This window comes from Lethenteron reissneri, chromosome 11 (assembly GCF_015708825.2).
Source record: "Lethenteron reissneri isolate LAM-NWPU_2019-01 chromosome 11, ASM1570882v1, whole genome shotgun sequence".
Taxonomy (NCBI): Eukaryota; Metazoa; Chordata; class Hyperoartia; order Petromyzontiformes; family Petromyzontidae; genus Lethenteron; species Lethenteron reissneri.
The window spans coordinates 6,000,621-6,574,010 of NC_083789.1; the positions used below are offsets into that span (position 1 = coordinate 6,000,621).

Here is a 573,390-nt window from a genome sequence, read left to right on the forward strand (position 1 = left end):
GAACATTGCCACGTGGTTTACGCGTGGTGCAATGTGTTTTAATTTCACCTTTAATACAAATCAGTTTACGAAGTTGGTCTGTTACTGAATGGCTACTGAAACAGGTAACGATTCGTATGGGTCCGTCAATAAATGATGTCACGCACCTAAGGGGGGGGGGGGTCAGACATTTGGGACGATGTGTGACAAAGGGGGGGGGGGGTCAAAAATTGTAAAAAATCGCGTGACGTCATTTATGGACGGCCCCTATGTCAATACGTTGTGAGAATGTGATTGGTATCAGGTCCCATGGGGTTTCGTACAGTTCCAACAACAACTTAAATTTTGAGAATTGTATTGTTTTATATTTTTATTATTTTATTATTTCCCTTCTACGTGACTTTACCGAAAGAACCAAGAATAACAACAACTATTATTAATATTTACTCGCCAGCTGGCCTCCCTGTTGATGTTCTATGAATCAGGGACAAGTGGTCGAAACGTCACCTCTTAAATTTTTTTACTTTTAAGGCCACAGTGTTATTGTAGAACGTGTTCAATTGCTTCAATTTTGTTATGCGTGCTTGTGCAACACTGCCATCGCAGCAGAAGCATCACCGTATAGGTTGATGCAAGTGAGTAAGCAGCCTTTGGTATGCGTAATTTACAGCACGCATGCAGTTGTGCAGTTGTGCAGGCGTGCTGTCTTATCATCAGATAGATGCCGCCTTTGGTCTTCTTTTTGTGATTTGTTTTGACATCAAAAAAGAAACCAAGTAATGGATTTTGTTTCCCTTTGTCAAGCGACTGCCGTTGACTTTCAAAGTGATTATTTGGGGCAAGTGGTGACGTGCCGCTTTGTACATTAGAGAAAGGACTTTGAAGCTGGCCACAGCGCGAAACGGCGCAGTGATCACTATGGGAACCTCATTTGCCAGTAAAAATATGATATTTCATTTTTTTACCCTTCTATCTGGCAACAAAACTGAGACCTTTTTACAAGGAGTCATGTTTGCATAGACCGCAATACCTGCAGTCATAATACAAACAAAAGAACATAACTCTGATAATGTGCACTGTCCTTGAAGTTGATTGGTCCACACCCGAGACAGCTTTGCTTAGAGCCTAGTCTCACATGGGTTGGACCAGATGACGCCAAAAGGCGCACAACTCTTTGAGTTCACATTATCAGAGTTATGTTCTTTTGTTTGTATTATGACTGCAGGTATTGCGGTCTATGCAAACATGACTCCTTGTAAAAAGGCGCAGTGATCATTTGTAAATTGATGGGGTGTTGTCTCACGAACTAGCCAATGCATCCCAGTGCTCATCGGTTCATGGTTAGATTCCAGATAACAAAATCGGCGAAGTTCGCCCGCCACCAACATCGTCATGAATAAGAAGAGTTCCACGTTACGGTAGTAATACTAATTAAGGATTGTAATCCATATTACGTATCCGCGACGACTGGCGACTGACTCAGTATTGAGCATGGTGTGTATGTAAAAGGTTCCGCGAATCGCCATCATCGTTGTTACTCGGCAGACGCAATACACACGCCGGCGATGTCAGTAACGGAAGCGTTGATCGGAAGAAAAAGTCAGACTGCTGGACATATCACCCCGGGTCTCTGCTGTGCACGAGACGGGAGTTCGTCCTAAAAAACAAACCGGGGGTGATTGACCTCTGTCTAAATAAACAATTTTCCCAGGAAAGGAATCGCTCCTCGGCCAGACCGAGGCGACCGACTGTCACAGACACTCTAATGAGCGTCTGTCTCGCTCTCACGTGCTAACAAGGAGACCCGCCAGGCAGCGCCACGAGGTGTCTGGTTGTCCACAGTTTGCGTGGAGCATTTGGCGTGCAACATCTGCGAGGATATACTAGACTCGGGAGAACAGAATCAAACAGTTTCGCCAATTATAGCGGTGAGCTTACATTTAATATATAATAGGTGATGGCCCTTGACAGTACATGTAAAGGTAGAGAGTGGCCTCTCTGTGTGCTGTCCAGGAGGGCCAATAGACCCGAAACATCGCCTTTTGTATGTTTTTATATTTAATGCCGCGGTGATATTGACGAATCTATTGATTTAATTTTACGTGTTGTGTTAGTGCCACCACTGCCAACGCATACTTACGCCTATTTCGGAGGGCTGCAATTGCAAGAAGTTTTATTAGCAATGTGTTTTTTTGATCAGCTGAAAAGATAACCACATTTTGTTTTTACGTCGGCCATATAAATAAATCGGCCCCACAAATATTGTGTTTTGCTGGTGGACCGGAGGAAGAGTTGGGTAGAGCCCTGCACTATGAACCCGACCGTTTGAGTTGAATTCCCGGCCACGGCTACCGTTAGTGGCGAGTGATATCCGAACCGGTCGTGAATATCCACTACTGTATACCTTTCGACAACCCGCCCGAACCAGCGTGATGAAGTATGGTCAATAGACTTCAATGATTTGTGTGGTTAATAAACTCTATGATTTGTGCGGTCAATAAACTTATATTATGTGTGTGCTCAATATACGTCTATTTTAACGCGACATACAGCAGGCCCATATATTTTAAAAGTTGTATTGTCTCCTTAAAATTCCTTTGTAGCAATACCATTATCATCACCACCACCATGGCGAACATATGAATCTCGGTGGTGTGTACGTGTGTACAGGTGAGTGTGCAAAAAAAATACTCATCTGATACGGAAATATCTACAGATTGGATGGATGGATAAATAAATGAATGTATGGATGCGTAGATAGATGGATGGATAAATGGAAAAAATTGTGTTTGCGTGAGTGGATGGTATAATGGCCGAGCAGATGGATGGACGCGTGGATGCTTAGAGCGATGGGTGGAGTGATGGAGAATTAAGATCGATGGCGGGGAGGTTACATAAGTCACGGTTGTCACTCGGACGTTGCACGTCTGAGTTCCGAGCGCAAGCTTGCCGGTGTCCAATACACAATCACGTCTGCGCAACAACAAAAAATGTAGCGTCCGCTTCCGAATGATTGCGCTCTTCCCTTTTCCACGGCTGCACGTCTCCCCCCCTCCAGACTCAAGCAGACAACATAATCCCATCCACGTGCTCGCCCTCACCCCCGTGTCGCCCACCGCCTTTCGCCTCCTACCACGATCCTTGCAATACACAAGCCGGGTGGGAGGAGGGCGGGGGGCAATTAGTGGAGGGCGATTTCGTGTGGAGTGTCATTAGTCTGAAGGACACAAGGAGAATAAATTCCCGCTGAGGCTGCCAAAGTTGGTTTAAGTCAAAAGAGAGACGCGTCTCATTCACTTTCCTTATCTTAACGGCCAAGCGAAATCATAAACAACATCGGAACGCTTACCACTATACTATTTTTTTTTCCCAGGTAAAGTCAACTGAGCCATACAGCTTTTTTCAGAAACGACCTGGCCGCAAATGGTAGCTCCAATAAGTGGCTTATCATTTGGAAATGTATAGCAGCCCAAGACTCTAAATGCGTGATGTTGATTCTAAATATGGAGGGGAAAAAACGGAGGCCCCTAAAACAAATCCACACGACCACGTGGAGAGACGCGCAAACTTCAAACATACAGCAGGCGTCAGGGTCGAGATCGAACCCACCACCACCTCCTGCACACCAGGCGAGGAGGCATCACGGTGGCGATGTGTTATTGTGGTCGGGTTTTCCCTCCACAGCGAGTCTCTGATTAAAAGGGCACTTTTAACGAAGTGTTATTGTAAATTGTGTGTTGAATAATTTTTACGTAAGGTAGAGTGGGCCCCCCTCCCCCCCCAACGCTCAAAAGGAAACGTTGACATCTCTGGCAGATTGCATGCCGCGTAATATAATATAATATAATCGCGCGTCGATTTGTAGCGTTTATTTTCTTTTGTTTGCTGGTGACTGTATTTCATATTGAAATCGCCTCCAGTGGTTTTGCTGCTGGCGGCAATAAAAGTTGTTTAAAAGTCAAAAAAATATATATATAATCGGGAGGAGCGGTGGGTGCAGTGGCTTCACGCACTGCGCTTTGACTGCGACAAACCATGTCTGCGATTTACGGACACGGCTCACATCAGTGGCGAGTGACATGATCTGAATCCCATACTTGGGTTCCCCCTCCCCCCCTTCACCAGTCCGCACTCACTGACCAGCGTGGTGAAGTATGGCCAAACAACGCCCAAGGGGAGACTTTCATTCAGCAGTAGAAATGTCACGTGCCCGTAAATTATTATTAAGTGTCTATTTTGCCACCACACTTTATATAAAGCGTCGGAGAATTATTTTAGTGTTAATTTTGGAGTTTTCGTGACTGCAGGAATTATTCTTTGGTTCTTTCGGTAAAGAGACGACCTCTCTCTTTGTGCCGATACGTGTTCTCTCTCTGTGTATCTTTATGATGTCTGTCTGCTTATATATCTGTCTATAGTTTTCTGGTTAGATTTTTGTTGCTAGTTCTTTTATACCTGATGATTATTGCTTGTGTTGCTATCGAAACGTCGTAGTATGCTATTATTTAATTTATTATTTTATCTTTATACGTGACTTTACCGAAAGAACCAAAGAATAATTATTTTAGTGGTGGAGCTCTGCTCCTATGTGCTGTGAAGAAGTTCCACTGCCGGAAACGTCTCCTATTATAAACATCTTAAAGGCAGCGTTCGTTGGCAAAATGCGTTTTTCTATATAAAGCTTTGATCAGTATTGTTCGTTTGCATCGTATCGCGGCTGGTTAGAGTGCGCGACAGACGTGTTTATGACAATTACCTTGACTCGCTCACTTGTCGATACTCAATTACAAGTGGGATCCCTTTACCATGAGAATTATCCGTATCATCATTATCACCACCACCACCACCACAGTCAACTGACTGAAGTCTTCAACAACAAAGGGCGGCCCGGTGTGCACTTCAACGTGGCCAGGAAGCCGTCCTACGTGGTGTATTGCGAGGCGTTAATTATACACCGCCGAGACACTGGCGGGAGGGAGGGGGCGGCGGTCAGAGATGAAGGGCGGCGGTGGGTGGCGATGGGGGTTGGGGGGGAGTTGAATCGTTTTTTGCGCGTCTTACTCCTGCGTATAAATCAGGGACAAGCTCAGCAGAGGTCGTCAGTCTCCGCCACCGATCCGTCGCCACCTATCTCCAGTCCTCTCCGCTGCTCACATTTTCGCGAACCCGCGAACTTTTCCACCTGCCTCTCTTTACCTATCACCGTCTCCTCGCCTCCTCTTCGATTCGATCTGCCTCTGCCTTGTCTCGTGTGCTCATAATGACGGCGGCCCTGATGATGATGATGACGACGATGACGTTTATGATGATCGTCGCGTTGGTGGCGGTGGTGATCCCTGGAGCCCACGGCTACCTGGAGGAGGAGGTTAAGGCCTCGCTGCTCGGGGCACTGGGTCTGAAGGAACCTCCGCGGATCGAGAAGAGGGACCTGGAATCGGTGATCGTTCCGGCCGCGGTGCGGGCGCGCTACGCGACGATGCTGCAGAGACACCACGAGAGGAGTCGTCGGAGTCTGCCGAGTCTTGCCGGCATCTTCCGCGGACTCCGCGGCAACGCAGGTGAGAGTGCGGGGGGAGGAATGCGTGTTCACCACGATCGCCGTTACCGCGAGGAGCACCCACCTCGCATGCAGGGCGCATCGTGCGAGAGAATGCGTTGGCGAGCGGTGAGACGTGCTCACAACGCGGTGCGCGATTCGCGTGAGATGGGGCGTTCAGAGCGCGCGAGGCAGTTGGGGAGAGCGCGCACCAGAGAGAGAGATTGCGTAAAGTGAATACATGAAATGGTGATGCTGCGTTGGCGTCGGTGCACAGGCACAACAAACGTAGCGACATTCGGCAATAACAGGGGCTTTTAAACACAACTAAATATATAATAGGAGACTTTCCGCGTGGTCTGAAGTGAGGGCCGTTGTCCGAAGCTCCCGCCTGTTACATGTATTGTAATGTAGCGCTGTGAAGGGCTATCGCCCGAAATGTCGCCCGTTTTATATTGCTATTGCTTTATTGACGAATGTGTTGATGAATGTGTTGATGAATGTGTTGATGAATGTGTTGATGAATGTGTTGAGGTTTTGTTGTTGTTGTTGCTGAGCAATGTCACTATCCACCGCCGCCGCCGTCGTAATCATCAAAATTGCCATCACAATCAGCATCACTGCCATCATCTCCATGCAGGTTGGTCATGTTCAGACGAGCAATTGTGAGCTTCTCCGTAATCAAAATGGATTTTGAATCATTCAGTGACTTTTCCGTCGAGTGTGTTCGAGTTACAACTCCACTCCCGCTCGCTTCTGCTGCGAGTCGATATATTCTCGACTTTCAAATTACATCACTTAACCGAAGGAGCCCCGCTCTTTGTGGGTGACACTTTGCTGGGAACAATACTAATTCGGTTTGGATATATTGTGCATTGGATGGCGCAATGCTTCGTGCGCCGCGTTACAAACCCTCAGGATATGCTGATTGATGTGAGTGTGTATTCGCGTGCGCGCTGTCGTGCCTGGGTTCATCCGCGTGTCCGCTGGCGCATATGTAGACTCTGTGCCGTATGTTGATGGGGGCCTGTGGTGAGCGCGTCCGGGAATCCTGCGACTCACGCCCAATATTCAGTGGGCAAATAAATAGATATGTATATCTGGGGGCCACCTCGTAGCCCCGAGTCTTGCAACAATCACACAGGAGGTTACTTCCCGGACGGGTCTCTCTCCCACCACCCCACCACCACCAGCTCACCTCACCCAGGTGACGTTAATAAAACCAGACTCGGGCCCGATGATATCATTGCGAGCTCGGGTGCACGCCCTCGGATGAATGGTCGATGTTCTATGAGCAAGGGCCACTTAGAGCCGCGGTGCAATCGCGTCTAACGAGACGCGCGCGTGTGTGTGTGTGTGTGTCCTCCCCCAAGACATTGCGGGCGACGTAGTGTTCGAGGACGCGACGCGCCAGCGGCTGACGTTCGACATGAGGGACCGCATCCCGGACAACAGCGAGGTGACGTTGGTGGAGCTTCGCCTCTTCAAGACGGCGCCCGGTGGGGCCTTCAGCGCAGCTGCGCAGAGGAGACACGCGCGGCCCGCTAACCACGCGCGCGTCAGCGTCTTCTGGCTGGAGGAGCCGCTCGTGGGGGCGATGAACCGCTCCACCCTGGTCGACTCCAGGTGAGCCGCGTACGGCCAAGCGCCGTCGATTAGATTCGCCCGCAAGTATCTTTGATGGAGAAATTATACAAGCAAGCAAACACGTGGCTTGGGCTGGCCCCCTTGGGGTGTGTGTGTGTGGTCAAGTCGCCAGGGGTAATTGTTGTCGTGCCACTGAGTTGTGTTCGTTCTGTGAAAAACTCTAATGAACGCATTCGCGTGGGGGAATCCTGTGAACAAAACTCGTCTCGTATCAGGGAAGCGCTCTCACACACGGGAGCTTCGCTTTTAGTCACAGCTAATGCAAAAAAAAAAACCCCATGGTTTTCTTGCTTTTCAACACTCCTTCCCATTTTGCTGAAAAATTAAATCAATTTGTGGGCAAATTATCCCACGTGACAACTTGCTTTGATTGGCTATGTCGGTGCATTCATCATGTCACAGCCATAATAATCTGCTCCAACCCAATTACACTCCAGATAATATATTATTTAACATGTATTCACATTTTGCGACCATAGTTTGCCTCGATTTCTATCTTCTTCATTGCTGTATAGATGTCGATTTTTAGCTTTCGTGACTGTAGGGATTCTTCTTGGCTCTTTCGGTAAAGTCACGTAGAAGAGAAATATTGTTTTATTTTTATTATTTTATTATTTCCCTTCTACGTGACTTAACCGAAAAAACCAAGAAGATGCTGTATATATATTTTTTTGCTCGTAATTTTGGTGAATCACAGGCACCCTCGCGCAAACGAGACTCGTCTTGATCTTTACCCCCTCTGTCCTCCTCCTCCTCCACCACCACACAGACTCGTGCCCGTGGGTGACTCTGGCTGGAAGGGCTTTGACGTGACTCAGGCCGTCCAGCACTGGCAGCAGCAGCGAGGCGACGCTCCCCTACGATTGGAGGTGCGCGTCGAGGGCGAGCGGCCGGGCAGCCACGCCGCGCACATGGCCTCGCTGGTGCGATTCACACCGCAGGAGACCGGCGAACAGCCGCCCATGGGCAAGCCCGAGCTGGTGGTGTACACCCTGAACCTGGCCGAGTACGGGTAAGAAGAGTTCCCGGCCCGAGTGGTCGTGTTGGGTGTACGCACGGTACATGACGTTGAACTGTTTGCGCAACGTACGGAGCCAAGCGTGCTCATCGGAGGCGCGGGGCGAGGACGATACACACAAAGCGCAGTTGTAAATAAATTATATTTGTCATTGAATATTGGATGGTGGAACCTTGGGACCGACGACGACGATGATGATTATTATATTTTCCTTTTAAGACAGTGTTGTTGACAATGTAACACGTAGGCTTTCGCGACCAATAATATTCACGACAAAAAGTTGTTATGTGTCAGATCGCGTAAAACGTTCTGTTCTAGCGACGACGATCATTCAAGACGATCAAATCCGACGACGATACTTCATCATCATCAACCTGATCTGTCGCAACCTCTTTCATCATCATCATCATCCTGTTCCCTCGTAACCTTTCATCATCATCATCCTTATCTCTCGTAACCTTTCATCATCATCCTAATCTGTCGCAACCTCTTTCATCATCATCATCGTCATCCTGATCTATCGCAGTCTCTTTCATCATCATCATCATCCTGATCTCTCGTAACCTTTCATCATCATCCTGATCTTCGCAACCTTTCATCATCATCATCATCCTGATCTCCGCAACCTTTCATCATCATCCTCATCATCCTTATCTCTCGAAACCTTTCATCATCATCATCCTGATCTCCGCAACCTTTCATCATCATCCTGATCTCTGCAACCTTTCATCATCATCATCCTGATCTCTCGTAACCTCTTTCCCAACGTTCCCTCCCCACCCACCACCCCCCCCCCCCGAACAGCGGCCGAGGCGACTGCGAACTCGATTCATCGCACCCGGACCACGCCTGCTGCCGCGGCCACAACTTCATTAACTTCCGCGAGCTCACGTGGACCCAGTACTGGGTGCTGGAGCCCGCGGGCTACGAGGCGTTCCGCTGCACGGGCGGCTGCCGACAGCCGAGGCCCCTCCACTCGATGTACGGGCCACGCCACTGCTCGCCTGTGGAGAGCTCCCCGCTGCCCATGATGTACCTGGTGAAGAAGGGCGACTACACGGAGATTGAGGTGGCCGAGTTCCCCAATATGATCGTCGAGAAGTGCGGCTGCGCCATGGACAACATCTCCGTGGTGTGAGAGGGGGGCTGTGGTTGGGTCGATCGTGTCTCGGGAGGCCGTCTCATCTCATGTGTCTCGTGTCTCTCTCTTATCTCTCTCATTTATAGTCTGTCTCACCTGGTCATCTCTTCATTTCTTTCACATCTCATCTTTTTTCCATCTCCATCATCATTTCCTTGGCGTCATCTCACCATCTCAGCTCGAGTCTCTCCCATCCTCTCTCTCCGTGGTCCACCAGCGACACTCAGATCATCGACGGCCGCGTCCCTCAAGTCAACAAGTTGAAAAGGGGCTCTGGCCTACGGCTCCATTGCACTTAGCGAATAAAAAAGAAAAAAAAATGACCATTACATAAAACACCCGATGAGTTTTGTACATACCGATAACATTCCAACTCTGCCGTAGTGTTTACACTTTTGTAATTTTTTGTTAATCAGTTTTAAACATTTGCCGATGGAATGTTTCACGCGACTGTGAAGATTATGCGCAAAAATGAGGAATAAAAGTTTTCACCATTTACTGTAAATAACATGCCATACTAGTATGTCGATATGCCATGGACTTCGTATTGAACCGGTTTCTTACAAAAGTTAAACCTCGTTTTTTATGCCTAACATGTTTCCCGCCCCATACGTTCGATGGTTTTAAATACCGTCTGAAGTTTCATCTTCTGTAACAAATAAAAAGGTGTACATTGAGTCGGACTTACTGTGGTTGGAATGTGTTTTTCAAATTGGGGAAAAGTATAAATTATTTGGTGACGCTGCTTTGGGTCATTGTGACGAGGTCAAAATTGGCCGGGGGGGGGACGTCTTACCAGGCCTCGAGTCACAGGAAAGTGTCATCAAGGAGTCGTAGCTTAGAAGAAGATGCACTCCATCTCGATTGGTGGGGGCTTTTTATGACGCAGGAAATCAGCACACATCACGATGTCACTTAATCAATGCCGCTCGCTCGATTTATGCACGAAAATACAAAGTCCAGTTTCACATGTGAAGGTCACTTTAATGGGTTGACGATAAAGACAATGAAAGGTTCGATTAGTATGGTAGCGAAAGCTTCCTTTTCTAACCGTTAAGCTATTAGTCGAAATCGCCCCCTATAAGCGTCACCAACCGTGCTACCTCCACCATTACCAAAGTCTCCAAAACAATAAGTGACGATCAAGTTAGCTGCCATCCGTCTTGATAAGGGTCGACTGAATACGCGTTGCTTACTTGCTGGCTAGCTGAGTGGTATTTCTGGATGTAGCAACATCACTTATTGACTCTAGCTCTCTGGCCTATGCGTTATGCACAACGGCCACTTCCATAAATGTCACCCTTTATGGATATGTTTCTTTCTAAGGCAGCGTTATTGACAACGAAAGGGATTAGCCCAATAATAGATGGATGGCTCATTTGCCGATTGCTATTAAATCAATGCACTCGATTGGTTGTGAGCTCACGGATTTCTAGAGATTAGGTTCCTTGGCAGTTAGGGCACAGGTAACAGACATCACCATTGCTGGTTCAGCTAAGGCTACTTTGTAATACAGTGTTTTCCACAGCAATGCTAATCATTGTCTTAACTATTTCATAGTTTTGCGTTAAACACGGATCCATATCTAACAGGGAGGGTCCCCTATAGACATCTCACAGTTCACCAGCATCGGTTGAAGCAAGACCGACCCGCCGATGAGACACTGAACATCAAAACTAATCCAGTTTGTGTTGAACCAATGCGGTTGAAATTATACACAGCCAGACTGATACGCCACTGATGGAATGTGTAGAAGTGTTCTACGTGGAGGGACGGATAGGAGGTGTAATGCCTGTATCTTTATTTTGTTCCTCATCGCTTGGACTGAGTGTGGCTCACACCACACAGCGGTTGTGCGTCGCGGCTCTGTGGATGGTGGAACCGCAGACGCGCACGTAACGGCCGTCGTTCGCCACCCAAGTGGCGGTGACATCACCCAGGGGGGCTCTTGCGCCAGCACTTTTGAAGCTGGCCAAAAAAGCGTCGAAGGCTCGCCTGGCAAGGCCACAGAACGAACCCCAGATGTTCTGGGTTACTGTGGCGCGGCGTGGGCAATGGGTCATCGAGGGAAAGTCTGACGTTGGTCAGCAGATGACGCCCCCAGTGGAGCGCTCGCATTCACCACGGCGGAAAACGAGGGCCCTGGTGGTCCAGATGCACGGTGGGTGGTGACTCCTCCACCGTGAATCTAATTTCCAAAAAATACCACAAAATGCACACACATGCACATCGACAAATGACAGGGATCCCCTAGCGCCTACACAGGGCACTGAACCAAGAGCTGTTTTGGAACATCTATCAAGACTGGTACGGCGCTTGAAGGGGTGGTGTGGCGAGACGCATATTCGGCCGCCTTTGTTTCCCGAATGCTGTTTGCACACACCAGGTACTAATTTAACGCCGAGTCGACCTAGGTGAGGCGCAGGACCGTTTCTTATATCAATCTCCACTGACATTACCCGTGGCCAGAAATGCACTAACCACTGCTCCCTATACACAGCTACACATGCATATTACTCGCGCACGCAAAGAGGCACGTGAACATATCAGTGGCCCGTACGTCCCAACCAAAACCTTGACTTCTTTTGGCCCATTTCCTATCTGGTGCACCTCAAAAATATATTTCAACTTGGAATGCGCCGCACAGTCGTCACTCTCAAAGAGAGAACGACTCAGAGACGCGAGCAACCACGGACAAGCCAGGAGCGGTAGCTGTGTGGGTGAGCTGGTACCAACGATTGCCAAAGTTCTGTGGTCCTCTACATATTAAGATTTTTTTTGTCAGCCAATTAATGAGTGTTTACTCGGTGGCTATTGGTCTTGGGGCTTCCGAATATCACTATGGGGTCATTCTCATTGCTGGTGAACGCTACGGCGGTGTCCATCTCATCGCCGGTGGAATCTCCCGGTGGCGCCGGTTTCACGGCTGGCGCAGCTCGGGGGGAGTGTCGGGCTGGCGGGCGGCGTGGGCGACGCGGAAGGCCTCCAGCTGCTCCAGCGCTCCGTGCACTCTCCGCAACGTGGGGAACGCCGCTAGGTCCACCTTGAACCTGCACCGGCGGTGGTGACACGCGCGCGTACACACACACACCACCTGTTATAGGAATGTGGAGTTTCCCGCAAAGGCTTGGAGATAAGTGCTGCTAGCGGGTGACTTGTTTGAGCGGGAAAACACATTTCAGATTTATTTTTTTGGGGGGCTTTTCAGCCAAATTTAATTCAGATCTCGCGCCACAGGCGTTAAAAGTCGCGAGGTGGGAACGTCGCGAGGCCAAGTGTCAATTTGGAGCCCTCGCCGAGCAGTGCGTCACACCGTGGTGGAAAAACGCTGATGCCAACTATGTCTGTGATGCCTTCCTGCGGCTTTTTATCTAAACACCAAGGACGCTGCACGCTCCCACGCACCCTGCTCTAGAAAAACGCTCAAACCATTGGAAGCGAGACTAATATTTTATTTTAATCAGATTCAGTACTTGGTCCCAGGAGATTACGTCACACATATTTAGAAATTCACTTGTAGAATTGTCTTCATCCACACCAGGGGCAAGTGAGTTTGTCGTACGTCAATAAAACCAAATATTAAATCTCAAGAGTTGGAATTGAGTGTCCATCTCACAGCAGAATATTTGTGAAAACCTCCACAGCACTAATTATTAATCAGTCTCAAATCTAACAAGTTATTATGGGCCTAAGTGAATTTTACTTTGACGTGCATTTATATTTTACTTTTACACTCTTTTGGGTGGTAACTAGTCTAACAGTATTTTGGAGGGGAGGGCGGATTTTTACTCTTGTAATCACGTGCCTACGAATATACAGACCTGCTTGCTTCTTGAAGTTGTCAATTGAGACCTGCGTTGTGAATTGGACACCGAATACACAGACGACCGCGATTGGGTGACTTGTGAATAAGAGACTCGTTTCAATTCTAGAGATGTTGTAAGAGAGGAGTAAAAGGGTGCAAAATATTTGAATGTGGGGCCCTGAAATAATACAGCCCCAAGTTTCCTCATGGAACCTCCTTTGCCAGTACCAAAATATACTAATAGGGGTTTTCCCCTTTTTTCTGGCAACAAAACTGACACCTTTTTGCAAGGAATCATGCTTACATTAACCACAATACTTGCAGTCAAATGCAAACAATACTCTGATAATTTATGCATTGTTCTTGAAACTGATTGGTCCACACCAGAGACAGCTTTCTTTATCATCTGGTCGAACACCATATGAAACTAGGCTCTAAAGAAAGCTGTCTCTGGTGTGGACCAATCAGTTCCAAGGACAATGCATAAATTATCAAAGTATTGTTTTTTGTTTGCATTTGACTGCAAGTATTGTGGTTAATGTAAGCATGATTCCTTGCAAAAAGGTGTCAGTTTTGTTGCCAGAAAAAAGGGGAAAAACCCTATTAGTACAGCCCCAAGTTGTTTATTAATTTCACTCATTCATAGGGCAAAGGTCAGCCGTGAGTTCTTCACTGCTTTAAGTCACGTGCTAAACGCCTCAACGTTTATGACACTCGACGTCAGTGAAAACCAAGGAAATTTGCCTTCCATGGAGTTTTGATGCTAAAGTTGATAGAAATCAGAGATCCCAGTTACTCGTAACAATTAAAGATTAGGCAGGAATTAAAGCGATCAATCCCTGCGGTGGAAACATTATCACTGAATGTAGCAAACGGTTTAATATTATAGTCGTAATAATATTGTTTTGTCTTGGAAAATTCCATCCATAAATGTTGAACATCTGCTATTTATTTTGTTATCTTAATTTCCAGTTGGTTTTGGTCTGCACTGATTTAATAAGGTATCCCTTGCAAAAGCAAACAAAAACCACCAAGGGACCAGAAGTCTCAATTGGCTCCCACCAGGTTGTAAATAAAAGAAGTCCGTTGAATAACGGAGAGTTGGTCAGAGGCACTACGAGCCCAGAATTCCTCTTGGGGCTAGTAGCGCACAAGAGCGTAATGGAACGCGCGCGTGTGTAAGCGTGTGTTGGCCCTGCAGGAGAACAGGACCCCCCCCCACCCCACCCCGTGCTTGTGTATTCCTGCACCCATGCTTGTGTTGCGATCGAGACGTCGTGGCTTTTTATTTTTTTTATTTTTCAGGCTACAATCTACATTATAGACTGCCAGTACACTCACCCAGCTTAATAACCATTGCTACAGTCTACATTCTAGACTGCCAGTACACTCCCCCAGCTTAATAACCAGGCTACAGTCTACATTATAGACTGCCAGTACACTCACTCTGATTAAGAACCAGGCTACAGTCTACATTATAGACTGCCAGTACACTCACCCAGCTTAATAACCAGGCTACAGTCTACATTATAGACTGCCAGTACACTCACTCCGATTAAGAACCAGGCTACAGTATTATTACTATTTGTATTCACTTTGTTTTATTCTATCTACGTGACTTTACCGAAAGAACCAAAGAATGTGTGTGTGTGTATTGGTATGCGTGTGTTTATATCGCTGCATGTGTGTATATATCACTGCATGTGTGCGTGTGTATTGCTGTGCGTGCAGTCGTGTGCACGTACCGTCACATGTAAGTGTGTGCGCGTGTATAGCCGCGCGCGTGCGCGTGTGTGCGTGTGTATTGCAGCTACTTGTCAGCTGGACGCAGACAAGGGCTGCACAAACACTTCCAATACACGAGCCGCCACCATCGACCGCACCCACCACCACCACCCGCCGAGGCGACGCTTATTTAGAGAGCTTAGCGACGGCGGTGTGAAAGAGCCTCCAATTTCTACTCCTACACCACCACCACCACGGCCCAATAGCTTCAGTGGAGGGGGAAGGGGAGGCTGAACACCCTACCCTGCTGAAAGCTCAGAGCCCATTCTAAATCTTACACTCAAGTCAAACAAGGGGAGAGCCTTTCTTGATATACACAGGGGTTGAGAGCTAAAAACAGATCTATATACACTGTGATTTCAAAAACTGGACTTCTGTGAAAAGAGCTCGATGCTCATCGGATTCCTCCAGTAGAAATAGTCTGACTCCGATTCTAAAACCAACGGTTTGATGCAACAGACGACATCGTTACTCATTCTTTCGACAAATTCAACAACCATTCAAAGTGTATTCTTAGGTTTTTTCGGTAACGTCACGTAGGTAAAAAATAAAAATTAATAAAAGTAAAATGCCTCCGAAACGTCGTGATTTTTATTAATTTGTTTCCATTTTACTTTTATTAATTATATTTTTTTACCTACGTGACTTTACCGAAAAAAACCCAAGAATATGAATCCTTGCAGTCACGAAAGCTTCAAATCTAGACATTCGAAGTGTGCTTATTATTCACCGTTTTGCACCCCACCTCATTTCTTGCACGCCCCCATAACCCCTGAAGCAAGGTCACACACGCTACAGGCATGTTGGTTGCACCGCTGCTGCCACCACCACTGCCGCCGCCACCGCTACCACCACCACTGCCGCCACCACCGCTGCCACCCTCGCTGCCAGTTCCCCGAGTCACTTCGATCGTCCCCCACAAGTTTAACGAGCGCAAACCCGACAATTGGCTCGACGGTGTGGTTCAATTTTTAGTTTTTACTGCCGCCCGGAGAATGCGGTCTTTAAACGGACAGTGGATGTCACGGTTCGCGCAAAGCTCGCCATTGTGGGTCACCTTTGTCGTTGGCCAGGTCTCAAAGATGTTTTTCTGTCTGCGCTTGGGAGTCTAGATGTGTTTACATTTTGTGTTGGTATTGTGCGTGTAGTTTGACCCTTGAAACAGCAGAGACTCTTGATCACAAATAGCTATGAACCTGCTCAGAGAGAAAATTTTCTCTCCATCTGTGTGTATATAAGAGGGCGGCCCCCCCACCCCCCAACACCAGGATGCTAAGGCCTAGGGGAAAACTTCCCAGGGGGTCCCGAGATCTCAGGAGGTCCAGCCTGTGTCTGCTTTTAATTAAAATAACAAGTGGCCGTCATTTAAAAAAAAAACCCAAAGTCTGTCTCCGACAAGAGATTGTGTGGCCTTGCTAAGATGGGATTTACCGTTCCGTAAAATCTTAACCCTACTTAACCTCAGTTGCAGCGCTGCATGGCACCGTTTTACCGCAAACCTTTCGGGATATGGTACTAGATCACCTATTAATAAACGTTCCGTTATTGAACCACACGGCCGTACGTGCTCCAAAGTTCGTTTTGTCCACAACATTTGTGATGAATGCGATCGTCAAAAGTTTTTTTGGATTCCAGTCGTCGATGATGACTATGATCGGATGGAGATCATCGTCAAGAGCGATGATGATGATGACAACGGTGATGACTGCCCACCCAAGGCGCGACCGGCTGCGATGAGGAAGACTAAGACCGAAAACGATAATTGTCTGTATATGTATAAAAAAGGTTTCCCGAGTTCACCGATTGGCTAACCTGATAATATTCGGAGGTGGGGACGGAAAGGGAATTGCACGCCCTTCACACCAACATTTAAAAACGAAGGGTGAACAAAATGTTTCACTGCGTTAGTCGACAAAGCCTAAGAGAACAACTAGATGAAATTCACAGGCTAAGACGTGACTGAAATGCCGCAGGTTAGACTGACTAAATGTTTAAATGCTGACTACATTGACACTGGTAGCGAGCAAATGAATTTCACCCCTGGGACACCACGAGAGGGGGAAGTAAAAAATATAATGTATGGAAAAAACATAAACGGGTAAATTGACGGCATGCTGGAATGGAATCCCCCAAAAGAGACAGAGATGAGCAGCAGGAAGAAAGGAGGAGACGCCGAGCAGGAAGGGGAGGATGAGGGGGAGAAGGGCCAAGTTGTCGAGGATGAGAGGGTGATGACGAGAGGATGATGATGGTGAGAGGTTGATGGTGAGATGGTGATGGTGAGAGGGGAGGGCAGAGAGGGAGGGAGATTGAAGGAAGGAGCGAGCAAAAGTGAGCTGCACAGAGCGGCGTGTTGTTACAGGGGGCGGGGGAGAGGGGAGGGGGATTCAAAGTGGGGTCACGTTATTTACGGGAGGCTTGAGCTGCTGATTTAAATGTATTGATTACCTTACGTGCAAGGGGAACGCTTGGGCAGCCACAGTTAAGGGGGTTGGTGGACTACGCTGAGATCTGTAAAACTCTAAAACCCACTGGGGGCTGCGAGGGGGCCAGGAGATGACAGTCGAGCAAGTGGGTTCAGGAACATTTCTGTATGGCGACTGCTATATCCTCACCTGCCTGAGTACTCTGGTTTCTTGTCGCAGCCCAAACACTCATTAAAAAGGAATTGGCTACATAACCCAATGGAGTACCCTCCTTAAAAAACTTCTTTAAAAAAGATACTAAGTAACGCTTTCCTTGCAGATAAAGAATTGACAAGATGACCAGTGTAAGGCACGTTTGCCACATTTCGAGTCAAGCAAATTTTTTTCCGGTGTGAGAGCGCGAGAGCGCGACCTCTTACCTGGTGGCGTTGTACACCTGTGGCACGAGGCACAGGTCGGCCATGGTCACCTGAAAAACAGGCGCGGACAGGCGGCGTCGGCTGCGGTGTTGTGACACGGCCATTATGAGCACCCCAACGACCCGCCCGGAACGCTTCCGGGGAAGCCAACAAAATAACCTTGAAACTTACACTTGCCAAACTCTAAACGTGGCGCGCACGTCACATGGCTGCAAAATGACCACCGCTGACTCCCAGTAAACGTGGAAACGCTGAACCAACACGAAAAATAAGAATAGGTTTTATCTTTTCTGAAAAAAAAAACTGGTGTTAAGATGTTCAAACATGCCTTTTGCAGACTTAATGCATTTTGCAAGGCATTAAGTCTGCATTAACCACACATATTTGTGGCAAAACTTGCAAACAAACATGCTCAACCACGTGCGAACGTTGAGAGAACATTGGCACGTGGTTGAAACTGCCGAACCAACGTTGACCCACCGTTGGGCCAACGTTCCACGTTTACTGGGGCCCTCACCTCGTCTCCGACGCAGTACTTGCCGGCCGTCTTCTGCAACATCTGCTCCACGGCTGCACTCGCAGGAAGAGCAGGACAGCGGCACAGAGGGCACGGACAGCACGCGTGTGCGCGTTACCGCGTTAGCGTCCGCGCACAATCGGTCCGCATCGCGCAGGCGCACGTCGCACCGGCTCGCAGCGTCGCGAACAAACGCTCCATTTGCCCAACGCGCATTTCCCGCTTTCGTTTCGTTTTCATCGTTTCCGTTTTGTAACGACTGTTTGAATGTTTGTTTAGTTTGTGCAGTTTACGTACGCATGTTGAACTTAAATTTCGGTTTAAAGCTTTCGTAACTGCAGGGATTCATCTTCTTGGTTCTTTCGGTAAAGTCATGTAGAAGGGAAGTAATTAAATAAAAATAAAAAAAACATAATAAAATAATTCTCACGACGTTTCGGCCACAACGCAAGCAGCCGTCCTCAGATGAAGAATGAGGACGGCTGCTTGCGTTGTGGCCGAAACGTTGTGAGAATTATTTTATTATGTTTTATTTCTATTATTTTATTACTTCCCTTCTACGTGACTTTACCGAAAGAACCAAGAAGATGTTGAACTTATTTCCCACCATACGTAGCCAACCTTCCTAATCGGAGGTACGGAAGGACAGCAAACTAAACACAAAAAGCAGTTCTAAAGAAATTAGTTTTTCAATCTAGATCTAAGATGCATAGCTCCCGGTGGCTATCTAATATTGGAAGAGCGTTCCAGATGGCCACAGAAGGGCATCTGAAAGCGCACGATGCGGTAACCGTCTTTGTTCGACGGCTAGCCAATGCGACTCCACTGTACGGTATCTTGAGATGAGCTAATTTCGAGATTGCTTTCTAAATTGTTCTGCTACCAAGGGGCGGCGTGGTGGCTTCGTGCCCTGTGCTATGAACCTTATCTTAGCTTAAAATCATTTATATAGTCCCTTATACAAGGCGCTTTAGACAGAATTAACAATAGTACATATGAATGGAATGGTGGAGATGAGGTGAATGAAATAGATGAGAGGAAGTAATGGGAAATCTGTGATGCGTGAAATCGGTGAAAGCGAAATTGATGACCGTAAGTGATGATGAATGGATTGAACGAATGGGGTACGAGTGAGAGCCACATGAGAATATGAAGAGGGAAAAGTAACGGTGGCAAATATGAGGTGGAGACTAAGGGGTCGTGGGGCGAGCTAGGGAAAACAAAGCGGAAACTCGTGAGCGAAGCTGACTGTTTAATGTGGAGGGGAAGTTTGTTCCAGTGAATGGGAGCGAGAAGAGTAAAAGAGCGAAAGTGCGGATTGAGTGCAAGGTGGAAGAGGAACAGAGAGAGACGCAAAGATTGTGAACGTACAGGGCGAGAAGGCACGTCGAAGGATATTAGCGTGGCAAGATATGGTGGGGCAAGACCACGAAGGGATTTGTAGACCAGGCAACCTGCTTTTGATTCCGGGCCACGGCTACTGCCAGTGGTGAGCGATATCTGAACCTGCACTGCCCCCCCCCCCAATCACTTCACCAACCTGCACTGACCAGTGTGGTGGTGATACACGGCGGTCAAGTAACTCCCATGACCCGCACGACATGGGGAGGCCTTCATCCAGGAGTGGATTGACAAAGGGTAATAGATTATAGATAAAAAAAAAACAAATATGATACCCTGGAAACCCTTGGTGATGAAGTTCTGGGCCCACTCCTCCTTCCTCGCCTCCCCCAAGTACTTCAGCACGGTCAGGTTCTGTGATGGGAGTGGGGAGAGGATGCAAGGACATAGGTACGCTGGAGTCAAGATCAGCGTCATCTCCATCGTCCTCAATTTTCGTTATGAATTCCTCTGAAGTCTGCAACAGGTCTCAGGAGCGGCAAACAAAAACAATATTTTGTACGTCTCACCAAGTATAATGAGCAAGTGGAAATGATGAGCAATGGTTGGGGTTTAGCGATGTCATTGGCAGCGTTGGGCGTGGCTTGCAGTGGGTTTCCCACCTTCGAAAGGTGGGGGTGTTGGGACGGCTGCTTATTTTGAAGAGACTCGAGTAACAGACCACTAAAAAAAACTGTCGGTTTACCATTTTCTGTTGCTTAATCCATTGCATCGACCGCCCATCCTGTCTCTAACCATACGTGACGGGGAAAGCGTCACCTGTAGCGGCTGGATGCCGGTGACAATGGTTTCCGAGATCATGCGGACGAGGGCTCGCTTCCCTGGCTCCTTGGGTAGGAGGGCAGGGCCTTCCCGCGTCTCCTCCAGGTACTCGATTATCGCCAGCTAGCGGGGGACGGAAGGAGACAAGGGTCGGCTCACGACAATGACGGTGGCGACAAAACTTTGAACGAGACACGAACGACAAAGTGCGCCTCTGCCGGGACCGCCGTGTGCGAGCCTGTGCTCGTGTTCTGACAGCACTTGCCCCAACAGTCTGTTAAAAATAATGTTATGGAAACAATTTTGTCTTTGAGTGCATATGCATATTATTGTGTTCATGTGTCATTGCGTGTGTGCATGCGTACATGTTTGCGTGTACGTGCGTACATGAGCACGTTAATTTGTGTGTGTACGTGTATGTGGATAGCGGCTTCTCTTTGGCCGAATAGAGGGGGATAAAAGGGCGTGGCATGGGCTCGAGAGGAGATGGACTGATACATTAAAGAAGGATGTGGAGCTGATTGAACTTGCCGATGACCCGTACCAGCCGTGTCAAGATCGGCCTCTGCGGAGGAGGTTCTTTAAGGATGCCACTGGGCAGTTGGAGGCAGTCGCCCTCCAACAGCAAAGGTGGGCAGATGAGCGACACTCACAACGAGCGGGGCAGCTGTTGCTGTTGTTGTATCTGTGTGCGTTAGCATGCGTGCCAGTACCGACTGTGAGAGAATTATTCCGTCGATGTCGAGCGCTGGAATCTGTCCCATCGGGTTCTTTTTACGGAAATCATCTGTCAGCTGCATTCTCACACACATATATAGATTAATTAACACATTTAGCAATTACAAGACCGCCGGGGCAAGGGCTGTTAGCGAGCGCCCATTAATACCGGAACGGCACAAGCGGATGTGATGTGGCCAGGACAGCGCCTGGTCCCATTTGTCTCCCCAGTGCTGATGTTTTAATGCCGAACCAGCTACTCATTTATGGCTAAGGCACCTCCCAATGCAGCGATAAGCCAGTGGTCGAAATTCCTCGTTGCTACACTCTTGCCTTCTCACAAAGTGGTACCGATTTTGACGTCCTCAGAAGGATGATGGGTTGAGCCGAACGGGGTGTAACCTCTACACCTGCCATCGCTCACCTGCTCGCCTTTGAGGAGGTTGACAGGAATCTGGTCATACTCGATGCCTTTGTACGCCAGGGCTGCAACACACATTACAAACAAATACTGTAAACACGAGGTGGCTGGGTGGCTTAGGGATCCAATATAACTGAAATTTGCAGGTCAAATCCTGCGTGTGGAACATGGAGTGTTATCCCCTGGTACTTGACACCAGTGAGATCCACGGTTCGAATGCGGTGGGCAGTGTTGAGTGTTGTCACCCCCATGGCACCCGGTATCGACATCCAAGGGTTCTAATCCAGTGGAGCATGGAGTGCTGCCTCCTAGTATGTGCAATGGGTTTTTTAAAATAAAATAAAAAGTGTTCCAGTTATCTCCCACACGAATTAAAACTCTCAATAATGGGATCGTCTAACTTTCCACACGAAACAGGACCACCTTGAAAAAGAGTCTTGAGACCAAGCGAGGAATTCCCGGATACAATAAACTGCATTATTATCATATTTTAACTAAGAGGGAAGTTAATAATGAAAATTCAATCAACAATAACAGCAGCAGCAGGTCTGAACAAAATCACAATGTAGGTGTAAATCCCGAACATTAATCCAGCACGTGAAGACGTTTTGGTTTGGTGCAAACCAGTTTTGAGGAATGTGGAACGTTACTCGGGTTAGGGGCAGGCCTTCCAAACCTCCAATCCCCGTGGCTTTCCAGGTCATTCGTTCAACTTTATAAATGAAAAAAATGTAAAGTTTAAAGTGGTGCAAGACCTGCCGTCACTTGCTCGGAGGGAGTTCTTTGAGGGCCTCTCTGGAGGGTATTTTAGACTACTCTTTCACGCTGGACAGAGACACGGATAAGGTGGCAAGTACCCACACACTTTACCCCAGCAAACAAAGGTTCCAGTTGAGAAAACTTGCACCGTTGTCATTTTTATTTTTAAATCCTTTATATTAAGTTCGCTTGCTTGCTTAGGACCGTGCAAATCTTTTGGTCGTTTTTTAACCCACTTCCCGTGATCCAATCGAGCTGACATTTTGCACACAGACTCGTTGTGCCGTGACAATGCATTTTCGTGAAAAAAAATTCAAAAATTTTACACTGTTTAGGGAACATTTTTTAAATATTTAATTACCAATTGTTTAATGCTGCCAGACAATCATCTGACCCATAGGTGGCAGCCATCTCAGGCCAGAGGACGAGAGGACTCGAGTCGCCCCGATGCCACGCATATAAAGGATTTATAGTGAAAACTTTGTTTTTACGGGTTAATTTTTTCTTCTTGGTTCTTTCGATAAAGTCACGTAGAATGGAAATAATAAAATTAAAATAAATAAAACATAATAAAATGAATCTCCGTTTGGAACTCTACAGCTGGCTGTGAACCACCCTGTGTTAGGGGTTTACGGGTTTACTTGTCTTAAACTGCCATGCTGGCATGTGTAGTCTAACCGGCGACCTCGGGGTTATAAGTCCAGTGTGCCGACCACTCCGCCGACGGCAGCATTCGCGTTTGCCAATCTAAACAAAGGGCGCTTAGGACTCCGTAATTGGTAACATTCTCGACAATGATCAAATAATGGTGCCATAGAATTGATCAGCGTTCAGAGTTGGCACACCGTATCGTGTGTCACGCTGCCCGGAATAGGCGCTCTCGAAATGCACGTGTCCGCGTGGTTTCTACTAGTACTGTAGCCAATTACTCTTCTCTTACGCACGGTCAACATTCGACATATGTTGTGTGTACGTATACATACCATGGTCGTCAACACATGGCTCAGGAGACACACGTGTCCTGTATACCCATGTGGAACACACCCGACACGTGTTCGCGGTTCAGTGCAGTCGAAAGTTGTTGAAACCACGTGGGAGCTAAATTGACTGATACACAACATGTACCTCTGTTTTGCACTGAATCATGTGGAGTGTGCACGTGGGCCTGGCTGTGCACGTGGCTAAGTGTGCACGTGACCGAGTGTACACATAGGTGCATGTTAACTTGCACACGTTAACGCCTGTACAGGTGCGTGAGCTCGCGGGCTCACGTGTACACATGCTTGGGTGTAGATACACACACACACCTGTTGTACACACGTAGTGTACACACACGTGATTTAAACGCGTGCACGTGCGCCCTATCACGTTCACATATGGGGGCGCGCGTGTAGACGTTTAGCCCACGTGCGATTAGCACGGTTGGCTACGTACGGCGTGAAGAAAGTTCAATATACACACGTACAATCGAACTCTGCTCGCCGCGCTAACCACTGCGCCACCGTTCCCCACTCCCACACGTGTGTAGCACTTGTGGCACACACGTGGTGTGTAACACACGTGTGTTGTGCGTGTGTGCCTTGGCACGCGTGATGCTGCTGCTGTGGTTGTTGTTGACGGGTCACCGCCCCCCGTGAACTCACCAATCCGGACGCGCCAAGCGCACGAACTCCTGAAGTAGGAGTAGAGCACGGGCTGCAGACACGGATCGCAAACTCACTCACATCACCACACTCATGCACATCACCACACTCACATCACCACACTCACATCACCACACTCACTCACATCACCACACTCACTCACGTCACCACACTCACGCACATCACCACACTCACGTGCATACACACACGCGCACACGTGCGCACACACACACGCGCGCGCACGTGTGCGCACACAACGGAACGGTCAGATTCACCTGCAACAACCACAGCCATCATCACCACCGTCATCGTCATCATCCCCACCGCAGCAAATCCACAAGTTCACAAAACACGGCGCAACGGTCATCAATCACCAAACACCACAACCACCATCAAAACCAAACAGCACCACCAAACACCACCACCCCCATCGTCGTCGTCTCCGCCGTGAGTGCCGGGTGGGCGTGTAGAGTCGGCCGTCTTACCTTGAGCGTGGAGGCCGCCATGGCGAGGGAGGCAGCGAGCGTGCCGAGTCGGGGCGCAGAGCGACGCCGCGGGGCTGCGGAGACGGCGAGAGGCGCTAGGGGGCGGTGCGGGACCGGGGGAGGGAGGAGAGAGGCGGCGAGGAGTGGGGAGAGGGAGGGGTGGGAGGGGAGGGTGGAGTGGGAGGGTGGAGAGGGTGGGTGGAGTGGGAGGGTGGAGTGGGAGGGTGGAGTGGGAGGGTGGAGGGTGGAGAGGGAGGGAGGAGTGGGGGGGGTGGGAGGGGAGGGTGGAGTGGGAGGGTGGAGAGGGAGGGGAGGGTGGGGAGGGAGGGTGGAGTGGGAGGGTGGAGTGGGGGGGTGGGAGGGGAGGGTGGAGTGGAGTGGGAGGGGAGGGTGGAGTGGAGTGGGAGGGGAGGGTGGAGAGGGAGGGGAGGGAGGAGTCGGAGGGGAGGGTGGAGAGAGGCGGGGGAGGGGAGGGTGGAGTGGGGGGGTGGGAGGGTGGAGTTGGAGGGTGGAGTGGTATGGGAGGGTGGGAAGACAGGAGGGAGTTGGGAGGGATGGAAGGAGTGATAATGGGTGAGTGGGCAGCGAGAGAGGAGGAACAGAGGACGAGTGGAGGGTGAGTGGAGGGTGAGTGGGGGAACATGAGAGGAGGGATCAGCAGCTCAACGGCGCCTCCTGCTGCTGGAACATTGATGGCAGCCGCACTTGGGGTGGGTGAGGGTTGGACTGTGGGGTTCGGGGTGGCGAAGGAGTTAGGCGTTATAGTTCAGAGCCACGGGTGTACGGTTAGGGTCAGGATCAATGGGCTTCGTGTTCGTGGCAGGGATTTGAGTTCTTGGCCGAGTGTGAATGTTAGGGCTGCGTTAAGTGGCGAGGTCCCTGAGATGACGGGTTGTTGTTATCTTGTAACTTTCCACTTATTTGTTCAATTCCTTCGTTTTATTGCGCGTCCGTTGATGGACAAGCAGCGAGTTGAGTGTTTCCATGACGGCTGCAAGTTATAAAGACTCATAATGTTCGGGCCAGGGTCAGAGTTCGGTGTTGTGGTTTTCAGGATTGGGGCTAGGGGGTCGTTATTTTGGACGATTTTTGACCCCCCCCCCCCCCCCTCGTCACACGGCGTCACAAAAAGTCAGACCCCCCTCAAATATGACGTCACAAAGCTCTGCCCCCCCCAAAAAATAAAACATGCTTCAAATCGCTTTAAACTATTGTCATTGCAGTGCGTATTTAATGTGGCGCTGCACTCTGATGTTGTAGGAGAAAACATGTTTAACAAGTCTATTTAATTAAGTAGAACGTGTTGTCTATATTTATTTAAAGTTGCGCATTTTGATGTGACGTCACAGTTCTCACCCCCCTCCCCCAGGTGCGTGACGTCATTTATGGACGGCCCCTAGGGTTGTCTCGTCAGGTTTAGAATCGGTCATAAGCATGGTTTGGTGGTCTTTTTTGGAATGATTCACGTTTTTATTGATTAATTACAGTAGTTAACAAATATAACGTATGCAATCAAATAAAAAAATTAAAATCTTATGTTTGGGTGGTGGCTGTTCAAATGCAATTCCCTCCACAAACCGAGTTGCCAGAAAAAGGGGGAAAACCCTATTAGTAATGCTTCGTTCCTCCGAATACACACTTAATAAATGTAACGCACATTGCCAGCAACAGAAAGGCGCACCTCAGACTGTTCGGTTTTCATTTCATTTTTATTCATTTTTTTATTGTCATTACACAAGGTATTGTCACCATTGCATTTTTTGTATTTTTATTTTTCGTAATATTTTTTTAAATAATAAACAGTGGGCATCGTGTCGCATACTTTAGCTTTTTTTTGTTAAGCAGCGCAAACAAACCCATTAGCCTCCTCCAGAGAAAAAAAACGGTCACAGATTCTAGAGGTGTAACAAAATAAACGTTGTGGTGTGATTGTAGCGGCCACCAGTGGCTGCGGGGTGAGTCACGTGGGACCCATTGCGACTGCGTCGGCTTTCGCGGCAGTGCTTGTACAGCTCTTCTCAGGCTGTTAACCGCGTGTTGTTCGGCACGACGTCCGACGTTTCGCTCCGTGTGCTTAGGAGCTTCTTCAGGAAGTGAACTGAAGAAGTTCCCTGCAAAGTGGCGTGAAATGTCGGGACATCGTGACCGAACAACACATCGTGGCGCCAGGGGGGTCAGGTACGTTAAAACTTAATTTTAGAAATGGAGCTTTCGTGACTGCAAGGATTCATACTCTAAGGTTTTTTTCGGTAAAGTCACGTAGGTAAAGAAAAGTTAATGAAAGTAATAATGGAAATAAAATAATAAATCACGACGTTTCGGAGGCAACACAAGTCCCCGTCATCAGGTGGGACCGTCACAGGTAAAATTACTGCATCAAGGTGCAGTAATTTTGATGCAGTAATTTTAGCTGTGACGGTCCCACCTGATGACGGAGACTTGTGTTGCCTCCGAAACGTCGTGATTTATTATTTTATTTTAATTCCATTATTACTATTATTAAGTTTTTAAAAAAAAATTTACCTACGTGACTTTACCGAAAAAAACCTAAGAGTACAACTTAATTTGTCAAATTCCCCGAGCTCCGATTTAAATCGGTGCCAATCAAGGGAGATGTTCACCTTTAAGGTCTTGTATGCAACCGTCCCGCCCACAGATGCTGTATTTGCACTCCACGCGAGGGCACCTTAAGACTAAAGGTCGCTTTTTTTTTACAATGTAGACCCAAGGCATGGAACACGCCGGATTGAAGCACATCGAACCCCCCCAAAAATACAAGCGACGGACGCGTTTGATGCTGCTAATCCTGCATAATGCACGGGCATAATGACTTTAAACCCCCCGCCAAACCTCCTACGCATTTCACAGGTAGTACTAATCGCATATCTGCATTTACCATAAATATGCTAAATTCCTCTTGATATGCAAATTATTTTGTCAAGGCGCCCTTCCCCCTTCCAACCCAGCTTAAATAGTCGCTCCAAGCCTGGAGTGTCATTCAGACTGTCTTCTCGACAGACCTGTTCTTCACCTGAGGACGGCTGCTTGCGTTGTGGCCGAAACGTCGTGAGAATTATTTTATTATATTTTATTATTTCCATTCTACGTGACTTTACCGAAAGAACCAAGAAGATGAATCGCCATTAAGTAAGATCCGTTACACCTCTGCGCAGAACATTGGGGCCCCACCGCGGCCGCTCTTGCATCCAGAATCACGTTTTCCCATACAGCACGATGCATTTGTACACTCTGCGGCCAATTGCAAACGGCGCCACGAGTGCTGTTGGTGTCGTCTCAACCTCCACCACCTTCTCTTACAAAGAGAACAAAGGTTTTTAGGCCACCGTATTTCAACGCAACCTAAGCCAAGGTTTCACTCACTCCAGATCTTGCAAATCACCACAGCTCGCATCCTTTCAATGTTCATCTTCTCTGTTCGGATACAAATTGAGCAGTTTAACACGTAGGCTTTCGCGACCAATATTATCCATGAGGTTTTTGGGGTTAGATTGCATGTGTCGTTAAACCCGCCAAGACCCAACACAGCCAATTAGTAAGGTTTCACAGATAGGCATGTCTGATGATTGGTAACAATTGATGGCATAATGTAGAGAGCTTCGATTCAAATGTAAAGATCTTGTGTGTGTACATGCCATACACCAGACCTCGGCACGTGCCATGACCTTCCAGGAAGCCTTCGACACTTTGAGGCTTCAGTGACCTTGCACAAGAACAATCGTGACTTTATCACTTCGTTTTGAGAGCGCAGATTCAAATGAGATTGATGAACATGGAAATGCGGATTACGGTGGGCCACATGGACTCCGGGGTTTGTAAACCCTGCCATAACCCAAATAACAATGTACATTCCTCAAAATTGCTTTAGAGAAAAAACCGTAACATGTCTTCATTTGCAGTATTACACTTACATCATGATTGTTCAGACATCTATAGCACTATTTCTTTGTGAATAGGAATTCCGTAATGAACTCCCCTCTTCATTAAATAGACAGTAATCGGTATCAATGCCATTTATTTATCCAGGAAAGCCTCACCGACTCTCAAGACCCTTTTTCAAGAGGGCCCTGGATTGTAATGTTTGGCCAATTTTATGAAGGAGGGTTTGGCTTGGTGTGGGAGGAAAGTTGTGTAACAGGAGAAAAAAACACTTGCTGTACCATGGGGTAACACTCAAAAGCTCCACACAGATATAGATTCAAGAATCCGTTGATGTACTCTCATCGCCTGGCCACCTCGCACTGTGTGTACACGCTGCACTTGCAGCTCACCGGCGTGTGAGCCGCGCTGCGGCAGTGTGCGATGACGACACCTCCTGTCGTGCAGTAGGAAAACATATGGCAAGCTGCAAATGCATTCGAATGTTCTCTTTCAGCACAAACATTGTCCAGAAGCCCAGAAACTGCAAAATGATTTGCAAAAAAAATCACCGTGGTCAGTCACTGGATTTGCTATTTTCTTTTTCATAGATAAATTCTATTGAGTAAAATGATCTTGGGAGATTCACAGGATGAACGAAAATAAATTACAGACCAGGACAGATTTTTGAACGTCGCCATTACATTGCATTCGGTGATGGCGTCACCGAAAAATAACAACATCAGGCAAGGCAAGGCAAGGGGGGTCCCACCTCAACTGGCGTTCTCTAGTGATGACTCGAGAATGCTCGTGTGGAGTGTAGCATTCCATGGTAAAGAATGGATTGGCATTGAATGGGAGATGGAGGGAGCGTGAGCCGTGGACCCCTGGCCCCTTTGGGCAGAGAAGTTGAGAGATGAAAACGGTTTCAGACGAGGGGACTGAGGCCACCGTAAATGCAAAGGAGGAGAAATCAATGCTTTGTTATTCGTGCAAGTCGTGTGATTTCTACAGATATTGCTTGGTGGTAACCCAGTGAGACATCACGGAGTAAGCTGGCAAGCGATGTGGCATAAACTAACACTGCGATGACCTCTGTAAGACTACGAAGCTTCCGAAACTGAGATGAACTCAACACGGGTAAACATCAAATGTAAAAACATGGTTAAATTGTCACATTTTACACAGGGGTTCGATTAAAATCAGTCCTAACGCAGACCCAGTCTTGTTAGCCGTTACGTGTTTAGCGTCGAAGAGTGGCGGACATTTTTTGGTTATCAGCAGCCAACCGATTTGCATAGTTTTAAACGCAAAAAAAGAAATATCGTGTTGGCAGACGGACGAATGAGTCTACATGGCCCAACCAACCAGGCCCTATTTGCAACTTTGAGACCGGAAATGAATAAAGTGCGTTTGCACCCAATTCACAGCTGATATTATTCCATGGGAAGTGGTCATTATTTCACCCAGGAAAGCTCTTTTTCACGAGCATCCTACGTGGGACGTTTGGCCAATTCCTTAAATTGAAAATGTTATGTTATTTCAATGTCAGTGGTAATCAGAATGCCTGCAGAAATCCCACACATACGTGGAGATACAAGTCAACGATCTGCACGGAAAGGCGAGTAAACTACTTGCTGTACTGCCTTCCATGGGCCACCCCACAGATCTGCAGTTGGGCATCATGCACATGATAAAATCTGCATAATTATAGCATATCATTTATTACTTAGTATTTTTATGGAACTAGTTGAAATCAATAGTATGATTGTCAAAAAATTACCTGTTATGAAAGCAACTTCATGATCTGGTTTGTGGCGTGTTTCAGGTATCTAAAATTGTATTTATTTTATTTTTACGAATGTCAATATTCTTTGGTACTCAGTCCTCAGTACAGGCATGGTTCATCATTGTTGATATGATCGACACATCAACACCCTCAACACCATCATGATCGTCGTGATCATCATCACCACAGTCTGTACAGCTCAATAGTGAATGATTGTTTATCCAATAATCCCTTGGGTAAAATTAAAACATTCCATCTGTGCCTCTACAAGACTGGATTTTGAACGTCCCAAATTCCAAGAATTTACACACACATAAGCAGCAAACATTTCCCCAATGTTTCTCTGCGCACTTTAAGATAATTTAATTAAGTTTCTTCATCAGTAGACATGTCTCTGATCCAGAGGCAAGAGAAGCACGCTTGGAAATGCAGTAATACCCCGGTTTACGTCGGAGATGTATTCCTCAAAGGTGGGACGACGAATATCGAAACGACGAGAAAGGACGGACGATGCTGTTGGCGACATGAGTGTGTGTGTTGAGACGACGCAAATCAGGTTGTGTGGTAGTAATAAAGTGACTTCGTAAAAGGGTGAAGATGTAAATCGGGGTATTACTGTTCTAGATTTGAAGCTTTCGTGACTGCAAGGATTCATACTTTTAGTTCTTTCGGTAAAGTCACGTAGGTAAAAAATGAAATTAAAATTAATATAAATAAAACAATAAAATCACGACGTTTCGGAGGCAAATCACGACGTTTCGGAGGCAAGTGTTGCCTCTGACACGTCGTGATTTTATTGTTTTATTTTTATTAATTTTAATTTAAAATTTTACCTACGTGACTTTACCAAAAGAACTAAGAGTATGTATTACTGTTCATTGTGAGACAGGTGGATGAGAGATATACACACGGGTTAAAAGACAATGTTGACTTGTTAATAAAAGACGAGTGGGCTTGGGTTTGGGACACGTTGCGAGAAGAGACGGTGGCCGGTGGTTGAGACCAACGACGAAGTGGCAGCCGATGGAACGCGACCGGGAGGACGGCCACCGTGAAGATGCAGCAACGAGATGAAGCTTGTGTGCAAGCGCCGGGGGGTGGATTTGTTGCGTCACAAGACCGTGAGGGATATTGACAGCTCGGAAAGGCCTTCATCCAGCAATCGATTGATCATGGCTATTGATGATGATGGCACGGCATAGAGAGTGTCGAAGATACATTCGAACACACCACTGCCCTATCGTGCAACTGACCTAATGAATAAATTCCTTAATTGTGCATTTTTATTTAAGTTCTATGTCAAACTGTAAACGTTTTTAAAATCATAAATAAACACCTTTAGGGCACGATTGTTTCGTACTCTTATTTCATACGATTGTTTCACTTTGACGATTGCTATTGCGAATGCACACGGCTGTCTTTGGATCTCTGACAAATTAAACGGACATTTTGCTGTTGGTGAATTCCTGGTTTAGGTGGTGGCTCAAGAGTGGCAGAAGCCCTGTTTTTATGGGCTATGCCCATCTCAAGATGGACAATTGGCTGGCAAGCCAATCTATTAACGGAACCTCCGTTCCACAAGGTGGACCCCACTGAAAACTATTTAATTGGCAAAGTGACCCAAAAACGAGATATATTTGGGCATTGATATTGGTAATCCTGTGTGGCGAGTTCAGCGATTGGTTTAGGGGGTTTTGTAGTTTCCATGAAAACACGTGACATGCCCTCGGACGGACTCATGAAGGATGGACAGACAGAACATTTCCTGGGCATAAGTGACCAAATTGGTTCCTTTAAACCAACCAGATTCTCACCGCTCACCCGCTACCGTTCCCATACTGCGCACCAGCAATTTTGTTTTAACGCATTACCTCTACTCATAACTGATTATTCTCGCAAGCGTACAGTCGGGGGACAAAAAAATACAACTGGCAGCTTTCCTTAACGTCTACTTTACTAACATTATCGCTGCTCCCAGCACCACTTCTCCCCCGACCCACGGCGGCCGTCGATCTACGAGTTACTCAACAGGGAACATCCCCCCCCCCCCATCCCCGTTGCACACGGAACGCTGCCACAGAGCCAGCGGTGCGTGCATGGCACTGCCGATCGTCGCCGGTAACCCCAATCGCCCACAACCGCAGCAGCTGGTGTGACCGCAACACGCGCCACCCACCCTCGGTGATAATAAATATTAGTCCTTCATGCGCTTGGACCGTTTTCATATTTCTTTTTTGTTTCATTCACAAAGCAAATTTTTCTCATTTTTCTCTCTCCTTCGCCGCAGTAAATACTTGTGCTGCGATCATAGCGGAAAGTCGTTTTAACACGTCGCGCTTTTAAAAATAAAGTGACGAGGGAGGTGGCAATGAATTGGGAACGAGGTCCTCATTTTTACCCGAGCACCAGGCCCCCCGTGGGATAAGCCAATCACCGACGGGTCCCAAAGGGTCAGTCGGTCGGTCTCGAAGAAGAAGCAGCCAGCGACACAGCAACATGCGAGAGGAGGCAGCCCGAGTGGGCTCTGGCTCGCTCATGGCCAGCCAAGAGGGCTACATGCATGGATCCAACTAAATAAAGTCCCCGCCCAAGACTTTAGGAGGCCGCCAATCGGCCTGGAAGTCTGGCCGTGCCATTCGCGATTGACCGAGTATTCTGACACGAGGCCGAGCGTGGATCTGGCCCCACGAGTGGAAGCTACGAGGAAAATTGCATCGAAGTCTCCGAGTGGAGGGTTGCAGTCTCCCAGGCTCAGTGTGCACCAGGTCAAGTTTTATTTTTACATCGCACTAATCTGATAACGAGCCGAATCTAATTAAGTCTTCTATTTATTCTGGACGGGCTCGTTGAGAATTACCATTGTACATTGCGAGTCTCCTTTTTTAATTAAGAATATCCGGCCCCCACAAAGGAAATGTTTTTTTAATTGTCGATAAGACTTTCTGCAAGTAATCCGGCAAGTGTGCAAAGCACGCCGTTGGTGCATGATGGCCGTACCCACGATTAGTCCCTGCACGTCTTCAAATTCAGCTGGACCTGCTATGGGTCAACTAGAAGCCACGGCGACCGATGCGTAAACTGAAAATGACCATTGCCGAAAAAGATACAGTATGCGGCAATGTCACGCCAAACCTCGCAGTGAATTACAGCAAAAATAAAACTGAAAAAAAGAGGGCCCTCCGTATTGAGGCGACGCAACAACAACACAGGGAAGGCCTTACGGCACTACCGCTTAGTGCAACGTGTTCCAGGCTGTGCAACAATCAATCTCGGGCGATCCGGCTCCTGGCTGCGAGTGAAGCGATCGCCGAGTTCACAGCCAGTGTACTTTCACCCCCCGCCGCCACCGACCTACACATCTGCGCATATTCCGTCTCCCTCACTTGCGCTCTCTCTCTCAGTCCCCTCCCGCCCCGTTCAATTCTATCTCGCGATCGCTTCCTTCTCCCGTCTCGTCGTGCGCATGGAAGCTGATGGACAAGCATGTAGGGTGGCTGCCACATTTACACCCACCCGCCCGCTCGCCCGCCAGGCCACCCTGCCACCTGCCTGCTAGCTAGCCCCGACTTTCTCAATTCACGAGTTTGGCTGACAAGCGGGTTGGTGGTCGGGCCTGCCAGGCCACTCCTCCCCAGCTCTACTGTACACCATGTTTGGGGGAGGCGACGGGCGACTGGGTCCGGTGGTGGTCGGGCTCGTCGGCACCGGAGCTGGCCGTATCTCCGCCACCTCCGCCGGGTTTTCCGTTAGTGCCGTCCGTCGGCGCGCCCTGGGGCTTGCTCTGATTGTGGTTCGGTTCGTCGTCTTTATCCATGGAGCCGTAGCTCTGGGGCGACATCACCTCGCTCTCCTCCTCCACGGCCGATGGCGCAAACAGCACCGATGCCTTGTAGGTCTGGTTTGGGGTCAGTGTCGGGGTCGGGGTCAGAGTGAGTTAGGGTAAGGATCGGAGTGAGGATGGACGGGGGGGGGGGGGTAGGATGATGAGAGCGATACAGAGAGAGAGGCGAGGCACAGAGCGAGAGGCAGTGGGCAGAAAGCATGGTGCAGAATACGTGTAGGAGAGAGTGGACAGGCCGTGGGAAAGGTGAGAGAGCAATACACACCACCCCACCCCCCCTCTGAGAGGGAACGACATGTGAAGGGCATGGACGGAAAGAGGGACGGTGATGAAGGGGTGACGGGCACCCAGAGTGGGGAGAGTGGAGTGGAGAGGCGGAGAGAGCATGGGAAGTGACAGAAATGCAGGCGCCGCAGACAGGGAAGATGAAGACGGATCGCCGGAAGCACTCTACGAATCTCCACACTTTTAAAGCGTTATTATTGAACATCGCTACGGCTTTCAAACGTGATTCATCATCGCGAAAGGAGGGCGTTTGTTCGCGATCATCTTCACGAAGCTCATCTCCTCTGCTTGTCCCTGCCAAATGGGCAACGGAATCTCCTGCAATGACTCAGGATCGCCGACCAAGATAAGCAGCCCCCAACGCTTGCTTCAGCGAATAATAAATTAAGGGACTGCGCGTTGGCAGTGGTGTACAACTACGAATCGAGAAAAATCCCATCGCGTTCATCATTAGCGCTGTCCTTTATCAGAGCCAAGAAGGGTCTGGATAAGAGCCATTGCCCAAAATATTAGCCGAGTGAAGATTACTCTTTAATTCTGCTTGGCTCCGCTATACGGCAGTGCTGATGACAACGTGTATCTACATCCAATCGTGCGTACGAGAATCAATTATTTTATAAAAAAAATACTCTGTAAGTAATTGCCTCACGTGACCCCCTGTAGCCACGAGAGACACTGCGCTCACAATCTAAAAAGAAAATACCAAAAAATATCTATTTTTGTACTGTGACCCCCCAATTCATGACAATCCATCGGATCACATGGGGGTAGTCGAACGTCAACATCCGAATGATGAGAGCCAACCGGTTTGATTGGAGAGGCACAACGACTGCGAGACGCCTCGCTGAGATATAGTGGTGGTGGGGGGGGGGGCACATACCGGAGATTGTGGTGTAGTGGGGGTTCCTCCCTCGTCATCCAGAGGGGGGCTGCCCACCATGGAGTCCTGAAGGGAGAGAGGAAAGGAAAACCCGCGAGGAGTAAAGCAAAAGACAAGCAATGACATCGTTTAAAATGTGTGTGTGTGTGTACATCATCCATCATGCGACAGCTATGTATGTGACAATTCACAGCCTGGACCACCCCCTTCAAGCGAGATGTCCCATCCCAAGGGATTTTGCAGGTGAAAGATGTAAACAAAGTATATAAATAACTAGAATAAAAAAGGTAAATGTTTTCGGTATCCATCCAAGTGGCCACTGATGTCAAAGACTACATTTGTTCACCGAGGCCAAATTCGAATTTCAAAAAATGTGTCCACCGCGCTTGGCAGTGATGGACAAGTGCAGAGCGCGACGTAACACGGGGGGGGGGGGGGGGGCTCGACTGATACCGGACGAAACCGACGTGATCAGTCGACCTCCCGCAGTGATGCGGTTCTAGAGTCTCAAAAAAGTTAAATAATACTTTGTATAAATGTATGTCTGTCGAACTTCCTTCGCAACATACATAGCCAACCGTGCTAATATCGGAGGTGTGGGGGGGAAGGACAACAAACTAAACACAAAAAGTGGCTCTTAAGAACTAAAAAACTGAAGAAGAAGTTCATAGGCCTTTGTCAATCTACGACTGCCGGGTGAACGCCTCCCTACGTTACGCTGGTTGTGGGGGCTGTTTGACCAGGCTTCACCATCACGGGGGGCAGTGCAGGGAGGTGAACCATGGGGGCGGCAGCTCGCGAGCGGTTCAGATCTCGCTCGCTACAGATGTTAGCCATGGCCAGGAGTCAAAACTCAGGTCGCCAGTTTGCCAGGTTCACAGTGCCACTGCACCACCGCTCCTCCCGGCCATTGCCTCTGTTGTATGGCACCGTTCATAATGTAGAACCTGCTTTCATTCGTTATTTACCATACACACAGAGAGCGCTCTGGGCGATGCAGCGTTCCACCACTGAGGCAACTCAACGGATTACTGCAATTGAAGGGTCAAGGCTCGATTCAAGGATTCCGTAAACATTGCCGCGAACGGTAGCACCTCCAGTGGCTCCAGAGCTCTTGTGACCCCATCGCGTACAGCATACATGGATTAACAAAACATGATTCTTACACGCACAATTAAATTCACATATCCTGACATTTAAGAATCGATATTAACGAATGGGGTGTATCGTTGGCGCAGTGGTTGATGCACTGCGCAATGATCCATCGACACGAGTTCCATTCCCGGTGTTCGGTAAGATATGAACCAGAACCCTCTTCCTCACTCCCTCCCATTCCGCCCCATCCCCCCCCCCCCTTCACCCACCCGTACTGACAAGCGTGGTGAAGTACGATCAAACAAACCACACGATCAACACAATTGTAGGGAGGCCTCCATTCAGAAGTGACAAGAGGCTTGTCGATTATTAATATTACTGTCATCGCTGTTGTTATTAAACGATGAATTGATGCAACGTTACACCGCTGCAGACCACCCGTACGTAGCGAGCGCTCGCTGCCGGCTCGGCCAATGCTGGATTTGTTTTACTAACAGCTCAAGAGTCACCCAGGGTGGCGGCAACATGAGAGGGAAAGAATGGCCGATCACAACAGATGGTGCGCGGACTTTGGCGGCGGTGGGATACTGACAGCGAGGGTCCCGTGAATTGTGCATCCTGGGAAACCGGGGATGGATCATTTCCACAATGTATTTATATTCTTATAAATTTACACAAGGTAAATGGAAACCACACACACAAAACCCTGCAAACGATTCAGGGAACTTGTAAACTCAAATTTAAACGTTTATATTTACCTTGGATAGAGCTGTCAAGACGTCCAAACGTTTTTTTATGAACAGGCTAACCGCCCTGGTCGTAGTTTTTTTTTAAAGGATATCTTTAATACAACTTAATTTCTGCAGACAAACGCATAAATCTGGCCAAGTTAGAAGTCGTGGCAGTGCAGTAGCTCACAGTGCCAACAATCAGTGGTGCATCATCAACCGAGATCGATTCTCAAAGCTCATGATGCGTGCATCAAATCGCGTATTCAACACCGGATTTATTTGCCATTTAACACATCGTCATATGCATCGGGTTCGTTACTTACATCCAACCGAAATGCAAAAAATAAAGAGTGGAATCGACACCTCGAATCGGGGCACCCAGGGCGTGCACTGCTAGCTGCACAGCACATGACTACGGCATTTTGATCGTTCCCTGAATTAATTGATCATTCCCTGAATTAATTGATCATTCCCTGAATAAAAATAAAATGACCAGGACGTTGCCAAAACTAAATTGTTGGGGGTCAGCGCTAGAGGACTTCCTTCACTTTGTGTGGCATCGGCATGAACACATTCAACAGCCGCAACAATGTCAACGTATCTTCTACGGTGGAAATCTTTTTATCTGATTTGATCTGGCGCGTGCCAAGGGGCGGACCCTGTCATACAAATTTATCTGCGCAAATTACTCATCCTACCCGCTCCTGCGAAGCGCAGATGAACACGCCATGTGTTTAGTTTGTTGTCCTTCCTCCGCACATCCCATTAGCACATTTGGCTACGCACGGTGCGAAAGAATTTCACTACACGTACCTGCACATGCAAAAACGTCAGACTGTAGTAGGATTACTTTGGGACTTCCAGAGATCACGCGTGGTGACCCGTCCGAGTAAAAGGGCGCGAGTGAACAGGATGAATTCGGTGCCCCTACTGGGTCATTCACTGGGGTGACGCGATGAGCCGTGGATATTTTGTGCGGATCGATGCAGGAGAGGGCAGTCTCGCTGCGACGACACTCGTCTTCACGTTACCAAACAGCAGAGGGCAGCCAGGTGAAACTAGTGAGCACTTATTGAGGCCAACACTGGGGCACGAGTGAGTGGTGTGGTCCCGCACTGTGGTCGGTAGAGGCCTTCATCAACCCATTGCTGACGTTTACATAGCATCTCCGATTGGCTACGTACGGTGTGAAACAAGTTCAACATACGTACGTGAGTCAATTGTCTAAGGCTAAGTCTAACCAAGGGAGGACACCTGGGAATGGTTCAGATACCACATGCCACCGATGTCCTCCGTGGGACTGGTTTCAAACCCGAGTTTGGCTCGGTTCAGAGGGCAGCGCGCAAACCGCCGCAGCGGCGAAGTATTGGCAGTGAGCAGCAATCGCCGAGAAGTCCTGATGGGGAGGTAAAGGGGCAAACGCTTCCTGAGACGGTCACAAGCTGGACATTATCGACAGCCTTGCGGCAAGGACAGATAGAAGGGAAGACGGAAAGAGGAAGGACACGGGTCAGTTTTGGTGGGACAATGCGAGCAGTTGAACCGGGCGACTCACCAACGAGGGACCGCTTGCAGGTCGCAAAAAAAATACAGACGCTGCAAATCGCTAAAATGTGGAAAGCATCTGCCACGGGCATCAACCCTCAGTTGTTTTGAGGATGCCAAAAGATGAAATGTTATGAAAACGTACATGGGGGGAGGGGGGGAGGAGGTGGTGGAGGGGCTGTATTTTGCTACTTTATTATAGAAACACTTAATCGGAAATGAGACGAGACAAGACGAAGAAAGAGTGGGCCCTCATCCCGGGGGAAGGACCGCGGTGCGACCTTTCGTCCCAGAAACCTCTGGATGAAATATCCCCCCCCCCACCCCCACCTCCCCACCCGCCCCACCTTGTAGTTGTGCACGCTCAGGTACTTGAAGTATCCGAAGAACATGCGGAAGAGGCACACGACGATGGTGAAGAGCAGCACGATGAACGTGAACACGGTGATCTCGTTCCTCGGGCCTGGGCGGGGGGCGCGGGAGGAGGACGAGTAGAAAGAAGTTCAACGACCAACAATGAACCCCGGAGCTCGCGAGATTTCCAACAGACAGCCAGCCGCCGCCGCCGCCGCCGCACCGCGTGGAAACGAAAACGACGACAGCCAGATTTGTTCATGGGAACGCCGAGCGTTGTGTGCTTATTTCCCAGGGCTCGATGCGCCGGGTAGTTTTTTCTTTCCCCCAGAGAATACAGGCAACGCGCAGGGGGTGCCAGAGAGATCGTGGCGGGGTGGTGGAAGGGGTCGGCGGGGGGGGGGGGAAAAGTGGGGGGGAGCAGAGTGGATCCCTCTGTGTTCCCACATGCATCCCCCTCTCTCCCCACAATGCACAAAAATACAATGACAAAGGTCCCCCGTATAGCCTTAATGGACTTTTGGGGCAAGTGCTGTTAGCGTGTACCTATAAAGGCCGGCACGGCGCAGGAGAAGGTGGGTGGCTAGCAACAAAGCCCACTGCGTTTGTCTCCCAATGGCAAAGTTCACACACCGAAGCAGGTCACTCATTTGAGGCTCAAGTCGAGAAATAGGGGAGGGCCCAGGACTGCTTCAGATAATCAACACTGATGGTAGCCATGGGCAGAAATCGAGACTTGGGTCACCAGGTTCGTTTCTCAGTACGCTAACCACTGTGCCACCGGTCCCCACACGTTCACATGTGCACGCGCACACACACATACACACACAAGGAAAATCCCTCTTCTTATTAGTGACAAGTGCCCTCGTATCACCCTATACCACAGGGCTCCTCCTACCCCCACTGGGAGGCTACAGGGCCTAAAGAGGAAGGGAGTAAGAATCTAGGCGAGGCAGGTTTTGGGAGCCAAGTAAAGGGAAAGTGCTTAGAAAGGTCTAGTTGTTGAATCGGTGAATGAACAAATGAAAATCGTCAACTATAATAACCAAGTGGCCACCGATTGAAGCACCAGTGCGTATTTGTATTATTATTTTTTACTTCTGAAAGTGACGCCTGTAGAGATTCAGCGCACATGCTCACCGTGCGATATTCGTGGTCATGGGGGGAATGGTGGCGAGGTGGCTCGCTAAAGCGATGAGAAACGAAGCATCGTTTCACCACCCCCACCAGCCCCAGATATCACGTCGTCCTCACATCGCCAACCATCGGCACAGACGCGGCGGCGTGCGCGACAAGCGGTTCCCCCCCCCCCCCCCCCCCGAGCGGTCTCTCACCGAGGCGCACGACGGAGTAGAAGAGCAGCCAGAAGATGCAGAGGATGGGCGCGGCGACCACCTGGTTGATGGCCGAGCAGTGGATCTTGCGGTTGAGCTTGGAGGGGATGTACGCATAGTAGAGGTTGTAGCGGTCCACCATGTGCTTGAGGAGCACGTAGATCACGCCTGGAGCGGGAAGGGAACAAATTATTTCGCAGAAGAGTAAAGGGTTTCGTCCAACTGGGATGAGACGATCCACTTGGTGCATTTGAGAACACAGTTTAATCACAGGCGGTCGAGACCCGGATTTGAACCCAAGTTCTCAGCGCAGCCACCTTGGTGCTACGGCTTGGTGTCAAATCCCCCCTGAGTCGAACGGGCCACCCCAGCTACTGTTACAAGGCGTCATTATCATCAACAGCCGCGGAGCGGAGGGAACAAATTATTTTACAGAGGCGGAAAAGTCTCGTCAAAATCTGAATTATCTGTGCGCGGATTTTAATTGCCACGGTTAGCCGAGCAGTACGGGCTCAATCACGGTAGCTGAGTGCAGGCCCAAAGAATTCCAAGTGGCCGGCAACAAACAGCAGAGTTGATGGTGTTATAGATAAGAGCTAATACGTTTGTTGAATGCAGCGCGATTACATGAACTTTGGGAAGACAGATGATGGGAAGGGAATTCACCATCGCAAGACATGGACGGATGGGCGACGACGGGGGGAGGACTTCATCTATCAGCGGATTGGCCATGAACGTTTAATAACACTGTGTGGTACAGGACACCCCCCCCCCCGCCCTCCCCCCAGCATATATATAAAAGAGCCCCACTGGAAGAGATCTCAAAAGCAGTTCCATGAGATCTCCTGGCGTGGGACGTTCTCCAACACGACGGGGCACAGCGTGGCTTCGGGCGAGAGTTCTACGAGCACACTTCGTCTTATGACGTGACGCTGATAGAGCGTTTTGGGGGGGGGGGGGGAAACGACGTGAAAAAGATGCAGCAAGAAGAGAGGCCATGGGGGGAATCGCGCCTTTGCTTCTGTGGCATCTGCCAAAAGTTCGTTGGGATCTTCGAGTCCCGCCCAAAGACATTTCTCTTTCAGAAGGTATCTTCAATATCAATTCAGAGCCACTTCTTACCCAACCCCACGCACCCCCATTGTAATTTATGTAAGGCGCCTTGAGATTCCATGAAAGGCGCTATATAAGCTGTTATTATTATTATTATTAAAACGAACTGACCTTGGAAGTAGTTATGCGACCTCATATTTCAGACGCCGTCCCCTTGACCTTAACAATACTCCCCACGAGAGATCCCGATGGAAGCAAGCAACATCGTCTTTTAAGTCCCATTACTTGCATGGGCTCAGCCGCTCAGATTAATCTTTCTCCATGTGCTTCTATTCTGCGCCTCTTCTCTAAAGTCTCACATCCACTGGCCTCGTATTTCATTCCACCACATCCTTCCATCTGACCGCCCCCTAAGGTCTCCGTTACTCCTCCTGCCCTGGCGGCATCTCCACAGTCCCTTTGTTACGTGGTCCAAATGCGCTCAAATTTAGAAAAACTATCCGCAGATCACTCCGCTGAGATTACAGATCAAGTTGAAGTTTAAAGCTTGATATATACACACACATATATCCATTGGAGTTTTTTTTGGGTTAGCTCGCATGAATATGAATGTGTTGTTAAACCCGCCACCGCCCGACACAGCCAATTAGTAAGGTTTGTCACGTAAAGAAAACATGCCAATTCGTTACCAGTTTAACATAGCACATTTAACTTTCGAGTATGACGTTTCGCCGGTAATTACAACCAGCATCATCAGGCGACAGCCAGAGTTGTGGAGAAAGCCTCCTGTTTAGGTCTTGTGTATATATAAACATATAAATACACATTGCCCCTGCTGTGTAAACTTGGCAAGACCCTCCTGCAAATGAGTCACAAGATTGAAGTGAGGCTTTCCTGGGTAAACAAGCGCACTAGCAATAATAATGATGACATGATTGCTGAATTATGCTAATATCTCACGGCCCTTGGCAACTTTCCAGCTTAGGGCTTTCCAAAAAAATCCATTATTGAGTAAACAAAACGAGCGAACTCGCACACTCCGCCCGCCCAACCGACCGACATCCACGAGCAGAGAACCCCTCAACGCATTCAATAACAAAGCCGGCATGGGACGAGGGCCGTGCAGAGTTTCCCAAGCATCGCGCGCACGCGCGCGGTAAGCGATACCATCGCACGCAGCTGGGTCAAGTCCACAGGACAATCCCCTGCTCCGAGCGAAGAATCGGGTCCCGGAATTCGGTAACGCAAATATTTCCCCCGCAATAAGTCTCGGCGAACGGGGTTCAGGGAGGATGGCGGAGCGGGACGAGGGTGGGGTGGGAGGGGGGAAGGAGCTGGGTAATGAAGATGGGTCAGAAGGGTGCAACAGACTAAAAAAATTAACCCGTAAAAACAAAGTTTTTCACTCTAAATCCATTATATGCGTGGCGGCTAGAGTCCTCTCGTCCTCTGGCTTGAGATGGCTGCCACCTATGGGTCAGATGATTGTCTGCCAGCATTAAGCAATTGGTAATTAAATATTTAAAACATTTTCCCTAAACTGTGTCAAATTTTGGAAATTTTTTTCACGAAAATAAATTGTCACGCACAACGAGTCTGTGTGGAAAATGTCAGTTCGATTGGATCACGGGAAGTGGGTTAAAAAACGACCGAAAGATTTGCACGGTCGTAAGCAAGCAAGCAAGCACGCAAGCACGCAAGCAAGCAAGCAAACTTAATATAAAGGATAAAAAAAAAGACCTTCACGGTTGTCGTTGTCGTCGCGAACGCTGCTTCATAACAAGGGATTCATTTCTCACCGAAATATTTTCCGGGTCTGGAGTAGCCTGGAGTAGGCACATGTCTAGTAGCCAAAGTAATAGCGAGCAGTATACCCGATGTGGTGTGCAGTGTGTCTAAATATTTTTTTTTCCCGTTCACCGACCCAGCTGAAATTAAGGGCGGCAGGTGAATTTGTTTTTGGGCGGTGTGAATTTTCTCCATGGAGCAGAGCAGGAAATTTATGGCGGTCTGCATACTCATAATAACTCCAATTAATTAACCAGGAAAGCCTCACCGAGTCTCAAGACTCTCTTTCAGGAGAGTTCTGCATTGGGATGTTTGGTCAATGAAGGATTTTGTTGCATTTATTCATCGCTTAAATTCCAAGGCATCTCTAAGTGCCAATAAAAATTTGGCTTGTGGGAGGAAACCAGAGCACCCAGAGAAAACCAACTCCCATGTCTGAAGGGATAACACTCAGAACAAATTAAATTCACTGAAAACAAGTATTTGTAGAATCTGTAGGCTGAACCCAGGGCTGAGTATCCATCTCCTGGTAAACTCAGTCCCACATTCTACAACACCTGGCAAGCAATGGCTGGTTACCCAAACGATTAAGGTTATACAACAGCAAATTAAGTAATGTTATACAACTCTCCACGACCCGACACTCAAGAGGCCTTCATCTAACAGTATAAATAACATGGGGTTATTGATTGTTATTATTAATAATAATAGCAATATTAATGACAATGGAGGCAAGATACCCTGGGGATAGCTCTCCGACACCCAAGCTAACACGAGGTGCCCTTCAGTTTCGTCTAGGAAGACTGTACAATTTCTCCGAGTTCAGCGAGCAGAGATTTATTAGCGAAAATGGAGATACGAGACAAATGACTGCTCGCACACGCTGCCAAAGCCGTTCCCTTTTGAAAGTGGAACGGGGGCGGGGCGGGGCGGAGGGTTACAATCTGTCACTGTGGTTTTTCTTTAATGCGTCAACGTCGACTCACAAAATAAAAACCCCCAGCGTAAAGACCCCCCCCCCCATCCCAACTCCCCCCGGCCACGCTGCCGGGCTGCCGGGTCGCCGCGACGCACGCCCTCGACAACGGGGCACGCCAGGCCCGGCCGGCTGTGGCCAGAAACGGCCACTCGGGAGGGACGGCGAGCCGCCAACGCGTGGCACGACCCGTATCCGTAGCAATCCGGCGTGTATTGGGCTTGTGGTGGGGGTGGGGGGGGTTCGCCTTTGGTGGCCTTTCCTGGAGGAGCGAACGCAGGCAAGGCGGAGGAGCGAGCGTGAAAATTGACATTAACACGGAGGCGGCGGCGAAGGCGACGTCTGGACGCGCTGAGAAGCGTTCCCGCCGGTGGCAACGTCCAAACGATTCGAGACGGCCGCTGCAAAACGATCCGAGAGTGTTTCTAAATTTGACTGCGAAGTTTCCTTGCAGGTTTGAGGCGAAGCTCATTGTGCGTTAGGCCTCCTCCTCCTGCTGCTGCTGCTACTGCCGCTGCTGTTGGCCTCCCCCACGCCCGACCAGCACTCACTTGTCTTCTGTTTGCACACCAGCAGTGTTTTTCGTTACGGTAAACATTTATTGTTGCCTGGTGGGGTGGGTCATCGTCGTCGCAGCGCAAGCCAAAGCGCCGTGTCCGGTATAAACACAAACGCGCGCGGTTGAGCGCCAGAGCCAAAAATTTGGGTGTGCAAGCTTTCCCCTCCTCATTCCAGGCCTGGCGCATTCGTGTGCGTGTGTGTGTGTGCGCGTTCGTGCACACGTGTTTGTGCGAGCGGGTGTGTGCGCGCGCGCTCTCGCATGTGCGCATGCGATGTGGGTGTGCATGCGTGCGTGCATGTCGAATAATCATCTCAGTCAGCCAACCCATGACACCTGGGTCTGTCCCGAAACCTCCTGTCAGCGAGCCTTCGACACTTCATGTGGCCTCAAAGTGCACCTGGCCTGGCACGGCACCGTGGTGACGTCACCGTCAACTTAGTGGCGAATGGCGGGTATTAGTGGTATATCTGTGGGCAGCGGGAGAGTGGCGATTAGCGCACTGCGCTACGAACCCGGAGAATGGAGTTCGATTACCAATATTGGTGGCAAATATTTGAACGAGTCCTGGGCCTCCTGTAGGTCGACTCAGCCTTAAATGAGGACCTGGTGCAGTGTGTAAATATTGCCACTGGGGAGACAAAGATGGTCGCGTGTGGTACTGGCCACCCACCCTCGTGTACCGTGCCGGCCTTCATAGGTGCTGCTCATTAACAAGGCTTGCCCCAACAGCCTGTGTAGGCTATACGGGGGATCTATGTCGATGTCTTTTGCACACTCACCGAACACGACAATGATGGGGCACGTGATGCTGTAGGCCATGACGACGGTGAATACGGTCATCATCCACGCATACGCCTGCCCAAACTGGAACTCGTACGCTTGCTCCTGTCGGTCGGACAACAAATAGTCAGTTCAGTTCTTGTCAACGTTCCGATCCGGCTGTTGTCAGCGTCACGTTACGATGAGTCCAATCGGACAGCTCACAGTGAATTGCGTTGATAGAATGGTTCCATTGAAGGAGATTTTACAGAACTACTTCTGAGAACCCTTTAAATGATTTTGTCCACAAAAAGGGGGCAGCACTTTCCCACCTGCTTTGTAACGAAAAAATATTTGTCGCTTTGACCATTAAGATTGTAATTTAGTGAAACAAAGTGCAAAACATCTTAGAATTTTTTTTGTGTGTGCCTGGTTCAATCAACTCATGACACTTGACAGCTCAGTGCCGTGACCTGAGAGTCTGGTTGTGCTACCTTTGGGCTGCGTGTCGACTCCCCAAACAAGGTCAAGGAATCAACAGCATGGATTTCTGGGGGGAGTTCCAGACTTCGGGGGCAGCGGAGGAGATTGAGTGACCTCCCACTGAGCAAAGGTTGAGTTGACAGAAAGCCTTGTTTGCTCATGCGGAGAGTGCGCGAAGGAGCGTAGAAAGGCAGGAGAGGAGCATGAAAGAGCAGAGAGATGCGGGGGAAGAGATAGGCAGGGACGAGTCCACGGAGGATGTTGAAGATGGCGAGTGAGATCCTAAACTTGATCGATGACTGGACTGGGAGCCATGGGGCGGACTGGCGTACTGGGGTTGACGCGGTCTAATTTATTAAGGGCGTGGTTGGAATTGGCCAAACATTTTGGATCATACGGAGTTGGAGATGATGGATTTGGGGAGACCACTACATGCTTGAGCAGATCAAAAACGAGATCGTTTTCAGCCAAGAACAGTGCGAATGGTCTACTCCACAAATCTGCCTAACATTTTCGAAACACTTCGGTGAACGTTATCGATGCTCTCAAAATAAAACAGATACGAATCAGTATCGACCGAATGACTAAGTGTGCCCATTATTGTCAGATCTGGGTAGTTACTTCAGTGGGAGACCACCAGAGCTTCCCAGGTGCTACAGGGGTGGCACTAGCAAGGTGGGCAGCAGATGGTAGTGCTCTCTCTCTCTGGGATTGTCCACTTTCCTCCCACACCAAGCCAAACACCCGTGAATAAAAATTGACAAACATTCCATTGTAGCAGGACAATCCTGAACAACACTCTTTCGAATCAATACGGCTCTCTTGGGTAAACGATTGCCATTAACTGGCACTTGTGGTTGAGTATCAGCGTAGGGGCCCATTGAGCACGGCAGTGGACGCGTTAATCGAAAAGGCATTGAAGACATTCATCATTCAGCTTCCCATGAGGCTATGGTTTGGTTATACCAGGGGTCGGCAACCAAAATAACAAGAAGAGCCATTTCTTTCCAATTCGGTACAAAATTCAGTATTTCAAGAGCCGCAATGCATCTGAGTACATACTGTACATACGTACATATCGTCAAGAAGCAGCCCGTAAAGAGCCGCATGCGGCTCCGGATCCGTAGGTTGCCGACCCCTGGGTTATACGCTGGAAGAACATTGCCTGCACCACAACCGTACACCACCGTATGGGGAATAGCAGCCAGATATGGTTGCGGTTGGGGGGGAATCTCGGTCAGATTCAACGATGGGCTTCATCGCTATTTTTTCCGAGCATTTCGCCACTGCAGGCGCCATCGGCAGATTCCCGCGAGGTCACGCTGCCACCGCCGTCGCCGCCGCCACCGCCACTCTCGCGGGCCCTGGGATCACTGCCACCTGCTTGACGTTCTTGCGCTCGGCCATGGATCTGGCGCTGCACAGGCGCAGGGCGTAGAGCATGAGGCCCGGCACGCGCAGCAACTCCATGGCCGTGCCAATGAAGCCGGCGGTGATCACGAAGTTCACGAAGAACGCGCCGTTGTCCGGCAGAAACACGCACCTGGCGGGGAGGGGGTGAGGAGGGGAGAGGGGAGGAGAAGCGGGGGGGGGGGTGCAGGACAACACACGGTGTCACCGCGTGCCGTGGGGTCACCCACGCCATGGTGAGGGCGGCCAGGAGATGGCATTGCCGCAAGGGGGCTCGTGAGCCCATCCGTGGGGGCCCTTTGAGCGTTGGCCGTCCTGTTTGCCTCTCACGGGAAGCCAAACGCTCTTTAATGGAATTGGCCAAACATCCCAAGGCTTTCTTGGAAGAATAAAGGACATTACATTATTATTTTCTAGTCTCCACCATTTTGCTGATCCACAATCATTCGGATCAATTTGTTCCACGTGAAAAGAAACTGGTCGAACATTCCAATGCAGGACCCTCTCTAAACAAAATCCTAAGGCTTTCCCGGATAAAAAAAATTATAATATCATGATTATTATTAGAAAAAATAATTTAATTGCCATGATGCACATTGCCCCGAGGTCAACTCAGCCTTAACAAAAACCCGACACAAGACAAAGGTGGACATTGTGTGCGTCTGCTGGCCCGCGTCACCAAGCCTGCAATGGCGCCACGTCGGCCTCAATGTGCGTTCGCCAACGGCACTTGGAACGTGTCTGAGGAGACGGAGCGATGAAATCATGTCGAGTGCCGGTGATAGATGTGGGGAGCGGTAGTGTAGCGGTTAGGGCACTGCGCTACGAACCCGGTGACCAACATCAGTGGCGATTATCTGAAGCAGTCCTGGGCCACCCCCAGGTCGACTCAGCCTCAAATGAGTACTTGGTGCAGTGTGCAAAAAACGTTGCTACTGGGGAGACAAAGGCGGTCGGGTGTGGTGCTGGCCACACACCCCCTCGTGTGCCGTTCCGGCGTTCACAGGTGCTTACTAACAGCACTTGCCCCAACAGTCTGTTTGGCTATCCGGGGGATCTTTGTCTTTTTTATTACATCGCAGGATCGTGAGAGGTGGTGACCATTTCTGCCATCATCCAGCAGTGGATTGGTCATGGCTGCTGCTGCTGCTGATGATGATGATGAAAAGCACTTGCTCCAACAGCCTGCGAGAGACGAAACGGCCGACGTGTGAACCTGTCATATGTAAGCGTGGTTTACGAGGCTCGAGAGACGCGTGCCGAATGCACGCACGTGATACACAGGCCTGCGTTCAATTCCCATCGCTCCTTCGCAGGCTCAGGCAAGACATTACAAATTAATGTGGAGGGGGAAAAACAAAAAAAAATTCTTAATTCTTGGCAGTGATAACGACGGTCGGCTGATTAACGGCCATCGGCTCAAAGGATCCCCCCCCCCCGCTGGCGTCTGTCTCATAGAAACCGTGGTGAGGACCATGGCTGGGAACTCACTCAAAGCGGATGGATCCATCCTTCAGGAAGTTCTTGTCAAACAGCCACCGGAAGAACACGTTCAGGCTGGAAGAAGCAGTGGGGGGGGGGGGGGGGGGGTGGGGGTCAGGGGGAGTAGCGGTTAGAGGATTGTGCTATGAACACAGTGAGCAAGCCGAGTTCGCTTCAACATCAGTGGCGAACATCTGGACATGTGGACCAGTCCTGGCCTCCGATTTGTCGACTTTGGTCTTAAATGGGTACCGAGTAAGGTACGTCAGCGTCGGCATTGTGGAGACAAAGGCACAACCACCCCATTGTGCGCCGTCCCGGCTTTCATAGGAGCTCGCTAACAGCATTTTCCCCAAAAGTCTGTTAAAGGCTATACGGGGGATCTTTGTCTTTGTGTGTGCATGTGCGCTTGCTCGTGTATGTGTGTGCGTGTAAGCCATTGCTCGATGAAACCGAGCCCTGGCTTTTTCCCCCACAATAATTCATGCTGCACAAAATAATAAATTCTCAAGAGAAAAAAATCGTCACCACATTAAGAGATGAGGGTCTCAATTGCCATGCAAAAAATAAAAAAACATTTCAACTCATCGGCATTGCGGAGTCTTCTGCAGCATATATATATGTCCAGCAGCATTCATTTTTAAAGCACCAAACCCTGCGACTGATCTCGGACTTTTACGAGTGAATCAATTCATCGTTACACGATTTACATCCGCAGCTGTGCAATGGCGTGTCTGCCAATTAAGGAGCATCTGCAGTCTGGAGGCGAGGAATTTGCGGAGATGGCATTGAGGGTCAGAACGGGGGTGCTGGTGGTGAGCAACCCACAGCTGCCGCCCCCCCCCCCCCCCCCGCCAGGCTGGCTGCAGCCACACGAGGCCTACCACGTGGAATCGGCCCATGCTAATCAATGCGTGTACGCACGTTTGAACTTCTTTCGCACCGCACGTAGCCCCAACCGTGCTAATCGGAGGTGCGGGAAAAGGCCAACAAAACTAAACAGGGAGCACTTTTGCCCTGACAACACTACGCTTCTAACTTCAGCGCGTTCTGTCGTTGCTGCCGTTGCAAGAGCCTCTTGCAGTGACAGAAGAGACCGCGGGTGTTTTGTGCTAAATATCTTTGACCCGCTACTGGGGTATTTGAAAGTCATATTCGCCTCCAGTAAGATAACATGAGTCCTCCACCTCTACTTTATCGGATTGTAAAGCAGGCACGCACCAATTCACCGATTCGTCAATTAAAAGCAATTCTCATATTCACGATCCAACCATTACATCGTGCGTGCAAGACTCACGATTTATGCAACTAAGATGTAAATTAACAAATCAGAGTGATGAAAGCGAGAAGAGGAACGTCAGCGGAGGAGGAGTAGTCACTGGATGCAGCTGACACGCAGGGGACGTCGTGACACACGTGGCAGTGATTCGCAGGGAGCGGCTGTGAAACGGGCGAGCGCCAATTCGCCGTAGTGTGGAAGTGGAGGGACTACACGTAAATGGTTTCCAGAGGCAGACTTTGCAGCGGTGAGCACTGCGATGACCATGCAGTGCTGACGAGTCCTATTTCAGCAGAAACCGATCCGCAGTTGTCTCTGCATCACTGCTGCCCCTCAGTCAGTCACACATTTGCTGTATCAAGTGATAGCTGTATCAAGTGATATAGCTATCGTGCTGTGACGGTTCCACCTGAAGACAGAGGCTTGTGTTGCCTCCGAAACGTCGTGATTTTAATTTAATTTTAATTTTACTTTTATTAATTTTAATTTTTTAACTATGTGAATTTACCAAAAAAACCTAAGAATATGAATCCTTGCAGTCACGAAAGCTTCAAATCTAGAAACAAAGTGTATATTGATGGCAATCTAAGACGAGAACCACAATGCAGTTCTCGTCAGGAACTGCTGATGGTTTTTGAATATTTCTGAGGATGAGTGTGCTTTTTGTGCACATTTTTGTTTCTTGTCGTTTCAAACTCATGGTATTCCAGGCCTTCACTAGAATTCAGTTCCGATGGGGGTTTTCTCATAATTTACTAATTTGATCAAATTTGCCAAAATTCGACCATTTACCCGCAAACCACTCAACTGGGATCACACACGACAACATCGTTTCGCTGCTGTGAAAACCACCGACACAGACCGAGTCTGTGAAACGTAGCAGCGACCTTGCCATTAATATCATCGCACTACGTACACTCGTGGTGGCGATGACCACACGTATACCAACTCGTTGATTATTAATTACAGGGTGCGAAGCACGCGCAGCGCGGTCACCTCGTGAGCCCGAGTGACGGCAGGATGAGCACCATGAAGATGAGGAAGAAGTAGCACTTGTGCATCGTGGCGCGGTTTTCGCTCGACCTGCTCGCGGACGGACGCACGCACGCACACGATCGCCCGTTATTACGGTGCAATAAACCTACAATTAGGAAATGACCCGATTTTGCCTCGTGCCCTTTATATATCACATCCATCCGTCATCATTGGGTGAACCTGTCAAGTGCAATTAGTAAACCAAACCAAGGGGAAATTACCAGGAAGAGGATGGGGAGGAGAGGGGGGTGTATTTTATTTATTTTAACCAACAGCTAATGATGGTGATGGCAAACAAGACAATGGGAATTATTGTTGCAATTTCTTTTTCTTCATTTGTAACGACGATGGAAATCTCCTGCCAAGCTCCGGTTTTGATCTAAATTGCACGCGGGCATTGGGACTGTCGCCGGTGACCCCTCGCCGACCTTGACGCTGTGGCAATTAGCCACGGAACAGCATTTACGTATTTACAGGGGAGGGAGGGGGAGGGGACAAGCGGCGATAACGCCGTGAAGGAATTCTAAAATAAACAAAGCCATGAAAAGAACCGCGCACACACACAACAACAACAACGGCGACGACCGCTATTCGCCGATAAGTGGCTCCGACGCCAGCGAAGCAATTGTGCCAGGCGAGGTGCACTTTTGGGGCCACGTCAAATTAAACAAGCGCCCTGGCAGGAGGTCGCTTGATGGATGCAGGTGTTACGGGTGAACAGGCATGGAGGGGTTGACTGGCAGATGGTTCACACACAAAGATCAATTGGTAAAGCCATAAATCATATTAGTGTCCACGAAGAAAATGACCTTAATCAATTACTCTAGATAATTATAAAAGCATCAAGGTTATACGGCACTTTCACACTTAATCGTTGCCCAGGTGTTAAATACAAGCAATAGCGGTAAAGTGCGACAATTTATAAAGTTTTTTTTTAAAGAGACCCAACTACAAATTGATTTTTTTTAAATCCCAGTAATAACTTAAAAAAACCCTCTTCAATTGTGATTTTAATACTGCGATTAAAAATTCATGTCATTAATTTTGTGGGCGGGAGGGAAGGGGGGCTTGGGTGCGGCGTGGGGGAAGCAGGTAAGTTCCATAGATTGAACGCTCCAGTCATTGGCCACCACTGCTAGCCGCAGCTCACAACCGCGAACGGTCAGCGCTGGGCTACCAGCAGCAGCAGCAGCAACAGCAGCGGAACGCTCGACGCGGCCACGTCACCTGGTCCAGTGGCCCTCTAGAAACACCGAGTAGTAGACCAGCAGCGGCAGCAGGGAGGAGAAGGTCCACAGCAGCAGCGTGGGCAGAAACTGGGTGATGATGGGGCTCTGCGGCGACACGGCAGCGGACGGACCGGGGTCACGTGGCGGTCACGAGCCGGTGCAGAACACCCACGGCGGAATGAGACGACGGGAGGACGGCGTCCCAAACGAGTTTGGGAAAACCGTGCCGCACGCACGGATTACGTGACGTTTCCCAGCACGCGGTTTTGTCTTGGGAAGTATTTAATTAGCAGCGCGGGAGCTGAAGGGCCGCTGTCAGGGAGACACGTGTTTTACGAACATTTTCGTCTGGTTTGTGTCTCCAGATTTTGGCAAACAATTTTTATCGATGTGGCTAGTTTAGGTAAGTCTGGCCACAAGTCCCTGACAGCAACACAACTTTATACTTAAGTTTGGTTAATATTGGATCATCTTCGTGAGAGTTACAGACGGAAACTTACAACCATCGTTGGAAAGCATTAAAAACAAATACGTCTTAAATCATTACAACTCGAAAAGTCCTCCAGATAAAAACACTCTGACGTTATCCAGATTTTTCTTCATTCTAACAAATTCCCAACTCTCAAACAAACAACAATATCAGGGAACGGCAGACAGAGTTTCATAAACTTATGAAACCCTGTGGGATTATCACTGAGAATCCCTTCAGTAACTTTTTTTTATGACCTCGGTCAAAATTCAGAGGTCATCCATCGCTCACCATCAATTCCACAGCTGCCTGGGTTGCTTCCAAGTAGACTGAGCACCAACTCTGCAGTTTACGACGAGTCTGGTGAACGCAAGTCTGGTGAACGCGAGAAGGCGGCGGTACAAACGCGCGCACGCGCTGGGGCGCATGCTGACAACCATCACGCGGCGGACTGCCCCGACTTACGTTGAGGCTCTCGACCGGCTTGGTGACGTTAAACTTGTCGATGGTGTTGACGACGATGGACGGCGTGGAGAAGAAGAAGAGCAGGATGAAGAGGAAGGTGTTGAGGACGATCACCTTCACCCACCAGGAGAAACCTTGCACCGTGAGGTTCTCCCTGCGCCAGCGAGGGGACACGCGTGGCGCCATCCTCGTCACGACGCTCCATTCCGCAGCAACAACCTCGCTTTATTTTTAGCTCCCTTTTCTCTCAATGACATTTGTCATCGACAAGCTGTCACGATATGGACAACATCGCCACTCGGAACTCTCGCCGCAGCTAGCAGGGTATCACGCGGCGCCCGAAGGCTTTGCAGGGTTGCGAGTAGACCGCGAGTAGGCCATGTGACCAGCTTTAACCACAGAGGTATACTGGATGCGGTGTGCCGGTTGTCGACCCGGGCCGGAATCGAGCCCTGGGCTTTAACCGACGCGGTGGTGCGCGGTGCCACCGCGCCGTACCCAGGGGCCCGCCGCGTCGACCCCGCGGGGGGCCTCACCAGATGATGCTGTTGGGGTCCGGCGCGTACTTGACGCCCCAGTGCTTTGAGCGCAGCATGTCGCCGAAGCTCGAGGTCTTGGGGCTCCCCAAGCAGCGCAGCTTCTTGTAGTCGCGCATCACCCTGCCGGGGGGGGGGGGGAGATGCAGCGTCGGTCACAGCGCACTGAGGGGCTCAACGCAGTGAATTGCGTCATGATCTCCGAGTACCCACTATCTAAAACTAGTTTTTTTTATCTTCTTGGTTCTTTCGGTAAAGTCACGTAGAAGGGAAGTAATAAAATAATAAAAATAAAACATAATAAAATAACGTCGTGAGAATTATTTTATTATGTTTTATTTTTATTATTTGATTACTTCCCTTCTACGTGACTTTACCGAAAGAACCAAGAAGATGAAGCCCTGCAGTCACGAAAGCTTTAAATCAATATTTTTTTAAATTTTACCAGGTAAGGCCCACTGAGCTGTGCAGCTCTTTTGCAGAAGCGACCTGGCTGTCACAAATGACAGCTCAATGAAGCGGCTTGTCACTTGGAGATTTACAGCAGCCAAATACTCTTAAACGCATGTTGATTCTAAATGTGGAGGGGAAAAGCCCGCAGAAAAATCCATACGACCACGGGGACAACATGGCAACTTCAAATATACAGGTGTCAGGGTCGGGAATGAACCCATGACCTCCTGTATACAAAGCGAGGTGAGTTAACATCTCGCCACCGTGGCACCCTGCATCTTTCACTGCATCGCACGCTTTCTTCAAATATTAAGAAGCCACTGGACCTATGCACTTTTAAATCACAAAGTAATTTCTTTAGAACTGCTTTTTGTGTTTAGTTTGTTGTCTTTCCCCCGTACCTCCGATTAGCACGGATGGGGCTACATACGGTGCTGGAAAAAAGTTCAACGTACATACATACACACACTCATTCCTCAATCCTTGTAGACCCCCTTCAAATCTACATTAGCCTCTGCTCTGTCATGTCAAGCGCCTTGAGTGAAGGCACTTCATAAATTACGTTAGACATCGATAAATACAGATTCTCAATAATTGATTATTTTGGGGGGAGTGGGGGAGTTATAGCTTTATATTGTGTAAGTATCATGTCAACGTTTACCTAAAACCCTCCGCGATCCAAACAAATAGAGTTGCTAGTTCAAGGTGAAAATATGTCAATTGATTTGGCTTTTCAGCAGTTCAATTACGTTGCAAAACGAACAAAATATTTTTAACAATTTTGTGTGACGCTTCGCTGAAGATTACAATCAGCATCATCAGGTATTAACAGATCCCAGCGCCCAAGCTCAGGACACTGTGCATCAAACAGGACCTGTAAGAATCGCCGTGTTTTATTTATTTATTTCTCAACGATGTATGTAACTGGGTTCAAGTGACAACGGCCACTAGAGGCTGCTTCACTCGACCCACAATGTAAAAACAAAGTCGGTTCGAGGCACTGACCCCAACCGAGTCGTGACAAATTCAAGTCGGTCACAGGAGGGCTTGTTTAACCATACTTCACCACGCCGATCATCGCGGGCTGATAAAGCAGGGAGAGACCCTATACCTATTACCCCGCACCCCACCCTTTACATAACAGTTTCTTGTAATATTGCACGTCAAGTAAACGCGGCCAAGGCTCGATACACTCCTCATGTTAAACAAAATACACACGTGGCACGGTTGTTTCATTTCAACGCGGTTTTGTGTAAACATCGCGTTTACTTAATCTCAATAAAAACACCGCGATGCCGCGGAGCGAAGCGTGGCAAGGCAGCGAAGGTGTAAAATGCCGGTAAAAAAGAAATTAATTCCACGAGGAACGTTTGCGCAAAAAGATGGTTCTCAGCCGAGCGCCAAAGCGCTAAAAAATTAAGCATCGCTGAATGCTCGGACTGAAGAGGAAATCCTCTCTTGGCTCACGGGGGCCCCGCTTATAATGTCAAAACGGAGGCGGTGACTCGGGCTCTTTGATGTGAGGGCAAGCGTTTAAAACCGCGCGCCACACTCCCGAGCCAACACAAACTCACAAGATTGAAAATTAAAACACACCCGTCGCTTACGATTTCCCTCAAGCGAACCACGATCTGCTCTGGCGCAAGTGCTCGCTAGCATGCGCGCTTTCTTGCTCCCAAAAACGAAATTAACACCGCGCGCCAAAAAAAAGAGGCGCAGGAAAAGCTGGAAGCTTGTGTAAACGTTTGCGCTAATTCGGCGATAGTGTAATCACAACGAGCGGTTGGACGCGAGAGCTCCACATTCGGAGGGCAGCGGCGGAGCGAGACTGGATTTAAAGGGGAAGGAGAGGTCGTGCCTGTAAAGGCCACGGAAAATAATGAGCGTGGGTTTTGACCGCCGTTGCGTACGTAAAGGGGTTACTCAGCTGTGTAGCTAACTGGTGTGCAGGCGGTGCCACTGCACTAGGTCCGAGGCACAGGGCTACAAAGCAGAGGGGGAACTGGACAGGGGACCTGCCCCTAAGTAACGCAGTGTTGTTGTCAATCACTAACATCCCACTGCGGTTGCAAAGGCCTCCCTCATTTTATTCCATTCCTTCCTTTCGTTCGTTATCCAGTAGTGGCGTCCGAAGCCTTTGATTTCGTCGCCACTGCCATCTCTTCCAGCGTCATCCTCCTGTTTATTTTTTCCCCTCTCTCAGCAGAAGAGTCTAATTCAAGCACTGTAATACACTCCCGCAGTTAATTTTGCCTCTCATCTCTGGCCAGTTTTTCTCTCGTGACGTGGCCATGGCCATGACCACTCGATTTCATTTTGTTTCCTTGCACCGGGGCCCGTGCCAACCACGTTACGCCAAAAAGCAGGCACCGCCACTCGCTCACGCAATTCCCCCGTGCGTCTGAGTGACCCGCCAAGGGCGGTTCTCATCTGCCAGGAAACCGAAACAGTTTAGGGGCTTGAGAAGTCATCGCCCGATCCGTTCTACAAAAGCCAGAAACCAGCGATGCCTTGGCTAAGAAAAATACAAATGCCCCCGGGTGCATTAGTGTTTAATGCTAAAGTAAAAATATACAAATTCATATTTACACATGTATTTAGTAATTAAAACAATTCACGTGCACTGTATTTCAAGACAAGTTTTACAAATAGCAAAAATAGAAACGGGTGCCTGCGCGAAATGGCCAGGAGATGGCACCACGGCAGTGAATTGCGGCATGCATCTGTGCAGCGCTCCGAGCGTTGTTGCCATGCATGCGTGCGTTTTCTCCGAGTTCTCCATTATTATTACCACGTGAGGTCTGCCAAGACTGTCAATTTAACACAAAAAAACGGGCATGGCAATGCATAAAACGAAAATATCAATGACATTTATTATCCGGGAATATTTCATTTATCCTCAAAGCCCTTCTTCGATATGGGGTTCTGCATCGTAGTGATTGACCAATCTATTTTCGAGGGACGTTTTTGCATGTGGGACAAACAACACAGACAGGTTCGCAGACCTGCTCCCCCGTATTACAATCTCCAGGCCACCCGCAAGGCACAGCGGGTTTGGGAGGTTTCACAAATCTCCGTGTGACCCAGCAACGCTGGGTTCCAAAGCGGTAGATCACAGGCGTGTCGCCACGCCGGCTTTTCAACAACGAAAATAAGACTCGTGGCTTCCCAAACTGCAACTGGCGGTGACGTCCGCAGATCTCTCCCGTGTGTTTTCCGGTTGGACCCGTGTGTTGTTCGGCACAATGTCCCGTCAAGGAGCATAAAACCATCACGCGAACTCCGGTCATCCTCGCATCAGCGGCTTTGGACTGGCCAGTCGAACAAAGACGGTCACCGCATCGCGCGCTTTCAGATGCGCTTCTGCGGCCGTCTGGAACGCTCTCCCCCTTCTGATATGAGGAAGTCAACTTGAGCTGTGCACTTTTAAATCTCGATTGACAAACTCATTTCTTTATATCCACTTTTTGCCTTTAGGTTGTTGTCCTCCTCCACACCTCTGATAAGCACAGCTGGACGGTGCGAAATAAGTTCAACAGATGTCCCACTCCAAATGCCTGGAGCCTCGAGGGCCGCCAACTTTGCACAACCGACGACGATTCCGGGCGACTCCGTCGTTAAGTCGTTTTCTTTGGACAAAGTTGCTGGGCGTGGGCCCAATTCAGCCAAAGCATCGAGCGGCCAGCAGCAACAAAGCAGGCCGATCCAAGTTGTAATAGATAAGAGTTGACATGTTTGTCAAATTGAGAGAGGTTAATATTATTGTTAAAAGAGCTTGGCGGAAATGATACGATTGGATTCGAAAGTCGAGCGGTCAGAGGTAACGAAGCAGAAAGGTAAGAGTTGTGACCTGCAGTGTGATGGAGCGAATCGTCGGACACCACGTGGTGTTCGACACGGCAAAACACAGAGTTGCACGGCACAACGCGCAAAACCTACGCAGTAGCGACTTCTGCAGTTTGGCGAGGACACCGCCATTCCCCCCACTACTGCTGCTGCCTACCCCCCCCTCTCCTCCATCTTCAACCAACTAACTCTCGGCCCCCCTTACCCAGCCCCCCTACCCCCCCCCCCCCCACCCCGTCAACTCCCACGGGCTCAACCCTAATGGCGCTGCTGTGCATCTGGGAGCGTTTAGAGGCCGTTCTTGCTCCTTATCTCGAGCATCGAGCACGGTGCGGGGCAGAGTAAACACACAAACCGCGCCGCCTAGCCGTGTAAACACACGCTGGCCAGCCCGAGGAGCTCCCACACGGTGCCAGGAAACAATCATCCTACCTCCGGGGCAGTGCCACTCTCAGCAGAACGGCCGGCCCGGCCATCGCGGGCACTGCCACTATGGGCAGTATTTTTTTATTATTATCATCGTCATCATCATCATTGACCATGATCAGTCTACTGCTGAATGAATGTCTCCCCAAGTTGCCGCCAGCCTTCACTGTCCCGTGACGCAACGATACAACCGGCACCTGCGCAAGAGCTGATGTCACTGCTCGCTCCATCTCCACGGATGACGTCCTCCCGGGCGCTTTGCTTTCACTCGCTTTGGCTGCCACTCCGTCGTTATTCTTTCCCTTTGGCCATCAACCCTTCTAGCTACGTGTCCTGCACAAGCCCACTTGACGTGTCTTCACAGTCAAACTCGTGTCTTTGGCCTGTGTATGCTCAGTATTCCATGCGTTACTCTTTCTGTCTCTCAGTGTAATGCCAAGCCGCCTATTTAGTATTCTATCCATGTTAAAACTTAAAAGGAGAATTCAACATGAAAAGAAAAACTAAAACAAGCAGCTCTTGCTTGCAGAGATTGTTATCAAGGCTTGTGTGTCCTGGGCTGTCCTGACATAAGGATTAAAGCTTGGCTAATGAGGAAAAAATAGGCATTCAAGTTACAGTCGGGTGCAGAGCTGCAGCGTGCAACGGTGACGTCACTGCGTTCAACCGTACGACTTCAGGGGGACATCACCGCAGCGCTATAACGGCACACTCGTTCACAACGTTGTTTTTCTTACAAACGCATTTTATGAACAAAACCATTCAGGTAAACAACACAGATGATATGAAAGGGGGTTGACACCAGCACAAACACATTACAGATGACAATGGAATGGAAACCTGTCTCGACTGCACATTTCTATAAACTCTCCAACCCCCTGGTGTCTTCCTAAGCTCTGATACCCTTGTTCACTTTTTATTTTATTTTAAATTTATTCTGTCCCACCCCTATCATCTCATTTGTTCTCTGGACAAACACGCGCGCAAACGTACGGTGTGAAAGAAGTTCCACATACATACGTACGTAAGATTATCCTTTTACACAGCAGATATTGTCGACGGTGGAGGTCGTGGGGAGCGGTAGAGTAGCAGTTAGGGCGCTGCGCTACGAACCCAGCGACCCGAGTTCGAATTCTGCTCACGGCCAACATCAGTGGCGATTATCTGAACCAGTCCTGGGCCTCCCCTAGGTCGACTCAGCTTCAACCGAGTACCTGGTGGCGGTGTGTAAACATCGCCACTGGGGAGACAAAGGCGGCCGGGCGTGGTGCTGGCCACCCACCCCCTCGTGTGCCGTGCCGGCCTTCATAGGTGCTACGCGCTAACAGCACTTGCACCCGACAGTCTCTTTAGAGGCTAGCTGGAAGAGCTTTGTGTTTGTGAGTGGAAGGCAGCAACTCACTGCGTGGCGCTCTTGTCGTCCTGGAAGGTGACGAAGGCCATGCCCAGGGGATTGTCGGGGATCTTCCTCTTCTCCTCCTCGCACTCGTCCGTCAGGCGCGACTCCAACGCCGTGTAGAACTCCAGCGCGTTCACCTGCGCCGGTGAGCAAATGCACGCCAAGCGGTCACAGCAAGCGGGATAATGACGGACTAGTGTGTGTGTGTACAACAGAGCTCCCATGTTCCTCATTCGTCTTCCGGTTGGCCCCGGGCTTTCTGCGGGTTACTCTCGGCAGATCACGAAATCGTAGCAAGGTTGAGCCTGGTTAGTACATGGAAAGTGTACCGCCTGGCAGTACCAGAGTCTGTCTGATTGGACTGTGAGGTGGCCAGGAGTTGGCGGTACAGCGATGGATTCTTCAATCGATTGGGTGCGGAACGTTTCGGTGTTAACCCCTCCGATGCGTAGGTTTAACGGCAATACACGTTTTGGATCTTCAGCCATTGGACGGCGCTGGCTGCAAGCCGATGTATCGCTTCGATGCCATCCATCCAACAAACTGTGTTGCTGGGCAGCAGTTAATCAAGGCGTACGTCGCCACCAGCACCACCACCGGCTCAAAATCAACTAGGTAGCGCGAGGCCCGGCAGTGCGGCGTACCTTCCTGTAGCCGTAGCAGTCACAGCAGCACAGCTCCCCGTACATTTTGGGACGCATCGTCTCGTCCGTCATGTTGTCGTAGTACGCCCGGGCCTTGGCCGCTTTCTTCCTGCGGGGGTTCAAACAAACGAGGCACTCAGGGGCTCATCGGTCTCACGTAGAACCTCCTTGCCCGGTTCGGGAGAACTCTTTGGACAGGAGCGTTCAGGCGAGAGGTGGGGGGGGGGGTAGGCCCTTGAGCCTGCCAAGAGTTTGCTGGCGGAGGAGGTAGGGCAGGTTGAGTGGTGGGTTCAAGCAAGTGTGCAGAAGGGGAACTGAACCGTAATATTTCATAGGCGAAACAGTACTGCAACATTTCCCAAATGCCATTCCTCATGTCCACGAGAGTATAGGATCTCTCTCTGTTTGCCAATTTCACAATTCAAATGCAAACTGTTGTTTCAACGGTTGAGCATGGTCATTAAAGCTGGTACCAGCAGGAATTTGGTGATGCAGTACAGTGTGTAAGATGTAAGAACTAGTAACTGGCAAATAACGTATTTGGTAATACTACATTGACGGTGGTGAATTAGCGCAATTAACAAAAAACACATTCGTCAACAGCACTGTGACCCAAACGGCTAATTGTTGTACGAGGCAGAGCTAATGACGTTAGAGGTCAGGTAAGCTTGTAACGATTAAGCCCCTATATAATTTGATGAATTGTCACTACCGGATTCCGTAATCCTTTCGCAGTGAATGCAGCACCTCTATCTGATGGCTGCAAGGGTCACGTGATTCACGCAGGGATCACGTGATACATACAAAGGGTCACGTGACACACATTTACGAATTGAAAATAAAAAAATCGACGAGTCGACAGATCGTCACTCTTGCCCGGCGGGGCAAGGAGCCGTTTCGATCGGTACCTCTCCTTGTCCAGCTTGATGAGCTTCTCAACGTTGTAGCAGAACTGCACGTCCGTGATGGTGCATGTCGGGTACGCCTCGCTGCAGGCACACGCGAGACCAAGCGGCACCGTTAACGCGGCACCGGATCCGCGGCGGGAGCAGTTTGTGTTGCTGCCGGAGCCCGCGCCTGAGTTGGGGGGTGACTCTCAGCTGGTGACCTCTGACGGTCTCGCATTAGGACTTGCCGTTTCGGCTGTACCGGTTCTTACACGTTTACCGCATGCGAGAATTTGCACTTTTTGCGCTTTTTGTCTCCAAAGGTTTTTTCCCAGATGTGTTCCTGGCATCGCCAGCCAGCGGCGAACCCGGTCTAATCGCGTGCGGCTGCAACCTGCACTCGAACCCAGCATTTCAGCGGTGCCGGCTCAGCATCTCCGACGCAATATCAGTCAAAATCAAGACTCGCGCCAACTCCTCTGGTCTCACGCCACTGCTAGTCAATCTCAGGCCGCCCACTTGCGAGCTCTGGTTCTGCTCATGCCTGACCTACGTGAACGTATGAATGGGGAGCTGCGCATCGCAGATAGACCCCTCTGAATGTTAAGTTTGTGGTCAGAGATCCGATTTGTCTTTTAAGACGGGGGCCCTTTGAAGGAGGCCCTCGGGCCAACAGCCCGCCAAAGAAGGCTCTCCGAGTGGCCCGGCGAGGCAAAGCAAAACAGATTAGTGAGATGAAGGAGAGATAAACAAGATAGATGACAGCTGCGGAATGAAGGCACAGAATAGTGCAATGAAAAAGGGATGAAAAAACCTGGAGGCAAAAGAGGCAGATTGGTGACATTAAATAGAGGTGGCGTCGAGAGAGCTGTGGACAACAGACACACATTCGTGAAAGGAAATGGAGATGATAAACAAGAGATAGAAATGAGAGAGCTGTAGACGAGAGATACACAGATTCGCGGTCACGTGCACAAACATTATGACCTCACCGCGCCACGTGGCGTCACAGCGTCCGTACAGGTGACACAACACTTCACCGCGTGACCTGCCAACACACGCTCATTCTTATCACGTGGCCCCGCTGGAAAACTGCAGTTAAGAGAACCCTGTGCTAGGGATGGAATATCCTCCAGTTTCCTGAAACCCTCCGAGGGGGGGCGGGGGGGCGAGGACCCAACATGTGCACCAAGCACCAGGGGGCCCCCCCCCCCTCCCCGCCCCCCTTCGCGTCCTAATCCGGCACCGGGCACTCAACTCTCACCGTGACAATCCCCTGCCGGACTGCGAGCGCGTGGCCTTTTTTTTTTTTGGTGGAAAAAATACTTCGGAATTAATAACACGCATGTGATAATTCTTGGAAATTAAGAATCGCTCGGCGGTGACTGTCAAAGTTTTTTTGGTTTAGCCAAAATAAATCTATCCAGTGTGGGTGGAGCAGAGTGTGGATAATGTATCTCTAATTGGATGATGTATAGATTGCGGTGTAGCTCGCATTAGTTTTTATTCGATACGTCGGGACACTCTGTGGGGAGCCGCTTGGCACGCCGGGGCTGAGCGCGTGTGCAGCGCCGTTCCGTGCGGGGATTATTATTTCATAAAGGAAATGTTTAGAGATTTACTGGAGGCAGCGAAGGTAAAACACGGCGAGGTATTTACCCCTACGGCCGGAAATAAATATACTCACTCATCATATGCAATTGCCAGCGCTTTATAGCGCGTTATTTTTCGACAGGCTTTATACAAAAACGAGTTCTCCATTTTTTGTTGGGTTGGGCCGCACCTCGTCCAGCACGACGTCCCGATGTTTCGCCCCCGTCGCGTGCTGGACGCTCTGGTCAATTAGTGAAGCTCCCAACGCGTGTGAGCACGTGAAGAAAAACGTCGGACAACATCCAGAAAAGAGACCAAGGGAAGCCACCCCTCCCATATAGCCTTTAATAGACTATTGTGGCAAGTGCTTTTAGCGAGCACCGATTGAGGTCAGTATAGCACATGACAGGGGGCTGTGGACAGCACCACACCCAGCCGCCTTTGTCTTCCCAATGCTGAAGATTCCTAGGACTGGTTCAGATATTCGTTACCAGTGTTGGTCGTGAACGGGACTCGAACTCGGGTAGCCGGGTTCATAGTGCAGTGCGCGTTCACCGCGACACTACCGTGCGTAATATGAACAACACGCGGTGCCGCCAACAAACAAATCGGAGAGCCGTCACAGCACAACCGCGAAAACCCACTCAGGGGGTACGCACCATAGGAACACACTCCACATGTGCACGTGCGATGAGCGCGAGTGTTACTTACTAGAAGTGGCTCTTTAGAATGTCTTCCTTGTCGAGGTGTTTGGGGATCCCGATTATAAAGAGTGTTCGTGACACCTGGCCGACACAAAAGTGAGGGTTCGGGTTAGGGTCAGGGTCAGTTGGGTAACGAGCAGAGGAGAGGAACAGCTGGCTGCGAAAATGCTCCGTGGCCTCTCCTCTCACCTCTGCAACCGCTCATCACGGGGTTCAAACGGCAGCGCAAAACCCCGGGGGGGCCTCGGTGTCCACAATCGCAGCAGCCCATGCGGCGTTCGCCGGCTGAGTTGCAGTTCGACGATCGAGACAGGATAATGTTTGTAAAGAATTATTCCGGAAAACTACGAGTGTAACTTCCCAAGAAAAAATATATAGGAAACGTATTTTACTCTAATATAATAACTTTTTTAAACACGCCCCCCCCCCCGCCCCTTCCCCCCCAAAGGTCGCAGTTTTCTGCGTAGGCTAGGCCGTGTAATTGCACGGAAAAGTACGTATCAAATTCCCACAGATTCCCCCCCCCTCACCCCCTCTACCGAGGAAGGTTGAACAAAAACGCATGTTCTTGCACTCTCTGCTGTAGGGCGCCACGGTGGCTATGAGATGTTAACTACCTCGCCTGGTACACAGGAGGTCGTGGGTTCGATCCCCAATCGGACGCTTGCTGTATATTTGGAGTTCGTATGTCTCTCTTTCCCGTGGTGACGTGGATTTTTCTCCGGGTCCTCCGTTTATTCCCCTCCTCATTTAGAATCATGCGCTTAAGATAATTTGGCTGCTATAAATTTCCACGTAATAAGCCATTTCATTGAGCTATCATTTATGGCAAGGTCGCTTCTGAAAAAGTGCTGTATAGCTCAGGGGGCCTTACCTGGTAAAAAAAAAACTGTTTAGTTTACTGTAAAACCCAACCTTAGCGGGGTGTTTGGTATGGCACGAGATAGAGACGCAGCACCACACACCTCCGATCGCGGTGTCCGGTGTGTGTGGGATCCGCGGCAGCTTTCCCACACGACGTGAGAAGTCGAAAAGTTAAAAAAATTGATGCCAAACTGGAAAATTAACCGCAGCGGCGGCGGACAATTTGAACATAAATCCTTCCCCGCTGGGGGCCTGATGGGAGGCGTGTACAAGGGGGAGAGGCGTGCGTCTCCGGGAGAAACTGTCCGGCGCAAATGTGTTTCGAATAAATAACGCAAACACGAGGGGGCTGCCATAGGATGGGGCTGGCATAGATTACACGGCGGTGATTTTTTTGAGGATGCAGCATATATTTTTATTGTTACTCTTAACTGGCTTCATCATTTCTTTAAAACTGCTTTTTGTGTTTAGTTTGTTGTTCTCCCCCACACCTCCGATTAGCACGGTTGGCTATGTACGGTGCGAAAGAAGTTCAACATACATGCATAATGGCAAACGATCAATCAGATATTCCCAAGAAACCGCGCCTTATTAAAAAAAAAAAAAAGGGCCAGCCCCAGCAATTGCTTTCTCACTTCACCACTGGACGAAGGGCTTTCACGAGAGAGAGTAGAATTATAGAGACCCTCAAGAGAAGGTATTTGGTCTACTCTTCCACACTGGCCAAACACCTTAGAAAAGCTCCTTTATACGATGACGGCACTATTAATCTTGTTGCTGGTGCAGTTGTTGCTGACCGGGTGGAGACCAGAAACGCGCCGCACACTTGAAAACCCGGCGGCCTTCACCTCACAAGCTGATGGCACGGGATTCGAACTCAGCATCTTGGCGATCGGCTTGGGCCATTCTGAACCCCCCCCCTCCGAACCACCCCGGTGGTCGCCTCTCCTACGGCGCTCTCTCGTTTCTTGAACTCTGACCCCATGGACCTCGGAAGGGGCCGGTGGTGGGTGGGGGAAGGGGAGACTCACCACTTCGTCCTCCTCGTAGGGCAGGTTGGCGCTGTGGTGGCGCATCACCAGGATGGTGATGATGAGGTAGAGGATGGCGAACATAGTGTGCAGCCACAGCAGTTTGTCCCTGCGCGGAGAGGTGAGCCGTGAGAAGCGGATGGAGAGGAGGGGGCGGGCGGTGGGGGCGGGCGGGTGATCAAAGATGGAGACAGCCGTAGTGAGACATTCTGACACCCGGGCAAGGTGCCATCATCTCCACCTCCCCGCTCCAACAAAAAATTGGACCGCCGCTGCCCAGATTCATTTCAAACGATTTGGCCCCACACGTTCTCGTGGCGTCTGCTTTGGGAGGGGCGCCTGGCGTGACCACCCTGCCTTTTGTGCGTACGTATTTTTACGCACGTACATATTTGTGTGTGTTTGGCTATATAAACACACGTGCGTGTGCGTATGTGTTCTGTGTGGATGCATGTGTGTGTGTGGGGAGCGGTGGCGTCGCGGTTAGCAAGTTGCGCTACGAAACTGGCGACACGGGTTCGATTACACTCACGGTCGACACCGTTGACGATTATCTGAACCGGTCCTGAGCCTCCCCTAGGCCAACTCAGCCTCAAATGAGTACCTCGCCACTCGGGAGAAAAAGGCGGCCAGGCGTGGTGCTGGCCACTCACCCCCTCGTGTGCCACGCCGGCCTTCATAGGTGCTCGCTAACAGCACTTGCCCAAAAGTTCTGTTAAGGCGATACGGAGGATCTTTGTCATTATGTGTTTGTGCTGTGTGTGTGTCCGCACGTGGTGCCTGTGCACACATGCATGTCACTCACGTGGACTCCAGGTTGCCTATTGTGGTGCGACCGAAATTGGTCGGGGAACCACCTGCGGAGTGACACATGGGACAGAACATCAACCATCAGGGCAGTGAGTTCCAGCAACTGGAAGAAAAAAAAAAACACATCTGACATATACACCAAGGGAGGTTAACACTGAGAGTACACATAGATTCGAGAATCCACCGCTGATCTGCTATCTCCCAGACACCTCGTAGGAAAGTATTTGACCGCACTCTCGCCACGCCGGTCAGGAAAGGAAACACAGACGCGGGAGCAAAGGAGTGCAGTACAACAAGGGATTTGGTTGCACTGCCCTCTGCGGCCCACCGCACAACCTAGTCTATGCATGGTGGTTACCCATCCAAGCACGATCCAGGATCACCCTTTGCTTAGCTTGTGAGAGCCAATGAGATTGGACTGTTTTAGGGTGATTTGGTCGCAGCAAAGCACTGAATCCATAATTGCCAGGGCTTGATTTCTCACTAAAATGTTGTTTAACTAACGTGGAGCAGGTGACACGACGCGACTAATGGTAGCCACGGCCATCGCCGGAAGTCAGTGCTATGTGGTGTGCCAGGCGTGGAACACTTCCTGGGTCGCTGATGCACACAGCAACCGGTTGAAGTTAAGCCCCGCACGCAAGAAACACACGTGAGCGTGTATGCATGTGAGGTACGGTAGTGCCACGACTAACACCAGTGATGATTATCGGAAACGGTCCTGGGGCTCCCCCTAGGTCGACTCGGCCTCAAATGACTGCCTGGAGCGGTGTGTAATCATTGCCATTGGGGGGACAAAGGTGGCCCGGGCGTGGTGCTGGTCACCCACCCCCTCGTGTGCCGTTCCGGCCTTCATTAGGTGCCACTCGCTAACAGCACTTGCCCCTACAGCCTGTTGAGGCCACACAGGGGATCTCTGCCTTGGCCTTTGCATGCGCCACAGCCACGGCGAGAGGAATACCGAACGTGGTGTGCCGGGTGCGGAAATATTTTTGAGAAGAGGCAGAGCAACGAGTAAAAGAATAGACTCGTGCCTCACCCGGCCCCCGCCCACCCCACGAGGCTGTGCACGTATGTCTGTTGCACTTCTCTCTCGCACCGCAGGCAGAACAACCGTTGCTCACCCTGCAGAGTGCCTGAGAAGTTGACGGGGAGGATGACGGCGAGGGAGAGGATGCAGATGATGATGAGGAGGGCGATGATGTGGCGCTGGAACGACAGGTAGTGCACCGCGTCGATGCCGCACTTGTGCTTGATCTCCTCATCCCTGATCGGCGACAACACGTGCACACGCACAAAGACCCCCCTTATAGCATCGACAGACTTTCGGGGCAAGCGCCGTTCGCGAGCAGGCACGTCGCACGAGGGGGTGGGTGGCCAGCACCACGCCCAGCCTTCGTCTCCCCAACGCTGATGCTTATACAATGAACCAGGTATTCATTTGAGGCTGAATCAACCTTGGGGAGGCCCAGGACTGATTCAGATAATTGTCAGTGCTGTTGGTCGCGAGTGTAAATCGAAATCGGGTCGCCGGGTTCGTTCGCTGCTCCACTTCCACTAACCACCCACACACATGCACACACGCGCACACCCACACACGCGCACACGCAGACACGCGCACACGCAGACAAACAAACGTTTGCACATGTACTTACAAAAGCACGCACACGCATGCACATTTGCGCACACACGCTCGCACATGCACGTGTTCATATACATTAATGCACGGAAACACTCACGTGCATGTGCACGTGCACACATGTACACAAAGGCACACACATGAACAATGCGTACGCACATATGCACACAAATACCACCACGCCGAAATGCATGCACAGTAACACTGGGACTCGCACCGGAATATTACCGAGTGATTTGCACAACTGATGAATGAACGGCTCTATCCTATTGTCAGCAGGCATGTAACTAACAAATGATTGATTCAACAATTTAAATCAATGGTCACGTTCATGATACAACCGTCAAATAGTGTGTGTGTAGCGTGCATGCATGCATGCGAGGATAAACAGCTTGGAGCAGCGGGGTAGCTCAGAGGTCAGAGCATTGAGGTCGGATCCTGGGTTTGAATCTGCGTCACAGGCGCACACGGCGATCGAACTGGGTTCCTCAAGCGTAGCGAGCGGGTTGATGGTGTGAGCCTGGTGACCAGTGACTGCACAAAACAAGCCGTCAGATTTATTTGGTTTCTCACTGAATTGTTGTTTAAAATGCTATATCTCTAAGGACACGGAGAGAAAAACACATTGTCCTGCTGTCGTGTGACAAACAGTCTCGCAGCGTGGCCACTTGAAGGCTTTTTGTTTGAGAATTCGTTAAATTATTTTCTTTCTATTTTACAGTTCTCCCGACACGTGGGTCGCCCTGCTCCGCGAGATTTCCGAATGGATTCACGGTCTCGTGACGTCAATAGCACAATTTAAATAAATCGGGGAAGAGGGAGAGAGCGAACGAAGATTAGGAAATGAAACTTAATTTGGAGCTTTCGTGAATGCTGGAATTACTCTTTGGTTCTTTCGGTAAAGTCACGTATACCTGACTTTACCGAAAGAACCAAAGAGTAATTCGGAAATGAGATGACAATCGTGATCTGTGATGCCGAATCGTTAACATGTTGCCTTGTTTGCAAATAGGGTCCTCACAGGGTTAAACTGTCAGGGTAACAGCTGCGAGCAGAGTGTTTTATGCGGCATTTTCACACGCAAAAAAAAAACGCAGTAACGAAACACATGTGTGACAAAATTCAAGCCATGTCCTAACAAGACCCTCCAGAAAAAACGTTTAGCTTTTCCAGGATAAAGATTTATTTTAAAAGTAGTCTGTTTTTTTTTTCTCTTACATAATAGTCGCGTCATTTTATAACACAAAAAACGCTCAAGGTTTATGACTTTTACCTCACAAAATATAAAAGTGAGTGGCAGAAAGTCAGACAGTGAGTGAGCGACCACATCACTCTGTCATTGCAGTTGCTCTAAGTAACATAATAGGGTTATTTGATGTTCGTTTTTCTCCATTCAACATCGCGATAATTTTCTTCCGACTATTTTGAAAGGGATGCAAAAAAAAGTTATTTTCTTAAACATTTGACGGCTGTTTAAACAACTCGGGTTTTTACAAGGTCACACGCTGTAAAATAAACCACCGCCACCGCATAAATCCGGGACGTTTACTGTGAACGGGCAATCACTTTGCTCGCAATTTTTTTTGGGTGAAATTCTACTTTTTTTTTTCCCCCCCTTTCAAATTTCCTAAAAACAAACGCCACGATGAATGACCCTGTCGCGATGCCCAGGCGAGAGAGCCGCAAACGTTCGGTACCGACACGCACAGCGCCGCCGCTTACTTGATCCTGAATATGGCGGTGAGCCAGGAGCAGAAACCCTGCACGGGGGAGGGGACGGAGGGGGCAGGGGGGGTGGGTGGGTGGGCGGAGGAAGGGTAAGAAATTAAAAACGCCCGACAGTCGTATAAAGTCCGGTGGGGCAGCCAGCGCTCGCTCGCCTAGCGTGCAAACACCCGACAGTGTGCGAACGCAAACAACGACGCGACATCGGTGGCGGCAGACAGGAATGTGGCACAATTCAACCGGCCCACGCGGCTTTATTCACCGGGAGATGCGTGCAAGCCCGGCTCGCTGTGTCTGCCACACGAGCAACAACCGTCGAGCAAACCTTCAGCGTCCGGTCCAATATTTTCTCAGCGGGTTGACGGAGTGGTTCGCTGAACAAAGCGAAGGGCTGACAAACGTGCGTCTGGTCACGCGCTCAGAAAGTCAAGCGATGCTTCGGCACAAGTGTGTGTATTTGCCTTTTTTCAATTAAGAATGTGTGCGAGCGTGTGTATATGTATATCATAGCTGGCCAAACACTCATATATATTGGACCACAGGGCATGGGCAAATGTTGGCACCAGTCCTGGCTGCCCTTCCCAAGCAAGTGTCTGTGGCTTCACGTCGCCTCCGTGCGGAAAACTTTGCACGGCACAAATGTAATCGTTATTGCCTACTACAACCACCACTAACCACACGATGATACACGCATGCATAAGTAATTTATGCAACTGATTTTAATCGGCGAGTGAGTCACACTGCAACTACAACGATGTTTAGAAGAGCTAGATAGCTGAGATTTGGCACTCCTATAGTCACGACTTCTTATAAGTTGAAAATATACAGATTAAAACATTTGAAATTATTTGCAAATTGTTTTCAGGATAATTGTTTTTTTTTTTACATTTCCATTTTTTTTATACCGAGGACGCACCCTGGAGTGGAGGTAGCGAAGCTGAATTGCAAACATCAAATAAACACACTTGGCACTCACAACACATGCATAGAATCGTGTTTGTGAGAACCGATATTTCACGGTTATAGATATTTGTTTTGCATATGCGACGGTACGTTAATGTTACAACGAGGCTAACGGAAAGCACAAAATTGTACAAACACGACCTGAAAATAAATAAGACTTTTAAAAAAAGTACCAAATCTTGAATAGAATCTCTGGGCGGCGGCGGGGAGGCGGGGGGGGGATGCGTTCCGTGACGTGCCTCACAGGGCTGCCCGTGATCCACCCCCACAATCATTCCATGACGAATTGTCGTCGTCCACGGCCGTGATTCTATTCAAGGCTTTTAATTTACATCCTACCAAAATCAAGCCGCCTCTAATCGGCTTCAGGAGTCAAAGAAAGCCCCCCCTCCAACCATTGCGTGCAACGTACAATAAACTGACAATCGGCGATTCGCGTGATTAGACAATCGACATTAAGCTACGAATCGATGTGTTTGCACGCCCGCAACGTCCAGTGCGTACGAATCGCAAAGCTGGCGATGGCGTTCGTGGATTGGAAGATTTGTCTAGACCAGACCCCGCTCCGTGTGCCGCCGCCGCCGCCAGCCTCGCGCGAGGGGCCTCTCTCTCAGAGCAGATTTAATTTTCACGCAGGATGACGAAAAGCTTTCCATTAACACATGCGTGCCGTAGTGGAGTCCCATTCATCACCCAGAGGGAAGGGCTGAGAGCGGTGTGCGGTGGGAGTGAAGGACAGCAGAGGAAGGAGCCGGGACAGAAACAACAACATCACACACGGGCGCGCACCCAGATGAAAGACAACAACAACAGCTGCCATTCCCTACTAAGTAGCGGTGACGTCGCAACAGGGTTTGTGCCAGGCTGTGTGTACTTTGAGGTCACGTGTCGTTTCGAATGCTCGCCGACAGGAGGTCACGGGACAGATCCCGATGTTATGGGTTGACTGTCTGTCTGACTGACTCAGTCAGACGGAATGCACACACAGACACTCAGACACACACGTATCCAGACAGAAGACACATATGCATGCACCCAGACAGACGACACACGCAGACACACACACACACACCCAAACCCAGACGAAAGATGCAGACACATGGCACGCACCCAGACACAAGGCACACAGACACACACATGCATGCAAGGCACACGCAGGCATGCTCAAATACAAGACCCCCATACAACAATAACACTTGTGGGGTAAGTGACGTTAGCGAGCACCTATGAAGGCTGGCACGACTGCACACAAGGGGGTGGGTGGGGGGCCAGGAACACGCCCGGCCACCTTTGTCTGCCTCGTGGAAATATTTACACACTGCATCAGGTATTAATTTGAGGCCGAGTCGACCTACACGAGGCCCAGGATCGGTTCAGATAAACGTCACTGATGATGGCTGTGAGCGGGACTCAAACTCGGTTCCTCGGGTTCGCATCGCAGCATGCTAACTGCTGCACCACCACTCCCCACACGTGGACACACACACACAGAGACACAAACACACACGGACACACACAGTCTCACACACACACACACAGACAGATATAAACAAACACAAACACACAGAAGTGATTCATCATGCACTGGTAGTGGGGGTGACAGGCGCGCGCACAGGGAAGGGTCGCTGGGCTGGTGGTTGAGAAGCGATGTCAGAGTTGGGTGGGGTGGTGAGAGCGATTATTGTGGACTGGGACGGTGGAGGGGGGGGTTGGTGATGGCAGTGGGGGGGGGGGGGCGCATGGGAGGGGGGGGCTGAAGTCCTTGTTCGCAGCCAAGCGTCAAAAACCCGGCTGCTCAATTAGCGCAATTATAACTGCGGAACCCCCAGAGACCGGCGAACACGCACCCATAGATTCCCTCGCTCGTCTGACACATTAATGATGCAAAAACACCCACTCGCAAAACGAGCGAGCGCCACGATTGGCGACTTCCCCGCGCGGGGGGCACATCTCACTCCCACGCGCGTAGCTGCGTCACGAGCGCACCAGGGACGCCCGAATCGCCCCGCCGCCCGACCCGCCCATCACCCACATGGCGGCATCGTCTCCCCGCTCGTCGTTTATACCCCCCTGCCCGTCACCCGAACTTGCCCGTCGGTTTTACCTCGACTCGTCCTCGGTCCCCTCACCCCGCCTCGCTCGCTCGCTCGGCCGGTCGCCCGCGCGTCCCCGCTAGACCGCCCTCGTTGAGACGCTGCCCGAATGGCGCCACGCTCCGTTACCGCCACGCAAAAACGAAATCGCAAACGGACGTTCAACCCCCAGCGTCCGTTTGCGATTTCGTTTTTGTCCGCCTCTTGTCGCTGGCAGTGCACGTTCGGTTTCGGAAGCGCGGGAGGAAGTGAGAGGGACCGATTTGTAACCGTCGAAGCGTTTCTGTTCTTACCGGGTCATGAGATGCAGTTACATTTTTGTTGGCGCAAGTTGAAGAAACCAAATGAAGGTTGCATAATTTTAAACGCCCCCCGCCCCCCGACACCTGACGTCTCGTGCCGACGGGAAAAACACACACGCAGTGAAGTGATTTCTTTGGGCTGGATTAACTTTAAAGTGAATTTCAGGCATCTATTACAAACCACAACGGAGGTAGTGGGGGTCATCACACCACGGCGCTCTCATTTAGCTCACCCTAACGAGGCGACTTCACGAGCAGCGACGGTCGTGTCCAACGCCTTTAGAGCGACCGTACAACCTCGAAGCTCGATTATTATTTTTTTTAAACGTAATTTTACAAATTCCCACGTCTGACCGCGGGCGTGCATCGTCAATTCGAAAACGAAGCCAATAAAAAAATGGCAAAGTGCGTCTTCGTGGCTCACTGCACAATTACCTGGTAACGAGCGATGGCCAATTGGAAGGTAATTATCAAATGCGTACAAATAAACGGCTTCCTCCGCCCTATCCGTCCGGCGAGCGATGCGGCAGCGGCTGAATTAACGACCGAAAAACCACTTTAAACAGGGCCCCCCGCCGCCTGCTGGGAACTCGCAAAAATTGGGACAGTTAATGCTCCTTAACATCCGAGGGAGACACCGCACTGCCGCGCGGCGAGAAAGCAGCGTTCAAAGTAGCTCGCCCTTGCGTTCTGGCCCTTTTCCCATCTCCAGTTGTTTGTAATTAATGCATTTTTAATGTAGGGTTGCAGTTTAATTTTATCCTTTGATTAAACAATTTGAGAGAAAAAAAAACACCAAGTTTACTTTTGAATTTAATTCCGCCCATCCTTTTTCAGTTAGCGGTTTTGCGCGTGTGTACACGCAGTATGTGCGCGCGAGTCTCTCTACAGGACCCATACTTCTGCTCTGGATTAAATTAAAAGGAGCAATTTGAACCGCAGTGGTTTTCTTTTCTTTTTTTTGCAGATTATCTCTTCTCAGTGAGCTCCCAATGCCGAATCGTATCACTTTCTCCAAATTTGGTCACTCATCGCCGTACAATTCTGGGCGTATTCGCATGGATGTGTACACCGCTACGCACTGGCCCACCAAAAAAGGGTAGAAAGCTGCAGTTTTTGTTGTTTTTTTGCCGCGAGTGTGCCCGTGAGCGCGTGTTTGTGTAAAAAAGATTATTTTTTCCAAAACACAAAATCGTTCAAACATCGACGCCCACTCGCGCGGCGATGACGATCGCTGCCCCGCGGCGAAAGCGCGCAGATTTCAAACACTGCCCTTGACGAGGTCGATAAATAAACGAAAACAGGGCGGCGGTGACGGCGATGACGATGGTCGTGACGGTGGCGAGCTCTTCAAACTAAATGCTCTCAAAAAGCTTTCACGCTGCTGAGCAATTGCCAACAACATATCGCACAATGGCAAGCGACTGTTTGATTGCAAGCAGGCGGGCAACGATCCACGATTCATTGGTGCAAGCCAATTCTCCGGCCCTACGATATGCGCAGACGAAAAGTGCCTGATCGTGTCGCACGGAGTACGCGCGTGCAAGCGAACAAAGACGGAACGGACGAGATGACGAAATGGAGGCAAGCATAAAAAAAGAATCGATCCTGAATTGCAACGGCTCTTTGAATCGCCGCTGAGATTTTGGCGGGGCCGAAACGTTAAGGTGCCTGCTCTTAAGCATTTGTACGACAAACGCGCGCGCCGAGCGATGATGAGATGACGGTGGTCGAGTGCTACGCCGTTTGGGTTTGAAGTCATGAATTTGGGAAAGGGGCCAAGTGGCTCAGAGGTCACAGCACTGAGCTGGCGATGCAGAGGCCCTGGGTTTGAATCTCGGTGTCGAGTGCCCGTGATTCGAAAGCGTGGAACGAGTCGAAGGCCTCAACCTGGCTACCGATGACAGAAAAAAGTCAACGCACTCAATTTAACTTCTCACTAAATTTGTCTAAACTTCTGCGCCCACATTTTTTGCAACGATAGTTTGAGTGTCATGCGACATGACACTCCAATTGTGGGAAAGTGTGACCCCGCCCGCCCCCCGCCCAAATGTGTAAACGATAAAGAGGCCACTTGAGATATTTTTTGGGAGACGTCCCATCAAACGATTCCGAGTGCAGCCATTCTCGTACACAATTAGCACACAGCTCTGTGAGATTTCCGAATTGGGACTTTTCGCCTCACGACGTCCGGGCACGGTGGCGACAGCCCGACACTGAGAGGCATGTGGACGGGTCACGAGGGGTGCGAGTGGCCCACCTTGTCCTTGCTCTCGTAGTCGGTGACGCTGTTCTGCGTCTCCAGCTGGGGGCGACTGTTCCTCTCCTTGTAGAGCCCCGTGAAGCTGCAGAATGCAGAGAGAGAGACACACCGCAAGGGCATAAGCAAAAGGGATTCATCAATATTATCCGGGTCGCCGGTAGACTGGAGTAAGATGACACATAAGCGAGAGGTACATACAAGATGTGCTGTGTCCAAATGTGGACATATATATTCTGAGTTGCTCTTCCAGGCAGACCCGGCTGTCATTAAGCAGCATGACAACCGCTGTAAGACGCCGGGCGCACTATCGCCAACGCTCAAAGGTGAACTTTGGCCCTTTCTCAATCACGAGAGGGCAGAGTGATGAAAGAGAGCGGGAAGGCATCGTGAACTCGTGTCCACTGCTAGCGTTCTCCAAGGGTGCGAGCGGGATTCATACTCGCAGCGCTCTGAAGCCAGTGGCTGGATTCACACAACTTATGACATCGATTTATAAGCTGCTACTCAATTCGTATCCATTACGAAACAGAGAAGTATGGTGTGCATGCAGGGATGATACGACATTTGGGGGTCGGGGAAATGCTAATGAAGTTCTGATGGTGTCATTAATAACTACAATCTGAAGATTTCGATTTAAAAACTTTCGTGACTGCAGGGATCAATACTTTTGGTTCTTTCGGTAAAGTCACGTAGAAGGGAAATAATAATATTGTTTAATTTGTATTATTTTATTATTTCCCTTCTATGTGACTTTACCGAAAGAACCAAGAATACAATCTGGAGCTTACACTCACTCTTACCAGTTGAGCAGTAGTTTGTAATTTAACTTGAGCGCTTGAGTGCCTCCTTGTTTACACCTGTCATCGGTTTTAGATTCACACTGCTTTTAGCCGAGAAAGCACGACCACCGGTTGATAAACGTGCCGTAAAAATTATAATAGCTCTTTAATAATCGTCATCGTCGTCATCATCTACGTACGTACCATCAGGCACATCCTTGAAAGGGCAAATGGGTATCAAGTAGCGCTCCGCTTGTTTTTTTTTTAATCGACTCTGAAAAGGTGTTTAAATTGGTGGAAAAGTGGTGTGGCGTTTCAATCTCTCGCAAAGCAAAAAGCCCGAATATAAAAAATATATTTACGGACACAATCAAAACGACTTGCAAACGAGCAATCGCAACACTGAGATCGCATGAAGATCGACAAAATACGAGAGTTGGGCAAGGGGATTCGCACTCACCAAAGCCGTTTCAACCGCACCACGAGAAGATATTTAAAAACAAAATCCTTATTTAACCAAAACAACCTCAAGGCCTTATTCAGGCAAATTCCTTTTCTGTCGGTGTAATTTTTGCAAGTGGGCGAATAAACTGGAGTGCCTGGAGAAAACCCACGCAACTCTTAGAAAACCAGACTCGTGATAAAACCGGAGTAGAGTGGAAAACACTTAGTGGCCAAGAAACAACTAATGATAATTTCAACTTGTAACGTGGGGGGGGGGGTCTCACAAAGTCATATTATCATATTATTACTTCTACGTGACTTTACCGAAAGAACCAAGAAGATGAATCCCTGCAGTCACGAAAGCTTTAAATCGAAATTTACTCGTGGGCTCTCGGAGAGGGAGAGCGCGACTCAGAGGTGCGAGAAAACAAAGAAGGCCGAGCCGGTGCCAAATTTCTCCCAAAGCTCTGCGGTCCTCGATATAGTAAGGTGTTATCGGCCAATGAATGAGTGTAGTTACAGGGGCAGGGCTGTTTTATTATACATCTTGAATTAATACCACACGGTTGTTTTTACAAACATTATTTGTACATGAGTGTTACTCTCTCCACACTGTCAGGGTCATCTTAGATCCAGGGCCTAAAGATCAAAAACGCATTCCGCTTTCTCTCATTTCCCGTGTCCAAAGCTTTAAAACGCTAACCCGTCGGCTCGGACGTCATGCTGCCACCATCGTTCTCAAGCCAGAACAGGCGGCCTCTTTGGTGCACGGATAATCAACTTGTGCTCAATGCCACGATTAGTATTAACGTTTTCCGTGCACGTCACAAAAGTGTTTTCCGCAGCTATTCGGTTACAGCGCAGTAGGGTCGGTGTTTTTATAATTTTTCATTGTTTTCCGCTCGACCGGTTGGTCGTATAAGCTATCAGTTTGATCCCAGAGAGGGCAATTTGTTTGCAGAATATTCACCCCGTCACTCGATACCTACCTGGTGGCAGCAATTTCTGAAAGTGGTTCGGCGCAATTTGGGCCAGCTCCGAATTTTCGTGATCAAAGCCACCCTCCTACCTACCTACGCCCGCTCGGCCACCCACGGCAAAAACGCGAATCAGCCGGGGCGCGCGAGATGCGGATAACACAGCCCCTCCTTGGGTGACGAACTGCTATAGATGATACAAGTACGGGGGGGGGGGTGTATTTCACCACACCGCCCGTGACCAAATCACCCGGATCACGCCAGATCTATTCCGATCTGGGAAGCTAATCGGGCTTGAGGCTGGATAGTGTTTGGATGGGCGACCACCACGAATAGAACGGATGGTGTAGCCTGCCTGCCTGCCACGTTATCAGCAGAGAGCTGTGTAGAAGAATATATTGTTCTGTTGTACTATGCTCCAACGTCGTATGCTCCCCCCCCCCCCACCATCCCAGTCTTCTTCGATCAACCCTGACCAGCGTGAAGTGTGGTCACACAACTCTCACCGCCTGCACAGCGCGGGGAGGGCCCTTGCACAGCAATGGGAAGATACAAACGGGCTCTTCATGTTACGTTTACAATTTGGAGAAGCGTCTTACGAAGCGCTGCCTTTCACACATTTAGCCGGGTGCTCCTGAGAATTGACCGGTGGCCCTAGATCGTTCGAATCACTTGAGGCGGACAGTTGCAATAAAGATGAGCAGCAAACGTACTAGTTGTAGTCCTTCCATCGGCCCGCGACCAGAGGCCTGCAAGAGACGCGCACACACGCCAAAGACAACGCAGCGTCAAAACACAGGTCGCTCGGAAAACGGCACACGTCCCCCCCCCCGCCCCCCCGTGAAAACAACCGAGGCCCAAGCACAATAGTCGCTCTCGGAGTTCGACTCCATTTGAGTTTTTACACGGGCGACCGCATTTCGCCGGTTCCCCCGGCTCTTGTACACGGGAGATCCGTGGTGCCGCGCGAGCACGGCGGCAACGACAGCAGCGAACAAAGAAGCGGCGACACAAACACGCGGCGGGTATTGCAGAGAACGAGCACAGCGTCCCCACCCCCCCCCCCCCACCAGGGAATGTTGCACAACAAACCTGGTATTCGACAGTCGAGTGCCAAAAAAAACCCTTCAATAATCATAAATCCATTCCCTCAACTGTATTAAAGTAATGTAAAAAGCGCAGCGACTTCCTCCAGTCTGCAGAGGCCACTACATTAACCACAATGTAAAAAGCAAACAACATTTTTCCATCAAATTGACTTATCCCCGAATCATTATCGCAAAGGCGAGACACGTTTGTGCGTGGGGAGGGAGGTGGGTGGGGGAGCAGGAGGGGGATGGAAGGAGAGGAGGAGGGGGGGGGATGCTTGTTGCCCCCCTCAAGTCGCCCACAAGCCGCGAGGAGACGCGGAACGAGCGCTCGGTGCCCCCTTCCAACCAAAACTCTCGACTTCAAAACGCTTTCTTTTTTCACTTCACTCCGTTTGAAATAAAACTCCGCGTGGCGGCGTCTGTAAAGCCGCTGGCTGCGGACCCGGGGTAAACGGCTCTTGGCTCGACTCTCCGGTCGAGTCGCTCGACCGAAACCGTGGCCGGTGGCAAGGACGCTAACCGCCGTGAGGAGCGCGTCCACAAAGATCCCCCATATAGTCCTTAACAGACTGTAGGGGCAAGTGCTGTTAGCGTCCACACACGCGCACACACACACGGCGCGCAATGACGACCGAGTTATTTGTTGCGATACCTTTTTTGTTGTTGTTTGTGCTTTTTTCTTTTGGTGCCATTTCTTTGATTTGTTTATTGATTTTTGATTTTGCTTGGTAGTAGGGTTTTCATAGCAATGTTTTTTAGTTCGATCGCCTAAGTATAAACGTGTCATTAACCCGCCACCACCCGACACAGCCAACCAAAAACATGCCGATTAGTTACTACTTCAGCACACCGGTGTGTTGGACAGTAAACCCACAACATTTACAGTTTGATTATGACGTTTCGCTGGTAATTAAATCCAGCATCATCAGGCGATTTTGCCAGAATTGTACTTACGCGATCTAACCCAAAAAAACCGTAATCATGAATAATATTGGCCGCGAAAGCCTAGGTGTCAAACTCAGTAGGGTTTTCATTTTCTTGCCAGTGGTTGTATTTGGGATTTGGTCCTCATGTATAATTCATGTACAACATTATGGGATGCTATCAGTATGAATGATGCTATATAAAATGGACGTGTTGTTGTAATAATTATTATTGACGGCGTTTCCCCACTCGATTCACATTCGCGCTCCACCGCGCAAATGCCCCATCGCAAGTTGCGCGGCCCACATCGTCACAACGGATTAACAGTGAACGAAGTTTGCTCCAGGGTTTAATACAAATACAGGGTACAGGAACTCCTCTACTTACGAACATTCGACTTACGAACTTTCAGAGACACGAACAAACCTGTCCGTATGTCCAGTTGCCTTTTCGGACCGAGAGCTGTAAGTTTAACCGCCACACAATAGATGGTGGTGGCGGCATCTGCATCTGCAGAACCAGTGGCATCTACATAAACTGGAGATTATACATCTTTTAGAACTATTCCCCATTTTAGTGCACATGCCGTATAACATGTTTGGAACTGACAGGAGTAAAGTTGGACTTCGAACAAATCGACTTGCGAACAGACCTCTGGAACCTAACTCATTCGTAAGTAGAGGAGTCCCTGTATCATTATTGATGATCGTGATCATCATCATCATGGTCATCATTTGTTATCAGTCGGCAATAGTAACTCCACTGCTGCATGAAGGCCTCGCTCAGAGTCGTCGCCACCATTACGCCTAGCCTCTGGAGGCCTCTGCCCAATGGGTCGTCTTTGGCCAAAAATTTTCTCGAGGCTGTCTTCTTTATTTCACTGGATGGATCCCTTACTTGCCTTCAAGTCTTCCAGGAGAATATAATTTGTGGAAAATGAAAATGCATTTGACTCAGAGGAAATGAAAGCAAGCCATCCCATCTCGGACAAACCGGGGGAGCGGCATGAAGAAATATAGAAACAATGAAAGCCATTTACAAAAATGGAAGAGCAAAAGAGATTGCATGTCCGACAAGGTGACACACGTCTTGGGCAAGTTAATCAAATTGGTCCAGCGAAACAAAGGTACAAATACGAATAGAGAATAATCAACCATCTCGGTTGATGACGATGACGATACATCGACAGTAATCAACTCGCGTGTCTTTGAATTCGCAAGCACGAGACCGTGGGCTGCTACTTAATTAAATTTGTCAAAACGCTCTTTTGTTGCTGTAATAATGTGCACACATTTCAGGCTGCAATGAACACAAAGAGAGCCTATTTTTACTCTGTCTTGGGAAATGGCAGCAACAAAAATCTCTCTTACGAGCTTCTCACTTCGGCTACCTTGAAAGAATTTCAAACGATAGCTCGGGCGGCCAATTTTTTTTTCAATTCACCGCACAAATCTTTCATCACGGGGGGAAGCGAAACAAAACGGCTGGACGACAACCTGGTTGAACCACCAACGCGAGCCGTAGGGCTCGCCGGGGGTAAAGCTCCGTCATCAATCTCGCGAGAGGGGGGGGGGGGTAAAAAACAGGCGGCCGTCCCTTTTCAAACAAGCAACGCGCGAGGCCGGGCCTTTGGGTAAACATTTACGGAGCGCCAGCGGGTCCTGGCAGCGTCTGCTCGCGACACGGGGCCCCCGCTTGCTTCGTCGGATCCTCCGCGTGTCGGAAAGGAATGGAAGGACACCCCCCCCCCCCCACTTCTCTCTCAACCCCCCACGCCACCACCCCAGGCTCCAGGATCCTATTTCAATTGGAGTACCCCTCCTCCCCGTTCCCCCCCCCCGCCCCAAACTCACAAAAAAATCCAAAATTTTTTTGGCGAGCACCGAATGTTTGTGGAAGACGTTAGAGAAGCCCCTCTCTGAGTTGGTTGAAAGGCAGCCGACCCGACGGAAACTCTCGCTTTACAGAGAGAAAAGGGTATCGAGTGTTAAATTGAGGATAATCGTCCGGAACGCGTGGGTTTTACTGCTGCCCTTCTCATTATTACGCCGGACAGACCGCTCGCCCGCCACGAGGGCGAACCTGCGTGATACAACGGGGGGGGGGCATACCCCCCCCCTCCTCCCCCACCGGGTTCAATTCGCGGTCACGGCCGATATCAGCGCCGCCGAGTGGTATCCGAGCCGACTCTGCAAGCCTCCAACTGACCGAGCGACGCTTACCAACGTGGTGAAGTATGGCTCAAACAATCCCCACGACCGACACAGCCCTCGTCCGACGTTGGATCGACAGACGGCTGCACATTACAAGTTGGACAGGAGATACGTTGGCTGTAAAAACGTTTTAGTTCCAACCCAAATGCATCTACTTGTTCAGGGTGCGTCACAATACCATCGATTTCACAAGTTTGCGACACGCGCACTAGAGTTCACACGCGCAGGGAACACCTCACACTCGCATCACTGCTGCGGGGCGGGGAGCGATTCACAATCCCCCCCCCTACTCCCGCCCTCCCCTCAGAAATCAATAAACAGCCACGATTCCTTGTCGAGATTGATTTTAAAGCAATCAATTATTTTTTTAAATTGCCGTGATTGTCACAGCAGCCGCTCGCGGCCGCAGGGACTCGCAGGGACCCTCCTCGCAACACAACGGGCTCCTACGTCCATGGCATTCAATGGCGCCCCTTTCGTGCGCTTGAGGATTGACTGTAATCAATGAACGGACAGATCATTATACACGCCGCTAGTCGTTACATTAGACCGAAAATCGCGGAAGGAAAACGTTGCCGAGCGCTCGCTGGCCCTCCACGATCCGCGGCGACAAAGCAGGCAGAAGAAGACGACAGTGGTCAACTCTGAATCGCAGTCTCTCATCCGCGCTCTCTCTCCCTCACCGGGAGTTGAAGAGGGCAAGAACAATCAGCCCGGCTCAATTTGCGCAACAAGGGTTTTCGGGGCAAAAGCTGAACCCGAAACACGTGGGCCAGGTCGTACAGATTGTTTTGGGCCCGAGCTCCATTTCTCCATCCGTCCACCTTGGTGGGCGACCTCCTGTCTGCAGAGTTCTCTTGGGAATTAAATCTTCTTCTTCTTCTAAGCCAGGCATGTCCAAAGTCCGGCCCGCGGGGCAATCACGGCCCGCGGTCAGATTTCATATTGCCCGCAGCTTCGGTCTTATGTGTTATTTATGGCTCGCTAGCTCTGTCAGAATAAATACATCATAAAACTCATGGAAATTTAAGGTATTCTATACAGTTTGTTCAATGTTATCTGACTGAATGAAAGGCAGAATTGCGTTTTTAGAGTCGTTCACGTCTGCCTGAGTGGCTTATATTTGGTTACATTGTCATTTGAAAAATAAAGGTAATTGTGGCAATGAAAATTGTTTTATAACAGTGTGTATTTCCACGTAACTTTTGTGGTTAAAACAATGTCAGAAGGAACTATTGGCCCCCGGACATCTTCACTTTATCAAATGTGGCCCTCTTTGCAAAAAGTTTGTATACCCCTGTTCTAAGCCAAAGGTCCCATTACTGCATGGAGGACGGCTGCATGGATTTTCTTCCTGGAACAGCTTCTTTCTATTAAACTACACGATTTTTATTTTACCAGGTAAGGCCCACTGAGCTATACAGCTTTTTTTTCAGAAGGGACTTGGCGACAAATGATAGCTCAACCAAGTGGCTTATCATCACGTGGACATTTATAGCAGCCAAATACTCTAAATGCATGTTTATAAATGTGGAGGGAAAAAATGGAGGACCCAGAGAAAAAATCCACGCGACCATGGGGAGAGAAACATGCCAACTCCAAATATACAGGTGTCAGCGTTGGGATTGAACCCACGACCTCCTGCATACCAGGCGAGGTAGTTCACATCTCGCCACTGTGGCTCCCTATTCCGCGCCTCTTCTCTCATCACGTCCACTATCCTCATTATCTTGTTCCACCAATATCCTCCCAACTCACCCCTCGGTCTCCCTCTCCTCCATAGTCCTTCTCATTGCATCTGTTTCTTCTCTTTATCTCTTATCAAGAAATAGAGAGACAAAAAACATGCAACTCGAGAATTTTCACGCCGGGGTGTAAGTCTTCATGCACCGTTGACTCGGCTGCCATCAGAACACCCCTGCTGCCACCCATAGAAATGTTGGCTAAATGGTGAGTGGTGACACTGCACACTGAGTAAATGTATCGGTGACACTTAAAGCGTAGGGTAGGCAATGCAAAGACCCATATTTGTTTTTGGCTTAGGCCACATGGTTGATAGTTTTATGCCAAAATTCCTGTCAGTGACCCTCCACCACCCGACAGGATTGTCACCTATACACGGTTATTATTTATACGTGGCCAATGTACCGATCAAATTTTGGCCAATAAGGTTCCTCACCAGAATTTGATCAATACATTGGCACGTATAAATAACATCGTTAGAACTAAAAAGAAAGCACGTGGTCTCACACAATGAACAAACATGGATCAGTGTCGTCGGCGTCATCACGAGGCAGCATGACGCATTTACACACGTGCTGGCCACGCGTGTTGCCGCCACCTCGTCAGATCTGTCGCTGCCCTCTCTGCTGTGGTCGTTAAGATCCCACCGTGCCGAGTCTCTGTCTACCGCGTCTTCACGTCTACTCCGAGGTCGTCCTCTTTTCTGTCTTCCGTGCGCCAGTTTCCATTGCGTCAGCTTCCCCTGGTACCTTCTCTTCTTGCCCATGAATTGCCGCCAGAACACGCTCACGTCGCGACCATAGCGCACACCATGAGCAGCTCTGCTCGATTCCGTTTGTGCGTCCCGCGAGCCGTCGCCGAGGCCCAGGACCCGTGATGAATAACGACGGGTTCTTCATCATCATTGTCGTTTACAATTCATACCGCGCCTCCCACGCAGGAGATCTCGGGGTGCCAGCCTATTCCTCCGTGAAAATTTTTTTTTTAAAGACTTTTTTCAAAGAAGACCTCATGCCTAATTGATGAGCACACAGCAACGGGCCCCAGAGGAACAGAGCGGTGGGAAGACGGTCCAAGTCGTCGCGGGCTAATGATCTTCATTACGCAAAAACCCGTTATTTTGCCGTGACGGGCAATTCCGGCTCAAGACAACAACAACAAAAAACCAACGCAGCGGCGCTTTCTCAACGTACCGCTTTGCGAGCGTCTTGAAACCGTCGCGTGATACAAATAACAGACATTCTTGACGATCCCAGAAGGACATTTCTTAAGTCTGAAATTGCTCCGAAGGAAATGCGGCAATTTCGGTTTCCACCCTTGATGTCCGATAAGATTCCCAGCAGAGCCTCTCCCCCCCCCGCCCCCGCCCCGAACAGGGCGTTCCACAAAGGGGCACATCGAGACACTCGGAGAGGGTCCACACACAAGCGCTCATCGTCAAGTCGCCCACTTCGCCGCCGTGGCCGCCGTGGCCGTCGTGGCCGTTGTGGCGACCGTTGTGGCCGTTGTGGTTGTGGTCGTTGTGGTTGTGGCCGTTGTGGCCGTTGTGGTTGTGGTCGTTGTGGTTGTGGCCGTTGTGGCCGTTGTGGCCGTCCTGGTTGTGGCGACCGTTGTGGCCGTTGTGGTTGTGACCGTTGTGGCCGTTGTGGTTGTGGCCGTTGTGGCCGTGGCGGTTGTGGCCGCTGTGGCCATTGTGGTTGTGGCCGTTGTGGTCGTTGTGGTTGTGGCCGTTGTGGCCGTTGTGGCCGTTGTGGTTGTGGCGGTTGTGGCCGCTGTGGCCGCTGTGGCCGCTGTGGCCGTTGTGGCCGTTGTGGCCGTTGTGGCCGTCGCGCGCGGCGTTAAATCGCGGGCGAGGCGGCGTCACCAACATGCACAAATCACCGATGGACACACGTCGGTGCTGAGCGCCCGTTAAATTAGAGGCACAATCGGCTGGAAGGTGCGGCGCATGCGTACATCTCCCAAGCTAAACAAACGCGTCCCAAGTCATGTGTGGTCTAAATAAACATTTTTTTTATGGGTTTTTTTTTGCGCTTTGGTTTAAATCGGCAAGTATTTGCGGTCGGACGCACAACAAACCGTCAGAAATGTATGTTTATGGTTGGAACTCTGCAGATTAAATAACGGCAATTTCATTTACGTCTTCCACGTGAGTATACGGAGGAGTATAAAGAATTTCTGCTTTTTTACACTCGTGCGCCACATGTCAACTAACAACAAAGGTGCCCAAAACTGTACGCGGTTTACAGAACTAGAAGCAAGGCTTTTACGGCCGCGCACCGACGGCGGACACGCAGAAGGAAGAAGCAGAAATGAGCACAGTGGAAAGTTTCCAACACTTCTTGCATTTGCGCGAGTAGAGAGTCGATGTAAAATTGTTTGACAACATTTTTCTTCGACGAAAATCAATTCGGACTTCTGGAGGAACACAAATTTCTTGCAATGGGGGGGGGGGGGAACCGTACAAATAATGAACAAGTTATGACGACTAGAATAAAGGGTATTAAAAAACTAAAAAAACACCTGCTCCTTTTAAAATATGCAAAAAAGATCAGCTCCTTTCAACTGCTGCCAACATGCCAGTTAAGCGAAACCGTAACTAGGGTGGGAATCCGAAACTGCTTTAAGCAAACCGTAAAATTAATGCAGCTGTGTAATTATCATGTGCTGCTCTTTTTTTCTGCAAGACCGTTTTTCTTTTCTGCAGCAAAAATAAAGCCAAAGCTCCGTATAGATTTAATTTTACGTTTTCAGTGCAGGGCAAAGTCATCAACAAAAATGTTACCGCGCCGGCTCCGAGTGTATCCACCCGATTTAATTATAATCTTTAAAAACGATTGTTTTGAATAAATAAAAAGTTGCCCTCACCGCAAGCGTTTAAAGTAAGTCGATATCCTCCACCTAGAATGTAAAGTGTCGAGCAACCTGAGAGAGCTAAGCGTGCGTGGACAGTCCATGTGACATGCCAAGTTTCCTCCATCAACCCTGATTACGCAAAGTGGTAAAGACAGACGAGGCAAAAGCGCTCTCTCAAGCCGAGACAAAAACCGCCGCTGACAAAATCCCGCACCGCTTTCTGTCGTGCGCGCTGTTCAAAATCAACATTTACCACCAGCCGATAGCCCAATTATGGAATTATTGTTGTTATTATAACGGCCGCGGGGATATGTCCGGAAGGGGTCGGAAAATTTGGGTGGTGGCCCCCCCCCCCTCCCCAACTGCGGGTCGCGATCAGAGGCCGTCTCTCCGACCCCGGAGGTGGCTCGAGTCGGGAGACCCCCACGGGGGCGCCCGCTCTTTATTTTTCCTTCCACACGAAAGTGACTCGGCCCATCCATTAGGGCCTCGGTCGCCATCAATCACGCGCCGCTCTGGGGACGGCCTGCTTAGCGGGAACACACACAACGGGTTGGGGGTCGCAGGTCAGCTTGCGCATTTGTCGCGGTGCAAACAAACACCGGCCCTCTGGAAACCCCCACCGTGTCCGTGGCAAACAGCCGGCAATTATCCCCGCACCCCCCAATTTTTCTACCAATTATTTTTGCAGGTTTTTTTTTTTCCTTCCCTTCTTACAATTATGTCCGATTGTGCTATCGGCGTTCTGTCGTGTGGCCGAAGCAACTCCCGTAAGGCGCTTGCGTCGTCGAGAGCAGCGTAACAACGCCCAATGTTGGGTGCCCATGTTGACGAGGAGATGTTTGGCAGTAACAGCAGCGGATTCTTGAATCGACCCAATCTGCGCATGGGCTTTTCTCCAAGTACTCATCGTTCCCTGCCGCATGAAGACAAATGCTCATTCATTGATGGATTCTTCCAAACATCCCGATGTAGCATCCCGAGACTTAGTGAGACATACCACAGAGCAGCCGGGGAGTAAATAAAGGACATAATAATGGTTTGTTCTTATTCTACAAACAGAAAGCCCCTGAGAAACAGGACATTTTATTCGCTAGAAACTGTTCTAACACGCAGGCTTTTGCAACCAACGTTACGATTACAAATGTATTTTTTTGAGTTAGGTTGCCACGTGTGTTCAATGCCAAGAAGTTTGTTGGACACTTTCCGCTGCCCGACAGCCGCATAAAGTTGTAACGAGAACAAAAGCGACACTTTTTATAGCTTCCGCACACCGCTATGCTCAAGAGCAATCCAAGAGCAATATTTGTTAAACGTGCGGTTTGCTCAACATACCGGTGTGCCAAAGCAATAAAAATACGTATTTGCTCACACGACAACTTCGTTTTCTTGGCTGCGTCGGGTGGAAGAGGGTATATGACACACATTGGCACCGAACTCGCGCGCAAAAAAAAATAATTTGGAAACTTTTAGACAAAGTAGAGTGCTCGCCCTTTCAGCTCACTCCGGGTCTATTGAATCGCCAAACTAAACGATAGCCATGTGTTGAGAGCCCAATTGGGAGTCCCTCCATTGTTACATTTGGCAACAGTTTTGATGCGTTGCTGCCACCGCCGCCGGTACCAACGCTGCTGGTGCCACGGTGGCAAATGCGCACGCTGCATCGGTGCGCGGCGCCATTCAACCACGCACGCACGATGTCACCCATCTTGCTCGCCAGGCTGGCTTCAACAACACTTGGAAACCACCTTCACAAAACCGGGTCAACCGCTCACCAGTCTCCGCTCTCGGGGAAAGCACTTCAATAACTCCCCGTAAACAAACGTTGGTGTGCTTCGATGCACGAAATTAAAACTTTCCACAGAAGCTAAATGATGGCGTCATTCCCAGCAAGCTTCTAAGGACTTTTTTTGTTTGACGGGAGCCGACTGGATACTTATTCCTATGCCCGGGATGTATTGCCGTTATCTTCGTCCGTCTGAAAATCTGTCTTGAGGACCACTGAATGTTTTCACACAAAAGAACTACAAAACCCCCCGAAATCAATCGCTACCAATATTACCAAACACAGCCTGCCAGTACCAGTGCCCAGATTTCCATAGTTTCTGAGTGAAATAGGTTTATGAAATGCTTTCACATTGAACATTTTCTTCAATATGCCGCGTACGAGCACGATTGGCGCGCACGCGTTGGAATGAAAGAATTACTCGCCCCCGAACGTGCGGTTGTGCGTTGTGGTGTGTCCGTAACTTTACAGTCAGGTTTCTGGATCGTGCCACCCCTGTCCCCCCCTCCGCCAGCTTGCGACCGCTCTGCAATACACCGCATACTAGAAACCCGGTTTGCACGCATCTGTTTTCTCAGAATCTCCACGTAAGCCCCGATCGCGAATACTTAACTTGCCAAAAGTAATATGCCGAGCTGCACCGAAAATAAACGTTCTGAACCCAAGAACATTTAAAGAAAATAAAACCCCGACAGTAGCGATGATTGCGTAACAGAATTTATGGCTGTGGTTATGACGAGGGCATGGTAAAACGTCGCTACGAAAGTCACTTATCTGCACGAGCTTTGAATGTCCTCGCCATGAAAAAATCTAATATATTTGTTGCGATTCGCAAACTAAGCCCGACCATGATTTGTCATATTTATTATCACCATCATCAACATCACAATCATCTTCAATCACTACTACCACCACATATTTCGCAGTCATGATCATCAACACTATCACCACCATCTCATAATCAATACAACCACCGACCATCACTACCACCACTGTCTTCATCATCACCACTTTCACCACCACCACAATCATCATCATTATCATCACCATGCCACTAGGTTTGGTAAAGTCTGTGCCAATCGGTCAGGTTGCATAATTTTGCACAGCGAAGTCAGCAGCCGTAGTTGTAGTTTTTGCTACTAATTATGTATTCTTGTTCACGTCATAAGAATGTGGAATTTACATCGCTCGCTCAGGGACCAATCAGGAAGGCTGTCGAATACAAATTTTGTCATCAGGAGACTTTTAATGTTTAATTTCAGTAAGGCAAGAGCAGCTGTTGCTTGTACCTAAACTATTAAAATTTCACCAGGTAAGGCCCAAAGCTATATGGCTATTTTTCAGAAGCAACCAGGCCACATATGACAGCCCAATGAAGTGAATTATCACGTGGAAATTCAAAGCAGCCATATACTCTAAACGCATGTCGATTCTAAATGTGGAGGGAAAAACTGAAGGGCCCGGAGAAAAATCCACGCGACCATGGGGAGACCATGCAAAGCTCCAAATATACAGGCGTTAGGATTGGGATTGAATCCACGACCTCCTGTATACTAGGCGAGGTAGTTAAAATGTCGCAGCCAATGGAAAGAACGCATTTGAGAGGACATCTACCGACTAGACGGAACAGCGACCTCCGCTCGCGTGTTTTTGCCGGGCAGACGCCGCGCGCGGGCGCTTGGCAGGCCTCAGCCGGCGAGTATTTATTATGCAGGCCGCGTCCAAACCCACAAATCTCTCCCCCTTAAAAACATTAGACTAAACATACTCTGGAGCTCTCCGAGTCTCTCGTAGGCCCATGTGGGTTTGTCTTGGACGCACGAGCCGAGTCGAGCCGTATACAGTTTCTTCATGCGCTCTGCAGATGGCAAACGCAATAAAATAAAAACGGAGCAGAGACGAACACTGCCGGTGGTTTAATGATGGCGTGCAATGGCGACTCGGGTCTCTCGTTTCCATTTGTTTGCGTTATCGATAATTAAAAACTACAGAAAAGTTTTTTTTTATGGATATGTGGTTTACCACTCGTAGCGCTCTGCCCAACGATAGAAGTACAAGTCCAGCCCCACGAGTGTACGTCTGTTGGAACGTGCCACGCATTGGCCGACAAGCCCTGCGCCTCTGATGCCCAGCGATTGGCAGCCGCTGACCAATTTCAGTGAAATAGCGCTGTGCGGATTACAGTAACACATTGTCACTGGATTTGACAATCGGTTCCGTGACTTTTGCTATCGATAGTAGATTATTATTATAATAATAGTTGTTGGAAGATGGGGAATAGATTAACAATTCTAGTGGTAACAAGAGGCAGGATGCAGGAAGCTTTGTGTTACACATGTTACTGGAAGCTAGACAGCAGCTTACTGCCGGCTGCTCGAGTTAATATCTTAAAAAACCGTGCATGCTGCGCGACTACTGCGCGAAGGACACACGGCGTGGTCCGACCTCGCTTTGTGTGGCATGTACAAATACTGCGAACAAATCCATTACAACTCCCATGGTGAAAGAAAAAAAATACTACTCCAATATGTAGACATCGATTTAATATACCCGTTGAGTTAACAAAGGCAGACAAGCACACACGTTACTGCTTAACTTGCTGTTTATCCCACAGCTTGCAATAATATTATTATTATTTTTCACTACGTGGTCAATCCGCTGTTGCCTAAAGGCCTCCCCCCCCCCCGGGGTTGCGTCAGTCATGAGGGTTTCTTCACCATGCTTCACCCCACGCTGGTCAGTGTGGGCCGGAGGAGAGGGGCGGATGGCGTGGGGCGTACTGGGACCAGTTCAAATGTCACTCGCCACTTTTGTGGGCCGTGGCCGGGAATCGAACTCGGGCAGCCGGGTTCACAGTGCAATGCACGAACCGCTGTGCCACCAACCATTGTGATGCGCGTAAACAATTGATACAGTTTGCGACTTAAACCAAACTAATCTCACAGCAAACAAGCGCAAAAGCAACATCTATTAAATATTCATATTTGAGATGGCAATGGCAGTAGTCAAGCATATGTGATATTTTTACTTTCTATTTATAAATGCAATTTGATGTGAAACCACTGTAACGCTGCCGATTCAGACGCACCCAAACCCCTCCTATAAATATCGTTAGCGACTCATCACACGTTGAATCCTATTCTTAATTCTAGGCATAATAACAGTTTCATTTTATATTGCGTCACTCATGCCAAAAGCATCCCATAATGCTGTACAGTAATTATATAGGAAGACCAAATGCCATATACAGCCACTACCAAAGCAAAATGAAAACCCATTACACCAAGCGAAATCAAAAATGAATAAACACATCAAGAAATGGCACCCAAAAAAAAGCACACACAATTCGCAATTCACTCAAGCACGCCCCCCCCTTCCAACCCCCCCCCCCCCCAAAACCCACAGTAACCCAGCGACCTCCCCTCGCTCACATAATTCCCCCGTCAATCCGAAATCCGTCAAGAGGCCAGCTGCGCGCTCCTCTCTCACCTGTCATTATCGTTCCTCGCTCACCTGTCATTATCGTTGAGGAGAGCCAGCCGCCCATAGTCCCACGCCACTTTCCTTAGCACCGAGAAGAGGAGGAGCAGCGCCTGTAGGGAAGAGCGGGAGCAGCAGTACCCCGCGGGTCACAGGAATAGCAGCGCCGCACGCCACACTCCACCACACCACACGCCACCGCTGCCGCCGCCGCTGCCACCGCTGCCGCCACGCGCGATTGTCCCACCTGCGCCGGGTAATTACGGCGCTGCGGAGGTCCAGGAAGCGGCCACACTGCTGATCCAGGATACTCGGTGCTCAGGGCGGCCTTTTCACTTTCAGCGAGCGCAGCGGGGGGGGGGGGTGTGAGAATAACAACAGCGGCGCCTGCCCGCTGCGGTGCTGGTGGCGGCGATGAGCGGTAGTTCGGAGGAGGCAGTAGCGACGCACCCCGACCCCGATTCGATTGTCACAATTCACAGTTCCGATTCGATCGAATTCATCTCAAGCTCAGTGCCGCTTCCCACTTTGATTTGTTCTCCTCTGTTGTGTACGTTATTTACAGCAGCGGCTCCCAACCCCTTCGTCCGCGGGACACTGGAGTTTCTTACGAGACGCAAAATATACAAAAAGGACACGAACTCTGCGCATAAGCAAGAACCACCAGCATTTCCTGAAGAAGTGCATTGTGGACCCTCTTAGGACCACTGGTGGCCCGCGAGGCCATGGGAAGTGGTCCGTAGCACCGTAGCAGATGCTACGATTCCCACAAAGCAACTTTCTTTTTTTGACTGGCCATTGCAAAACTTTTTACAATTTATGAGAGCCAATGAAAATAAAGTTAATTGTTTAATTGACTTCGTAACATTGTACAGAGCTTTTAGAGTAGAACATAGGTTGAGGGTTGACAAATGGTTCGCGGGTCCAGAATGGTTAGGAACCACATGGGTCTACATACGCTGTGGTGTTTGAGAATCATATTAGGTCTGTATTGTTTAGGAGAAATCGTATTTTGGTCCGTCTTGTATTAAAGCATTGTTATGCAGTCTGTAATAATTTCTTTACTTTGTAATTATGTCAATTACCCCTTTTGTTCTGGCGAGAGATACGCTGCACGTGAGGTGCAGTATGAATAATAACAAACGATGACACTGTCCACCGTCTCGTTTTTACCGTCATTTTGTCTCATTTGTACAACTGCGTCCACCCCGTTGGCGAACGTGTAACATGAGCCCACCACATGCACATCGGCGTTAACGCACGTCACACGAGCTCTTTATTTGTGCAGACATTTCGGTAAATCGGGATTTCTAACACATTCTCAACCCGCGCGATTCGATGCCTGCGTCGTGGGAGTAGGAATCGGTTTTTCACCGATTCAGTGACGCACTCTTGCACGTCCAAAGCGTTAACCGTCAAATGAACGTATTGGCGGGACACCGATGGCGTGGCATAAATTTTTTTTATATTTTTGCGCAAAAATTGTTTCTTTTCCCACGATTCTTTCGGGGTGGTGCGTCAAAATCAGTTCTCGTGATGTCGAAGCAGTCGGAAGACAAAATGTTATAAGCAGCTGAGCACGAAGCTTTCACAGCCTATTGCTGTATCGCACACAGCCTGATGACGATTGGCTCCGTGTTCCAAAGGCAGATTTGACTCATGCCAAAGACTTGGTCGGACGGCTCCTCGATTCGTTTCAGGAATAATTTATTGGCGGACGGTGGCATCAAAAGGCTATGACTCATGTCATGTTTGAATGGGAAAGCAGCTGCTGAGTCCAAGGCAACTTCTGATGGAGAGTCTGCAGCTCACTCAAGGGCAACGGCGACATCATCAGAATATTTTGAGCACCGGCGTGCTATGCTGCATCGTTCTACCGCCAACACATCCATGTAGAGCAGAGGTCGCAAACAGGTTTTGATTCCTTACCCGTACCCGTACCCAGCCGCACCAGGGTCGCAAATGGGTACCCGTACCCGTAACCGGCCGGGTACGGGTAGCCGTTCCCTACCCGTACCCTACCCGAAATCAGTGACAAACGGCTACTCACCAGTGACTCACGGCCTACCTGTACCCGGCAGCACCAGGGTTGCAAACGGCTAGCCGTACCCAGCCGGGTACGGATAGCCGGATATCGGGTAGGGTACGGGTATCGGGTACCTGGTTGCGACGTCTGATGTAGAGATTCTGGATCTCGGGAGTTAGCGGACCGCGGAGGGATGAGAGGAGGCTTGTTGACCTGTGCCTCCCATCTACTTGCTGTAGGGGGCAGCACGGCAGGGCTGAGCCCGGTTCGTGCTCGGGTTTAGAGCCTGCTTGGCAAAGGGTGGCTTTGTCGGCTTGAGCGGAGGGGGCTCCGGAATAAGCAGTAAAGCGACAGGTGCAGTTTGCGGATTGGATTCAGTCACTCCCTGGACTAAGGCTGCAGATTTCATTCAACTTTGCAAAGTTTTGGATTTGAACAGATCCAGTGAAGCTATTTGTGACTGTAAATTTAAAATGCCTCCTGTGACAAAGACTTCATTCAATTAGAAAATGCAATTGCAATCCTTGCTGCTATAAATGCTATTTTAGATGCCATGCCCCAGTTCCTCTCACGAGAGTCATGCATGTTAATTTTTGGATTGTTTACTGGATTTCCATTGTACATAGTTCTGCTTGGGCTTTTTTGGTTATAAATGTATTAGTTATGCTCAGAAAATGTCCCTGCTTTTACTCGATGCAGCTTCTCTAACCCCCCTCTCTCCCCATGTAATGTGCATGCTGTCGTACAAGCCTTTGTGGCTGGGTTGCCGTTGAAAAAGGGCTTCTTAGCGCAATGGGCCTTACCCAAAATAAACTATCCTTGCAAAGCTATGAGTGTTATCCCCTCGCATGAGCCTAAGGTTTTCTCCGGGTACTTCGGTTTCCTCCCACATGCACGCAACTGCAAAATGACCCTCCTGAGAAAGAGTCCATGAGAATTGGTGAGGAATTCCGCGACAGAATTGGCAATATGGCAGAGGCCAGTCTCTCCATAGGCCCAATAATGATGCTGGGCAAAATGGTGCTTATTTTATTTACCTTGGAAGTGTATGATGGACTGATCTGACTGCCAGAAAGTCAAACCTGGTCCCAGACCATTCTGGCGATGACCGCTCCCCTACAACACACAGCTGCACTGATGCATCGTCACCACCTCCGAGGATCAAAATAATGATGACACATCATGGGAAGAAGACTACGGCATGAGTGGTGTACTTTTTTTCTTTCGATTTAAAGCTTTCGTGACTGCAGGGATTCATATTCTTTTTCATTTCATTTTATTATGTTTTATTTTTATTATTCCCTTCTACGCGACTTTACCGAAAGAACCAAGAATACGGGTGGTGTACTGTTACGCAACTTGGCAACAAAGTAGAACTTTTAAATTTCCCAGGATGTCCACCTCAAGGAGAGAACTATCCTGAGGGAACCAGGACAGGTGGCAATATTATTGAGGACAGAGTGCGGCAGAGTGAGCGAGTGCGAGATCGAGACCGACAGCGGCGGGGGGTGAACCGAGCGAAGCCGCACACGTTCGTAGCGTTCGTCACGTCTCCCAGCTGCTTGCAGCCACGGGTACGTTAAACCGGGTGGGCGCTCGTTATAGAGGGAGCGGGGCAGGGTCAGCGGGTGGAGTGGTGGTGGTGGGGGCCCCCTCATTTAATTAAGCTCACCGTGATTGCACCCCCCAAGAAGGGGACCGGCCTGTCAGCCGCCAGTTTGACTCGGGGCAATTAGGCGCAGACCGCCGAGGAGATACGGTACCGCCAAGGCAGCTCAAAGTGGTCCTCAGACCGCAGACAATCAAACGCGCTAAGCGCAACACGCCGCGGATTTGAAATCAGCGAGCAGCAAATCCCTCGCACGAAAGCCACACCACTCGTTTCGGGGATCGCGGTGAAACCGGTGCCGGGGCAGGTTTGTGTTTTTGTTACCGCTTTTCAAAAGCAATTCGGGTGAAATTTAAACTATCGGCGGAGCCAACGGATTATACGGCAATTTTTTTTAAACATATGTTTTTCATTAAAAATCTTCAACAAAATTTTACAAAAATCACTGTCGAAATGTATGGCACCAGCAATAAGATGTTTTGCTTTATTTTGTCCGTTTGAGTTTACCCATTTGAAATGTATACGAGCGTGGGGTTATTTTTTTCACGTTGTTGGAAACAATTACAATTGAAATTGGGAAATACACGCTGTACAATGTAGGTTTTAACGCATAGTAGAAAATAATATCTATCGTCATGTTATAATAATAATAACATGGAATAGAATTCACGTCCCTTTGCCAATCTATTGCTGGACGAGGGCCTTCATGACAGCTATGGGGGGGCGGTTGTTTTGACCATACTTCACCACGCTGGCCGGTGTGAATTGATAAAGGCAGGAGGGGCCCAGGACGGGTTCAGAGATCACCGGTGTTAGCCATGGCTGGGAATCAAGCACCGACTCACCATATGAAATTAAGAAGGATGGGAATACAGCTAATTATATGTCCCCCTTTATATATAATCAGGCAATAGCCCATTGGGACCAGAAGTTTCTGGGGAGGGAGCGAGGAGCGGTTCAGGTATCACTCGCCACTGACGGTAGCCATGACCCGGAACTGAACTCGGGTCGTCGGGTTCATCGCGCAGCGGCACTAGCCACCCACTGGACCACCTGCGTCTCCCCATTTTAATTTCGCAAGCACTTAAAAACAAAAACCTCGTGTTTTTGCGAACGTGACCAGACAAAGACATTTGATTTAGTCGGTGCACATCAAGTGTGTTTTTCTAAACGAAGCAATAATGTCGGTCGGTTTTTTTCCCTTTCGTTCTTTCTTTCCCAGTGGTTTAATGCAAAGTTAAGGGAAATTAATCTAGGCCTTCCAAACACTCTTGACAGCACATGTGGATTGTATTATACGGCCAGCTACATCGTGGCCATAATTCTCGGTTGCTCGTGTTTGTGTGCGCGCCCTTTGCTAAACTCTCTCGACCAAAGAGATCATGAAAACTTCCAGGATTCAGGGCCAAACGTGTGACATTTTCAGAGCAGGGTGGAGCGAATGACTCTGACCCAGATCGGTCGTCGATATGTCACAAAAAAAAACTACATTTTGTCCAGCGCGTGCGAAAATTCAAAGCATTGCTCCACAGCTCACATGAACAAAGGGGGTGACACTCATCTCTGTCAACGGCACAGCCATCTCCGCGTGATACTGACTCTGACCCATCCGTCACCGCAGTAGTCAGTGTGGCTAATGGAAGACGGCAAGCAGGGACACGGCAACACAGTACAGTCCTAGTTATCGGACAACATTCTGCCGTTTTGGTGAACTCGACTTGTATTTACGGGTTAATATGTTTACAACGCTTCCACCAACTCACACCAACCATTGCGCTGCTGCTACCCGTTGCCGCTACCCCACGTCCAACCGATCATGTGCAGCGTCTAGAGGTGCGGTTGCAGAAGGCTGCGATATAAACCCAAACAACATGCAATCTTTTTACAGTGGGGAGGAATTTCCAAAATGCATGTAAATAATCGCGTGCTGCACCACAGCGATAATTTGTATGCAGAACTCCTTTCATACCGTGCGTGGCCAACCATGGAAATTGCTCATTTAAATCATCTGTGACAATCTCGTCGTAATGTGCATGGAAAAGTGTACTTATGACTTCATGAATTTCGACTCGCTCTATCGCACCCCTTTGCCGCCACTGCCGCCGACCCTTAATTTTCCGAAGAAACAAGGACTAAAAATCACGCACACGCACGGGAATTCCCGCAACGCACCGCTCGCCGCTTACTACTCGCCGTGCTCCAACCGGTCCCACCCCCGGTCGCACCGCCGCCACCGGCCGCTCTTACCATCCACACGACAAAGTCGATGGCGAGGACGATGACGACGCCGCCAAACGGCGTCCCCTGCAGCACCGAGTTGCGGCCGCGCGCGCTGAAGCACTCCGACGTGCTGTTCGGCGCCGCCGCTGTCGTCGTCCCGGACCAGAACTGCGATGGCGTCGGGTCGAAGAGCGCCGCCGCGCTCGGCAATAGTGGCGCCAAGACGTCCTCCATGACCCCGGGGCTCGTGAGAAGAGGGGGGGGGTGTCGGCGGCCCTAGCAGCAAGGCCCGAGGCGGCGGGAGGAAGAGCGGACGGCGGAGTGGCAGGGGCGGCAACGGCGGAGGAGGAGGTGGCAGCGGTGGCGGCGAGGCAGTCGTGCCGAGATCACCATCCTCCCTCCCGCGGAACCTGTGCCGCGTGGCGTGCGGGTAAATAAGCACGACGGGGAATTATCCACGTGCGCAGCCACGTGGTAAATCAGTCGGGGTGTTAAAGTCAAGTGCAGCAAAAGCCATTGTTGTGCTGTACTATGCACCAACAACTATGCCTCCCACCTTCATCGAGCCACGATGACCGGTGTGAAGTATTGTTAAATGGACCACGTGATGGGGGGGAAGCCCTCATCCAGCAGTGGATTGACAAAAGGGCCGCGAAGGTAAGTGTTAGGGTCAAGAGATCGTTATGGCAAATGATGTTGCAGCGTTGTGTCATCGTTTTATTCCTTCCTTTGCCCAGTTGCAAAGTCAAAAACTGATCTTCAAGGTCGACTTTTCGATTGTCACAATTACCACTACCTCACCTCGATGCAAGGTTGAGATGTCCTTCTGGGCCCATTCTTAGAGTCTAATCATCACCACCATCTGGTTTAAAGTCTTCCGCTTGGTCGCTACCCTCTGAGTGCGGCTCCAATGCAGGGTCTCGGTGAACAACCGTCCTGCGCAGGTGACCCACACACCTTAACTCCCCCTTTACAGGCTACACCCAGCTACAGCTAACATCAGTGGCAATGACATACCTGAACTGGCACCACGCCCGCCCTACTTTCACCTGCCCACACTGACCAACTAAACTTAAAACGATTATTTTTATTTTACCAGGTAAGGCGCACTAAGCTATATCGCTCTTTTTAAGAAGCGACCTGGCCATACATGACAGCTGAAGGATGTGTCTTATCGTATGGAAACTTATAACAGCCAAATACTCTAAAGGCACGTTTCTAAATGTGGAGGGAAAAACCGGAGGACCCGGAGAAAAATCCACGCGACCACAAGGACAGAGATCCATACTCCAAATGTACAGGTTTCAGGGTCAGGATCGAACCCACAACCTCCTGTATACCAGGTGAGGCAGTTAACATCTCGCCACCGTGGCAACTAATACGATGGGGTACGGTCCAAACCACCCTCACGACTGACCGACAGACACAACGTGGTGATGCCCTCAATCAGCAGCGGATTGAAAAAAGGGCTATTGGTTATGACCTTGTATTGCAGCTGATCGTCGTACCTCGAGATGTGAACCCGCGGCTGTTGTTGAACAGCTGACCGCCTCCAACTCACGTGTCCCCCCCCCCCACCCAGGAACACAATCGCACAAAAACGCACGACGCGACACAACGCATCGAGATCGCACGATTTCCCTTCATGCTAAATGCGTGGGGGTGGGGGGAGGGATTAAACAAAAGAAAAGGCATAGATATTTTTTTTAACCCGCCGATCGAGATGGAACAAAACCGTTTCATTTCTCTCCACTGCTTTCAAAATGTAACCTTGCGACGCGGTGCTTCCTACGATGATGATGAACGAGTCGAGACGTGGAAATCCCATTTCAACGCAGCGGCAAGGCTAAAGATGGACAATACCGACGGCAAGGTCATTCGAGGTCGGCGATGATGTTCCTTCCTCACGCAATCCCATTTTGGAGTTTACATAAAAAATTTGTTTAGATTTTTTTTATTACAACCCATTTCACCTCAATCAACGCTGAAACCAGCGTGTGCACTGTGATTATAAGTCAGCTGGCAATGAGTAATAATGAGAGTTTAATAATTTACAGACGTTAATCAATGTATTCCTGGATTAAGGCCTTCCCCAGGCCATACTGATCAGAGGGGTTTTGTTTTATCATACTTCACAAATGAATTAATAACATGTACAAACAGATGTCCATTTTGTGTCTCCGGACACATGAATAAAATATTTTTAATCGATCGGCCAATTGGCTTTCCGGACCAATATTTAGCGGGCAGCTTCTGCTTAAGCAAGCAAACTATGCAATGCGGTTTCAGCCGTCAGCAGAGTGAGGCTTGTTAAACACATGCTGCTTGCATCGGGTTGCCAGAAAATGTTATTGGAAAGAGAACTCCCATCTAAATTATGGGGCCCTGCTTTGTACAAAAAGCAATATGGCTGGTCAGTGTGGGTGGTAAAATATGGGGGGGCGCGGTGGGGAGGGAGGGTGCTTCGGCCCCGGTTTCAGGTATCACTCGCCACTGACGTTAGCCATGGCCTGGAATCAAACTCAAGCGGCGAGCTTCAAAGCATCACCGCTGCGCCACCGTTCCTCACCCACCGCCCCCCGTGAAGCACTATGGGTAGCAGTCATTTACTACGCATAGTAAATTGAAGAGCGAACACACGAGGTTCTATTTCACCGCCGTCAAGTGCACCGGGTTAACATTTAAGTGAGTTTGATGGGTTTGCGGCAACAGCCATGAGGACTGCACGTCCTGATATTTTGCAGAACTTTTGAAAAAAATTCCTTTTTCGTTTGAGACGAGCGCACACGCGAGATCCGAGGGCCGCGTGACGTCACGCGCCAATCTTGGCACACACACCGAGGCGCGGCACAATGCTGGCTTCAGACATCAGAACCACGCACATGCCCTGCTCGTTCAAGGCATGAGGGGGCTCTTTAGCGTTTCATTTCGCGATCGTGCCGCTCGTTCGTGTAATGCCCCGTCGTGTTCATTAAAAAGTCCTTACGTAAGTTACAGTGACGATCGGAACTTGAACCAATCGAAATTCATTTTGTATAAAGAAATTCAATAATCAATCTCTCCTTCACATATCCATCTCTTAACATAATTTTTTTGTTATCAAATGTATTTCTTACACATCCCATCGGCCGTACGGCCTTCTCGGAGTGTATAGTTTTCAGCAGCATTGATTCGAGCAAAGCAGATTCTGGGCCGGTTTTGACAAGCTGTGTCTCATCAGCAGACTCGAGCTTTGCTTAAATCAATTGCTGATAAACTGTTTACTGGGCATCTGTGAAAAATAGCTTTATATTTCATCGGTTTCCTTCTGCTGTATAAATAAATATTCTAATTATAATTGACGGCAAGGACTCTTTATTTACGATATGCTCCTAGTTTAACGCAAACATTATAATTATGAAGCAAATACAAAACTGTATAGAATATACAATATTACTATACTGTTTGGTTCTTTCGGTAAAGTCACGTAGGTATAAAATAAAATAAATAAAATCACGACGTTTCGGGCGCAACACAAGCGTCCGTCATTAGCAATTGTTTCTTGCTGTGGTTGTCCCACCTGATGACGGTCACTTGTGTTGTGCCCGAAACGTCGTGATTTAATTTATTTTATTTTATACCCACGCGACTTTACCGAAAGAACCAAAGAGTATGGATCCCTGCAGTCACGAAAACTTCAAATCTAAATTGGATCACCTCCAATAGCTTTACAGTGTTAAATAAATGGTAATTGGACGCATTAAAAATAATAAAAATAATCAGTAAACATAAAATACTTAAGAACCAGAAATGCTAAAGAAAAGATTAACATTTACAAATGTTGGTTCAATGCACACACTTTAATTTGCACTCAAAAGTAGAAAATAAATTATTTTGACCCCAGAATTAATCAAATTTGACGTGCTGAATAAAAGTGGGTGGCTTACATAAATACAATTAAACACGTCGAAAGATAACAAACGGACAACTGGGCAAGTTAAATAAAAGTATACAAATACTCAAAAGCAGTAATCATCTTCGTTGGCCATGGTCAATCCACTGCTGGATGAGGGTCTCCCCAAGCCCTTTATTTATCCAGTAACGCTGCACTGAGACTCAAGGCTGTTTTTTTTTTCTACAAGGGTCCAGCTACATTGGGATGTTAGGTCAACTCTGTTTGATCGAGTTAGGATCCATGAGGGAGGAAAACCCACCAGACACACGAGGGGATGACGCTCAAAGTTGCACACAGGTAAATTCATTAATCAATGAAGGATACAATACTGGCTCCCCAAGAATCTATGGTGGTCTCCTGGTCACCTTGCAACCAACCTATGCTCAAGGGTTTTAGAATGGCAATCAACACAGTCTTAACATCTTCTTGGTTCTTTCGGTAAAGTCACGGCTGCTTGCGTTGTGGCCGAAACGTCGTGAAAATTATTTAATTATTATTATTTTTGCTTCCATTCTACGTGACTTTACCGAAAGAACCAAGAAGATGAATCCCTGCAGTCACGAAAGCTTTAAATCAAAACAGTCTTAACATTTCACCAGACTGGCTTTCTTCAGTAAGCAATTATGTTTACTGAGATAAAGCCTTAAGTGTCGTCGATTATATCTGATATCACCCACGATAAGCACTAACCAAGACCCGACGTGGACAATTTTCCCTTCGGCTTGGCATTTCAAGGCGAAGGGGGTTAGACACAACTTCTTAACGTAACTTGCCACAAGTTTCACAACGGCGCCACCGGGGGAACACACTTACAGTTACGCGTACACCGCCCCCAAAAGCTACCGAATTGTGTCTTGGGGGGCAGGGGAGAAGGGAGCGAGGGTGGGGGGCTAAACCAGAACACACCTGGCAAACGTCATGCCCCTTCCAGTAAAACAACAACAAAAAAGCCGATAGTTGTTTTTTTTACCCTTTTATCTGGCAACAAAACTGACACCTTTTGGCATCATCTGGTCCAACACCATGTGAGACTAGGCTCTAAGGAAAGCTGTCTCGGGTGTGGACCAATCAACTTCAAGGACAGTGCATACATTATCAGAGTTATGTTTTTTGTTTGCATTATGACAGCAGGTATTGTGGTCTATGCAAACATGACTCCTTGTAAAAAAGGTGTCAGTTTTGTTGCCAGATAAAAGGGTAAAAAACCAACTATCATATTTTTCTACTGGCAAATGAGGTTCCAATGGAACAAAAAAGCCCCCCACCTGTACCGTGAGAGGACCCCCCCCCCCACCACACACGTGGTGGCACGGCTCGGATACGCCAGTGGAAAAAAACGGGGGGGGGGGGGGCGGTGTACAACATTCACAGCGACGCCCTCGGCAAGGGGGTTTTGTTGTGCGCCGACAGGTGCCCCCCCCCCGACCCCACTAAACTCCGAGAGGCGGATAAACAACGCGGCCGCTTGTTGGTGTAAACGCACACGAGCGATGACTGGCGGAAAATGGTTTAAAGTCGATTGATGCGGGCGGTGGCGGTGGCGGTGGCGGTGGTGGTGGTGGGGGGGGGGCGCTAAACCGCTGAGACGCTGAGTCCGCAGCACATGATTAAACATTCTGGGTAGTAGCTGACCACCGCCTGGCACTTCTAAGAAATCGCAAGCTTACGAGGCAATTAAATCACCGCCGGTCAATTAGGGCACGCGGCTCGCACTCCCAAGGAGCGGGACGACAGCCGAATGCAAAGGCAGTCCATCACGGGATTCCTGCGTCAGGCTTGAGGATCCTTATTGAACGAGGAAACGTGCCAACGCACGGACGTGAAAACGAAGGCTCAAGGGTTTCCGCGCACGTATGTTCGGTCACATGTGCGCCAGCCGCGCTGGCATAAAGCGTACAATTCGGTTTTTCATTCCGAAACCCCTTCGTGAAAGTGTTGCATTGCCAATTGTTTTCCCAAAAACTGTTCACGCTTGGCCATCGGCAGCATGGATGAGGGCATCACCGCGCCGTGCGGGTCGCGAGGGCCTAGAACGACCACACTAGACTACGCCGGTCGGTGCGGGTTGAATGAAGGCGCGAGAGGAGCAAAGAAGTGGGAGGAGAGCAGCGCAGTACAGAAATGGATTTCGCCTGGACTGCCATAATCCTCCTCCACCATGTAGGCCCCGCAGCCTCACGGCAACTCATCTTAAGCGCAGTGGCCATACATACGTACGTACATGCATACTTCTAAGCACTATCCTGGCTCAAAGCCTGCTTAGCTTCCAAAACCTGACGAGTTTAGGGCACATTCCCGGAAATGTGGACATAGGTAAGTGTAGTAACGATTGGTGTGCGAGTCCTCTGAAGGACGGACAGAAACACAGAGGACATATTTTCCAGTAATAGCAGTAAGTGGCCAATTAGCACCAGTAATTAGTATTTTGTTAAAATCCCAAGTAAGCACACTACATCATCATTTTCAGCCTCTCGCTGTCATCCTAACTACCGCATCTCGTAATTCCGCAACGCGCTGAGCAAATCAAGAAATAGCGACGTGTGGACTTCAAGCGCCGCAAAGCTGACTAACGATGGCTGCTGCCCGTGAGCTCATTAGCAAAGAAAAAGCAATTAATCAATGCACCCATGTGCTTAACTGCGCTATTATGCGGTGTGTAAACCCACCGGTAATACCACACGAAGGTGGGCACACATGAATATAAATTTGGGCGACTTCACTCTTCTTGTTAGTATACGGATATTTTGAACCACAATATCTTCCTGATCTAGTCAAGGAGCATAAACTATCACACTCCGGTCATCCTCGCAGCGGCTTTTGGAGAGCCATCGAACAAAAACGGTGACCGCATCGCGCAATTTCAGATGTCCTTCTGCGGCCATCTGGAATGCTCTTCTTTCCGATATTAGGCAACCAATTTAAAGCTTTCGTGACTGCAGGGATTCATCTTCTTGGTTCTTTCGGTAAAGTCACATAGAAGGGAAGTAATAATAATTATGTTTATTTTTAATATTTTATTACTTCCCTTCTACGTGACTTTACCGAAAGAACCAAGAAGATTAGGCAACCGCTGGAGCAATGCACTTTTAAATCTATATTGAAAACTCAGTTCGTAAAAACTGCTTTGTGTTTAGTTTGTTGTTCTTACCCTGCACCTCCGATTAGCACGGTTGGCTATGAACGATGCAAAAGAAGTTCAACAAATATACAAAGATCAAAGATAAAGATCCCCCGTATAGCCTTAACAGACTGTAGGGGCAAGTGCTGTTAGCGAGCACCTATGAAGGCCGGAACGGTACACGAGGGGGTGGGTGGCCAGCACCACGCCCGACCGCCTTTGTCTCCCAAGTGGCGATGTTTACACACCGCACCAGGTACTCATTTAAGGCTGAGTCGACCTAGGGGAGGCCCAGGACCGGTTCAGATAATCGTCACTGGTGTTGGCCGTGAGCGGGAATCGAACCCGGGTCGCCAGGTTCATAGCGCAGCGCACTAACCGCTACACCACCGCTCCCACAACAAATATACGTACACATACAAACATGCACAGACGCATCTCGTATCTGCACTGGTATGGCCTGCGCTGTGGACAGCTCCTACACATCCCTGTTGGTCCGCGGACTTTTCTCCTCTTATCAGAGAAGAGCGGATAAAATTATTAATTTTCTACGACTTCCTCATCACCAGCAGCAATCAATACGCCCTGCTCGTGTTGAATGCCTCCCCACGCCGTCGCCACCTCTCGCGGTGCTGCGATGTACAATCCGCCGAGCGCCTGCATGCAAGACGACGATTTTAGCACTCCACCCTCTCGGCAAATTCCGGTCATGTCGCTCTTCTTGACCACCGGCCATCATCCCTACTGGCCAGGACGAGTCGCGCCCAAGGCCACTTCGTTTTTTACAAGTCAACATTTTGCATAGGTTGTCCCATCGATGAGATTCTCTTCCCACAATTGCAAGCGTGAACCTCGCCCCTGCTTCTTTGCGCACCAGTGCATTATGACGCAACGTGATTTTGCACAAGTGGTGGCATTCTATTGGTGGTGTGATGATGCAAAATAGACGCAAAAACCACATGAACGCGAGCTGTTGTGGCCGACCTCTGGAATGTAACAAAACAAAACAGGGGGAATGCAGACGAACACACGAGACGGCCTCGCGTTACATGTTACAATGCTGCAACAACAACGCTGGAGGTCGCCACGGAATTCGATGAATCGTCACGTTTCCTTGGTAGTGTTTCGATTCGGGCGTCGATTGTGCTTTATTTGCCTCATTCTCACCATCTTAGGAGTCTTGCTCCTCGTTTTTTAACCGTCTCGTTTGTATTGCATTGGTTTCTCGTGTGGTGTTTTTTTTTGTACCGTTTCATCTGCCGAATTCACTTAACCTTGACACGGGCGCGTACAAATTGCATACAGTTTGCACATGCCGTGAGAAATGGATCAATCGGCGCGTGCACAACGACTCGACGCACGTTAAACAGTCGGTTCCAGGAAGGTGACAAGCCACGTGGCTCTGCAGCTTGACATGCTGACTGGCGGCTGTCGATGGGCGAGAGACCCTGAATGGCAAAGTGGCGCGCGTGTACACGCTGGAGCCTTTGCCGAGCGGCGAAGGACCGCTAGACGGCAATCGTGGGACAAACGAAAGGTTTGCGACGGCGCGGGGTTTCACCCACGTGGCTGATGAAGACGATGACGCAGTGGGCTGGTCAACACACTGTCTTAGGAGCCCTTTCAAAAGGAGGGACTTTATTCCGGGTTATGTGCAGGGCAGGCAGCAGTGCTCTGTGTTTATAAACTATTGCGGGTGGGGGGGGGGGGCACAAGGTTGGAATTCAGTACGGTCTGTGCCATTACTGCTGAACACCATTTACACGAGTTGGCATGAACACCCAGCCAGTTGCTGCCACTGCCTTTATAAATAACCAAGATGCATTAAGGGCCATTAAAATCAACCCAGTCAACCTCAATCGACGGCATGAAAAGTGAACCAAATCATATGGCTCTATACAGTGTAGGCTACATTACAGATTCGTTTGCAGCCCTTTGTCAAGCCACTGCTGAGTAAAGGCGTCTCTCTCTCCCCGCCACGTTGGTCATTTGGGTTGCATGACCCATACTTCACCATGCTGGTCAGTTCAAGTTGGAGAACGCAGCGGAACTGGTGAAGAAATCACTCGCCACCGATGTTAGCCATGATTGGGAATCGGAATTAAGGTGGCAGGGAGTTTATAGCGCAGTGCACTAACCACAGTGCCACGACCATTTCTATACATACATATAATTCAATGAAAAATGTACATATGAGCGTTTGGGTCCATAGTGGAATGAGCCAACCACTGAAACCACCACTGACCACTGTGCCACTACTCCCCTCTGATGCCGCTCCAACGGTGTGCATATAAGACAAAAATCTCCCTTATCGCCTTAACAGATTGTTCGGGTAAGAGCTGTTAGCGAGCACCTGTGAAGGCCAGCATGCCACACGAGGAAGTGGGTAGCCAGCAACACGTTCAGCCACATTTGCCTCCCTTGTGGCGATGTTTAAACATGACACTAGGTACTCATCTGAAACCGAGTCCACCTGGGGGAGTGCCCAGGACTGGTTCAGATAATCATCACTGGTGTTGGTGGCCGTGAACGCGAATCCAACTCGGGTAGCCGGGGTTCCGTAGCCCGAACCACACCACTAATTAAATCGATTGCCGTGTAACGTTATCTGGTTGTCTTCTCAGCTCTAAAATAGAAAACGTGCAATATTTGAATTGACTGCATAATGATAAAGCGGTCCATCGTCAACAACCGGCATTTCTGACACACAAATAAAACATTATTGCTGGAGCTGCGACGGTAACAGCCGGCGCACGGTGGGGCCACGTGGCCTCGCTTTGGAATGTTCTACGGCACTCTCGCCCCCCCGCTCATATTGCCACCCTCGTTTTCTTGTTTTCCCCTTGGCAGCACCGCTGGGGGGGGCGGGAGGGTTTCAGGCTTAAGGCCACAATCTATATCGGGCCATGGCGGCGGTGTAACGGCGGAGACTTAGCGACGTGCCAGCGCACCTTCCCGCACTGTAGCTTCGGCGGCTCGCTCGGCCCCGACGCCGCCTGCAAAGAGAATCGGGCCATTTTGCCGGATTTTGCCAGATTGTGCCAGATTGTCAAAAGTCTCCACGACAACAACTTCAACTGGTGTAAAAAGTGAAATTAAAACAACAAAAAGGGCCCTTCAATGACATTTTTGGGAACAAGGAAATGTTTGTTTACGTATTTTCCACACTTTCCAACTAAGGTTGAAAGGCGTTTGTGCATTAGCTCTGTCCGTCCATCCGTAAGGGGGGGGAGGGGAGGCATGATAACTCATGTAAATCTCATCTGACTTGAACCAACTTTGAAGATAAAGTTGTATTGCTATTAAGGACTCTTGAAAATCGGCCGCATTGATCAAAGAATTGAGCGAAACTTGGAGACAACCAGTGCTAAAAGGCCCCTGCCTAGGCATCCGTGCCCTACCAGCAAAGGCGCGGCACCCTCCCCGGCAGAACAGCTACACGAGCTCCACCCCGCCTCGGCCCCCACCAGCCGGTAGTAAACAAGCCGACAGCACGAGGGATGACAGCACACAATATTTGCCATGTAGGTGTCATTGGCCACTTTTAGCCACAATCTTGCTGGACTCACATTCACGGAGCATCCAAAAAGTTGCTTATGAAACGAATTGTAACTTACCGACCAGGTCAGGAACTTACCGACCTGTTCTGTAACTTACACTGGTAACTTCTACTGTCAGCTCGTCCATTCATGACAATGGGGGAACGGCAATTATAACTCTCGCGGAGATGATCCAATACGAACCAAACTGCAGCAGGTAGTTGTCTTGCTGTCAGGGACCCACTCTACTGAAAACAGACCGGATTGATCCAAAGGTGGCCCAAAACTTGGGAGACACAAACCAGAGCAGAAAGAATTTTGTTGCAAATACGCAAATACATTTTTGCCCCAACAGCTGTCCGTCCGTCGACTTCCATGCTGCCAGTCAAGTAATTAAACGCGTGGTGGCAAGCGCGAGGTATTCCATGCATAGGCATGATTTCGCCCCCCCCGACTTGTTTCCTTTGCAAGACGTGTTTTGTGTGTACTTTGGGAGAAACTCCCGAGCCCCCAGATGTCGGCGGGAAACTCTGCATCAATGCTGGAGTTGCGTGCGTGCGTACGTTCACGTGCGTACATGCGTGTATGTACTCACGCACGTACGCGCGCACGTGCGTAGTTCCGCGGAACTCGCAGGGATCACTCGCAGGCCCTCTCTGCGTCTCGAGGATTGATGGCCGCCACTGCCGCGGTGTCTGAACAATGTCATCCATCCGCGACCCACACGAAAACCGGGAAAGCAGACCTTTGCAAGCGACCCAATGTAGACGCGTTTACATTGAGTCGTTTGAGCTTGGAGCACTGTAAGCATCGTGAAGGCGTTTTAATTGCTCTATCGTAAATATTTACAGCCTTTTGTCAATATACTGCTGCACGAGGCCCTCACCACGCTCTGCGGGTCATGAATGTTGTGTGACCATACCTCACCGCAACAGGCCTTCAGTATATCACAGAGGCCTAAGTGAGTTGTTCCTGTGTAAATAACGATCATTAATATTATTTACAGCCTTTGTCAAATCGAGTTGTTTGACCATACTTCACCATATGGATTAGTAGGGGAGGTGGTGGGGGAACACCCAGGACCCATTCAGATGTCACTCGCCACTGATGTTAGCCATGGCCGGAAACGGAACTTCAGGTGCCAAGCTTCATAGCGCAGTGCGCTAACCACTGCACCACCCCTCCACCCCCTCTTCCTTGCTTATCTTTTACGACCGATCATATTTTTGCCCAATGTAAAGACTCCAAATGCAAATATAAGCTTCGGGGTGCATGTGAAATGAAACGCAACTGGTTTCTCGTCGTCGCTGCCACCAAAAGAACGTGCAGCGTTTGCGGATTAAATCCGTACAGAGAAAGAGAGAGACTAACTCGGAAACCGGTTGTATGACTATTACTCACCGACTATGTTGGAGTTCACCCGGAGGAGACCTTGGAGAGTTCACTGTGCCATATCCCCTTCGGTCACTCAGACACTCCTCCGTAAGAAAAAAAAATCCACCGGCAAATCTCTCCCTCTTCCTCGGAAAAGCCCTACGCAGCGGGGAACGTGGCGGAAGCACACACAAGTCTCTCGCTGCACTGTACGACGATCGCTGCGTGCACTTACAAAGGCTGAAAAACACACACGCACGTGCAAAGTGAAGGATGCGATGGCGGTGTAAATGGTAAATATTTCACACGCCACACAGGCTGCAGTCACGAGTTTATAAGCGCGACGCAAGCGGTTGCGTTTGTACGCGAGCACAATGAGAGCCGCTGTTCTCTCCCGAGATTGTTCCCCGTGCGACTTGGTGAGAGAGTCAAGGTCAAGGAGTCATCGGCGTTGTGCGATGCGATTGCCTTCGCCGCGGACAAGCTCAACAAACACAATTTGTAGGCAACGATTGAATCGCAGCCTTATGACGCAGCAGATTCAATGCACCGCCACGATCTGAGGTTGCGATATAAATAAATAAATCGATAAATATTGTCCTCGTCATTGTCATCTCGTTGGTACAGTTTTGTTGGGTTCAATGTTCCAAACGTGCCAGATGATTTGCAAATCAGTTTTTATTCAAATCACAGTTGCTGGTCTATACGTGCAACGGCCCACAATGCAAAGAGGCCAGCAACCAACAGCACTGCCAATGTTGTGACGAAAAAGAGTAACGCGTTTATTGATTTGAGGAAGGTTATTATAAGAGCTTGGGAAAAACAAACGATGAGAGGGAATTCCAGTTCAGTAGTGAGAGGGAATAAGCAGCTCTCAAGAATAATTAATCATCAAATCATACACCCAAGATGCATTAATCATTAATACTTGAATCACGCATGCAAGATTCCTGAGCAGCAGCATCAATAGAATTGACGAATTGGATGCCCTCGTTCTAAGCCTATCAGATTCCGTTGCATGATACTGTGCACACCCCGCCCCCCTTACCAACAATTCACTTGTGAATCAAAATGGCCTCGCCATGCCATATTGGTTACGGGGAGTTTAACACGTCGGCTTTCGCGACCAATATTATCCGTAAGAGTTTTTTTTTGGGTTAGATCAAAACGTCGTAATCGAATTGTAAATGCTGTGGGTGGGTTTACTCTCCAACACGCCCGGTGTGCTGAACTAGTAACGAATTGTCATGTTGTGTTTTACGTGACAAACCTTACTAATTGGCCGTCTCGGGTGGTGGCGGACTTAACAACACATTTATATTTACGCGATCTAACCCAAAAAAACCCTCTATTATGGGTCACGGGGAGTTGTTTGACCGTACTTCACGCTGGTCATTGCGGGTTGGTGATAATGGGGCCCAGCAGCACTGGTTCAGATTTACTCGCCACTGATGTTAGCCGTGGGCAGAAATAAAACACAGCTCACCAGGTTTGTTAGTTCCAAGCGTTAACCACTGTGCCACCATATTTCACCATGTCAACATCAATTAGGCTGATATTGCCACACTTCCCCATCGCTTCAATCCTTCTGCGAGGCCCGGCATCCCTTATAAAATTGTCGCAGATACGTACTTGCCGTACTTGCCATCTTTTAACATCAAGCGTTATAGGCTTTTTTTCCCCGCCCAAATTCCCAAGAAATCGCCGCCGGCTAGGATGACGACGGCATTACTTGGCACGATGAAGGGTAACGCCGCTGTCCTTGGGCACGGAACCAAATCGCCCCGTCGCCTCCTGCGCCGCTCCGATTGGTCCTTCACGTGCCGCTGAGTCGCCGTTTTCTGAGGCCGCAATGTTAATGAGAAAAACTCGAGCACGTTCCGGCCGCCCGGCTAACTCGTCGTAAAACACACGCGCCCGGCGACGTGCCGCAGAGATCAGTCTCCCACCGTCCACTTCCGCCCACCCCTCCACACTGCCCCCACTCCCCCCCCCCCCGGCTTAATTGCACCTTTAGCAAAAGCTGCATGGTGTGCAATCGATCATTTTACACCCAGTAGCTTAATACTCCCCAGTGCTAAACTGGGAAGAGCGCTTCACACCGTTTCACGGCTCACCCGGGTGACGAGGGCAAGGATTATTGCAGGCTGGACCTGCAATCCAGAGGCCACCGGTTCCATTTCTATATCTACCCTGTCACTACTTGCTCAAGCAGTGGGCCTCCACTCGAGGAAGCTCAAGGGAGAGCCCCTAGAAGCAGGATGTTTAGGCCGACTTTTCCACGACGTCTGGTAAAAGATTTGGCGTGCACACACACACTTTACCCCACCACCCACGACCTGCCGATCAACCCGCTCTGTAGTGGAGCCACTTATACCGCTGGCTGGATCGAGGCAGCGGTGTGGCGGTGGGGAGGGCGGGCGAAGCAACCGTTGTTTCAATTGCCGCGCCGGGAGGTTGGATCGAACCGGCGACCTTTAGATTGCAAGTCGGGCATGCTAACCGTCGTCACACCACCACGGCAGCATCTCGCACTGGAATGACCCCTCGCCAGTTGACCCTGCCCCGGTTGGGCCTAAACGGCGTGCAACGGGGATCGTTTCCCCGGCAGGTGTAAAAGACAAACCCGTTACTTATTCATCGCCCCTGTGTCGACGCACGAGGCGGGCACGAGTGGACTCAGCCGCTTGGATAATGCGGCGAATTGACAATGGGCAAGAGCGCGGGGGACAGCCGGCGACACAAAAGGAAAAGCACAAAACAACACGGGAGCGGTGCAAACGTGCGTACAGTTCGCACTGTTGTGTTCGCCACTGCGGGCCACAACTAAAATAGAAAGAGCAACGTGCACAGGTGCGCTCACAAACAGCAGGACGGCGCAACTCCCAACGTGCTGCCCCCGTTTGTGAGCGCACCGTTCTTTGTGCGTTGGTTTTTTTATATTTTGTTTTCAGCCATCATGCAATTTCCTGTTTTTATGTTTTTTTCCCTTCATTTTTACAGTGACGTGATGGGTTCGACTCAAAATAATAACACTACTACTACTGGGTTTACATCCAGGACTGCCTCGCCGAGTGTCAACGCTCTTGTTCAGGAGGCTTCCGTCACATCAGGATGTTTTGCCAACACCACCGATGTATGAATGTTGAACTTCTTTCGCACCGTACAGAGCCGATCGTGCTAATCGGAGCTGCGAGATTATCGGACGTTGTGTACATGTGTACATGTACGGCCCTTGTGTCAATCCACTGCTGGATCAGGGCCCTTAGACTGGCAAGTTGCTCTTCGTACAGCCTTACGCAAGAGAGTATGCGAATGGACACGATTTAATTCTGGCCATGTGTTGGCTTGCAAACATATCCACGAATGGCTTGCCAAATTGCCTGCACTTCAGCGGCTATGTGGCCTCATTTTAATATTCAGATGATTTTCAAAAGCCAGGTGAGTGCCCCGTCACCGAGCGTGCGACGTGTCATTTGTTTATTTGATTATTTACACTGTGCTCTTTACGGGAAAACTGCAAAGCACAGATTACACGGGTCAAATGCAGTGGCCGATTAAGCTAGTGCGGGGGCCTGTAGCATATGTTATAAAGGGGCCCTAAATAAAATAAAACCCCGTAAATATTAAAACACTATTTTTTATTTGCATAGTAAAGTAATTGTATTTTTTCATTTGCTATACAGCCAGATAATACGACAAATCGCGAACTTTAAATACCCAGTCGTTCATAAAAGTTGAAGGCGGTAGAGTACTATAGTAACAGAGCAAGTGCAGAATCACTGAACCGGAATTGATAGCTTGAACGTATTTAGCGCGGGGCCCTTGAAAGTGCAGGGACCGTCGTAGATGCTACTTGTGCTACTAGGATAATCCGGCACTACCTACCACTACCCCCTACCACTACGCCAATCACGACCCCTATCACCCCTATCACTACTCCTACCACTACCCCAACCACCTATCACTACCCCCATCACTAACCCAACTCCTATTACTACTCCCCATCACTAACCCAACTCCTATCACTACTCCCCATCACTAACCCAACCCCTATCACTACTCCCCATCACTAACCCAACCCCTATCACTACTCCCCATCACTAACCCAACCCCTATCATTACTCCCCATCACTAACCCAACCCCTATCACTACTCCCTATCACTAACCCAACCCCTATCACTACTCCCCATCACTAACCCAACCTCTATCACTACCACTACGCCCATCACTACCCCAACCCCTATCGGTCACTGGGGGGGTTTGTGCGATCACATTTCAGCACGAACATGACTGCGGGGTGGCGAAGGGAGTTAGGGCCACGACCAGTTCAGATATCACCGACGTGAGCCGTGGGCGGGAATCGAACTCGGGTTGCCAACATCACAAGCCAGTGCTATAAATGCAGGGTTGCTGTTCCGCGTAGCAGATAACAGTGACCTAATTATTTAATTTTCCTCTTTTTTTATTTTACTACCAGGTAAGGCCCACTATACTATACGGCTCTTTTTCAGAAGCGACCTGGCCACAAATGATTGCTCAATGAAGCGGCTTATCACGTGGACATTTTATAGCTGCCAAATACTTCAAATTAATGTTTCTCAAGCGTTCCAGACGACCACAGAAGCGCATCTGAAAGGGAGCGATGCAGTGACCATCATTGTTTGATAGTTAGCCAAAAGCCGCTGCGAGGATGACCGGAGTTTGCGGGATGGTTTATGCTCCTTGATGAGATCAGCAAAGTATTGTGGTTTATTTGTGGCAAGCACTTCGTGTGTAACGAGTGAATCACAATTCCTAACCGGTGTTACCGCTGCTACCACATCCATCATCATAGCAAATCAAATGACATAGATGTAATCACCGAACAGCCCATTCAACAAATTATTCTGTGGATACTTCAATGACTTCACTTTGTAAACCGGTAGCGGCTACTGCCCACTCTCTATTGGTTTTATTGTCACACTACGCAACCATTTACATCAAGCAAGAGAGGAAATGTCAACTAACACGGTGACTCCCCACGGTGACCCGGCTCCATCCCATAATCAACAGGGATTTGACCAAACATCCCGAATGTAGCTGGACCCTCCTGGCAATGAGTTGGGAATCTACTACGTAGATTTTTACAATTGTTCTGCGTAGCTGTCCGATGTGTTTCCCGGTTGTAGCGCGTGCTGTTCGGCACGACGTCCGACGTTTCCCGCTTCACGTGCTGGGAGATTCGTCAATAAAGAACCTCTGCAATAACTATTTCCTGCTAAAAATCACAGAAAAAAAGTGTGACATCACACCGAACAACACGAGGTACAACCCGTAAGCGCAAAGGAGAGTTTGGCTTGGGGACCAGCAATGTTTGCCATGAAGAAAAAGTGACAAAAGGTACTTCCATCCCACCGGCAACTTGTGTACATGTGGCCGTGTGGACGAGATAACTTTTAAACTTTCCACAAACCACAGCACTTGAGTTTCCCTCACCCCCCAATCTTTTTATACACCACTCAGGTTGGCTGCCAACTCCAACAAGAACAAAAGCCAGAATTTTTCTGGACGATGTCGCTTCTCGTGCTGGCCTGAATTATAGGTCAGAATTTGGGCCAAGTACAAACGCGTCACCAGACATGTTACACTCAGAAAATATTGTAGATGGCCGAAGCATTTGACATTACATTCCAGGATGGTGACCTGCCCAACCCAGCTGATAATGACTCGAGTAGCTCAGAAAATCATGGCATGACCAGAATGTAACCGACTCAAGTTGTCCCTCAAATTGAGTTCACAGAGAAAATGCGGGTGGATATCGAGTACATGCGATTAGGGGCGGTGACACGGCCCATCGGTGCCACATTTGCCGCACCTTGCAGAGGTTCATGGTTCGAATCCAGTGTTCGCCCTGGTTAATACTCTACGTGTAAACCATGGCGTCGGTGTCCAAATGTGCCAAATTCGAAAATTGCCCGCACAATTACTCGATTGGGGTTACACAAGGCAATCTTTGCCCCTCTACTGGCAGACTAATGACCCAGGTCCCTCTCGCAAACGAGACTAACCTCGTCTCTCGAGTTCTCGCCTGGTTAAATAAACGTAAACTTGAAATTGGCTTTTCATGAAAACCACATAATAGAACGTTATTCCTGCGACTACTTTGTAATTTTAGTCATTAATTACCAAAACCCAGCCCCTGAAAGGGATATATTAAATGCCCAACTATCTATAGTTGAACCCAGTTGGATGTGCACTGAGGACAATTATTAGAAAATTATTCGAGCACTAATTTCAGCAGAAATTTACCAAAGCTGATCAACTACAAATGAGAACTGCAAACTATAGTACCGACCATTGTGTGCAGGTTTCTCTTGAAGTTAAATCCATCTTAATAGCCTCTTGCCCGACTATAAAAGAGGGGCGTTCCATGGAAAACAACAACGTTAATAATTCACTCACTTCATCCACTTAGTAATAATCCACCTACTCTCAAAATAACTCTCCTGCTCGATGTGGACAATTACATTTTGTGGAACATCGTTTTTTTCTCCTGTAAACTCCGCAAAATGACGCGGCTATTTTAACATACACTTTTTTCAGAACATTTTTTACGACTGCCATTCAACTGTCAATCAGGTCATCCTTAAGAAATTGATAGTCACTCTAAGTGGGCTCTCACTTGATTACACTTCTGCAAATTACTACCGATTGATTAAACAAATGCAGGTCTATCTATTATATGATGTGCTGTGAATGAGGGCCAATGCCCGAAACGTCACCTATTATTGTTCTTATATCATGGGACCTCCTTTGCCAGTACCAAAATATTAGAATAGGCTTTCCCCTTTTTTCTGGCAAAAAAACAAGTGTTAAGATGTTAAAACACCAAACTGAAACCTTTTACAAGGAATCATGTCTGCATTAACCACAATACTTGTGGTCAGAATGCAAACAAAAAACACTCTGATAAAATATGCATTGTCTTTGAAACTGATTGGTCCCCACCAGAGACAGCTTTCTTTTGAGCCTCGTCTCAAACGGTGTTAGGCCAGAGGACGCCAAAAGGCGTACAGCACAAAGACAATGCCACAATCAGAGTAATGAGAGCTCAGGGTGAGCATCTACATCATGGGACCTCCTTTGCCAGTACCAAAATATGAGAATAGATTTTCCTAATCTCTGATGTGGACCAATCAGTTTCAAAGACAATGCATATATTATCAGAATATGTTTTTTTTTTCATCCTGACTACAAGTATTGTGGTTAATGCAGACATGATTCCTTGTAAAAGGTTTTAGTTTGGTGTTTTAACATCTTAACAACTGTTTTGTTGCCAGAAAAAAAGGGGAAAACCTATTCTCATATTTTGGTACTGGCAAAGGAGGTCCCATGATGTAGCTGCTCACCCCGAGCTCTCATTACTCTGATAGTGGCATTGTCTTTGTGCTGTGCACCTTTTAGCGTCCTCTGGTCTAACACCGTTTTGAGACTAGGCTCAAAAGACAGCTGTCTCTGGTGGGGAACCAATCAGTTTCAAAGACAATGCATATATTATCAGAATATGTTTTTTTTTTCATCCTGACTACAAGTATTGTGGTTAATGCAGACATGATTCCTTGTAAAAGGTTTTAGTTTGGTGTTTTAACATCTTAACAACTGTTTTGTTGCCAGAAAAAAAGGGGAAAACCTATTCTCATATTTTGGTACTGGCAAAGGAGGTCCCATGATGTAGCTGCTCACCCCGAGCTCTCATTACTCTGATAGTGGCATTGTCTTTGTGCTGTGCACCTTTTAGCGTCCTCTGGTCTAACACCGTTTTGAGACTAGGCTCAAAAGACAGCTGTCTCTGGTGGGGACCAATCAGTTTCAAAGACAATGCATATATTATCAGAGTATGTTTTTTATTGCATTCTGACCACAAGTATTGTGGCTAATGCAGACATGATTCCTTGTAAAAGGTTTCAGTTTGGTGTTTCAACATCTCAACACCTGTTTTGTTGCCAGAAAAAAGGGGGAAACCCCATTCTCAAATGCAGGCCTCTCTATAAAGCCTGGTTAAACCAGAATCCCCCTTGAAAAAGTACACCGCTGCTCTCAATGAGCTCTTCTTACCCGAACACAACGCTCATCAATCTACCTTTATTATCATCATAGTTGACGGTAAAATGTGTTTGTTGATATTTAAATTTCACTCAAAAGTTATTGTAATTCGGACAACCATGGGAATTTCAGCAGGGCCTTACCAAAGCCAACAGTGCAAATGTGGACGTTAAAGACCTACCAAATTTTACAGGAAAATACTGTAAATCGATCTTTTATTGCGTTTTGGGAGGAGGATTAATGATCAGCAAATGCGTTGAGCCACTCGCCATCTCCACTCCAACCAACCTCTCCACCCATACTCTCCGCGATTATAAGACGCACTTTTTTCAACCCCCCCCCCCCCCCCTGGATTTTACAATCGAAACTTTTAGGGAGTGCGTCTTATAATCCGGTAGTTGTGCGCGTGTTGTCGGGTGGTTAAAGAGTTGATGAAGGATATAACCTTTGACACGCGCCGCAAGTTTTCGGGGGTGCGTCTTGTACACTTGGGGACATTCACAGAGGCAATAACGGCGGCGTTTGTGACAATAAATAAAACCTTAATTCTGGGGCCGGTCTCAGGGGTAAAAAAAAAAAATCTAAAGTTGCTGATCCCCGGCTCTACGTTTAAGCCGCTTTAATATAAACACCGTGGCCTCCATCTCTCTCTCAACGGATTGTGCCACAATTAAAACCAAATCATTGTAATTAACTCATCAGCAGCAGCATAATCAGCTGTGGACAATCCACTGCTGGATGGAATCACCCCACACGTCTCATGATCACGCCGGACACCAAGCGAATTCACAACCCACCACCCGGCACACGCAACGCGCGCATGGATTCATTCACCGTTCCATCTCCACGCGAGACGTCCTCCCCACTCACCCACCACCACTCTCCGTGTCTTTATCTCGGTCTCTCCGTCGTCTCTCGGGACACACCGCCCCATAACCCCGCGGCAGTATTCACGTGGCACGACTAAATACCTTAACAATAGCAAAGCAACGTAACTTTCACCCCCAGCAAAGGGGAAGAAGAAGCCTTGGACCAAAATTCAACCCCAAATGCGCGCAGACATTTCAAGAGACACTCAAAAAAAAAGAAACGGAAAACTACCGGCGCGGTCTGTTGAGTAACTTTTAAAAAAGGAATACATTTAACAAAAAATATATAATTATTTAAATAAAATCAGCGCATTGCACGGACAACGATTCGTCGCGACGTTCATGAGTTGTCGGCACCACACGGGATGGGGGTGGTGGGCAATGTGTTGGCGTCTGTGCGTGCCAATGGGAGACAACAAAAACCACAACCACAGCAGTCGCCACGGAACGAGAGAGGACAGAGCTCCACTCAGCCCCGTGAATGTCTGCGGAACGCTGCGTGCGTGCGTTACGGGGTGTTAATTACACATTTAGCTGCGTGTGTGTGTGTGCGTGTTAATTGCGCGTCTGGTGTGGAACCGTACCTTTGATTAACAATACAATAGCCGGGCACTGCGATCTTTCCTCGGATCTCTCTTTTCTCCCTCCCTCTCGCTTGTGACCGAACCGCAGGACTCAGCCGCAATACGCCCTGCGTCACTTCAACCACGTGGCTCCCCGGGCGCTGCCGGCTTCCGTGCGTACGTCCAGAGTGCCCCTTTGGGTCCCACCGTCCATCACCACGCAGCCTCCCAACCTCCTCTCAATCCCCCCCCCACACTCCACGCTCCGCCCACGGGTTGACGGCCCCCACCGAGCCGAGCGACTGTTGACAAATCGGCAACGTTGAGCGGTTGTACGTCGTGATACCCCCCCAGGGTCACCCATCCACAGAGAAGTTATTTGGTGATGCCGCGTTGGCATTGTTGCACAAGCAGGAATGTACAACAACAACACGCATCGTCAACACGTTCGTCAAGAACAAAGATATAACAATAGGTTTTCACCTTTTTTATGGCGACAAATTAGGTGTTAAGATGTTAAAACGCCAAACTGAAACCTTTTGCAAGGAATCATGTCTGCATTAATCGCAATGCTTGTGGTCAGAATCGAAACAAAAAACACACTCTGATAATTTATGCATTGGCTTTGAAAGTGATTGGTCCACACCAGAGACAGCTTTCTTTTGAGCCTGGTCTCAAAAAGGTGTTAGACTAGAGGACACCAAAAGACGTACACAGCACAAAGACAACGCACTATCAGAGTAATGGTGATGTTAAAACACCAAACTGACTACAAGTATTGTGATTAATGCACACATAATTCCTCCTCAAAGGTTTCAGTTTGGTGTTTTAACGTCTTAACAGCTGTTTTGTTGCCAGAAAAAATGGGAAAACCTACATCATGGGACCTCCTTTGCCAGGACCAAAATATGGGAATAGGTTTTCCCCTTTTTTCTGGCAACATAACAAGTGTTAAGATGTTAAAACACCAAACTGACCACAAGTATTGTGCTTAATGTACACATGATTCCTTGTCAAAGGTTTCAGTTTGGTGTTTTAACATCTCACTTCAGCATTTTTTCTTGCTGTGGTTGTCCGACCTGATGACGATTGCTTGCGTTGCGATCGAAACGTCGTGATCTATTATTTTTCTACCTACGTGACTTTACCGAAAGAACTAACGAGTATTGATTCCTGCAGTCACGAAAGCTTCAAATCAATCCTAGCACCTGTTTTGTTGTCAGAAAAAAGGGAAAAACCTATTATCATATTTTGGTACTGGCAAAGGAGGTCCCTTGATGTAAATTCGTGAGAATTGTATCTTATTATGTTTTATTTTTATTATTTTATTATTTCCCTTCTACGTGACTTTACCGAAAGAACCAAGAATATGCATTGTCTTTGTGCTGTACGCCTTTTGGCGTCCTCTGGTCTAACACCGTTTTGAGACTAGGCTCGAAAGAAAGCTGTCTCTGGTGTGGACCAATCAGTATCAAAAACAATGCATATGGGGCCGTCCATAAATTACGTCACGCGATTTTGGACGATTTTTGACCCCCCCCCCCCTAGTCACACGGCGTCACAAAAAGTCAGACCTCCCCTCAAATCTGACGTCACAAAGCTCTGCCCCCCCCCCCAAAATAAAACATGCTTCAAATCGCTTTAAACTATTGTCATTGTAGTGCGTATTTAATGTGGTGCTGCACTCCGATGTGTTGTAGGAGAAAATACTTATTAAAAAGTACTATTTAATTAAGTAGAACGTGTTGTCTATATTTATTTAAAGTTACGCATTTTGATGTGACGTCACATTTCTTAACCCCCCCCCCCTCGTCACACATCGTCACAAATGTCTGACCCCCCCCCCCCTAGGTGCATGACGTCATTTATGGACTACCCCTATGCTAGCAGAGTATGTTTTTTGTTTGCATTCTGACCACAAGTATTGTGGTTAATGCAGACATTAATTCCTTGTAAAAGGTTTCAGTTTGGTGTTTTAACGTCTTAACACCTGTTTTGTTGCCAGAAAAAAATGGGAAAACCTATTATCATATTTTGGTACTGGCAAAGGAGGTCCCATGATATAAGAACAATAATAGGCGACGTTTCGGGCATTGGCCCTTATTCACAGCACATCATATAACTCACAAGCTGCGTAGTCTCCCTGCACACCAATCAATCCCTGGGTGAACTCAATGATGTGCTCTGAAAAAGGGCCATTGCCTGCAACGTCGGCTATTATATACACAGGATTATAAGGCAGTGTTATTGACTAATATGTTGAGTTTTCTTTTTGGGATATTAGCAGAACGCTACTGCTTGTCTCCATATATAAATAAAATGTTTCAGCCGATTGCATATTAGCTTTGCAGACAAATATTATGATACAGTATTTTTTTAAACAAGAAATCTCTGGACCGGGGCCCTATTTATGATTTCGAATCTGCATCCACTGTGCTTAACAAGCCTATTGCTTATTGATACGAGTCTGGAAAGCCGATAGGCTGATGGACTAAGACAATATTTAACGAATAAATGTGGAAACACAACAGAGTTTCGAGTTTCATGTTGATTTTGCTTAGACCAAGATTAGTCTTATTTGCCAGAGTGACCTGGGCAGCCAAAATGACAATAGCAAAATAAATAAAATAAAGTGCAGCTTTGACAGTCCAGCAATTAAATGGAAATCAGAACAAATACAAACACAAAAAGTCTATCACGTAAGGAATCCCAATTAATGGTAACATATGTTAAATCAAACCTAAAGATACATTTCCGAGGCGAATTACCTCCAGATCTATCACCGCACAAAGGTAAACTAAATAAGCATTAAACAGATATAGGTTTTCTGTTTTACCCATATGTAAACAAAAATGTGTTTCAACTGCTACACGGTGACATACAATTGAACCTGCAACCTCTGCGTTGCCTAATCAGGAGAGCCTCACCCAAGCTCAATATTTATTTTGGATCCCACTTTTTTGGGGATATTTGGCCAATTCCATAAACGAGCGTCTGGCTTCTCGTGGGAGGAAACCGGAGTGCTTGGAGAAAACCCAACACCCATACCAGGAGGGGGACGGTGGCGGTGATAACAGCCAAAGCTCCGCAAAGACGGATGCAAGAATCCACTCGTCGTGCTGCCGTCTACAGGCTCCCTCGCATTCCGGCAAAATGTCAAATTTCAGACCGCTCCTCTAGCTGGGTAGCATCACGGTGGGGGGCTGGACGGGGGAGCTGAGCCCCCCAACTCAGCATTGATTCAAGTTTAACATTGACTTTGTCATGCGCCCCTTTGAGGTTTTGTATGCGTCCCCCTCCACCATTCACTCCGATAAGCATGGTTGGCTCCGTGCGGTGCGAAAGAAGTTTAACATACATACATTTAAACAAGGTCACCTTGTGCAGCGTGGCTCTCTGAGCGCGGTCCACCAATCCCTCGCCTCTCACAAGCGCGCTGGATCGACAGGCGCGTTTGGCCATTGTTCATAATGTCAACCAACACCGACGTCCTTGCTCGAACTCCAGAAACAAAAAGCCAGGGCAGAGCGAGTGACACAGCAGTCATGACAACGGCGTGGTTGTTGGCACGCCAGTGTGTGTTACACTTAGTTCTTCACACGACAACTGAACGGGCGGCCGCATAGACACATCGCCACATCAGCCATCCACTCAACCAGCTCTTAACCGCAGGCCGGGAGTCAGACCCCGGGAGAAAGAGACACCTTCCAGACGACTCCTGTGGCAAGGTGAGTGCAGGTAGAGTTAATCGATGAAAACGAAGTTGTACACACGCCTCAATTCATTCATTCCTTCCTCGTTGTTATTTTATTACGGTCATCAGTAGCGCGACCACCTCGGCGGAAATCATCATCATCATTTAGTTTCTCATCAGCAACAGCGGTCTGATGTTATCCGGAACAGCAGCAGCAGCAGTAGTAGCGTCGCGTTAGTAGAAGCAATGATCATCATTATTAATTCAATATCAGCAGCAGGAGAAGCAGCAATCGTCATTATTAATTCATCTGCAAAAGCAATTATAATTATCGGAAGCGGGAGCAATCATCATGATACATTGTATCATCATTGCCCTTATTATGTTATCGATTTCGCCTGGTATACAGGAGGTCACGGGGTTCGATCCCAACCCCGACGCCTGTATATTTGGAGTTTGCAATTTTCTCCCCGTGGTCGCTTGGTTTTTTTTGGTCAGGTTTTCCGGTTTTTTCCTCCACACTTCGAAACACGATTTTAGAGTAGTTGGCTGCTATAAATTTCCACATGATAAGCCACTTCCTTGAGCTATCATTTTGTGGCCAGGTCGCTTGTAAAAAAAAGCTCTATAGCTCAGTGGGCCTTACCTGGTAAGATAAAAACTAGTTTCGTTTTTAGTTTAATTCATAACCATCACCACCGTGCATGCGTAAAATGAGAACTACCGAGTGAACGGAGAAAATCTAAAACGTGTGTGGTCGTGTTATTTAAGAATATACTGATGCCTGCCGTCATAGCAATGTAGAATTTCCACAACTTTGTGCTAATGCATCGGTGTCTTTTTGCATTTGCTACTTAAGAAAACACTCAACAATTGATCAGGGCAGAGTGAGTTTCCACGACGTGGTGGTTGCGTCATAGCAACGTGGAACCCAATCGGAGAAAAGCAGTCTGGCTGATGCTCAATCGACAAGGAAAACCCAGCAGTCGTCTGTTGAACAAGCTTGACCCTGCTGATGAAACCCAGAATGTCGAAACCGGTTCCGATATTGCTTTGCTTGAGCAATTGCTTCTGGATTCATCCTGGTCAGCTGGAGAGAGAATAGTCGCATAATAGGTTGATTATCTACATGCCTAGTGGTGCTGTCTTCGTGTACGTGGCCTGTCATCATCCAGCACTGTGGATACGATTGTCGGTGCATCGCACGAAGATTGTCAAAATCTCTTCCCGTGAGTGTCTAGGAGGTGCCCATACCCTGGCTCGCCAGGCGAAGGCAGTACGGCAAGTGGATGAATCGCCGTTATGTTGCCATCAGTGCGGGGGATAGAGTGTTGCCCCCTCTCGCGCGCGTGGGGTTTCTCCCATGGTGTAAAATAAACAACTCGCCATTAAATGGCTGAAAAACATTGTCAAATAAACACTCAATGTAGCAGAACGCTCCTGAAATCGAGTCCCACGACCCAGCGTGGCTTTCCTGGATACATCATGACATTACTGTATTATATATTTTACTGGGCTTACATCATTACTATTACTGGGAGGAACCACCTGGTTCCACCAGCCCACATGGGATTATTGTGTCCGTCCGTCGTGAATCCAAAAATGGGAGGGGTCGGACTGGGTGGGGAGGGGCTGGGTGGGGAGGGGAGGGTGGGGAGGGGCTGGGTGGAGAGTGGGAGGGGTGGGGCTGGGTGGGGAGGGGCTGGTCACCCCGTGGTGCCCTTATAAAACTCAACGTTTAACCTACTCACACCGGCTTGTGCCCGCCCTCACAGTCGGGCATATTTGCGGAATACACCGCGCCGCCGTTGACCCTGGCCATTGACCGAGCAACCCAACGTTCCTACCAGCTCCCTCCGCAGGAATGGGTTATAAGTATACTGTGGATATACACAACGGAATAGTGCGTAATACACTGCTTTGTACAAATGTGCCACGGAGACGCAGATCTTTGTCTTGATATGACACACAAAACAAAGACCCTCAGTATAGCCTTAACAGACTGTTGGGACAAGTACTGTTAGCGAGCAGCTATGAAGGCCGGCACAGCACACGAGGGGGTGGGTGGCCAGCACCACGCCCGGCCGCCTTTGTCTCCCCCAGTGGCGATAGTTTACACACCGCGCCAGGTACACATTTGAGGCTGAGTCGACCTAGGGGAGGCCCAGGACCAGTTCAGATAATCGTCACCGATGTTGACCATGAGCGGGAGCCGAACTCGAGCCGCCGGGTTCGTAGCGCGGCGCGCTAACCACTACACTACCGCTACCCCACCTGTGACAACAACAACAAGCGCCATTCGCCACTAAGTGGCGGTGACGTCACCACGGCGCTTGTGCCAGGCTAGGTTCATTTTCATTTCATTTTTTTCATTCATTTATTTGGTATAACCCTGTGAGCCATGCGGCTCTTGACTCGGGTGCAACCGCAACAAAAACATGAACAAGAAACATCTTAAAGTGACTACACGCAACAGAAAAATTCCAGAAAAAAACACCGCATTTCAACGCTGTGTGCAAAAAATCCCAGTGGGATGCAAGTCAAACAATAACAACCATGAGACAATTTAGATTAAAGTTATCAGTCTAACTCTGTACTACAACAAACAAATATGACTAAACCAAAACGTATTCGAAATCACCAAAATAAAGCTATAAAAGCAATGTAACAGTGATCATAGGAATTGTGATTCAAATTTAACAATAAACGATATACATAACATGTACGACCAAACTTTGCAGCCATAGATGGCTGCATGAGTCACTCCATAACAGCTGGAGTATCTTCTTGGTTCTTTCGGTAAAGTCACGTAGAAGGGAAATAATAAAATAATAAAAATTAAACATAATAAAATAAGCTGGAGTATCGGTAACAGAATCTAAAATTTCCAATACACCTTTAATGATCAGCACACTATAATCAAAACTCAAGACCATACTTTGCAGCGGTCATCCGGAATGATGCATTTGATTTCAGGTACACGTTGAGGCCACGTGATGTGTCGTACGCCCACCGGCAGGAGGTCACGAGACAGACCCAGCAAGGTACCACGGGTCACCTGACTGAGATGACTGACCGATGCACCACCGTTGCCCCCCCCCCCTCCTGTGACACACACGCACACAACGCAGCTCGAGTCATGTCGAAGCGGAGCTGGGTCGGAACGATGCTCGGCTCGGCGGCGTCCCCACGTGTGCGCCGACTCGCCAACACGTGCGCGTCCGCCTACTTCGTGGTGTCGTCCTCGTCGCTGGCGTTGCTCACGCTCCTCCTCACGGTGCCGCACAACTGGAGCGGGCCCCTCCGCGTGGCTCTCACCGCCGTCGGCCTCTACATGTGGCTCAACGTGGTCGCCAATTACGCGCTCTGCGCATTGAGGGGAGCCCCCGCAGGTGTGCTGCTGTGCACGTGCGTCTGTGTGTGTGTGTGTAGAGTGTGTGTCTGTGTGTGTGTAGAGTGTGTGTCTGTGTGTGTGTAGAGTGTGTGGCTGTGTGTGTGTAGAGAGTGTGTCTGTGTGTGTGTAGAGTGTGTGTCTGTGTGTGTGTAGAGTGTGTGTCTGTGTGTGTAGAGTGTGTGCGTCTGCGTGTGTAGAGTGTGTGTCTGTGTGTGTGTAGAGTGTGTGTCTGTGTGTGTAGAGTGTGTGTCTGTGTGTGTAGAGTGTGTTTGTGTGTAGAGTGTGTGTCTGTGTGTGTAGAGTGTGTGTGTCTGTGTGTGTAGAGTGTGTGTCTGTGTGTGTAGAGTGTGTGTGTCCGTGTGTGTAGAGTGTGTGTCTGTGTGTGTAGAGTGTGTGTAGAGTGTGCGTCTGTGTGTAGAGTGTGTGTAGAGTGTGTGTCTGTGTGTGTAGAGTGTGCGGGGAGCGGTAGTGTAGCGGGTAGCGTGCTGCACTACGAACCCGGGTTCGATTCCCACTCACGGCCAACAACAGGTGGCGATTATCTCGAATTGGTCCTGGGCCTCCCCTAGGTCGACTCAGCCTCAAATGAGTACCTGGTGCGGAGTGTAAACATCGCCAAAGAGCGAGACAAAGGCGGCCGGCCGTGGTGCTGCACCCCCCCCCCCCCCCCCGTGTGCCGTGTCACAAACAGCCTTTGCCACGAGTGTGTTTATGGCTATATGGCTATATGGGAGGGATCTTTGTTTTGTAGTTGTGTGTAAGCGGCGTGATTGGGTGGGGAGAAGGGAGAGGATGGGGAGGGATAATTGATTGGATAAGGGAGTACGGTACTTGGAGAGCAATGGGAAGGAGGTAGAGATGACGGAGGAGTTCCAGGATGGAGGTTGAGGAGATGGATATGGAGGGAGCTGGAGGCAGCCAGAATGAACTGGGGTAGATGGATGAGATCGAGGGAGATCATTGAATGTGGGCGTAGATGGAGGGTACCTGGACGGAGGTGGAGATGCAGGGAGGTTGAGATGGAGGATATATAGTACATGAAGGAAAATGGAGAACGGTCGAGGGAGATAAGGGGTGAGGGTGGAGGAAAAAATATGGGATGAAGGAGATGGAGAGCGGTAGAAAAATATGAAGCGAGCCAGAGATGATACAGAAAGCTTTGAGATGATGGGGACAATAAGGAACTGGGGGGGACCTGCAGGGAGATGATCAGCGGTGGAGCTGGACAGATGGCATTGTGGGAGCTGAGAAGATATGGTGGATGTGGAAAACAGGAGTTATCTGGGAGGCGCTGGAAGTGTCTGGAGAAATCCATCGCTCGAGGTTGCTCGAACCTGGAGGCGCCGCGGTGGTGAGATGTTAACTACCTCGCCTGGTATACAGGAGGTTGTGGGTGCGATCCCGACCCTGATGCCTATATGTTTGGAGTTTTTGCACGTTCTCCCGTGGTGGCGTGAATTTTTCTTGGGGTCCTCCAGTTTTTCCCTCCACATTTAGAATCAAAATTATTTTGGAATATTTGAGTGCTTTACATTTCCACGTGATAAGCCACTTCGTTGAGCTATCATTTGTGGCCAGGTCGTTTCTGAAAAAGAGGGATATAGCTCAGTGGGCCTTACCTGGTAAAATAAAAAAATTGTGAGTTGGGTCGAACTGTATAGTTAGAAACTGGTGGAGGTGTAGGAGGTTGCTGGTGGCATTAGACAGAGCTGAAGGGAGCTGGAATTACGACAGCTGACACGAGGTGCAATAATCTGTCTTCAAGCTCACTAGGGTTGCTGGCTGGATCGCACTTAGGGCCATATAATAATCAAGCAGCAGCACCACCAATGAGATCACCGTTTAAACCCATTGTTCTATCGACACTGACTTCGTAACTCATTGACATCGACACCTCGACACCAACACGGCTTTTTACACTCTAATCGCCACAGTGTACGTGTCACAGAGAGCAACCCTGGAAGATGACACTGCAGAAGTAGTTCTCAGTTTAACACGTAGGCTTTTACGACCAATATTATCCATAATACAGTTTTTTTGGGTTAGTTCTCATGTCTTTCCAATAGGGATCTGTATCAACAAAAGTAGTATGATTTTATATGACCTGCAAAGAGTGTTCGTCGCATGACAAAAACTAAAATGGAAATACTCGTCATGTTAGAATAACCACATTTAAGTGAACAGCGAATAATAATCATTTTAAAGTAGTTTGTAACCGGGCAGAGGCCATAAACTAGCAACAATCTGTCGAGGTTGGGGGGTGTTCCAGGTAAATTGGTCATTGGTTCACGTCTCAACGCAACCTTTTTTTTAAATGATGATTATTTCTAATGACCACAGCACCTCCAGCATCAGAGCGAGGTCACCACCACCAGCACAACCGCCACGAGCACCTCCTGGAGATCACCGGCGACCACGACGGAGGGGACGAGGCCCGCCCGATGTGCGTGCCGTGCGGCCGCCCCGTGCCCCCGCGGGCCCACCACTGCTCCGTGTGCAACGCGTGCATCCTCAAGCGCGACCACCACTGCTTCTTCGTGGGCCGCTGCGTGGGCCACAGCAACCAGCGCAACTTCATCGTCCTGCTCTTCTGGACCGCGTGGGGCAACGCGTTCATCCTCGCCAATCTCCTGGCCTACATGAGCGACGTGCTGCCTGGCCCGCTGCTGTCCCGGCAGGGCCTGCGCTACCTGCTGCCCCTGGCCACGGTGCAGGCGGCCACGGGTGACATGGACCTGGTGGCCTACGCGCTCACGTTGGCCGCGCACCTCTCGCTGGGCAAATGCCTGGGCTGCGCGGCAATGTACGCGTGGCACTTCACGATCGCGGGAGAGGGGCAGACGTCGTACGAGGCCATTCACGAGATGCGCGACTACGACTGCGGGCTGTTTGTCAATCTGCGCCAAGTGTTCGGCAACTACTGGGCGCTCAACTACCTGCTGCCGATGCCCACGGCGATACCGGGCGACGGGCGCAGCTGGGAGAGGCCCTCTAAGTACGACAAGGGGCTGTAGAAGAGACGGGGGGCGGTTATAACCTTCATCAAAACATGCGTACATGCGATGTTCGCGCCACTCTTAGAGCACAAGGCTATCGCGAAGGGTATCACGAAGGGAGTGCTACGTTTCACAGGCACACTCTGCAGGAGTTTCACAGTCGGGGGCGGGGCGGGCGATGTTTGCTATGTTATCAAATTGCGTGCGGGTAATTTTTCAAATTTCCCAACTGTGAACTGTGACCACGCAAGCACGGATGGCCCACTCTTTTTCTTTGGTTTTTCCGGTAAAGAGTATGAATCCTTGCAGTCACGAAAGCTTCAAATCTAGAATTAAGGCCCACTCTTTTTTTTTACTTCACGGAATTTTTTACGTCCAATGCAAATCGGGAAAGCATAGCATTTATGGCCAATACACCCGCAGTATTCACCAGGGCGGCCACGCCTCTCGTACCGCAAACCTCTCCGTAACAAGCAGGAGATGCGCAATCGATCGGCCCTGCCACCGCCCCGCAAGTCCGTGCGCGATTATGTGGCGACTTGAATCTGATAGGACACCGGTAAAGGTGGCCCACACACCGGTAACGATGGCTCACCGCCCAGGTGACTGCGGCGAGACGCAACGACTGGAGTCCGGGAACGCTTGTGGCCCGAGGCATAATGCTGTTTAGTTGTCCCGTTCATTTATGATGGAAATTGAAAACTACGGGTTGTTATGCATCTACAAGACAAAAAACTGTCTTGTAGATACGTACCAAGGCAGTCGGCACCATGATTTAGGGCACGATTTGTGACATTTAATTCATGAGAAGAAAAAATACATTTTAAAGTTATGGACAAGTGTCATTGTAGCGTCACTGCAGCGACAGACTTGATTGTATGGGGAGTGACGTTGCAGGCATGAAGTAATATCGCAGCACCTACCTTCAACGTATTCCACCCCCCCTCCATCCCCACCTATCTCATGAACGAAGCCTCAAACCCTCGCCACACATTCTGGGACCCGCAGCCGAGGTAAAAAAAATCCACGAAATAAGAGTCGCGTGCATTGCACGGTATCTTTATTTCACGTTTCAGGAAGGTGGGCGTGTGCTGCTGCCTTTTTGTTTGCATGTTCATCACAAGTACTGTGTGCGGTTAATGCAAAATATTCCTATTTGGTGCTTGAACATCTTAACACCTGTTTTAGTGCCCTAAATGGTCAAACCTATGCTTATATTTAGATCGTGGCAAGAAAGGTCTCATGATGCAGCTGCTCAGCCCGAGCTATAAATGCCCTGATAGTGGCATTGTCTTGGTGGCGTTCTGTGGTCTAACACTGTTCGAGACGAGGTCCTAAACAAGGATGTCTCTGGTGTGGACCAATCATTTCCAAAGACAATGCATATACTACGAGAGCATGTTTTACTGGTAGGAACCTCCTGGTTACACCAGCCCACAGGGGATTATTGTGTCCGTCCGTTGTGCATCCAAAAATGGGAGGGGTGGGGCTGGGTGGAGAAGGGAGGGTGGGGAGGGGCTGGGTGGGGAGGGTGGGGCTGGGGAGGGTGGGGCTGGGTAGGGGGTGGGAAGGGTGGGGCTGGGAGGGGTGGGGCTGGGTGGGAAGGGTGGGGCTGGGTGGGGAGGGGCTGGTCACCCCGTGGTGCCCTTATAAAACTCAACGTTTAACCTACTCACGCCGGCTTGTGCCCGCCCTCACAGTCGGGCATATTTGCGGAATACACCACGCCGCCGTTGACCCTGGCCATTGACCGAGCAACCCAACGTTCCTACTAGCTCCCTCCGCAAGAATGTGTTTGTTTGCATGTTCACAAGTACGTGTGGTTAATGCAGACATAATTCCTTGCAAAAGGTTTATTAACACGTGTTTTATCGACAGAAAGGGTAAAACATTCTTACACTTTGATACTGGCAATAAAGGCCCCATGTTGTGCTGTGTAAATTAGTGATTGCTTTTGTTTGGCTGTAACGGGGTGGGTGATTGGGAAGGCGTTGATACCTGTGAATGGTTGATTGGGTGGTGATATGGGGGGGGGGGGGGGGGGCACGGGTTTGTAATAAGGCAGTGAGGGGGAGATGATTTGGAGGGGTTATAACTATGGAGGGGTAGCGAACACAAGGGTGGAGGGGGGGATTTGGATTTTGAGGGAAGAGGGCGAGCAGCGGTTTGAAGGAGCAAGCACTTTATTTGCAGATGGGGTGAAAAGATGAATCGTTGTGGTTTTAAAGGACATCTTGAGTTAAGCGTTCACACACACACACCAACTTTCACCGACGTAGTCAGCCGGTTCTTGTATTGTTTTAGTCACTGGTGGCTAACACGCGTAAAGAAATAGGAAGATGAGATTTCGTGGATTTTACACACGCGTTTATTAGAATCAGTTTTGATAGCGACTTGGTATGCTGTGGGCAGCGACAGCATACCAAGTCAATATCGGTCCTCCGCCCGCACCTCTGATTCGCACGGCTGGCTAGGTACGGTGCGAAAGACGTTCCCAACACACGTAAGCGCACTGCACGACAACCCCCAGAGGTTAGGACTTCCATGCTCTGCCATGGCTACTAACAACAAGTGTCGAGTGACATCCGAACCAGTGCTGCCGCACTACCGAACCGCGTGGTGAAGGTACAACCAGAGGTCGCAACCGGGTACCCGATACCCGTACCCTACCCGATACCCGGCTGCCCGTACCCGGCCGGGTACGGGCAGCCGTTTGCGACCCTGGTGCGGCCGGGTACGGGTAGGCCGTGAGTCACTGGTGAGTAACTGTTTGTCACTCATTTCCCAACGTCTTGTCTCTTCTCACAATTCAAGTTCCTAGAATCAACCCACCCGCACCTGCAACATGGCTTCGTCCCAGAGGTCGCAATCAGGTACCCGATACCCGTACCCTACCTGTACCCTGGTGCGGCCGGGTACGGGTAAGGAATCAAAACCCGTTTGCGACCTCTGGGTACAACCCAGGAACCCCCCCCCCCCCCCCAACAACACCCCCCCCCCCACCCCGTGACCAACATAGGGAAGCGTTCATACAACTGTGGGTTCAAAGGCTGTTAATTATTTTTTTACATTTATATTATCTTGCCGGGTGTATCGAGCACTCACTATACACCACTGTCCACGGATCAGCTCGTCATTGACCACTGACCCGTTTGGTAGAATGCACGCGCACACAAAAAAACCATGGATAGCTGACCATTGCAATGCCTTTAATTAATGGGCCATAAGTCAAAGTTTTCACAACACACACAAGATGCCAAGTATGATGTGGCCTAACATGTTGACAGCACTGGCACAAGATTGTGGTGTTTGCTTATTACTAGTGATCGTTTTCACATTCCGACTGAATTCCCTAGTACTTAATCCACAGTGTCATCGCAAGCTTATGCACACATGTGTGTGTGTGTGTGCGCGTCTAATTCTCATCGATAGGTAAACGCGTGTTTGACTTTATGTATACACCGCATTGCGTGAGCAATAAATAGCTTATTTAAAGAATATAAGAGAACTTGCCAGAGCCTCATTTATACGCATGACCTGCTGACACGTGTGCATTTGAACGCATCGATAACGGCTACCGATTTTAAAAGCGACGTCGCACGGCAGCCTTTGAAATGAAGAAGAAAAAACCCCGACAATTTGGTCTTCTTTGTGATTGAGAAGTTTCCAGGAGACACTCAACATCCCACGCTTTTCACCACAACAACCGCCGAAACTTGTTAGGGGCCGTCCATAAATGACGTCACGCACCTAGGGGGGGGGGTCAGACATTTGTGACAATGTGTGACGAGGGGGGGGGGGGGGTGAGAAATGTGACGTCACATCAAAATGCGCAACTTTAAATAAATATAGACAACACGTTCTACTTAATTAAATAGACTTTTTAATAAATGTTTTCTCCTACAACATCAGAGTGCAGCGGCACATTAAATACGCACTACAATGACAATAGTTTAAAGCGATTTGAAGCATGTTTTATTTTTTGGGGGGGGGGCAGAGCTTTGTGACGTCATATTTAAGAGGGGGGGTCTGACTTTTTGACGCCGTGTGACGAGGGGGGTCAAAAATCGTCCAAAATCGCGTGACGTCATTTATGGACGGCCCCTTAAGTCAAATGTAAGGAATATTGAATGCATGATAATCATAAGCCTGAAACGCAGGGTCGGATTTAGGGTTGGGGGTGGTGGGGGTGGTGGGGGTGGTGGGGGTGGTGGGGGTGGGGTAACTCATGGGACAATTATTCAGGGCCCAAAGCTCCAGTGGACATATGGGGGGAAATATATAAATTATTTTCATTATTAACAAGTATAACCCGTAAAAACAAAGTTTTTCACTCTAAATCCTTTATATGCGTGGCGGCTAGAGTCCTCTCGTCCTCTGGCTTGAGATGGCTTCCACCTATGGGTCAGATGATTGTCTGCAGTATTAAACAATTGGTAATTAAATATTTAATTTGTTTTCCCTAAACAGTGTAAAATTTTGGAAAAAAAATTCACGAACATTAATTGTCTCGCACAACGAGTCTGTGTGCAAAATGTCAGCTCGATTGGATCAAGGTAAGTGGGTTAAAAAACGACCGAAAGGTTTGCACGGTCGTAAGCAAGCAAGCAAGCAAGTGAACTTAATATAAAGGATTTAAAAATAGTACTGTTTATTCACATTATCGTTTAGTTTCATTATTTATAATACTTTGTTTATACGTTTAAGTGTAATAGGCATTTATGTGGATTATTACGGTAGCATGAATCAAACCGTTGCTCATGGCATACTTTTAGATGGTAACCTACGTATCCTTTGTTTGCATTGGAGGGCGGCCCTGCCGCAAGGGTTGAACATTTCGTGCGCGTGTGCCCGCTGAGGGCACTTACTCCCTCCACCAGTGTGTGCAGGCCATTTCGGAAGGTCTTTGTCTTTGTAAGGGCAGGAAGAGGGGGAGGAGGTCTGCTCTGTTCTGGTTTCCCCCCCCAAGGGTCAAAGACATCGAAACACAGCGCCGTCTGGATGCGTTCTCGGCCGTCCAAGTTTCTTGCAAGACCCACCTCACTAGCTCGCATTGGCTAAGCCTCGTGCACTCTATTATCCCTTCTCTCCCTCTGGACTGGGAAAGAAAGGCACCGTTCCGCTTGAAGGCTTACAATGGTTCATTTTCTGTGACGGAACGACGATGCATCCACCCTTAAAGCCTTCTCCCAGCGTGTAACGCTGCTCATGTCGCCCAAACCTTCAGATTAAAAACACCCGGGGGGGGGGGGGGGGGGCTCAGCACCACCCCCTACGGTGGAGATGTTTTTAGAATAAATGCCACAGGAGGAACGCTGTGCGGCTTCCGCTGTCATACAGCGTGCGTCTTCGGCGATCCGGTCGCCACAATAATATCATGGCTACTTATAGTTCGTGGCCTTTTCACTTCAAAAGCCTGTAAGTGCTTGCGCGACTGAATGCCCTGCGATGAAAATTCATCGTTTTTTTTGTCATCTCTAAATGACGACCGCGAGTATCCCCCACACACGTACGTTCGTGTTCAATGAAACCGATTGGCTCAGAACCACGTGGGGGGAGGGGGGAAAGCAAACAACATTCATATTTTAGGCTCTGACATTCAGCGTATCAAACCTGATTGGGGGGGGGGAGACATGGCCAGAAGTTTCACATGGAGAGGAATACGTGACTCAGACAGAAAGGGGCCTCATCAGACTAATTTAATTGCCCTCGTTTCTCAAGTGAATTTCTTGCACGTGAATACACCCCCCCTCCCCACTCCATGTCAGATCTGTCCTCTATCAAACTGCAAATCATTCTCAGCAACCATCATTTCCTGTGGATCTCCATTAAAAAAACCCTCAATGTTAGGGGAATGAATAAGTGCCAGAGTTGCTGGCATGACTGGAATTGCAATTGGGTTAATTCCGGCCTCCAAGGCTTAATATCAGCTGGGTCCAGTCATCGACCTGGAAAAGCTCTGCACCTGGCATTCGACATCCAGCATACCTCTCGCTATGGCTGTGGATACTATGTCTACTCCAGGTCTACTATCGACCTGAGATATTCAGTGAGAAACTAAACCCATGTCAGTCTACCTCTGCCCTCTCCTCCTCCACCCACCCCACGAAGCCGCTAAGATTTTCCTCTGAGACTGCCGCCCATCGCTGCGACAGCCACTGCGTTTAAAGCGACATTCAATATTCGCACCTGACGCCTGCCCATAGTAGCGGCAATCTTCCTCCGCTTTAATTTCAAACGTCTCCTCAATTCACACGACGAACCGTCAGAGGCATCAGCACAGAATATTCTACCCCGCCCGTAACAACTTGAATAACGGAACTGCACACGCGTGACACTTTCAAGCTAAACATTTAGCAAATTGAAAAAGCAAACACCTTTATGTTAAGAATCAGATGGTTATCATGTTTATTCTTCGCCTTTTAACGTCTGATCCATCTGCCTTTTCAGCGACCCTCCCTATATGGCACAATGTCTACGCCTTTGAGTTTTCTGTCGGCTGATGATATTTAAAACGTTTGGGGAGGGGGGGGAAGAAAAACCCCAATAAATTCCCAGGAGGCGTCAATGGCTTTTTAAAGCCATCGGTAAAAAGGCAAAGCCCTGCAATTTTTTTGTGCTGTGCTCATGCCACTGTTGGCGGAAGACCCTCAAACTACCAGGGTAACTCTAGAGACGCCCCTCCCTCTAGAGGGTAATGTGGCCCACACTTCCACGCTGGCAAGGTGGCTCGGGTATGGTGGGAGGCAGTGCCATCTAATCCCACTACAGGTGAGCTACTGCTCGGCTAATTGTCGAGCCTTACCCCATTAGAAATGTCCACAGCACACCAAAAGAATAACAGCCTTCGTAGAGACCACGTGCTTTTCAATCACCATTGTCTTTTACGGGACGTCCCATTCAATGCCGCCGTCACAGACCCCTACTGTCGCGTGTATAATTTGCGAGCGATCGTTTAAACCGAGATAGGCAGCTTGCCCTGCCTAAATGTCTCCATTTCACATCAACACCCACTCACGTTACCCACCCTCCTCGCTTCATCTCGCCATGAGAATTGAGTTTCATTGTTGACGATGCCATACGCCATGTCTATCATCACTCCTTTACAACCCGCACAACTGAGCTCTGAAACCCACATCAGCCTTCTCTCTCTGCCTAAAAACGCGACTTACATTCCTTGTAAAATTTACCGTTAATCGCTCAACATTAAAATCCGATCTTCATTAATTGCAAATTTCAACAGAGATACATCGCGTTTAAGCGACCCTTCTTTGTTCATGACGCGACGGCGAGCGCCTTCCCTAACTAAACACCGTCTTTCAGCGTGCCCACTAACCACCACCACCGCCGCCACCACCACGCTCTAGGTGTGAACGAGCGAGCTGAGCCCCGGGTAGGCTCCCGAGCGCAGCATGGCCTCCTGCACGCGCAAGCACGCCCCTGGATCGCCCACCCTGGCCGCCTCGCAGAAGAGGCGCGCGTGCTCTCTCAGCTGCTGGATGTCGCGCCGCGTGGCCGCGCTCTGCTGCAGCAGGGTCTTGAAGCGCAGCGTAGCCTCCATGAGCCCAGAGCTGTTCAGGATCTCCACCGTGTTACGGAAGCGCAAGTCGTGTTGCCGCCAGTTGGGCGCCGAGTGGCGGTGCCGCCGCTGGCTCTGCCCGTTCCGCGCCTTTGGCGAAGCGACAGCGCAGCCTGGCCACTCGTGATCGCCGGCGTCATCGTCGTCGTCAACATCATCGCTGCGGTCGTAGCTGTCGCCAGCTGCCGACGGTGACGGAGGAAGCCGGAGTGGCGAAGGCAGCAGCAGGGCGCCGACGCCCGCGGTCTGGGTTGGCGTCGGGGAGCCCACGGGCACGGTATGTATGGGAGAGGCCTGTGCCGTCGGCACATGGGCAATGGCGGTGGCGTTGGGCTGCTCCGACGAGGGCGCCACCCCCAGCGCGGGCGACAGCGTTTGCTCGCAGCTGCTGCGCGCCGCTCTCCTCGACGGCGCCACGCAGCCACCGAAGGCGAGCGGCGACGACGCGGCCGCGCGGACGTCATCCCCCTCGACCGCCGGACCAGAGGGGAGCTGGCCCCCGCCCGTCGGTGCCGCGTCCTCGATCCTCCTCTGCGGGTACGGCGCAATCTTGGGGTAGATTGTCGGTGGGCGGAGGGGACGGGCTACGCCGGCACGCTTGCCGCTGCAGCCACCTCCGATGATACCGGCAGCAGCGGGCTCGGCCGCGCGGCTTCCCACTGAAGGGGTGGCGGCGGCCAGCTGCGGCTGGATGAAGAGGAACTGGGGTGCGGGCGGTGCAGCCGCGATGCCCAGGGGCTGGGGCCAACAGGACTGCAGCGGCGCCGAAATCAACTGCGTCCCCATCAAACCCTGAACACATAGGCACACGCATGCCACAAGGTCAGCGCTTGCTGCGCCGAGGACAGAGGCATTCGCACTGCGTTTCCATGACCATGGGGAAAGCAGGCGTATATGACAGCTCTGTTGTCTCAGTCCCTCACACCCCATATTCCCTTCATCCCATTCCCTTCCTTCTGTGACCAGAGTGTGGGAATTGTATATTTTCTATAACAAGGTTTAACAGACAATTTGGGTTGCATCATAAAATCAAATATTTTTTTGAATTTATGGTTCGGGTAAAATTGACGAGTTCCCTTGGGAAATGGAGCCACGTGGCACATCAAAAGCGAACCACGTGGCCCATTTGGTACTCCTAAGGCTGTTAATAGGAATCTGCGGCCGAGTAGTCCAGCTTCTCCAGTGGTCAAGGGAATGTGGCATTTGACCTGCTCTGGTCCGCATGGTTAGAAAAGGTTGCAACCAACTGAAATTTAACCCACTTTAACCACCACCATTGTTCACTTTTGCCATGGAAAATATATTTTTTCAAATGTAATCAATAAGCGTAAAACTTTCTTGCTAGGAAGTAATTAATAACAGGATGGGGGACGTCGAGCAATTGCTTACTCCCCAAAAGACCGGGAAAGGGATGACCTCAGGGGATTTAATTAGCTGGACTGAGCAAGCGTTTCATTGGGGCCCTCTAGCCCAGACCAGGTTAGATTTATGCATGCACTTGGGCAAAGGGAGAGCCGAGACTCGCACACACCCCGAGGGTTGGAAACACAAGGCCATGACTTTAAGAAACACCCGGCAAAAGAACAGCCTCACAAACGTTATTGTGTGCAGTGTGAAAATATCATTACTAGGGAGACAAAAGGCAGTTGAGTGGAGTATCAGCCATAATAGCTGGCCACTAAATGGCATTTCAACCAGCGTTAGAAAGCGGGGAATTATTGTTTTGTTATCAGTCTCGTTAGACGCACCTGCCCATAGCCCACGATGTAGAAGGGCTGGATGAAGCCAGGGAAGGCCTGGGTGGCAGTTGCCGGCTGGAAGGGACCCTCCTGGGTGGTGGGTGGTGGAGCAGGTGGTGGGCCGGGGACGGTGCGACGGTGGGGTTGGTGGCGCTGTCCGGGATGACCCGGCGCAGCACACTCCTGCAATCGGAGCTCGTGTCTGTAAAGAGCAGCATATACCGCACACCGACCGATGGGAAATATTAAAAAGACTTTTATATATTTATGAGACACATCAACATAATAGACACCTGTGAAAAAAGCGTTATAGCTCAGCATATTCCTCCACTATAAAAAATGCACATACTACCAGGGAAACCCATACAAGTAACTCAACGGCCTACTTGCTGTACTCCTATCTGCAGGACACTTTGTAGCCCTGAGAGTTTTACGTTGTCAGGCGATAATCTGCGTGCGATCCACCAACACTTCCTTTGAAGTGCCCAATTAGAGGCGTCACCACATCCGGCACAGACAGTGATTTGTATCTTGGTGGCCACTTATTACCCTCACATCACCGTTCGTAGCACCGGTCTGGCAGAGATGGGCAGTATCTAAATAACATGTCATTTAAATAAGTAATTTAATCACATTTGCATTGTGTTACTGGTATCTACACAACTCAAATGAATTTGTATCGAACTTGCATGGGACGTGGTTAATTGATCATCTGTATCTTTATGGCATTACTCCACAATAATTTGTCATTTGAAAGCAGTCTGCCCATCTCTCCAACTGCCACTGGAAACTAACGACCCCCGCCACAACCGCCGTCGGTCGTTACCCGAGAACCCAGAATCTTTCTCCGCGTCAGCGGCAGCCCACCGCCGACGCTGCTGCTTGTGCGCCTCGTCATCCCGGTACGAGCCATCGTTGCTCTCCCGGTGCCGGCGCTCCTCCAGCCTGGCCGACTCCATCGTCACGGTGACAACCGCGCTGTGGACAGAGAGAAACTAGGGTTGGTCAAAACGGTAAACTGGTAAACTGGTAAACTGCGAACCACATTCAGAATCGATTACTTGTTGCTGCCGAAGTCAGGAACCAATAATCCGTTTCCAGTGTAATATTCGTAATGACACGCGCCAAGTAACTTCGTTGTACATTGGTGGTAACACATTTTTTTACGTTTTTGTTGCCAAAATTTTTTTTATGTACGTGCAGAAAAATATTGTTACCTTTCTATATTATTGCAATTACCAGTGATGCCCAAAAAAACCCTACTTTAAACAACCAGAAAAAAAAACACCCACACGCACAAACTGAAACCTTCTACCCACAGCCAACCTTGCTCTGAGATTAGATTTCAGCGAAGACCTTGCGCCGTGAGGTTATTTTTGTTCAATTGTACGTCACATTTGTGAGTGTGGGATGAGGAAAATGCAAGCCCGAACGACACACACACTAGGAGCCAATAACGCCTCTCTAAGCGTCTGGTTCACATTGACCCTGCTGCGAATGCCATCACCTGCCTCCTCCGCCCCCAAAAAGAGACTGCACATCACCCAGACTGATAGCATCACAAATAACTACTCCTCTACACCACACAGAGCATCACTACCACACAGCAAAAAAACACGATTAACACACACACACAATATACATCATATTATACATTCCCATTACAGTGATATTTATATTCTCCACAACGAAGCAAATTATTTAATTGATTTTATGTATATCATTTTGCCTCGAACTGGGACCCCATATCTTAAGGGGAGGAGGGGTCCTTGCCATATGCTTGGCAGTTTAAGGAAAGCCGGACTGCTGATGACACATCGCGTGTCGAAATGGGAGTTTGCGTGTCTTGAATCAATGCTGCCGAACTCACAGAAGGCCGTGCCGCTGATGGTTTGTGTAATACTTTTGTGTTTTATGTGGAGAGAGGAGAAGAGTACGTGAAGGAGATACAGTACGCTTATTTTACACGTGTGTTGAACTTCTTTCGCACCGTACGTAGCCAACCGTGCTAATCGGAGGTGCAAGTGGAGTAATATGTTATATGTTCTACGCAATGGAGCATGTTTGACACGTGTGATTATGCACATGTATGATAATCACGTGCAAATCATTGCCCACTACCTGCCACGACACGCATCAGAGAAATGGGGTCATCGAGTGAAGAAAAAGGAGCATGGCAGAAGCGGGCGTGCTTTTAATTAAATTGAGTAGCGGACTGGAGAAGATGCACGGGTTAATTGCGTACCACATTCTGTTCAGAAAAGTGGCCTTGGGCAAGTTGGGCTTGGCCATGGCCCGCCAAGAGAGGGCAGACGATGGCCGATGGGTCAAAGGTTAATAACGTAACGTCTCTCTACGGAGATGGATTGAAGCCATGAAAATACGCCTCGTGTAACCCATTTAATTGTCTAAAAACGTAACTATTTTTGTTAGAGGTTTATTTAAAACAGGAATGAATATGCAAAGGTGGGAAAAAATGCGGGGTCAATTAATTTTGGGGTGGGGGGAGGTGTCACAAGACATCTGGACCAGCCTGATTGTGAGTTAAGTTACAGACGGCAACAGCAGCAACTTGGAGAATCATCATCCAGCAGTGGATTGACCACGGCCGATTATGACGATGTGTTAATAAGAACAATAATGCTGTGTGTAGACATGTGCATGTCTGCAGTAGATAGAGAACGACGTGAATATTATTTGGGTCTTTCGGTAAAGTCACGTAGATTGGTTCAAAGAAAATAACGAAAAAATAACAAAAAAACTACGACGTTTCGATCGCAACACAAGCGGTCGTTTCCTGCGTAGTTTTTGTGTTATTTTATTTGACCCTATTTGAGTGACTTTACCGAAAGACTCAAACAATATGAATTCCTGCAGTCACGAAAGCTTTAAGTCAAGATGATTTAACACCACAACGAATGATCATGTGGATTTTACATTGTAGAGTTACTATGGTCAGTTAACCCTGGGTCTCTCTATCTTGCCAACTAGACTCAACAGGAGTTCTCTCACCATTGGAACCTCCTGTAAATGCTTACCCCGAGCTCTCATACTCTGATGGTGAATTGTCCTTGAGTTGTGCGCCTTTTGGCGTCATCTGATCCAACACCATGTGAGACTAGGCTCTAAGGAAAGCTGTCTCGAGTGTGGACCAATCATTTTCAAGGACAGTGCATACATTATCAGAGTTGTGTTTTTTGTTTGCATTCCGACCACAGGTATTGTGGTCAATGCAAACATGACTCCTTGTAAAAAAAGGCGTCAGTTTTGTTGCCAGATAAAAGGGTAAAAAAACAATTATCATATTTTGCTACTGGCAAATAAGGTTCCAGTGGTGTAAATGCTTACCACGAGCTCTCATACTCTGATGGTGCATTGTCTTTGAGTTGTGCGCCTTTTGGCGTCATCTGGTCCAACACCATGTGAGACTAGGCTCTAAGGAAAGCTGTCTCGGGTGTGGACCAATCAATTTCAAGGACAGTGCATACATTATCAGAGTTGGTTTTTTTTTGCATTCCAACCGCAGGTATTGTGGTCAATGCAAATATGACTCCTTGTAAAAAAGGCGTCAGTTTTGTTGCCGGACTAAAAGGGTAAAAAAACAATTATCAGGAGTTTTCCCACTCCACTGCTGGATGGATGGTCTCCCTCCCAACCACCCACACCGGGAAAGACGGGGAACACAGAAGCACCGTACAACGTTGGATTTAGCTGTGCTGGTAACCCACGTTATCCCTGCGTCCTAGAACAACTAGTTTGTGGTGCACGGCTTGTCACCAATCAAATCACGATACAATCTTAGCTTAATCATTACTGTACCCTATAACATAGGAACTCTATGGTATAAATGACACATATTTACAATATGTATTTAATACACGCATTGTGGAACGGTGAACTACCGTAGCGAATATATACATTATAAAACCACGTGCGTTTGTTATACACAATTACTATGTGTAATGGCATATTTACATCGCTGAGCACAATTGTGTAGCATTACACAGATCACCGTATTGTTACTAATGTGTGGTCACAGTTGGACACGTGTGTGTGTGTGTGCACTCACCTTTCAATAGTGTCTGCGTCGCTCTCCCCACGTCCCCTGTCTTTTATATAAACATTTTAACTTCCCCGTGCGCAATGTTTTAACCTTTTTAAACCGGACAGAATTAGACGTAATAGTGGTTTTAGCACACTGCCACAGATTCACACACACACATGCAGGCGGACCAGCAACACACACTCGCGAACACACACGCCCCAGTCACGCGGCTCCACACGCACGGGCCATGCCAAATACGGACCCCGTCTCCCCCCGCGCCCGCTAGCACAGTCACGTGGGATCCGTAGCAGCGGGGTCCATATTTAGCATGAGTGATAGAGGAGGGGCCGCGGGGGGTGTGGGGGATGGTGCAGGGGGGGGGTCTCTTGTCTCTCGTGTATGTGCGCATGCGCACGAGGAGTTAGCCCCGCCCCACGGGAGGAATGGGGGGGGGGAGAAGGGTAAGGGCTGACAGAGGTTGTTGGAGTGGCTACGGACAGTGGCTTGTTGCTGCGACCAAAGGCTGTGTTTTCACAAAGAGACAAAGGAATTTTCAATTTCAGACGTAATAACCACGCGTAACATGTATAATGAAATGTTAATAAATAAATATTTCAAGTTCAGCTATTTTAATTGGTAATGTATTTTAAGCATAAGACCTTGTTGAAGAATTGGTCTATTCAATATATAAATAAAGTGATATTACACTTAACTAATTTGTTAAAGAATTTCTAAAGATTTACTGTATTGATTTAAAAATACATATCATTAACATACTACAGAGAAGCACTCATCTGCGGGTTCTATTCTTTCTATTATTCGTGAATATCCTAGACTTTTTCCATAAGTCTTTGCGGAACGCCACCCTATGCTGACCCGCCCCTACTGGAAATCTGTGAAGAAAAAGCTTCATAGCTCATCGGATTTCTCCAGGATAAATAAAGATTCCGATAACTGGATATTATCTGCACTTTTTTTTTACCCCACGAATGAAGAGTAAAATCGCGAATAATAGAATCCACAATAATGGTCCTCAATAGCGCTGCGCATTTGATGAAGTTCTCCTGTACAACGCATGCATCGTATACGATAAGTGATCGCTTAAACACGTGGTGTTCACACAACGCGTTTTCGTTATAACGCGGTTCTTCCATTCGGGAACACTTTTCGCACAACGTGGAACGCGCACCGTTATAACGCGGTTTTTGAGCGGTCCATGATGAACTACTTTTTTAAGCTGCGTGGCTGAGCGGAATGATACAGTGGCGCGGCGGCGTACCCTCGGTTGATTTTCCCAACACCTCGCTTGCGTGTGCGTGCATCGTATCTCGCCAAAATGTATCTTTATGTTATTTATGGGGAAATTGTTTTCGCCTAACTCTGCACTTTTCAGGAACCCATCTATCGCGTTAAACGAGGACTACCTGTGCGTTGATTTGTTTTGGTTTATGCTGCATGGAAAACATTTTTATGAATGCATTTATTTGCTTGGTAACTCGGTTCATACATTTCTTCGTCGATGACCAAATCACTCGGTGTGCACTTGATCTCAAAAGTTAAGCCTGGAAAGTGCTTACACGGGCGACCAAGCCGTGCACAAGCAGGCGCTGTAGGCAGCTGAGCGGCTACGTGGTGGGAAGCAGAGGGCAGTTACAGAAAAGCCAATCGTTCTACAGTTATTGCAAATACGTCGTCACTCTATGATTACCACGACTTGATTTGCGTCGCCTCAACCCAGGCTTCCACCACCTACCCTGTACGTTTCTTTGATGTACGTCGTGTAGAGATTCGTCGCACCTTTCAGGAATGCATCCCCAACGTAAACCGGGATATTACTGTGCTATACTTGTAGGCGGCCACGTCTATGATCCCCACCTTTAACACGGAGTAAGGCTTTCGCGACCGATATGGTTCATAATGGAGGTTTTTTTTGGGATAGATTGCGTAAATATGTAAATGTATCGTTAAACCCGCCACCACCCGACACAGGCAATTAGTAAGGGTTGTCACGTAAACAGAGCATGCCAATTTGTTACGAGTACAGCACACCGGTGTGTTCGAGAGCCAAGCCACAACATTTACAATCTGAGTACTGCGTTTCCCCAGTAGTTGCAACTAGCATCATCAGGCGACAACCATATTTGTGGATAAGTCCACCTTTATTAACTCGCACTGAATTTCGATTTAAAGCTTTCGTGACTGCAGGGATTCATCTTCTTGGTTCTTTCGGTAAAGTCACGTAGAAGGAAAGTAACAAAATAATAAAAATAAAACATAATAAAATAATATAATATTTTATTATGTTTTATTTTTATTATTTTGTTACTTTCCTTCTACGTGACTTTACCGAAAGAACCAAGAAGATAACTCGCACTGATCAGACAAAGCCCCACGACCGGCATGGCGCAGGAAGACCCTCATCCAGCAGTTGATTGAAAAAGGGGCTGCACATCGAGATGTATGGCGTCTAAATGCGACCACGTCTCAAGACGCTGCGGAGAAACTGGGAGGTTTTTTTTTTTTATAGAGGCCAGGGGTTGTCAACCTGCGACTCTGGAGCCGCATGCGGCTCTTTAAAGACTGCTTCGTGACGTTGTCTATTCAGGACCACCATCTCGTATTCACCACGTGGGATTTCGGCTCTTGACATTTTGAGTTTTTTTTACCTAATTCCAAAAAAATGGCTCTTATTTTGGTCGCCGGCCTCTGATATAGGCAGACATGGCCAGAATAAATAGACATTGAGCTTGGAATTGAACAAGGACAGGGGAGTCGACATCACAGATGGCTGGTGAAGGGGGATGCCAGACCGTGGGGCCAGCAAAGGAGAATGAGCGACCTCCCACTGAGCAAAGGTCAACTTGGGGGCTTTGACAGAAGAGATGGGCGATATGAGAACGGGGGAGGTAAGATAATGAGTGTTGAACACAGGAGTGAAATGAGAGGGGAGAGGGAGGTAGGAGAGTGCGTGGCAGGGAGCAATATTGAAAACGGTGATTGGAACATTAATCTCGTAATAAATTTGGATATGATGATGATGATGATAATGATAACAATATTCAGTTATTGAAAGTACAGAAGGCTGATGGTTCTGCTGCTGTTACTGCTTACTGCTGCTTATGATAACGTTCAATGACGCTGGTGGTGATGATCATGCTGATGATGATTGTTATGATGGCAGTAGTGGGTGACTACAATGATGATGAATGTGTTTTGTGGTGATGATGGTGGTGATGAAGATGACAATGGAGGAGGTTGATAACTAACGGTGTTGATGATGATGGCAGTCACGGTGATTAACCCACATAGGCACCATTTAACAAGACGCAAGGGTTCACGTTTCAGGAGACACGTTTTTCTTTATTCGTGATTATTTACAATGCTGCTGTGTAGGAAGTGTGTGGGTGGACGTGCTGGGAGATGTGTGGGAGTGGAATAATTCTGTGGAATAACAATCATCATTTCTTTTTTTTAAGGTTGAAAATAATTATTTTGGTGACGTAAATTTTAAATAAAGCTGCACATCGTAAGCTCCTGAATGTATATATTTTTTTAATCATGGAGGGAAGTGGGATGCCGATGTGGTGTGAGGGGTAAAGGAATCATAACAGGCATAAGTGGGATAATCGGAGAGGACAACATGAGTCCCGGTGTCCTTCCGTGACCCCACACCCAGCTGTTACAAAGCCCTCCCGGAACTCCGTGTTCCAGTCGAGAAGGACAGGACGCATGTCAGATATAAAAAAAAAAACCGCAGCCTTCCATTCGTCCATCGTTTGCAAAGTCCCATAATCAATGTTCAGCCACATACATGCTTGTGCAGACCCTCAGACCCCTCTGAAAGTCTCGAAGTCCATATTGTGATCTTTCACTCAATGGATGGCATGGGCCGGGTGCTCCACACCGCATCTCACATGCTGTCCTCTCTGGACTTCGTTTATCCAGTTATTCATTGTTCATCCAGATGCCGATTGTCATCCAAACCCCATTGTTCGTCCAGATGACAATTTTGATCCTGACGCCATTGTTCATCCAGATGCCATTGTTAGGGGCGGGTGGGGGGGGGGTTCTTCATGGCTTATTACAAGCTCCAATTTTCATCCATGCCTCATTGTTCAGATGCCATTGTTAATCAGGCCGCATCGGGGCCCCAATTCTCCGGATTCAATTCTCATTCAGGCCCCGTGGCTCTCATGCCTTGATTGTTATTCAGGTGAACATTCTCAGGCTCCATGGGTCATTTTTAGCCCCCAATGCTCATCCATACCCCAATTCTCATCCAGGTCCCATGGGTCATAGCAGTCCCGTGTACCATCCAGGCCCTCTTGTCCCTTTGCCCCAGAAGCTCAATATCTTCAATTGCAGAGTAGTGAGATTTCACAACTCTTCTCAGGGCTCAGGAGGTGCCTGATGATCCAGTCTGATCGTATCAAAGTTATTTTTGCCCTTGCAATAAATATGCCTTCTGGGGCACTCTTCCACTCTCTCCTTCTCTCTCTCTGGCAGCTTAAATATATTTATAAAATGTGGTGGAGAGAGAGAGTGAGGCGCAGATGGAGGGAATGATCATCTGGGCCTCTCGCACCTGTGATTCATCACGAAGCACAAACACACACACGCACGTGCACACAAACACACCCAGGAAATGACACGTTAGTACCCATTTGCAGCTGTAAAAAACTGACACGATACAATGTATTCATTTGACATAACCATATTTTAATTTGTCTGTGTTTTTGTTTTAACATACTGTATCTAAAAAGCTGAAAATTAAAAATTAATTCCCAAATATTTGAAATTGCACCCCCGTAAATGGCATCGCTCCACTCTGGATACTGAATTTGCATTGCATTCCATTATGTACTTGGGAGGAGTGGTGGCACAGCGGTTGGCACGCTGCACTATAAACCCACTGATGTTAGCCACCACGGCTAACATCAGTGGCAAGTGATATCAGCACCGGCCCTTACCCCCGTGTCCCTCTTCACCAACCTGCACTGACCGGCGCGGTGAAATATGGTCAAAGAACCCCCATGGCCAACAGCATATGGAGGCCTTCATCCACCGGTGCGTTGATCGAGAGCTGGAGTAAATAGTATTGTTTATAGCCCATGGTATAGCACCGATTCCTTTTCGGGTTGAACACTTCAGGGCAAAACAGCACAACCGCGAAGAACGATGCAGTTGCCCCCGTGACATCATTAACGGTGGCGAGATGTTATCGCCTTTGCCTGGGATGCTAGATGACTTTGGTTCAACCTCTATCCTGACGGCTGTAAATGTTGAGTATGCATGTTCTTCCCGCGGTCTTCGGGATTTTCCCTTCACGTAAAAAAAAACACGCGTCGAGATTATTTGACTGCTCTAAATGCCCACATGATAAGCCACTTCGCTGCGCTGAACAGAGCCCGCGGTTCGGTGGACTTTAACTGGTGAAATAAAAGTTTAGTTTTGGCTATATATCGTTATCCTAATTGTTGTACGTCAGTGGTTCTTAACCTGGGGTGCACGCAAACTCCTGGGGTTGCACGTAAGTTACAACTACTTTGTTTCATCAAACCTATGCATCTATTGACATTATACACGTTTTAACGATTGAAAAACCAAAGGGGTGCAAGGCTGCTGTAAAGGTTAAGGACCACTTCTGTTCGTGATCGAAGAGGGTCATTGTAGAAAATACATTGTGGTCACACCCACCACACTAGCCTTGTCCAATCACCAACAAGGTGGGCGTGGCCAAGCTAAAGGGGGTTTTCTAATTGATCCTGATAGCGGTACCCCGGGGGTACCAAATAATACAAAATGAGCGAGGCAATTAAATATTTTATTTTGGGACGCAATTTTTTCCAGGGGTGTACTTCACTTCGCGACTGGGGTGCCAATGAATCCGACATCAGTGCTACTCCACGATGTCGAAACGCCAAACAGCATAAAAAAATCCGTTATCGAAAAATTCAACTTTGAATAGTGCATCGTGTACAGCTCGTCGAGATGAGTCGATTGCCGCATCGCCGACCATCGACAGACTATAAGTGACTGCATCACGGACATGGTGCGAGAGCCGGGGTGCCATTATAAGGTTCAATTGCCCTCTTCGCATCATTCAGAAGCCAATTCTATTCGGAACCCTGCAGTGACCAGTGTGTCATCGGCATGTGTCAGAGAATGTTCTCAGAAGATGACAGCATGGTAGAACTTCTACCTCTAAAGTCAATGCAATAGTAGGCATCCTTCTTCACACGAGGTGCACGCCTGTTTAATTATGCCCCCATGGCAAAAAAAAAGAAATTTGTAAAATTTCCAACTCACTCCATTCAACTGAGAACCCAGTCTATTCACAGGTGCCTGCAGTGCTGCGGCTCTAGAGCAGTGGTTCTACTGGGAGGAACCTCCTGGTTTCACCAGCCCACAGGGGATTATTGTGTCCGTCCGTCGCGCATCCAAAAATGGGAGGGGTGGGGCTGGGTGGAGAGGGGAGGGTGGGGAGGGGCTGGGTGGGGAGGGTGGGGAGGGGCTGGGTGGGGAGGGGAGGGTGGGGAGGGGCTGGGTGGGGAGGGTGGGGAGGGGCTGGGTGGGGAGGGGAGGGTGGGGAGGGGCTGGGTGGGGAGGGTGGGGAGGGGCTGGGTGGGGAGGGGAGGGTGGGGAGGGGCTGGGTGGGAGGTGGGAGGGGTGGGGCTGGGTGGGGAGGGGCTGGTCACCCCGTGGTGCTCTTATAAAACTCAACGTTTAACCTACTCACGCCGGCTTGTGCCCGCCCTCACAGTCGGCCATATTTGCGGAATACACCACGCCGCCGTTGACCCTGGCCATTGACCGAGCAACCCAACGTTCCTACCAGCTCCCTCCGCAGGAATGTGTTTAACCTGGGGGTGCGAGATGCCCTTTCTGAGTCTGCAGTAAATGTGAAGAACCGCTGCTCTAGAGGATGCAGGCTGTGCAACTGCACCCGGGAACCCATGGGGCTAAAGGAGGCCCAGGCAACCGAGCTACGAGGAAGGCGGGAGGGGATGAAAATAAAATTCAACTGACAGCCCAATTGTAATGTCCTCGCAGCAGGGGTCAAAATCAACCACGCGTACACCACAGGGTGTCTATCAACTGCGCGACTCTCAGCAGTTATGCCGGCTCCATCGTCTCTGAGCCTCCTCCGAGTCACCCAGGGGCCACTTGCAAGTTTTATTTTTTGGGGTACACTTTGAATTTGTGGTGTGCGTGGGTGGGTGGCGGAGGTGAGGATCCCAGAGAGCCTGGCGGGGGGTGGGCTGGGGGGGAGAGGAGATGGGGTAGGAGGGAGGAGGAGGGGGGATGGGGAGGAGGAGGAGGGGGCAGGGGGAGGAGGAGGGTGGGAAGGAAGAGAAGAGGAGGGGGATAGGAGGAGGGGGAATGGGGAGGAGGAGGGGGATAGGAGGAGGGGGAGGGAGGAGGAGGGGGTAGGAGGAGGGGGGATGGGGAGGAGGAGGGGGTAGGAGGAGAAGCCCTCTCCGCCAACTCGCCTGCAGCTGCTCGTGTTGAGGAGCCGGCCGCGTTGCAGGCAGCGCGCCGCGGGCAGCAGGCACGTGCACGCGCACGTGCGCGGGTCCTGCGAGAAGAGGCTGCGCCTGCGCCCGACGCACGGGGGGCACGTGCTGCTGCTGCTGCTACTGCTGCTGCTTCTAGAAACGCAGAGACAAAGATTCCATCGGTTTAGCCTGAAACAGTGGTCGGGACGAGTGCTGTGAAGCGAAATGGGCACCTTACGAAGGTTCGCGGCGGTAGGGTGTGTGCGTGCGTGCCAGCACCACGCCCGGCCGCCTTTGTCTTTCCAGCGCTGATGTTAACACACCGCACTCATTCGGCGACCGGTTCAGATGTTCGCCCACTGATTGTTTGTGGCCGTGAGCTCCCCACCTCGCCACCGCAAAGACAAAGACCCCCCCCCCCCCCTGGCCCCCGTTTCGCCTGAACAGACATTGACGTGCAAATATTCTTGGTTCTTTCGGTAAAGTCACGTAGAAGGGAAATAATAAAATAATATTAATATTTTTTGTAGAAACAATAAAGAAATATAAATATATGATACAAATAATAAAATAATGTTGCAATAATATTTATATTATATAAATATATTTAGATTGTTTCCCTTCTACGTCACTTTACCGAAATATCCAAGAATATGAATCCCTGCAGTCACGAAAGCTTTAAATTAAAAAAAATTGACGTGCAAGTTGCTGATGGCGAGCATCTACGAATGCCACCGCACGTGACGTTGACAAAAATTAAACTCGTTGGTGCCACGTGCCGGGTGTGACGCTTCGCACCGCTGAACTCGCGTCACATCATTTGGTCGTGGGCTATCTATAAATAGATCGCCCTTGTGTGATTATATCCAGCGTTCCTATTTGACAGGTTTTCGCCTAAAAATGTTACGTGTGTGTGTATATACACGCACGCCCCAGTGTGTGTATATACACACACACTGGGGCGTGCTCTTGTGAAACTGGGTGGTTTGGCACAGTTGACTTGCAATGCAGATGTCGCATGCTTTGATTTAGATTTTTGCGGTACGGCAGCTGGACAATGGACACGCTTCCTAAGGGGCCGTCCATAAATGACGTCACGCGATTTGGGACGATTTTTAACCCCCCCCCCCCCCCTTGTCACACGGCGTCACACAAAAAGTCAGACCCCCCCTCAAATGTGACAAAGCTCTGCCCCCCCCCCAAAAAAACCATATTTCCATTTTGAAAATAAAACATGCTTCAAATCGCTTTAAACTATTGTCATTGTAGTTCGTATTTAATGTGGCGCTGCACTCTGATGTCGTAGGAGAAAACATTTATTAAAAAGTCTATTTAATTAAGTAGAACGTGTTGTTTATGTTTATTTAAAGTTGCACATTTTTACGTGACGTCACATTTCTCCAACCCCCCTCCCCTCGTCACACATCGTCACAAATGTCTGACCCCCCCCCCCCCCAGGTGCGTGACGTCACCCAGCAGTACGGATGGGCTCACCACAGTTTGCTGATGGACAGACGTTAACTACCTCGCCTGGTATACAGGGGAGATCGTGGGTTCGATCCCAACTCTGACGCCTGCTGCTGTATATTTGGAGTGTGCGTGTCTCTCTCGCACGTGGTCGTGTAGATTTTCATCCGGGTTTAGAGTAATTGGCTGCTATAAATGTCAACACGATGATCCATCATTTTTTTGCCAGGTACCTTCTTAAAAGGAGCTATATACAATCGCTCAGTTGGCCTTACCTGCTAAAATAAAATTTTAAAAAGTTTTTGGTTTTAGATGATCGGCAGGTCGCGTGCGGTGAGGCAACGTGTGGGTGGCTCGCCACTTCTCCCAAGACGTCTTGGCCATTCATGGCAACATCGGCTAAAATATCAAAAGGGGTTCTCTAGTGGACGCCCTTCCGCCAGCATTGGCGTGCGCGAGAAATTGCAGGGATGCACCTTTACTTATACAGAGACAAAGATCCCGTGTAAAGCCTACATAGGCTGTTGGGGCAAGTGCTTGTTTGTGAGCACCCTTTAATGCCGGCGCGACATACGAGAGGGTGGTGTAGCTAGTTCTGATGCTTACCCAGCACTGCAAACAGGTACTGTGCAGTATTCATTTAAGACTGTGTTGACCTATGGGAGGTCCGGGACTGGCTCTCACTCAGGTCGCGGGGTTCATAGTGCAGTGTGCTAACTACTGTGCCACCACTCCCGGGAATAGAGAGAGAGAGAGACACGTCGTGCCAAGACACCTTGAGTTTGTACATCGTGAATGTTCAAACTTTCCTGACGTCATTGGCAAAGTGTAGGCAACTGTGTGTAGGCGTCAGGGTCAAAATTACCCCGCAAATTACTCAATTGGGATTATACGTAGCAATCATCTGCCCCAACTAGCAGACCCCAGGTCGCTCTTGCAAATGAGACGAATCCTGGTCTCTTGAGTTCCCACCTGGTTAAACATGAAACAAGTGAACTTAGAACTTGATGAAACAGTCGAATGACTGAATTATATTTACCCAAAAAAAGCCTCACTGAGTCTCAAGGCTTTTACATATATATAAGTGAGGGTCCTGCACTTCGATATTTGGCCAATTCCACGAACAGGCCTCTGGGCTAATGTGAGAGAAGGCTGAAGGATCTGGAGAAACCCCAGGACACACGCGAGGGATGGGTGGTGGCGGCAGCGGGGGGGTGGTGACATCCAGCCACGGTGTCTCCTGGCCACAACCTCGCAGTTTCCACGCCTGCATTACCCGGCAAAGCCTCTGGTCATCCACATACAGTCAGCTGTCCTATAACGCGTAGAGTTTTCATAACGCGATGAATGTATTAAGGAACACTTTCTATATATAACGCGGATGCGAATTGGATATAACGCGATTGCGTGAACAGAACTGCGTCGCAAAAGTAGGAATAAGCGGTTGTACGGCTGCCTCGGCGTAGCGTCACACAAGGAGGGATGCTGCTGGATGCTTCGAGATGCTCTACCCACGCATCTTTGTTCAGCCTGTGTACACATCTCACGAGGACTGTGCTTTACCATTTTTTTTCATAACGCGTTTTTTTTTGCTCATAGCGCGGTGTTCAGGAACGCAACTACCGCGTTAGAGGAGAGAACAGAGTGTACGAAGTGGTCTCAAGGTGGCCGACATGAGGCGCTCTTCTTTCTACCGTGATCTCATTGTACATCTGCATCGTCGTTGGGGATATAAGCGCCGAGTCGTCACGTTGGCGGAATAGTGGTTTCCGCAAACATTTGGCAGAAGGAACAACCAGATTGCAAGTTTTTATTTTGACCACGCTGACTTGCGGTGTGATGCTGAGCAGCAGAGGTGAACACGGCAAAATCCGTTGTTGTACTATACTATCCTCCAATGCCTACGCTCCCCGCCTTCACCAACCGGTGAATAACGCTCACTGGCGTGCGGAAGACCTCATCCAGCAGTGGATTGACTAACGGCCGTACGCGTACGTGTGCAGGACTGCCATACGACACGCTGCGGGTCGTATGGTGTACGTTTTTTTTCCTGTGGGGTCATACCACCCAGCGGTTGCCGTTCTCGTTGCGCTGTTGACCTTTGGGAACAACAACAACAACAGGATAGCGCAGTGCAAGAACGGATGTTGTCCTTTAAGGGACAACACGCTTTGGGCCACTGTGGGAGGAATGACGGATACAGGCCAAAAAACGTGCTTGGCAGTCAACTAGTACATTTTATTTGCGCCGTGACCTCTATATTCGGCCGTAAGATCGGCTGATAAACTGGTTTCAGCCACTTCATGAACCGGACTCTTTGCGCTACAGCGCAAAATCGCCTTCGCTAACCTGCTCACGTTCCTCCCTTAAAACAACCCTCATCTCTTCTCCCCGAGCCCATCCAGCTCCGACCAGAGCTACACCTACCACTACCCCAACCCCTATCACTACCCCCATCACTACCCCTATCACTACCCCTATCACTACCCTTATCACTACCCCCATCACTACCCTTATCACTACCCCATCACTACTACCACTACCCCAACCCCTATCACTACCCCAACCCCTATCACTATGCCTATCACTACCCCTATCACTACGCCTATCACTACCACTACGCCTACCACCAGTGCCGGATTAAGCTAGTGCGGGGCCTGTAGCACATGTTATAAAGGGGCCCTAAATAAATAAATAAATATCTAAATATTAAAACACATTTTTTACTGGTATAGTAAAGTAATTGTGTTTTTTCATTTGCTATACAGCCAGATAATACGACGAATCGCTAACCCTAAACACCCAGTCGTTCATAAAAGTTTAAGGCGGTATAGTACTATAGTAATAGAGCGAGTGCAGAATCACTTAACCGGAATTGATAGCTTGAAAGCATTTAGCGCGGGGCCCTTGATAGTGCGGGGCCCGTAGTATATGTAGCTACTTTTGCTACTAGGATAATCCGGCACTGCCTACCACTACCCCTACCACTACGCCAATCACTACCCCTATCACCCCTATCACTACTCCTACCACTAACCCAACCCCTATCACTACCCCAACCCCGATCACTACCCCAATCACTACCCCCCATCACTAACCCAACCCCTATCACTACGCCCACCCCTCCCTAACCTCTTCCGCCTCTTCTCCTGTCACCTACATTGCGTCTTGGAGTAAGGCGCTAGACAAATCTATCTAAGATAAGAAAACGTGCACGCTGCTGTTACCGCTGCACTGAACAACACTTCTGCAATCTGAACCCACTTTTTTTGGAGAGCATTTATGCACAGGTGACCAATGCGTGGGTGGGTGATCAAAAACACATTTTGCCGTGCATCTCAGGACAAATCAGAACGAACGGCAACATCGGCAGACGACGATCCTCGTCACGGCTTATATGTCAAATAAATAAAAATCCCCGACTAAGAATCCATACGTTAAAACAAAGAGATAGCTTCTCACCAACAGATGGCGCTCGCACTTCTTTTGTCCAGAGCAGAGTTCTTCCATTTGCAACCATTGTTGGGTTTGACAGCAGCACGATGATGATGATGGTGGGGGGGGGGGGGTCTCACTATTTGTGTATTGTCTGGGGGCCGCATGTCAGGGGGGCAATGAAGAACACTGCTCCCCCCCTTCCCCCCCCCTGGAGTATTTTACTCCGGGTCAATCCGTCGGCGTAATTTGATGGTCGGGTCATAGCTTTTCTGGTGGATCGCGGAGCCCTTTCAGATCCACAGTGCTTGTGGCGTGTTCGCCGTGAATGCATTCCTTCTTAACCCTCTTGTGACGCTGTAATGGGGAGGGGGGGGGCGGGGGGTAACGATGATCTAATATGAACCAAGCTGGAGAGTTATTCCCAAACAGCTATTGCTGTTTGGGAATAACTCTAGGGAAAGGCAGCCAAAACAATCAGAGGGTTACCCAAAGCCCCAAAAGATTCCCAAAAACCAGCGCTAAAAGGCAGCGCCCCCCCCCCCGCTGCCTCTCCCCTCCCGACGACGTCGGTACGCGCGACGTCAACGTGCGGCGTCACGCTTCATGCTCCACGCGACGTTGTTCCTGCGCGACCTGCAACGTAACGTGACCCGTTTGCTGATGGACACCCTTTTGGCGTGAGATAACCACGCGTAACGCATGGATTTTCTTTTTTCTTCCGTGGGCTGTTCTGGCTTCTGAGCAATCCCGCGCCCGTTACTTTTTCCGACGTGACGCGTCGGTTAAAGCGCTGACATCGCGGCCGTTCATCTGCTTACGGGCTTAGCGCCGCTGCTCAGTGGCAATGGGACCTCGCGAGCGATGGATTTATTGCTCATGGGCATCGAGTACAGAGGGAAACGTCGGTGAGAATTTCCACTAAAGAGCCCAGACGAGCGGGTCCGAGGTTTGCGCCGAACGGATCAGGCAGCTCGTGTCGGGTGCGCCAAGTTGGCAACCCGTTTTAGATCCTGGCACCAGATGCAAACAAATTCCCGGAGTTAAAATTGCTTCCTAATTTTATGGCCACTCTGATTTCCACTGCGAATAATAGTGTGAGAGTTCTCACGTCTTACGTAACTGACCCAGTGGGCTTCAGCACCCTCTGTAAATGAAAGCATTGATAACTCTACAGTTATTAGTCAATCGAATACAGTCTGTTCTTCTACAACGCGGCATTTGCATTCCGGAAGAACACCACGCTATGGAAAAATCGCGTTGTAATAAATGAAATAATAAATCGTATATAAGACAGGGTAAAGCACAGTCCGCGATAACACGTGAGATGCGTACGCAGGCTGAACAAAGACTGAGTCGCGTGGGTAGTAGCATCTAGAAGCATCCAGCAGTATCCCAATGCCTTGTGTGACGCTACACCGAGGCAGCTGGGCAACTGCGTGACGCAGATCTGTTCACTTAATCGCGTCATATCCGATTCGCATCCGCGTTATAAAAAAACCTGTGTTCCCGAATACATTCATGGGTTATGTCCAATTCGCGTTGTGAAAACACGCGTTACGGGAGAACAAACTGTACTAGGATGAACGCCTTCCAAATACCGTGTCAGCCATGGGGCTTGTTTAACCATACTTCCCGAACACTAGTCAGTGCGGCTTGGTGAAGGATACACGCCCAGGAACCGGTTCGCTAACCTGCAATGACCAGCGTGGGGAAGTATGGTCATTGCAGGTTGGCGAAAGAGGGGTTGGCCCAGGAACGGTTGTTCGGATATCGCTCACGTTAGCCATGGTGGCCGGGAATCAATCCCAGATCGCCAGGTTCGTATCGCGGCGTGCCAAACCGCAGTGCCACGCCGCTCCATCTCATTTTAAATCATAGGGGGGGTGGGGGGAGACCTCAAATCCTACGCAACACATGTCATTGTGCGACGTGTTGCTTTGACAACAGTGGCACCTGTATCTTAGCAACCGCGAGTCGCACTTCCGTTGGTAGCAGGCAGCTGCGCATTGACACTTGGGAGAATGCCGGGGGTCTCATTCCGGGGGGGGGGGCCCAGTTCGCTGCCAGGCGGTTCGCTCAACCGCTGTTAGCTGGGCCCCCCCCACACACCACACACACCGCACATGAGCGTGGCAAATCACACGACAACAGCTGGAGCAGAAAAAAAAATTCGAAAAAGTCAACAAAATATTCCCACGTGTTTGCGCCGTTGACTTTAGTTTAAATGTAAAACAAATGTTCACAGTAGTGCATTGCCAAGCGTGTCTATCAAATAAATGTTTCTCATTGCCTTTTTAATCGTAGAAATAACATCTATATTTATATTTGGCAACCTGTGGGAGGGTTTCCGTACTTTATAAGCCGTTATTGCTGGGTCTAATGACGTTACAGATATATGTGTGCATGTCTTGCAGTATAGAAGTGTTGTCCTGTTGACCATTCTCATCTGTACTTTTGGTTCTTTCGGTAAAGTCACATAGATAGGAAAATAAATAATAGATCACTATTATTTATTTTCCTATCTACGTGACTTTAATAGATCACTATTATTTATTTTCCTATCTACATGACTTTACTGAAAGAACCTGAGAGTATGAATTCCTGCATTCAGAAAGCTTCAAATCTAGACATTCTCATCTGCTTTAAACCAAAATGCCTACCTGCCTATCTACCAATCCACCTACTCAACTGCCCACCTACTGACTCACAAACCTACCTACTATCCTACCTTTCAAACGACATACCTAACCATCCACCTACCTACCAATCTAACTATCTACTTACCTACCCATCCACCCACCTACTTACCTACCTATCTACCCACCTACCCATGCACCTATACCTACAAAGTAACTTGCTATCCACCTACCCACTACCTCTCCAACCCCATAGCTACCTAACCACCTCCGTACCCTTTCACCTACCTACCTAACCAACCATTTACACATTCAGAAGCCACAGCATGAACAATGCCGGGACGAAAAGAAAGTCGTGGCTCTGCGTTGGAAATGTTCTCTCGAGCGTTTGCAACTTCTGCTCCGAGAGTGTGAAGGTGGATGTGGCGACGTTGACCCTATGCGGGCGGACTCACGTTTTGGCTCCCTCCTTCCGCTGCCGTTCCTTCCTCCTCTCTCGTCGCTCTTTCCTTGATTCAGGCTCCCGCGCTCTGCACGGAGGAAAAGAATTGAACGCCGCGATTCACGTCCACTTTGGCCGGTTTCATCCCGAAGAGTCCGTTTGGAACTGTCGCTGAGCTGTGCGACCGGTGTGAGAGAACGGAAGCGGCTTTCGCAGAACTACTTCCAAAATCTCTGCAAGTCACCTCTTACCTACACCGGAGGGGGGGGGGGGGCGAGGGGGGGGGCGAGGGGGGGGGGCAGAACTTTCCCAACTATGTTGCTACAGAAAGTAATGTTCTTCGCTTGACGGGTCAATCTGATATAGTTTTTTTAATTCTCAGAGATGGAATTTAGGTCCTTGATTCATTCCAGTCAGGCTGAGCTCTGATTCGACTCTGTACGCCAAAAAGACATTACTGAACTAAGTTCCGCGAAACAGAGACTCGCTCACAGACAGGCAAAGCAAATTCCTTCTAATTTGAAGTTTTATTTAGCTGCCAAAGCTGCCGTGAATTGAAAAACTACTTTTTTTTAAATCGCGAAGTCAAAGTGTGTGTACAACCCCACCACCCTCCCCCCCCGAGCGAACACGTGGCGGTGCTCGTCTCATCGCAACCGTCGGCCCTGAGGCCAGTTGTGGAAATTCCACGTTCTCAAGGCGGGGCCCAGTACATCACGGTGTACTCTTTCTAATTAAAACAGCGACGACGACGGCAAACACTGCGACGAGTGGTGCTTGTGTTTGTTTCCCCGACCCCAGTGCTCACCTCTCTGATTTTCCTCTGCTCGTTACTTGTCTGTGGGGGGTGGAGGGGGGTCACAGGTTGTAGAGGTCGTTATGCCGGCAGTGTCACGGAGGTGGTTTGTCAAAGCACAGTTTCGCTTCTCAGTGTTGCCTGTTCTCGTGTGGTGTGTGTGTGTGTTGTCTCTTCTGCACTGCATATGAACACCGCGTGTTGTGTGTGTGTGTGTTGTCTCTTCTGCACTGCATATGAACATCGTGTTGTGTGTGTGTTGTCTCTTCTGCACTGCATATGAACATCGTGTTGTGTGTGTGTTGTCTCTTCTGCACTGCATATGAACATCGTGTGTGTGTGTTGTCTCTTCTGCACTGCATATGAACATCGTGTGGTGTGTGTGTTGTCTCTTATTAACTGCATATGAACACCGCGTGTGGTGTGTGTGTTGTCTCTTCTGCACTGGACATGAGCAGTGTTTGGTGTCCAGCCACTTGCTCACTGAGTGAGTCTCTCAAATGCCCCATCTTGCTCCGAGATGCACTGCGTGGCAGGTCGTGGCATGAATAATAAACGATGGCGGTGAGGTAGTTTAGCGATCGGTTGAAATGTCTGACCGTTTTGCAAATTGAATTATGTATTGGTGACCAATCGATTCAAAACACTCACTGTGGCACATTTTTAGTTAGTGGTGTCCCCTTACATGCATGGGTTTTCTCAAAAATACTCCAGTTTTCTTCCACTCGCAAACAAAAACAAAAACCCCTTAAAAATAGTAGACAGTGGCCAAGCATGCCAGTGCAGGAACCAGCATAGACATATTCTTGGGACTCAATGTGAGGCTTTTCTGTATAAATAATTGCTCTTATTATTATACTAATGTTAATTGACATTACTTCAATGAGGGGGGGGGGTGAATCGGCGACGCCGGGCAAAGTGCCCTGCACTGTGAATTTGGCGACCTGCCTCCGATTTGTCTGACATCATTGCAATAACCGCGAACACAACTTCTGCCACATCCTCCTCCTCCACACACCGTGAAACACACCCTGAGCCCACCCGCTCCCTCCCTAATTTCCCCTCTTGTTTTCTCTTAATTCGCTTTGTGTTCAGGTGGCCGGGTCTTGACTCCAACGAAGCAGTCCTTTTGGTGGATCAGGGAAGGAACGGTGGCTAGAGTTTGGCAGCCGAGGTCTCACTCCGTATCGGTCGAGCGACGTTTTCTTTTCATCGGCTGCGTCACACCGTGTGGAAGCCACCTGGCCTATCACTCCATACGTCGCTCCGGATCTTAACAGCCGCAGTTATGCACTTCCCCTCTCTACGCTTGCAAAACGTCATCTAGGGTTGGATTAGGGTTAAGGCATTGTGCCTTGAAACGTGCGGTGTCACGATCGGCCTCTGCGGAGAAGGCTCGTAAGAGGATGCTACCTTTCAATTGGAGGCAGTCGCCCTCCAACAACAGAGGGCGAAGAAACGACGCTCACAACAACGGGCGGAGTGCCGGGCAGCTAAACGCAGCAAGTTGGCACAGCGGGTAGCACAGATGGTGAATCTGCCAGTCACCTTGTTCAGTCAACCCATTATACCGGAGTCTGTCCCATGACCTTCCTGCCAATGAGCCTTCCACACTTCGCGTGGCCTCAAATTACATGTGGTCTGGCACAAGCGCTACAGTGACTTCACCACCACTTAGTGGCGAATGGCACCTGTTGTATACCTGTGTGTGTATCCGTGTGTGTGTGTACTCACCTGCACTCACACGCACTGTGCTGCACAAACGTCATCTCTTCCAAATACTGCCCATGCAGCGGCTTCACCTTTAGAATCTAAACATCAGAGAACACCACCGTCATCATCATCTGCACCATCAGCATCAGCAGCCACAACCAGCGAGCAACATCAGCACCACCAGTATCATCAGCATCACCAACACTAGCAGCACCAAGAATAAGAAAAGCATCTTCAACAGTATCACCACTTGGAATGACAGCATGGGTTTACTATAGCATGGATATTACAGCCGTAGTATAGCGGTATTGCGTGTATCCGTGTGTGTACCCTTGTGTGTATCGATATTGTAGTGGTTAGCGCACTGTGCAGTGAACCCTGGTCCTGGGAATCCCCTAGGTCGACTCAGTCTTAATCGGGTACCTTTACGTCGCCACTAGAAAGACAAAGGCGGCTGGGCGTGGTGCTCCCACACCGTCGTATTTCATGCCGACCTTCATAGATAATTCTAGATTTGAAGCTTTCGTGACTGCAAGGATTCATACTCTTAGGATTTTCGGTAAAGTCACGTAGGTAACAAAAGAATAATAGAAATAAAATTATAATAAATGAAAATAAATCAATTAAATCATAGATAATTATTAGTGCTCATTGACAGCACTTGTCCCAACAGTCTTGCAGCGCACGTGGGTACTGCGTGGTGGTGGTGTTGTGTTGGTGTGGGCAAGCACCTGCATGGTAGTGTGTTGGAGTGGGCAAGCACCTGCATGGTGGTGTTGTGTGCGTGGGCACGCACCTGCATGATGGTGTTGTGTTGGTGTGGGCAAGCACCTGCGTGGTGGTGTTGTGTGCGTGGGCACGCACCTGCATGGTGGTGTTGTGCGTGCGCGTGGGCACTGCGTGGTGGTGGTGTTGTGTGCGTGGGCACGCACCTGCATGGTGGTGTTGTGTTGGTGTGGGCACGCACCTGCATGGTGGTGTTGTGCGTACGCGTGGGCAAGCACTGGAGCCGCTCGTCCCCGCAACAGCCGGCGCAGCGCAGGAGGCGCACGCAGGGCGGCTTGAAGAGATGCTCCACGTCCCGCGGCCGCTCGGCCGACACGGGCACCAGCACCTCCATGGCGCGGCAGAAGCTGCGCTCCCACACTGCGCGGAATGGCACCGCTGCGTGGGGGGGGGGGGTACGCGCACACGAGCGTGGACAATCGACGTCATTGTCGTCATCATCATCGTTGTCACCGCACTATGTCGTTGTCGTTGTGCTGATGATGGTGGTGGTCGTCTTCATCCCGAGCCCAACTCTAACCCAACTGTCGTCCCAACTCCAACCCCAACCCAACCCTAACTTAACTCTAACCACAACCGCCACCCTAACTCAACCCTAACCCAACTCTAACCAAACCCTAGCCACAACCGCAACCCTAACTCAACCCTAGCCCAACTCTCACAAAACTCTATCCATAACCGCAACCCTAACTCAACCCTAACCCAACTCTAACCAAACCCTAGCCACAACCGCAACCCTAACTCAACCCTAGCCCAGCTCTCACAAAACTCTATCCATAACCGCAACCCTAACTCAACCCTAACCCAACTCTAACCAAACCCTAGCCACAACCCAAACTTAATCTGAGCCCAACTCTCACCCAACCATAACTCTCAGCTTGAGTGTAACTCGTGTGATTTTTGTTTGTCCTTTGAAAGAAGTATTTTGTAATCACAAGCGTGCCTTGAGGAATTGAAAACATGCAACAATATAAATTACAGCATCCACACCCTCCCACTCATACTCACACCGCCTCCCACACATAGACAACACAAACAAAGGTCCCCCCTATAGCCTCGACGGACTGGAGGGGCAAGTGCTGTTAGTGAGTACCGATGAAGGTTGGCACGGCATACGAAGGAGTTGGTGCCCAGCACCACACCGACTGCCTCATTCTGATGTCTATAAACGGGTTCTCGTTTAAGGCTGAGTCGACCTTGGGGTGGCCCAGGACCGGTTCAGGTATTCACCACCGATATTGGCCGTGCACGGGAATCGAACTCGGGTTGCCAGATTCGAAGCGAAGTACGATAAACACGACACCACCGAATCTGATTAGACGCGCACAATCCCGCGTGTGCAAGCTAAAGAAAGTAGCATACACTGACTGTTGGGTTAAGTGCTGTTCGCGAGCACCTAGTAATAATGAGTATTTCAGCTGGAAGAGAGGGAACGATTCAGAGTCACGAGGATGAACCACAGACAAGCCGTGGGATGAACCGACGCCAAGAACTGCCCAAGTTCTGCGGTTCTCTATATATGCAGGTGTTATTGGCCAATTAATAAGCGTTTACTTATGAATCAAACACACCGCACGAGCAGCCAACTGTTCCTTACCTTCATTGCTGCCTCCTCTTGGCACTTCCTCTGTGTCAAACGACTGCTGATACGAGCACACACGGACAAAATACAAGACCACACACATCAACAACATCACGTAAATATTTTATGCTGAGTGATGGAACTAAATGGGCATTTTACCTTGTGGTTATACAACATTGACTGATGATGGTAATGACTACACGATTTATGTACTCGATTGCTGCATTGTAGTAATTCGCGTTTCTCAAAATTAAGAGCAGCATACCAAGTTGTGCACGAGGTGTAACATTTTTAATCGGTGCATATTATAAGAATAACTTATTAATCCAGGAAAGCCACCCTGAGTTCAATTATATATTTTTAGGATAGTCCTGGATCAGGTGCTTTTTTATATTTTTGTCAGCCAATTTAGGAGTTGTTTGCACATGTGGAAGGAAACCGGAGCATCTGGAAGAGAAAAAAACCCATGCGTGCGAAGGGACAACACTCGATCCCCATGCAGATGGAAACGCATTGGAGACTCGTCTACAATTAGCTGATCCGCCTTATCCTGGCGAGCCAGGCTACCGCTCCTCCTCGACGCTCACGGCAAGGGAGTTTCGCGACATCTGTGCGGTGATCCGCCAACCCTCACTGCCTCCACAGCACTGGATTACCGGCCACGTGCACAGCCACCAACAGCCCAGCTGACATGGATATTGGCAGCTGATGAACGACGCACAAACATGGACAATGACCAAGAAAGATGGCAGAAGGGGCTAATAAGTGACCCAAGAAAGCACGGAAAGGTGCATGCTGGGAGTGAGACTAACAAACACTTGGCTCAGAAAGCAAATGAATGTCAGCATATTGACTAATTAGGGGAAAGCAAATGGTCTCGGGCACGACACGTGGCCACAGTTGACGATGGCCAATGCACGCGACTGGTGAAGGAGTGGCAGCCAGGGGAGGGAACGCACGACCACCGACGAGATGGAGTCAGAGGTCACTTCACAGTGCAGGAGCCGCATGGATTGTGGCATCACAGGTCCGTGATGTTGAAGGCGTGGGTTGGCCTTCATCCGGCAGTGAATAGACAATAGACGATGATGATGATGATGATTACAGTGACACATTAGTAATGCTATGGGTCTCTCCAAGGCCTTCACGATGGTCAGGACCTTCTGAGATGATGGGGAGTTCAAACTTTGAATGCATTCGCTTGGCATGAAAGCACAATTGAGTTTGAGGTGATGGCCTCAGCCAACTTCCTCGGCGTAACATGGTCGGGGTGGACTTGTCGCCGAGTGAAGATTGTTTTTTGTCACGCAACGACCAAATAATGGATTTCAGCGTGAACGCTTTGCAGCTCTGATGATTGCAGGTGGCGTGATGGGTCTCGCAAAAATGATCCGACACGAACAAAATGTTATTCTGATATCGTGATGACACGAGGAACGTACCCTACATAAAGCATCCCGTTGTTTGATTGTTCAATATTTATCGTTGTCTGTGTCTGGCTCGTTTGCACAGTTTAGTCTACTCCATTTGTTTTCAAATGTAAAACGTTGGCTTGTGATTTACGTGTTCGCTAAATAACAACTTAGATTCTCGCACGGCCTTAATAATCGATATTAATTGACGAGTGGAAGCGTCCGTTACATGACTACAGTATTCGCAACGACGTGACCTCAAACGAGACACACACACGCCTAAGAAGCGCACAGCCTTTTGTGCATTATCGAGAGAGAAAAACAACAACGACAACCAACATTTGCTGAAGAACTGCATTGTTGGGCAACTTGTCTTCAATCAGCATCAAAATGAATGTTGATGATGGGGCCCCGCGGTGGCTAGGAGATGTCATCTCCCTCGCCGGGTCTACAGGAGGTCGTGGGTTCTATCCCGACCCTGACGCCTGCTGCTGTATATTTGGAGCCTGCACGTCTCTCCCCGTGGTCGCGTGGATTTTTCTCCAGGTCCTCCGATTTTTTCCCCTCCACATTTGGAATCGACACGCGTTTAGAGTATTTGGCTGCTAAACATTTTCCACGTGATAAGCCACTCCGTTGAACTATCATTTGTGATAGCCAGCTCGCTTCTGAAATATAGCTACATTGATCAGTGGGCCTTACCTGGTAAAATAAAATAAAAAAAAATCTTTACATTTGGCAGCAGCAGTGATGATGATGATGCAGTAATTGGCAACGATGGGCCGATCTCCTCCTAATTATTGTCAATCACTGCAGCATCAATGCTGCTGTCGATCGGTCACATTTGCCGGCGTTTATTTTCATCGTGATCCAAGACGAGGTGACCACCAACAATGCAGTTCTTCAGGAACTGTTGCTGGGCGTTTTGTTGTTGTTGCCGTTGAAGGCATTTACACAAATGGCTGCGTCCTTCTTGCACACGTTAGCGCGCTGCTGTTTGAACGCACGGTTTTGTGGCATGCGCTCTCACACGGAGTATTCTGTCCTGGTGGGTAGAGGATTGAACGATGTCGTCGCCGTCGCACGCGGCTTGGAGTGCAGTAATTCTCTCTCGGCTGCAATGACGACCTCTATTGGCCGAGCTGTGTCAATGCATGGACAGGTATGTACGTATGTTGAACTTCTTTCGCACCGTGCGTAGGTAAACCATAAAGAGAAATGTCAATGTCCATAATATATGCGGTATAGCCTCAATGAGCCTCAAGACTCTTTTTTTCGAGATGGTCCTGCTACATTGAAGATGCTTGGCCAATTCTATTATCATGGGACCTCCCTTGCAGGTATCAACATTGCCCTTTCTGGCAACAAAACAGTTGTGTTAAGATGTTAAAACACCAAACTGAAACCTTTTGCAAGGAATCATGTCTGCATTAACCACATATACTTGTGGTGAACATGAAAAAAAACATGCAATGATAGTATATGCATTGTCTTTGAAACTGATTGGTCCACACCAGAGATAGCTTTCTTTAGAGCCTAGGTCTCAAAGAGTGTTCGACCAGAGGACGCCAAAAGGCGAACAGCACAAAGGCAATGCCACGATCAGGACATTGAGAGCTCGAGGTGAGCAGCTACATCATGGGACCTCCTCCCATGCCAATATCAAAATATAAGAATACGTTTTACTCTTTCTGGAAATAAAACAGTTGTGATAAAAAGTTAAACCACGAAACTGAAACCTTTTGCAAGGAATCATGTCTGCATTAACCACATATACTTGTGGTGAACATGCAAACAAAAACATACATGCTCTGATTCGACTTTTGGCGTCCTCTGGTCTAACACAATTTGAGACGAGGCTCGAAAGAAAGCTGTCTCTTGTGTGGACCAATCAGTTTCAAAGACAATGCATGTACTATCAGAGCATATTTTTTTTGCATGTTCACCACAAGTATGTGTGGTTAATGCAGACATGATTGTTTGCAAAAGTTTTCAGTTTTTATCGCCCTTGCAATTTTACTATAATGAGTGTTTAGATTCGCGTGGGGGGGGGGGGGTACTGAAGAACCCACAGAAAACCCACCACGCATACGAGTGGTGGGTGTCACTAAGCAATGACAACTCCCGGTCACATCCCGCAGTCCCACGCCAAAGGCAGTGCGAATGACAACAGATGCCACTTTTTATTCAAATGTATATAATTGTGTTTGGCTGGCCAGGTGAGTAAAAACTCGGTCGGATATCAAGTTGATATGACCCGGTAAGATGCACGCCTGTATTTTGAACTTCTTTCGCACCTTCCGTAGCCAATTGTCTTGGGGAAGGACAACAAACTAAACACACAAAGCAGTTCTAAAGAAATTACTAAGTCAATCTAGATTTTAACGTGCATAACTCCAGTGTCTTCTTAATATCGGAAGGAAGAGCGTTCCAGACGGCCGCAGAAGCGCATCTGAAAGCGCGCCATGCAGTGGCCGTCTTTGCTCAGTGGCTATCCAAAAAGCCACTCCAAGGTCGACCGGAGTTCGCGTGATGGCTTACACCCCTTGACGAGATCGGCAAGATATTGTGGTTCATTCGCAGCAAGCAAAGATGGTGATCGTTTGAGATAAACCGAAAGAGATGTCCAGGTGATGTGGCCAGGTGCATTGTAGGTGTGCAGTAACCATGGTGATAGGGGAGGGAGGGTTGCTCATACCTGCGCCACGGCTCCGTGTAGCATCGTAAGCAGTACGACTCGCAGAGCGTAAAGTCTGTGAGCCATGCCTGGCTCCAATCCCTCCTCTCACAGCATCAGCCTTTCTCTCTCCCGCTCGCTCGCTCCTCTCCTCTCCTCGTCGGTCCGTCTGTCTTTGTTGAGTAGCCAGGGGCGATTTCAAACCTCCATCGTTTTCAAGTCGAAGACGGAGTTCATTTTTTAAATCAAAACCGACGATGCCACCGCACCCACGATCCCTGTCGGGTGCGGTTGAATTTAATCCACGCGAAGCCACGCAAAGGGGTCGGGGTCTGTGGGTCCGGGGGTTGACGGAGCACGCGGAGAGCAGAAGCCTCACGGAGCACGTGAGGAGGAGCCGGGTTGACGGAGCACGTGGGGAGCAGAGGCCTCACGGAGCACGTGGAGAGCAGCGGGGGTTGACGGAGGACGCAGGGAGCAGAGGCCTCAAGGAGCACGTGGGGAGCAGCGGGGGTTGACGGAGCACGCGGGGAGCAGAGGCCTCAAGGAGCACGTGGGGAGCAGCGGGGGTTGACGGAGCACGTGGGGAGCAGAGGCCTCACGGAGCACGTGGAGAGCAGCGGGGGTTGACGGAGGACGCAGGGAGCAGAGGCCTCAAGGAGCACGTGGGGAGCAGCGGGGGTTGACGGAGCACGCGGGGAGCAGAGGCCTCACGGAGCACGTGGGGAGCAAGTTAAAACCTGCAGGCAGAAGTGGGAGAGTTCGGGTCTTCTGCCTTCTTCCTTTCTCTGGCGAGGGCTCCTCTTGAACTCTCTGAGAGGACTCCGAAGGACCTCTTGATCAACCTCCGTATCACTCCCGAACGCTCTGGAATGCCCCGCAATGCTTCTGTGCTCTCTGGAAGACGTTTCAATATCTCCCCATTCGCTTATGTTTTGTTTAATCCAGTCGAAGGCTCTCCGATGCCGGTGTGTCTCTTGAAACACTCTTGAACGCTCGTGGATCTTCTAAAACACTCTTGAACACTTTTTACGCTTTATTCCTGAATCGCCCGGAACGCTCCTTGATCATGCAAACGTCCTTCAACGCCGCTGTATCTTCTGAAGCGCCTCTTGAAGATGCAGTGTCACCGCCGAAACCTTCGAAAAGCTTCGGTTGTGGTTTTGGAACACTTTTGATCGCTCGCGTTATCTTTTGGAACACTTCTCGACGCTCCCAATCACTCCGGGGTCCCTTGGAGCGCTCCGGAATGCTCCAGAAGGGGGGGTCCCAGGACCTACAATGAGAGTTGCACCTGGACTCGACGGATGGCTCCCGAGTGCGCGCGCTCCTCCAGTCCCACGTGCCGAAGGAGGCGGACTGCTGCTGCTGCTGCCTGGGGATTTACACACCCACCCACTCACTTAGGCAGCCACCCCACGCGGCCAGCCACTCGCCAGCCCACCCACTCAACTACTCACCCAGCCAGCCACTCACCGATGACTACAGCTAGCCACTCACCAGCCCACCCACTGGGCCACTCACCCAGCCAGTCACTCACCCACGCATACAGCTAGTCACTCACCAGCCCACCCACTGGGCCACTCACCCAGACAGTCACCGGTGACTACAGCAAGCCACTCACCAGCCCACCCACTGGGCTACTCACCCAGCCAGTCACTCACCCAGCCAGTCACTCACCGAGGCATACAGCTAGCCACTCACCAGCCCACCCACTGGGCCACTCACCCAGCCAGTCACTCACCGATGACTACAGCTAGTCACTCACCAGCCCACCCACTGGGCTACTCACCCAGCCAGTCACTCACCCAGCCAGTCACTCACCGAGGCATACAGCTAGCCACTCACCAGCCCACCCACTGGGCCACTCACCCAGTCAGTCACTCACCGATGACTACAGCTAGTCACTCACCAGCCCACCCACTGGGCCACTCACCCAGCCAGTCACTCACCGACGCATACAGCTAGTCACTCACCAGCCCACCCACTGAGCCACTCACCAAGGCCAGTCACTCACCGAGGCATACAGCTAGTCACTCACCAGCCCACCCACTGAGCCACTCACCCAGCCAGTCACTCACCGATGACTACAGCTAGCCACTCACCAGCCCACCCACTGTAGCAATTCACCTACCCAATCACTCACCAAATTTCCCCAGCTAGATATTCACCAGCCCACCCACTCAACTACTCACCCACCCAACCACCCAACAATGTACCCAGCTAGACACTTACCAACCCAAGTATCCAGCCACCCAAGCGGCTAACTACTCACCAACCCATCAATTTACTCAGCGACCTACCTAGTCAGCCACTCACTAAAACACTTACCTAACCTTCCAATGTATCCAGCTAACCAGCCAGTCAGTCAGTCAGCCACTCACTAATTCACCCACCCAGCCAGCTATTCACCACCTACCAACTCAAACCACCCACCAACTCAAGACAGCCAATGAGTCAATAAACCAGCTACGCACAAACCAACCAATCAACCCACCCAGTCATCTCCCTCCCTCGCTACTCACCCAGGCAGGCAGACCCCCACCCACCGGATGATACCCAGGCCACTCGCGCTGACAGTAGCTGCACGCAGGGCACGTGCTACCGGGAGTCCCTGTCTATCCCTCTCTCTCTTTCTTGCGTGAGTTTGGAAATTAATTTCAAGCCCGATCAAAACGGACGTTGAGCAACGCGCGTTGACACAGCGATGAAGGAAGACCTGCCGCTTGCTGCTGACGGTGGTGTAATACCAATCACGTCGCCGGCTCGCTGCGCTGATTGACTTGCAAGTGGAGAGAGAGAGAGAGAGGACGTACACGGGCGCATTTGACTTCTCTATCCCGGGCTAAGTGTTGTGCGGCAGTAAAACCGATCCCTAGAAATTCCCCGAGACACTCAGCCCACACCTCTCTCTCTCTCTCTCCTCCCCTCCTCACTCAATCCTCCTCCCACTCCTCCTGCTCCTCCACTATAGCCTTCAAATACACAGAACACCGCCCACCGACAACACAAACACAGCAACCACCACCATCACCACCATCACCACAGCGATTGCTGTCACCCCATTCCTCCTCCTCCATCCATCCGTACGACATGGAACACACCCTCTTCGTCTCCTTGCTGCCCTCCCTCCCTTCTCTCTGTTTCTCTTAATAACTTTGTGCTCAAGTGGCCGGATCTTAACTCAAATGAAGCAGTCTTTGATGTAATAATAACGGTGGGTGGTGGGGAGGGAAGGATCGGTGGCGCAGTGGTTAGCGCACTGCACTATAGACCCGGTGGTGCAGTAGTTAACGCACTGCGCTATGAATTTGATCTCCCGAGTTCGATTCCAGGACACGGCTAACATCTTGACTTAAAGTGACTGCAGGAATTCATTTTCTTTGGGTTTTTCGGTAAAGTCATGTAGATAGGTTCAAAGAAAATATGTTTTTCTTTTCTTTTCTTAGAACCTATCTAAATATTTGTATTTTCTTTGAACCTATCTACGTGACTTTACCGAAAAACCCAAAGAACACGGCTAACATATTTGAACCGTTCATGGGGCCCCTCAGCTTCGCCAATTCGCTCTGACCAGCGCGGTGAAGTATGGTCAAACAACGCTCATAACCTAATGACCGACACGGCATGGTGAGGCCTTCATCCAACAGCGAATTAAGAACGACTCTACGTTGTTATCATCATCAATATACAGGAATGCCTCAATAAGTCGCATATCCACATCAGCTTTGATACGATGGGCAGCGGTGGCGTTAGCGTAATGCGAACTGAGCAAAAGCTTAGAGTCCCAAGTGGCTCATGGGGGACATCCGGATTCATGAACCAATAGAGATACAAATATCAGATCGAATTAAAATCCTACTGAACATTAAGGGAGCCAATTGACACGACGAGAGAATTAATCTCTTGTCTTGCAGCTCTCCGTTCTCATCCCACGATCATCGGTCCTTTGCTACATCTCTCTTTACTCACCCTCACTACATCTCTGTCCACGTCGCCCATCTCGTAGCAACATCCCTTCTGTCACCTCACGCCACGGTGGCGAGATGATAACTGCCTCGCCAGCTATACAGGAGGTCGTCGTTTCGATCTCGACCCTGACGCCTGTCTGTATATTTGGAGTTTGCATGTGCTCCCTGTGGTCGCCTGGATTTCTCTTCGGGTCCTCCGGGTTTTCCCTCCACATTTAGAAACACGCGTTTAAAGTAGTAGTTGGCTGCTATAAAATTTAACGTGATACACTACTTCGTTGAGCTATCATTTGTGGCCAGGTCGCTTCTGAAAAAAGAGCTTTATAGCTCAGTGGGCCTTCCCTGGTAAAATAAAAATAGTTCACGGTTTAGTAGTTTCTAATTCTTGCTGATCCGCCCCTGCTTGACATCAGTGAAAAAGAGCTTCATAGCTCACCGGCTTTCTCCAATCTACATAAAGCTTCTGATTCTGAAGAATCATGTCTGCTTAGGGCACCCGATGGGCCAGCACCACCACTTGCCCCATCCTGGACTTAATGGGGAGGGCGCTCGCTTTGCAGGTGATGAGAACAAAAACGATCCCATCAAAACAAACAAAAAATAGCGACGCCCCGGTAAAACCACAAGTTTCAAACAAGAGACACAAACCACGCGTACAGGAAACACAAAGCAGCCTCTGTCCATTCTGCCCCCCCCCCCATCATCATCAGTCGTGCACCGTCGTTATCCTCTCTTGCCTTAGGTCACCTTCAAAATAACTTTAAGCAAAATGTGACCCGACTGGCAGGCAACAGCGGCACAGGGGAATAGACAACTGTAGACAGACGGGGAGCACTTTCAACCACCCGAAATGTTTCTGTGTTAGCGGCACAGGCGTGCTGATAACGCTGTGTTTAGAAAAAGGTTTTGTCCACTCCATCCACCACATGACTGCACTCCCCCCCATCAATCTGCTCGTTTGGGCTGCTGGAATTTACGCTCCCACACACGCAGACACGCACGTGCGCACACGACGAGACGAGTGTTGTTAGAGAGCACCTATTAAGGCCGGCACAGCGCACGGAGGAGGGGAGGGGGGCCGGAGTGGTGTTAGGGTGAGGTCATACCCCCCATGGTGATGTGACCACATAGCGCACCGAGTACTCGTTTAATGTTGACTCGAGAGGAAGTTCAGGTCCGTTGACCGGGATTTAACTCACGTGGCCGAGAACTTAACGTGGTGAGCGAAGCATAATATTACGTACACGGATAGATGGGCAAGTGTTGTTAGCGAGCACCTATTAAGGTGAGCCAGCCACGGCGCGTTTGATGGGTGGGTGAGTTGGTATGTATGTTGAACCTCTTTCGCACCGTCCATAGACAATCGTGTTCATGGGAGGTGATAGAAATAGAGGCATACACAAACGCACAGCCAACTTTGGCTCCCCGGTACGTTATTATTGATGTTGACCATGCGCTGCTGCACTAAGGGCTCGTTGTTAATATTTTTTGTTGAGAGATTAAACAAAAAAACACACCATAGAAGTTTCGGTCATCTGACCATCTTCAGGCATAAGAACTTTTTAAGCCAAAGTGAGTGTTTAAATAACATTCTAACCGAAAGACAAATACAAAAGTATTCAAGGAATGCATTCGAGTATTATACAATTTGGAGCATGGGAGACAAGGGGGTGGGGTTTCGTTATAACTGAGGCTCATCAGCGAACCACACCAATATGCATGCTGCCAACAAGGTCCCAGCGCGTTAGATGGGTGTGCTCATTATCACTGGGCTCATCAGCACTTGCATCTTCTCAAGCACATCATTCCTAAATCCACGTGAAACTCTTGCATTTGTTCTACGCAGTGGTTCTTAACCCCCTGGGGGTGCGAGATGTCCCTTCTGAGAACCAAAGGGGTGCAAGGCTGCAGTGAAGGTAAAGAACCACTGTCTTTTTCGATGTAAAGCTTTCGTGACTGCAGGGATTCATCTTCTTGGTTCTTTCGGTAAAGTCACGTAGAAGGGAAATAATAAAATAATAAAAAGAAAACATTATAATATAATAATATTAAATGGTTTATTTTTATTATTTTATTATTTCCCTTCTACGTGACTTTACCGAAAGAACCAAGAAGATGAACCACTGTCTTGTACCTAATAACTAGCTGGTGTTCAATTCGTGCGGCATCCACGAGCTCTTAATGCCCCCTGCCGGCCAGGAGAGAGACACAGCAAGGGGTGGGAGGTGGAATTATTCAGCCACCCAGCTCTGCATAAGCCAGCGAGCGGGGGGGGGGGGGCTTTCCTCGGCATCTCCTCCCTCGCGTCTCTCTCCTCCCCGTCTCGTCGCTCGCACGCGACTCTCTCCCAGCCTCATCGTCGTCCCGTTAATTACCCGCCTCCCCCCTCGTCCGTGTTTATTAAAAGTCTCCGTGTGCTCATTGTAAACAGTGCGTGGGTGGCGCCATAATCGGCTCCGTGCCATCTTCTCCACTTGGGCCAGCTGTGCGCAACCTGTGTTCCGCCCGAAGCGTGGTTCACTTCACGCCCGTTATTAATCCAAAGCCCTCGTCCCTCTCAAGACTGGAATCCGTTCCGGATTAAGCTAGCGCGGAGCCTGTAGCACGTGTTATAAAGGGGCCCTAAATAAAATAAAACACGTAAATATTAAAACACAAATGTTTAACTTGCATAGTAAAGTTATTGCATTTTTTCATTTGCTATACAGCCAGATAATACGACAAATCGCTAACCTTAAACACCCAGTCGTTCATAAAAGTTGAAGGCAGTATAGTACAACAGTAATCGAGCAAGTGCAGAATCTCTGAACCGGAATTGATAGCTTGAAAGCATTTAGCGCGGGACCATTGAAAGTGCGGGGCCCGTAGCATATGTAGCTACTTTTGCTACGAGGATAATCCGGCACTGACTGGAATGGGTGGCCAGTTAGCTCCAAAGTCCACGGTTCGATTTCCGTCAAAGGCGTCGACTAATTGGCAATTACTGCGGGCTGCATCGTTCTTGTGATGCAAGACATTAGGGCACGCCAACCATCATCATCATCATCGTTGTCATCATCATCATAATACAGTGGGCATTCGTCATAGATAGTTTCATAATCAGCCACGATCACTTCGGGATGAAGGCCTCGCAAAGCTGTCTCCGTTTCACACGGTCGAAGGTCTGCAGTTGAACGTTCGCGAGTGAATTTAAGGATGCGTGGAGTGCAATCCCTCATCTTTCTCCCTTCACCTTGTCCAAACAGGCAGCGCCGTTGCACACTCTCTTGTATATTTACTCAATACCTAATGCTTTATGACTTGCAGATTGCGGTGAGGTGGTTGCCAAATATTAAAATGAACCACGATCTCTTATGAGAGATGGGTTTCTCAACAGCCGAGAATCCAGAACAAAACTGGAGACATGGGAGAGAGAATGCATCATATTATTTATGGAGTATTATTAGGGTACCATTTGCCCAGGAAAGCCTCACATAGTCTCAAGACTTTTCAGGAAGGCCTTGCAAAGTAATTCATGTGAAGAGACCTTCAAGAAATTTACCAAACTAATTTCACTTGTTGATGCGGTTGAGAGATACAGCATGGGATAAAAGAGATTGAGGAACAACGGTGATTATACTCTTCAAGCAATCAAAGATGAATGTTACACAATGGACAGCTCCTAAGATGGAAGAGCTTGACCTGAAATGGGACTGCATTTGTGACATTAATGCATGTTGTATCATACGGTCCAGAAAACCACTGACAGATTAAAGACATATCCCCATGTATACCAAGCTAAAAACTACACATGTATTTGTTTAAAATAATTGTCCCAATGAAACGTTGGTTTTCAACAGGTGCCCCAATAATGAATCTCAACGGGGCTTCAACCTGCTCAACAAAAATACAATTACCAATAGAGTGTATGGCAATTTGGAGAGTTGAAGTGTGTGGACTTGAATGTCAATCGCCTTTATTAAGATCCAGGTGAGAGTCCAATGACACAGACGTCTCCCTTTCAAGGGGTAGAACCCCTATCACTGCACATGAACATCGTGCCACCAACCAACCGATCAATATAATTTATAACCACAAGCCTCGCACACAGAGCACTACAGAGTGGCGAGGAAGACCGACACACATATGCAGAGGTGGCATTTTCCAACGCAAATTTATTAACATAATACCCGGCGCAATTGGGGCACTCCACAGTGAGACAGAATGGAGAGATGCTGTGAGATGGCGGTGGTGGAAGGGTGGAGTGAACCATACTGCCTGGGGCACGGAGAACGGATGGAGCCCTGGGCCATCTATGAACTGCCCCGACCCAACATGTCCTCTATTCAACTCCCCCCCCCCCCCCCGCCCCACCTTGTCCACTACCAGTGCATTCCAATGGCATTTCCAACCTGGAACTCGGTGGTGCAAGTTAACGTTGTCTGTGGGAATGGGAATACAGCTCATGCTGGGTGGGGAGGGTTTGGCTAGTGGTGAGGGAGTAACAGGAATTCGCACTCACGCATGGCCGGTGATTGGATGAAATTATATGGAACCCGCAGAGCGTCAATATTGATGTAGGGCTTGTGTCTGAGAACAACACGCACGAAGAGCAGTTGATTTATGTATTACACGGTTAAACATGCCCCTGTGCATATAAAATAAGGCATTATGAGGTTCCCTTCAATTCCCACACTGTTGCAAGCCAATACTTGTGTGAGTGCTATCAACATGGTACACGCATTACACTGCAATCCCAGAGACTCGGGATAAATTCTCAGCCACAGATCACGTTATGACCAGCAGCCACCGCATATAATGGAACCTATCCTGGTTCTTCCCAAGCTCAACACAACCTGCAATTAGCGCCCACCACCCTTCAAGTCGGCCCCGCCTAAAACGAGCAGTTGGAGAAATGTGGCCAAAGAACGCGAGCGCTCAGGAGACAAAGGCGGCCGCATATTTTACAACCCTACCGATTCATGGGATATGCTACCGATTGTTTTTCAAAGCTAGTCGTACCACTTTGTAAATGTAAATAATTTTTACTTTTAAACATCAGTTTGCAGCTCCAAGTAAAAAAGAAAAACAGCAGCCCTTCTCATAATCCATTGGTGTTGGCAAACGTGCGGCCGATGTGCGTGGCTCTGGTCACACATGTGGTGCCTTGCCCTGCGGTCTAGATCATGAAGGGGAGGTCGATGTTCTTCTCGCCAAGCCCCATGTAAATGTAGCCGTGCCGTGGCGTGCCGGGCACGTGGTAGAAAGTGAGGCCCGGCCACAGCAGGCTGCGCAGAATGACCAGCGCCCCGCCGCGCTCCAGCTGCAGGCTCCAGCACCCTGCCGCACATGCGCACACACACAAAGACAAAGATCCCCCGTATAGCCTAAACAGACTGTTGGGGCAAGTGCTGTTAGCGAGCACCTATGAAGGTTGGCACGGCACACGAGGGGGTGGGTGGCCAACATCACGTCCAGCTGGCTTTGTCTCCCTAGTGGCGATGTTTACACACCGCACCAGGTACTCGTTTAAGGCTGAGTCGACCTAGGGGAGGCCCACAACCGGTTCAGATAATCGTGATTGATGTTGGCCGTGAGCAGGAATTGAACCTGGGTCGCCAGGTTCGTAGTGCAGCACACTAACCACTACATTACCACACACAGACGCACAAGCACACATATACTCATACGTGCGAGCACTCACACGTATCCAACACTCTTTACTGCAGCACCAGCTTGGATTAGTAGGCATAAATTTAAGGAAATTAAATATAAGTCAAAAACATTTGAATGCTCATGATTCATGCTAAAAATCATGCATGTAAGCAGCGCTTATTTCAGCCGGGTGTGTCCAGGTTGGTCACTCAGAATATATTTATGTGATGATGAGAACACCACATTCAGTGTACCTCTCACTATTGCTGTGGCAACTAGTCACATGCCGAATTCGGTCTTCCAGTGACCCATCAAATATGCGGTGAGAAATTAAGCTGCGTGTGTAAGAATGTATTTTTTTTATAATTCGTGCAAATATTGTGCATGTTACCTCTAGGGTAATACAAAGAATGAGATGGAACACATGGAAAAAAAGACAATGCAAACAAGGTCGTGCAAATTAGGCATTTAAAACTATAACTTCTTGAATCATAACCGAGAATTGTGGTCAACATATTGTGGTCACGTCCCCAACGCTTTCATGCGCTGCATGCTCCAATGAACTCATCTTCACTCTGACCTCTCTTGCGCTACACAAGAAGCCCTAGACAGATGCTGATATCTCTTATTTTTTACCATTCATGGAATTGTCAATCGAAAGACGGTTGAACCACTATTCTGCTTGTGACATTTTCCTCTCATGCGTGGCGGTCACTCAGACGTGACGGTCATTCATACCTGCCGGCACGTCGTGTTCGATGGGGTCGAGGAAGTCAAGCGCTGGGTCCAGCTCGGCTCGCTCGAGCAGAGAGAGTTTGGGCAGACGCTCCGGGCGTCTCCAGTGGAGGTATGAGCGCAGCTTCCCAGCCTCCTCCAGTGAAAGCCCTTGCACCCAGCGCCACAGATATGCACAGCAGACACGCATGCACGCGCCACACACACACACACCAACTTTAAAAGTCTCTGTATTTTTGACGATTTCCAACTCAGGTTGAAAGCGTTTATGCATGTTTGTGAATCTGTAATGAAGGAGTGGGAGGGGGGCACAATTAAAACTCGTCAAGAAATGATCACTTTCAATGCAAGTAAATTTCACTATATGCAAATATTTCCTGAAAGCATGAACGAGAGAGAACAAAACAGACAAAACAAAAAAATATTGCACATACGAGAACAACATGTATTGATGCTTAGAATGATCCTGACTCTGATTTACGACAGTCAAAGCATGGGGGTGGGAATCTTTACATTTCGATTGTTCACAGTTCTACAGCCAGTGACCACATCATTTGGACTGCACCAGATCTCATCAGATCTCTGAAGCTCAGCACTTTGGGACTTGACATTGCTTGGATTGGTGACCTCTACGCATGACGTGTTAGACTATAGGCTGCAGTGCTGCACAGTGGACAACAGTAACCAGTGCAGCAAATTCCATTGTTATTCTTATATTCTCGGACATTTGTGCGCCCCGCCTTCACCAACCCGCACTGAACAGCAATATGATCATATTGGAGCACCTGCGATTTTCTTATAATTTAAAGCCATCTAAGGCCCTCTCTAACGGATGCTTTTCCGCCAGCAGCGGGGTGTGTGTAAGCAATTTCACATTCACTCTGCAAAGCACCGTGGGGCTTTACATGTACATTCATAGCTACACAATTCAACTATATTGGGTGGCACGGTGGCAAGATGTTATCTCCCTCGCCTGGTATACAGGAGGTCGTGGGTTCGATCACGACCCTGAAGATGCCTGTATATTTGGAGTTTGCATGTCTCTCTCCCTGTGGTCGTGTGGATTTTTCTCCAGGTTCTCTGGTTTTTCCCTCCACATTTAGAATAAACATACATTTAGAGTATTTGGCTGCTATACATTTCCACGTGATAAGCAACTTAGTTGAGCTATAATATGTGGCCAGGTCGCTTCTGCAAAAGAGCTATATAGCTCAGTCTGCATCATTACCTGGTAAAAGAAAATAGAAAAAATTGTATTTGAACTGGGGCTGAAGTACTTGAGCGGTTACTTGTCCTGTACCACTAACCTTGAAAAGTTGGGTTGCGCTGAACTCTGCCGAGTGGGGTGCGCATGAACGCCCCACGTGGCACCACCGCTGCCTCGTGCTCGATGGCCGTGATGGTTGCTGCCAGCCGGTCCTCCTCCTTCACCTGCACCTCACCAGGTCACCCACGCAACGAGCACAAACGACATCAGCATGAAAATCAGCAGCAGTGGCAGAATTTTAGTTTTTTTACACGAAAGGCCCTTTGTCAATCAACGTCTACACGAGGCACTCCCTACGCCATGCAGATCCTGGGGTTATTTGACCAAAATTGTCCACGTTGGTCAACGCAGATTGAATGCTTGGAGCATAGACTTTTAAGCAAGGTATAGTAGAATGGGTTTTGCTGCAGTGCCCTCTGCTGTCCACCACGCAGCCCTGCAAGTGGGGATGAGTTTGGTGGGATCGGGGAGGTGGGCCTTCATTGATGGGTGTGGTGGGCCAGAGCAGTAACCCCGATTTGGTTTTAGAGGCTCAAGAAGGCTACCCAATCTCGTCACAGTGGCGAGATGTTAACTACCTCGCCTGGTATGGGGCCATCCATTTAGTACTTCCGCATGGAGAGGGAGGGGGGGTTAACCCAAATGCGTACGCTTGCGTATGGGGGGGTCTACTGACAATGTACGCAGAGGAAACGGGGGGGGGGGGTTCAGCCTCGATAATAATTTGTCTACGTTGGCCTTCAAATGAGTTAGATAGTCCGGCGGTGGACTATCTGTTTGCTTAAACACGTCAATATTATTAATCCTTCATCGTTTCTGCGTGGATTAAATATCGGCCGTTCTATAGAATTTGGGGGGAGGGGGTACGCAGGTGGGGGGGCGGGTGTAAAAAGTACACGTGCGTACAGGGAAAGAGGGAGGGGTCAAGTTTTGACAGATTTTTGCTTATGCACTAAATGTATGGCCCCTATAAGGAAGTTCGTGGGTTCGATCCCGACCCTGACTCGTGCATATTTGGAATGTTCATGTTCTCCTGGTGGTCGTGTGCATTTTTCTCCGAGTCCTCTGGTTTTTCTCCGGGTCCTCCCGTTTTCCCCTCCACATTTAAAAACATACGTTTAGAGTATTTGGCTGCGATACATTTCCACATGATAAGCCACTTCGTTGAGCTATCATTTGTGGCCAGGTTACTTCTGAAACAGAGATACATAGCTCAGTGAGCCTTACCTGATAAAAAAAAATAGTTTCGTTTCAATGGTTGCTGATCAACTCTCCGTCATACAAAAGAAGAAAAAAACAGGGTCAGAACTTAGGGGTCAGCAGTGTGCAGCTCTCTCATCACCGTGGCCTCCTCGTCCGTGACGTGGGCCTCCCCATTGCTCTGTTGGCCGCCCTGCTCTGGCTCCAGCTTGTGCGCATACGAGGGGTCTCCCTGGAAGCGGGCACGCAAGTCGGGCACCTCTGCGCTCTGCACCAGCAGCTGCCACTTCAGTCCGTCCAGACTGCAAGGCGCAGGTGTGCATACACATTGCATTGTTAATTAACTTCATTGATCATTCGTTCAATCAATCGTTAAATCAGTTCAACCCCAAATAATTAAGTCAGATGACGGCCCAATGAGACGAAGTATGCGGTTTAAAATGCACGCCTTGGATCATTAGAAAGTACTCTGATAATTGGTGGAATATTGATGAAGAATCTTGTGAGAGACTGTGATGTTGGAAATAAGTAATGGGAGAACGATGAGGCCATGATGTGAGTATTGTTTAGAGGTAGTTATGAAAGGTTATTCTGCAAAGATCCGTAACCCTAATAACGTTAACCCTATCTCTATCTTCCCCACCTGTACCATGCTTCTGATTTACACTCGAATGCTAACCCCAAACAATTGAAATAACACGAACGCCAGCACGCCCCAGTCATCTATACAGCACGCTCCTGCCCTAACCCTGACCGCCTATCCCCTCTTTTCCTCGCCGGCACAGCGTATTCCTGCACTAACCCTCACCCTGACCTTCTTTATCTCTCTTCCTCACCTGCACCAACTGAGCCTCCTCTCCCTCCTCAACTGTGGAGCGTGGTCTTGCATTCTCTGAGACCCCTCTCCACTCTCCACTACTCACCTGTACAACACGGCTCCTGCACTATAACCCTGAGCCCCCCTCTCCACTCCCCACTACTCACCTGTACAACACGGCTCCTGCACTATAACCCTGAGTCCTCCTCTCTACTCTCCACTACTCACCTGTACAACACGGCTCCTGCACTATAACCCTGAGCCCCCCTCTCTACTCCACACTGCTCACCTGTCCAGCACGGCTCCTGCACTATAACCCTGAGCCCCCCTCTCTACGCCCCACTACTCACCTGTACAGCACGGCTCCTGCACTATAACCCTGAGCCCCCCTCTCTACTCTCCACTACTCACCTGTACAGCACGGCTCCTGCACTATAACCCTGAGCCCCCCTCTCTACTCCACACTGCTCACCTGTACAGCACGGCTCCTGCACTATAACCCTGAGCCCCCCTCTCTACTCTCCACTACTCACCTGTACAGCACGGCTCCTGCACTATAACCCTGAGTCCCCCTCTCTACTCCCCACTCCTCACCTGTCCAGCACGGCTCCTGCACTATAACCCTGAGCCCCCCTCTCTAATCCCCACTACTCACCTGTGCTATAACCCTGAGCCCCCCTCTCTACTCTCCACTACTCACCTGTACAGCGCGGCTCCTGCACTATAACCCTGAGCCCCCCTCTCTAATCCCCACTACTCACCTGTACTATAACCCTGAGCCCCCCTCTCTACTCTCCACTACTCACCTGTACAGCGCGGCTCCTGCACTATAACCCTGAGCCCCCCTCTCTACTCCACACTGCTCACCTGTACAGCACGGCTCCTGCACTATAACCCTGAGCCCCCCTCTCTACTCCACACTGTTCACCTGTCCAGCACGGCTCCTGCACTATAACCCTGAGCCCCCCTCTCTACTCCCCACTGCTCACCTGTACAGCACGGCTCCTGCACTATAACCCTGAGCCCCCCTCTCCACTCTCCACTACTCACCTGTACAACACGGCTCCTGCACTATAACCCTGAGCCCCCCTCTCCACTCCCCACTCCTCACCTGTCCAGCACGGCTCCTGCACTATAACCCTGAGCCCTCCTCTCTACTCTCCACTACTCACCTGTACAACACGGCTCCTGCACTATAACCCTGAGCCCCCCTCTCTACTCCACACTGCTCACCTGTACAACACGGCTCCTGCACTATAACCCTGAGCCCCCCTCTCTACTCACCACTCCTCACCTGTCCAACACGGCTCCTGCACTATAACCCTGAGCCTCCCTCTCTACTCACCACTCCTCACCTGTCCAGCACGGCTCCTGCACTATAACCCTGAGCCCCCCTCTCTACTCCACACTGCTCACCTGTCCAGCGCGGCTCCTGCACTATAACCCTGAGCCCCCCTCTCTACTCACCACTCCTCACCTGTCCAGCACGGCTCCTGCACTATAACCCTGAGCCCCCCTCTCTACTCTCCACTACTCACCTGTACAGCGCGGCTCCTGCACTATAACCCTGAGCCCCCCTCTCTACTCTCCACTACTCACCTATGCAGCACGGCTCCTGCACTATAACCCTGGGCCCCCTCTCTACTCCCCACTACTCACCTGTGCAGCACGGCTCCTGCACTATAACCCTGAGCCCCCCTCTCTACTCCCCACTGCTCACCTGTACAGCGCGGCTCCTGCACTATAACCCTGAGCCCCCCTCTCTACTCCCCACTGCTCACCTGTACAGCGCGGCTCCTGCACTATAACCCTGAGCCCCCCTCTCTACTCCCCACTGCTCACCTGTGCAGCACGGCTCCTGCACTATAACCCTGAGCCCCCCTCTCTACTCCCCACTCCTCACCTGTCCAGCACGGCTCCTGCACTATAACCCTGAGCCCCCCTCTCTACTCTCCACTGCTCACCTGTACAGCGCGGCTCCTGCACTATAACCCTGAGCCCCCCTCTCTACTCCCCACTACTCACCTGTCCAGCGCGGCTCCTGCACTATAACCCTGAGCCCCCCTCTCTACTCCACACTGCTCACCTGTCCAGCGCGGCTCCTGCACAATAACCCTGAGCCCCCCTCTCTACTCATCACTCCTCACCTGTCCAGCACGGCTCCTGCACTATAACCCTGAGCCCCCCTCTCTACTCCCCACTGCTCACCTATGCAGCACGGCTCCTGCACTATAACCCTGAGCCCCCCTCTCTACTCCCCACTGCTCACCTGTACAGCGCGGCTCCTGCACTATAACCCTGAGCCCCCCTCTCTACTCCCCACTGCTCACCTGTGCAGCACGGCTCCTGCACTATAACCCTGAGCCCCCTCTCATCTGCTCTCCACTCATTTCATTAGTTACATTTAATTTATTAGGTATAGCCCTGTGATCCATGCGGCTCTTGACTGGGGTGCAACCGCAACAAACAAAAAACAAAAACATGAAACAAAAACATGAACAAGAAAACATCTTAAAGTGACAATGTGACTAAGTGCAAACAGAAAATCCAAGAAAAGACAGCAAAATATTGCAGAAAACCCACCCTACACCAACGTTGTGTGCAAAAATCCCAGTGGGATGCAAGTCAAACAACAACAACCACAAGACAACTTAGATTAAGGCCATCAGTCTTACTCCGTACTACAACAAACATGGCCAAACCAAAACGTTTTCGAAATCAGGAAAATAAAGCGCGCCTCCTGCACGAAATAAAACCCCGAGGCCCCCTCTCCTCCGCTGCAGAAACTCTATACCCCCCTCCACCTCCACCACCTCCCTTTACTCTCTCACACTCACCTGTAGAGGGTGGTCCTGCCCGTGAGCTCGTCGGCCCCGTCTCTCACGCCGTCTGCCACCAGGTAGTCGCGTCCGCCGAGCGCGACCACGCGGCCCCACAGCCGCACGCCGCTCAGCCGCATGCGCGACCCCGTCTCACGCAGCGACACGCGCAGCGCCGCCGCCTCCTCGGGGCTCAGCGTCAGCCCCGAGCTGGACACGTACTCCATGCACTGCTGCAGGTCCTCAGAGTCCATTGCGTTGTTGTTGTTGTTTTAATTGGGATGAGAACGACGGCGTTTGTTTGTTTGTTATGCGTTCGAATTGGGAGTTGCGAGTGGAGGTGGTCGTGGTGGTGGTGTCAGCGCCGTCGCTATGGTTACCGCGCGCGCCGGCGTTGCCGTTACCTTGGAGACCGCTTCCTTATATGGGCAGCAACCGGGTCCAAGGGTCACGGTCGTCGATGGGGTGATGTTATAATGTTTAAATTTCGATTTAAAGCTTTCGTGACTGCAGTGATTCATCTTCTTGGTTCTTTCGGTAAAGTCACGTAGAAGGGAAATAATAAAATAATAAAAATAAAATAATAAGATAATTCTCACGACGTTTCGGCCACAACGCAAGCAGCCGTCCTCAGGTGAATGTTTTTAAAGCAAAATTATTGTAGCGGTTTCTTTAAAACTTTTTTTTTACATATATAGAACTTCACTTGGTGTGTTTTAATAATATTGCATTGCAGCAACAACAACAAAGGTTGGTTTACCAAGCGATGTTACATAGATGTCAACCCATACGGTTTTACTCTGTATTCGTGTACGGCGAAATTGAGTTTTGCAGGTCCATACGGCGTGCAGCCGTTTCAATAGGGCAAAACATGTTTGTTTATTTGTTTGTATTTCTGCCTTGTTGATGGGTACTTTGTAGGACGAACGTTGAGATTTATAAGTGGCACGGGTGTGACCCAAATATAAGGTCTAAATTGGTCTGTAATATGATAGGGGCACCCATAAGGGGTTGACAGGTATAGTGAGTGCAGTGGTGAGTGTAATAGTGATGATTGTCTATTTCTTTGTGTTTCTCCCTTGTTTATGGGGACTTTGTAGGACCAACGTTGAGATTTAAAAGCGGCACGGTGGTGACCAAAAATGTCTGAATTGGTCTGTAATATCTTCTTGGTTCTTTCGGTAAAGTCACGTAGAAGGGAAATAATAAAATAAATAAAATAAACCATAAATAAATTATTTTATTATTTCCCTTCTACGTGACTTTACCGTAAGAACCAAGAAGATGAATCCCTGCAGTCACGAAAGCTTTAAATCGAAAAATGGTCTGTAATAATGTAGGCGGGTGACAGGTATGACGTCATATTGAGTGCCACTTACACGGACATGTTGGGTGGGGGTGGGAGACGCCCCCATAGACTTACGTTGGACGAGCCTTTGTCGCGTTGGAGATGACGTCACCGGCGATCTCGCCACAGGCTTACACGGTGCACTTGCCCCTACCCAAGATGGCGGTGACACGTGTCTTTTACTTCGTTAGACGATCGTACAGAAGCCGTGTTTTGAACCACAGGAAATGATTGCACAGCAAACGTGCAGCCTGTGAACTTGCTCGAGGTGAGTGGGACTCGCTGAAGTTTCGTGTAGATGCAAACAAGCGTGGCTTACTAACGCATGAACAGCGTTTAAAGAATGCAGCGACGGTACGGGGGGTGAAAGGTGACGTTCGCTGTGGTTGACGTGGCTGGGGTACAGCCTAATCCGATTACAAGTGGCGGCAACTGTACCTCGGATAATACTGGAATTGGTATGTTGTGTTCGCGAGATAATTAGCGAATATTTAAGCACTCTCGTCGGTCCAAGTTGGTGAAGGGTGAGCGGTGGGACCTGTTTTTGAGAGGCATCGCTACTCAGGTTAGCCGTGTGCGAGATTTCGATCTCAGGACGCCGGGTTCACAGCCACAGCTCCACAATAACTTGTATAAGGTGGGTACCGCGGTTAATAAGCAAGAGGTTATTTGCGATTAAAAAGGAATGAACGGTATTTGGAATTGTACGGGGAACATTCCGGTTATAAGGAAAGAGATCGCGGCTACAATGTGGGGGAGACACTCTTTGTAAGGGAGGTTAACTGTGGGTTTAAAATAATAGCATTCTAGAATCCTGACCGCCAATATATTTTATACGGTGGCACTCCCGATTAAGTAACACGTTTCACAATACTCTGCTTATACGTTTCAAGTTAATCCCTTATTAACGATTCCCAGAGGTTTTGGCTAACACTACAATATTGTATTGAACTAACGGACATGATGTCTAACTTTAAACAACACCTAGAACGCCGCTGCAGTGCTTCAAAACTGCGCTACATTACAGGTACAATACGGGTTTGCTCAACATCGTTATAATTGATAATTGGTTTTTTACCCTTCTATCTGGCAACAAAAGTGACACCTTTTTTACAAGGAGTCATGTTTGCATAGACCACAATACCTGCAGTCATAATGCAAACAAAAAACATAACTGATAATGTGCATTGTCCGTGATGTTGATTGGTCCACACCCGAGACAGCTTTCCTTAGAGCCTGGTCTCATGGGTTGGACCAGGCTCTATAGAAAGCTGTCTCGGGTGTGGACCAATCAACATCAAGAACAGTGCACATTATCAGAGGTATTGTGGTCTATGCAAACATGACTCCTTGTAAAAAATGTGTCAGTTTTGTTGCCAGATAGAAGGGTAAAAAACCAATCATCATATTTTTTACTGGCAAATGAGGTTCCAATGGTGTAAATCGTTATAATTGGCCACCATCAATCCACTGCTGGATGAGAGCCTCCCCAAGTCGTCGCCATCTCACGGTCCCATCATAGGCAAACATGGTAAAGGTACAGCCCTGCAATTGCTTGCTCATACCACTGCTACGACAGGGGCCCTCCACTAGATGGAGCTATAGATGCACCCCCTTGGTTCTCACTAGTTAGGGTCGTCCATAAATGACGTCACGTGATTTTTGACCCCCCCCACCCTCGTCACACGGCGTCACAAAAAGTCAGACCCCCCCTCAAATATGACGTCACAAAGCTCTACCCCCCCCCCCCCAACCATATTTACATTTTGAGAATAAAGCATTCTTCAAATCGCTTTAAACTATTGTCATTGTAGTGCGTATTTAATGTGGCGCTGCACTCTGATGTTGTAGGAGTGTTGTTATAACAATTACTGTTGTTATAACAATTCTATATTTATTTAAAGTTGCGCATTTTGATGTGACGTCACATTTCTCCAACCCCCCCCCCCCCTCGTCACACATCGTCACAATTGCCTGACACCCCCCAAGTGCGTGACGTCATTTATGGACGGCCCCTTAAAACATGATTTACCTTTAAAAAAAATCTGGCTGTCTCGCACCCCTAGAAAGGGCATCTCGCACCCACAGGCCATGCGTGCACCCCAGGTTAAGAACCACTGCTCTACATCATTGGTCAATGACAGGAGCTTCAATATGTACATAGATGTACAGCCTGTTTTGTCAATCCATTGTTGGATGAGGGTTTCCCCACGCCTTTGTGGGTCGTGGACAAGTTATTTGAGCATACTTCACGCTGGATATTACCGGTTGGTTAAGGGAGCATAGAAGTTAAATCATAGTATGCTACAATGTGTTTTGATGTACTGACCTCTGCTGGCTGCAAAGCATGTTAAACAGGTGAAATGCGTCTTAACTGTTAGTAAATAAGCTGTGAGTACATTTACCGACTTATTAAATTAATCTGCAAGTAGATTAAAGCGAATGCTAGCGTTTGTTATTTTTTTTGCAGTCTGGGATTGCAATGCGTTCGATCTCCTGCCGCGGCAGCTGAAACTGTGAGCTAGTTTATTAAATCCCCCCGTCGTTGACCACCCAAAAGTATAAATGGGTACACCACAGTCGATCAGCAAGTCTTGTGTGATAGGGTAAATTGTAGGCACTTCCAATTATCCCAAGACGTTTGGCCAGCATGGAATAGGAAGCCAAAATTCTCTCAAGATGGCCTCAGTTGTGGCCTTTAGTGGAGGATTTTCTGCCAGCAATGACATGAGCTCATAAATGCACCTTGACGTATCTATGAATGAAACACCACCCAACGCATTCTTCATCATTATTTTTTTTATCAGTGTATCACCCTGTACAGGAGTTACTTATTCACATTCCTCGGGGTATGCTTATCACGGGAGTGGATTGTGTCATTCAGGTGCCACAACAATCATTGCCTGCGCCCTTCCCATGAGGAAGAAACCCCAAGAGAACGGAACTTCGATGTGGAGACTTGGGACCATGGTGCGGTACAAGCTGAGCCATCCTTACACGTGTGTAACACGCGTGTAACGCGTGTGTTTGTGTCTGTGCACAGGGCCCGCGTTGTTTTAGGGGCCCCTTAACATTCTTTTTAGCCTATGACCAAATCACCCAGAACGCGCACGATCTTGTCAGTCCTCGGAAGCTAAAGCAGTGTTGACTACCACGCATAAAACAGGTGCTGCAAGGCTATGGAAAGAGCAGAGGTCGCAACCGGGTACCCGATACCCGTACCCTACCCGATACCCGGCTACCCGTACCCGGCCAGGTACGGGTACCCGTTTACGACCCTGGTGCGGCCGGGTACGGGTAGGCCGTGAGTCACTGGTGAGTAACCGTTTGTCACTCATTTCGGGTAGGGTACGGGTACGGGTAGGGAACGGATACCCGTACCCGGCCGGGTACGGGTACGGGTACCCATTTGCGACCTTGGTGCGGCCGGGTACGGGTAAGGAATCAAATCCGTTTGCGACCTCTGGGAAAGAGATACAAAGAGGAAGTTGCACATATACAGTAATTGTGTCAATCCACTGCTACATGGTGGCCTTTACGCCATGTGAGTCGTGTTGGCTATTTGGTCAGTGTGGGTTTTGTGAAGGCAGGGAGCATAGACGTAGGCCCATACAATTATAGAACAATAGATTGTCCTGCAATTACCCTCTGCTGGCCACCATGTAACCCTACAGCCACCTATGACAACCTGTACATCATGATCGCCCATCAAAGCACTATCCAGACTCAACCGTGCTTAGCTTCTGAAAGCTGACAGGATTGGGTGCATTTCAGTGATTTTGTCATAGATACAGAAATGTTATATTCAGTTCATAATAATGGTACTTAAATTGGCTAAATGTTCCAGTATAGTACCTAACATAAAAATAAGATAAAGAACATCTTTATCACGCCAAAATGATGTCACATTACCACTGCATAATGACATCCAAAATGTACACCATGTTAGCTAGCTTCACATCTGGAAGAAATAAATGAACACATTTCCATGCCCATTTGCCCTGTTGTTTGTGACGGAGACACGTTTTTTTACAAAGTCAAATGAAAATGCGCACACGTCAAGACGTGAATCTGCCACTATATTTTTACCAACACATTTTTAACTGTTCCTCGTGACTTAATAAATGTGTTTGTAAATCACATGCAATAATTCAGTATGAAGTCTCATAAGCCATTCAGGATCGCTTGGCATTGTCACTTTATAGTTTCATATATGTACATTGTTTATTTGGTGCAGTCAGATACCTTTTGCACTTTGATGTCACGTAAAACCACAAAGTTCATTACATTCAACACCAGGCCACACCTTGGTCATAAGATTCATCAGCAGCCATAATCTATCGTTTGCTGCATGAATTCCTCCCAAAGTCGTAGCCATTCTCCAATCATGCTATGAAAATCCGTTTTCATCGCATGGGTGACTCATCAACTGATATTTATTTTTAAAATACAATTTCAGTGTGGCTTTTTAAAACTTATGGATGTTTTGATACTTTGTTAAATTCGTTTTTATGACATTATTTGGATGCTTGTATCAATCTAGAGGCCAACAAACCGCATGAGTTATTTGGATCCAGAAAGTTTTTTTTTTATCATTGACCACATGCAAACTTTCAAAACCACCTGAAGACGGAAGCTTGTGTTGCTTCCGAAACGTCGTGATTTTTATTTTATTTAAATTTTTTATGAATTTTTTTTTTTACCTACGTGACTTTACCAAAAAAACCTAAGAATATGAATCCTTGCAGTCACGAAAGCTTCAAATCTAGAATTTTCAAATTGGATTCAGAAAAAGAGAAATAAATATCCAATGCGATTCTGTCTGCACTTTGTAAACTATGGCGAGGCATTTATTTAGTGTAAACCGATGCAGTCATGAGATTGAGCATACCAAGCATTCCTAAACACTGACTGTCATTTACGTCACCTCTTCCATCTTGGTACGAATTGGTACTACTTTTCACCTCCCTTTGATGGCTTTTAAAATGACACGGCAGAGAATAATTATTTTAATAACATGCTTTAAATAACAGCGTGTTGCCACTCTTGAGGATTCAGGGGATTGTAAATATTCCTTCATCAGCAGTACTTTGTGGCCCCCCGATTTCCTGAGGCTGTTTGAATGTTTACATTCAATGTTTTACAACAAAATCCAAAAATGCCTTGAGGGCCCACACCTAGGTTACCTTACAGTGTAAATAAAGGCACGTAAGCAAGCAGGGCATCGTGAATATCTGTGCTATTAAATGTAATGAAACTTTTCAAATCAACTTTTACAAAGGCAACTTGTAATTGATTCTTAAATATGTTATTGTTTTAATATTAGGTAAGTAACACTTCTTTTGTGCTCTCCAGTTGCCTGGGTGAAAAGTGGGCTCGGTTTCTCCCAATCCTGGCCAGCTGACTCAAAAACTTAATGAATGAAATTAAATTAAGCCAGGAGAGATTGGTGTTGTTAAAAGCTTCTTGATGTAAATAATAACGATAATACAAATTTATACTAATGTACATCCCTTTGTCAATTTACTGCTGTATGAAGGCATCCCCATTCCATGTCGGTCATGGGAGTTCTTCAAATTCGCTCGAACCGAGCGAATTTGGTTTAATTCCCCTCCACAGTTTACCATCGGTGGCAAGCTTTAACTGAACCGGTCCTGGGCCCATCCCTCCACCAACCTGCACTGACCAACATGGTGGAGCATGATCATACAACCCCCACAATAAATATCACAGTGTGGAAAGGCCTTCAGGTTGTGGATTTACAAAAGACAGTTTTTTTATTTTGTTAATCCTATACATTCCTTATATTTTCTTGGTCATCACGTGGTTCAGGTAACACGTGCAAAAACATAGTGCGTTCAAATAAGTATTTAGGCTTGAGTGGGATACTTTTTTCGGGGAGGGGAGTGGGGAGGGGGTGTTATGGCTGATGGATACGATTAGTGATGGACCACCAGCTCAAGGAGGGGATGTGCCGAAGAGGGATTTGACCACAGAGGTTTGCTCATGGGCTGGAATGAGATGGATCGTAACATAATAGGATCATGTGAGATGTGACAACATGGGGACTCCTTCATATAGCAGTTGATGATGGCTGATGATGAATTATATTTAACAAATAATTCGTTGATGCAGTATTGGCAGTGGTGCACAAGCACAAATAACAAACATATCTACAAATTTGTAAATAACACTGCCTTAAAAGGAAAAGTAGATAATAAGCAATGTTTCAGGAAATGGTCGGTCCTTCTTAGTAGCATATCAAATGGTAAAGAGAAAAAGTTAACACATTCACCTCAAAAACCTTTACTGCAACTGTCTGAAAGGGTAACTACAGAACCTTGGTGATCGAGATGTATTCTTGAAGTTGTGTTGGAAAAATCAGTTTCCATAGATGTGTGGGTTTTATGCCATAGGGGCTTTCTGTGAAATGAAAACAAACCACATCTTAACTCTAAACATCCTTTATTGCTTTGTCACCTGAGATTAAAATGTCTTGGGCCATTGTTCAGGACAGAAACTGCAATGCGACCGAACCAGAACATTGAGCTCAAGCATTCATGCGTGTCTTGACGCACACTTAAACATCTACCCGTGCTCTAGGCAGGTGGGGGGATAGGGAAGTCGTCTTTTTCGCTTTGCGTCATCACTCCTCATTTGACGTCACGACTACTCACCTTACGCAAACACCGCGATTAAACAGCAAATACCACACCCACCAACTCCAAAGTGGAACGTGGGTTTGAGACCAGACACTCCCCCTGCTACGCATTTACACGTATGTGTGCGTGCGTGCGCATGCCTACCTCTTATAAAGCCACCGAACAGCATCGACACTTCTGTGATTTTGTAGAGGTGTGTTGGAGGGCACTGCTACTCTTTGCGCTTTACGCAGTCTCCACAAGTCAGCTGGTGCTCTTTTTAAGAAAACGATAGTAAATATAGTGGCAGCGGATACTTAAGACGAGAGTGAGGGTGAAATAAGGAAGCTTAACGTGAAATATTACGTTTTTCTCATCTTTATAAATTAACTCTTGAGGCGACCTTCATTTTCAACCCACTGCGCATTAGTTAACTCGCCCATACGTCCGTCTAAATTCCTTCTACCGCGTGCCCTCCAATTGTATTAACTCACGTCTTGTACTTGTTCGACCATGCGCTTGGCCTGCAGACGGTGCAGCAACAGCTGCATCACCATCAACAGTGATCACAGTAGCAGCAACAATAACTTCGCGAGCAGAAGAAACAGCGGTCTAGGCAGCAGCTGCAGCAGCACCCGCAGTGAGAACGGCGCCATGCACGACCCGGACATCTCGCTGATGCTGGTGGCTCCGAGCGCCGCGTGCATGCCCTTGGAGAGCGTGCGCGTCGAGCTGTCGACCCGCTACTGCCGCGCCGTGCTGCCCGAACACGAGCCACGTGTTTCCGAGATCTGGCAGGCGCGCATGCGGCACCAGCCGTGGCTCTACAACGGCTCCAAGTTCCGACTGCACTCGGCCGAGATGGAGGCAGACGGCACGCTGCGCGTGCGGCTCGGCCTCACCTGCTACCGTGACTTCCTCGGAACCAACTGGGCAGCCGAAGCCCGGCGCCTGCAGGAGCACGGCGAGCGAGACGCCGGCAGCAGCCAGGCCTACCTGGCCGAGCCGCTGGGCGTGGGCGCTGTGCTCGTGACAGCCGATGGGCAAGGCGTCTTCCTGCGTCGCAGCCACATGGTGGGAGAGGCGGCCGGCCAGATCGACATACCCGGCGGACACCCTGAGCCCAAGGTACAGCGGTGACGTCTGTAGCAGTAGTGTAGCGTGGTTGGTATGGTGTGGTGGTATGGGCAACCGCAGCTGCCTCGACCGCTGTTTTTTCCTGCACCTCCGGTTAGTATGGTTGGCTACGTACTGTGCGAAAGAAGTTCAGCATAGACACATACTATTGGTGTGGTTAGTATGAGGGATGAGTGATATGGTGTTGTTGGCATGGGCCACAAGTGATGTGGCGTGGTTGGCATGGGTCCTGATGTGAGGAATAAAATGAAGCCCCATTTCCAATTTTCCTTCCGGCACTAAAATCTGCAATATGCAGTCTTTTTTAAGCCCTTACCCTGACCTGAATAGCGGGCAGAAACATTTAATAGAGTGATTGGCTGCTTTCATTAACCGTTAGAGAAACCTCTTGAAGGAGTCACAATATTTTTCATATCATCAACATCATATTGCTGTTGGTCGATTGGAAGATGCTTGTCTTCAACATCATCAGACGACTGTCGATGTATTTTGAATGTGTATTATTCGAATCAGCATAGTGCGACTGTATTTAAAACTCAAAATTATGCTTTTAACGCGAGCACCAAACGCAGTATCAGGTTGAGCAGCTGTGGTGATCAGCCGATACCATCACCACTGCTTTCGCCAATAATCATGAAAACACAATGATGTGTGTACGCATGTGTGTGCAGGCAGTGGCACCGGGCGGGGACGATGAGCGACTGCGCCCTGAAGACCTACAGCCCGAGCTGGTGGCACGGGAACTCTACGACTCCATCTTGGCCGAGATTCGCGATGAGGTACTTGTTTAAAAAAAAAATGTACTCAAGTTTTGTTTTGTTTAATCAGATGACAATTCAAGAGACCAGGATAGTCTCACTTTGCAAGAGTGACCTTGGTCACCAAAAGTACAAAAGAAAAACAAATTAAATCAAGCGCAGGAATCAAGCAGATAGAAATAAGAGGAAAAATAACTGTTACACGAGAAATTGACAATATTGCACCAATATAAATCAACGTTAAAGAATAAATTTCCTTCAGCATAAGTTGGCTCGGGTAGACTCTTTTAGCAGGATTATGGTACCTTCACAAAATACAGTTACGGAAAAAAAATATAGAGTGGCTATTGCATACCTGTCAACCCCTTATTAGTGCCTACCTTATAACAGACCAATTCAGACCTTATTGGTGATCCCGTGCCCTTATAAATCTCAACGTTCATTTTATAAAGTCCCATCACAAGGGAGAAACACAAACAAATAGACAAAAACATTTGTTTCCTGTATTGAAACGGCGTATGCCATATGGACCTGAAAACTCTATTTCCCTGTACAAGAATATGGGTAAATCGTATGGATTGACATGTATACTATTGTACAAAGATGTATATAGGCATACAGCATATTCTACACGTATACAGTCTGTGTTCGATATACCGGGTAAATTCGTGGTTGGGGTGCCCCAGTATTGCATCTGTTTTCTGAACGAAAGCCCACTATTTCGCATGAAGTAAAAATGTTGCCCATTTACAAATTTTATGTAATTTTTTTAGCATTCTGTATTGAAAAATTATAATAACAAAAATAATAAGTTTCCATCACTTACCCAGTGCCACCAAGTGGAAATGAATGCCATCCAAGTGTTTGTTTGAGCATGTAGATCTATTATATTTGTCAACATCCATATCAAGTGCAGGGTTTGGATTTTATCGTCAATTACAGCTTAGGCAATCAGTCTTCATTTGTGTTGAAAAACAAAGGAAAAGACGTATCGCTTTCTACAGTTGTACGGTCAGCTGAGCATTGCATTACAATGCCTGTGAACAGCCTCGGAAAATATCACCATATGTGACGTCAGTACTCTTTGTATTAGGTGTTAGACCCACCCAACGGAAAACTATTTGGACTATCTTTTGTCTGAATGCTTGACACAGTTAGCAAACATCCTTGTCACGTACAAGCCAAATTCTTTTGCGGTGAATGGTCATTTTTTTTTCATTGGTCGAAATTTATGTAAATATCCTTGCAACTTAACACGTAGCCTTTCGCGACCAATATTATTCATAATAAAGGTTTTTGGATTAGATCGCGTAAGTATAAATGAGTCATAACCCTCCACCACCAGACACAGCCAATTAGAAAGGGATTTGTCACGTAAACAATTTGCCCGATGATGCTGGATGTAATTACTAGCGAAACGTCGTACTCAAATTGTAAATGTTGTGGATTTACTCTCCAACACACTGGTGGACTGAAGTTTTACTAATTGGCGTTTTGTTTACGTGACAAATCCCTTGTTGGCTGTGTCGGGTGTGGAGGGTTAAGACGCATTTATAATTACGCGATGTAACCCAAAAATCTTTATTATGGATCCTTGAAACTGTAAAAAATTATGCAATCCTCCACGCGTCTGTAATCTGGCCTCAAGATAATAGCATACAATGTTATACATTAACAAAATAGAGGTGTATATTCTATGGTTCTTTCGGTAAAATCACGTGGATAGAAAAATAATAACAAAGTAACAAAATTTTGTATAAAAATATGATTTTATTGTTATTATTTTTCTACCTACGTGACGACTTTACCGAAAGAACCATAGAATATGAGTTCCTGCAGTCACGAACGTTTTAAGTAAAAATTTAATAGAGGTGTACTGATGCATATATTTGTCAATTAGCATCTAATTGCATATTTAATAATTAATCAGTGTTTTTTTCCATTATTATATGTTTTATGCAATGGGTTAATGTCAACAGCGCAGAAAAACCACAATGTTAAAATATTCCCCAATCGAATTGCCACACTTAATCAGGAACAATCAAATCGCGTGACTGATTGAAGGCTTTTATGATAGTTGCTCTACTGTCTCTTTGTAAACTTAATTACCTGTAATTTTGACTTTTGGCTGCACAACTGACTGCACGCAATTTCTCTACATGGAGGAATCACCACCAGCACCACTACCACCCACCACCAGCGCCTCCCCACCCCACCATCTCCCACCAGCGTCACCAACGCTACCTTGACCGCCACAACCACCAGCACCGCCTTCACTCTGAGCACCACCGCCCTCCCAGGTCTCCTGACGTGACCCTAATTTTGCACTCTTACCTCTGCAGGTGAACCTACCGCTCACGTGCCTGAGTCCCCCCCTGCTCATGGGAATCGCGCGCAACAACACGAGCGCCGGCCGGCCTAGCGCTGAGTTCTACGTGCGCTGCAGCCTCAACTCGGAGGAAGTGCGGGCGCTCTACCTGCAGGGAGGGACCCGAGGCTCAAGAGTCGACCAACATCGTCTTCATCCCCAGAGAGGTACAGTCCCAACGCTGGGCACGAGAGGTGCCGCTTAATGTCGTACGATTGGTTGCGCACTAGAAGTGGAAGGAATACAAGGTAATCGTTAGTGTAGCCTGCTTTTGAAAGTGTGGCTTCTGATTAAAATAGGCCTGCGAAGGTCATAGTGGTGAATTTTACAACCCTAAAAAAACTGTTCATTGCTCGCATTCTTCAAAAATGTTTCTCCTTCGCAGAATTAGTTGAATCATAAGGCGTACTTTCACACTTTTTGTTACTTTCACCTTTTATAGGTTAGGTGTAATGGACTGTGCGGTCTACGTCTTATTCACCACTGATCTAAGCAACTCGCTAGCCAAGTCACTGCTCTAATAGTCAAGCTAGTCAACTAACCTTGTATTACCAAATCTAAAGCCTCACGAACCATCTGCTGTATCAACAACCACCTCGCCCACACTGGATATTTTCCGTATCACTGGTAGACTGTAGTTAGGCGCTTTACTAGTATCCACATTCATAGAGAAATGTATACCAGCGTGGTGGTGTGGTGGGTGTGGAAATATCTTTCGGATCGACCACCCATACATACCTGACTGAAATTATGCCCAGTTTGTTCATATGTTTAGGTAAATCTGGATATATGCACCAAACAAGCGCACATCTGCCTAGCTGCAAACAAAGTGAATTAGCAGATAATACGCCTCCTTCCCATATCTGTCCCTCCACATACAAAATAAAAGTTTTTTTTCCCCACATAGCATCAGCCACACGGACTTCTGGTAGTGCGTAATTTCAGCAGCATTGGTTCAGCACTCACAAACTGTAAACCGGTTTTAACTGTGTTCTCATCAGCAAAGGCGTATTGACCGGCCGTGTGTTGATGGTTTCCTTGCAGTGTCTGTCAACTCTGGAGCGAGACTCATCCGTGTGGGGCGAACTATGCCCCTCGGCTAAGGGAGGTGTGCGTCTCTTCTCGCTGCTGGGACCGAACCTTGGAGATGATCGGCCGTGGAGGGAAGGAGTTGAACTCGCAGGAGGGAACACCAATGGCACATCGTGAGCCCAGCTCACTTCTGTGCAGTGACAATGCTCAATTACGGCCACCACCGTGATTGTGTTATTATTATAATTACATTTACCAGGGCTTAAATATCTCATGGAATATTTACCTGGTTGCTGGGAGACTGGAGTAGGCACGGGACTAGTAGTAGCCACAGCCATCGCGAGAGGTATACGAGATGCGCTGTGCCAACTGCGGAATTACTTTTGGAATCACCGACCCGGACAGAGGTGAAATTATGTCCTGATTATAATTGCTACTGTGTTTTGCACTCAAATGAAAGTGTTTTTAAGGATGGTTTTACTGCATGCACAGACTAGAAGGTTGAAAAAGCACCACCAACTGAATGGGATGTTGGCACAATGACAAAAACTCATTGCACTTTAGTCAGACAATCCGAATATTTAATGTTTGGAAGACAGTGATTGACAATATTTACTTCTAAATGTCATATTACTAAGCCTCTCTCTGTGGATATATGTATTTCCTGAAGGTTAGTCAGCCAAAAAGTTTACATCTCTTATTCCTCTCAGTGACATTTGAATGAAAACCACTGAATTGTTTTTTTATTTACCTGTTATGTTATCTGTGAATTCACTTGAAAATTTAAAACGAACCACGATGAATAAGCAATGTATAAGTCATCCTTACCATGCGCTTGACCTGACGTGATCGCTAATTTCTGCCGGAAGAACCAGTGCCGCCGAACGGACCAGTGTTGTCGACTGCACGCTGATGATTTTTCTGAACGGTTTTTAGCAGAGGGCAATTCAGCAAAATAATTTGATATACTGTACTATGCTCCAATGTCTATGCTCCCCACCTTCACCACCCCGCACTGTCCAGCATGGTGAAGTCATGTTGAAATAACTTTCACAACCTGAGTGGCATGGGGAGGTCCTAATCCAGCAGTGGATTGACATAAGGACTGTACATGTACATACAATGTTGCCGTCAGTGGCTCTTCTCAAGAGCAGTGAAGGGGATGTTTCAGTCTGTGTTTCGATGTCACTGCCAGCAGATCCCTCCGTTTTATTTTGAGGCTCCTATTGGTGTCAACCAGCACGGTGAGGTATGGTCAAATTACCTCCCCATGACCGACACGGCAGTGTATTGACTAAGGTGTCCCCGTCGGTGTGAAGCTGTTTTATTGAGGAGGCATTAACTGGGATGTCATCCCACCACTAGCTACGGATCCATAACAGGGTCAATTATTGTCCCATGCGTTAATCTGCAACGTTAAAATGATCGCGGACTTGTAAATACACTCGATTCCTTCAACATGATATCATGTTCAAGCGTTATGGGACTGCAAGTTTGGCACTGTGTGGGGAATAAATTGGTGTTTACTGCAGTATACACATGCACCCACACAGAAGCACATTTACAATTGTATACGTTGACATATACACACTTAGTTTGGGGGGTGGGGATACTTCATTGTTTACAATGAGTTGTGCAGGTTTGTATTTAGATGTTACGATACAAAATTGCATTGATTGAAAAGAAAATATCAGCTTGATTTGAAGATTTCGTGACTGCAGGAATTACTCTTTGGTTCTTTCGGTAAAGTCACGTAGAAAGAAAAGAAATTAAATAATAGAATACACACAGACACACAAGCAGAGTCTCTGTGTTGTCTCTCTCTGTATCTCCGTGTCTGTGTTTTGTCTCTCAAATTTAGCAATCTTTGGAACAACGTAATCAACCAGGTAGGGTGTTGACTGTTGTGTTAGCCGACTCCCTGTGTTGTATTGCATTGTATTTCTAAGTTCACTAGGTTTATTTTCTACCTGATGACGATTGCTTGTGTTGCAATCGAAACGTCGTATTATATTACATTTATTTTCTTTCTACGTGGCTTTACCGAAAGAACCAAATAGCAAATATCAGCTGTTTTCATTAGGTATGTAATGCATAATGTTATTAGATGAACGTTCATGATTCAGGGTTGCATTTCGATCCAAGAATGTATTGAAGTCTTACAGACTCATTTTTCTTGCTGCCTGTTTTGTGTTGTATTTTTGTTTGCTCCATTAGCCTCAATGCAAAATGACCATTATAATTTTAACTTCATATACATTTAAAATATTTGACGATTAATGTATCATGAGGGTACGAATACATATGAATCGATCATTGCACCTCTGAAAAAGTAGACAAAGGACCAGTAGCGTCACTGTCGAGTGTGCAGGCGGTGCGACTGCACTGGTGTCCGTGGGAAGGATAATCCGAGGTGCTGGACGACAAAGTGGAGGGGGTGGGAAATTGGACCATGATCCAATATTCCGTGCACCAGGATACAAGTCAACCACGCTACTCCTCTCCCAAGAACCTTATGCATAATTACATTCCTAGTTGTTTTTTTTATCATGCATTAATAGTTCTCTTTCAGCCAACTTGTAATGTCCTGTTATGAAATTCAGTCTGTATGCACGAACGCTGCAAACAACCGCTAGTTTTAACAGCAGTGCCCTCTGTTGTCTCCGACAATAAACACATGCGTTTTTAGTTTTTTATATGAATGTAACAAATTATATGGAAGAAAAAGCATGCACGTGCATGGGTTCTATCACACTTTCCAACATGCGCTTGTCCTGGGAAGTGTTTTGATGAACGACGTTACGTTACAAGCAACATGAGATGATATCGTATTTCATTACTTCATCTGGAGGGGAGGCATGGCACACGCATCACACGAGACAATCGCTTTGGCCGGCAAAGATAATAATTTCAGGACTGTATTTTATCGCAAAGGCAACCGTTTGATCGATCTTGGCCAGTTTTCTCAAGGGGTAAGTCCGTTAGAGCAGCACAACTTTATACAATAAATGAGTTCAGGTTGGGTCATCTTTACAAAATGGAGATATGAATGCCTGGAATTACACCGATGGACGGAAAAAAGAACACGTGATTCAGAGAGTTAGAAACATTATTCAGAGTTAGAAACGTTATTTTGACTTAAGAAAGGTGTAAGGCCTGGATGTGTTGCTGGAAGGGAAGATCACTGGTGGTTGAGGCTAATGGGAGTGGCAAAGGAGAGAATTTCCAAAAGGACGTCCATCGCAGAAGTGGATTCAATCGGCTCATGTTCAGGGTTTGGATGGATTGTTGCATCGCAGGCCCATGGGAGACGGCCTCAGCTCGACGAGACCTTCATCCAGCAGTGGATTGACCACGGATGATGATCATTACGAGCGGGGCTTAATTTCTCGTGTAATATTTTCTAGGGCCCCTCAACCCCCGGCTCTCCAACAATGGATATCACCCCCCCCCCCCCCCCCCCGAACACACAAAAAAATAGAATGGGTATTTATTTGATTACGTTTGTTGAACCAGCAAAGTCTCGCCGAGTATCACGCCAAATTTCACAGTATGGGGGGGCAATTAATTCCACGTAACATTTGGCAAATCTGGACCAGAACTCCGGCACGTAATGGCCTCCTCCTGTGGATTACGTGACGGGATTTATGAGAACGGCTCGTAGCAAATGGTTTCCATATTTTTACTGTTTATTCAATCCGTGGTATTAATCGGGGCGGCCGCTGGTAATGAACCGTGCACATCTGCAACAACAAACGGCAAACGCGCGACCGCTGGGCCAATGCCACCGCCGCAAGCCACTGAAGGTGAAATTGTCTGAATTATCAGCCCTCCTCGCTTACTGCACGTGCAAGTGGTGGCGTGGGTTGGGAGCGGTGGTGCAGTGGTTAGCGCTACGCTACGTCATGAACCCGGCCATCCAGGTTCGACCAACACCAGGTGACGATGGTCTGAACCGGTCCTGGGCCTCCCCTAGGTAGACTCAGCCTCAAATTAGTACCTGGTGCGGTGTGTAAACATCGCCACTGGGGAGACAACCCCCCCACCAACCCCAACCAACCCCCTCCAACCCCCCCCACCTACCCCCTCCAACCCCCCCACCAACCCCCTCCAACCCCCCCCCACCAACCCCCTCCACCAACCCACCTCCAACCCCCCCACCAACCCACCTCCAACCCCCCACCAACCCCCTCCACCCCCCCCACCAACCCCCTCCACCCCCCCACCAACCCACCTCCACCCCCCCACCAACCCCCTCCACCCCCCCACCAACCCCCTCCAACCCCCCACCCAACCCCCCTCCAACCCCCCCCCAACCCACCCCCAACCCCCCACCAACCCCTCCACCACCCCTCCCCCACCACCCCCCCACCAACCACCACCCACCCCCCCACCAACCCCCTCCAACCCCCCACCACCCCCCTCCACCCCCACCTACCCCCTCCCACCCCCCACCACCCCCTCCACCCCACCCACCACCCCCAACCTACCCCCTCCAACCCACCCCACCAACCCCCTCCAACCCCCCACCAACCCCCTCCCACCTACCCCCTCCAACCCACCCCACCAACCCCCTCCAACCCCCCACCAACCCCCTCCACCCCCCCACCAACCCACCTTCAACCCCCTCCACCCCCCACCAACCCCCTCCACCCCCCCCTCCAACCCCGCCCTTCCCGACCAAGTCTCGCGCCGCCAAGTCTCGCGAGATTCACTTCCGTCCGCGAGACTCGAGCACAGAGACGGGGGTTGACGGGTTTTCCCCCGCAATCGTTCCCGCTTCTGTTGCGCGTCGAAGCACAATAACCTTCGTCAATATCAAGATATAACACACACACACGAAACCCACAGCGGACAAACGGAGTTCGAGCTAGCTACAAGAGTAACCGGTGGTTGTTTTTTTAAATTAAATAACCTTCAAAGATGTCGCAGAAGCAAGACGCGGATCAGTTTTTCGACGGGCGCCATTATAGCGGTGAGTCAGGCGAGGCCTGCCGAAGGCCTCCGCAATCACCTTCCTCAACTCGTGTCAACCTTGGTCGATCCCCTGCTGGATGATCGCATCTCCCTTCCCCCTTACACAAGTCACACCGCCGTCCCTCGCGGCTTAACATTACGCGTCGGCACCTGCCCACGATGGTGATTCCACGGCTCCCGTGATTGTTTTGCGTGCGCGTTCTTGGCCCTTCTCCGCCTCGCTTTGGCTGTTGCTCTGTCGTTAATTCTTAACCAACGATCATCATCGTCCCCTCCCAACAGACATCGTCGTGTTATGTACCCGTGTTGGTCGAGTAATCGACGTGCCTCCTATATGCGGTGGCGAGATATGAGCAAATGTGACCCCCCCACCCCATGACCCACACGGCGTGGGAAAGCCCTCATCCAGCAGTGGATTTCTAAAAGAGCTGTACATGTATTGCATATTGGAGCACCTGCGATGTTCTTATAATATAAAGCCATCTAGAGCCCTCTCTAACGGACGCTCTTAGCCGTCGTGGGGCTTTACATTAATAGCTACACAATTACAACTGTGTAGGGTGGCAGGGTGTCAAGATGTTATCTCCCTCGCCTGGTATACGGGAGGGAGGTCGTGTGTTCGACCCCGACGACTGTAAATTTTGAATTTGTCTGGCTCTACATACCTGCAGTCGTGTGGATTATTCTCCGGACCCTCCGGTTCTTTTTCCCCTCCACATTTAGAAACACGCTTTTCGAGCATTTGTCTGCTATACTTTTCCACGTGATAAGCCACTTAGTCGGACAATCATTTGTGGTCAGGTCGCTTTTGAAAAAAAGCTATAATAGCTCAGTGGGTCTTACCTGGTAAAGTACAAATATTTTAATTAATTTCATCCCATGCACGCACATCTTATGCAACCAATATCTAACAAACTCCAAACTGTCATTCTTAACATATAATCCTTGGCACTCTTCCACTCTGAACACTATCAGCTTGGCAGCAGTGGTCGTTAGGATTAACGATTGATTGTATAAAGATATAAAACCATTTACAGACCTTTGCATTGTTGAACTTATTTCGCACCATACATAGCCAACCTTGTAATCGGAGGTACGGGACTCGGAGGTGCTAGAAGGCCTCCCTCCCAGGCCGTGACAATCGTGGGGTTGTTAGCCATACCACCATTGGAACCTCCTTTGCCAGCAGCAAAATATGATAATTCGTTTTTACCCTTTTATCTGGCAACAAAACTGACACCTTTATTTTTTACAAGGAGTCATGTTTGCATTGACCACAATACCTGCGGTGTGAATGCAAACAAAAACACAACTGATGATGTATGTATACTCTTAGTTCTTTCGGTAAAGTCACGTAGGTAAAAAAATGCAATTAAAATTTATAAAAATAAAACAATAAAAAACAAAAAATCACGACATTTCGGAGGCAACACACAAGTCTCCGTCATCAGGTGGGACCGTCACAGCCAGATTTGCTGCATCAAGTGAAGCAAGGATTCAAGATGTAAGCTTACATCTTGAATCCTTGCTTCACTTGATGCAGCAAGGATGCAGCAAATCTGGCTGTGACGGTCCCACCTGATGACGGAAACGTCGTGATTTTTATTTTTTTATTTTATTTTTATTAATTTCATTTTTTTACCTATGTGACTTTACCGAAAGAACTAAGAGTATGAATCCTTACAGTCACGAAAGCTTCAAATCTGATGATGTATGCACTGTCCTTGAAATTGATTGGTTGTTAGCCATACTTCACTCTCGGTGTGGATTGGTGGAGGGATGATAGATCTAGAACCGGTTTATATATCAATTGACACATGTTAGTCGTGGTGACTAGGAAACTAACTTAGCCAGATTCACAGCTCGGTTCGCTGACCACTTCAATAGCATTATCTTGTGCGCTAGAGTATTGTTTTAGATCTGCATTCTCAACCACTGAATGAACTCTTTGGCGTCCCATTCCTCCACTTTCCCATTCTGTGTGCACAGAACATGACGATCGCACGGGGTCTCAGGCTGTGGACCGGAGGAACAGGGGTCGAGGCCCTAGACTCTACATGGATGGGAGGTCGTCGGGGTCCCCTGCACGCTCTAGCGGTGGAGGAAGCAGCAGTGGCGGTGGTGGTGGTGGTGGCGGCGGCGGTGGTGGTGGCGGCGGCAGAAGAAGTGGACATGGATACTTTAGGGGAAATCGGAAAGGGAGGAATAACGGAGGCGGAGGCGGCGGCGGTGGTGGCAGTGGTGGCGGCGGCGGCGGCGGCAGGGGAGGTGGAGGTGGAAGAATAGGTGGCGCAAACCCCCGCTCCCATCTGAATGACGATGATGACGTGGACATGTGGGAAGATATTCCAACTTCACGGGCACGATTGTACGTATTATTCCAAGTGCACACATATGTGTGAGAAGTGGTCTGAAGAGTGGTGGCGTAGTGGTTGGCACACTGCACGATGATCCATTTGAAATGAGTTGTTTTCCTGGTTATGGCGAGTGATATTTAAACAATTCTAGCCTATAATTGGGCCTAATGCCAGCTCAGGAAAAAGTGCATATGTGCTTCCTCGTGACTGATTGCTGACCGCAGCGTGCTGTAATTTTCTGTGTGTTTTTTGTCGCGCACTCGGCTTGGCGTCACCAGCACACCGTACTCGACCAATCCCAATCGGTGGCGGCAGCAGCAGCGGACAGACCACCGGCGCTCGGCCGTTGAGGTCACTTTCCGTCCCGATTCGACGGGGTACGGAGGGCGACCGTCACACAGCACAAGCGGAGGCCACAGGGAGCGGTCGTTGTGGTACAAGATTACGGTAAGTGCAGCAAGTGCCCAGGCACGTGGAGATGGACCATCTGGGACAACAGGGTTTTGAGAATGAGATGCTGATTGTAAGAGTCGACAGTTGCACCAATAGGATTTTCATGACATGTTTATTTGGGTTTTAATTATGTTCCAGAACTCCCACAACAGTAATTACCAAAATTAAAATGTTGAAAATAACACTGGCTGCATGCACTGTCCTTCACATCTGCATCACGTGCATTATTAGTGTAAATTTGAAGTCCACAGAAATATAACCAGAGAGAAAAAAGGGGCTGATAAGGATGAAAAAGGGAAAGGGAGGGGGAGTTAAGAAAGGCTATTTTTTGGATGAACAACACATGCTCACATTTCCCTATCAATATGTCCGGAATCCCAGAATTCAATATGTAACATGGGAATGAGTTGAGGTTGAAATCTGATTGTAGTCTTTGAGCCTTGCAGTGCTGTAACTCATGTCCCAGTGCTGCCAGCCAAAACAACCCATGAATCACCAAGTCAATTAAGGTGCATGACGTAGTTGGAAATAGGTGTGTGATACTGAATCCATCATTTGATTAAACTAAATTATTACACTTTGCTATCTACATTGAATTATGCATATGAGAAAAGATAATGAATGATTTCTATAATGGATATGTGAATATTGAGTTTATTTTTATAAATTAAACAAAACTACAAATTAAGTAGATTTGTTTTACAATACACCGAAACAGGAAAACAAACCAAAAATGTATTCTTGTGTGATTACCCAAAAACATGACAATTTGTGAAACATTGTGGGGGTGAATTATTAAAAGTCCAATTGTAATGTTGTTACTGTTTATTCATAGAGGGGGTGCAATTGCTGATAGAGGTGTCAATAGTTAAAACAAATTCAAATAAGTATGCTAAGTGTTGAATTTAATTTGAATAACATTGAACGTTCTTTAAGGAGGTGAGAACATAGTAACATTACATTTTATTTTTCAATGTGACACCTGCACCACTGGCATTCCATACAGATTTTTACTTTTCAAATGTTGAAATGTCTTTGATTTTTTTTTTATTTCACGAATGCAGAGCTGTGCATGCACCCATATATGTTTACATGTGCACTTGCATCGTGTTCAGGTCAAGTATATTTTATTTTCACTTAAACACCTGACGCCCTTCTTGGCACAAATCTTTCACTCACAGCGCCCCGTTGTTGCTGTTTCGTTTGTGCACCAGATTCCCTTCGGAAAAAAGTACAACAAGACGTGGCTTTTGCAGTCGCTGCAGCAGGCTTCCTCCACGCCCTTTACTCCCGTGCAGGTATGTTTGTATTCGTATGGCCTCTGACTGCCCCCAACCTTGTATAAACACTGGTGATGTCACTGCCACTTAGTAACGAATGGCTGTTTTTGTTGTGCGCCATGTCTCCCTGCTAACAATCCGGCCACCTGAGTTTTGATTTCATGGCTGTGACCAACAGTGGTGACTATCTGAACAGGTCCTGATCGACTCCACGTTAATTGAGTTCCTGATGTGGTGTGTAATCATCAGCACTGGGGAGATAAAAGTGGCTGGGCATGGTGATGGTTTATACCACCTCGTGGACTGTACCAGCCTTTAAATTATCCTCATTAACAGAACTTTCCCCAAGTCTTATACATTTTGAAATGGCTACAATGGGCATATTTCGTTTTCTTATCTTGCTGTGAACAACGTAATAAATTCCCACCTGTCTGGTCAAATTGCCATTGGTTCAGTGCTCGAGGTTGTACTGTGATTGTGTCGCGACAACGACCACAACAATGATGCTTTCAGTTTAAAGTAGTGGCTTTTGTCAGCTGCATGCTGAACGTCAGGCACCAAACATGGGATTTGTTGGTACAACAAGCAAAGCTTTTGTTTTCCTTCACAGCAGCTTTGTGTTGCTACCCTAATTAATTATGATCTTGTAGTTTTGAACATACAAGAGCATATTGTGCCTTACAAATCCTGATAGGCGATGCTTAATTATTGAAATAATATACAGCCCTTTGTCATCCACTGCTGGATATAGGCCTTTATACCGTGTCAATTGTGGGGGTTATATGACAGTACTTTACCATGCTGGTTAGTGTGGGTTGGTGAAGGACAGGGACCCACTTCCTGGATCAAACTTAGATCACTGAATTTTTTGCACTGTGTGCTAATACATATTCAACTGCTCCCCCCAGGCTATACTTAATACATTCTGACATCTGAAATTCAGAGACTACTAATGCAGTCCCTTGGATTTTGTGTTAGGTGCACACCTGTGAGTATTATATGCCGTGGCCAGCATCGACTTTCTCAGAGATGCTGATGTGTCAGCAGGTTAGGACATGCTTGCCCACACTTGCTGCCTTGAAGCCAGGAAGAATTGAGTAGACATGACATAGAATTCAGGATTTTGCATGGCTTGTTGCCACAAGCAGTTGCACCGAGTCTTCAAGACTTTTGAGGCTTAGATGCAGTGGCACAGTGAATTGTAATCCCTGCATTTGTAAAATAAAATACGAAATAATTGTGGAGCATTGCAGGACCATGAAGGATGACAATGAGATGATGGGCATATTCACCCAGCAGAGGATAGACAATGGATGATAATGTCAGGGCTTTTTTGTTGTCGAGCATTTAATCTGCAACAATAATAATAAACTCACAATTGCTGCATTACTTCCTCGTGGCATTATTGCCACAGGATCACCTTTTCAGGATCCATTGTCTTTAAATCTGCTTAACAGAGCTTTGTTAAGTCAAACCATTATGTAAATTACTTCCATGATCTGGATTGTAAAACTTATTCATAATAATTTTGCCTGATTTCACATACCAGTTGGTTTATTGTGAAATTGATTTAACATAAAACTCGTGTTTTACTTGATTTTAAATGGTCTGTTGTATGCGGACTGGCCATTTGCTGAAACGTCGCATATCACATGTCTTTCTTTTCAATGTAGTTATGCTGCCGAATGTTGAGTTTTTTGCGATTTGTGAATGACTTTGAGCCCATGCCTGCACCTAGGCCAAGATTTCCATATCCTGAAAAAATATATAATTTTGTAGCCTTAGCTCCACATAATTCTGACAAGATAGCCATCGAGTAGCTAGGCAGGTGCAACTGCACCAGGGCCCACAGGCCAAAGAGGCCCATACTCCTAGCTAAGAAGGGAGAATATGGACAGGTTAACCTCACTACTTGCATTCCTAGCAGCAGGGCCCATGCCAACCATGTTATGCCGATGACCATAGCTCTGTTAATCTCTGTAAAAACAGAGCCCACATACACGCATGCTCGCTCACATGCTTGTATGTGTGCATGTCCTTCCTTAGTTCCACTATGAAGACAAGCGGGCAGTGTTCCACTTGGAGGACCGCGCGGCAGCCGAAGCTCTGAAGAGCATCTCGCGACAGATAGTGGACACCGACAACTTTAAGGTAAGTGCATCGGCTAAACCGTTGGTTTACCACCCAGTTCACCTATTGGCAAACAGCACCACCTGCTTTGAAGTGTCTTGAAGCTCAGTGATGTTTTCCTGGATGAAGGACAGTATGATTATCCTGATGCAGCCTTTCAAGATATCTCCTTTTAAGATTTCCACCAAAGTGAACTGCAGGTCATGGGATGTTGACGTAATCAATGAATATGTATTCCTATACCTACAATGCGTGCATTGAGTCATAAGTGCAAGAATAATTTATTTTTCGATTTGTATATGCTCTATGTGACCTCTGCATCCATTCAACACGTTTCGCAATCATAAATTAAAATATGTTTTAATTAAATTATGAGTCTGGTAATTCAACTTGTTGGGGGTAGTTAAGATTCAAATCAAAATCAATTCACATGTTTTGTACTTGTGTTATGAGTACAGTTTTGTTTTACCTATTACATAAATTACAATTAATTCTCACACGCACACTATTTGCTGCAAGTAGTGTGAACACAATAATCGATGCATCATTATTTTCCTATTGGATGAACAACATGTTTAAATAACGGCAGAGTGTGCCCGTAATCCCTGTGGCAAGCTAATCTGTGTGGCCGCTCCCTCCTCCGCTTGTAGGTCGCCGTTGTAATGAACCAATCGGGCCCACCGCCGTCGCTCCTTAATGACCTGAAAGAGGAAGATCTGCAGCACATCAAGGTGAGGAGGTCATGCACATGGTCGGCAACCACCTGCAACGTGTGAAACGCTGCTGCGTGTGTGTGTCTTTGTGTGCTCACACACTGCGTTAAAAATTCGAAAGTCCTACTTCAATTCGTGGCAAACACGAGTCACATCTGAGTCCTATCTGAACAAGTCCAGGACCTCGTCTGGGGCGACTTAACTCTACATGACAATGCCTGGTGTTGTAAGCGAACATTAACACAGGGGCGTGGTGCTAACCACACCACCCCTTTGTGCACTGTCCCAGTCTTAATAGATGCTTACTCGCAGCTTCTTGCCCAAACAGTCTTAAAGGCTGTGGGGGGGATCTTTATGTGTGTGGAGAGCGGTGGAATAGTGGATTAGTCATCGGAGTTAGATTTCAAACCATGTGGAATATCAGTGGCAAGTTGTATTTTCATCTGAACCTATCATGAACTTCCCCTAGTTACACTTAGACCTAAACAAATACCTGCTGAGGTGTGTAAATATCAGCATTTGAGAGACAAATGCACCTGGGTGTAGTGTAAACCACTTTCTGCTCTTGTGAGCCATAACAGCACTTGCCTCGATAGTCTGGAATTTAAATGGAGAATCTTTGTGTCTTTGATGTGGTAGTTGAGTGAGCACACTGTACCGTGGTCCTGGCAACCATGGCCATACTCCTTTAGAAATTAACATCTCAGTTTGGTCAGCTTGACCTAAAAAAACATCTGGCGCTCTTATGTAAACAACATAGCATCGTGAGTGGCAAAGGCAGCCAGCTATGAGTGTCCTTGCAAGTGTTTGGGTAATGCCATTTGCCGTAATTGGTGCTCGTTAACAACCTTTGTCCTCGCAGATGATACTAAAACTAGCCTTTTGCCCGTCCAAGGACGGGTGTATTGCAGTAAATCTGAAACTTGCAAGCGAAAAGCAGACCGTGACGTGATTGCATTAATGCGAGTGCAATTTTCAAAGGCACGGTGACACAGACCTATTTAATTTTATGGTTATAATCTCTTGTTCATCATGGCGTTCTTTTTACTTTGATGTCGCAATAGCGTTACGGAGATCTCGTGACGTGAGAGTTCTGCCTTTGTCGTGAGGGTTGTGAGTTGACGCCGAGAAGGGGGGAGGAGGCTCCTCGGCCTCCCATGTAGAGTGACGTCACCCGCTAATTATGAATGGGGGGGGGGGGGTGTTCATTTGGAGGACATCACCTGTGAATAATTATTAATGAGGGGGGGTCCATATGGAGGATGTAACCTGTTCATGATTATTAATGAGGGGAGCTGGTCGACGTGGAGTGACGTCACGAGCCTTGCACACAGACATTTTTGGCTAATTATAGTAGATAATAATGGGGGGTGCCCATTTGGAGGACGTCACCTGTTTATTATTAAGGGGGGCTGTTCGATGTGGAGTGACGTCAATTGCTCATGATTATTAATGAGGGGGGGTGGGGGATGTATAGTGACGTCACGAGCGTTAAGGACATTCCTGGGTGATTACAGTAGGTATTGGACGCTGTGTGTGTGTCTGCGCTTGTATCTTGTCTAGGAATGTTTAAGCCGAAGGTTCGAACCTGCTGAACAAGCCCTAGACTTGAGTGGAATAAGAAATGATGAAGGTAACTCACAAAAATTACGTATAATTTTATTTAAAGAAATATATATTAATTCACACTTCACAAAGTATTTAGTGGTTTACCACATCACCATTTGCGCTTTTATAAATGATCACGATTAAAGGATACTATTTAATTCAGGGATTGATTGACTTATGTATTGTTTATAATGGCTCTTATATAACTGACTCATCTTTGTGTGTTGTTCATCCCGTTAACATAAAAGTAACACGTGAACGTTATTTTGCGAGGTTGTAATTCCACGTATGAGCAGTCTAGTTCTTGTATCATGAGAGTGAGAATAGAATTTTAATGTACCAATTACTGAACCGTTACGTGCCTACTTTCCAACATGGTCCTCAGGTGTGCAATGTCGTGTGTGCTGTTCTCCCAGAGCTGCAGGCCCGAGGCGTTGACTTGGTCATGAACCGCAAGAGCTGCATGGACGCGGTGACCAAGATCATCAGCGAGAACATCCCCACGGTACGGCCTCTCCTCACGTCAGCCTTTTTGTATTAATCTAGATTTGAAGCTTTCGTGACTGCAGGAATCCATACTCTTTGGTTCTTTCGGTAAAGTCACGTAGGTATAAAATAAATCACGACGTTTCGATTGCAACACAAGCAATCATCATCAGGTGGGAAAACCACAGCAAGAAAAAGAAAAAAATATTCTTGCTGTGGTTTTCCCACCTGATGATGAATTGCTTGTGTTGCAATCGAAATGTGATTTATTTTATTTTATACCTACGTGACTTTACCGAAAGAACCAACGAGTTACTTTTGTATTATTTTTCTTTATTTCACATGTGCTATCGGCATTGTGAAATGAAGCCTTCATTAGGAATGAGCACGTTTTGGGCATCCCTTTAAACGCAGCCTTCATGTGTCCACAATAAAAGATCTGTTGGGGTTTTGCACCTCCAGTTAGTGGGGTTGGCTATGTACGGGGCAAAAGACGTTCAACAGACATCTTCCTTAAATAATATTAATGCCTTTTGCTTTTCCAGAAACGCCTCCTTGAGTATTCATGCTTTTTAGGAAGGTCCTCCACTCAGATATTTGGCCCATTCAATTCATGTGTATTTATCATTATCAGGAAACTGGAGAACCCGGAGGAAACTCACCACACCGTACACGAAGGGGGGGGGGGGGTCGTTGTGTGACACTCTGCACTGCCATCTCTTGGCCACATCTGGCAGCCCCACGTCCACAAATACTAACCAGGCTTAACTCGCTTATCTTCCGAGATTCACCTATATCGGGCACATTCAGGATAATTTGATCATAGGCAGTGGTGTAGGAATGAGCACATATTAAAGCAATCATCCTTATAAGCACTATCTTTAGATATAAGAAAATATCTATAATAGGCCAGAGAACACCTGCTAAACATACAAGGGGATGACACTCAAAGCTAGGCACAATTCGATTCAATCCACTTCCTGTACTGCCATTTCCTAGCCACCTCAGTCGTAGATATGGGAGTTGCGAAGATTAATGTGATGCACCAAACCTCTCCAAAATGGTAGATTAGAGGCATGTGTCAACAGCCATAAGTGGGCATGTGCTTTGCCATTATTATAGCCCATGTTGTACCCAGCGATCATAACTTCCTGTCAACTCGAGATAAAACCAAACTGCTGATGAAGAGTTAAAATTTTTGCATTGTTGCCTCTGCTACTGAAAGGTTTGCAATGGGGTCGGAGCCCGTATGAATGTGATGCACAATCTGTCCACATTGATGGAAATTTGTAAACGTGCTGTGCCTCCCTGTCCCTCCGCTCCTGCAGATCATGTCCCTCAACTTGAGCAGCAATCGCTTGTACCGGTTGGACGACCTGGCCGAACTGGCCCAGCACACGCCGTCTTTGAAGACCATGAACCTCTCCAGAAACGAGGTGCGTACGACCGCCACTCTCCACTGATCATGTCACATTTTTTCTGACCCACATCTTGTCATTATTAATCTCATCCTGACAGTGATTCAATGTATCTTTAAACAATTCTATTCAAGAATCAATATTGTTTCTATTGGTCTTCCAATGTTGCGTAGTTTTGCTTTAGCCTTTTTTTCATTTTGTTAGATAATTAATTATCATGTGCACGGTGAGTGTGGTGAATTTAATGGGTTAATGCATGCCTTACATCTTGGAAATGTTTGTTGAGCTTTGAACAGTTTTCTGCAAGCATTTATATCTCTTGGGTATCAGATGTGGGTTATGAAGCACTATAATTCAACTAAAGATGGTCCAATGTAAACAAAACTTTTGTTTAAAGTTACGAAGCTATTTGGGATTAACCTGTTTAAACCACAAATATTTATGAAAGGTTTGTTTAAAAGTTAGGAGACCTAGACCACAACACAACAAACTATTCCACCCATCAATCTTCGTACTGCTCATTAACAACTTCCAGAGATCAACGCGTGTTGCAAAGCCCCCTACCTTGTTAAGCTGGTAATCTGACCTCAGGTGTGGCTATTCAAACCACTAATTGTATGCAAATGGTATGCATATTGCGTAGCTCAAGTCCGAACGTGATCTGGACCGGATCAAGGCTTTCAAGCTGGAGGAGCTGTGGCTGAGCGGCAACTCGCTGTGCGACTCCTTCCGTGACCAGTCGGCCTACATCAGGTACCGTATCCCCGTGCCGCTGCCGTGAACTGTGGGGCATGCATTGTCGCCAGGTCGCCCGCCCGTCAGCTCGCTCGCCCGCCCGCTCCCCCGCCCGCCCGCTCCCCCGCCCGCCCGCTCCCCCACGCCCACTGGCAGTCACACTCTTGCCACACACAGATCGAGAAGAGTTTTGTGATTTGTTGAGAGAAGGCGCAATACTGTACACTGATATACGTTTACTTTTTACCCTGGGTCGTCGAATGTTTTTCAGTTGTCGAATAGACAACTGAAAAATATTCGGAAAGAAGCGGTTGCCATTGACTAATCAAGATGCGCCAGAGTTTTCATCCTTAACAAACTTACACCATCACCTTGTTGTCACGCTCTTGGGCCTGCATACTGCTACCGCAATATGCTCAAGGGCTTTTGTATGTTTGCCGTAGTTACCTCATCATTCAGACCCACCGAGCATTCTACAGCTGGGTTCTCCCTAAATTAATAACTCTCTCAAGTAGTCGTTGTGAGAGATGCATGCCTTCTCGTGCGCTGCGTTTATTATTTTCTGACGGTCACAGATTTACAATCTGTCACGCGAGAAGTAATAGTGAATCGCTTTTGCTAATTTGTGAGCAGTCTTGTCAGGACATCTACATCCGTGCTGTTGACTTGGTGTTTGTAAGCGTGTTGCGTGGATTGTCTCGACCACCGCCGTCTGTTTTCTGGCGTTTGTGTCGTGATTGTGCCTCCCATCTCTCACCGGTGATCCTGCTAACATTGGTTTCATTCACGCCGACAGGTGAAGCTGTGAGGCCTGGGGACATTTTCACAGCTGCAACCTTTCCAATTCTGTTAAAGTTTTGTCCTTAAAATTATTTCATTCGTAATTTTCCTCTGAAAGCCTACCTTGCCTTCGTTTCTTCCGACATTCATCTCATTCTCCACTTCATGATGTGCACTCGATACTTTCAGCCTAGTCAACAGGATGGAAGTATTTTTAATTTCTAATGATGAAAGGTAAACCTATAGAAGGAAAAAGGCGTTCTCTGTTACTGTGCCTCTGAGTTGTTCTCAATCTTCGAGAGTCAGCGAAAATTGTGCTCATAAGTTGAAATTATTATGACTATTATAACAGACAGAGGTAAAGATACCAGCAGTGGGAAGGAAAAGACTGCCACCAGGCTGGCACCCAGAGATGGCAGGAATAAAAGTGCCCATTGTTGTGGCTCGTTCCGTTTTAAACGAACGCTGGGAACGTCCCGGGAGGGTCAGCCTGTCTCCATAACAACAACGCTTGCGCCGCGAGCCTCGGCAATCAAAGGAGAGGAGACGATGGTGGAAAATAGAAGCTTAAGAAGAAGTCGTGAAGGAAGCTGCCCCCCATGTTGCCGCGTGCCCGTGCAGGCCCGGCCACCGCAACCACACAGGGTCGTTGAGGAAGGCCTGTTAGCCGAGGACGGGTAAGATCCCTCATGGCGAGGGACAACCTAAGACAGGCGCGGCCGTGCAACGACCCTGCCCCTGCTGCCCCCTCTGCCACAAGGGTCCCACTCACCGTCGGCACCCTTCACCCGCCTATCGCTGTCACGCTGCTTCACCCTTTCACCCGCCGCTTTTATCTTCACTGCAATCGTCGAACATCGTCCCCAGGCGCATATTAATCCGCTCGGTTTGGGGCCGGCGCTGCCACGTGAGGGGCGCTTGCCGCTACACTAGGTACCCACGATGCAATGGCGGCGGAGGAGTGCAGCAGGGGTGGTCTGGGCTCTGGCCGCATATGGCATAGAGCCCTGTTTGGTGCGGAGAGGCGCGACTGCTCTGATTGTGAAAATGACCGACAGTGACCCCACCACCATCCGACCACTGCCACCACCAGTGGCAGTGTTACAACAATGGAACCATGACGACCACATCTTGCTGGGAAACTAGGCCAGCCCGTACCCTTGCTTATCCCCCACCTTAGCTGAGCCTGCAGCACCACGGTGGGGTTGGGCTGACAGACCCCGAAAGAGGCCGATGCCTGCAGTAGCAGGCAGACTAGTTTTAATGCATTCCACGGGTTATTAAAGGGTACTGTGGACAGAGGAGACACTTGTTAATTAAGCAACTTGTTATTTTCCCTGTTGACCTGGCTGGAATGGCGATTGCCTCCATTTTCTTTTCATCGTCCACATCACTCTTTTTTTTTTCCGATGACTGGAATGACCGTCACTGGAGCTCCTCTCACTTGCAGATTCAGCGCCGTCTTGGTCACTCACCTGCTTTTTTGCTGTGAACGTTGAGGGTGGCGGAGTGCAGTGTGTCGTCCCACAGCTTTACCCACGTGTGTACCCTTTCCTGACGCCCCCACGTCACCGCAACCCCTACCGGAGATGAGCAGAAAGTGGCGTGGGTGCCGCAGTTCTTGGAACGGCGCCCACCCAGCCTGCCTGGCCGCCCGGCTGCCTTCGTGTCGTATTTTCCAGTTGCAGTGTGAGTGTGGTTGTAGGAATCGCTTGTCGCGACTGGTGACTGGCAGTGGTGAGTACGTAATGTAGCCCAGGAAGCCGGGGTCTCTCTCGACACTTGCTGCTTTCTGTTGGACGAGAAACTTTTTATGCTTTAGTATCCGTGCCATTGCAATGGCAAGGTTATATTGAGCACGCAAAATCATGCTCGTGATTCAATCATTGTGATCTAAGTGCAGCAATCACTGCTCACGACCCAGGTCACAGTAAAGCAACACAGGAGGCAGCAAGGGCTTAATATGGTGGCAGTCAGTGACGCAGGTTTGTGTACACAAATGGTAATCACAAAGGGGGTAATCAAATCGATCTTTTCCACTTATACTATCCTTGCTTAAAGCAAAATTCAGTCCAACGGTATTAAAGAAAATGATTTAAAATAGTGTATTGTTTCAAATGCGCTGCAAGAAGCGTTAACAGCTCGTAAAAAAAAACTTAATTTATTTTACGTTTTCTTTAATACGAGAATGAAATTTGCTGAAGTGATGGCAAGCTCCGAGACTCTTGGGTGGTGTAACTTGGCAAGCGGTGGGGGGGGGGGGGGGTAAAATGTGAGGCAGTGACGCCACGGGTAGGGCGGCTTGGCGGGCCTGCGAGGGTGAATGTCACGGTGCCAGCGAGCACCACTGCCCTGTGCTCGTGTCCTGTCTCTGACTGCACGCGTGTGTGCGTGTGTGCGTCGACAGCGCCGTGCGACAGCGTTTCCCCAAGCTTATGAAGCTGGTGAGTTTTCCTGCCTCGCGTCGTCTCTCAAGCCTAACCTCGCACTGCGATATTTATAATCGGAGAAAGCGTTTGGTAAAAGGGGGCACCAGTTAAAACTCCCCAAAAAAGTTAACTGAAGAAATGTGTAAAAATGTTACATGTCATGTTTATCGATGATACCCTGACACAAATTGGCACGTGGATGGCTGTTGAATGTCTGTTTTTTTGTTTTTGCCCAACTGGCGATCATCATCACCGTTATTGCTATCACAAAAACTATTATCACTGTAATCAATTTACACCACCATTGTCACTACAACGATATTCATCATTGAATCATTACCACAATCATCACTTTCAACACATTTTCATCACCATCATCGTCACCACCACCATCATAATCAACACATCACGACTATCATCACTCCTACTTTTGTCACCATCATGTTAATATCCTCATTATTACCATCACCACTTATCAAATATTTCATCATCACCACCATCATATTCTTCATCAACACCATTGCCATCATCATCGTCATTTTCATCATCATCGCCATCAGGATGGACAGGAGCTGCCGCCGCCGATCGCGTTTGACCTGGAGGCGCCCACAACTCTGCCGCCCACCAGGGAGGGTTACTTCCCCAACGATGAAATCAAGAGCCTAATTCTGCGGTTTCTCACGCAGTAAGGGACCTTCCCAGGCACCACACACATACATGCTGCAGTGTTGCAAAGTTTTCCAGATTATATCATGGGCTTTTTTCTTCCGTATTTTGAAACAACAGTAGGTGGTGCGTCCTAAAGCCTGGAGAACCAATGAATCAAACATTCTTTATTTTACGTGCCAATATCAGACTCAATAAAGTAGGCATCAGTGCACATTACAGTAAAACGAGAACGGTAGTGTGCTATACGGCAACAGGAATGAAACCCGTCATGACCTCAGCGGCTAACAGACTGAGCGATGTGGATTTTAACCGCGCGCAATGAATAGCAAATGAAAACCTACGTGACTTTACCGAAAAAAACAAAGAATACAATGATGTCTTTAACCTTATGTATGGTGTCTAATCCATGTGTTACCCTTTGTGTATAAATGTAATTTAACATCATCTCATTTAAAGTTTCTATTTGTTCCGTCTTGTTTGTATGGTGTTCTTCCTTGAGCCTAAATGTATAATTGCAAGTAATGTGCATAAATAATACATTCTCACGTTCAATTCGATACCACGTGTTGTTGAGCATAAGAATTGATTTCAGTTATTGAATCGATGCAATGTCCCGGGACTGCCGACTAATGTGCTTTTGTGTGCATGTGCTGTGCATTGGCAGGTACTTCACCGTGTACGATTCTGCAAACCGCCAGAGTCTGCTCAACGCTTATCACGACACTGCTTGTTGCTCCATCACCATCCCACACAGCCCTCAAAACCCCTCGAAGTGAGTTGCTGCCCCAGAGAGACAAACACGCACACACTGGATGGCAAGGCTCTTGCATGGACAGATCTATCGTTGTATACCGCAGACGATGAGATCCTTTGTGTGCCCAAAATCAGCATAAGTACTCGCTGGCATGAACAAGGCCACAAGCGATCCATTAAAAGATTACTTTCAATGTTCAAAGTAAAGTCTGACTGCCAAGTTCATATAAAAAACGGCTTATGCTAAAATATCTTGATACCATAAGAAAAAATATCTTCGTGTTTGACAAATGAAACACGATTCCGAATGCAAGTGCAAGCCGGTAAGTTTGCCTAATATTCCAAATCGACGTTTGCACCTACAGAAGCAGCCTGGGCGAGTACTTCAAAGAGAGCCGCAATATCAAGAGGCTGAAAGATCCAAGTGAGTGCCCGTTTCTGAGCGCATGACGCATCTCTCTGGCGGAGCTGGTGCCAGGGAGCGCCCCGCTCTGTTGCCGCACGTCGCCGTTTCATACCGTTTTGTCACCCGCCTTTCCCTCGTCCCCCCCTCCCCCGCAGTCATGCGGCAGAAGCTGTTGAAGCACACGCGGCTGAACGTGGTGGCATTTCTCAACGAGCTGCCGCACACACAGCACGACTTGCCCTCCTTCGTCATCGACGTCAGCGTGCACCTGGTGAGCCAAATTAGCTTTTGCTAAACCACCTCCCCGTGTAACCCGCATGCCCTCGCTGGCTCGGCAACTTATTAATGTTTAACCATATATTGTTTGTTCATTCGCACCTCCGATTAAGCATGGTTGGCTACGTACGTTTCGAAAGAAGTTCAACACATATATGTGTAGTGTTATCATTTGCAGACACACTGGTTGGAGGCAAAAACTTTTATTCATACGTGACATCGTTACACACGGTACTATATAACCTAACTCACTTCGGACGGCTACTTACACCTATCCTCTCCGCACAGGATAACTATATATCTGGTCAGAGCAGCCACGTACTGTTGACCCTGGCATCGACCCTAACCCTGCAGTTTCCACTTCTTGGGTTGCTGCTGAGTAAGGCAGCGGTCATGTTGACTCGAGACTCCTGTTTTACAGGCGTCCCTGCTGAACTTCACAGTCAACGGCTTCTTCAAAGAGAGTGAGTGCCTGACTTATTCACATTCATCAGCATCAACACGGCATCAACATCATCATCAGTTTTATCACCAACAGTAGCCGCATCAATTGCAATGCAATGGTGGTTTAACTACACCAGGTGCATTTGGCGTCACGTTTCCTACAAACCATTGTAGTTGATCTTCTGCTGTGGTGGTATTTGCCCACAACGCGGTTATCTAATGCCCGTGTTGCCTGTGCCATGTGTGAATGCTCATCGTCGTCACCATCAGCCATAATCACTCCACTATTGGATGAAGGCCTCAAGCCATCACCGTTTCTCACGACCCTGCAATGTAACAATGTACACAGCGCCTACGCACGAGTCGACTTCATCGCTTCCGTCTCCTCGGTGGCTGCCTTGTCATATTCGTTCCACTCCCTGGCTTGCCCTCTCCATTGGCGTTCTTTATTATCGGCCATCCTTGCTGAACATTTGTTTTTCTTAACAGTATGAATGATACCGTTTACCTGCGAATGTTCTCTAAATCCACGTGTTTTACTCTTTCTACCTGTCAATGTGGATGCTCAGCCGAGGGGAAATGCCGTGAGTCAGTGAGGGCCTTCTCGAGGGTGTTTCTCGCCGTGCCGGCCGCCAACGGCGGGTGAGTCTTGAGCACCGTGGCACACACGTGCCTCGCATTCTGACGCTTTACAAATCACATTGTACACACACACACAGAGCCCCGAAGCGAAAGCCAGGGTCTTGAGTGACATCTCTACTGGGTTTTTTTTGCGGCGTGGTTCAGGTTTCTAATTGAAGTGCGTGTCCATCCTGCATTGACACCACTCGCCCCGCTGCTAGTGACGCGATATTACGTTGCACAATGTGCCTCTCAGCTCGGCAACCTGTACACCAACAGCTGTGAATCGACAGCAAAAAAAGACCTGTCAACGTGATTAGCACGGTTGGCTAAGTACGGTGTGAAAGAAGTTCAACAAACATAGATACATTCTATACACACTTGGACTTAAGCGTACTGCACACACCTCGCAAGCACCTCACTCACCGGGGTGTGTGCCTCCTTTCCTTCCCCCAGTGCACTCCATGGGAGGCATAAAAACACAAAGCACGCGAGGGACAATGGAAATAACTATAAATAGGGTTTCCCTCCCTGCACCAACCACCAGTGACTTCCTCTTGCAAATGAGCAGTGCTTGGAAATTTAGTCTGTATGCTGTGCCTAGCGTTTTTTATGTGGTTTACAGACTTAGAGCTGATTCACCAGCCGGTTGTCTGATTTGACTTCACCATCCGAGCTACCTCCCACCGCATATCACAAAACTCTCGTGTCTCCTTTGTGGAAATGCCTCCGCGTGATGACAAATTCTGCTCCATCATAATCTCACTGCAAATCCTAGGACCCCAATTTTTTATAAATACAACAAAAATCCATACATGACTACAAGCAAATAGCCGATGATTCACTTTCGGTGGCAACACATGTAATCCTTTATTAAGGGATATCCTTGGGGAGGATCCTACATTGCATATTTGGTCAGAACCGCATTAAGTGTTTTTGCATTCCTCGATTGCTGCTGCTCATCTTTCCTGCTTGCTTGTCCTCTGCTGCTCTTTCCACTTGTGCGCTCGTAACCTTAACCTGCCCCGTGTCTCCCCCCTCCTGCCCCTCCACCCATGCTGTCATGGTGCCGTCAGGCTGTGCATCGTGAACGACCAGCTGTTTGTGCGCAACGCGAGCACAGAGGAGATCCGCCGCGCGTTCGTTATGCCTGCGCCCACGCCGTCGAGCAGCCCCGTACCCACGCTCACGCCGCTCCAGCAGGAGATGCTGCAGGCGTTCTCCACGCAGTCCGGCATGAACCTGGAGTGGTCGCAGAGGTGGGCAAGGGAGCACGTGTGCAGGGCCTCACGACACGCACAGACAAATGTCCCCCATATAACCTGAACAGACTTTTGGGGCAAGTGCTGTTAGCGGGCACCTGTGAAGGCCGGCACAGTACACGAGGGGGTGGGTGGCCAGCACCACGCCCGACCACCTTTGTCTCCCCAGTGGCAATGTTTACACACCAGATATTCAGTTGAGGCTGAGTCGACCTATGGGAGGCCCTGGACCGGTTCAGATAATCGTCACTGGGGTTGGCCGTGAGTGGGAATCGAACTCGGGTCGCTGGATTTGTAGGTCAGCGTGCTAACTGCTGTGCCACCGCTCCCCACACGCACGTGTCTCTCGTGATGCAGTTTCTTGCTGTGTTTCAACAACGATCAGAAACGGCCCAGCGTGCCCTACTTTTATTCTCCCAATCCATCTCCCCTGCCTCTTTTTCTAGTCGGAGGCAAATGGCAGTGATAGTTTATTTTGAACGAGGTTTACTATAAGCTGTATTTTGCTTGCCTCATCCCAAACTAAAATCTGAATATTTTTGTACATTTCTGCTGGGGTTTTTTTTAAACACTTACAGTAAGAGGCGACCCTGACGGTGCGTCATTGCCGCGTTGATCATGTGATTTTACAACTGTGTCCTAAGTCAGCCCACCGCAATGTCTGCTGCTCTCATAGGAAAGTGAGCCAGGTGGCTCAGTGTAGGGGACTGCACGGCACACTCACATTTAAGAGCGGGTCATCCGCATTTTCCCTCCACATTTAGAAACATGCGTTTAGAGTATTTGGCTGCTATACATTTCCACATGATAACCCACTTGTGGCCAGGTCGCTTCTGAAAAAGAGCTATATAACTTAGTGGGCCTTACCTGGTAAAATATAAAATAGTTTAGTGAAGAGTGGGCGTGACCATTTCATGCTGCCGTGGGAATGGGAACCAGTGCCCGGTTTGCAAACCGGTTTATGGATACGCGGCATTGACTGGTTTCCCCTCCATTGCTTTGTGTGCGTTTACCCACAGATGCCTCCAGCAGCACAGCTGGGATTTCGAGCGGTCGGCACAAATCTTTACTCAACTTAACGTAAGTGCCGTCCCTCACCTCCACCGCTGACCGATACGCGGGATTGCAAATGGACGGTTGTGTTTGATGAGCATCTTCTAATCATACTGCTTGTCTCCCTTTTTCATTCCGCCCCCCGCCTCTCTCTCCCCCGGCGCTGTTCGCTGCTCCGGTTCCGGCTGTGGCCACCGCTCCGGTTCGGATCTTCTCGTCGACAGACTGCAGGGCATATTCCCAAGGAAGCATTCGTGAAGTGATCTGGGAGGCATTCCCCCCCCCCCCCCCCCCCCCACTGAACTTGGTTCCGGACAGAACCTCGCTCACGGTCCAAAATTTTTCCTTCACGTCGTCGGCCTTTCGTCTCGCGTCCTTTTTGCAGAATCCTTTTTTTTACAATGGTGGGGAGGGAATTATGTAAAAACAAAAACTATGGCAACTGTCTCTCCCCCACCCCCCCTCTACTCTTTTCCACTGTACAACCAAGCCATGCTGGGGCCATGCCAAAAGCAGCCCAGTACAACTCAGGAGGCACAAAGTTGTTTTTCCACTGCGGAAGCGAAGCTGCATCATTGACGCCTTACGCACACAAGGATTCAAGACGCCGCGTGAATGACGCGGCGACGCCGTGTCGGGAGTTGCGCCAGTGCCACAATGGACGCAGCGTCGATAGTCCTGGCCCTGCTTGGCCCCGAGCCAGATACCAGTGCAGTTATGGTTTGGTTCCGGCTCTGCGCGGAAAATTATCGGTGAAAAACCAGTACTGTGAGGGCCCCTCCTCCTGGGCGGGCTTGGCTCGGATGTTCCATTTGCAAAGTGGGAGGGGGGGGGAGTACCCTTCCATCTGACCCACACTTTAAAACCTAGGCACGTACTGCTTGTTTTGATCTCGACTTCATTGTATCAAAAGTTATTTAATGGAAATAAAAATCCATCGGTTGAAACTCAGTACAAAAGAGACAGGGAGCCAGTAATGGTTAGAACTGCGCGTTTTTTATGTTGGTTGTGTAACTAACGTTTTAACAAGTATTACGTTTGGAAAATACGATTAATGCTTAGTAACGCTTTTAGCTCCCGCAGCGCTTAAATCATAGCTCCTCAAAGCCCCCTTCCCCCCCACCCACTACAGTGCAGATATCCTTATTTACCAGTCGAAAGGATTCCTTAAATGGTTGTGTAAAGGCTTCACTAATTTGAAGATCACGCGGGAATGTGAAAAGGCAGATGGACAGACAGACCATGATGGGAATGAGAGGTCACTGGAGCTCAAGAAATCTACTTAAGGATCCATGTTTCGTAGAGTTGACACAGGTGAGCGTGCGTAGCGTATCTTTTACCGTTAACTTTAAGGCTTAACGAATTGTGCTTTTTTTGAAGAAAACCTGGCTTGTACATGTGCAAAAGTCATAATTGTATTTACCAATTAGCATCGCAATGAATGAAAGACTAGGGGCTTATGTGTTGACTTTTGAGAGTTGTGTGTGTGTGTGTAAACGGTCACACTTGGCAGAGTAAATATGAATCTTAGCCAAGTGCCAACTGCTGTGGTGCTTGAAAACCGTCTTCTACTTTACGCCTGGATGTGATACGCTTTTTTTTTATAAAAATGTCTGGATATGTGGAAACTTTAAAGTTTATGTAATTTTTTGAGCAGGGCTGGTTTTTGTTGTTTAAAATGAGCAAACGACACAATAATAAAAGATGATCTCTGCTATACCTCCATAATGTACGTTTTTTTGTTAGATTGCGTAAATATATAAATGCGTCGTTAAACCCGCCACCACCCAACACAGCCAATTAGGTTTGTCACGTAAACAGAACATGCCAATTCGTTACTAGTACAGCACACTGGTGTGTTGGAGAGAAAATCCACACCATTTACAATCTTGACAAAGTTTCGCTATAAATTACAACTAGCATCATCAGGCAGACAGCCAGATTTGTGGAGAAAGCCTCGTGTTTCGTTAATTAAATAGAGGGATAGATGTGATGACGTTACTTGTGAGCCCTTCACGTGCGAAGGGGGGGGGGGGGAATTAATGCATATACAATGGGCATCTGCAATACCTGGTGTTGATTTTTGTAACGCCTTTGGGGTATGTTGAGCTCAATCAAGGCAGGTAGTGCTGCTGTTTTTGCATTCGTTTAATTTTTCAGATTCTCAATCCCACCTCGGCCAATTCCATCGCTGTGGGGTCCGGCCTGGGGAAAACCTCGAAGAAGACAAATTGGTCTCTCAATGGGAGCTTCTGCAAGAACTAAATTCTGCATTCAGTTCTGAATTAATTCCAACTCTACTCCTAATCAAAAAATTATACACCTATATCACTTTTCACAACACAGTACAAAAGTAACATTAAAACGAATGAATAATACATTTAGAACAAATATAATTGACCTTTTCAGATCTGCATGTTAGAATGACTCGAAAGGTGATGTGGGAAGCGTTCTTGTTGCACTGCAGGGATACCGGTGTCGCGGATGGATGATGAAGCCCCCCCCGGGTGCTACGTATTTTTTGATCACGCCTTGACACAGTCGACACCGGCACAGCGTGTGTAGCAGCGATGCTGGCTCTGTCGTTGCTCTGCAGAACCATCACTCACCAGGCACTCCTCATGTAATACTGTACTCTGCAGCAAATGTCGCCTTGGATTGTGCATTCGAAATTTTACTTTTATCTTTTGTATTACAGAAAAGCAATATTAAATTACAAGATGTAAATGGGCCAAATTTGGTTTGCATGGGCATCGACACCCACTTAACCTCACCGCCACCAGAATTAGCCTGGTATTTCGGACAAAACACAACACATTTTCGCTGCCCCATGCGGTTTGATTTCAGTCTCTGCAGATGACACCTGCCCAGGCCTGATGGGGCAGTGTCGCATGTGACGTGGGCAGGAGGCCCCGAACCAGGCTGGGCTCCGAGCCGGGCTCCGGGGCTCTGCGCAGACCCAGGCTGCTATCCAAGTGGCCTGGCCCGGACAAAGCCTGCAGGCGACGATGCTGCCGTAGTCTCTCCCGCCAGCGAGCCACCAGCGCCGTAGCCTCGGCCGCCGGAGTTCCTGGTGGAGCGTCCCGTAGGCCCTGCGCATATGTGTGGGGAGCGGTAGCGTAGCGGTTAGTGCACTGCGCTACAAACCCAGCGAACCGAGGTCGATTCCCGCTCACGGCCAACACCAGCGACGATTATCTGAACCGGTCTTGGGCCCTCCCCTAGGCTGCTATAAATGACCACATAAGCCACTTTGTTGAGCTATCATTTGTGGCCAGGTCACTTCTGAAAATAAGCTAATAGTGCAAGGGCTTTACCTGCAAAAATATTAATTTTTTTGTGATTTGCTGACCTTTCCCATACTTTGCACACCCGCCCCTACTGGCCGTCTGTAAGGAGCTAGCATGGAAGAGTAGGCCAAAAAAGTACCCAATAGAGAGCAGCCCTCCAGAGCAGTGGCGCTGGAGCAAGGAATTGTCAGGCCGCACCTTTTACCTTCGCTTTGTAGTTATGCATTACCAAATCCTGGACTGCAAAAGTACACTTGTAATTCAAAGATTCCGACGAGTGAAGCCGCTGCAGTTTGGTTGCAGGCCGAGTACGGCCAGGGGGAGTGTGTGGGCACGCTCCCACCGTGACACTCGCAGCCTCGGCTGCCCGCAGCACGCGTGCTGCCTCCTCCGCGAGCGTCCGCGCGTTGTGCACGAGGGCCTCGTCCGCGGCGCGGTCCCGCGGGACCGCCTCCTTGACCCTGTGCCGGGGGTGGAAGGAGGGCAGCTCAGTGGGAGGGCGCCTCTCGAATGAGCTGGGCGGCGTTACGACAGTGCAAGGACGTAGCCATGGAGTCAACATTGGGGGGGACCAAATCTTCCAGGGGGTCCCCCACCCAGAAAAAAAAATCTATTTGAAAACTAATTTCTTGCCTGGAATATTAAAAAATTCACTAACACAGATGGACTTTTTTTTTTACAATAAGGTCTAATAGTGTATTGTATTACATTGCTCTGTTTTGTTTTACCTTTTCTTGTTTCATTGTATGTAATGTCAGATTAAGGATTCATTAAGTACGACCATAACCACAATCATATAAACTGAAATGTATTTTATAGCAATATATTGGGGGGGACATTTTGAGCATATTTGAATATTGTGGAGGATGTGTCCCCCCGAATATATATTATAATTACGGCCTTGCGACAGTGTGTATGTTATGTACGTTGAACTTCTTTCGCATTGTTCGTAGCCAACTGCGCTAATGTGTGGGGGAATGACAATAAACAACACACAGGAGTTCCAAAGAAATACGTTTTCAATGTAGATTTAAAAGTCCAAAGCTCCAGTGGCTTCCTAATATTGGAAGGTAGAGCATTCCAGACGGCCACAGAAGCGCATCTGGAAGGGCGCGATGCTGTGACTATCTTTGTTCGATGGCTACAGAAAAGCCACTGTGAGGATGACTGGAGTTCACGTGATGGGTTATGCTCCTTAAGATCAGCAGGGTAACAGTGGTTAATTTGTGGCCAAGCACTTTTTAATGAGCGAGGTAGCACGTTTTGCCGCTTGCTGCTGTGGTTGGCCAGTTCAAGCCTCCCAGCCACCCTGATTAATTATTGCGTGTGTATTAACCGTAATTTACGCGCCGTCTGCATAACAGGGGACGTTAAATCTCCAAACGTTATGAGAAAAAGGGTACGCCATGTGCGCTGGTGGCATGATCCAAACTTGTTAAATTACGACGTTTTATTGGAATAACCGCAACATTGCTCCCTCCTGACGAATGCCCACTTGCAGGCTGCTGCTGCATCACCTTGTGCCACACAGGGACAGCTCTCATCAGGGGGTCTTCTAAGCTAAAAGAGACAAAAAAACAACTTCACATGGCCACTGGCATGATTGAGATGCAATATAAGGCACTTTGAGATCCTGGGACATTTAAGCGCACTCTACATGTCAATCCCTATCCTCTCAAGGAGTGGTTCCTCCCAATGGGGGTGATGGTGCTCGGTAGCGCTGAAGCTGACGCGACATTGGGGCTCGACGAGAACGACTCCGCCGAAACGCAGCCGTCCCAGGGCCCCTTTCAGTCAAGTTCAAGTTCATGTATTAGGTATAGCCCTGTGAGCCATTCGGCTCTTGAATCGGGTGCAACCGCAACAAACAAAAAAACGTGAACAAAAAACATCTTAAAGTGAATATGTGACTAAGTGCAAACAGAAAATACAAGAAAAGACAGCAAAATATTGCAGAAAAAAACACCGTACACCAACGCTGTGTGCAAAAATCCCAGTGGGATGCAAGTCAAACAACAACAACCACAAGACAACTTAGATTAAGGCCATCAGTCTAACTCTGTACCACAACAAACAAACATGGCTAAACCAATACACTTTTAGAAATCACCAAAATAAAGCCATGAAAGCAATGAAAAAGCAATCATAGGAACTGTGACGGAATTTTCACAATGGCATAAACAACATGTACTACCAAAACCCTGCAGCCATAGTCGCACCTGGCGAGGATAGCGATCTGAGTGCCTGCGGCGAGGACGCGCTGCGAGTGGGAGAGCAGCTCGCGGGAGCAGCGCTCCTCGGCGCAGAGTCCCGCCAGGGCGCCGCCGAACCTCTCCAGTGTGCGGGCATCCACGGCCAGCGAGCGGGCGCACGCAATCAGTCCCTCGCGGCTCTGTCGTCGTCAACAACAACAACAGCGGTGGCGATCGACGACACGATTTCAAGCGGAGTCTCTTTGTTGAGTGGGATCCTGCAATGATACTTTGACTTGCCTGTGTGGAGAGGTGGAGGTGGTGGTTGATAGTGGTGTTGAAAATGGAAGTGGTGGTGTTGAAAATGGAAGTGGTGGTGGCAATTATGGAGACGGTGGTAGCCGAGGTGTTGGATACGGTGATCGTGGTGGTCGTAGCGGTGGGGGTAGATATGGAGGTGGTTGTGCCAGAGATGGTGATTGTAGTGGTCGCAGTGATGGGGGTAGATATAGAGGTGGTTGTGCCGGAGATGGTGATTGTAGTGGTCGCAGTGGTGGGGGTAGATATGGAGGTGGTTGTGCCGGAGATGGTAATTGTAGTGGTCGCAGTGGTGGGGGTAGATATGGAGGTGGTTGTGCCGGATATGGTGATTGTAGTGGTCGTAGCGGTGGGGGTAGATATGGAGGTGTTTTTTTCTGGAGGTGGTAGTGGCGGCAGCGGCGTCTCGCTCGGTCACCTTGATGGGGCCCCTGCGCCGCAGGAACAGCGCCATGTCCTGCACGCGGGACGCCATGTCCTGTGCCACCCGTGCCACATCAGGCACAGCTCTGCTGTCCCACGGGGCGAGCGGGCACGGCCGGGGCTCGATGCGTCTGGCCTGCCGGGTGCGGGGGGCCAGAAGGGGGGGGGGGGCGTGCGGTGGTGCGAGAAGCGAGCGAGCCCAGGAGAGGGGGGGGGGCGGTGGAGGTGGCGGGGAAAGCAATGGCATGCGGCGGACAAGGTACAGGATAAAAGCAGGTGGCGGGTGGAGCGGTGGGAGCAGCGGTACTTGTCGGGAGGTGAGTCGTAGGGGTTTGCATACTGTGCTATAATCCCAGAAAGCTGGGTTCTATTCTTAGCCACGCACAACACTCTCGATTGAAAATTCATTTATTTAGGACTCCTTTTTGCGTTTAGTTGTCCTTTCCCTGCACCTCCCATTTGCACGGTTGGCTAAGTACGGTGAAAAAGAAGTTCAACATATGAACCTTATGGCGGGACCCCGGGGTCGATGCTACATCACCCCTTATACCGTGCTTTTTAGGTGCTCTCTCACAGCACTTACCCATACAATCTGCAAGGCTAAGCAGGGGAAGAGGACCATTTTCTTTTATCTGACGGTGGTATATGAATATTATAATGCAAAAGGACATGGCAAATGTATAACCGTATACCCCCAATCAAGTTTTGAGCTCCAAATAGAGAAGAATTCGGTTTAATTTTAATATGTACATCAGATGGCCATCTTAACCCACTACACTTGCATGAAGATCCATCAACATTTTTTTTTCAATCTACAAAGAAAGTTCTCATAACTATGATGCCAACATATGCTACGTTTACTAAACGAGGTCCTCACTCCCACGCGTAGTAGCCAGCACGCATCAGTTATAATTGTGCAGAAGAAGAGTAGGATGAATGCACGCAGCGTTGTTATCGGAGTAAGCCAAGATTTGTCAAATTAAATTTAGTTGAAACCCACCACCCTACAGTTTCCAGTCTTAAGCCATGCCAGATACAAGTGGATATTTAACAAATAGTACTGTGTAGGTTTTCACCGTTGGGCCGTGTGGCTCTCCAACGCGCTTTCAGGTTGTCCGACGTTTCGCTCCACGTGCCAGGAGATTCTTCAGGAACTAAATAGAACAGTTCAGTGCCAACGTTTCGCTCCCAGCGCGTGAACCGAATTCGGTACCTGAAGAAGTTCCAAGCATGAGGAGCGAAACGTCGGACATCACGCTGAACAGCACGGGGACCGTCCATGAATGACGTCACGCGATTTTTGACGATTTTTGACCCCCCCCCTCGTCACACGGCGTCACACAAAGTCAGACCCCCCTCAAATATGACGTCACAAAGCTCTGCCCCCCCCCCCAAACATTTTAAAACATGCTTCAAATCGCTTAAAACTATTGTCATTGTAGTGCGTATTTCATGTGGCAATGCACTGTAATGTTGTCGGAGAAAACATTTATAAAACGTCTATTGATTTAAGTAGATCGTGTTGTCTACATTTATTTAAAGTTGCGCATTTTTATGTGACGTCACATTTCTCACCCCCCCCCCCCCCCCTCGTCACACATCGTCACAAATGTCTGACCCCCCCCCCCCACCGAGGTGCGTGACGTCATTTATGGACGGCCCCACGCCGTAGAACACAGAAAAAACATGTAGGATGTTTCACAAATAGAGCCGGTATGCAATTGAATTGGGAAGACTGGCAGGCATGGAAAGGTGGGCCGTGGTGAGCCTAAAGGACTTCAGGTTAAGAAAGGCCTGTCATGATTCCAGTGGTTCTTAATTCTCCAGTCACCAGCAACACTCCAGTTTCACGTTCGTATTTGTCTCTCTGGCACAAACGTGATTCTATGAATGCAACGCGGTACCAACGCATCCTATGGATAAGGCGATTATTTAAGTAAACTACCATCGCCCCCTAAAAGTGCCTTAGCATGAGTGCCTTGAAGGCTATAAATGATTTATATGGAATTAAATTGTACCGTTAGAATTGTGGGTGATTCACTTATAGACACCCCACTGATCTCTAATTACCACCTGCTCTTCTCAACAGGTGAGTATATAATGTGAAAGCGAAGAGTCCATGCCTTTACAGAGGAACAGATCATGAAGGTGGTAGCTTTGGATGCAGATTCACCATTCTGCTTTCTCTATAATTTCTCCCTATTTTTGAGCGGGGTATCTATAAATGCACTTTAAAGTATTTGGTAATACCTTACTGCATATGCAAAGTAAAAGGTGCAACCCAACAATTCCTTGCTCATCCGACTGCTGGTGGAATGGTTTCTACCAGAGAGAGCTTTACAGGGCTTCTCCCTATAGGCTACTTTGGCCTACACGCCCATGCTGGCCAGACGGACACTTTGAAAGAGGTAATTGTAAAGTGTTGCACCACAATCAGAAGCTTTACTCATCCTGGAGGATAGTATTGCACATAATTAACATCAGCATAACAAGCCACTCATGGGACTAAATTTCCTGGACCGGAGTTGGGCTTAAGACCCAAGGTATTAAGAACCACTGTCCTCAAGCGATGAACGAGTCGGGGATGGAGATAGAGGCTGTGACTCAGCGGGCGGGTTACGGGAAAGTTTGTGCTATGGAAGCCTACGTGTGTTCAAGTGGCAGCACGACGACACCAGTTATTATCCAAACTCTTAGGTTTTTTCTGCATGTGCACCAACAGGTGCACCAACAGTTCCTCATGCACTCTCTTTTAGCCCGGCCCCCCCCTCCCAATACGTTCCATTCATTGGCTACCACATTCAAATAAGCCCCTCCCTCCTTCCTCCCCCCTTAACTTGTATTTAAGAACTTGTATCTTGGAATCTTTGCCTCACTGGATTAAAGCAAATCTAGCTGTGACGGTCCCACCTGATGACGGAGACTTGTGTTGCCTCCGAAACGTCGTGATTTATTATTTCATTTTATTTCTATTATTACTTTTAGTATTTTTTTATTTTATTTTTTACCTACGTGACTTTACCGAAAAAACCTAAGAGTATGAATCCTTGCAGTCACGAAAGCTTCAAATCCAGTTATTATCAATCAGCGAATATAAAAGACGCTGTCGATTACTCATGAGTGAGCTATTGATGTGATAACCATGTGTATGCATATAGCATACAAAGTACACAATATACACAGGCATTTAAGGTACTGGGTGCAGACCAGTGGTGCTGCGATATGAATTCGGTAAGCCAAGTTAGATTCCTGGTCACGGGCAACATCAGTGGTGAATAGTATCTGACCCAGTCCTGGGTGGTTGCCGGATTTCACCAACCTGCACGGACCAGCGTGGTAAAGTATAGTCAAACAAACACATTGGCTGCCATGGTGTGGGAAGGCTTTTATCCATCTAGTGCAGGGGTCGGCGACCGAGATCACAAGAAGCCACATTTTTTTAATTCGGTAAGAAATATTCTTTGGGTCTTTCGGTAAAGGCACGTAGATAGAAAAATCATTATTATTATGATTTTTTTTCTATCTACGTGGCTTTACCGATAGACACAAATAATATGAATTCCTGCAGTCACGAAAGCTTTAAGTCAAGATTCGGTAACAAACTCAATACTGTATTTCAAGAGCCGCTATGCGTGTGAATTCGAGTCGGTGGTCCTCAATAGATATCACTCGCCACTATGTTAGCCGCGGCTGGGATTCAAACTCAAGTCACTGAGTTTGTAGCGGATTGTATCAGCTACTGCGCCACAGCATCACCTAGAGCCATGTTCAATAATGGACGAGATCAGAGAAAACTGAGCTGGTACTGCTGACAATCGTCGGTTCGAATACAGGCAACTGCCTGCGCTTAAACTGGGTCCTCAGGTGTGGTGAGTTTATGGTCTCAGCCCGGTCACCAATGACTGCGCAAAAATCCTCCCATTAAATTTGGTTCTGCACTTAAATTGGCCAAATTCCAGCTCTGAGAATGAAAATATTGGTTTGACCGGCATGAAATGCAGAGCAAGTCTGAATGCTTCCCTTTGCTGTGTGTGGACCGTAGGTCACTTGAAAGAACCTGAGAAGTAGCTCTGTGATATTTACTTCCTTGGGCCATTCTACAGAACGAATTGTTGCACTGCTCCGCGAGAGATCCAAAATGATACTTCGCCTCGGGGCGTGACGCCGACCGCACAATCTGAACCAAATTCTGTGAACGTGACGTGAAAATAATGATCCTGTGACCGAACCGCCGGTGGATGTCTCACGTGCGTGCTGGGTGACGGTGCTGCACCTCCGCCACAGACGGACGCCGCTTTCTCAGCGGGGAGAGGCGGCGCCTCTGGGACGCGGGGACGATCGACGGCCGCGGGTTCCGACTCCTGCGCCGCGCGCCCGGCTCTCCCCGCCTGCCGCATCTCGGCAAAGAACGCCCTCCTCGCGGCCGCGGCCGGTGACTCGGGCACGCTACTCCCCGCCCGCTTCGCCTCCTTCGCCGCGCCTGGCGAGGACATGGGTGGAACCCCGGGTCGGATCTCCTCCTCCTTCTCCTCTTCCTCATCGTCTACCTTCTCCCGTGCCGACGCGTTCTCCTGCACAGGCTCCAGCCGCAGGCGACGAACAACATCCCGGACGGTGGGGGATTCGGGGCCGAGATGCGCGGAGAGATCGGCGGCGATGCTCCCGCTCGCCGCGCCCCACGCCCACGCCGCCAGCTGCAGCTCGTCCCGCCGCTCGCACCAGCGCTCGTCCCGCAGCTCGCCGCCACGCTGCGCCCGGGCGGCCGCGTCCGCCGAGAACCCGACCTCGGGCTGGCGCCGCGATGCAAGCGCGAGGTCGATCTGCGCGGCTGACCACCGCAGGCTGCGGCAAGCGGACTCCACCGCCGCCCCGAGGTGATCGTTGCTCGGCCGCTGGGTCAGCGCCGCTCTCACGGCCGCCTCCACTTCTGAGAGTTGCTCCTCCAGGCAGGTGCGACTCACGACTTCAGCAACCTCCTTCCCCGACTTCTCGTCCTTCCCCTCATTCTCCTCCTCCTCCTCCTCGAGTCCGAGTGTCACCAGGAGGGCCCTTGCGGACGATGCCGTCGCCCGGTCGATGAGAGCGGATAGGATGTGGGCCCTGGCCTCCACCTCGGTGCTCAGCAGCTCGACGCGTGCCGCGAGCCGAGCCATTGCCCACCCTCCGGGCGAAGCGGCGCGGGCGAGCAAGAGCCCCGCCGACTCCGCCAACTCCCGAGCCAGCTCGCACGCCGAGTCACCCGCGCCGCTCATGAGTGCCACCTCGTCGAGCGTGAGTGATGCTAGGCCGCGGTCACGATCGCCGCTGCTGTTGTCGCCGTTGCCGTGACCGCCGTTGCTTCGTGCCGTCGTCTGGGCACGCGCTGCCAATCCCGCGGTTTCCTTCAAGCGCTCGCACGTCTCCAGGAGCGCCCGCGTCTCCACACCCAGCGCCGGGCGGTCTCCCTCCCGCACGGCCCTCACGACGCCACCCGTCAGCCCTGCGGCGACACCGCCGCCAACGCAGGTGCGACGCCGCAGCGCGCCGAGCGCCGAGGTCACGCACGCGGCCCACGCCAGGCACTTCCCAACCGCAGCCTCGCACCGCTCATCGGCGTCGCCCGAGCCGCGCTCCGCTCCGTCGCCGCTGCCGCGCCCGACGAGGCCCCTGGTGGCTTCTTCGACGGCGAGCAGCGCTTGCTCCAGGCGTGGCTCTGGGCTCGCGAGAGCCGCCTGCTCCACCCATCCCGCGCGCCTCTCCTTCGCCGCTCTCAGGCCGCTCGGCCGGTCGCTGCCACCCTTCTGCATGAGCGCGGCAGAAGCGGCGAGGGAGGCCGCGACCTCTCGGACGGCCGCGATCGGGCTCGGCTCGTCCGTGGTCACCGCCGCGTCCGACGCCTCCCGCGCCAGGCGCAGCCACGGCTGCAGGCGGCGCGACAGCAGCTCCTGCAGCTCGCGGATGCCGTCGCTGCACCGCAAGGCGAGCGCCATCGACGCGGCGCTGTACGCGTCGCCTTGCCCGCCGTCCCGGATCCGGCCTGCCTCCTCCAGCAGCCTCGATGTCATCTCTCGCAGCCCGGAGATTCGGCCGTCGATGTCGCTCCAAGTGGAGTCCTCGCCACATCGGGGGTCGCCGAGCTTGGCCTTTGCGACCGCCTCTCCGTAGCTGTCCACCAGCGTACGCACACGCCTCTCCGAGCCTCTAATGGCTTCGTCCGAGTGGGCCAATCCGGCTGCACGAACAACTGCCGAAAATGCTGGCAGCAAGGAGAGGTCGTCCAATCGGCTTCGAGTTGCTTGGCAGTCATCCTCATGGCCACCAGCGGCAATAGCCACACCGCAGCACGCACGCTTATCCTGTTCCGGATCACGACGATCACAGACGTGCTGGGCGGCAGTCGAATGCTCACGGGTCATCATCGCCGCCCTCCTGCTGGCAACGTCCACCACATCCGGGATCTCGGTGAGCTCATCCAGTCCCTCGTTCCGCAGGTTCTCCCGGAGCGGGCTGAGCAGATCTGGATGGCAAGCGGACCCGGACAGGCCCTCCCGCACCCGGCTAGCGTGGCCGACCAGCTGCTGGGACCTCTCAAGCAAGGCGGCCACCACCACTACAAGGCTCTCATTCGAGCATGAAAGGTCTCCATCACCACCCTCCCCACGTTCTCTGCCATCCCCACTCTCAGTGGCTCGGAGGTGTCGGTTGACCTCAAAAGCGAACAGCGTTGTGCAGCTCTCCAGCGGACCGACCAGAGCCAGGAGTCCGTTGCGAAAGAGCGGATCATCGTGGTTGCTCACAAAGTACCTGGCGGCACGAGCCATGAGCTTGGCTCGCCCGGCCGTGGCGCGTGCCGTCTCGGCGACGTCCCGACTCCCACCGCCTCCCCGGACGGCGTCCTGGAAGCGGTGAGCGAAGCGGCCAAGCGAAGCGTTCACGGCGTCGGCCAGGCCACGCACGTCCACGGCGCGGCAAAGGCTGGCGAGGAGGGCGTCCACCTCCCGGTGCCACTCCTGGCGGAGTCCGCTCTGCGCCAGCGCCCGGACGCCGACGGCCGTGAGCTCTCTGCGCGCCGCTGACGCCAGCCTGCGAGCGAGCGCCGCGCGGTTACGCAGGGCGAGCGCACGCCGGGCGTCGCTGCAGGACGCGTGCGCGAGAACAGCGCCGCGCACCATGCCGTCGGCGTGGGCAAGGAAGGCGTCGGCGAGCGGGCCGAGAGCGCCGTCGTCGCGGCCGCCCTCGTCCCCCCCGTCGCGATCGTCCCACGCCCTCAGCAGCCGCTCCAGCGGCTCGGTGGTCTCGGCGAAAGCGTCCGCCACGCGCGTCGTGACGGCGAGCGTCAGGATGCGCTGCAGTGCCGCCGCCTCCCGCAGCATCTGCTCGCGCTCATGTGAGAAGCTCCCGCTCGCAGCTGCCGCCCGTGCCGATTCTGCGTCGGTTTCCGGAGTTCGTAGCCGAGCTGCGAGGCGGCTGCGGCACTGCAGGAGCCGCTGGCATGTCTCGGAAAGCCTCCTGCGCGTCCCCTCGTGCTCGGTCTCGCCCATCACTGTCACGGCGTGGGCCGCCACGGCCTCCACCAGACAGTCCAGCGTTACCGTTTGCTCGCTGGCGTTCTCCTGCTCCTCCTCCTGCTTCGTGCCGGGGTTCATCCGACGCAGCGTGGCGACGAGACGAATGACGTTGTCGGCGAAGGTCCCTGTCGCGTCGCGGGGCGACCCCTCGTCCGCGTGGACGACCTCTCCGTCACCGCCCTCGCTCCTCCGCCGCCGTCCTTTCCGGGCCGCGGCCGCGACGCCGGAGACGGCACGGGAAAACCTGCGCACGGCGCGGTCCCTGCCCGCGGCCGCCCGCTCGCTGCCCGGGCACTCGAGGCTGGTGCGCACGGCCGTGTGGATGAGCGGCACGCAACGGCGGGTCGTTTGGAGGGCGCGGTCGAGGCGGCGGCGCCGGCGCCCCCCGGCCTGCATCTCGGCCGCCCGGGATTCGCCGAGCGCCATGAGCAGCAGCAGCGACTCGGAGAAGCCGCGCGCCTCCGTCGCAAACTCGGCGGCCGACTGCACCGAGCCCAGGGCCGACGCTCGCTCGTGCAGCCACTCGGCGGCTCGCTCCACCCTGCGCACCTCAGTGTCGTCCGAGATCGTCAGCACCTGCGCACCGGTCACGAATGACGGATTCGATTTGTTGGCCGGGTGCACAAAGTGGTTGATTCATAGAATTTTAAGTGAACGTGTCTCTGTATACCAAAAAACGTAGGACTGAGCGCATATCCATTGGCTGCCCTGAGCCTGGGCCACCAATTGAAAATACAACCTTATGATTGTGAGTTGAAGGGTCACCGCACTCTCTCCCGCCTCATTTTGGCAAATATTGAATGCTAATCAGATGACGAACTGAGAGTTTTAGTCCTCAGAGATTGAATTTGCCATCTGAAGTGACAAACCAAACACGATGTGATGGGTTTAACACGGATTTGAAACGTGGAATCTCAGCTACGTAGGTATTCGCGGTTGTGCCCTGTAAGCTCTCCGACGTGTATCCGGGTCGGACCGCGTTCTGTTCGGCACGATGTCCGACGTTTCGCTCCACGTGCTGAATATTCAGTTTCCCCAAAGAGGTTCTCGGCAAACGCAGCAAAACGTCAAACATCGTGCCGGACGGCACGTGGCGCGAACCCGAAAACACCTCGGGGTTCTGCGGCACCTCGAGCATGGCTGCCACGAGCGCCGTGGCCGACGAGAGCAGACGGCCGACGGCGACGCGGCGCCGGCGCCGCCGCTCCACCCGCAGGTCAAGGGCGGCAAGGAGCACGGAGCGCCCGGCCACCAGCAACCGCTCCGCGGCGGCCGGCATCTCCCTCCGCGTCGTCTCGTCCTCGCTCTCCGCCGACAGCCTGCAAGGTGCAGAGGTCCCAGTTGGTCAGGCACCACCGTCGAGTGTCGTCGGGCTTGATGTCCGACGTTTTGCTCCGCGCGCTTCTTCGTGGAGCCGGATTCCTCGCCCGAAGAAGCTCCGAGCACATGGAGCAAAACATGGTACCACGTGCGGTACAAACCGAAAACGGCGCAGACATAAAGACCTACATGGTAGCACCTCACCATCACTTCCTTTTACCAGGTCCCCCCCAGGAGTGACAATGGCACAACACGAAAATATAAACGAGCCCCACCATCGGCGAACCAAGTAAGTTGTTGTGTGCCGTGCCGTGTGGCACTAAAATCACTAGGACACGGGTCGCAAACCAAAATTAAAAAAAAATTGTTCGAATTTGCAAAAAAAAACACTTCAAGAGCCGCTATGCATGTCATGAAACAGTCCTTAAAGAGGCTCGTGCGGCTGCAGAGAAAGTAAGCGAAGGCTGCCTCCCGATTACCTCCTGCTGGAGACAGCCAGCGCCTCCGCTGCCTCCGCAAGTGCTTGTGCCTGTGGCTCCAGGTTGAGAAGGACATCGCAGCGTTGACACTGTTGCCGCTCGTGTTGATGGCTTTGGCGTGGATGAGGATGATGATGGTGGCGATGATGATGATGATGTTGTTCGTGGTGGAGGGCCGAGTCGCACAGCAGAGCGAGGTGGACGAGCTGGGCGGAGATGGGCGCGAGTACACGCTGGGCGCTGAGGCTCGGAGCGAGCGAGCTCAAGCCAAGTCCGCTCCCTGCTAGCCCCGCCAGGGCTAGGGCCTCCATCGTTCATTCGCCCAGAGTCTTTCTCTTCCTTCCCCTGATCCACCAGCACAAGAGACCACAGCGCTCAATGTCAGCCAGACAAGTCCGGAACTGCCGTTTGAGGAATTATTTTGGCGCACGCCACATTCTTCACATTCGTCTCACTTTATGTTGTGGAATTTGTATTAAAATAATAGTTTAGATCCACAAGGCACCCTTAAATATACACACTGTATTTGTACAACCCGTTTGTAAATCCACTGCTGGATGAGGGGCCACCGCACTCCGTGCTGGATGTTTGACCATACTTCACCACACTGGTCAATGCGGGTAAATTGAAGATGAAGGGAATCACATGCAGGACTGTGGTGGGGGTTTTACTATTCCTACTGCCCTCTTCTGCACACGTTGCCTATAGCACCTGGGTTGTTCCTTTGTGCTCGGTTGTCGCCCATCCAAGCACTGTCCAGGCTAAATCCCTGCTTAGCTTCCGAGATCTGACGAGATCGGGCGATTAGTTCATAGGCTACATTTCATCGCAATCATTAGCCACGGTTAATCCACCACTGGATGAAGCTAGGAAAACATCTCAACCATACAGAATTGCGTACACACGGCGCGGTCGTATTATGTACACAACTGAATTTTTTGATATGTGCTGAATGTATATTTGCGTGCACTATATCACACGAGGGCATACGCAATTGCCTAACGTTACACTTTGCAATCTGTATTGCACGTGCAGAGTGGGCGGTAAGTCCCCATACCCTTGCCATCAAGGCTATTATGGACTGCCATAGGTAAGGGCGTATAGGGAGTTCTCGCCCATCCTTTATATACTGTATGCTATATATACTGTATTATATATACTGTCTTGCTATATATATACCGCTGTTGTGCACTCTATGCACAGTGCATATGCTGTACATGATAACAGCGCGGTGATGATGATGATGGTGGAGATGATGATGGTGGTGGTGATAGCGATTATTAACAAAGTATAACCACAAAGCCGGGGGGGAGGGGGGTAATACTTGATGATGATGATGATGAGCGAATTAAAACTCACAATCAGCCTGGCAGGTAAACTGATGATTACGATGATGGCGATGATGATGATGCTGCTGCTAAAGGTGATGATAGTGATGATGTAATGACGGCGACGATTATCACAGTGATCATGAATGACGATGGCGATGGTGGTTGTTGTTGTTGGTGGTGGTGGTGGTTGTTGTTGGTGGTTGTTGTTGGTGGTGGTTGTTGTTGGTTGTTGTTGGTGGTGGTTGTTGTTGGTGGTGGTGGTGGTTGTTGTTGGTGGTTGTTGTTGGTGGTGGTTGTTGTTGGTTGTTGTTGGTGGTGGTTGTTGTTGGTGGTGGTTGTTGTTGGTGGTGGTTGTTGTTGTTGTTGGCTGTTGTTGATGGTGGTGGTTGTTGGTGGTAGTTGTTGTTGTTGGTGGTTATTGTTGTTGTTGGTGGTTGTCGTTGGTGGTGGTGTTGATGGTTGTTGTTGTTGGTTGTTGGTGGTGGTTATTGTTGTTGGTGGTTGTTGTTGTTGGTTGTTGGTGTTGGTGGTTGTTGTTGGTTGTTGTTGTTGGTTGTTGGTGGTTGTTGTTAATGGTGGTGGTTGTTGTTGATGGTGGTGGTTGTTGTTGGTGGTGGTTGTTGTTGGTGGTTGTTGTTGATGGTAGTTGTTGTTGATGGTGGTTGTTGTTGATGGTGGTTGTTGTTGGTGGTTGTTGTTGTTGGTGGTTGTTGTCCGAATGAGGGGGGCGAGTGTTGGCACCCTCGGCCGTGGAGACGGAGAGATTAAATAATGTCGTGTTCGTCAAGGGGGAGATGGAGGAGGAGGGAGGGGGGGGTATTGCTAACAGTGTTAACTTACAACGACAGGGCAGGATCGTGAGCGCAGGCTGAGCTGAGGCCTTCGTCCAGCAGTGGACTGAGCACGGCTGCTGACGATGGCTCAAATTGCAACGCGTCAGCACGGCCGATGGTGATGATGGCGACAGCGATGGTGGTGAGGGGTGATGATGATGTTGATGATGGTGATGTTGGTGATGTTGATGATGGTGATGTTGATGATGTTGATGATGGTGATGATGTTGATGATGGTGGCGACAGCAATGGTGGTGAGGGGTGATGATGATGTTAGTGATGTTGATGTTGGTGATGTTGATGATGGTGATGTTGATGATGGTGATGATGTTGATGATGGTGGCGACAGCAATGGTGGTGAGGGGTGATGATGATGTTAGTGATGTTGATGTTGGTGATGTTGATGATGGTGATGTTGATGATGATGGTGATGTTGATGATGATGATGGTGGCGACAGCGATGGTGGTGAGGGGTGATGATGATGTTGATGATGGTGGCGACAGCGATGGTGGTGAGGGGTGATGATGATGTTGTTGATGATGATATTGATGGTGATGATGTTGATAATGTTGATGATGATGTTGGTGATGATGGTGATGTTGATAATGTTGATGATGATGATAATGTTGATGATGATGATGTTGTTGATGATGTTGATGATGATGTTGATGATGATGATGTTGATGATGATGTTGAATGGTGACGTACCGAGAGGAAACGCAGAGCACGACGGGAGTACAACAGCGGCGAGAGACGCCGTTGTCCCTGGTTACCCAATCAGCTGTTGTCAAGGTTTAAGGGGCCGCCCATAAATGACGTCACGCGATTTTGGACGATTTTTGACCCCCCCCCCTTGTCACATGACGTCACAAAAAGTCAGACCCCCCCCACTCTCAAATATGACGTCACAAAGCTCTGCCCCTCCCCCCCCCCAAAAAAATATAAAACATGCTTCAAATCGCTTTAAACTATTGTCATTGTAGTGCGTATTTAATGTGGCTCTGCACTCTGATGTTGTAGGAGAAAACATTAAAAAGTATATTTAATTAAGTAGAACGTGTTGTCTATGTTTATTTAAAGTTGCGCATCATGAGTGGACCACCTATAGGCCATAGGTGGTGCACTGCATTTCGCAATTATTTAGTTTCCACTTTTATTATCTGTCTTGTGCCACATGCTCAAGTAGTGCCACTTCTCTCTGGCACCAATCTCTTATGGTTATTGACCATTCCTCAAAAATGTAATTATGGCCAAAATGGAGTGAATTCCACCACATCTCGCCATCACTTCCTTCTGCTCGACATATCTCGTCCCAATCGAGTTCACGTTGTTTTCACCGAGGTGATAACCTTTTGCGAAAAACTACTATGATGTTTCTCATTGGAACCTCCTTGACTCCTTGTAAAAAAGGTGTCAGTTTTGTTGCCAGATAGAAGGGTAAAAAAACAATTATCATACTGTGATGTTGTCTCAGTTTGCAAGAAGTCACCTGGGGGGGGGGGGGGGGTGGTATTTAGTCTGCCAGTAGGAGACGATGATTGATGCTGCTGTGTGTGTGTAGGATCCCAATTGAGCGATTTGTGGGACAAGCTGGACCCCGATGCAGCTGTGTTCATACAATATTTGCTTTGAAACTCTTGGAAAGGGAGAGACAAACCCACCGCTGTGACAGAAACACGTGGCAATCACGCGGCCGCCATTCATGCAGTGGATCGACAAAAGGGGATCGTAGCACCGTGTTCTCCGGACTATGATCGCACGCCTCCCCATGGATTTAAAGCAAAAGCTGGGCCATGCTTCTTTTAAACCGAGGGGCACCAGTTTGCGTAACTTCACTAACGCAGGGCACGCGTTTGGGATGCGTCTGAGACTTTTGGGAGCGTCTTGCAACCCGAACAAGAGGGCATCGTGTAATTAATGCGCGTGTGCTGTGCGTAGTTTTAGATCGATTCTTACCCCCGTGGGATCAGAATCTATGATTTTCGATTGTCCTGTATTCTTATTTTCTTACAGGTAATGTGGACTCTCTCTTTCTCTCTGTGCAGCCGCTGGAGGCCGCTACACATTCACGAATCCGCGAAACGCGATACAATCTTTGAGATGGTGGTGGTGGTATGAATCAGCCAACCCATGGCACCTGCTGGGTCTGTCCCGAGACCTCCTGCACCTAGCCTGGCACAGTAGGGGGTACAGCTTGTGATGCATCTACCGGTCATCTCAATCAGCAAACCCATGGCACATGCTGGGTCTGTCCCGAGACCTCCTGCATCTAGCCTGGCACAGTCGGGGATACAGCTGGTGGTGCATCTGCCGGTCACATCAGTCAGCCAACCCATGGCACCTGCTGGATCTGTCCCGAGACCTGCACATAGCCTGGCACAGTAGGGGGGAACAGCTGGTGGTGCATCTACTGGTCATCTCAGTCAGCAAACCCATGGCACCTGCTGGGTCTGTCCCGAGACCTGCACCTAGCCTGGCACATTAGGGGATACAGCTGGTGGTGCATCTACCGGTCACATCAGTCTGCCAACCCATGGCACCTGCTGGGTCTCTCCCGAGACCTGCACCTAGCCTGGCACAGTAGGGGGTACAGCTGGTGGTGCATCTACCGGTCATCTCAGTCAGCCAACCCATGTCATCTGCTGGGTGTCCCGAGAACTCCTGCACCTAGCCTGGCACAGTAGGGGGGTACAGCTGGTGGTGCATCTACCGGTCATCTCAGTCAGCCAACCCATGGCACCTGCTGGGTCTGTCCCGAGACCTGCACCTGGCCTGGCACAGTCGGGGATACAGCTGGTGGTGCATCTACCGGTCACATCAGTCAGCCAACCCATGGCACCTGCTGGGTCTGTCCCGAGACCTGCACCTACCTAGCCTGGCACAGTAGGGGGGTACAGCTGGTGGTGCATCTACCGGTCATCTCAGTCAGCCAACCCATGGCATCTGCTGGGTGTCCCGAGACCTGCACCTAGCCTGGCACAGTAGGGGGGTACAGCTGGTGGTGCATCTATCGGTCATCTCAGTCAGCCAACCCATGGCATCTGCTGGGTGTCCCGAGACCTGCACCTAGCCTGGCACAGTAGGGGGGTACAGCTGGTGGTGCATCTATCGGTCATCTCAGTCAGCAAACCCATGGCATCTGCTGGGTCTGTCCCGAGACCTCCTGCACCTAGCCTGGCACAGTCGGGGATACAGCTGGTGGTGCATCTACCGGTCATCTCAGTCAGCAAACCCATGGAATCTGCTGGGTTTGTCCCGAGACCTGCACCTAGCCTGGCACAGTAGGGGATACAGCTGGTGGTGCATCTACCGGTTATCTCAGTCAGCCAACCCATGGCACCTGCTGGGTCTGTCCCGAGACCTGCACCTAGCCTGGCACAATAGGGGGTACAGCTTGTGGTGAATCTACCGGTCACATCAATCAGCCAACCCATGGCATCTGCTGGGTCTGTCCCGAGACCTGCACCTAGCCTGGCACAGTAGGGGATACAGCTGGTGGTTCATCTACCGGTTATCTCGGTCAGCCAACCCATGGCACCTGCTGGGTCTGTCCCGAGACCTGCACCTAGCCTGGCACAATAGGGGTACAGCTAGTGGTGCATCTACCGGTCATCTCAGTCAGCAAACCCGTGGCACCTGCTGGGTCTGTCCCGAGACCTGCACCTAGCCTGGCACAATAGGGGTACAGCTAGTGGTGCATCTACCGGTCATCTCAGTCAGCAAACCCATGGCACCTGCTGGGTCTGTCCCGAGACCTGCACCTAGCCTGGCACAGTCGGGGATACAGCTTGTGGTGCATCTACTGGTCATCTCAGTCAGCCAATCCATGGCATCTGCTGGGTGTCCCGAGACCTGCACCTAGCCTGGCACAGTAGGGGGGTACAGCTGGTGGTGCATCTACCGGTCACATCAATCAGCCAACCCATGGCATCTGCTGGGTCTGTCCCGAGATCTCCTCCTGTCAGGGAGCGAGCCTTCGACACTTTCACGTGGGCAGCTTCAAAGTGCACCTAGCCTGGCACAGGCGCCGTGGTGACATCGTGAATGACGGAGGCGTTGGTAGTGGTGGTGGAGGTGGGAGTGTTGCACGTTTACACCCCCCTAGTGTTAAAACGAGCGTCCTGCAGCAGGAGGTGACATCACCACCACCACCACCGTCATCATCTTCCTTGGCTTCGGAAGCGGAAACCACAAAGTCCTGCAGAGTTCAAACATCGGAATCGGAGAGCGTCCGGTGTGAAAGCTGACCCCTCCTCCATCTCCCCTTCCCCCTCCTCTTCCTCCATCCACCCTCCCAAGTGTTTTGTCTCCTCGCTCTGCGCTCTTGTGCCGCTCTTGGTGTTACCGATTGGGTGTGGTGGACCACGCTGACAGCTGCTGCTGCTGATGCTACCCGGGCACTCACTCTGTTGCAGTATTTGCTCTTTAGTCGGCTTGCTATCTGATAGTTGGGTGCGTAATGCTGCACGGTCACGGCCGTACAGCACCGCTGTTTAATCGAGGGTGTATTGATTAATGTACGTGTAGTTTTAATTTTTTTAAACGAACGGATTTTTCTTGTGCGTTTTGTATTGGGTTATGTTTGTGTTTGTGTGCAGATGTCTCATTTAACTCTTAAGTCGTGAAGGCGTGGGGGGCATTGATAACGGATGGAGTTGGAAAACGTTAGCAGCAATAATGTGTCCCCTTTTAAACAAAGAGTGCAACCGCCAACCCATTTAGGGCATCGTTGTCAAATTTATCCGATTACACCCTCCCCCATCGCCTGGGTCTGAAAACAGCTGCGATTTATCCTCTTAGAACTGTGCTCTGCTGCTCTGTGTGTGCACATTCATCCCTGAAAATACCGCAGTGTCAAAGCCTCGTTTGGGCGTTTGGCACGAGAGGACTTTTTAATGTTTTGGGTGGCACTGGTCTCTAAAGCCGGCTTCGACGAATTCTATTCTTTGCAGTGCATGTGGGTGAATTTGTGGTTAAATGTGGATCTAGTTTGGTTAAGCAGTTGTCATGCTTTTGCAGCGGATAGATTTTGCTTAACCCATCCAAGTTGTGTTGTATTGAGTTAAGCTGGGTTCAGAGAAAGCTGGACTTTGTTGAGCTAAATCCATGATTTTTTGTTTTACTGGGCTAAGCTTAGCTGTTGTAGAGTGGCTGGTTCAGACTTGTGTTGGGTTTAGCTGGGCAGGGTTCGGGTAATCCGGGCTAAATGGTGTTTGGGCTTAGCTAACCTGGGCTGATGTGGCGTTAACCTGGGCTGTGTTATGCTACTTTGGGCTGGGCTCAGCTTAACTCTGCTGAGCTGGGCTAAATTCAGCTTAGCTGGACTTGAGTTTAGGTTGAGCTTGGCCGAGATAAACTTGAACTGGGTTTAACTGAACTTTGCCGAGCCGGACTAAGTTCTAACCGGGCTGGACTTTCAACCGAGGTTGAGGCTGGACTGAGCTAAATTTCTGAGGCTCCATCCCTGGGCTGGCAAGGCGAGGAGGAGGAGGAAGAGGAGGAGGGCACCATGTACACGTTTGTGCTGCGGGATGAGAACAGCACCGTCTACGCAGCCGTGGCCAAGCTGCTGCAGAAGTCTGGCCACTGGAAACGGCTCCATCGGGACAGTCCTCGCTTCAACCTCATGCTGGGAGAACGCAACCGCCTGCCCTACGGCCGCCTGGGTGCGTGTGTGCCACGTGGTGTGCGTGTCTATTCATTCATGTGTTAATTCATTCATTTGTTAATTCATTCATTTATTCAGCGTTGAGAGTGGCTTGTTTAGTAATAGGTTTTTACCCTTTCAGCTGGTACAAAAACTGACACCTTTATACAATTTTCGATTTAAAGCTTTCGTGACTGCAGGGATTCATCTTCTTGGTTCTTTCGGTAAAGTCACGTAGAAGGGAAGTAATAAAATAATAAAAATAAAACATGATAAAATAATTCTCACGACGTTTCGGCCACAACGCAAGCAGCCGTCCTCAGGTGAAGACCAGGTCTGTCGGGGAGACAGCGTCTGAATGCAATTCACGGCTGCTTGCGTTGTGGCCGAAACGTCGTGAGAATTCTTTTATTATGTTTTATTTTTATTTCCCTTCTACGTGACTTTACCGACCTTTATACAAGGCATCATGTTTGCAATAACCACAACACAAGCAGTCAAAATGCAAACAAAAAGAAACAACTCTGATAAGATAATGATATGCACTGTCCTTGAAGTTGATTGGTCCACATCCGAGACAGCTTTTCTTAGAGCCTAGTCTCCATTGGTGTTGGACCAGATGACGCCAAAAGGCGTACAACTCAAAAAGGTGTCAGTTTTTGTACCAGTTGAAAGGGTAAAAACCTATTACTATATTTTGCCACTGGTAAAGGAGGTCTCATAGTGGCTTGTTTGTTCACGTGTCCATTCGTCGGTTGAATGCGGACAAACATATTTGCGATGGGATGGTACATCCCATTTATTTGCTATTTGCATGGCTTTTATGTTATGGAGCGTGTCTATTCATCCCTATGATTTATTCACGACTCGTATGACCTGTATGTTCAATGGAAATGTAGAATTCCTGGTATGAAATCCGTTCGGCCTGCAGCTCACATTCACTGCCGTTTCCCCTTGTGTGGAAACGTCATCATACGGTACTGTATAGGAACAGTATCCATTCTGAAAAGTGCCCGTACCTATGTTTGTTATGCTATGGTGTACACTTGGCATTTGAACTTTCTAAATATCCTTTCACGTCAGATTGGCGGGATCGATAACGTAGCCTGTTTCATCTCCATCGGTCTTACAACTCTGTTGTCGTAGAATCGCTCATGGATATTTTGAACATCCCAGGCACGTCATTGATTTGCCAACAAATTTAGCACAAAATAGATTTTCATGACCTCCGATTAGCATGCTTGGCTACGTACGGTGCGAAAGAAGTTCAACAAGCATCACCCGAAATCGGTGGCGTCACGTAATTGGCACGACACTTGCACACGGAAGACAAAATAGGGGGCTGCGGGGGGAGGGGGGGGTGCCCCCCTGTCCACCTTTCCCCCCCCCCCCCATTCTTTACAGCCTGGGGCTTGGTCCCCCCCCCCATCCGGCCCGTGGGCCTCGGTGCCAGTGGCGTGGCCCGCACATCCGATAGCCACGCCGCTGCGGAATCAAATGTCGGTAGGGCCCCGCTTGGGCGGCTGCTGGCACCTTGGGTTGGAGTGGGGTGGGTAGATGAGAACAGCGAACAGCGTAGAAATCCTGACCCTGTTCACTCCCGTTGCCAAGGGGTGGCCTTGGCTCGCAGACAAATGAAATTGTTGGGCCACCTTTCCCAGCATGCGCAAAATTGATTTGTTGTCCGCCGTGCCCAAGCGGCTGATGGGCACAGCCCTGCCAGGTGCCCGCCTCGTTCTGCGGTGTTCAGGGGAGTGGCTCGTGTGGCTTTTGCGCCTTTCATCCCAAAATAGAGTAAATTTAGATTCGTGTCGCATCTTGATAATAGTAGGGCGGGTCTCTAGCACTGGACAGGGATGATTATTTCAATCCAATAATGAGGAAACTTCATATATCATAGCAATAGTGCATGTACTGTATATAATATATATATATGATATGCATTGTGGGTATTGTGCTGCAGTCAGGGTTAGCAGTGGGGTTAGAATTTAAGGTCATTGAGTTTGATGATGGCGTCCGTTCATTCATTCATCCTGGTAATGTGATCAACGTGGTCCCAGTGTGTACAAGGTGCAGCGAATTGTCAGGAACTCAACGTCTGTACTCGGGCTGAGTTTTGGATGATGTTTTTGGGGATATTGGCCTTTCAGTCAGAGTTACAGATATCTTTTTCTTCACATTTTGAGATTTATTACATGTCAACAGATATTGTTTATTCACTAAATAGTGATCCTTTTAATTATTTTAATACGAATCGGCTTAATCCTTGACGTAAAGTTCCGTCAGCAAATCAGTAATTTTAATGCCAACATCTTAATATTTTAACAATGTAAGCAAATGTCATGTGATGTCACTTGCGGGAAAAGTAAGGAAGTGATGGCACTGCCTGCGACAAGAATATTTTTTTGCTGAAGTGGTTTTCCCATCTGGTGATGATTGCTTGTGTTGCAGTGGAAACGTCGTGATTTAGTTGATTTTATTCTCTACCTACGCGACTTTACTGAAAGAACCAAAGAGTATGGATCCCTGCAGTCACGAAAACTTCAAATCTAGATTGGATGGATCTGATATCATTATAACCCGGAACACACATCTCCTTGTCTGTGCAGTGAAACACATTCCTGCGGAGGGAGCTGGTAGAAACGTTGGGTTGCTCGGTCAATGGCCAGGGTCAACGGCGGCGTGGTGTATTCCGCAAATATGCCCGACTGTGAGGGCGGGCACAAGCCGGCGTGAGTAGGTTAAACGTTGAGTTTTATAAGGGTACCACGGGGTGACCAGCACCTCCCCACCCAGCCCCACCCCTCCCACGCCCCACCCAGCCCCACCCTCCCCACCCAGCCTCTCCTCACCATCCCCACCCAGCCCCTCCCCACCCAGCCCTACCCTCCCCACCCAGCCCCTCCCCACCCTCCACTCCCCACTCAGCCCCTCCCTCCCCACCCAGCCCCTCCCTGCACGACTGACGGACACAATAATCCACTGTGGGCTGGTGTAACCTGGCGGTTCCTACCAGTATTTTCACGGACGCTTGAACTGCACAGCATTTGCTTTGACTCTGCATGTCTCGATCCGCTCTACACAGTACGCTTGGACAACCGTCGTCAACACGTCCACATTGATCCTCGCCCGCTCGGCTCGTATTTTCAATAAACAATATCAATATATGCCGAGAGGAGAAGGTCCTTGTTTGTAGAGAGAAGGTCATTGCCCGATGGGCATCTGGCAATGCACCACCAGCATTGTAGTGGTCTTGGCAAGTCTGGCTGCGCTGTTGGGGCGCCGAATGTCGAATCCGGTCTTTGTGTGTGTTGGCTTGCGTCGAAACGATGCTGATGTGAATAAGAACAAAAATCACTCTCAGAAAGCCATGTGGCCGATGATGGGATGTGTAAAATAAAAAAAGCACGCTTTCAAGTTTTGTGTGGAGGGACAGTTGTGGGAAGGACGTGTATTGTCATCTTGGTTATTTTCGTACCTCCGATTCGCACGGTTGGCTACGTATGGTGCGAAAGAAGTTCAACATACGTACATACATTTTCAATATATACAGTGCGGTTCTAAAATTGACATGGTCTTTTGATCCGTTATGCACATCGGCAGCCCAGGAAAGATTGTCCTCCCATCGTTTATAAAAACGAATACCTTTTCGCTGGCAAAGTTTATGTTCAAGCCCCTTGATATAATTTTTTTAACATTTATAAACATTCCCTGCGTACATTTACTATCCCACATTCTCCCTGGTGAAATGAGTAATGAATTTCCGCGAGCTCTCATCTTGTTACGTAAAGCACATTTTATTGAAGTGCTGTATTATTGATAATAATGATATAGTACGTACCCTGCACACGCCATGCATACGTGTGTGTGTGTGTCTTTGTGGAAGGGTGGCACTGCATTATGAATCCAGCTACCCGATTTCGATTCCTGGCCACGACTAACGGCGACGAATATTTGAACTGGTTTTGAGCCTCCCTTAGATTGACTCAGCCTCAAATGAGTACCTGGTGTGATATGTACTCAGTGCTGTGTAAACATCAGCACTGGGGAGACAAAGGCGGCTAGGCGTGGTGTTGGCCACGCACCTCCTCGTGTGCCGTGTAGCCTTCATAGGTGCTCGCTATCAGCACTTGCCCCCCAGCACCAAAGGCTATACGGGTCATCTTTCTCATTGTGTGTGCATGCGTGTGTGTGCAGGGCATGAGCCAGGGTTGATGCAGCTTGTTAATTACTACCGAGGCTCCGACAAACTGTGTCGCAAGGCATCCCTTGTCAAGTGAGCTCGATTTTTGCGACACACACACACGATTCCATTTCTATCCATACTCACGATCCCAGTTGCCTATTTCACAGATGGGTGGCTTGCAGCCCGTGGGCTACATCCAGCCCAAGATTTAAGTTAATGCGGCCCACGACTCATTCGTCCGGCAGCGACAAATAACTTCAAGCATCTTGGCTGCACTAATCGGGCACTAGAGGGGGGAATATTATTGACCTGGCAACACTGAGCTTCTAATTTTAGTACGTCCAATCACTTCTGTCACTACAAAAATGCCATCTTTTGACCGGCCAAGGGTTTTTAAAAGTCCTATTTGGGCAAATGCTAATGGTGGATAACTCACATTCCTATGGATGGCAGCAGTCATGCCAGAAAACTTCCAGTTCAATTACTGTAAGTTAACTTGCTCATTTTTGTTTCGCAATTAACTAACGCTTGGCGACCCCGGGCGGGACAGGCTGATGAAGGCGTCCTCATCGCCCTCCTGCAAGCCGGCGTCGTGGCTCCCAGAGTCCTACGTCATCTTCCCGCTGAGTCCCAGGACCAGCCGACGGCTGAGTCCCGGTTCGAGTCCCGGTTCCAGCCCCAGGTCCAGCCCGGGTCTCAGCCCAGGCAGGACAAAGCCACAGGCACCCGGGCCAGGTTCTGGCCGTGGCGGTGGGGGTGGCGGTGGCTTTCGGGAGCTGGCAGAGGCGCGCAGGCGGCACGCCGAGCGGCAGGCGGATGAGCGCGAGGCCTTCCTCGTCTGCTTCCGCCAGCGAGCGCAGAATCGGCAGGGCAACGTGTGGATCGCCAAGTCATCTGCCGGAGCCAAGGGTACGGGGCGGACAGAGGGATGGACGGATCGGATGGATCGGTGTTCTTCACTAATTTTCAGAGGGGGGGGCCACTATTGCCAAAAAGACATCATCGGCGCGAAGACCACCGCACATTTGAATCAATTGGGTTTGACAACACGATCAGGTATATTCTTGGTTCTACGTGACTTTACCGAAAGAACCAAGAATATGAATCCCTGCAGTCACGAAAGCTTTGAATCGAAATTTAACACGATCAGGTGTTTTAAAATGTGTGTATTGTCGGGGGCCACCAGGGGCCGCCCGTGGCCTGCGGGCTGTACAATGAAGAACACTGAGATGAACAGATGGAGGGATGGATAGTTCGAATGGATGGACGTGCGGCTAGATGAGTGACCCCTCGCTGGATCGACATGGCCTTGAATGAGAGTGCTTGGGGTGCCATCTTTGAACATCCGCACTAAGGAGACGAGAGTGGGTTTGTTTCATGCTGGCCACACCACCACCACATGCGCCGCGTCAGCCTTAAAAGTTGGCTGCTAACAGCGGTGACGTGGTTGAGTGGTAGCGCATTTTCTGCTTGTTCATGTTCATGGTTTGATCCCTGCTTCCGCCGTGGTTAATACCGTGGGGTGTATCAACACTGGACGTTAAAGAGCCTGTGTCCCAGCGTCACGGTCCAAATTTGCCGAATTACTCGCAGACTACTTGATAACATAAAAATCCACATCACAACATCGCTCTCTATTGACAGGCTATTCCTGTCTGAAACACTGCGCTTTCACGATAACCTTGTGCTAGAGGAATTGCGTGAATTCCGGATGTACTCTGTTATTATTACTTGCCCCAACGGTCTGGTAAAGGCTACACGGGGGATCTTTGTCTTTGCTCGTAGGCGAAGGCATCTTCATCTCGTCGGACGCGGACGAGCTGCTGACGTTTGTGGATGAGCAGAGCCAGGTGCACGTGCTGCAGAAGTACATTGAGGAGCCCATGCTGCTCGAACCTGGCCACCGCAAGTTCGACATCCGGTGCGACAGCCGCAGCCTCCGCGCGACTGCTCTGACCGACTCGGAGAAATTCGCCGATTCGTTTGTACCAAATGAATTCTCGTGCTAACTTCATAACAGTGCAGGTGGTTAGCGGTTACTCTGATGGCGCGTTCACCGCATGTTGCAGAGATTCGCGGTTCGAGCCCAGCGGCCGTCCCGATTAATACTGCGGTGTGTGTTAGCCGTAAATAGGCACTGTTAATCTGATGTCACGGTCCAAATTTTCCTTAATTCATAAGTTACTCGCGAATTACTTGATTGTGAAAACCACATAGCAAAGTCACACTGCCCCTCCTGGCAGACTAATGCCGGCATGGAGGCTGGTGCTGCGTACCCCTCTGTGCCACACAGGAGCAGTTGCCACTGGGTGGGGGGGGGGGGCAGAGGTCGCAAACGGGTTTTGATTCTTTACCCGTACCCGGCCGCACCAGGGTCGCAAACGGGTACCCGTACCCGTACCCTATCTGATACCCGGCTACCCGTACCCGGCTGGATATCGGGTAGGGTACGGTTACGGGTACCCGATTGCGACCTCTGGGATGAAGCCATGTTGCAGGCGTGGGTGGGTTGATTCTAGGAACTTGAATTGTGTTAAGAGACAAGACGTTGGGAAATGAGTGACAAACGGTTACTCACCAGTGACTCACGGCCTACCCGTACCCAGCCGGGTACGGGTAGCGGGTATCGGGTAGGGTACGGGTATCGGGTACCCGATTGCGACCTCTGGGGGGGGGGGGTGGTTCCCTTGGCTAGGCCGCAGCAGGGCAGTGGAATGCTTGAGATGAGATGTTGATGCAAGGCTCTTGGGAGTGGCGGAGGCAGCTAAGCTGCACCCTTATTCTAAGGTTTTTCGGTAAAGTCACGTAGGTAAAAAATTTAAATTAATAAAAGTAAAATTAAAATAAAATAAAAATCACGACTTCTTCTTGGTTCTTTCGGTAAAGTCACGTAGAAGGGAAGTAATAAAATAATAAAAATAAAACATAATAAAACAAAAAAAATCACGACGTTTCGGAGGCAACACAAGCTTCCGTCTTCAGGTGGAACCGTCACAGCACGATAACTGTATCAAGTAAGAGAAATTCCAAGAAAACAGTCCTTGTATATATACTGGTTGAGGGTGGGAGGAGCCAAGGCAGGCCCTGGATATTATTTTATTATGCACCCTACACATTCAAATCTTTATTGGTGTGAGTAGAGGTGAGGTTGCCTGCTGGGTAATCACCGTGGGAGCTGCCAAGGCCCACAACCTTCACGTTTACGTAGGCGCCAAATAAATAAACCTCACAATTATCTTCAGCTTCTTTCGAATTCTGTACAAATGTGGGCCAAATGGGATGGCAAACACAAACGAATGGAGACTGAACATACGAGACGGGCCGTACAAAAGGCAGTGCGAACCAGTTAGAATCCTGATCCTTAGAATCCTGATCCTTGATCGTGACTAAAATAACCTGAAATTATTTTTGATTTGAGTTAAACATTATAGCTATTTTTCCGAAGTGACCTGGCCACAAATTATTAGCTCAACGAAGTGGCTTATCATCACGTGGAAATGTATAGTGTCCATATAATCTAAACGCATGTTGAGTCCAAATGTGGAGAGAAAAACCGGAGGACCCAGAGAAAAAAAAAAATCCACGTGACCACGGGGAGAGAGAACGTGCACATTCCAAATATACAGAGTTCAAGGTCGGGATCAAATCCACGACCTCCTGTATACCGCTACACTAAGCTTTCACGCATCGTGCATGCCTTGATAAGGGGCTCGCTAACGTCAGTTGCCCTGACAGTCTGTTAAAGGCAATCTGTCTTTGTGTGCGTGTTTGCCCGCTAGGTGCTGGGTGCTTCTTGACCCTCAGTACCGCATCCACCTCTACCGTGAAGGCGTTCTCCGCACCTCATCCGACCCCTACGACCCCAGTGACCTCGGCCACACGACCAGCCACCTGACCAACCACTGCTTGCAGGCGAGGATGCCCGCAGCGAGACACCCGCAGCCTGGGCCTACAACAGGCGTAGTCAAAAGGACTTGAGCAAATGTTAAAAAGAAAACTCGTCAAAAAAAGCAAAATCTTATAGTCCCAAGTAGCACAAGAGGCCCAGGATTAATGGCAAAAATAGGGATACATAAACTAACAGCTCAAATATTGTAATGAACATACAATCCAATTAACCCTTTCCGTTGACATACAAGTACATTCCGATGATGTGCGTGTACGTCATCGGAATGGAATCGAAATAAAATGTAAAATAAAATATCGGTACCGAGCCTCCCACAAGGCTATGCGGGAAGGAAGTGTGCCGCAGTTTGGTGCCAGCTGTCACGGAGTGCGGTCGTGTCGCTCCAGTTCTCTGCGATGAGTAGAATGTCTTTACAAACTACGCCTCTCTAAATAAAATTAACGCCAACCGCTTGAACACCTTGGAAAGGGTTGACATGAAGAGCCACTTTAAAGAACTACTTTATGAGTCTCATTTCTATGTTGTCTGTAACTCTCCATCTCTCTCTCTCTCTTGTCTGGATCTCGTCTGTTGCCTCTCACACGAAGTTTGTAAATTGAAAAATTAACCCGTAAAAACAAAGTTTTTCACTATAAATTCTTTATATGCGTGGCGACTAGAGTCCTCTCGTCCTCTGGCTTGAGATGGCTGCCACCTATGGGTCAGATGAATGGCTGCCACCATTAAGCAATTGGTAATTCAATATAATTTATTTTTTCCTAAAAAGTGTAAAAGTTTGGGAAAACATTTTCACGAAAATAAATTGTCACGCACAACGAGTCTGTGTGCAAAATGTCAGCTCGATTGGATCACAGGAAGTGGGTTAAAAAACGACCGAAAGATTTGCACGGTCATAAGCAAGCAAGCACGCAAGCAAGCGAACTTAATATATAATATAAAGGATTTAAAAAGGGTGGGGGGGGGGGCTCCCAAAAGTGATTTGTTGCTTCGGACCCCCGATTGGTCGGCACCGCCACTGCTCCTTCGCCCAACACCCGTGGGGGGGGGGGGGGGGGGGGGGGGCTGCACTTCTCCGTTGGACGATCCTGAAGCAAGTGGTGTAAATTCCACATTCCTATGACACGGGCCAGTCACTCCATAGGGACAGATGCAGTTAGCGACCCTCTTAAGCGGTACTCGTTTCATTGCGATTTCCCCCCCCCCCCCACCTTGGGTGGAGCGGTGGCATAGTGGTTAGCGCGCTTCCGCTATGAACCCACCTCGCAGCGATTGATATCACAATCGGTCCTAGACCACCACCCTCCCCCGCCCCCACCCCCCACAAATTCACCATCCTACACTGACCAACCTGGTGAAATATGGTTAAAAACTAAAATCCCCCATGATTATCATGGCCAGGTGAAACCTTAATCCATTGGTGGATTGAGAATGTGTGGAGTTATTATTTCATCCGCTTTCTCGCCGTCCCTCCCTTTGCGCGCATCGCCGCCGCCAGGAGGCTCTGTCGGGGAACTACGGGCGCTACGAGGAAGGGAATGAGATGTTCTTCCCGGCCTTTGAGGACTACCTGCGCAGCACGCACGCCATCGGCCTGGAGGACTCCATCCTGCCTCAGATCAAGCACATCATCAGGTGCGGCGGCCACCGCGGTAGTAGGGCGGCACGGTGGCGAGATGTTCACCTCGCCTGGTATACGGGAGGCAGTGTCTAACGGTGGGGTCCTAACGGCGGTGGGGTGGTGGGTGGGGGGTAGTACGTGGTCGGCTGCAGGGGATGGGGGGAGGCGCGCTGGCCTTGATTAGGCTTGGGTGGGTGCCATACCATACGGCTGGCAACCGCGGCGTCTTAACGGCGGAGTCTTAATGGTGGCGCCCCCTTTTCGCAGGGAGTGCCTGCTGAGCGTGGAGGCGGAGGTGAGCACGCACGACCTCTCCTACCGCAGCTTCCAGCTCTTCGGCTTCGACTTCATGGTGGACGCCGCGTGGCGCGTGTGGCTCGTTGAGGTGAACGGGGCCCCCGCCTGCGCACAGTGAGTCCTGCAGGGCGCCGCGGGTCGCACGTGCCTTGTTTATGTTTAATACAGGGACTCCTCTACTTACGAACATTCGACTTGCGAATTATCGGAGATACGAACAAACCTGTACGTATTTCATGCAGATGCCACATGAAGGACCAGTGGCATCTACATCTGCAGAACGTGAAGATCCAGTGGCATCTACATCTGCAGAACGTTAAGAACCAGTGGCATCTACATCTGCAGAACGTGAAGGACCAGTGGTATCTACATCTGCAGAACGTGAAGAACCAGTGGTATCTACATCTGCAGAACATGAAGAACCAGTGGCATCTACATCTGCAGAACGTGAAGGACCAGTGGCATCTACATCTGCAGAACGTGAAGAACCAGTGGCATCTACATCTGCAGAACGTGAAGAACCAGTGGCATCTACATCTACAGGAGATTACAAAACTTGGAAAGCCATTCCCCGTGTTTAGTGTACATGCCGTACCACGTGTTTGGAATTGACTGGAGTAAAGTTGGACTTACAAAAAATAGACTTACGAACAGACCTCTGGAACCTAACTCGTTCATAAATAGAGGAGTCCCGGTACATATGTGTGTATGTGTGTGTGTGTATATGTGTGTGTATATTTATGTGTGTGTGTGTGTCTATATGTGTGTGTGTGTTTATATGTGTGTGTATTGGGGGAGGGGTAGTGAAGTGGTTAGCGCGCTGCGCTATAAACCTGGCGACCCGGGTTCGATTCCCGCTCACGGCTAACACCAGTGACGATTATCTGAACCGGTCCTGGGCCTCCCCTAGGTCGACTCAGCCTTAAATGAGTACCTGGTGCGGTGTGTAAATAGCACCACTGGCCACTGGGGAGACAAAGGCGGTCGGGCGTGGTGCTGGCCACCCACCCCCTCGTGTACCGTTCCGGCCTTCATAGGTGCTCGCTAACAGCACTTGCCCCTACAGTCTGTTAAGGCTATACGGGGGATCTTTGTCTTTTTTGTGTGTGCGTGTTAACACGCGCGTGTGTGTGCGTGTGCGTGTTAACACGCGTGTGTGTGTGTGCGTGTTAACGCGCGCGCGTGCGTGTGTGTGTGCGCGCGCGTGCGTGAGCAGGAAGCTGTACGACGAGCTCTGCCAGGGCATCATTGACGTGGCCATCTCGCCCACGTTCCCGCTCACCACGGCGGTGTCCGGCGCCTCCGTGTTTGTGCAGCTCTAGCCGACGGACTCAAAGCACTCGGTCCCTCCCTCCCTCCCTCCGCCCACCTCCCCACAGCTTCATTTCATCTCACCGTACCATTAAGCACTATTGTAATGATCCAGTCGTAAGCGAGCCTCTTCGCTGTCAAACCACTTCTCCGCAAATTGCACGCCACTGTCCTCCTCCCCTTTCTCCATCGCCGTCGTCACCACCCTCGTCGTCGTCACAACGAAGGTCCCGATGCACGACCTCTCAGAAACCCTGTTGAGGGGTCGCTGCACTCGGGGATGTTTGACGAATTCCTTGTGGAGTGTCGGGCGGGGGGGGGGTGGAACCTCGTGTACGTGAAGGGTACCCTTTAAAAAAATCCGCACAACTAAGTTGAACAACCTACTGGCTTGCACTGCCTTCTACGTGCCACCTCGTGTCACTCCGGAGTGGGAGGCTAGGTCACGAGATAATCTCTGCGCGGGCCGCCAACCCTCGCCTCCAAATCCCCAGATTACGCGCGTCTGCCTCCACACCCGGCTACTTACGGTGAGCTGCAGCGAGTGCAGATTTACATGCACGGTCGGCACCCCCCACCCCCCCCAGAGTTACGTAACATCATCACGATACTATTGCGAAATATAACAGCGTCTGGACGCGCGCGAGTGTCTGTTGCGGGAAGCGGTTAGCACACCTCCCTATGAACCTGGCGCCCCATGTTCGATTCTTAAACCATGGCTAACATTGGTATTATTTGAACCACGATTGACTCGGCCTTACGTGGGTGTCTGGTGTGATGTGTGAGCATCAGCGCTGGGGAGACAGTGGTGGATGGGCGTGGTGCTGGCCACACCACCTCGTGCGCTGCCCTGTCCTTCACTTGCCCCATCGGCCTTTGTAGGTGAGAACAGTCACCTTTGTCTTTGGGGTGAATGAGCGAGTGGTGGTGGAATGGTTACCTCGCTGCACTACGAACAACGGTAATCTTGGGTTTGATTCCCGGGCCACGACTAACACGAGCGGAAGGCTGCAAGGCTCGGCTCGGGATGAACGTGAGCAAGCCAAACGGTCACGTACAAGTTTCCCAAAGATCGCCGAACGAGATGACCTGTTGACCTGTCCTTACGAGGAGAGCAATGACCGATGTGGTGGACCGTGCGTGGTCGACTAGAGAAAACTTTTCCTTTTCATCCAATGCCTTAAGTGACAATTGGCTAGGCTTGGTAGCCAACATGCTGCCTAGCCCCCCCCCCCCCCCAAAGACTCGTACTAGCAGTCACAGAAGTAAACATTCCTCTTCCACGTCGCGCGAACACTTTCACTGAGCGACTCGCAACCCCGCCCCCCCGCCGCTCCCCAGGGTCGCCCCCGTCCGAGACAACGCGCACGCTACAAATACTGGGGGCCACGAGTGCAGAAACGGTGCTGTCCGATCAACTTGTACGTGGAGTGCAACGCTTTGCAGTGTGCAACGTTTGACGCCGAACTTTATTTATACTCCTACGTGCGAACACAGCAAGGTAGTCGCTCAGGTCCGGCCGCGTGAAGAGGGTTTGTCCAAAAACGCGTGTGTGGCTTTATACACGTCCGTGCCTGGCCATTTCGGATTGTGTGAACATCTTGAGAGGAGGGACAGGAGAAGGACGACAGGCGAGGCACAAATACTGGCGCTGGGTGAGGGCAGCTGATGGGTCAGGGGCGGATATGCGAGTGTTACAATCTTCCTCGCTGCTGCTGTTGCTGCTGCTGTTACTGCTGCATGCATGTGCGCTGCAGCCCGAGTGCTTTCTGTCAAAAGGGCTGTGGCTAAATCCATTAATGCCCCAGTGTTAAGCCTTCCGGTTTCGCACATTGAATTTACACGGCAACAGGAAATTAGGCTGACGCTGTAAATGCGCCCAAGAAGCCGCTGCGCTTGTGAGCAATCGTGTTTTTAAAAATATTTCTACACAACTTAGTTCGCGCAAATTTCACGTTTGTTTTAGTGTTACCCGTATTTATTTTTTGTGTACATTTCAATTTCGCATAACCGGGCAGTGAAGAGCCGCTCGAGTGCTTCGTGTTTTGGAGACGTCGGTTTTGGAGGGATTTTTCGGCGGCTCTCGAAGCGTGGCCGTCCGCACCCACGACGCGCGCCTCCAAGACCCCGCGCGGTGCGTCACTTCCAAAAAGCAGAGGGGCAACAACGTGGATTTGGCTCACTGGGTTTTAAAGAAAATTTTAAAAAACCGCACGTGACGGTTCGCGAACCATCACGATTCGGTTCACGCATCGATGCTTTGTGGCCCACTTTGGCTGCAGCATTTAAAAAATGAACGAGTCTCACACCCGGCGCAGGACCATGTAACGTAACGACTCTGATGTCCGATTCGCAAACGCGAAGGTGGCATCGTGGTCATCGCAGCGATGAGCCACTCCACCACTTCTCCAAGGCCCAATTATCTGGCTCGGCTACTTCGATGTAAAATTATAGTTGTTGCTCGATTACAACAGCCATACAAAGAAAAATACTTTTTTCGCACCGTACTTAGCCAACCGTGCTAATTGGAGGTGTGGGTTAAGGACAACAAACTAAGGACAACATAACGTAACGTGCACAAATCTAAAATAGTGAATTCTCACAATCACGATTCGAATCCATTTACAATCGGTGAGTCTACGTATCGTTGTGCCTGAAAGTGACCCACACCAAAGTCAATAATATCGAGGGTTAAAAGTAGTGCTTGCATTGCTAAGCTTCCAGAGTGAAGGGAGTTGGGGTAAGTGGACTCTGCCGCGTTTCGATTTCTCTGCTAAAGCTACCGCCAGAGGTCATTATTTGCAAGCCTGTCAACGAATCGCAAACTCACCATTGGAACCTCATTTGCCAGTAAAAAATATAATTGGTTTTTTTACCCTTCTATCTGGCAACAAAACTGACACATTTTTTACAAGGAGTCATGTTTGCATAGACCACAATACCTGCAGCCATAATGCAAACAAAAAACAACTCTGAAAATATATGCACTGTCCTTGAAGTTGATTGGTGCACACTCGAGACAGCTTTGCTTATAGCCTAGTCTATGCAAACATGACTCCTTGTAAAAAAAAAGGTGTCAGTTTTGTTGCCAGATAGAAGGGTAAAAAAACAATTATCGAATCGCCAACTCGTGAAAGGGGGACGCCACCCACAAAACAAACAGCCGGTTGTTAGGTCGTTAGGCACCCTTTTAAGGGTCAGGTGTCAGCAACCTGTGGCTCTTTTAAGGACTGCTTCGGGAGGTTATTTATTAAGGACCTGCTCGTATTCACGTGCATTGACTGCTCTTGAAATGCGTGTTTTTTTACCGAATTCGAAAAAACATTTTCTTGTTATTTTAGCTGCCGTCCCCTGTGCCCTGGGCTGCCCGCCATGGGTTTTGTGAATGGTTAAAACAAAAAACTTAGTGCATCGTGGCAATTGCTCGACTTCGCCTACAGCGCTGCCATGCCTCTTTTTCTACGTGGTCGATGCGGTAACACCACGGGGGGCGCCCGACCTGCCCTGGCAATTTCCCCACCACTCGTGGGATCGGCTGCCATCCTTGTCCTCTTCCTCTGGGAAGAGAACCAGGAAGGCACCAGTTCGAAACCCCTCTCATCCTGCCTCTCAGCCAGAGGTCGCAAACGGGTTTTGATTCCTTACCCGTACCCGGCCGCACCAGGCTCGCAAACGGGTACCCGTACCCGGCCGGGTAGGGTACGGGTATCGGGTACCTGATTACGACCTCTGGGATGAAGTCATGTTGCAGGCGCGGGTGGGTTGATTCTAGGAACTTGAATTGTGAGAAGAGTCAAGACGTTAGGAAATTAATGACAAACGGTGACTCACCAGTGACTCAGTCTACCCGTACCCGGCCGCACCAGGGTTGCAAACGGGTACCCGTACCCAGCCGGGTACGGGTAGCCGGGTATCGGGTAGGGTACGGGTATCGGGTACCCGGTTGCGACCTCTGCTCTCAGCTCTCGTCCACCTTGGTGCGTCCATGCTCCACCACCTTTCTGCTTCCGAAGTCTTTTTCCTCCCCAATTTTTTTTTGACGTCACATCCCGCACCTCGGATTAGCATGGTTGGCAAAAAAATGTTTCAACGTGTTCAATATACATACATGTATATTGAACTTCTTTCGCACCGAACGTAGCCAACCGTGCTAATCGGAAGCGCGGGAAATCGTACATACACCCTAGCCGTCGGAGTCGACTTTGTGTCAGATTGTTCTGACATGGGGGGGTATCGCTCTTGCCTTCTTCCTAATCTATCAATTTCTGGCTCGATATCCACTCTTGCAGTGCCTGAGCAGGTTGTGTCCACAAGAGCCGCTTCCTTGGGTTGCATCCTCCTTTCAGCGTCGTGCAAAGACGTCGATAATACAACGATCGCCCGCGATGGGCTTTTGAGGTTGTCACCCCCCGACCGCCAAAAACTTGGCAGGACCCTTCTGGAAAAGAAAATAAGAGTCGAGACTCGGTGAAACTTGGCCAAGTAAACTAGCGTGATATTGATTATAGGGTTTTCCCCCTTTTTTCTGGCAACAAAACTGAAACCTTTTTACAAGGATTCATGTCTGCATTAACCATAATACTTGCAGTCAAAATGCAAACAAAAACACAACACAAAAAAACTAAAGTATTGTGGTTAATGCAGACATGAATCCTTGTAAAAAGGTCTCAGTTTTCTTGCCAGAAAAAAGGGGAAATACCCTATTATTATATTTTGGTACTGGCAAAGGAGGTCTAATGATGTAGCGCGATAAGGATATGCAACCCAGAAAAGCGAACAGCTCCTGCGAGAATGCAACAAAGCCGTATGTCCCGGGCTGTCCGTCACAACATTTTAAGCTCGACTCCATAGCGCTTGTGACAGCGGTGTGATGTGTATTATAACTTCACCGCAGTGATGTCGCTCCAGTGTGTGTCCCAAGTGAACCTTGTCATTTAACAAGCGCCCAGTCCCAGTCTCGGACTGTCCACAACATTCGGGTAGAGGAACGTGAAATAAGAGCCATCTGTGTGTGTTTTTTCATTGTCTTTTGAACATGTGTGGAACTCATAAGTTATTGCTCGTGTTTTTATTTATTACTATTATCTTTACATTTGATTTCCTGCTGAACGAGCAGTGCAGAATGAAATTAATCCCTTTTTGGAAATGTAAAACAATGTCTTATGTCTCGTTTTACACGACCCGAGGTTGGGTGGAACGGTGGCAGAGTCGTTCGTGCACAGTGCCGCGAACCCGTTTATCCACGTTCGATCCCAGGTCGCAGCTCACATCGGTGGCATCTGAAGTCTTACATGGCCTTGTGCCCCCCACCCCGCCAATCCACCCGGACCGTCATGGTGAAGTATGGTGAAACAACCACCACGACGGACACGATGTGTGGAGGCCTTTGTCCAGCGGGTGATTTGACACAGGGCTGTATATTTCATGGGGGCTCCACAAATACTTTAAACCATATGACGTGACGATCCATTGAAGCTTCATTTGAAAAATGCTGCTGTGAACGCATGGAAATGAAAAAAATGCCTTTTTGAACGCAGGAACAAATAAACTCAATGGAAGGAAATAATCGTTATGCGCGAGCACGTGTCTTTTCCAACGTTTATGGCAGGGGTGGGGTAACTATTCCTTTCCGTGAGCCGACTAGAGATTTCCACAACATTTGGCGGGCAACGAAACTTTAGTGCCCACTAAACCTTTGATCACGCGATAGAACTATGCATTGAAATTATAAAAAATAATCTTTTTTATTTTACTAGGTAAGGCCCACCGAGCTACATAGCTCATTTTCAGAAGCGACCTGGCCACAAATGATAACGCAACTTAGTGGCTTATCATGTGGAAATATTTTGCAGCCAAATACTCTAAACTCATGTTTCTAAATGTGGAGGGAAAACCGGAGGACCCAAAAGGAAAATCCACGCGACCACAGGGAGGAGCTTGCAAACTCCAAATATACAGGCATCAGGGGTCAGGATTAAACCCACAACCTCCTGGTGGATACCAGGTGACAAAGTTAACATCTTGCCACCGTAGGGCCCATTAACTATGCTCAAAACAACTTTACAGTTACTCGAGCGCTCTAAAATGAGAAAAGCAGCGTTGCCAGGTAGAAAACATTCTCCCTCTGGTACCCAATCAGTGTGACGGGATAAAAATCCGTCACGTGGGTATAGGCCGTATGTGGCGGTGGCAGCAGCAGGCTGTAGGAAAGTAAGTAGCGGGCCATGGTCTGGCCTCACGAGTTTTGTCGAGGCTCCCACACCGCATGGTTTGGGAGAACCGTCACACGCTGCTGCAGTTTGGTCGGGTCACTGCGTGTGCTGTGGCCAACAGGCCCATCCTCCCATTGGCTTGTATTACCGTTGCTATCCGCACACACACACAGAGCTTTCCTCGAGGAAAGAAAACTGCGAGATGTTTTCACGTCCAACACACTTAATGTGAGCAAAAAGAAACTCGACACGTTCAACAATAACAGTGCGTCCCTCCCCACATTCCACCTCCCACCAAAATGAAAATGACACCAAAAATTCAGCGCTGCACCCCTTTTCACTTAACAATAAATAAGATACACCGCAGACACAATTTGCAAAATACAAACTGTGTTTTTTTTTATTCACGAATGTCCGGTGTTTTACCGTCGCAGTTTTCATGATGGCCATGTTTTATGTTACAAGTTCATGCATGGGACTTTCCCAACGAAAATAGCAAAATACTTTAAAATCGATTATGTGGTGTATTTCTGCAGAGATTTTGGATTTTTCTTTTGTTACGAAACCACGGAATTATATTAAAAGTACCTATATTTTTTACATTTTATTAGCTTACAACAAATGTTAACACCATAAATTTTGATAGCCCAAAATCTTAAATACAATTAAGAATGCCATTTTAGTTGCTACATGTACATTAACCACGGTATATTTTTCCTCGATTGTATAAATATATGGTAAGCCTATAGGATAGTGATCAACATGGACACACTTGCAGAGAAGTAGGAGGTAGTCACCCATTCTAAATGTTACAACAATCGGTGCAAGAGAATCCCCACTGCCCCCACTTGCTACAAAAACACCACCCACACCATTCGTGTTTATAATAATACAAATTGGAAGCTCGGTGACAAAAAAGTATAATTAAGCACCTAAAAATCAGCTACTACTAAAATGGTAAAATCTCCCAAGTTGGGAATGGGTGACTACCTCCTCCTCCGAGACAAAAGCCACATTGTGCAAGTGGTTTCTCGCGTAAATCTTTACAAGAGTGAGGGCTCTGCAAAACCTTCGCGTGGCCTTTTGAACGCGAGAGCAGAAGAGTAAGCAGTGTGTCACGTGACAGTTTAAGGAGTGGCTTAATGTTTCTTCAGAACAATTTAATTTGTGATCGACACCGGTGAACAATAAAAACTCTACGTGGGATGGGTCATTTCGATCAAGTCGGTCATGGCGACTGGAAAATTTCCATCGACTACTTTATACGTGTTCTTGGTTCTTTCGGTAAAGTCACGTAGAAGGGAAATAATAAAATAATAAAAATAATACATAATAAAATAATTCTCACGACGTTTCGGCCACAACGCAAGCAGCCGTCCTCAGGTGAAGAACAGGTCTGTCGGAAAGACAGCATTTGAATCTCTTTCCGACAGACCTGTTCTTCACCTGAGGACGGCTGCTTGCGTTGTGGCCGAAACATCGTGAGAATTTTATTATGTTTTATTTTTATTATTTTATTATTTCCCTTCTACGTGACTTTACCGAAAAAACCAAGAAGATGAATCCCTGCAGTCACGAAAGCTTTAAATCGAAATTTACTTTATACGTGGTTCATTACCTGCGCCTCCCTTAAAAATGTGCGCCCCCCCCCCCCCCAACGACGTACCGACCGAAGGTGGGAAACCCCCTCCAGGCCACGCTTAGCGTGGCGTGCTTGATGGTGCCAATGCCATCACCAAAGCCCATCCATCACCTCCCGTACAACATCTTTGACAGTAAGAGTTGAAACTTTCAACCACCGCCCTCCAAAATAGTTTCGTGCCATCCAATTAGTAATTAAATCGATAAAAGGTGTCGTAATCATGAATTCATGTAATCGGATAGCTCAGCTCTGAAGCAGATGCACAAACACGTACCGTTGAGCACACAAAGATGAACACACACACACAAAGACTACGGTTGAAAACTATTCAACCAACGGCTACGTTACACGTTAAGATAAACAATCAGCTCGGTTGCTGGGTGACTGGGTCGGGAGGAGCGCATTATTGCTTTGTATGTGGACATGGCTGGGTGGCTGAGGGTGCCTGTTGCGGATGCCCGTGCCACAGTATTGAGCCAGCACCATCGAGATCCTCGGTTCACATTGAATGAGCCTTGGGACAAGTCAGTGGTCATGTCCATTAAAAACCCTGAGCCAGTGGTAGAAATTCCATATCCCTATGGAGGGGGTCACAGCCTCCCCATGGCCACTTGAATTACCACACAAAGTGGCACTAATCAACGTATCGGCCGTGAAGCAACGATGGGCTGAGTTGGCCCGAGTCCGCGATTTGAATTGACTCACAACGTTCAACCACACCACCAATCCGGCCAGCTCCAAAACGAAATAAGAGGGACTCCCCACAGCAAGCGGGTCATGTGGCTTATTACTTGACCCCACGTCACCAAGCTGGTCAGTGCGAGTTGGTAGAACGTGAGGAGCACAGCCGTGGGTGTACAATACAGCAATGGCCGCCACCCTCTGCTGCCCACAGTGCAGCACCGCAGCCCTAATGGAACCTGTATAATGCATGGTGGTGGTGGTGGTCGCACCTATGCAAACGCAATGGTGAGGATTAAAAAAAAAAGGTCAGCGGAATTAGAACGCATGACCGCTTTGTCTGCCCCATAACGACTCGACACCGCAAACTGTGACGCACGCACCGTCCGTCGCAGCTCGCGGGTCGGCAAACCGAGACCTATGACCTCCGGCGACAGCTCACGGCCGCGGCGTCCCCGCTTCCAACTCCCGCAGGACGTCCTCCAGCTCCACAACGGAGCGCACCGGGAACCTGCGGCAGCGCGTTCCACCTCCCTCGCCGCCGTCCCTGTCGACGATCGTCTCTCGAGCCACGGGGCCGCGCACCCACACGGCGGCGGCGAAGCCGGCCGCCTGCGCCCCGCGGACGTCGCACTCCAGGCTGTCTCCCACCATGACGCAGCGGCAGGGGCTGGCGCCCAGCAGCCCGCAGCACGCGTGGAACGCCGAGGGCGCCGGCTTCTCCTCGGGCAGCTCGCCGGCGAACACCACGACATCCACAAGCTCCGCGCAGCCGCAGGCCTCGACCTTGGCGCGCTGGGTGGCGCCGTCGCCGTTGGTGAGCAGCGCCAGGCGGTAGCGGCCGCTGGCGCGCAGCCTCAGCAGCATGGCGTGCGCCGCCTCGCTCAGTCGCATGTTCTGCAGGCGCGTCGTGTTCCAGAGCGTGAAGCAGGCGGGCGCCAGCGCGGCGGCGGCCACGGGGTCGGAGGGCAGGTCGGCGAGCAGGGCGCGGGCCCACAACTCCCTGCGCCACGCGTCCGTGGACGGGAAGGACGCGTCGGGGTCGCTGGGCATGAGCGCCAGCGCGCGGCGGAAGTGAGACACCACCGGCTCCGGGTCACGGCCCGGACGCTCCGACTGCAGCAACTTGCGGATCTTGGTGGAGGAAGAGCAAGGGGATGTGTGGCGGTGTTAGTTCAGCTGCGGGGGTGGTAGTCACCAGGCTTGTAGTGGTGCACAGATCATTGGATTAAAAGCATTATTCATTCATCTTCTTGGTTCTTTCGGTAAAGTCACGTAGAAGGGAAATAATAAAATAATAAAAATAAAACTTAATAAAATAATTCTCACGACGCTTCGGCCACAACGCAAGCAGCCGTCCTCAGGTGAAGAACAGGTGTCCTTCAGACGCTGTCTTTCCGACAGACCTGTTCTTCACCTGAGGACGGCTGCTTGCGTTGTGGCCGACACGCCGTGAGAATTATTTTATTGTTTTATTTTTATTATTTTATTATTTCCATTCTACGTGACTTTACCGAAAGAACCAAGAAGATGAATCCCTGCAGTCACGAAAGCTTTAAATCATTATTAATTCGTTGATCGTTTTTCTGCACTTTAATCCCGACTGTGCTGTAAGGCATCACATCATTCAGATCCTTCACACAGGAGTGCAACCCTTCGTGTTAAGAGCATGCCCTGTGGAAGCAGCCATCACAAAGCTACCTCTGGGATGCCTTCACGTGACCTCTGGTCCACCACTGTAAACAATTAACCGGTAAAAACAAAGTTTTTCACTATAAATCCGTTATATGCGTGGCATCGGTTTTATTGTATTATTCATTTCTGTTTTTCTTGAGTAAGAGTTTTATTTTTATCACATTGGTATTTTAAATAAAATATGAAAAAAAATTTTTCCTAAAAAGTGGAAAATTTAGGAAATTTTATTTCACGAAAATAAATTGTCACGCACAACGAGTCTATGTGCAAAATGTCAGCTCGATTGGATCACGGGAAGTGGGTTAAAAAACGACCGAAAGATTTGCACGGTCGTAAGCGCGCAAGCAAGCAAGCAAGTGAACTTAATATAAAGGATTTAAAAAGCAGCATTTTTCCCATTCCCCTTGTCGTCGACGGTGTGTGTCGCATAATAGAAAAAACAACGTTATGATTTCTAGAGGAAAATCATTGGTGACCAGGCTGCCACCATCAACTCGCGACACCTGAAAACCTGGCTTAATCACAGACCGCCTCGATTCAACCGATGATCTCAAGAGGTGTCAGCTCAGCACTCTGACCTTTGAACTAACAACAATTACTTTGCTCACGACACGAACATGAATATGCACGTGTACAAAATCGTCTCTTTGCGATTCGTGTAAAAAAGGTCATGTAAAGAACATGCAAGTATTACATTTGGGCAAGACAAGACTGTACAAACGAGACAGGGAAAAAAAACTAATACAAATCCAAACAGTGAAAATTATCAGAAATAATCGATTGAAGAGTTGAATTGCAACACGAAACATCATAATTATTCTAATTGCTGGCAGGGGGTATCATTATGTGGCTAGCGGTGATCCACGCCTCTGATCCATCGACTGCTTTTGGATGATGGGATGAGCTGATTCGCGCGGATTTTAGTGACGTTAAACTACAAACCTCCTGACCTGGGTTAATGTCTGTAGAGCAAGTAAGTTCATCACTATGTGGAGCCTTTTCAGTGTTACACACAAGGCTTAATTTCAGCCAGGTCGGTTCTGGTCAGTGACCCAGAAAATATTTCCGCACCCGGCACAGGACATCTAGTATACCTACCACTATGGCTGTGGATACAAGTCACGTGCCAGCTACTCCAGTCCACCGAGCAGCCTAGAAAATATTCACTGGAAAATTAAGCCCTTGGTTAATACACCCGGACTGGTGGCTCGGCAATCGAGCGAGCGGCTCGCAATTGTGAAAGGTTGTTGAGATTCTGGTCGGGTGTTGGCTCGGCCAAATAAAATGGTTGTTCTGTGGATATCCTTGCACCCACCATAGGAATGCAGAATGTCCGCCACTGGCTCAAGGCCGTAAAAACGAGATGGGCGCTGCGTCAATGTTCATTGAGCAGGAAATCAGCGACTTTTTTTTAACAACAGTTTCCCACCACAATTAATTCACTCCCTTAACGTGGAATTAGCTGAACATGCCAACTGGAGTCTCGAAACTCAGCTAAGACGTTTCGGCATAAATAAGGGACAATGTTTTGTTCCTGGTGACGGGCAATTCCCTTCATTCCCTTCTCTATTGTTGACACGAGGATGCCCGGGTGGAGATGGGGGATATTCTTTATACAACACCCAGGGGGGTATGCTCAATCAAATGGCATCATGACTCTTTGTCCACGTTCACCGAGGATGACAGACCCACGGGGGAGGTCCCTATACGTAATGTTTACAATAATCGAAATGTAAATAATTCCTGTGTTTTTTCCGTATACAAGAGACAGACGTATTGTATTTGTGTTGTATTTGTTTTACTATTGCCAAATCATCATACGACTCTCAAGGCGGCAGACTGCTTTCCAAAATATTTCCAAGAATTGGGTCCCATTGAAAATTATTATAATTGTATCGGTTTATTGTTACTTATAAAAAAAACTGACCAAAACTGAATGCCTACATAATACAACTAATAAGCTTTGAAAATAACGGACAGAGTATTGCGTTTTGTGGAGAAAGAATACAATAAACAGTGCTCTATGCGGTACTGTAGAAGTAATTCAAATGTGTAAATGATGAGGAAAGCCATACCAGCACAAAAATGAACTGCAGGCCAGAAATAAACAGATTTAACAATGTGCGCACACACACACACACACAGGTGTGCAGTATTGCATGGATAAAAGCTCTGAGCCTTATCTAGACCACCAGCTCTGAAGAACTGAATGTGTGGCCAATTTGTCATTTACACAACCGCAACTCAAAAGAGTTGAGAAAATGTGGCCAAGCAAAACAACCAACAGGCTGCGGTGAAACAAGACACAACCGTAGACCGGTTTCAACATCATTAGGATTCATCAGCACGGTACAGCCGTCAATCTTCACCGCTGACATATGCCTCATGGAGCCCCATATATGGAGAGGGCTTTTTACCTTGACGTAAATTTGTATGCAGGCTGGAGACGACGACTTTAGCAACACTCACACATAATGGTGTGCATTGCATTGAGTACAGCACTCTCTCACATTACGTGTTGTACAGATAGGCATCACATAAGCATATTATGGAGTTCACACACACACGCACATACGTATTGTACTTGGTCACATACTGGATGCATTGTAATTGGCCAAACCAGCGGGGAGTGACACACGACAGAAGAGCATGACAAATATCTCCAATACCAAACATGTCTAAAGTTTGTACGGTACATTTACACTACTGTACAAAGTTATCACAATGTCTATGCACAAGTAACAGCCATTTTTGGGGGTTATTTGACAATACTTCACCACGCTGGTCAGGACTTGTTGGTGGAGGTTGGTATGGAGCATAAGACGTGGGAGCATAGACGTTATACTGTATAGTAGTAGTACCATAGTCCAACGATACATTTTGCTGCAATGATCTCTGCTGCCCATCACCGAAGCCCCAATAGCGTCGATGACATTGACCTGGGTGCCACGGTGGCGAGATGTTAACCATCTCGCCTGGTATGCAGGAGGTCGTGGGTTCCGTCCCGACCCTTACGCCTTGCTGTATATTTGGAGTTTGCGGTGTCTCTCTCTCACTGTGGTCGCGTGGATTTTTCCCCGGGTCCTCCAATTTTTTATCTCCACATTTAGACTCAACATGTGTTTAGATTATACGGCCACTATAAAAATCAATAGCACGCATTTTAGAGTATTCGCCTGCTTTGCATTTCCGACGTGATAAGCCACTTTGTTGAGTTACCGATTGTGACCAGGCCGCTTCTGAAAAAGAGCTATATAGTTCAGTGGGCCTTACCTGGTAAAATAAAAAAATAGCTTAGTTCATTGTTAAGTTTGACCTGTTTGTATATTCAGGCTGACAACCCTGCTTAGCTTCTGACACCTGACGAGCTCGGTGGAGAAGGGCATCCGGGGTGATTCGGCGTTGGTGCCCCGTTTGATTGTGCCACAAATAGCAGGAGGAGCACACGGGTGGCTCCCGATTCAAACGAACTACGTGCTTGAAGCACCGTGCCTTGTGATAAATAACAGCACGGTGCCAAGCGTACAATAATCTGCCTGTGTGTGCGTGTCTACGGAATGCGGGATGTGAATCACACACACGGGGAGCGGTGGTGAAGCGGTTAGCACGCTGCTCTACGAATCCGGTGGCCCGAGTTCGATTCCCGCTCACGGCCAACACCGGTGACGATTATCTGAAACGGTCCCGGGCCTCCCCTAGGTCGACTCAGCCTCAAATGAGTAACCCGGTGCGGTGTGAAAACATCGCCACTGGGGACACAAAGGTTGGCCGGGCGTGGTGTTGGCCACCCACCCCCTCGTGTGCCACAGTGCCGGCGTTAATAGGTGCTGCTCGCTGACAGCACTTGCCCTTACAGTCTGTTACAGGCTACACGGGGGATCTTTGTCTTTGTGTCTACGGAACGCAGGATGTGCATCACACACGTGGCCACGGCGAGATTGTGAGTCATCATTGCTTGATTGTAAGGGGAGGGGAGGTAAAATTGGATGGAAAAGTTGCATACCAGTCAACCCATGCGGTTTAGCCGTATTCTTGTGCAGGCAGGGAAACGGAGTAAAAAAATGTTTTTTTGTGTGTTTATCCCCTGTTATGATACTTTATAGGATGAGCGTTGAGATTAATAAGGGCATGGGGGGGGGGTGATCAATAAAGTCTGAATTTGTCTGTAATAAGGTAGGGCACTGACAAGGGGTTGACAGGTTTGCAGTTTAACTGTTGTCAAGGAGTGGGGGGATCAATTCCACTGCTGGATAGGAACACCCAAAGCCGTGCGGATTGCAGATTTGGTCGGGGAGGGGGGGGCAGAAGGGGGTTATTTGACCATACTTCACCACGCTGGTCATTGCGGGTTCATATGGTGAAGGCGGAGAGGCGCATACAAAGTGCAGTCCAACAATGGGCAGTTCCCGCTAGTGTACCAGCAATAACTGAATATGGTAACACCACCACACAGTTCAGTATACACACAGCTCATTGTTGCAAATGTCTTTACACAGCACAAGGCTTTGTGGTTTCAAATTAAGTCACAACAAGTATCACAATCGACCTCCCAACCCAGTGTGCGGTCCAAACCCATAGACCATCACAGACGGAGGAGACACGGGGGGACCTCTCCGTCAGCACGAATCCAATCATCACATCTACTCATCCCCTATTGAAGGAACGAAACAGGACGATGCCTACACACATCTGGTTGCTGTCCGCCTGAGGATGCCGGTTGTAATTATTGGCGAAACGTCGTCCTCTTAATTGTAAATGTTGTTGTGGCCAACACACAACCGGTGCGTGTTGCTGCAAGTAGTGAACGAATTGTCGTGTTCTGTTTAAGTGGTTTAACGACACATTTATAGATTTACGAGATTAACCCCCCCCGCCTCCAAAACAACCCCTCGATTATCGATGACATTGGTCGCGAAAGCAACAACGAACCCGGCCACAAAGACAAAGCTCCCCCGTGTAGCCTCTGACAGACTGCTGGGGCAAGTGCTGTTAGCGAGCAGCACCTATGTTTATTCCACGCCGCAACCAGGTACTGTACTCGTTTGAGGCCGAGTCGACCTAGGGGTGGGGCCGGCGTTGTGTTGGCCGTAGAGCGGGAATCGAATCTCGGGTCGCCGGGTTCGTAGCGCAGCGTGGCGCTAACCGCTGCACCACCGCTCCCCACCCCAACCACACACAAAGACAAAGATCCCCCGTATAGCCTTAACAGACTGTAGGGGCAAGTGCTGTTAGCGAGCGCCTATTAAGGCCGGGAACGGTACACGAGGGGGTGGGTGGCCAGCACCGCGCCCGACCGCCTTTGTCTCCCCAGTGGCGATGTTTACACACCGCACCAGGTACTCATTTGAGGCTGAGTCGACCTAGGGGAGGCCCAGCCAACTCAGCCACACACAACAACAACAACACCAACACAACAACAACACAACAACAACACACACAACGCCCGCAGTAAACGCGTTACACGACACCGGCTCCTGCCAACAAAACAAAAAGTCCTCCTCCTCCTTCACCTTTTCGTACGCCTTGACATCCGCTCCCTGCGTGTCCACCAGAGTGTTGTCCAGGTCGAATATGATTCCCTCTACGTGGTCCATCTTTCTCGCAGTCGTCTCCTCCTCCTGCTGCTGCTGCTGCCTCTGCTGCTGCTTCTTCCTCCTTCTGGCTGCAATGAGGCTGCTCCTGCTCCACTCCCTCGCGCTATGCCGGTGCGCTGTGTCAATTTGAATTCCGTGACATTGAGACGGCCTCTCTTATGTGCACTGCGCATTGTGAAACCCACTCAGAGAGGAAGTGATTGCGTCACGTTTCTCGTCGACACGCCTTGCTCCCGATGTCCCCCCCCATCTCCTGTTCCCCCCTCCCCCTGTCGCCCCCTCCTCCTGCTCCCCCCCTCCTCCCGCCCCCTCCCCTCCTCCTGCCCCCTCCTCCTCCTGTTCCCCCCTCCTCCTGTCCCCCCCTCCTCCTACCCCCCCCCCCATCTCCTACCTCCCCTCCTCCTGTCCCCCCTCCCCCCCCCTGTCCCCCCCTCCTCCTGCCCCCCCCCTCCTGTTCCACCCCATCCTTCTGCCCCCCCCCTCCTCCTCCCGGTCTCCATTACATATTTATAATCCCACAGCCGATTGAATGGCTTTCCAGAACATAATTATCCTGCCGCGTGTTTATTTCGGCGGGTAAAACTAACTCCGGACGGGGCTTAGACGTTCTGGGTCAGAATCTAAATATGTATTTATCCTGGAGGAATCCGATGAGCTATAAAGCTCCCCCCCCCACCCCACACAGATATCCATTAGGGGCACAGGGTCAAAACTTTACAACACAAAAACTCGTCAGGAGTGCAAAACAAACACCACCCTAGAAAAATAGAAATAAAAATGAACTATTCCAATCCTACCAGGTGAGGCCCACGGAGCTATGAGCTTCCTGTTCAGAAGCAACTCGGCCACAAATGACAGCTAAACGAAGTGGCTTATCACGTGGGAATGTATAGCCGCAGAATAATCGAAATACTCCCAAGTCACATGCCTTGTGAAACGAATGTGCCCAGGATTACCCACGGCGTTTCCTGGCAAGAGCACTTACCCATAAACTCTGGGACCCTTCCGTTAAATGCGTAACGCAATATTGTAAACACCCCATGTGATGCCGTGGAACATTATGGATAAATGTCCGAATATAGGTCGGTAAATTTAATATTTGACAGTGTAAAGATAATCATAATAGTATCAATGTTAAATGTGTTTTCAGGAAGGTACTTTTTTCACTGCATCTCAAGGTTTGTTGGTGTCATGGTGAAACTACTATATAACAATACTTCCCCTTTTATTGCTTAACTATCAAGTGTAGTCCTGAATTATGGGTTGTTTGTATTTTTTATTGCAAGGCACGTTTGGAAATGCACCGCTGTATGCCCGAATCATGTCATTATTTCTCACAAAGCTAACATTTCAGACCATACACACACGGTAAATTGTCTGCATCAAAGGATTAGTGGGCAGAAAGAGCCCGCAATGTTTGATAACACACAGTGCCACCACATATCCCTAGAATCATGCAAATACAGTGGACGAGGGGCAATGAATGCATATAGGCACAGTCCACAGTAACCTGCTGTCTAAAGAGCACAGTTATCTTTGGAAAGATAACAGAATTTAAACCCCCTTGCCTTATTCTTCGGTGATTCATTAAGGCCCCCCCTGGAGTGTGTGGTATTAAATAATTACGTTGCAGCTTTTGGACACGGGTTAATAATTGTGTTAGAATGCCAGGGTAGCTTTAAGTCTAGATTACAAACTTGGTATTCATTACTTTAGCGTATATATTTAAAACGTGTAGTTTACAAAGTGTCATTCTTTTTACGTTCACATCATTTGATTTGTCCGGATAAGAACTTCAAAAACACAATCGGCGTAAAAATAATTTTATTTCAAGCACGAATACTTGCGATATTCACGTTTCCCTGTGGGCGGTGGATGCATATATACAGTATCAACAAATCCAATTAGAGAAAACGCATTCACAAAGCAGCCTTGAGAACACAGCTGTTGTTTTGATAGCTCAAGCAAGGCAGCGTGAATAAGTCGCTGCGTCTCAGTTTACTCCCCGTTTCAAAACATCACACCACAATCACAAAGTATAAACCGCACTCGACCTCAAAATATCACTCCAAAATGAGTCCCTGCAAAGACAAGTGTGCTGAGTTGAACATCTGTTCACAGGCTGTGAGAAGGCAGGAGACATTCCACATTGTTTTAATGACGGGGCAAGTCAATGGATAAGACAGCTTCTTAAAATACACGAGTGTGCGTCCTCAAAACATACTGTGACCTTGGTTCTTTCGGTAAAGTCACGTAGAATGGAAATCATAAAATAATAAAAATAAAACATGTTTTATGTTTAAATTTTTATTATTTTATTATTTCCCTTCTACGTGACTTTACCGAAAGAACCAAGAAGATGAATCCCTGCAGTCACGAAAGCTTTAAATCGATACTGTGACCTGCATATAACGTGGATTTTTTGGGGTCCTCGTGTAAAAAAATGTAATGGTAAAAATGTGAAAACGTTGGCAATTTCAACGGCGTGCAGAGCCATGCTGAATCTTTGCCGACTGCGTCTCCACGCTGCACAGAAACGTGACTGAGTCTGGCGGTACCAGTTTTTGGGACTGGACTGAGCGCCCCCCCCCCCCGCTCCTCCACACACACCTCGGGGGAGCAAGTAAGTTCTGATAACGTTACACTTTTTTTCAAGTCACTTTACAACATGTCATACACTATTTGTATTTTAACATCCTTTGACATTTTTCAGCACTCAAAATTAGGGGCAAAAAATCGGCCTCAATCGGTGTTCATTGAAATAATATTTTTTTGTTAATTAAGAAAATGGATGAGCCTGGTATTTCGAGGACGGCACTGTAAAAAAAATCATTGACGGGACAGGGCTTAGGGGTGAGAGGTGGGTGGGACAACGTTCCCTGGGTGATGCTTTTATATTTTAATAATCTGTGCAGAGAGGACATGGTGACACCCTGTCGGTCCCGGTGCTCGGCACGCGATCCAGAGCGATGCGCGCGAACGTGCCGCCCACGTGACCCTTGGTGAGGCGGCCGGGGTTGATGCAGACGCAGCCGCACGCGGTCTGAGGATGATACGATATGACAAAGGAGTGCGATGATTGCATGCGCATGTGTGTGTGTGTGCTCCGACGTATCCGCAACATCCACAGGAGACTAAACATAGTGGTGACCATATTCTTGGTTCTTTCGGTAAAGTCACGTAGAAGGGAAATAGTAATAAAATAATAAAAATAAAACATAATAAAATTCTCACGACGTTTCGGCCACAACGCAAGCAGACGTCCTCAGGTGACGAAACAGAGCCGTCGGAAAGACAGCGTCCAAATGGACACTGCTAAGCTTGGCAGCGCATATTAAGCTGGGTGGGAGGAGAGCGCCTTGACAAAGGAGTTTACATATCAACAGAGGAATTTAGCATATTGATGACAAATAACTAATCCCATATCTGACCATGTTCAGGACTTGTAGGCGACCAGATGAGTCGACTGGTTTATCTCCACTGTGTTCAACCGGCATACTGTAAGAGGTCAGAACACTTCCTCGCACAGATCGACTTTGGACTTCCCTCCCATCGTCTCTTTTCACAATTGTGCTGTTTGTTTCTGGCTCTTTGGCTTTTATTGGCCCTTTGACTTTGTGTTCGGCAATCCCAATAAAAAAAGCAAAGATCACACATACAGTACGTGAAAAGTCCATTACAATTTAGCGAAAAGATCATGACACACAAAGGATATTTTGGGAAAATCATTGGCAATAATATTCACTGGCACATTGACTGTGTGAGCTATGCCAAGTTGTACAGCAATGGCAGTGACCCAGTTCTGTCTGGAATACAACAAGAGGAGGAGATGGTGCAGCAGCAGACAGTGCCGGTAGAGATTGCCATGACAACTGCCCTAAATTTTTGGAAGTGGCCTTCATAGACTGTAAATTATTATAAAGTTGATGCTTCGGTGGGCTTGTACGTAAAATAAGAGGCTACTTAAAAATAATAAAAGGGTAATTTATACTGTGCCTGAAATGAGAGGAAGATCTTGATGCTTTGGCTAAATGGCATTGTTCCTCCTCTCAGTGATGGTATTGAAATCCTGTAATTATTCGAAATTAACCTCTCATTTTATAGACAGCAAAGGCACATGATGTTAGCGAACACCGGGGAAAAGAGGACAGATTGTCAGCATCGTAGAGCAGCGTGCAAACCGCTGCATCTCCACTCCCCACTTGCATACACAGGCACAAAGTAAAATGGAAAACAAACTATCTGAATGGTTAAAGCTTTCACCAAACAGTATTTATGCTCCGCCTATTTGCATAGTAAATAGTCCTTTTGTACAAAGACAATGACACAGTTTACTCTCCTGTATCCATGGGCAGATTATTCGGTTTGCAGATTAGCCATGCCGTACAAGAAAATATATTTAAGTGTGCATTGGTTTAATTATTAAATCTCCTCTTTAAGAGTAAGACGCCCACGTGATGGCAAACATGTTATTGTTACGCTTGTTTGTATGCAGAACTGCTTTCGCAAAGTACGTAGCTAACCTTGCTAACCGGAGGTATCCAGAAAATCCTCGAGTCTCAAGACACTTTTTCAGAAGGGTACCTGCAGTAGCGGGTAATGTTGCTGTGTCATCCTGAATTAACAATTTGCAAGCAAACGTATTACTCTAAGGTGCAATAAACAATATACACTTTATATAGTCTAACTCACGCACGTTCCACATCATGAGTTTTTAAAAAATCTGGACCACCTTGTCCACCACCGTTACCTCAGAGCTGACTAACATAAAGCTCCCCTACTCACACAGACACACGGCGACTCACCGTGTAGCCGTGACTGTTGAGGCAAGGGCTGTTACCGAGTATCACCTATGAAACCCAGAATGGCACACGAGGGGGTGGGTGGCCAGCACCACGCCCGACCGCCTTTGTCTCCCCAGTAGCGATGTATTTACACACCGCACCAGGTACTCATTTGAGGCTGAGTCGACCTAGGGGAGGCCCAGGACTGATTCAGATAATCGTCACTGGTGTTGGCCGTGAGCGGGAATCGAACTCGGGTAACCGGGGTTCGTAGTGCAGCGCGCTAACCGCTACACTACCGCTCCCGTGGGTGTGGTTACCAGGCCTACATACACACACTCACACATCCGGGGGAAAGAGCAGTTAAGCAACACCCAACGAAATCATAACCACAGGATGTGACAACACCACGGCACCGCACCTTGACGAAGTAGCGGAGATCCGAAGGGATGATCAGGACGTCGGGCGTGACGGGAAAGCGTGCGTGCACCTGCACGGTCTCGTAGTTCACGTTGATCTCCTCGGCCGGCGGGTAGAGCGGGTAGTAACTGCAATGCGTAGGAGTAACGAAGCCACACATTAACTGACGAGAGGGAGCATGTGCGCTGTTGCCTCTGTTTAAACGTATGCTATTGGGAAACACTCATATGGGAATGCCACCCTCCCTTAGTTTGTTGTCCTTACCCCGCACCTCCGATTAGCACGGTTGGCTACGTATGGTGCGGAAGAAGTTCAACATACACACATACACAATCCTTATGGATGAAATGCCGTTTAAAGTTGTCAATTTAACACACGCGGACTTATTTTGTTGTGCTGTATACGATTCTGGCAAATGAACATTAAGTGGCCTTTGGCAGGCCACGTGGCGAGAATAACCACCAAGTGACATCTAAAGGGGGGAAACGCAGCACCCAAGAGGACGTCTACCCCGACGAGATCGGCTCGTGTGCTGGTGCCGAGTCTTTGCATCTCTGGACCGGGAAGGATGGTGGCAACTTGGTGGGGGGGATGGGGCGGCCTTCATCCAGCAGTGGATTGCTCACGGCTGAAATGATGATTCGATATAACGACGTAAATATTTATTCATTAAAGGTCTTGGGGAATATAAGGATATTTCAGGAGAATCCTGCATTGGGCCATTAACGCCAATCAATTTCATTTTCAAAGATCGGTTTTGCATTTAAGAGCAAAAAAGAGTACGTAGAAGAACCCCCCCCCCCCCCCCGCACATTTACAGATTCACAAACTAATTTTCCAACTCCTTGGCCACCTTACATGTCAGTGGCTTTTTGAAGTGTCATGCATCTTTAGTGCTAGCTTACTGGCGTGCGTCACCATGCCTGGCTGTATGTAACGGCAAACTAGGAGATATGCTCATCTTATCGGCATTACGAGTCCGTAGAGGACATTGTTTCACCTCGAAGGTCACTGTGAGCTCTCCCGTAATTCTTTATCCTTGTACGACCTCTCACATTACCAGCAGTGCTCCTGTAAATGAAGTAAAAAAAAAAATTCCCCAAATCCTACGCTTCACGCAGTGGCAATTTCCATTCTCATCGACCCATGTATATTATTTTCAGCAGATTAACGTAGATTAAGTCATCCACATTTGAAAGAGAAAACCTTCTTTGTAGTAGGGGGAGTGCAGTAGAAGGGTCACCATGACACGGGAATACGACATCGTACGATGCAAAGTCCACGATACTCGCATCGTCGTTTATAGAAAATTTGTTTTATCATTGCTCCCTTTTTTTTATTGCGTTAGGGCCTGACAAGGTATTTATCAAACAACAAAAGCAATCATTTATGTTCGAAATAAAGAGATAATTTCCATTAAGCTAGTGATTTGCAAAAAGGTTTTCTGTAGTTGACAGTACAGCGGTAATGCGACACCATAATTTCCGTAGTCCATTTAAAATGAATTGTGTAGCTAACATCATGTGCATTATACACATTATAGATATTTAAGTTGCAATGATTAGAAGACTTATGGCAGACTTTTGTTAAGTGAACTGGAGTTGAAGAACGTCCAATCCTCATTAATATTGGGAGTACAGAAAAGCACAACACAATACAATAAACATGCGAAATAATAGTTATGGGAAACTGATATCACCATGAATGTCATATCTTAAACCAGATGGTTGCATGCTGTAAGGGTATATCTTGGAGGTCGATGCGTGTCTAATGTGCAGCAGCTGCGGGATCTGGCATAGGGCAGAAAGTCCTGGCGAGATGTGGTGGTGGCATCAATAGCTTTAGCCACGGTAACATCTCAATCTTTGTAAAAATTTACATCGTATTATTAAAATCATATCGTGGCAACCTCGCGCGTGGACCATCTGGAGTTTGGCCACTGCTGGCTCGAGGAGTTTAAACGACGGCGGTGGAGGCGTCGCTCACCTTCTCTGTGTCAGCAAGTGCGTGACGAGTCGCGTGAAGCGGTCCACACCACCAGGAGGGCTGCGGGTCAAAACGACGCAGCGCGCATCACAAACCTACGAACGGTAGAAACCCTGAGCCTCGTCTTATGGGTTAGGCCACAATGTTTATCAATCTTCTCCCAAAATTTTGCCACGCACTATTATCCTGGATCAAGGCGAAGGGAAATCAAGTGGAAATGGGCAGGCCAAGTCGCAAGAACTGACGAGAGATAAGGGACAAAATGAACTCAAGTGGATACCGAGCAGAGGAAGACAGTGGAAGAGATAGCGGCTAGATGAATTCAAAGAGTTTGAACGCCAATCCTCAACAGGAGCGACTGGATATATTCGAGGAACGGCGAATAAATGTCCGAGGCCTTTGGCCAGCAGTGGGAAATTACATGCGGACAACAACAACGGACAAGGGACCCAGTCTCCAAATCATGACAACTCCTTGAAATGTGGAAGGGGTGATCATTACATCTCTACTCGACAAACGGCCGCAGTGCCTGTGCGTATAACGCTCCCGCTTTCACCGTTAATTTTGCTAACCTTAGGTTGGACGACGCATTGATTTGGCGACCAACGATAATGCTTCGTAAGCTCGACAAAACACACACCAAATCGCACCTGCGATTAGCAAGGTTGGCTAGGTACGATGCAAAAGAAGTTCAACATACATGCCAATGACGTGTGTAAGAAACTATTTTTAGATTTGACTATATGCTGGGCACAATGGGGTTCACGTCACCCTTGCAGACACTAAGAGGCGCTATAATTTGCCCTGAAATGTTAAAGTTTCCATCCTCGAGTTGAAACCCCGACCCTGAATTACAACATCTCATCGAACTGCAGCAGGGTGTGGAGGGAGAGCCGAATAATTCCGCCCTGGTTTTTGCAGGACGACAAACACTCACCTGATCTCCTCGGAGCTCATGTGGAAGAGGATGTCGGTGGACGTGACGCCGACCACGACGCCGTTCACATTGAGCGTGCACGGCTCCGACACAAACATCACCCTCTGTGGGGGAACCACGGCAACGGCTCAGGGCGGGCATATAGGGGGAACCTTCTCCTTACCGCTGGATGAATAGAAATGTTAAATACCCTCGACGACAGGTAACCACACACGTTGGTAAAGTCTGATCACCCCAGGACTGTACCTATCGACCGTGTGCTCGGAAATACCTGAAAGATAGAAGCAGGTGGTTAATCGTGGCGCTACTAAATTTAGAGGCAAGGTGTTGTCAGCTTGAATATATCCCTCTTGCTGGTATCCGATTAGTGTTCCCAAGTTGCTTGCAAGAGATGGAGATTCATCGTTTGCGGGCTGTTCCTTGAGTTTGATTCCCAGCCGTGACAAACGCTACTGGCGAGTGATATGTGAACCGGTCCGGGGACTTTTGTTATTTCGAATTGGCATAAAATGAGTATGTGGTGCGGTGCGTAAACCATCAGCACTCGGGACACAAAGGCGGTCCGGCACGGTGTTGGCCATAATCAACACCTTTGCGTGCCATGCTGGCCTTAATATGTGCCCGCTAACTGCACTTCCCCTAAAAGTCGATGTAGGCTAAATGGGGGATCTTTATCTTTTGTGTGTGCACATCCAGTGGCGAACCTGTAAGCCTTTGAAAAAATCCGGGAGGGTGAACGGAGGCTGAGGGTAGATGCAGCAATGATGCACGTCCCTAAGCGATGGCACGATCACCAGTCGCGAGCCCGAGCTACAATGACAAACAGCAAGTTCAGTAAACAACAAAGCCAAAGGATCCCCCTTATAGCCTTAACAGAGCATTGGGGCAAATGCTGTTAAGCGAGCACCGATGAAGGCCGACATGGTACACAAGCAGGTCGGGTGGCCCGCACCTCGGCCGGCCACCTTTGTCTCCCTAGTGGCGATGTTTACACACCACAACAGGCACTCACTTGAGTCGACCGAGGGGAGGTCAAACTTTGTGGAAACCCACTGCGACCCTGGGCGGAAATCTTGGACTCATCCACTTTTGAAAAAAAAAAAATTCTAAAAAGTGTTAACATCTTAACACTCTGAAACCTAGGACAGCAAAATAATCGAGTATATTTGATATTAAATTAATTCTGCTTTGCCTGGCACTGGGGGTTAAAATGCGTACATTGCACACTATTGACTTCACACGAACTACCCTTGACAGAGCGTCTGGTGCAGGGAAATAAATGGGGGGGGGGGGGGGGGGGGGGGAGTCCCTCCCGGGCCCCTCCCCTTGTCCGACTCCCCCCCCCCCCAACCCCCCAGCATCTTCATAGCCCAGCACCTAGGACCCTTCGGCCTGCGGATCCTTGTGCAGTTGCACCTCCTGCACGCTCTAGCTACGCCACTGGTCGAGTGTTGAGCCGTAGATGCATTTTGAAGCTCTGCGGTTTCACGGGCAGGGATTTGTCGCTGACAACGATGTGAGGCCACACTGGCTGCAGGAGTGTGCGAAGAAGGTTAGGTTGGTGGTGTTCGAGGGGAAGGGTTAAGACGAGGGTGACAATCTGATCTCACGCGTACCTCTGTGTCCGCTCCACAAGGAGCCTGATTGTGTTCGCAAAGAGCTCTGCAAAGGTCTCCTTTAGCTGGCATTTCTATAAAGGAAGAAAAACAAACAGGGGTGCACCTTTAAGAAAGCTTAGTAAATGCAGAATCGGTCTTGAGTCAAAGGAAATACTGAACGTGTGTGCGTGTTACGAGGGCAGGGCGACGCACGAGATGAAGTATCGACAGCGGTGTTCGTACCTCCACGTGCTCGTGCTTGGCATCAACAAACGGCCCCATCTGACCACAGCGCGAGATTTCACAAGAGCGACGGTTAGAGGAGCGGACTCAAAACACCACCGACAAGCAGCAACAGAATGTTCCCCTTGAAATTGTGACGGCGCGTTGTGACCATGTGGTGCGACACACCAGCAGGCAGACTTGCGGGCGTTCGCGGTTGATGACAGTGATGAGGTCGCACAGAGGCTCGTAGTTGATGCTGTCCGACGTGCTGAACGGTCCGCACGCCACCAGCATCGTCACACTGCCTATGTTGCACGCACACACACGTGGAAACAAATAGACAAAAATGAAAATATCCAACATATATCCTTTATTAAGAGTATAAGAGCAGGTGCTGCTAGTAATCATAATAATGCAATTTATAACGCGCGCAAATTTGCGGACGTAACGGCCGCAACTCAGAGGCGCGGAGCCAAGCTCAGAGTCGCTCGAAAGCACGGTTAAGTCTCTCTTGAAGGAGGCGATTGAGGTGATGCTGCGAATGTGCAGAGGGGTGACGGCGTTCCAGACTGTTGGGGCTGCCACCGAGACGCGGCGCATAGACATGACCATCCTGGATCTAGGTATCAAGAGGAGGTCGTGAGTCGCGCTGCGCAGGCATCTGCCGTGTGCTGAGCTGCAAGTTGTCAATAATGGCCCTTACCATGCCCGGCCACCTTTGTCTCACCAGCCGTGATGTTTAAGGACAGCGCAAGCAGACCGCTTAAGGTTATATCAAAGTAGAGAGGCTCAGGACAGGTGCACTGATGTGCATCACCAGGAATTAAACCCAGGGGTGTCAGGTTGGCAGCAGTGTGTAAACCACCGCACCACCATTTCCCACTCAGACAAAGTAAAATGCCAAACAAACCATCATAATTTTGACTTAAAACTTTCGCGACTGCAGGAATTCATATTCTTTGGTTCTTTCGGCAAAGTCACGTAGGTAGAAAAATAATAATAAAGTGAATACAAATAATAAACACAAGTGGTCGTCATTATTTTTCCTGATGACGACCACTTGTGTTGTCATCGAAACGTCGTGGTTTTTAAATCCTTTATATTAAGTTCACTTGCTTGCGTGCTTGTTTGCTTGCTTACGACCGTGCAAATCTTTCAGTCGTTTTTTAACCCACTTCCCGTGATCCAATCGAGCTGACATTTTGCACACAGACTCGTTGTGCGTGACAATTAATGTTCGTGAAAAAAACATTTCCATAATTTTACACTTTTTAGGACAAAAATATAATATTTAATTACCAATTGCTTAATGGTGCCATGCAATCATCTGACCCATAGGTGGCAGCCATCTCAAGCCAGAGGACGAGAGGACTCTAGCCGCTACGCATATAAAGGATTTATAGTGAAAAACTTGGTTTTTACAGGTTATACTTGTTATTTGTATTTTTCTATATACGTGAATTTATCGAAATAACCAAAGAATATGAAAACCATCATAATGGCTATTACTTTCTCCAAATCAACATCTACATGTCTGCTATAAATACAAAGAGTGGTTTTGTATTAACATAATGAGTGCTGGCATAGCACAAAAGGAGATGATGTGCTCCAAGTAATAATTTGAGGCTAAGAGGACACAGAGCAGGCCCTAGTCTAGTTTAGATATTACTTGCCACTGACATTAACCATGGCCGGGAATTGAACTCGGGTCGCCAGGTTCTTTGTGCAGTGCGTAACTGCTCCTTCACTCACACAGGTACATGCACACACACACACACACGTGCACAGACACTACCACACCATCTTTCGAGTGATTATTATTCATGATCATCATCATTGCCATCACTAACACCATCAAGATTCTCACCAGTATCTGAATGACCTCAACTTAAATCATTGCATTGTTTTTTTTGCAATTGTCATATATTATCTAAACAGATGACCTAACAAAAACCACAACGATGACCACGATGACGTCTTCACCATAATCAACACCACGGCAATCTCTGTTACCCACTGTAACTGCACTGAACATAAGCGTAGTAAAAAATGTAATTTCTCACTGCAAGTATTCTGGGTAGCTGGTAGATTGGAATAGACAGACGTCACTGGTAGCCACAGTCATAGAGAGAGGAACCCTGAATGTGGTGTGCCAGGTGCAGAAATACTGTCTGGGTCACTGTTCCAAACGTACCCACCTGAAATGAAGCCCTGAGCAGAGTAACCATAATCCTCTTCACCAACTCTCATCGTCATTCACTCATCCGCTGCGTAATCAGAAAGTGAAGTCTTCCTTACCATCACTGATGTTCTCTTCCTCCTCCGGCTCGGGACAGTAAAAGGGCAGAGGCACAGCCTGTCCCAGAAACAGTGAACACAATGCAGAGCATTCCATTGTTGTACCGTACTTCATCAACACCTTTGCTCCCCACCTTCACCAACCAGTACTGACTAAGCACGGTGAAATTCAGACGCTGTCTTTCCGACAGACTTGTTCTTCACCTGAGGACGGCTGCTTACGTTGTGGCCGAAACGTCGTGAGATTTTATTATGTTTTATTTTTATTATTTTATTATTTCCCTTCTACGTGACTTTACCGAAAGAACCAAGAAGATTAATCCCTGCAGTCACGAAAGCTTTAAATCGACATTTATGGTCAAATAACCTCCCATGACCCACACGGCATGGGCAAGGTACTTGTACAGCAGTGGACTGACAGGAGGGCTGTGCATGTCCACGTGCATACACGTGCACACAAGTGCATGCATATACGTGCCCATGTGCACAGCCGTTCAATGCAACATTCCCGGCCGGCTCGTACCTCGTAAAGCTTTGACGCCACAAACTTCTTTCCGGTCGGGTTCAGTCCATCGAACATCGCCACCTTTCACACGTGCACAGATTGAGACAGAATAGCAAGTACGTTTTCTTAATACGGCGGTGTTCTAATAGACCCGAGTTCACAATTGCACTTTTTTCTGTCATGTTTTGAAATGCCAATGAACAAACCCCAATCCCGACTGCATCTGTGCGGGCGAACTTTTAAACAACGGAACACAACGTCGTGAACGGTCGCCCATTCACGTCCTCCCAAAGGGACAACAAAAGTTAATTCGGCATTCGACGATATTCTCAGACTGGATATCTGAACTCAATTTAACGTTGTGATTGTTGCTGTTTTCGTACAACAAAACAAGTAAACCACACAACACATTAAAGCTTACTTGTAGGCCTTAGAACAAGCATTAGAATGATACTCTTCACCAAGCGATTGATCGTTTTGTCTCATTTTCACCATCGCATTTCCATTGCTTCAGCCCGCATTTAAAAAACTTTCCTTTGCGTTTCACTTTTGCTAAGGCACCTACCTGTCCAGGGAAGAGCGAGAATTCTGGGATCTGGGAGAGGTCGAGGGGTGTCGCCAGGCCGGCCGATATGTCCAGGTCTCCCTGGAGCAGCACCGACTTGGCGTTGAGTTTCCCGTTGCAGTCGCAGCAAATGCGGCCGAGGACCGTCACTGTGCTCTGCGTGACCACAAGCACGGTCACCGCCCAGACAAAAAGCAGCCTTTCATCACAAACGATCGTCGTGTGTGTTATTGTCCTCAAGGGACACTACTGCCTTGACGGGGCAAGGAGACTCAAAGTGGCTTGTAGACCCGAGTAACTATACTGCATAGAGGCACCCTTACCAGTCAGGTACTTAGCAAGTGGTGATACAAATTCGTTCAAGTGTAGAAAGCTGATAGTCTGAACCCAGTCATCAGTGATGAGACAAACACCCAGCATATTTAGTGTTTTTTTCCTTAAATCCACATGGTATCCCTATTGACACGCACAAACACGCATTACCTCTAAAGCCAGTGAGACAATGGTAGCAGGTTAATAGTGTAAGCACAAGGGTTCTAAATAAGACAACCCAATGACAGTGTTGTGTGTGTGGAGCAAGGGTGGCACAGTCGGGTTTTTTACAATCGGGTTTAATTGTTTTTTTATATTAAACCCGATCATCTGAGATTGGGAGAAATGCGGTTTAATTGGTTCTAATTGCAGAACCGCACTTCTCAACGATGGGCTTTATCCATCCATTCCAAGCTAAGGAACTCACTGGCGCCCACGATTGTGGAGGAGAAGCTCGTGTTCATCAAGACCAACCTGCCCGCCGCATTCTACGACTACCCCGTGCCCGACGGCCCCCCGAGTACGACAGCAGCACCGACGAGGAAGCAGCCTAAGCCTTGGATCAGAGTTTCGTATTCATTAAACCAGGCTTTAAATCCCCGAAATCGGGTTTAATTGTATTAAAGAAAAAACCCGATGCCTGTCACTGGAAAAATCGGGTTTTTCCCACCCATGGTGTGGAGAGCCGCGCTGCAGTGGTTAGCACACTTGTGCTTGAACCCGTTGACTCGAGTTCATTTCCCACTCATAGCCAACATCGGCGACGATTATTTGAACGGTCCTGGGCCTCTCCCAGGTTTACTCAGCCTCAAATGAGTACCCCGTGCGGTGTGTACACATCAGCACTGAGGGAGACAAAGGCGGTCGGGCGTGGTGCTGGCCACCCACCCCCTCGTGTGCCGTGTTGGCCTTCAACGGTGCTCGCCGACAGCACTTGCCCCGAACAAACTGAAAAAGCTATACGGGGAGGATCTTGTCTTTGTGTGGCGAAGAGCGTAGCCCCCACCTGCACCGAGTTAGTGACCGAAGTAAGCTCCTCCACATTGTAGTGCGCCTGCAGCTGCTGCCCCAGGTCTTCTATTTGTTGGTTAAAAACTGTGAGAGACAATAAAAAATAAGAGCAGTGCAGTGAGATTTGCAAACCTCACATCTCCAAACCAGCACACGATGTGATGGGTCGGTGCGAGAGGCCAATGTGCTCCACACAGATCGTTCAACATCGAGGCCATATGTTAATTCATTTGGTTTAATAAAATGTTAGTTTCCCATATATCACCCACAAATATAACCCTGACCTTAACCCTTTTGTCTACCCCAAGTTCAACTATAACCCTTAACTGCATCCAGACACAAACCCCGACGCTTTCATTTGACACCAAATGATCATAATGCTTACCTTATGCACTTTTAAATCTAGATTGAAAACTAATTTCTGCAGAACTGCTTTTTGCGTTTAGTTTGCTGTCCTTCCCCTGCACCTCCGATTAGCACGACTGGCTGCGTACTGTACGAAAGAACTTAAACATACATACATACATGACTTTGACGCTCAACTAACTGTGGTGTACACATTAATGCTGATGGGCAGACATCGGCGGCGGGAGAAGATTAAAGAAGCTCATATCGTTCTTTCAAGTGCCGCACCGGGAGACCGAATCAAACCGGCAACCCGTGGCAGAATTCCCATCATCTCTAACCCAGTCTCGCTCTCCAGACGAACAATCCAAGGCAAGCCCGTACCCTCGCGCACGTCGTGCAGCTTCTGGAACATGTGTAGGTAGGTCTGGCTCAGCGGCTCCCCGCCGGGCCGGGAGAACACGTGGACGCGCACGGGCGCTCGCCCGCTCGTACCGCTCGGCTCCGAGCCGAATGTCACCACGACCTCGCCGGGGTTTTTGCGGGAGCTGTACTTTTGTGACGGCGTGGTGCTGCGGCGAGCAAGGGGGGGAACACCCGAGAAGGGGGCGATATTACACGCAATTAAAAAACACTCGTCAAGAGTAGAACATGTATGATGGCGTCGTGGTTCAATTTAACCAAATTTGAAATTACCTAGAAATTACTTAATTGCGAAATTGACATAGTAACTCTGCCCCCTACTGGCATACTATACACAGCTGTGAAACATCGCACCTGCGAGATAGCCTTGCACTATAAAAACGGCGCGAATATATGTTTTCATTTGATTTGCTGCATAGACAAACTACGCTATCAGCGTTGAGATGCACCTGGGGGAGAAGCTGGATGGGGAGAGGTGGGAACTCTGGGACAGGATGCGTTTCGATTGAGGGTTCTCCGGGGTCGTCAGCTGTCTCTTCTGAGAAGCCTGGCGTTGCAGTCGCCAGTGCGCACATACATACACACACAGGGACAGACCCGTAGAACACAAGTACATAGTTTAACACGTAGGCTTTCGCGACCAATATTATTCACAATCAACGTTTTTGGGTTCTGCTCTATATAAGAACGGGAGACAGAGCAGAGCCTCACCATTGTGGCGAATTGCCCGATGATGCTGGATGCAATTACCAGCGAAACGTCGTACTACTCAAATTGTAAATGTTGTGGTTTCACACTTCAACACACCGGTGGGCTAAAGCAGTGAACTATTTGTCTTTTGTCAACGTGACACTTTTTTACTGATTGGCCGTGTCGGGTGGTGGAGGGTTACGACACATTTATAAATAACGCGATCTAAACCCAAAAACGTTGATTATGAACAAGTACATACATTGCACACATTTAACATGAAATATGCCATGGGTGAGAATCCTACAGAACATAGGCGTAACCGGCTCACAGCTTACTGTCATATGGCCTGCGGCAACTTGGGGCCTACCTACCACTTCCAAGTGGCAAAGGGCCCACAAGCAAATTATTTACCCATCACTGCAAGCATCATAGCCGTGCTAATCGGGTGCTAGAGGGGAATATTTTGGAATTGACAACACCGTGTTTAGAAGTTAATCACACTCAAGTCACTTCTGTCAAAGCCAGGTTGAAAATATTTTGCTCTAATACCCGATAAGTCCAGCTAAAATGCTTGTAGTGATAAACATAACTTGTAGGCCATTTGGAAGTTGTTGGTCTCAAGTTGCCACGGGCTGTATGAAATAAAGTAACAATCCAAAGGATCCCCATAGCTCAGGGGTCGGCAACCAAAATAACAAGAAGAGCCATTTTTTTCCAATTCGGTACAAAATTCAGTATTTCAAGAGCCGCAATGCATCTGAGTACATACTGTACATACTGTACTCATCGTCAAGAAGCAGCTCGTAAAGAGCCGCATGCGGCTCCGGAGCCGTAGGTTGCCGACCCCTGGTATAGCTGGTCTACCCTGTCCAGTGATTCAACATGAACCAAAACGGTTTTTGTTTCCGTTCAGAATCTTGAAATATGGTCCAATTGTACTGTAATTGTATTGAAACAATGACAGGGGGGGAACGGTTCAATTGCCACGTGCGCTTACCTTGGCAGGCGTCGTGTAGGAGTCCATAAGGTCATCCTCTTCGTCCTCGGCAGCGATTCTGTGCAAGAACGTCAAGGTCTTCCGCTTCGACAAAATATCGCCTCGTATCGAAACAACACGTCAGTACAGCACGAACGCACACTCGTGTGCCAAGTGCACCACCAGTGGAGAATGCAAGATTAGAAACTCAACATGCAGAGCAGAAAACCGTGCTCTTAAAGGTAGCACGCTGCTCGGAGGCACTGGTGGAGCCAGTGGGACGGGGTGGGGTGGGGTGGGACGTGCCCCCCCAATGATCCGATCGAAATCCCTCATTTCGATCGGATCATTGGGGTTTATCTATATATATAAAAGGGAAATTAGTGAATATGTGTGTCTGTTCAAAATGTTTAGCGTACTTCCCGACATGCAACAAACTTGAAATTTGCCATGTGGGTACTTTCCAGACTGTACACCATGAAAAAATAAAAAAATACACTTTTGTTTTTTTTTTGGGGGGGGGGGGCGCAATAATGCATATATTTTGCACGGTGAGCTGTGACGTCACATCTGTCATGTGACCCGTATGCAGAAGCGTTACGCAGTGTGCCTGCTGATGTCACGCACCCCCCCCCAACCCTCCGTGGGTATGGTGCCATACAAATGTGTTGCAGGTATAAGGCGTTCTTCGCGCAGCGTTGCTTTATTATTTCAGTCGTTTACTGCCGTACACACCCTGACAGTTGTGTGCGTCTGCAGCAAGTGCGTGTATGTGTACCTATGAACGCGCGTTTGTGTGTGTGGGGGGAGCGGTGGTGTAGTGGTTAGCACGCTGCGCTACGAACCCGGTGTCCCGAGTTCGATTCCCGCTCACGGCCACCACCGGTGACGATTATTTGAACCGGTCCTGGGCCTCCCCTAGGTCGACTCAGCCTCAAACGAGTAACTGGTGTGATGTGTGAACATCGCCACTGGGGAGACAAAGGCGGCTGGGCGTGGTGACTCCAAGTCCCGGGCGAAGCCGGGTAGTCAAGCTAGTTAGTAATAAAGCGGAATTTTGTGACCCTTACTGCCACTGTGTGGCATATTATTACGTGCCAGGGACTCTATGAGATGATAGGACAATAGTCCGAGTTCATAATTGGCAATAAGTAACGGCAAAGCAGTTATAAGTGACTCAGAATTGTGCGCAGTTGCGTATACAGAACACGACTTCCCGGAAGGCAAACACCTTCAGTGAGCGCAATGCGATGCCGATCACACAACGCAGTTCGAATTCGACCCTTGATCGATGGCTGCGCTATCGCCGCACACGCGTCGAATAAAAAGCAAGGGACAAGTCCTTACTTACTAACAACTCCTCTATCATTTTTCATTGCTGGAGGGGTTGCTGCCCCCCCCCCACCTGAAAATCCTGGCTCCGCCATTGCTCGGAGGACTAAAATACCATGGGCCATCACCGCTGAGATCCGAGGTTCAAATCCAGACAGCCATCCAGAATGCATTTTAAAGTGCAGCAAGTTGTATCAACCAACTGGTATGTATACATTCTAGATTTGAAGTTTTCGTGACTGCAAGGATCCATACTCTTTGGTTTTTTCGGTAAAGTCACGTAGGTGAAAAAAGAAAACAAATAAATGACACAGCAAAATTTTGCTGTGACGGTTTCACCTGAAGACGGAAGCTTGTGTTGCCTCCGAAACGTCGTGATTTAATTTGTTTTCTTTTTTAACCTACGTGACTTTACTGAAAAAAACAGAGTATGGTATGTATACATTTTGTTCAAGCTCCCCCGCCCCTCTCCGTTATTGACGGGCGGACTGACATGGCTAATGCATAAACAATTTCAACCTTGTTGGAAAGAGTGAAAAAAACTGGCAGCACTCTAATTGGGTCCTTCATGCATGTTGTATCTCACCCTGCCATGAAACGTGGCCAACTCTCGCACACAAGGATACAAGTCGCTGAGCGTGTTGGCGTCTTGAAAGATCTTGTTCTGTGAGGGCGTGCGCGAGTTGGACCGTTTTGCAAGGTGCTGCAAGGAAAAAGGGGTCGGAGAACAACACAGCAGGCTTTTATCTCCACGAGCTTCGTGACTGCAACATCGTTGACTCAATCACAACACTTGCAAAGTGAGTTGCGAGATCACTTTTAAGCCAGCAGTTGGTCTCATGTGTCAATGATCACATCAAGTGATTTCTCGAGCAAAATGAACAATAGATGATCATTAATTCAGGTTATTCACAAATCTAGACTTGGTATAATGTAGCTGCCAAAATTTCCATGGTTCAGTGATTTATCCTTGGATCGGAGATTGAATTAAATGAGGTGACGTGACCACTATTACTGTTACAATGCCCAAACACTCCAGCAGTCTTGAAAAACAGTGGTCAAAGCCGACGCGCTGCTTTGGGCCATTGTTGGGTCTCGTGAAAAGCCGATGGTGGCCCAGTGTCACCACAGCAGTGCACGCTACAAACCACGGGGAGGCCTTGGCCCAGAGTAGCTAGCGGCAGCACAGGCTACCAGACCACAAAGAGATCCTGAGTATGCCGACCTCGTGGTCGAAGCGTTCCAAGGTGTCCACGCACAGCTCCAGGCTCTTGTTGTATGAAAAGGCCATCCACTCTGATGCCATCTTCTCCTCGGTCAGCCCATGCACAATGCACAGCTCCTGAACTGCATACATTGGACAACAAGCAGAGCCCTGCGGTCAATTGAGCACTGTACGTGTGACAATGTGTTTCCGTAACATTTGGGTCTGTCTCGTGACCTCCTGCCAAGGGGGCCTTCAAGACTTCACATGGCTTCAATGTGCACTTAAGCCTGGCACAAGTCCTGTGGTGATGCCACCGTGTAAATAAATATCAGCACGGGGGGGGGGGGGGGGGGGAGACAAAGGCGGCCAGGCGTGGTGCGGCTCGTACCACCCTCACCCTGTTCTGTGCGTTTACGGAGATATTTGGTGCTCACGAACAGCAATTGTACCTATCATTTACAAAGGCTACACTGGAAGTGACTACTTTTGCATAGTCTCATTTCGTTAGTGATCTTACAGAGCTCGGTGTAGATGTAACGTGCATATAGCAAGGGATCAGTCTACGCATCTGTTGACTTCCACAAAGTAGAAGCTATTTTACCAAATCCCGAAGGGATAACATATTGAATGAAGTACTGGGCATCGGTAACAGAAAATCATTTTAACTTTGTAAGCTGCCAATAACCCCACTCATGGATATAGGTTGAGAATTTAAACAAAAGTAGCTTCCATATCACAATTGCTCACCGAGCCAGAGGTGGAAATTCCACATTCCTATGGCGGGGGATCTAATCACTCCACCTTTGTCGATTACACCAGACAATACAGGTGATCACAGTGAACCTCTTAGCGCTAAACCAACACATCACAGCATACCGTAGTGGTTTACAATGGACACGGTTAATACTGGTAGTATCCTCCTGGTTACACCAGCCCACAGGGGATTATTCTGTCCATCCGTCCGTCGTGCATCCAAAAATGGGAGGGGTGGGGCTGGGTGGAACGGGGAGGGTGGGGAGGGGCTGGGTGGGAGGGGCTTGGTGGGGAGGGGCTGGGTGGGGAGGGTGGAAAGGGGCTGGGTGGGGAGGGTGGAAAGGGGCTGGGTGAGGAGGGGCTGGGTGAGGGTGGGGAGGGGCTGGGTGGGGGGTGGGAGGAGTGGGGCTGGGTGGGGAGGGGCTGGTCACCCCGTGGTGCCCTTATAAAACTCAACGTTTAACCTACTCACGCCGGCCTGTGCCCGCCCTCACAGTCGGGCATATTTGCGGAATATACCACGCCGCCATTGACCGAGCAACCCAACGTTCCTACCAGCTCCCTCCGCAGGAATGTGTTGAGTGTACTTGTAGTACACTCTGCTTTCGTTCGGCTCAATGCGCACCTACACTGCCCGGCAGGCTCCGCCAAGCCTGACGGTGGGAGCCGTAGGGGAGACTTGGGGCCACCAGTTATGGGTTAACGAATAAGGCCCCGGCTGTATGATGACAACAGGGATTTGGGTTAGGGCTGGGGTGTTAAGGTAAAGATTAGGTTGGGTCTTAATTTGAAGCTTTCGTGACTGCAAGAGTCCATACTCTTTTGTTCGTTCGGTAAAGTCACGTAGGTAGAATTTTTTTTAATCGATCACGACGGTTGTTTGTGTTGCAATCGAAACGTCGTGATCTATTGCGTTTTCTACCTACGTGACTTTACGGAAAAAGAACCAAATCGATTAGGTTGGGGTTAAGGGCTTGGGGTTAGCAGTGCTACTCGCGTGAAACATCTGGACCCCGCTGTGTGAGGGTTGGGGTCAGAGTCAGGCGACCTAAAAGTGTTGGGGTTGGGGTCAGGAGACCTCGCTGTGTCAGGGTTGGGGTTAGGGCAAGGGCCTGGCTGTGTCAGGGTTGGGGTTGGGGTCAGGAGACCCCGCTGTGTCAGGGTTGGGGTCAGACCTCACTGCGTCAGGGTTGATGTTAGGGTCAGGAGACCCCGCTGTGTCAGGGTTGGGGTTGTAGCGAGGAGACCCCGCTGTGTCAGGGTTGTAGTTGTAGCGAGGAGACCCCGCTGTGTCAGGGTTGGGGTTGTAGCGAGGAGACACAGCTGTGTCAGGGTTGGGGTTGTAGCGAGGAGACACAGCTGTGTCAGGGTTGTGGTTGTAGCGAGGAGACCCCGCTGTGTCAGGGTTGGGGTTGTAGCGAGGAGACACAGCTGTGTCAGGGTTGGGGTTGTAGCGAGGAGACACAGCTGTGTCAGGGTTGTGGTTGTAGCGAGGAGACCCCGCTGTGTCAGGGTTGGGGTTGTAGCGAGGAGACCCCGCTGTGTCAGGGTTGGGGTTGTAGCGAGGAGACCCCGCTGTGTCAGGGTTGGGGTTGTAGCGAGGAGACACAGCTGTGTCAGGGTTGTGGTTGTAGCGAGGAGACCCCGCTGTGTCAGGGTTGGGGTTAGGGCAAGGGCCTGGCTGTGTGAGGGTTGTGGTTGTAGCGAGGAGACCTCGCTGTGTCAGGGTTGGGGTTGTAGCGAGGAGACCCCGCTGCGTCAGGGTTGTGGTTGTAGCGAGGAGACACAGCTGTGTCAGTGTTGTGGTTGTAGCGAGGAGACCCCACTGTGTCAGGGTTGGGGTTGTAGCGAGGAGACACAGCTGTGTCAGTGTTGTGGTTGTAGCGAGGAGACACAGCTGTGTCAGGGTTGGGGTTGTAGCGAGGAGACCCCGCTGTGTCAGGGTTGTAGCGAGGAGACCCCGCTGTGTCAGGGTTGGGGTTGTAGCGAGGGGACCCCGCTGTGTCAGGGTTGGGGTTGTAGCGAGGAGACCCCGCTGTGTCAGGGTTGATGTTAGGGTCAGGAGACCCCGCTGTGTCAGGGTTGGGGTTGTAGCGAGGAGACCTCGCTGTGTCAGGGTTGTGGTTGTAGCGAGGAGACCCCGCTGTGTCAGGGTTGGGGTTGTAGCGAGGGGACCCCGCTGTGTCAGGGTTGGGGTTGTAGCGAGGAGACCCCGCTGTGTCAGGGTTGGGGTTGTAGCGAGGGGACCCCGCTGTGTCAGGGTTGGGGTTGTAGCGAGGAGACCCCGCTGTGTCAGGGTTGGGGTTGTAGCGAGGAGACCCCGCTGCGTCAGGGTTGTGGTTGTAGCGCGGGGACCCCGCTGTGTCAGGGTTGGGGTTGTAGCGAGGAGACCCCGCTGTGTCAGGGTTGGGGTTGTAGCGAGGAGACCCCGCTGTGTCAGGGTTGATGTTAGGGTCAGGAGACCCCGCTGTGTTAGTGTTGTGGTTGTAGCGAGGAGACCTCGCTGTGTCAGGGTTGGGGTTGTAGCGAGGAGACCCCGCTGTGTCAGGGTTGATGTTAGGGTCAGGAGACCCCGCTGTGTCAGGGTTGGGGTTGTAGCGAGGAGACCTCGCTGTGTCAGGGTTGTGGTTGTAGCGAGGAGACCCCGCTGTGTCAGGGTTGGGGTTGTAGCGAGGGGACCCCGCTGTGTCAGGGTTGGGGTTGTAGCGAGGGGACCCCGCTGTGTCAGTGTTGTGGTTGTAGCGAGGAGACCCCGCTGTGTCAGTGTTGTGGTTGTAGCGAGGGGACCCCGCTGTGTCAGGGTTGTGGTTGTAGCGAGGGGACCCCGCTGTGTCAGTGTTGTGGTTGTAGCGAGGGGACCTCGCTGTGTCAGGGTTGTGGTTGTAGCGAGGGGACCTCGCTGTGTCAGGGTTGTGGTTGTAGCGAGGGGACCCCGCTGTGTCAGGGGTTGTGGTTGTAGCGAGGAGACCCCGCTGTGTCAGGGTTGTGGTTGTAGCGAGGAGACCCCGCTGTGTCAGGGTTGTGGTTGTAGCGAGGAGACCCCGCTGTGTCAGGGTTGTGGTTGTAGCGAGGAGACCCCGCTGTGTCAGGGTTGTGGTTAGGGTCAGGAGACCCCGCTGCGTCAGTGTTGTGGTTGTAGCGAGGAGACCCCGCTGTGTCAGGGTTGATGTTAGGGTCAGGAGACCCCGCTGTGTCAGGGTTGGGGTTGTAGCGAGGAGACCTCGTTGTGTCAGGGTTGTGGTTGTAGCGAGGAGACCCCGCTGTGTCAGGGTTGGGGTTGTAGCGAGGGGACCCCGCTGTGTCAGGGTTGGGGTTGTAGCGAAGGGACCCCGCTGTGTCAGTGTTGTGGTTGTAGCGAGGAGACCCCGCTGTGTCAGTGTTGTGGTTGTAGCGAGGGGACCCCGCTGTGTCAGGGTTGTGGTTGTAGCGAGGGGACCCCGCTGTGTCAGTGTTGTGGTTGTAGCGAGGGGACCTCGCTGTGTCAGGGTTGTGGTTGTAGCGAGGGGACCTCGCTGTGTCAGGGTTGTGGTTGTAGCGAGGGGACCCCGCTGTGTCAGGGGTTGTGGTTGTAGCGAGGAGACCCCGCTGTGTTAGGGTTGTGGTTGTAGCGAGGAGACCCCGCTGTGTCAGGGTTGGGGTTGTAGCGAGGGGACCCCGCTGTGTCAGGGTTGGGGTTGTAGCGAGGAGACCCCGCTGTGTCAGGGTTGATGTTAGGGTCAGGAGACCCCGCTGTGTCAGGGTTGGGGTTGTAGCGAGGAGACCTCGCTGTGTCAGGGTTGTGGTTGTAGCGAGGAGACCCCGCTGTGTCAGGGTTGGGGTTGTAGCGAGGGGACCCCGCTGTGTCAGGGTTGGGGTTGTAGCGAGGAGACCCCGCTGTGTCAGGGTTGGGGTTGTAGCGAGGGGACCCCGCTGTGTCAGGGTTGGGGTTGTAGCGAGGAGACCCCGCTGTGTCAGGGTTGGGGTTGTAGCGAGGAGACCCCGCTGCGTCAGGGTTGTGGTTGTAGCGAGGGGACCCCGCTGTGTCAGGGTTGGGGTTGTAGCGAGGAGACCCCGCTGTGTCAGGGTTGGGGTTGTAGCGAGGAGACCCCGCTGTGTCAGGGTTGATGTTAGGGTCAGGAGACCCCGCTGTGTCAGTGTTGTAGCGAGGAGACCTCGCTGTGTCAGGGTTGGGGTTGTAGCGAGGAGACCCCGCTGTGTCAGGGTTGATGTTAGGGTCAGGAGACCCCGCTGTGTCAGGGTTGGGGTTGTAGCGAGGAGACCTCGCTGTGTCAGGGTTGTGGTTGTAGCGAGGAGACCCCGCTGTGTCAGGGTTGGGGTTGTAGCGAGGGGACCCCGCTGTGTCAGGGTTGGGGTTGTAGCGAGGAGACACAGCTGTGTCAGGGTTGTGGTTGTAGCGAGGAGACCCCGCTGTGTCAGGGTTGGGGTTAGGGCAAGGGCCTGGCTGTGTGAGGGTTGTGGTTGTAGCGAGGAGACCTCGCTGTGTCAGGGTTGGGGTTGTAGCGAGGAGACCCCGCTGCGTCAGGGTTGTGGTTGTAGCGAGGAGACACAGCTGCGTCAGGGTTGTGGTTGTAGCGAGGGGACCCCGCTGTGTCAGTGTTGTGGTTGTAGCGAGGAGACACAGCTGTGTCAGTGTTGTGGTTGTAGCGAGGAGACCCCGCTGTGTCAGGGTTGGGGTTGTAGCGAGGAGACACAGCTGTGTCAGTGTTGTGGTTGTAGCGAGGAGACACAGCTGTGTCAGGGTTGGGGTTGTAGCGAGGAGACCCCGCTGTGTCAGGGTTGTAGCGAGGAGACCCCGCTGTGTCAGGGTTGGGGTTGTAGCGAGGGGACCCCGCTGTGTCAGGGTTGGGGTTGTAGCGAGGAGACCCCGCTGTGTCAGGGTTGATGTTAGGGTCAGGAGACCCTGCTGTGTCAGGGTTGGGGTTGTAGCGAGGAGACCTCGCTGTGTCAGGGTTGTGGTTGTAGCGAGGAGACCCCGCTGTGTCAGGGTTGGGGTTGTAGCGAGGGGACCCCGCTGTGTCAGGGTTGGGGTTGTAGCGAGGAGACCCCGCTGTGTCAGGGTTGGGGTTGTAGCGAGGGGACCCCGCTGTGTCAGGGTTGGGGTTGTAGCGAGGAGACCCCGCTGTGTCAGGGTTGGGGTTGTAGCGAGGAGACCCCGCTGCGTCAGGGTTGTGGTTGTAGCGAGGGGACCCCGCTGTGTCAGGGTTGGAGTTGTAGCGAGGAGACCCCGCTGTGTCAGGGTTGATGTTAGGGTCAGGAGACCCCGCTGTGTCAGTGTTGTGGTTGTAGCGAGGAGACCTCGCTGTGTCAGGGTTGGGGTTGTAGCGAGGAGACCCCGCTGTGTCAGGGTTGATGTTAGGGTCAGGAGACCCCGCTGTGTCAGGGTTGGGGTTGTAGCGAGGAGACCTCGCTGTGTCAGGGTTGTGGTTGTAGCGAGGAGACCCCGCTGTGTCAGGGTTGTGGTTGTAGCGAGGAAACCCCGCTGTGTCAGGGTTGGGGTTGTAGCGAGGGGACCCCGCTGTGTCAGGGTTGTGGTTGTAGCGAGGAGACCCCGCTGTGTCAGGGTTGGGGTTGTAGCGAGGGGACCCCGCTGTGTCAGGGTTGGGGTTGTAGCGAGGGGACCCCGCTGTGTCAGGGTTGGGGTTGTAGCGAGGAGACCTCGCTGTGTCAGGGTTGTGGTTGTAGCGAGGAGACCCCGCTGTGTCAGGGTTGGGGTTGTAGCGAGGGGACCCCGCTGTGTCAGGGTTGGGGTTGTAGCGAGGGGACCCCGCTGTGTCAGGGTTGTGGTTGTAGCGAGGAGACCCCGCTGTGTCAGGGTTGGGGTTGTAGCGAGGGGACCCCGCTGTGTCAGGGTTGGGGTTGTAGCGAGGGGACCCCGCTGTGTCAGGGTTGGGGTTGTAGCGAGGAGACCTCGCTGTGTCAGGGTTGTGGTTGTAGCGAGGAGACCCCGCTGTGTCAGTGTTGTGGTTGTAGCGAGGGGACCCCGCTGTGTCAGTGTTGTGGTTGTAGCGAGGAGACCCCGCTGTGTCAGGGTTGTGGTTGTAGCGAGGAGACCCCGCTGCGTCAGGGTTGTGGTTGTAGCGAGGGGACCCCGCTGTGTCAGGGTTGTGGTTGTAGCGAGGATACCCCGCTGTGTCAGGGTTGGGGTTAGGGCAAGGGCCTGGCTGTGTCAGGCTTGAGGTTGTAGCGAGGGGACCCCGCTGTGTCAGGGTTGTGGTTGTAGCGAGGAGACCCCGCTGTGTCAGTGTTGGGGTTAGGGCAAGGGCCTGGCTGTGTCAGGCTTGAGGTTGTAGCGAGGGGACCCCGCTGTGTCAGTGTTGTGGTTGTAGCGAGGGGACCCCGCCGTGCGAGGCCCTCCCTCTCTCACGTTTGTCCAGGAGGTCCGAGTCGTCCACGGTGAACCCGAACGTGTCGAGCTCCTCCGCCAACTTCTGCGCGTCGATCGGCATCTCGGAGCTCGGCCTCTGCAGCTCCCTAACGCGGCGGCGAGGGGAGTTAATAGGCGATCGGTGGTGGTGCCGCGCAGTGCACAAGGGCTCAGCCTACTCAATGAGGTGGACTGACAAGGGGGTGAACTCGACCGCACTTTTCCCGCCAAATCGCGGCCTCCCACGTGACGGCGGCGGCGGCCAACGACGTCGAGATGTGCGCCAAGACGCCGTCGACTTAACACTGAGAGTGGAGTTGTTGGTAGATGTGCGCCAAGACGCCGGTGATGTAACACTGAGAGTGGAGTTGTTGGTAGATGTGCGCCAAGACGCCGTCGACTTAACACTGAGAGTGGAGTTGTTGGTAGATGTGCGCCAAGACGCCGGTGATTTAACACTGAGAGTGGAGTTGTTGGTAGATGTGCGCCAAGACGCCGGTGATTTAACACTGAGAGTGGAGTTGTTGGTAGATGTGTGCCAAGACGCTGTCGACTTAACACTGAGAGTGGAGTTGTTGGTAGATGTGCGCCAAGACGCCGGTGATGTAACACTGAGAGTGGAGTTGTTGGTAGATGTGCGCCAAGACGCCGGTGATTTAACACTGAGAGTGGAGTTGTTGGTAGATGTGCGCCAAGACGCCGGTGATGTAACACTGAGAGTGGAGTTGTTGGTAGATGTGCGCCAAGACGCCGGTGATTTAACACTGAGAGTGGAGTTGTTGGTAGATGTGCGCCAAGACGCCGGTGATGTAACACTGAGAGTGGAGTTGTTGGTAGATGTGCGCCAAGACGCCGTCGACTTAACACTGAGAGTGGAGTTGTTGGTAGATGTGCGCCAAGACGCCGTCGACTTAACACTGAGAGTGGAGTTGTTGGTAGATGTGCGCCAAGACGCCGTCGACTTAACACTGAGAGTGGAGTTGTTGGTAGATGTGCGCCAAGACGCCGGTGATGTAACACTGAGAGTGGAGTTGTTGGTAGATGTGCGCCAAGACGCCGGTGATGTAACACTGAGAGTGGAGTTGTTGGTAGATGTGCGCCAAGACGCCGGTGATTTAACACTGAGAGTGGAGTTGTTGGTAGATGTGCGCCAAGACGCCGGTGATGTAACACTGAGAGTGGAGTTGTTGGTAGATGTGCGCCAAGACGCAGGTGATTTAACACTGAGAGTGGAGTTGTTGGTAGATGTGCGCCAAGACGCCGGTGATGTAACACTGAGAGTGGAGTTGTTGGTAGATGTGCGCCAAGACGCCGGTGATTTAACACTGAGAGTGGAGTTGTTGGTAGATGTGCGCCAAGACGCCGGTGATTTAACACTGAGAGTGAAGTTGTTGGTAGATGCGCGCCAAGACGCCGGTGATTTAACACTGAGAGTGGAGTTGTTGGTAGATGTGCGCCAAGACGCTGTCGACTTAACACTGAGAGTGGAGTTGTTGGTAGATGTGCGCCAAGACGCCGGTGATTTAACACTGAGAGTGAAGTTGTTGGTAGATGTGTGCCAAGACGCTGTCGACTTAACACTGAGAGTGGAGTTGTTGGTAGATGTGCGCCAAGACGCTGTCGACTTAACACTGAGAGTGGAGTTGTTAGTGGCAACCCAACGTTGGTATGAACGTCGGGTTGCTCGGTCAATGGCCAGGGTCAACGGCGGCGTGGTGTATTCCGCAAATATGCCCGACTGTGAAGGCGGGCACAAGCCGGCGTGAGTAGGTTAAACGTTGAGTTTTATAAGGGCACCACGGGGTGACCAGCCCCTCCCCACCCAGCCCCACCCAGCCCCAGCCAGCCCCTCCCCACCCAGCCCCTCCCTGCACGACGGACGGACGGACACAATAATCCCCTGTGGGATGGTGTAACCAGGAGGTTCCTTCCAGTATAACAGGAAAGGTAGCTAACATCTGACCACCGCAGCGCCTACAACGGCTATGGGAGGACTTCCTTTAGAGGTGCATCTACGATGGCTTATGTCGGGCTGTACCATAGACACAAGCTTATTAAGGAGGTGCACAAGAAAGCCAATCATTCGACGTTCCATGCAGTGTTTTAGGCTATGCATACGTATTTTTTTTAGGATGGCAAATCAAACAAAAGGGAAATAAATCGCTCAACACAAGGCCTTTTGCCCACTTCAGCAATTGTTTCTTGCTGTGGTTGTCCCACCTGATGAGGGATGCTTGTGTTGTGCCCGAAACGTCGTGATTTATTTTATTTTCTACCTACGTGACTTTACCGAAAGAACCAAAGAGTATGGATCACTACAGTCGCGAAAACTTCAAATCTAGATTCAAAACAAGGCCGTTCACAAGATATACTGTCAAATGCATTTTCCCAAAAAGCACGACACGCCAGAATACAGACAAGTTTCTTCTCACAATAATGATAAGATACAGACGGAAACATTATGCAATGGCTTTATTTAGCAATGTAAGAATTCTGGGTGGCTCTTTTAGTGTCAGCTCTTCACAAGCAATGCGATTGCTTTAAAATAGGAATCAGGTGACGAATGACCGCAGCCAACAAAATAATAAATCCGTTTAGTCCACCAGTTTAGTCCACCGTTTAGCTGCCATATTCACTCACGATTCAGAATTAAGGTATTTTATGCTTTGCACGTAACCAGTGTCATCTCATAAGGCATTATATTTATAAAATATGTACATGTACAGCCCTTGTCAATCCACTGCTGGATAAGGGCCTCCGGCACGGCGTGTGGATTGCGTCGGTGAATTAACAAGAACTGACCACAGTTATCAGTGAAGGTGGAGACCATTGCCCTCACCAATCCAAACACGATCCAATCTCAACCCAGCTTAGCTTTTTTAGATCTGGCGCATTACAGGTCAGTGAAACATAATGCGAATACTTAACTGTAATCAAAAATGGGTATCATTATGTATAACAAGGCAGGTCTGCATACGTACTATTTGTATCACTTATTCAAGCCTAAAATCCTTTGCGCAATGTTCCATCACACAGGCATGCGTCTTTTCTAGGGCTCATTGCATCAAACGAGAAACAACGCACACAACTAAACCTGCACGTGTGTAACGAACGGCAGCACACACAAGAGAAATAAATTCACAAGCACTCTCCTAGCATAAACTGAAATCAAATATTTCACGATGCGACAGATTAAAATAAAAGCTAAAGTATTTTGTGAAGGGGTCTCACAAATTACCGAGGCAGCAATAATTTACCGAAAAAGCCGTAAAATACTCAACGTTAACATGGTCAACCCTGCACCAAAAGTAGCCTGATACAATTGCCAATTGTGATGTCATTTCCACGTCACCTTAAACTGAAATGTCACAACAAAAATCCACACTGAAAATACAGGTGTAGCAAACCAAACAAATATTAGGATATGTTAAGTAATATAGCAACCCATGTATGAAATAATCAATCCGATAAGAGTGGGCTACGGCGCTTTTGAGACTGGCAGTGTTGATGATGGATTGTGCAATGTAATAGAACAATACAAATCATGCATTCCCATGGACTGCAACACTTTCCAACGTTTGTTAGCCTTCGGAAGTATGTAACTTGTACAAGGGAAAACTGACAGCCGTTTGTATATTTACAACAGCAATTCATTTGCATATTTGTAATAGTATATTTTTGCTCTGGTTTTAGACATCCCGAGTTTTTCAACCCTTTGATCATTTTGACTAGTTTTCAACAGGGTAGGTACAACACAGTAGCACAACTTTATACTAAAGTTTCTTTCATACGAGACCATGTTTGACAGAGTGTCCAGCCCCTACCATTACGAATGGACTGAGCTAAAGGAGAAACACGTTCAACCCTCGTTGGAAAGCGTGACAAATGCATGCGTTACCCTTTGGCCAATTACACTGATCTTTGACCAGTTTAAGCAAAAGCTTGGGGATTCTCAATGTTTTACTTGAGAATGTCTGCACAAACCCTACCCCCCCACCCGCCATACCTTTTCCTTTAAATCAGGAATGTGAATATTCACCAGCACTCTGCGCAAATTAGGAATAAACTGTGGAATGGTTAAATATGTTCACTCGCCACCATTACGCACTCTTTGTTACGTTTGGCCCATTGCAAACAACAGTGTCCACGCCGACTATTGTATATAAATACAAACTTCGTTAAAAGACTACACAAGTTATTGCACGGGCAATCCGCCTTCACAGTACAGTGCATCGCCCACACCTTTCACACCAATTCCTGGTGAAATATGAAGGCTGAGTAAAATCCAATGTGTCACATAAGAGGTTGAAGTGTTTTTTTATGTCTGGAAATTTATCAGACTGATACCACCATGAACAAACGCCAATAGTTACTGCTCTAAAGGTTTTATCTCGGCACCTTAAAACACAATCGCATGAAAACAACACACCGGCTCAAAAACCACCTTTAAAACATAGGTGTGATTAAAATCCTTACAAAGATCTATGTTCTTAAAATATATAAAATTCGTATACGGGCAACTATTGCAGCTAAGAATATGCATACATAATTGTGCTAAAGTGGACAGACTTGAAAATTCGCTTTGAAATAGATCCGCGGTACACTGTCTGTCCTGCTGTGGTTCCAGCATTGTGGCTCCAGTCCATATTTTCTGACATTCAAACACGAAAGTTTTTCATCATCTCCTCCAAATCACGAGTTGCCTCTTCGTCCTGTTGAATTCATGGGCAACGGGGGTTTTGGGCAACAGAGCAAGCACAATGAGAGAAGAGAGACACCGAGTTAAACGTGAACATTTCTCATTTCAAAACGTATTATTAAAACACATTCACCACGACACATTCACAACCACCACACTGTAAGTCAGGACACTGCTATTGCTGCTTCTTTACTTGTACCAATGGAATTTGGAATTCCCTCGCATTATCAATTTATTTTCCCGTGTTCTTAAAACCTTGCCAAATTTAAGAAATGCACTCACGCTTATCTACTGTGATATTGTTCTTATTTTTAGTTCTATTACTTTTTCTATCTACGTGGCTTTACCGAAAGAACATCTACTGTGCCTTCAGTAGCGCTGTGTGTTTCTGGCTACTTGGCAATCTGGGCCCTTAGGGGCATGTGCTCAACAAATTGAGATAGATTAAACCCATTCACAAGCGGCAAGACAACATTCACAACAGGCAGGTGATTGGAAGTGGTGCGAGACGCAGAACACGACGGATGGCTGACCTCAGCGGTGACGCTATCCATGAGAGAGGCAGAGTTGAGCCACTTCAAAGTATTGCCGCTGTCTCCCAGTTGATCATAGCACTGCAACACACACGGTCACCACAGCAGTGTGTAATATCCAGCACTTGGCTCAGCAACACCCAATGAACATTAATATAGCACAATAGTCATTGTTTGCAGGAACATTTTGCAAACCTGTGATTTAAATAAATGCAGAGGTTTCTTGATTGTGGAAAAGGTAACTTCAATAAGCAAAATTTGGAGAACCACAATTTGAACGACCTATTCACCCAGCAATGACATAACCAAGTGTGAAGAGTCGTTCTCTGGAGCATCAAGGTGCTTACCTTAGCTATGAACACCTGATTGGCTTTGGAAAACTTTGGCTTCAATTCTTCTGTCTGAAAAACAAAGAAACCAACGTTGCATATCATCATCAAAAAAGATTTATAATTAATCAATTTGAAACATCTGCCCATTAAACCTTTGCCAAGTAGCTACCCAGAAATGAAAGCAACGCAGTAAATATATAGGACGACACAATCGAAAAACAGAAAAATACCACAAAAGACAAAGATTCACAATGTCGCATTTGAGCAGACTGTTGGGGCAAGTGTTGTTAGCGAGCACCTATGGGGGCCGGCTTGGCGTAAGAAGGGGTGGTTGTGACCAGCACCACGCCCGGCCGCCTTTGTCCCTCCATTGGTGAGGCTTTCCACATCACACCAGGTATTAATTTAAGGCTGAGCCCACCTAGGGTAGACCCGGGACCAGTTCAGATATCCATCATTGATGTTGGCTGTGAGCGGCAATCGCACTCGGGCTTGGCAGGGCAGTGCGCTAACCACTTCACACTATCGCTCTCCACCGCAACTACCACCACCAGCAACCACTGCAGCAGTCACCTTTAGAAAGTTGTCGAGGGCATCCTGGATGGTCGCCATTGGGGTGACCGCAAACAGAGTGGCTGCCACCTTTCGTTCGATCCACGTGAGCTGAGACACCTGGATAGGTGGGATGATGGAGGAGAGAGGAGGGATCGAAGGTTCAGAAGGAAGAAAAGGAGGTAGGTAGATACACAGTCATTTGTGCACATCGGTAGCGTATCCAATGCTAAATAAAACGAAGTGCTGCTCATAAAGTTTATTCTAGCGTTAAGCCATATTAACACGTAGCTAATGCTTAACCTAGCACTGACCTTTACAATACCATCAACCTAACACCTGTAAAATTAAATTGGCTGGCTACACAACTAGAAATTAATGGTGACTGGCCAGGATTTTCATTTTTTCATGGCTTGGCTTCGCGAACGAAGATCTAGGAAGGACATCCACGTCTTCTGCAGGCACGCTGGTGGCTGAAGAGGCCTATGCGGGACAAGCAGGTCCTGCCACAACAGCTGCAAGTATAGGTCTCATCTGGGATGGGTGCTGAGGGATCATGGTTCTTCCTCCTCCTTTTGTCCTCCATACGGGCCCTGCGGGTATCTTCGAAGAAGGAGGTGGCCTGGTGGACTGTGTGCCGCCAGGAGTTGCGATCAGCTGCTTGTGTTGCCCACTGACGACTGGCCAGGATAATTTGCAGTCTATTGGCAATCCACTGCTGAATGAAAGCCCCTCCCCCCCCAGATGCGTGTCGCTCATGGGAGTTGTTTGAACGTACTTCACCACTCTGGTCAGTGCAGGGGTGGGGGCCCCACAACTGGTTCCAATATCACTCACCACCGACGTTTGCTGTGACCAGGAATCAAACTCAGATGATCTGGACTCATGGATCAATCAGCGAGGGCTACCCACGCGGCGCAGTGTGAGGCGCGGATTGGCGTAAGTCTTTACCCCGTAGCACCAGCGTCCCAGGAGGTAGTAGTTGAGCGGATCGCTGGGATCGAGCTCGATAGCGCGGTCGATGTGCTCCTGTAAGACGGCAACAAAACACAATCACATTGCCACACAACACGCACACAAGGCATGGCTCGTATTCACCAACTCAGCCAGCGTCTCCCCACTCAAACGAGCCACAGGGCGGCGCTCAACTCTCTTATCGGCAGCCCCGAGGCAGCGGGAGGGGGGGGGAATTCCATTCGTATGGCGATGGCCTGGTCAAACATTAAAAAAATACAACACCACAATTACAATTTAACGTGGATTGATGTACACGTTTAGTCCTTTAGACAATCAACTGTTGTTCAGGGCAACCCCATGGTGTCTCTTTGTACATGCTAACAAAGAGGCCTAAACCTCTAATTTACACTTAACCAGCTTCATTACAAATATTCGGCTACAGCTGTGCCTTCAACACTGAAGTTGAACAACCCCCATGGCAGCTTCATTATTATTATTAGCCACTGCGGAACTAAGGCCTCCCCCAAGCTCATTCTAAATTTGAAGCTTTCGTGACTGCAAGGATTCATATTCTTAGGTCACCTAAGTAAAAAATTAAAATTAATAAAAGTAAAATAAAAATAAAATCACGACGTTTCGGAGGCAACACAAGCTTCCGTCTTCAGGTGGAACCGTCACAGCACGACTGCTGCATCAAGTGCTGTGACGGTTCCACCTGAAGACGGAAGCTTGTGTTGCCTCCGAAACGTCGTGATTTTAATTTTATTTTACTTTTATTCATTTAAAATTTTTACCTACGTGACTTTACCGAAAAAACCTAAGAATATGCCTCCCCAAGCCATCATCCCTCATGATCCTGCAATGTCACATTCCACCAAGTATCTGCTCTCAAGCTGATCGTGTCACTTCCTATGATATAAAATTTAACGTAATAAAAGAAAACACGATAACAACATTGCGCTCAAATATCATACAATAATGCTGCATCAATGAACGATAAGTCGATTCCACTCACCGTTAGAGAAACAGGTGCTTGCTATTAAAGTGAGTACAATGGGCCTAAAGTAAGCAGATTAGAAATAAAAAAGGCTACCAAAGTCAGGATTTACCTTGAAAAGAAATCCATTCTTGATCCTGTTCTGTGTCGTTTCATAGTCGGCTAAAAATCCGCACATGACTGCATACCTGACACAAGAATACCGGGCAAAATATTAACTCAAAATTGCATTTGACAGCGTTTTTTAAAGATAAAAAGTAGTAATATTAAAATAAAAGTCGCGTGATAACACTACTACAATTTATTAAAACATTTTAAGTGTGTTTTTTTTTATACACTTGAAGATGGATTAATAATCTGTTGAATTTCATTTAATTGTTGTTTTTTCTGTACTTATGTAGATTCAAGCTGGGAGGATTACGTGATGGGATTAATAGACTAAAAATTGTAATCAATTACTCGGACTCCTTTAAAAATGGCAGCCACCCTGACATCCTGTCTCCTAAAGGCAGGGAATGCTGAAACAGGCACGCCGCCCAATGTGACACCGCCGATGAAGCAGATGTCACCAAGCCCATGCGCTCACCTCCCGTCCAGCGGCACAAATGGGGCGAGGGGTTGAGGACTTGTTTTTCACCAATTGTTTTCGTGTTATCAATTCGTCGCGTAATGGAACCGATAATCCATGACTTAAATAATGGATATCTCAGCTCTGATTTAATAATAGTAACTTATTTTTTTATACTGCGCCTTTCATCGTAATATCACATGTTGAAATTGCAATGCTCCACACAAAACAAAGTGTGATAATAGGCAATAATAGCATTAGCGTAAACACATTGTTTGAGTGCTCCAAAAGCAATGATATAGAAAGTAAATCAATGACCCCCACCACGGTCGTATAGGTCATCTATATAAAAAGAAGATATTGAAACCTGCCGCGCACACACACTTGTCATTAGGTCACAAAGTTACATTTGAGCCTTCAGAACGTGCTTTGGATTTGTCACGTTCCATTGTATTGGACGACCTGCAAATGTTTTGCAAGGCAATGTCAATCACATATGAAACGATATATAGGAAAACGAATGCCACTCACCACTGATGGCAGTTTGCACTCTGTTCGTTGACCTTGATACTTTCTACTGCCACTTCCTTTCCTGGTTCATTTCAAGTAAACAGACATGAGTTAGTGCGTTTTTATTTTACAATAATCACAATGATGCATGGACTGTGTGATGCTTTCCAACATGCATGTTGTCCTCGCAAGCATCTAAAACAGTAGCTTGCCGCCAACTTCGCTGACCAGCGCGGCGAAGCATGATCAGGTATCCCCCCCCCCCAGGAACCAGAGAGCGTGGAGAGGCCTTCATCCAAAAGTGGATTTGCAGGCCGTCTGGCACGAGTTTGAAGCGTCATTAATGATAAGCAAAAAAAAAGGATTTTAAATCACGGTGAGATGGCTACTTCATCAATCTGTAGTGATGTTACTGTGACCGATGTATTAAAACGTGCGGGGAGTGCCATCACAATGACATCTCTAAAGTCTAATAATAACAATGCCTGATGTGCAGGGACCAAATGGTAGTGTCAAGGCAATGTGTTATGGCAAGTGTTGAACGCTCACCGGCATTGGCGTAGATTTTCTTCTGTTCCGTGTCCGTGGTCATCTCGAACAAGTCGCTGTACCCACGTACGAGGCGCCATAGGAATTCTGCGCTGTTGCTGTACTGCAGAGACGGTAGGGGAACCGATAATTCAACATCGCTTCCATGTGGTGGGTGTGGCAGCAGTGAATTGTGCTGATACATCCATTATTATACAATACTTTAAAACGCTCACATCTATGGCTTACCACCTCGCAAATCCATATGGACCAGCTTCGTTAGTCAAGGTCAAATAGCTCCCAAGAACTGCAGGGTGCAGGGAGATCCTCATCCAGCAGCATATTGACAAGAGTTCTACGTGTACATGCACGACTGAAAAAGACCAACACCTCTTCTCTACAATGTGTCACCTGGGCATTTAAACACGAGTTTCAAGCTTCAATAATGTGAAAGTAGACTTGTATTTATACATATGTTGAACTTCTTTCGCACCATACATTGCCAACCGTGCTAATCGGAGGTGCGGACTTCACAGTTCATGTGTTTGGGTTAAATAAGAGATAGACTTGCGGATGCACCACCTTTGCTTCCCACTGTGCTACATTGCTGTGTTTTAGCCACATGTTCTGTTTGTTGATATCTCTCATCGTTGTAGAAACCACAGGCCCGATTCGCAATAAGTAACGGTGATATCACCACAACGACTGCACCAGGCTCCCTGGTAGGTGCACACACACAGACGGACACACCGTGCCCCTCTGCTGATCCAGGACGCGGAACCCCTCCTCTCGGCTGCTGGCGTCGCCCGAGTGCAACCGGTCGGCCTCCACGAGCAGCCGCATCAACTCCTCATCTGCGGTGCTGTCCAGTGGCACAACGACAGCTTCAACCTCAGCGTCGTTCACTCCCTCTTCCACCTCCTGCTTCACTGCTTCGCCGCCCACCAAGGAGGCCTGAGTCACGCATCGCGCTGGGACAGAATTCTCGTTGTCTTCATCATCGTCCGAGTCGCCTCTTGCCGTGGCGTAGCTGCAACCAGGAAACGAGAAGGACGCGTTATGTAATTTGGTGCGTTCAGTAATTTCTGTCCAACTGTTCCACTGGCAAGGGCGACCTGTTTAAAATATTCTGAGCAGGTGCTGCAGGAGCAAGTGGAAGACCCATGGGGAATTCGGCAGCGATGCCATTAACTTACAAATATCATTGTGAAGCGGACGTGCAGTGCATTCAAAGTCAAACGATCACCTCCACTGGTGGTCCCGATCCCGTAGTGGTGGACATTTTAACATGCCAATGCATGTGAAGGAGTGGTGGAACGGTGGCTAGCTCAGTGTTATGAAACCCGATTAATATCAATGGTTAGTGATATCTTAACCAATCCTGGGCATTCTCCACAAACCAAAGTGAAGTATGGTCAGACAACCCCCATGACTGACACAGCATAGGGAGTTATTTCGTCCAGGATTGATTCTATGTACGTATAACAAAAAAATATTATGTGCGTCGTCTCTGCTTAAATAGGCGTTGGGCATCGCTTACATCCATTGCTGGCCCTCAGCCAGCCGTGGAAATTCACATTCCTATGGTGGGGGCAGTTTTTCCACTGAGTGTTGGGATGCAATGACATTAATAACCTAGTTTCAAGGGGCACGTATTTTAGTAATGCCCGGTGCTTTCCATTGTGTGTTTGCAAGATCACATGCTTATTCAAACTACAGTATAATGCAGTTCCATCATAATGGGCGAAGATTACCGAGTTTCTATGGGAACCACGACATGAAGAGGCCAGTTTTTATAAAATATATACATTATCAATGCCTGCTAATTACTGTTATCCGACCGAAGCTCCAGTTCAAGAATACCCTGTATTGTCTGTGTAATGAATAGGATTCTTATTCAATTCGACGTGCCCTTTTCAGCAGTATCACTCTGCACATGAACGCAAAGCACAATTGCATCACTGTGTTGCAATGCCATGGCAATAACACACAATTAGGCCACTTTAAAAGGCCAAAAAATGAGGCCATTCTCTGGAACGCAATAGCCTTGAAAGGGTTCACGGTTTTAAAAATGTAGCTTATCTTATCAGTGCGCAACCTTTTGTCCCTCAAACCTTGAATCAAAGGTTATCCTGTGTTCTAGTCCAAGGATACACCAACAACAAATAAAACGTATTAAAATGTGTCTCCGTAACGTTGACTGAATGCACTGAAAAACTTTGCAAATTGAAAAATCTAAAATTCAAATATAAGTTTATGGTCCAGCAAATGGTACATGTGGGCAGACAATGAGCATGAAGTAATGTTGAAATGTTTACTGATTTTAAACGTTGTGGTTTAGAACGCGGTGTACGGATTCTTAGCCACGATATGAATTAACACGTCCATTTCTGTCGAGTGTAGAGAATAAAGATTTTACGACCACGAGTGTGACCACCACCATCACAATATCACGAAATCTATCCCCAAAATAAACGTTACCGTAAACATGACACATTAAAACAAAATTCACAAGTGCCAACAAAGCCATGACCGAATTAACCATCAAGTGCATACAAACTCGCACCACAACCTCCATCACTACAACCACCACCATAGCCTTCACCAAGCGGTCAGTCATCACCGTCTCTACGTCCATCATTATCACCACCACCAACCACTACCATCCTCAAAATCTACAACCACAACAATCCCATACTCTTAGGTTTCTTCGGCAGTCACGTAGGTAAAAAATAAAATTAATAGAATAATAGAAATTAAATAATAAATCACATTTTATTCCTATTATTACTTCTATTAATTGTATTTTTTACCTACGTGACTTTACCGAAAAAAACCTAAGCGCATGAATCATTGCAGTCACGAAACCTTCAAATCTAGAACACAACAATCCCAACCAACGCCACAAGCACCATCAACCACAACCACCTCCACCATCAACGCATCCTCCACCAAAAACCCACCGCGCCACCACACCGCGTCCGCTCACCCGCCCTCGCTCTCGGCGCCGCCGCCGTTGCTGGCGCCGAAGTAGATGGAGTCGGATCCGTCCGAGTCGGAGTTGCGTCTGCGAGGCAGTCCCCTGCGTCTGCGTCCGCCTCCCCAGGCACCCCCGGGAGGCGCAAGGCTCTCGGTTCTTCTCCTCACCTCCTCCACGGCCGCGGGCAATCCATCGCGCAGCAGGGCGCTCAGCTCCTCCCTCAGGCCCTCCATACCGTGCATCACGGCCACGATCTGCTCGGCCATCTGGGCCTGCCGCTCCAGCAGAGCCGCGACGGCTTCAGAGACCGGAGACATCGCGAAGAACCCGGTCGCGTCATCGCGGTCTCCGCCGCCCAAGGCGCCCTGATCTCGGCGGCGGATCCAGGAGAGACCGAGGCCTAGGCCTACTGCACCGGTAACGGCTCCTGCGCCCGCGAGGAAAGCGAGCACCAGCGACGTCCGCCCGCCGCCGCCGCTGCTACCGCTAGCGGCGACGACGCCGACTGTCTGCAGACTCGACATCATCGCGTCGTCCTCGCTTACTGCTGTTGCGGTGACTCCGGAGAGACGGCAGCCGTGGACCGAGGAGCCCCGATTCAATTCAAGCTCTCGGACACGTGGTCTCCAATTCCCTAACATTCTTCTGCACGGGCACCCCAAGCGGCTCTCCCATTGGCGCACGGCTCGCCGCATCGACGCGCTCATTGGTTCGCGAGAAGCACGTGCTAGTCTGCACCAATCAGCGGCAGCAAGGCCAGTGCTTGGCGCTTGTCGAGTGTAGGGATTATACTGCAGGGGTGTGGCTTGACGGTGGAGGGGCGGGGGGACTGACCTTGGTGTACCCCCCCCTCACATCCACCACGTGGTGCCTCAATGGATCGTGCCAAGGAATGAATAATTATGAATGAATAATGATGAATTATGAATGAATAATGATTCAAAAGTATATTGATAGTGTTTTTACAAAAGTCAGAATCTTGTCGGGTGGTATAGGGTCAATAATACGTTTTTGAAAGAAACTACACCACGTGGCATACAACCCAAAATTAAATGTAAGATCAGTGATGATTGAATAGAAAATGATTTAATTATTTAATCTCACATGACATTAATTGCCGAATAGATTTTTGTATTGTTAAATGAGCGGTACGGCTGAATTAATACTCTTGAATGAATACCGTATTGAATTAGTGAATACTGATTAATAAATAAATAAATATTGAAAATATGAAGAGTTTAATGAATAGATATGCATTAACATCTTGCGAATACGGAGTACTGAATTGGTCGGTGTTTTATTGTTGAATAAATTAAGTAGTGAACGAATATTGTTCAATGAATGAATCGTGATGAATGAGTCAACCGCGCGCAATGAATTAATATGTGCATTGTTTCATGCAGAAACCTTGAGATATGGTGACGGATGGGTAACGGCCTTCATCAAAAAGTGGACTGATTATTGAAGATGATGCATGGATAAAATATGAATACTTGAAACATGTAAAGTGCTTAACGATGTGTAGAATGTTGTCAAATTAACGAATACGAATTCATGAACATTGCGTGAGTAGTGTTAAATTAATAGCTTGTAATAATGGTCCGATAGGACGCCCAGCGCAGAGATGAGATCAGCTTATATATGCAGAGATGAGATCAGCTTATATATGCAGGGATGAGATCAGCTTATATATGCAGGGATGAGATGGATGGTAGAATCCATTGCACCGTGAGGAATGGCGGCGGCGTGGTCAGAGGCCCTTTATCCAAGTCCTCCCTTTGCTCAACCTCTATGACCAAAATATCCGAGTGTTGCCGAGTTAATGATGAATCAAGCAAAAGGGACGGACAGGTCTAAGAGGCTTGAGCACTCAACCGTCAGAAACACTCCCCTTGTCAATATTCCGATCTGTGGGGGTTAGCAAATACAACGATTATAAGACGGTCTTTGTTTGTGCGCAAGTTGTTTCGAACAATCGCGTAGCAGTGGCTGAAATGATGGCGGTGATTGTCGACTCTGGGGGTTGCTTGCAGGACTTAATTTCAGTTGAGTTAGCGGCCCGAAAATGTATTCCGCACACAACATCCAAGATATCTCTCGCTACGGCTGTGGCCTCACTTGTCACGTACCCATACATCTCCCGGTCTACCAGCGATCCGGACAATATTGCATGAGAAACCGAAGCCGTGGTTACATGTGGATACTGTTGTTTTGTGGGGAATTAAGCCATCATTGGTTGTCCTGTGGAGAGACTGTTCCCGTCATGGCAATGTGGATTTGACACACCAGGATCGCCAGTACAAACGAGCGTTCACAGAGTGCCACACGTTGTACGGAAATAAAAACTAAAACTACCCGAAATTAATGGTATACGGTAGTTAATGGGAAACATTTAAATGAATACACATCCGTCTAGCCACATACAAATATAACGCGTTCGGCCCATCGACCTATGGGTACTGCGGAAACATGTTTACCTGCAGATAATAAACAAGTGATTAGTTATTCTTTGGGTCTTTCGGTAAAGTCACGGAGAAAGGTTGAAATAAAATAACAAAAAACTACGACGTTTCGATCACAACACACGCGATCGGGAGGATGACGACCGCGTGTGTTGTGATCGAAACGTCGTAGTTTTTTGTTAATTTATTTCAAACTATCTACGTGATTTTACCGAAAGACCCAAAGAATATGAATTCCTGCAGTCACGAAAGCTTTAAGTCAAGATTTAAGTGATTCGTTTTTACGTTTGAATCAAATATTACACACATCCAGATGTCTATCGAACCACAGCGCGATAGAAAACCCAACATCATATACCGCACAACCCTTTTTGCCAATTCACCGATGGATGAGGGCCTCCCCACGACTTTTCGGCCGCGGTCGATGATTGTGTAAACATTTTTACATCACGCGAGTCCAGGACCTGGCCATCGAATGCCACTGACCACTGATGTTAGCCGTGGCGGGGACTCGAACTCAGGTCGCATGATCCGCTGGGTTCTTAGTCAACACTCCACACCACAATATTTAGAAGAACAACAACAACAACAAATAAAATACCTGGTCGAAAGCGCGCCCGTTGTCCACCTTAATTGAGACGGGCGGATCGATGTTCTACCGAGAATGACGATGTCGACACAAACTAGGTCAGTGAACTGGTCGTTTAATCGGGCAGAGAGTGCTGCCCATTGTTATTGAAAACAATCGCCACCCCCTCACCTCCACCACCCGCTTGGTTAAAAGCTGACACGTTGCGGGTGGATAGATGCACCAACATGCCTTCCCAAACCACGAGCTCATTTGGGGTCTCCATGGGTGGCATTCCTTTTGCGCGGGTGGGGGGGGCGGTTTCTGTGTAATGAATAAACGTTGCACGTTTACAAATGTACATTTCCCGAGAGGCAGTCAGACTGCTTTAAAGCTGGAATTTCCAACAGAGTTTGGAGACATTCTTTGCCTCGCTCACAAATGCGTGGAGAAAATGCGAACCGGACAGGACTCGCGCTGAGCCATAGACATTTAAATTCACCTGCAGCGCTCGTTTAACAAAATAAGAATCCACAGCGGATGCCGATGATTGTCTTAAACTAAAAAAATATATATACCGTATGGTAGGCAACGTTTGAATCAATGGGGTTTCTTCACAATTACGTGTAATGTTATTGGCAAATTTGTTTATTTTTGTTTGTTATTTGTGCTTATCCACCACTGCCAAATCTCGTAGCACAATGTTTATCTTAAACTGCTGCTGAACTGGGTTTCTCATAGGCCAGAGAGTCTTGCCCATTGTTTTTTCAGAGATCCTCGTCAGCCATGCTGGATGAAGACCTCGCCAAACCTCTGCCACCCTCTCACGATCTTGCGATGTAGTAATTATCCATCCCGCACATGCACATGAACTCATTTCATCTCTTCGACCCATCCCCCGCCCTACCGATTAAAGCTGATAATATAAAAGTTGTAAAAGGAAATGTATAATGAGTTACTACTCTGTTCTGTCTTCACATATATATAATATTAACAACATGTTTAAGTCCATTAGCTTATTGCAATTCCAGAGCAATATTTTCAAAGTACCAATTGTTGAATTAAGCAAGCAAACTGTGGGCCGTTTTCGACATCAACACATTTACACTACCCTTAGAGCAGTGGTTCTTAATCTGGGGTGCACGCACCCCCTGTGGGTGCGAGACATGCCATATTTTTTTTAGAAGGTAAATAATCGGAACACACATTAGGCACGGGCGCGTAAGTACAACTACTTTGTTTCATCAAACATGTATTTATTAACATTATAAAAAAAATTAACCATTAAGAACCAAAGGGGCGTAAGGCTGAAGTAAAGGTTAACAACAACATGTATTAAAGAATACACAGTATATATGTGTGTGTATAAAATAGGCGACGCTTCGGGCAATGGTCTTTTAACTGACAATGACCGTTCATAGCAGATAGATCCTTCACGGAAAAGGTGTCATTGCCCGAAACGTCGCTTGTCATATCGTTTCATGTTTTTCCTCTTAAGGTAGCGTTCTTGATAAATGCGTTGAGTTGTTATGTTGATTGTGCACCAATGCCGACGCGGGATCCCACAAACGAGAGGGTTTTTAACAGGAAGGTGCTGCGTGCCTGCAATGTTTGGTCAGTTCCTTGGTTTTATTCAACACTTTGCCCATTGCGGGTTGCTTAACAGCGGGGGTGGGCGGTGGACGTGGTAGGGGGTCCCCAAGGTTTGTTCAGATCGTACCACTGATGTTGGCCACGAGTGGGAATCGAACCGTACAAGCGATGGTCGTAGGCTATCTTTTATAATAGCGAGCTCAAATCACCGAAAGCCAACTAATAGTATTGGATTGTTATTCTTGGTTCTTTCGGTAAAGTCACGTGACTTTGCCGAAAGAACCAAGAATATGAATCCCTGCAGTCACGAAAGCTTTAAATCGAAAAAGTATTGGATTGTGTTGATGTTCGTTGGCTATTTTTACTATTGAAACAATCACCTGACGTTTCGCAAAGTCTTGCTCTGTTTTTTTTTATAACTCAATAGAGATCATTGGCTGGCTTCATTTCTGACGAAGATGTTGAAATTGAAAGTGTACAAGTTGCTGATTAGGTGCTGCGCTCTCATCCCGCAGCGGAATGCCGTTTACGGATTTGGCGATTTTGGATTGTTCAACTGTGAGACTGCCTGATTTGTGGAACTGACTGCCCACACAAAGTCTGCTAATGGATCGGATAACTTAGACTTCGTCAGGATATTTCCAGGAGAGCTTTATATTGCGGTGAATCATTTGTAAGTAGCGCACTAAACTAATAGGAAGCAATTATAGGGAAAAACAGCAGTGCCAAAGAGTAAAACAAATCTGGTCACACACCAGAGGTCGCAACCGGGTACCCGATACCCGTACCCTACCCGATACCCGGCTACCCGTACCCGGCCGGGTACGGGTAGCCGTTTGCGACCCTGGTGCGGCCGGGTACGGGTACGGGTAGGCCGTGAGTCACTGGTGAGTAACTGTTTGTCACTCATTTCGGGTAGGGTACGGGTACGGGTAGCGTACGGGTACCAATACCCGGCCGGGTACGGGTACCCGTTTGCGACCCTGGTGCGGCCGGGTACGGGTAGACCGTGAGTCACTGGTGAGTAACTGTTTGTCACTTATTTCCCAACGTCTTGTCTCTTCTCACAATTCAAGTTCCTAGAATCAACCCACCCGCGCCTGCAACATGGCTTCATCCCAGAGGTCGCAATCAGGTACCCGATACCCGTACCCTACCCGTACCCGGCCGGGTACCGGTAGGGTACGGGTACCCGGCCGGGTACGGGTACCCATTTGCGACCCTGATGCGGCCGGGTACGGGTAAGGAATCAAAACCCGTTTGGGACCTCTGTCACACACACACCTACAGGATTATAAGACGCACCCTATTTTTTGTATTTAAGGTTTGATGAGTGGGGGGGGGGGTATTATAATATGGAGAATTTGGTAATTCGTGAACGTTCTTCTCTGTACGATGTGGTGGAGGCTTTGCTTTTGCAATACATTACTGAATTAATCGTTGCGGAGAAACATTATTGGATTTCCCTGTAAAGCAGCGGTCCCCAACCTTTTTGGCACCAGGTACCGGTTTCGTGGAAGACAATTTTTTCACGGACCGGGGTGGGGGGGGGGGGGTCATCATTGGGTCTTTCCTCCTTAATTCTAGATTTGAAGCTTTCGTGACTGCAAGGATTTATACTCCTAGGTTTTTTTCGGTAAAGTCACGTCGGTAAAAAAAAAAAATCACGACGTTTCGGAGGCAACACAAGTCTCCGTCTTCAGGTGAATCTAGCTGTGACGGTCCCACCTGAAGACGGAGACTTGTGTTGCCTCCGAAACGTCGTGATTTATTATTATTTTATTTTTTTACCCACGTGACTTTACCGGAAAAAAAACCTAAGAGTATCTTTCCCCCTTTTCAAAGAAGCTCTCCAGCGACGTTTGTTTTTTTTTACTCATTTAGAGCTTGTGGGCTTACCAAAACTGTGAGCGAACCCTGGGGTCGGGAACCCCTGCTGTAAAGTTGTTAATGCCTTCCACTCTCCGCCACAACCGCCCTCTATTGTGCCCCAGCTAATTTAATTTTTAAGATAACCGCTCAGCTCACTGCCGTGATGTTGAGTGTGTGTACCATGGAAATGCGGGATAGGGGCCGTCCATAAATGACTTTACGCGATTTTGGACGTTTTTTGACTCCCCCCCCCACCCTCGTCACATGGCGTCAAGTCAGACCCCCCCCCCTCAATATGACGTCACAAAGCTCTGCCCCCCCCCCCAAAACCATATTTACATTTTGAAAATAAAACATGCTTCAAATCGCTTTAAACTATTGTCATTGTAGTGCGTATTTAATGTGGCGCTGCACTCTGATGTTGTAGGAGTGTTGTTATGACAATTAGTGTTGTTATAACAATTCTATATTTATTTAAAGTTGCGCATTTTGTTGTGACGTCACATTTCTCACACCCCCCCGTCACACATCGTCACAAATGTCTGACCCCCCCCCCCCTAGGTGCGTGACGTCATTTATGGACGGCCCTTTATGCGGCCGCTGTGAATCTGCCTGTGTTGGTGGGGAACGCTCGAGTGCAGCGAACCCGGCCACCCAATGCCGATTCCCAACAACTCCGTACTTCGAACCGGTTCCTGACCCTCCGTCCCCTAGGTCGACTCAGCCTTAAACGAGTACAACGGTTGGCGTTGCGTAAACCCCCATCAGCACTGGGGGAGAGAAATGCGACCGGGCATGGTTGGTTGGTTGGTGGTGGTGGGTCACAGGCGCTCTCGCTGCCAGCCACGTGGCCCCAATCGATCTGTTGAAGGCGACACGGGCGACCGGTGGTGCCACTGTTGCACCCCCGACCCCCTTTGTTACCCAACGCCTGTTGCGGTGCGGCGTTGTGCCTCGTTGGAGATTGGCGTCCATTCAACTGCGATCCCACCACCCCCTTATTCCGTGCTAAAGTCCTAGCGAAACGTGATGCAATAGTTGGGGTATTACACCACTACCACCACCACCAACCAACAACTTCAACAACATCACCACCACCAAACAACCACCATCCCCCCCACACACACTGCCCGGGGCACGCGACATCGTCAGCCACGCAGCAAAACCTCGTGGGGCGAGGCTCTTACTGCCTTCTTCTTTTGAGACATTTCGCAAACAGTGTTCGTAACACAATTCACGTTGTCTCCGCGTGTGAACCCATCCCAGGGTGACCTCGCTTGCCTTCGCGGGGCAATCATTCGAACGGTATTTGTATTCTCCCAAAGCCTTCGGGAGAAGTCGACACGGAGCATGCCGTACATCTTGATAAGCACACAGATAAGGCTGGTAAGTACTGTAATGCGAGCTCGAAAACAGTACTGTACCGCGCGCGCGTGTGTGTGTATATTAAAAAGGTCATTCATGTATGGATATACCACGCTTCTATGCCGATGAGTTAAGCCTATTTGGACTAAACGGGCTATCGATTCGCGCGAGATCGATGGCTCTGTTAAGAGGAGCATGTTAACAGCGTTGCACTCTTTAAACGATGCCCTTTTGTTTTAGTCGGTGTGCCTATAATACATATGGCACAGGGAGTGTTTTTAAATCCTTTATATTAAGTTCGCTTGCTTGCTTAGGACCGTGCAAATCTTTCGGTCGTTTTTTAACCCACTTCCTGTGATACAATCGAGCTGACATTTTCCACACAGACTCGTTGTGCGTGACAATGCATTTTCGTGAAAAAAATGTTCCAAAATTTTACACTGTTTAGGGAATTTTTAAAAAATATTTTATTACCAATTGTTTAATTCTGCCAGACAATCATCTGACCCATAGGTGGCAGCCATCTCAAGCCAGAAGACGAGAGGACTCTAGCCGCCCCGGTGCCACGCATATATAGTGAAAAACTTTGTTTTTACGGGTTTACTTTTTTTCGGAGTCTGCTTGGGACCACGCTTTGCACCACCCCGCATCACGGCCCCACGCCCTGGGTTCGATTCCCCCCAGTCGCGTGTGTATGTTGAACTTTTTTCGCACCGTACCGTGGCCAACAGTGCCAATCGGAGGTTTGCATCAAGGGGGCGTCCATAAATGACGTCACGCGCGATTTTGGACGATTTTTGACCCCCTCCCCCTCGTCACACGGCGTCACAAGAAGTCAGACCCCCCCCCTCAAATATGACGTCACAAAGCTCTGCCCCCCCCCAAAAAAAAATAAAACATGCTTCAAATCGCTTTAAACTATTGTCATTGTAGTGCGTATTTAATGTGGCGTTGCACTCTGATGTTGTAGGAGAAAACATTTATTAAAAAGTCTATTTAATTAAGTAGAACGTGTTGTCTATGTTTATTTAAAGTTGCGCATTTTTATGTGACGTCACATTTCTCAACCACCCCCCCCCTCGTCACACATCGTCACAAATGTCTGACCCCCCCCCCCCAGGTGCGTGACGTCATTTATGAACGGCCCCCAAGTGGCAATTACGTGGCATCTGTAATATGAGTATCTAAATCGGCCCTGCGCTTTGCACATAGTTCAGCGCTCAGTCTTAAATGACAGCGTTTGTGCATCGACTAAACATCGGCACTTTGGAAATACAAAGGCGGCCGGGCGAGGTGCTAAGCACGCCAACCCCTCCATTGCGGCGTGCGCCTCAAGAGGTGCTCGCCAACAGCTACGTGGGATTATTCTACGGATTGGTAATGGCACGGGGAAACCTGCATCCCGCAGTGGATAGAACATGGCTCACGATTGATCACGACAATGATAGTGATGATGATTACATGATAACCATCAGGTTGTTATATGACCTGTTACAAAGGTGAAAGCGCAGCCCTGCAAGTGTACTTTTGGCAGAAGGGCCTCCGCAATTGGGGGAACTTTAGAGACGATCTACAGAGAGTAGTTGGCCTACTCTTCCACTGCCTACCGAACGACTAACTGTGGGTGCGCTCATTTATACTGCTGGGTGGACAGAGGCGAGGGGGGTGGGGGGTTTCAGAAACGTGACCGTTGTTCCTCCTGCCGTGCAGGGAGATCGAACCGGCCATGTGGGAACCAACATTACACTTTGACATGCGGATCATGAACATGGACGCTGACAAATAGAATGGAACAATGTCTTAAAAAATGTGCAAAGAAGGTCAAGTTTCATAATGCAGTTTTTTTTGGGTCTGATCGCGTAAATGTGTAAATGTATCGTTAAACCCGCCACCACCCGACACAGCCAACTAGTAAGGTTTGCCATGTAAATAGAACGTGGCTAATTCGTCACTAGTACAGCACACCGGTTGTGTGTTTGAGAGCAAAGCCACAACATTTACAATCTTAGTACGACGTTTTGCCAGTAATTTCTACCAGCTTCATCAGGCGACAGCCAGATTTGTGGAGAAATCCTCCTGTTTCGTGCCTTAAATAGAGGGGATAGATGTGGGTGGCAACATTTGTGAGCCCTTCTTGAGGATGAGTCTCATTTGTAAGAGGGACCTGGGTCATTGAACTAACAAAAGCAAAATAAGTACAAATTTGTGCGTACATATGTTGAACTTCTTTCACACCGTACGTAACCAACCGTGCTATCCGGGGGTTGCGGGAATACAATTAAGTACGTCTGTGACACAATTAGAAATAATAAATGAAGCAAAGAAACAACTACGGCCATGCCCGAGAGCATCGAGAGACGGAATCATGCAATTATCTTGTGTTTTGCAGGCAGATGGTCTGGTGTAAATTTCGATTTAAAGCTTTCGTGACTGCAGGGATTCATCTTCTTGGTTCTTTCGGTAAAGTCACGTAGAAGGGAAGTAATAAAATAATAAAATAATAAAACATAATAAAAATAATTCTCACGACGTTTCGGCTACAACGCAAGCAGCCGTCTTCAGGTGAAGAATGAGACACTGCCAAGCTTGGCAGGTGAAGAATGAGACACTGCCAAGCTTGGCAGTGGTCTGGTGTGCTAACGTTTTACATCACGGCAGTCATTCCCCTGTGATGACCACTGTACGGCTTGGGCTGTTTGTTTTGTGTGATCACTGGCATTACCCCGGATTATTCCGCGCAGGAATCGGGGCCAACGACGGTTGGCGATGAACTCTCGGATCCTGAACTCATGGCATTCCTGGGAGCCCAGAAGGTCACGGAGCTGGGAAACAACTTGTGAGTCACCGCACACGCACGCAAATAAACAAAGACAGCAGTCCCTGGCTTAGCCTCTTCAGAATCCAGAATCTTCCTTTATCCTGCAGGAATTCGTTGAGCTAATGAAGCTCTTTGTCACAAATGTCCAGGAGGGGCAGGTCAGCGAGTTACAAAAACAAACAATACAAAAATCCATAGGAGTGCAAAGTAGGGAAAGGGTAAGCAAGTCACTAAACCAAATTAATAAATAATAATGTATCAAGTATATAGCTACAAATCGCAAAAGTACATAAATTCCTGTCGATTTTTCAACACTAAATGCAAGCTTGGAGTGCTAACCCTAACCTGCTATGGCTCGTATGGCACACAAGCCCATCTACTTTTCTCAACATCGCTAAAACTGTGCAGAGAAGTAAGCGGGCTTTGGCCAGGGCACACATCGCTGGAAAAGGTTTGGTGGCTGGTGGTCGGGTTATAATGACAGGGATGGCAGCCAAGGGAGTGGCGAGTGCATCGACAGAGGAGGAGAAGAAGCTCCTAGCATGTGGAGAGCAAATTCGGACGTCATGCCGAATCACACCTGGTACAATCCGAAAATACATCTGAGAGCTAAGGGGCGTTATTATTGTTGTTGTTGTTGTCTGACGTGTCCTGGTATGTCATATTACAGTGTGACGTGGTCTCCTGTAACTGACGTAATGTGGCGTGGTGTGGCCTTAGCATGATGTGTTGTGGCTTGATTTGGTGTGGGATGGTGTGGCGTGGTGTATCGTGATGTGATGTGGTGTGGCGTTTTGTGGTGTGGTGTGGTGTGGTATGGTGTATCGTGGTGTGCTGTGTCACAGTTCTGAGTACCGCGTGCAGACGATGCCACGCGTCGTTCTGGACAAGCTCGCGTCGCGCGGGTACGAAGTCGTCTCCATGTGTGGCGTCGGACAAACGCTCATCTGGTGTCTCTACAAACCCTGAGGGCACGCGCTTCAAGTCGGCGCCGGGCCGGCAAGCCAACCCCGGCCACGGACTGATCTACCACGATTTGTGTTTTTTTTTGAAGGGCGAAAGAAAACTGGCCCTGTTTGCCGGCATCACGGTCCAAATTTGATCAATTACTTGCAGATTTATAATTGGGAAAAAAAAACACGTAGCAAGACCACCCCTAACCAATGAATGCCCACTTACAGGCCGATTCAACCTTCCCCGTTTAGCTGCACAGGGACAGCTGCCACTCGGTTTCCCCTTGGCTAAACTGCAGCAGGGCATTGGAATGGTTGAGATGAGATGTATGTGTATATATGTTGAAACTTCTTTCGCACCGTACGTAGCCAACCGTGCTAATCGGAGGTGTGGGGGGAAGGACAACGAACGAAACACATTGAAAGTAAGTTGCTTCGATTTGCGGAGACATTTCAACAAGCGCCCTGTAAATGCAAATCCTTACAGATACATAATTAATTTGTTTCCACTGTGCTGCTGATCATGGTCATGAGTTGTGAATTTGTGCGATCTTGACTTTGGCATTCCCATTGAAAAAAAAACCCACGTCATTTTTTAAAAGTTGGTTTTCTGTCGTGTGATTTTTTTTTTTACGTTCACCACCCCCTCCAAAATTATATTCCAGTTGTGCTATCGGAATCACTTAATGAGACAAAAGACATTTAGAGTTGTAACTCTGCAGGTAAGGGTGCATCAGTGCATCACCCTGTGTCAGAGAAAACGGCCCTGGAAAGAAGACCTCACAACGACCCCCTTTAGGTCATTTCCAAGTTGGCATCTTTATCCACACTCATATATTGCACGCAAGGAGTAATCTTCCCATGGCAAACACATTCCTGCGGAGGGAGCTGGTAGGAACGTTGGGTTGCTCGGTCAATGGCCAGGGTCAACGGCGGCGTGGTGTATTCCGCAAATATGGCCGACTGTGAGGGCGGGCAAAAGCTGGCGTGAGTAGGTTAAACATTGCGTTTTATAAGGGCACCACGGGGTGACCAGCCCCTCCCCACCCAGCCCCACCCCTCCCACCCCCCACCCACCCTCCCCACCCAGCCCCTCCCCACCCTCTCCACCCAGCCCCTGCCCACCCTCCCCTCCCCACCCAGCCCCTCCCTCTCCACCCAGCCCCACCCCTCCCATTTTTGGATGCACGACAGACGGACGGACACAATAATCCCCTGTGGGCTGGTGGAACCAGGAGGGTCCTACCAGTATTAAAGCTGAAATATAGCCACGTTTCTATTGTGGGCATTGGCGAATGGCCTGAGACCTTTAAGTCACTACACTTGAGGACTCGGAGGTTGCGCGGTTTCACGAAACAGGGCAGGTTCAGCCTCGAGTTCTCTGTTGCGTTCGTGCGTGCAAGGCACAGTGCCTACTGTGCCTAGGGACTACGGAAACTGAAGGACCCACGAAAAAGATGTTGACCATGTTTTGTTTTGTTTGTGTGTATGTTCAAAAATGTAACCCAAGATATGTTATTGATAAATATATTTATATAGCCAGGATAGGCACAGTGTGTATACAAAGAGGCAGAGTCGTGTCAATTGGTTTTTTTTTCATAAGTTGAGAAATTAACAACCGGAGATGAATTTAGAGATTTTTTTTCTAATTGCAAAATTTTCAATAACAGCTTCCAATGGTGTTTTTCGCACAATCTCATTCTCAGTAGACAGTAGTACAATGAAAGACAATCGTTGTCCTATATTTAATCGGAGAGTTTTTTAAAATCAACTTTAGCGTGTGACAGCGGCGGTAGCAACACGGGGCAGCAGCAGCATCAGCAGTACCAACTGTAGAGACTTGTCACTGAAGGCCTACGAAACAGAAATGCCTCGGGCTGACAAGAACATGAACCCGGCCCCGAGTGCGTGTTAAACACTTTGCAACGTACGACCCTCATCAGCAGTCAACCGAGTAGGTTACCTCCCATGCAATGTGACATTAACACCGATAGCCACTGGTTGTGTGCGAATATAATTTTCACTACGTGTGTTGCGGTATAACTGTTCAAGCTCATACAGAGCGAAATCTGTGTGTGTGGGGGGGGGGGGGGGGGTTCTACGTAAGTGCGCAAAACAACGCATCGCTGTGCAGAAACGGTGAGAAAGCGTTGGTCGGTTGGTAGGACAGCCGTTCATTCGCAGAAGAATGTCAAGGATGACGTTGAGGCTGGACTTGAACAGGAGCAGGGAGTCGACAGCACGGACTGCTGGGGTGGGGGAGGGACATTCCAGACAATGAGGGTAGCAGAGGAGGGAGAATAAGCGAGCCTCAATTTGTGCTTCGTTTACTGCCGTGCAGGCGTCAACCCTCTCGGACGGATCATGTCGCAACAACTTTCGTGTTCTAATTTTCAAATGAAAATACATCTGAAATATTTCCGCATTAAAGACTTTAACAGTGCCCTACAAATGTCTGCATGTGTAGTCGTTATATCAGTGCACGACCACCACGTGCGCACAGTTATTCCAAACATCGATCATCATTATCAGCCCAGGATTGATCCACTGCTGGATGAAGGTCTCCCCAAGCGGTCGCTAACTCACACAAATCGATTTAGCAATCCGCCTGGCACACGAGGTGGTGATTCAATCGCTCTTTTTCTCTTGGGTCGCCATCTCTCTCTCTCTCTCTTAGGTGTTTTCGGTAAAGTCACGTAGGTAAAAAATAAAATTTTACTTTTATTAATTTTAATTTTATTTTTCACTTACGTGGCTTTACCGAAAAAACCTAAGAGTATGAATCCTTGCAGTCACGACAGCTTCAAATCTAGAATCTCTCTCTCCTCTTGTCATTCACAGCTATCCTGCCCGAGTTGTGTGGTTTCAATCTTCCTCCATCGGAGGGCGCCGCAGGCTCCCGTCGGGGATTATCCCCCTCTGATGAGCTCTCTCCATGCATTACGGTTTCCTCTCAAAGTTTTCATCGAGAAATTGGCCAAAAATTATTCTGCCAAAGCAAGACTCACCTTTAAAATAAGTCTTCAAACGCAGTTAAGGATTTTGCATATTCATACGCTCTGGATATAAAGAAAGTGCAATTCTTTGTGAGCTTTGAATCTTTCTGCCAAATATTAAACGATAAACACTTCGCGGGCAGTCAACAGTGGCTTATGGACGGACTGGTCCCCGACTTATGAATGCGGAATTTCCACAACAACTGGTGGTCAACATCGCCTGCGAGAGCTAGGGAACACTTTGTGACGTTTAAATAAAGGGCGCGTTATTTTTTTGGGGGGGATCAAATCACCCGCAGTGCGCCTCAACTCGTCAGAAACTGGCAAGCTCAGCGGGGTTGAGCCTGGATACTCTGCCGCATTGGCACCCACCACGTACCACACTGGCCGTCACGTGGCCTGGCGGGGCTACGTTAGCCGGGCGGTGGTGGCTACGCACGTGGCATGTCGCCCAAGCACCGTGGAGCCAGCAGCGAGGGTTGTTGGATCGCCGCACACTCACGCGGTGAAACTCGGCACCTCCCGCGAGACGTCGAGGAGGTGCCGTACCCCTGGCTCGCCAGGAGAAGGCGGCACAGCAAGCGGACTAATCGACACCTTTTGCCACCCGCACGGGGATCGAGTGTTGCCCCCTCGCACGTGCGGGTTTTCTCCATGTGCTCCGGTTTCCTCCCGCACGTGTCATAAACAAATCATCGTTAATTGGCCGAAAACATATTTCCTCCCGCAACCGTCTGTAACTCCCTTCCCCTTAGTCGGCCGTGCTGTCGACTCTCTCCCTGTTCCTGTTTACTTCCGAGAACGTCCTTCATCCTCTGCCTATAGAGGAGTATTGCCGATCAGTGGTGGCTGTGCATGTGGCCTATAATCATCCAGCGGTGTGGAGGTGGTGATTGTTGGTGGATCGTACAAATATTGTGAAACTCCCTTTCCGTGGGCGTAGAGGTGCTATACCCTGGCTCGCCAGGAGAAGGCAGTACAGCAAGTGGACTAATTGCCACCTGTTGCCACCTGTACGGGGATAGAGTGTTGCTCCCTCGCGCGCCGCGTGGGTTTTCTCCATGTGCTCCGGTTTCCTCCCGCACGTGTCATAAACAACTCGTCGTTAATTGGCCGAAAACAACTTAAAATAAAAAACATAATTTAGCAGCAGGACCCTTCTGAAAACGAGTCCTACGGCTCTGCTGGATGAAAAAAAAACTGATTATGTGCTTCTAATGTCGAGGGCAGTTCAGCAGCGTGTAAATCCACACCTTACAAATGTAAAAAAACACACAATCCTGGTGGAGATGGTCCTGCGAGGTTGACCTATTTATTTTTCCCCGCTCACGGATTACCACGGCCGCACAGTGCGGCCTATTTATTATACGTTGCATGATGGATTAATGTGCCCTCTTGCGAAGCGCTCTGGAGGGCCATATGCACGAGTGACGTTCGAGTGCAATCGTTTAAGCCCTCTCCGCTGTGCCTTGTAAACAATGGTTCATGCCTGCGTGAGTGCGTGAGTGGGGTTGTGCGCGCACGTGTGTGTGTGCGTCTTAGTTGAAGTGTAAACTACAGCACTGGGGAGACGAAGGCGGCCGGGCATGGTGCTGGCCTCTTCGTGTGCAGTTCCGGCCTTAATAGGTGCTCGCTAACAGAACTTGCCTCTACAGCCCTGTGCAGGTTATACGGGGAGCTTTGTCTTTGTGTGTATTTGTGTGTGTGTGGGGGGGGTTAGCGCGCTGCGCTACGACCCTTCGATTCCCGCTCACGGACAATACCAGTGACGATTATCTGAACCGGTTCTGGGCCTCCCCTAGGTCGACTCAGCCTCAAATGAGTACCTGGTGTGGTGCGTAAAAAACATCGCCACTAGGGAGACAAAGGCGGCCGGGCGTGGTGCTGGCCACCCACCCTCTCGTGTGCCGTTCTGGCCTTCATAGGTGCTCGCTTACAGCACTTGCCCCTACAGTCTGTTAAGGCTATACGGGGGATCTTTATGCTTACACACGAAACAATGGATGAGAGGATTGGGAGGCAACAGTGGACTCAGTGGAGGTGAGACCGAGAGAAGGGAAAAGCAGCAGCGGAGGAGGAGGAGGGCCGAAGAGACGGCGGTTTTGGGAGATGAAACTAAATAATGCACAGGCCACTCGTGGACATGAGCAGCTGGGCACAGGAGGAGGCGGAGCTAAGACAACGGGAGAGACCTTGGCCAAACAGCACAAAGTTCAACATCATCATCATCTTCTTGGTTCTTTCGGTAAAGTCACGTAGAAGGGAAATAATAAAATAATACAAAGAAAACATAATAAAAATAATTCTCACGACGTTTCGGCAACAACGCAAGCAGCCGTCCTCAGGTGAATAACAGGTCTGTCGGAAAGACAGCGTCTGAATGGCTTTCACAATATACACATTCACTATACACATTCACTATACACTATACACATTCACTATACACTATACTATGCATTCAGACGCTGTCTTTCCGAGAGACATGTTCTTCACCTGAGGACGGCTGCTTGCGTTGTGGCCGAAACGTCGTGAGAATTGTATTTTATTATGTTTTATTTTTATTATTTTATTATTTCCTTTCTACGTGACTTTACCGAAAGAACCAAGAAGATGAATCCCTGCAGTCACGAAAGCTTTAAATCGAAATCATCATCGTCGTCGTCGTCGGCCATGATCAATCCACTGCTCGACGACGGCCTTGTCAAGCCGCTCGCTGCCACCTTCGATGAAATAATAATCCACCTCGGGCCTGCACGCACACACCGCTGATTTCATCGCTCCATCTCCGTGTTTCTCTTCTTTGGCCGCGGCTCTGTTGTTATTCTTGACCCATCGCGACCATTTAGTTCGGTGGCTCTTAACCTTTGGGTGCGAGATGCCCTTTCTGGGGGTGCGAGGCATGGCCAGATTTGATTTAGATGGTAAATCTTCGAAACACAAATTCAGCACGGGCGCCTAAGTTTACTTCGTTTCATAAAACCTATGTATCTATTAAAATTATTCACGTTTTAATGATTGAGAACCAAAGGGGTGCAAGGCTGCTGTTAAGGTTAAGAACCGCTGATTTAGTTGAACATTACAGACTGACGACAACAACAACAACACGTGGATAGATGCAGGCAGTGTGTTTTTTTTATTGCACCCTTGTTTGGCTGGTTGGTTGGAAACATTTTGCGAGGGCATTAAACTTGTATGCGGGACGCACGGCACATAACCACCCACTGTGACATCACAGTAGTTCTGTCCCGGTGAGACAAAGGCAGCATGTTTTTTTTCTCACGTGTTTCACTCAATCCGTCTCATTATTATTTATACACAAACTGTTCTTCCCCCCCCCCCCTTTCTGGGCTCTTAAAGGGGTCAGTGGAAACGCTTTGGGGCACGCGGCTGTAGTCAGGCGTGTAATTGTTGTAAAGCGTTACAGACATTATTAATGTACACGTGCGCCTTGGACGGCCCGTGGGGTGGTCGCATTGCATTGTTAACAGTCGTGTCGCACTCACATCACTCTGTCGCCTGGGTTCGAATCCTGACTCGGGCGCCGTTCTGTGTGACGTCTGCTATGCGTTTCTCCGTTTGTTCTGCATGGTTTTTTCCCTGTTCTCCGGATTCCTCCCAAAGATAATGGCATTTGCGATGCTATTGGTGTTGGTGTTGGACAAACATCCATCTCAGGTGCAGGATTTTCCTGAAAAAACGTCTTCGGAATCAGTATGGCTTTCCTAGGTGAACCAGTAATTATTAATTTTCATTAATTATGCAGCGAGATAATGTAATCATTGCAATAATAATGATAATAATGATGGACTGGCGTTAATATGAACAAGGTAGCCTTATGGACTGGGTAGGCATGATTCTCCCAATGCTGTTAACAATAGTAAACCTTACAAATGCTAAATGAATTGAATGCATCGTGTGCTGGCTTGGTGGAAAGTTGTTCATACATTATACAATTATTCCACCAGGGTTCTGTTTAATCACCAAAAATGTCCATCAGCCAATAGGCCTTGCGAAGCAATATTTCCCAGTAGCATGTGTACAAGCAGCAAACTCAGTGCTGGCAATGTAATACTGTCATATAATAAGAATGTAAAATGTATTTATTTTATTTTATTATTACCCTTCCACGTGACTTTACCGAAAGAACCAAGAATATGAATCCCTGCAGTCACGAAAGCTTTAAATCGAAATAATAATGTTCTTTATTTACCCAGCACAGCCTCACTGAGTCTCAATTAGAAGGGGGCCATTGCCAACGGTCAAGACTAATAACCGAGTGACAGCCCAGGAATGGAACACGTCCTAGAAGAGGCAGCGAATAATCACGGAGACGGAGCGATGAAATAAATTCATGTGCAGTTTCACGGTGGATTACAATTACATTGCGGTACCGTGAGAGGTGCACGCAGATCGGCTCGAGGAAGGCCTTCATCCAGCAGTGGATCGACCCTGGCTGATAATAATAATTTTAATTATGGTGGCCGCAAATTACAAGAATGGTGGGGGGGTGGTGGGGGGGGTATTGTTGGTGAGAGTGGCTGAGTAATGGGACGTCGATTTGCGAGTTGCCACGTGGCGGCTTTGGAATCCGGGACGAGTTGGGGCCGAGAGCGCGCGCGCGAGGCGAGGAGTGACGCACGCGCACAAGCACGCACGCGCATACCTGTATAGCGTTACTGTGCACTCACGCGTGCATATATATATACATATACACATAAAGATGAAAGGACAATGATCCCCTGTATAGATTTTAAGAGACTTAAACAGGCGGACCATGGCTATAGCGCCGATGCTTTGCGAGCCGTGGTGCCGGAATCGAATCGAAGTGGACGGTTTTATAGGGCAGTGTGCTCACCACCATGCTACTGCTACCCCCCCCCCCCCCCATGGACTATTACACAAAGATCCCCCGTATAGCCTTTAACAGATTGTTGGGCAAGTGCTGTTGGCGAGCACCTATGAAGGCCAGCACGGCACACGAGGTGGGTGGTCAACACCACGCCCGGCCGCCTTTGTCTCCCCAGTAGCTGATCCCTGACAGCAGGGATTCATATTCTTGGTTCTTTCGGTAAAGCCCAGGAGCGGTTCGACTATTCGCGACTGTTATTGGTGGTGAGCAGGAATTGAACTCGGGTCACCGGCTATTGAACTCGGGTCACCGGGTTTGTAGCGCAGTTGCACGAACCACTACATTACCGCTTCCCACCAACACAAACACCTGCGCACACAAGGTACCCGCATTCACACACACCTACACAAACACTCCCACACACACGCGTCGATATACAATACACGTGTGCAATGGATCGCTTTGCATGAATAATAATATTATGGTAAGAATGAAATGCCCGTGAAGGCAAAGAAGAGCCAGGTGATGCAGTATAATGATGATGAAGTATCGTTGAGGATGATGGCGATGATGATGGTTTGAGAAGGGTTAACGATGATTATATTGATGAGCGATTCAGATGGACAATGATGGTTTGAGAGGGGATGATGATGATGATATTGATAATGATTGGAATGAGATGATGCTGAATTCTCTTCTATTCCTACGTATGACAACATGTTCAGGAAGTGAATGGTAACGTCGAGGTCTGCTAGCCACGAGAGGGCTGCAGGAGAGAGGCCGTGAAGTGTTTTGCTTTTCCTCCGTTGAACGAGAGCAAAGCTGCAGTGGTTCACTGGTCCATGCTGAATTGAGATTGTATGATGATCACGATGATCACGATTACAACTATACAGTTGATTTCGATTTAGAGCTTTGGTGACTGCAGGGATTCATCTTCTTGGTTCTTTCGGTAAAGTCACGTAGAAGGGAAGTAATAAAATAATAAAAATAAAACATAATAAAATAATTATAACGACGTTTCGGCCACAACGCAGGCAGCCGTCCTCAGGTGGAGAACAGGTCCGTCAAGTAGACAGAGTCTGAAACGTCGTGAGAATTATTTTATTATGTTTTATTTTTATTATTTTATTACTTCCCTTCTACGTGACTTTACCGAAAGAACCAAGAAGATATACAGTGGATTGTGATGATGATGGTCAGAATCATAATATTTGTTCAGACTGGAGGATTCCGATGAGCAACCAACCTCTTTATCAAAGGGGCACGGGGTAAGAACATTTACAACAACAAACGATACAAAAACACGATAGGAGCGCAAAGTATAGGAATGTAAACAAATAACTTGAAAAAAATATACAATTAAAACCAAACTATTTCTTGTCTTACAGGTAAAGCCCACCAAGCTATTCGTTTATTTTTCAGAAGCGACATGGCCACAAATTACAGCTCAACGAAGCGGCTTATCATGTGGAAATATATAGCAGCAACATAATCTCAATTAAAACAAAATATGTTAGCGATGAGAATACTGCTACAACTTCTCACACCGCTTCTTTTATTTTTGTTCAGCTCGCATCCCGTCCATCCCAACTTCCAGACGGGCAACCAGCCAGCCAGAAAAACTTTAAAAAATATATATATAAAGGCATCATCAGCAAAGCCAAGCTACGCTATAAAAGAGGAGGAGGGTGTATCGTGAACCCGCAGAGTCCCACGGCGGCAAGATATTTGAGCCATTTCTGCTTGGCCGAGACGTGCGCGCAGAGAGCCCCCCCCCCTGTCTCCTAGCGCTCAGAGAGCCCCCCCCCCCTGCCCCCTGTCTCCTAGCGCTCAGAGAGCTCCCCCTGTCCCCCCCTGTCTCCTAGCAATCACGGTCATCACAGCGAGACCACCCTCCACCACCCCCCCACTGAGAGCCAGAGGAAGGATGTCCCTAATCCTTCGTGGCACCCATTCCTGGCGTGTCGCGGACACCTTAGGAGACTATTTTTACTGGGGAAATTTTTTAAACAAAAATATTCCAGGCCACGTCTAATGTTAACCTTATCTGCGGTGTGTACGTGCGCGCAAGTGTGTGCGTGTGTGTGTGTTATGGGGAGCGGTAGTGTAGCAGTTAGCGCGCTGCGCTACGAATCCGGCGACCCGAGTTCGATTCGCGCTCACGGCCAACACCAGTGACGATTACCTGAACCGGTCATCGGCCTCAAATAAGTGTCTGGTGTAAACATCGTCGCTGGGGAGACTAAGTCAGCCGGGTGTGGCGCTGGCCACCCATCATCTCCCCGTTTGCAGTGCCGTGTTAGCGAGCACATTCATAGGTACCTTCATAGGTACCTTCATAGGTGCTCGCGAACAGCACTTGCCCCAAACGTCTGTGAAGGCTACACGGGGGACCTTTGTCTTGTACATTGCAACGATCGAGGTAGGCACCGGCTTGGGCACGCTTTCATCCAGCAGTGTATTGACGCTGGCTGCTGCTGCTGCTGATTATTATAATAATATAATTTATAAGCACAATAAAGCATAATTTCGAAATGACTGATGGCACGAGATGGGGGGGGGGGGGTGAGAAAGAAAAAAAGTTCCGGCTGAACAGGTTCCACCCGACACCTGCACTCCTCCCCAGGACTCGCGGCTTCTCAATCAGCAGTGTGGTGCCAGTGTGGGGTGGGTGGGGTGCCAGTGTGGGGTGGGTGGGGTGCCAGTGTGGGGTGGGTGGGGTGCCAGTGTGGTGCCAGTGTGGTGCCAGTGTGGTGCCAGTGTGGTGCCAGTGTGGTGCCAGTGTGGTGCGTGTAGGGTGCCAGTGTGGGGAGTGTGTGGTGCCAGTGTGGGGTGGGTGGGGTGGGTGGGGTGCCAGTGTGGGGTGGGTGGGGTGCCAGTGTGGGGTGGGTGTGGTGCCAGTGTGGGGTGTGTGGGGTGCCAGTGTGGGGTGGGTGGGGTGCCAGTGTGGGGTGTGTGGGGTGCCAGTGTGGGGTGTGTGGGGTGCCAGTGTGAGGTGTGTGTGGTGCCAGTGTGGGGTGTGTGGGGTGCCAGTGTGGGGTGGGTGGGGTGCCAGTGTGGGGTGTGTGGGGTGCCAGTATGGTGCCATTGTGGGGTGGGTATGGTGCCAGTGTGGGGTGCCAGTGTGGTGCCAGTGTGGGGTGGGTGTGGTGCCAGTGTGGGGTGTGTGGGGTGCCAGTGTGGTGCCAGTGTAGGGTGGGTGTGGTGCCAGTGTGGGGTGTGTGGGGTGCCAGTGTGGTGCCAGTGTGGGGTGGGTGTGGTGCCAGTGTGGGGTGTGTGGTGCCAGTGTGGGGTGGGTGTGGTGCCAGTGTGGGGTGTGTGGGGTGCCAGTGTGGTGCCAGTGTGGGGTGGGTGTGGTGCCAGTGTGGGGTGTGTGGGGTGCCAGTGTGGTGCCAGTGTGGGGTGGGTGTGGTCCCAGTGTGGGGTGTGTGTGGTGCCAGTGTGGGGTGGGTGTGGTGCCAGTGTGGGGTGGGTGGGGTGCCAGTGTGGTGCCAGTGTGGGGTGGGTGGGGTGCCAGTGTTGGGTGGTTGGGGTGCCAGTGTGGTGCCATTGTGGGGTGGGTGGGGTGCCAGTGTGGGGTGGGGGTGGGGGGAGTGGGGTGCATGAGTGTGTGGGGTGGGTGGGGTGGGTGGGGTGTGTGTATGGGGTGGGTGAGTGAGTGGGTGGGGTGGGTGAGTGAGTGGGTGGGGTGTGTGTGGGTGGGGTTTGTGTGGGGTGTGTGGGGTGAGTGGGTGAGTGGGTGAGTGTGTGGGGTGTGTGGGGTGAGTGTGTGGGTTGGGTGAGTGTGTAGGGTGGGTGAGTGAGTGTGGTGAGTGTGTGGGTTGGGTGAGGTGAGTGTGTGGGTTGGGTGGGTGGGTGAGTGTGTGGGTTGGGTGGGTGGGTGAGTGTGGGTGGGGTCAGTGTGTGGGTGGGGTTAGTGTGTGGGTTGGGTGGGTGTGTGGGTTGGGTGGGTGGGTGAGTGTGGGTGGGGTCAGTGTGTGGGTGGGGTGAGTGTGTGGGTTGGGTGAGTGTGTGGGTTGGGTGAGTGTGTGGGTTGGGTGGGTGGGTGAGTGTGTGGGTTAGGTGAGTATGTGGGGTGGGTTGGGTGAGTGAGTGCGTGGGTGGGTGAGTGTGTGGGGTGGGTAGGTGAGTGGGTGGGTGAGTGTGTGGGTGAGTGTGTGGAGTGGATGGGTGAGTGTGTGGGTGAGTGTGTGGGGTGGGTGGGTGAGTGTGTGGGGTGGGTGGGTGAGTGGGTAGGTGAGTGGATGGGTGAGTGTGTGGGTGAGTGTGTGGGGTGGGGTGGGTGGGTGAGTATGTGGGGTGTGTGAGTGGTTTAGTCACTGCTGTATACATCACGTCTGCTAAAAAGAGACCAAATTGGCTTTTTTTGTTGCCAAATAATAATACAAAAATATTAAAGGTCTTTGAGTAATATATTTAATAAAAAACACACACTGGCAAATCTCTCAAACACCTGCATATGATCTGATACAGACGCATAAAAGCGGAGCGTGTTTATGCTCGCTGTGTGAGTGGATGTGTGTGGATGAGTGAGTGTATGTGTGTAGTATGTGTGTACTAAGCGTTCAAGGGAAGCGGTAGCGTAGTGGTTAGCGCGGCTGCCCTGTTAAACTATTGACCCGAAATTCCCGCTCACGACCAAAAAAAAATGTGATAAAATTTGAGCCGGTCCCGGTGTAGGGTCTCCCCTAGGTCGACTCAGCCTTAAATGCCTTGAGTGAGTATCTGCTGCCGTGTGTAAACAAACATCAGCAATGTTGGAGACAAAAGCGGCCAGGCGTGGTGTTGGCTACCCCACTCGTCTGTTGCCCCAAAAGTCTTCTGTTGAATACAATGCCGGTGATGTTTTGTCTTTGTGTGCGGCGTGCGCGCTGTCCTACGAAACCGGCGACCCGAATTCAATACCCGCTCACGGTAAACACTAGTGACGCGGTCCTGGGCCTCTCCTAAGTCGACTCAGCCGTAAATGAGTACCTTGTACGGTGTGTTAACATCGTTGTGCTGTTCTGGACTGCATCGGTGCTCGCTAGCAGCACTTTCCCCAAGATGTCTGTAAAGGCTATACGGGGGATCTCTGCCTCTGGCTTTGTGCGTGCCAGTGCACTGAGCTCCGAGAGATGATAGCACGATTATTGTTGCTGCTCGTGGCCGTGCCAGCCACAGCCGTGTAGCCGCACACACTTTGGCACGCGGTGCCCTCCTCGTCGCCTCACCAACTCGGGTTGCCAACTCATCCCGGATTGGCCGGGAGTCTCTACCCGAATTGGCATCGATCTCCCGGTGACTATTAAAAGAAAATCAGCGGAGAATTCCAGAATTGGGTATTTTAAGAAAATTTTATTGTTCATAATAATACATTTCCCGTCATATCTTCAGTCGGAGTTGGTAACCCTACCACCACCACCAGCAGCTAGAGCCGTTCCTCGGGTACGACGAAATGGGGCGACCGCCCCGGGCCCCGCACGTTGGGGAAGGGGGGAGGAGGCGCTTCGACGTCACGGCGTCAGATGTAATACTGCCGGTTTAGATTGAAGGTTATGAATGCCACCTGTCCTGATTTTCCCAGGATCATCGTTTTGTTCAGGGAGCCGCTGTCTTGGGAAATGCTGCACGTTCCCAGGACATTAAAACCCCCGCGGGTTTTGTCAGTTGCGTAAAAAAGACTGTAATCCGCAACTCAAGACAACGCATTCACGTGTACAGTCCCCCCCCCTCGTCTGATGCCATAATCGCCCCCACCCCCTCTTCCCCTGCCCTAGCCTCCACCCCCTCCTGCGGCGTCGGCACCACCCCACCAAAAAAACAGACGTGAGCCACAAGACCCCCCCTCCTTCCTCGGCGAGACGACCGGCCCGCCCAGCCCAGCCCAACCCCGCCCAGCCCCGCCCAGCCCAGCCCCGCCCAGCCCCGCCCCTACCCTGCCCTTTGCTACGACACTGCCTGCGGGGACCCCCAACATGGCACGGAATTCACAGCTCCAAGCGACTTCCCCCCCCCCCACGCGTTCACAGCGAGCGTGTGAACTTGTGCACGGAGGCCGGGCAGGGCAAGGCGTGCCAAGAAGAGGTAGCAGGGACAGCTGGAGGGGGGGGGGGCAGGAGGAGAGGTGCTCACGAGGATGGGTGTCGCTTCAGAGCACGGCATGGCAGGGTGGGATGGGGGCAAGGTCAGATCGAGTAAGGGCAAGGCCATGTAAGGAGGGCAAGGGCAGGGCTTTGTGAGTTAACATCGGGGGAGGGGGGGGGCAGAGGACCCCCCCCCCCTTCCCACCCCGCCCAACTGCTGAAGGCTCGGAAATTCAAGTGAAGTTGACAAAATGTTGGTGCGATGTTTAAAGCGATGGAGGACGCGGCCGTCCCTCAAAGTTGCGTGGCCGGAGCAGAATGCGCGGATCTCGGCGTCACTCGCCTTGTTTGGCGTTTCACATTTGTTTAGAGTTTAACACTCACTGTGTTGTTCCCCACACCACACCACCACCCCGAGATTCTGTATGCCCCCTCCTCTTTAGAAAAAAAAGTCATGCTTAGGGCAGGTATGACAAGGTGCGTTAAGGCAGGCAGGGCAGGGGTCAATGTGAGTAAGGGCAGGGCAGGTCCATGGGTACGTGCCAGCAGCCCGACACAGCTGTGTGTGTGTGGGGTGCAGAGAGGGCGGGGGGGGTGGAGCAGTGTGAGTGTGTGTGGGGTGCAGAGAGGGTGGGTGTGTGTGTGTGTGTGGAGGAGTGTGAGTGTGTGTGTATCGAGAGGGCTGTGTTGTGGAGAGAGGGTGGTGTGTGTGTGTGATAGGGCAGTTCTGGAGAGAGTGGAGAGTTTCCCATACCAGGACAGTGTGCTCATGACCGGCTCCGGTTTGACAGCAGAGGTCTCACTCCGAATCAGTCGAGCGGCATTATCTTTTCATCGGTTGCGTAACGCTGTGTGGAAGCTATACCTGGTCTGTCGTTCCGCACGAAGCTTCAGGTCTTCTCGGCCACGATCCATCCTGGGTTTAACCAGGCTGGATTGTGTGTGAGGAGCTCCAAAATCCTTGAAAGATCTGGACACAGTCCCATCGTTGAGCTCCTCCGGCAGGCAAGGCTGCGTTCGCTGGGTCATGTAGCCCGCATGCCCAGCCACCGCATACCTAAACAGCTTTTGTTTGGCCGGATCGAGGGGCTAAACGGGCGCGGCACGGGCTAGAGAAGAGATGGAGTGATGTGGTACAGGAGGATGTGGAGCTGAGTGGACTTGCCGATGACTGATTCCAGCGGTGTCAAGATCGGCCTCTGTGGAGGAGGCTCGTGAAAGACGCTACTGGGCAGTTGGAGGCAATCGCCCTCAAACAACAACGGAGCAGGGAGGAGCGACGCTCACAACAACGAGCGGAGCGCTGCGTGGTTAAAGCACATCCAGATGGCACAGTAGGGGGCACAGGTGGTGCATCAGCCACTCATCTCAGTCAGTCGATCTGTGGCATTTGGGTCTGCCCCGTGACCTCCTGCCAGCGGGCGTTCGACACTTCACGTGGCCTCAACGTGCACGTAGCCTGGCACAAGCGTTGTGGTGACGTCACCGCACCTTCGTGGCGATTGGCGGTTGTTGTTGTGGAGAGAGGGTGGTGTGTGTGTGCGGAGAGATGTATGTATCTGGAGGCAGAGGAGTGTGTCTGGGGAGAGGGTAGTGTGTGTGAAGAGGTGTGTGGGGAGCGGTAGTGTAGTGGTTAGCGCGCCGCGCTACGATCCCGGCAAACCGGGTTCGATTCTCGCTCATTGCCAACACCAGTGACGATTATCTGAACCGGTCCTCTCGGTCAACTCAGCCTCAAATGAGTACCTGGTGCAGTGTGTCAAAAAATAATTGCCACTAGGGAGACAAAGGCGGCCGGGTGTGGTGCTGGCCACCCACCCCATCGTGTGCCGTGCCGGCCTTCATAGGTGCTCGCTAACAGCACTTGCCCCAACAGTCTGTCACAGGCTATACGGGTGATCCTTGCCTTTGTGTATGTATGTGTGTGGGCAGATCGGACGCAGGTGCCTATGATGCAGGCGCCGGGGTATTGCGTGACGCCGCCGTGGTTCAGACACATTTCTGAGGTTTTTAGTTTTAATCGAGCGAAAGACGTCACACTTCTAAATGCGCGATCGGTTCCTGCCTGCTTTGTACGATTTTTTTTTAACTCAGGATTATTTTACACAGCGGTGAGTCGAGGTGGTGGGAGGGGAGGGGTGAAAGGCACGCAATTTTTCGCTGACGTTATTGAAACAATCGCTCGCACAAAAGATGAATGTGCCCGAGAAATATGCGGCGTCGCGTTATTGGGTTTCCTCCTCAACTGCACCTTTGGTAGAAGTCCCAGGAAGTTCGTCCAAACTGTGGCAGGCCCCCCCCTCCGCACCCCCCCCCCCCTGGAGCCTCCACAATACCACGGACTGTTGGTACCGAGTGTTGCAGCATGACAAGATGAGAATAGGCGTTTACCCTTTCTGGCAATAAGCCCGGAGTTGTGTTAAGATGTTCAGACACCAAAATAGAAACCTTTGCAAGGATTCGCGTCTGCATTAACCACACGCGGAACTGTGGTGAACATGGCAAACAAACATGCTCTGATAATTTTAAATGCATTGTCTTTGAGCGTGCAGGTTAGCGAGCGCACATGAAGGTGAATGCGCTAAACAGTCCTCAAATATTATAGAACTCCCCTTGATCTGATGCCAGTTCCTGACTCAGAACCCAAACAGAACCCTCGTCTCATTCGATACTTCGCTGGAACCCCGGGCAAGCGGGTCGCCGATCTCGTAGGCGAAGTGCGCTAACCACTGCGCCACCGCTCCCCACTGTCTTCCGAGCAAACAGAAAGCTCCCCCGTGTAGCCAACACATGAACTAATCTAAGGTCGAGCAGAGGTCCAGGACCGGTTCAGATATTCGGCACTGATGTTGTCTCATAGCTGGAGGGGGGGGGGGGTTCTAACTCAGGTGGGTCGCCGATCTCGTAGCGAAGTGCGCTAACCGCTGCGCCACCGCTCCGCACGGCAGTAAACACACGGGGCCACAACACACACGCACACGCGCGCGCGCGAACACGTGGTGTCATTTGCTCGCTCACGCCCTTCACGCAAGACGCATAACTTGGGCGTGAATTGTAAAGTTGTGTAAAGTTGTCCGAGGCAACCGCTGTGTTATGATTGGGGAGGGGGTGGAGGTTCCTGTCAAATCCCGCATTATCACTTCAGCAGAGAGACAGAGCGAGTGAGCGAGCGAGAGAGCCCTCTTAGCACGGAGCGTCTGGGCAGACAAGGCGGGTTCATTGTGCGCGCCTGGGACAATGTCCTCACGTACCACCACCACCACTCGCATTTGGCCGCACACCTGTGCTCGTGACACGCGCTTTTACAATGGCACAAGGGGGCTCAGTAGGGGATGTCGTCTCTGGTCTCAGCCAACAATTACGCACGCACACACACGCGTACACAGATAGGTTCAGAGGTATGCGTACACGAATCGGACACGTGCGTGCGTGCAAAGCATCGATGCAACATATCTCTACTGGACGGTGAATACGGCCAATCGGTAGCGTATTCGCCGCTTGTTGCAGAGGTTCATGGTCCTCTCCATACCCTCCACCTGCCTCTCATCTCACGCTACTCCCCTCCACGCACTCTCCTACCTCTCCCTCTCATCTCACTCTACTCCCCTCCACGCACTCTCCTACCTCTCCCTCTCATCTCACTCTACTCCCCTCCACGCACTCTCCTACCTCTCCATCTCATCTCACTCTACTCCCCTCCACGCACTCTCCTACCTCTCCCCTCTCATCTCACTCTACTCCCCTCCACGCACTCTCCTACCTCTCTCATCTCATCTCACGCTACTCCCCTCCACGCACTCTCATACCTCTCATCTCACTCTACTCCCCTCCACGCACTCTCCTACCTCTCCCCTCTCATCTCACTCTACTCCCCTCCACGCACTCCCCTACCTCTCATCTCACTCTACTCCCCTCCACGCACTTTCCTACCTCTCTCCTCTCATCTCACTCTACTCCCCTCCACGCACTCCCCTACCTCTCATCTCACTCTACTCCCCTCCACGCACTCTCCTACCTCTCATCTTACTCTACTCCCATCCAAGCACTCTCCTACCTCTCTCCTCTCATCTCACTCTACTCCCCTCCACGCACTCTCCTACCTCTCATCTCACTCTACCCCCCTCCACGCACTCTCCTACCTCTCCTCTCCACGCACTTTCCTACCTCTCCCCTCTCAACTCACTCTACTCCCCTCCACGCACTCTGCTACCTCTCCCCTCTCATCTCACTCTACTTACCCTCCAGGCAACCGCCGACTGCAGCAACCTGTGGAATCCCGCAGTCAACCTTTGATCGGTGGGGGGGGGGGGTCACTCATCCTCCTCCTCTGCTCCACAGCAGTCTGTAACTCTCTTCCCCCAGTCAGCCGTGCTATCGACTCCCTCCCTGTCCCTGTTTAAGTCCAAGAACTTCCTTCATCTTCCACATAGGATTATTGCCGGACACTGGTGGCTGTGCACGTGTCCTGTAATCGCCCAGCAGTGTGGAAGCATTGATGGTTTGTGGATCGCACAAATATTGTGAAACTCCCTTTTCGTGGTCGTAGAGGTGCTATACCCTGGCTCTCCAGGAGAATGCAGTACAGCACGTGGACTAATCGCCACCTGTTGCCACCTGTACGGGGATTTGGCGTTGCCCCCTCGCACGCTTGGGTTTTCTCCGGGCGCTCCGGTTTCCTCCCACTTGCATGGCTGAAAACATCAATAAGCCAATACAGGACTCGACTGAGAAAGAGTCCTACGATTCAGCGTGGTTCTCTTGGATAAATAAATAAGCATTGCTTTTACCTCTCTGCAAAAACGCATGCCCACTTACGTACATCTTCTACATAAATAAAATAAAAAAAATCGCATTGCATTACTGTAGAATTGGTATAGATAGTGATTGTAGCAGTGTCTCAGTAGTCACGCACACAGCTGAAACTGCAGACAGACGTACGGCAAAAACACAAAGACTCCCCGTGTAGCCTTCACATACTTTTGGGGAAAGTGCTGTTAGCGAGCGGTCACTATGAAGGCCGGCGCGGCACGCGAGAGGGTGGGTGGCCAGCACCACGCCCGGCCGCCTTTGTCTCCCGAGGAGGCGATGTTTATACGCCATACCAGGTGCTCATTTTAGGTCGAGTCAACCTAGGGGGGGAGGCCTAGGACTGGTTCAGACAGTCATCACCGGTGTTGGTGGTGGCCGTGCGCGGTAAATCCAATTCGGCTCGCCGGGTTCTTGGCGCAGCGCGCTCACCGCTGCGCCACCGCTCCCCGCTAAAACACAGACACACACGGACAATGCAAAGCAAATACTCTATAACACCTTCCCCCCCCCCACCCCATCGGCCTTCTTCACTGGAGACGGATCACCTCCACCTGCGTTCACGCACCTGTGCGCATTCACACTGACAGTGACGACAGGTTTTCTTCGAGAAAACAAAACAAAATCGCAGGCAGAGAGAGATACACCGTACACGTGAAGACGACACGGAGTTGCCTGTGCCGCGCGCATCGCTGCGGTGTCACGCGTGGCCTACGCGTTGCGCGAGGGGACTTGGAGAGTGAACAACACGTGGACAACGCGCGTGCGCGAACGGGCGCGCGCGTGAACACACACGCGCGCACACGAACACGCGAACGCGCGCACACACGAACACGCGAACGCGCGCGCACACACGAACACTTGGATCCTCGAAAAACGTCAACACGTGAACACGCTTCGTAGCTGAAACTCGCGTGCTGTGACAAACGAGCCGAATGGAGGTCGGGCGAGACACGGGGTCACGGGCCGCACGCTCACGTGTTCTCCATATACCGGTGCCCCCCGCCAGTATATCCGTGTTTTTCTTCACAGAAAAGGTCGTTATTGCCATTCACCTTGCAACGTTGTGGGGGGGGGGGGGGTGGGGGGGGGGTGGGGGGGGGGTTACATTGCAAATATGTTTATAAAGCAATATAAAAGAGAGGGTTGTAGCAGAACCACACCTCCGATGAGCACGATTGCGTACGTACGGTGCGGAAGAAGTTCAACGTGGATTAGACGGTGGCGAGATGTCGACTTCCTCGCCAGGAGGTTGTGGGTTCGAGCCCAACCCTGACGCCTGCTGTATATTTGGAGTTTGCGTGTTCTCTCCGTGGTGGCGTGGGTTTTTCTCCGGGTCCTTGGGTATTTCCCTCCACATTTCGAGTATTTGGCTGCTATAAATGACTGCGTGATCAGCCACTTCGCTGAACCATCATCTGCGACAGCCACGTCGCTTTTGAAAAAGAGCTGTCGAGCTCAGTGGGGCCTTATACCTGGTTCATTTTAAAACAAAAATTCGTTCAAAATGTGCTTAGTTACAACCTAGTTTCTGGGGGCGCACAATTCGTTCCGCCCATTCGTCGTCTCCAAATCGCGGCCCGTGACTGCTGCGACCCGTCGGCTCCTCAGTGACTGCTCCCCGGAGTCTCAACACATTGACCCCCCACCCACCCACCCACCCACCCCCACCCACCCCCACCCACCCCCACGTGTCAATGCACTGCTGCGTCAAGGCCACACCGCGTCCTGATGTTGCTTCATCATATTTCATCAAGGTGGGGGAGGGAGGGGGGGGGGCAGTGCGGTTTGGCTAACGGAGAGGGAAGGATGGGGGGGGGGGGAAGGTCGGGGAGTGGTGAGCAGGATCGGTTCAGATATAATTCACCGCAGTGTGCTAACCACTGCGCCACCGCTCCAACCCACAGAGAATCCGCGAAACAAAACGAAGCATCCCCTGTTTGTCTACGTATGCGTGAAGTCATCGACGGCTGTTTCACAGAAAAATATCAACCATAGGAATGTGGAATTTCCACCAATGTCTGAAAATCACGAAACAGAGATGAACGCAGCCCCTTTGCTCGTGTGAGCAGTGAGACAGGACCTACCAACTGGTGAATGTGCAGAAGAGCGGTGAGTGTCTCATGGGTGTGCGTCGGGTGAGTGGTGAGTGTGAATGTGTGGTGAGTGCGTGGTGGGAGTGCGCGGTGGGTGTGTCGGGTGAGTGGTGAGTGTGTAAACGTGTGGTGAGTGTGGTGGGTATGTCAGACGAGTGGTGAGTGTGTAAACGTGTGGTGAGTGTGTAAACGTGTGGTGAGTGTGGTGGGTGTGTCGGGTGAGTGGTGAGTGTGTAAACGTGTGGTGAGTGTGGTGAGTGTGTAAACGTGTGGTGGGTGTGTCGGGTGAGTGTGAATGTGTGGTGAGTGCGTGGTGGGTGTGCGATGGGTGTGTCGGGTGAGTGGTGAGTGTGTAAACGTGTGGTGAGTGTGGTGGGTGTGTCGGGTGAGTGGTGAGTGTGTTAACGTGTGGTGAGTGTGGTGAGTGTGTAAACGTGTGGTGGGTGTGTCGGGTGAGTGATGAGTGTGTAAACGGGTGGTGAGTGTGTAAACGTGTGGTGAGTGTGGTGGGTGTGTCGAGTGAGTGGTGAGTGTGTAAACGTGTGGTGAGTGTGGTGAGTGTGTAAACGTGTGGTGAGTGTGGTGGGTGTTTCGGGTGAGTGGTGAGTGTGTAAACGCGTGGTGAGTGTGGTGAGTGTGTAAACGTGTGGTGAGTGTGGTGGGTGTTTCGGGTGAGTGGTGAGTGTGTAAACGTGTGGTGAGTGTGGTGTGTAGACGTGTGGTGAGTGTGTAAACGTGTGGTGAGTGCGGTGGGTGTGTCGGGCGAGTGGCGAGAGAGTGATGAGTACCAGATGGTTGGTTCGTGTCTGCTGAGTATAAGCACCGTATGAGTTGTGAGCATCAGACTCATGCTAAGCGTCTGGTTGGTAGTGAGTCCTTGGTTTTTTCGAGTGCTGGATATCAGCTGCCAGATCAATGCGAGCGTTAGGTTAGCGGCGAGTGTCTGGTGGAGGGTGAATGTGAATGGTGAGTATCTTAGTGAGTCTTGAGTGTGGCCAGTACTGTTTAGCAAGTTTGTCATTTGAGCTTTGAGTGCCAGGTGAGTGTTTACTGCCAGGTAAGAGTGGTGTGGGCAAGACAAATGTCACTGGGCGTGTCACGTCACCTCGCCGGTTGGACGGGCCGCCCTCTCGTATCACTACATAGCGACTTCAGGGTTTCGCGCTTATTGGAGATCTCCAGTGCAGCATAGCACCCTGCAAGCCACATGGGAATCTATACAGCCGGTATAGGAGGAAACCTTTAACTCACACAAGACAACGTTCTCAACGTTGTAGCCTTGACCGACTGTTGGGGCAAGTGCTGTCAATGCGAGGACCGGCATGGCACACGAGGTGTTGGGGGGTAAGACCAGCACCACGCCGGGCTGCCTTTGTCTCCCTCGCAGCGATGTTTTACACACCGCACCGGTTTCTCATTTTAGGTGCTGAGTCGACCTCGCGCGCGCACGCACGCACGCGCACGCCTCCGCATATGCACACGCAACGCATTCTTAGGCTACTACAGTCCGCATTCCTTTACCCCCCCCCCTACCTCTCCTTCCATAACTTCACTCCTCCCCAAGCTTCCCCCCCCCCCCAGGCCCCAAGCCGGCAGCCACTGGGGGCGCTATGAGTGAGTGAGAGCGAGTGGGAGGGGGTAGAGTAGAGAGAGAGAGTGTGGAGAGCGTCGTGATCATCTCGCTCACATCATCATCATCTTCGTCGGTATCGTCATCCCGTGCGCGCGTGCGCGCATCATGCGTTCCGCCTGTGCTCTTTCTGGACTTGAGGTGGGTCCGAGTGGGTTGTCGTGGTTCGAGAAGGGGGTTCTTGCGAGTTGTTGGAGTTGTAGGGGTTTGTTGTTATTGGGAGGGGTGTAGGTGGTGTTGGTAAGTTTCGGGGTTAGAGCCTCACACGTTTCACTGCCGCTCCAGTTCAGCGCTGCCCTCGCTTTAGTGTAAGTACATAGCACGTGCACACTCACTCACACGTGCACACTCACACTCACTCACACTCACTCACTCACACTCACTCACACACACACACTCACTCACACTCACTCACACTCACTCACTCACACTCACTCACACACACACACTCACTCACACTCACTCACACTCACTCACACTCACTCACACACTCACACTCACTCACACTCACTCACTCACACTCACTCACACACACACACTCACTCACACTCACTCACACTCACTCACTCACACTCACTCACACACACACACTCACTCACACTCACTCACTCACACTCACTCACACTCACTCACACGTACGCACACTCACTCACACGCACACTCACACGTGCACACTCACTCACACACACTCACTCACACGTGCACACTCACTCACACACACTCACTCACACGTGCACATTCACTCACACGTGCACACTCACTCACACACACTCACTCACACACACTCACTCACACGTGCACACTCACTCACTCACACACACTCACACACACTCATTCACACGTGCACACTCACTCACACACACTCACTCACACACACTCACTCACACACACTCACACGTGCACACTCACTCACACGTGCACATTCACTCACACTCACTCACACGTGCACACTCACTCACACGTGCACACTCACTCACACACACTCACTCACACACACTCACTCACACGTGCACACTCACTCACACACACTCACTCACACACACTCACTCACACACACTCACTCACACACACTCACACGTGCACACTCACTCACACGTGCACACTCACTCACACGTACACACTCACTCACACGTGCACACTCACTCACTCACACACACTCACACACACTCATTCACACGTGCACACTCACTCACACACACTCACTCACACACACTCACTCACACACACTCACACGTGCACACTCACTCACACGTGCACATTCACTCACACTCACTCACACGTGCACACTCACTCACACGTGCACACTCACTCACACGTGCACACTCACTCACACGTGCACACACACTCACACGTGCACATAATATATCTACGGTGCCGTGGCGCACACGGTCCTTGCACATGCGTGTGTCACGGAGCGGTTGCGTAGGGCTTAGGTTTTAATTAGGGGTCTGTGAAGCGTTCAAGGTACCTGTGATCAGCATGGCCCATATTTACGTGCCCGTCTGTGTGGATGTGTGTAAGTGTTTCTGTGTGTATGTCTGTGTTGAAGTGTTTGTCGGTGTCAGAGTGTGTGTGTGTCTGTGTTTATATCTCTGTAGAAGTCTGTAAGTGTGTCCGTGTGTGTAAGTCTGCACTGAGGGTGAATGTTTGTTAATGTGTGTTTATGTGTGTGTAGGTTTTGTGTGTGTTTTTATGTGTTCATCTGTGTGTAAGTCTTGTGTGTGTTTGTGTTTATCTGTGTGTAAGTCGTGTAAGTGTGTCTGTGTTGATCTGTGTGTAAGTGCGTCTGTGTTTAACTGTGTGTAAGTCGGTGTGTGTATGTTTATCTGCGTGTGAGTCTTGTGTAAATGTGTCTGTGTTTATCTGTGTGTAAGTCGGTGTGTGTCTATGTTTATCTGTGTGTAAGTCTTGTGTAAGTGTGTCTGTGTTTAACTGTGTAAGTCTTGTGTAAGTGTTTCTGTGTTTAACTGAGTGTAAGTCTTGTGTAAGTGTGTCTTGTTTAACTGTGTAAGTCTTGTGTAAGTGTGTCTGTGTTTGTCTGTGTTTATCTGTGTATAAGTCTTGTGTAAGTGTTTCTGTGTTTGTCCGTGTGTAAGTCGGCGTGTGTCTGTAAGTGTATCTGTGTGTATGTATGTCCGTGTGCGAGTGTATGTTGTCTTTGTTGTGATGGGGAGCGGTGGTGCAGCGATTAGCGCACTGCGCTACGAACCCGGCGACCCGAGTCTGCTTCCTGCTCACGGCCACCACCGGTGACAATTATCTGGACCGGTTCTGGGCCTCCCCTAGGTCGACTCAGTCTAAAATGAGTACCTGGTGCAGTGTGTAAACATCAGCACTGGGGAGACAAAGGCAGCCGGGCATGGTGGTGTTGGCCACCCACCAACCCGAGTGCCGCTGCCGGCCTTCACAGGTGCTCTGTAACAGCACTTGCCCCAACAGTCTGCTAAGGCCACACGGGGGATCTTTGTCTTTGCCTGTGTGTGATGAATGTGAAAGTGCGTGCGCGTGTACTGAACTAGAACACACGCTAACACGCACGCGTCTGAGTCACAGATGCTCGCTCGAGATGATGGCACGATGATGGCACAGGGCACACGGTGTCGTGTGTAAGCATCAGCACTGGGGGGGAGGGGAGGGGGGAGGGGAGACAAAGGCGGCCAGGCGTGGTGTCAATTCGTTCCGTCGGTGCGCGTGGGTTCTACGACGGACCCCCCTCCCCCCCCAGCCTACTGAGCTCTGCCCTCGTGCGCTTGACAATGCCCGGCAGCAGTTTGACCCCAACGCCCTCCCCGTCCTGCGCTGCACGTGCCGGTCCAGGGCTGCTGAGTTGGAGCCCCGCGGGTTCGCGACCGGGCTGTGAGCGAGGAAGAAGAGGCGTCGAATGGCTTCGAACTCGCTGCGTGAGATCGGAGAGTGGACGAGGAGGCAAAGCGCTCCCGAGAGGTAAGAGAGTCGTTGCATTGATCGATACACGCACACCTCTCGCCATGCACGCATACTTATATGCGGTACAAAGACAAAGGTCCCCCGTATAGCCTTATCAGACTGTTGGGGAAAGTGCTGTTAGCGAGCACCGACGAAGTCCGACGCGGCACACGAAGGGGTCACGTGGACAGCATCACGCCTGACCGCCTTTGTCTCCCCAGTGGCGATGTTTACACACCGCACCAGGCACTCGTTTGAGGCTGAGTCGACCTAGGGGGGAGACCCAGGACCAGGACCGGTTCAGATAATCGTGACTGGTGGTGGCCGTGAGCGGGAATCGAACTCAGGTGGCCATGGTTCGTATACCGTTCCCCATACATACCCCGACCTTATTACAGACCGATTCAGATCTTACTGGTCACCCCGTGCCCTTATACATCTCAACGTTCATCCTACAAAGTCCCATCACAAGGGAGAAACACAAACAAATAGACAGCACCATTGTTTTGTACCCGTATTGAAAACTCAATTTCCCTTTACAAGAATACGGGGTAAACCGTATGGGTTGGCACGGTATGTATCCGGTATAGTACACACACACACGTGCGATACACATATATACAGACACACGTGCAGTACACACACACACACACTGCGCGAGTAGCCCACACAGTAAAGTACATCTACGGTACGCATTCAATGTTGCTATACAATGCTTAAGCCTACGTGCATCAACAGGCAAAGTGGCATTGAGTGTCCTTCAATGCAGCAGTGGATAGATACTGGAAACGCACGCTGTAGTATTGACAAGCATATGCAGTACTGTACATGGCGCCACGGTGGCTGTGAGATGTTAACAACCTCGCCTGGTATACAGGAGGTCGTGGGTTCCATCCCGACCCTAACGCCTGTTGCTGTATATTTGGAGTTTGCGTGTCTCTCTCTCATCATCATCACGGTGGCTATGAGATGTTAACTACCTCGCCTGGTGTACAGGAGGTTGTGAGTTCCATCCCGACCGTAATGCCTGCTGCTGTATATTTGGAGTTTGCGTGTCTCTCTCTCATCATCATCACGGTGGCTAGGAGATGTTAACTACCTCGCCTGGTATACAGGAGGTCCGTGGGTTCGATCCCGACCCTGACGCCTCGATATTTGGAGTTTGCGTGTTCTCCTCGTGGTCGCGTGGATTTTTCTCCGGTTCCTCCGAGTTTTCACCCCTCCCCCATTTAGAAACGTGCGTTTGCAGAGTATTCGGCCGCTATTAATTTCTGCTTGATATAAGCCACCTCATTGAGCTTGTAATTTTTGGGTCAGGTCGCTTCTGAAAAAGAGCCGTATACGCTCAGTGGGGAGTCAGACATTTGTGACAATGTGTGACGAGGTGGGGGGGGGGGGGTTGAGAAATGTGACGTCACATCAAAATGCGCAACTTTAAATAAATATAGACAACACGTTCTACTTTATTAAATCGAATTTTTAATAAATGTTTTCTCCTGCAACATCAGAGTGCAGCGCCACTTTAAATACGCACTACAATGACAATAGTTTAAAGTGATTTGAAGCATGTTTTATTTGGGGGGGGGGGGGGCAGAGCTTTGTGACGTCATATTTGAGGGGGGGGGTCTGACTTTCTGTGACGCCGTGTAACGGGGGTTAAAAATCGTCCAAAACTTGTGTGACGTCATTAATGGACGGCCCCAAACATCCTCACCAAGGAAATCTACAAGTTCAAATATCAAGTAGCAGGCGTGGTGGCGGTGGAGGTTGAAACGAGGGGTCCGCCACACACGCTCTCGCAAAGGTTTGGGAACAGCGGCAGCCTCAGAGGCTGTCGTGCATATATCTCAAACCAGCGGCTCTCCTGCCCGGCGAACGACGGCCAACTTTTGTGGCCAAATTCATCTGCCGTCGAAAACGAAATGCCCGTCTCGCTACCTGCTAAAACACGCGGAATCCGAGCTCTGTTCTCGCCTCCCGTCTAACTGTACCTAGCGGGGTCACAACCGCGGAGCCAAAATCCTCCTTCACGCGGTGGTTCGGGGCCAGAGGCAGCCAGACAGATGCCCTCCCCCCCCCCAACGCGCACCCGCCGTGTGCCAACTTGTGCCACCCGACGTGGCCAGGAATCGAACTTGGGTTGCCAAAAAATTGTGGGAAGACCATGGCCCTCTCACTTACTTGACCGACCGCCGTGCAGCAGCCCGCCAGCTACAGTGCTCTGCACAGTACTGTACGCTGAACTTCTTTCGCGCCGTACGTGGCCAACCGTGATAATCGGAGGTGCGTCGAAAGGACAACGAGCTAAAGATAAAAGGCAGTTGTGAAAAAAAATATGTTTTTAAATCGAGATTTAAAAGTGCATAGCTCCAGTGGCTTCACAATAACAAGAGGAAAGGGGGAAATGATAAATAAATATGTAATACATCACAGGCTGCGACGTTTCGGCCAATGGCCTAACTACTCCTCACGCACCCCCAATCTCCTGTGCTGAGTTGACTTAGGAGTTCTAGATTTGAAGCTTTCGTGACTGCAAGGATTCATATTCTTAGGTTTTTTTTACCTACCTGACTTTACCGAAAAAAACCTGAGAATTTGACTTAGGAGGGCAGGGGCGTGGGTCCAAGGGCAAGTTCCGGCGACCTTTCGGGCAGTTGCCCATTGGCGCTTCTTCGCACCCGGGGCACTGGCTACTAATTTAAGGCTGAGTCGACCTAGGGGGAGACCGCGGCCAGATTCTCAGGCGGAGTTTTCGGAGGAAATGGCCCTTCTCTGCAATGGAGAAGGGTCATTGCCCGAAACGTCACGTGTTGTACATGTATCTCTCTCTCTCTCTGGCAGTGTTATTGACGCATGCGTTCAGTTTTCTGTGTTGTTTGTGCACCGCTGTTAACGCCGTCTCGTGAACAAACACATTAAAAAAAATTACTGTCGCGCTGTCCCTCGCCCACAGTTGACGATCGCTCACTCTCAGACGGAACGGAATGTAGAAGTCTCGGGCCAGGCGCTGTTTGCGTATTAGCGAGCACCTATTAGGGTGGGCAACGTCTGAACACTGCAGCGGTGTGTGGCCAGAGTCACGGACGCCCTCCCACCGCATTTCTTTTTTACCCACGGCGCCGGTTATTCAGGTTCACATTCAGAGAACCAAGGATCCCGCGTGCAGCCTAAATATACTGTTGTGGCAGGTGACGTAAGCCCCGTGCCTGGCCGCCTTTGTCTCCCCCGTCAGTACTGTACTGATGTTTACACAACGTAACTTAGTGCTCACTGAAGGCTAAGTCGACTTCAAGGCCAAATATTCCCCGTATAGCCTGAAGCTGTTGGGGCAAGTGCTTGTTATTAAGGGACGGCATTGGCGTGGACGGAGCCACACCTGGCCACCTTTGCCTCCACAAGCTCTGATGTTTTACGCACTGCACACTCGATGCTCATTCAAGGCTTAGCCGCCCTGGGTTGGCCATTCACGCGCACGCAAAGCACGTGGTTTCTGCGCCTTTTTGGGTGTGAACACGGGCTATTTTAAGGCGGAGGTCATCAACAGATTCGGCTGTCGCTTTTGGGCAATTAATAGGGTTTAGGGCGATACTCGAGGATTAAAATTAGACTCCCTGGAACACCGGGCACAGCGTTTTCGGTGTTCAAGATCCCGGACAATTCAGTTGTATTCACAAGGTGAAGAGGGACACCCTCTCGCCCCCGCCCCCCCCCCCCAGACGCCGAGTGGGTCATGGGGGGTGTATTGGCCATACTTCACCACACTTGGTCAGTACAGGTTGGTGAAGGTGGGCAGTGTAGGCGTGGGAACATAATTAGAAGTATATTACAACACTTATGCTGCGCATGGATTGCGGATGATGATAATGACGATAATTGTTGAAGTCTATTGAAGTTCATTCAAAATTAGTTCTGTGAAATTATCTTCCAGACACAAGGTGGTGCACAGATTTCTGGGAGGGTTCTCAATGGGAAATGTCTTTAATTTAATAACATTGTTGTTAATAGCCTAATTTTTACAGACTCCTTCCCTGAGGGTGAAACAAAAATCTTAGGATTATTTTGAAAGAGGGCCCTGCTTGTGAATGTTTCCGCAAATTGTTCTGCCGAACGCATTTTCGCGTTTGGCAAGAAAATCATCGTTGCCCGGAGATAGACCACAAACACCAGGGGGTGAATGCACTCAATTAATTACACAGACAAGCTGTCGACAACCTCCCTGCTGTATCGCTTCGTGCACAACCCACCCCACACAGCCCAATCTTTACGTGAGCCACCAACCTCGCAATCAGGAGGATCTAGGGGTTGGGCGCAGCATGCAGCCTCGCATATCAAGCAGTGGATAGAGCGTGCCCAGGGACAGAGACGTAGCGAACACGTGGCGCGACGTGACTATTGTCACGCGCACTCAACAACATCATCATCATCATCAGCCATGGTCAATCAACTGCTGGACGAAGACCTCCCCAAGCCACGCATCATCTCCCACGATCCTACGATGTGATAATGTCACCCAGCACCTGCTGCGCAAACTGCAGCACGTTCCATTCCTGTTCTTGACCATCGTCCCATCATCCCCTCGAGCCGAGAGATATCCTGCCCGAGCCCACACTCACGTTTATTTAGTGTCGCGTTCCCAGCCCTTTTCTGTTCTCCCACTGTCAACCCGCCACGCACGGCGCGTCTCGCTCCCAACGCTTCTTTGAGCGCGTTCCATCCCCTCTTCACATACAGGTCGGCAGTGGACGGAGCCTGTCCAGGACGTGAGCGGGGCGTGACGTGGCAGTGCCGTGCGGAGTGATCATTCTGTGGGTGCGGCCTTGCCCCGCGGGCGTGCACGCAGTAGCAGCATCAGCGGATTAAACAAAAACATATATAGACAACTCATCGCTGTACGGGACCTCCGCCTATAGACATCATCATCATCATGATACATGCAGGGGGATTAATTTCAGCCGGGTTTGGCGACCCAGAAAATATTTCCGCGCCCGGCGCGCACCACATCCAGTATGACGCCTCTCGGCTTCTCGGCTGTGGCTGTGGCAGGTGACTAATAGCCATGTTCCGCCTACTCCTCCATTCTACCCGGTGACCCGGGACATGTATTCAGTGCAAGAGATTATGCCCTGCATACTCGTGGTGATGTGGATAAGGATGATGATAATGGGTCGAGAATGGATGATGATAGATTGAGAATGGATGATGATAGATTGAGAATGGATGATGATAGATTGAGAATAGATGATGATGAATTGAGAATGATCGATCATGATGACAGATTAAGAAAGGGCAAGTACTGGTTTGCGAGAACACCTATGAAGGCCGGCACGGCACACGAGGGGATGGGAGGCAGGCACCTCGCCCGACCGCCTTTGTCTTTCCCGTGGCGATGTGTACACATCGCACTAATTTAAGGCCGAGTTGACCGAGGGGAGCGGCCCAGGACTGGTTCCAACTCCGGTCGCTGCCCAAACATTTACGCACAAGCTCACACTCGTCTCTGCACACACAAACAAAAATACACCAACACAACAACAGCAGCCGTCAGTGGCGGGCAGTGGTGGCTGTGCACGTGGCCTGTAGCCCAGCACCGTGGAGCAGAGATCGCAACCGGGTACCCGATATCCGTACCCTACCCGATACCCGGCTACCCGTACCCGGCCGGGTACGGGTAGCCGTTTGCGACCCTGGTGCGGCCGGGTACGGGTACGGGTAGGCCGTGAGTCACCGGTGAGTAACTGTTTGTCACTCATTTCGGGTAGGGTACGGGTAGCGTACGGGTACCCGTACCCAGGCTGGGTACAGGTACCCGTTTGCGACCCTGGTGCGGACGGGTACGGGTAAGGAATCAAAACCCGTTTGCGACCTCTGCCATGGAGGCAGCGAGGCTTGGTGGATCATCGCACAAATTGCTGTGAAACCCCCTTCCCGTGGGCGCCGGAAGAGGTGCCGTACCCTGGCTCTCCAGGAGAAGGCAGTACAGAACATATACTAATCACCACCTGTTGCCATCTGTACGGGGATAGAGTGTTGCCCCCTCTCGCACGCGTGGCGTTTTATCCGAGTGCTCGGGTTTCCTCCCAATTGAATAATGAACAACTAGTCGTTAAGTGGCTGAGAAACGTCTTAAAGTAAAAACCCAATGGGGCAACATGACCCTCCCGGACAAAAAATAGTCCTGTGACTCAGTGTGGCTTCCTGGATAAATGAATAATCGTGATAATTATTCTGACGTGACGATGACGTCATTGCACTGTATGTGCCAGGCTAGGTGCACTTTGAGGTTGTATTTTTTTCTGCCGGGCATCCATAAAGCGCCCTCCCCCACTCGCTGCTGTACGGGGAGGCGGTGTTGGAAGACGCCACAACCCCCACATGGCACGGCCAACAGCCTAGCCGACCAGCAGCTTCGCGTAAATCAACCCCCAACTGCGGCGGCACCGCTGCACGCCACGGGGGTGATGGCCGTACGTAGCGGAGTGCGCCGTGCCGCTCGCAATAAGAATGTTTATACTGCAGGAGGAATCCGATGAGCTGTAAAGCTCTTTTTTTCTCTCACAGATATCCAAAACGTCACAACAACAAATGACACAAAAAAAACATGATTGGAAGTGCAAAGTATCAGAAAGGTAAACCATCTTCTTGGTTCTTTCGGTAAAGTCACGTAGAAGGGAAATAATAAAACAATACAAATAGAACACTGTCTCCCCGACAGACCTGGTCTTCACCTGAGGACGGCTGCTTGCGTTGTGGCCGAAACGTCGTGAGAATGATTTTATTTGTATTATTTTATTATTTCCTTTCTACGTGACTTTACCGAAAGAACCAAGAAGATGAATCCCTGCAGTCACGAAAGCTTTAAATCGAAAGGTAAACCAATCGCTTAAAAATATACAAATAAAATTAAACGATTTAAGAAAAATTGTTTACCAGGAAAAGCCCACTGAGTTATGAACTTACTTCTCAGAAGCCAAAAACGACAGCTCACCAAAGTGGCTTCGCAAGACGAGGACATCGTGCGCCTACGTCAGAGAATCCACATTTACGCAAATTCTAAAACGTACCCCCGCAAATGACTCAATCGGCATCATTACATAGCAGCAGCAGCCATCGCCCCCGACTGGCAGACTAATGCCCCAGGTCACTCTTTTTCCTGGGCTCTCGCCCACACCCAGGCCTATCGGAGCCGGGTGGGCGGTGGTGGATGTTGCACGTGGCTGCCTGTAATCCAGCACTGTGGATGGAGGCAGTAGCGAGGGTTGCTGGATCGACGCACACTAAATGGTGTGAAACTCCCTTCTACCCGCGGGCATCGAGGCGTGATATCCTGCCTGGCGCGCTGGGAGAAGGCGGTACAGCAGCAATGTGGACTCCACCTGTATCGTCTGTATGAGATTAGAGTGTTTCACTCTTCGCATGCATGGGGTGGGCCTTCTCCGGGTACTCTGGTTTCCTCCCACATGCAAGCGCTCATTATTTGGCTATAAAAACACCGTAATATATATAGAGGATTTCAGAGCTTGGGCAATTGTTGGTGCCGGGTCGCTGCGTGGTTGCTGCTGTTGCCTCCCGGCTTGTCTGTGGTTCCTCCTCGCGCCTCTGAGTCGTTCTCTCTCTCTTCTACAGCGAACACTGTGTGCGTTACAAGTTGAAGTTATTATACTATTTTTATCACCGTTGTCAAAAGTTAGCAGAGAGATGCAGACAGCATAGAGACGGGAGAGATTAGTTGGCTTTGTTTACGTTCATGAGTTTATTGAGATTTAAATTTGAGATTTTATTTGGGAGCACCTTAAATGTTTTCACGAATCCGGTACCCCTTGAGCTATTTTGGGACCCTGCGCTTTTCCTTAGGTTACTTTGACCGTGCTACATATGAGATAAGCACATATAAGCAGTACTCCATTCTCTGTCCGCAGAACAAAAAGGGCTCATATTTGAGCCCACGAACAAATTGGCTTGTGGGATAAAATATTATACACACAGTGTATCGGGCAGCGTGTGTTTAAGCGAGTCATCTCTATACAGTAGAAGCCCTCTTAACGACCACCCCTGTTCACCACTAACAGTGCTGTTGTAGGTACAGTACATACTAATTAATGCATCGATTAACCACGTTTCTTTTAACATTTTGTGTTTATAACGTTGTTAGTATCTTTATGTATGAATATCCATAGTTTCAATATTATAAAGTACTTTTTTTGGGTGAAAAGGAATTAATGCATTGATTAACCACGTTTCTTTTAACATTATGTGTTTATGTTGTTGGTATCTTTATGAATGAATATCCATAGTTTAAATAGTATAAAGTACCTTTTTTGGGGGTGAAAAGGAATAACTTTTGATGCTATCAGAACGAATTAAGAAGCCTTTAACGTGCAATTCCAAATCACTTAACGGCAGGTTTCGTGTCACCAATCATCGTCGTTAAGAGGGGCCTCCCACTGGACCGGCTTTGACACGCGGGGTCTCATCAGCGCGTGCGCGTGTGACATGACGACATAGGCGCTGTGGGAATTCGCGAATTGCTTCTTGTTGAGCCCCACTTGTCCCGGACCACGCTTAAGCACCCAGAGCTCTCTTTAATCTGAGACAGCTGTTATTGTGTTGTTGTTACGATCACTGCCCTACGCTGTATGCCGTGGCCTACGCCCGACGGCCAAAGCGCAGTCAGCGAGCTCCTATTGAGTCAAGCAATGTCGGTAGGGCGCACACACACAGTCGGTGTTGAGCTTGGAGCAAACCACGCTCATTATGATGATGATGTAGTCCCAGCCAGAGTGCTTCGTAATGTGATGTCTGTATGTATGTCTGTATGTCTATGTATGTATATCTGTATGTATGTCTGTCTGTATGTATGTATGTATATCTGTATGTATGTCTGTCTGTATGTATGGCTGTATGTTTGTATGTTTGTATGTATGTCTGTATGTATGTCTACATGTCTGTATGTATGTCTGCATGTCTATGTATGTATGTATGTCTGCATGTATATCTGCATGTCTGTATGTATGTCTGTTTGTATGTATGTCTGTATGTATGTCTGTATGTGTGTCTGCATGTCTGTATGTGTATCTGCATGTCTGTATGTGTATCTGCATGTCTGTCTGTCTGTATGTCTGTCTGTATGCATGTCTGCATGTCTGTCTGCATGTCTGTATGTCTGTATGTATGTATGTCTGCATGTCTGTATGTATGTCTGTATGTATGTATGTCTGCATGTCTGTGTATGTAGGTATGTATATCTGGATGTCTGTATTTCTGTATGTCTGTCTGTCTGTACGTATCCGCATTGCGGCTCTTGAAGTATCGAGTTTTGTACCCCATTCGACCAGAACGGTGCTCTTGTTGTGATTTGTATTGCTGACCCCTTGCCTGAGCCCGCAGTCTCCCCTGGCAGAGCTGACGCTCACACACCGCAGTGGCTATTGATTTAAGGCTGAGTTCAGAAAGCACTTGCCAGTGATGCTTTAGCGATTGCTGGGAACCCTTTGTGGCCGGGTAGTGCGCTAACTCCTGCGCCACCGCACCTACAAAACACACGCGCGCACGTATAGCACTAGCACGCAATTGCGTTATAGCGCTCGTTGTAATAGAGTCACAAATCGGAGTGTTCACACGTCGGCACCAGGCGCTCACTTGAGGCTGAGTCGACCTAGGGGGATGCGCAGGACCGGCTCAGATAATCTCCACAGGTGTTCGTAGCGCAGCGCGCTAACCGCTCCACCACCGCTCCCCAACTACTGTAATAGAGTCACAAATCGGAGTGTGCACACGTCGTCACCAGGCGCTCACTTGAGGCTGAGTCGACCTAGGGGGATGCCCAGGACCGGCTCAGATAATCTCCACGTGTGTTCGTAGAGTAAAGCGCGCTAACCGCTCCACCACCGCTCCCCAACTACTGTAATAGAGTCACAAATCGGAGTGTGCACACGTCGTCACCAGGCGCTCACTTGAGGCTGAGTCGACCTAGGGGGATGCCCAGGACCGGCTCAGACAATCGCCACGTGTGTTCGTAGCGCAGCGCGCTAACCGCTCCACCACCGCTCCCCAACTACAAAAACACGTGCGCACGCACGTGACTCGCGTGGACACGCGCGGAGAAACACGCGCGCGCTCAAGCGATTACGAAGTCCAACGCCACAACTCAAGGCGCTCTCGTTGCTTCTCTCCCCTTTGCAATGTGGAGCGCGCACAATAGCAAAGCTGCACAGAAGCGATTGCGAGCCGCGGATTCGCCGCCCCGCGTGCAAGAACGGCACGCAAAGCATGCTGAGAAACCTGTTATTTTGTGTTTTTTTTACGCGGTCGAAAAACAACGTTTTAGGGCGTGTGTACCGACGTTTCGGGCAATTGCCTCGCTTCACAGCACACAGAGAGGTAGAGTGGCAAGAGGGTATTTGCCTGAAACGTCGCCTATTATGTACATTATTATTTGTTAAATCCGCAGTGTTATTGACGAATTTGTTGAGCATTCCTTGCTTGTGCACCACTGCCAACGCAGCACCACTGAAAAAAACGTTTAATTTTGAGCGTTTAGGATGAAGAAGGTGATTATTTTCTCTTAAATAAAATGAGGAGCCATTAGCGTGAGTTGATGTTGAGCTCAAGTCCGCATCGCCTCCCGGCTCAAACGAGAGTTGGTGCCGAGCCAGTGGTGGAATTCCTCATTCCCATGACGGGGGGGAGGTGGGGGACAGGGATTCAAGAGTATAGCTGTCCCGCTTATTGACAGCCACAACATGGCAACTCTGTTTGTATCGACCACGCGAAGGAGTACGACTGAGTTGTACTGGCAATGGCCTTGTTGCTGATCCTGCTTCAGCGCTTCGTTGATCCACCACCAGAGGTCGCAACCGGGTACCCGATACCCGTACCCTATCCGATACCCGGTAGCCGTTTGCGACCCTGGTGCGGCCGGGTACGGGTAGGCGGTGAGTCACTGGTGAGTCACCGTTTGTCACTCATTTCGGGTAGGGTACGGGTACGGGTAGGGAGCGGGTACCCATTTGCGACCCTGGTGCGGCCGGGTACGGGTAAGGAATCAAAACCCGTGTGCGACTTCTGTCCACCACCACGACTTGCCAGGTTCCGCACGCACGCGGTGGGCTGGGTGGTCAGAGGTCAGCGACGACGCGGCTCTTCGAGGACCGCTTCGTGAGACGTGTTGTTATTTTTAAAATTATTTTTAACGACAATCGTCTCGTATTCCACGTGCCATTGCGGCTTTCGAAATATTGAGGGTGTTTGTGTTTTTGTGTTACCTAATTAGAACAACAAAAATGTACTCTTCTTGTTATTTTGCTCGCAGAGAGAGAGACCCCCACTAGGGGCTCTGGGTGATGTGGCCGTGAGGGATAACAGCGCCGAGTGTCTCCCCTCCTCGTGTCCTCTACGCTGCGACGGGGTTTTTCTCCGGCGTTCTCTGGGTTTTCCCTGCCGTACAACGAAGCCAAACACGCGTGGATGGAGTTGGGCCCAAAACGCATCCCATCGTTGCAGTGCCCTCCTTGAAAAAGGTCCCTTTTTGGCATTTTAAAATTTTAATTTTTTTGGGTCAACATACAGTGTACTTACTGTACGTCTTAACACAAACATGCCAGTGTAAGTAGCTCACAGGCCGAGCCACTAAAACATAAACAAACAAACACACACGTATGGCACGCTGTAGAAAACTCCACACAAACACACGCAGTATGTTATTACAGGCACACACACAGCACGTATAGCTGCATAACATAAAGACAAAGATGCCCCTATGGCCTCAGCAGACTTTTTGGGGCAAGTGCTGTTAGCGAGCATCGAGGAAGGCCAGAAACGGTGCACGAGGAGGTGGTTCGAATTGTTGGCGCAGTGGTTAGCGCGCTGTGCTAACCAGTGTGCCACTACTACAAGAACGCGTGCACACAAGTGCGCAGGATGCCACGGATACACGCCGCTACATCTGGACAGAGGGAGAGGGAGGGGAGAGCGAACCTGGGTAGCTTAGCTCAGTGACACGTGAGTCAAGTCCCTCATGATCTAAGAAAAGATCTGCCCCATGACCTCCATGTCCCCATCAATAACTCCTGTTTCTCTGTCTCCCACCCAGCCATCCACCCACTCGTGCCTCTCACATACTCTCCCACCCACTCAACTACCCACCCACTCACCTACCTTCCCACCCATTCAACTACCCAACCACCCACTCACCTACCTTCCCATCCACTCACCTACCTTCCAACCCACTCACCTACCCTCTCACCTACTCAACTACCCACCCACTCACATACCTTCCCACCCATTCAACTACCCAACCACCCACTCACCTACCTTCCTACCCACTCACCTACCTTCCAACCCACTGACCTACCCTCTCACCTACTCAACTACCCACCCACTCACCTACTTTCCCACCCACTGACCTACCCTCCCACCCACTCAACTACCCTCCAATCCACTCACCTACCCTCCCACTCACCTACCCTCCCACCCACTCACCTATCCTCTCACCCACTCACCTATCCTCCTACCCACTCACCTACCCGTCCCAACCATGCCGACGTCACTGTCCAAATTTGATTAATTACCCGCAAAACACCCGATGAGGAAAGGCATAGCAACGGTATTCGTATACAGAACTGGCATCCCTCGATTTACTAAAGGTGTGAATTCGACAAAAAACAAGCATAAAAGCACATTTCTTGAATCTGAATGGCTTTTCCCATTTATTTAATACTAAAATTAGGGATGTGTTTCGGACGGTCATTCCAAACTCTCCTCCTAACCTACAAACTATCACTTTCATCACTTTTAACAATACAAAAATAATAACGAGGAACGTCAGTATTCAAACGATTGAATAATACTTTAAAACTAAAATATTGCACCTTTTCAGGGAACTCGCCAAAGGATCTGCATATTGGGATGACTGGGAAGTCGATAAAGAACCACTCTATAGAGGTTGCTGTGGTGGAGATCCCGTGTGCAAAAATGATGAAAAGCAAGAATAGGGTTGAACCTTTCTGACAATAATACAGGTTTTGATTTAAAGCTTTCGTGACTGCAGGGATTCATATTCTTGGTTCTTTCGGTAAAGTCACGTAGAAGGGAAACAATAAAATAATAAAATATAAAAAATAACATTCTCACGACGTTTCGACTGCAACACAAGCAATCATCATCAGGTGTGAAAAACACAGCAAGAAAACCGCCACTTTTTTCAAATTTTCTTGCTGTGGATTTCACACCTGATGATGATTGCTTGTGTTGCAGTCGAAACGCCGTGAGAAATTTTTATTGTTTTATTATTTTATTATTTCCCTTCTACGTGACTTTACCGAAAGGTGTTAAGATGTTCAAACACCCAAGAGATACCTTTTGAAACGCATCAAGTCTGCATAAACCACAGATACTTGTGGCAAAACATGAAAAACATGAATTGTCTTTGTACCTTTTTGCCTCTTGGAGTTCTCTGGTCTAACAATGTTGAGACAAGACCACAAAGAAGTCTGTCCCTGGTGTAGGCCAATCGGTTTCAAACACAATGCGGATATTATCAGAGCATGTGTGTTGTGTATGTGTTTTCCACAAGTTTCTGTGGTTACGGTAATGCAGTTTTGATGAATGTTTGAACATCTTAACACCAACATTTTTATTTAAAGCTTTCGTGACTGCAGGGATTCATATTCTTGGTTCTTTCGGTAAAGTCACGTAGAAGGGAAATAATAAAATAATAAAAATATTTAAAAAACTAAATTCTCACAATTTATTGCTTAATATTTTATTATTTTATTATTTCCCTTCTACGTGACTTTACCGAAAGAACCAATAATATCTTAACACCTGTTTAACTGCCAGAATGGGGTAAAACCTTTTTTAATTTGTCATCTTGGTGGAGACCCCTTCTACCAGCAGTGGCGTGAGCAAGCAGTTGCAGGGCTGCGCCTTAACCCGCATCCACTGCTGGATGAATGCCGCCCCCCCCCACGCCGTGGGAAAGACGCTTGACATGAGACGATGAGACGCTTGTGGGTCAGACTGTTTTTATTCACGAGTGTGTTTACCGTTTACTTAATGTCCCTTCCGTTGGGTTTTCTCTTACAGAGTCTGGGAATAGAGCGAGCTTTTGCTGCAACTGGAACCCATCCTGGAAGGAGAAAAAAAGCAAGATTGAAAATAAAAACGAAATCCGAATATAAATAATTTGTGTATATATAGTCCGTCTCGGAGTCAACCGGCGAACTCTACCAAGATACGAATTCCGAGTTGCAAGCAAGGAGAGACAATTGAACAACACGAACTAACTTTCACTTCAATCAACAACAACAACAACAACAAAATACAGCTTCAATAACAACTGGGGACAATAACATTTAAAAAAGATTTTATTTTCATTTGACCATCATAGCCACCACAATGTAGGTCAATTCACTTCCCTCCCTGCGTCTTCTGCCCACTCAGCGTGACTCTGCAATCCCCTACCCATCATCTGAACTATTTCTTAACTTTGGAAACCCTGCTAAATTAAATAACACGTAGTAACGAGTATCTGTTTACAACTTGCTGGGGATTTTGGGCCTGTGCTCAGCAACTGAAAAGCCATCACCAATTAGAAAAACATAAATTAATGAAGAGCCATCACCTGCAGGAGAACAGCGCTCATTAAGCCACGACCCGGATAAGCGTGCGTGCGTATAAAGGTGACTCGCATTCGGAACGAGTGAACATCTCGGGGTAAAGATTGAGCGCCGAGAGGGGAAGGAGAACTCTGAAGTGCCACCATGCCGGTCAAGGCCCCCATGTACCTGAAGGCTCCGCCCAACAAGAAAGGGAAGAAGCCTCGACTCAGGGACATCCTCTCGCCGGACATGATCAGCCCCCCGCTGGGGGACTTTCGTCACCTCATGCACATCGGAGGCTCGGCGATGGACGATTATAACAATGACAGTAGCAACCAGGGTGCTCCTGAACATCGCGTCAACCATCAAGGCGGCAACCACATTCAGCAGGACCTGCACTACCACCACCAGCAGCAACAACAGCAGCAGCAGATAAACAACCTTCTGCACCAACATCAGCAGCAGCAGCAGATAAACAGCCTTCTGCACCAACATCATCATCATCAGCAGCAGCCCGTGTTAAAAACGGGACGGTCACCAGGATGCAGTGCGAGCTGCCTGGACGCAATGCGCTCACCGGTGCTCAAGAATGCCCTCACCTTGCCCTTCACGGGCTCCCCTCGTGCTCTGGACCTGCCCTACCTCTCCCCACACTATGCCCCCACCGAGGCGTCGTCACCCCCTTGGCCTCCCGGTGGGTGCAATTCCATCGCCGCTGCTGCCCCCCCGCAGAGCGATTCTTCTTCACGGGGGACAGCACCGAAGGATGGCGGCCTTCGCAAACAGCAGTCTGGCGGCTCTGTTGGCGGCGGCGATGGTGGCTCTAGGTGGTCTAATGACGGCACACTGTGCGATGAGCAAGCGGAGGAGTATGAGGACTTGGATGTGTTTGCCGAGGCCGATGGGGACCTCGTGGTGAAACCGTGGCTGCGTCCTCAGGCCAGCATCTCCCGGTCCTTGTCAGTGCCCGTTCACGGAGGCCACTCGGTGTCTCCATCATCTTTTTGTTCTTCTGCTGCTGTTGCTGGTGGTGCTGGTGGTGCTGGTGGTGCTGCTGCTTCCACAGGTCGTGTCTTCTCGGTGCCGTCACTCGCCCACACCAACACTCCGAACCATCGCCTGTCTTCCACCCTGACCCGCGAAGTCTCCGCGGGCGAAAACATTGGGCAAACCCGGTCGGGCCAAAGGTCAAACCGATTTCTCCAGACCATGTTGGTGAACGCCAAACTCTCCAAGCTGTTCCACCATTCTTCGAAGAACAATGTTGGGGACGGAACGCCTGGCGGTGCTGGCGGCAGCGACGACTTTGCTGATGGCGCTGGTGGTGCTGGTCTTGCGGGTCAGAAGACGAACTCCACCACGCGTTTGTGGAACCGGTTCAGCTTCTCGAGGGGTCGAGATGGTGGCGGCAGCAGCAGCGGCGGTGGCGGCGGCGGTTCAAGGTCCTCCACCGCGGTGAAGTCGCGGAGTTCGCCGGTGAAAGCCATGCAGCTGTACCCAGAAACGTCGACCCTCGGTAGAGATCGCACTCACGAGGCCGGGAAGTCCCCTTTCTCTGGTGGCCAGAATCAAAGGGGGCGGCTGGTGGAGCCATCGTCCCGGTACTCGTGGAGTGGATCCCTGCAGAGGGATTTTGGGAATATTTTTCCCAAGGCGCCGTTCACCACTGGGAGGACATCGCCCGGTGCAGATGGAATTGCGGGCACGTTGGTTGATGGATCAATGGTGGTGGCAGCAACAAGATCAGGATCGTCATCATTATTATCATCGCCAGCAGTGGCATCAGCAGCATTATCAACGTCACAGCCATTGTTATTAGGAACACCAGCAGCGCCATCATCATCACCATTAGTAGTAGTACCACCACGACCACTACCACAATCAGCGGCATCAACATCAGTAGCACCACCTATACCAGCAGCAGCAGCAATATCAACGTCTCAGCCATCACTATCAGGGACACCATCATTCGTACCATCGTCTTCCCCGCCATGCGGTGCACCACCTCCATTTTATGCAGTGGCACCGTCGTCAGCAACAGCAGAACCGCCACCAGCTCCACCGCTGTCGACTTCGTCATCGTCATCGTTGTCATCTTCTGCTGCTCGACAGCCGCTGGCGAGGAATCTCTTTCAGAGGTCCCGCTCCCAGATTGCCGCCGTGTTCCGGGGCGGGATCTTCCACAGCAAACGTCACAGCTCTAACCCCACGGACAGCGAGGAGGTGGTTTTCCCGAACGGGACCTCGCAAACACAGGACCGATTGCTCGTCAGCCCGACTCGACACCCCCACGTGGAGTCGCGCAATGGAGTGGCCCAATTCGTTCCTTTGGCCCCAGTGGACTGTGCCATTGATCTGACAGGGGTGCAGGAATGCTCTAAAGGGGCTACGCGCGATGAGCATCTTCAACAGCGAGCAAACGAGGCTTTGGACTATGAGGACGTCGGGGAAACTGCGATGCAACATCAGCCCCGTGATCACCATCAGCAGGCACATCATCACAATCACCACCAGACTCAGCAAAGTCATCAACACCACCAGCAGCAGCAGCAGGAGTTCCATCAGCATTACCATCAGCAACAACATCATCATCAGCAGCAGCAGCAGCATCAAGCTCACGATCAGCCCAGCACAATTCGGCGGTGCCCATCCAAAGACTCGCTGGACCCCTTCCATCTCAGCGGCTCTCTGCTCTCTCTGGGGCTCGACCTGGGTCCCTCTCTGCTCGTGGATGTCCTGGGGGTCATGGACAAACCCCAGGTCCCCTCCGTGGGGGACCCCACGTCTCGGGAGGTCGCGGACAGAAGCCAAAGCTCCCCGGAGAGGGACAGCGGCGTGGGATGCTCCGACGGGGACCTTCCTCACGCCGAGACGCCGTCTCGTCAGCCGCGTCTCAATTAAACACCCGGGGGGGTTATTTGCCAGATAACGCACCTCTGGACAATGTGTGTGTGTGTGGGGGGGGGGGGGCAGATTTATAGCTCAACCAGGAGAAATGTAAGAATCTGATACTGAAATAAGACGAACTCAAAACATCGGTCAATAATGCCACCTCGAAAGGGAATACATTATATGTAAAATAGACGACGTTTCGGGCAATGTCCCATCTTGAGAGGACAGAGCACATTCTTCCATGTGCCTTAAAGAAGAGCCATTGCACACGACGCTGCCTTTTGTGTATTTTTTCCAAATTTTAAGGCCGCACAGTGATATCGAGGTTAGTGTTGTTTTGTTATATATGTAACAAAGCAAAATGTTTGCATTCGTACAGCAGTGGCGCTTGCTTAAACGCTCCAGCTACCCAGGGTGCCTCACATCGCATCTCAAACATTCGAAGGGCACCCCCCCCCCACCTCCCTTGACAGTGGCAGCTGTCCCTGTGCAGCACAATGATACTCAGCACCGGCATGCACATACAGAGGGGCATTAGTCTGACGAATGTGTTGGAGTTTTGTTCTTGTCCCTATTGTGCCTTTGCACCACTGCCAAACGCAGTATCGCCGATTCGTTCGTTTCTCAATCCGCTTGTCCTGGTGAGGGTCGCGTTGGCAGCGTGTTGAGTAGTTGTGGTCCAGACCTCCCTTGCCCTGGCGACGGACTCCAGCTCTTCTTAGGGAATTCCCAGGCGTTCCCAGGCCAGCCGAGCGACTTAGTCCCACCACCAGCGTGTCCTGGGCCGGCCCCGGGGTCTTTGCCCAGTGGGACGTTGCTGCTGCCCGATAGAAGTTCTTGGGGGAGTCTACCGGGGGACATCCTGACCGGGTGCCCGAACCACCTCGACTGGCTCCTCTCGATCCGGAGGAGCAGCAGCGGCTCGACTCTCACGGATTACCGAGCTCCTCACTCGGCAACCCTGCGGATCAACCTCATTTCTGCCCCTTGTACCCAGTGTCGCTTAATAAATGTTACATTTCTTGGATTATACAGATAATAATAATAATAAACACAACTTAGTCCTGACTGAGTCGCGAGACTATTTTCACAGAGTAATTTAACGTGACGCTGACAGATACGTAACTTAAATGTGCACTTACACGTCGCCTTCAAAGTGCACCTAGCCTGGCACAAAGCATCGTGGTGGCATCACTGCAACCTGGTGGTGGATAGCGGCTGCTGTTGTTATTGTCAAGGGGAAATTGGCCTTTCAGCCGAATATGGGCATCCCCTAGGTGAGCTCAGCAGAGAATATGTGAGCCTACCTAGTGCGGCACTGGTTTGGAAGATGATGACGCTAGCATTGGTGGTTACTGTGGTGGTGAATTCACGTGATGGTGGTTACTTTGATGGTGGTGATGGTGGTGTCGGTGGTGTTAATTGTTGTGGCGCTTCTGCAGACTGCTTGACCCAAATTTAAATTCCATTTGGTGGGGTCAGCGAATCACATCTCCAGGATAGATGAAATAGTTGGTGGGGGGAAAAAAATATCTCACCTTTGTTGCCACGGTTGCCGTTGGACGACAGGTGATGAGCGAGGGGGGCGGCGGGAGGGGGGGCTTGGTGACATCATCAGCAAAATCAGCTGCGTCACGCTGGGCGTGGCTTGCAGGGGTTTCCCGCCTTCTCGAGGCAGGATGTGGGGTCATGTACCATGTTTAAGGGATTCCGAGCAAATGTTCGGTCAGCCCACTGACTCACTCGGTAAATCGCACCAACTCTAAATTTGTGGGCAACTTTTAAAGCTTTTGGACACGTAATGGCCCAACACTTGCCAGCTACAACTTTTATACGAATGTTACATTTTTATTTCTTTAAATAATCGCGTTTTGCGTGACATGTGCTGTACTGACGAATATGTACACACACATCACCCGGGAACGCGCCAGACCTGATGAGCTCTCAGAAGCCAAAGCAGGATTTTGAGCCTCGATTGCGCTTGCATTGGTGACCTTCAACACCCCGCTCTAACCAGAGTGCGAAAGAATGATAAAATAACCCCGACAATCCGCACGGCAGGAGGAGAGCCCTCATCCAGCAGTGGATTTGCAAAAAGGGCACTACATTTCGATTTAAAGCTTTCGTGACTGCAGGGATTCATCTTCTTGGTTCTTTCGGTAATGTCACGTAGAAGGGAAATAATAAAATAAAATAAATAAAACATAATAAAATGATTCTTATTTTATTTTATTATGTTTTATTTTATTATTTCTCTTCTACGTGACATTACCGAAAGAACCAAGAAGAAGGGCACTACACTTATGCGTTAATGCCAAAGCGTCATGGACTAAATGAACGACGGCTGGGCCGGAACCAGTCTTTGGAATTCCACGTTCTTATGACGGGGCACAGTGTATCCTTGTGAAAGCTCGACTGTGATCTGCAACCACGGTGTGAGCTGCTTCATAAGGTGGTACTGGTTTTAGCGACCCCGGAGGGATGATGATTGACGGCCATCGATGATGGTAATGGGGCTAAGATGACCATGACCACGATTCAAACGCATGCGAACATACGACTAGAGCCCTACCAGTACACGTGGAACGTGGGGCCACCGTTGCTTCAACCTTGGTCCAATGGTTCCAACCGCATGCCAACATTGGCCCCAACGTTAGCATGTTTACTGGGCTGTCGTTTTACGACATGAGCTACGCGCACTATATATATAGAGAGAGTTTCACGGCACGCCTTAAGTGACCTTTCTTGCAATGTTTGAACGGTACAGGCAAGTATACACGCCACGTGCAGTGTGCGGAATGGACACTCGCCTTCATGTACATCTATTGTATATTCGCATCTCGCATTGTCAATGTACGTTGTTACAATAAAGCATCAAGCTTTAAGCGCTAAGCTGTCTGGGTGTTTCCAATGTGGCTGCATACGGATGTGTATTTCCACCCCCGAGGTTGCTGACGTACGTTGCGAGTGAACGCGTGTAAATTTTGACTTAAAGCTTTCGTGACTGCAGGAATTCATCCTCTTTGGGGCTTTAGATCTACGTGACTTTACCGAAACGCCCAATGAGTGAACGCGTGTGTTGCCCTCGTCTTTGTGCATGGGGTGTGTGAACATGTGGGGAGCGGTGGCGCAAGCGGTTAGGTTAGCGCGCTGCCCTACGAACCTGGTTTTTCCCGAGTTCGATTCCCGATCATGGCCAACGCTGGTGACGATTACCTGAACCGATCATATGCCTCCCCTAGCCTCAAACGAGTACCTGGTGCGGTGTTTAAACATTGCCACGTGGTGCTGGCCCACCCACCCCCTCGTGTACCTCAGAGGTCGCAACCGGGTACCCGATACCCGTACCCTACCCGATACCCGTACCCGGCCGGGTACGGGTAGCCGTTTGCGACCCGTAGCCGTTTGCGACCCTGGTGCGGCCGGGTACGGGTACGGGTAGGCCGTGAGTCACTGGTGAGTAACCGTTTGTCACTCATTTCGGGTAGGGTACGGGTAGGGAACGGGTACCCGTACCCGGCCGGTACAGGTACCCCGTTTGCGACTTCTGGTGTACCTTCATAGGTGCTCGCAAACAACGCATTGCTCTGACGGTCTTTAAGCCAGTTGTGGTGATCTCTGTTCTTTGCTTTCATCCGTGCCTTCGCGATAACGCGTGGGGGAGCAGTGGCGCAGCAGTCGGGGCACTGTTCAATCGACTCCGTGGCTAAAACTCGACTCCCGGTCACGGCTAACATCAGTGCTATCAAAACGGGTCCTGAGGCCTTCCTTAGCTTGACTGGGTCCTAAATGAGTAACATGGTGCGGTGTGCACGCATCAGCCATTGGGGAAACAAAGGCGGCCGGTCGCGCGCGACAGTGACCACACCACCCCCTCGCGTGCCGTTGTTCTGGCCTTAATAGGTGCTCGCTAACAGCACTTACCCCAACAACGGGATGAGGGCTATATGGGGGAGACGTTTGTCAGTGTATGTGTACTCGTGTGATGTGCGTGCTAAGCGCGCGTGTGTGTGTACGGACAAGTTGCCACACCTGTTTTCTGCAATCACTCGTGACCCTAAACGCCAGCAAACTTGACCTCGGGGTCAGAACAAAGATATTTGAGAGAATGCGATGGGTTAGGGGTGGAGGGGCTGTGAAGGAGACACTCAAAGCAGGGGCGCGGGGAACCGGTCCCTTACGGAGCGCTGAATGGAACTTTGCAGACAACCTTTTGCAGCGCTAACAAAGACAAAGATCCCCCGTATAGCCTTAGCAGACTGTTGGGGCAAGTGCTGTTAGGGGCCGTCCATAAATGATGTCACGCGATTTTGGGCGATTTTTTACCCCCCCCCCCCCCCTAGTCACACGGCGTCGCAAAAAGTCAGCCCCCCCCCTCAAATATGACGTCACAAAGCTCTGCACCCCCCCCCAAATAAAACATGCTTGAAATCGCTTTAAATTATTGTCATTGTGGTGCGTATTTAATGTGGCGCTGCACTCTGATGTTGTAGGAAAAAACATTTATTAAAAAAAGTATATTTAATTAAGTAGAACGTGTTGTCTATATTTATTTAAAGTTGCGCATTTTGATGTGACGTCACATTTCTCAACCCCCCCCCCCCCTCGTCACACATCGTCACAGATGTCTGACCCCCCCCTCCCCCTCTAGGTGCATGACGTCATTTATGAACGGCCCCTTAGCGAGCACCTATGAAGGCCGGCACGGCACACGAGGGGGTGGGTTGACAACACCACGCCTGGCCGCCTTTGTCTCCCCAGTGGCGATGTTTACACACCGCACCAGGGACTCATTTGAGGCTGAGTCGACCTAGGGGAGGCCCGTCACCGGACTCGTGGCCCAGCGCGCTAACCACTGCGCCACCCCTGGTGGAGTGACCCAACACCCGCCCATTCGCCACCACGTGCCGGTGACGTCACCACGGCGCCTGTGCCAGGCTAGGTGCACTTTGAGGCCACGTGTCGGGGTTAAGACACACAGCAACTGCCATTCGCCACTAAGTGGCGGTAACGTCACCACGACGCTTGTGCCAGGCTATGTGCACCTTGAGGCCACGTGAAGTGTCGAACGCCCGCCGGCAGGAGGTCACGGGGCAGACCCAGCAGGTGCCACGGGTCGACTGACCGAGACGACCGAGATGACTGGCTGATGCACCACCTGTGCCAACTTGCTGTGTTTTAGCTACCCGGCGCTCTGCACGTTGTTGTTAAGACACAGACACACAGACACACAGACACACACCTTGGCGTGAATCTGTGCGTGCCGAACAGGTCTCGAGAGCGTCTTACAAGTGAACATTAGAAGCGACGTTTTGTTGTAGGTCGTAAAGATCCCACCTCGTGCCCGATCAGCACTAGCGGTGACGGACGCGGTACAGTAATGGTAAAACTTGCATGGTTGTGAGTTCAAATCCTGATTATAGGGGTTGAATCTGCCCCATTATCCCTCTCGGGAGAGGGCAGTACATTTAGTACCACCTTGTGGGAGAAGTTAACGGTGATTGTATTATGTGAATACACTCACCCCCGCCATATGAACGTGGAATTTCCACCATTGACTCAGGCCTGTAAACAGGCGACGATGCTTATTTTGTGCCGGAAATCACGGATTGTTGTTGTTGTTGTTTTAATATGCAATTGGCACGAGTCGCGTGGCAGCCGGAGCTGATGAAACGAAGTCGCGGTTTGATTCCGGCCCACGGGATGTGCCCCCCGGCCTCCCCGAGCTCCACGCTGCATTGTGGTCGTGCTGTGCAACGTCTGGATTCTCGCGTCGACCGAATCCTCTCTTGGCCACCACCGCCCTCACCTGGCGGATCGGTGCCTATTGCAGATCGACGCGACTCGTTCACCAAAGTATAAGAATAGGGTTGACCCTTTCTGGCAATAAAACAGGCGATATAAGATGTTCAAACAGCAGACAGAAACATTTTGCAAGGAGTTATGTCTGCATTCACCACATATATCTTCTTGGTTCTTTCGGTAAAGTCACGTAGAATGGAAATAATAAAATATTTTTTATTATTTTTTATTTTCCATTCTACGTGACTATTATTTTATTATTTCCATTCTACGTGACTTTACCGAAAGAACCAAAAAGATGCATCCCTGCAGTCACGAAAGCTTTAAATCGAAATTTAACCACATATACTTGAGGTGAACATGCAAACAAACAAACCATGCTCTTACAGTATGTGCATTATCTTTGTTACGGATTGGTCCACACCAGAGACAGCTTTCTTTAGAGCCTCGTCTCAAACGGTGTTAGACCAGAGGACGCCAAAAGGCGAACAGCACAAAGACAATGCCACTATGAGGACATCGAGAGCTCGGGGTGAGCAGCTACATCATGGGGCCTTCCTTTGTATTGTTGTATTGCCAGAAAGGGTAAAAGCTATTCTTATATTCTTAGGTTGTTTCGGTAAAGTCACTTACGTGAATCCTTGCAGTCACGAAAGCTTCAAATCTAGAACCTATTCTTATACTTTGATACTGGCAAGGGAGGTCCCATGTCGTTCACCTAAGGCCACAGTGGATAGACAAACCATAATACTGTAACTAGAAGAGAAAATTAAATGTATTCGATAAAAAAACCCTCAATATTTCAAGAGCCGCGATGCCACGTGATGAAAACGAGACGGTGGTATTGGTTAGATCGCGTAAGTATAAATGTGTTGCGACCCTCCACCACCCGACACGGCCAATCAGTAAAAAATGTGTCACGCTAACAAGACGGTGGTATTCTTTGGGTCTTTCGGTAAAGTCGCGTAGATAGGTTCAAAGAAATAACAAAAAACTACAACGTTTCGATCGCAACGGTCGTCATCATCGCTTGTGTTGCGATCGAAACGTCGTAGTTTTTTGTTATATTCTTTGAACCTATCTACGTGCCTTTACCTAAAACCCCAAAGCATATGAATTCCTGCAGTCACGAAAGCTTTAAGTCAAGATTTAAGACGGTGGCACTTAATAAATAACTTCACGAAGAGCCGCAGGTTGTCAACCCTTGACCTAGGCACACGAGCAGGTAGGTAAGCTCGCTCGCTAAGCAGGTAGTCAGGTAAGTAGGGAGGCAGATGAAGATATAGGAAAGCTAGTGAGTGGGTGTACAGGTACCTTGGCATCTACGCAGGTGTGTGGGTAGATAGCTACACATATAGGGAGGCTGTATAGCGAAGCAGCTATGAAATACAGCAGGTGGATAGTGGTAGGTCGGCAGATAGTTGAGCAGGTAAGTCGGCAGCAAGCGGGTGAATGGGTAACCTGAAATGTATGTGGGTGGGCAGGTAGGTGAGTGGGTAGCTAGGATGGTACCTCGGCAGGTAGGTAGGCGGATTAGGGGCCGTCCATAAATGACGTCACGCGATTTTGGACGATTTTTGACCCCCCTCCCCCCCTTCGTCACAAAAAGTCAGAACCCCCCTCAAATATGACGTCACAAAGCTCTGCCACCCCCCCCCCCCAAAAAAAGAAACATGCTTCAAATCGATTTAAACTATCGTCATTGTAGTGCGTATTTAATGTGGCGCTGTACTCTGATGTTGTAGGAGAACACATTTATTTTAAAACTTTATTTAATTAAGTAGAACGCGTTGTCTATATTTATCTAAAGTTGCGCATTTTGATGTAACGTCACATTTCTCACTCCCCCCTCGTCACACATCGTCATAAATGTCTGACCCCCCCCCCCTAGGTGCGTGACGTCATTTATGGACGGCTCCTGAGTAGGTAGCTTGGCATGTTGGGTATGCAGGTGGACATGCTGGCACGCAGTTTGGCGAGCAGGTGCATGAGTGGGTAGGCAGCCAGAGATACTGGATACCGCTTACTCGCTCTCTCACACAACTCGGGTTGCCACCTGTCCTCGATGTCCCAGCATTGCATCGTCCTCTTGTTGAGGCAGCGGCTGTCGTAGGACATCTATACGAAGTCTTCTTAGGACATTAAAAGTCCCGGCTTTAGTCGGTTGCGTAATAATTTCTATTTTTTTTTCAATTTCATTTATTAGGTATAACCCTGTGAGCCATTCGGCTCTTGAATCGGGTGCAACCGCAACAAACAAAAACATGAACAAGAAACATCTTAAAGTGACTACAAACAGAACAATCCAGGAAAAAAACAGCAACATCTTCCAGAAAAAGCACCGTATATCAACGCTGTGTGCAAAAATCCCAGAGGGAAACATTCACAATTCCACCACGCCACACAAAGCGTTCGCGTCGAGCTCTCTGCTCTCGCGACGGTAAAATAGCGAGGACGTTCTTCCCACGATTGACATGTCCCGGTTATTGTGAAGTGGCAAGTCTCACACTCACAGCCCGTACCCTCCCCCAGCGCTTGATGGCCTCCTGCTGCTGCTGCTTGGGCTTGTCCAGAGCCACAGACCGGAGTCAAACTCGGGCGACAGAGCCACGGTGGGCCATGGGTGGAAAAAACCCCGATTTTTCCAGCGGCAGGCATCGGGTTTTTTCTTTAATACAATTAAACCCGATTTCGGGCAATTAAAACCTGGTTTAATGAATACGAAACTCTGATCCAAGGCTTAGGCTGCTTCCTCGTCGGTGCTGCTATCGTACTCGGGGGCCGTCGGGCACGGGGTAGTCGTAGAATTCGGCGGGCAGGTTGGTCGTGATGAACACGAGGAGCTTCTCCACAATCGTGGGCGCCAGTGAGTTCCTTCGCTTGGAATGGATGAAGCCCATCGTTGAGAAGTTGGCGAAGTGCGGTTCTGCAATTAGAACCAATTAAACCGGATTTCTCCCAATCTCATATGATCGGGTTTAATATAACAAGACAATTAAACCCGATTGTAAAAAAAACCCCGACTGTGCCACCCTTGCGGTGGGCGAAGCAGAAAGTGTACACGAGCAAGCCACGTGGGAGACGTGGTGTGTGCATCACCATGGCGAGAGGAGGAGTGGAACCGGCCCAACTGGACTGGTTTTATAGCGACGCTCGACATTTAAATTGTTTTTATTATTTTTTGTGTTCAATTTAAATTTCATGGCTTTGGCCACGGTTTTATACAAATACGTACCCGCGGCATTTCTGAAAGGCGGCTTTCACGACAATATTCGACCGCCGCAGATTTCGACTCACCCAACTCTACCGCTCCGGCACCCGCAGATTGGAACTCCTCGTGGCACGCGCAACACTTCTAGACACGCATTGTGGTGTTCACGCGCATTGTGTTGACGGGCATTGTGTTGACGTGCATTGTGTTGACGCGCATTGTGTTGACGTGCATTGTGTTGAAGGGCATTGTGTTGACTCCTTGACTCGTGGGTGGGGAACATACGAGAGTGAGACAAGACCCATCCCTTCCTGTATTTATCAATCACTGCCAGCACATTAGCCGCACTAATCGGGCACTGGAGAGGAACATGTTTTGACCTGGCAAACGCACTCTTTGTAATTGTATCACGCCCAAACACTGTTGTGATTGGGCGCAATTCCCGATCCACACATACGGAGACATCACGGCGATAACGCTCAGCGGTCATCCGGCTTGACCACCTGAATGTGAGATTGTAGTTGTTGCTCTGCAACTTCCATCAGCAGCCGCACGCAAGAAGTAGAAGACCGTTGTCATCACAGCACAGGCCTCTCTCACTGACAGAAGCGACCGAGATGTGTGTTGATGTTGTCGCCAGTCACAGACCCAATTGACTCGCGCAAGCTCGTTTTATAAGATGCGTTCCTTGCAGTTGCGCATTCAAAACACAGGCTGGCCGCTCAGTGGCGTAACGTGGTTTAGCAATGGGGGGGGGGGGGGGGATTGGCACAAGGCATAGAAATGGGGGGGGGGGGGGCATTACAATTTTCACGTAGCCCGGCGCCTGGGGCTCTCCGGCCCGTGGGCTCCCGGTGCAGTTGCACCACCTGCACACTTGCACCGCCTGCACACTTGCACCGCCTGCACACTTGATGGCTACGCCACTGTGGGCGCTCAGAATGTGACCCGCAGCAGGACGAGAAGAGACTCGCGTTGCCTCGAACTGACCTTTCAGCGATTGTCCAGTGCGGCCTCCATTCCTTAATATCTTAATACATCACACCTCTGATTTATCACGACTGTCTACGTACATACATCACCAGACTCATCAGCTTGCGACTCCAATGAAATGTCTAAGCGAATGAGCTGTTAAACTAAAAGTCCACGAAAGATTCGAGTTTGCGCTTTATGCCCATCCCGGCATAAAGCAGACTTCGTTTGTAAGCCACAACGCTGAATGTTTGTGTCCTACAGACTAAAAGGGCCCATTCTCACTGTGAACGGACCTGCCGTATAAATGATGCCCTGGCGTACAACCTCTTCCATGACTGAAATGATATTATCATACAACCAACAGAGAGCAGCACACACTGCACTACAGCACCCCCCCCCCCCCACGTCCAACAAACGGGGTGAATCTTTTTTTCGAAACTGCAGTTTTTAAAAATCGTAATGTTTCACCGCCCCCATCTGTGAATAAGTCGTAACATTTATTAGCCTGTTGAGGCTGAACGCCGCTCACAGGCAGCAACGTACCTTGTAGAAGGGTCAAAAGGTGACCGTGCCATGCAGGGGGAAGGGTATCGGGCGTAATGTCACTCGTGCAATGCAGAGGATTGTTATAAAAAAAAAACATTCACTCTGACGCCGCACCTCCCAAGTCACGCTCGAACTCTGCGGTCCATCCGCTGCATTGTGGCGAGATGTTAACTCCCTCGCCTGGTACACGGGAGGTCGTGGGTTCGATCCTGACCCTGACGCCGTGGTCGCGTGGATTTTTCTCTGGTTCCACCAGTTTTTCCCCCCTGTTTTTTCCCCCCAGTTTTTTCCCCTCCCTAAATGCATTTAGAAAAATGCGTTTTTGAGTACATGGCTGCTGTACATTTCTGCATGATAAGCCACTTCGTTGAGCTATCATTTGTGGCCAGGTCGCTTCTGAAAAAATAACTGTATAGCTCAGTTGACCTTACCTGGTAAAATGAAATAAAAAAAATTGCATCAAGGACCAATTAATAATTTCAGTTCCTTTTCAGTTCTGACAACATCGGGGCCATCACTGCCGCTCAGCCTCAGCCTCTGTCAACAGAGGGGGGATTGTGGGAGAGGGGGGCGGCTTCCCCTCCAGTAGGGAGCTCCTTTCGGAGGAGCCGGCCGTCACTACGCCCTCCGCCCCCCGAGATTCTGGCGCCCGCATTGGCACCACCGCCGCCACCGCGGGCGCTGGCAGATCAGCGAGCCGTGCCGCCGCGATCCACTCGGCCGTCGCCACCGGCGCAGGCGGCCCAACGTGCTCGTTCAGCCGCGCCGGCTTGGGCGGAGGAACCGAGGAGGCGGCGGCGGCGGTGGCGGCCTTGGCGGGAAGCGAGTCTCCGTAGTCATTGCCCCTTTTGTCGACGGCAGCGGCGGCAGCGTCGTCGTCGTCTGCGCGATCGTCTTTGCCGCTGGCGCCGCTGCAGTAGATGCCGACGGCGGCCCCGCAGCCGCTGTCACCGCCGCCGTCGCCGTCGTCCCTGCTGTCACCGCCGCTGGGCTGCGGGGCGTCGTGGTGGGACGGCACGTTGCCGTACAGGACGTCCTCGCGACGCGACAGGGGCGGCAGGTCGGCCAGCAACTCCTCGAGCCGCTCGCGCAGCACGGGGAACGTGGGGCGGCAGCCGGCCTTCATGCTCCAGCAGTCGCTCATGATGGCGAACCTGCACCGGTAGGTCGAGGATAAAGGTGCGGCCCCGAAATTGCTCGCCGCGCGCGACTGCTGGCTGACGGGCTTCCACTTGCGGGAAGGTCTTGAGAACGAACTCTAGAGGGTACGCGGACCGCACTTCCACGCCGACTACACGTTTTCGAAAAGAGGCGAGAGTGCTCACACTTCACCCCACCACACGCAACCTCGACTAACCGTGGTGTACCCGCTTAGACAGAGGTGGCGGAATCCGAGAAACTTTTCCATTTCTACCTGTCTGTCGCTCTGGGATATTGAACCGTTTGGCCTACGGATTGCAAGTTCGGTGTGCTGCTAAACATTACACCGTAATTACACACAATTAACTATCGATTGTGGAAGGAGGTTGGATGGGAGCGGTGGGGGGGGCAGTGGTGGTAAATTACAAAATGTTATAAGAAAGGGAAGGGAAGAGGAAACAAAAAGAGGGACGATCCTAGACTCTGGGCAAAGGAAGTGAAGCGCACGGCTGAGGATGTTGTTTTGAATACGCAACCGCATGGAACGCGTGTCGTAAAACGCGTGGCGTGAGTCAAATGGGTTGGTGAGAGGCAACGCACAAATCTCAGTCACTTCTGTCAGTGAAAGATGCCCGTTCTTCTTCAATCGTATTGGCGGCGTCTGTCGCTGTGATGTCTCCTTCGTAGCCAACCGTGCTAAGCGGAGGTGCGGCGGACGTACCAACAAACTAAACACCAACAGCAGTCGAAAAGAAACGGCTTTTAAACCCTCGATGATTTCAACGTGCACAGCTGCAGTGGCTTCCTACTACCGGAGTGCTGTTCATTGACGCAGCGTGTGGTGGCGGAGGGGGGGGTGGCACTCACAGCTCGTCCAGGCAGTCCGGCGGCTGCTTGAGCCGCTTCCCGGTCACCAGGAAGTCGAACATCTCGTGGTTCGCCACGCCGGGGTACGGCGCCTGTCCCCTCGTCACGATCTCCCACATGGTCACGCCAAACGCCCACTGTCGCAAAACGACGAGACGACGGCGATTAGAGAACCGAGGCGGTTTGGCGGCCGGCGCGTCCCGTTACCGCCCTCACCGCGTCGCTCACCACGTCGCTCTTGGCCGTGTAGAGGCGGTCGGCCATGCACTCGGGCGCGAGCCACTTGACGGGCATGCGGGAGATCTGGCCCTGGCGGTAGTAGTCGCCGCTGTAGATCTTCTTGGTGAGGCCGAAGTCGGCGACGCACACGGTCAGGTCTTCGTGTAGCCTGCGGGGAGGGCAGGGGAGTTGGGGTGGACGGGGCAGTGGCCGAGACCGGCGGTGCTCGGCATGAAGCGACAAACTCTGTATAAGTATTTTTTTTCCCTTTTTTACGAAACTGTTTGCCGATGCACGATATGGCCACGATGGCCGGCGAAGTGAAGTTGTGCGCCGGGCCTGGACTCACATGCAGTTCCGGGCGGCCAGGTCTCGGTGGACGAAGTTGTTGGCGGAGAGGTACTCCATCCCTCGTGAGATGTCCACCATGAACTGCAGCAGGGTCTGCAGAGGCATGTACTGTTCCGCACACGCATGCACGCACACGGGCACACAAAGGCAAATATCACCCACATAGCCTATAGCGAGACTGTTGGGGCGAGTTGCTGGTAGCGAGCACCTGTTAAGTTTAGGGTGGGTGGCCAGCAACACGTCCGGCCGCCTTTGTTTCCCCAATGCTGATGTTTACACATCGTAGAAGGGACTCAGTTTATGGCTGAGAACAACCTAGGGAGGCCTTGCACCGATTCAAACATTCGTCACTGATGTTGGCTGTGAGCGGGATTCGAACTCGGGTCGTCGGAGTTTGTAGCACAGCAGTGCGCTAACCACTACACGCAAATCCACCAAGTGTTCGCGCACACGCATGATCTCTCAGTCCATTGCCATGGCCAATATGATTTCCACACGGACATATTCATTATCATCAAATATCCCTTCAGGTGATCTCTGGTCCACACACAAGTGACGAGTGGGAATTTAGCCAAATAAAGTGCAGAACCAAATGTAATGTTTTTTGTGTGTGTGTGTAGTCATTGGTGACCGGGCTGAGATGCCATCGACTCACTACACTCGGCAACCCCCGTCATCTATGTACGTTGAACTTCTTTCGCACCGTACGTAGCCCACCGCGCTTTAATCACGTGCACCTGCCTCGATTCGAACCCAGGACCCTCAGTGGTGGCAGCTCGGCACTTCGACCTCCGAGCCGGCTGGCCACCACACAATTGTTTTTGTAAATATTTTTATATTTTTTAATTACATTTTTGTTTTTTAATCAATTGCGGCTTTTAACGGCGGCGTTACCACGGGCGTGCGTGTGAAGCGCGCGCGCTTGAGGAAGCTGTGCAGGTCCCCGTGTCTCATGAAGGGCAGCACGGCCATGGGACGGGGCAGCCGCTGGTCGGGGCACACCTCCAGGCAGACGCCTGCGAGGGGTGGGGGGGGCACGGGGGGTGAGAAAATACGCTCGCGATGAATGAGACCCACAAAGTTGTTGAAAATGCTCTGCGAGTTTGCCGGTTCAAAACGCTTGATTTTGCAGCATTTGTTTTTCCACACAGAGGTGTGGGAGGGGGGGGGGGGATTAGGTCGGTACCGTTTCCTAGGCAACAAGATGTCAAGCTGCACCTATACAAGCCTTGTATGTATCTTTTTTGTCTATTCAAAACGGTAAAATAATAGAATGCGTTAGATGGCAGGGGAGTTTCAAGGCTCGGGAATGAGAGACCGCGATAGAGAGGTTCATAGAGGTCCATGAAAGAGCTATAGGGGAGGGACGGGAAGGTGTAGAGGGGTGAGGGGGGGGAAGAGAACGGGCAATGGAGAAGAGGGCGAGACTTCAACAGATGCACGTGCATCTCTGCGCGTGCCCATTTGGATGCAGTGTACGAGCGTTGTCGTTGCGTGCGTTGCGCACGTCGCGCGGGTCACGCGACCCCGGCTCGCGCACAAACGTATCAAGATGAGGATTGCGTGAGGACGGCTCTCCTTTCTGCCGCCCTTCGTAAAAGAAATCGTTGCTGTGGGTCGACCCCCAGCCCATCATCCCTCCCTCTAGGGTCGTTTAAGCGAGTTACCATTCTGTGGACATTTTCTCCAGTGGTTGTCCTATGGAGAGACTCTGCCTCCTCCGCCATAAGTTAGTGGAATTCCAAATCTTTTAACTTGAAAGCCTTAAAAAGGAAAGAATGCATAAAAAAAAAAACCGGCGCGGCTAAAAAAAAAAGTCTTACAGCGGAATTTTTTCTTTTGTAACTCAAAATCTCTGAGCACACAGTGGAGGTGAGCCCGAGTGCGAAGATCACACTCGCTGATTTCCACACATTGTCCGACGCATTTCATTCCAGGAACCGGTTGGAAGGGAAGGGTCACCCCAACGATCTGCCCTGCCCCCTGGGTGTAGATGCTATCATTAAAACCCGTTTTCTAATAATTGGCAACATACCTCACCCGTTAGCCTTGGGGCACAGCCCGCACGAGCTCCTGCTTCTCATTTTAAAAAAAAAAACATGCTGAGGCCTGTCGCCGCGCCTCACTCGCGCGTTGTTCGGGCTTGCGCCCGCTCCCCCATCGTCATTTTATTTCTTGCACGTCACCTCCCGCGCGGCGACGTGCCGTCTCCGCCGAGGGGCGACCGGAGCAAAGGAAGGAAGGGGGGCCTCGGAGATAATTTACTCACTCGGCGGGGAGGAGGAGGAGACTGCGGGCTGAACGCGGTGTTCAAAAACAACACGAGCATCGACGCCGGTGTGGGAAAAAAATGATAAACTGGCCCCCGGTGGTAGCCCGATGGAAGGTTGCCGAGTTCACATCCGAGTTAGGGGTTGATTCAGCCCATCGGCCCTCTTTCGGGGTTGATGATGCAGCCGCCACTCTGTGGCGGGAGTTCACGGCGGTTGTCACGTGGACAGATTCAACCCCCATTGATGAATGAGGACTTCTCCACCGCTGGCTCAGGGCTGCCAACAGGAGATAACCGCCGACTGAATGCTCATTTGAGCAGGAAGTCGCTGCGTTGCACCTTCAACTGTGCTCGAGACGCCTACAGTAACCCAGCAGTGTGGAGGCAGCAGTGAGAGTTGGTGGATCATCGCACACACAGCTGTTGTGAAACTCCCTTCCACCCCGTGGAGCGTGTGCGTCCAGGAGGTGCCATACCCTGGCTCGCCAGGAGAAGGCAAGGGGACCAATCACTGTGGGGATAGAGTGTTGCCCCCTCTCACGTATGTGGGGTTTTTCTCCAGGTGCTCCGGTTTCCTCCCGCACGTATAAACATCGTTGATTGGCAGAAAACATCTCAAGGCAAGAACCCAATGTGGCGGGACACTGCTGAAAAGAGTGGGTTGTAAGTCTAAGTGTGGCATTCCTGGATAAGTAATTAATTATCATGCTTATAAATTATTATTAATGATTGTGCAATAAATTTCAGATCACGTACGAATAGCTTGAATGTAATACTAAGTTAATGAAAATAATATAATTAAAGTAATAATAATTTCATTATTAATCATTTTGATTATCAAAATATAATGGTATATTTTTGTTACTTAAATAGATGCGTATCAACAATTTATTTCAGTAATAATATAATTAATAACGTACTTTTTTTAATGAACTATTATTATTTGCCCCATTGTCCGTGCAGTGGTTACAAGACAGAGTACATTGGAAGTGTGGACGATCAACAGGTTGTCTCCTCTAACGGCAGTGACTCTCTCTGTAGTGAGCAAAATCGTTTGGGGCGGTGGGGGGGGTGGGCGGGTCCATTTAGAGAGAGGTGAAGAGAGAGAGAGAGAAATAGGGGGGGGGACGAGGGGGGCGGGGTTCAGGTGTGCGATTAACTTTTTTGTCCGATGTTAATCGTACAAGAGGATATCAAGGTAAAGATCGCGTAACGATGGCTCTAAAGCCGGGAGGAAAACCATCAGGCAGGCCGAGGGAAATCTTTCCAATGGAGCTTCGCTCGCCGCCCTCAACTCACCGAGGAGGCGGATGACGTTGGGATGGTCGAAGTCCTTCATCGCCAGCACTTCATTCAGGAACGACTCGATGTCACTTGAAGTGCAAACCTCTACTGCAAGCAGAGGAATAAGATTTCATGAAGCTGTCGCACGCACCCACCCACCCACCCGCTCATTAACGCACGCACTTTCACTCGCCCACTCACGCACACATTCGCTCGCTCGCTCACGCACTCATTCCCTCGCTAACTCATTCACTCACTCGCTCATGCACTCATTCCCTCGCTCAGAGCACACTCAACTACAATCACTCTCACTAAACACACATTCAGTCGCACGCTCGCTAACTCTTTTGCTCGCTCACACGTTCTCTCACGTGCGGCCTTGCTCACTCGCTCACCTTAATCACACGTAACTCGCATCACGCTCGCTCACCCTCTCATTCGCTCACGTACTCCCTCACCAGGGACAGACTGTCTATCTCCGTGACTTTTAAATGTCTTCGGAAGTTAACTGCTTTCTGATGAAAGACGGTTGGCTGAAGAGTTGGGATCTTCTAATCCAGATTTTAACAAAAGCTCCAGGACAATCTTTCTGAGCTGGGGTCGTTTGGCAGCCTTAGCTCTGAGCGACCGCCGCCTGGAAGCACAGTGCCTCCACCATTTCCACTCTAGACCAAACCCAGATGTATATCTGTCAGTCAGCCTAGAAGCTCTGTTATCAAAACCGTTCAGTCGTACAGTAAACCGTTGTGAACGAAACACCACATCTCTCACAGTTCAAATCAATTGCCGGCACCGGAACACGGATGGCCGAATCCCGGGAATGGCCCCGGGGTCAAATCTCGGGGTCAACCCAACGTCGGGGTCAAAGCCGCAGCAGGTGGCAACCCTCTGACTGCTCGGCAACCATCTGGGAGTCGTTCCGTGTTCACCTTTCATGGTTTTGACGGCGACTTCAACCTTGGTGCCGTCGTCCTTCTTGAGCCGCCCTTCGAGCACGCAGCCGAACTCGCCTGGGCACACGGGGTCGCCGGCGACGGCACGTCACAGAAATTATCGCGACGTTACGGCGCACGGACACAACGGCAGAGCGGGTCGCCCTGTTTTGCTTTGGAGCAATGGGCGGGGAAACATTGGGCTTGGCCGACGGCCAAAAATTGACTCTTTACTTGATACAGCAATTGTGATGTGACTGTTCCACCTGAAGACGGAAGCTTGTGTTGCCTCCGAAACGTCGTGATTTATTATTTTATTTCTATTATTAATATTATTTAGATATATATTTTACCTACGTGACTTAACCGAAAAAAAACCTAAGAGTAAAAATTGGACTCTCAAAATACCTATGGTGGTCACACGTTAGCAGGCTAACCTGGGTCCCTGTTGTCACTGCAACAGCCCCCACCCCCCCTCCCCCTTTGCGGTGGATCTGCTTCCGTCCGTCCGTTCAGCAGAAGACGATCGGCCTGACAAGGACGTCCCTCCTCCATCGCCGTCTTCTCGTCTACAACAATCTCACGGCTGCCCTCACCACCAATTCCCACCCACCCCACCCCGTTCTACATCACTCTTCAATCTGTCAATCCAATGCATTCCCTGCCTCTACTCCTCAATCCACGCAGTCCACGTGGGGCGTTCCCTCGTTATTCACGACACTTGCTACCCCGTGATTTTGGCTAGCTGCGAATTGCATCTGGAACTCTGCACGACCGCTGCATCATGAGAGAGAGAGAGCGAGAAAGAAAATAAAGTGATGACATGAAGGTCAATTCATTTATAAGCAATTATTTAAAGCTTTAATATGTATTTGTTATTTATTTTATGTTTATAACTAATTTAAATATTTTTTATCAAGTAAATTTCCACGTGTTTTATAGCGCATTTATATATTCATTTAAGCTAATTAATTAACAAGATCGGTTTTCGTGGGCCAATATCACAATCCGTGAAATTTGCTACTCACGAGCATCTCTGGAATGTATCCGTCACGAATTACGATGGCATCGCGTACAGCGTTCTGCCGTGCATCGCCAAACATCTGGAGTCAGGTCCGGAACCGTTCTTGTCTCGACCACCGCAGTCTCCTTCCCTGGCTACTTTCTTGACTCCCTCGTTGTTGTCTTGTGTCTTCACTTCTTGTTTTCTGAAGTCTCGAAACTCCCCAACATTTCCCCCTCGTCCAACCCAGTTCCGCAGTCTGAATATTTCGTCTATCTACTTTGCTCACGACTCCCAACCTCGCCATGCCCACCTCCGATTAACACGGTTATCCTACGTACGGTGCGAGAGAAGTGCAACATACGTACGCACGAGGGTATTGGGGGCACGCTCATGGCCAGGGGTTGGCAACCATAACAACAAGGGACATTTTTTTCGAATTTAGGGGCCGTCCATAAATGACGTCACGCGATTTTGGACGATTTTTGACCCCCCCCCCCCCTTCGTCACACGGCGTCACAAAAAGTCAGACCCCCCCCCCCTCAAATATGACGTCACAAAACTCGGCTCCCCCTCCCCAAAATAAAATATGCTTCAAATCGCTTTACTGTTGAAGACATTTATTAAAAAGTCTATTTAATTAAGCAGAACGTGTTGTCTATATTTATTTTGATGTGACGTCACATTTCTCAAACCCCGCCCGCTCCTCACACATCGTCACAAATGTCTGACCCCCTAGGTGCGTGACGTCATTAATGGACGGCCCCTTAGTAAAAAAAAAACCTCAATATTTGAAGAGCCGCCAATGCGCGTAAAGACGAGACCGGCGGTCCACGATTAATCACGTGACGGAGCGGTTCATAAAGAGCGGCGGGTTGCCGACCCCTGGCCCGTGGCTCACGCGAGGTTCCCCGCCAGAGGTCGCAAACGGGTTTTGATTCCTTACCCGTACCCGTACCCGGCCGCACCACTGTCGCAAATGGGTACCCGGCCGGTACGGGTACCTGTTCCCTACCCCTACCCTACCCGAAATGAGTGACAAACGGTTACTCACCAGTGACTCACGGCCTACCCGTACCCGGCCGCACCAGGGTCGTAAACGGGTACCCGTACCCGGCCGGGTACGGGTAGCCGGGTATCGGGTAGGGTACGGGTATCGGGTACCCGGTTGCGACCTCTGCTCCCCGCCCGTACCTTCTCCCAGCACGCTGCCCAGGTGGAGGCAGGGCCTCTTGAGCAGCACGCCACTCAGCTTCTGAGACAGCGCTTTGCTCAGCCCGCATCGCTCCACTGCAGGCACAACGACAAAGATCGAGTTGTAGTCTCCACAGCCTGTTGGGCCACTCACAGATATACGCAAATGTAAAGATCTTTGTATATCTTTGACAGACTTTTGGACTAAATGCTGTTAGCACCTATGAAGGCCGGTACAGCACACGCGGGGGTGGGTGGCAATGATGACACACCGCACTAAGGAATCATTTGAGGCTGAGTCGACCTAGGGGAGACCAAGTATTGGGTTCAGATAATCGTCATTGGTGTTGGCCGTGAGCGGGAATGGAACCCGGGTCGCCGGGCTAACCACTACACTGCCGCTCACTACGACAAGGAATACACACACACAGGCATCAGTGAGCTCACAAGCTCGGCTTGCTCATCGTAACTGGAAGGACTGGACAGACCAGGGCATTTGTTGTTGTGCCAGGTAAAGCAACTTGGCAAGCTGCAAATTTGTGTCATTAAAATTCCATTGCGTGGGAGGGGGGGAGTTTAAAAACCCCAAAAACCTCCCCACTGCACCGGGGTTCCTTCCTCAAAACATTTTTTTTACTCATCCGCCAACAAAATAATCATCACGGTCGGATTCATTGCGCATGTCCTCATTGCAACACACCGTAACCCCCCCGCTTGGGGAAAAGGAAACGGTCCTCCACGGCTGGTTTGCGAGCCACCTCGCAATGGCATCTATCGTGGCTGGCACGGCACGGGGCGGTGAGAGCAAGCGAGCGGACACCTTGGTGGGGAACGTTTGACCCCCACGGGGCGCCTTGCCAGATCGGCACTTCATTCGGTAAAGCTGTTGCTGTGGGGCGTGGGAGGTGGGGTGGGGGCACCATAGCAGGGATTTACTGCTGAACTTGGGTGGGTCGGGGGGGTGGGGCAAAGGGGCATTTGGTAGAGCAGACAAAGATCCCCCCCGGATAACCTTTAACAGACTTTTTTTTCCGCCTGAGGACGACCGCTTGTGTTGCGATCGAAACGTCGTGATATATTATTTTTTATTTTATTTTTCTACCCACGTGACTTTACCGACAGAACCAAAGAGGATGGATTCCTGCAGTCACGAAAGCTTCAAATCAAGACTTTAACAGACTGTCGGGGCAAGTGCTGTTAGCGAGTAACACCGATGAAGGCCGGCACTGTGGCACACGAGGGGGCGGGCGGCCAGCACCACCACGCCTGGCCACCTTTGTCTCCCGAGTGGCGATGTTTACACACTGCACCAGGTACTCATTTGATGTTGAGTCGACCTAGGGGAGGCCCAGTACAAGTTCAAATAATCGTTACTGGTGTTGGCCGTGAGCGGGAATCCAGATCTGAAGTGCAGCGCACTAACCGCTACACCACAAATAAACACAAACACACACATGCGCACATACATACGTACACACGCGCAATGCGCACGTACGTGTAAGCTCGGGGTTGTCGCGCCGATATCTCCGAATCTCCGGGATCTCTATGAGCGGCTCCCCCCGGTCCGCAGCTGCGGGGCCGAGCTCCGACCTGCACCCACGACACGGACAGCACCAATGTATTTGTGTGGCGAGTGAAGCGCTGCACTGGACTTGAGGACTCACTCATTTTACCAACGGCTATTGCGTAGTTCATTGTTATTGGCCACACAACAATTGGAAGTCCTCAAATTATGCATGGTGGTGAGATGTTAACTACCTCGCCTGGTATACAGGAGGTCGTAGGTTCGATCCCGACCCTGACACCTATATATTTTGAGTTTGCACGTTCCTCCCATGGTCGCGTGGATTTCTCTCCGGGTCCTCCAGTTTTTCCCTCCACATTTACAAACGTGCGTTTAGAGTATTTGGCTGCTATACATTTCCACGTGATGATACGCCACTTCGTTCAACTATCATTTGTGGCCAGGTCACTTCTGAAAAAGAGCTATAAAGCTCAGTGGGCTTTACTTGGTAAAATAAAAAATGTTTAGTTTATACAGCCTCAGGTGGTACCGACAAGTGAGAAATCTAGACTGGCATGGTGAGGCTGGCATGGTGAGGGTGTGATGGTGAGGCTGGCACGGTGAGGGTGGCACGGTGAGGGTGGCACGGTGAGGCTGGCACGGTGAGGTTGGCACGGTGAGGGTGGCACGGTGAGGGTGGCACGGTGAGTGTGGCACGGTGAGGGTGGCACGGTGAGAGTGGCACGGTGAGGGTGGCATGGTGAGGGTGGCATGGTGAGAGTGGCATGGTGAGGGTGGCATGGTGAGGGTGGCATGGTGAGGATGGAATGGTGAGGTTGGAATGGTTCCGGTGCAAGTAATGAAATAAGGCCCTCTGTCTAATTCTCTCTCTTCGTAACCCAGCACCCATAAACTTTCCAACAATAATAATGAAACAAACATTGACTCTTACGCAAGTTAATTTAGTGCATGCATCGTGAGCTTAAGGATCAATATGAATCGATGGATCGATGTCTTGTTCCACGTGTACGTAGAGAGCAGCTAAAAGATCTGTTTCATGCGTTTAATACTCATCAGCAATTACAATTCTCAAAGTGCCTGATGATGGTGGTGGTGTCTCATTGGCGTGGACAAGTGCAGTGGCGTCGCGTGTTTAGAAGCATGACCTGTGGCGCATGGGATGAAATGGGGATCCCACCCCTTGTCCAATCACCCCTCTCTCTTTGTAGCCCAGAACCTGAAACCCTCTAACCCATTTGACTGTAATTTTTTTTTGCTCCGATTTCTATTGACTTCATTGCTGTAATTATTTTTAAAAAATTGTTTTTGCCATCGTGGTGACCCAGGTCACTTATGCCAATGGGACTCATCCTCCTCTCTCATCCAGTCAAACAAACAAACAAACTTGAATATAGTAAAATGGTTTTTACCATTTTACTATATCTTGCTACTGGCAAAGGAGGTCTCATAAACAAACTTGAACTTGACCCGTAGGTACAGGTGCAGTTGCACGGCCTGCACACTCAATGGCTACAGCCAGCCGAACAAATGGGGGAATTAATTTACGAGTGCCTGGTCCTGTATAGTAGTGTATACCACCAAGATTCATTCAGAAACAAACATTAGGATGGAAAAAAGGTTCCATAGAAACAACCATTCATTAAAATAATCATTTGGTGGGGAGGGGGGGGGGCTTATTTGACCATATTTCACCATGCTGGTCACTGCAGGTTCATGAAGCGGAGTGACCGGTTCAGATGTCACTCGTCACTGACTGATGCTTAGCTGTGGCCGGGAATCGAGCCCAGGTCTCCGGGGTTCATAGTGCAGCGTGGTCAGTATCACCTTCTCAGCATCACCTGTGCGTGACATTGTCCCACCCCAGCCCACTTTACTTTACCATTGTCTTCTAACTTAGCCACGAGTTTGCGCAAATGCAGACGAACCGGTTCGGCACGCTTACGAGTAAAGTGCGACAAGTGATATCTCCAGCATGGCCGTGATGTCGTCACCCCCTGAAAGTCATTTATCAAAACTAAACGAACTCTGCACCTGCGGCTTAGCATTCCTACCGTGCTTATCTCAATTCACATTCGATCAATTCCATTTTCAGTTTTAAGCCAGTTTATGCATCTATTATACTTTATAAGGGTTTATTTGATATTGAATGCCTATTGGCATTCAATATCAAATTATTCTTTCCCCCCCCCCCCTTCTTTTAATCACAATTTTTGTACCTCCATCATGTTTCCTGACCGCGAAAAAGTGGTGTTTTTTATCATCAGGGCTGCTGGCATTAAACCAAATTAAGTACAAAATCCAAATGTAGCAGAAACTCTCAAATCACTACACTTGGGAGGCTGGTTTAATCATGGGCAATCGTTCTCGAAATGTCCCATATTTCTTAGGGCCACGGTGGCGAGACGTTAACTACCTCGCCTAGTATACAGGAGGTCGTGGGTTCGATCCCGAACCTGATGCCTTTATATTTGAAGTTTGCGTGTTCTCCCTTTGATCGTGTGGATTTTTCTCCGGGTCCTCCGGTTTTTTACCCTCCACATTTAGAATCAACGTGCATTTAAAGTATTTGGCTGCTATCCATTTCCACGTTGTAAGCCACTTTGTTGAGCTATCATTTGTGGCCAGGTCGCTTCTGAAAAAGAGCTGTTATAGCTCAGTGGGCCTTACTTGGTAAAATACAAATAGTTTAGTTCAATAGTTTTTAGTTCATATGTCTCGTGACCCCCCATTAATTGACCCCTAAATAATGTTCCCTTTGTATGTTCATTTCTGTTTAAAATAAACCTTAAAAAATATTACGTTTTAGAGAATTAATGGGGGGGGGGGTCACATAACACATGGACTATCCTGTACAATGCAATCTCCAACTCTAAGTCAGTCAGTCAGTCGGCCTCTCTGTTCTCTTTCTCCACCTGCTCCGAGAGAAATGCCATTGCACCAACACGTTATGCTGCTCTGTATTTGTCCCTCCGTTATGAAGCAGTGCTCGTGAAAAATGTCGTGGATCGGATAGAGACGCAGTGGGCGAACTCAAACCTAAACTGTTGCTTCTTCTTCCTCCACAAGACCACAACCACCACAGCTCCGAGGATTGCCAGGGCAGCCGCCACGCCGAGCAGCCACGGGACGAACTCAGGGAGGGTGGCTGTTGAGGGGAGGGGGTGCGGGGGAGACACCAGGTCGAGTGGGAGAGTTACGTGCACGTGATTGACACACCCGAGACAGCTTTCCTTAGAGCCTAGTCTCACATGATGTTGGACCAAATGACGCCATGTGAGACTAGGCTCTAAGGAATGCTGTCTCGGGTGTGGACCAATCAACTTCAAGGACAGTGCATATCATTATCCTTCTCTTTAAGCCGAGGGGGATCCCCTAATGGCAGCTGTCCCTGTGCGGCACAATGCGACGTAACACCGAGCTGCAAGTGGCCATGAGTCTGCCAGTGGAGAGCAATGTTGCCATGTTGTTACCCAATTCAGTAATTTGAGAGAATTATGGCAAATGTGGGCAAGACATGGGCACACACCCAGTGTTTTGTTTTTTCAAGAAAATCGTCACACGGATAATCGAGAGCTATCTGCAGGGGTTTGACACTTTATTTAATTTCATTCCTTTTAATTATTAAAATATTTCTCTTGGAAAATCCCTTGAGACGAAACATCTCGCTTGCAAGGTTACCCAGGGTGTCAACTGACACGCTCATAGCAAGCACGCAACTTTGCATATGAAGGCGAGTTCGCTAAAGATTACCATCAATAATACCTAACATTTCAATCGGCCTTATAACGCAATGCGGACAAAAAAAAGACATTTATGATGATTGATTGTTATTTTTAACGTAAAACTATGGTTTAACACGTAGCCTTTCGCGACCAATATTCATAATGCACGTTTTTGGGTTAGATCGCATAAGTAGAAATGTGTCGTAACCCTCCACCACCCGACACAGCCAGTAAGGTTTGTCACGTAAACAACGCGACAATTAGGTACTACTACAGCCCACCGGTGTGTTGGAGAGGAAATCCACAACATTTACAATTTGAATACTGACGGTTCGATGGTAGTTACAACCAGCATCATCGGGCGATTTGCCAGTAGAGTGAAGCCATCCACCTGCTTCTGGTCTTAAACAGAGCAGCAGGGGGGGGAGGGTTATTGTAATTATATAATAGATTAGTAATCATGTTGTTACCAAACATTTTTTTAAATCATAAAAATATGATTTTAAAAGCAAATAAAGAATTCTAGACGAAGTTTATTGAGGACTGGGGAGCCATGTTTGAGATGCATCGGTCATGGGGGGTGGGGGGGGGGGGGTTGGGGGGTTGGAGGGTTGGCTATACTTCACCACACAGGTGAGTGTGAGTTGGTGAAGGGGGCACGTTTTGTCTTGCCTCTGGCCGAGCACCTGTTATGCACGGGGAGCGGTGGCGCAGTGGTTAGCACACTGCGCTCCGAGCCCGGCCACCCGAGTTCAATTCCCGCTCGTGACCAATCCCAGTGATGATGATCTCAATCAGTATTGGACCTCCCCTAGGCCGACACAGCCTCACATTAGTTCCTGGCGCAGTGTGTAAGCATCGCTTCTGGGAATACAAAGGCGTGCGGTCGGGTGTGGTGCTAACGGCACTTTCCCCAAAAAGTATGGTAAGGCTATACGGGTGATCTTTGTCTTTGCATGGGTGCCCCTTCTGAGGTCTACGATGATCTCAAGTCTCTTCTCCTCGACAAGGGCAGTGCCCCAAGCAGAAAGAAAACTAAACTACTCTATTTTTATTTTTCCCAAGTAAGATCCACTGAGCAATTTAGATATTTTTCAGGAAGCGACTTGGCTATCACAAACGATAGCTCAAGGAAGTGGCTTATCACGTGGAAATGTATAACAGCCACATAATCGAAACGCATGTTTCTAAATGTGGATGGAAAAACTGGAGGCCCGGGAGAAATATCCACGTGACCACGGGGAGAGAGACATGGAAACTCCGAATGTACAGGCGTCAGGATCGGGATCGAACCCACAACATCCGGCATACGGGGCGAGGGAGTTAACATCTAGCGACCAAGCCAATGGATGAATCACAAACCAACAACGCAAAGTCATCGCCTGCTCAACCGAGCACCGAGGCAGTGCTCAGCTCCTGTCTGCGATCCCTGAGCCGGTGGTGGAAACTCCGCACCCCCATGGCGGCGGCGAGCCTCTCCATCGGACGACAACCGTTGCGCTTTCTCCACAAAAAGGTAGACACCAAATTTTTCTAAACCAACCGCGGAGGGACAATGGGCCGAGTCAACCCCCCCCCTCACCACGCCCCCCCCCCCCTGCCACAACCAGGATTTGAATTCCACCGACGAAGGACAAGAGGAGGACGGGAAGCGGTGAACGAAGGAGGACCCACCGGCTTGTTTGCGCGTGCGCAGCCTGACCCACGGAGACCATGGCGACGCGCCGACCTGGTTGTGGCAGGCGATGCGGGCCCGGTAATCCGTGCCGGGCTCCAAGCCGCCCAGGGGGGCCCCGTACGAGGGATCATCGGGGACCCCTGCCACCTCCTGCATCCCCGTGTCGTCGTCCGGGGCCCAGCCGCTGGCTTCCGTGTCGTTGTCGGCGTCCGCCCACTGGCCGTCGTCTCTCGCGACCTGCAAGGTGGCAACGTGTCCGTCAGGCTCAACCGGGACACGTGGCCGGCTGGCAAGCCCCGTGTGCTTTTACATAGTCATGCCTGCAGCATAGCGACAGGCGCTTACATACAACACGAAAGAGCGTGTCATTTGTGCAGTTCAGCGATCCGCTCATGTTTAACATATCCGGGCTTCACAGTCGCTCGTCAACAGCCCTTGCCCCGTCAGCCTGCATAGGCTAACGGGGGGGGGGGGGGGGATGACCTTTGTGGTTGAGTGTAATTAAGCGAGGGTCGCACCTGTACCCGGCACCCGAGTAGCGGAGAGAATCCGTCAAAGCTGGGGTTCCACGAGAGCCAAGCGTCGCGCGTGCTCACGGTCACCAGCCGGGGCAGCCCGGGAGCCTCCGGCAGAACTGTGGGTGGGAGGTGGGGGGAGCGGGAAGGGGGGGGGGCAGCAGCAGCAGCACCAAGAGCATCGCACTCCACTATCTCAGCACCACTTCACAGACGCGTCACCCACACTCGGATATGACTCCGCGCATCCACCGGGCACGAACTCGGGAAGTCGAACTCAGGTGGCTGGGGTTCGTAGCGCAATTCATGAACCGACGTGCCACCATTCAGTGGCGTACACAGGTCGGGGGCGGAGAGGGGGGGGGGGCTGCGATGGGGGGCAAACGTGCCCCCCCCCCCCCTCTTGAAATCCAGGAAATTGGAATTTTCCTGGATTTCAATGTAGGGCCCCTATTTTAAAAAATTGACTGACATTTCAAGATCGCCATATCCGCTCCCGGGGGAGTTTATAATTTCGCCACTACCGCCACTTCCACAGTAAGGAAGCACACACTGACACTCATCGACAGTGATTAACACAAAATTTAGTTTTCAAATAAATGATACCGTTGCCTGAGGACAGAGCGATGGCACAGTGGTTGGTGGATTACACCATGAACCCGGTTACACCCGAGTTTGAATCCTGCCTTTGGCTACCATGCACATATCACGTGACTCCCTGGAACACTCTTGCAAACGGGCCATTCCATCTCCCGGGATCGTCTGCAGGTGATCATTTTAGCAACAACAAAAACACCAGTTTTTGTTGTTGTTGTGGTTATTATATTATTTTATTATGTTTTATTTTTATTATTTTATTATTTCCCTTCTACGTGACTTTACCGAAAGAACCAAGAAGAAAGAAACACCAGTGGCAAATGATACCTGAACTGGTCCTGGTTCCCTCTCCAATAAAACCGCATTAACCAGCCGGGTGAAGTATGGTGAAACAACCCCCTCCCCCCCATGACGCACGTAACATTGGGAGGCCTTCATCCAGCAGTGGATTGACAAAGGGCCATGAGCCGTAGCGTTGCGTGCAGCGCCAAAACGAATTGAAAAGGCGGTCGTGTTTTATTGCGAAATCTGAGATCTGTCTTGCCGAGCAATCGGAATTGCGACAGAGCCACGTCCACCCACACACAGCGACACGCGAGACGCCTCACTGGAACTTTTTGACCACGCGCACACAAACCTACACCCCCATAGCCCACCGCGTCAGGTTTGCGAGTGAGCACCGTTTAAGATTGGCCGAGTTGATATAGTGGTGGGCCAGGCCAGATTCAGATTCAAAAAACAATTCACCACTGGTGATGCACATGGATTGGAATCAAACCGAGGCTATGCGAGGTGCTCGCGCGATGAGGTTCCTTTATCATTTACACACAAAGTGTTGCATTTGACCCCGCTCCTCCCCAGGAGAAGCTACAGCAAGGTCAGTCCTAGGGTCGCCACCAGTCCCAAGTGTGACCCGGACAGTCCGGGAATTGGCATCTGCGTTCTGGTGGCTAGGAACTGATTTCTACCCAGATCTGGTACCGGCGTTGCTGCGTTGGACTCAATTCCAGCGCACTGCACAGTTTTGATAATGGACCCAGCGCTGACTGAGGAATACGTTCGGGTTCGGTCTACAGTGGGAGAGGTGTCAGCGCGCCCTCACCCTTCACGTTGATCCGCGCCTCCCTCGAGACGCTGGTGCCCCTGGAGTTGGCCGCGTGGCACGAGTAACTCGTCGTCTCTGAAATTCCTGAAAATCGAGTCGCATCATCATCATCATCACCACGTGCATTCAACGCGTACGGGAACGCCACGGCCCACGGGCCAAACGTGGCCCAGCTACTTCGTTTTATACGAGCCCCGTAGCGACATGTGGCCCCACCACTTCAAAGGTCACCCTTGCAAAAGGAGCAACGGTGTGTCATGCGTCTCGGTGGGTTTATTTCATCCGCTGGTGAAGCAAAGTGCGAGCGCAATCGAACTGGCAAGCGTCGTGGCTGTACTAATCGGGTATACTGGAAGGGAATATTGTCGACCGGGCAACACCGTGTCTTAATAACCATCGCGCTCGGTCACGTGTTGTCTCAAGAACCGGAGTTCTGACGGCAAGGCCAGTGCGCGGGCATCGCTTCAGTGCGGTGAATGTGAAGCCAGGACGATTTTCTCGCGTTATCATCGCGCACAGCCGAGTGGTGTGCGATCATGCGCGTCCTCCCGCTGTCGTTATTCGAAAGTCCCTTTCCTCGGTGGGCTCACGCAGAGACAACGTGCTTTTGGGATGCGGTCGCGTTCCCAAAGATTGCCACGAGAGAGAATCGCTCTGGGTTAACTGCGCGGCCACTCCTGAAGCCGCTTGAACACCGGGCTCGGCGATGCGATAACCGTGGCGGAAACAAAAAGCGAAGCGTTGCAAAGAAAGAACACGGAAGGAACGCTTTGTGAGAGTTTCCTTGTTGGAGGTGACGCCGTGTGTGAGACGCCGGCTGAGATTGACTCAGAAAACAAACAAAAGGCGCCCAGTTGAAGCGAGGGAGGAAGTTCACGAACCGAGACGTTTCACTGAATGCACAATACTTTTACCCGTCGACGCGCCGATCAAGTCAGATCTCGGAAACTGAGCAGATTCGAGTCTGGACGGTGACCGCCACCCAGCGCGAATCAGGGTGGTTAGAGGCCAATGCTGCTGCGGGGGCTACGTTGTCACCAGAAGCCTTTGCAGAAACAAATAATCGGTGTGTGTCTGTGTGCGTATTTTCTGTATCGTGGCTCTCAATACTCATCTATGCTCCCCACACCTTCACAAAATACGCACTGACTGGCGTGGTGAAGTATGGATCGTATAACCACCGCGACATGCGGAGGTCCTTATCCAGCAGCGGATTGGCAAAAAAGGGCCATACATGTACACGTGAACTCGTGTATTCACCAATGAGTGCGTCCATGCAACACGATGCAGTCGTCACCATCAAAGCTTAATAGGAATTGGACGCTGCTATGAATGTCTACGTGATAAGCCACTTCATTGAGCTATCATTTGCGATCGCCAGGTCGCTCCTAAAAAGAGATACATTTCTCAGTGGGACCTGAACTGGTGAAAGGAATAAGTTATAGTTTTCTGAAGCAGGGATGGTGTTGGGGGGGGGGGGAGCGCAAATGCCCTCTCGAGGGCCTCTCTTGAGCTTCCTCTCGTGCAGCCGCTGAGATGCCACGGGGCCTGCCACCAGAGCGCCTGTGCCTTGTAGCCAACAAGGCACAGGGGCTTGACCCGTACCGCTGGGGGTGGCAAACGCCACAAGTAGGCACCACAAGCAGAGAGCTATGCGTACACACTCTCTGGATTATGTTTGCTAGTTACAGCCTTGTTCCCTGGATGCGTCACATCAGTTGTTAACCCCTCCGGAATGCTCCGACCTTGCCGTCGTAAATGTTTGCCATCTAGAGATAAAACGATTCTCGAAAATAATTGATAGCGTTTGCCACTCTGGGTGGTAACCGAATCGTCATTTGTGGCCAAATGTCTCAAGGACCATCGTAACCCTCAACAGACCGGTGGTGGCTGTGCACGGGGCCTGTGATACAGCACTGTGGAGGTAGCGAGGGTTTGGCGGATCACACAAAACATTGTGAAACTCCCTTCCTGTTGGGCGTCGAGGTGCCATGCCCCCCCCCCCCCCCCTGCTTGCCAGAGGAAGGTGGCACAGCGAGTGCGGATTCATCTGTTTCTGTATCATCTGTATGGGATCGAGCGTTGCCCCTCTCCCACGCATATAAACACTCATCGTTCATCGTCCACAAGCGCCTCCATACGGATGGACCTCCGTGACTGCGAGTTGCGCGATGCAGTCGCACGAGTGACGCAGAATATAAAACGACGAAAAAAAAAAACGAAACTCAAACGCACCAGACACGTGCAGTTCGGAGGGAGAGGACCCATTGTTGTCTGGCTGCTGAGGCTGGACATCTGCGCTGCTGAACCACTTGATCAACACGGGCTCAGGAGGTCCCAGTGCAGTGCAGCGCAGCGTGAAGGGCTCGCCCCGGCTGACGTTCAGAGACCGAGGCTCCCCTGTGATGGTCGGCCTGCCTGGCACGGTCAGGGAACGGAAGGGATTTCAATCATAGTAATCATTAAATAAATGTACGTTGTTAATATTTCACCTGGAGAATCCATTGAGATGGAACATCTCTTCTGTAAAGAGTGTCCAGGGTTTTCATGAGGTCACTACCCCCGGTAGAATGGTCACACAGTGGGCGTTTGTCCAGATAGGTTATAGCGGGCATTGCCCAAAATGTCACTTGTTTTATATATTTGCATTTAGGGCCACTGTGTTATTGATGAATGTGTTGATATTAGTTGTTGTTATGTGTGCCTGTGCATCACTGCCAATGCAGGATCACAAGTAAACAAACATATTTTGAATATAAACCGGAGTTAGGCTCCTAAACACTCGGCCCAAATGAAGTCGCAATGCATACCAGTACAATCATTATTAATAATGCCGTTTATTTATCCCGGAATGTGTCACTGATACTCGAGACTCATTTTTGTCATGCTTTATGAGTGCATATGTGACCGCATTCATGCACTCGTTTTGTCTTTCATCCGGTATGAGGATGGCTTTATAAGTCGTGAAGATCATCCAACAAAACTGTCTGAGGAATTTGTGTTGTTATTAGGGACCTCCCCTGGGAAGCAATATTTATACAAGGGTTTTTGCCCAAAATGTTGTGACACTAATCTAGAGCAAACATGACTATTTTAGAAATCGTCATGTTATCAGACAGCTAAACCCCGTCGGGTTCCGTACCACGGATTAAAACGCATCCATCTTAAAACTTAACTATTTTTTATTTTACCAGGTAAAATCCCGCTGAGCTACACAGCTATTTTTCAGAAGCAACTTGGCGACAAACGAAAAGCTTAACGAAGTGGCTTATCACGTGGAAATGTTTCGCAACCAAATACCCTAAACGCACCTTTCCAAATGTGGCGGGAAATACCGGAGCACCCGTAGAAAATTCCACGTGACCACGGAGAGAACATAAAAACTCCAAATACACAGCAGGCGTCAGGGTTGAAATCGAACCCACGGCCTCCTGTATACCAGGCGAGGTAATTACCTTCCACCTGGATCCATCCCTCCTTGGACCGAACCACGACTCCCCCGGCTAAGGTGACCTGACAGGAGTAAGGGCCGACGTCTCCTTGCTGCACGCGGTGGATACTGCAACAACACACGCGGCAGACAGCCAATCAGCAGCAACGTCACCGCCACCATTGTGACGTGTCGGCCCGTCATCAACTGTGAATTCATCATCGTAACTATCGTCATCAATTCACCGTCATCGATTCTCAATCCATCATCATCATCATCATAACCAACATCACCATCAATCCATCATCAACTTTCAAATGCATCAGCTCGACTTGTAATGCACAAATGACAACATATCTCAGCAGGCACGATTAAAACACATTCCTGCGGAGGGAGCTGGTAGGAACGTTGGGTTGCTCGGTCAATGGCCAGGGTCAACGACGGCGTGGTGTGTTCCGCAAATATGCCCGACTGTGAGGGCGGGCACAAGCCGGCGTGAGAAGGTTAAACGTTGAGTTTGACGTGGAATCGCTGGACCACAACGATGGGCAGCTGAGAGCAAGGATCACCACGCCGGGACCGCCAATAAAGAGGACTAAGTTTGTCGAGAAGAGGGGAAGATCAGTTTTGACGATGAACATCTCAAGGCGCGCGGCAAAGTGCAGCGCCCCCGTAGTGCGTCGTCACTTGACGGGAACTCGGTAGTAGCTCTATGAAACCTCCTTTTGCGGGGCCATTGCTCTCCTAGTGTTCTGCATGGAGCACTTCATCTCGCGACACTGACGCCGGTGCCACAATTGGAATGAATTGGGAACAACGACCGACCGTATTAATGTTTCACCGCTCCCCCCCGATAGATTTGAAAACACCGCACGGATTGGAAGAGGAGGAGGAGTGAGGGGGGGGGGTCGTACGTGAGCGTGCTGCGGTGAACAAATGCGGTGCCGCCGTGCTTGGACAGGGCGAGCTCCGCGATGGAGTGATGTGTGCCAGCCCCCGCCGAGCCGGTGCCACCCGAGGAGTCGGCGTCGTGGCCCAGAGGGGCCCCGTCCCGAAGCCAATCGAGGACCGGTCCCAGGCTCGCGCTGTCCGCCTCGCAGGAGAGCGACAGTTCGCCTCCCACTGAGGCCGTGGCGTTCTGTGGGCTCTGCGTGAACACGAGGCCATCTGCACGCGGCGACAGCGTTGGCGTTACGAGGCAGGCGACCGTGTGTGTTTGTTTGTGAAAAGGAGCTTTGTACGTGTTAAACAAGCCCACGTGTACTCTTTTTTCGGTAAAGTCACGTAGGTAAAAATAATATTAAAAGATACATAATAAAAATAATAGAAGAAATACTAGAAATAAAGTAATAATAATTATTATTCATTATTCTATTATTTCTCCTAATATTGTTATTATTTATATTTTATTATTTATTTTTTAGCTACGTTCCTTTACCGAAAAAACCTAAGAGTATGAATCCTTGCAGTCACGAAAGCTTCAAATCTAGAAAGCCTACGTGTCAAAGAACATTATGGTTCATTGGATTCCTCCAGTATAAATAAATATTATGATTGTGATTCTGACCAGAGTTCGATTCCGTCCCACGGGCTAACATCAGAGGTGAGTATCTGAACCGCTCCGGGGCCTCCCCCTAAGTCGACTCAGCATGAAATGAGTACCTGCTGCGGTGTGTAAAACAACAGCACCGGACAGCGAAGGGCGGCCGGGCGGGGTGTTGGCCACCCACCCCATCGTGTGCCGTGTCGGCTTAAATAGGTGATGCTCGCTAGCAGCACATGCCCCAACAGTCTGTTGACGGCTAGATGGGGGATGCCAGTGTGTGTGTGTGTGCGAGACGGCTCGTCAAGGACGCCGCTGGGCAGAAGGAGAAGACAGTCGCCATCCAAAAGCAGCGGAGCCGAGTAAGCGACGCTCACAACAACGAGCCGAGCGCCGGGCGACTAAAACGCAGCGAGTTAGCAGAGTGAGGAGCACAGGTGGTGCATCTGTCTTGTCAGCCATCTCGGTCAGTCAACCCATGGCACCTGGGTCTGTTCCGTGACCTGCCACCAGCGAGCCTTCGACACTTCTTCACGTGGCCTCAAGGTGCACCTATCCTGGCACAAGCGCCGTGGCAACGTCACAACCACTTAGTGGTGAACGGCGGTTGTCGTATTTTGTGTCTGTGAACGCGACTGTGAATCCATCTTCGAACGCGTTGGTGATTCCGTGTGTGAATGCGTCTGTGAGTCTGTAAATCTGTCTGCGAATTTGTCTGTGAATCCATCTGCGAACGCGTCTGTGAATCCGTGTGTGAATGCGTCCGCGAGTGTGAATGCGAGTACATGCGCATGTGCGGTGTCTTTGCCGCGCCGGCCTTCTTATTACGTGCTCGAGAACAGGACTTTGCCCCAGAGGTCTCTTACGGCTATACGGGGGCGATCACTGTCTTTGTGCGTGTGTGTGTGAGAGAGAGAACGCGTGCGTGTCTGACCTGCGTGCACCAAGCGCATGCAGATCACCAACGAGAACGCGCTCAGGGCGCGTCGTACATCGCGACGCATCTCCTCCTCTTCCCGGCGACGCGGATGTCCGAACGCAAATTCCTTCTCATCACCGAAGCGCCGAACAACAGCGAGAGGAAGCACGGCAAGCGACTCGTGGCTCCTCCGCTTTCCTCGAATCAACTTCTGGAGGCCGCTTGACTGGTGGACACCGAGGCAATCTGTGCAGAGTAGTAATCTCTATCCGCCGCGCTTGCGCAGCAACACGCGGACGTCGAGTAAATAAGAAACGCGCTGCGACTCAAAGCGAGCCTCTGAGCGACAGCCCTTCAAAAACTAATCCTCCTCCTACCCTACCACGAACCCACCCCCGTCCTGACCCCCCCCCCCATGCGTCTGACGCGTCTGGCTAAGAGCACGACGAACACCCAGCATCGCAAACAGCAAACCTCGTCTTGCTCAACCGGCATGGGAATGTCGCGTGTCTCACAACCCGCGCCAACACCCTCGCCCTGCGTAGTCACGGAGCCGCCTTCCCAGTGCGCAGCGCACGCTCGCATCGCCACGAACCTGGCGACCCGGGTTCGATTCCCGCTCACGGCTAACATCGGTGGCGATTATCAGCCTCAAATGAGTACCTGGTGCGACGTGTAAACATCGCCACTGGGGAGACAAAGGCGGCCGGGCGTGGTGTTGGCCACCCACCTCCTTGTTTGGCCGTTAAGGCCTTTGTAGGTGCTTGCTAATAGCACTTGCCCCTACAGTCTGTTAAGGCTATACGGGGGGTCTTTGTAGGTGTGTGTATTGATGTGGATAGCCTCAAGGTGCACATAGCCTGGCACAAGCGTCGTGGTGACGTCACCGCCTCTTAGTGGCGAATGACGGTTGTTGTTGTTGTCGGTGTATGTGTGTTTTGATGTGGATAGGTGTGTGTGTTTTGGTGTGTGTTTTGATGTGTGCAGGTGTGTGTGTTGGTTTGTGTGTAGGTGTATGTGTGGGAAGTGATAGTGTCGTGGTTAGCGCGCTGCGTTATGAATCTGGCGCCCCGGGTTCGACTCCCGCCCAGTGACGATTATCTGAACCGGTCCCGGGCTTCCACTAGGTCGACTCAGCCTCAAATGAGTACCTGGAGCGGTGTGTAAACATCGCCACTGGAGAGACAAAGGCGGCCGGGCGTGGTGCTGGCCACACACACTCCCCTCGCTGACGGCACTTGCCTCGACAATCTGTTAAAGGGGGCTGGGTGCTGGTGGGATCGATCTGTTGTGTATCTCTGTTTTTGTTTTCATGAGCCTCCAGAGTGAATTGCCGTCCGATGTCACAAAACTCGTGGATAAACACAATTCACGAGATTGTGCCGTGATTTAAGTGCGCGCGTGTGTGCCTGTGATCTCAACACATGCGGTAGACGATTTAAAAACAAGGCGATGCAACGTGTACTACCACTACAGACTCATTGACGCCTTTCAGTTACTAAACAAAGATCCCCCCTTGTGTGTCGCTTTTAATTCACGATTCAGGCAAGTGCTGTTAGCGAGCACCTGTTAAAGTAAAGGACAAAGATACCCTCGTGTAGCCTTAACAGACGGTTAGGGCAAGTGCTGTTAGCGAGCACCTGTTAAAGTTGATGACAAAGATCCCCCCGTGTAGCCTTAACAAACTGTTGGGGCAAGTGCTGTTAGCGAGCACCTATTAAAGTAAAGGACAAAGATCCCCCCGTGTAGCCTTAACAGACTGTTGGGGCAAGTGCTGTTAGCGAGCACCTATGATAATAATGCACGGCGCACACACAGTCTTGTACCAACGTCCACAGACGTTTAAACTCCCATGTGCCGGACGACTACTACTCCGTAGACATGAACACTGTGCGGTGTGCACGCGCATGCACACGTGGGAAGGAGAGGAAGACCAAATCACTGCAGTTCTGCATCGACGGGTGAGTAAGGGGCCGTCCATAAATGACGTCACGCGATTTTGGACTTTTTTTGACCCCCCCCCCCCTCGTCACACGGCGTCACAAAAAGTCAAACCCACCCCCCAAAAATAAAATATGCTTAAAATCGCTTTAAACTATTGTCATTGTAGTGCGTATTTAATGTGCCGCTGCACTCTGATGTTGTAGGAGAAAACATTTATCAAAAAGTCTATTTAATTAAGTAGAACGTGTTGTCTATATTTATTGAAAGTTGCGCATTTTGATGTGACGTTACATTTCTCACCCCCCCCCCCCTCCTCGTCACACATCGTCACAAATGTCTGACCCCCCCCCTCCCCAGGTGCGTGACGTGATTTATGGACGGCCCCTAAGACGCCGTTGCACCTGCGCGCACGAGATCACGTGTCGCTCGTCCGGAGGGAATGTTTCTGACATCCGCAACTCGGACCTACTGGGTGGGTGCGTGTGGGTCACTGATTTCCCATAAAACCCTGGCAACCCACAAACTTGTCTTCCCTCCACGTGGCTCCCCGTGAGTCAATGAGTCATCGCGAAATGCCTCAATCGAGATTCTACGCCGGTGCAGGCGACAGGCAAACTCTTTTTAGTCGACAGTCCCTGTTCACCGGGGAGGGATCTTTGTTATTGTGAGTCTGCGGATCTCTGTTTGAAAAGCTCTCCTCGGTGTGGGCCTTACGGGTCCAGTGGCATCGTGTACTGGGACGTGGTTGGCATGAGCGCCGGTCGCAGTTGCATAGCCTGCGCATTCGATCGAGAGCTTCGCGACTGATCGCTTGAAGGGGAGTGCCGCCCTCTGCTGGTGACCATGAGGGTAGTGATGTAGCGAATTAATCGTGAAACTTTGGTAGGGGCGATTGGATTGGATTCATAATACAATGTCGATCTTCGTCGACCGCTCAGAAAGCGCGTTATAACGGGCGCGTTGTGTGAAGAGTGTTCCCGAACGGAAGAACCGCGTTATAGCGAAAACGCGTTGTGTGAAAACGCTTTAAGCGAGGGCTTACCGTATACTGTTTGTCCATTCTTTAAACGTGCTAAATATATCGGATTCTAGTGGCTGGTATGAGTCCAGCGAAACTTTAACGTGCACCATTAAGTAATAATAACGAGAACAAAATTCGAATTTACAGCCCTTTGTCAATGCACTGCTGGATGAAGACATTACACGAGTTGTTGGACAGTACTTTATCGTACTACGAGCTGCATGGATAGAGGAAGGAAATAGTTAAGAAACTTACACAATATTTTCGTCACTGTATATCGGATTTAGTCAACATATCTTGCCCCATATTTTCTCTGTACTATGATGTATAAACTCGATCAACATCTCACCACGGAAGCACTCAAAACCTGCGTCACATGGCAGCGCTCATCTCCTACACAGGATACGGTTCTTATCCAGTGCTGGAAATTCCACATTCTCATGACGGGAGTCTCAAGTCACCGAAGCACAAGACAGGGTGCCATGGTCAGCTACCAGGCAGGTGTTCCATACATACGGAGTGGTATCTCCTGTAATCCCTCATTTACTTGATACAGCTGTCGGTCTGTGACGGTTCCACCTGAAGACGGAAGCTTGTGTTGCCTCCGAAACGTCGTGATTTTTATTTTTATTTTACTTTTATTAATTTTATTTTTTTACCTACGTGACTTTACAGAAAAAAACCTAAGAATATGAATAGGTGTTCCATCCTACAACACCATGTCTCGCTCGACTCCTCTCAGCGCACACTCTTCCTCCGCCCCATGTATCTGTAGAGGTGCTAGACACACTATTGGGTAACCTGCAGGGCACTATGTCATCAGAGGGGCAATGCAGTGTTACCGCTCTGGGACCAACGGCCGGGGTCAGGGAAGGGTGGGAGCGGATCGTAAACACACTTTCCCGGCAGACCAACGGCCAAGGGTCAGTTCGGGTAAAAGAGGATCGAAAACACAGATTCTAGAGAGGCAATCAGAGGGTCCCACGAGGGAGCGTGTGATTGGATAAGGTCCGTCACAAACGGGTATAAAAGGGCGAGCGCGGAGAGCGCCCGCCAGTTCTCCCAAGACGAAGACTCAATATTCTTAGGTTTTTTCGGTAAAGTCACGTAGGTAAAAAATAAGAATTAATAAAAGTAAAATAAAAAAGTAATAAAAATAACGAAGACTCAAGCCAGCTCAAGATGGCTAGGACCCTGAACCAAGCCTTCCAGCTCTTCTAAGAGCTAAGGCTCAGTGTTACCAGCGGTCAAGGGGAGAATAGATCCTGTCAGGCAGGACCCTGGCTCCCCAGCCTTGCAGCTCTTGTAAGAGCTAAGGCTCAGCGCAACCTGTGGTCAGGGAGAACCCACCGAGCCAGCGGTGGGTCAAGCTAGCCTCCCCTAGGTCCCAGCCGGAGGACGCTAGGGTAGCGGGTAGACGGAGATTAGTCCCCGCCAGTTCGGAGGCTGTACCTCCCTAGGCTAGCAGCCAGACCCGTGTGTAGGTCCCGCTAGGTACAGAGGTTTTACCTCCTTAGGCTACGGGTGAGGGAACCGCATATCCCTCTGTGTGTGTGGATAGGGACTGTGTCGGAAGAAAGACAATACACCAGTGTGTGCTTTAAGAAGTTTATTCATCTGTTATTTACAACACTATATATCTATCGTTAGTGTGGTCCACTGTTCGTGGGGTCTGCTGTTCGCAGGGTTCCACTGTTCGTGGGGGTCCATTGTCCCATGTGGCCTCACGCGCCTCGTGTTTGCGAGGGCACCCAAAACGCGCCACGTGAAACCAACAGATATCAAAAGACGGTCACTTCGTACACACACACAATCCACGAACAAGAAAGCTCCCATTATCTACGGGCTCGCGACTCCCGTATTTACTGGTAGATCAGTGGCGTAGCTATCGAGTGTGGAGGCAGTGGAACTCTATCGGGGCTCCATGCCAAATTCCTCGAAGCCATCGGAGCCATAGATTCACACAGTGACCCACGTACTCGGATAGATGCCCATAGACACACATCGAGTTACACGTAAAGCGCCGTAGCTATCGGAAGTGCTCGCCCACCCTCTATTGGACATCTGTGAAAAAATTAACCCGTAAAAACAAAGTTTTTCACTATAAATCCTTTATATGCGTGGCGGCTAGAGTCCTCTCGTCCTCTGGCTTGAGATGGCTGCCACCTATGGGTCAGATGATTGCCTGCCACCATTAAGCAATTGGTAATTAAATAAAATTTATTTTTTCCTAAAAAGTGTAAAATTTTGGAATGTTTTTAATTTACGAAAATATATTGTCACGCACAACGAGTCTGTGTGCAAAATGTCAGCTCGATTGGATCACGGGAAGTGGGTTTAAAAACGACCGAAATATTTGCACGGTCGTAAGCGCGCAAGCAAGCAAGCAAGTGAACTTAATATAAAGGATTTAAAAAGAGCTGCGTAGCTCATCGGATTCCGCCTGCAGTCTAAATAAAGATTCCCATTCTGTTTCGATTGAAAGCTTTCGTGACTGCAGGGATTCATCTTCTTGGTTCTTTCGGTAAAGTCACGTAGAATGGAAATAATAAAATAATAAAAATAAAACATAATAAAATAATTCTCAGGTCTCCACCTGAGGACGGCTGCTTGCGTTGTGGCCGAAACGTCGTGAGAATTATTTTATTATGTTTTATTTTAATTATTTTATTATTTCCATTCTACGTCACTTTACCGAAAGAACCAAGAAGATGATTCCCATTCTGATCGCAGCTTCGTCGGAGCCTCACAGGGAGAAGGGGTCCAGGCGCCGGACTACAGACGAAGAGAATTGTATGGGGGGAGAAAAAACCCACATTGCGTTTCTTGTACCAGGGCCCCGGCCCCACGCACGCTAACAGCACGAGCCGGTAAAGTTGCTTACGGACAATTGTGCCGGTAAATGTATTTACATTTAAGTTGAACTTCTTTCACACCGTACGTAGCCACCCGTGCTAATCCGAGGTGCGGGGGGGGGGGGAAGGACAACAAACTCAGCACAAAAAGCAGTTCTCAAAAAAAAAATATTTAAAAGCGCTCCAGTGGCTTCCCAATATCGGAAGGAAGAGCGTTCCAGATGGCTGCAGAAGCGCCTCTGTTCGAGGCTGAGCCAAAAGCCGCTGCGAGGATGACCCGAGTTTGCGTGATGATTTGTCCTCCCTGACGTGATCAGCAAGGTGCTGTGGCTCATTTGTGGCAAGCGCTTTGTGTGCGTGACGAGTGCGACCTTGCCATGTATTTGTTCTGCAACCGGAAGCCAATGCATTTCAGCGAGCACTGGACGGGCACGGTCGAATCTGACAGTACCCATCACGACACGTGCCAATTTGTGTGCGGTCGTTTACAACCAAAACTTTTTTTTGTACATTCCAGTGGGAGCGGGAATCACAACAATTCATGGAGAGCGTCGCACGCTCACTGTCCGACTCTTGTGAGATATGTCACGGGCTCTTTAAATTAAATGCCTTACAATTGTCCATCCAAGATGTTTGGCGAGCCCGGCCAAAGATAGCCTCTTAGAGTGGCTCTCTAGAGCTCCCTCTAGTGGAGGTTCCTTCTGCCAGCAGTGGCGCGAGCGGGGCAATTGCAGGGCTGCGCCTGTACCTTCATCTAATTTTCCAGCAGGGGGCGGGGCTGAGCCAGACCGTCAGCATCGCGTGCACTCGGGGAACTCAGAAGGGGGAAAAACAACAATGCCAGCGAAAAACTGTCCCACAGATTTTCTGAATATTGTGAAGCTGTGGATGTGATGCCGGAGCACAATATCCAAATAAATACTGCACGGTCTAAATTTCGATTTAAAGCTTTCGTGACTGCAGGGATTCATCTTCTTGGTTCTTTCGGTAAAGTCACGTAGAAGGAAAATAATAAAATAATAAAAATACAAATTAAAATATTAGTATATATTATTTTTTATTTTTATTATTTTATTATTTTCCTTCTACGTAACTTTACCGAAAGAACCAAGAAGATACTGCACGGTCCTTTACGTAGCCATAACCAAGTAGCTCACCAGCCTTCCCACTGTGCATCACCCCAACCAGCCTGTCACTCGGAATAGCCCGAGCTGGCAAACTAGCCACTCGTTTAGGCCAGCTCTTACTGACTTTAACCCTTAACCCACTAGCCAACCAGCCGTTAGCTACCACCTTATTCTCCGGATAAGACGCTCTGGAAAGTAAGACGCACCTCCACACGTTTGCCCCGCAGTCAATGCTGTTACGTAAATCTGGTCTCTCTCACACATACGCGCCGGATTATAGGACGCACCCACACGTTTTGCTTTCAGACACGGGATGGTGTGGGAGTGCGTCTCAGCATTCAGAGACTACGGTAGCCCATCCACTGACCCTAACACTAACTCACTACGTTACCAGCCCTCTCACTAACCCAACCCTACCCACAGCACTAGCCCATGACACAATCCCTTTCGTGCATATGGTAGCCTGCGTTACCATATACACTGTTTTAAAACTTGTTTAATGTACCAGCTAAGGCCCGCTGAACTCTACAGCTCTTTATCAGAAGCGACCTGGCCACGAATGATAGCTCAACGAAGTGGCTTATCACGTGAAAATGTAGAGCAGCCAAATACTCTTAAGGGGCCGTCCATAAATGACGTCACGCGATTTTGGACGATTTTTGACCCCCCCCCCCTCGTCACACGGCGTCACAAAGAGTCAGACCCCCCTCAAATATGACGTCACAAAGCTCTGTCCCAGCCCCCCCCTCCCCAAAACCATATTTCCATTTTGAAAATAAAACATGCTTCAAATCGCTTTAAACTATTGTCATTGTAGTGCGTATTTAATATGGCGCTGCACTCTGATGTTGTAGGAGTGTTGTTATAACAATTAGTGTTATAACAATTCTATATTTATTTAAAGTTGCGCATTTTGATGTGACGTCACATTTCTCACCCCCCCCCTGTCGTCACACGTCGTCACAAATGTCTGACCCCCCCCCTAGGTGCGTGACGTCATTTATGGACGGCCCCTAAAGCATGTTTCTAAATGTGGAGGGAGGTGGCGAGATGTTAACTACCTCGCATGGTGTACAGGAGGTCGTGGGTTCGATCCTGACCCTAATGCGCGCTGTATATTTGGAGTTCGCGTGTTCTCCCCGTGGTCGCGTGGACATTTTTTTCTGGGTCCTCCAACGAGAAGCTGAGGCCACGTGACTCTGGCACGTGGAACCGACCCCGAGTAAAATCGACCCGTAAACAGATGACACGTAATGCGTCAGTCATCTCTTTATTAAAGGCATCTAAGTGGTTACATGCAATAGGCGACAGCGCGTGGCGTGTGTTTACAAAGCACAATTCCCGTGTATGCGTGTGGGTAAGACAGCACAGCAAGTGGGCTGCTGGCTCTGTTTGCGTGGAGTCTACAAGTCACCGCAACAGGTGCTCAGATGTGTACCTGGTGTGGTGGGTAAACATCGCCACTGGGGAGACAAAGGTGGTCGGGTACCGTGCCGGCCTCAGTACGTGCTCACCAACAGCACTTGCCCCGACAATGTGTTGAGGCTAGACGGGCGATCTTTGTCTTTGTGGTATTGCGGGAGTGTCGATGGGAACCGGTTTTGTCGTGCATCGTGCACTCTGCTACGAACCCGGTGACCCGAAATTGATTCCCACTCACGGAAAACATCAGCGGCGAATATTGGAACGGCTCCTGGCTGGACCTGCCCGAGGTCGACTCAACCATTGCAAAAGCATCAGGTGCGGTGTGTAAACATCAACAGTGGGGAGACAAACACGGCCCGGCGTTTCGCTGGCCTTCATAGGTGCTTGCGAACATCACTTGCCGCAACAATATGTTTGGGCTACAGGGGGGAGGGGAGAGTGATCTTTATTATAGAATACAACTTAAATAAGTGGCAGGTTATTTTTTTTTTGGTCGGTAAAATGTATTAAATGTCATCTGCACACGTGTCTCTCTGTAACAATTGTGGGACCGAACACCTGAATATCCTGACATTTGCATGAACCTGAGGAGAGCTTACGGGTTTCTAGATCAACACTTGCACGTGTGACTTTTGAGACGAAACAAATGTTGATATATTTTTTTTATTTTGTTGCCGAATCAGCCTTGACGCACGGGAAATGGGCACAATTGTAAACCACGCCACTGCCACACCCATCAAAGGCTGAATAGATACTACTTAGTATATAAAAGATAATCAAAATCTATAATTCCAGGGTATCACCCACCACCTTGGTCGTATGTCCACATGTTCTTTGCCAAGCCCTGCATTTACCCCCCCCCCCACCCCCCAGATCAACATCAACATCGCAAGTGGATTCGAAACGCCGGCCGTCATCAGTGGCGTTGCTTTCGGGTGTGCGGGGCGGTGCAACTGTGCAGGCACCCGACGTGAGCCAGAGGGCCCAAGTGTCAACCACTCCACGCCACTGATCCGTCGTGTGTGCTTGCGTTCTTTCAGCGCTGCCTTCAAGTGTGTCGGAGCAAAACGAAGGCTGTGGCGCTCAGACTCGTGCATCAAAATCAAAAGGTGGATTCGATTTCGTCGGGACGGGCGTTGGACAAAGAAATTAGCGGAACAACAGACGTCAAGAAAAGAACCCATCACTTGGTCATTGTGTTTATAGAGGTCAACAATCGATTCACAAACTTCGAGATCTCACGAGCAGTCCCGGCGGGACCTGTCAAACTCAAATTATTAAACACATTTACAGGAGCTGCATGGACAAAGGGCTTCAGTTTAGGTAGAGCTCTCTGGGGCTGAGCTCCAGAAAATACTTCCACCCCACGAACCCCCCCCCCCCCAACTTCCCCTTGCTATCAGTGGGGTGGGTGGCATCCGTTGCTGAGGCAGCCCCAGTATATATTCCATGAGAAACGAAGCCCTGAATCGACTGTTAGCCTGGTCCACGAGAGCCGTGTTAGGTTTGAGTGGGTCACTGCTGGAACGGAAGAGATTCCTAGTTCCGGCCTCCATGCTGGGAGGAACCAGGCATTTGCCCTCTGGGATTTGCAGGCATTTGCCCTCTGGGATTTGCAGGCATTGGGCCCTTGGGATTCTCATGTCCTGGGCTCTTGGGAGACTCAGACCCTGGGCTTCGGGGAGACACAGCCCCTGGGCTTCTGGGAGACTCAGACCCTGGGCTTCTGGGAGACTCAGACCCTGGGCTCTTGGGAGACTCATGATTCGAGCCCTTGCCCATCTTGGATTTCATGTCTTCAACCGATCTGCGATGTCTGCCACCTTGGCCTGGTCTGCCACCTTGGCCTGGCCTGTCACCCTTGGGGGGCTTTGGGAAGTCGTGATTGGGGCCTCCGGGGGGGGACAGCACGCCCTTGCATCGGCCGTAGATTTCGGCTGCCTTGGCCAGGATCTGCTCGCGGGTCACGTTGAGGATCTGCTGCACCTTGGCGATGATGCTGGGCACGTTGTAGGGCGGCTGACCGACGATGTCTGCGAGAGAAACCCGCAGGACGCCATTCAGTGCAATGCACACGCGCGGAAGCTGTTATGCTGTTGCTGTTATTATTGTTGGCATGGGCGCTGTAAACAGTGCAAACCGTGGGGGGAGGTGGGGGGAATAAAAAAGTGGATAAGGCCGCCCTGGTGAAGCCAAAAGAGGCGTTAGGGTTCGAATTAGTGAGGACGGGTACTCGTGTCTTGTTGACTAGTTCGGATAAGTGTCAATAGGAGGGCTAGTATTAATAGCGAGTTGATTGGTTATAGTTATGACCAATGGGAGGGCTGGTACTAGTAGTTTTGTTGGAAAGTTGGTTAGGGTCTAGTGAAAGGCCTCGTATTAGTAGGTGGTTGGCTAGTTGGTTATGGTCAATAGAAGGCTTATTAATTTACGTTGGTTGGTTAGTTATCAAAGTTAGGGTCGGCGGGAGGGATAGTTCGAATGTATAAGTAGCTAGCCGGTTATGGTTCGGGTCAGTGAGAGGACTTGTTCAAAGCGTCTGGGTTGGTTAATTGTTTTTGGATGAGGAAGTGTGCCTTTCTGCCTTTGTCTCACCTGCAAAGGAGCAGTTGACAGGCTGCGCGGGGTTAGGAAAGTCGATGCCGCTGAGGTTGCACTTGCTGAAGAGGCCCACCACCCCCTCGACGCTCAGGGAGCCATTGAGGGACCTCTGCACCGCCTTGATCAGATCCTCCAGGGCCTCTCCCCCATGGCCGTGATCTCCTTTATCTCCGTGATCTTCTCCACTGTGGTGGCCTGCAAGGCAGGCAGGGCACGGGACACGCGGGTTTATTCGTACGCCGATTCCAATTCGCGGCCTTATCGTGGCCCCGCCACCGTCATGTGGGAAGCTCGTAGCGAGTGCCGTCAAAATGGCGACCGAACGTTGACCGTCGACTTCTCGATCGGAAGAGCAACGTTTGAAGGGGCCACTGCGTGGAGGCGCTGTAGGCGAGGGGATAGGCCGCGATAGATGTCCTCTGAGCATCTTGCTACTACTGCATCTACTGGGTGGAGGTGCTGTAGCTGAGGAAATAGGCCACTCTACATTTGCTGAGAGCGTCTTGCTTCTACCGTACCTACTGGATGGAGGTGCTGTAGCTGAGTGGATAGGCCACGAGGTGGATAATAGATTTTCAGTTTTGTTCATATTGGAAGGTCTTTCCCTAGGAATGTCCACGGTTAACCTGGTATCCCATCTATCCACCCCAGTGGGATCATGGGTAAAGTAGATCTCCGACCAGGGTTGGAGCTTGCCTCTATGCATTTCTATGGAGATTATATAGTCGTGTTTGCGAGTTTCCGTCTCGTACTTGTACGCATGTACACACTATATACAACGTGCGGAGAGCGGTGGCGCAGCGGTTAGCGCACTGGGAAATGAGTGGCGACGGGTCATGAGGGTGATGTTGAGCATCACGTCACCTCTTCTGTGAGGACGGCTTGCCTACCAGTTAAATATATACATCCAGTAAAAGCAGTATTCACGCAACTTAACCTTGCATATTTACAAAGTACAAATTCTCGGATATTTTTGTCACGGCATGTACAAAATGCCGATGAACGACTTGGAGGAATGGGGTCCGTACAGTAGACTAAAGTAGGAAGTTGCATGCACACGTGGAGCGGTGGCGCAGTGGTTAGCACCGTACTGCATTCCTAGCACATGCCTAGCCTCATAAACAAGCAAAAAAATCAACTCAATACATTCGTCAATAACGCTGTGTTGCGGCATTGATCATAATCCCACAAAAAATCGCAAATAGGTGACGTTTCGGACAATGGCCCTTTTTCACAGCGTTATAGAGAGGCTGGACAGACAGAGTAGCAGAGATGAGAGCCTTGTTAAAGGCTTATTAAAGATTCCTCCGGTCTAAATAAAGAGTCTGATTCTGGATGGAGAGAGAGCCAACACATTTCCCAAAGCGAGATTTTCTTTGGGTAACTTGTGTGTCCTGTGTTCAGGCACACACACAGGCTCACACACATGAACTGTATTTAAACAGTCGTTTTGCGAACATTCATGGTATCATTAATTGTTCGTGACGGTCCTGAGTCCGCGTCTGGGGTTTTTTGTGTTTTGTTCAGTTTGAATAGGCTCTGAAATCCGGTAAAAGTGAGTTCAATTCCACGGCTAACAATATCAGCGGCGAGTCAATGTTCACCGACTGACCTTGCCATCCATGAATCACCGTGGCCCCGTCCTGTGTGGTGCTGGTGATGATGATGAAGATAGTAGCGGGTTCAGTGTTTAATTTCATCGGGAACAACCAGGATTGCTGTTCCAGGAATTATTTTCGGTTTTGTCCCTAAACCTGTTCACTGGGACTATGTGATTACAGGATGCAACGATGTAGGACTACTGTATGATGGATTGGCGTGGCTTGTAGGTCTACTCTAGTGGTAGTGCCTTACGCCAGTAATTCCTATTCCACGCCGGCCGCCGAGCGCCGTGGGAACATATCGGGTGAGAAATGAAATCCGTGGACTTAATTAATCTCGATGGGCTCAATCTGACATAGCATAAACTATTGTGGCTATGTACCAAATCTATCATGAGCTGCCTAAGGCGGGATTGGTAGGTAGGTCTGATAATAATGACGATCGCCAGATGGATAAATGGAGTTGTATGGATGATGGTGATGTGGTGTTGATACATATATAGATGATGTATGGATGATGATTATGAAGGTGGTAAGTAGGTGTGTGGATGCTGTGACATTGATGGTGGTGATGGGTGATAGAGTGTATATGATGGCGTTGTATGGATGATGGTGGTGGTCGTTGATAGACGTAGAGATGTATTGATGGTGAAGTGTTGGTGGTGGATAGGCGTGTAGTTGATGTAGAAGTCATGGTAGTGATTGATAGTGTATAGATGATGTATGTATGATAATGAGGTGATGAATAGGTTTATGCATACTATTACGGTGATGGTGGTGGTAGTTGATCGATGTGTGGATGTTTGGATGACTATGAAGATGTGGGGTTGGTGGTTGAAAGGTCTGTAGATGGTGAATTGGTGATGAATACGTGAATAGATGATAAAGGACACATTTTCTCAGTAGCCTCTCCCCTTCAGAAATAATGAATATAATTATCTCATTACTCGTACATTCGTTGTTCATATAAGTGCATATTCTTGGACCATAATGGCACGCAATTGTATCTTTAGAATGATATCAGATGTCATTCTGTGAATGCAATCGAAATACGATACCACCTATAATATCGACTTGGGATGTTCTTGTTCTCTCTTGCTCTTTACAAATCACACGCCCCTGAGCTTCGCACGATATCACATCACCCATTATTAACCTCGCCAACAACCACGAATGGCTCTACCTATTTACCGTATTCTCCGGATAATGGCGCACTAACACCCTGGATTTTTCTTTGAGCAAATGTCGGGACCTTGTCTGATAATCCGGTAGGTGTATGTTTGTCTGTCTGCGTGTGCGTTTTCTAATATTTGCATAACTCTATAATATACCGGACGCACGTTTTTGGGGTGCATCTTACTTTCCTGAAGCGTCTTATTATCGGGAGAATACTATACGACCCGCGTGACACTCTTAAGGCCTATTAAACCCGATTAAATTGTTCAGCACTATTACGTCCCATTAAGCTCCATTAGTATACACAATCGAATTCTATTCATCCTAATTTCTAAAAGAGGTCGATTGTGCCCTCTGTAATGTAGAACTTCTTTCGCACCGTACGTAGCCAACCGTGCGAATCACACCCAGAAATTGGTCCAGTCAGTGTCTCCTGCTCATATTGATGTCTCACATGTCGACCCTGAGCCAGCCGCCGAGATTCCACGTTTCTATGCCGAGGCGTCAGTCTCGTCCGTGGGACCAGCACTGTTGAACTCTCACAACACGATGCGCCTTTGTTTTATCGACCCAGGAGGTATATTGATGATGATGATGGTAGGATGAACATCATGTAAGCTCACGATCGACCCACGAAACAATTATCTCTCGCGTAGCCTTCCTAGACTGTCGGCGAAAGTGTCGCGAGCGAGCCGCTACGAACCCGTCCACCTGGCTTGAATTTTCCTTTCGCGGCTAACATTGGTGGAGATTAATAACAGAATAGCTGAACCGGTCCGGGGCCTCTCCTAGATCGACTCAGCCTAAAACGAGTTATCCGGTGCGATCTGTAAACATCGCCGCTAGGGAGACAAAGGCGGCCGGGCGTGGTTGTTGACCACCCCACCCTCTCGTCGTGTGCCCTGTCGGCCCTTCCGGGGTGCTCCTCGTGAAAAGCCCCAAACAGTCCGTCTTTGTGTCTGGGTGTGCGTATGAGCGCGCGTGCGTGACTGTCGGTGACCCCAAGGCCGTATTTGTAATATATATTGGGGGGGGGACACAATATTCAAATATGCTCAAAATGTCCCCCCCCCCCCACCAATATATTGCTATAAAAAATAAAAAAAAAAAATAATAATAATTGCTATGCTATGTAAATAAAAACAACAATTTGCTAAACCTTGGCCACAATATCTGGACTTGTCTTCATATAAATCAATGCATAGATTTATGTTTATATGATTGTGGTTATGGTTGTACTTTATTCATCCCTAATCTCGAACATTACATACAATGAAACAAGAAATGGTAAAAAGTAAAAACAGAGCAATATAATACAATACACTATTAGACATTATTATAAAAAATACATAAAAAGTCCATCCCAGGTGTTAGTAAATTTTAAAATATTTTAGGCAGGAAATTAGTTTTAAAATTTAGATATTTTTCTGGGTTGGGACCCTCCAGATCCCTGTAAGATTTGGTCCCCACCAATGTTGACTCCACGGCTACGGCCTGGGGTGTGACCCCTTAGTCCTTACCGCCCGCTTTCGGAGGAGCGCAGGACGCGAGTCCACAGAGGAGCAGCAGAACGACGAATCCGCGCAGCATGGCAGCGGTCACTTGGCGTGAGTCTGCAGGAGGGCCACGTGCGATGTGCAGCTGTGCGGCAAGCACTGGACGGTGGAGCTGACGGTGCTTGAGTAGGGCTACACCGCGTGCCCCCTACTTATATACACACGCTAGGGGCGAGGGGTTGGCGAGTGGGCTGGGTTGATGACTTAATGGTCGACAGTTGCACGGGGAGTTCGTATTACGAAATGCGGGTGGGGTGGGGTAAGGTGAAGACAGGTGCTGGTAGCGATGATGATGGTGGTGGTGTGGGGTAGAAGGGAGGAGAGGGAGAGAGAGAGAGAGGTGGGGAGGGGGGTTATTGGTGTTGAAACCAGCTTACGGCCAACGTTGATTGACGGAACAGCGGCGGGCGCTCGGAATGACGGCGACGAGGAAGGAACAAAAGGCGGAGCAAATGCGCGGCCACGGCTGAGCTGACTTTGTCGTTGTTGCGAACTGGACAAAGGAGGGAATCAAGATGGTGCGCTTCTATGGGGACGGTGCACCGCGCGCACACAGAGCAAACAACGAGGATAATGCAGGGGGCACGGGGGGGGATGAAACAGGGCGCAGTGACAGCATCCCGTGAGGAGTTGGTGGGCATCAGTTGCGTTAGCGCGGAACAGCACAAGCAAGAGAGAGAGTGTTCTTTCCATGAGCGACCATCACAGACGGTGGTTGTTGGACGTTCATTGAAACGATTCCTCTTCGATGTTGGTGTCGGGGGGTCGGAAAATTGCAACTCTGGAGCAGCGTGCGGCTCTTTAAGGGACTGCTTCGTGACGTCGGTTGTTAAGGACAGCCACCGTCTCGCATTCAACACCACGTGGCATTGCGGCTGTTGAAATATTGAGGTTTTTTTTTAAGGAATTCGAGAATTGTTTTTATTTTGTTTGGCGACCCCTGGTGTACAGCAACAACGATTTGACTTATACCGAGGTGGTTGAGCCAGATGATTGCGTCAGGAGTAGCGGGGTGGCTTATAGCTGCGATGAAGACGTATCTTTCATGTAGATCCATGCGTGAGCCTAGGGGTCTCTATTTGCGTCTCTGGGTCCCAGTGTAAATCTATAGGTCTCTGTGTGGATCGAGAGGTATTTGTCTTCTTCGTATGGCGAATGTTGGTGTAGAGCAACCACTATAGTTTTACATTGAGGTGGTTTAGCCAGAACATTTCGCCAGGAATAGCAGTAAGTGAACACCTGGTTTAATTAGCTCAATTAAGGGAATAATTAGAATCAAGTGTTTACATAATTACGTAGATCTTTAGGGTTGACTTTGGGAGGCCCCACCTTATATAAAGTTCAGAAACTTTGTGAGTTTGGTCTTCATCATAGAGATGTGAGGAAACAAGTCATGCAATGATAAAAAAAAGAAAATCTCTAAGGACCTCAGAAAAATAGTTATTGATGCTCATCAGTCCGGAAAGGGTTACAAAACCATTTCCAAGGATTGGGGCTCCACCAATCCACTATCAGACAGATCGTCTACAAATGGAGAAAGTTCAAGACCACAGTCACTCGACCCAGGAGTGGTCGTCCTCCCAAAATATCTCCAAGAACAAACCGGAAAAATCATCAGGTAAGTCACAAAGAACCCCAGAGAAACATCCAAGGATCTGCAGGCCACTCTCGCCTTGGCCAATGTGAGTGTTCATGACTCAACTATCAGAAAAACAAGACTGGTGTTCACGGAAGGATAGCAAGGAGAAAACCACTGCCCTCCAACAAGAACATTGCGCCCAAAGAGCACATAAGACTTCTGGAACAATGTTTTTTTAGACAGACGAGTTAAAGGTATAACATTTTGGCCTCAATGAGAAACGTTATGTTTGGCGAATACCGAACACTACTTTCGAGCACAAGAACCTCATCCCAACCGCGAAGCATGGTGGTGGGAATGTGATGGTTTGGGGCTGCTTTTGTGCCTCAGAACCTGAACGGTTTGTCGTCATTGACACAAACATGAATTGCACATTGTATCAGAAGATTCTAGAAGATAATGTCAAGTCATCCGCCCGTGAGCTAAAGCTGGAGCGATAGTGGGTCTTGCAGCAAGATAATTATTCTAAACATACAAGCAGTTTTTCAAAATAATTGCTGCAGAAGAAGAATTTCCACATTTTACAATGACCTAGTCAAAGTCCGGACCTAAACCCGATCGAAATGTTGTAACGGGACCTGAAGTGAACTGTCCATGCAAGGCAACTCTCAAATGTTACCGAGTTGAAGGCGTTCTGTAAGGAGGAATGGGACAAAATTCCTCAAATCCGATGCGAGAAAGACTGACCAACGGTTACAGGAAACGCTTCCATTTTGACTTAAAACGTTCGTGACTGCAGGAATTCATATTCTTGGATCTTTCGGTAAAGTCACGTAGATAGAAAATGTAAATAATAAAATGTTTTTTTTGCTTTTATTATTTTCAATGTATTTCGATTTAAAGCTTTCGTGACTGCAGGGATTCATCTTCTTTGTTCTTTCGGTAAAGTCACGTAGAAGGGAAGTAATAAAATAATAAAAATAAAACATAATAAAATAAAATAATTCTCACGACGTTTCGGCTACAACGCAAGCAGCCGTCTTCAGGGAAGTAATAAAATAATAAAAATAAAACATAATAAAATAAAATAATTCTCACGACGTTTCGGCTACAACGCAAGCAGCCGTCTTCACCTGAAGACGGCTGCTTGCATTGTAGCCGAAACGTCGTGAGAATTATTTTATTTTATTATGTTTTATTTTTATTATTTTCACCTGAAGACGGCTGCTTGCGTTGTAGCCGAAACGTCGTGAGAATTATTTTATTTTATTATGTTTTATTTTTATTATTTTATTACTTCCCTTCTACGTGACTTTACCGAAAGAACCAAGAAGATTTCAATGTATTGTTTTTAATTTTATTATTTTTATTTTCTATCTACGTGACTTTATCGAAAGAACCAAGAATAGGCAACGCTTAGTTGCGGCCACTGCTGCTCAAGGGGGTGTCACCAGTTACTGCATCTAATAGGTTCACACACATTTTCACACATGTCATTGAATGTAGAATCAGTCGAGGGTAAATAAATGTTGAAAGAGCATCATGTGTGTTGTTTCATTTGTTTAATCAGACTATCTTTGTCTATTATTAGAACATAGATTAAGATATAATAACATTTTAGGTTTGAAATATACGAAATATGTGAAAATCCTAAGGGGTTCACAAGTTTTTTTTTCTCGGCACTGTATAATGGATGATGATACTGCTAATGTTGATGGTTGAGAATTAGAATGGACAATGATGACGATTGACAATGAAATAGATAACAACTATAACAGATAACGATTATGGAGCTGCCAATTACGCTCATGCTGATAAATGCTGATAATTACAATTTCAAATTATAACGGATAATGATTATGGTGGACATTTATAATAGACGACGATAATGATGATGATGATAATTCTTGACGATTATGATGTAGACAAAACTGAATGCTGATGATAAAAAATAACATCATGAATGATAATGATTGAAAATGAATGATGATGCTGATGACAATGACGGTGCTGAGTCACTGACAATTGCAACACGAGGCGAGCACGTGAGCGAGTTGGGTGGGGGGCGGGCGCTGTCGTTGTTGAAACCCCGGCTCACGCCATCTCTTCGCGCATGAATGAACGCCACCGAGAGCTGATCCGCCGTCTCTCCATTGTCCCGCAGGGTTCATTACACCCACACGCTGCAAATAGACCTCAGGTGGTGGCACCCGAGCCAAGCCGGTAACCAACAACTCAGCGCGTACAATTGTGACGACTCCGATCACCGCACGCCCACCGCGCCCAACACAGCAACAGCCGCGAATTGGTTGGTGACGTCGCCACGGCGCTCGTGCCAGGCTAGGTGCACATTGAGGCGCTCGCGAGGCTCGCTGCTGCTGCTGCTGCTGCTGCAGGAGGTGGTCACGGGACAGACTGAGATGATTGCCAGGTGCCGCCGCCACCTCTGTCCTCCCAACTGTGTCAACCTGCTGCGTTTTATCCACCCGGCGCTCCGCTCGTTGTTGTGAGCGTCGTTCCTCTGCCCTCCGCTGCGTTTTAGCCACACACACGATTAAGCGGTGCAGCATGAAGTAACGAATTGTTTAAAAACACATTTCGTCATATACACTGCACCAAAGGTGGGATTATAAAATAAATAATAGGCAACGTTTCCCGTCATGGTCCTTCAAAGCATGGAAGCGTTGTCTGAAAGACCATTGCATGATACGTCACCTTTTATGAATATACATTACATTTCTGACAGTGTTATGTGCTGAGTGTTTTGTTAATTTTGCTTGTGCACCACTGCCAATGCAGAATCAGAAAGCAGGTATTCCTTAGTGACGGCTTTCCGGTTCCATCGTTGTTTTGACAGCGTGTTCGTCACGAGCGCTACGAGTTGTAAGCTTGCAGTGATTTCGAAATTCTTACGGCAAGCCCAAGTTCAGTGCACTGCAGTTGAATGGCTCCACAGTGAATCTTCATTCACACGGGAAGTGCAGCTTAGCGCGCTAAAATAACGATACAATGAACATACGGAATGCGTTTGCAACGTTCTGGAACATTGTTTCCGCGATGTCTCGCTTGGCATGTTCGTCATTGGGGTTTCGTTCACATCGTGTTGTTATGTTGTCTCTTTCCAAGACGTTAACCCGATGGGGCTGTCGCGAAAGCAGATGTCTCAGAACTATTTCTGAGGTCCCTCCAAGTGACCTCTTAAATCTACACAGTAGGGGGACAGCTCCTTGCCACCCGCCCTGCTACGGGGAGAAATGTTCATCACATGAATGCAAAACTTAAATTTCAAACTCTCAGAGCTGGAGTGTGGGCCATGCATATTCAAGTCAGGAATCAAATGTGATATTAGTCCACGTGCGTGTGCAGCCGTTGGTGAACGGACATAGACCACTTGTCAACTTTCTAAGCAAACAAAAAAATCCAGGATGGTTTTAATGACAAGCGGCTGCAACATTTGGATTCGAATCCCACGATTTTAGCGTGGCCAGCTCAGCCTCTCGAACTTTCGAGCCACGAGACCGCCCCCCTCCACCCCCCCTTTTGTTGAGAATGTTATGGTGAAGCAACGCGGATTCTCAAGTTCGCATTGGCGTGACGGTTTTGGTTCTCAATTTAGCAACGTTAACTTGAAAGGACATGCAACGGGGTTTTGTTATTCGGTACAATGATCCATATTTAGTTTTGGGTTGGGCCACACATGTACAGGTTTCCCTCGCTCTACGCGGGTAGTGGATGCGTTCCAAAAAAGAAAAAGGGAACGCACAAATCGAAATGGAGTAGCTTGGACCGCACGGTCACCTGGCTCACATTGGGACAGCTGACTGCCAAGCAGCGCACACGCTACACAAATGAACGTCCCACGGAGCCTTGCATAGCCGCACATGAGTGAATTGAAACCGCATATAGCGAGTTTTAGGTAGAAATCGGTTAGCCGCGTTTATGCGAAATCGCACAAACAGAACCCGTACAGAGCGAGGGAAACGTGTGTTGACATTAACCTCCCACATCATCTTTAACCTTCTACGTCGTTGACCTTCCACTTCATTAATTTTTACAAATTATTGTTTCGTTCAGAAAAGTCTTAAGCCACCGTGCGGGGATTTTTCTGGCCAGAAATTAATCGCTACATCGGCCACGTGTAAGTAATAATATCTCTAGAAACGTGACAATTTTGCCAGGTGGTGGAAATACGTGAGAATTTGAAGAATATTTAACTTGGTTCATAATCATATAAACATGTCTACAGAGGGGAATATGTAAATTAGAATGATATTCTAGAACTGCTAGAAAGATGTAATTTGTCAAAAAAAGTAATCGATGTTATATGTTTAACACGTAGGCTTTGGTGACCAATATCATCCATAATACAGGTTTTTGTTTGGGTTAGATCGCACAGAGCGTTAACCGAAAGAAAACGCACACTGACGCTTAACTGAATGCAGTCACACCATCACCCCACACAGAAATCCGCTGTCATCAAGACGCTCATACAACGGGCTAAGAAAGTTTCAGATGGTGATAGTCTGAGAAGTGAAATTAAACATGTTAAAGAAGCGCTGCAATTAAGCGGTTACAATGATGCACAAATCAACAGGGAATTGAATGCCAAAACCAAATCAAATAACACGAGCATTGAAATTGACCAATTAATTAAAAATATTAAAATATACCATACATTATGGGAGTAACTGATAAACTAGCCAGATGTATGGAAAAATAAAACCTCTGAGTCAGATTTAGCACGGTATATAAAATACAGAAATTTATATCTGGTACAAAAGATGTATTACCGAAGCTATCAACAGAAGGTGTGCACAGGATTAATTGCACTTTTGGCAAATGCTATGTTGGGCAAACAGGGCTAATGATCGGCACGAGACTAAAAGAACATCAAAGAAAAATTTAATACTTCCAAATGCAACTGTCAGCAGCGGCAGAACACGCGTGCCAACAAGGACACTCAATTGATTTTGACAATGTTTAAGTTCTCTGCAAAACTAGTTACTACTGGCCAAGACTAATTAGAAAATCCATCTAAATTTAGAGAAATAAAAATAATTTTAACCGTTCGGATAGCTACAGACTTAGTACTGCTTGGAAGGGAATCATCAACTAATACATTGTTTAAATGTGTAAAGACGACTTGAGACACTGCTCTTGAGATGGCACTTTATTGAAGACGCGTTCAAGTGACACAGGCGCAGACCTCCACTGCAACAGCCCCGAGTCTCCCACAGACCGAGGCCACGCCCCCCTTCCCGAACATTCTCGCCGACTCTGGACGCTCGCTCTACCGGCAGATTCCACCGTCCTCTTCCGTCACCTGACCACGCTCCCTTCTCGATCATTCCCGTAGCCACCAGTCCCTTCGCACTCACAGCTGACTCCCCTGTCATTACCTCCCGTAGCCACCAGTCCCTTCGCACTCACAGCTGACTCCCCTGTCATTACCTCCCGTGGCCACTAGTCCACTCACACCGCATGCAGACTCTACTGTCATTACAAATGCATGCCTATACAGGTCACCATACTTCAATAGGGATTACCGTTGGTACGGCTATTTCAGTACACACAATCAACAGGAAGTACAAGAACAATGGGCTTGCATAATGCACATGCATAATGTACGTTGATTACCATATAAATAACCCAAACGGCAATGGATACCCATAGTCATTTATATGCATTAATTAATCCCCTCCCCCACTTCGCGCAAGGGCACGCAAGTGATGTCATTACATCCACCCCTCTATTTAAGGAACGAAACAGGATAACTTCTTCACAAATCTAGCTAATGCCTGATGAAGCTAGTTGTAATTACTGGCGAAACGTCGTACTCAGATTGTAAATGTTGTGGCTTGGCTCTCCAACACACCGCGTGCTGTACTAGTGACGAATGGCATGTTCTGTTTACGTGACAAACCCCGTTACTAATTGGCTGTCGGGAGGTGGCGGGTTTAACAACACATTTAGACATTTACGCGATCCAACCCCAGAAAACCCCTCTATTATCGAGACTAATTGCTGAACTGGAAAAGAAAAGCCAACATTTCGAATTGGGCGACCAAAAATCGTGGCGCAGATGTGGATTTGGTTTCACTTATAGCGAGGGCATGGCCAGCCGAGTGTCATCTCCATGGTTCGATGCCTCGTGACCAACTCTTACAAAAGACGAGATGCCCATCGTCAGTGAAGCAAGTAAATCGACTTCCGCGAAGTCAGACGCTACATCCGATTAGGGCCAAGGACGAGGAGCTACTGGTTCCTATCGTTGTGCACACAAAAGAGTGCGTGACTTAGACTCGTGCACATCGAGCCAGACTAAGGCACTTTTTCGGCGAGGGAACGCAACATTCCTAGGTCGAGATGTTAACTCCTTTTCCTGGTATGCAAAAGGTCGTTGCTTCGATCCCGACCTGACGCCTACTGTATTCTGTATTTAGAGTGTGTGTGTCTCTCTCTCTCCCCGTGGTCGCGTGAATGTTTCTCCGGGTCCTGCCGGTTTCCCCTCCACATTTAGCAACACGCGTTTAGAGTACTATATTTGGTTACTTTAAATGTACACATGATAAGCCACTTCGTTGAGCTATCATTTGTGGCGAGGTCGCTTCTGAAAAAGAGCTATATAGTCAGTACGCCTTACCTGGTACGATAATGATATAGGTAAAAAAATAGGTTTGATACTGCTATAATTCTTATTATCATAAAATTACCGCGTAATTTTCCAGATGGAAAGCCTCAGTCTCAAGACTCGTCTTCAGTCGGATCGCGCATTGGAATGTTTGTATGGCATGATACGTGTTGCTAAATTCCATTCTAAATATATGTTGGCGACAATTAATGGCATATTAAGTGACTTCAAATGTTGTCGATAATTGTGGATATATTAAATACGTTTGTTGAATTTGTCGTAAAAAAAATCGAACCTTGCATCAAGAATCAATCATTGTGACAAATGTGCCATACGAATGCTGCTCAAATGATGCACTCGCAGAATGCCGGACGGTTGAGGGCGAGGTGTAAACAATTCCTCTATATTTTTCACGCGGAGAGGCAGAGATACGTGAAGGATTTCATATTCGGCGGCGTATTTATTCAGCTACTCATCAGACGAGTGGTCGACACTCAACGCTGACGTATCCTGGCCACAATCCCACCGGCCTCACAGCCTACAACACCTGGCAAGCCCTTCGCATCGTACGCCGGCAACCGCAATAATCGGAGGTGCGGTTCGATTCCATTGCGCGCCACTGATGATATCCGTGTACCCCAGTTGCGTCACGCACTCAAGTCGCTCACAAATACAGGTTCGACAAAGAACGCTCTATTTAGAGCATGGAGCATTGTGTTACGTAATTTTTCTTTTTCAAACAATGGACGAACGTTTCATTGGAAACATTTCACAACATTTCAGAATGTTTGACTTTCACACGCAATCATGTGCTTTAGCTATGAATGCACAACGACAAACATCCCCCCCCCCCTAAAATAAAATGTTTCGCTCCGGATGATCGCTGCCTGTGTTTTGATTTAGTGTGCTGATCTTAAAGGTGCATTGAAAAATTATAATACTCCGATTGATGCTCCTGCTGTTGTGGAGTGACTCATGCAGCCAGCTATGGCTGTATGGTTTTGGTAGTACATGTTGTTTGTCGTTTATTGTGAAAATTCCGTCAGTTCCTATGATCACTGTTTCATTGCTTTATTTTGGTGATTTCGAAAAGTTTACTGGTTTGGCCATGTTTGTTTGTTGTAGTACGGAGTAAGACTGATGGCCTTAATCTAAGTTGTCTTATGGTTGTTGTTGTTGTTTGACTTGCATCCCACTGGGATTTGTGCACACAGCGTTGGTGTACGGTGCTTTTTCTGCAATATTTTGCTGTCTTTTCTTGGTTTTTCTGTTTGCACTTAGTCACATATTCACTTTAAGATGTTTTCTTTGCTCATGTTTTTGTTTGTTGCGGTTGCACCCGATTCAAGAGCCGAATGGCTCACAGGGCTATACCTAATAAATGAATGAACTTGAACTTGAACCCTCGTGTGGCATGTGAACATACTGTTGGGGCAAGCGTCGTTGACGAGGAGGCCAGCACGGCACACGGTGGGGTGGATGGGTGGCCAGCACCACGCCCGGCCTCCTTGGTCGACCCATTGCTGATATGTACACACCGCATCGGGGTTTAGACTGAGTCGACCTAGCGGAGGCCCACGACCGGTTTAGATACCCCCCACTGCTATTGGTTCTGAGCGGGAATGGAACTCGGGTCGCCGGTTGCGTAGCGCAGTGGGTAACCGCTGCTCCATCGCGAGGATTTACACGGAAGATATTGGGAACACATTCCAGTGGGGCCTTTGCTCATCGCGTTTGGAGGTGACATCGACATCGTGCCGACGCAGTGACCAAGTAACACTCCGGTTTCTGGTTCAGCGGCGGACAGTCACCTGCTCGTCACGCTTCTACCCTAACCACCATGGTCGGTGTTTATCGTCACCTTCACGAGTTTATTCCTCCACCCATGTTGAAGACTCGCTCGACCAGACGGAGTGGCAGATATTAATGAGGATATTATATAAAATATGAATTTGAAGATGAAGCAATTAAAATGTTCATGCAAGTGTTCGAATACATTTAACAACTCTATTCCCTGACGTTTGGGCCAACCTGTATATAGATATGACGAAGACAAAGATCCCCGTATAGCATTCACAGACTGTAGGGACAAGTGCTGTTAGCGATCACCTATGAAGGCCAGCACGGCACATGAGGGGGTGGGTGGCCAGCACCACGCTCGGCCGCCTTTGTCTACACACCGCACCAGGTACTCATTTGTGGCTGAGTCAACTTTGGGGAGGTCACATGACCGGTTCAGATAATCGTCACCGGTGTTGGCCGTGAATCGAACTCGGGTCGTCAGCTTCGTAGCGCAGCGCGCTAACCGCTGCGCCACCGCTCCCCACCCGTGTGTGTGTGTGTGAGTAAGTGTGTACACACGCTGACACGGGCACGCATCATCGCTGCCCTAATGCCTAAGACGTTGCGTAACGTCTCTTTGAGTGTGCTACCTTGCGTGGAAACTCATTTCTCAACGCAGATTTGTGATGACATCCGGTGGTCTATTTGTTATTGTTGCTCGACGCCACCCCACCCGGGCGCGTTCCCGTGCGACGTGACGCAGAGCTCCTGCTTGCCGCGGGGTTGGTGGTTCGCGCACAGACGGAGGCTGCGTGTGCACGAGGCGCACGGGCAGAGCGCGTACGCTGAGTGAGTGAACGGTGAGACGCGGGAGCCCTCGTCGCAAGGTGGAAGTGCAGCAAGTGGGTTGTTGGTGGGGCCTGGTGGGTTTTTTTTGTTCTGCAGCGCAAAGTGTGAGCGGTAATCACCTCGCACGCGTGCGGGTTTCTCCGGTCACGGTGGCGAGATGTTAACTAGCTCGCCTGGTATGCATGATGGTCGTGGGTTCGATCCCAACCCTGACGCCTGCTGTATATTTGGAGTTTGCATGTTCTCTCTCTCTCTCTCCCCGTGGTCGTGTTTTTTTTCTCCGGGTCGTCCGGAGTATTTGGCTGCTATACATTTGCACGTGATAAGCCACTTCGTTGGGCTATCATTTGTGGCCAGGTCGCTTCTCAAAAATAGCTGCATAGCTCAGTGGGCCTTATCTTGTAAAATAAAAAAGTTGGTTAGTTTCATATCTGATTTTCAATGAAATGCCAAAAATGCAAAGCAGGATCCTCTTTACAAAGGGTATTGAAACTCACTGAGTTGTTTCTGTACTGACAATTCATTTGTTACCAACACTACATGGTGCTTGTACGGTATTTCTAATTGCTTTACACATACAGTACATATATGACATTTTTAGATGGAGTGGTGGCGCAGCGGTTAGCGCACTGTGCGGTGAACCTGACCAGTGAGTTCGTTTCCCATGTTAGGTGCAGTGAGCAATGTTTGACCCCCCTTCTTCACCAACTCGCACTGACCCACGTGGTGAAGTATGGTCAACGCCCCCCCCCCCGCCTCACACCCCCCCCCCCCAACGAGGGGCACGGCGTGGGGGTGACTTCATCCATCATCGTTGTAAATGTTAAGTTCAAGGTCATGTTTCTCACATCCCCTTCACCGCCTTTTCCCTAACCCAGCAGTCCACCACATTTCGTCCGTCGATCGGCAGGTCGCGCGTGGCGGGGTAAAGTGTGGGGGTATCCCCCCCCCCTCTCCCCCCCCCCCCCCGCCTCTTCCAAGACATTTGCCTAACGTGGAAGAGTAGACCAAACTACCATCGACAATCCATCGAGCACCTGCATATGAACGAAAGGAGTCCGCGTGTTCTCTCTCCCCACGTGGGTGTCTCTCCGTGTGCTCCGGCTTTGGCCTTCTCCATATTTAGAATCAACGTGCGTTTAGACTCATTTGTCTGCTACTATGAATTCCCATGTTTGATGATGATGATGATAATATAAGACAATTCGATAAGCTCTCGTGTGTGGCCAGGCCGCCTCTAAAAAATAGGCCATACCTCAGTGTGCTTTACCTGGGTCATGAAATGGATTAGTTTTTAGTTTCTCTCCTTAGATGCGGTCCATTCCTAGTGGAGGCCCTTCCGTCGGCATCGGCATTAGCAGGCACTTGCGGGGCTGCGCCGTTACCTCGTGCATGTACTAGCTTCTAGCCATTACGCGCGCGGTTAGAATTGCAAACACAATACCCTGCAAGGTCTATACAAAGTGTCGCCTGTTGCTTGCTCTTGACAGAGAGCAGTGACAGAATGCACCTGCTTTTTATTTGCACTTTGGATTTAAGTTGCGCCCCGCAAACCGACTCCGTGCACATACAAATAATTGACGTGCGCGGTGCCTGTCAGAACACTGCACGTGCCATGTCTGCATACGCGCCTATCGGGTTACCGCGATACGGCAACACCACGATGTAAGTACCACGATAATCGTGCAATATCTTGCCCATCTCGTCAAGGAGCACAGACCATCACGCGAACTGCGCTCATCCTCGCAGCCAGAGCCGGTCCCAGCCACTAAGCGACCCTTGCAATTGCAAAGGGCCCCGTGGCCAGCAGAGGGCCCCCTAGAGTCACTGCGAGCTCGTGGGTGAAAAAAATTCATACATCGAAGGGGCCTCCAACCAAATTTTGCTTAGGGCCCCCAAAGGTCTAGGGCCGGTTCTGCTCGCAGCAGCAGCATTTTGGCTGGGCCGTCGAACAAAGGCGGTCGCCGCATCGCGCGCTTTCAGATGCGCTTCTGCGGCCGTCTGGAACGCTCTTCCTTCCGATATTAGGAATCCACTGGAGCTAGTGCACTTTTAAATCTAGAGTGACAAACACATTTCTTGAGAACTGCCTTACGTGTTTGGTTTATTGTCCTTCCCCCGCACCTCCGAGTCGCACGAGTGGCTATGTATGGTGCAAAAGAAGTTCAACGTACGTGTACATACATAGTTATTGTACGTTTTTGCCAAATATCGAGATGGTGTGATTATTCTTTGCTCATTAACAAACAAATGTAAGCATTACTTGCTACTGCTGCTGTTGTGTTGGCAGTGGTGCACAAGCACAAATTAACAGGAAAACATCCTACACATTCGTCAATTAATAGTGGCCTTAAAACGAAGTGAAAAAACATCATAGGTGACGTTTCGGGCAATGACCCTTCCTCACAGCACACGGAGAGGCCAGAGAGGTAGACTGGATTGTTGAAGGTATTTTTATATATATTAAAAACATATTTACGAACTAACAAACACCACAATGAAAGTTGTAAACGAACAGCTATTCGTCCATTAAGCTGCACGTGCGCTAGAAGCGTTAGGGATCGTAATGTCTCTCTCAATATATAACGCCAGCCCAAATCTCCCGTAAGTCACGTGATTTCGCTGGGGCCACCCCCGCTCTGCATGCCTCGAGAGCTCCCTCGAGTGGGAGGATCTTCCGCCAGCGGTGGCGTGAGCGAGCAACTTGCAGGGGCCGCGCCTCTATCGCTAACACAAATTAAGAGAGCCATGGTCACGGTTGTTTAATTCCGCAGCTAGATGAATGAGTAAGCGATGGCGGGTACTAGGTACACGAGCGCAGCATCCTTGGGCAATCAACGGCTGGATGAGGGCCTCCCCGTGCCCTATCGCTGGTCAGTGCGGGTTCGTAAAGCCGATGGGTGCGCCGGGATCTGTTGATACATCACTCGCCGTGGCCGGAATGAAACTCGTTCTAGATTTGAAGCTTTCGTGACTGCAATGATTCATATTCTTAGGTTTTTTTCGGTAAAGTCACGTAGGTAAAAACATTAAAAAGTAAAATAAAATAAAAATCACGACGGAAGCTTGTGTTGCCTCCGAAACGTCGTGATTTTTATTTTATTGTACTTTTTAATGTTTTTACCTACGTGGCTTTACCGAAAAAACCTAAGAAAAATGAAACTCATGTTGTCCGGCTTCAGAGAACAGCGCGTTAAGCACCGTGCCACCGCTACCCAATGATTATTTTTTAAACCTGTAACCAAGCAAGTACATTTTAGTTTTAGCGATGGATAATTAGCAGATATATTTTTTCTGCAACCCGTCAGCCATGGAAATGGACCGCATCTCGAGGCGACGTTACAAGCAGCGCAACATTAGCAAACGGAGCGATGAAAATGAGTTGACGTGCAGCTGCTCGACGGAGCATTATTACATCGGAGGATCGGTAAAGTTGGTGGCGGTCCGTCGTCCAGCAGTGGATCGACCATGGCGGATGACGCTTTGCGCAATTGCTGCGGAGAGCACGCCCGCAATGAATCGTGTGCTTTGCGTCCTGTAACGATTGCGACAAAACACCGACCCAATGCAGAGAGAAACATTGCCACACGAATTGCAAGACCAACACAAGGGTAATTCGCGCGCGGTGACTGAGCGTGACGAATTCGTGTGATTGCACAGGCATCGCCGAGAAGTATTCGGAAAGTGGTCGCGGGTGACTCGGCTATTTTTGCACGCATTGCTGAGATCCCGTGTCCGATTCCGACAGCGAGCCGACGGTCAAAACTCGAGTCACCATGACTGCTGCACACGCGCGCACAAAAATAAACATCGCGTTTGGTTATCTGCTTCCATGGTACTCGCCTCCAACATATAACGCTGTTTCTTGGTTGGCCAAAACACAATTTAGACTCGGGGATGTTAACTGAAATATGTGTTTTTAATATAAAACATGTTTTTAAGTGTAATTACAATTGAATACAATTATTTCTCCGCGATTCCTGCAGTTAAACCCCATTGAGAGAGAAACCATTATCAACCACAGTGGCTGATGGTATCCCATTATTTAACAATTTTACAAATAAAACGTAATCCTATTCAGTTAATTTGAATTGTGATTTGTTCATTATTGCACAATAAGAGTTGCAGTGATTGTATAATGCTGTGTCTTGTTTTTTCATGTTTTAAAGTACAAGCCCATAATAAAATTATTGTATTATGTTTTATTTTTATTATTTTATTATTTCCCTTCTACGTGACTTTACCGAAAGAACCAAGAAGATGAGCCCCCTTCTTTCGGTAAAGTCACGTAGTTAGAAATAAAATAAAACAAATCACCCTGCCTTGTCACAGACCAATTCTGACACTTACTGGTCACCCCGTGTCCTTATACATCTCAACGTTCATCCGACAAAGTCCCATCACAAGGGAGAAACAAACACGAATAGACAAACATTGTTTTACTCAATTTCCCTGTACAAGAATACGGGTAAACCGTATGGATTGACGGGGTATGTGACAACATTACGAATCACACTACACAGCACACTCTGTACTGTACACAACTCAGATAGGGTATGTAACAACATCACAGACACGTGTACTATATCTGAGCTGCATACAGTACAGAGTGTGATGTTTGATGTTATGAATAAACTCTTCCCTTGGGTCCTGGTACCCCCTCCCCCGCCAAACTAGTTATTATATAAGACACACAAAGAAAAAGATCCCCCGTATAGCCTTAGCAGACTGTTGGGACAAGTGCTGTGAGCAAGCACCTGTGATGGCCGGTACGGCACACGAGGGGGTGGGTGGCCAGCACCACGCCTGGCCGCCTTTGTCTCCCTCGTGGCGATGTTTACACACCGCATTACGTCATCATTTTAGGCTGAGTAGACCTAGGGGAGGCCCTGGAGCGGATCAGATAATAGTCACTGTGGTTGGGCGTAAGGTGGAATTGAACTCGGGTCGCCGGGTTCGTAGCGCTAACAGCTGCACCACCGCTCCTGACACACACACACACACTCACCAATACAGCCGCTATTCAACACTAAGTGACGACAGTGGACGTTACCACGGCGCCTGTGCCAGGCCAGGTGCACTTTGCGGCTATCACGTGAAGTGTTGAAGGCTCGCTGACAGGAGGAGGTATCTGGACAGACCCAGCAGGTGCCACGGGTTGGCCGACTGAGATGACCGGCAGATGCACCACAAGCTGTTACCCCCCTTACTGTGCCAGGCTAGGTGCAGTTTTTTCCGCCCGGCTCTCCGCTCGTGAGTATAAAATATCGCGAGAAGGCAAGTGTCGTCACAATGTTACGAGTCATGTGAACAACGACTTACACGTGTAATGCATTTCATTGTCCCTGTAACTAAACAAAAATAGGGAGGGTGGGACTTTAAAATTTCAATGTATTCGGGTTTGACTTGGTGGAATATTCCACCCGGGTGGAACCCGAGCCCTAGCTCGGCTCGGCTGACAAGCGCACACGTACAACGTGTTCAGGTGACGTCTCTAGACCACGAGTCCCCGAAACCTCCGTTACCCCCACCACGCCCGCCACACAGGTTACTGAATATACAACACACACACACAGATCGCATGTCCATACCGCGAGACAATGATGTGTGTGTGTGTGTCAATTGCCCAGCGGTGACGTGATCGCCGCTCGTTTCAGAGGTTCGCGGTTCGACTCCAGCAGGCCACCCTGGTCATAGCCGGGGCGCGGCGGTGGAGAGATGTTAACTACCTCGCCTGGTATACAGGAGGTTCGCGGGTTCGATCCCGAGCCTGACGCCTGTTGTATATTTGGAGTTGGCATGTTTTCTCTCCACGTGGCCGCGTGGATTTTTCTCCAGGTCCTCCGGTGTTTCACCTCCACCTTTGGAAACGCGCGTTTAGAGTATTTGGCCGCTATCAATGTCCACATGGTAAGCCGCTTCGTTGGGCTGTCACTTGTGGCCAGGTCGCCTCTCCCGGGTAAAGGCCCACCGAGCTATATTGCTCCGTTCCGTCTGATTCGCAGCCATTCGAAACGAGTCGGCCACGAAGTGCTCACGTCATGGTCCAAATTTGCCCAAATTCAAGAAATGACACGACAATTTACAGCACCGTACTCTGTTCGGATCACATGAATAGCAACATCTGTGAACCTACAGCAGACTGTGTCCGTGAAACACAGCGCCTTCGCGTTAGCCTTGTTGCTCTATAAGAATGGCGCGAACACAACATGTACTAACTTAGGGGCCGTCCATAAATGACGTCACGCGATTTTGGACGATTTTTTACCCCCCCCTCCCCCATCGTCACGCGGCGTCTCAAAAAGTCAGACCCCCCCCTCAAATATGACGTCACAAACCTCTGCCCCCCCCCCCCAAAAAAATAAAACATGCTTCAAATCGCTTGAGACTATTGTCATTGTAGTGCGTATTTAATGTGGCGCTGCACTCTGACGTTGTAGGAGAAAACATTTATTAAAAAGTATATTTAATTAAGTAGAACGTGTTGTCTATATTTGTTTAAAGTTGCGCATTTTGATGTGACGTCACGTTTCTCAAACCCCCCCCCCCCCCTCCTCGTCACACCCCTAAGTGCGTGACGTCATTTATGGACGACCCCTTAGTAATTTAGTAGTAGAAGTTAAGGCGTCTTCTTTCACGTTGCGTTCTGTCGCCGCAACGTGGCGCTCCAGGGCTCAGTGTGAAGAGCCCCACAAAGTCCTTTGGGGCCGTCCATAAATGACATCACGCACCTAGGGGGGGGGGGGGGTCAGACATTTGTGACGATGTGTGACGAGTTTGCATTCCGACCGCAGGTATTGTGGTCAATGCAAACATGACTCCTTGTAAAAAAAGGTGTCAGTTTTGTTGCCAGATAAAAGGGTACAAAAACAATTATCATATTTTGCTACTGGCAAAGCAGGTTCCAATGGTGTAAATGTGTCGTAACCCTCCACCACCCGACACAGCCAATTAGTAAGGGATTTGTCACGTCAACAAAAAGCCAAATAGTTTACTTACTTCAGCCCACCGGCGTGTTGGAGAGTAAATCCACAACATTTACAATTTGAGCAGTGCGACGTTTCGCTGGTAATTACATCCAACATCGTCGGGCAATTTGCCAGAATAACTTAGGATGCCGTTCCCTATCCTACAGAGGAGAGTGTGATACGATGCAATGCGTGTGTTGAGACTGGTGGGAATAAAATGTTGAATTCTCTGTAAATTATCACTCTTTTAGTGGTGTACCTCCTAAAAATGGATCACCCTGTATTTAGTTGACGATGATTATGATGATGATGATACCACAATCCACGGTGATGATGACATCTATAACACGATGCAGAACTTCTCGCGAAAGTGTTTGGGGTGGAGCGGAAGGTTGAGACGACGATCACGGCATCTGTCCCTTTCTGTATGGGGGGATCGAGCATTGCTCCCTCGCACGCGCTGGTTTTCTCGCCCCGCGCGCATTGTCTGATTCGGGTGGCCGCAGTCGCACTGTGGGCTGTCTTTAATTCCCCACATGCGGAGGAGGTGTGCGCAGCGACCTGTTGCTGTTCTGAAACGGTGGACGAAGCACCGTGGGTTTCGTGGCAGATCAACGCCGTGCGTGTCAACCGTGCTGTCGTCGATGAGGCTTTTATTTGGAATGTCCACAGCACTCCGCAGTGCTCGCCAGCGGTCTTCAAATGACCCCGCGCAACTCTCAGTCCCGTGAGTTTCGAGGATGTTGTCGTACCTTGGCTCGCCAGGAGAGGGCGGTACATCGGCAACGGGGACTCCATCTCAGTTGCGTGCAGGAGGAACCGCAAAGAGGATGAAGGCGAGCTGGCGCCGAATCCTCTCCCCCGAGCTCTACGGTCCTTTATATATGAAGGTGTTATCGGCCAATTAATGTGTGTTTTCATGTGGGGAGGAAACCGGGGCACCCGGTGAAAACCAGCGCGTGCGAGGGAGCAGCACTCTATCCCCGGACCAATGGAAACAGGTGGCAATTCGTCCACCTGCTCCGCTGCCTTCTCTTGGCGAGCCAACGTATGGCAGGCACCTCGACCCTGACGGGAAGGGAGTTTCTCAACCTTCGTACGATTTCGATTTAAAGCTTTCGTGACTGCAGGGATTCATCTTCTTGGTTCTTTCGGTAAAGTCACGTAGAAGGGAAATAATAAAATAATACAAATAAAACATAATAAAATAATTCTCACGACGTTTCGGCCACAACGCAAACAGTCGGCTGCCTGCGTTGTGGCCGAAACGTCGTGAGAATTATTTTATTATGTTTTATTTGTATTATTTTATTATTTCCCTTCTACGTGACTTTACCGAAAGAACCAAGAAGATTTCGTACGATTATTCACCAACCCTCGCTGCTTCCTCCACAGTGCCGGGTTGCAGGTGGCGTGCATCGCCACCATCGCGCTCGGCTTGAACGACGACGACGACGATTGATGGTGGTGGCGGTGACATATATAGTGAGAAAGACACGGCCACAAATAATAGAGACACGCTCGGCTGTTGCTGTTCACCATTTAATAAAGCTCACCATCTCTATGTCCCCCCCCCCTCCCCACAACGTGGTCAGCGCTCGTTCCGTTAACATCTCCACGCCGCCGCTGCAAGTCCCCCCTGGGGGTGGGGGGGGGTTCCACTACAACGAGTACAGAGCGAGACTCATAGCTCCAAGCGGGGCTGCTCCCTCATATTGACTCCACGTGGCTTTTTTTTCCGGCTGTGGATTTCACAAAGGGGTGGTCGAATAGCGGTAGGGTAGGGCTGCCAAATTTCGGTGGTTTTATATTGCTCATGCGTAATCGCACGCGCGAAACATCGTTCGAACCAAAACATTCGCCAACACCGCGGTGACCAACGTATGATCAAGACGGCGTGGCGAGGTGTGGAGGGTGCAAGTAGAATTTTACTGGCCTCGATGTGGAGCAATGAGTCGTGACTCACGTTTAAAGATTCTACTACAGCGTACCCTGCATGCAAGGCCACCCTCCCCATGCGAGTGAACCGTCAAGCCCTCTCACGTGCTCGGCATGGTCTGCCCGCGTAGGGAGGTTGGACTGTGCTTGGCCTAAGAGGCCAGAAGCTGATTAAAGTAATGTCAACGTTACGGATATAGTGTGTACATGTCTGTATGTATGCGTGTGTGTGTGTGTGTGTACTATGTATGTGCGTGTATAAGATGATATCAGCACTTGCCCCAACCGCCTGTATGTTTACACGGGGGATCTTTGTTATTTTTGTGTGTGTGTGTGCGTGCGAGAAAGTGTGTGCGTGCACGTATGTTTGAGCACACGTGGGAGGAAGGGTGCGTTCACACGCATCACACGTTCTCGTCGTGCCAGCAGATTTTGTCGGGCTCTCGAGCGAACGCTGGCTCCGTGCTTCGCGTGGAGACCATCTTCGACTTCTTAATTCTTTCCCTTGTCCCCCTTTTCCTTCTGAGGCTTCTTGCCTTCTGAGCTCTTGGGCACTTCGCGCTTGCCGCTCTCGGAACTCTGCGCCTCTTCGTCGTCGACGGGCAGGAAGAGGTCCAGCGGAATCGTGGGCAGGTACAAGACCAGAGGGTCACCCACGGCCGTTTGGATTTTTCCTGAAACAATAAAAAAGGGGGGTGGGGACACATTTGTAATGCACCATGTACTCGAGTAACGACCGCATACCTCTTCTTGGTTCTTTCGGTAAAGTCACGTAGAATGGACTCTGTCTCCTCGACAGACCTGTTCTCCACCTGAGGACGGCTACTTGCGTTGTGGCCGAAACGTCGTGATAATTATTTTTATTATGTTTTATTTTTATTATTTTATTATTTCCATTCTACGTGACTTTACCGAAAGAACCAAGAAGATGAATCCCTGCAGTCACGAAAGCTTTAAATCGAAAATTTATCGCAACCCTGTTAACCCCTTGTCAGTGCCCTACCTTATTACAGACCAATTCCAGACCTTATTGGTGACCCCCCATGCCCTTATACATCTCAACGTTCATCCTACAAAATCCCATCATTAGGGAGAATCACAAACAAAAAGACACAAACTTGTTTTGCCCGTATTGAAACGGCTGTACGCCGTATGGACCTGAAAACTCAATTTCCCTGGACAAGAATACGGGGTAAACCGTATTGGTTGACACGGTATGTGATCGTGTTATTGTTAATTGTCCACAGCGTAATTTGCGCCAAGGGCACCTCCAAATGCTGCAGTATTTATAGACCGCACAGGAATCGTACGGAAGCGTCTGAAACCACAAGACGATTGCCCAAGATCTGTGATCCTATATTGGGATGTTTGGCCAACTCGTTGCATTAGAGTCCGCTCAGAACGTATTTTGAGCAGGATTGAAACGGGGATCTGTGTATGGCATTGAATTTCATCCATGCGCAAACTGGGATTTGATCGAAACGAAAACAGTGACCGCGTGGTTGAGTGTGTGTGAGTTTTGTGTGAGTGGTGTGTGTTTGTCGTGCGCGTGTGAGTCCGTGAGGTTTTAGTGGTGCGGTTAAGTGAGCGGTGGCTGTCTCGACAGCAGTATCAAGTTGAGTGACGAGTGTCTGGTGGTGAGGTCAGGTCAGAGATGACTGAGGAGTGGAGTGAGATGCGTGTGGTGAGTGCTGAGGATCATATTGCGTGCCGCGCCACCCCTTCTTGTAGGAGGGGCTGCCCTATAAGTTGTTATTTGCACGCGTAACTTGACTCTGCATAGGTCACAATCCAAATGTTCAGGTCAATCGCTGCGTGCGTATGTGTGGAGCTAGTGGTACAGTGATTGGCGCGCTGTACTATCAGACGGGTTATCTGCGTGCAATCCCCAGCCACGGCTTAACATCGGTGGCGAATCGATATCTGAACATGTCCTGGGCCCCCCTTCGTTCTCCTTTCACCAACTCGCACTGCCCAGCCTGGTGAAGTATGGTCAAACAAGCTCCACGACAAACAGCGTGGAGAGGAGGCCTTTGTCCAGCAGCGGAATGTCAAAGGCCTCTACATTTATATGATTATTAACAGTGGCGAACAATTGAACTGGTTCTGGGCCTCCCCTAGGTTGACTCAGACTTACATTAGTACCTGTTCGTGTGTGCAAACATCAGCGCTGGGGGATTAAGTCTAATGGGCCTCCTTATTTTAACAGGCGATTGAATCGTCTGCAAGCGATAGCTCCCTATGCGTGTGTTGAGATCGGTGGGAATAAAATGTTTAATTCTCCGTAAATTATCACACTTTTAGTGGTGTACCTCCTAAAAATGGATCACCCTGTATTTAGTTGACGATGATTATGATGATGATACCACAATCTACGGTGATGATGACATCTATAACACGATGCAGAACTTCTTGCGAAAGTGTTTGGGGTGGAGCGGAAGGTTGAAACGACGATGATGGCATCTGTCCCTTTCTGTATGGGGGATCGAGCATTGCTCCCTCGCACGCGCCGGTTTTTATCGCCCCGCGCGTATAATACACAACTCATCATTCATTGGCTGAACACGTCTTCGTACATTTGCACCTCCCGTGCGCTGCTGCTTACGATGCGTTGTGAGCTGCTGCTGCTGTTTGCATGAACGCCGCTATATATATTTTAAATCGCTCATCCAGCAGTGGACGAATGCAAATGACTGTGCACGATGGGCATGAAGACGATGATGGTGATGGGGTGTACGTTGTAAACAATCGTGCTCTGCGGTGAAGGCTCACCACTGGACCCCGGCAGAGGAACAGACGACACCAACGCCGTGGCGAGGACCACCACGAGCAGTAGACGCAGAGTCACGGACGTGCCCAGCAGCATGATGACGATTTCTTTTCTTCGTGCCGTGCGTGCAGAGAGGCAGAGTCGGACGGGTGAGTCGGCGGGTGGAGCAAGCGCAGTGAGCGGAGCAAGCAAAGCAAGCGAAGCAAGCGAGTTGGAACCTGGAGTGGTGGAGTGTGGTGCCGTCTCTGTCTGCCCGTGTATTTATATCCGCAGCCCATGGGCCGTGGTAGGAGGGGAGGATGTGTACCTGCATGCGTGAAGATGGCAGGAGGGGTGTGGGTTGCGTGGATAAGTTGCTGGGGGTGGGGTGGGGGAGTGTGGTGGACATGAGCCTTGGATTGAAGATTGATGGATGGTGGTGATGGAGCGACGGTGGAATTAGTGGATACAAATTAATCTGGCTTGGATGTGTTTGATGTTCCGTTTGTAAATATGTGAGCAGTGCTTTGCGCAAAGCCACGCACCCGGATTTGTATTTTTTTACAAACTAGCCACGGTGAGCCATAAGTTTTTATCGAATTTGTGAATTGTTTCATGATAATTGTGATTACTTACTGGGGGCAGTTTGCCAACGTTTTTGATAAAGTGACGTTGACTGGAACGGTGGTCGTGAAAGTTTCTTAGCGCGGTGCGCTATGAACCCAGCCACCTGCATGGAGTTTGAGTCCCTGCCACGGCGAGCATCCGTGGCGAGGGATATCCGAACCGGTTTTTTATTTGTTTCACCAAACCCACACTAAACCAGCGTGGGGAAGTATGGTCGAATAACCTCACACGTGACCGATACTGGATGGGGAGACTTGCATACAGCAGTGGATTTAGGAACGGTTGCACATTACATTTGTTTTTATTCAAATTTACGTGCTCTTAAATAATGTGTAGGCTTACACACACACGGGGCAAGTACTGTTAGCGAGCACCTATTGAGGTCGACACAGGGTACGAGGCAGTGGTGTGGCCAGCACCATGCCCGTGGTATTTTATCTTCAGCAGTGCTCATGTCTACACACAGCACCAGGTGCTCATCCAAGGCTGAGTTGACCTAGGGGATGCCCAGTATATACGTTCAGGTTATCTCCACCAAAGTAATCCGTCGTCCGGAGTTGACTTTTGGGTTCAGAGAGAAGTGCGCTAATCACTGCTGTATTGGGTTATATCTATGGACAAACTGGTCCCTGTCACGGCAATGTTGAATTTCCACCAATCAGTGCCGCATACGGAGACGAGTCTTTGTGCTTGAGAATAGATCGTGGCGACACCTTCATAATCATCACAATGAATACACTCGGCATTCTTACAGCTTAATGCTATTACCAAAAGGCGCTATATTTCACAGATGGGTATATTAGTCTGCCAGTCGGGGCAGTTATTTTGACCTTGAGGTCACAGTCATGAGGTCATAACGGGCAATGCCGCCGATGGCATCACACGTTGTCATCGCCTCGTTCCTTCCGCTACATCTCAAAGTTGTTACCAAGTCAACAACACCATCATCATCATCGCGACTACCATTTGGCCTGAAGTCTTCTCTTCCCGACTTCCGAGTGCCACCCCAATGCCTGGCTCGGTAACCTGCCCTCCTCCGCCATGCTGCACACGTGTTCCAACCAACCCTTTACAATATATATTAACCTTCTCATATTAACCACGTTCGTTTACACATCTCAGCGTGTGTTGACCCCCAACTCTACCACGGCACATTCCATGACACTGCTTTTTGTATTTAGTTGGTTGTCCTTTCTCCCGCACTCTCTGATGAGCGCGGTTGGCTATGTACGGTGCGAAAGAAGTTCAACGAGCATGCATCTCACATCCTCCGCACGCACCTCGTAATAGAAAAGACCACGAGATTGCATTTGATGTTGTAAGATGTCACGTGTTCCAACCAACGCGACTCGGCTTTACAATGAACATGCGCACATCACTTCCCATATTAACCACGTTCGATTACAAATGTACGCGTGTGTTGACCCTAACTCTACCACGGCACATTCCATTATATCTCTCATCCTCACTGCTGCCTCTCATCCTCTTAACGCACCTTGCAGTTGAAAAGAGCTCAACGCGAAACACTCGATGTTGTTGACATGTAAATCACGTGACCGAGAGCGACCCACGACAGACACGTGGCAGCACAAAAAAAAAGTGACAAAAATCACGCACACGACGGGAGACTGCTTTTACATGTGTTTTTATTTGATTGCATTTCTATGTGTGCGCTAAGCCGCGATAAAGCACAGCAAGCCTCGTATAAGATACCCTCCCCCCCCCGTAAAATCCAGACTACCTGCTCATCAAAAACCCATCTATAGAACTACCAGAGGCACAAATGTGATCGCTCGATTTGTATAAGCCCCAGGGTCCGAGCCACAACCGGACACCTTAAACCCCGTGGGTGTCCAGAGCAACAACAACAACAACAAAATTTCAATCCACCAACAACAACAACAACCCCGACAACTTTACTGATAACCGATGAAGTAGCGATCAAGCGTGCAGGCGGTGCAACTGCACCGGGACTGACGAGAGTCGAATGGGACAAGGGAGGAATTACTCCGGGGGGCACTTTTATTCAGAATCACAATCTTTATCCTGGAGGAATCCGACGAGCTACTAAGCCCTTTTTCACGGATGTCCAGTAAGGGGGCGGGTCAGCGAGTTACATCAACAAACTTCGCACCAACAAAAAACGCCGATAGGAGTGCGAAATAAAATTAATTGCGCGGGAGGTGGGGGGGGGCATGGCAACTAAGCTACTCCATTCAGTGATAGCATTTCCCTCCGTGGTAAATAAAAGCCGCATTTTTGCTTATCATCCATCCAATTCGGAACGCTTATCAATAATAGGTCTGGAGTCGTGGCGAGAGAGAACCAATCGGGACTTGGAGTCTCGGTGTGAGATTGGCGCGCGGGACGATGCTGATGTCGGGACATCACGAACCATGGAAACAATCCACAGAGCCCATGGTGGAAGGGATGAATATGATTAGAATCATGATGATGATGATGATCCAACGATCATTTTTGATGTTACGTTGGCGCAATCCGCAGACCATTTGTGAAAGCCTTGATGGTGGTGATGATGATCGATAGGTAATGTTAAATGTGATGATGATTGCACAATCCTCGACCTTTGCAAAGGCTAAGATGATGATAACGACGTTGGAAATAAGCGATGATCATTTTGGAAAGGATGATGATGGTGATGATGATAAATCAATGATAGCCCATTCCGACAGCAGGTATATTTTTCAATAAACATGTGGATTTAAGGATGATTGAAGATGATGATGATGATTATCATGATTATCATGATGAAAGGTTGGCTATTTTTTTATCATTGATTGTGTGTTTAAATCCTGACCTATGAGCGTGTTGTTACGCATTAACGTTACTCCTGTGTTGTAAATGCATAATTTGTAAGCGCTATTCATTGTACGTATGTACGTACATACAATTCCATTTGTGGGAATGCTTTGATGTTGTATGCCAGCCGAGTCGCCCTTGAATACGAGCTCCTTAGCTCAGTGGGAAATTAACTTCTCATTCTTGTGTACTTTAAATTCAAATGCACTCTGGCGTTTTAATTTAACTTTCTCTCTCCAGAGCTTCCCGTTACCACCAACTCTTCCACCGCCCACACTCGTCCACCACCTCTTCCTCCTCTCTGATGTAAAGGAGGCGATCCAGTGAAACAACAGCACGGGATGAGTCGCGGTTTGTGTACCGAGATCCGGGTAGGGTGAGCACACAGGAGAGATTCATTTCGCAAGGCGAAGTAAGTGAGCCAAGGATAGCGGCATTTGAACTCTATGGACAACCGGATCTGAACACACAGCCAATACATAAATCGCTCACCGCACACAGCTCAATTATACACTGCGGGAGATGGATGCGTGGGGGTGGGGTGGGAGTTTGGGAGTGACAGCTACCTGGCTAAGAGGCACCGGTGAAGGGTGGTGGGGGGTGCAGAGGTCGGATCAGGAGACTCTGCGACCGAGGGGGCGGGTGGGGGGATGGGGTGGGGTGGGGTGGAGGGGGCGGGTGAGGTGGATGGGTAACCTCGTTTGACACGGGTTCGAATCCGCAGATCAGGTAACAATGCCCTATTTTATTCGCGGGAGTTTTCGTTATGAATAACGTATGAGTAGTGCACGTGTGAAGCGATATCAATTGTGTACATCTAATTATTCTTGTTGTTGTTGTTGTTGTTAAATATCAGATGTTTTTCAATTGTTACCTTCACTGGATCCTGGACATTTGTTACAACATGCTGTTAGCGTCACTTCACGGGAGCGCAATGAAGGCCGAGAGACACGGGAACGAGTACCCCGTTGCGTTGACTTCTTCGTGAAATATGCCTTCAAATAAATCGGTCTCCGCAACCGATGCTTCTCGCGACCCAGCAAAGTGCGTGATTTCGAATCTGCCGGTGTACATCCATTCAAATGCGATTCAATTCGGTATGCACGCTACACGAGCCCGATGGTTGTGAAGCACCTCCCACCTGAGTGACGTCGGGAGCGCCGCTAACCTTCGAATTCTTCAGCCACGTGGAGCAAAGACAATGATTTCCCCGCAGCCCCCTCCCCCCCCCGCGTATAGCCTACGTAGACTGTTGGGGACAAAGGCTGCCAGCCGTGGGGCTGGCCACACCACCACCTCGTGTGCCGTGCTGCCCTTAATAGGTGCTCGCTAACAACACCTGGCCCAACATGGGGGATACACAACACAAAGACAAAATCCCCCCCCCCCCCCCCGCATAGCCTTTAACAGGCTGTTGGGGTAAGTGCTGTTCGCCAGCATCGATGAAGGCCGGCACGGCACACGAGGTGGGGGGGGGGGGCGTGTGGCCAGCACCACGCCCTCGTGGCGAGGTGTACGCACCACACCAGGTGCTCATTTGAGGCTGAGTCGACCTGGGGGAGGCCCAGGACCGGTTCGAAATTCGCCGCTGTTGATCGTGACGATGAATTTAACTCAGATTGCCAGATGCGTAGTAGGCGCAGGTGCGATAATCACGACACCGCCGCTCCACACACTCTACGTAACTCACGTGGAAAGTGTTTCACAATCATCAGGCGCGGTCAGCGTGTAACGACTTACTTCACCCGTATATGGAAACGAGTGGACTCGGGAGGATTCGTTTGGGACACCGCGCTTTGGAACAACCTGTAGCACAGCAGAGGGAGGTGCAGTGATGTCCATTGTTGTACTGTACTTCTACGCCCCTATCCCCTCTGTCGAGGAAGATGCCCCACCTTCACCAACCCGCACTGACTAACGTGGTGAAGTATGGTCAAATAACCCCCACGACCATCACGGCGTGGGGAGGCCCTCAAACCAGCAGTGGATTGACAACATGGATGTGCCACACACAGTGCAGGCGTTAACAGCAACTGGTGCGTGTGATTATTGTTGTTTACAGTTGTCATGTTCATACCCTTCTCACCATCCTGATATGTGTTGTGGGCTCATATATACATCCTAGGATTTTAAGAACATTCTAGCGAAAGAGTTGTATTGATAAGAAGCACGGATTGAAAAAAAGAGTTAGAGCAATTTGAAATTAATCGTGGTCAATCTTCTGTATTCGTTACTCACACTTTTTTGGTGTCGCTATCGATAATTATTATTGATATTGTAATTGCGCCTTCCGAACTTCTCAATTCAATGTTTATTTGTTACACGGAAAACTCCGTTCGGCCAGTTGCTACTTACTCAGCTTAGTTTTCTGTGGCGTTGACCCACAGCCGCCACGACCAACGACACCGGCATCTTAACACGTGGTTGGGCTTTCGCGACCAATATCATCCATAATACAGGCTTCCGTTTGGGTTAGATCGCGTATAAATATATAAATGTGTCGTGAAACCCGCCACCCGGCACCACCCGACAGATTGTCAATGTTGTGGCTTTGCCCTCCGACACACAACCGATGTGTGCTGTACGTGTAACGAATTAGCACGTTTTGTTTATGTGACAACCCCCGTTACTAGTTGGCTGTGTCGGCTGGTGGCGGGTTGAACGACACATTTATATATTTACGCGATCTAACCACAAAAAAAACCTGTATTATGGACATAGTCATTGTCGGAGTGTACAGGAGCCCAGCCAGCAACCAGACAGGAAACTCGAGGCATAAAGAGGAGCTCAGCTCTCACTCCCTTACCCCCTAATGAACAATGCACCCCTCCCGACACCCCTCCCTCAAAGTCAAGTTCTAGCGATCATAGCGGACAAACAATTCCGTTTATGCCATCACCACTTCGCAATCTCTTCCTGCCCCATGCCGGATTCTGCAGCGGTTTTGCAAAGTTGACACCCGGCCTCGGAGGTCCATCTCTCTCTCACACAGTCTGATCGTTCACGCCATCTGGCGTTAGGTCTTCCCTTTGTTACGCATTCCACAGGTCCACCCCCAAAGGTCACTCTCACAGCGTCCATCATCGCCGCCACCTGACTTGAGGTCTCTTCCACTTGGTCGCCAACCTTCTGGGTGGCATTCAAACAGCTGTGCAGGTCGCATGCCCTTCTCCATCCCTGCGCACGTGTGCCAATCAGAAGCCCCTCCTCGTCCTGCTAACGTCTCGGATGCTCTCCTGCCAACGGTACTGCTGTATTATCGACCTTATCCTACCACGAAATTCCGAGCGCCCTTTGCAAGTATCTGTGGTTTGAAAACAAGAGGCCCTTTTCTACTAATCTTGATCAAACGCCTGCAGCTATCTGACCTGCATAATAACACAGACGTTGCTCCTGACTCGCCCACCTCTTCGTACCAAAGCCGAACTCTCTGGAGTCTCGAGAAGTTAATCTTATACTACCTGTGCTGCACATTGCCCATGAATGCAACTGCTATTTTTGTTGTTATGGAATGCTAAATTAAACGAATGGTCTTGATTAATCATTATAGTGATAGCAATTATCTGCACAGGAGCAGCCTCGCTGAGTTTCAAAATGTATTTTCAGGAGGGCCCTGCTACATTCGGACGTTTGGCCAATTACATTTTTTTAGTGTAAAATATATTTTATCAGGTAAGGCCCACTGATCTATTAGCTCTGTGTCGAAGGCGACCCTGGTCATACGTGATGATAACTCATCTAAATGGCTGATATCATCATAATCATCATCATCATCATCGTCACACGTGGGAATTTAAAGCAGCAGCCAAACAACATAAGCACACGTTTCTAAATGTGAAGGGCAAACCCGAAGGACCCGGAGACAAATCCTCGTAACCACGGGGAAGGAAAACACGCGAAGTCCAAATATATATGAGGCATCGTATGGGTCCGGGATCGAACCTATAACCTACTGCGTAGCGGGCGAGGGATGTATCATCCCGCCTTTGTTTGGCTTCGTTTGGTAGGAAACCAGCGAACTCGGAGACATACGGCACCTCGCAGCCCCACGCCGGCAATATATAATAAGCATACGATTTGCATAGTAAAGGAGAAATAATCGACTATTTAGAAGCACGATTCGATGCATGCATCATGCGGATAAGAATATATTTTCGAAGTTTGATTAATTGTTGGTACATGCCCATCGTCACACACACCCGTGTCTCAGCACGTTCCACTATCTCCACTATCTCTCTCCTAGCCCTTATCTAATTCCTATCGTTTCTCTCTCGTGTTATCTCTCATATTCTATCTCTATTCAATGTCTTGTCTCTCTCTCTCTCTTAACTCACACCTTGCCTACCTCTTTACCGTCTCCTACCTCTTGTTTATATCTTTCCTATGCCTTGTGTAACATCGTGTTCTTATTGAATCACTGCGGTGTAAACATTGGATCGGGATGTGATTTTTAAGCTTTACATTAGTTAAATATCACGTTCTTCCATTTTCGTCGGGTTAGCTATGTAAATGCACGCGGCTAATTCGGGAAATAACCATGCAAAGAAGCAAATGGGAGGGAGGGAGGGAAGGAGGATTGATTTGGAGAGGAAAAACCACAGATTTTGGGCCAGTCCCAAAAAATGTTTAAACTAAAGTTCGAAAAAAGTAAGAATATGCTTTTACCCTTTCTGGCAATCAAACAGGAGGCGTTCAGATGTTCAAACAGCAAATATACAACACCTATGCCAAGGCCTATCAAGTCTGCATTAACCACCACACGTACTTGTGGCAAAAACATGCACACAAACAAAAAAATAAACTGTAAAAAAAAGGGGTCCCAAAGAAACTAAAGTTCGAAAATGCCGCAGCCTATCCCGTGTGCGACCCTGCGCTGTTTTGTTGCAGAGCTGTTGAGTTTTAGACCGAATCAGCGGACCGCTGCTCCGTCAGAATGTTTGTATAACCACTCGGAACGGAACGAGCTAATTCGTCCGTTCCGAGTGGGTTCGATTGGGATTTCGTCCGTTCGTTTGGCCCGTTAAAATATCAGCTGCGAGGCCGATGTGGCTGGTGACTGACTCTCTGATCGAAGGCAAATTTGGACTTTTTTTTTTTTCGCTGCGTCGTGGATGGGTGGTGACGCGCGCGACTCGTGACGCCGTGATGAAAAAAAAAGCGCCGTCGCTCCAGCATCAACCAGGAGAGGGGGCTCGGCCATCCCGCGGATCTTTAACGACTGCTTCGTGACGTTTCTTATCAAGGTCCACCACCGTCTCGTACTCACCACTTACAATGGGGCTCTTGTAATATTGAATTTTTTTGTTGTTGTTGCCAAATTCGATAAAAAAATCTCTTCTCGTTATTTTGTTTGATTGTCGATCCCCCCCCCCCCCCTGCAATGGACTTATTTGCGCAGAGGGTTTGCCCCAAATGATTGAGTCTGGCTGATATCTCTCTCTCCTCTCTCCCTCCTTCCCTCTCTCTTCTGTGCCTTATATTTCTTCTATAGTGTGTCTCTTTGCTATCTCTTATCTCTCTACTATAACTTATCTCCCTCCTATCTCGTATCTATCTCTCTCTCTTCCTCGCATCTTCCTCCTATCACATCTTTCTCTCATCTCTCGTCTCTCCTATCCGTCGGCTCTCCTATCTCTTACCTCTATGCTATTTCTTATCTCTCTCCTATCTCTCTTCTTTACTGTTTAACCGCCTTCTTGTTTAGCGGATCACTCGGAAGTGTGGTGGTCGACTGAGTGGTGGATGACTTGGTGCTGGTCGACTGTGTGGTGGTCGACTGTGTGGTGGATGACTGAGTGGTGGATGACTTAGTGGTGGATGACTTCTTCTTGGGAGGCAGAGTGGTGGTCGACTGAGTGGTGGTCGACTGAGTGGTGGTCGACTTTGTGGTGGTTGGCTTGGTGGTGGACGACTGAGTGGTGGTCGACTGAGTGGTGGTTGGCTTGGTGGTGGTCGACTGCGTGGTGGACGACTGAGTGGTGGATGACTGCGTGGTGGTTGGCTTGGTGGTGGACGACTGAGTGGTGGATGACTGAGTGGTGGATGACTGAGTGGTGGACGACTGAGTGGTGGATGGTTTGGTGGTGGTCGACTGAGTGGTGGACGACTGCGTGGTGGATGGCTTGGTGGTGGTCGACTGAGTGGTGGTCGATTGAGTGGTGGTCGACTGCGTGGTGGTCAACTCCTTCTTGGGTGACTTCTCTTTGGCTGACCCTTTCTGGGATGGCTCAGTCGTTGTCGTCTCAGCTGTGGGTGGTTCAGCCTTGGGTGGGTCAGTTTTGGGTGGTTCAGCCTTGGGTGGTTCCTCCTTGGGTGGATCAGCCTTGGGTGGATCCTCCTTGGGTGGATCAGCCTTGGGTGGATCAGCCTTGGGTGGATCCTCCTTGGGTGGTTCAATTTTGGGTGGATCAGCCTTGGGTGGATCAGCCTTGGGTGGATCAGCCTTGGGTGGTTCCTCCTTGGGTGGATCAGCCTTGGGTGGATCAGCCTTGGGTGGATCCTCCTTGGGTGGATCAGCCTTGGGTGGATCAGCCTTGGGTGGATCCTCCTTGGGTGGTTCAATTTTGGGTGGATCAGCCTTGGGTGGATCTGCCTTGGGTGGTTCCTCCTTGGGTGGATCAGCCTTGGGTGGATCCTCCTTGGGTGGATCAGCCTTGGGTGGATCAGCCTTGGGTGGTTCCTCCTTGGATGGCTCCTCCTTGGATGGCTCCTCCTTGGGAGGTTCCTCCTTGGGTGGCTCACCGTGCGGGGCTCCCTTGCTCGGTGCAACCCTCGTCAGCGCCCCCGTGGTGGGGGTGGTGGGCGGCTTGGTCGGTACCCGTGGGACCACGGGCTCGGGGAGGGACGGGTCGTAGCTGAGCATCTTGAACCACTCCGGTCTCGGCGTCTTGACCGTGGTCGTCGACGGCTCACCTGAACCCGGGGCAAGTCCAGGCGGAGAGAGAAAGACGGAGGTGAGGGGGGGGGGGACAGACCGCATGAGCTCCGCGTCCGTCGCTAACGGCCAACGCCGAGCAACCCAATTGCTTATAGATTTGAAGCTTTCGTGACTGCAAGGATTCATACTCTTAGGTTTTTTCGGTAAAGTCACTCTGATTGCCACCTTCGGGCATGAGAATTGGTCTTCAACTTTTACAAGGTCAGCTGTGAACAAGACTACGGTAGTAGGAGCAGTTGGACGCGTTACACGCGCGTAGAGTAGCACGTCTCTGGATGGGTCGGGTGGAGGAGGGGGATTGCGGCGTACAATGTTGGCAGATAATTACGTGGCCTTACCCAATCATTAATTATGAATCATACCATTGGCCGATAAACCTTCGTGTTAAGTGAACCAATCAATCAAAGAGTGAGTCAATGTGTCAATGAATAGTGCCATTGACATCTGGCAATGCAGTAACCATAATAATTCCATTTGGCACTTTTCATCAATGACACAGCAGCAGCAGACACACAGCGTAAAAATAATAGTATAAATACGTTTAAAAATCATTTAATTAATTCAGAAACAAATTAACAAGCGAATGCGTATAAATTGGTTTAAGGCGCGTTTTTTTTTTAATGTCCACAGACTCGGAGATCTTGATGTCTCGTGGAAGAGCGTTCCATTGCCTGGGGGCTACACGGGAAAATATCGGTCACCCACAGACCAAAACCTCTACCTGGGAATTTAGAGAAGAGCTGCATTCCCAGATCTTAGGGACCTTAAGGGGACTCATGAGTGCAGCATGTCAATGATGTAGGCTGCGGCAAGATGGTTTCACTATACTAATAGGGTTTTTCCACTTTTTTTTCTAGCAACAAAAACTGACACCTTTTGCAAGGAATCATGCTTACATTAACCACAATACATGCAGTCAAATCCCTTGCAAAATGTGTCAGTTTTTGTTGCCAGAAAAAAAGGGGAAAACCTCTATTAGTATATTTTGGTACTGGCAAAGGAGGTCCCATGATGGTTTCACTACTTTGTAAGTTAACGATATAATTGTTTAACTGTATTCTACGTGATATTGTATGCCAGTGCAGGGAGCCCAAAACGGGTATAATATGATGTGTAGGAGGTGGTTAACACCAAGCCTGACTGCTGATGAGACCAAACACACAGTTTGCCTGCTTAACACATGCCGCTTGATAATATTGGTCTGTAAGCCAATGGGTTGATGGACTCAAACAGCAGCAAGTCCTCCGTTAACGCGGTAGATGCTTTCCTGTAGAGGGGCTACATTAAGCGAAAAACGCGTTCAGCGAAGCCAAATATCCCCCCATAAATAATGTGACGGTAAAGTTTGGCGAGATAACGATGCGCGCGCACACAGTGAGATGGCGGGAGAAACAACGGAGACTACGCCGCCGCGTTACTGCATCATTGCGCGTACCGTATCGTACCACTCAGCCGCGGAGCTCAAGAAAGTAGTTCGTCGTCGACTGCTCAGAAACCGCGTTATAACGGGCGCCTTCCACGTAATAACGGCGCACGCATTCCGCCTTGTGCGAAAAGTGTTCACTCATGGAAAAACCGCGTTATCGTGTAGACCACGCGTTAAGCGAGTACTTTGCCGTGCATTGTTATGCATTGGCATGTGGCTTAGCGGAAGGTCGAAATATATATTTCTAGATTTGAAGCTTGAAGACGGAAGCTTGTGTTGCCTCCGAAACGTCGTGATTTTTATTTTATTTTACTTTTATTAATTTTAATTTTTTACCTACGTGACTTTACCAAAAAAACCTAAGAATATCGAAATACATAGTCAAGTGCTGCCCGTCTAGACCAGTGTAAGGCGGCATCACGGCAATTCATCAACTCACTACCGGCTCCGCTGAACGGCGAAACAACCTAGTCGACATCACATTATAGAGTGTGTTGCTGTTATAGTTAGCAGCGCACAAAAGGTGGACTGCTCACGAAACAGCAGGAAGGCGCAGGAAGGCACGACTTCCAACGTGCCTTGCATGCAGCAGGAGGAGAGAGGCAGAGTCAGAAAGCACACGAAGTCATTTCTAATGTTCTCGAACTTTCCATCGATGAAATCGGCGGTGAGCTCTTCGGACGTGGTGACTGATGTCGCACGTGCGCTTCTGGAGACACGAGACGTCGCTCACGGTGCCGGAGAAGGAATTTAGATTTTCCAAAACCATTTGAGACTACGAGAGAGAGAGAGCGTAAATCTCATTTGGAACACGATACAAGTCTCACTCGTAATATTCGATGGGAGCTATTGCCGACATGGCAATGCATTTCGAGAGCACGTTTCGAGCGCTGTCTCTCAAGTCTGTGGCGAGTCGATCTTGTTGGTCTGTTCATGGATGTCAGTGGGCGGTGGGTGGCTATGCATGTGGCCTTTAATCCAGCAATGTGCAGGCCAGGGTTTATGGATCGCAGAATGTATGAGAAAGTCCCTTCCCGCCGGCATTGAGGTGTCATACATAACCCCTGGCTCGTCAAGACAATGGTGGTAACTGCAAAATGCGGACTCCATCTGGCCCTTCTGCATGGGATAGAGTGTTGTCCCCTCGCCCGCGTGTAAACGCTCATTAATTGATCGATGACATCTTCACATGGTGGTGGTGGGAGATTTGGCACCGGCTCACTTGCCTAAATGCCTTTTCCGCTCGTCTGTGGCTCCTTGCGCCTGAGTCGCTCTCTCTCTCACTCTCTCTCGCTCCTTCTCTTCGAGAGCGTTCAGACTCAGAGAGCGAGCGTATTTAACGCGGCTGCGGCGCGCTACAGGTTGACATCGTGATGATGATGATGATTATTAATTATTATCATTATTAACGAGAGAGCCAAGGTAGTTGCAAACATACTTTCGAGTCTTCCGAACTACGAGAACCTTCACAGCCGTGAACAGTCACGCGCGAATAGGCAGGTGTCCGTGTGTACTGAATGTACGTACGTTGAACTTCTTCCGCGTAGCCAACCGCGCACATCGGAGGTGTTAACAGAGGAGGCGTGGACATCAGTGCCGGACAGCGCGCAGGGGGTCATTTTAAATCGGTAACAAGGTAGCCTCGGGGGTTGGGAGAAAGGAAAAACAAAAATGCTTTGAGTGACTGTTCCCAAAGGTGACAGGTACCCATCAAGGTAAGAGCGATGGACCTGGAATTGAAGATTAAAAGCTCAGAGCGCAGGAGAGGACTCGCTCAGGCGCGCGGCGTTAAGACTCAAATTGATGGGCCGCGGCGGATTTGCGTCTAAATCTGGTAATTTGTCTTTCCGCGGCCTCTCCGAGATTAAAGGGGACATCTTCGCCTCTGGCTGATCACGGCGCGCACCGTGAGCTTGGGTGGCTGTGTGCACTCATAATCTTTGCGTAAATACCGCTTAAGACCCCCCACGCCCTATGTTGACCCGAGCTCTTGAGTCCCTTACCTCTGTCCACCAAGCACCGCGCCAGGCACCCGGTAGTCAGAGCCAGCGCCACGAGGGCGAGCAGCGGCATCGGTCGAAGAGCGCGCACCGGTTCCATGATTGGCCTCCGTATCCGCCCGCGGAGGAGGCTCAGACCGTCGTGGCCACACGCTGCGATGATGTGTCCCGCAGAGGAGACGAGAGCGAGGAGGAGCAAGAGAGAGGTGGACGAGAGCAGGTGGTGTCGATAGCGAGTACCGAGAGAACCTCCACACGACGCTCTAACCCTCGCCCCTGATTACGCGCATATTTAAAGGAATAGACGCTGGGTGCTGCGTACGTGGCGACAGGACGCGACGGGTAAATGGCACGAGGCACGCGTCCCGTGTTTGTGGTTCGCGCAGGGAGTGTATCGTCTTGCCGAGTGGAAGATGTTTGCCGGCGTCAAGGGTCGGTGGGATTGAGGCCGTAGGCACGCTCAAGTAGATCCGCTCACCACGTAGTCGCGTACAGTGGGAGGCACGTTTAACCTCTCGATTACGCGCATAAAAGAAAAAACACAATGGCAATGATCTCCCCCGTATGAACTTGATTTAGACCAGTGCCCTTTGCTCATTTTCAGAGGGGAGGGGGTGGGTGGGGGGGGGGCACTTTCGCCGACCAAGACATCGTCATCGGCGTAAGGTCCGCCACACATTCGAAACCATTGTTGGGTTTGACAGCAGCAACGATGATGATGGTGGTGGGGTGGTGTTCTCAAGTCAGGTGCCGTATCAAAGGTCATCATGGGCCGCCAGTGGCCCATGCTGCCCTTTGCCATGAAGAGCACTTGGTGTCGCGACTGTTGGGGCAAGTCGTGTTAGCGAGCCACTGTTGGTAAGGTCGGTTTGGCGCTCGACGGGGGCGAGGGGAAGGGGGGGGGGTCTGTGTGGCACAACACGCTGCCGCCGTCGTCTCTCCAGACACTGATGGTGACACAACTCCGCACACGCGTCACCAGCTACGCGTTGACACGTGAGCACATGTCACTCGCCGCCTCCGATTGGCACGGTTGGCAGTGTACGGTGCGAAAGAGGTTCAATATATATACATGCATGCCAACATACAGCCATGACCGGGAGCCGAAATCAGGTCGCCCGGGTTCACAGCGCTGTGCGCTAACCACTGCGCCACCGTTCAATCACGTAGCGGACGAAGTTATGGTCACGCATAGACTGGCTCCTGTCACGGGAAAGTAGAACTTCGATCACTGGCTCAGGGCCGTGTACGGATATGAGTTCTTATGCTCAGTAGGCCTGAGATCGGGACAGATATCTCCCATTCGCCACTAATGTTCGCCGTCGCCGACAATTGAATTCAAGTCGCCGGGCTTAGAGTGCAGTGCACTAATCACTGCCCCACCGCTCTTCACATACGCGCACATACGCCCGTGTAGACATACGTATACGATGCGACTTCTGCAACCACGTATGTCTGTGTGGGGGGGGGGGGGGCGCGGGAGTGTAGTGGTTAGCGCGTTCCACTACGAACCCGACGACCCGAGTTCGATTCCGGCTCACGGCCAACTCCGGTGACAGTTTTATGAACCGGTTCTGGGCCTCCCTTAGGGACTCGGCCTCAAAGGAGTACCTGGTGCGGTGTGTAAACATCACCATTGGGGAGACAAAGGCGGTCGGGGTGGTGCTGTCCTCCCACCCCCTCGTGTACTGTTCCGTCCTTCATAGGTGTTCGCTAACAGCACTTGCCCCAACAGTCTGTTAAGGCTAAACGGGGGATCTTTCTCTTCATCTTTCTCTTCGTCTTTATCTTCGTCTTTGTAAGGAGGGGTAGTGTAGCGGTTAGGGCGCTGCACCTCGAACCAGGCGACCCAAATTAAATTCTCGGTCCTAGGCCTCCCCTAGGTCGACTCAGCCTCAAATGGGAACCTGGTGCGGTGTGTAAACATTGCCACGAAGGAGACAAAGGTGACCGTGCGTGGTGCGGACCAGCCACCCCCATCGTGTTCCGTTCCAGCCTTCATAGGTGCCCGCTAACAGCACTTGCCCCCCAAAAAGTCGGTTAAAGCTATACGGGGGTTCTTTGTCTTTGTTGCTAAATTAGGCCTTCACGTGGCACTCAAAGTGCACCTACGGCGCTTATGGAGCAGCGCGATACAATTCCATGTTCAACACGTGTCCGATGTCACCGTTGTTTGTACATTGACTGAAGAGTGGAGAGATGAATCGGCAGCGCTGGTGGCCTGCGTCGGAATCCGGGCTATTGTGGAGCTGCAGCGAGATCATTTTTCACGAGTAAAAACTTAAAACTTCAAAAGAAAATAACAATAAAATTATAAATATCATCGTTTCGGGCAATGACCTGAAGAAAGGCCATGACCTGAAGAAAGGCCATTGCCCGGAACGTCGCATATTATATATATTTTTAAGGATACCAGCGGCGGCGACATCACCAAATAATACATTTGTTCACGATACGAACAGCGGCATCACAGAATCATACAAATTTTCATGATACAAACAGCGGCATCACCGAATAAAACAATTGTCACGATACGAACAGCGGAATAATCAAATAATAAAATTGTCACGATACGATTATCGCGGTAACAGTTTCCCCCCGCACTTTTATTGTGCATTTTCCTTGTACAGTATCGTTTAATACGTAACTGTAATTCCAAGTGCAAACAAAGATTTGCTTTACAGCTAACATAAAGACTGCGGCGCGCGTATTCTTCCAGCCACTGGGTCTCTACGATCTTCCGTCCCGCACCCAATACGTAGGCTTTCGCGACCAATATCATTCATAAGAGAGGTTTTTGGGTTAGAGCGCATAAATATATAAATGTGTCGTTAAACCCGCCACCACCCGACACAGCCAACTAGTAAGGGTTGTCACGTAAACAGAACGTGGCCAATTCGTCACTAGTACAGCACTAGTGTGTAGTGTAGTGTATAGTGTAGTGTATAGTGTAGTGTACAGTGTAGTGTATAGTGCAGTATACTAGTACAGCACTAGCCGGGGTGTTGGAGAGCCAAGCCACAACATTTACACTCTGAGTACGACGTTTCGCCAGTGATGGCTTGGCTCTCCAACACACCGGTGTGCTGTACTAGTGACGAATTGGCCACGTTCTGTTTACGTGACAACCCTTACGAGTTGGCTGTGTCGGGTGGTGGCGGGTTTAACGACACATTTATATATTTACGCGATCTAACCCAACAACCTCTATCATGAAATGGTGATGATTGCGTCACGGTGGAGCGACGTGAGCACTGCACAGCCACGGTCCGGCCGTCTTTGTCTCCCCCAGTGCTAATCTTTACGCACTGCACCGGGCAACTGGTTGAATGATAAGTCGGCCGAGGGGGAAGGACCAGGAACGGTTATGACATCGCATGTGCAACAAAATAAAAACAACGATTCCCCCGTATAGCCTTTAACAGACTGTTGGGGCAAGTGCTGTTAGCGAGCACCTATTAAGAGCGGCCATGGCCCACGCGTGAATAAGGGAGTGCTGTGGCGAGCACCACGCCTGGCCACTCTTTTCTCCATCATCCGATCAGCAACCCGTGGTTGAAGTAAGTAGACTCAAACAAACACCCCCATGACCGACACACCGTGCGGAGGGCCTTCATCTGCCAGCAACGGATTACCACAGGAACTGTGAAGCATCATTAGCCTCATCAGAATTTCTCCATTATGACTATAGGACTATATTTATTTATTTATTTGTCGGCGTAAACTGTGCGATGGACGCCCTCTGATCGGTGCTCTCTGTTGACATTGTGGGACGCACGGGCGCACACGCGCGCGCACTCACTCGCATCCGCGTTATTGTCACGCGTTCCGACTGACTGCGGTTTCATTTCAGTGCTCGGAGCAAATTGTCATGACGCCACGCAGGCGCAGATATAGGGCGCTCGTCTGACACTGCTGACCACGCAGTGGGGAGGGGGGCAGTCACGTATGTGGGACATGCGAGAGGCAGAAGAAGAAGATCTGGCGGAGCCGCGTGCGCGCGCATCGCGTTGGGGGGGGGGGCGCAGTTGTTAGCGCACTTTACTACGAAGTCGGCAACCCGAGTTCGATTCCAGTTGGTGATGGCGAATAACTGAACCATGCACGTCTATAGACTCCCCTATGTCATCTTACATGAGTTCCTTGTGCGGTTTGTAATGATCATAATTAATGTGAATATCAGAAGGGTGCCTGGGTGGCGAGATGTTATCTGCCTCGCCTGGTATGGAGAAGTTCGTGGGTTCGATCCCGACCCTGACGTCTGTATAATTGGAGTTTGCGTGTCTCTCTCTCCGTGGTGGCGTGGATTTTTCTCCGCGTCATGCGGTTTTCCCCCCCTCCACATTTAGAGTATTTGGCTGCTATAAATGTCCACTTCGTTGAGCCCTTCTTTGCGGCCAGGTCGCTTCTGAAAAATGAGAGCTGTATAGCTCAGTGGGCCTTACCTGGTAAAATAAAAAAATATATATATATAGTTAAGTTTTAGTTCATATCTTGATTTGAATCTTGAATTGAAGCTTTCGTGACTGCAGGAATCCATACTCTTTGGTTCTTTCGGTAAAGTCACGTAGGTAGAAACATAATAGATCACGAAGTCATCGCAACAATCGTCTTATTTTAGAATTATGGAGACAAAGGTGATCGGGCGTGGTTCTGGCGACCCACTCACCCACACACCCATCCACCCGCCCGTGTGCCTTGCCGGCTTTAAGAGGCGTTCGCTAAGCCTCGCTCACAGCTCCATGGTGCGGGGGTAGGGGGTGGGATCGTTGTCTTCGTCCACAGTGCTGTGTGACTGGACGCACGCGGACACGCAGCACAGCGATCAGTCAACTCGGTGGTCGCGTGCCCAGCTCAGAAAATCCTGCGGCGGGAATAATAACCCAGTGCGGATAGGAGAGATTTAAAACAAAATGTATTGCATGTAGCTTAAGCTTCCATTTATTAATCGTTCCTCTCCTATATATCTTCCCAAGTTCGGTAACAATCTTGCTCAATAAAAAAACTCATAGTATTACAAGTGCTAAGTTTTTTTTTTTGGGGGGGGGGGGGGTCAGATCGCCGCGTAAGTAAAATGTGTGTTGTAAACCGATGAACAAAGATGATCGATTTAAGAGTGATTCAGAACTCCACCGCTGTCCTTCCCCGGTACCTCCGATTGGCTCGGTTAGCTACATACGGCGCGAAAGAAGTTCAACATACATACGTAATGCTGGAGAGCGATCCACAACATTTTACAATTGAGTAGTCCGACGCTTCGCTGTAGTTGCAACCAGCATCATCGGGAATCTGCCAAAAGGGTTTACAACCTGCCCTCCAAATAAATAGTAAATCAATCATAATATCGGTCGCGGAAGCCTCCGTGTTAAACTTATCTGTCGCCACTTCGACGGTGCTGCTTGCTGCTGGTCGCTTGGCGTTTTTGGACCTTGGGCCTAAGCACAGCAACTATGACAACACAACAACAACAAAGTCATCATTAGCCATTGTCGCAAAAAGGGAACCTGCCCACACCGTCACACCGCCACCCTCCAACACGCTCCTGCACCTGGAGCCGATCCCATCGCTCCATCTCCACGGAGGTCCCTTCCTCCTGGTATTCGATTCTCCCTTTGGCTGCCATTCCGATTCTGTCACCAGCGTCTCACAGGCCATAAGTCATCATCCTTCCTCTACCGTGTATGTGTCCTGCCCAAGCCTATTTACAGTTCTATACAGGACAATTTTAAATATACTTTGTCTGAGATAAAATACTGTATCATCATCATCACCATCACGATCCATGGGCAGATAGCCCCGTAGGTGTCCACTGCACATTTAATCATTTGTTTCCACTTTTCTCTGTCTTGTGCCAATATGCTCGAGCAGTGCGACATCTTTCTGGCAACGATCTCTGATGTCGTCGTCAAGCCGTTCTCTGGTGGGTCTTCCTCTCTTTCCGGTTCCTTCCATTTTTCCGAACAACAACAACACACTTGAAATTTTTATTATTATTTTATTATTTCCCTTCTACGTGACTTTACCGAAAGAACCAAGAAGAAAAAAACGAAAGTTCCTACGAAAAATAAAAGTGACCATTGCCTACTGCGCCTATTGAGCGATATGGCAGTGTGCGTTCGACTCGCATAGCAACGGTGCCCAAGCACTGGCCAAGCTCAACCTGCTGAGCTTACGAGATCCGTTAAGGTCAGGCACATGCAGGGTGATTTGTTCATAGGCTTATACGTTAGCATACGATGTTTCATATTTTTTAAACAAAGTTTGGCTAGTTGGCGAAACGGGTGGACGGTCACGTCCAAAGGATATGCGCATTGCTAATATAGGGTGCTTAAACATTTTTGTTAACACTTATGGGATTATCGTTTGTTATCGAAAAAGAGCGGACAATACACTGTAACATGATAACAAACGTCTGTCAATAACTTTAGAAAGTCAAAGAGTCTCCAGTTATTCGCCATCGTTGTCAACGCACGCCTGGAATCTTCTCCACGTGGGTCCCCAGAGCCCAGAGGCACATTTCTCGCGGTATTGTTGCAAATTCTCAGAAGTGTTGACATGTTTTTTGAAGCACCCTGTATAGATATGAAATGCACTTCACGAATCTCAAAGACACATTATTTTTCAGAGGAACGCTCCCGCTTCGTGATGTATTGTTTTAGTTTTGCTTGAGATGCTTGGAGATCGCCTGTACTTTCGACGGGATCATTCAATCGACAGCGCTTTCCATTACAATTTTGGGAAATACTGAAATGGCACTATTGTTGTTGCTGGGATTTCACACGGAGGTAGGGGAAAAACAAGATGCCACTCAGAGGAATAACACAACATGTTGTCTAATACTTCACGTACGCGCGCGGCCCCTTTTGTCAATCCACTGCTGGATGAGGGCTTCAACACGCCACGTGGGTCACGGGGGTTGTTTGACCATACTTCACCACGCTGGTCAGTGGCTACGTACGGCGCGAAAGAAGTTCAACATGCATCGTAAACTATCCAGGCGGTGCAAGTAGTGTGGTGAGCCAGCAACACGCTTGCTGTACTGCCCTCTACTGACCAACACGCTTCGCTCTGCGCGTTGCATGCAAGTGTTGACACAATATGGTCCCCATGATACAAGTGCTCGCCCCGAGCTCTATACACGCTCTGATTACATGTGTAGTGACTTGTAGCGTCACTACTGTGTACACCAGAGGTGGGACAAAGTCATTGTTATGCAAGTCCAAGTCGAGTCTGAAGTCATCAAATTCATGACTCGAGTCTGACTCGAGTCCAAGTCACATGACTCGAGTCCACACCTCTGGTGTACACACACACACACGCACATGTGTGACGTCACTATGCGGGGGAGCGTCACTAGCACGCGGGTCTACACACACACACATGACGTCATCCCGTCTGGAAGCGGGAATGACGTCAGGGCCGGTTCAGGGTATCTGGAGGCCGGGGGTGAGGGCCACGTGGGTTGTGTAAGGCCGTGGCACTCTGAGTGAACCCGGCTGGACACGTGACCGGATCACGGTGGGGGTCGGGGGCCCCGGGGCCACCTTGGGGGGCCACGTGGACAGCCGAGCAGCTTCTCGAGAGTTCTCGAAGGTGGGCGTGGCCAGGGTGTGGCCCGGACACGCCGAGGCCACGCCCACCTTCTCGAGAGTTCTCGAAGGTGGGCGTGGCCAGGGTGTGGCCCCGGACACGCCGAGGCCACGCCCACCTTCTCCAGAGTTCTCGAAGGTGGGCGTGGCCAGGGTGTGGTCCAGACACGCCGAGGCCACGCCCACCCTCTCGAGAGTTCTAGAAGGTGGGCGTGGTCGGGGTGTGGCCCGGACACGCCGAGGCCACGCCCACCTTCTCGAGAGTTCTCGAAGGTGGGCGTGGCCAGGGTGTGGCCCCGGACACGCCGAGGCCACGCCCACCTTCTCCAGAGTTCTCGAAGGTGGGCGTGGCCAGGGTGTGGTCCAGACACGCCGAGGCCACGCCCACCCTCTCGAGAGTTCTAGAAGGTGGGCGTGGTCGGGGTGTGGCCCGGACACGCCGAGGCCACGCCCACCTTCTCGAGAGTTCTCGAAGGTGGGCGTGGCCAGGGTGGGGTCCGGACACGCCGAGGCCACGCCCACCTTCTTGAGAGTTCTCGAAGGTGGGCGTGGCCAGGGTGTGGCCCGGACACGCCGAGGCCACGCCCACCTTCTCGAGAGTTCTCGAGAAGGTGGGCGTGGCCGGCGCATATAAGCGGCCTCCTCACCGGGTTCGAGGCTGCTCGTGTCAAGGAAGAAGATGCCTCCTGAAGACACCTCGAGAAGAAGAGTCAAGCCTCCAGTCAGCGTAGCCCTCCTGGCTGGGTCACGCCAGTCCTATCCGAGAGTCAGTGTTAGCGAGTGATGGTGTGTGTTAGCGACAATATGTCGGTGGTCACCACGCTATGTTAAAGTGTTACATTGAGATAATAACTAGTGTTGCCTCCCAAGAAGTTGTGTGTGCGCCTAATTCGAGCCCATTACATTTGGTGTGTCTTTGTGCTGTTCGCCTTTTGGCGTTCTCTGGTCTGACACTGGTGAGACTAGGCCATAAAGAAGGCTGTCGTCTCTGGTGCAGGCCAATCAGTATCAAAGTCAATGCATATATAATTATCAGAGCATGTTTGTTTGCATGTTCACCACAAGTACGTGTGGTTAATGCAGACTTGATTCCTTTCAAAATGTATCCATTTGGTGTTTGAACATCTTAACACCTGCTTTATTGCTGGAAAGGGTATAAAACCTATTGTTATTTTTCATGTTATATTTGCAATACAGTATTCGGCAACTTAAACGGGTAGCCTGGTAGTAACCGACTTGCTGTGCTGTCACATACGTGTAGGACAGATATAATTACACACCTCCAATGCTACGTCAAAGTAACATTTTGCATACCCACTACCTACTCACATGCTTAACGAGTGATATTGTGTGAGCTAGTTTAAAAGCAACGAATCAATGTGCTATGTAGAAGAGCCGTTGTCCGAAACGTCGCCTAGTATATATGCCATACATACACGTGTCCTTTTAAGGCCACAGCGGTATTGATGAATGCGTTTGTTTTTTTGTTCTTGGTGTTACCTGTGCTTGTGCATCACTGCCAATGCGGCAGCTGTAAGGACCCCCAAATACATTTGCGTGCGTGTGCCGCGTGAGAGATGGTGTGGGGAGGCCCTCATCCAGCAGTGGATTGACCTTGGCTCACGATGATCATGATGATGGTGATGATGAATCGCCCGGTAATGTGTTGACGGTCTCACGCATTTTCCCTCTCCCTCCACCCCCCCCCCCACCCCTGTTATCCATGTCACAGCCGATCTTCAAAACCACTGCCCAAACTTCTGAGCTGCACTAAAAACTATAAACATTTTTGTTATTTTACCAGGTAAGGCCCAATGATCTATAAAGCTATTTCTTAGAAGCGACCTGGCCAACAAATTAGAGCTCACATAAAGTGGCTTATCATGTGAAAATGTATAGCGGCCGAATACTCAAAACGCACGTTTATAAATGTGGAGGTAAAAATCCGGAGGACCCGGAGGAAAATCCACACGACCACGGGGGAAAGCATGCACATCCAAATATACAGCAGCCGTCAGGGTAAGGAACGAACTCACGACCTCCTGTATACCAGGCGAGGTAGTTAACATCTCGCCACCATGGCCGGTGCCACTGTGTTTCTAAGTGTATCCCGCCCTGTCACCTATAACGGTGAGCGCGCATTCTTACTCGCGCTATTATTGCGTAACGCTGCGGTGTGTGGCAATGTGTGTGTAATAAAGGACTCTCTCTCAGATGTCGATCTCCGTTGTCCTTTATTGGGTTCGTAGAATCTCGTTACCACGGCGTCCTCGCTCAGGCCCGCGTCCCTCTCGACGATCTCTCCACAGCCACTCGGCTGCTCCGTTATACAGTCTCCCTGCTGCTCCGATATGCAGTCTCCCTGCTGCTCCGATATGCAGTCTCCCTGCTGCTCTGTTAGGCAGTCTCCCTGCTGCTCCACCTTGCAGCCACACCGCTGCTCCGCTCTCGAGCTTCACTGCTGCCCCGTATACAGCTAGCCTCCCACAGCCGCTAGCTCTCTGCGTCTGACACCGATGGCTGACGGTGTCGACGTCTCCCACCGCGTGGCGACCGCGCCACTCTCTCCGTCCTGCCCAGCGTGGCCTCCTGTTTCACTCCATCTCAACTCCACTTTCCCCTTCCGGTTCTCCCCCTAAATCCTCTCTCCCACGTGACCCTAACTCCACCCCCTCCCCACGTGACCCAGACTCCGCCCCCCCTCAATCCTTGCTCGCATTACATGTGGTTGCCCGCAGATTGGGAGCTGAAAGTGCTATTCGGCCCTCGGTAAGGAAGAGGTTCCACGACCAACCCCTGGCTTCGATTCAGCTTAGCGCCACGTGAAAAAGAGCCTTATAGCTCATGCGATTCCTCCAGTACACATCAATATTCGGATTCTGATGTTGAGTGCACGGTGTGAGTTGTTTGGAGGCGCAAGTGTTGGACGAAACGACGAATCTCCTGTGCCACGTCTAAAAAACAAACCCATCGTGACGCTAAACCTCGTTCGGGTGTGCAACGTGCGGGCAGGAGAGAGACGCGGGGCTCAGCGAGGCCATGTCCATCAGTGTTTAATCATTCGCGTTGGCAGAACTTGTCGACACAGTCACCGTTAAACAGACAAAACAACAAAGGACTTTCGTCGCCGCACACGTTTCGTAAGCACGCCACTTTAATCAAAGCTGCTTGAAGGAAGCAGCCCTTGCGGACAGAGATTGCGAACCGTCTACATTCCAAAGGCATTCGCTGTCGGGACACGAGGTAAATTTTGAGCAAAGCAAAGCGCGACTCCTGTCACAAGGCTGGTAGCGACCAACGCTTCTGCCCATAGACACCGAGAGTGTGGCACTCAGAGGAGAGGATCCAGACTCTTCCGAAGGCGTTTGAATGTGAAGGGACGCCACTCCGTTGGGTTTCTTGCAGGCAGAGCCGTCCCTAGGGTTCAGCGAATCGTGGTGACTACCCCGGGCCCCGCGCTTTGGGGGGGGGGGCACTTCGACGTTTCGGTGTCAGATGTAATAGTTCCGGTTTAGTTTGAAGGCGTCAGGAGGGGGCACAAGGTGTGAGTTCCCCCCCCCCTCCCCGGTTGAGGTTTAGGGCGTTGAGTTAGAAGGTAGGGTATAAGGTCACAAAATATGATTTAGGGTCACGTAAAGAGCTAGGCGTTCAGGTGTAAAGTTAGGAGGTAATGTGAACGGTTAGAAACTATGGGTTAGAGGGGTGGGGTTAGGGTTTACGGCCAAGTGTTAGTGATTAGGGATTAAAGTTTAGGGGTCAGTTTAAAGGGGTTAGGGACAGCAGTATCTAAACACTGCTTTACTTACCACCCAGTAGCCTCGGCTTAGTAAGATTGGTGGATCCGACACCGTTGTCCCAGCAGCTGAATTAAGCTATTCAAGTGAGAGGGCCAGATTCGAACCAGCGACTCCAGACTCATCAGATGCCAGCGAATGTCCAGGGCCCGCAATCTATCCATTAAGACACCAACCACCGCCAGGTCTAGCCATTGGTCGAGGCACGGAACCCATCGGGTTCACACACTGCTGCAGGCAGTAGCCATGAGAATTTCTTTAGCCTAGGCCTTGCCCAAGATATCGGGGTGATTCCTTCACAGGGCCCAAGGTAGGCCTCTGCACGGCAGCAAATGAAACACGAAGCGTAATGAACACGAAAGCAACCCACCACCTTGTTGGGACACGTGGGTGCTACTAGAAAATATATGCCCACTCTTAAGTCCTTCCTCAGGTTTGTTCATATATTGTTAATATATGTATTTGTCTGTCTGACGGTGCAACAGCTCGTAGCTTTGGTTATCTGCCTGTTTGACTGGCTGACGGTTTGCCTACCAACTTTTTGTTTGCCCGTCTGTTACTCCTTAAATACCCAGCGAGAGTATTTAATTCCCATTGCGAGAGGGCGCTTTTTGCTCCTTCTTGGGCTCGTCTCTCTTAGAAGACTTGTCATCTTTCTTACTCTCTTCCTTCTTGGGCTCTTTTTTATCGTCTTTCTCCTCCTTGGACCCCTCGTCTTCCTTCTGATCTTTCTCCTTGGGTTTCTGCCTGACTGAAGCAGGTCTGGCACTCGAGTTCTGACTCCCTGATGGGGGCACTCTACTGGGGTTCTGGCCGGCTGAAGGGGAAGCTCCGCTGGGGTTCTGGCCGGCTGAAGGGGAAGCGCTTTTGGGTTTCTGGCCGGCTGAAGGGGAAGCTCCACTGGGGTTCTGACCAGCTGAAGGGGAAGCTCCACTGGGTTTCTGGCCGGCTGAAGGGGAAGCTCCGCTGGGGTTCTGGCCGGCTGAAGGGGAAGCGCTTTTGGGTTTCTGGCCGGCTGAAGGGGAAGCTCCGCTGGGGTTCTGACCGGCTGAAGGGGAAGCTCCACTGGGTTTCTGACCGGCTGAAGGGGAAGCTCCACTGGGGTTCTGACCGGCTGAAGGGGAAGCTACACTGGGTTTCTGACCGGCTGAAGGGGAAGTTCCACTGGGGTTCTGACCGGCTGAAGGGGAAGCTACACTGGGTTTCTGACCGGCTGAAGGGGAAGCTACACTGGGGTTCTGACCGGCCGAAGGGGAAGCTACACTGGGGTTCTGACCGGCTGAAGGGGAAGCTACACTGGGTTTCTGGCCGGCTGAAGGGGAAGCTACACTGGGGTTCTGACCGGCTGAAGGGGAAGCTACACTGGGGTTCTGACCGGCTGAAGGGGAAGCTACACTGGGTTTCTGACCAGCTGAAGGGGAAGCTACACTGGGTTTCTGACCGGCTGAAGGGGAAGCTACACTGGGTTTCTGACCAGCTGAAGGGGAAGCTACACTGGGTTTCTGACCGGCTGAAGGGGAAGCTACACTGGGGTTCTGACCAGCTGAAGGGGAAGCTACACTGGGTTTCTGACCGGCTGAAGGGGAAGCTACACTGGGGTTCTGACCGGCTGAAGGGGAAGCTACACTGGGGTTCTGACCGGCTGAAGGGGAAGCTACACTGGGGTTCTGACCGGCTGAAGGGGAAGGTACACTGGGGTTCTGACCGGCTGAAGGGGAAGCTACACTGGGTTTCTGACCGGCTGAAGGGGAAGCTACACTGGGTTTCTGACCGGCTGAAGGGGAAGCTACACTGGGGTTCTGACCGGCTGAAGGGGAAGCTACACTGGGGTTCTGACCGGCTGAAGGGGAAGCTACACTGGGTTTCTGACCAGCTGAAGGGGAAGCTACACTGGGGTTCTGACCGGCTGAAGGGGAAGCTACACTGGGGTTCTGACCAGCTGAAGGGGAAGCTACACTGGGTTTCTGACCAGCTGAAGGGGAAGCTCCACTGGGGTTCTGACCGGCTGAAGGGGAAGCTACACTGGGGTTCTGACCAGCTGAAGGGGAAGCTACACTGGGGTTCTGACCAGCTGAAGGGGAAGCTACACTGGGTTTCTGACCAGCTGAAAGGGAAGCTACACTGGGGTTCTGACCGGCTGAAGGGGAAGCTACACTGGGGTTCTGACCGGCTGAAGGGGAAGCTACACTGGGGTTCTGACCGGCTGAAGGGGAAGCTACACTGGGGTTCTGACCGGCTGAAGGGGAAGCTACACTGGGGTTCTGACCGGCTGAAGGGGAAGCTACACTGGGTTTCTGACCGGCTGAAGGGGAAGCTACACTGGGGTTCTGGCTTCCAGGAGCAGCAGTCGACCCCGCCGCCGCTGACGGAGAGCAGAGCTGCAGGACCTTGGAGACCCAGGACAAAATGTCCTGGCTGGTCACGTTGAACGTCTTCTGGACCTTGGCAACGACCTCTGACATCGTCGCGGGCCACTGATCTGTAACACCAAGGTGAGATACATTAACAGGTGCATGCATGCACGCGAACATACACAAGACAAAGATCCACCGGATAGCCTCGCGTGGACTGTTGGGGCAAGTGCTGTTAAGCAATCCTACGAAGGCTGGCACGGCGAACGAGATGGTGGTGTGGCCACAATCACGCCGGGCCGTCTTCGTCTCCTCAATGCGAATGTTCACACGCCGAACCAGGTACTCATATGAGGCTGAGTCGACCTAGGAGAAGCCCAGGTCTTGTTAAGATAATCGCAACTTATACACACTCACACACACAAAGACAAACATCTCTCTATCGCCTTAACAGACAGTTGAGGCAAGTGCTGTTAGCGAACACCTATGAAGGTCATACACACACAGGCACCCACACAGATACATACTCGCACACAAATTCAAATATCCCCCGCATAGCCTTGACATACGTTTGGGGCAAGTGCTGTTAGTGAACACCTATGAAGGCACATCGCAACCAGGTACTCATTTGAGGCTGAGACGACCTAGGGGAGGTCCGGGACCAGTTCAGATAACCGTCACGGGTGTTGGCCGTCGTGAGCGGGAATCGAACTCGGATCGCCGGGTTTGTAGCGTGCACACGACCACCCCCAAAAAGCAGAGATCCCCCGTATAGCCTTAACAGACTGTAGGGGCAAGTGCTGTTAGCGAGCACCTATGAAGGCCGGCACGGCAACACCACGCCCGGCCGCCTTTGTCTCCCCAGTGGCGATGTTTACACATCGCACCAGGTATTCATTTGAGGCTGAGTCGACCTAGGGGAGGCCCAGGACCGGTTCAGATAATCGTCACTGATGTTGGCCATGAGCGGGAATCGAACCCGGGTCACCAGGTTCGTAGCGCAGCGTAGCGCTAACCACCACACTACCGCTCCCCACACACAGCGACACGTGCAATGGTGTCGCGTGCTTAGCTGCGTGAGACGTGAAGCGAGGAATTCAATCACCCCCCCCCCCCCCCCGCTCTTCGTCGCCCGGGAACTGAGCCCCTTCGGTCCCTGTGCAGTTGCACCGCCTGCACATCTGATAGCTACGTCGCCATATGGCTCTCTGTGCGAATCTATGGGTCAATATGTAAGTATATGGGTATATTTGCGAGTTTATGGTAATATTTGGCTAAATATTTAAATATTGGGGTTTTTTACATACGCATATGGATTTATACGCGAGTTTTCGAGTTTCGATACGAGCATGTGGGTCTCCACGTGGGTCTATGGGTGTCTTTGTTGAGTTCTATGATGTCCGGTGGCTGAGAGCAGTTTCACAATTAGCGCCCCCCACCCCCTCCCGGAGTGTGCAAGCTGCAATCGCCTGCGACGTCGCTGCGTGCGCGCGCGCGTGCGTTACCCAGGCTGGAGTTGCTGGCAACTTGGAGCAGCGCAGGGGACGCAAGGTCCGACGCCCCGCATTTGTTGAGTAGCTGCACGACCCCCAGGGCGCTCAGAGATCCGTTTCCAAGCGCCGCGCGGAGCGACTCCAATGCGCTCAGCAGCGGGTCCGAGGAGTTGGCGGTCACTAAAAGCGCAGCACGGATCGATCGACATCACAAACACCGCACAATCGAGGTGACACTTAACAACGCGGTGTCACTGCGCGCAGCACGGATCGATCGACATCTCAACCCGCATTAATCTGGCACTGAAGGGAGAGTATGTTTAACCTGGAAGCATACACAGCGTAATGTGTATTTCTAGCGCGCTCAGTCACCGTGTGTAACCGCAAGGGCCCTCTTGCAGTAATGGTAGTGATCGCGGCATTAGCCGGGCGGTGTTGGCTCTCTGCGCGGCATGCGATCCAGCACTGTGGATGCAGCGAGGGTTGGCGGATCACCGCGCAAAAGTTGTGAAAACCCGGTCCCGTGAGCGTCGAAGGGGAGCCGCACGTACCCTGGCTCGCCAGGAGAATGCAATACTGTTCTGGAAAGCAAAAATGTGGATTCCACGTGTTCCGTCTATATGAGATTACAGTGTTTTCTCCGCCCCTCGCACGCGTGCGTTTTCCACTCGTTCATTGGCCTATAACCATCTTCATTAATAGAGGACAGCAGAGCTTGGAGAATCGTTGGCGCCGGGCTCAGCACGTGGCTGTCGTCCCTGTTTGTCGTTCCCTCTCTCAACGAGAGCGAATCCGGTGCGGCGCCTCACAAGTTGAAAGTATTACTACTACGATACGTAAGCGTGTTTACATATTGCGTGGGCATTAATGCGTTCACTGCCCGCCACAGCTGCGTGTGAAGGTCCCTCTGCAGCCCTCGGCAATGCAAAACGTTGAGCCGCCTGTGATCTTTCGCGAACCGCTCGCTCACCGTTGGCGCCGGGAAGAGGAGCGCACGAAACCAGAGTGGAGGATGAGAGGAAGGCGGCGATGATAACCACGGGAAGGGCACGGGCAGCAGCAGCAGCAGTAGCCATGACTTTAGCTGAGCAGACGGCGAGCGTGAACACGAGCGCTGCGGTATCTTGAGTCCACGTGGTTACAGAGGCAGCTGCCGGCTTTTGATGTTCTCCATCCAGGCAGACTGGCCGCTTTATAGAGGGCCGGCTGCGCAAAACCTGCCCCCATTCATTCATTCATTCAGGTGTGTTCTTCACAGACACCTGGGCTGTGTGTGTGTGTGTGTATTCTGGGCACATGCTGCTGGGTGGGGTGCTGGGGGCTGTCGGTCAAGGTGAGGAGAGACGGCGCGCTTGCATCGGGCACTGCGGTCGATTGTGCAACTCTATTGTACCGCCCGTTGCGTAAAACCAGCGAAGGGAGACTGAAGGTGGTTGGAGGCTGCCGTGATCTCGTTTGAGCCCTGGCACAATAGTACGCGCGATGTCGCGTCTACAAAATTATCCGGCGCATCAGTTTTGTCGCATTGCAATGCGAATTTGCATACGATTGCGCGTATACGCGTGTGTGCCACCTGCCATCAAGTGAGACACACACACAAAAAATACCGCAGTGCACTCGGCATCAGCTCGATGATTATCGAGGCTCCTCGCAATCAATCAATGACGCTCACGACGCTCTCGCGCTGTCAGCGCCCACAACACGGTACCCGCTTTAGTCGCCACGTGGAGTTGGATGATGATGTCGTCGCCACGTGAGCAGCGCGCCGACAATTGCTCCGAACCCCGTTTCGCAACTGGCGATCATTTAGTGAGCGATAGATGTCCATTTAGAACCTTCAATTGTCTGTGTTTGTTCATGCGTTCAGCTACTTTTTTTTATTTTACACGCTTTTATTTAACTCACTCCGTCTGTTGTATCCTCAAAAAATAAATATTGTAACTCAATTCTTACCCACCTCCCAATGTGCTATCGACTGCAAACTTGAAATGCCTATGTCATATTGATGACAAGACTATACTATATCATACAAAATCCAAAACATAGATTTTTAAACATTTTACACTCTTCTATTTAACTTACTCTGTGTTGTCGTATCCTAAAATCGTGTAACTCAATTTCAACCGTCTTCCCAATGTCGTATCGACTGCAAACTTGGTATAGGTATGTCATACTGATGACAATACTATATTCTATCATTGAAAATTATATTTATATATATTTTTAAACAATCTTTTTTACGGCTCTAATTGTCCACGTTTCCGGCTCTAATTGTCGACGCTCAACTCACGTTGCCTGTAAATCACCACGTGGTCCCTTACGTCACGGCAAGCCTCAAGGAGCCACGCCGAGGGGCGGGGCATGTGGAAGGAGGGGAGGGGCGATGGTGGAAGGGGGCAGGGGGAGGGGCAGCTCGGACAGTACATTTCATTAAAGCGTGTTTTTTTAAAAGTATTTTTAAATATTTTTTTTGGTTTGTTCCAGGAAATAAAATAACAAAGCGATAGCCACGATACGGTGTATGAAAAATGAGAATAGGTTTCACCTTCTCTGGCAATAGAACTGTTGTTAAGATGTTCAAACACCAAATAGAAACATTTTGCAAGGAATCATGTCTGCATTAACCACTCACACCGTACTTGTGGTGAACATGGAAACAAAACACCTCACGTGCCGCGTGTAGTTAATGTAGACTTCATTCCTCGCAAAGGGTTTCTATTCAGTGTTTGAACATCTTAAAACCTGTTTTATTGCCAGAAAGGGCAACACCTATTCTTATGTTTCATACTTTTGTTGAGGAGTTCTCAGGACGCACTCGGAGATGGAGGTAAGGTTATGGGCTTTCGCCAAAGGTTTATTAAAGATGTTACAATATAACATAAGGGTACACAACTCCCAGGGGTGTCGGCTCGGGGAACTCCACCGACCGGAGTGAGAAGCATCTCTATCGGCTACCACCGGCGTCCTTCCAGACTCACGACTTCATCCCTCTACACCCTGGTTCCCTCTCTACCCTTCTCACTCTACTCGTTCCCACAGTGACCCCGTTTTCTTCACGGGGTCTCCCTTAAATACTCGTGACGTCATCGCACTGAACGGCACACATGACGTCACGTCCCCATTTTACTCCTCTACACTTTGATACTGGCAAAAAATATCCAATAATACGGTATACGAATGGGAATGCTTCTATCGGATGCAGGGTGAATCCATTGCATAATCCTTAACGTGTAGACGAACGTCGATTTGATGTTTTTATCACCCCACGTGATTCGATGCTTCCATCTCTCGTGAACGTAAGAATACACATGAATGAATCCACGTGTAATGGGTTCCGGACACACTTGTAGAGGCAACTTCTTTATTACAATCCAACAACACTCCAACAGTCCTGATACTCTGTTACAGCCTAGGTACACAGCCTAGGTACACAACCTAGATACACTACTCTGGCTACGCTCTGGAACTCGCCCTCACAAGGACGTAGAGCCGGGAGTTCCAGAGTCCCACCACTGGCCCTCACAGCGTCCCAGGGTCCTGAGATGGCTGGTCTTGGGTCTTGGGTCTTGAGCTACAACTGGCCCTGATCGGCCAGGGAGCTGCCCTTTTATGCCTCGTCCCCAACGAGGGGTGGGGTTGTGTCCACCCCCAGATATCCCACAGAGCACACACAGCCCCCCCCCCCCCCCCGTTGGTGGCGCTAAGGGGCTTAACTGGCTGGGGTGCCTAGGGTCCCAGCGCCTGGCGCCAATGGGCTTAAGCGTCTGGGATGTCTAGGGTCCCAGAGCCCCCAGCACTACACACGCATTGTCCCACCCGTAAATAAAACACAATATTCATACGTAGTACTATTATTACTGCTGCCAGTTTTAAAGCTGCCTGTTTATTGCACACTGTGTTCAGCTTTTCTATAGCTTACTATGAACATCCTCATTTTTGCAACATTCCAATGTCATCATCTGCTTGAAATGTTACCTCGCCCCCCCCCCCCTTCCCCCACTTTCATTACAACATTAGAGTTATCTCAATACTCAAAGTGTTCACGTGCATTTACTCATTCTGCTTCTCTGGGCATGTGAAACTGCTGCTTAGAATCAGCCTAAATGTCATAACCTCCTGAACTACATTGCTGATGTTAGTTCAGTTTATAAAGTTTTGAGCCAGCTGGGCCAGGATTTATCAAAACTTCACCCTCCACTTTTCACCCAGGTAGCTGGAGAGCATGGACAACGTGTTTCTAACCTAACATTAAACCGATGATGGATATCCATCGTAATTTATATTCATACATTAACCCGCCACATCTGGTCTCCGCACCGCATTGTCTCACAAATGTCGACATCACATTTATTTCTCTATTTAAGACCGAAACAGGACAATTGCTCTACCGATTTTATCCATAATACAGTACCGGTTTTTTGGGTCAAATTGCGTAAATATATAAATGTGTCGTTGAACGCGTACATCGGTGTGTTGTGCTCTCCAACACACTAGTGCTCTACTAGTGACGAATTGGCATGTTCTGTTTACGTGACAACCCTTACTAATTAGCTGTGTCGGGTGGTGAAGGGTTTAACGACACATTCATATTTACGCGATCTAACCCAATAACCGCTCATGGATAATGCAACCTTTGATTCGTTTCATCATCTTTGGCTTTGCATCATTTAGCACATTCGATTCATCGAAACTTTTTTTTTCTTCCAATTCTGTCATGAAGTCTAACATGTTGAACAAAAAATATTCTGCCACTCCAGCTCAATATGTATTGAGGAGGACATGAGTGCAGTGGACGGAGCATTGCGTTCGCTTCGTCAGAGCCCCCGGGCCAAGCACACCACGCCATGCCGCTCTCAGCCGCTTGCGTTCCGAGATGAAAACTCGTGCTCGGATGAAACTCAACGAAGGATGAGTAAGGGTGGAGCGAAGCAGTGAGACCACGTGAAGGAAGAACATCGCTTTCCCACCTGATGATGGACGCTTGTGTTGCGCCCGAAACGTCGTGATTAATTTGATTTTATACCTACGTGACTTTACCGAAAGAACCAAAGAGTAAGAACATCGTTGTTGAAATTCCATTCAGTCGCCACTGTCCCAAAATGAGCTGACGGAAGGGACAGATTTCAATAATGAACGGGTTTTTTTCCTCCTATACAGCACGTATATATTTTGAATAAATATAAATAAAATTATGATAGCCGCAATCAATGGCAAGGAATGAAGCCGTCCAAAGAGATGGAGCGACGAAATCAGTTCATGTTGCAGATCGACAATGTGCAGGTGGATTATTATCATCATCACTACATTCCATGATCGTGACGAGAGGTGGCGGCGGCGGCGGCTTGCAGATGTCATCATCCAGCAGTGGGTTGACCATGACTGATGATTAAGCAACGCTCCAGATCTTCACTAAAGCAGATCATCTGTTGGTGTTGGTGTTGTGTGTGTGGGGGGTGACTCGGTTCACGATTGCAAAAGAGGCATTGAATCTCGGTGTGAAGCGGGTTCACGGTTACGCAGATCAACGTTGCCCGCACGTGATGTTAAAAAAAGGAAATTCTGCTGTGACCCGTGCGACGTCACCGGCTCGAGAGAGAGAGGGCAACGCGAGGCCGTGCTCAAGAAGGGCTCGAGCAAGTGACTGCGTGTGCGACACCAGAACGCGGAATGCCAGCCGTGTGCTGCGATTGCGAGATTGATTCTTAAAATAGCAAGCCGCCACCCACAGCTTTCTGCAACTGGTGAAATGAACGAATGACCGGAATGAATATTTCTCCGCGGACGCGAACTGCTGTCATTGACGTTTCGTTCCACATTCCAGTGCGGTTTTTATTTATTTTGTCGTTGCTGATCGTCAAGAGCAGATAGGGAAACGATGACCACATCCAACAGGATGCGCAGTCATCGCGTGAGATCTTGGAAGCTCAGCAGGGGAATTTGAGCCTGGTTAGCGATTTGGATGGGAGATGATCGCCACCACCGCCGCCCTTTGATCCTTGTTTCGATTCGTGCTCACTTATCCAGGAACGCGTCTTGAGCGCGAAGCGAAGTCTGCCTGTATTGTGATTCAAGTGTATTTCGAGTACTCTTAGGTTTTTTCAGTAAAGTCACGTAGGTAAAAAAATAAAAATAAATAATAAAATGATAGAAATTATAATAGAAATAAAATAATAATTCACGACGTTTCGGGCGCAACACAAGCGTCCGTCATCAGGTGGGACAACCACAGCAAGAAACAATTGCTGAAGTGGGCGTTGGTTGTCCCACCTGATGACGGATGCTTGTGTTGCGCCCGAAACGTCGTGATTTATTATTTTATTTCTATTATTATTTATATAATTTTAGTATTTATTTATTTATTGCCTACGTGACTTTACCGAAAAAACCTAAGAGTATGAATCCTTGCAGTCACGAAAGCTTCAAATCTAGAATGTATTTCGAGTGACCAGGTAAGAATTCAAGGCGACCCAGGATAAGTCCCATTTTCCAGGGTGACCTGAGGCATGAGTCCACCAGTAGGCGGTTGGGGGGGGGGAGGAGGGGGACAATTGCTGCTGTGCATAATCCAAATTGATTAAACACTTTGCGTGTAAGTTTCGAATTTGACAAAATCAGTACTCTGACGCCGGCGGCAGGCCATGGCCTACTGTTTGCGTAGGACGCCACAAGGGCTCCTTAACGTCCACCGCGAATGCTTCGATGCTGTCTGCCGGCCGAGTCGCCCTTGCAAGCAGACGGCGCGTATTGCCGTACGGTGAATGCACCCGCGTTAACATGACCGGGGCGGCCGCGTCGGGTTCAAGCCGTGAACCTCTGCAACGCGAGACGAACACGCTGCACGGCGCTCGCCAACGCCACTCGATGGCCGAGACCGAACGAGCGATGCGTGGCGTGCGTTGAGAGATGTCGCGTGCCACGCGCTCTGCACGTTACACACATGATGGTGTCATCGCTTCCGGAAGAGACGTTTTGGTTTTTTTTGTTGTCTATAAAGAGTGTCCGTTCGTGTTTGGTCTCTGCGCCGAACGGCCAAATTGCTTACCCTATCCCCGTAATGGCTTCTCGTGCGTAATCGGTGACTGGGCTGAGCCCATTCAACTCGCAACGCCTGAGAATGAAATCTACTCACACAAGCAGCTTCCTGGTGCCTGGATTCGAACCCGAAATCTCGGTGTTATCAGTTCAGCTGGTGCTGCGTCACTTCTGAATACATAATTTCCGTCATTATCAGTACTGTATCCTTCTTCTTGATTAAAGGGTGGTCGGTATCGCCAGGAACCCAGCCACCTGAGTTCGATTCCTGCCACTGATGGCTAACGTCAGTGGCGGGCGCGATCTGAACCGGTCCCGGGCCCTCTTGCCTTCTTCACCTGGCCCACCTGCCTTCTGGCCGGTGTAGGTGAAATATGGTGAAAAACAACCGCCATGACTTGACACGGCATGCGTGGCGGCCCCCACCCAGCAGTTCCCAGACAAAAGGGATGTTTACACTATGAGACATCTCCTTTACCAGTGGCAAACTATAGTAATAGGTTTGAACCCTTTCAATTGGTACAAAACTGACACCTTTATACAAGGCATCATGTTTGCAATAACCACAACACAAGCGGTCAAAATTGTGGACCAATCAACTTCAAGGACAGTGCATATCATTATCAGAGTTGTTTCTTTTTTTTTCATTTTGACTGCTTATGTTGTGGTTATTGCAAACATGATGCCTTGTATAAAGGTGTCAGTTTTGTACCAGTTGATAGGGTAAAAACCTATTACTATAAAAGGGATGTTATTTATGATGATGATGGTTATTATCGGAAGCACGGCCAATGCCATTTTATTGGCTTCACCGTGAGTGTGAAACAAAAAAAAAACCGACACACGTGGTTGCATTGCATAACTATTTATTAACGAAGGGGTTACAAAACGCACCCACGCTGCTCCCCCCCCCGCCCCACACGAGAATAAAACAGAGACAGAACTCGACGACGGTAAGCCAGTGAGTAGGTACTTGGGTATGTTTGTGTTGGTGTACGTAGGTGGTTGTACGCTCTCCCAATCACTGTGTACGTGACGTAATTGAATCTTGTAACAGAATTGAAAATGTTAAACAAAAGCGAGTAGTTTTATATTACGAGCTATGTAAACAGCCAGTGCAACCAGACCAGATGAGAGATTTATAGTTTTCTAAATCGAAAATTTAGTTATTTTTCAGTTGCTGCAAATTCAATAAAATATAATCATTATTAATAATAATAATAAGAATGTACGGCCGTTTGTCAAGCCACTGATGAATAAAGGCCTCCTTCCCACACAATGTCTATCGTGGGTTTCGTGTGTTTACTATACTTCACCGCACTGCTCAGTGTGGGTTGGTGAATGCACCAGATATGGGAGCATAGAATCACGATACAACAGTGGATCTTGCTGCACGGCCCTCTACTGCCTGCAACATCGCCCCATGGCAGGGACGAGTAACGAGGTCAGGGAGGGGGTTGGCAAGACCGATTCAGATATCACTCGCCACTGAGGTTAGTCAAGGCCAGGAATCAAAATCAGATCAATTGGTTCATAGCTCAGTGGGTTAACCATTGAGCCACTTGCACCGTGCCCCAGTAGCTGACCCTGGTTTCCTCCAATCTGTAAAATATCCGTAAAATTACTGGCCAAACTCATTGATGCTTTCCTAAATAATTGGCATCATTATTATAATTAATAATAATCATTTACTGCATAATTTATTTAAAATGCTTAACATTTGGACAGTCGGTGGGTCATGGAAGCTTGTCCTTGCCAAATCTTGGACATTATCTGATGAATGTTCTACCTCACCGTGGGCGGCTGCACTGCTGGGTTGATGGCTTCACGTATCTACTGGCCCCAAAAAGGTCCCCTTCACCACCCTAAGCTGGAATGGGATGCATGTGGTCTCCCGGCCCTCCTTTGTCACTGATCGGGTTCTTAGGCTTCTCCTGCTTGGGCCCTTCCTGCTTAGGCCCTTCCTGATTGTCAGGACGTGGTGACACCGAATCGGGTCCAGCACCGCGGATTGGGCTGCGCCGGAAGCGGAGATTCATATTCGGCATACGTGGGAAATTTGGGTCAAGCGGCATCATTGGGATATTAGGCAAATGGATTGGAATCTGTGGCGGCGAGAATAACGGAAACCCTCGCACGGGCAGTTGCTGGACGGGCATCGGGGACCCACCGCCCCGAGTGCAACGCTGGAGATGGGCGGAGATGAAGGCCCACATGGCGGGAGGAGGGCAGGGCAGGCTGCCCGTCTGGAGCAGCTGCGACATAGCGGCCGCGTGGTGCTGCAGCATGGCATTGAGGTCGAGGTTCTGGATTCCTTGGCCCAGATTCATCTGGATGGGCATCGGGGGCCCACCACCCTGAGCGCAACGCTGGAGATGGGCGGAGGCGAAGTCCCACATGGCGGGAGGAGGGCAGGGCAGGCTGCCCGTCTGGAGCAGCTGCGACATAGCGGCCGCGTGGTGCTTAAGCATAGCATTGAGGTCGAGGAACTGGCCTCCTTGGCCCAGATTCATCATCTGGTGGAACGCGTCCATGGCCTGTTGTCCGTTGGCCGGGGGCTGCTGCTGATGCGGTGCTGCTGGCGGCGTGCTGCCGGACGGCACGCTGCCGGGAATCGCTGTGGGAGGACAAGCAGTACGGTACTTATTTCGTGCCGAGTTGAGCTAGAGGAGGATCAGAACCAGGTGTATGTTGCACGCACGCACATACACGCGCACGCACGCACACCCGCGAGCACGGCGGCACCAAATGTTGTTAACCGCAAAGTAGTATTTGTACAGAGGGCATCAATCTCGCGTTGATGAAAATATTTCTTGTCTCACACCGACTGAATTTGATCATTTTACGGCAGATTTGCGGCAGAATAAAATAAATGCTACACCTGTCGCAATAAGACACTGGATGTCAAAAGCAGTCCAAGATTTTCATGTAATAGAGCAATGCAGCTGAAAGTATACACTCCCAGAAGGCAGTGTCACATGGATGGGATGTATATAAAGTAACTTTTTAACGTTTCATGTGGATGGACAGGTATTTATTTTGTCACTCGTGGCAGGTTCAAGGGCAGCAATGCAAGACCACGTAGGGCACAATGTGGCCTGAGTTGGAATTCTCCAAATTCCTGTGATCTCCACAACCAAACACAAACTTTTCGTTATACTGCGTGGGAAGTGGTGTATAATCACACGTAACATAAACTCAACACAGTGGTCAATAACACTGCCCGAATAGGACAACAAAATACAATAGGTCACGTTTTGGGTCACGGTCCTTCTTCATAAATATAGATACATATGTATATATATATTTCAATCAATGTAATTGATATTGTCTTCTTGGTTCTTTCGGTAAAGTCACGTAGAAGGGAAATAATAAAATACTAATAAATAAAACATAACAAAATTATGTTTTATTTAAAGATAATGTTTTATATTTCATTATTTTATTATTTCCCTTCTACGTGACTTTACCGAAAGAACCAAGAAGATGAATCCCTGCAGTCACGAAAGCTTTAAATCGAAATTTAATTGATATTGGTCAAACATCCCAATGCTTCAAAAAATTACTGGCTAATTACTCAAGTGGGATTACACGAAGCGGCATCGCCCCCGACTGCGAAAGAGACTCGATGGGGCATTCCTGGATAAACAAGTGGAGTCACAACAAAAAAATTAACCCGTAAAAACAAAGTTTTTCACTATAAATCCTTTATATGCGTGGCGGCTAGAGTCCTCTCATCCTCTGGCTTGAGATGGCTGCCACCTATGGGTCAGATGATTGCCTGGCAGCATTAAGCAATTGGTAATTAAATATAAAAAAAAATTCCTAAAAAGTGTAAAATTTGGCAAACATTTTTCACGAAAATTAATTGTCACGCACAACGAGTCTATGTGGAAAATGTCAGCTCGATTGGATCACGGGAAGTGGGTTAAAAAACGACCGAAAGATTTGCACGGTCGTAAGCGCGCAAGCAAGCGAACTTAATATAAAGGATTTTAAAAAAAAGTAGCAACAGCAGCTGGTGGCCATCGTCGTCGTCCGTGATGGTGAGAAGTCGGCACGTGTTCACCCGAAAATATGACGGAGAGGGATTATTCGCGGACACGTGAATCGAAACTACGCACGTAAAGGCCATCAACCATTACGACACCGGGAAAAGTCGGTGGGAACTGTCAGCTTATGACGGCAATCGTTGCCGTGAAATTCCCACCAAAGAATTCTGAGGTTTCACGGTTCCATTCGCAGCGGCCGCCCTCATTAATATGAGCGCCATGGCGGCGAGATGTTGTCTGCCTCGCCTGGTACGCCGCTAGTCGTGAGTTCGTTCCTGACCCTGACGCCTGTATATTTGCATTTGCATGTTTTGCCCGTGGTGGCGTGGATGTTTCTCCGGGTCCTCCAATTTTGTTCGATTCCACATTTAGAAACACGCGTTTTGAGTATTTGATCAATCTAAATTTCCACATGATGATAGGGCATTTCGTTGAGCTATCATTTGGCACCAGGTCGCTTCTGAAAAAGAGCTATACATCTCAGTGGATATTACCTGGTAAAATAAAACATTGTTTAAACATTGCGGAAGTATTAACCATAAAAGATACGACACGTCGACTGCTTCGTAAGTGGGCGTTACATAGCGCGTGACGTCACAACAGGCCGGATTCATGGTCAAAATCTGAAAGAATAAACCCGCAAAATTGCGTTTCCCTGCTGCGAAAAACATGGCAAGGCCCTCCTGAAAGAGAGAACACGCGTACTAACCAGCATGGCAATTCTCAGTCAATCACACGGGGCGAGCGACTGCGTCACCACGACCCACACCTGTACAAAGTCAGACTCCCTGTCAAGCCGAAACATCCTTCTTGGACAAGTGCTATGAGCGACCACCTATCAAAGTCGGCACGGCACACGAACAGCGGTGGTGTGTTGCCAGCACCATGCCTGGCCGCCTTTGTCTCCCAAAGTACCGATATTTACACTTCCGTACGAAGTACTCATTTGAGGCCGAGTCGACCTATGGGAGGCCCAGGGCCAGTGAAGATAATCGTCACTGGCGTTGGTGTCACGCTGCAAGAAGCGCTGCAACTACCACTCCACAACAACAACGCCATTCGCCACTAAGTGGCGGTGACATCAACACGGCGCTTGTGCCAGGCTATGTGCACGTTAAGGCCACGTGAAGTGTCGAACGCCCGCCGGCAGGAGGTCACGGACAGTTCAAGTTCATTTATTAGGTATAGCCCTGTGAGCCATTCGGCTCTTGAATCGGGTGCAACCGCAACAAACAAAAAAAACTAAAACATGAACAAAAAACATTCAAGTGAATATGTGAATGAGTGCAAATGGAAAATCCAAGAAAAGACAGCAAAATATTGCAGAAAAAACACCGTACACCAACGCTGTGTGCAAAAATCCCAGTGGGATGCAAGTCAAACAACCAATAACAACCACAAGACAACTTAGATTAAGGCCATCAGTCTAACTCTGTACTACAACAAACAAACATGGCTAAACCAAAACACTTTTCGAAATCACCAAAATAAAGCCATGAGAGCAATGAGACCCAGTAGGTGCCACGGGTCCGCCTGACCGAGATGACTGACCGATGCACCACCTGTGCCCGCTAACTGTGCCAACTTGCTGCGCTTTACCCACCCGGCGCTCCGCTCGTTGCCGTGAGCGTCGCTCCTCTGCCCTCCGGACACACGCACACACACACACGCGTGGATTAAATTGCGTTAGAGTGGATCACCTTGTGGAGGAGGTCCCTGAGCCGTCGCCAGGACCACCGCACACAGAGCCATCAGCAGGCTCCTGGTGTGAGCGACCATCATGATCGGTCGAGGCGTTAAGGCTGCCGGAGAGGAAGAATAAAAAGCAGTCGATAGGATTGCTCCTAGGCAAGGTCGCACTGACACCTCGGGCTCGGAAGGCGATGATGCTCAACCACGAGCTCGAAGCTCCTGCATTTATTCGCTTCGCGCCGCAACCCGATACTCGTCGACACTTGAGACGAGAGTTCAACGTCTCCTGGCAGGCTTTTCTCTCTTCTTTGTGGCCGACAGTGATTTATTGGTGGGGGGTTGTTCTGATCGCCTTTGTTTCTCTTTGTCGCTGCGCCCGTTTTTTTTTGTTAACTCGCCTAGCGATGTGGGATTTTGTGCGATGGAAAGGAGAGTGCGACTTTTGTGTTGTTGTTGTCGTCGTTGAAAGGGCTCCGCTAACGGTCACGCAGCGTTCCAATGGCGGTGTCGCTCTCCCGCGCTGTTTGTACGCGCACCGCTTTGTGTTTCACGTTTTGGCATTCACTCGTGTAAGATTACACAGTGTCGCATTGTGGCCGCGTGAGTTGGCGGGGTTTCTTTTCGTATTGTTCTTGTTGCGCCCTGCTTTGGCAAGGGACAATTGGCCCCCGGAGTTCACGAAACGGGGGGCCCTAATCTCAGCGATACGCGTGCGACGGCACGCCACGGTGCAGTTCTTCGGGAACTGGTGGTTTTTGCACATCGTGCAAGGCTGTGTTTCTGTTGAAACCAATGGAGGCCCCGAGCAGAAATTACTTTTGCCACTCCCCCACCCACTTCAATGAGATGACAAGAGACAAGATATAATCAACTCACCTGCGTGAGAGGAGTCGCAAATGCTGATGGCCATCAGGGAATGCCACTTGGAGGAACTCCCGCATACAGGACTCCTAATACACTGGTCAACACACTTTTTCTGGCATAAGGTATTCCAACGGTTCTAATGTAATTTTGGGGTGCCGATTCGAAATCTGGCATCAGTTTGTGTCTATCACATCGGGTTTTTGAGATATCAAATATTGAATTTTCAATAAAAACTGCAGAAGAAAAATATTAAATCAATGTGGATATCTACATAAAATTATATTATAAACACACTATCCTAAAAATACAGCACCATATTTTAACACTAAAGCAGTCACTGACTCGCAACAACTTGCAATCATAAGTGAGAGTTAATTTATGGTAAAATCAATGAAAATGGGGTATGCCGATAGCATAAAAATGAGATGTGATAGAGCAAATCTGAGATCAAATTTGGAATCAGCACCCTGAAATTAGTCTAAAACAGTTGCAAAAGTCCAGGCCAGAAAAAAGTTTTTTTTTGTTGACCAGTGATATCCGCGGCCATATATCACCGGTGACTTCCATTCGTCATTTTACCCGTAATGTACGGATGGATAAGAGGTGTACAATTGCAGATAACCCCGTGAGAATAATGGAACCCGCGATATCGGTTCGTCCAATCTCACTGCGGATAATGTGTTTTTCTCCTGTACTGCCTATTCTCCGAACGTGACTCCCAGTGGCATCCACCGGTTTCTGAACCTGGAGGAGCACCTGCGGCGTGGAAATTGTTGAGAGCAGTGGTTTCCAAAACTCTCCGGACCGTGGATCACTGGACCGCCATGCACCCATAAAACAACTTTTCAAGATGAAAATTACAGTACTGTACTTGAAAAAACTGCTGTGAAATGTTTATTAAAATGCCATAAAAACGATCAATTTGCTTTTGTGTTGGCTGGTTGTGAAATAGGCAGTAAAAATATTTTGTTTCGTGAAAAAAACTGCTGCACCTGCATTGATTATTTTGGCCACTTCCTTGCGGCCCACCGGGAGGTGCACGGACCGCAGGTTGAGAATCACCGGAGGTGGAGAATAATGAAAAGCTTCAAGAACGATAGGCAAAATGCACAGTGAGAGAGGGTGACCATTCTGAAAAATCATGCATGTATTTTGTACTGAATGTGTTCGGCTGAAAACTTTGCATACTGCCCTCATAGACAGTGGCATTCCACCAAGGCCTGCGATGGAGGTGGAATATACATTTTAGGACAGCCTTTTACTTTTTGCAGTTTATTTAGCAGAGGAACATTTTTTTCAAAGTTTTCAACTTACAACAGCTCACAAGCACACGATGGCCCACTCTTGTCAACAATGTCCACAGGGTCCTTATTCAAGTGAATTTTACAACAGGCAATTTCACTTTTGATTCAAAGCGACAGCCTGAAGAAATATCAGGTGACGATTACATGTAACGCACTTCATTTAAAAAAATATTAAGCACGTATTGTCGTGGCCAAGTGGGCCCTGAGACATAGACTGGTCCAAACATCATTTTTTAATATTTTAAAATATATATTAATCTGAGTATTTGGTTTGAAGCATCTTTTATAAGAACCAACGCATTTAGAAACAACTGCATTTATTTGTGCCATGAGACAGTTCTATAAAGGCTCAATACAGTATTACAAAATATTCAATATCCCAAAAGGTATGCATCGAACTCACGTACCAGCAGAGAAAGCCTGTCAGTATTATAATACAAATTAGTAGCTCTAATATATATACGCATTTCCCTTTGTTACCCCACACACATCAAAAATATACACGCGCGATAGAATGTGGCATGTTGGGTGTAGCATGAATAAACTAGGGGTGTAAGGATACACTTATTACTTGAGTAATATCGATTTTATGTTGCATTGTATAGTATAGGGGTCACATGACTCCTGCAGCCACTAGAGGCCACACATTCACCATAATCTTAAACAAAATGTGGACTCGAATGGCAACCCCTAAATCCTGAATTCATGAAATCGTCGTGGGGATGGATGAATCGATACACCTCGCATTACGTACACGTGTGCACTTTCCCCAACAGCCGACGCAGGCTATACAGGGGATCTTTGTATATATGTAGACTGTATTACAAATGGTGGACCGACTGTCAATGACGCTTGTGTTGCATTAAGCTATTATGGGTACTTGTATCGTCTGCTTGTATGTTGACCAAATTAAATCATGCCTCCAAACTCCAAAAACCCAAAACGGCAACGAATTTGTGAACAATTGTGATTGGTTAATTGGTGGGATGTCGGGGGGAGGGGAGGGGGATTGAGCGAATGGGGTACGTAAGTTGAAATTGCAGGGCAGTCAAAACATGTCAAAATGAATGCACAGAACACAAGAACCGAGTCTGTATAGAAATCTGCAGACGCACCGACACAGGAGAGTTGGTGCATTGGTGAAGTGCCCTGAGTTATGAACCCATCAACCTGAGTTTGATTCCCAGCCACGGGCTCACGGTAGTGGCGAGTGGTATTTTTAACTGAACCTGGGCACCCCCCTTCACCAACCCACACTGACCAGCATGATGAAGTATGGTCAAACACCACCCATGACTGTAAGGTATGGGGGGAGACCTTCATCCAATTGGGCTGCTGTGATATGGGTGAGCTGTAGGGGAGTCTGGTGCTTTCTGCAAATTTACACAAGCCCTTTCAAATCGTCCGACGGACGTTAACTCTGAGCGCATTTTAAGATTGGCCGGCATCGCAATGCGAGTTTAAGTAACCGATAAGCGCTTTCCAACGGCAAACTGCAGACCCCGTCCAAAAGCCACCATCACCAGACGTCCTCTCGTAATAGCCATGACAATAACAACAAAAAACAAATCACCAAGATAATAGTTACCCCCTACAAAACAAATTGTCACAATCGACGATACGTTTTGCAAAACGCCTCCACGGTGGAAGTTTTGATTGCTGCCGCCAAAAACAATTTACTGAACGAAAACAGGTATGGGAATCACATTCGTTAAATGCCATTGCTACGCTTATTGAATTATGTGTGATAAAAGAGAGGTGGGGGTGGGTGCGCTGGCACAACGCTTAGCAGGCTGCGCTATGAAGCCGGTCATCCGAGTTTGACTTCTGGTCACGGCTAACATCGGTGGCGAGTGCAATATCTGAACCCATCCCTGTTGCCCCCTTTCACAACTCTCATAACCGACGGGGGTATGGAGAGGCCTTCATCCAGCGGTGGAATGGCATAAGGGCTGAAAACTATGACGGGAAATATATCAGAAGTGACCTTTGAATGAAAACTCCATCATTGGGTCCAGTAAGGTCACGAATTATGGGAGTACTGTCAAGCCCCACTTTGCTGTGCACAAGCAGTGGCACCCTTCAAGGCCCTGAGACACTTGGGAAATTTTAAGGGCAACCGTTACCCACAACTGTCAACTGCAATAGTTGCCACAAAAAATGTTCCCTTGTAAGAAAAATGTATCTCCCAAACCTTACGATCGCAAAAATGCACAAATTTGTGCGCGTAAGGTTCAATTGTTTTTGGGTGCATGCGGCTTGTACTGAGAAAGAAGAAGACAAAAAATATAACAACAGATGGTACAAACAGGACCGTAGCGACGGAACAGAGCAGGGAAAATATGAATGAGGCAGTTATGAGACAGAACAGACGAAACGGTAAAGCAAATAAGGACAGCACGGATTAAACGGACAGCACAAAAGCATCAGTACAGAATTACAAGACGGTACAAACGAGATAGAGGTTGAAACTGTACAGTAGAGGTGAGATGCCAAAATATAAAAAAATCGATTCCTCGGGAGATTATCAAGTAGATTACTTTTGGGATAATGCAAAATAAGTTGGAAAAGTCTCAATAATGTTCCAAAGCGTGTCGCTGGATGGGAGGTGATGGGCGGGGCTCATGACACCATCAGTGTGTCAGCCGCATCATGTTGGGCGTAGCTTGTTGGGGGTTTCTACCTTCATCAGGAGGGAAAATGTCAAAAGAGGCCCGAGAAATCGATCACAAAAAAAAGTCGATTTGCAATTTTTAGATAATGATTAATTAATGTAATCACCCGGTTGTCGCAGCTCTACTGTACAGACAAACAAATGAGGCAGCCGATAAAAATGAACGAGTACAAAACGAAACCACACAGGTAGCGCAAAACAAGACACACTAAAACACAAACGCGGCAGTACAAACTGAACAAGTACAAATGAAACGGCATACGCAGCGCAAAACACGAGACAATCGCCGACTCGAATCAGATGGCGGCGAACTCCACGAACCGCGGAGGAAGGCGAGTCGCAAAACGCACCGCGCGCGTCTCTACCGCCCGACGGTCGCACTCGCGCCGAGCAGCCCGAATGCGTTGTCGGCGTAGAACGCGGGCTGCGTGACCGGGTGCAGCAGCAGCAGGAAGAGCACGAGACCCGACACGTAGCAGCCTGCGATGGCGGAGCGCCGCGGGTGTTCCAGCGCGGCCGCCACCGGCGGGAAACCCATCTGGTTACAGAACGAGTGGCAGAGTACAGGGCCCACCAGGTGGCCTGCGTGCAGTCGGCGGAGTTGTGTGTGGGGAGGGGGTGGGGGGCGGATTGGACAGACGACGGGAGAGTCGTTAGAGAGAGGGTGATGAGAGGTTGGTCAGGGGCAAGACAAGGTGAACGTTGAGCTTACGATTTCGAATGCACCCCCAAAGCTGGCCTGGGTCTCTCTGAGGTCATCCCTTAGCCGAAAACAAATACCGTATTCTCCACGGTAAAGAAGCAGTCTGGAAAGTAGGACGATTCCCCAAGCCTGTGCCAATAAAGTTATAAAACTGTGGTCACGCACTAAATATACAAAGAGACGCACACAGCTAGCAGATTATAAGACCCACCGTAAATGTTTTGCTTGAAAATTCCGGGGAGGAAAGGCATGTCTCACAAGTCGGAGAATTAGATAATTGGTTCAGCACATTTGCCCCGATGCTGGCGAGACAAGGGTGCGCGTGCGAGTGTGCACGGTGCTCATCAAATCGTCGCTACGTGTTCCCTGGCAGACAACAAAAAGACGCTTGCTAACAATCACTGCCCAGCCTGGAAAACCGAATAGGGTATCGTGTTATCTTTGTGTCCACAAAAGAGGGCATGTGCGTGCGTGTGTATAGAGAAGCTTAGCGATTCTCATGGTGCCCTTGCGTCATCGCTACAACAACAAAATGCATGTTATCAAACCTATTTTGGCTTCACCAACCACAGCAAGGGAACATTACATCACATTTTGCAGTATGTGCTAACTGGGTGAACAAAAAGTGTTCAATATTAAATAATATAAATATATTGTGGGCGGAGCAGTGACCTGGTGGTTAGCACACTGTGCTAAGAACCCGGAGACTTGAGTTAAATTCCCGGCCACAGCTAACATCGGAAGCAACTCGGCGTTGGAAGGCCTTCATCCAGCAGCGGATTGATATGGGGCTCTATAAATGACTATCCTTAATATTAATATTATATCGAGATCGGGCATCAACAGTTGGCAGTCAGCAAAGCACAGCATTAACGACGGCGCATCAGCAATCTGATACTCAACCGCGTGCGGCCGGGAGGTTAGGATTATCCGCAACACCTGATATGACTGACCTGTCCTCATGAAGAGAAAGGCCGTGTAGGCACCAAACACCGACGTATAGGAGAACTGGAACGCTGCGACAATAGAGGGGTAAAGGGCCGGACACAAACACACGCGGGCTAGGATAGGCAATAGTATAAAAAAAAAACATTAACAACACAAAATCAATTATGTTCCGCACACAAAGAGTTACGCTCGGCCAATTAGCGACGGCTTGGGTGAGCTTGTGGCGCTTCTTTTGTTTGCATGTGAATGCGTCGCGTTGCTCTCTGGGGTTCGCCTGAGGTTGCCCATGTGAACGCGTGGGCCCGAGGTGACCCTACGACTCAGCTCACGCCCATATTGAGCAATCGGCCAAGGTATTGGAACATCGTGACGATGGTCACGCAGCGGCGCACGTGGTCCTCAGTCAACGATGACTGCTATTGTGTTGGAGCATCACCTCGGCACTCGCCATGGTGACGTGAAATTTCCACCACTGGCTCGGCGCCAGTTGCAATGGTACTGAATGTAATCCAATGTTCACAAGGGCTAATAAAAAAAAAGATACTTTAAACATACAGAAATACTGAGTTGGACATAAACAGCATACAAACTAGGCATAGAACTTATTTTTGTGTTGAGTTGTCCTTCCCCTCAACCCCGGTTTGCACGGTTGGCTTTGTACAGGGCGAAATAAGTTTAACACACATACATAAATGGTTCATTGATTAAAACAGATTTTTGCAGAAGTGTGGACTCAATCTGTCCCTTGATTATTTGATAGGGTGTTCCCCCCCCTTGCACATGTACGTTTTCTCCAGGTGCTCCTCCGGTTTCCTGCCACATGTCTAAATACCCATGACTTGGTTGAAAACATCTCAACATACAGGGGACCGCAGAGCTTTGGTAAATTGATGGTGCCAGTTCACCGCGTGGCTGCTGCTTTTTCCCCACTCGTCTGTGGTTCCTCACTCTGAGTCGTGCTCTCTCTTCAGGAGGGAGCGAATATTATGCGTATCAAGAGTTGAAATTATCATTTATTGAGTCACTGACCTGAGGCAAGTAGGGAGCAGCCAATAATTAAATCGGCGTGCATGCACATATATGTACGTTGAACCTGTTTCACACCGTACGTAGCCAACTGTGCTAATCGGAGGTGCGATGGAAGCGCAACAGACTAGACACAAAAATCAGTTCTAAAGAAATGCGTGTTAAATCTAGATTATTTAAAAGTGCATAGACCCAGTGGCTTCCTAATATCGGAAGGAAGAGCGTTCCAGAAGGCCGCAGAAGTGCACCTGAAAGCACGCGATGCAGTGACCGTTTGTCAGCACAGTTAATCCGCAACCCGAAAAATCACCCACGAATAATCATCGAGCGTTACCTGGAGTGTAACAAATCGACAATAATTAAAGCCCAGGGGTGGCTGGCAGTCTCTGCCGTCGGTTACCTGCGGACAGAAGGATCATCTCCACGCTGCCCTGCTTGAACTTGAGCTGCTCGATGACGTGGTGAAAGTGAGCTGGAAGCCGGCAGACACGTGACACACGTCGAGCAAGCGAGCGTACTCCGTTAGGCGACAAGAATCTGTGTGGCCGAGCTCGAGCCAACATAAAGTTCGTTCAAGAGTAATTGCGCAATTTGGGATTCATCCCATCACCGTGCCTTCTGGTCAAAGCCGTCCCCGAGGGCACGGCGAACAGGGGCGAATGCCCCGGGCGCCGCTCTTTTGGGGGGCCTCACACTTCGACATCAGTGTCAAGATGTAATACTTCCGGTTTAGTTTGAAGGCATCGGGGGGTCTCCCGCACCCCCTCAGGACGGCCCTGATTCTGGTTTATGTTTTACCAATTCAAACAAGTGATCATGTACAACAGAATATATCACGATGATAATAATAATATTCATGATAATCTAAAGCATTTGGTCAAAACACTGCTGGATGGAGGTCTCCCCACGCCATATTGGTCATGAGGGTTGTTTGACCATACTTCACCACACTGGTCAATGCGGGTTTGTGAAGGGCGAAGGGTGCCCAAGACTGGGTCAGGAATCACTCGTGGGTGGTAAATCAACCTCAGGTTCCCAGGTTCGTAGCGCAATGCGCGAACCACTATGCTACCTTTAATGCCACTTTCATTTTTCCACATTCAACCACCATCCAAAACACAGTCACCGATTCTTGCACAAAATACATTAACTCATATATCGGCTAAAAGCCATTCAACTTTCAGGGCAGTCTCCGCCATCCACCAAAAAAAATGCTGGATGTCCCACAATAAACAGCCCACAAAATGTGAGTTTAGCGCACGCTGTGAGGTCAACATGAGGCAAATCCATTTGGCAAGTGCTGGCTTACAGGAAACTCAGTTACTGATGGGTTCACCAACTTATCAGCAGGCTGACTGACTGACCAATTAAATGACAGAATGATTGCTTGACAGACTGATCACTTTACTGACAGGCTGTCCAATTGAATCATGAATTGTTGACCATCCAACTTCTCAAATGACCGACTGACTGACCAACTGACTGACCAGCTGAATGGTTGGTTGGCTGACTGACTGAAGAAAGTAACTGATCGATCACCTGACCAACTGATCCAACAACCAACTGACTGCTCGAACAACCGCCTGACCGCCTGACCGACTTGAGTCGGGACGTACCGACGCCGAAGAAGAGGGGACAGGCGAACACGGCCATGGTGGGGCCTGTGCAGGGCACCAGCAGGGGCAGCATGCACGCTCGGAACACCAGCTCCTCCGTGAGCGGCGCCACCACGTGGTTGCGCACCCACCAGATGTCGGAGACGCACAGCGCCCAGAACCGCGGCTCTAGCCCAAGAGAAGAGATTGGTCGTTAGTCATAAGCAGGGGCAGAGCCTGCTGAGGATACGTAGCTCTTGTTCAGAGGAGAGCTGGGTTACAAAAAGCGGATAAAACAAGCACGGCAATTAATTATTGGGCCCGAATAACAAGGAGCATATAGATGGTGTGCACCACAGATGATGATGATGGGCTTCCTGTCTGTTCGCTATATATTCGAAAAGGGACATCTTGCCTGTGCACTACATATTGTCTGTTCATTATACACGTGACCTTCATCCAAAGCATGCATGGTTTTTCTAGGTGAACTTAATTTCATCACAGTTCATGCATAATAAAATGTCAATGGTCATATGAAGAAGATTGTACCACTGAAGTTTGGCCTGATGATTGGTAAACATGTGTCACGTGCAATCGTGACTGTCAATTCAAATTAAGACCAACATCGTGTGTATTGTGTGTTTGTGTGTCCCACTTGATGTAGAGAGGTTGGTTTAATCGAACTATCGTTCTTTATGTCACATGGGATGCGTTTTGCAATCATCAGGAATGTGTAGCGTGCACAGACTTAATTTGTATTTGATTGAAGACTGGTAACCGTGGAGTGAAGGTGTGTGGTGGGCCGTGAGAACTGGATTATGGGAAACCCTGTGTTCTATGTTTTGCACTGTGAGCGAGGGCCTTACCAATCAACACTTTCACTCCAGAGACAAAGTCCCAGGGACAGTCAAGGGTCAGCTGAACGATGGGACCCAAGAAGAGAACCTGCATCACAGAAACACGTGTTGCTTTTCTACTCTGTAAATGAAATGAATAGGTGGTGGAAGTCCTGGAATTTTTGTTTTTTTACAAAGAATCAAGGAGACGAGCTCCGGTCACGTGCAGGAAACTGCAATAATTCAGACACGTGGTGACTGGCTGTATAAGATGTTGATGGAAGGAACACTGCAAGGTGCGTGGGGATAGGAAGACCAGGATCTGCCTGGACATCAAACATAAAACACTGGATGGGATTGTAAAGCTGTCTCAGCGTTATTCCCAGCGCGCTATTGGCATCATGTGACAATGAATCCATTCAGAAACCTCGCAGTGCAGCAGCACAGTCCCCCGTGTGCCTGAAAATGGCTGCCCAAGCAATTTTCAGGAAACTATTTCTGAAAAATCCTCCAAGTGACCTTTTTATCTTTACACACGAGGGGGTAGTTTCCCACACACTCTACGAATAAGACTGATGTTTGTCGCTCGAGTTATTTTCATTCTTAGAGCTGGAATTAAGGCATATTAAGTGAAAAAAAATCTAATTTGAATAATGACAGAACCTGGCTGAGCAGATTTGAACCCAGTCTTGCCCAAAGCAATGAGCCACCCAGCCACCTCATGGTTAGGTATTTGTTAATAAAAGTAAAATATAAATGCCAATGCAGTTTTATAATAGGCAGTTTTTAAAACCACAATCGGTCCGAGTGTTTCCAGTTGGAAACGCATCGCAAACGTCACCAAACAATACCCCACAAACAGCCATGAGCCATTTCATCACACAGACGTAAATCCTGCTGACTAAACCTCTGCGGCAACGAGCAAAACAAAACAGAGAGCTCTTCTTTAACCCGGGGGGTCTTGATGTTCCTACAGTGCTGTTTGGTGCTCACTTTATTAAGGCGGTGGAGGTGTTTGCCCTTTACATTTTCTCCAGCGTTTTTAACAAAGACTCAGAAGGCTGTGGACAAACCCTCATACCTGGCGGCGGATTAAGTTGTTCACACGGGATGAAAGCAACGCTCGCAAAGTACACCTCGCCAAAGAGGCGAGGTTAAAATTACTGGCGCCCGTGGATTCATGGCGACGGGACGTGCAGTAACAGCGTTTTTTTGGAAACCAAGCACGAGGCCCAAACAAAAGGGGGCCCCCCGACTCAACTTTAAACCGAGGTTTGTTATGTGCCAGGGTCGTGGTAAATCGAACACCGCCTCTTAGAGAATGATTTACTAACATTAACGTACACACAAAACAGGACTACGCTGGTATAAGAACGACTTTTGAGTAGCATATTTTTGCAAAAAATGTATTAATACATCTTTTTATTTGAAATATTTTATGTTGAGACCTTCAATGACACTTTCATCAGTTGATAACAACTAGACGGAGTGGTGGCACAGTGGTTCGCACACCGATTCATGAATCCAGTCACATGAGTTTGATTCTTGCCACAGCCAATCTCAATGGTGAGTGATATCCGAGCTGGTGTCCTGGGTACGCCCCACTTCACCGACCAGCACTGATGCAAGTCGTGGATTGCAATCGAACAACGCCCTTGACCGACATAGCGCGGAGAGGCTTTCATCTAACAGTGGATTCACCAATGGCTGTAAATGGTAAATAAATTAACGATGTGCACCAGCAGAGATTACAGTGTGCTTACAGAGCATCCACACATCGTTATTTTCGGAATTGCATCTTCCTCTCTAATCCAGGAGAGGGCACCCTTTTTGGCTTTCAAATAACAACGCAAAAGATAACATGCGTGCCCACCGAGCTTAAAGAGGCCCTTGGAGTGACATAAGCGAGTGAGCGCGGTAAAGTTAGAAACGGAGTGTTGTCAGCTCAAAAAATACTGCCCTCTAGTACCCGATAAGTGCGGTTAAGACGCTTGTGGTGACAGACAAATAAAGTTTGCGGGGGCCGATTTAAATCGGTAGGTGTCGTGTGGTCGCGGGCTGTATGAAATTAAGACATGGGCCGAATACAGCCCCTGGGGCCAAAGGTTCACCCCACCCCTGCTTTAAGCGAAACACTTGTGGCCCCGATTTTTACAAGGCGCTTCGCAGATACCCGTGCCGTGGCAAACACGCACGCGCTGTAGCAATGCCAAACCGGGGTGTCGTAGCAGACTTACCGCGGTGAGCAGGAGCGGCAGAACGATGGCAGGGAGCAGCCCACGTGTGTGAATCCCCATCGTCTCCAGCAGGGAGCCCCATGACTGATCCTCATGACACACACACGAGACGCACCGTCAGTTAGACACACATCCCTCCTTCGTGCGATTACAGATAAACTTTTGATTATCTGTGTTGTGGATTAACTGTGCTTGCCAAAACAATATTTACTTGCACACTGGTGTCATTATTTGGGGATTCTTCAATCTCCAGGGTCAGTGACCCAACGCTTAAGTGAAAGCAAACATCAACAAACAATTGCGTGGCTTTAGCCATTCAATAAAAGCTTGAAAGTGTTCAACATTTCCTCCATGTGCGCTGATTTACTGAACAATAATTATGTTTTATATCCTCATTTAAATGTTTTGCATTGTTCACATTGCTGTGTTATCCATACCCAATCATCCCGGGTCATCGAGTGTTGACTGTTACCAACTGCTGCATTACTCACGGGCGCATATTTCTCTGCGCTCGTTCCTTCGTGCAATCAGCTCCGCTTTGCAAGGACTTTCTCTTTGGAATGTGTACATGGAAATGCACCTTTAGACTAATTAAAAGCTTCAAGCAAGACAATGCACCCCAATAAACAAAAAAAAACAGTTCAGGAGAAAGGTATTACGACCACGTTAGCCATTTAAGGTAAACACAAGCAAATATGGATTTGTATGTGCATATGTGCAGCCCTTTCTACAACCCATCGCTGGATGGATGATGGCCTCCCCATGACATGTGCGTTGTGGGGGTTTTATTTAACCCCACCACACTGGGCAGTGCAGATTGGTGAAGGTGGGGAGCATAGATGAAGAAGCATAGAACAATTTAAAGCTTTCGTGACTGCAGGGATTCATCTTCTTGGTTCTTTCGGTAAAGTCACGTAGAATGGAAATAATAAAATAAAAAAAAAGAAAACATAATAAAATAATTCTCACGACGTTTCGGCCACAACGCAAGCAGCCGTCCCCTCAGGTGGAGAACAGGTCTATCTTCTCGACAGACCTGTTCTCCACCTGACAGACCTGTTCTCCACCTGAGGACGGCTGCTTGCGTTTGTGGCCGAAACGTCGTGAGAATTATTTTATAATGTTTTATTTTTATTATTTTATTATTTCCATTCTACGTAACTTTACCGAAAGAACCAAGAAGAAGTATATAACAATTTAGTTTTCTGCTCTGCCCTCTGCTGACCACAACAAAGCACTAATACAGTACACAAGCCTCTAAACTAATCCGCCTTTAAGCATGCTTATTACTTATGCATGATTCAATTTAAGAATAGATTTCATTTTTAACAATTTTGCTTATGCTGCTTTTCGTTAGTTTACTGTCGTTAGTACTGGAGTATTGTTAGCTCCATTAATCAAATAAAAACAAATTATTTCCGTAAACAATTGACAATTATTATACGCACAATTAAATAAAATATCAAGAACAAGGGAATCGATTTTAATTGCTGTATCGTTACAACCCTAAAACGAATCGATTCATTAACTTGCAAGACACCCGACTGTTTGCATTCTAACACTATATGAGGTGTTAACCTGTTATTGGAAGGCAAATTATATACAAAGTTTGACAAGTCGGTGTGTTCATTCACCTTGCTTGATTGGACACAGCAGGAATGAGGCTCTACCATACACCAAAATGTTATAAAAAGCACAGACCTTTGAATAAAAATAAGACAATCAATTTTTGTCGACAGATAAAAGTGGATTTTGCGGTGCGATAGCGCCACATGATGGTGGCCCGCAGGATCCATCAGAGCGAGCCGCATCAAGCAAAACGCCAACGCGCACGCATAAGCTTTGCCAAGACTTGGGCACACTAATACTACTATTATGCGTAATGATACAACAATGAATCATAATTAGCTTATGAATACGAAGCATATAATTAGCTTCATAACCAATGTACTTACGAACTCTGGGTCACTGCAAATTGCCTAAGTCACAGCAGATAGGGTGTCAGTGCCTAAGTCTTCAACAGCCAAACTAAAGTAACTTATCGAAGGTGCTAAGAGTAGTGGAAGAAAGTTCTCAAGCCATTCTGTGAGGCTCCATCGTTTTATATTAAAAAATCATTTATGTGCTTCCCTCTTTTCATATTTAATCAAGCATAATGCAAAGACAATGGTTTTGTATTACTACGGAATTTCAAACGGCATTTTAAACACGGTACGTGACATAATACATCAGTAGAAAATGTTCCTCGGTGATTCATTGAACACCAAGCTTGAAGCATTTCCTTGACAGTGACATATCCTGCCATATTAAATATATGAACTTGTAATACCAGTGCAGCTTTCCAAGTTTAAATTATTTATCAATAAAAACAAGGAAAAACGATGATACGTATAACATGGGCTCTGTAAGGCTTTCCCACGTGCATTTGTACTCGAGTTATCCAATTATACAATAATAACAGCAGCACTTGCACCAAGTCATCAGGAAGTAGTACGTGTATAGGCTGCGATAAGACAACAAGGCTTGGATGGATAGTGGGTCTGCCAAGGAGGGCATGGGTCAATGATTTGATAAATGTGGCTGAATTTCCACAGGGAAAGCTCCTAATACTCTTTGGTTTTTTCGGTAAAGTCACGTAGGTAAAAAATCTAATTAAATAAATGAAAACAACTAAATTAAATCACGACCTACGTGACTTTATCGAAAAAACCAAAGAGTATGAATCCTTGCAGTCACGAAAGCTTCAAATCTAGAATTAAAACTCCTAATGGCCACAAAACTTTACGCTCAACTTACATTCACATTGCATCATCTCGGAGTTAGTGCCCACTCATTAGAGAGACAAAGCTAATGCTCTAATGCATATGCATACACAGACACACACACAATAACACCATCTTAATTTGAATCAACACTCTCTTGGTCAAGTGGAATGCGTTCACTAAACATGACGGTGCGCGCAGCACGTAACGACTTGTATTTGAACAAATAAAATGTTTCTTGCGATACTGTATTGCCAGTGGTGCACGAGCACAAATAACAAAAACTCACATTCTTTAATAACACTGCCCTAAAAGGAGGGAAAAAATGCAATGTGACATTTTTGGCAGTGGCCCTTCTTCCTGGCAGGACCGTTGCCTGGATTGTCCCCATTTATACAATTATTTAATCCTTCGTTAGAATAAAAAATAGGTGACATTCCGAGCATTGGCCCCTATTAATAACAGGGCCATTTCCTTAAATGTCCCAAATGTTATATATATAGTTTTCCTTTTAAGGCAGTGTTATAGACAAATGTGTTGAGTTGTTGTGAGTGAACGGATGGTTAGTAGACAACACAGGCTGGCAGCCTGGGCCACATTGGTGGGTCACGTGGAGGGTGACATTCGCCGTTTGAATGCGTCGAACACCAACGGTCGTGGCGCTTTGGGAGTCACCTGGTTCTCCTGGTCGGCCGACCAGAGCCACAGGTAGAAGGGGGCGAGCGCTGACACCACGAGCACGCTGGTGAAGCGCCGCTTGATGACATCGGGGTGGTCTCTGTGGCAACACAACAACACTGTCACCTGTTGACGTATTCTCTGGATTATTAGTTGCTTCGGAGAGTAATATGCCCCCTAAAACTTATGCCCACTTTCAATAAATTTATACAAAGACACACACACATGAATATATCATTATTAAGCACGTAGCAATTACTGTAATCATGAAGTGATGAAATTAACGCTTGTACAGGTGCTTGGTAGATTATTACATCGATGGACTGCGCGATATTGCGAAATCTCGGGGCGGCTGTCATGAAGCGATGGATTGATCATGGCTGCTGAGGATGAACGATTCATCTTGGTGTGGTGGCGCAGTGTTCGATTCCTGGCCACGGCTAACGTCAGTGGCGAGGGATATCTAAAGCTGTCCTCGGTCCCTTCCCTTCACCAACCCACACTGATCAGCGTGGCAAAGTTTAGTCAAATAACCCCAATAACCGACACCCCCTTCATCCAGCAGTGAAGTGACAAACGGATGCTAATTATAATCTACTAGCTTTACTACCCGGCTTCGCCCGGGAATTGGAGTCACCACGCCCGGCCGCCTTCGTCTCCCCAGTGGCGATGTTCACACACCACAGCAGTTACTCGTTTGAGGCTGAGTCGACCTGGGGGAGGCCCAGGAGCGGTTAAAATAATGGTGTCCGTGAGCGGGAATCGAACTCGGGTCGCCGGGTTCGTAGCACAGCGCGCTAACCACTACACTACAATGCGTTACGCTTCCACATGTGCGGGTCACGTGACAGATTTGACGTCACAACTCACTTGCCGTGCAAAAAAATATATGCATTGAGCCCCCCCCCCCCCCCCCCAAACATTTTTTCGTATTTTTATCATTTTTGCATGGTGTACAGTCTGGAAAGTACCCACATGGCAAATTTCAAGTTTGTTGCATGTCGGGAAGTACGCTAAACATTTTGAACAGACACGCATAACCACAACTTTGCCTTTTACATATGGAGATAAGGCGTTTTATGAAACTGGTGACAGGAATCAGGCGAGAGATGAAGATATAGGGAAGCAACCAGGAAGCCAGGAAATATACAACACCTGGGGCACGAGAGGGGAAGGGGGGGGTGGCGAGGAAGAAACCAGGGCAATACTAATTCAGTGACTGACCAGGAACCAGGAAAAAGGGAGCAGCAGGGGAACAAAATAAAAGGGGGAGAAAGAGACCAAGGACCAGGAATAAAGCTTAATTTAAACTGGTATGGGTTGGTGACTCGGAAAAAAAAACCAGGACACCACAGCGAGTGTACTTCTTGCTATGGCTGTGGTTATTCATCACGTGCCAACAACTCCGGCACACCTTGCTACCTGGGGCATATTCTGTGATAAATTAAGCCCTGACCAAACAGGGAAAGCAACCATAAAAGGCGACATAAGGTAGTACAGATCAGAAGGAGCCTGCCAGCTTACCTAGAGAGAGAATAATTCCAGCAGGAACCAGAACAGAAACGAAGGGGGAACGAGTGACCACAAGAAACCAGAAAAAGTCGAGGGAAAGGGGCCCAAAAAGAGATCGGCATGGACTAGATAAGACAAAATGAACCAGAACGAACATCCGAGATAAAAGACAAGCGGAGAGAATCATTGAACAATGTCACAGAAAGGAAAAAGCCTGAACCAATTATCAATGCCTCCACTGCCTACAACTAACGAGGTTGCTTAACTTCTCATTGAGAAATTGTTGACAATCTGCAGTGGCCACAACCCACAGAGCGAGGTATTTGCTGCTGCATGGGTGTGGGTGGTGTGCCGGCTGATGAAATCATCTCCAAGTTTGACGACTAAGGCGACTGGGTCAGACCCGGCTAAAGTTAATCGCAGGGCATTATCCTTCTTCTCAGCTGGTCACTCAAGAGCAAGCAAGGGACACGTTGTTGACGGTGGTGCACTCAAAGCCGAGTCAAAGAGTTCAATGACAACCCCCCCTAACACACGCAATGTTCGGTCCGGGTTGCCACCTTTTCCCTCCCACTGCAGACTAAAAAAAGAAACCGGGAATATTTTCCGAGGTCTGTCAACAACAACAACAACAAAAACGTACGATGAACAGCACAGGCATTGAGTTCAACGCAGCACCGTAACAATGACAGATCTCGATTGCAAATTTGGGTTTTCATAATCGGTCACCAGTTCCCAAAGTCGAGAAGCGGAAATGAATGCGTCGAGTGACACGTGGCGGCCTAAGTTCACCGCGTGGTGCTAAAACAACAACATTCCCCTCCTTATCCTCAGTTAAGACGTAAACATTGCCTTTCTACCGCTACACATTTGTCTACGTGTGCCTCAAAGCTATAACCGCATGTTTTGTTCATTCGGTTACCGGTACGCAACAACAACAACAACAAAAAGCCAGCCCCACGATTTCAACAACCCCGGTTAGTTACTGGGCAAGTCAAGTCCGACTACAACCACCACCACCAGCACGCTGAATTCTATCAATTCCCGGAATGTCCCGGCCAAACCCGGGCGAGGTGGTAACCCAAAGCCGGGGCCCACGGCAGGTCTTGCGACCACCACCATCAGCCACCACCCCCCCGACTCGCCTGGGCATCTCATGCCGCCACACGTAGAGGCTGCCCACGTAGAGGCAGGCGAGCAGCAGGCAGGCGGGCACGGACTGCGCGCAGCTCAGCTGCTCGAACCTCAGAGCCATTTAACGACAGCGTTGGAACTCGGCGGCATCCGGCATCGTTCTCTCTCCGCACACACGCCACGCACACTCCACAACAAACGCTACGCACACTCCACAACGCACGCCACGCACACTCCACAACACACGCCACGCACACTCCACAACGCACGCCACGCACACTCCACAACGCACGCCACGCACACTCCACAACGCACGCCACGCACACTCCACAACGCACGCCACAACACACGCGGCCGCCCTCTTGCTACGGGACTCGCGCGCGCGCGGAGACCCCTCATCCAATATGGCGGGTGGGAGGGGTGAGGGTGTGGTGGTGGGGGGGAGGGTGTGGAAAGGTGTGGGGGGTAGAGGTGGGGTGGGGGAAAGGTGGGGGGGGGGAAAGGTGGGGGGGAGAAAGGTGGGGGAAAGGTGGGGGGGGGGGAAAGGGGGGGAGGAAGGTGGGGGGGGGGGGAAGAGGGGGAAAGGGAGGGGTGAAAGGGATGGGGGGGAAAGGGATGGGGGGGAAAGGTGGTGGGGGGGGAAAGGTGGTGGGGGGGGAAAGGTGGGGGGGGGGGAAAGGTGGGGGGGGGGGAAAGGTGGGGGGGGGGAAGGTGGGGGGGGGGAAGGTGGGGGGGGGAAGGTGGGGGGGGGGAAAGGTGGGGGGGGGGGGAAAGGTGGGGGGAAGGGGGGAGAAAGGGGGGGGGGGGAAGGTGGGGGGGGGAAGGTGGGGGGTGTGGGAAGGTTGGGGGGAGGGCGTGGGAAGGTGGCGAAACGTCGTACTCGAATTGTAAATGTTGTGGTTTTACTCTCCAACACACCGGCGTGCTGCACGAGTAACGAATTGGCCACGTTCTGTTTACGTGACAAACCTGACTAATTAGCTATGTCGGGTGGTGGCGGGTTTAACGACACATTTAAATATGTACGCGATCGAACCCCCCCCCCCCCCCCCCAGTGTTCTGGTGGCCTTTAGTGCTGCCCCCCGACAATACACAAATAGTCACCATCGTTCTGCTGTCAAACCCAACAATGGTTTCGAATGTGTGGCGGCACTCACACTGATGATGTCTTATCGGCGAAAGTGCCCCCCACTCTGAAAACGAGTGGAACAACACTGCCCCCAAGGCTTCAGGTTTCGCGGTGAAGTGACATCGGTGCACACAGCACACCAGTAATACCCCGGTTTACGTTGGGGGTGCGTTCCTGAAAGGTGCCACGACGGATATCGAAACGTCAATGCAAGCGATTTGCAGGGTGGGTGATGGGGGCGAAGACCGCGAGGCGATGGATACGAGTAAGAACAACGTGCTGCCAGCAACGTAAGTGTGAGTTGAGACGACGGAAATCAGGTGTGTAGTACGAACAAATCCACGACGTATTTGCGAAACGACGTATATCGAGACACAACTATAATGAGCTCCTGCCCTTGTGTAAGAAGACCCCCCCCCCCCCCGCTGTGTGTTTGATGATGTGTTTCTGTTGTTGTAAATTATTTTTTTACTGATCCCACCACGGTGTAGTGTGGGGAGGCGCGTGTACAACTTCCTCGACAGGTAAGTGGTTGGTGCATTCGCGGGATCGGCACGGGGAAGCAACGTGGTCGTGTAAGGAACCCGAGCGTGATGGGGGGGGGGGGGCACGTGCGTCTGATCACTTTTCTTCGGGGATGGAAATCGGTGGGGGGGGGAGGAGGGACGTTAATACTGCGTGTTGATGACGACCGTCAGTCTAAAGTTTGAGAGTAGAATAACAAACAAACGTAAACGACCGCGGCACGGGTTTTTAAATCGCCTTGTATCGTCGCTCTCGTATCCGTTGCAGGAACACGCGAAACGCGTTTCGTATTTCAGTCCCAAGCCGCCGCTTGTCCGCCGCCGCTCGCCGTCGCGTCACTCGCGAGACGGCGACGACGCGCGGCCTCCGTGCCACCGCTCTGGTATTGGCGGCGCATAAAATTGCTAAGTTACAACTCACATTTCAAATGTAATAACACAAATACACGGCCTCGGACAAGCCGCGTTCAACTCACGCTGTACAGCCACGCAACACACACACACCGACAGCATGGACGCTGTCTAAGCTCGCGCCGTTACCGCTTTTCCCGCCATGCAGCAAAATGACTACTGTACGTACAGTAGGCGGCACGTTGCCGCGTGTTTTGAAGTGGAGTTTGGGGAGTCGGTGAACGCCTCCGTCGAGGGGATCGTCTCGGCGGGTTCAGTCGGTGGTTTAACTTGTACGACAGCTCGGGAGTTGCGAGCGGCGAGGTGTTTTTTCCCCAGACTCGTGTTGAATGAATGGATGAATGTCAACAATCCGCTGCTGGTGGAAGGACTGGCACCATTGCAATCATGGGGGATGTTTGACCATACCTACGCCTCCCCCCCCCCCCACTTCTGTTTCGTGGGGGTTAATACGGTGATTGCAGGAGCGCTTCAGATATTGCTCGCCTTTGAAGTTATCCGTGGCCTCGAATCGAACGGACTTGGTGGCCGAGTTCACAGCGCATTGCGCTATACACTGAACCACGCGGTAGTTTGATTCTATTCTTGCCAGGAGCTAGATGCCAATGGGCTTGCCACGAGAGGGTTTCAGGAGATGGATCCATTTGAGGAGCGCAGACTACTGTCGTTTAAATGTATGGTCCTTAGTTTTGGAGGCAGCAGTTTTGATGAACTATGAGATAACGCGTAAGTGAATGAGCGAGGTAGGTGTCGGGGGACGTTAAAGACGTTATTCGTAAGAGCAGGCCATTGTGTGCCGGTGTCCAAATTTTCCACATTCGAAAATTACCCTGCATAGAGTATTACGCCATTGGGATTATACATAGCAATCATCGCCCCAGATTGGTTCTGGTTCAAACAAAATGAACCTGAAACTGACTGAGCAAATACAAAATTCAGAGTGTGATTCGGAGTGAATTCGAATATTAGAGTGACAGTGAACTTATGTTCTCATGTATATGTTGCCATGCAAATCTTTGTATCATGTGTGGTACCAATGCTGCACAGTTTCCATACCTTGTTTAATCACCCGTGCTGCATTAGATTAGGTGTGGTGATGTCTTGTGCTGTGATATTACACTGTATAAATCAAAGGGTTGTCCAAAACATGGGAGACAAACTAGAGCTGAAAATGCTTTTAAAATGTGCCATTGCATTTTGCTCAGACAGCTACCTGTTCCCTTACTGCTAATTAAATACTTCCTACATAATCCATGCATATGCAAGGTTTTCTCTAGCTGGTTTATGTTTGAAATGCGATTTGCATAAACGAATGAATTGTACCTAACAGGTTTCTTGTAAAGAGATACTCGCGGGTTTAAATTGTGTCTCACCGCTTTGTGGTACCTTCCCCCGTCTTGTCTCCATCTTGTCCCTCGCTGGAGCAGAGATGCGTATAGCGCTGCCCGATGTCGCGCGAGCCTGACCCGAGCGAGGACGAGGAGACGATGATCTCGGCGTGGGACGCGCAGGAGTTCGAGCCGTGCGGACGCCGGCTGTACCGCATCCACCCCAGCGGCGTCAGCGATATCGGCGGCGGTGGCAGCGCAAACCTTTCCCCGGCGGGACGGCACGCTGCACTACGCACTCCCGTCCCCGATGCGTGGCCCGCTGACGGCACGGGCGCCCTCGCCGGGTGCCTGCGCGAGGTCACCATTCAGGAGCACCCACGCGTGCGTGATGCTTTTGACTGTTGGAGGGGGGGAAAAATTGTCTCACTTCTGTTCTCACATGTGCTGCTGGTGCATATTTCCCACCTTCAGGAGCCATCATTGGTCACATTGTCCTGAGTAATAAAACACCACAAAGTGGTCTAACTTTGTTCAACTGCAAAGTAGTTGTTTTAAAAGTTGTCAAACTTCCACTCAGTTAACCAACTTAATCAAATTATCATCCCACAACTAGTTTTCTTGTTTGTGCAAGTATTTGCTGATGCCTGGATTCGAACACACAATCTCGATTGTATCCATTCAGCTATCTTGGCCTGTTGGTTTGGTGCTTGTGCACCGCTGGCAACGCAGCGCCTGCATCGTTGTTTGATTCAGTGCCAACTCGCACTTCCACAGGAGCTGTGGGAGATGCGGGCGGGCCGCTCCGAGCCGGGCGCCGCCTCTGACGAGCACAACTTTGACGAGGAGCTTTACGCTTCGGGGCGCGTCGCCGTGTGGAGCCGTGGCTCGTCCAGCAGTTACGCCACGGTGCACAAGTCCTTCACCGTCGAGGAGCCCATCCAGAAGGTGGCACTTGCCATGCCATTCCACAGTCTCCTTATTGCACGTGTGTGCATGCACAGCTCTTTTGTCCATCTACTGCTGGGTTACTTACTGAATCATCTCTCATGAGCTGAATAATTTATATTATTAGATTAACTGATCCGCAGTCACATCCCTAATACATAGAGAAAAAAGACAAGGAACCTCCCCTTATTGCGGAAATAGATTGTTGGGGCATGTGCTGTTAGCGAGCATCTATGAAGGCTGGCACGGCACATAAGGGGGTGGGTGGCCAATAACATGCCCAGCTAAGATTGTCTCCCCAGTGCTGATGTGTACGCACTGAACCAGGTACTCATTTGAGGCTTTGTCGACCTAGGGAAGACAGAACTGGTTAACTAAATCACCACTGATGTTAGCAGCGGTTAAGAATTAAACTCATGTGGCTGGATTCATATAGCGTTGTGCTAACCATTATACTACGTGTACTATAAACACATACGTATGGCCAAGGAGCTTTTTTCATTTAAGTCTTGAGTTTATTCCTGTGTGCATGCAAATGTGGTTTGCAACATAACCTAAACCTAGAACTATTCACAAAAAATGTCATCACCACTTATCCACAGTTATTTCATCTGGTTCAGGAGCTTTCCCTTTGTCTGACTGTGAAGGGCACAGTTGACCTAGTGTGACATGCCAAACTTCTTCACCTTCATCTGAGAAACGATATAACTGTTGCGATGTAGGATTTTTTTTTCCATGGTGATCTGTATAAAATGTTAAGATTCAAAGTGGTATAAAAAATGTTAACATTCAACCGCTGCTACGTTGTCCCCACCTGAAGAAAGACGCTTGTGTTGCGCCCGAAACGTCGTGATTTAATTTAGTTTTCATTTATTAAATTTTTTTACCTACGTAACTTTACCGAAAAAAACAAAGAGTATGAATCCTTGCAGTCACGAAAGCTTCAAATCTAGAATTCAATCTCTGTCTTCTGTTACAGTTCCATCTATCTCCCTAAAGGGCAACCATTTGAGACTTGCAAATCATGATCGATGGTGATGATGACGATGATCACTTTGTTTGCAAAAGAGCCCTTCTGCATCAGTGCTGATAGATGAGGTTTCATATTCTTGGTTCTTTCGATAAAGTCACGTAGAAGGGAAATTATAAAATAATAACACTTTTTTCTAATTTTCTTGCTGTGGATTTCACACCTGATGATGATTGCTTGTGTTGCAGTCGGAAATGTCGTGATAATTTTATTGTTTTATATTTTGTTTATTTTATTATTTCCCTTCCACGTTACTTTACCGAAAGAACCAAGAATATGAATCCCTGCAGTCACGAAAGCTTTAAATCAAGATGAGGATTCGTTTTAATGTTTTTGTTTTTTGAATTTCGGTGACCTTAAATCAGGGTCATCTCATTGACTGGCTCGGGACTCGTAATGGACATGAGCACAGCCCCAATGTTCATTCGAGCAGGAACACCGTAACGTCATGTACTGATCAGCTTCCAGTCAGAGGTCGACTGCCCAATCATTCCTTGTGCATTCTTCCCACAGGTGCTGTGGTGTGACTTCCAGGAGTGGGACAATAATGAGAAGAATGGTGGGAGCCCTGCTGGTGAGAGAGCCTGGGTGTTAGGGATGCGTGTGTTAATGACGTGTGTGCTTATGTATTGGTGTTGCGGTGTGTGTTGACCATGCCTCTATGTCTATTGCCGTGTGCGTTAATATTGCTGTGTGTGTTTACGTTGCTGTGCGTGCTGACATTACCACTGAGTTTTGATATTACTGTGTGTGGATGTTGTTCCGTTTGTTGACATTTCTGCTTGTGTTGTCATTGCCATGGTGTGTGTTGATATATTTATTTCAATCTAGATTAAAAACTAATTTCTTTAGAACTGCTTTTTGTGTTTAGTTTTTGTCCTCCTGCCTGTATCTCCGATAAGCACAGTTGGCTCCTGAAGGTGCGAAAGAAGTTCAATATACAAACACATTCATACGTGTGATGATGTTGTTGCGTGTGTTGACGTTACCTCTGTTTGTGTGTGTGTGTTGGGCATACGCTGCAGCAAAGGTCCTTCACTGCGTGTGCATCGCGCAGACCACGTGCGTCGATATTCACACGTCCGATGGGCAGGACTTCTCTGCCCCCTTGCCCTTCCAGGTGATGAGTCATGCTTTTTTCTGAGCACCCTCGCTTCTCAAAATTCTTGCGGCTCTTTCGCTTCATTGTTAAAAACACATGCCCTTTGTTTCACGCCCTGTCTTGGTATGTAAGCCAGCGCTTTGCTCGCAAAGTTGGTCGATCACGTTGAGACCGTGTGCGTGAGACATGACGCTTAAAGATATTTCTGTCCATTGGAGCAGAAGACTGGGTGTTCCATAAGATCTGCTTCTAGATTTGGTGACCCATGGTCGCTCTTGCAAATGAGACTGTTCTGGCCGCTTGAATTTCCACCTGGTTAAACAAATAAACTCGAAACTTGAGACTTGTATATTGATGCATATGTTTTACTTGTATATGCCCTTTTGTGCAGGTCGCTAACACGTGGCCCACCAAACAAGGTCTTCTGTTTGAGAGAGAAGCCGTTCCTTGTGAGATGCTTATAGGGTCGATTAGGTACAACACTTTTTTGAAACTTTGCCATAAACACTACATCAATTTTTATGTCAACCTACTTGTGTGTTTCTTATTGCAACATACAGGCGATGAACAATTGTGCCATAAAACAATGGTGGCTGGACGTGGTTTTAGTGATATCTCTGCGACTTGTGCTGTGCAATTTTTTATTAGGTGCTCATTAATAGTATTTCTTCAGCATATAAGCCCTTTTGTCAATCCCCTCCTGGAGAAGCACTTCCGAAATGCCATACACGCTGGTCAGTGCAGGTTGCCGAATGCAGGGAGCATAGACAGTAAATACCTTGGCTGTTGCTGCATTTCCCTTTGCTGCCCAACATATAGCCTTCACAGCAGTCTATAAGGCAAACCTGCTTTGCATGATGGTCGCATGTGCAAGCGCTGTCCAGGCTCCAAGCCTGCTTAGCTTTGGAGATTTAACGAGATCGGGCGTGTTTTAAATCTAGATTGAAAACTAATTTCCTGGAGACTGCTTTTTTTGTTGTACTTCCCCCGCAACTTCGATCAGCATATTTGTCTACGTACGATGCAAAATAATTTCAACATACATATATACGTTCCAGGTTATTTGGTCATTATGTGTGTGTCTGTGTTGCCCTTTTCTCAGGGAGCAGCTGGCCATGATGTACAGCATGCTGCATCCTCTCGACACAGTGTCTCCTGTCCTCTGCCGGACGAGTGGTATGACTTTTGCAGATTCTTCCTTAGGCATCTCTGAACCATGTCAGTCGTTCACGCCCATCCTTCCCCATTTACCCAGCGAGTCTCTCGCAACCGTGGTTAAAGCATTTAAACTTGTAAATGTTGGTAAAACGTCAGCCATTTCAGTGTGTCCCTGAAACACAGCTCTTAATTTTGAGGTGTGCCTCGGTTTGTCAACAACACCCCGAATTTACCAATACCAAATTTAGCCCATTTACAGCTTGTAAAGTTATTTATATTGCTTCTTTTTTACTGTAAAATATAATAAGCGAAATAAAATAAAGGTAAAATAAGACTGCTGAAACCACCAAAAATCACAAGCCAATCTTAGAATGCACAGTGTTAGCAGCCGGGGGCCAATGCCAAATATGGTCCAAACTAGCTTGACTACCCGGCTTCGCCCGAGACTTGGATTCTTGTCTTGGATTAATACACGGCCTACGCAAAGGGTGGGGGGATGCGTGACGCTGCCGCATGCGGGTAACATCACAGATGTGACATCACCGCTCACTTGCCGTGCAAAATATAACCATTATTGGGCCCCCCCCCGCCCCCCAAAATAGAAAAGTCAATTTTTATACTTTTGCATTGTATACAGTCTAGAAGCTACCCACATGGCAAATTTCAAGTTTGTTGCATGTTGGGAAGTATGCTAAACATTTCGAACAGACACATTCACAAATTTCCCTTTTATATATATATATATATACATAAAACCCCCATTTGTACGTAAGTGACCGCTGACATATGCTCATCCCTACACGGCCACCGTAGGTGTGTGTGCGCGCGCTTGACCGTGCATGTGCGCATTGCCCCGTGTGCGTACGACGGCAGGCGTGGGCGGCACGCCGCGCGTCGGCTACACGTACGAGCACTCGCACCGCGTCGTCTTCGCCTCCCCCAAGTCTCCGCTGTTGCTGACCTTTGACCCGACGCTTGGCCTGCACGCCGTGTGGTTCCTGAGAAAGGCCACGCCACAGGTACAGGAGGCGGCTCGCTCACCCCTCCCTGCTGTCCTCCGTCTACCATCTTGCCTGAAAGGCTTCATTGAAGTGATTGTCAGCCAGAATCAATAATTAATGTTAGGATATACACATCAGGTAGATGTGTTTAGAGGTGTAATTGTATGGTACGTACACCTCTAAAGGGTTGAAGCAGTGGTGCGGTGGCTAGTGCACAGCACATTGAACCCGGCGACCTGCGTTCAGATCCCAGCCAAGGCTAATATCTCTGGTGAATGATAGCTAAACCGGTCCTGCTCCTCCCCGCTTCACCAACCGGCACTGACCAGCGTGATGAAGTATGGTCATATAACCTCTTACCACTGACACGGCGTGGGGAAGTCTTCATGCTGCAGCAGTAGATTGACAAAAGTTTACTCTGTTGTTTGTGATTGGTTTATAGACAGGGGTAGATTTTGAATCTGATCACAACTCTGTATCGTAACACATGGTGGAGGGCGGGGTGAACTTGCAGCCGGTGGCCAGTTTCATAAAACACCTTGGATGAAAATCTCCCTTCATGGACACTTATTCCAACAGGAGCCAGGGAAATGTTCTGCCTAAGTTTTTTTCACTTAATCTTTATTTATACTGGAGGAATCTTTTTCACGGATATCCAATAGGTTTTCACAGCTGTTCAGTAGTTTTTCATAGATGTCCAGTAGAATGTAACTGGTCCCAGCTCAACAAAGCACCATCATTATCTTCAGCCTAACCGCCTTCGCTCGGCTCTCTCCTCTCCGCCAGGAGCGCAGCAGCATGCTCGGCATTCCCGGGCCATCGTCCGTCGTGGGCAGCCTGTGCGGGACGCTCGGTGGCAGCGTCGTGGGCGGCTTCACCGACGAGCTCATGGGCAGCGGCGGCGGCGGCGGTGGCGTCGGTAGCGCCATCTCGTTCGCCGCGCACCTCCGCGGCCTTACTCGCAATGAGAGCACGTTGGGCCACGGCGGTGGATTTTCATCCCCGCTGCACCAACTCCACTGCCAGCAGCTGCTTCACGCCTCCACCACGGCGGGGGGCGGGTCCGGTGTTGGTGGTGGCGGCAGCGGTGGTGCCGTTGGTGGCGGCGGCGGCGGTGGTGGCGGTAGTGGTGCAGGATCGACTTTGGGTGCGACTCTGCCGCCGGCCTCGGGGCTGCCGTTTTACTCGTGGTCTTGGTCACCCACCATGTCCAACATGGCGTCGCTGAGGTGAGCATTCCTCAGAGTTGCCGTTGTGGTCATCGTCACAACGATCTTCGTCACCGTTGTGAGCGTTGCCATCACTGCTGTCGTTGCTGCTGCTGCTGTCCTTGTTGTGTCATCGTTGTTGTCAATTAACGTCGTCTGTAACGTCATCGTGCGTCATCATCGTTTGAATGATCATAATTTCCAATTAATTCATAATCGTCATTACTACTCATTGTTATCTTCATTACAACCCTCGACGTGGCAGGGGGAGGCCTTCAACCAGCAGTGGATTCACAAAGGGCTGTACATTATTATTATTATTATTCACGCGTTTCAGTGTCTAGCAGAGGGGTCACGATAGCTTACATGAAGACGATCCGGTATGAATACAATGTTACTTTAAAGTCGTTTTCCTTTTAGAGACCTTATAGAAAGCCCGATTTATTTATCAAAGGGTTACCCAAAACTTAGCAAAACAATCCAGCGTTAAATGGGTTAGCATTTTAGGCCAAGGCTTCCGCTCCCTACGACGTCAGTTACACATGACATCACCTCGTGCGGATCCACGAAACGCGCGTTTATTTTTTTCCTCCCTCATCATTTTTGAAAAACAGCAGCCGTTGTCTCCTTCCAGCCGGTCCCACTCCCCGGCGCCGGGCAGCTCCCTGGCCGCATTCACGCAGCGCTTTCTCTCGCCGTCCCCGCGCGGTCAGGCCAACTCGTCGGCTAACCAGTCGCTCAACAGCTCCGCGGGGAAATCCGTGACCGAGCCCATGCTGAACCTGCCCGACCTCTGCATGGACCACCTGTGGACTGAGAAGGTGCTCACCAACAGGTGGGAATAAATCTACTTGCATTTACAGCCAGGGGAAGTTTTTTTTATTTCACCGAGTGCTGAAGAGGACTTGAATACTAATTTTAAACTTGACACCGGGCACACTTTTGGCGGTGTGTCTTTCCTATGCGTCTTATGATCCGGAGACTAGGAAATGTGTTGAACAGGTGTGAAAACATTCGCATTAGGAGAGACAAAGGTGGCCGGGCGTGGTGCTGGCAACACTCTACCCCCTTGTGTGCGTGTATTGTGCAGGCCCTAATAGATGCTCACCAAATGGTGTACTGCTGTTATTGTTCTTGAGACCGGATGGGGGGCGATTGTGTGGGATGTGCGGTCTCCGTGTGTGCCTGTGCGTTCAGGATATCGAACAGCCAAGCGAGCAAAGCCTTCATCACCACCGACCTGTGCGGCCGTAGGTTTCTCTGCTACCTCATGGACGGCCACCACGAGCTCAGGTTTGCCTGGGCCCCTGTGACTGGGGCAAATTTCCTTTGTCAATTCGAAATACTTTTTTTCTTTCTTTCTACTTTTCCCCAATATATTCAAATTGTGCTGTTTTACGAATCTTACGGAGCACCGCGTGTTGGAGAAATTCTTGGTTTTATCTGATGTTAAAATCATGCAAAGTGCCATTTTTACCCTTTATACAGGATGGGACTCATTAATAGATTGTTGCATGGTAGTCAAACTGATACATATTTTATTTATTCTCGGAGCTAGAATCTCACGGAGCACCGTGTGTTGACAAATAAAGGTCGAAACCAAATATATTATCATAGTTTTTTGTGAAGTCATGGGTGATTGGGTTGAGGTCATCAACTCACTATGTTGAGGGACGTGTTTTCATCATAGGCATGCTGGAACCCGGATTCAAACCCAGGACCTCAGCACTTTGACCTCTTACGCCATGTGACCACCTAATTCAAAGACCTTTTTCGAAGTCACAAATGTCATTTTTTAAATTGTGTATTGCCGAACAGAAAAAAAATCAAAGCTACAGAATTATTGTAACGATTAGACACATGATGGTGTATTTATTATTTCACTCAAATATTTATTTTTTTAGGTGTATGCGGTTGATATTGTTATGTTATTAGAAGGCTAATTTAGAAAAAAACTTCAAATGAGACAATTTTTTTTAGAAACAATACAAATTGGTCAGCGTCAGCCATCGTAAGCCACCAGTGGCAGGGCTCATTGGTTCATCATGTCGTACGTTTAGACAACCATAGACACACCACACAGGGCTGGACTTGACTTTTATTGTTAGATACTGCTGGACATCTGTGAAAAAAGTGAGCTTGATAGCTCATCAGATTCCTTCAGGATAAATAAATGTTTGGATTTCGATAAGTGCGGTATACCAGTAACCGAAGTTTAATCTCTTTTTGTGCGCGATTATTGATAGTGGACAAATAAATTAGATGACAACAAACACCAATCACGACCAAAGGAGGCGATAACGGCACGCGATTGTTTTGCAACACCTCTCCACTTCTCGAAGCTGTGGAGCAGCTCAAGGCTTTGTTCCCCCCCATCCTCCTACCCCACCCCCGCAGGTGCGTCAAGTTCGAGGAGAGCAACGACAACCCCTCCAGCTTCGTCTTCGGGGTCGTGACCGATATTCCGGCTCGCGACGCTGCCCCGCTGGAGGTGACGCTCGCCTCTCGTTCAGTCGCGGGCACGGGGCCCTCCTCTTAGTCCACTTTTTAGCGAAATCGTGGCAATGTCTCTGCTCCACCGAACTAATGTTTCTGCTGTTGCTGCTGTTTTTCTGCAGTCTCTGAACATGATGTTGGTGCTGGATGACACCAGGAGCCTGGTTTTGTTCACCGGCCTCATCAAGGTGAGAGGGCTTTGCCGCTCCCACGGCTGCCCGTGCCGTTCCATGCGGCGTTAGCGTCGCTGGGTATGGTGTTGGCCAGCTGGGTCGTGTACATGCGTCCAACTTGCGGCCTCTTTGTCAATCCACTGCTGGATGAGGGCCTTCCCTCGCCGTGCAGGTTGTGGGGGCTATATTACCATAATTCACTCTGCTGATCAGTGTGGTGTTGGTGCCGGCAGAAGGTTCTGTGGAGGGGTTGTGGTGCCTCTGCGGTAAAAACAAACTGATTCTTGAGTCAACAGACGACACCAATCGTGATAATGCGTGGCAATTCGACACATCGCAGGGGGACGGCAGGGTGAATGTTCTCGTGTGTGGCGGCTGCTTTCGTCTCTGGTGCCCAGGTGAGCAAGGTGTACGTGACCGGCCTGCCCGCTCCGTCGCTCTGCCACTCGCTGCTGCAGCCCATGCCGCGGCCGAGCACGCCGCTCGACAGTAACAGCACGCCCTCTCGCCCGTACGGCACCTCGGCGGTGACAATGCACGAGGTGGGTACAGCAGCAACAACAACAACAGTGACGATTTCAACAGGGCAGTGGGGGTAACCTACGGGGCCGTCGACTGAATAGGTTTTGACCTGCAAATTATATTTCACTTTATTTTGTTAGGTCTCGTAGTTTTTATAGTGGCATTATGCTGTTCCAGTGTGCCACTGTCTGGCTTTAGGCCTTCCTCTTGTCCTCATTGTTGCAGGCCTCTGGGTTGCCACTCCAGTGCCTGTCGCTGTAATCTGTCCTCCATCCTACACACCCGTGTCCTACCCATCGCAACCTCAATTTCCTGATTAGGCCTACATCACTATGAGATACCATAACACACGATTGCCAAGAGATCGTAGCCAATGTTTACAATGGGGTGTGACGTGGCAACAGCGATGACATCATCAAGTGCATTAAATCCCTTGCTTAAAACACACGTATTGTGTGTAGATATTGTATAGTTCAGAAAATGATATGCAAATTATTTACAATGTTTTATTCCATTGCTATAGTTGACGGCTAAATCTCTCCTAAAAATTATATATTTTAAAAAGATGTTGAACGCAACTGGTAATGGACTGTCGATGACAGACATGGGTCGGAGATGCCGTTGATAGAATCTGCAAAAGTTATTCCGCTCGTACGGCGATAAAACAGGAGGCAGTTGGGAAAAAATTACACGCAAAAAACTAGCTTAACTGAAAGCTGGTCTCACACTTTGATATTGTGTGTGCGCGCGCGCCCTCCACCTGCCCCCTCGTGTTCAGGCCATGTTGGTGTCACCCGTGCCCGAGATGAGAGAGTCCATGGGCATGCGGCTGGAGTCCGACCTCGATGACTCGCTCTTCCACACCAGCAGGCCCAGCTGCATCACCGGCCTGCGCGACCCCGTGCTGTCCCGCCTCACCCTCGTGAGCATCATGCACCGCGCGGGAGGCGTCACACAGGAATCCGGTCCCCGTAATTGGTGCCATCTCAGCGTACGAGCGTACACACCCAAGGCTGTTTGCTGCGTAGACACACCCCCGAGGCCTATGTCGCTGATATGTTTTGTGCGAGAATAAACCCGACGAATCATTGCAATCCATTTTCAGGTGTACAGATTGTCCTCAAAATAATGTGGGCAGGTATACCTTGTCCTCCGTGTAATCTTTTTTATTGAAAAACCCCTAAACATCGTAAAAATTCAACAATAACAAAAATAGAGTAGTGGATCTCACACAATGTGCTATGAATCAGAATCTTTATTTAGAGGAATCCGATGAGCTATGAAGCTCTTTTTCACATATGTCCAGTAGAACCCGGCGATCCGCGTTCGATTCCTGGCCATGTCTAACGGCAGTGGCGTGTGGTATCAGAACCGTTCATGGGCCCCCTCTGCCCCAGTTCATGAGCCCTCGCTGACAAGCCCCACGACTTATACGGCATGTGCGGGCCTTCATCCAACAGTTGACTGATTTAGGGCCACGTATTATTTTATGCGTTTAATGTGGAACATAAGAACTGCTTGTGTTTTATCCCCAGGAGTTGGTTGGGGGAACGATGAGGCGAGTTTCCCTCCCGGAAATTGCGAGCTGTTCACTGGGTGAGTTCCCATATTTGTTTTGCGGCAGGCGTTGGAGCATAGTACAGTACAACATCGCATTTTGCCACCGCACTGCCCGCTTCTGAAAAATTTGCTCCATTTACAAATAAATGTCTCAGATTTTCCCCTATAATACAGGTTTGTTTGGGTTAGATCACGTAAATATATAAATGTCTTTAAACCCGCCACCACCCGACACAGCCAATTAGTAAGGTTTGTCACGTAAATAGAGCATGCCAATTCGTTACTAGTACAGCACACCGGTGTGTTGGAGAGCCAAGCCACAACATTTACAATCTGAGTACGACGTTTCGCCAGTAATTACAACTAGCTTCATCAGGTGACGGCCAGATTTGTTTTCCACGTTTGATCAATTGTTTGCAATTTACATAGTTGTGGAAAAGTAAAATAGCAACGTCACCCTCTACAGGATGCCCACTTGTAGGCTGGTGCTGTGTCCATCTTGTATCACACAGGGACAGTTGCCACGTGGGGGTCCCCTTGGCTAGAATGCCGCAGTGCACCTCGAGATGTACTACATGTGTGACGCAGTATGAGCTATAAGCGATGATGATGACAATTCATAAACAGCCAATTCTCACATGTACAGTTGATCCGTGTGTTGGAGTGTAAGAATCAAAGTTTCTCGAGGAATCGCTGCATTTTTGTATGTTTAGCTCGTACACAAATGTGGATTTGTCTCTACCTGTGTGTGGTGGGGGCCACTGCAATTCGTCTATTTGTCTCTCTCTCTCTGTGCCTGTGTGGCAGTGCCACGTATTATTCATCTCTCTGTCTGCCGTGTCATGGGATGTGTTGGTGGCGCCAGTGCGGATGTGCCTGGGCGCGGCGTGCTACGCCCTCCCGCGGGACACGGCGCTGCAGCTCCAACTGCGCTGGTACACGGCACGCAATCGCATGGGCAGCCCGGGCCTGGCGAGCGAGTGGGCACTCTTCCGCAACTGTCTACTCACGGCCAGCGGATACGACATGGAGAACCTGCCCTGGGCACAGCTCGTACGAGTGACACCCATGAGCACACGTTGTCGATAATGCTCACACGCACGCACACACCAGGGACAAACTGATTAAACAGCTTAATTTCAATCAGCTCTGCCCGGGTCGGCGACTCAGAAACCACATACAGTGTTAACTCTCCAATATCATACCCGGTGGCTTTGAGTTGACCTCATGGAGACCACTGATGTTAGCCGTAACATGGAATCAAGCTAGGGTAGTCGGGTTCACATGGTACAGTACGATTACCGCTTATGCCACCACTCCACGCGCCAGTATTAACACAATGCCGGTGCACGTGCGCACGCGTATGAACACACCTGCTTGTGGATTCATGCGTGAACATTTGCTCTGTGTCACCCAGGCCGAGCAGGAGCCATGCCTGTCGCCTGTTCTCACACCCAAGAAGCCTCGCACCTCCGACGCTGGAACGGACGAGGTGATACCCCCTTCCCATATATATATATATACAAATACGCGCACATTTAATTTTTATTAAATTTTTGCTTATCCATGGTGGATTATCCTGGTTGCAGTTTTAATCGTGCTAGGGAACGAGGGGTATAAATAGAAAATGTGCTCTTCCACGCTAATTTACGGCTCTTTACCCGCACACTGGTTCTACAATTTTCTGCTCTTCGGTCGCAACACAGTGACCGACTACTTGAACAAGCAATACAAACACACGATGCATTCGCAGTCTTCCACGTATTTAAACACATTGTTTCTTAAAATATCACCATTTTTATTTAGAAGAAAAAACGACAGCCGACGCTGCATTTTGCGCTTGGCGTGGTGCAAGTCACCTCCGCTGATAAAGAATTAATTGGGTTTCTTAAGAGAGTACAGCTTGGACGTTTTTTCTGCTTTCCAACGAATTCGAAATGAGAAGCATAAATTAGGCGATAAAATGGATGCGCAACGTTTACCTACGTAGGATGATTGTGAAGATGGGAGAATCGTGTCGTCCATTTATTTTCATTTCTTCAAGAATTCTGTTACTCCATTCATGGATGGAGGTTACGCCGTCCATGAATGGAGGAAGTGTTTACGCACAACGTCAACTGAGAAGTGCGATCACTTCCCCCCCTAAAAGGATGATCCATTGTGAGCGGAACTTTTCGTATAACCTCGTGTGGCAGTTGGGGACTTCCCCGGTGATGAAACGGGCCACATTTTGTCGAAGGCTTACACGAAGACCTGGAGACAAAACAACACTGCCGACACCAACCATGCCACGCTACTGCAAGGTGTCTGATTGCTTTGTGTATGTCGCTGCCTGTTGATAGGACTGGGAGTTTCTGTTGAACAGCAGCTACCATCAGAGCCTCCTGTCCCATCCGCTGGTTGGCATGCTGGGTCTCGATATGGCCGAGTCGTCCAACCTCGACGGTGGCGTTGAAGAGGTATGGGGAGGTATTCTGCAACCTCTTTAGTTTCTCCCGCAGCGAGAAACTTTTGAGTCACGTCTATCTCAAATTATGATGACATTTGGTATTCGTACCGTTCTTACGGTGACAAGGCTATCACGAAGGCGCGATGTTTCCAGGACGAGTAAAGTCTGCGATAGTTTCACAGGAGAGGGGGGGTGGTGTTACGATACGTTTTCCCAGTTGGAGTAATTTGCGCTAAGTTTTCAAATTTAGACCGTGTATCCAGCACACGTGGCCGACTTTTATTTGTTTAAATGTCATCCTAATGCTCCTCGTCCTCTTCATTTTCATCCACCTCCTCTTCCCCCTCGCGTGTCTGCCCCCCCTCCGCCCCCCCCCCTCCACCCAGCGCGGCGAGGCGGAGAGGGGCCTCTTCTCCCGGGTGCACGTCCTGAACCCCGAGGCGCTGCTGTTCACGCACCTGCCGACTGTGTTCTGGGCGCTGCACCTGGTGTACGAGGACTCCAAGCTGGACAGCGCCCTCGCCGAGACGGGTCGCGCGCTCGGCACGCTGCTCTACCAGATCGCTAGGTGGGTGCACAAGCCATGGCAGATGCGGATACCCGATGCACAAATGGAACATTAAAATTTTCCAATGTGCGACCATGGTCATCCAGAACAGACCGGACAATGAATAACGACGCAATGGCTGATCCGCAAATACGAAGGAGACATCACAGCGATACACTTTGCTGCTCCCAACGTGGTTATCTGGCTTGACCACCTGAATGTGAAATTGTAAGTTGTTACTCTGCATCTACATCAGCTGTACTAAAGAAGAAGAGGTGGGCGCACTCGTGGTAAGCTACTGCCGCACGGTGAACAGGATTGTCGGTGGATGAGCCGGGCAGGTGGCTCGGTAGAGCGAGCGGTTCGCAATTGATCAGAAAGGTTCGTGTGTTTACATCCTGTTTAACACGTAGGCTTTCGCGACCAATATCATCCAGTAATATATAGGTTTTTTTGGTTATATCACGTAATTATAAATATGTCGTTAAACCCGCCACCACCCGACACAGCCAATTAGTAAGGTTTGTCACGTAGACAGAACATGCCAATTCGTTACTAGTACAGCACACTGGTGTGTTGGAGAGCAAATCCACAACATTTACAATGTGAGTACGACGTTTCGCCAGTAATTACAACTAGCTTCATCAGGCGACAGACCAGATTTGTGGAGAAGTCCTATTTCGTTCCTTATATAGAGGGATAGATGTGAAGATGTCACTTGTGAGCCCTTGTGGGAAGGTGAGGGGGGGATTAATGAATGCATATAAATTACAGTGGGCATCAATTTCCGGTTGGGTTATTCATATAGTAATAAACGTATATTATGCATGCACATTGTTCTTGTACCAAACTACAGGAGTTACATGATGATGATGATCACGTCGACGCACTGTATGAATGTCCCTGCCCTGTGTGGTGTCAAAAACGAACGTTTATTCCTGTTATTGACCGATTCTGTATTTCACAGCGACCTCCGCCTGACCTCATATTGCGACCACTACCTCCGCGACAACCCAACGCTGCTGAAATCGTTCGGGCAGAATGCGGTGTTGATGCCCCAAGGTACTGCACAGCGACCTACAATACACCCATCCAATGCATGGCTACGTGTGTGTTTTTGTGTGTAGGCGTATGTAGTTGGGAGCTGAAGTTTAGCGGTTCACACGCTACGCTATGAACCCGGCAACCCGCATTCGATTCCGACTCATGGCCAACACCAGTGACGATTATCTGAACCGGTGCTGGGCCTCCCCTAGGTAGACTCAACCTTAAATGAGTACCTGGTGTGATGTGTAAGCTTCGCCACTCAGGAGACGAAGGCGGTCGGGCGTGAAGTTGTGCCAAGCCGACCTTCAAAGGTGCTCGCTAACAGCTCTTACCTCAACACTCTATTAAGGCTATACGGACGATCTTTGTATTTGCGTGTGTGCGTGCGTATGTGCATGTCTGCAGCCCAGCTAAAGACCATGGCGCAGTACCACGTGGTCGCCCGGGACCCCCCCTGCGTGTGCCGCTGGCTGTGCCGCATGATCGGGTGGCGCGCCGGTGGGGCGCCCCCACCCTTCCCATCTGTGCCCGGAGTGTGTGAGCGCACACGGCTGGTGGTGCTCGTAAGTTGGAACAGAGAAATCGTTTGAGCGGCACCGCTACTCCTACGATAACGGACATTTCAGATATGGCCCTAAGCGGAACACAGTGAGCGCGCACCCAACCCTTCTCTCTGTACCGTGCGTGCGTTCCCATAGAGCTTCGCCATTTACATCCTCGGAGACGAAAGCGCAGCAATCTTGGAGCCCAGCAAATACCTCGACAAGATACCCGCGGGTAAGGGCAGCGCGGGATGAGCAGCAGTGCAGCGGTGAGCGTGACGCGCAACCAATCTGGCGAACCCGAGTGAGATTCCTGGCCACAGCTAACTTCAGTTGATGTGTAAAAACATCAGTACTGGGGAGACAAAGGCAGCCAGGCATGGCACTGTCCAGCTTGGTGGTAAAGTATGGTCAAAAGCCACCGTGAAGGACACGGTGTGATGTTGTCTGCCGGGCCGGGTAAAAAAAAAGAGCTGAGCTCAATGGGCTTTACTCGAGAAATACACTTCTGATTCTGGTGTGAGGAAGCCTTCATGGATGGAGCAGTGAATTGTACATCGCAGTTCTGTTTTTGTGATGCGTGTGTGTGTGTAATTGTATGTGTTGTTTTTAATGTTTTGTTAGGACATGGTTGGTCACAGACGGAGCAGGAGACCAGCAGGTGAGTTGATGGGCGGTAGTGGCGCACGCCTACAATGCAGCACTGTGCATGAGACGTGGATCGTACACATATGTTGCGAAACTCTCTTCCCATTGGCGAGGTTCCATACATACCCTGGCTTGCCGGGAGAAGGCAATTCAGCCAATTGTGGACTTGTCTCCATCTGTTCAATTTGTGTGGGTTTTCTACGGGTGCTCCCACATTTATTAACACTCATGAATCGGTGTAAAACATCTCAGTGTACAGAGGACCGCAGAGCTCGGGCAATTTTTGGCCCCAGATCACCGCCTGGCTGCTGCCTTCCTGCTTTTATGTGGCTCTTCACGCCTCTTAAGTCACAACCCCTTTCTCTCCTGGAGTGGCAGACGACTGTGCGGTGGCGCATAACAGTTGAAATTAACACATTCTTGCGGAGAGAGCTGGTAGGAACGTTGGGTTGCTCGGTCAATGGCCAGGGTCAACGGCGGCGTGGTGTATTCCGCAAATATGCTCGATTGTGAGGGCGGGCACAAGCTGGCGTGAGTAGGTTAAACGTTGAGTTTTATAAGGGCACCACGGGGTGACCAGCCCCTCCCCACCCAGCCCAGCCCCACCCCTCCCACCCCCCACCCAGCCCCACCCTCCCCACCCAGCCCCTCCCCACCCTCCCCTCTCCACCCAGCCCCACCCCTCCCATTTTTGGATGCACGACGGACGGACACAATAATCCCCTGTGGGCTGGTGTAACCAGGAGGTTCCTACCAGTATTATTATTAAACAATGATCCACTCTTTAGGACTGCATGCTCTGAAAGATAACAGGTGACTGAATGTGCTAAATTTACAAAACACCGTGTTGCAAGATTGAAAATATATTCAACCTCGAGTGCCCAGTTAGTACAGCTAAGATGCTTACAGTAACAGATATTTACTCTTCTTGGTTCTTTCGGTAAAGTCACGTAGAAGGGAAATAATAAAATAATAAAAAATTAAACATTAAATTAAAATTCTCACCACGTTTCGACCACAACACAATCAGTCGTCCTCAAGTGAAGAAACAGAGCTGTCGGAAAGACAGCGTCCCATTGAACACCGCCAAGCTTGGCAGCGTATATTTAAGCTGGGTGGGGGGAGGAGAGCGCCTTGACAAAGGAGTTTACATATCAACAGCGGAATTAAGCATATTGATGGGAAATGCAGATATGGGATTAGTCACTCCTTGTGGAATGTGTAGGTGGTGGTGGGGGGTCTCAAAGTCAAATTTACTGTTTGCCAGGCCGTAACAAGCTGTTGCTTCCCTAGCGCTGCATTAGACTAAATCGTGTTTGGTCACCTCCAGTGTACACTTTTTATATCCCGCGATGCATACGTCCCTCTGTTCTGTACAGCATCTTGAGCTGCTATTGGTACAAAAAAATATTTCCGTGTAATTTTGCGTTTGTGTGGGGTTTTTGTGTGTGTGTCTTTATGCCGATTGCTGTTCAGAATTTGCACGGAGCAGCTCTCGTCCCTTCCGAGCCCGGCCGAGAAACTGGTGTTTTTCCTCGCCAACATGGGTGAGCGAGCGAGCGAGCGAGCGGTGTGCCGGCAGTGAGACTGCACAAGCAAAGCTCATCGTCATCAGCCTGGAAAACGCATTGGCAGATTTGCTCCGACAGGATTTTATTTCTCCATTCAGCAACGTGTGAATCGCACCCCTGACCGTATCGCCGACATCCGAAAGCGTAGCTATTGAGTGCTGGCTGCGCCATTACACGGAAGTCCACGGGTCGGAAGGGCCTACACACCGGGCTACGAAGTTGGGGGTCGAAATTGGACAAGGGACCACATTTCATTCCTTGCACCAGCACCCATGCTAAACACGCTGTTGTGAGCGAGTGTACGAGCAATCCATGAAATGGAGTACTGTGGTGGCGAGATGTTAACTACCTTGCCTGGTATGCAGGCGGTCGTGGATTCAATCCTGACCCCTGATGCCTGTATTTGTGGCGAAGTCGCTTCTGACAGAGAGTTATGTAGCTCAGTGGGCTTTACCTGGTAAGATAAAATTAGTTTAGTTTAAAATGTTGCTTTAATCTGCCATTGGCCTCCCCTTGGTAGATGTGGCTTTAAATTACTGCTTGTGTTTACATAAACATTGGAGAGACAAAGGTGGCGAGGCATGCCAGGTGCTGACCACATCAAAACCTCCGTAACTGTTTCGCCCTTAATGGGTGCTGTTAATAACATTTGCCCCCAGGTTGAAAGTGTGTAGCTATTCTGTCTTTACATCTGCCTGTAATTGGGGGGTTGGTACGATAACTCGATGAAAGATGATACAAGATGAGAAACCTTTAGTACAAAGCTGTGCAATTTACCCTTGTGCGCGGGCCGACGCTCACAATTGGTCATTGACGATCTGACTACGTTGGTGCGACGGACACCGATTTAATGAGGAAACGTTTGAAAAACGAGTGAAACCAATCAAAAGTTTTACCACCAGACGATCAAAGAGCATCTAATCATAGCACATGTACACACATCTTACTGTCGTTATTAATCTGCTCCTCGGATCATCTACCCACGGATAATCGCCAAGCGGGAACCGCGCGCGCATGTCCCCAGGGTTCACGCTGCACGACCTGGCGTCTCTGCCGTTCGGCGTGGCCCTGCCGCTGCACGAGGCCGTCTGCCGCTGCCGCCCAGCGCCGCCGGAGCGCTGGCCCCTTGCCGCCTACGCCCTCGTCGGCCGCCAGGACCTCTCCCTGCAGGCCCGCGCCGCGAGCGAGCACAAGAAATCGGTACCCGGAGGAGCAAAACGAGCCTTAAATTTCGATTTAAAGCTTTCGTGACTGCAGGGATTCATCTTCTTGATTTTTTCGGTAAAGTCACGTAGAAGGGAAATAATAAAATAATAAAAATAAAACATAAAATAATTCTCACGACGTCTGAATGCGTTGTCTTTCCGACAGACCTGTTCTTCACCTGAGGACGGCTGCTTGCGTTGTGGCCGAAACGTTTTGAGAATTTTATTTTATTATGTTTTATTTTATTATTTATTTTTCCCCTTTTACGTGACTTTACCGAAAGAACCAAGAAGAAAAAAACGAGCCTTTTGTCATTAAAGGGGAGAGATAAAGAGATGCTGCTGCTGGGTGGCACACGTTGGTTCGAAGGCATGGGCTGCAATTGTAAGGTTGTGAGTTCAAATCTGAAGCATTGTCCTTCATGCTTGGATACTCTTCCTTCCCTCCATTACATCATCCTTCTCCGTGTACCTCTCCAAGGCTGGGACGATAAGGGGGTTGCGCTTCTTGGTTCACACGCTTTACACGACCCCTGAGCAGGAGTTCAACTCACAACTCTGAGATTTGAGACTTTCAAATTGAAAGTTGTATGCACTAACCATTGCAGTGCAAGGACTTCGATGGAAAAACAATGGGAAAGACAAAAAAACTGTGAAAAGGGATCCTACCAAAACATTGGAGGTGGGGTTATGGCTAAGGTTAGGCTCAATAAGAGGGTTAGTTCATATGACTGGTTGGTTAGGGTTGGATTCAATAATGGGGTGAGTACAAATGACTGGTGATCTATATTCTTAGGTTTTTTCGGTAAAGCCACGTAGATAAAAAATGTAAATTAATAAAAGTAAAATAAAAATAAAATAATTTTATTTTTATTTTACTTTATTAATTTTAATTACTTTTATTAATTACATTTTTTTATCTACGTGACTTTACCGAAAAAACCTAAGAATATGAATCCTTGCAGTCACGAAAGCTTCAAATCTAGTACTGGTGATCTAGTTCATAATAATAACGGCAACTTATTTTGCTCTGTAACATGGCAATCTATCGGTCAGGTATACGGTTGGTGAGAGAGGGCTAGTACTCGTTGTTTGTTGGCTAGTCTGTTCGGGTTAGAGGTAGGGCTCACGTTTGGCTCGTTACTCTGCCCACAGACTGCCTCCTCCCCATCCCGAGTGTAATTAAGAGCCTCTTCAGTTTTTGGAGTCCTTCACAGCGCCATCTGGCTGAAATTCACAGTAATGTGGCTGTATGGCCCATGAGGTATCAAACATAACATTCATCTGGACCCCTTCTCTCCCAGATAGTTTCTCACTCGCTGTGCCGCTGTGCGAGACATGATGGGTGTGCTTGTTGCCGTTGGGAGCAGGCGCAGACGAGCGGCTTCAGCTCTCAAGGGGACGAGCGCTGGAGCAACGGAAACGGCGCCAGCGGTCGGGGCTTGGGGACGGCGGGCAGTGCGGACGCGGGTGTGTGACTCAGTTGGTGTGCCGGGTCGCTCGCTCGCTCGCTCCTATCGCTGATCGCTTCGTAGTTCCTGCTGTTGGGCGACATGAAGAAATGTCACTTCTACTCCGCTCGCAATCGGCATAGCATCGCATCATTTCTGTAACGTGGTTGCATTTGTTCTGATTTCTATTTGCTTGTTTTTGCTCTTATTTTCTATTTTCTTCATTGTAGTACTTGATTCTATTTCTCTCGTCATTTTGCAGAGCCAGGTCTATCTAGCAAATGAGACGGTCCTGGTCCTCTCAGGTCTTACCTGGTTATACAAATCACCTTTGTTTAATTCAGGGGTTTGGTAGTCCTTTCCTAATAAGGGCTGAATTAGGAGTTACAACAGAACATTGCTTGATGAGAAACTCTTGATCTGGCTAGGGCTATAGGCATTGACCATGTGCTCAAACCACTTCAAAGACAATGGGTGACAACCACTCTTGACTTCCTCAGAAATTGGTACTCATTTTATCGACCCCATCGGGGTCGTGAATGGCTGAGTCACACTCAACCAGAATTTTAACTCGCAACCTTTCACCTGCAAGCCACTAGCTTGACTGCAGAGCCATCTCCTCATCTGTAAAAAAGAGCTTTATAGCTAATCCGATTCCTCCAGTTTAAATAAATACTCTGATTCAATGCTTTACTGCTGAGCCACCTTCCGGACGGTGCTGCGGTCGATGCTCGTTAACTCGGCGATCCGTCCTCTCCCGGCAGCAGGCGGCGGCCTTGGAGCGGCGAGTGCAACAACCGCAGCGGCGATGACGATGACGAAGGAGGAGGAGGAGGACGACGATGGCATGGGCGACCTGGACGGCGGCGTCATGTCGCTGGTGTGGCCGGGCGACCTGCGCGCGCAGGAGGTGCGCCGGCTGCTGCAGAGCACGCGGCCCGTGCGCATCAACGTTGTGCAAAGGCCCGAGGTCAGCGACCACGACTTCATCGAGGAGAAGGAGGCGAGGTGAGTGTTTATGTGGTGTGTGCGTGTGTGGGGGAAGGGGTAGTGTAGCGGTTAGCGCGCTGCGCTACAAACCCAGTGACCTGAGGTTGATTCCCGCTCACGGCCAACATCAGTGACGATTATCTGAACCAGTTCTGGGCCTCCCCGAGGTCGACTCAGCCTCAATTTAGTACCTGGTGCAGTGTGTAAACATCGCCACTTGGGAGGCAAAGGTGGCCGGGCGTGACGCGTCATCTTGCGACGGCATGCCGCCATGTGACGTCATCGCTTTGCCCCCGGCTCAAATGGGTTTGAATCAGTCCATGGATCACAGGGATTCTCTTAAGCCTCTTTCCATCTGCCATGTCGCTGACACCGCAGGCTTCTGCAGCTCTGCCAAGGACCATGGCTCTTCCTGTTGGCCGGGGGATGTTCACCCTATTCACCCACCACCCGCTGCCCACGGAGCCGCTCCCAATCACCAAGTTCAACCTCACCGGTCAGTGCTTCCAGTCGGGGTTGTCCTACGATCGCTTGTGGGTGCTTCGTTCAATCGTTGTTGTAATGTGTTTCAAAAGTGATGGACGTCATAGTGGAATCCAGTTAAAATGTAGTCACGGTCGAACGGATCGTAATAGTTCCAGCTCTAGAACTATATCCGTTACCACGAACATCAGCAGCTGCCCTGTAGTGGTAGAACAGGAGCTGAATCTAACTGACAAAAGGCTCTACGTCTACTGTATTCTCTGGATTAATAAGTTGTGAATCCGTCTTTTAATCCGCTCTGTGTGTATATATATATTGAATTTCTTTTGCACCATTCGTAGCCAACTGTGCTAATCGGAGTTGCAGGGGAAGGACAACAACCTTAAGAAAAAAAGCAGTTCTAAAGAAATTCGTTTTCAAATTAGATTTAAAAGTGCAAAGCTCCGGTGGCTGGCTAATATTGTAAAAAAGAGTGCTGCGTGTGCGACACCACATTTTTATAACTTTATTGACACCGGGCACAAGTTTGTGGTGCATCTCACTTTTTGGAGCATCTCATAATCCGAAGAAAACGACAACTATAACCCCTCATTGCCATCTCTGGCCATACCAATTCCCGCTTCTCGGTGCACACACGAACTAATCGCACATATCGACACCATCCCGGCCCGTCCCAACTAGGCCGCGCGCCGCCGCACAACATGATCGTGGACCTCAGCAGCGGCAACATCGACATGCCGGCCAACATGGCAAGCTGGCCCAGCTTCCACAACGGCGTGGCGTGCGGCCTGCGCATCGCGCCGGCCCAGCGCCTGCGCCTGCACGCTGCGTGGCTCTCCTACAACAACCGCCCGCAGGCCGGCGAGCCCATCCCCGAGTACGCCGGCGTGCTGCTCGCGCTGGGGCTCAGCGGCCACCTCAACGACCTGCCCATCATGCACGTGCACGACTATCTCACCAAGGTGTGGCGGATACAACCACGGCGGGAGTGTGGCCGATTGCCTGGCGGAGGCGGGGAGTAATTTCAACAATTTAAACCCACAAAGATCCCCCGTGTAGCCTGGGATTAAATGCTGTTAGCGAACACGTATGAAGGCAGGCACGGCACACGAGGGGGTAGTTGGCCAGCACCACGCCTGGCCGCCTTTGTTTCCCCAGTGGTCAATGTTTACACACCACACCAGGTATTCATTTGAGGCTGAGTTAACCTAGGGGAAGCCCAGGACTGGTTCACATAATCGTCAATTGTGTTGGCCTGAGCGGGAATAGAACTCGGGTCACCGGGTTTGTAGCTCAGCACGTTAATCACTACGCTTCCGCTCCCCATACACGCACACGCACTATCGTAGCCATACAACCTGCTGTGGATATTGCTGTTAGCGAGCGCCTAAGAAGGCCGGTGCACGGCCATCAATCTTAACTCAAGTTGCCATGTTTGTAGCGTAGGGCACGAAGCACCATGCCACCACTCCACATGTCTGATAATATAATTAATAGCAGTAGCGGAGAAACAAGTAGGCGACTGATCGGCATTGAGAGAGAGCGGCCGTAGTGAATCGGCCTTAAAGTGCACGTCTAAGGGTCACAGCACCCTCGTTGTAGTCCTGAAGGTGAGAGCACCAACGTGATGGCGGTGTCGACGATGACGGCGGCAGTTGGAGGGTGGACAATGACGAATATGATGACGATGATGATGACGGAGGTGGCAGCTGAGGCTGTGTCGTTATCGCCGTCGTGTGCAGGGCCACGAGATGACGACCATCGGCTTGCTGCTGGGCGTGTCAGCGGCGCAGCTGGGCACCATGGACATGGCGGTGACGCGACTGCTCGCCGTGCACCTGCCTGCATTGCTGCCGCCATCCACCACAGAGATGGACGTGGCGCACGGTGTGCAGGTGGCGGCCGCCATGGCCGTTGGCCTCGTCTACCAGGGCACAGCTCACCGCCACATCACCGAGACGCTGCTCAACGAGATCGGTAGGGCAGGGCATGTACGGGGGGTTGGGCGCACGTGTCAATGTTTGTGTGTGTGGGTATTGTAGCGGTTAGCATGCTACGCTACAAACCCGGCCACACGAGTTCAATTCCCGCTCACAGCCAACACCAGCGATGATTATCAGAACCGGTCCTGGGCCTCCCCTAGGTCGACTCAGCCTCAAATGAGTAGCTGGTGTGTCATGGGAACATTATCACACTGGGGACACAAAGGTAGCAGGGCATGGTCTTGGCCACACTAATCCTTGGTGTGCTGTACCGGCCTTCTTAGATGCTCGGTAACAGCACTATCCCAGCTGGTTGTATAGCTATAGAGGGATCTTTGTCCCGCAACGTACATGTTTACCAACTATCAGGTTCATGCAGTGTGTGTCAACTTCATCTGCATTTCATTGGCCAATGTGCAAAAGTGTGCTGTGATGATTCACAAAGACTGGAGTTTGGGAAATCCCTGCTCTGAAGCATGTCATGTGTCTTTCGCGTGTGTGCCTGGATCGCTGATGTTTGAACACGATGACTTGTGGACTCTTGGCAGGGAGGGCACCTGGGCCAGAGATGGAAAACTGCACGGACCGGGAGTCGTACTCGCTCACCGCCGGACTGGGCCTTGGCATGGTGTGCCTCGGGGTGAGTGACGCACACCTCCGTGCCGCAATGGTTTGTTGTTTATTTGTTTTAGTTTATTAACTCCATCATCTCAAAAACGCTCTCGAAAATGTAACGTGCGCAGATTTCATAAGCGGCAGCCAGAACCAGTGCCAACAATTACCCGACCTCTGTGGTCCTATATTTGGATGTTTGACCTCCTCCTGTCTGCCGCTCCTTCTTCTCACTCGTGGTGGCCGTGGGCCCTGCTCTTCGGCACTCAGCACGGCAGCAACCTCATCGGCATGTCGGACCTGAACGTGCCAGATCAGCTCTACCAGTACATGGTGGGCGGGCACCGGCGGAGCACGTCGGGGGCATCGCGCGAGCGCCACAAGTCGCCAAGCTACCAGATTAAGGTTGGCAGCAGCAGCACCACCTCGTGTATCCATAAACGTACACACGCAAATCACAAAGGTACCCGCTACAGCCTTGTAAACGCAGTGCTGTTAGCGAGCGCCTACGAAGGCCGGCACGGCGCACGGGCGGGTGGAGTGGCCAGCACCACGCCCGGTCGTCTTTGGGATGGTGATTTTACACACAGCACCAGGAACCCATTTAAGGCTGAGTCAACGTAGGTGAGGCCAAGGACCAGTTCAGATATGAATCGCCACTGATATAAGCCGTGGCCTGGAATTGAGCTCGGGTCGTCGGATCCGTAACACTGTCCCCTGACGGCAACGCTGCCGCTCCCCACACACATACACACACATGCGTGCACACGTTCACCCACGCTCTTACGCACAGGCTCACCAAAAACAATGGCACAAATTATACCAGTACCACACCAGTACCACGCCCGACAGCCAATGTCTCCCCAATGCTAATATTTACACATTGCACCGTTTAAGGCTGAGTTGACATAAATGAGGCTCATTGCAGCTTCAGAGACTATTTGCCCCTGATTTTATCCATGCTCTGGAGTCGAACTCAGATTCGCTGGGTTCATTGTGGATGGAGATATGCGCTCGGTGAGACGGCCTGTGCTCCCTCTGCTATCTGTGTGTGTGTGTGACACTGCAGGAAGGAGACAGCGTCAACGTGGATGTCACCTGCCCAGGGGCCACGCTGGCACTGGCCATGATCTACCTGAAGACCAACAACAGGTTACCACGCTGACATAGTACTAACGTTGTTGCATATAGATTTTCATTACGTAAAAGTTTCGTACTGCCAAACCGCAATTAACAGGACGTGCACATGTACAGCACTCTTGTCAATCCACTGCCGGATCAAGGCCTCCCCAGGCCGTGCGGCTCATGGGGATTAATTGACCATACTTCACCGCTTTGGTTAGTGCTGGTTGGTGAAGGCGGTGGAGCATAGGCGTGGAAGCGCAGAAGTACAGAACAGGAATCGATTTTGTCGCACAGCCCTTCGCTGATCATCGCATAGCACCGCACATCCTTTAACAACCTGCTGTGCATGGCGGTTGCCCAGGCTCAACTCAGCTTAGCTTCTGAGAGAGAAGGATGGGATGGCCAATGGAAAGCAGTGACCATGGAGGACGTTGTAACGCAGTTATCAAAACACACCAGCCCAAATCTTATTTTTTAAATCCTTTATATTAAGTTCACTTGCTTGCTTGCTTGCGCGCTTACGACCGTGCAAATCTTTCGGTCGTTTTTTTAACCCACTTCCCGTGATCCAATCGAGCTGACATTTTGCACACAGACTCGTTGTGCGTGACAATTTATTTTCGTGAAAATTTTTTTCCATAACTTTATACTTTTTAGGAAAAATGTTTTTATATTTAATTACCAATTGCTTAATGGTGGCAGGCAATCATCTGACCCATAGGTGGCAGCCATCTCAAGCCAGAGGACGAGAGGACTCTAGCCGCCACGCATATAAAGGATTTATAGTGAAAAACTTTGTTTTCACGGGTTAATTTTTATTCATCTTGGGCTGTCTACCCGACTCCCCACCAACTTGAGCAGAGAGACCTCACACACCTTGCACCACCAATCAAGCACGGTCCTCTCTTGATCAGGGGTTGTGAACCAATGGCCCGATATCCCTACTCCTGATTGGCCAATGATAGGGTCTGTAAACAACAGACTAACAGGTTTCTGATGCGTCCTCTTCACAACGGTCTTGACAAAACAATCTGTCCACAGCAGCATTTAGGCGAAAAGTGTCCCACGTCGCCACCACCGATAATGGGGTGCACCACCAAAGGGGATTTGCTTCCCCTATTTCATCAAGATGTGAATCTGGCCTGCTGATGCAGACAGGGCTTTCCTTCCACCAAACACACTCAATGCTTGCAGTTGGATGGCTGTGTCGCTATCCGTTTAACCAATATGTGTGTGCGATGCTTGACATCTTAGGTCAATAGCCGACTGGCTAGAGGCACCAGAAACCCAGTACCTCCTAGACTTCGTGAAGCCGGACTTCCTCATGCTGCGGGTGAGTCCACATTGCGCCCTTTATATTGGCAGGTTTTTTTGGAGTTGATCGTCGTGGTTTTTTTAAGTGATATTAACAGGCCTCTGTTCTGTCTTTAAAATGATTTTCGTCTATCGGCCTATTTTCTTTTTCAGACCAAAATTGTCCACCAATATTTGTTTAAGAAAGCAAACTGAGTCAGGCTTGTTAAACAAAATGCTGCTTGGTTGGCATTGACACGAATAAGCTGATGACTAAAAAATATTTTGTATGTGAAGACGCAGAACTGAGCTTTGTTTATATGTTATGACCCATCATGCACCAGAGCAATGCATCATGGGCTTTTTTGTTAATCATTTGTGGGGGCTGATTGCATTGAAAGAGGAACACATTCAACAAATTACATCAATAACAGTGTTTAACACGTAGGCTGCCGCGACCAATATTCTTTTTTTTTTTATAACCCTGCCCTAAAAGCAAAAAAAAAACTGTATAAAAGATGACGACCCGGCTCTATTATATCTATTTAAGAACTATGGCCACATAAAAGAAGGACCATTGCCAGAAACGTAGACTATTGTATTTGTTTTTCCTTTTAGGGCAGTGTTGTATGTATGTATGTTAAACTTCTTTTGCACCGTTCATAGCCAACCGTACTAATCACAGGTGTGGGGGAAAGACAATAAACTAAACACATAAAGCAGTACTAAAGAAATGAGTTTTCAATTTAGATGCTCAGTCTTGTCCCACATCTATATCCCTCTATGCTTCCTTGATCTGTATTAAGAAGAGTAAATATGGGACAGGACTGTCTACAGTGAAGCATTGTAGATGCAATCTAACCTTGCACCATCATTGAAATTTGTGCATTTGTTGTTGACGATTGTGTTGAGTTTATTATTTGTGCTTGTACACAACTGCCAACGCAGTACCGCAAAACAAACAGTTGTTCAATTTTGGAAGAGGCAACTGCCCTTGACTTTTCACCCTTGACCCCCCCCCCCCCCACCAGATTCTGGCAAAGGGACTCATCATGTGGGACGAGGTCCTGCCCACAGAGGCGTGGATAAACAGCAACGTGCCAGCGGTGAGGCTGTCTACCCCGCTCCCCACCAACCCCACGAGAAACGCCACACCACAGCCTGCCCCACCCCCCCCACAAGCAAGGATATCAACATCAGGGAGAGGGAAACTATTACCACCAACCCCACTAGAAACACCACACACTCTGCCCCACAAAGCACTCTCTGTAGGTCAGGAAAAGGAATACTATGGCTTGAGGTCACCCCAGATTGACCTCCTGATCAGGGTTGTTTAAAAACAGACAGGCTGGTTTCTAATGCGTTCGTTAGACCACAAAGCAACCTCTCCACAGCAACTTTTCTTAGCACAGAGAGGTGGAACCTACGATTTGTCAGAGCCCTCAAACCATATTTATATATCACTGCCAGGAACTCAGCCGCACTGATTGAGTACTCGAGGGCGTACGTTTTTTCGTGTTGTGTTTTTGCTATATTACAATTATCACCACATTTCCTTGACCTTTTGTTATTTCATATACGCGCCTCTGTTGTGTTTTTTCGGTGTGTACAGTGTATTTGAATTCCTCTGAACTAACAACAGCAATATATATCTCTGCCCCTTGTGTTCCGCTCTTTTTAACCTGTACGGCAGTACGAATACTAACGTGAAACCCATACCACCGCCGCTTGCTGTGAAGCAACTGTGGACTTTATTAGTCTGTGAAACACAGCGCCTTCATGAGAGCCCTGAAGCTGTAAGAATGACGCCAAGACCAAGTGTATCCATTGTACTTGTAATTTATCAGCCCCCCCCGAATTGTTCACTTGCGTACAGATTGTTCGGCAGTATGGACTGGACTTCGATGTGGAGAACGGAGCAGCTCAGGTCCTTGAACACGATGTCAACTTGCAGACCATGTGGTGAGCTCGGCACGATTTCAAAAGTACAGCCGCCACTATTTGGGGGTAAAAAAATATGAGCGTGCCTTAGAACCGTTTTTTGTTGATGTATGTTTTCAAATCAATTGTCTTCAACTTTTGCGATTCGTATCAAGTCATGAGACGAAGGAGGTTTCCATTTGGGATCTCTTGGAGTGAGTCAGCACCTTGGGTCAGATAACAACCCCACACGCAAGACAAAAAAACAACATCCTCTGAAGATAACATCACTCAACCACCCCTGAATCATTACCTGTTATCCACACTATGGACGCACCTTCTGTATGCACTGCAAAAGATTTTCATCCCATGTAAATTGATCAAACCAAGGGTTTTAATTTTCAGAATTGGAATATGTCAAATAAAATAAAATAAAAACATATACTGAGACCAGAAACTCACTATGCTGGAGAATCATGGGTGATTGAAATCTATAAAAACTAAAACTTTTTATTTTACCAGGTAAGGCCCACTGCACTGTATAGCCCTTTTTCAGAAGCGACTTGGCCACAATTGCTAACTCAATAAAGTGGCTTATCATGTGGAAATTTATAGCAGCCAAATACTTTTAAACGCTCATTTCTAATTGTGGAGGGAAAAACCGGAGGACCCGGAGAAAAAAGCATGCGACCACGGAGAAAACATGCAAACTCCTAATATACATGCGTAAGGGTCGGGATCGAACCCACAACTTTTTGTATAACAGGCGACGTAGTTAACGTCTCGCCGATCTAATATCCAGCCCAGGATCCCAGCGGTGTTGGCTCAGTGTCCCTGACACGGTATTATCATTGAACCCACCTGGCCACCGAGGAGATGGAATGATGAAATTCATTTGTGGGCAGGTGCTTTGGTAGATTATTACATCGTAGGGATGGTAAGAGGTGGCAGCAGCTTGGGGGTAGGCCTTCATTCATACAGCAATTGACTAACCTTGGCTTATGATGGTGATGACTTGTTAGCAAACATGCATTTGTGAACACTAGTTCCAAACCTACGGGTGTTCTATCCACAGGCAGGCCCATGTTAACATCATTTCTGGTGCGTGCATGGCCATGGGCCTTCGATTTGCCGGATCGGCCAACGATTCTGCCTGCACCTGCCTGGTACGTTGTCACATACATGCACACGCACATTCGCGTGCGTTATTTGTTAACATTGTTACTTTTGGTCTCAAACAGGCCTGTAACAGATCTTCCCCTCTCACAATGTAAGAAATTGTCACAATTTGAAGTCGCGATTTCATCCAGCGGTTTGGAGACTGTTGACTGAAGAAATTTCTTCATGTCCAGCACATTTGTCAATCCACTGCTAGATGAGGGTTTCCCCACACTGTGCGGGTCATTAGGGTTAATTGATCATGCTTGGCCATTGCTGGTCAGTGAGGGTTGGTGATGGTGGGCAGCGTAGACTTTGGTCCATAGAAATACAGAACAGCAATGTATTTTCCTGCGGCCACCTGTGATAATTTTACGTGCATCGTGGTCACCCATCCAAGCACTCTAAGGCTCTCAACGCTGCTTTTAGCTTCCAAGATCTGATACGATTGGGCAAATCCCCAGGTGATTTGTTCATAGGCTAATTGAGTCCCCATATCCGCACGACCACCTCCATGGCCTGTGTTAAAAAGTAACTGATTTCCTGCTCAGTGAGGATTGGAGGTCCTGAGCTAGTGCGTCGTGATCTTTGTCGTTGGTTTCATATCACGTGTGCTCACAAAACCCACGTGCGATCTCTCCCTGCTGCAGTACAAATGTGCACGGAGGTTTCTGGGCATGACCAGCGACCCCGTCGTGGAGCTGGTAAGCATTTGTTCTGCTGACCCATGATTTTATTCCCTGTGGTGGAACCTCAGAAATGTGTTTGATGCTGGAATGGGTGGGTGGGTGTGTGGGTGTGGGGAACCTGTGGCGCACGAACCCAATACTACTTCCCACCATTTCCAAGAGGCTTACTCATGACAGTTTTCCATCACTGCCGGCATCTTTGCTGCTCTAATCGAGTACCCGAGATGGGATTTATTTTGGCAGCAACTGTGATTCTAATATGTATCTATGTTTAACTTCTTTTGCAGTGTACGTAGCCAACTGTGCTTAATGGGGGTGCGGGGGAAGGACAATAAACTTAACACAAAATGCAGCTCTAAAGAAATGAGTTTTCAATCTAGGTTTAGGAGTGCATACCTCCCAGTGGCTTCCTAATTTCGGAAGGAAGAGCGTTCCAGACGGCCGCATTCGACACTCTAGTCACTGTCACAGTGTGCCGTGCTGCCGCCCCATTTTCACTGCCGCCTGTGCCACATTCACCAAACCTGATTCCCCCTCCACTCCCCCCCCACCCTCCCCACTTGGCCGCGGTGTGGCGTGCACCACAGGTCGGGCGGCACACGCTTGAGTCGTGCCTATCGGTGACGTTGCTCGCTTTGGCGCTCGTGATGGCCGGCACGGGGAACCTGCAGGCGTTGCAGCTGTGCCGCTTCATGCACTACCGCACGGGCGGGGAGCTTAACTACGGCGCCCACATGGCCTCGCACATGGCGCTGGGCTTCCTGTTCCTCGGCGCCGGAAGGTCAGTGCGGTCACCCTGCCACTGCCCGCACCGACTCGCTACACAGCCAGTGGCGGCACGGAGAGAAATACTAAAGGGCTAGGGTTAGTGGCCATGGGTGGAGAAGGTGGTGCCGTGGTTAGTGCAGTGGCGCTACAAACCCGGTGATGTGAGTTCCATTACCAGCAACGTCTAACATCATTGCCAAGCGATATCTGAACCAGCCCTGGGCCCTCCCCCTTCACCGTCCCGCACATTACCAGCGTGGTGAAGTACGGTCAAAGAACCCCCATGACCAAAATGTGTTGCGGTGCCTTCATCGAGCAGTGGATTGACAAAGGACTGTATTTATGTACATGTGTTGTTGGTGCAGTGGTTAGTTCACTGCACTATGAGCCCAGCGACCTGAGTTTGATTCCTGTCTGTGGCTAATGTAAGTGGAGTGATATCTGAGTTGGTCCTGGGCTCACCTCTCCCCCAACGACCACCTCGACAATAATTTCCAGGATTTTGCGTTCACTATATTTTATTCCGGTTCATCATTTCCGTGAGCACCGTGCCAAAGTCATAGCCATATCCGCAACTTGTGTACCAGCATCCCGGTGGAGTGTAGAGATCTCCACGCGGAGACTGAAAGTTTCCGTTTGTCCCATTGCAGGTGCTCGCTCAGCACGTCCAACTCTGCCATCGCCGCCCTGCTGTGTGCCCTCTACCCACGCTTCCCGGCTCACAGCACCGACAACAGGTGAGAGGGCAGCCTTCCTCCCGCCACTCCCTCACAGCCTAGACCCGTTTTCAAAGCCGATAACTACACGGCTCAACAAGCACCCTATGTAGAGTGAAATTGAAACAGCTTATTAAAGGTGGGTACGATTTCAATCTATGAAGCGATGAAAAACGTCACCAATTATATTCAGGCTTCTTTAATAATGGAGACGAATTTCTTCAGAACTGATTTTTGACTTTAGTTGTTGTGCTTCCCCCGCACCTCCGATTATCACAGTTGGCTACGTACGGCGCAAAAGAAGTTCAACGTACACACACTTATCCCATCATCGGCCGCGTCACGCTGCGCATGGCTCATTGCAGATTTCCCGCCTCCGGCAGGCAACATGTTCCAGGACTAGGGGGGGGGGGGGGGGGGTTATTTTAAAGGGGCACGCGTAATCGATTAGTTGCTCGTAATGTTTTTGATCGACTAATCAACGCAGCTCCACTGTTAAAGTGGCTGACACGTGACATTGCGCGCCACCCCAGGTACCACCTGCAGGCGTTGCGCCACCTGTACGTGTTGGCGGTGGAGCCGCGGCTTCTGGTGCCTGTCGACGTGGACACCGGCATGCCCTGCTACGCCAAGATCCGCGCCACGTACCAGGCACGGTGGCCCCACGCTGGCGCAGCTGCTCTCCCTCCTCCGCCCCCCACCCCTCCCCCCCCCCCCCCCCCCGCACCTTACTTGGTGGCATGCACGGCCGAGCGGGCATTTGCCGCTTGTTATACAGATGTTTGCGGTTCGATTCTGACAGGCCGCCCCGGTTAATAACACCGCAGGCGAACGAACCATAAAATACGCGCCGGTCTGATTCGCGGTGGACATTGAAAGATCTTGTGACGTAATCCTAAGAAGAGTAGGCCGTTGTGCACTGGCAACATGGTCCAAATTTTAGAAAATAATTGCAAACTGCTTAATTTGGAAACACATAGAAATTTCACACACCAAGTGGATATTAAGATGCAACAAACTTTTTATTTAAATATAGAGTCAAAAGAATTGCCTTTATAATGCAGAGAATACCGTAAATCTCACCTAAAGAGCAATTGCTTTGCATCTTAATCGCATGATAGAGTAATACATAACCAGACAGGCAAGAGTCTACATGTATAACATTGTAACCATCAGCCGATTCACCTTCAGTGTTTTCCAGTGGCATTTGTTTGGAAACAGGCAAACTCTGGACCGGTTTTAACTTCCCAGGATCTCATACTTACAACGTGTAATCTTATTTGTATTTTTGTATTTTAAGATTGTTTAATACGGCTAATTAACATTTTACATTAGCATTTTATAAGGTCTACTTTAAAGATTTTAGCCCTTTGGTATTACTTATACTTTGTAACGTTAGTATAGTTAGAGTGTATACCTTTTATATAAGTTAAGATTCCTACTTGTTCAATGTATGCACCGTCCCGCCATAGTGAATTCCTTGTTTGTGCAAACTTACATGGCGATTAAAACCGTTTCTTCTTTCATCAGCAATGCGCGCATTTGTGTTTTGTTCTTTCCCGACTCCGTGACCTGCAGGCGACCATGTGGTACGATGAGATATCCGTGGACCTCATGGCTCCCACCCTGCTGCCCGAGCTCCACCTACTCAAGGAGGTACTTCTGCAGCTGGGCTGTAGTTTCTCCCCTCAGGGCTGTGCGTGTGTGCGTGTGTGTGTGTGTTATGGGAGCGTTAGTGTAGCGGTTAGCGCGCTGCGCTATGAACCTGGCGACCCGGGTTCGATTCCCGCTCACGGCCAACAGCAGTGACGGTTATCTGAACCGGTCCTGGGCCTCCCCTAGGTCGACTCAGCCTGAAATGAGTACCTGGTGCGGTGTGTAAACATCGCCACTAGGGAGACAAATGCGGTCAGGCGTGGTACTGGCCTCCCACCCCCTCGTGTACCGTTCCGGCCTTTATAGGTGCTCGCTAACAGCACTTGCCCCTACAGTCTGTTAAGGCTATACGGGGGATCTTTGTTATGGGACTGGCCTTCATAGGGGCGCGCTAACAGCACTTTCCCCAACAGTGTATTGAAAGCTACATGGGGGATCTTTGTATTTGTGTGTAATTGGGAGTATTGATGAGCATGTTGCCTTACAATGTCAATAATTCGGGTTTTACTTCTTCTAACAACCGGTGACATTTCGGATATCTAAACCTGGCATGATTCTCCTCTAGGTTTACCAAGCATAAAATACATAAGTGATATGGTGGTGGTGACAAAAGCGATTGGGCGTATCGGTGGTTACGGCACCTCTTTTGTGTTCCATGTCGGTCCTAATAGGTGCTCACTAACATCACGTACCCAGTAATCTCAAGAGTAAATGGGGAAGGGGGGGTGGGTATGTGTGTTGTGTTCTCAAGTGTTCTCTTCTCTCAATGCAGGTGAAAGTGAAGGGGCCGCGTCACTGGGAGATCTCCATCGACACGAGCAACAGCGCGCAGGAGCTCAGGTGAGCGTCACGCGAATTGCCAGAGCACACCTGAACGCACGTGAGAATAAATGATATAAAACGAGGGGGAAAAAAATGGGGAGATAAAATTACACCTGTGCAATTTTGTCCTGGGAAAGTGTTTAATTGCTGATAAAAAAAATTACCTTCTGAGCTGCACAAACGCGATGGCGTCACACGCAGAGCTGTTCGTGTGATGCTGCGAGACGACGTCGCAACGTTATTGGGAGGGGAGAGGAGGAGGAGAATGACGTGAACGTGGCATGTTCACATCATGCCAAGTTTTGGAAAATCCTTTGTACAATTTGGCCGAGCAACGTGTAATTTATATTGGATCATCTTTCCGAGATATCGTTCAACCCGACATCAATGCGTTTGTGTGAGGAAAGTTAAACACATGGGCAGGGCATCGCATTGATGCGATTTACGTGATCCCTAATTATATTTAGTTTTATAATTGTATAACGCTAAAGTGTATGCTATTGTTTGTGCCCTGCCGCTAAAGGTATTCGAAGTTTCCTAATGTGCCTTCGGTAACAAGAATATTCCTGCACTCGCCTTTAAACAATTGTCTGCCCTCCTACCACCTCCACCATCCCTCATTGCTCTGACCAACGCCACGTGGGTTCGTCGCTGGCCCTTTCCCAGGTCGATGCTGCAGCGGGATGGGCGTCTGTACGTGAAGAAACGCGCCGGGCACCTATCGTTTGCCGAAGACCCCATGGGTTACCGCAGCCTCCTCGCCCAGACCTTCACTCATCAGAGCCCCGAGCTACAGAGAGTCCGGGTGACCATCGCAGTTTGATTCTGCCAAGAATAATAATTATTTTTTTAGAAAGCACCCTATATGCCGGGGCGTCATGAAGCATTTGATACGTGATAAGTGACTTGCAAAACATCTCATCTTAAATATTTATTGAAAGGACATCTCGAGTGGCAGCTGTCCTTATGTGGCACAAGGTGACTCTGTACCTGGCCTGCAAGCGGGCTTCAGTCTGGCAGTAGGAGGGCGATGATTGTTGTGTCTAATCCCAATTGAGTAATTGGTTTCGTGACATGGTGTAAATCACGATCATGAGAATATAATTTGCAGATAAACAATGAGAGAGTGGGCATAGTGATGAACATGAAAGTAGCAGTAGTAAACAAACAAGTAGGGAACCGATTGACACGACAGTGACTGTAACACAGGGGAGGAGCACCTATGGCCTGCAGGCCGGATACATCCCGTGAGTTCATGTCGTATGGCCTACGGCCACTTGAGACCTATCACTTCAAAGCAGCCCGCAAAATAAATGTGTCCATCGCTGCAAGCGTATTAGCTGCACTAATCAGATACTGGAGAACATTTTCGACCGGGCAACACCGTGTTTCAAATTATAGTGTGCTCAGTCACTTGTGTGACTCTTTCAATGATGGAAGTGACTGATCTGTGTGCTGTATGTATGTGAAATTCTTTTGCACCATACGTAATCAACCGTGCTAATCGGAGGTGCTAATGTGTGGCCCGCCAAAGGTATATGAACGTCCTATTTGGCTCTCGGTGGGGAAAATATTCCTCACCGCTAGTGTGAGGAAAATGTCCGTTCACAAATCCTGCAGGCATCAGCGCCTTCATCACGTTGCGGTACGGTTGTGGAAGATAGAAGCGCAGAACTGTTGTCGTATATTTGGTGTGTTGCAGTCAGCTTTATTGGCATGATTATAAAACTGTTTTTTTTCTTACAGCCCGAAGCCATCCAAGCGTTTTCCTCCGACCCAGCCATCCTGGCATTTGCAGAGCACTTTTGCAAGGCGGTCGAGAGCTCTGAAGAGGTGAGAGATGCCTCCTTGACTCTTTACCACTCTGTGGACATGCCTGTAGATGGTACATTGGCAGATCAGTCTCCGTTAGGGTCTTTGGACAATTGCCTGGCAGAAGAGTTTCTGATGTGGTCTTCAGGAAGTAGATCGACAGACTTTGTACAATAGACTGTGACAGACCATCCTATGATGGTCCTAAATGACGAGCCTCTGACAGTAATTGTTTCAGCTGGCATCTTACTGGTAGGAACCTCCTGGTTACACCAGCCCGCAGGGGATTATTGTGTCCGTCCGTCCGTCCGTCGTGCATCCAAAAATGGGAGGTGTGTTCCTGGGTGGAGTGGGGGGGGGCTGGGTGGGGGGTGGGAGGGGTGGGGCTGGGTGGCGAGGGGCTGGTCACCCCGTGGTGCCCTTATAAAACTCAACGTTTAACCTACTCACACCGGCTTGTGTCCGCCCTCACAGTCGGCCATATTTGCGGAATATACCACGCCGCCGTTGACCCTGGCCATTGCACCGAGCAACCCAACGTTCCTACCAGCTCCCTCCGCAGGAATGTGTTTAAATGACTATCTTCGAAAGGGCCTTTAGACAGCTGACAGACGATTCCTCTGATAGTCTTTGAACACTCACGTCACAGACTAAGTCTCTGACAGGGCTGCACAGTAATAGACTCGTAGATCGGACTCTGGTTGTGGCGTCTTCAAACCAGGCATCTCCTGGGCTCATGACGCAGTGTAACCGTGTGCCGTGTCGTGCGGTTGCCGTTGGCAGGGCCGCGCGGCGTGCGACATGCTGTCGTCCGTCCTGTACGAGTGCGTGACGCAGGAGAAGCCTGAGCTGCTGCCCACGTACATGGCCGCGTACCAGGTGGGGGTCAATCGCCACCCGCTCGTTCCAGCACCGGCGTTGTTACGTGTCATGATGGTTTTCAACGTTATCGATTAAATATCACGTACCCAAAAAAAAAAACTCGGATTAAAATTGATTTACAGCACATGTTATCTATATGTCTGACAACACCAAAAATACTGCAAAGTCGGGCTCAGGATAAATACGAGCAGAGCGAAGGTCTCGCACACTTCAAGATGTCTGACAGAATTTGGTCAGCCCTGTATTGTGTCCTTGTGTGTGTTTAAACTACGTGGTGATTGATGAGCTCTGACACTGATGCCTTTCGAAGGCTGCCACTGACCAATCACATTGGAATGCGACAAGCGTGTATTAGCATTTGCAAGTGCCAATCGATTCAGTTGCTGCAATTTTTTTTTTTTTACTGGGATCGATGATTAAGCATGTTCACAGCTCAGCACGTCCACTGATTGGATGGCGGTCATCTGCACTGTTGATCCGGAGCCAACGGTGGAGATTTTTCCTTTCTAAGTTGACCGCCAGTCTACATTAACACAACTGCCACCACCACTGTGTGGATGGTAGTTGTGGTACTCGCTTTACCATCACATATAATGTGGTTGATGGTGATGGTAATCATGAATATATTATTGTTTATTCTAACCTAATGATTCATGATTTATTTACACAGGATATAATGATGATGATAACGTTGTCACGTGTAGATGATATTCAAATCCACATTGTATTTGCCTACAACCACAGAAAAGCATCCTAGAGTTGCCACTGTTCTCTTACATTTGGTTTCAGTTAAATTTCAGCTCAATTTATGTACGTTTAATCCGAGTAGGTTGGTAACAACAAAAGGTTTAATCGGTGAATCTTCATCTCTGTGGCACGATGTGCTCATATGAACAAGATGCCCTTGGTGAAAGACGGTGCTGTGGATCTGTAGCTGCAAGGAAACTGAAACTGCTTGCAGACGATGATGATGGTGGTGACGATAATGAAGAGTCAACCCTGCCTGGACCTGAAACTCAACTTGAGTCCCTCAATCTAAAGCCCCCTTCATTATCCCCCCCCAGACCAATTACCACTTGTGATCATCACAATGCCTTCACATCTGCCTGCCCCCACCGTACCTTTTTTCATTATTGACAACTTGCAGCTCAGCACACGGCAGATGCCTGCGCAGCGCTACTCACGACCTCCTCTTGATACCAAGATCCAGGATGGTCATGTCTATGCACCGCTTCTCGGTGGTAGCCCCAACAGTCTGGAACGCTATCCAAATGCACATTCGCAGCATCACCTCAATCGCCTCCTTCAAGAGAGACTTAAAAACTCACCTCTACAACCACGCTTTCGAGCCACTCTGAGCTTGGCTCCGCGCCTCTAAGTTGCGGCCGTTACGTCCGCAAATTTGCACGTGTTATAAATTGCATTATTTTTATCAGCCAGGTCTTGTCCATAGGTGACACACGATGTGGTTCTCTGCTGGTTTCATGTCTTGCTACTTGTACCCCCTCCCCCCCCTCATCCGTGGGTCAACCCCTCGACTGGGCAGGCGACACGCATGCTGCAGTCGCGCAGCATCCCGGACACCACCGCGCTCTGGCAGCTCCGGCTGCTGCTGGAGTTCAGCGGGCGGCACGGAGTGGCAGGGTCGCCCGGGGTCACCGCGGCAGCCGTCGCTGGAGAGGGCTGCCCCGGCACGGACGGGAAGGCACGTCCCCTCATCGTGCCCGAGTTTCTCGATGCCATGAAGGGTGTGGTGGACCAGGCACTGGACACGTGGCTGCAGAGTGAGTGCGCGCATGTGGATGTGCGTGCGTGCGTGCGTGTCTGCACATGTATAGAACGGGTCTCCCCATCACATGGCAGATCCGGCTGTTTCCTTCTACACTGACTGTGGTCACCAGTTTCAAACGATGGTCCACGTGGTGACACCACTGCCTGCTTTGATCGTTCACCTATGAACCCTTGTGAAAGTGGATCTCTTTCCCAAAACTGAGGAAACATAAAATCATGGAAGAAAAGGACTATTTGATAAATTGCAAACACTTTTTTGCCCTAACAGCTACCCATCAGCTTCGGTGCCACTAACTAACTGATACTTCCGCAGACAAAGCGTGACATGCTCCCGGCGCGTGCACCATTTTTACCTGACTTGTTCAATTTTCCGGTCATCCCTTTCTGTGTGCACAGCCCAAGCAGGTGCAGCAGCTGTAAAGTCATACCTGCTGGGGAAGACGGTGGCCAGGTCGCAGTTCGGGATGCTCGCTGCCTTCCTCGTGATGCACGACCTGCCCACTTCGGCCTCCTTCGGCCCCACGGTTATGGAAGGTGAGGAGTTGAGAGTTACATTTAGCGTTAAACAAAAAATATTTGCGTTCAGAATGGGACCTTACAATTATTTTATTTTTTTCAAGTAAGGATCGCTGAGCTATGTAGCTCGTTTTCAGAAGCAACCTGGCCACAAATGATAGCTCAAGGAAGTGGCTTATTATGTTGACATTTATAGCAGCCAAATATTATGAAATGCATGTTTAAAAATGTGGAGGGAAAAAAACAGAAGACCCAGAGAAAAATCCACTTGACCACGGGAAGAACATGTAAACTCCAAATATACAGGCGTCCGGGTCCGGATTGAACCCACAACCTCGTATATACCCCACGAGGTAGTTAACATCTCGCAGTTCAAATTCGGCAGGTTGCCCTGGTTATTACTATGGGCATATTAACCCTAAAATTACTCACAACCTGTCCACTTCACAGTGGATATGAAAGTTTTCCTAGGATCATTCGAAACACGCCATTCTGTGCCGACGACATGGTTCAAGTTCACCGGATTAAAAAAAATTCCCCCACAAATTACTCAAATGGGATTAAACAGCAACGTCGCAACCTACTTCGAAACTACACTGCACACTATGGGAAACATAGTGCCTTCACGATAGCTGTGTGCTGTAAGAATGGTGTGAATACCACATTTTTAGCAGAAATTTTTTCGCAATGCTTTACACCTGCAAATGATAATTTCTCTGCTGCGATTTCTATTTGCATTCGTGACTGCAGGGATTCATATTCTTGGTTCTTTCGGTAAAGTGACGTAGAAGGGAAATAATACAATAATAAAAAATAATACAAAAATCTATTTATATATTTTTTTGGTTATTTCCCTTCTACATGACTTTACCGAAAGAACCAAGAAAATGTTGTGTTTATGTTTATTGCATTTGTCATGTTGGTGACCCAAGTCACGCTACAAAAAATTTAGACACCAAGGCGCACTACCACAGGCGGGACTGTCTACAGCGGACCAAGTTCTCTGTGGGGAGGAACAATTTCAAAAAAACTACTCACTTCTAAATCTTTTGTAGTAATTTTTTTATTACTTTAGTATAATTACATGTTAATTTTGATTCATATGTTGTTTTTTTATGACTTTATGTGAACGAAAAGGCCCAAATTCGCCCTTTTTCTCATTAAAAGTAGGTATTTCTAAATATCACTGTCCTGGTCATAAAAGCTAAGTTTGTGGGAAATAATAGCCATTTTCTATACTTTTTAGGCATAACAAATTACGAAATAACACTTACTACCCAGGAACAAAAATTGTGTTACATTATTCATAGTTAAAGAAGACTTGGCATGGAAAGTAAAATCAAGCTTTGTTAGAAAGCAGCACAGAAATCATGCTTTCTTTCTTTCTTGTGTTTTTTCCCAATAGGTATGGGGACATTCGCCGAGCTCATGTTACGCTTGCGCGGGCTGGCACCACACACGCTGCTGCGCTTGGCTCCCATCTTCCTCAATGGCGCAAAAGTCACACCATGCGACTGAGTAGAGACCACCACTCCGGAGCCACGTAGCTCCACTCCACGGCCTTCCGACACGCGGCCGTCTTGAGTCTCCGATGCGGGCGAAGCAAGTGGACGGGCATCCAGGACTGCACCAGCGCGTTCTCCTGGCAGTTTTAGAGAAAATTGTCCACGCCGCCGATCGTAGTGGGAGATACATGTGCCCGACGTAGTGTGGTCTCATGATGACATTCGCTGTGTTGATGAGCAGCGCGTGATGAACAGCACGTGGTGTGCAGGCACAGATATGTTCAACAGCAGCAGCAGCACCGCCTGAACGCAAAATTGTCGTCTTGCTCCCTTCAGCAAAATCAGTGATGGTTAATGACGTAAGGTGAGTTGAGTAAAAACCAAAAAGGTATTTACGTGACAACAGCCGACTTTCCACTTAATGGGGAAGGATATTTCAAGAACTGGCAATAATGGCTGTTTTGCACGGGTGGAATTGAAGCTATTTTTTATTGAAGAATTGATTCCATGTATAGGCGACTTCTGGACGTTCACTGCTTGTGCTTTTCATTTAATAATTGTGGTTCTGCTCAGGATTCATAGATCTGCTGTGCCCCACAGCAGACCACTGGAGCGGGTACAAAGTTCTCCTTGCAATGGTCCCTACTGCGTAGGTTTTCACAGATGTGCTGTCGAGGTCTGCGATGTGTTTTTGGGTTGTGCTGCTTGCTCAGCACGATGTCGGACGTTTTGCTCCCAGGTGCTGGGAGCTTCAGGAACTGAATTCTGCACATGGCACGAAGACTTCGAGACACCATGCTCCGTGTGGAGACAAAAGACAGCCAGTACAACCCCGAAAACACATCGGGGAGCTGATTTGCAGTGGCCATTGGTAGATATGATGTGTCAGAATCAATGGGCCATCAACCTGAATTTGTGACGCATGCAGTTTTTGTTAAATCTCTGGAGAGAATGATTCAGGAGCGCAGGAAATCACGGACAAGCGGGAAGACAACGAACTGGCGCCAACAATTACCCAAGCTCTGTGATCCTACATTAACTGCCCCCTTCATCCTTCCGTTCCACTTAGCTCACCTCTCTTGCCCATTCTCTTCCCTCCCTTTGCCCCTCCACGGCTTAAAGGCGTGTACAGCCATAAGCGCTGGTGTTGTTGTCCTCGCACAAGATGGATCCATATGTCGCTCACGTTTACTGTACAAAAATATAGTGAAGTGTGTTCATATGAAGCAAAGTTGTAAAATTATGCATTCGTCACGGTGTTGAACTTGGCTTGGGCGAGTGGGCCTGCCGTACTTTACGTGTATAAAATCAATTCACTCGTGGACATTTCAAGTGCGTGTTGTGCCCTCGTAATTTTCGTTGGCATTCGTTGAAATAAAAGTGTAAACCTCAGCATCACTGCCAGACTCCCAAACATCTGAATTCCACCACCGCAGGTCTGAAAATACGGCAGCTCCCATTTAATACTGGGGTACACCACAATCGTGCTTGGGGTAATGATACCCAAAGTCCAGGTTTGGCCCCGACCATCCCGGTGGTTTAAGGAAGGCTGTCCTGGTTATCCCGAAGCTTTTCTGGGTGGTGACATTGTGGTGCAGTGGTTGACACGTGTGCCGCAACAGAAAGGACTTGGCTTCGATCTTGACTTGAACACCGTACTGTGTGGAGTTCTTCTGTTCTGCATGGGTTTCTTCCAGTTTTCCGGTTTCCCCCCCACCCCCATAGCTAAAAATAATATAATTCGTTTCTTAAGTTTGTGAGCCAACTGGGCATGATTGGGAAACAAAACTCGGCCGACTTTTCACCCAGGAAACTGGACATTGGTTCAGGTCTCACGTAAGGGTCAGCTCCAAAAGTCTTGTCTTCACTCAGCCTTTGTATGAGGTCCAAGCCAGAAACGAATAACTATCCTAGGTATTTCTCTTTTCCTTTGCTATAGAGATGGGGGGGGGGGGCAAAGAGGAAGCCGTGACATCACAAAGTAGACGTCATGACGTCACAACGTAGACGCCGCACCGCGCTTATGCAACGACGCGATGACATCATCCCGTTACGCAACCCCCCCCCCCCCCCCCGGTAAAACTACCGCATTGTTCGATTCCCGCTCACGGCCACCAACACCACCAGTGGACAAATATCCGAACCGGTCCTGGGCCTCCCCTAGGGTCGACTCGGCCTCAAATAAGCACCCCGGTGGCGGGTGGGTAGTAAACATCTCCGCTGTGTGGGGGGGGCGGGGAGAGGAGAGAGACAAAGGCGGCCGGGCGTGGTTGGTTGCTGCCCCAACTTCGCGTGCCACAGTGCGGGCAACCTTCATAGGCGCTGCACGCTGACGGCACTTGCCCCAACAGCCTGTGGCAAGGCTACACGGGGGACCTTTGTCTTTGGGGGTCACGTCTGGAAGGTTCTTTGCTTCCGGGTCACGGCTCTGGCTCCTCCCCCCTTCTCCCTCTGCAATCAAGCGAGAGATCAACTAATTCACGAGCGCGCACGTTTTTAATTTTGTTGCAAACTCGTTGTTGTTTGTTTGTGTGTCTGTCGTAGTCGGTGGTGGTGGTGGTGGTTGTTGTTGTCGCCGCGATGGCCAAGTGGGGCGAGGGAGACCCGAGGTGGATCGTGGAGGAGCGGGCGGACGCCACGAACGTCAACAACTGGCACTGGTGCGTAACAACAACAACTACAACATCAGCAACAACATCAACAACAACATCAACAACTCCCTCGGCATCGTTCACCAATTCTGCCGGTCGCGTGTTGCACGACAGCGAAGTGAAGGCGACATTACGAAGAGAATTGCGTTGCGTGGATGTCGCTGGGTCAGCTGGGTCGTGGTGGGTGGTGGTGTTGGGGTAGTTTAGCTTGGGGGTGAGGGGAAGGCCCTCATCCAGCAGTGGATTGGCCACTGTTGATGGGTGGTGTTGTTTGTTGATGGGAGATATTGTTTGTTGATGGGTGGTATTGTTTGTTGATGGGTGGTATTTATTGATGAGTGGTATTGTTTGCTTGTTGATGGGTGGTATTTGTTGTTGATGGGTGGTATTTGTTGTTGATGGGTGGTATTTGTTGTTGATGGGTGGTATTTGTTGATGGGTGATATTTGAGCATTGCTTTGTGGTATTTGTTGATTGGTGGTATTTGTTGATGGGTGATATTGCTTGTTGTTGATGGGTGGTATTGTTGTTGATGGGCGATATTGTTTGTTGTTGATGGGCGATATTGTTTGTTGTTGTAACGTTTCATTGATTGTGCACCAACTACCGAAGCAGCAGCAGCATCACCAAAGCGTTTTATCGGAATGTGGCGCACTCAACGTGCCGGGGATGCGCACGATAATTTGTGCGGCATAAGCTTCGTTAAAAACCCCACGTCTCCCATATCGCCTCCGATGTCTCCGGACATCTAAGGGAAAAAATATATCTTTACAGCTCATTGGATTCCTCCAGTATAAACACATTCTGACACCGATGATGAATTCGCGTGTGAGTATATCCGCTAATGTATAATTATCGTCAAGTGTACATCTGCGATGTACAAAGCTCATCGGGATTCCTCCAGTATAAATGAAAATTGTGACACCGATGATGAATTCACGTGTGTACATCCGCCCATTAATAATTCACGCTATTATCGTCAAGCCTCTCGGTTTGTATCGTATAGCTACGTGCAGCGATGCCAAGCGACGTGTGTGATATCTGCATTAAAGATTCTCTTCCCGTTATAACTGACGTACAGGATTCGCCCACCGTGCACTTTGACCGGCGTGGCGAGGGATGGATGGTCCAGCGACCATCTCGCCACTGGCACGTGGGCGCTTCTCAGAGGTCGCAAACGGGTTTTGATTCCTTACCCGTACCCGGCCGCACCAGGGTCGCAAACGGGTACCGTACCCGTACCCAGCCGTACCCTACCCCCGTACCCGGCCGGGTACGGGTATCGGGTACCTGATTGTGACCTCTGGGATGAAGCCATGTTGCAGGCGCGGGTGGGTTGATTCTAGGAACTTGAATTGTGAGAAGAGACAAGACGTTGGGAAATGAGTGATAAACAGTTACTCACCAGTGACTCACGGTCTACCCGTACCCGGCCACACCAGGGTCGCAAACGGGTACCCGTACCCGTACCCGGCCGGGTACGGGTAGCCGGGTATCGGGTAGGGTATGGGTATCGGGTACCCGGTTGCGACCTCTGGCGCTCCTCGCTAGCAGTCCCTCATTCAGCAGTGGAGTGAGCAAAGGCTGCGTGCACAATTATCATCTTGACGTTCTCATTGCATGTAATGTCAATAATTAGCTGAACATGTAATTTACTAAAGTATGCACACTTTCAGAATATTTATACGGGAGGAATCCGATGAGCTACAAAGCTCTTTTTCACAGATGTCCAGTAGATGTACTCTGCTGTGTTACAACCCCCCTTATTCACCAACCCGCACTGCCCACCGTGGTGAAGTATGGTCACAAAGGCCCCGTGACGGACACGGCGTGAGTAGGCCTTGCTCTCCAGTCGTGCTGATTAACAAAGGGCTGTTTATGGATTATATTCTTGTCTCATGGTGGTCGTTTTCTTAGGGTCTCGGTGCAAATCGTTGAAATTCCACATTTCTATGACATATCAATCAACCATTTACGGCCTTTGGCCAGGAAAGTCACAAAAAATGCACACGAACGACGCATTCACGCAAGCACCCGTTGCTCCGTTTTGAAGTTTTAAAATGAAACATCTTTGAATTGTAATAATAGGGTTTTTCCCCTTTTTTTGGTAACAAAACTGAAACCTTTTACAAGGATTCATGTCTGCATTAACCACAATACTTGCAGTCAAAATGCAAACAAAAACATACTGATATTATATATGCATTGTCCTTGAAACTGATTGTTCCACACCAAGGGATGGCTTTCTTTTGAGCCTCGACCCAATTGGTGCTCGACCAGAGGACGCCAAAAGGCGTACAGCTCAAAGACAAGGCACTATCAAAGTAATGAGGGCTCGGGGTGATCATCTACATCATTAGACCTCCTTTGCCAGTAGCAAATATAATAATAGGGTTTTCCTCCTTTTTTCTGGCAAACAAAACTGAAACCTTTTTACAAGGATTCATGTCTGTATTAACCACAATACTTGCAGTCAAAATGCAAACAAAAACACACTATGATAATATCTTTTAATTGTATTATGTTTTGAATTAGACCATTTTATTTCTTCATTAAAAGCTTATATCATTTTACATCTGGAAGACTTAATTGAAAACGACATTTCGTGTGAATTTTCTCTCGTCGTTAAGTCGATGGCCTTGCTGGGGGTTCGGTTCGATGCGGACTTTCACCTGTTTGGGATTGCGGCATCAAGATAAGGCGGCATAGAGCTGCTGGCCGCATGAGAAAACCGCCGTCTGCAGATCGATTCCAACGTAATCGAACGTCTGTCCCTGCGCCTCCTGGGGGCGCGTAGGTTTGCAGCGCCCCCTGCATGAAAATGAGCAGCGTTCATCACAGATAAAGTTGTGCGCTTGTATAAGAGACTTGCCACCATTCAGTCACTTCAATGGTGCTGATTTTTCCCAACCACGAAGGGACAGACGTTGGTGGTGCTGGTAATGATGGACCCTAATCAGAAATTGAGCACAGTTTTTTTTTTTAAGATATCGGTTTAACACATTCCTGCGGAGGGAGCTGGTAGGAACGTTGGGTTGCTCGGTCAATGGCCAGGGTCAACGGCGGCGTGGTGTATTCCGCAAATATGCCCGACTGTAAGGGCCGGCACAAGCCGGCGTGAGTAGGTTAAATGTTGAGTTATATAAGGGCACCACAGGGTGACCAGCCCCTCCCCACCCAGCCCCACCCCCCACCCAGCCCCACCCTCCCCACCCAGCCCCTCCCCACCCAGCCCCACCCTCCCCACCCACCCAGCCCCTCCCTGCATGATGGACGGACGGACACAATAATCCCCTGTGGGCTGGTGGAACCAGGAGGTTCCTACCAGTACAAGAACAGTATAGTTCATGTAAATCATCCCAGTATCATAAAAAATAACTGCAGCCCAGCAATTACTTGCTCCACTGCTAGTGCAAGTAATTGCTAAAGAGCCCTGCTTGATGGTGTTTCAGCCTACTCTTCCACGCTGGCCAGACGTGGGGATACTCACACTTTACCCCACCGCATGTGATGTGCCAATCGACTAACTGGTGTACCAATCTATACTGCTGGGTGAGGATTTTTATAATTCTTCCCACGGCTGCGCCACGTGCGACCTTGATTACAGATTACCCTTGACATCAGAAATGCATATTGAGTGTCATTTAGACAGTTTTAGGAAGTAACTTTGGAGTCTACGTCGAAAATATTCCTTATTTATGGAAAAAATCAATGGTTTAACAAATAAATTAAAATAAATGCACCATCAGCATCCCAGCATGAATAAAACAAGTCAGTTTGGATACCTCTGAGCGTGTGGAGTTTCGCGAGCGTATCTCCTGTGTCAATCATGGTGCACACGTTACTTCTATCGTAATTATAACCCTAATTGTCTGACACATTTGACCCATGCAAAAAAGAGATTTAATGATTGCACCAATGTACATTTGAAATCACGGAGCTGGTCCCATGCCGTTTATAAAGTTGCTTCCGTGTATTATCGTCTATGTCTTTGTGGAATCATTTAACTCAAACTCCTTTAAAAAGGTTTTTTTAAAGCAACGTTTTATTAACAACTTGGTTTAACTCACGGTCGAGAAATACGTCAATGGCGCCTGAGATACACGTGGCGCCTGCGTTTTGTGCGAGCCGATTCCACAGTTTAGGGACCACGGCGTTTTTGACCTACACACAAATATATAATAAGGCGTCCATACAAAATGTTAATTGCTTTAAATTAGCGAATTAATTGATGCCGATTTTGATAGAGGCATGCATTGTCACCGGATTTGAGTACGTGTGCAAAATGTGGAAATGATTGGACAACGGGAAGTGGACGAAATCTAGATTTCAAGATTTGACCACCACGAACAAAGGAATCAAGTTAAGTAAAACCGTTGAAAAGGGGGTAATTTTTAAGTGTAAAGGCAGGTCCACACTTAAGCAATCAGTTGCTCATATTGCATGCATCTCAATCTCATGGACATTTCTGCAACCAGGTGTGAGCAGTTTGTTTAACCAGTTGGTTACCATAGAGAGATCTGTTTTCATGCATCGATCTGCTCAGCAGTTTGTACCCGGCCTTGCGTCTCGTGGCTGTGTGCCGTAATTAGCCTGTCGGCTGTAGGTTCCATACCCTTAATGTACAGGATAACGGCCATTACATTTTTGTCTTGTGTGGCTTCCCTTGATGCCACCACCTCGGACCTAAAACACCACCTGACTCGCCGCTGCAGGACGGAGCGCGATGTGACCAAGTGGTCAGAGGATCTGCTGCGGCAGCTGCTCCTGGACGTGCGGGCAACCTCTGTGGACGGGTCGTGCGAGGTCACGGAGGTCACCCGCGTGCAGGGCGAGGCCTCCTGCAACAATCGCAAGGGCAAGCTCATCTTCTTCTACGAGTGGGACCTGGAGCTCGCTTGGCAAGGTGTGGCACAGGCCAGCACCAGCAGGGACAGGAACACATCCCTGTCAACCCATACGGCTTACCCGTATTCTAGTACAAGGAAATAGAGTTTTCGGGTCCATACGGCGTGCAGCCGTTTGTGATAGGATGAACGTTGAGATGTATAAGAGCACGGGGTGACCAATAAGGTCTGAATTGGTCTGTAATAAGGTTGGCACTGATTAGGGGTTGACAAGTATGGGAACTCCGTTTGCAGTAGCAGTCCCCGTTGTGGGACTGTGTTTGCGCTTTTGGTATGACGGCCGTACAAAAAGGTGGAGTGAAATCGCAGGGGTTGGCGCACTGCACCTTCGATTAGCACGGTTGGCTACGTACGGTGCGAAAGAAGTTCAACATACATATATGCTGCACTATGAGCCAAGCACTCATTAATGGCATTGGTCAAGCACCACAATGTAGGGCCCTCTTGAGTAAAATAGTCTCGAGACTCAATGAGGCTTTCCTCGCTAATTAAAGGCCATTTTTAAGACTTATTTATCATTCTGACATTTGTGACACCTGAATCATATTGTGCATGTGATGAAAGTCATTTACAGTTTATGCAAATCATATGTAAATTGAATAATGAGAAATGTATGCTCGCAGAGCAGACGAAACATTTATAATTGAGAGTTAAAAATAATGCCAAGAAGATGTACAAAATTAAGACAAATTAATTCATTCTTGAATCACAACCCAAAATTCTGACAATTTATTGAATTTCAGGAAGGGGTTGGGGCAGGTGACCAATTGCTACATTCCCAATGAAGTGTTTGGTCACTGGGTCAGTTCGGTTTATTTAATCGTTTGGCCGACTGTCATCTTCATGTGGTTGTTGAACTTCTTTCGCACCGGACTTAGCCAACTGTGTTAATCGGGAGGTGCTTGAATGAGCGTTAGGTTACCGATCCCTCGGTGTCTTGACGGGCGATGCGTTTTCAGCCCTTTTACTCGTACGTTGAAGACTCCCTCACCTGGCTGCCGATTTGATGTCCCCCGGTTTTGCTTTCTCTTTCTAAACTGTGCGTCGTGTCCGTCTCGCTTCCCTGCAGCTACTGGCAGTGCCATGGGCACCAAGTACAGTGGTATCGTGAAGATTCCCAACCTCTCGGAGGAGAACGACATTGACGAGATAGAGGTGCATCACTGCTGACCCTGGCGGGAGCGCCCCCACCCTCCTGCCCGTTTATTCTCAAGGAGCTTTGAAGCAGAGGTTCACACGGTTCAAATCTGTCAGGCCCCCCCCCCCCCACCCGGTTATTACTGCGGGTGTATTAACCGTCTAATACGCACCGTCTGCTTCAAAGTGGACGTTAAAGATCCCTCTGTCGTCATTCGAAATGAGAAAGCCATTAGCCATTGTATGCCGGCTTGGTGGTCCGTATTACTTATTGGGATTGCACGCAACGAACACCGCCGCCTGACTCTAACACTGCTGGAGACTACATATGTGAAACGCATGTATGTTGAACTTCTTGCGCACCGTACGTAGCCACCCGTGTTATAGCTTTGCACAACAGGATAGGCGCTAATACCGAACGTTCGTGTCATCCGGGGGGGGCGGCAGGTGGCGGTGAGCCTCAAGAAGGACGAGGCGGAGACGCCGCTCTTGGAGGTGATGAGGACTGCGGGCGTCGACGGCATCAAGCACGCGCTGGTCACTTACGTCCGCACACTCAAGTCCGGTGAGAAGGCCGTGACCCACAGGCATTGGAAGTTAATTCACATTTCCTTCAACCAGAGGAGTCGCGTGGAACCGTTAAGGAAAGTCAGCAAGGCTGGGCAGGTGCACGCTGCGGAGACGGAGCAATGAGTGAGATTGATTGTGGCATCGGCGGACAGTGAGGGATGGTAATGACATGGGGAAGTCTTCATCTAGCAGTGGAAAGACAGTTGCTCATGATGATGATTAATTACACTTAAAAACATAACTTCTAATAGTCGTGCGTTTAAATGCAAAGTATACAAATACAGCAAAATTCTGTGAATAAAGTAGAAAATCCAAACCAATTGTACTTTTGAATACTTGCCATTCACTTCCACAGCGATCATTATTGTGCTTCCTGCTGGCCCCTCTAGGACAGACAGGTGCAAGGTACACCACGGGTTTACACTCGCAATAACGTGTACACTGATGGTTAAACCTCTGTGTCTGTGTCCCCGTATCTTTGTGTTTTTGCGTGTCTCTTTTCGCTGTGTCTCCACCCCGACACCTCTCCGCGTCTCTGACCGCTCACCGCTGGTAAAGAGTTCACGCAGGGCATGATTCTCCCCGCCAAGAACGGCATCACTTGCCAAACGCCGGACGCCACGTTGCCGATTGGGCACGACGAGCAGGTGGGTTGGTGTGGCACCACGACCTCCAGCGTCGTGTTCAAATTACCTAAAGCACGGCTGGGGGAACCGTCTCCTTACCGAGGCATGTAGTGTGTGTAATGTGCGTGTTGTCTTTATGTTGTATGTGGTATGTACGTGGCATGTGGTGTGTGTTATGCATTGTGAGTATTGTGCATGTGGTGCGTGTGTATAGTGCATGTGGTGCGTGTGTATAGTGCGTGTTGACATATATAGTGTAATGCGTGTGTTGTATGTATTGTGCCTGTGGTAGGTGCATAATGTGCGTGTTGTGTTTGCTTATGTCTCTGCACAGCAGAAAGATGCTTGTGCCCGGCGGCCAAGCCAAGAGGTCGGAGTTCGCATCCCGACGTGTTCCGTGGTTCTAATGGAGACGTTCCCCACGTGCGCCGAGGAGCTGTACCGCACATTCACCTCCCAGGAGGTGCGGCCAGAGATAACGACGCCGCTGTGTGCGAGGGGGGGTGGTGATCTCCCCTGTGGGGATCTCCCCTGTGGGGAGCGGGAGTGTAACGGCTAGCGCGTAGCGCTACTAACCCAGCATCCTGAGTTCGATTCCCGCTCACGGCCACCAACAGTGACGATTATCTGAACCGGTCCTGGGCCTCGCCAAAGTCGACTCGGCCTCAAATGAGTACTTGGGGTGATGTCTAAAAATCGCTACTCGGGAGACAAGGTACTGCCCATCCACCCCCCTCGTCTGCCATTCCGTCTTTCGTAGGTGCTTGCTCACAGCACTTGCCCCAACAGTCTGTTAAGGCTTTGAGGACTAGCCTGGCACAAGCGCTGCGGTAACATTACCGCCACTTAATGGTCAATGGTGGTTGCTGTTATTGTGATGGATCCATTTGTGGGGGAGCGGTTGGTGTAGTGGTAAGCGGACTGCACGATGAACTCTGCATCTTTAGTTTTATTCCCACTTATGGCCAACACTGGTCACAAATATCTGATCCGGCTGTGGGCCTCCCCTAAGTCGCCTTAAATGAGTACCTGGTCCAATGTATAAACATGACCACTGGGGAGACAAAGGTGGCCAGGCGTGTGCTGTTGGCCTTCGTAGGTCCTCGGCTACTAGCACTTGTCTTCAACAGGTTTGTTAAGTGGGGTCTTTGTCTTGCTGTGTAGCTGGTGTCCCTCTTCACAAATGCCCCAGCGTTGGTGGAGCCGGAGAAGGGTGGCCGCATCCGAATGTTGAACGGGAACGTGAGCGGCGAGTTCTGCGAGCTGGTGAGGCCCCGGTCCAGCTGACCCTGTGCCCAAATCTCATTCCAACCCTAAACACTGACCCTTAAATTCTCACACACAACCCTGAAACAAAACTCTAGACACTAATCATTATTATTTTTATGTAGCGCTTTTCATCAAGAATCTCAATGCGCTGTATAGGACACAGCAGCAGCAGACACTCGGCATAAAAATCATTATGAATATATTTAAATAATCCATTTTAGCAGTGATTAGTGCACTGTGCTAAGAACCTGGACATCTTAAGTGGTGCGTTATATCTGAACCGGTAATGACCCCACCTTTGCCTACCGGCACTGGCCAGCATGATGAAGTACGGTCAATACAATCACCACAGCTGACACATTTTTGGGAGGCCTTTATCCAGCAGTGGATTTTCAAGGGGATGAGAAATATGCTTACTCATAAACATAACTCCTCATGCGAAATACAAATCATCACCACTGTACGAAACTGAATCTTAAACCTCAACTCAACCACTTCAGTGATGTTTATTCCCCATTATATTCATTTGAGAGTAAACGGAAATGGATTTCACTTCAGGCACGAATGTTCGACTTACCGCCCACTATGATCCATAACCCTCAAGTCTAAATTACAACGTCAACAACGTGAACAACAAGAGTGTGTGTACTGTGTCTTCTGCGTGTTTGCCTGCAGGTTGAGAATGAGCGAATTGTCATGAAGTGGCGATGCAAGACGTGGCCAGAGGGTGAGTGTAAATGCCATCTTCCATCTTGGGCGTGGTGGATACAACGCACGCCTGTAATCCTACGCAATGTGACACCACTTTTGGCAGGAAATTGGCAGCAGAACTGACGTCACCATAGCTTCAGGTCTTTTAAAAATTTTTACTGAGCTGCATATCCTCCGAAATTGAGTGTTTAGGCCAGATTCTTTTTTTGGATGAATTAAAAAAATCTGCAACAGTGCCCCCCTCTACCTTTCACATACTACTAAAAACTTAAACTATTTTGTTATTTTACCAGACAAGGCCCACTGAGCTACATAGCTCTTTTTCAGTAGCGACCTCGCCACGAATGATAGCTCAACGAAGTCACGTGGACATTTCTAGCAGCCAAACACTCATAATAAACGTATCGTTGACCATGAGAATGGATGAATCGACCCGCCCTTACCCTTCCTCGCTCTCCCCCCGTTGTCTGCCGGCGTGACGGTGCGACGCAGAGCACTACGCCGACGTGACGCTGCGACTGCGGAAGGCCGACGGCGGCAACACGGAGCTGCGGCTCGATTGCCTGCACGTGCCGCTCAGGCACGAGGAGGCCACGCGCCACGACTGGCAGCGCCACTACTTCCACAGGATCCGTCAGGCCTTCGGATGGGTTGCGAGCCCCCCGCCACTCTGAGCCACCTCGCCCCGCCACGTCACACCGCAACATTGCACCGCGCACGCCACACCGCGGCACACACGGTCCCTACCGTAAGCCGCACATTTTTTCCCGTTGACTGGAGCAGGTGGCTGCGTTACCAAGCGCTAGGGGGCGCTAGTTGCATGACGCAGATCTGGGGCCCACTGGGAGGGGATGATGGGTGGGCGGATGGGAAAGATAGTACTTTTATTGTTTGTCATGGGGGGGGATCTCAAATTGGGACCCCTTGTGCAGACTTAAAGCCCTCCCATGCTTTGATATTAGATTGAACAGTGGGCCCTCTTTATAAGCCTGACATGTCCACCAACTGCAGGGCTGTTAGTATTGGGCTTGGATCGTGAGGGTGGCGTGCGGCACGGAGTGATCGCTTGCTTGTCGTCTCTGCAAGCTGTGCTTTGGAGCGAGTGTTGGATCGATGTGTGAAAGACTGTCGGGGGTGAGAAGAGGTTAGGCTGAGGATGTGTTGTAGCTGCACTTTTGCTTCAGCGGCAATACTTGGCCCTGCTGCAATTTCTATTGCTCACCGTTTGCTGCTGCCTTTGGCAAATTTAAAGGAAAGAAAATACCACTGATTAATTTCATATGCAGCCAATGCTGCTACCTCTTCTGAAGGATAGGTAGGTGTTTGGACTTAGGATAGACCACAAACCCACCCCTACCTTGAAGGTGTAATGGATCAGAGCAGTGATCGGCACACCGTTGTACCAATCCGGATTAAAAGGCTCATCCAGTTATGCAGTGGCCTTCGTAACGGCGTTGATGCCTTGGATAGTTAAGAGTTGCAAAATTGCAGAGAAGCGCTTTTGTGGCCACGCATATGCAATTTTCACAATGCAGTGTCCCATCAGTGGCCGGGTGTGTCTCCACGTCCAGACGGACTTCTGCCGCAGCTGATCTGCCTCCCCCAATCGGGGGGGGGCTTCTCCAAATGCCTCTGCCTTGCTCCCTTCCTCACCCCAACTGTTAAATCTAGCAAGCACGAGTGCACTCTGCAGTCTGCTAAACCCAGTCCACATTGTAAACTTACACGAGCCACAACTGCACTGCTGATTAGCCATGCAATGCCGTGCGAAGGTTTGGGAGGCGCGTAAAGTCTAGGGGGGTTGCCTTTGATTTTCAGGGGTAAGGAGGACATTGTCCTTGACAGGCCTTAAGACTGGTCCGCACCTGAGCGATCGGTTGCGCAACTTGGCTGTGTGCGATTGAATCACTTATATGCGGACGTCTTCAAAACCAGGGACGTTCACGTGTAAGGAGGCGATTGAGTTGTGCGATTCCAAGAAGGAATGGTTGCGCTACTGATCGCTGGAGGTGTGAATCCGTATTTAGACCGGTTGGGTAATAGGACCCATGGAGTGTGGGGTTTCCGCGAGTTTATTTGCCTCCAGGTGGACATAAACAAGCGTCCGTCACACAACTCTCGTCACATAACAGTCTCCCACACGCTACTTCACGTGACAACATGTTTCCTAATGCTTCCGAACTTGTGCAACTTTAGCATTTTTTTTGTACGATTTTTTATTTGTAAATGTGCATTATATTATTGAAATGTTAACTCGTCCATTCCTATTTTATAAAAATGTCTGTTTTTATTATTACTATATATTGTTTAGAATTTATTGTAAATGTGTTTTCTTTTCTAGTTTGTTTTTTTATACCTTGCACAAAAAGCAGCTGCATAGACTGATCTGTGTTTTTCTAAGTTTAAATGTGCGAGTCAAATGAGAGTTGCCTGTATGCATGTGTATGTTGGGAGCGAGCTCCCTATTGCTCAACCATATTATGTATGCCGATGATCTGGTAATCGCTGCTCACTCAGAGGAGGAGTTGGAGGCGCTGCTGCTAAACCTGGAGATTGCCACTAAGAGGTGGGGCCTTACCATCAGCCCCACCAAAACTAAGCACCTGCCAGGGTAATTTGTACCATCGGACACTCCACCCCCACAACTCCCAATTAGTGATGGGGCAGTTGTGGAGAGAGTGGAGAGTTTCCCATACCTGGGCAGTGTGCTTATGACCGACTCCGGTTTAACAGCAGAGGTCTCAATCCGCGTCAGTCGAGCGGCAATATCTTTTCATCGGTTGTGTAACGCTGTGTGGAAGCTACCTGGTCTGTCACTCCGCACGAAGCTTCACGGTCATTCCCTCCCTTCTCTACGCTTGCGAAACGTGGACCCCCCTAATGGAACATCTTCGCCGGTTAGAAACATTTAGGCTGGCCTGCCTACGATCCATCCTGGGTTTAACCAGGCTGGATTGTGAGGAGATCACAAATCCTTGAAAGATCTGGACAAAGTCCCATCGGTGAGCTCCAGCAGGCAAGGCTGTGTTGGCTGGGCCATGTAGCCCGCATGCCCAGTCACTGCTTGCCTAAACAGCTTTTGTTCGGCCGGATCGAGGGGGCTAAACGGGCGCGGCATGGGCTAGAGAAGATGTGGTACAGGAGGACGTGGAGCTGAGTGGACTTGCCGATGACCGGTACCAGCGGTGTCAAGATCAGCCTCTGGAGGCGGCTCGTGAAGGACGCTACTGGGCAGTTGGAGGCAGTCGCCCTCCATCAACAACGGAGGGCGGGGGACCGACGCTCGCAACAACGAGCGGAGCGCCGGGTGGCTAAAGTACAGCAAGTTCGCACAGTAGGGGGCACAGGTGGTGCATCAGCCAGTCATCTCAGTCGACCCGTGGCACCTGGGTCTGCCCCGTGACCTGCTAGCGGGCGTTCGACACTTCACGTGGCCTCAAGGTGCACATAGCCTGGCACAAGCGTCGTGGTGACGTCACCACCACTTAGTGGCGAATGGCGGTTGTTGGGAGCGATAAGTGTAGCGGTTAGCTTGTTGCACGACAAACCGAGTGACTCAAATTAGATTCCCCGCACACAGCCACTGACGATTATCTGAACCGGTCCTAGGCCTCCCAAAGGTCAACTCAAATGAGTGCCTGGTGTAATGTGTAAACACTTACAAGGGAGACAAAGTCGGCCGGGCGTGGTGCTGGCCACTCACCCCCTCGTGTGCCGTGCCGGCCTTCATAAGGTGATCGCTAACAGCACTTTCCCAAAAAGTATTTTAAGGCTATACGGGGAATCTTTGTTGGAAGATGGTAACAGCAAATGTGCTGCTTGCACCACGGTTCGGTACTGGCCATCGTGCGGATGTGGATTACTATTGCATGGATGGTGAACACAATGACATCGTCAGCGGTGTTGCTCTTGGCTTGTAGGCATTTTTCTGCCTTCGAGAGGCAGGATGTAGGGGCCACCACCAGCTGGTCAGCTCTTATCTGTTGTGTGGGAGATGACAGTGGTGAATCATGTCGTGCGACCCAATTGCACCTGGTGCATTGTACGGGTCTTATTCGTTCCTCGCTCATGGCAAGAATTCGTCACGGTGTGCGATGACTGCCCACTTTGCTGTGTTAAGTTAGCCCAGCTGAAATCCAGTGTACCGTGGTCCCAACAGCGTGATGCACTAACAAATTGTTGATTGTGCGAAATCGGTAGGAGGAATTACCAGAATTAAACGTTTACATCAACCAATGGGTCTTCTTCCACAAAGCCACGTATGGAAGACGGGGCAAGGCATCCCAAGGGTGAACTAAGATTTTCACCAACCACGCTTGATCCACTGCTAGATGAAGGCCCACCCCAAGCCCCTCTAGCATGCCAAATTTCCATTTCATGAATCCGCCACATATGTTTGCACTTAAGCACAGCGAATTGAACTTGATTTTAGTATACTACAGGGTAAGAACAAGTACTAAAACAATCTAAAACGTATATATGCCTCGCTACAATTGCGTTAGTGATTACAACAAGCTTCGCGTGTGTTCATTTATATATTGTATTTTATAATTTATGTTATTTAATATAATAGATTAGGGGATGGGGCATGTCCAGAGATTTCCATTTTAAGGGGCGAGTCTTGGTGGGGGGGAGGAAGTGGTATCGGTTAAATAGTGGCAAGTTCTCTTCTTGATAATCAATATCAGATGTTGGCTTAAACCCCCCAGTCTTCTCAGATCTCTGTCCATCCTCCACAACTGTTGCGCCTGGGGGCAACGTCGTGCTTTACAATCCTCTTGCGCTTCCAAGTCGTCCGTTGTATATTTTTTTAAATGTTCCACTTGCAACATTAAATCAAGCCACGGTGTGTACATCGGCCTGGAGGTTTGCTGCGAATGTCGGGAGGTGGAATGAAGATGTTTACGCATTAAAGCCACACTCCTATCGAACAAACTTCTGCACGCGTATTCATTGTGTTCGACATTATTCGCGTGGGTCAGGTGCCCGCGATCCCATGAGGCCTCGCGATCCCAGATGGCCCACAGACGATGTTTGCTAGGGTGGCTCATCCGGTGTCATTACCGGTAATCACATGGGAAAAAGACTCAACAGTTAAACTGGTTACCGATTTGCCGCACACACAAATGTCCAGCAATTGATATACTTTCGAGATGTTTACCTTTTTTAAACTTAAAAAAAACGGAAGGGTGAGCTTAGCGCGCCGTGCTTGCAGTCCCGAGGGCGCTTGTTCGACTCGATCTCCCGGCGCGGCGGGAAAAGCATCAGGTTGAAAGTTATCCACCGTGTCAGTATAAACTTGCTAGACCACACGTTAGTGGTGGGGTAAAGTGTGGGTACGCCTTCCGCTCGTAACACGTCCTGGCCTGTGGAAGTGGTGACCAAATAACCTCAGCTCCCTCGAGTGGAGGCATTTACGACAGCAGTGATGCGAGAAAGCACGCGAGTTAGTTCAGAGCTCCACCTTTTCACTGGGACACGAGTGCAAATTGTACCACGCGGTAATTTGTTTAGACCGCCCTGCCATATGAATGTTCACACGTGCCAGTCAAGAGGACTACTGAATTCCAGGAGAATCCAATCAATAGATTCGGAAAACGATGACAGCGTTACCGCGTAATGTTCCACAACCCTTGTGTGTATCCGCACTGGAAGATTCTTATCCACACCAATTGGGTACTCGAGGTAATTGTTTTCCACCTGGAAGCCAGTTGAATAATGTTAGCGCACTCAAGTCACCTTCAGTCTGTCTTAAACGTCGACACATTCGTCTAGAATTGGGTTTGTGTACACGGCCGACGCAGCAGCATCGCCAAGTGATTAATACATGGTGGTGGTCGTTCATCCAAGCAATCAACTCTGTTTAGCCTCCTAGATGTGACGAGAGCGGGGACATTCTGGCTGACGTAGTCACACACATGATTATTTGCTATTATCAGATATTTCTGTTTTGAAACAAAACATCGGATACCAGTGATTTTTTTTATCACTACCGGTTTGCAATGTATCATTCGAATCTGAATATGTATTTATACTGGAGGAATCCGATGAGCCATAAAGCTCTTTCACAGTTGGGGTAGACAATACAAAAACACGGCAGGATTGCAAAGTATAGGAAAGATAAACAAATCACTGAAAAAATATCTCTAAATAAAACTAAACTTTTTTTTGTGACTTACCAGGTGAAGCCCGTTGAGCTATCGCTTTTTCAGAAGCGACCTGGCCACAAATGATAGTTTACAAATGGTACACCCCGTGTTCTTAAACAATTGACACTCCGTTCTTTTGCAAAGCCTCGCGAGACATAGGCGATTCTCAACATGTGTTCCGAGACGGATCGTTTCATTAAGCAAACGTTTTCAGTAACTCGCATGCCAAAAGCACGTGATGTGAGTAGCTCATCTCGATCACGTGTTCCGTAATTGATGATTATCACTGTATAACATTTGTCCCTGGGTAGTAAGTGTTATTTCCTAATTTATTATGCCTCAAAAGTACAGAAAATGGCAATTGGCTTTTATTCCCCACAAACTTTGCTTTTGTGACCAGGACAGTGATATTTTGAAATGTACATATTTTCAATGACAAAACGCGGTGTGCATTTGTGTCTTTCGTTCACGTAAAGTCCTAGTCACAAAAGCAAAGTTTGTGGGGAATAAAGGCCATTTTGTATTCTTTTTAGGCATAATCAGTTAGTGATAATGAGATCGCTTTTCAGACCACGTGTTCTGAATAGCTCACCCATCAGAGAGAACGCGACCCTGCAAATGGTTAAACTCACATACCTGTCAACCCACACGGTTTACCCCGTATTCTTTTACAGGGAAATAGCGTTTTCAGGTCCATACGGCGTACAGCTGTTTCAATACGGGCAAAAAAAAAATCAATTTTGTCTGTTTGTGTTTCTCCCTTATGATGGGACTTTGTAGGATGAACGTTGGGATTTATAAGGGCACGGGGTGACCAATAAGGTCTGAATCGGTCTGTAATAAGGTAGGGCACTGATAAGGGGTTGACAGGTATGGACTCGGACCCACCTGTTCCCAAATAGGTAATCAGAGACGAGCGTGTTTTGAATCGCTCACCTGTAGATCATTAGGCCAGGTGCAACTGATAAGCTCGTGTTAAAAATAATTATCCATATTTAATTGCATTAACTTAATTGCGTCCGAAGCCGCGGGAACCGCCCGCATCTATTTAAGAAAAACGCCTTCTCGCTTTTGCAAAGTGGCAGGGTCGCGCCCACGTGTCCTGTTTGTGCACAATGTGCTGAGCCGCGCGGAGAAAATAAGTTTGCCCATCTCTCTGTCTGCGTGTGGTCGGTGCGTTTACACCACAAGCAGAGACACGGCCGCCGAAAGGTAATAACACAGCCACGCGAATGATGCCAGAATCAAGAAGTTGAATAGTAAAAATATTTTCTGGCATGAATGCGGGGAGGTGTTAAGATGTTCAAACGCCACATTACGGCATCGAGGAGAGCGAGCATATTGTCAAATCTTATTTGTTTGCATTTATTACCGCCAGTTTGTGGTTAATGCAGACTTGATGCATTGTTAATAGGTGTCTTTGGTGTTTAAACATTTTAACACCTCCGTGTTTTTATTTATGCCGTTCAATGATGCGTTTATTCCAATTTCAAGCTCGCTTAATGGTAACCGTGTGTGTGTGTATTGTCGTTTTCTCCGGATTGTAAGACGCACTTCTGTATTCTCATATATGTGCTATGAAGAAGGATCGGTTGCCGAAACGTCGCAGATTTTTTTTTAAGTCCAACTGCTATTGACGATATGTTTTTTGTTGTTGTTAACAGTCCTTGCGTACACGCATCGTCAGATTTGTCTAATTTTAAAATCCGCCTGTGCCTCTTGCAATCCGTGGTGTGCGAGGCAGAGTAGTTGTGCTGGCCACCCACCACAACCCCCTCGTGTGCCACCCTTCGTAGGTTGCTACTCGCTAACGGCAGCACTTTATCCTTATGGTGGTACCCCCCGTGACTGCATCGCGGACATTGTGCGAGAGCCGCGGTGCGATGGTTCCCCTGGGTGCCGCCATCCGGTTCACTTGCCCCAACAGGCTCTGCATGTTATAGGGGGCGGGAGGGGATCTTTGTCCTTGTGACTTTAAATCGGCCACAATTTTGGTGTTTGTTCCCCCCCCCCCCCCAAGCATCTCATTGTAATCGTCAGTACTCAAATTGTAAATGTTGTGGGTTTACGCTCCAACACACCGGTGTTGCTCAACTAACTACAGTAGTAACAAATTGGCACGTTTTTATTTCCGTGGCAAACCTGACTCATTGGCTGTGTCGGGTGGTGGCGGGTTAGCAACACATTTATACGCGCACCAACCCAAAAACCTCTGGAAAAAACTGAAACACACACAACATGCACCATGTCTGCAACAATACCGCGTTGACCTAGAGGTGTGAACATCTGTGAAAGAGCTTTTATAGCTCCTCGGATTCTGATGTGCCCGCCTCTGTATTGTGACCTTGGTAACTTTGTATATTCTGGGGGAATAAGCAAAGAGGTATTTCTTGACGGTGGGGTCGTCGTACCAATCGCTGGCATGGACGCGGTGTGGTTTTTTTTAAGCACAGGGTGCCATTGCTTTTTGAGGGGTCATGGAACGACCGGCATGGGTCTGGAGCCTGGGTCTGGTTCTGCTCCTCCTGACGCAGAGCTCGGCTCAAGAGTGCGGAGTGGATGTCAGAGCGTTGGGTGCCGAGCTGCCGAGCCGGGTGAGTTCGGAGTGTCCAGGTAGAAACTAATAAAAATATAAACTTTTTTTACTTTACCCAGGAAAGGTTCACTGAGCTTGTATAGCCGTTTTCAGAAGCGACTTGGTCATATGATGGCTCAACGAAGTGGCTTATCGCGTGGAAATTTGGAGCAGCTAAAAACGTGAAACGCACGTTGATTCTAAAATGTTGGGGGGGGGGGGGGGTAAACCGGAGGACCAGAAGAGAAATCCACGCGACCACGGGGAGAACTCCAAATATACAGCAGGTGCCAAGGTTTTCATCGAACCCACGACCTTGTATACCAGGAGAGGTGGTTAACATCTCACCACCGTGGTGCCCTGGTAAAATTGGACTACCAAGTGAAACAAAAACTGTCAAAAAAACTGCTCGCGTCGCCAATAATGTTGGGAAGGGGGAGAGGGGTGATAATTGCAAATGAGATGACTCAAGCTTTTTTGGCCGTTTTGGGCAATGTGACAGATTCGGAAGCGTAACTAACGTGGGGGCAGGGGGTGCCTTGCCCCCCCCCCTTCCCCGGTGGCCAAAGCTACGAGTTGGGGGGGGGGGGGGGTCCTTGACAAGCACCATGATGTTTTCGACAACGGTGTAAAACGCGGTTTCAATATGTTTTTTTTATTGAGCTGATTCAATTTACGTTCCACGTATCGCTCCCCGAGTTGATGTTAGGACGCCACTGGACAAATGTAACAGTTTCCACACTTTAACGAAGTGGGGAAGGCTCGTCTTTGTCGCTAGCCCCTGAGATGGTGGTGGAAATTCCACATTCCTATGGCAGATTCCTCCATGTGCTGTTTGTGTAATTGTGGCCAATTAAAACCAAGCTTATGTCTATGCAGGTGGAATTGTCTATGGCTCAAGCTGGACTCAATCTTCTCTATATGAATTCAGGTGGGTGCGACCTTGAGGAGGGAATGGAGGACTGAACAGCTGTTTGAGCCAGGGTTTGGGGGAACCTCTTACAGCTCATGGGCCAGATGCAGCCCACGACTTGCTTTAATGACACCTCGCTGGTTACACCTTAAAGCAGTGGCATATTCAATGGTGGGGGAGATGAAATCGCCCCCATTTGAGACCCTGAAAATTGGTGTTTTATTGATTTTTTTCTCTAGCTATTATATTAATATACGAGGTTATTTAATCGAGAGGTCTTATTTAAAGTGCTTGAGATTTTAGTACCCCCCCCCCCCCTCTCCACTTGCAAAGAAATACAGAATTATTATGGATCAGAATGCCTTATGCTGATAATCCTTTACTCCAAGCCAACCTGTCGGTTCTGGAAAATTTCAGGTGAATTTTAAATGCTGGTTTCTAACCATTTTTCTACCAACCTCTGGAATCTCTCCATGTGCCACCCGGCCCATGCCCTGTGTTTTGTTTATCTTTGACGATCCACAGGCTTCAGTCCGCGGGCGCCGCCACAAGCCGCTTGTCAGCGATCGGCTCTGGGCTGCGCAGGGTGGCTGGACCCACGCTGCTCCATCGCACCGTCCGTGTCTGTCGCCACCACTAGTCCTGGCGACGTCGGCCCGACCGTCGCCGCCGCCACCATCTGGTCCAATTGGACGCTCCGCTCCCCAGACGTGCGCTCGTGCCTGCTCGTGCAGGCCTGCCCGACGGCCTGCCCTCGCTCCACCCGTTGCGAGCGAGTCTTCGTGTCGGCGTTGCCTGCCGGGAAACTTCCACCGGGGTCGTCCTCGTCCGCAGCCACTCCACCTCCCCAGGTGGTGTCGGTGGGACCTTGCATCCTCCGCTGTGCCCCGAGTCGCGTGCTGCTCATCCCCTGGAGCGGAGCGCATGTCACGGTGGTGCCGCAGTCGCTGGGGCACGGAGGGGGGGCGGGCAGTGGCGAGCAGCGAATCCCGGTGCGGCTGCGCTACATCGCGTTTGGACGGCGCCGCTCGTCGTCTTTCGGCGCCGCCTCTGCCAGCGACGAGGTGGGAGCGCGCGGACGCCCGAATGCTGACGACGATGACAGGTCGAGGACATTGCGGCAGCTCCGAGATTGGATCAGGGCTGGGTGCTCCGAAAACGGCGTTCTTCAAGATGGCGACAATTTTGATTGTCTGAGTGAAGGTGTCAAGAGTGGCGCTGCTACTGATGGTCGTGCAGCTGGGTCTGCTCTTGGTGCTGCAAGTGGTGGTGGTGGTGCCACTGCTCTCACCTCTCGGTTGACCAACTCCAAAACCAGCCCTGTCAATTCCGACCCCAACGGGGCCATGCCACAGTCCCCCCTGCCGCTCGGCCGTGCCACCAAGGTGTCCGACGTCGCCGACGTGCAAGTCCCATGGCCTCCATCGTCGCCGCCGCCGCCCTCGCGCCTTCCACCGTTCCGCGAGCGCGTGCTGGACCTGGGCAGCGGCTACCCACGTCTCCATCTGCTGCTGCCCGCGGGCCAGGACGGGGAGGCAGAGAGCCGGTTCGTGGCCGCCCTGCGGGACTTGAGCCGTCAGGCCTGGGTGCAGGCCCCCCTCAAGGGCCCCGCCATGAGGTCCCTGCGCATCCGCGTGGACCGACCCTTGCACTCAGGACGATGCGAGCGGCCCTTTGGACCCGGCTGGGCCTTTCAGCCAGAACCTCCTCACGTTTGAGAGACGCGGCAGCAGCCAAGAGGTCGCGGCCGATGGCCACAAGTGCGGTCAGTGGGCGGTCACGTGAGGGTAGTTAACTGATGGAGGGGTGGGGGTGTGTCTTGGGTGCGGGAGTGCAGTGGTTTACGTGCTGCGTCTGTTGGGAGCGGGAGTGTAACGGTTAGTGCGCTGCACTACTAACCCAGCAACCCAAGTTGGATACCGGCTCTCGGCCATCAACACTAGTGACGATTATCTAAATCAATTCTGGGTCCTCCCCTAGGTCGACTCGATATTAAATGAGTACTTGGAGTGGTTAAATATCTACACTGGGGAGACCAAAAGTGGCCAAGCATGGGTGCTGGCTACACAACCCCGCCGCCCCCCCCAACCCCCCCCCCCCCCCCGTGTTGCCGTGTTGATCTTGACGGGTGTTCGCCGGCAGTACTCGCCCACAACCAGTTGTGTGATTTACACAGCAACCCCCCCTCGCCCCCCTTTTGTCTGTTCCCCCACCCCCCGCCACAGAGTCGCGTCCGTCCACCGCCCAGGAGCCGGTGCCGCTGCCCGAGTGCCACGTGGAGCTGCGTGGCCGCTCGGGCTCGTTCTCGTCCCCCGGCTTCCCGCGCTCCTACCCGGCGGGCGCGGTTTGCCGCTGGACGGTGCGAGCGGCGCGGCCGGGCCAGGCCGTGCTGGTGCGCGTGTGCGGGTTTGCGGGACGGCGCGGCGAGTGCTGCCTCTCGAGCGACAAGCTCGTGCTGGAGGAGGTGCCCCGCCGCTCTGCGAGCGCTATGGTGCTGGCGTGCTGGGGCCACGGCGCCTTCCTCTACAGTCCCCGTGGCGATGGCGTGAGCGTCGTGCTCATGGCCGGCCAGCGGGAAGACGAGGAGGGCGGCGGTGGTGGTGGCGACGCCGCAGCGCCACCGCGTCGTTTTAGGGGCCGCTACTTCATCCTGGACAAAGATGATGACGTGGTGAACCTCTCGGAGTTGAGCTGTGATGATGACGGTGATCGTGATGACAGTGGCAACACAGGTCGTGATGGCAGAAGGAACGAAGATGCTTTGACTTTTGGGGACGATGAGGAGGCTCCAGCGGTGACGACTGAGGCAGCGGTGGAAGCAACGGTGATGGCGGAGGCAATGGCGGAGGCGACGCCGGAGGGAGACTCTGCTGTTGAAGGTGGATGGGACCGCTTGTGGCGTTGGATGTTACTTCCAGTGAAGGGCGTGCAGGAGGATTTGACAGTGTTGGAGTCGACCATGGTGACCGTTTTGTCATCCGCTAAATCCACGGAGGTGGAAGAGGAGCTAGGAGGGCAACGCCGTGCAGTTGCACCATTGACACCGGCGTCCGTTGGCAAGGTTGTGAAAGCCACCCTGGGCCGCTCGAGAGGGACGACCACAGAAACTACGCAGTCCATGCGGCTGAAAGAGATTCTCACCGCTGTCTCCACGCTCTCTACGGTTTCTACGCACAGCCCTGTGGCGCAAGGCGTGGATGGCGGCGATGAACTTCCCAGCGGAACGAGCACGCAGTCCCCTGGTGTGACGGAAGTCGCGGCGCGCGATTGGAGCGACCGGCCAGAAGGCTCGGCCATGGTGGCAGAGTCGCCGAGACGCCCGCCGGCCTTCACGGACGTGCAGAGGTCGGACACCAAGAGCGATGTTCTCGCGACATCATCCGCACCCTCGTCCATGTCACCTGTCCCTCTGCATCTCCCCTTGACTCATGGGCCGGCCCTACCGCAGGTGAACATGTGGCTCCTGGCAGTGGCCAAACACCTCGAGAGCCAGGCAGCGGCCGAGGAGGAAACTCTTCTTCTCGAAAAGTCATCAACGGAGCACGGCCCCGAGCGCCGTGCTGCCATCGGCCGACCGTCTCCGCTGCCACTGGACACTGTTGCAGAAGATCCCAGCAGTGGGGCGGAGGGTTTTGCCTCCACTCTGTGGACCTTCGGCGAGGACAATGGTACAGATGCCGTGCCGATGAACGTTGTTGCCGATGAAGACCATTCTCACCGCCCCACTGAGGAGGCCCAGGAAGAGGAGGAAGAAGAGGAGGAGCAGCTGGAACCTCGGCTGGAACCTCTGCTGGAGAATGGACCCGAGCGTCACGCTGTGCCCACTCCACCGGGGCCAAGTTTGGAGAAATTCTACTTGGGCACCACGAGTGACTCCGAGCCAGAAACCCAGCTGCCTATCCAGAATTGGTCTTCATCACAAACCGACAAGGGAATGAATGTAGCAGTGGGTCCAACTGGGACACCCCAGGAGGATGGAGAGGAGCCCTTTAGAGCCGCGACGAGTTCCCTTCCATCCGTGCCGGTGGACAAAGAGGTGTCCATCTTGTTCTCTCCTCCGGGATGGGGCCCGCTTGACCACATCATCGAGAGGATGAGAACCCCTGCAGAGGAGGCCACACCGCAAGGTGAGAAACGCTAGCCATGGAACAGCCGGGATGCCCACCGGCTGCGAGGTGCAGCATGTGGAGGTGGCTCCGTGCAGACTGGACACGGTGTGGTGCAATGTGGCCATGCGTGTGTTTGGCCAGTGTCGCCAATAAAGGTGTTGCATATTCCCCGTTTTTTTTATATTTACTCTCTCAAACCCTTGCCGAGTCTCCAGACTCGGTTTCAGGAGCTTGCTGCTACAATTGAAATGTTTGGCTGATTCCATTTGAAATGTGTTTTTGGTTTTTAATATGGGAGGAAATCCTGAACTCCCCACGCATAACTACGAGGGGGGGTGACACTCTGCACTGCAAGCTCCTGGCCACACCTTGTAACCCCACACCTGCAACACCCGGCAAGCCTTGTGGTGTTACCCTTCCAACCCAGGGGCGGTTTCTTCATTAGGGCGATTGGGCGACGCACCACCAATGTCATTCAACCACAGAGTCACGCTAGCCGTCACTGTCAGCCTCTGGATATAGTCCAATCAGCGTCATGTCACGTTCTGTGGAGTACCGCCTCTTTTGGGGCGATTTCACTACGGCTGAGAATCGCCCCGAGTGGCCCCATAGACTTACATTCAAAGATGTTTTTTTTCGAACGGGGGCGCTGCAATGCATTCTCTATGGCTTCCGGGAGGGCATGCACTATCGTGCTTACGTCATCATACGTGCTAACGTCATCATACGCAAGCACGTTTCATCCAACAATATAATTTATCGCCACCTAGTGGAATCTTTAATAAAATAAACTTGAGTGGTTTGTTTTAATAGTGAGTATATAAACAAACAAGATGTATTGTAAGAGTCACTTTATTTTTCATTAATATTAAAGAAGTGAAGTTGCCTTTACATGCTTAAGCTGTTAATTTATTCATTGCATGGGTGGACCTTATCCTTATCAATCATCCAGACATTTGCCCCCCCATGAGAGGTTTTGCAGGAGCCGCCACTGTTCCAACCGCTAACCAAACCCAACCCTGCTTAGTTTTGAGATCTGACTTTTGTTGAATTTCGTGATTGGGGCGACACTTTGCAGCTTGCCGTCTCCTTGGCCTTGCCCCTGCCACTGGCCATGTTTGCTGTGACGTGTGTTCCCTATCACCGTGCGGCAGACGCCCAGAACAACCAGCAGCCCGGAGGAGTCAAGGGACCGTCCTACCGCACACATTCGGGGCCATTTAAACCCAAAGGTAGCCCTGATAAAACAATGTCTGCTTTATCTTTGCACTGCGCTTGGTGAGTGTGGGAGCGGGGGGGGGGGGGCTCTTTATACAGAACTGGATGGAGGCGCACCTTGTTTATCACGTTATTTTTTAATGCTCAGATGTACGTGTACGTATGTTGAACTTTTCACACTGGTGTAATGTGTGGCTGGTTACCTACCAAAGAGAGATTTGGAAGTCCTGTTCGGCTCCTCAAAAGGGAATCCTTCCCCCTGCTATACGGGGGGACGGGGGGGGGGTGCGGGATGGGGGGGGGGTGCGGGATGGGGGGGGGGATGGGTGTCTTCCCGTTTGTGCGTGCACAATGTGTCGCCCCCCCCAGAGTACACGTGGTTTGAGGTGACGGTGCACTCGGCCCTGCGGAGTCGCAACAACACGAAGGTTGAGGTTGAGGAGCTGGTGCAGCTCCTGAAGTCTCACCTGGAGCACCTGGTAAGGGGCGTGCCGAGAGGGAGAGCGCTTCCCAGACTTCACGCCTGGTTCGGGCCATTATTTGTTTACTTTGTAAAACGATGTAAAATTAGTAGTCGTAAACAATCCGAGATCCCAACATCCTTGAATCCCAACATTTGTAACATAATCCGAAGCGTGTAATTCAAGTCGTGTGCATGCGTGTTTGTCGCCACACGCGTTTTGCTTCTTTGTGTTGGTTATATGCTCCAGTGCATACAGCGTAGCGAGCGTCGAGTTTTCCTGCCTTGCGACTGCCGCTGGTGCAGAAATCTGTTCAGTCGTGCATGTCCGCTACACTGGTCCGCGTGACTCGGTCTATGCTGGTGCGTGGCACGATATCGAGCAATACACAAAGATGACAATGGCGATGATGCTCTTGATTTATGCGGTGCTCTAATGTGTGCTGCCACGTTCCCCGCTTGCATCGCAGATCAACAAGTCTGAGCTGGAAAGCGTCAATAAGGACACGTTCCTCGGAGTGGTGCCCAGGCATTCCAACTGGTGCGTAGTCTTCGCGTTGTTATTATCATCTGATCACCCGGTTTTGTGAGATCTTGGAAGCTAAGCAGGTTTGACCTTGCCTAGTACCGTAGTCGGATGAGTGCCCACCAAGCACACAATAGGTTGTGTCCATAGCGCTCCAGGGCAAAGTGGTGGGCAGCAAAGGAGAGTCCAGCGACATCTATTGTTGTACAGTACTTCTAAGCTCCCACATTCACCAACCCGCACTGACCAGCATGAAGTTGGGTAAATTAACCCTCACGAACCGCGCGGCGGGTGGAGGCCCTCATCCAGCTGGAGACTTACAAAGGGGCGCGTAAGATTGTGACCACAGATTAGCAGCCAAAAGAAAGAACGCGTACCCAGAGGTCCACTGCGGAGATGGAACTCTTTTAACGCTGCCTGTGTGCCAGGTGTTGGGTTGGTTGTTGTTGCATTGCGTAACCATGAATGACTGCCGCTTTATTGGGACTGCCTTCAATCCTGTACGGTGTTCTTCACTCATTTTCAGAGGGGGGGGGGGGGGGGGAGGGGCTCTTTTGGAACTTGGTTTGACAGAATTAAGGGGGTTTTTCACATTTTGTGTAATTGTCGGGGGCCGCACTAAAGGCCGCCAGTGGCCCGTGGGCCTTGCAACGAAGAACACTGATCCAGCGGTGACTGATAAGAATGTATTAACCGATTTAAGCTAAGCGTTGATTTTTACTCAATGCATCAATTTGTGACATCCGTCCCCCCTCCCCTCACCCCACCACCACCAGGATGATCAGCAAATCGGAGTTCCTCACCAAGTTTGGGCTCTTCCTGCGCCCGCACACGCACGCGGGGGCCCGCTCGGAGCTGCAGGCCTTCCTGGGCCACGGCCACCACCACTTCCTAAGCAGCCGCGACAACGGCACGAGTCTGGAGCTACTGGCCGTGCATGTGAAGGGTATGCGTGGCGATGGAGTTACGGGAGGTGGGGGGGGGCACCAGTGAGGCCAGGAGAGAACACCACCACCCCCCCCCCCCATGGCTGGATTTCGCAGGTAGATGCAGGAGATGTCTAGTAGTCTGTGCGCCCAGAGAAGTTTTCGCCTGGCGATACGATCTGCAGTGGCATAACTTTCTGGGTTTTATTTATTAATGTGGGCTTTCGAGCAATTTGCTCTTGGTTGGCCATCCTAAATAAATGGTTGACGCTCAGACCTTGTGTATTAACTCCTAGGTGGCACCAATTTCTGCTCTGGCCCATGGCGACTAGTTGTCTCACAACTTCAGAAGAATCCACACTTTTTTGTAAAGACTAGCACGGCTCGTGCATTCCCTGGCCAGGGTGGAGGTTGGGGTGGGTAGGCATGACGTCGGTACTCTAGAACATATTTATTGGTGTTTTCAATAGGTTCTTTTTCATCCTCAGATTTTCACCATGTAACATTTTAATGCCCCCTTTCTTGCATTCGTGTGTTTTGAGGCAAGCGTTGGGCATTTTTTGTGTGTGTACGGGGTGGGGGGGGGGGTGCTTTTGTAGTGGTTAGGGCACTGCGTTAAGAACCCGGCAACTAGAAATGATAAGGTCCCACTCACGCCAAACTATTGGTGATGAATACCTCAACTGGGTACAAGGGTGCGTGATGGATGGCACCTTGCCATGGGCACCCAAAATGCTTAGCTGTGGCTTTTGGCAGACGGCAGTCTTCGAGTGTCTTCAAGTACCATTTGATTTTTTTCTGAAGGCGACCATGGAGGGCGTGTGGTGGAGGCATGCGTGGCTGAGTGGCTCTGTCTGTGTGCAGACGTGGACGAGTGCGTGGCCGAGCAGCACCTGTGCGACACCAACGCCGCGTGCCGCAACACGCAGGGCTCCTACACTTGCAGCTGCCACGACGGCTTCCTTGACGTAGACCCGGCGTGGCAGGGCGTGCGCTGCACGACCGTGCAGCTCGAAGGTGCCACGCTCGAGCTAAACACGCGCGCGTGTGCGTGCGATAGTGGGGGGAGCGATAGTGTAGCGGTTGGCGTGCTGCGCTAAGAACCCTGCGACCCGTGTTCAATTCCCACTCCTGGCCAACGTTGCCGACGATTCTAAACTGGTTCTGGGCCTTCCCTAGATCAGCTTGACCTCGAGTACCTGGTGCAGTGTGTAAAGTAAAAAAAAATCGCCGCTAGGGAGGCAAAGGCGGCCGGGCATGGTGCTGGCCACCCACCACCCCCTGCGTAC

The 573,390-nt window shown here is 49.4% G+C and overlaps 22 protein-coding genes and 1 long non-coding RNA gene across 42 annotated transcripts; 10 read left to right on the top strand and 13 right to left on the bottom strand.

Moving 5' to 3' along the window:
• Nucleotides 1-5,239: 5,239 nt before the first annotated feature.
• Nucleotides 5,240-9,318, top strand: LOC133341165 (left-right determination factor 1-like). The gene is made up of 4 exons (XM_061549617.1): nucleotides 5,240-5,537; nucleotides 6,889-7,141; nucleotides 7,932-8,174; nucleotides 8,985-9,318. The coding sequence occupies exons 1-4, from the start codon at nucleotides 5,240-5,242 to the stop codon at nucleotides 9,316-9,318; spliced, it is 1,128 nt and encodes a 375-aa protein (XP_061405601.1).
• A 961-nt stretch (nucleotides 9,319-10,279) lies between these two features.
• Nucleotides 10,280-24,610, bottom strand: GSTZ1 (glutathione S-transferase zeta 1). Of its 2 annotated transcripts, XM_061549877.1 has the most exons (9): nucleotides 24,462-24,605; nucleotides 23,977-24,028; nucleotides 21,578-21,639; nucleotides 21,150-21,230; nucleotides 20,434-20,559; nucleotides 19,950-20,028; nucleotides 18,274-18,326; nucleotides 17,757-17,806; nucleotides 10,280-12,371 (listed from the first exon to the last, which is right to left on the bottom strand). In XM_061549877.1, exons 1-9 carry the CDS (start codon nucleotides 24,480-24,482, stop codon nucleotides 12,242-12,244), a joined length of 654 nt encoding a protein of 217 aa, XP_061405861.1. In that variant the 5' UTR covers nucleotides 24,483-24,605; the 3' UTR covers nucleotides 10,280-12,241. The 2 variants fall into 2 exon arrangements, with proteins under 2 accessions (XP_061405861.1, XP_061405862.1); XM_061549878.1 differs by lacking the exon at nucleotides 20,434-20,559 and having other exon boundaries at nucleotides 24,462-24,610.
• A 2,317-nt stretch (nucleotides 24,611-26,927) lies between these two features.
• Nucleotides 26,928-119,160, bottom strand: LOC133341338 (CSC1-like protein 2). Of its 3 annotated transcripts, none has more exons than XM_061549880.1 (25): nucleotides 119,012-119,155; nucleotides 109,500-109,631; nucleotides 97,535-97,917; nucleotides 91,686-91,765; nucleotides 78,273-78,308; nucleotides 75,357-75,441; nucleotides 69,736-69,773; nucleotides 67,499-67,641; nucleotides 66,370-66,421; nucleotides 65,565-65,673; nucleotides 63,677-63,750; nucleotides 61,394-61,474; nucleotides 60,486-60,594; nucleotides 59,845-59,978; nucleotides 53,718-53,840; nucleotides 53,182-53,335; nucleotides 52,246-52,352; nucleotides 50,980-51,066; nucleotides 48,714-48,779; nucleotides 47,193-47,355; nucleotides 45,350-45,455; nucleotides 40,192-40,359; nucleotides 38,851-38,966; nucleotides 35,133-35,198; nucleotides 26,928-34,021 (listed from the first exon to the last, which is right to left on the bottom strand). In XM_061549880.1, the coding sequence occupies exons 3-25, from the start codon at nucleotides 97,739-97,741 to the stop codon at nucleotides 33,764-33,766; spliced, it is 2,562 nt and encodes an 853-aa protein (XP_061405864.1). In that variant the 5' UTR covers nucleotides 97,742-97,917; nucleotides 109,500-109,631; nucleotides 119,012-119,155; the 3' UTR covers nucleotides 26,928-33,763. The 3 variants fall into 3 exon arrangements, with proteins under 3 accessions (XP_061405864.1, XP_061405865.1, XP_061405863.1); XM_061549881.1 differs by lacking the exon at nucleotides 119,012-119,155 and adding an exon at nucleotides 111,205-111,318; XM_061549879.1 differs by lacking the exon at nucleotides 109,500-109,631 and having other exon boundaries at nucleotides 119,012-119,160.
• A 3,430-nt stretch (nucleotides 119,161-122,590) lies between these two features.
• On the top strand, nucleotides 122,591-130,545 carry LOC133341341 (probable palmitoyltransferase ZDHHC24). Of its 2 annotated transcripts, none has more exons than XM_061549883.1 (3): nucleotides 122,591-122,718; nucleotides 125,816-126,076; nucleotides 128,419-130,545. In XM_061549883.1, the coding sequence occupies exons 2-3, from the start codon at nucleotides 125,824-125,826 to the stop codon at nucleotides 129,090-129,092; spliced, it is 927 nt and encodes a 308-aa protein (XP_061405867.1). In that variant the 5' UTR covers nucleotides 122,591-122,718; nucleotides 125,816-125,823; the 3' UTR covers nucleotides 129,093-130,545. The 2 variants fall into 2 exon arrangements, with proteins under 2 accessions (XP_061405867.1, XP_061405869.1); XM_061549885.1 differs by having other exon boundaries at nucleotides 122,646-122,728.
• Nucleotides 130,546-139,276: 8,731 nt separating this feature from the next.
• Nucleotides 139,277-158,163, top strand: LOC133341344 (uncharacterized). Its single transcript, XR_009755031.1, has 3 exons — nucleotides 139,277-139,405; nucleotides 151,395-151,469; nucleotides 157,997-158,163. It is a non-coding gene; the product is annotated as an uncharacterized LOC133341344 (long non-coding RNA).
• LOC133341343 (vascular endothelial growth factor A-like) lies at nucleotides 145,058-169,729 on the bottom strand. Of its 4 annotated transcripts, none has more exons than XM_061549889.1 (9): nucleotides 169,411-169,729; nucleotides 166,907-168,260; nucleotides 162,812-162,854; nucleotides 161,396-161,592; nucleotides 160,450-160,526; nucleotides 158,728-158,757; nucleotides 157,933-158,007; nucleotides 149,931-150,089; nucleotides 145,058-147,022 (listed from the first exon to the last, which is right to left on the bottom strand). In XM_061549889.1, the coding sequence occupies exons 2-9, from the start codon at nucleotides 166,970-166,972 to the stop codon at nucleotides 147,004-147,006; spliced, it is 666 nt and encodes a 221-aa protein (XP_061405873.1). In that variant the 5' UTR covers nucleotides 166,973-168,260; nucleotides 169,411-169,729; the 3' UTR covers nucleotides 145,058-147,003. The 4 variants fall into 4 exon arrangements, with proteins under 4 accessions (XP_061405873.1, XP_061405871.1, XP_061405872.1 ...); XM_061549887.1 differs by having other exon boundaries at nucleotides 162,812-162,857; XM_061549888.1 differs by lacking the exon at nucleotides 169,411-169,729 and adding an exon at nucleotides 169,217-169,296 and having other exon boundaries at nucleotides 162,812-162,857.
• A 5,261-nt stretch (nucleotides 169,730-174,990) lies between these two features.
• On the bottom strand, nucleotides 174,991-183,705 carry RSPH9 (radial spoke head component 9). Its single transcript, XM_061549886.1, has 5 exons — nucleotides 183,347-183,705; nucleotides 179,835-179,994; nucleotides 178,533-178,656; nucleotides 177,229-177,375; nucleotides 174,991-176,175 (listed from the first exon to the last, which is right to left on the bottom strand). Exons 1-5 carry the CDS (start codon nucleotides 183,580-183,582, stop codon nucleotides 176,015-176,017), a joined length of 828 nt encoding a protein of 275 aa, XP_061405870.1. The 5' UTR covers nucleotides 183,583-183,705; the 3' UTR covers nucleotides 174,991-176,014.
• An 86-nt stretch (nucleotides 183,706-183,791) lies between these two features.
• On the top strand, nucleotides 183,792-199,564 carry NUDT22 (nudix hydrolase 22). Its single transcript, XM_061549882.1, is given in 7 exon segments — nucleotides 183,792-183,962; nucleotides 187,561-187,675; nucleotides 191,848-192,445; nucleotides 193,126-193,233; nucleotides 195,555-195,698; nucleotides 195,700-195,747; nucleotides 196,625-199,564. Coding segments are annotated over 6 exon segments (1,146 nt in total). The 5' UTR covers nucleotides 183,792-183,962; nucleotides 187,561-187,592; the 3' UTR covers nucleotides 196,790-199,564.
• Nucleotides 199,565-201,341: 1,777 nt separating this feature from the next.
• Nucleotides 201,342-223,179, top strand: NXF1 (nuclear RNA export factor 1). Its single transcript, XM_061549895.1, has 20 exons — nucleotides 201,342-201,587; nucleotides 203,579-203,957; nucleotides 204,225-204,393; nucleotides 205,614-205,697; nucleotides 207,726-207,830; nucleotides 208,460-208,540; nucleotides 210,086-210,155; nucleotides 210,547-210,635; nucleotides 211,945-212,052; nucleotides 212,678-212,787; nucleotides 215,957-215,993; nucleotides 216,539-216,663; nucleotides 217,312-217,419; nucleotides 217,766-217,824; nucleotides 217,962-218,077; nucleotides 218,504-218,546; nucleotides 219,096-219,168; nucleotides 220,224-220,406; nucleotides 221,429-221,489; nucleotides 221,687-223,179. The coding sequence occupies exons 1-20, from the start codon at nucleotides 201,536-201,538 to the stop codon at nucleotides 221,723-221,725; spliced, it is 2,091 nt and encodes a 696-aa protein (XP_061405879.1). The 5' UTR covers nucleotides 201,342-201,535; the 3' UTR covers nucleotides 221,726-223,179.
• Nucleotides 223,180-223,320: 141 nt separating this feature from the next.
• On the bottom strand, nucleotides 223,321-239,995 carry VCL (vinculin). Of its 4 annotated transcripts, XM_061549893.1 has the most exons (9): nucleotides 239,203-239,950; nucleotides 237,032-237,376; nucleotides 236,362-236,551; nucleotides 231,933-235,808; nucleotides 227,681-227,821; nucleotides 226,972-227,144; nucleotides 226,270-226,312; nucleotides 225,096-225,213; nucleotides 224,278-224,554 (listed from the first exon to the last, which is right to left on the bottom strand). In XM_061549893.1, the coding sequence occupies exons 2-9, from the start codon at nucleotides 237,340-237,342 to the stop codon at nucleotides 224,430-224,432; spliced, it is 4,977 nt and encodes a 1,658-aa protein (XP_061405877.1). In that variant the 5' UTR covers nucleotides 237,343-237,376; nucleotides 239,203-239,950; the 3' UTR covers nucleotides 224,278-224,429. The 4 variants fall into 4 exon arrangements, with proteins under 4 accessions (XP_061405876.1, XP_061405875.1, XP_061405877.1 ...); XM_061549892.1 differs by lacking the exon at nucleotides 226,270-226,312 and having other exon boundaries at nucleotides 223,321-224,554; nucleotides 239,905-239,995; XM_061549891.1 differs by lacking the exon at nucleotides 226,270-226,312 and having other exon boundaries at nucleotides 223,321-224,554.
• A 3,428-nt stretch (nucleotides 239,996-243,423) lies between these two features.
• Nucleotides 243,424-261,793, top strand: TTL (tubulin tyrosine ligase). Its single transcript, XM_061549897.1, has 8 exons — nucleotides 243,424-244,862; nucleotides 249,041-249,119; nucleotides 249,580-249,938; nucleotides 250,815-250,950; nucleotides 252,809-252,941; nucleotides 254,432-254,568; nucleotides 254,822-254,965; nucleotides 256,068-261,793. Exons 1-8 carry the CDS (start codon nucleotides 244,706-244,708, stop codon nucleotides 256,171-256,173), a joined length of 1,251 nt encoding a protein of 416 aa, XP_061405881.1. The 5' UTR covers nucleotides 243,424-244,705; the 3' UTR covers nucleotides 256,174-261,793.
• Nucleotides 249,801-272,115, bottom strand: NANP (N-acetylneuraminic acid phosphatase). Of its 2 annotated transcripts, XR_009755032.1 has the most exons (3): nucleotides 271,903-272,115; nucleotides 265,081-265,831; nucleotides 249,801-249,923 (listed from the first exon to the last, which is right to left on the bottom strand). XR_009755032.1 is itself a non-coding variant. In XM_061549898.1 (2 exons), exons 1-2 carry the CDS (start codon nucleotides 271,984-271,986, stop codon nucleotides 265,136-265,138), a joined length of 780 nt encoding a protein of 259 aa, XP_061405882.1. In that variant the 5' UTR covers nucleotides 271,987-272,114; the 3' UTR covers nucleotides 263,901-265,135. The 2 variants fall into 2 exon arrangements, 1 of the variants encoding a protein (XP_061405882.1); XM_061549898.1 differs by lacking the exon at nucleotides 249,801-249,923 and having other exon boundaries at nucleotides 263,901-265,831; nucleotides 271,903-272,114.
• Nucleotides 272,116-273,799: 1,684 nt separating this feature from the next.
• Nucleotides 273,800-299,125, bottom strand: POLA2 (DNA polymerase alpha 2, accessory subunit). Its single transcript, XM_061549899.1, has 18 exons — nucleotides 298,721-299,125; nucleotides 291,622-291,743; nucleotides 291,023-291,099; nucleotides 289,086-289,143; nucleotides 287,845-287,942; nucleotides 287,357-287,544; nucleotides 286,623-286,711; nucleotides 285,305-285,460; nucleotides 284,758-284,820; nucleotides 284,235-284,292; nucleotides 282,123-282,241; nucleotides 281,955-281,993; nucleotides 281,730-281,803; nucleotides 280,818-280,923; nucleotides 280,114-280,217; nucleotides 279,177-279,236; nucleotides 277,192-277,318; nucleotides 273,800-275,029 (listed from the first exon to the last, which is right to left on the bottom strand). The coding sequence occupies exons 1-18, from the start codon at nucleotides 298,800-298,802 to the stop codon at nucleotides 274,886-274,888; spliced, it is 1,764 nt and encodes a 587-aa protein (XP_061405883.1). The 5' UTR covers nucleotides 298,803-299,125; the 3' UTR covers nucleotides 273,800-274,885.
• A 2,052-nt stretch (nucleotides 299,126-301,177) lies between these two features.
• Nucleotides 301,178-311,992, bottom strand: LOC133341351 (regulator of microtubule dynamics protein 2-like). The gene is made up of 10 exons (XM_061549900.1): nucleotides 311,386-311,992; nucleotides 309,147-309,426; nucleotides 308,418-308,520; nucleotides 307,890-307,950; nucleotides 306,903-306,978; nucleotides 305,788-305,865; nucleotides 304,858-304,956; nucleotides 304,300-304,353; nucleotides 303,953-304,033; nucleotides 301,178-303,432 (listed from the first exon to the last, which is right to left on the bottom strand). The coding sequence occupies exons 1-10, from the start codon at nucleotides 311,901-311,903 to the stop codon at nucleotides 303,379-303,381; spliced, it is 1,404 nt and encodes a 467-aa protein (XP_061405884.1). The 5' UTR covers nucleotides 311,904-311,992; the 3' UTR covers nucleotides 301,178-303,378.
• A 6,962-nt stretch (nucleotides 311,993-318,954) lies between these two features.
• GCHFR (GTP cyclohydrolase I feedback regulator) lies at nucleotides 318,955-325,440 on the top strand. Its single transcript, XM_061549901.1, has 3 exons — nucleotides 318,955-319,257; nucleotides 321,978-322,072; nucleotides 322,900-325,440. The coding sequence occupies exons 1-3, from the start codon at nucleotides 319,222-319,224 to the stop codon at nucleotides 323,021-323,023; spliced, it is 255 nt and encodes an 84-aa protein (XP_061405885.1). The 5' UTR covers nucleotides 318,955-319,221; the 3' UTR covers nucleotides 323,024-325,440.
• A 20,024-nt stretch (nucleotides 325,441-345,464) lies between these two features.
• On the top strand, nucleotides 345,465-368,758 carry LOC133341353 (hormone receptor 4-like). Of its 4 annotated transcripts, XM_061549904.1 has the most exons (4): nucleotides 345,603-345,760; nucleotides 348,270-348,395; nucleotides 359,686-359,893; nucleotides 362,460-368,758. In XM_061549904.1, exon 4 carries the CDS (start codon nucleotides 363,137-363,139, stop codon nucleotides 365,873-365,875), a length of 2,739 nt encoding a protein of 912 aa, XP_061405888.1. In that variant the 5' UTR covers nucleotides 345,603-345,760; nucleotides 348,270-348,395; nucleotides 359,686-359,893; nucleotides 362,460-363,136; the 3' UTR covers nucleotides 365,876-368,758. The 4 variants fall into 4 exon arrangements, with proteins under 4 accessions (XP_061405887.1, XP_061405888.1, XP_061405886.1 ...); XM_061549903.1 differs by lacking the exons at nucleotides 345,603-345,760; nucleotides 359,686-359,893 and adding an exon at nucleotides 345,465-345,593; XM_061549902.1 differs by lacking the exon at nucleotides 359,686-359,893.
• A 4,854-nt stretch (nucleotides 368,759-373,612) lies between these two features.
• Nucleotides 373,613-401,054, bottom strand: LOC133341355 (tyrosine-protein kinase receptor TYRO3-like). 3 transcript variants are annotated; one of them, XM_061549907.1, is made up of 17 exons: nucleotides 400,712-401,054; nucleotides 399,149-399,401; nucleotides 398,260-398,363; nucleotides 397,040-397,222; nucleotides 394,802-394,888; nucleotides 393,106-393,221; nucleotides 392,584-392,824; nucleotides 390,224-390,332; nucleotides 387,158-387,252; nucleotides 385,663-385,758; nucleotides 383,463-383,543; nucleotides 382,549-382,638; nucleotides 379,872-379,993; nucleotides 378,976-379,085; nucleotides 378,636-378,795; nucleotides 378,408-378,544; nucleotides 373,613-377,554 (listed from the first exon to the last, which is right to left on the bottom strand). In XM_061549907.1, exons 1-17 carry the CDS (start codon nucleotides 400,779-400,781, stop codon nucleotides 376,915-376,917), a joined length of 2,694 nt encoding a protein of 897 aa, XP_061405891.1. In that variant the 5' UTR covers nucleotides 400,782-401,054; the 3' UTR covers nucleotides 373,613-376,914. The 3 variants fall into 3 exon arrangements, with proteins under 3 accessions (XP_061405891.1, XP_061405890.1, XP_061405892.1); XM_061549906.1 differs by having other exon boundaries at nucleotides 382,549-382,641; XM_061549908.1 differs by lacking the exon at nucleotides 400,712-401,054 and having other exon boundaries at nucleotides 382,549-382,641; nucleotides 397,040-397,218; nucleotides 399,149-399,297.
• A 39,779-nt stretch (nucleotides 401,055-440,833) lies between these two features.
• Nucleotides 440,834-452,630, bottom strand: LOC133341357 (salivary glue protein Sgs-3-like). Of its 2 annotated transcripts, none has more exons than XM_061549909.1 (2): nucleotides 452,312-452,630; nucleotides 440,834-448,857 (listed from the first exon to the last, which is right to left on the bottom strand). In XM_061549909.1, exons 1-2 carry the CDS (start codon nucleotides 452,406-452,408, stop codon nucleotides 447,623-447,625), a joined length of 1,332 nt encoding a protein of 443 aa, XP_061405893.1. In that variant the 5' UTR covers nucleotides 452,409-452,630; the 3' UTR covers nucleotides 440,834-447,622. The 2 variants fall into 2 exon arrangements, with proteins under 2 accessions (XP_061405893.1, XP_061405894.1); XM_061549910.1 differs by lacking the exon at nucleotides 452,312-452,630 and adding an exon at nucleotides 451,836-451,900.
• Nucleotides 452,631-464,275: 11,645 nt separating this feature from the next.
• On the bottom strand, nucleotides 464,276-468,680 carry LOC133341186 (basic salivary proline-rich protein 2-like). The gene is made up of 4 exons (XM_061549641.1): nucleotides 468,506-468,680; nucleotides 467,548-467,715; nucleotides 465,364-466,170; nucleotides 464,276-464,739 (listed from the first exon to the last, which is right to left on the bottom strand). Exons 1-4 carry the CDS (start codon nucleotides 468,609-468,611, stop codon nucleotides 464,276-464,278), a joined length of 1,545 nt encoding a protein of 514 aa, XP_061405625.1. The 5' UTR covers nucleotides 468,612-468,680.
• Nucleotides 468,681-475,744: 7,064 nt separating this feature from the next.
• Nucleotides 475,745-480,521, bottom strand: LOC133341359 (uncharacterized). Its single transcript, XM_061549911.1, has 2 exons — nucleotides 480,320-480,521; nucleotides 475,745-477,184 (listed from the first exon to the last, which is right to left on the bottom strand). The coding sequence occupies exons 1-2, from the start codon at nucleotides 480,399-480,401 to the stop codon at nucleotides 476,433-476,435; spliced, it is 834 nt and encodes a 277-aa protein (XP_061405895.1). The 5' UTR covers nucleotides 480,402-480,521; the 3' UTR covers nucleotides 475,745-476,432.
• A 1,917-nt stretch (nucleotides 480,522-482,438) lies between these two features.
• Nucleotides 482,439-498,950, bottom strand: RCE1 (Ras converting CAAX endopeptidase 1). Of its 2 annotated transcripts, none has more exons than XM_061549914.1 (8): nucleotides 498,596-498,950; nucleotides 495,936-496,038; nucleotides 492,499-492,582; nucleotides 490,292-490,370; nucleotides 489,447-489,614; nucleotides 488,231-488,302; nucleotides 486,810-486,872; nucleotides 482,439-485,735 (listed from the first exon to the last, which is right to left on the bottom strand). In XM_061549914.1, exons 1-8 carry the CDS (start codon nucleotides 498,703-498,705, stop codon nucleotides 485,515-485,517), a joined length of 900 nt encoding a protein of 299 aa, XP_061405898.1. In that variant the 5' UTR covers nucleotides 498,706-498,950; the 3' UTR covers nucleotides 482,439-485,514. The 2 variants fall into 2 exon arrangements, with proteins under 2 accessions (XP_061405898.1, XP_061405897.1); XM_061549913.1 differs by having other exon boundaries at nucleotides 492,499-492,588.
• A 1,621-nt stretch (nucleotides 498,951-500,571) lies between these two features.
• On the top strand, nucleotides 500,572-544,746 carry ANAPC1 (anaphase promoting complex subunit 1). Its single transcript, XM_061549912.1, is given in 51 exon segments — nucleotides 500,572-500,620; nucleotides 502,076-502,360; nucleotides 502,754-502,924; nucleotides 504,468-504,528; nucleotides 504,980-505,074; nucleotides 505,448-505,530; nucleotides 506,159-506,232; nucleotides 507,088-507,233; nucleotides 508,002-508,444; nucleotides 509,058-509,258; nucleotides 509,621-509,716; nucleotides 510,821-510,914; nucleotides 511,042-511,107; nucleotides 511,491-511,634; nucleotides 512,393-512,536; nucleotides 513,150-513,210; nucleotides 514,040-514,227; nucleotides 514,592-514,666; nucleotides 515,517-515,633; nucleotides 516,010-516,191; nucleotides 517,138-517,232; nucleotides 517,623-517,780; nucleotides 517,916-517,994; nucleotides 518,384-518,420; nucleotides 519,884-519,954; nucleotides 521,003-521,178; nucleotides 522,554-522,653; nucleotides 523,399-523,642; nucleotides 524,003-524,016; nucleotides 524,019-524,120; nucleotides 524,789-525,069; nucleotides 525,850-526,084; nucleotides 526,638-526,729; nucleotides 526,972-527,106; nucleotides 527,771-527,853; nucleotides 529,081-529,159; nucleotides 530,151-530,225; nucleotides 530,996-531,081; nucleotides 532,115-532,205; nucleotides 532,848-532,901; nucleotides 533,474-533,667; nucleotides 534,305-534,391; nucleotides 534,904-535,021; nucleotides 535,949-536,026; nucleotides 536,799-536,866; nucleotides 537,515-537,653; nucleotides 538,595-538,681; nucleotides 539,444-539,539; nucleotides 541,089-541,326; nucleotides 541,730-541,867; nucleotides 543,255-544,746. Coding segments are annotated over 50 exon segments (6,348 nt in total). The 5' UTR covers nucleotides 500,572-500,620; nucleotides 502,076-502,096; the 3' UTR covers nucleotides 543,368-544,746.
• Nucleotides 544,747-545,441: 695 nt separating this feature from the next.
• On the top strand, nucleotides 545,442-560,160 carry LOC133341362 (activator of 90 kDa heat shock protein ATPase homolog 1-like). 2 transcript variants are annotated; one of them, XM_061549916.1, is made up of 9 exons: nucleotides 545,442-546,014; nucleotides 550,721-550,911; nucleotides 551,982-552,067; nucleotides 552,497-552,614; nucleotides 553,178-553,266; nucleotides 553,583-553,708; nucleotides 554,410-554,511; nucleotides 555,190-555,241; nucleotides 555,718-560,160. In XM_061549916.1, exons 1-9 carry the CDS (start codon nucleotides 545,935-545,937, stop codon nucleotides 555,897-555,899), a joined length of 1,026 nt encoding a protein of 341 aa, XP_061405900.1. In that variant the 5' UTR covers nucleotides 545,442-545,934; the 3' UTR covers nucleotides 555,900-560,160. The 2 variants fall into 2 exon arrangements, with proteins under 2 accessions (XP_061405900.1, XP_061405899.1); XM_061549915.1 differs by having other exon boundaries at nucleotides 545,443-546,014; nucleotides 553,580-553,708.
• Nucleotides 560,161-573,390: the final 13,230 nt, after the last annotated feature.

What these genes read in the sequence shown, in the direction of transcription:
- TTL (XM_061549897.1), top strand. Translation starts at nt 244,706, where the DNA reads ATGTACACGTTTGTGCTGCGGGATGAGAACAGCACCGTCTACGCAGCC. An exon ending in TGACCAACCACTGCTTGCAG is followed by an intron (nt 252,942 to 254,431) that starts GCGAGGATGCCC and finishes CGCCGCCGCCAG; the next exon opens with GAGGCTCTGTCGGGGAACTA. An exon ending in GGGGCCCCCGCCTGCGCACA is followed by an intron (nt 254,966 to 256,067) that starts GTGAGTCCTGCA and finishes GTGCGTGAGCAG; the next exon opens with GAAGCTGTACGACGAGCTCT.
- POLA2 (XM_061549899.1), bottom strand. Translation starts at nt 298,802, where the DNA reads ATGCCGATCGACGCGCAGAAGTTGGCGGAGGAGCTCGACACGTTCGGG. An exon ending in TGGCGTCAAAGCTTTACGAG is followed by an intron (nt 284,293 to 284,757) that starts GTACGAGCCGGC and finishes TTTCTGGGACAG; the next exon opens with GCTGTGCCTCTGCCCTTTTA. An exon ending in ATTTTTTCAAAGGCTTACAG is followed by an intron (nt 280,218 to 280,817) that starts GTTCGCCACTGG and finishes GTTCCCCCACAG; the next exon opens with AGGGTGATGTTTGTGTCGGA.
- LOC133341341 (XM_061549883.1), top strand. Translation starts at nt 125,824, where the DNA reads ATGTCGAAGCGGAGCTGGGTCGGAACGATGCTCGGCTCGGCGGCGTCC. An exon ending in ATTGAGGGGAGCCCCCGCAG is followed by an intron (nt 126,077 to 128,418) that starts GTGTGCTGCTGT and finishes TAATGACCACAG; the next exon opens with CACCTCCAGCATCAGAGCGA.
- LOC133341353 (XM_061549903.1), top strand. Translation starts at nt 363,137, where the DNA reads ATGCCGGTCAAGGCCCCCATGTACCTGAAGGCTCCGCCCAACAAGAAA.
- LOC133341359 (XM_061549911.1), bottom strand. Translation starts at nt 480,401, where the DNA reads ATGATGGTCGCTCACACCAGGAGCCTGCTGATGGCTCTGTGTGCGGTG. An exon ending in TCAGGGACCTCCTCCACAAG is followed by an intron (nt 477,185 to 480,319) that starts GTGATCCACTCT and finishes GTCCTCCCACAG; the next exon opens with CGATTCCCGGCAGCGTGCCG.
- LOC133341355 (XM_061549906.1), bottom strand. Translation starts at nt 400,781, where the DNA reads ATGCGTCGCGATGTACGACGCGCCCTGAGCGCGTTCTCGTTGGTGATC. An exon ending in GGGATGGATCCAGGTGGAAG is followed by an intron (nt 397,223 to 398,259) that starts GTAATTACCTCG and finishes TGACCGTGCCAG; the next exon opens with GCAGGCCGACCATCACAGGG. An exon ending in GCGCACGCGCAAACAAGCCG is followed by an intron (nt 390,333 to 392,583) that starts GTGGGTCCTCCT and finishes TCCCCTCAACAG; the next exon opens with CCACCCTCCCTGAGTTCGTC.
- NXF1 (XM_061549895.1), top strand. Translation starts at nt 201,536, where the DNA reads ATGTCGCAGAAGCAAGACGCGGATCAGTTTTTCGACGGGCGCCATTAT. An exon ending in GACCAGTCGGCCTACATCAG is followed by an intron (nt 212,788 to 215,956) that starts GTACCGTATCCC and finishes GTGCGTCGACAG; the next exon opens with CGCCGTGCGACAGCGTTTCC. An exon ending in TCCCCAAGCTTATGAAGCTG is followed by an intron (nt 215,994 to 216,538) that starts GTGAGTTTTCCT and finishes CATCGCCATCAG; the next exon opens with GATGGACAGGAGCTGCCGCC.
- RSPH9 (XM_061549886.1), bottom strand. Translation starts at nt 183,582, where the DNA reads ATGGACTCTGAGGACCTGCAGCAGTGCATGGAGTACGTGTCCAGCTCG. An exon ending in GGCAGGACCACCCTCTACAG is followed by an intron (nt 179,995 to 183,346) that starts GTGAGTGTGAGA and finishes TGCGCCTTGCAG; the next exon opens with TCTGGACGGACTGAAGTGGC. An exon ending in CGAACACGACGTGCCGGCAG is followed by an intron (nt 176,176 to 177,228) that starts GTATGAATGACC and finishes CATGTGCGGCAG; the next exon opens with GGTGCTGGAGCCTGCAGCTG.
- LOC133341338 (XM_061549879.1), bottom strand. Translation starts at nt 97,741, where the DNA reads ATGGAGGACGTCTTGGCGCCACTATTGCCGAGCGCGGCGGCGCTCTTC. An exon ending in CCGTCACTCGGGCTCACGAG is followed by an intron (nt 48,780 to 50,979) that starts GTGACCGCGCTG and finishes TGCTTCTTCCAG; the next exon opens with CCTGAACGTGTTCTTCCGGT. An exon ending in CCACTACACCACAATCTCCG is followed by an intron (nt 34,022 to 35,132) that starts GTATGTGCCCCC and finishes ACCCCAAACCAG; the next exon opens with ACCTACAAGGCATCGGTGCT.
- RCE1 (XM_061549913.1), bottom strand. Translation starts at nt 498,705, where the DNA reads ATGGCTCTGAGGTTCGAGCAGCTGAGCTGCGCGCAGTCCGTGCCCGCC. An exon ending in TGGAGTGAAAGTGTTGATTG is followed by an intron (nt 489,615 to 490,291) that starts GTAAGGCCCTCG and finishes CTCTTGGGCTAG; the next exon opens with AGCCGCGGTTCTGGGCGCTG. An exon ending in GATGATCCTTCTGTCCGCAG is followed by an intron (nt 486,873 to 488,230) that starts GTAACCGACGGC and finishes CTATTGTCGCAG; the next exon opens with CGTTCCAGTTCTCCTATACG.
- LOC133341186 (XM_061549641.1), bottom strand. Translation starts at nt 468,611, where the DNA reads ATGGCTACTGCTGCTGCTGCTGCCCGTGCCCTTCCCGTGGTTATCATC. An exon ending in TCCTCTTCCCGGCGCCAACG is followed by an intron (nt 467,716 to 468,505) that starts GTGAGCGAGCGG and finishes CTGCGCTTTTAG; the next exon opens with TGACCGCCAACTCCTCGGAC. An exon ending in TGCCAGCAACTCCAGCCTGG is followed by an intron (nt 466,171 to 467,547) that starts GTAACGCACGCG and finishes TTGGTGTTACAG; the next exon opens with ATCAGTGGCCCGCGACGATG.
- GCHFR (XM_061549901.1), top strand. Translation starts at nt 319,222, where the DNA reads ATGCCGTACATCTTGATAAGCACACAGATAAGGCTG. An exon ending in TAAGCACACAGATAAGGCTG is followed by an intron (nt 319,258 to 321,977) that starts GTAAGTACTGTA and finishes TATTCCGCGCAG; the next exon opens with GAATCGGGGCCAACGACGGT. An exon ending in ACGGAGCTGGGAAACAACTT is followed by an intron (nt 322,073 to 322,899) that starts GTGAGTCACCGC and finishes GCTGTGTCACAG; the next exon opens with TTCTGAGTACCGCGTGCAGA.
- LOC133341343 (XM_061549887.1), bottom strand. Translation starts at nt 166,972, where the DNA reads ATGGCTCACAGACTTTACGCTCTGCGAGTCGTACTGCTTACGATGCTA. An exon ending in TACACGGAGCCGTGGCGCAG is followed by an intron (nt 162,858 to 166,906) that starts GTATGAGCAACC and finishes TGCTCGTATCAG; the next exon opens with CAGTCGTTTGACACAGAGGA. An exon ending in AGCAGAGGAAAATCAGAGAG is followed by an intron (nt 158,008 to 158,727) that starts GTGAGCACTGGG and finishes TCCTCCGTGCAG; the next exon opens with AGCGCGGGAGCCTGAATCAA.
- LOC133341357 (XM_061549909.1), bottom strand. Translation starts at nt 452,408, where the DNA reads ATGGAACCGGTGCGCGCTCTTCGACCGATGCCGCTGCTCGCCCTCGTG. An exon ending in GCGGTGCTTGGTGGACAGAG is followed by an intron (nt 448,858 to 452,311) that starts GTAAGGGACTCA and finishes CCCCGGGTTCAG; the next exon opens with GTGAGCCGTCGACGACCACG.
- NANP (XM_061549898.1), bottom strand. Translation starts at nt 271,986, where the DNA reads ATGGACCACGTAGAGGGAATCATATTCGACCTGGACAACACTCTGGTG. An exon ending in ATGTCAAGGCGTACGAAAAG is followed by an intron (nt 265,832 to 271,902) that starts GTGAAGGAGGAG and finishes TCCTCCACCAAG; the next exon opens with ATCCGCAAGTTGCTGCAGTC.
- LOC133341165 (XM_061549617.1), top strand. Translation starts at nt 5,240, where the DNA reads ATGACGGCGGCCCTGATGATGATGATGACGACGATGACGTTTATGATG. An exon ending in CGGACTCCGCGGCAACGCAG is followed by an intron (nt 5,538 to 6,888) that starts GTGAGAGTGCGG and finishes TCCTCCCCCAAG; the next exon opens with ACATTGCGGGCGACGTAGTG. An exon ending in TCCACCCTGGTCGACTCCAG is followed by an intron (nt 7,142 to 7,931) that starts GTGAGCCGCGTA and finishes ACCACCACACAG; the next exon opens with ACTCGTGCCCGTGGGTGACT.
- VCL (XM_061549892.1), bottom strand. Translation starts at nt 237,342, where the DNA reads ATGGAGGCCCTAGCCCTGGCGGGGCTAGCAGGGAGCGGACTTGGCTTG. An exon ending in CTGGCTGTCTCCAGCAGGAG is followed by an intron (nt 236,552 to 237,031) that starts GTAATCGGGAGG and finishes TGCACCTTGCAG; the next exon opens with GCTGTCGGCGGAGAGCGAGG. An exon ending in GGCGCAGGGGCCCCATCAAG is followed by an intron (nt 227,145 to 227,680) that starts GTGACCGAGCGA and finishes TGACGACGACAG; the next exon opens with AGCCGCGAGGGACTGATTGC.
- LOC133341351 (XM_061549900.1), bottom strand. Translation starts at nt 311,903, where the DNA reads ATGATGTCGAGTCTGCAGACAGTCGGCGTCGTCGCCGCTAGCGGTAGC. An exon ending in TGGGACGCTGGTGCTACGGG is followed by an intron (nt 304,957 to 305,787) that starts GTAAAGACTTAC and finishes CCACCTATCCAG; the next exon opens with GTGTCTCAGCTCACGTGGAT. An exon ending in CCCTCGACAACTTTCTAAAG is followed by an intron (nt 304,354 to 304,857) that starts GTGACTGCTGCA and finishes TTTGTTTTTCAG; the next exon opens with ACAGAAGAATTGAAGCCAAA.
- LOC133341362 (XM_061549915.1), top strand. Translation starts at nt 545,935, where the DNA reads ATGGCCAAGTGGGGCGAGGGAGACCCGAGGTGGATCGTGGAGGAGCGG. An exon ending in CCTGGAGCTCGCTTGGCAAG is followed by an intron (nt 550,912 to 551,981) that starts GTGTGGCACAGG and finishes GCTTCCCTGCAG; the next exon opens with CTACTGGCAGTGCCATGGGC. An exon ending in GCACATTCACCTCCCAGGAG is followed by an intron (nt 553,709 to 554,409) that starts GTGCGGCCAGAG and finishes CTTGCTGTGTAG; the next exon opens with CTGGTGTCCCTCTTCACAAA.
- GSTZ1 (XM_061549877.1), bottom strand. Translation starts at nt 24,482, where the DNA reads ATGGCGGCCTCCACGCTCAAG. An exon ending in CGCTTGGCGCGTCCGGATTG is followed by an intron (nt 21,640 to 23,976) that starts GTGAGTTCACGG and finishes TGTGTGTTGCAG; the next exon opens with CCCTGGCGTACAAAGGCATC. An exon ending in AGTACTGCGTCGGAGACGAG is followed by an intron (nt 17,807 to 18,273) that starts GTGAGGGCCCCA and finishes CCTGTTTTTCAG; the next exon opens with GTGACCATGGCCGACCTGTG.